The following is a 473,445-nucleotide window of genomic DNA, read 5'->3' as shown; positions in this document are numbered from 1 at the left end:
GAATGTTGTGAATGAATGCCCTGAAGCCCACACCCTGAAATGTAGAGGCAGAGAGCTGACCAGAAGTCTCCTGGAGGCTCCTGGGGTGGCACCAGCCTGGAAGAACTTGCCAGGGTCCAAGGCTGGGTCTTGGGCAGCACACCACTTGCAGGCGCAGAAGCCATATTCATGGTGGAAAGCGCAAAGAGCTCCAAGAGACTGAACTATGTAAGCCAGAATGCCACTTTATTAATTTACAAAAGATGACTCAGGCAGACCTGCAGTCTCGTGTCAGCCTGGCTAGCATTCTCTTTCTATAAACAAGTCACCTGGGAAGCCAAATTATCATCAGGGTGGTTGGTAATATAAACCAGGGTACAAGGATTTCGTTATATGATTGGAATGTTTAAAAGTATTGGTTTCTCACAGTGTATAATGTCCATCTCTCCATGCCCATCTTCCATGTGTCAGATGAAAGAATCTAAAACCCTAATTGCCTTCCTCTCCCCTGCCAATCTCTGGCATTTTGAGTGTATCTTTCCGCTTTGCAAATATTTGTTGAGCATCTACTGTGTGTTGAATAATAAAGAATTTGTGCCAGGTTCCTGGTACGGAGCTTCTAACTCTTGGAATTTCCCAAGTGAAGGAAACGTCTTAATTATCCATGAGCTTCCTGGATCACACCTGAGTTTATGCTAATGAGTGGACTCTTGGAGGGCCCCTTGATAACTTAGGGCTGGAATCTGACCATCAGAAACACCAACCATGCAATTAGAGGGTTGGGACTTTGAGCCAGCCTGACCTCCAGGGAGCAGAGGCTGGAGATTGGGTTCAATCGGATGGTCAGTGTTTTAATCCATCATGCCTGCTGAATGCAGTGACAACTCAGTGGGGCTTCTTGGTCAATGACCACGCTGATGTGCTAGGGAGTGGCGCAGTCTGCTCCATGGAGAGGCAACCCCAAAGCTATGCATTTGGGACCTTTCTAGATCTTGCCCTATGTATCTCTTCATTTGATTGGTACTGCTCTGTATCCTCTCTAATGATCATAAGTTATAGCACTTTCCTGAGTTATTATAGAGAATTATCAAATCTGAGAGGAATCATGGGAACCCCCTAGGTTTGTACCCATCTGTCTGAAATAAGGGCAGTTTTGTTCTGGATCATCTGCCCTTTAATTAATGAGGTCTGCACCAACTCTGGATGGTTTCTGTCAGACCTGAATGGCAGCCCACCACTCGGTTTCAAACACCGTGTACCACGGGAATTCCCTGGCCATCCACTGGTTAGGACTTGGTGCTTTCACTGCTGGGGGCCAGGTTCAATCCCTGGTTGGGGAGCTGAGAACCCGCAAGCCTTATGGCACGGCCAAGAAAAAAAACCCCACTATGTTCCAGGCGTTTTAGAAGCCAGAAATACCCACCACCATCATCATTTTTCAAAAAGAATATAGTACTATTGCTTTGGTTCCCATTTGGTAAGGGCTTCCCTGGTGGCTCAGAATCTGCCTGCAATGCTGGTGACCTGGGTTTGATCCCTGGGTTGGGAAGATCCCCTGGAGAAGGGAATGGCAACCCACTCCAGTATTCCTTCCTGGAGAATCCTCATGGACAAAGGAGCCATGGGGTCAAAAAGAGACATAATGAGCACCTAACACTTTTCACCAGATAGACCCAGGAGGGCAGGCATTGCAGGCTGAAACAACAGCACAAGCAAAGGCCTGGGGGTACAAGAGAGCACGTGAGTCTGCTGCTGCTGCTGCTAAGTCGCTTCAGTCATGTCCGACTCTGTGTGACCCCACAGACGGCAGCCCACCAGGCTCTGCCGTCCCTGGGATTCTCCAGGCAAGAATACTGGAGTGGGCTGCCATTTCCTTCTCCAATGCATGAAAGTAAAAAGTGAAAATGAAGTCACTCAGTCGTGTCCAACTCTTAGCGACCCCATGGACTGCAGCCTTCCAGGCTCCTCTGCCCATGGGATTTTCCAGGCAAGAGTACTGGAGTGGGGTGCCATTGCCTTCTCCGGCATGTGAGTCTACCCAGGCCCCAAAGCATGGCAGCTTCTTAGGAGGGAACCCTGATGGGGGACGTTGCTGAGAATCTTGATGACTATAGACGAACATTCCTCAGGCAATGGTAACTAGCTGCTTTATGTATTTAATTTTAGTTTTTGGCTGCTGCTGTGCACGTGGGATCTTAGTTCCCTGACCAGGGATTGAACCTGGGCTATGGCAGTGAAAGCACCCAGTCCTATCCACTGGACCGCCAGGGAATTCCCTAAATAGCTGCTTTTAAATCTTTATTTTGTTTTCCTATCACTGTCCATTATTGTAATGAAAAATTTGGAAAATAAAGAGTAGACACAAGAATTACTACCATCACCCTCAACAACCACTGCAATAATCCCATGTTTTCCTTCCAGGCTCTTTCTCAGATACCATTTTCACACAGATGCCTTCAGTGCACGAACGCTATTTTGGATCCTGTGTTGTTCACATGACACCATGACAAGGGCATGTTCCTATTTCACCTGTTGTGTATACAACTTTGTATTTAGCTTTTATTTGATGAAAATTAAAATACTATTGGGACTTCCCTGGTGGTCCAGTGGTTAAGACTGGCCCTCCCAAGACGGAGGCTGTAAGTCTGATCCCAGGTTGGGGTACTAAGATCTCACATGCACAGCATAGCCAGATATGTTTTTTTTTTTTTACAAATTAAAATATATTACACACTCTTTGTAGATTTGCAATCTCCTAAATGCATAATATGTTCTCACTTAGACAAATCATCACTTGTACATTTTAGACTGTTTTTAATTTTTGCTGTTGTAAAACGTTCTGTGCCCCATTAACAAAGGAATGAATGTATTGAGACATACTGAAATACTGCTGCTGCTACTGCTGCTGCTAAGTCGCTTCAGTCGTGTCCGACTCTGTGCAACCCCATAGACGGCAGCCTACCAGGCTCCTCCGTCCATGGGATTTTCTAGGCAAAAGTACTGGAGTGGGGTGCCATTGCCTTCTCCACTGAAATTCTGTAGAGCAGCATTTCTCCACCTGCCACTTTTGACATATTGAGCAAGATAATTCTTTGTTGTGCATTCTTCACCAATATCTCTGGCTTTATCTACTGAATACCAGTAGTGCCTCCCCACCTCCAGTTGTGACAACCTAAACTGTCTCCAGACATTGCCAGATGTCTCTTGGAGACAGAATTGTAAACCATATTCAGTGCTAGACAGCAATGAAAATAAATGAGCTACAACTACAAAAGCAAAATATAGATGAATCTCATAAACGTGGTATCAAGTAAAAGGAGTCTGACACAAAAGGCTATATGCTAAGGACTTCCCTGGTGGCCCAGTGGTGGAGACTCTACGCTTCCAGTGCAGGGGGCTTGGGTTTCATCTCTGATTGGGGAACTGAGATGCTACATGCCAAGATGCATGGCCAAAAAAAAAAAAAAAAAAACCTCTTTATAGTGTAATTTCATTTAATTTCTCTACACTCACAAATAGACAAAGTTAATTTATGGTGTTAAAAGTCAGGCTGTGCTTATCCTGGGGATAGGTAATGACTAGAAAGAATATCTGAGTGGGTGGGGGGATGAGTTCTTTGGTGTTGAAGTTTTATCTATTAATTTCTCATATCTTAAATGACAAATATTACTGTTTGTATAGTAGAATCTATTGGTTATTTTTTTGTTATGCCTTCCATCCCTTTATAAAAGTCTTTAAAATCTATATTATTGCTGTTCAGTCACTCAGTAGTGTCTGACTCTTTGCGATCCCGTGGACTGCAGCATGCCAGGCTTCCCAGTCCTTCATGATCTCCCAGAGCTTGCTCAAACTCATGTCCATCGAGTTGGTGATGCCATCCAACCTTCTCATCCTCTGTCATTCCCTTCTCCTCCTGCCTTCAATGTTTCCCAGAAATCAGGGTCTTTTCCAATGAGTCGGCTCTTTGCATCACGTGGCCAAAGTATTGGGGCTTTGGCTTCAGCATCAGTCCTTCCAATGAATATTCAGGACTGATTTCCTTTAGGATGGACTGGTTGGATCTCCTTGCAGTCCAAGGGACTCTCAAGAGTCTTCTCCAAAAAAAAAAAAAAAAAAAAAAAAGTCTTCTCCAACACCACAGTTCAAAAGCATCAGTTCTTCGGCGCTTAAGGACTCAGCTTTCTTTATAATCCAGCTATCACATCCATACATGACTACTGGAAAAACCATAGCCTTGACTAGACGGACCTTTGTTGGCAAAGTAATGTCTCTGCTTTAAATATGCTGTCTAGGTAGGTCATAGTTTTTCTTCCAAGGAGCAAGCGTCTTTTAGTTTCATGGCTGCTGTCATCATCTCTAGTGATTTTGGAACCCAAGAAAATAAAGCCTGTCACTGTTTCTATTGTCTCCCCATCTATTTGCCATGAAGTGATGGGATCAGATGCCATGATCTTCGTTTTGTGCATGTTGAGTTTTAAGCCAGCTTTTTCACTCTCCTTTTTCACTTTCATCAAGAGGCTCTTTAGTTCCTCTTCGCTTTCTGCCATAAGGATGATGTCATCTGCATATCTGAGGTTATTGTATATGATTAGTACATATTCATAGCAGAATAACTAGCTATAACAGATAAAAAGAGAAAAAATCAACTAAGTCCTGTTGCCTAGAAAAAACTACTCTAAATATATATTTTTTTTCTTTTAAATATTTTTATGGGTCAATTTCCAGATGTTTTTCCTACATATATGTGCACATGTAAATATTTCTTTCTATAAAAATGGGGTCATGGTATGTATATATTTTATGACATGATTTAAAATTTTTTAATGATATGGTAAGGTCTTTTCATTTCAATAAATATAAGATTCCATAATCATTTATTTTATTTTTCCTTAGCCATGCCCCAAGGCATGTGGGATCTTGTTCCCCAACCAAGGATCAAACCCGAACCTCCTAAATTGGAAGCTCAGAGTCTTATTTATTGGATGACCAGGGCTGTCCCTCCATGATCATTTTTAATGACTGAATTCCTAGACTATTATATTGCTGAGTCAAAAAATATGATAATTTCAATATTTTTGCTACATATTGCTGAATTATTCCCCAGATATGTATCAGTTTACACTGACCATCCACAGTGTAGCTCTGTAATAATATTTCTCCACACTGGAGATATCCAGTTATCATTATTTTTTACCAAATCATCATTATTTGATATCTTTGCTGTTCTGAACAGTTTGTTAAGATTTCTCTTTTTAAAAAAGTTTACAATTTTTTTTGTTAGTGATATTGCACATTTTTTTTCATAGATTTATTGGCTATTTGGATTTCTTTTGTTAATTACCTGTTCATATTCTTTGTCTATGTATTGGAATGATCAGACTTTCATTTATGATTTAAAGAACTGTTCATAGCTTCAGAATTTTTACCCTTTGTTCATTATATATATTGTAAATATCTCCTCATATAATTTTGTTTGATTTTAAGCTTTTCACTGATTTTTTTGACCATAGAACTTTTAAATTTTCTGTAGTAAAATCCATCAATCTTTTGTTTAAATTTCCCTGGTGTCTTTTTGGATCTTGCTCAGAAAGGCTTTTTTTAAATCAAAATTATATATATATTTTAGTTCAGTTCAGTTCAGTTACTCAGTCATGTCCAACGCTTTGCGACCCCATGGACTGCAGCACACCAGGCTTCCGTGTCCATCACTAACCCCCGGAGTTTACTCAAACTGATGTTCATTGAGTCAGTGATGCCATCCAACCATCTCATCCTTTGTCATCCCCTTCTCCTCCTGCATCAGGGTTTTTACAAAGGAGTCAGCTCTTCGCATCAGGTGGTCAAAGTATTGGAGTTTCAGCTTCAACATCAGTCCTTCCAATAGGACTGATTTCCTTTACGATGGACTGGTTGGATCTCTCCGCAGTCCAAGGGACTCTCAAGAGTCTTCTCCAACACCACAGTTCAAAACCATCAATTCTTCGGTGCTCAGCTTTCTTTATAGTCCAACTCTCACATCCATACCTGACTACTGGAAAAGCCATAGCTTTGACTAGATGGACCTTTGTTGGCAAAGTAATGTCTCTGCTTTTTAATATGCTGTCTAGGTTGGTTACAACTTTCCTTCCAAGGAGTAAGCATCTTTTACTTTCATGGCTGCAGTCACCATCTGCAGTGATTTTGGAGCCCCAAAATATAAAGTCTGTCACTGTTTCCACTGTTTCCCCATCTATTTTCCATGAAGTGATGGGACCAGATGCCATGATCTTCCTTTTGTGCATGTTGAGTTGTAAGCCAACTTCTTCACTCTCCTCTTTCACTTTCATCAAGAGGCTCTTTAGTTCTTCTTCACTTTCTGCCATAAGGCTGAAAGTGTCATCTGCATATCTGAGGTTATTGATATTACTCCCAGCAATCTTGATTCCAGCTTGTGCTTCAACCAGCCCAGCGTTTCTCATGATGTACTCTGCATATAAATTAAATAAGCACGGTGACAGTATACAGTCTTGACATACTCCTTTCCCTATTTTGTACCAGTCTGTCTTTTCATGTCCAGTTCTAACTGTTGCTTCTTGACCTGCAAACAGATTTCTCAGGAGGCAGGTCAGGTGGTCTGATATTCCCATCTCTTGAGGAATTTTCCACAGTCTGTTGTGATCCACACAGTAAAAGGCTTTGACATAGTCAATAAAGAAGAAATAGATGTTTTACTGGAACTCTCTTGCTTTTCCAATGATCCAGCAGATGTTGGCAATTTGATCTCTGGTTCCTCTGCCTTTTCTAAAACCAGCTTGAACATCTGCAAGTTCACCGTTCACGTACTGTTGAAGCCTGGCTTGGAGAATTCTGAGCATTACTTCACTAGCGTGTGAGATGAGTGCGATTGTGTGGTAGTTTGAGCATTCTTTGGCATTGCCTTTCTTTGGGATTGGAATGAAAACTGACATTTTCCAGTCCCATGGTCACTGCTGAGTTTTCCAAATTTGCTGGCATGTTAAGTGCAGCACTTTCACAGCATCATCTTTCAGGATTTGAAATAGCTCAACTGGAACTCCATCATCTCCACTAGCTTTGTTCGTAGTGATGCTTCCTAAGGCCGACTTGACTTCGCATTCCAGGATGTCTGGTTCTAGGTGAGTGATCACACCATTGTGATTATTTGGGTCATGAAGATCTTTTCTAGATGGACCTTTGTCGGCAAAGTAATGTCTCTGCTTTTTAATATAAGGTCCAGGTTGGTCATAGCTTTTCTTCCAAGGAGCAAGTGTCTTTTAATTTCGTGGCTGCAGTCCCCATCTGCAGTGATTTTGGAGCCTAAGAAAATAAAGCCTGTCACTGTTTCCATTGTTTCCCCATCTATTTGCCATGAAGTGATAGGACCGGATGCCATGATCTTTGTTTTCTGAATGTTGAACTTTAAGCCAACTTTTTCACTCTCTTTCACTTTCACCAAGAGGATCTTTAGTTCTTTGCTTTATGCCATAATGATGGTCCCGGCAATCTTGATTCAGTTTGTGCTTCATCCAGCCCGGCATTTCGCATGATGTACTCTGCATAGAAGTTAAATAAACAGGGTGACAACATACAGCTTTGACATACTCCTTTCCCAACTTGAAACCAGTCCATTGTGGTTCTAACCATTGCTTCTTGACCAGAATATAGATTTCTCAAGAGGCAGGTAAGGTGCTCTGGTATTCCCATCTCTTTAAGAATTTTTTACAGCTTGTTGTGACCCACACAGTCAAAGGCTTTGACATAGTCAATAAAGAAAAAGTTTTTCTGGAACTCTTTTGCTTTTTTGATGATCCAATGGATGTTGGCATTTGACTTCTGGTTCCTCTGCCTTTTCTAAAACCAGCTTGAACATCTGGAAGTTCACGGTTCACATACCGTTGAAACCTGGCTTGGAGAATTTCGAGTATTACTTTGTTAGAGTGTGAGATGAGTGCAATTGTGTGGTAGTTTGAACATTCTTTGGCATTGCCTTTCTTTGGGATTGGAATGAAAACTGACCTTTTCCAGTCCTGTGGTCACTACTGAGTTTTCCAAATTTGCTGGTATATTGAGTGCAGCATATAAAGATCATTAACTTCTAATAAATGTAGGTCTCTTTCTGGACTTTCTTCTCTGTTATTTCATCTGTTTATTTTGGTGCCTACAATGGGACATTATTATAATGATCTTATAATATAGCTCTATTTTCAAAAATTGTTTTGACTGTTATAGTTTTTCTTTTTCCCAAGTGAACTTCAAGGTTATTCTGCTAAATTGAAAAAAAAAAATGACCCTGGGATTTCTCTGGCAATCCAGCGGTTAAGACCCCATGTTTCTACTGCAGAGGTCACAGGTTTGATCCTTAATCTGGGAACTAAGATTCTACATGACTCACAGTGTGGCCAAAAAAAAAAAAATAACCAACACAATTTGCATTAAATTAAAATTCCACTAAATACATAGATTTGTAAAGGAATTGGCAACTGTCATGTATTATCTTTGTAGTCATGAAAATCGAATATCTCCTAATTTTTTAACCTCTTCTCTCTGTTAGAATATTATAATTTTCTTCACCTAAGCGCTAACCATCTCCTGGGTAATATAAAAAGATCTTTTTTCCTTTATATTTTCTAACTGGTTTTGGTAGGTGTATAGAAAGGGTACTGATTATACCTGATCATATATATATATATACACTGATATATATCGATATTTATTGCTTATGTCCCAATTTGTATATATACAAAAATATTTCAAACTGTTTGCCATAGATTCCCTTGGGTTTTCTCAGGAGAAAACTGTAAAATTTTGAAGTAGTGGTATTTTGCCTCTTCCTCTCAAATATTTGTAAAACTTTCATATTGCACTGATGAACACTTCAGTTCAGTTCAATTCAGTCGCTCAGTCATGTCTGACTCTTTGCGACCCCATGAATTGCAGCACGCCAGGCCTCCCTGTCCATCACCAACTCCCAGAGTTCACTCAGACTCACGTCCATGGAGTCAGTGATGCCATCCAGCCATCTCATCTTCTGTCGTCCCCTTTTCTTCTTGCCTCCAATCCCTCCCAGCATCAGAGTCTTTTCCAATGAGTCAACTCTTCACATGAGGTGGCCAAAGTACTGGAGTTTCAGCTTTAGCATCATTCCTTCCAAAGAAATCCCAGGGCTCATCTCCTTCAGAATGGACTGGTTGGATCTCCTTGCAGTTCAAGGGACTCTCAAGAGTTTTCTCCAACACCACAGTTCAAAAGCATCAGTTCTTCGGCGCTCAGCCTTCTGCACAGTCCAACTCTCATATCCATACATGACCACAGGAAAAACCATAGCCTCGAGTAGACAGACCTTAGTTGGCAAAGTAATGTCTCTGCTTTTGAATATGCTGTCTAGGTTGGTCATAACTTTCCTTCCAAGAAGCAAGTGTCTTTTACTTTCACGGCTGCAGTCACCATCCACAGTGATTTTGGAGCCCTCCAAAATAAAGTGTGACACTGTTTCCACTGTTTCCCCATCTATTCCCATGAAGTGATGGGACCTGTGATGAGAACTTCACGAGCTATTAAATAATCTCAATCATAGTCATCATCTTTGCATTATAAGTAGTTCTCATTTTCAGGGAACACCTCAAGTATTTCACTTTCAAATGAATAAAATTTCACTTTAGTTCAGGGATGTCCACACCATTTCAGCTTGGAAATCTGACAGACACCCCTCTTCTTTTATTGCTTTCTTAATACTACTGATCTGATTGTGTCTTCCACGTACTTTACCTTCTCACTCGTCGTTTTTATCTCTTTATCTTTTTCCTTTTCATTCTGATTTCATTTTCAGTAACATCAACTATATGTTTGGCTGTGCCTCGAATGTATGATTTCTTAGTTCTCTGACTAGGGATAGAACCCATGCCCCCTGCTGTGGAAGCACAGAGTCTTACATACTGGACTGCCAGGGAAGTCTCCTAGTTGGTTCTTTTTCTGTTGTTCACCCTGTTGTTCTTTCAACCCAGTCTACTCCCTGCTTGTAATTTCCTGATTCACAAGAACAATTGCTTCTTGTTCTTTTTTGAAAAATATCTGTTCCTTGAAATTGTCTTTGGGATTCTTTGTCATCTTTATTTGAGGTATATCTTCCTCTGAGCATTTTTAAGGGGGAATTTAATAGAAGGAGTTCCCTGCTGGTCCACAGATTCCAGCACTTTCACTGCCAGGACCCAGGTTTAATCCCTGGTTAAGGAACTAGGATCCTGCAAGCCATGCAGCACAGCCAAAAAAAAGATAGAAAAAAGAAAGCTATTTTTTAAAAACAAATGCATTCCATTGTTTTTATATATATATACTTTTAATGTATTTATTTGTTCTTGGCTACACTGGGTCTTCATTGCTTTACATAGCCTTTGTCTAGTTGTGACAAGTGGGTGCTACTCGATGACGGTGTGCAGGCTTCTCATTGCAGAAGCCTCACTTACTGGGGCACACGGGCTGTAGGCAGATGGGCTTCAGTAGTTGCGGCTTGTGGACTCTAGGGTAGGGGCTCTGTGGTTGTAGTGCTCAGGGTTAGTTGCTCCACAGGCAGCACGTGGAATCCTTTTGGACCATCGACAGAAGCGGTGTTCCCTGCATTGGCAGGCAGATTCCCATCCTCTGTGCCACCAGGGAAGTCCAAAAGACAGCTATTGAGAATAATATAATGAATACCTGCATAAGCATGGCCCAGTTTTATCAAACCTTAATAATTTTTCCATATTTGCTTCTTTTTCAATGCTTAAAAATTACAGATATCATTGGTGGTGGCCAGTCTCCTGGATGACTGGCCTCTAGTGACCCCTGCTTCTCTGTGTTCACGCCTTGTGTAGTCCCCCTGCACTGTATGTCCCCTGTAGATGTAGCGGGACTGGTCTGAGTGGCCCATAGCATATGGAAGAAGTGATAATAAACGCTTCCAAGTCTAGGTTACAAAAAGACTGAACTCTCACCTCTTTCTGTTTTCATCACATAATTTTATTTCTTCTTAGCATGCCCCTCCTTCTTCACTCTCAAAATCTCATCCTTTCTCTTAGATCATTTCCCCTGAGGGAAGCCAAATGCTGTAATGTTATCAGACAGTCCAAAGAGGCCCATGGCCAGGAAGCCACTGAAGTCCTCAGCCAACAGCCAGTGAGAAGCTGAGGTCTGCCAACAGCTGGTAAGTGAACATGAAGTCAGATCCTCTCCCAGTTGAGCCTCCAGATAAGACTGCAGCCCCAGCCCAGAGCTTGACTGGTCTCCTCCTGAGGGACCTGAACCATCTGGTAAACCATTCCCAGATTCCTGGGGCAGAGGAAGTATGAGTAATAAGTGTTTATTGTTTTAAGCTGCTAAATTCTGGGGTAATTCATTTTGCAGTAGTAGGTAACTAATACAGGGTTGAAGGCCCCTTAGGCTCCTCCCTAATCCAATTTCTTTTCCTTCCCAGGGATAATCTTTATGCTGAACTGGGGGTCTCTACCATTCTCCTGAATGTTTTTCCTATTATGACTGTGCTAGCTGCCACTGTAAAAAGATATCATCAATTAATGTTGAGGAGTTTAAAAAATTATAATTCTAAGTTTTGCTACATTCCATAAAATATGCACTTGTAGTTCAATAACAGAGAAGGCAATGGCACCCCACTCCAGTACTCTTGCCTGGAAAATGCCATGGATGGAGGAGCCTAGTGGGCTGCAGTCCATGGGGTCGTGAAGAGTCAGACAGGACGGAGCGACTTCACTTTCACTTTTCACTTTCATGCATTGGAGAAGGAAATGGCAACCCACTCTAGTGTTCTTGCCTGGAGAATCCGAGGGACGGGGAGCCTGGTGGGCTGCCGTCTATGGGATCGCACAGAGTTGGACATGACTGAAGCGACTTAGCAGCAGCAGCAGTTCAATAAATGATCTCTGAAATGAATGATAATAAAGTTGGGGAACTTTTCCTTTTTTAATGTGGGAATTGCCTAGTCTAATGTTATAATGAAACGTAAAAGAAAATCTATTGTTAATAATAGCTTGCACCTACTGAACACTGTTCCAAGTATGAAATCTTTGTATAAAATATTTTTTATAAATCTTAGTACAAACATATGAGCTTTTACTTTTATTATCCCAGATTAGGGATAAGAGAAAAGTTAAGTACCTTGCCCGGGGTTATACAGCTAGTAATCAATGGATACCAAAACCATTAGCTACTATCAGTCCGTAGAAATTAAACAGAAGGGGAAAGATACAATTAACATAAACGCAGCTGTTAGAGGCCTCCTCTGCAAATGACCATGAGGTCTAAGTGGATCATCATAACTGCCTTCTTCCATCATTTATTCTGTGCTCCTACCCTCTGTTGGGCAAGGCTCAGTGCTTGGTAGGGAGACTCAAAACTTTATTCCTGTAAGACTTGTGTTCTCGGCAGTCCTGTCGTTATTGGATTGCTGTACTTTCCCATTAACTGAGTCTTTGGGACAAGAGCACACTAAGATGTACCTCCCGTGAGTCCTTGGATTCCTCTTTCCTCCACTAAGTAGCAGAGCCATTTGCCCCTTGGTAATCACATCATTCACGGGACTGTCAGAGCTGGGGCTGCTGTAACCAAGTACCACAGCCTGAGTGGCTTATACAACAGACATTTGTTTCTCACAGTCCTGGGGCTGGAACTCTGAGATCAGGGTGTCAGTGTGGCTGGATTCTGGTGAGAGCTCTCTTCCTGGCTCACAGATGGCTGCCTTCTTGCTGTATTCTCACACGAGAGAGAGAGCGCGCAGCAGAGAGATGGAGAAAGGGCGCCAGACACTTCTCCTTCTCATAAGGACACTGATCCATCACGGGGCTCCACCCTCGTGACCTCATCTGAAAGCCTCACCTCCCCATAGGGTAACACTGTGACTTTCACCAGTCGATTTGGGGGTAACATAAATATTCAGCTCATAAAACTGACACCCCCTCCCCTTCTCCGCCTGTTGATTCAGCAGCCTGGGGGTCCCAGATGGTCAAGGGGCAGCCTCATCTCCAGTTGAATGGAGCCATAATAGTGTCTCCTGGCCTAAACATCTCTCCACTGGTCACTAGGACCTCTGGACCCACTGAGCCTCTGCCAAGGAAAGCAAAAAAACCGAAATAAATCTTCCAGTGAATCATTAGCAGTCATAGTGGGAGAAGCCACCCCTACCTCCTCTCCTTAGTTCCTGGACCGGCGCATCCTGGCAATGTCTAAGTCCAGGAATGGTAGTGCTAACAGAAGCCCTGCAAGCAAGGAAGGCAAATCCAGACCCAGAACACGTGTCTGTCCCTGTGAGGACCGGCTGCTGTCCGCACATCCCAGACTCACTGCAAACAAGAGATTATTGTTTTGCCTCTCAGGATGCGACCCTCCCCTTGAAGAAGCGCCCTCTGCTGGCCTTTCCTAAGATCTGCGGCCACGGGCATGCTCTTGTAATTGGCATCTATCAGTCTTGGTTCCTTACGCTTTTATTTGAGGAACCTTTCTCCTTTTATTTGAGGAGTTGAGATGCCTCCTGGTTTCACTGATGGAGGTGTTTGTGGTTCCGCTTCTCATCCCCCTTGTGCTTTTGTAGGATTTCTGAGAGAAGTGGAGAAAAGTGGCAACCGTACTGTAATCTGGTAAAATTTTAAAATATGACAATTCCGAATGTTGATATTATTGGATTGTATTTTAATATTAATCCTGGTGTACTTTCTGACATTCTTATATGAGTTTGGAAAATTTGGCTGGATATAATACTAATATTTATCGCTTGACCCACTCCTCACTTTGCCTGAAATTGTGTGCATGAATGCTCAGCTGTGTCCAACTCTTTGGGACCCCGTGGACTGCAGCCCGCCAGGCTCCTCTGTCCATAGAGTTTTCCAGGCAAGACTACTGGAGTGGGTTGCCATTTCCTACTCCAGGGAATCTTCCCGACCCAGGGATCAAACCTGCATCTCTTGTGTCTACTGCATTGACAGGTGGATTGCTTACCATTGAGCCACCTGGGAAGCCCTTGCCCCTGAGATTGCTTGGGGACAAAGAAAAAAATGATTAAAATGGGGACAATTAGAAAGGCCCTAATATGTTTTTCATGAGGTATATCAATAATATAGTCATACCATCCCTCTTTCTCAAGCCTCTAAGGCAATTCTTAGATGAGGAGCCAGCTCATTCTTTGTTATGGGGCTGTCCTGTGTGCTGTAAGATGGCAAGGTCACCATGTCTGCCAAGGAACCTCAGAAGGCTAGGTGAGTATTAGCTGCAATACCTGCCGCCCCAGTCTTAGTCAGTGATGGAAAAACCATCTCAGAACTGTCTCAATTGGCCATTTATGTTTGATAGTATGAGACTGGTTGATGATAAGCAATGCATCGTAAAACTTTCAGATGGAAAAGAGAGTGTTTTGTGGACCATTTGTTTTTGGGTATCTGTGTGTGGCAGTTTTAAGTTGTTAGTTCTTAAAATCTTTTAAATGGCAACAACTGGACCAAAAATCTGTCAGAGAATTTTGAGACTCATTAAAACCAAATTCAATGAGAGGATAAAAAAAAAAAAAACCAACAGTCTTCATCACCTAAAATCAACAGTGACCATGGACTATGGAAAACTCAAAATAAAATGTGCAACGTTTGCGCTGAGGAAAGGTGCCGATGTTTTGTGTGGCTAGTTGGTATGCAAGCCTCTTTTTAAGAAATTACCTCTTCCCCTTAATGGGAAGAATTGATGGGAGGGTGATTCCTCTGTGGCCCCATGAATCAACAGGAGAAAGTTGGGCCACTTGTAAGCTTTTCCCGGGAAGCTTGATTCTGGAGCAAGTGACCCTGGGATGATGAAAGCCATCAGAGGCACCTTTTGCAAGTCTAGCTGCATGGCAAGTGGCAAGGATGGCAGCAGTGGTGGCCTCTTGGCAGGTGGCTGGCCCTGGGAGTCACTGTGCTTCCAGCTTCTTCTTTTGGGGGGCCTTTGGTGTGTCCTTTGAGTCTTGCTGGCTCCCACAACTGGTCCTCCAGTTTTTCCCACCCCCGTTTAGTAAGCACCCCCCTTCCCCATGGCTTTCCAATAAGTTCTCTTTTGCTTTGCTCAGGTTGGGCTGGTTTGTTTTCATTGTTAGAAACAAGAGGGAATTAGCAAAGGAGACTGAGAAGCTGATTGGACAACTGAGAAAAAGGAGATTTTTCTGGAAGCCTGTGAAAAAACGGTTTGTTTCAGGAAGGAACTGGCCAAGAGTTTCAAACTTCAGGGCAAAGTCAAGCAAGAGAAGGAGTGAAAGGTATCTCTTAAACTTGCCAATTCAGAGGTCAGTATCTGGGAGGAATGTGTCCAGCGACAGGGGAGCAAGGAGTACCTGCCAGGTGGAAGGAAGGAAACCCTGGGTGTGCAGGAGCTGCCCTGAGGCAGCTTGGCTGTGTGGAGGGAGGTGCCATGGTACCACCTGTCTGCCAGGTGCCCAGGACCAAGGGTGAGCTTTTAAAGAATAGAGAAACTGTAGAATGTTCGGGGGCTCAAAGGAAAGCCGGGAGAAGGAAACTAAAGTTATAGACAGGGTGGGGGGTGGAATTAATGGGCTTACACCTTTTAAATGTTTACTAAGTGTGGTGGTTCAGACGGTAAAGAATCTGCTTGTCATGCAGGGGACCCAGGGATTGAACCTGGGTTGGGAAGATCCCCTGGAGAAGGGAACAGCTACCCATTCCAGTACTCTGGCCTGGAGAATTCCATGGACTGTATGGTCCATGGGGTTGCAAAGAGTCGGACACGACTGAGCGACTTTCACTTTCACATCACCAATACTCTTGCCTGGAGAATTCCATGGACAGAGGAGCCTGGGGGGCTATACAGTCCATGGGGTCGCAAAGACTTGGACCCCACTCACACTTTGTTTTTTTCACTCTAGTATGAGACAAGTTTCCTGAGGAGAAGGGGGTTCAAAGCAAAATCAGAGGGAAGGAATGGCTTGGGACTGGAGGAGGGACATCCTCTCCATGTGAGACAAAAAAGGGAAGAAATGGGGCAGATGGTGGAGGTGAGGGAAGGCGAAAACGTCGAACTTGCATTGAATGACTTGAATCCGGGGTGTTCAGTAGGCATTGACTTCAGCTGGGATGAACTATGGTGAGTGAGTCACAAAAACACCTGCCAGAGAGAAGGCCCGGGGCTGAGACGAGAGGTTGGCGGAGGTGGGGGAGTCGAGTGAGCTCGCTGGAGGCCTGAGCAGGCCAGTCAGAAGCCCAAAGCATGGAGAGCCTGTGAGGAGTTAGTCTTGCCCAGCCCTCAGGCTGAGGGTTGTGTGTCAGAGCAATCTTGCCTTGGGACCAGGGAGACAGTGTCGCTGTCCGTTGTCCCCAGATGCTTCCCACAGGTGGAAAGTGGAGACAAGGAAATTCTAATTTTTTAAGGACCTACTGTAGCAAGGACCTAATGTGGCCACCAACTCTGAGGCACCAGGAATGGAGCTGGAAATCATGCCCTGGGCTTATTCATTTGTTAGTCTGTTCTGGCTTTTAAATTTAGCACCATCTTGCTAATCTTAAAAGGGGGCGGGGGGTGGTGGTGGTAAAGGTATCAGCTAAAATTTCCCATTGATTGTTTAGCTTTTTTTCTTGAATAAATGTTTAATTTTGGAATAATTTCAGATTTAATGTTAATAATTTCATAAAGCTTGCAAAGAGGGCTCCCATATACCCTTCAGTCAGTTTCCCCTAATGCTACCATCTTATATTACCATGTACCTTTGTCACAATTAAGAAATCAACATTGGTATAAATCACTGCAGATGGTGACTACAGCCATGAAATTAAGACACTTGCTCCTTGGAAGAAAAGCTATGACAAACATAGACAGCACATTAAAAAGCAGAGACATTACTTTGCAAACAAAGGTCCATCTAGTCAAAGCTATGGTTTTTCAGTAGTCACATATGGATCTGAGAGTTGGACTATAAAGAAAGCTGAGCACTGAAGAATTGATGCTTTTGAACTGTGGTGTTGGAGAAGACTCTTGAGAGTCCCTTAGACTGCAAGGAGATCAAACCAGTCCATCCTAAAGGAAATCAACTCTGAATATTCATTGGAAGGACTGATGCTGAGGCTGGAGCTCCAATATTTTGGCCACCTGATGAGAAGAACTGACTCATTAGAAAAGACCCTGATGCTGGGCAAGACTGAAGGCAGGAGGAAAGGGGGACGACAGAAGATGAGATGGTTGGATGGCATCACTGTCTCAATAGACATGAGTTTGAGCAAGCTCCAGGAGTTGGTGATGGACAGGGAAGGCTGGTGTGCTGCAGTCCATGGGGTTGAAAAGAGTCAGACGTGACTGAACTGAACTGATAATTGTGCGTAGCTAAATTGCAGAATCTACTCAGATTCCACTGGTTTTCCCCCTACCGTCCTTTATCTGTCTCAGGCTCAAACCCAGGATCCCCACATAGCATTTATTATTTGTTTTTTCAAAAGTAGGACTTAACTCTGTGCTATTTCTCTTGTACAAGTTTTACAAGAAGAGTTTGAACTTTTCAAGATCGTCAGCCGAACCAGTCTGGAAAGCTTAAACTCTGATTACATTTCTTTTATTACACTAATTTGCAAATCAAATACACACACACACACACAAACCTTACGTTTCAACCACAGGTTGCTGTTCATTGTACTTTAAGGACAAAAACCATAAATTATATTATATTTGTATGTTTTAACAGTTTCTTATAAATTCTCCTTAGTTCTAGAAATGTTTGCAGCCAGCACAATTGGATCTGCTCACACACGCCTTGGGATAAGGATGGGGAGGCAGTTTTCCATGTGTGCCTGCCCATGATGAAATGCATTTTTAAAAGACAGAAAAAGAGATGATGCCATCTATCCAGCTAGCATTTGGTGTTTCCTAAGGCTTTTTTCTTTAAAAGATGAATATAAACTAGGCAAGAGTAAATGCTTCTCTTTTGGGCCACATCTTAGTTTTCTCTTGCAAGGTCTCAATTGCACTACAGCTGAGAATGCATTTCCGATTTGTAAATACAACAGCCGTGGAGATCGCAGCAGAGAAAGCGAAATCACGACATTTCAAAATCTACTTTTGTGCCCATCATTGCTTTTCTCTCCACCAAAACTAATCTTGGTGCGACCCAGATGGGACTCGAACCCACAATCCCCAGCTCCGGAGGCTGATGCCTTATCCATTAGGCCACTGGGTCACCACAGGATCCGGGTTCTCACACCGTCCTCTTACGTGATGCCATCATCGTGCCCCGCCCCCGCGCTTTGTGGCCTCACGTCAGGCTGCTTGCGATTTGGGAATCGCCGCCAGTGGCTGCAGCACGCGCCTGCGCCTTCGGCCTGGCCCGCCGCCCTAGCCTCTAGGCGCATGCGCATGAGCTACCTCGGCGCCGCCGCGCTGTCCTGGTACTGCTCGGCAGGCACGCAGGCGGGTCTGGGTATCTGTGGGAGGGGCGTGCTTTTCCTTAGGTTCTTTTCGGGAAGGGTCTCAGTCTTGACTGTATACTAGACGCTCTTGGGGGGAACTTTAAACAAAATTCCAATGCATGGCCCCCCCCACCCCCGTTCTAATTGTTTACCCGGGCAGGCCCAGGCCTCTGCATTTCGGCATGTCTGCCGCCTTCCTCTAGCGTGAGGTCCCCACAGCCTTCCCGTCCCTAACAGTCTCCCCCTTCTCCTTTGCCGCGTTTGTTCTATATATGTTAACTGGATAACTTTTTATGTGCTGGGAACTGTCGGGGGTTTCCAGGGTGAACAGGCTTTTCTTTAAATCTGCCCCGCTGCTCCACTCACCTACATCCATATTTCTCCCCATCTCTTCTTTCCCTCCAGATTAAAGAGAAAATAAACAACAAGGTCCCTACATACAAAATAATGCGAATTTTGTTTTTATCTTAAAACTAGATGTTGGATAAAGATTTAGAGATTTTATGGTTCCATGCATAATACCTTTTTGCTTGTTGCACGTAAATGTGCTGCTTTTATTTTTTTTATATACACTTCTTTCTTTTTAGACACATAATACCTGTTCACTGTAAAATTGTTTAAATAAAAAGAAATAAATAAATAAAATTGTTTAAATAGGGGTGAGCCAAGCAAAGAAAATTGAAACTGACTATAATTCTAGTGTTCAGAGTCAACCACTGTTAACATTTTGGTGTGTTTTTTTCCAATTTTATGTGTCTGTGTGTCATGTCAGTTTTACTACCTGTGGATCCTGAGTCATCCAGGAAATACTTTTCACAGACACTAGGACATTATCAGTGAATAATAACTAATCACACAGCAACGATGGTGCAGACGCGATGCTAAGTAGAACTGCCACATTATTGAGTCCAGGCAGTCAGACTAAGCTAGTAATAATAGTTAGGCTTCACCTTTGTGCAGTGGAGGGGGCGTGGTTGTTGGCTAGCTTCACTTAAGAACGTCTTTGATAGTCAGTTCAGTTTAGTTCAGTCGCTCAATCATGTCCGACTCTTTGCGACCCCATGGACTGCAAAATGCCAAGCCTCCCTGTCCATCACTCAAACTCGTGTCCATTGAGTCGGTGATGCCATCCAACCTTCTCCTCCTCTGTTGTCCCCCTCTCCTGCCTTCAATCTTTCCCAGCATCAGGGTCTTTTCTAATGAGTCAGTTCTTCTCATCAGGTGGCCAAAGTATTGGAGTTTCAGCTTCAACATCAGTCCTTCCAGTGAACATTCAGGACTGATTTCCTTTAGAATGGAGTGGTTGGATCTCCTTGCAGTCCAAGGGACTCTCAAGGGTCTTGTCCAACACCACAGTTCAAAACCATCAATTCTTCTGCGCTCAGCTTTCTTTATAGTCCACAACTCTCACACCCATACATGACCACTGAAAAAAACAGCTTTGACTAGACGGACCTTTGTTGGCAAAGTAATGTCTCTGCTTTTTAATATGTTGTCTAGTTTGGTCATAACTTTTCTTCCAAGGAGCAAGCGTCTTTTAATTTCATGGCTGCACCATCTGCGGTGATTTGAAGTCCAAGAAAATAAAGTTTGTCATTGTTTCTACTGTTTCCCCATCTATCTGCCATGAAGTGATGGGACCAGATGCCATGATCTTAGTTTTCTGAATGTTGAGTTTTAAGCCAACTTTTTCACTCTCCTCTTTCACTTTCATCAAGAGACTCTTTAGTTCTTCCTCGCTTTCTGCCGTAAGAGTGGTGTCATCTGATATCTGAGGTTTTTGATATTTCTCCCACCATTGTTGATTCCAGCTTGTGCTTCATCCAGCCCAGTGTTTCTCATGATGTACTCTGCATATAAGTTAAATAAGCATGGTGACAATATACAGCATTGACGTACTCCTTTCCTATTTTGTACCAGTCTGTTGTTCCATGTCCAGTTCTAACTGTTGCTTCCTGACCTGCATACAGATTTCTCAAGAGGCAGGTCAGGTGGTCTGGTATTGCCATCTCTTTCAGAATTTTCCACAATTTGTGGTGATCCACACAGTCAAAGGCTTTGGCATAGTCAGTAAAACAGAAGTAGATGTTTTTCTGGAACTCTTGCTTTTGTGATGATCCAACGGATGTTGGCAATTTCATCTCTGGTTCCTCTGCCTTTTCTAAATCCAGCTTGAACATCTGGAAGTTCACGGTTCACGTACTGTTGAAACCTGGCTTGGAGAATTCTGAGCATTACTTTACTAGCATGTGAGATGAGTACAGTTGTGTGGTAATTTGATCATTCTTTGGTATTGGAATGAAAACTGACCTTTTCCAGTCCTGTGGCCACTGCTGAGTTTTCCAAATTTGCTGGCATATTGAGTGCAGCACTTTCATAGCATCATCTTTCAGGATTTGAAATAGCTCAACTGGAGTTCCACCACCTCCACTAGCTTTGTTCGTAGTGATGCTTCCTAAGGCCCACTTGACCGCATTCCAGGTTGTCTGGCTTTAGGTGAGTGATCACACCATTGTGGTTATCTGGCTCATGAAGATCTTTTTTGTATAGTTCTTCTGTGTATTCTTGCCACCTCTTCTTAATATCTTCTGCTTCTCTTAGGTCCATACCATTTCTGTCCTTTACTGTGTCCATCTTTGCATGGAATGTTCCCTTGGTATCTCTAATTTTCTTGAACAGATCTCTAGTCTTTCCCATTCTATTGTTTTCCTCTATTTCTGATCCTTCCTCTGATCATTGAGGAAGGCTTTCTTATCTCTCCTTGCTATTCTTTGGAACTCTGTATTCAAATGGGTATATCGCTCCTTTTCTCCTTTGCCTTTAGCTTCTCTTCTTTTCACAGCTATTTGTAAGGCCTCCTCAAACAACCATTTTGCCTTTTTGCATTTCTTTTTCTTAGGGATGGTCTTTATCCCTGCCTTCTGTACAATGTCATGAACCTCCGTCCATAGTTCTTCAGGCTAATCTCTGAAGATCTAATCTAATCCCCTATCAGATCTAATCCCCTGAATCTATTTCTCACTTCCACTGTATAATCGTAAGGGATTTAATTTAGGTCATACCTGAATGGTCTAGTGGTTTTCCCTACTTTCTTCAATTTAAGTCTGAATTTGGCAATAAGGCGGAGAAGGCAATGGCACCCCACTCCAGTACTCTTGCCTGGAAAATCCCATGGACGGAGGAGCCTGGTGGGTTGTAGTCCATGGGGTCGCTGAGTCGGACTGAACGACTTCCCTTTCACTTTTCACTTTCATGCATTGGAGAAGGAAATGGCAACCCACTCCAGTGTTCTTGCCTGGAGAATCCCAGGGACGGGGGAGCCTGGTGGGCTTCTGTCTATAGGGTCGCGCAGAGTTGGACACGACTGAAGTGACTTAGTAGTAGCAGTTGGCAATAAGGAGTTCATGATCTGAGCCACAGTCAGCTCCTGGTCTTGTTTTTGCTGACTGTATAGAGCGTCTCCATCTTTGTCTGCAAAGAATATAGTCAGTCTGATTTCAGTGTTGACCATCTGGTGATGTCCATGTGTAGGGTCTTCTCTTGTGTTGTTGGAAGAGGGGATACTATAAGAATTATTAATTTAAATCCCAACCCTTGAATACATGTTTTTAATATTTTATGTGACAAAATGGGAATTATGCATAAATCACTTCTACCAGATAAACAAAATTCAGTGAATGTCTCTTGAGGAAACATTTTGTGCGGTGTTTGAGTTGCGGGCTAAACTAGTTGCCTTTTGGATGGAACACAGTTCTTACTTGAAAGAATGACTGACGGACTATGATTATTCAGACTTGGCCACACTTGAGTTTGCTTCTCTGGTTCAGCATCATTCTCAGGCTCACATCATTATAGCACACAGTCCATTGGAAGAGAGAGGATATCTCACAAAAGTCTCAGTAAATATTTTACTGTATTCTGTTACATCTTCATCAGCAAACCAATTCCTGTGTCTGGGGGATGGAATGGGATTGGTTTAGGCCACACTAGGCCCTCTCCTGAATCTCCATCCCAACTACAATAGGAAGATTTGAGGGGGTGGGGTCTGTGCTTTCCCAGGGCAAGGTATCTGTCAAAGGCAACTTTCACTGTTGACATTTTACTTCTCTTTCAGGTTGTTTTCAAGTGCAAGTACAGAATAGTGGTCAGAGAGCATGGATCCTGGAAGGACAGGGCCTGGGTTTGAGTCCTGTCTCTGCCATTTACTCCTGTGTGAATGTGGACAAGTTACTTAACCACCCACTCTTCTCTTCTGTGAAATGGAACAGATAATAATGCTACCTCACAGAGTTGTGGAGATTAAATGTATTCATAAAGATAAAAAACTTAGAACACTTCTGGGCACATAGTACCCAATATTTATTTGTAAGCAAAAGAAGACCCACTATAGCTAGCTTAAACAACAAAGGAAGTGTACTGGATGATGTATTTGCAAAGTCATATAATTGCAGCCTTTTGAGGTAAGGCAGGGTATTGATCAAAGTTTTCATGCTTTCTCTCCAATTGTCTTACTGGATTTCTAGGATTCGCATCTCTCAGTTGAGAACAGAGCCTGCTTTCCTACCTCTCATCATTAAACAAAAGGCATAGGCTTCCCAACTGAATGAATTTAGGTCACATGACTGCCCCTGAGCCATTCACAGTAGCCCAGAGAATGCCCTGTAGAGACTGGTTTAGAGGTGAAATCCTACCACCTTGTGCATTTAGGCGGGTAAGATTATGCTGATTGGTTATGTGGGAGTAGAATGAACCTCCATGACTGCCATTACTGCTACACAATGAGTGAGGCTGGCAAAAATGCCTGCAGGAGGGACAAAGTTCATTGTTTGAATTCATAGTAAAAAAGAAAAAGCCAATACAGCTTTTCTTAAAAATACCCTTCTCAGAATACAGAAAAGCTGCTGATAACTATCACTGATGCTTTTTTTAAATTACAAGAAAATGCAAACATTTTATTTGAAATATATAAAATATAGCATACATCATAACTATAACAATGGATGATTTGAACACAGACTATAAATAAATAACCGCATATAAGCTCAATTGTCTTGAATTTGATGATTATGGTGTGGTAATAGAATGTCCTTATTCTTAAAACACAAGCTGAAATATTTAGGGGTAAACGGACATGATTTCTCAAACTTACTCTCAAATGGTTCAAAAAGTAATATGTAAAAGCCATGTATATATAAATAGAGGTACACGCGCGCTTGTGTATACATACACATATATGTGTATACACATCAAAATAGTAAATTAACATTTAACAAATATGGATAAAGATTTGCAGTTCTTTTGTATTTGAAATGATTAAAAATAAGACTGGAGAAGCAGGCATTAATCTTTTGTTAACATAGTTCTGCCTTCTATGCAGTCTTTTATGACACAAGTTAATAACAGGAACAACTAAAAAAGGCAGCACATATCTGCCTTACCCCTCCCCTCCATGATGGCCAGAGACCCCGGCCAAGTTCTGAGTCCTATCGGGAAAAATGCATAGCAATATATTTCTTTATTAAGATTTTTAAAGAGAATTATTTTGGGAATCATTTGTGGTACTTAGTTAAGGCAAACATTCAGGAAAACGACCAGCCACCACACAGCGGTAAACGCATGCAAAGAGCTAACCCTCCGACCAAGATGGACAGAGAACCGGCCCTGCGCACTGCATGCCGGGATCTGGAGTTTTTCTTCTCAGCACTGCAAGGCTCTCGGGGATCGCGCGGCCGCTCCCTTATCTCGCGATGCTATCCTATCTTCTTCTGGGCCCTCTGACCCCCTCCCCAGCTAACGTGTTTTTCAAATCCACCAATGGGCGTATAGCGTAAGCTCGAACCAGCCAATCGGAATGCGGAGCCACCGGGAAATTTAAATCGCGCCGGCCGGCTGCACGAGCCACACCGTCCTCGGGCTGACCGTGGTGGACGTTTAGAGGCAGCAGATCCCGCAGCTTGTGCGCCGCGCACCGCCTCCGGTGGACGCTTGAGCCTGCTGTGTAGGTACGAACTGAGGTCGCAGTGCAGCTGGAGCGGCAAAGGCTGGTCCGTAGGCCGCTCTCGGATTGCTGGAGGCGGGAGACGAGTCTCGGGGTAGACGCCCGGCCAGGCTTTGGCCTCTCTGGTCGATGAGGCCTCGGGGGCGTAGTTCGTTGACGAAACGGGTGTTTCACTGTGGATGCGAGTGCATGGGCTTCAGTGCCCGTGGCCTTGCGAACCGCTGCAGTCGCTTTTGAGTAAGAATTAAGAGTCAGGCCCGAGGACGAAAGCCTCGGTAGGGGGCCCGGCGCCTCTGGCTCCTCCTCCGCGGGTTCCCGCTGCTGCTTCCCTGAAATGGGGGTGGGGAAGGGGGTAGGGGAGGGGACTGGAGATGGAGGTGGCAGTTGGAAGTGCAATCTCTTAATTTGTAAGCCTTGGGTTGGCTGTGTCACAATTTCGTAAAAGAACAGAATGGAATTAAAGATAGCCACTTTGAAGGAGGACTTTTGTGATATTTTGGGAGATTGCTCTTAAGTAGGTGAGTTTGAGTGGAACGCAGCTGATACAGCCTCATTTAATGCATTCACTCAGAATTTCTGGAAATGAAAATGTGCGAGATGCTGAACTGCGTCGCAGGTGTTCAGGGTGGGCAGGAAATTTTATGAAAGTTTATACAAATGTTAACTACGAATCAGATTTTTAAAAATTTTCAAACGTGCAGAATGTTATCTGTTTTGGCCATTTAAAGCCTCGGAGCCTCGGAGAAGGCAATGGCACCCCACTCCAGTACTCCTGCCTGGAAAATCCCATGGACCGAGGAGCCTGGTGGGCTGCAGTCCATGGGGTCGCTAAGAGTCGGACATGACTGGGCGACTTCACTTTCACTTTTATGCGTTGGAGAAGGAAATGGCAACCCACTCCAGTGTTCTTGCCTGGAGAATCCCAGGGACGGGGGAGCCTGGTGGGCTGCTGTCTGTGGGGTCGCACAGAGTAGGACACCACTGAAGCGACTTAGCAGCAGCAGCAGCAGAGCCTCCAGAAGATCTGAATTTGTGGCCCGTACGACATAGATTTTAACTGTAACCTTATTTCCCCTACGTTGTCTTCAGTTAACTATTCATGGATCCTATATAGAGTCTAGAGCCACGCTGTGCAGTGTGGTTGTCACCAAACGCATGTGGCTGGTCTAAACTGAGTTAATGCCGTAAGCGTAAAGTACCTGCAAGATCTCAAAGAATTAGTATGAAAAAAGAATGCAAAATAGTTCAGTAATTTTTTGATGTGTTGAAATGAGAAAATAGATATTGGAGTAAATAAAATATATTATTGAAGTTAATTTCATTTGTTCCTTTTTGCTTTTAACAATCGTGGCTACTAGGAAGCTTAAATTTATACAGCTTGCATTATATTTCTGGTGGACAGTACTGCTCCTGGAAGCCTCAGCCCTTCAGAGGGGAGGGGCCAGATATAGTTTGGCCAAAACTCCTTTTCCATAGTGCTGAAAAAGGAAGTTCCTCCTCTAGTATGGAAATACGAATTGAACGTGTATTTGGTAATTCCCTTAATGCTTATGTTATTGCCAAACAAAGTAATAAAAAGGAAATTTTTTTCTCTCCCTCATCTTGCAGCTTTCTCCCTTTGTCTCATAATCATGTCCACCAATGAGAATGCTAATTCACCAGCTCCCCGCCTTAACAGATTCAAAAACAAGGGGAAAGACAGTACAGTGAGTACCTTCTGTTGTTTTCCTAGTATTTTTTAAATGGGAAGGTATTTGGGAAGGGCGTCAAAACTTTGAGTGAATTTGAAAAATTGTCCTCACTTGGCAACTAACACTGATGTAATAGGTGAGATGATATGTTATCTTTTCTCAAGGAAATGAGGCGTCGCCGAATAGAAGTTAATGTGGAGCTAAGGAAAGCTAAGAAGGATGACCAGATGCTGAAAAGGAGAAATGTCAGCTCTTTTCCTGATGATGCTACTTCTCCACTGCAGGAAAACCGCAACAACCAGGTGAGGATATTTTAGCTTATGAATTACGGTAAACCCAGAAAATCAAAATGAGGCCTTTCTGAGATATTTAAATAACATGTCTTAGCTTTGTGGGTTTTAAGTGTCAAATGTGAAGATGTGTTTTTGTGTGCTCCTGGTCGGTAATTCTGACGGGTTATCTTTTCCCCGCCATCCTCTGTAATCTGTGGAAGCTGATTCCAAGGTTGTCTTTAGCTCTGATCTACCCTTCAAGTTTCCCTGCTTTTCCAGTTGCCAGCTTCTACTTTGAGTTGGCCATTCAAGTGTTTTTTTAGTATGTCCAGAACCAACTTTTTTTTCCCTGTCTTTTTCTTTCTCTTTCTCTCCCTTTCCCTTTCTCCCTCCCTCTCTTTTTTTGTACTTGTCACCAGCTTTTTTCAGGTCTTTTTCCTCAGCTGTCTCTTGATTTTCTTTCTGTGCCACATACTGTTTACCTAAAAGTTTTCTTAAAATACTGCTTAAAACATCTTAGAAACTTTATGATTTTAAATCCTTTTTTAAAGGTTTTTTTGAAATTAGACCCATCTTAGAGTTCTACTCATGGAGACTTCATGATTTTATTAGAGTGAATGATTGAGTGAAAGTCACTCAGTCGTGTTCAGCTCTTTGCAACCCCATACTCAAGTGGGTAGTCATGCTCTTCTCCGGGGATCTTCCCAAGCCAGGGATTGAACCCAGGTCTCCCATATTGCAGGTGGATTCTTTACCAGCTGAGCCACCAGAGAAACCCCATCCTGGATTTTTAAATTTATCTTTCATCTTTTAAAAATATTGGGCAATTTCCTGCTTTTTTCCCCCACATTATGCTTTCCTTCAGTTCTCCTCATTTTATCAGTGTTCTTTCCCCCCCACCCACACTGAATTCCACCTGTGTTCTGTTTTTCAAGTTTTATAGTCAAATCCCATCTTCTCTTTATAACACTTCTAGGTCATCCTAACAGGAACAATGCTCCCTTCACAGAATTCCTGTAGCACCCCATTCTGCACCACAAATGGAGAGTAAATTCTGTATAGTGCTATATACAGTGTTTTATATATATAAATCATTTGTTCTACGGTTGTTCAGATTTTACATTTTCCTTGTTGTAAGGTTTTAGGGAGAATGTGATACTGTCTTTTTGAGTTAACTGTAGCTTGGTTCTCAGACAAACACTACAGTTAACCTCCAATCTGTAGTCACTACCTGTAATGTTTTTTTTTGTTTGTTTGTTTGTTTTGTTTTTTTACTTTATGTGAAGAGCCAACTCACTGGAAATGTAGTCACTACCTGTAATGTTTATGTGTGCTACACCACTGGCGAAATGCATGGATAACAGCCTTAGCTCTGCAGATTCCCCGCACATGGCCTCTGACTCGATTCCTTTTCCCCTAAAAGCATATCTGAATACAAGTGATTGAGACTAATGTAGGAATAACCTTCACAGTGCTCTAGTCCATTTTTTTAACCTATTCACAGCTACTTTTTTTAGTGACTAGATGCTGGGATACTTCATCACTTAAGACATCATTTAGTCATGACACCAAATTTGAGGATTGTTTTATATATTAAATAATGAATATTTAACAGGTGAATTTAAATGTGGGACAAACTTTTAGTAACTGATTATAAACATAGAAATGTCTTCATGTTTGGATTGCATTGTATTTAATCTTAAAAATGATAATTTGAAAATTAATTTCCCTGTTCTTGTAGGGCACTGTAAATTGGTCTGTTGATGATATTGTCAAAGGCATAAATAGCAACAATTTGGAAAGCCAGCTCCAAGCTACTCAAGCTGCTAGGTAAGTCTTGTCTTCTGTAGCATGAGTAAACTAAGAAATCAGCCTTTTTACATTTTGCGATGGCAGGTGGTGCATAGAGTAAAGGTTAAGCCAGGCCTAGGCAAATTTCCCAGAGAAGGCAATGACACCCCACTCCAGTACTCCTGCCTGGAAAATCCCATGGATGGAGGAGCCTTGTAGGCTGCAGTCCATGGGGTCGAGAAGAGTCGGACAGGACGGAGCAACTTCACTTTCACTTTTCACTTTCATGCATTGGAGAAGGAAATAGCAACCCACTCCAGTGTTCTTGCCTGGAGAATCCCAGGGATGGGGGAGCCTGGTGGGCTGCCGTCTATGGGGTCGCACAGAGTCAGACACGACTGAAGCGACTTAGCAGCAGCAGGCCAGTTTTCATTATAATCTTTGCTAATCTAAAATTTTCTGTAGTTGCCTAAAATTACATCTACCTCCAGTGATAATTTTTTGACATACTTAAGAAATGTTTTTTTGTCACTGGCATTTCAAGTCAGTGTCAGGAAAGTGGGATTAGCACACTCATTTAGAATGGTTCATCCATTTAGGAAATAAATATATTCTATTTATTAGACTCTTCCCACCCGCCATACATAACTATCTGTGACATCCATATTATAAGGGTTGATGATCTCTGCAGCCTCACAGCGGGGAGAAGCAGGTCCCATTGGCAGAAGATCAGGGAAACGTGTGTCCCCACTGCTGGCCAGAGTAATTCGGGTTAATGGACTGTGATGCTATTGTACTGGCCAAGTGTTTAAGAAGTGGCAAGATCTAAAATAGATTTCTGCAGAGAGAAGGGTTCTGCGTCATTGGTAATATTTCAGTTTTGGAAAAAGTAGTTTAAGACACTACCTGTGGTAGCACCATGCAAACAGTCTGCTCAGTTTCTCTTAAATTCCAGGATATCTCAGCATTTGGTCTTCACTGTAAAAGGTTATTTAAAGTTCTAAACTCTTGGATTAAGATGCATTTTAAATTGTGTTTTTTATATGAACTTGTTTGGTCTCGAGTTGGCATTTTAAATTGTTGTGTTTTTTTTTTTTTTCCCCCCCGTATGAACTTGTTTGGTTAATCACCTTCAACTTTTCTCTTTTTGCTTACCCATAGGAAACTGCTTTCTAGGGAAAAGCAGCCCCCTATTGACAACATAATCCGGGCTGGTTTGATTCCAAAATTTGTGTCCTTCTTGGGAAGAACTGATTGTAGTCCCATTCAGTTCGAATCTGCTTGGGCCCTCACTAACATTGCTTCTGGGACATCAGAGCAGACCAAGGCTGTGGTAGACGGAGGCGCTATCCCAGCATTCATTTCTCTGTTGGCATCTCCCCATGCTCACATCAGTGAACAAGCTGTATGGGCTCTAGGAAACATTGCAGGTACTTGGATTTGAAATTGACTGAATGTCTCCAGTCATACTGGGGTTGGCAGAAGTGTCTTAGTGTATTTGTTGCATCAAGACACTGGTGTACTCAGTAACTGAAATTAATGGCGCTAGACAGGTAGTCATGGTTAACTTAGCCGCTGTCTTTTTTTTTAAGGTGATGGTTCAGTTTTCCGAGACTTGGTTATCAAGTATGGTGCAGTTGATCCACTACTGGCACTTCTGGCTGTCCCTGATATGTCATCTCTAGCAGTAAGTTACTTACCATAAGTCAACGTTTCTCACTGATTCTCATTTTTCTACCCCCCTTAGAAAACAGCACTTCATTGCGTTTTTCTTTCCCCCCCAGTGTGGTTACTTACGTAATCTTACCTGGACGCTTTCAAATCTTTGTCGCAACAAGAATCCTGCACCCCCCTTAGAGGCTATTGAGCAGATTCTTCCTACTTTAGTACGTCTCCTGCATCACGATGATCCAGAAGTATTAGCTGATACCTGCTGGGCTATTTCCTACCTTACTGATGGTCCAAATGAACGGATTGAAATGGTTGTGAAAACTGGTGTTGTACCCCAACTTGTGAAGCTTTTAGGAGCTACTGAATTGCCAATTGTGGTAAGTTGATTTTCAAATGAGAATATAAAGTATAAGGAGCACAATCAGTTGGTATCAATATTGACATTGTATATTTTAGGCCATAATGAGCCTCTTACCTGTCAAAACTTTTAGGGTGTAGAGATTTTGAGTACTGCTGGAATAGATAAAAGATAACTGCCAGCGTCAACTTTTTTTTCCTTTCAGACTCCTGCGCTCAGAGCCATAGGAAATATTGTCACTGGGACAGATGAACAAACACAGGTTGTAATAGATGCAGGAGCACTTGCTGTGTTTCCCAGCCTGCTGACAAACTCCAAAACTAATATTCAGAAGGAAGCTACGTGGACAATGTCAAACATCACAGCTGGCCGCCAGGACCAGATACAACAAGTTGTGAATCATGGATTAGTCCCATTCCTTGTTGGCCTTCTCTCAAAGGTACTATAGCCTTAGGACTTAATGGGCAGGCACTTGGTAGAGTTGTACTTCTTAAGATTCTTAATGTACTAATGCTAGGTTCTATTTAACAGTCCTTTGCTAGATAATAGTGACCTTTTTACTTTAGCTTGGATAGAACCAATTGGAAGTCTTAATCACTTTCTTCTAAAACAGTAGTTTTGGAATCTTATGGCCATTCTGAAATAAACCTGTTTCTTTATGTTAATTAGGCAGACTTTAAGACACAAAAGGAAGCCGCATGGGCTGTGAACAACTATACAAGTGGCGGAACTGTTGAGCAGATCGTGTACCTTGTTCATTGCGGCATAATAGAGCCGTTGATGAACCTCCTCACTGCAAAGGATACCAAAATTGTTCTGGTTATTCTGGATGCCGTTTCAAATATCTTTCGGGTAAGGCTTAACAAGACGGCATTTGTTTGAATTTGGACTCGATAATTGGTGTACCATTTAGATGATGGAGTGAGGGGCAGCTGAGTTTACTCAGTTAACCACAGAATCAGAAAACCTGTTTATGTGGGCCACACTCTTGATAAAAGATGTGGCAAAGGATTATGAGAGAGAGAAAGGAGATGACAGATGCATGATGTGACCTGAATTGAGGCCAGGCACGTAGATGGACGCTGTTCATACACATTTATTTTGTCAAGCATTAGTTCCCCTAATTTCATACTAAACTTTGGTGAAATTAAATTTGAATGACCTGGTTAATTATATTTTTCTTTTGGTTCCATTCCCAATTGATCAAAGTGTGATAGCACATGGCACTTGATCGTAATGTTTAATGGGTTTAATGGTTGCTTGGTCCCACCGAACAACTTTAAACCTCTGAGTATGGAAATTTTTACATAATCAAAGTTGAGTTTATAGTAATGATCCCTAATGTATATATCACCTAGCTTAAATAATTTGTCAACATTTGGCCTCTCTTTCTCCTCACCCTTTTATTTTGAAGCAAGTCAGTTATTTCATTTTTAAATATTTATGTCTCTCCTGAAAGTTGAGGACTTTAAAAACATAGCTAGCCATGATAATCATTTGTGTATATACCTAATAGATTCTTGATATCAACAAATAGTCCAGTTAGGGGAATTTCTTTTTACATACCTTAGGTTATTATCCTTGAACAGTGGTTCTCTTGCTTGATTTCCATACACCTTGGGATTGTCTGGGGTGCTTTTATACCAGTAATTTTCTATTCCCATCACAGACCAGTGGGCCTGGATATAGTGTTGTTTTTTAAGTTACCCAAGTGATTTTGATACACAGGAAAGGTTGAGAACTATAGTAACATCTTCATGGCTGAAAGCTACAAAAGTAGCTGCGAAGAGCAAGTACAGATCTGATTCCTTTGAATTGTTAAAAATGTGCAGTTGCATTTTATCTCATAGGATTGTGAAGGAACTGCTAAAATGTGTGTTTCTGTCTGATATATATTGATAGTCAAACATAGACATTGTTTTCATTAAAAGAGTTCATTCAAAGTTTAGTCTTCTAAACGTGGACTTTTTTTCAGGCTGCTGAGAAACTAGGTGAGACTGAGAAACTTGGTATAATGATTGAGGAATGTGGAGGTTTGGACAAAATCGAAGCTCTGCAAAACCATGAAAACGAGTCTGTGTACAAAGCATCATTAAACTTGATTGAGAAGTATTTCTCTGTAGAGGTGAGTAAACTGGTGGTATTGATAGCTGGGAAGGTTAAGCCCCTAAGATATTTTTCCTCATACTTTCTTAATGAGTCTTGATAAACATAGTAAAATATCAGCATAAGTATGCTATTGCATATAACATACATGTTTGTTCCTCTAATGTTTTGCTTGATAATAATACCATCTTTTAACTTGAAATATTAAAAAGTCACCAGTTTACTTTGGAATGAATAACCTCACGAATCTTAGAATGAGAGTCAGTTTGTGTAGGAGTTGGAGAAGTGGGCCAACCCCACAGCCATCCTCTGGCCTAATAGGCTGTTTTCTTCTTGACTACTGAAGAGTGACAGGTTAAGGAAATCTCTTTTTCTGTTATTGTAGTAGCATTTAAAAAAGTAACTTATTTTTGTCTGTGATGGGTCTTTGTTGCTATGCAAGGGCTTTCTCTAGTTGTAGCGAGAGGAAGCTACCCTCTAGTCGCGGTGTGCAGGCCTCTCATCACGGTGGCCTCCTGTTGCGGAGCACAGGCTCCAGGCCGTAAGGGCTTCAGTAGTTGTGGCTCGTGGGCTTTGTTGCCCCATAGCACGTGGGGTCTTCTCCGACCAGGGATCGAACCCATGTCCCTTGCGTTAGCAGGCAGGTTCTTAACCACTGGACCACCATAATTATGGGAAGTCCCATAATTTTTTATTGACGTATAGTTGATTTATAGTGTGTTTAATTACTACTATACAGTGAAGTGATTCAGTTACACATACATATATTCTTTTCCATTATGGTTTATCATAGGATATTGAATATAATTCTCTGTTATACAGTAGGACCTTGTTGTTAATCCATTCTGTATATAAAAATTTACATTTGCTAACCTCGACCTGCTACGCCATCTCTTCTCCCAATCTCCTCCCACTTGGTAACCACCTGTCTGTTTTCTATGTCCATGACTATGTTTCTGTTTGGTAGATAGGTTCAATTGTGTTATATTTTAGATTCCACATATAAGTGATATGTCGCTCTGATGACTTACTTCACTTAGTATGATAACCTCTAGTTGCATCCCTGTTACAGTAGCATTTCTTAACCTCTTCAGAACCTTCCCCTCTCAGGCAAACTTCAGTAGCCCTCCCTCCACTATTTGAGTTATTAAAATATGGTTCAAGATTAAAAGTGAAATATGCAAATGAAGACCTTAAGAGTGAATACTTACAGGTGTTGTGCTAAGTGAAATGAGTCAGACAGAGTAAGACACATACCATAAGATTTCTCTTGTATGTGGGATGTTTGAGGCGGGGGAAAAACAACACATCAGCTCATAGAACAGATGGGTGGTTGCCAGAGGTTGAGGGTGGGAGAAATGAGTAAACTTTTTTTGTTTTTGTTTTCAGCTTAAATAAATTGAGATAAAAGAGTAAAGTGTAAATATAGATTGTTAGGCAGCTACCTCTTAGAAATGTGCCAAATTTATGGGATTATATTGTTTTGTTTTTAAATATTTGCAGGAAGAGGAAGATCAAAACGTTGTGCCAGAAACTACCTCTGAAGGCTACACATTCCGAGTGCAGGACGGCTCTGCTGGGACCTTCAGCTTTTAGATGCGCACCCGAGGTTAACGCTGTTCGTTGTGCACTATGTTTGGTATAAGTTTGTCTCACTGTTTCTCTACTAAGAACTCTTTTTAAATGTGGTTTGTTATTGTAGCACTTTTTACAACAAAACTATACTTGAACAGTTCCAAACTGTACATACTGTATGAAGCTTCTCCTCTCAATGGGTTTCTTGTTTCTATGTGGAATTTCATATCTTGCAGTGTCCTGTAAATAAAGATTAAATTCCACCCTTTTCTTTACGTCACCATGCCAATGTGTTACTTTCTAATGTAGAGCTCTCACAGGTTGCGAATGAAAGGGAGTTGAACTGAATCCATGTGACTGCACTGGGGTGTATCTGGTGGCAGGCAGCACTTGATGTAAGGTCTGTCATGTCATCAAGGATACAGAATCGATAGCTTCCTGTCTGCTTCTGAATTCTGGCTTTGCTCTAGGCTGCTTCCCCGTTTGGTTGGTGAGAAATGGCCCTTGGAATGTCACGGGACATTTTTCACTGGACAAGTTTTTCACCAAAGAACAAATAAAATTTCTCAGAACCCCTCAGCCAGTGTCTTTTTAAGTCATACTGGCCACTGGGATAAAAATCTTAAATTTAATCTTAAATTTCTCCCGGAGTCACAAGTGGAATTCATTCCTCCCAACGTTCAAGGCTGAAAGTGAGTTCAAGGCTGCACCTGGGAAAATTTGACTGGTAAGGGGTGGGGTCCACGTATTGAGTCTGGTCCTTGTAATTCCCAGGTGCCGTCTGGGTTGTGAAAGCCACCACGTTAGCAGAAAAGGAAGGGGTCGGGTAGAGTCTTAACTACAGTATCCCAGAAGTCTTAGGAAAGCAAAAGGCATCTCTAATCTACTACTGTCAGTTTCCACTTTGTGGATTATTGGAACAAGGAGCAAATGCTTCATGGAGATAAAAGCTATGATGGCGGGCATGGGGTCGAAGACTCAAGTTGAACACAATTTATGACCTACTGTATTCAGTAAGACAAGATAGTTCTTCAAGTCGGTTGTATAATGCAAGGAATTGCCATTTACTTCTCAGTGGGTCCAAGCCCTTCCCCTGTTCATTGACATATACGTTTTGCCTTTTGTAGGTAACAGGGTTTTTTAAAGTTCTCTTCTCAAAGGTGGTCATCTTGTTGGGGAGCAGAAACGCTTCAGCTGATGTGTATTTAAAACACCTCCAACAGCCGAATTCTTAACACGGAACATGAAACCTGTTACAGGTGTTCCTCAACAAGGTGCAGGGCACCTTGTTTGGAGCCCTAGTGTTTTCTCAGCTTTCTCTGTGCAGTCTTCAGGCAGGAGGACAGAAGTAACCAGACTGGAGCTCTGTCCTCCCTTCCCTGCCGAAGTCTTGCTCCACTCCCCTTTTCCCTCCCCTTCCCACAACGTGAATCCCTTCTTAGTTGCTGCATCCGAAAGTCTTTAGCCTGAGAAAATGTGGAAATGAGCCTGCACATCCGAGGCTCTCACTGTAAGGTAGGTGGAGCTTTACGGTTTTAAAGGCACTAGTGTAACACACTTTGATAGGAGTATGAGGCCCGGATTTGTTAGCGTGAAGGCATGACTTGGTGAAGTCATGGACAGGAGACAGCTGCTTTCCAAAAATACATTTTCATGTTTTAGATAAAATTCCTAACATGCTAGTTTCCTTGAAAATCCAGAGAGGCATTTGTATGTTTTTATTGAACTTAACTAGATAAAATCTAATGCCTTTTGAGTTTTTATATTCAGCTTGATTTTAAGAAGTGACAAAACAGCCCCCAAATTTTCCCTCCTGCATTAAATGATAATTTCTAAATTATGGGCTTCCCAGGTGGCTCCGTGGTAAAGAATCCACCTGCCAATGAAGGAGACTCCATTCAATCCCTGGGTCAGGAAGATACCCTGGAGTGGGAAATGGCAACCAACTCCAGTATTCTTGCCTGGGAAACTATGGGCAGACGTGTCTGATGGGCTACAGTCCACGGGGTCACAGGGTTAGACAACACCTGAGTGAGCATGCATGTGTAAATTGCATTAACATACTGCATTTTTAAGCTGCTAGCAGTTTTAAATCTCATCTAAGATTTTAATAAACCATCACTGCCTATGATGACTTCATTTTTGTATTGTCGTAAGGAAGATGGGAAAGCAAAGTTTCAAATATCAAAGTAAAAACTGCTGATACTTATTTTGCTTGTTGAAAAATCTTTAAAAAGTTAACAGGAAAAGATTGAACATCAGTGCTAAGTATTTCCTGAGTGTTTTTTAAATTAGTTTTTTATTGTAGTACAGTTGCTTTACAATGTTGTATTTGTTTCTGCTATACTTCCTGGAGTATTGATTCTTTAAATTGCCAATGTATCTTGGCTGTAAAATCCTATCAAGCAACTTGACTATTTTTAGAATAAGTTAGGAAATAAACTTACGAGCAAAGCTAGTGGAGGTGGTGGAACTCCAGTTGAGCTATTTCAAATCCTAAGAGATGATGCTGTGAAAGTGCTGCACTCAATATGCCAGCGAATTTGGAAAACTCAGCAGTGCCCACAGGACTGGAAAAGGTCAGTTTTCATTCCAATCCCAAAGAAAGGCAATGCCAAAGAATGCTCAACTACCACAAAATTGCTCTCATCTCACACGCGAGTAAAATAATGCTCAGAATTCTCCAAGCCAGGCTTCAACAGTACGTGAACCGTGAACTTCCAGATGTTCAAGCTGGTTTTAGAAAAGGCAGAGGAACCAGAGATCAAATTGCCAACATCCTCTGGATCATCGAAGAAGCAAGAGTTCCAGAAAAACATCTGATTTCTGCTTTATTGGCTATGCCAAAGCCTTTGATTGTGTGGATCACCACAAACTGGAAAATACTAGACCACCTGACCTGCCTCCTAAGAAATCTGTCAGGAAGCAACAATTAGAACTGGACATGGAACAACAGACTGGTTCCAAATAGGGAAAGGAGTACATCAAGGCTGTATATTGTCACTGTGCTTATTTATCTTATATTCAGAGTACATAATGAGAAACACTGGGCTGGATGAAGCACAAACTGGAATCAAGATTGCAGGGAGGAATATCAATCAATAACCTCAGATATGCAGATGACACCATCCTTATGGTGGAAAGCAAAGAACTAAAGAGCCTCTTAATGAAAGTGAAAGAGGAGAGTGAAAAAGTTGGCTTAAAATTCAACATTCAGAAAACTAAGATCATGGCATCTGGTCCTACCACTTCATGGCAAATAGATGGGGAAACAGTGGAAACTGACAGACTTTAGGGGCTCCAGAATCACCGCAGGTGGTGACTGCAGCCATGAAATTAAAAGACGCTTGCTCCTTGGAAGAAAAGCTACAACCAACCTAGACAGCATATTAAAAAGCAGAGACATGACTTTGCAGACAAAGGTCCATCTAGTCTAAGCTATGGTTTTTTCAGTAGTCATGTATGGATGTGAGAGTTGAACTATAAAGAAAGCTGAGTGCAAAGAATTGATGCTTTTGAACTGTGGTGTTGGAGAAGACTTGAGAGTCCCTTGGACTGCAGGGAGATCCAGCCAGTCCATCCTAAAGGAAATCAGTCCTGAGTATTCACTGGAAGGACTGATGTTGAAGCTGAAACAATAAACTTTCGCCACCTGATGCAAAGAGCTGACTCATTTGTAAAAACCCTGATGCTGGGAAAGATTGAAGGCAGGAGGAGAAGGGGATGACAGAGGATGAGATGGTTGGATGGCATCACCGACTCAAGGCACGTGAGTTTGAGTAAACTCTGGGGGTTCATGATTGACAGGGAGGCCTGGCATGCCACAGTCCATGGAGTTGCAAACAGTTGGACACAACTGAGCAACTGAACTGAACTGAGGAAATAAACATTTGTTTTCTCAAGAGTGTTTGTTTTCTTCTCCTCATCCTCTACCTTTCTGTGACTGCCTTATCCCTGAAAAGAAATTCTGGGTAATTCTTGTTACAGTACATCCTTGTTAAATAGGATTTTTGCTTCGGCATTAGGCGTCTTAAATTGCTCTTATTTATTTTGCACTTTCCAGAACCAAGTCAATTAAAACCAAAATTGTGCTCATCAAAGTGGCATGTTCCTTTCCATTATAAATAGCAGTTTTTGTTTGTATGGGCAGTTGGGAACCTTGTGAGCCACAGGACCCCAAGTTCAGAAGGCCATTAAGGGAAGTGTAGCTGGCTGCTCCTTCCCTCCCTCCACCCTTGCTGAAGCTTGCCAAGACCCAGCTGGCTGATTTTGCAAAGCCCTTGAAATATGTCATTAATGGTGCTTGCTTTTGAGATTGGGCTGTTGACCTAATTTGTGATGAACAAAACCTGGCCAAATCATGCCGTGCTCCCCTCCCCGCAGGGAAAGTGTTCGTGAAAAGTGTTTAGCAACATCACCGATTTAAATAACCTCAGCTAATAAAGATGATAGAAAACACTCCAGCTATCAAGTAGGATTTTTTGAGGACAGAAGAGCAATTTAATTTTGAGCATTTGTATGTTAAATGGCATGTTGTTGGCATCGTTTGAAAGCAGAATTCTGGTGTCTATAAACGCCCAGTTCCTCCTAAATATTTGGGACAGTTTCATAACACTGTGTAGGAGTTGTACACAGCAAACCCTCTTAAATTGATCAGTTTGTGCATTCCTCTCAGGCTTTTCACAATAAAAAATGTCTCCCTATCCTAGTTCCTAGAGTGGTGCAATGGAATGGACTATTAATTAGGAGCCAGATCAGCCTAAGTTAAAATCTGTCTCTACTGTATTTTAGTGAGCGTCCTTTGGGTTATCTGTGTAGCCCACAATCCCTCGTGGGCTGTACCCTGCAATAGGTTACCATATAATGTCTGATTACCATATAATATCAGTATGCTAGGTAAATATTGTAGTCATAGAACAGCTATTCCCCACTTTTTTTTTTTTTTTATGTAATTTTCTGTTTTGGCTGCACCACACAGCGTGTGGGTTCTTGGTTCCTTCACCAGGGATGGAACCCACACCGCCTGCATGAGAAGCATGGAGTCTTAACCACTGGATTACCAGCGAAGTCCCTATTCCCAACCTTTAACAACAAAGGTTTCTTTGCTGTTCTTCCACAGACCTCTATTTTGATATTTACCTCCTCAGTTCAGTTCAGTTCAGTTCAGTCTCTCATTCGTGTCCGACTCTTTGCGACCCCATGAATCGCAGCACGCCAGGCCTCCCTGTCCTTCACCAACTACCGGAGTTCACTCAGACTCCTGTCCATCGAGTTGGTGATGCCATCCAGCCATCTCATCCTGTGTCATCCCCTTCTCCTGCCTTCAGTCTTTCCAAGCATCAGGGGTCTTTACTAGTGAGTTGGCTCTTCATATCAAGTGGCCAACCAGTGGAGCTTCAGCTTCAGCATCAATCCTTCTAATGAATTTTAAGGGTTGATTTCCTTTAGGATTTACTGGTTTGATCTTGCCGTCCAGAGTCTTCATCAGCACAATAGATGGAAAGCATCAGTTCTTCGGCGCTCAGGCTTTGTGGTCCAACTCTCACATCTGTACATGACTACTGGAAAATCCATGACTTTAACTATATGGACCTTTGCTGACAAAGTGATATCTCAGCTTTTTAATATGCTGTGTAGGTTTGTCATAGCAAGTGTCTTTTAATTTCATGGCTTCAGTCACCATCTGCAGTGATTTTGGAGCCCAAGAAAATAAAATCTGACAACATATAGGCCTTTACTTGTGATACGAAGCTGCTTAGGTGAGCAAACATTTTACCAAGAAACAATCAAACAAAGCTGTGTTTTCTACTCTGAATGAGGTTGAATGTTTAGAACTTGAACAGATTCAGGTAGGGATGTGTGTTTGTTAGTTTCCCAGTCATGTCTGACTTTTGCAACCCGGTGGACTGTAGCCCATCGGGCTCCTCTGTCCATGGAATTCTCCAGGCAAGAGTACTGGAGTAGGTTGCCATTCCCTTCTGCAGGGGATCTTCCCAACCCAGGGATTGAACCCAGGTCTCTTGCCTTGCAGGCAGATTCTTTACCATCTGAGTCACCAGGGAAGCCCTCAGGGAGAGATATTGGAAGCTTAGTCATAAAAACAAAGGAATTTGAGAAAGAATTGGATGACTCAGAAAACTTTGAATTCATTCAAAATGAATGAAAAAGGATAATATAAATACATAAATATTAGTAGGCTGTTCCAACTGTAGTTATGAAAGACATGATTTTTTAGCAAAACTGTTGGATTACAAGAGAAATGTGGAAAAATACATAGAAATGAGAAGACCTTTAAAAACTGGCTTAAACCACATTTTTAGATGACCAGTGACTATCCCCACTCTTAATTTTTGTACATCTTTTCAAACAATTTCTTTTTTTTTTTTCAAACAATTTCTCTGTCACATCAAGGAAACATTAACTTAGTGAATGTGAAACTTGTTTCTTCTTGGTAACTTTGTAAAATAACCTTTTCTTATGATACAGAGGTAATCCTAATTTTGGAAAATTTTAAAAACCCACCACCACAAAGATTAAAATAGCCTAAAATCTCACCATTAGATTGTATATTTTTTCATAGATAGGAATTCTTTTTCAAGTTTTAATTTTATTAGAAAAGAATACAAGGAAAAATATGACCACAAGATGTTTACTTAGTAGTAACATGTGCATAATTAAACACAGGAACAGTTTGGATTTTTTTTTGATTTACGATATTAGTTTCAGCTCTACAACTAATAGTACAGTAGTGATTGAAGATTTTTATAGATGATACTCCATTTATAGTTATTATAAAATATTGGCTATATTCCCTGTACTGTACAACATAATCTTGTTACTTCTTTATTTTATACATAGTATTAATACTTTGTAGAGATAGAAAGTTTTAATCGGAATAACCTGAGATCCAGGATAGGTCTTTAGAGGCCCATGAACCCCTGAAATTATATGCAAAATTTACTGTTAAATACAGGAATATAAGCTTTTCTGAGAAAGGGGCTCATATGTTGATGAAAACTGGGTTCTAAAAGGCGTAGCCACCCTCAAAACATTACACACTTCAGGTGTAGTTCTCTCCAATTTATTTTCTACACAGCTGAGGTGCACTTTATTTTTTTAATGTCATTGGAGCCAGCTTCACGCAGTTGTTTAAGACCTCAGGCCAAGAATTCAGCTGTAATTTGACTAAAGAACTCAAGTTGAATGGGAGTTTTAACTGCTGTCCCTGAAAGATGGCATTTGGCGGACATTCATTCCAAAAGTGTGATGAAGCACAGGAAGAATGTGGTGCCTTTGTCCCCTGAAAGAGAAGATGGCAGGGCTTTGCATTTCTCTCTTTGGCCTCAAGTTCGGCTTCTCTGCAGGCCCCAGAGGGTGGGCGGTAACAAAGTACTGTTTGGCTCCCCATCCTCTTGCTGACAGCCAGGTCTCTGAGAGGCGAATCAGACACTTCCCAGTGTTGGATCCCCCGGCTCGACTGCCAGGGATGGCTCCTAACTGTTCTCAAGGAAGCAGGGAGCTTGCCTGGCCTTCACCAGCTTCATCAGAGCCGTCATTCTCTTTAGAAATTGGCGTTGTTTCTAAGCCTTGTGCTTTGCTTTGGAGCTAACAACTGCCATTTCCCCCTGGTATTTCTGCTGTGGTCATCATGCCTGCCCTTCTCCTAGGAGGTTGGGGGAATTTGCTAGCCAAAGTCAGACAGCTGGCTCCCAGATGGCTCTCCATCCCATGACCCCACGAACATCCCAACATTGATTTGCTCAGGAGGCTTAAACTCAGCTAGCGGGGCAGGATGCCTGCGGACCCCCACCCTGAGAGATTTATGGGCTCAGGCCTTGGAGGGAGCAAATCTCTAGAGGTGGGCTGGGGCCACTCAGTTGCCTTTTGTTGCACGTTCTAGAATTCTGCCCAACACAGAAGAGGCTGACCTCATTCTTATCCCACCCGGAGATTAAGTGGGGATAACTAGATAACTAGCAAGTTATTACTGACAATGCTAAATTACCTGGCAAAGAAAGTTGTTCTCTCTATCTCTCTCTCCACATACACACACACACACTACGAGAGTTCTCTTCGAGGGCACGTTCTTTTGGACACTTTGTATGACATCAAAATGATCTAACAAGATTGTCATCTCCAATTCCCAGAATGAGAGTATTCATCCCATTCAGGTGGAAATGAGCAACAGAGCCCAAATAGTTTCTGGTGGCGAAGAATTTCTTCTGCGTCTATTTCCTGGAGATAACGCAGAGAATGCTAGCAGGTTTCTAACATACTTCAGCTGTTCAGGAAATACTTTAAATAATTTCCTGCTCTAGAGACTAGGAGGAGAGCCAGAAAGTTGGAAAGTATTACTCTCTTTCTTTACGGTCACAAAGGCACTTCCCAGGGACTCCTTCACTATTCACACACACATGCTCCTAGGAGCTCTTTTCTGGCTTCCCTGGTCTTTTTATGCGGGAATGTTCTTTTTTAAAAGAGTGTGGCGAGAATCCTAGTAACTTGGACTTCCCATAGCATCCTGGCCTGTGCTTCCTAAGGAACTTGACAAATATGAACTAATTAAGCTTGGAAAGCCCCCACGAGAGTCCTCCCAGCCGTTGTTGAAATGCGGCCAGCTCTGTCTGAGGTGGAGCCGCCGCTGTGTTTGCCCTGCACAGCAACAATTCAAACAGTGGAGAGGGCGGAAAGCCAACTGCCTAACGCAACTGAAACTGCAAGGAAGCAGTGAGTGAGGCAGCACATAATGAATTGCCACTTTGATTTGCTTTCTGCTGCATTCAGTGGGGTTCAGGTATTGGTGTTGAAATTGTGTCATTTAGACTTTTGAATGTGATTTCAGGTAACTGAAAAAAAAATTTTAACCAGTTGAATTTTTATCTAAAGCAATGGGTGCTGGATGGAAGGTGATTTTGCAACCCCCAAGGGAACATTTGGAGTGTCACTTCTTAGGGAGAGGGATGCTATGGGCAACTAAGTAGATAGAGGTCTAGGATCCGACTGAACATACTGTATGTAACTCACAGAATAGACCCCCACAATAAAGAATGATCTTGCCCAAAATGTCAGTAGTGTTGAGGTTTTAAAAGCCTGGCCTAAAGGTTCAAAGTGACTCAGTGTTGGCTTGTGTCCTCTGTTAAGTCCCACATCTTAACGGTGGGGACCTTTCAGCCCATTCAGATCTAGGATCTAAGCTTCTGGGAGTATCCTGGATTCCTGGGCTGGTCCTGCCGGTGATGACAGTCTCCCAAACATAGGGTGTTGAAGACACACCCTGGGAATCAGGTACCTTGTGAATCTTGTAAGCAATCCTTGTGGAAAAGGGACCCCTTTTTTTTTTTGCACTTCTGATTGGGCCCCAGGGCTTCGAGGTCCTGTTTTTCTTGCAGTGAATAAGCCATTCTGTTTCTCCGACAGGGCCTATTCAGCAAGCAGCTATTTCTTTTCTCTTTCCTCAAGGCCCAGCTGCCAGGGAGCCCCAGGCTGTCGCTGTTTGTCTGGCCATCAGCAAGAGACAACCACAGGGAAGTTCGGCCAATAGCCGGAGACAAGGGGAATTTTACCTCAGTCTTTCTTTTTGCAAACTTAAGAACTGGGAATTCCCTGGCAGTCCAGTGGTAAGGACTCTGCATTTTCACTGCTGAGGGCATGGGTTCGATTCCTGGTCAGGCAACTAAAAACAATAATAAGAACTTAAAAACTCTCCTTCATGGAAAAAACCTTGGAAATGTTCCTCTCACCCAGGGAGCCCCCCTAGACATCCCCACGGGATCCCTCCCTCCTCTCTGCCACCCACTTTGGCCTCCTCCTGATGACACCTTCACCAAGCTGTGTCTCCCTCATTGCTTGGGGAATAGATGTCCCTCCATCCTGCTACCATGGGCAGCCCAAGGGCAGCATCCAAGTTGTGGCGCCCCCTGGGTTCCCCTAGGGCCCAGTCCTGGACACTGGCCCACCCAAGCTCCAGGCAGACATTTAATGATTCAGCTCAGATCTCACAATAGGGGCTATGTTGTTGTTCAGAGGCTAAGTCACGTCCGAGTCTTTTTGACCCCATGGGCTGCAGCACGCCAGGGTTCCCTGTCCTCCACTGTCTCCCAAAGTTTGCCCAAACTCACATCCATTGAGTGGGTGATGCCATAGAGCCTTTTCATCCTCTGTCGCCACCTTCTCCTCCTGCCGTGGATCTTTCCCAGCATCAGGTGCTATGGATGTCCGAACACTTGCTCCAAAAGCCAGACAGCCTATGGCTTCAGGGGCCGTGGTGAGCCCTGCTCTTTGTCAGGTGGGTCAGAAGGGCTTTTAAAAGTGACCTGACCTGATAACCTGAATGGTCTAGTGGTTTTCTCTACTTTCTTCAATTTAAGTCTGAATTTGGCAATAAGGAGTTCATGATCTGAGCCACAGTCAGCTCCCAGTCTTGTTTTTGCTGACTGTATAGAGCTTCTCCATCTTTGGCTGCCAAGGATATAATCAATTTGATTTTGATATTGACCATCTGGTGATGTCCATGTAGAGTCTTCTCTTGTGTTGTTGGAGGAGGGTGTTTGCTATGACCAGTGTGTTATCTTGGCAAAACTCTATTAGCCTTTGCCCTGCTTCATTCTATACTCCAAGGCCAAATTTGCCTGTTACTCCAGTATTTCTTGACTTCTTACTTTTGCCTTCCAGTCCCCTATAATGAAAAGGACATCTTTTTTGGGTGTTAATCCTAGAAGGTCTTGTAGGTCTTCATAGAACCGTTCAGCTTCTTCAGCATTACTGGTCGGGGCATAGACTTGGATTTCCGTGATATTGAATGGTTTGCCTTGGAAACAAACAGAGATCATTCTGTCATTTTTGAGATTGCATCCAAGTACTGCATTTTGGACTCTTTTGATGACTGTGATGGCTACTCGATTTCTTCTAAGGGATTCTTGCCCACAGCAGTAGATATGATGGTCATCTGCGGTAAATTCACCCATTGCCATTCACTTCATAGAAAATAGATGGGGAAACAAAGGAAACAGTGACAGACTTAATTTTGGGGGGCTCCAAAATCACTGCAGATGGTGACTGCAGCTGTGAAATTAAAAGACGCTTGCTCCTTGGCAGAAAAGTTATGACCAACCTAGACAGCATATTAAAAAGCAGAGACATTACTTTGCCGACAAAGGTCCATCTAGTCAAAGCTATGGTTTTTCCAGTAGTCCTGTACGGATGTGAGGGTTGGACTATATAGAAAGCTGAGCACCGAAGAATTGATGCTTTTGAACTGTGGTGTTGAAGACTCTTGAGAGTCCCTTGGACTGCAAGGAGATCCAACCAGTCCATCCTAAAGGAAAGCAGTCTTGAATATTCATTGGAAGGACTGATGCTGAAGCTGAAACTCCAATACTTTGGCCACCTGATTGGAAGAACTGACTTATTGGCAAAGACCCTGATGCTGGGAAAGACTGAAGGTGGGAAGAGAAGGGGATGACAGAGGATGAGATGTTTGGATGGCATCAGTGACTCAATGGACATGAGTTTGAGTAAACTCCAAGAGTTGGTGATGGACAGGAAGGCCTGGCGTGCTGCAGTCCATGGGGTCGCAAATAGTCAGACACGACTGAGCAACTGAACTGACTGACTGAACTGACCTGATGATTGTCTTAATTTCCTGTTTCCTAGGGCTGTGGTTAAGAAATACCACAAACTGGGGGACTTAAAGAACAGAGATTTATTGTCTTAAGTTCTGGTGGCCACAAGTCTGAGGTCAAGGTGTCAGTGGGTTGGTTACTTCTGAGGACTGTGAGGAAAGGAGCTGTACCAAACCTCTGTCCTTCGAGCATAGATGGATGGTCATCTTCTGCCTGCGTCACTTCACGTCATCATCCCTCCATGCATGTCTGTCTCTGGGTCCAAACTTTCCCATTTTAAAGGACTCCATTCAGGAACCCCCCGTAGTCCTGTGGTTAGGTTTCTGTGCTTTCACTGCTAAGGGCCTGGGTTCAATTCCTGGCTAGGGAACTAAGATCCCACAAGCTGCGTGGTACAGTCAAAATAAATAAACAACAACAATAAAAACAAAAGGACTCTATTCATATTGGATTAGTTCCCACTTTAATGACCTCAGTTTAACCTGATTATCTCTGTAAAGACCATCGTTGTTGTTCCAGTCGCTAAGTTGTGTCTGAATCTTTGTGACCCCATCGACTGCAGAATGCCAGGCTTCCCTGTCCTTCACCGTCTCCCAGAGTTTGCTCAGATTCATGTCCATTGAGTTGTGATGCCATCCAACCTCTCATCCTCTGCCGTCCTTTTCTCCTTTTGCCTTCAATCTTTCCCAGTATCAGGGTCTTTTCCAATGAGTAGGCTCTTTGCATCAGGTGGCCAAAGTATTGGAGCTTCAGTTTCAGCATCAGTCCTTCCAATGAATATTTTAGATAGATTTCCTTTAGAACTGACTGGTTTGATCTCCCTGTAGTCCAAGGAACTCTCAAGAATCTTCTCCAGCACCACAATTCAAAAGCATCAATTTTCTGTGCTCAGCCTTCTTTATGGTCCAACTCTCATATCCAAACATGACTACTGGAAAAATCATCAGGCTTCCCAGGTGGCGCTAGTGGTAAAGAACCCACCTGCCAATGCAGGAGACATATGAGACATGGGTTCAATCCCTGGGTTGGGAAGATTCCCTAGAGGAGGGCCTGGCAACCCCTCCAGTATTCTTGCATGAGGAATCCGATGGACAGAGGAGCCTTGAGGGCTATAGTCCATAGGGTCACAAGAGTTGGACACGACTGAGGTGACTTAGCACACAGCACATACAGATCTTTGTTGGCAAAGCGATATCTCGGCTTTTCAATACGCTGTCTAGTTTTGTCATTGCTTTCTTTCCAAGGTGTCTTTTAATTTCATGGCTGCAGTCACCATCCACAGTGATTTTGGAGCCCAAAGAAATAAAAATCTGTCACTGTTTCCACTTGTTCCCCTTCTATTCACCATGTTATGATGGGACTGGGTGCCACGATCTTAGTTTTTTGAATGTTGAGTTTTAAGTCAGATTTTTCACTCTCCTCCTTCACCCTCATCAAGAGGCTTTTTCTTTCCTCTTCACATCCTGCCATTAGAGTAGTATCATCTGCATATCTGAGGTTGTTGATATTTCTCCCAGCAATCTTCATTCCAGCTTGTGATTTATCCAGCCCAACATTTCCCTTGATGTACTTTGCATATAAGTTAAATAAGTAGGGTAACAGTATACAGCCTTGTCATACTCCTTTCCCAATTTTGAACCAGTTCATTGTTCCATGTCTGGTTCTAATTTTTACTTCTTGGCTTACATACAGGTTTCTCAGGAGACAGATAAGATGCTCTAGTATTCCCATCTCTTTAAGAATTTTCCAATTTGTTGTTATCCACACAGTCAAAGGCATTAACATAGCCAATGAAGCAGAAGTAGATGCTTCTCTGGAATTCCTTTGCTTTCTCTATGAGCCAATGAATGTTGAAAATTTAATCTTTGGTTCCTCTGCCTTTTTTTTTTTTTTTTTTGCGACTTCACTTTATTTTTATTTTATTTTTTTTTCCTCTCTAATTTTATTTTATTTTTAAACTTTACATAATTGTATTAGTTTTGCCAAATATCAAAATGAATCCGCCACAGGTATACATGTGTTCCCCATCCCGAACCCTCCTCCCTCCTCCCTCCCCATACCATCCCTCTGGGCCGTCCCAGTGCACCAGCCCCAAGCATCCAGCATCATGCATCGAACCTGGACTGGCAACTCGTTCCCTACATGATATTTTACATGTTTCATTGCCATTCTCCCAAATCTTCCCACCCTCTCCCTCTCCCACAGAGTCCATAAGACTGTTCTATACATCAGTGTCTCTTTTGCTGTCTCGTACACCGGGTTATTGTTACCATCTTTCTAAATTCCATATATATGCGTTAGTATACTGTATTTATGTTTTTCCTTCTGGCTTACTTCACTCTGTATAATAGGCTCCAGTTTCATCCACCTCATTAGAACTGATTCAAATGTATTCTTTTTAATGGCTGAGTAATACTCCATTGTGTATATGTACCACAGCTTTCTTATCTATTCATCTGCTGATGGACATCTAGGTTGCTTCCATGTCTTGGCTATTATAAACAGTGCTGCGATGAACATTGGGGTACACGTGTCTCTTTCCCTTCTGGTTTTCTCAGTGTGTATGCCCAGCAGTGGGGTTGCTGGATCATAAGGCAGTTCTATTTCCAGTTTTTTAAGGAATCTCCACACTGTTCTCCACAGTGGCTGTACTAGTTTGCATTCCCACCAACAGTGTAAGAGGGTTCCCTTTTCTCCACACCCTCTCCAGCATTTATTATTTGTAGACTTTTGGATCGCAGCCATTCTGACTGGTGTGAAATGGTACCTCATAGTGGTTTTGATTTGCATTTCTCTGATAATGAGTGATGTTGAGCATCTTTTCATGTGTTTGTTAGCCATCTGTATGTCTTCTTTGGAGAAATGTCTATTTAGTTCTTTGGCCCATTTTTTGATTGGGTCATTTATTTTTCTGGAGTTGAGCTGTAGGAGTTGCTTGTATATTTTTGAGATTAGTTGTTTGTCGGTTGCTTCATTTGCTATTATTTTCTCCCATTCTGAAGGCTGTCTTTTCACCTTGCTAATAGTTTCCTTTGATGTGCAGAAACTTTTAAGGTTAATTAGGTCCCATCTGTTTATTTTTGCTTTTATTTCCAATATTCTGGGAGGTGGGTCATAGAGGATCCTGCTGTGATGTATGTCGGAGAGTGTTTTGCCTATGTTCTCCTCTAGGAGTTTTATAGTTTCTGGTCTTACGTTTAGATCTTTAATCCATTTTGAGTTTATTTTTGTGTATGGTGTTAGAAAGTGGTCCAGTTTCATTCTTTTACAAGTGGTTGACCAGATTTCCCAGCACCACTTGTTAAAGAGATTGTCTTTAATCCATTGTATATTCTTGCCTCCTTTGTCGAAGAACACGCTGCTGAATAACCAACAAATCACAGAAGAAATCAAAAAAGAAATCAAAATTTGCATAGAAACGAATGAAAATGAAAACACAACAACCCAAAACCTGTGGGACACGGTAAAAGCAGTCCTAAGGGGAAAGTTCATAGCAATACAGGCACACCTCAAGAAACAAGAAAAAAGTCAAATAAATAACCTAACTCTACACCTAAAGCAACTAGAAAAGGAAGAAATGAAGAACCCCAGGATTAGTAGAGGGAAAGAAATCTTAAAAATTAGAGCAGAAATAAATGCAAAAGAAACAAAAGAGACCATAGCAAAAATCAACAAAACCAAAAGCTGGTTCTTTGAAAGGATAAATAAAATTGAAAAACCATTAGCCAGACTCATCAAGAAACAAAGGGAGAAAAATCAAATCAACAAAATTAGAAACGAAAATGGAGAGATCACAACAGACAACACAGAAATACAAAAAATCATAAGAGACTACTATCAACAATTATATGCCAATAAAATGGACAACGTGGAAGAAATGGACAAATTCTTAGAAAAGTACAACTTTCCAAAACTGGACCAGGAAGAAATAGAAAATCTTAACAGACCCATCACAAGCATGGAAATCGAAACTGTAATCAAAAATCTTCCAGCAAACAAAAGCCCCGGTCCAGACGGCTTCACAGCTGAATTCTACCAAAAATTTAGAGAAGAGCTAACACCTATCCTGCTCAAACTCTTCCAGAAAATTGCAGAGGAAGGTAAACTTCCAAACTCATTCTATGAGGCCACCATCACCCTAATACCAAAACCTGACAAAGATGCCACAAAAAAAGAAAACTACAGGCCAATATCACTGATGAACATAGATGCAAAAATCCTTAACAAAATTCTAGCAATCAGAATCCAACAACACATTAAAAAGATCATACACCATGATCAAGTGGGCTTTATCCCAGGGATGCAAGGATTCTTCAATATCCGCAAATCAATCAATGTAATACACCACATTAACAAATTGAAAAATAAAAACCATATGATTATCTCAATAGATGCAGAGAAAGCCTTTGACAAAATTCAACATCCATTTATGATAAAAACTCTCCAGAAAGCAGGAATAGAAGGAACATACCTCAACATAATAAAAGCTATATATGACAAACCCACAGCAAACATTATCCTCAATGGTGAAAAATTGAAAGCATTTCCTCTAAAGTCAGGAACAAGACAAGGGTGCCCACTTTCACCATTACTATTCAACATAGTTTTGGAAGTTTTGGCCACAGCAATCAGAGCAGAAAAAGAAATAAAAGGAATCCAAATTGGAAAAGAAGAAGTAAAACTCTCACTATTTGCAGATGACATGATCCTCTACATAGAAAACCCTAAAGAGTCCACCAGAAAATTACTAGAAATAATCAATGACTACAGTAAAGTTGCAGGATATAAAATCAACACACAGAAATCCCTTGCATTCCTATACACTAATAATGAGAAAACTGAAAGAGAAATTAAGGAAACAATTCCATTCACCATTGCAACGGAAAGAATAAAATACTTAGGAATATATCTACCTAAAGAAACTAAAGACCTATATATAGAAAACTATAAAACACTGGTGAAAGAAATCAAAGAGGACACTAATAGATGGAGAAATATACCATGTTCATGGATTGGAAGAATCAATATAGTGAAAATGAGTATACTACCCAAAGCAATTTATAGATTCAACGCAATCCCTATCAAGCTACCAACAGTATTCTTCACAGAGCTAGAACAAATAATTTCACAATTTGTATGGAAATACAAAAAACCTCGAATAGCCAAAGCGATCTTGAGAAAGAAGAATGGAACTGGAGGAATCAACCTACCTGACTTCAGGCTCTACTACAAAGCCACAGTTATCAAGACAGTATGGTACTGGCACAAAGACAGAAATATTGATCAATGGAATAAAATAGAAAGCCCAGAGATAAATCCACGCACATATGGACACCTTATCCTCTGCCTTTTCTAAATCCAGCTTTTACATCTGGAAGTTCTCGGTTCATGTACTGCTGAAGCCTAGCTTGAAAGATTTTGAGTATAAACTTGCTACCATGTGAATTGAGTGCAACTGTGCGGTAGTTTGAACATCCTTTGGCATTGCCCTTCTTTGGGATTGGAATGAAAACACCTTTTCCAGTCCTGTGACTACTGCTGAGTTTTCCAAATTTGCTGGCATATTGAGTACAGCACTTTCACAGCATCATCTTTTGGGATTTGAAATAGTTCAGCTGGAATTCCATCATCACCATTAGCTTTGTTTGTAGTAATGCTTCCTAACGCATACTTGGCTTCACCCTCCAGGATGTCTGGCTCCAGGTGAGTGACCACACTATTGTGGTTATCCAAGTCATTGAGACCTTTCTTGTATAGTTTTTCTGTGTATTCTTGTCATCTCTTTTTAATCTCTTCTGCTTCTGTTAGGTCTCTGGCCATTTCTGTCCTTTATCGTGCCCATCCTTGCATGAAATATTCCCTTGATATCTCCAATTTTCTTGAAGAGATTTCTAGTCTTTCCTGTTCTATTGCTTTCCTTTATTTCTCTGCATTGTTCACTTAAGAAGGTTTTATTATCTCTCCTTGTTATCCTCTGGAACTTTGCGGTCAGTTGGTATATCTTTCCATTTCTACCTTGCCTTTTGCTTCTCTTCTTTTCTCAGCTATTTGTAAAGCCTCCTCAGACAACCACTTTGCCTTCTTCCATTTCTTTTTGTTTGGGATGATTTTGGTAACTGCGTCCTGTATAATGCTGTGAACATCCATCCATAGTTCTTCAGGCACCCTGTCTACTATATCTAATCTCTTGAATCTATTCATCATCTCTACTGTGTAAGTATAAAGGATTTGATTTAGGTTATACCTGAATGGCCTAGAGGTTTTCCTGTTTTCTTTCATTTATGCCTGAATTTTGCAATAAGGAGCTCATAATCTGAGCCACAGTCAGCTCCAGGTCTTGTTTTTGCTGACTGTATTGTGTTTCTTCATCTTTGACTGCAAAGAATACAATCAATCTGATTTTGTATATTGACCATCTGTTGATATTCACATGTAGAGTCTTCTCTTGTGTTGTTGGAAGAGGCTGTTTGCTATGACCAGTGTGTTCTCTTGGCAAAACTCTGTTAGCCTTTGCCCTGCTTCATTTTGTACTCCAAGGCCAAACTTGCCTGTCTCTCCAGGTATCTCTTGACTTCCTACTTTTGCATTTCAATTCCCTATGATCAAAAGAATATCCTTTTTTGGTGTTTGTTCTAGAAGATCTTGTAGGTCTTCATCAAAACTGGTCAACTTCAGCTTCTTTCAGCATTAGTGGTTGAGGCATAGACTTGGATTACGGTGATATTGAATGGTTTGCCTTGGAAACGAACTGAGATCATTGTTGTGTTTGAGATTGCACGCAAGTACTGCATTTCGGATTCTTTTATTGACTAAAAGGGCTACTCCATTTCTTCTAAGGGATTCTTGCCCACAGTAGTAGATGTAATGGTCATCTGAATTAAATTCACCCATTCCTGCCCATTTTAGTTCACTGATTCTGAGGTGTTGATGTTTACTCTTGCCATCTCCTGTTTGACCATGTCCAGGTTACCTTGATTCATGGACCTAACATTCCAGGTTCCTGTGCAATATTGTTCTTTACAGTATTGGACTTTACTTTCACCATCAGACACATCCACAACTGAACATCATTTCCACTATGTCCCTGCCTCTTCATTCTTTCTGGAGCTATTAGTAATTGCCCTCCACTCTTTCCCAGTAGCATACTGGACACCTTCTGTCCTGCGGGGCTCATCTTCCGGTGTCATATCTTTTTGCCTTTTTATACTCTTCATGTGGTTCTCGTGGCAAGCATACTTGAGTGGCTTGCCATTCCCTCCTCCGGTGAACCATGCTTTGTTAGAACTCTTGACTATGACCCATCCGTCTTGGGTGGCCCTGCATGACTTGGCTCATAGCTTCATTGAGTTATGTGAGCCCCTTTGCCACGACAAAGCCATGGTCCATGAAGCGTTATGTATAAAGACCATATTTCCAAATAAAATCACATTTTGAGGTCCTGGGGGTTAGAACTTCAACACACCATTTTTGGGGGGTGTGAAATAAGTCAACCCATAACAAAACTAAATGCTGTCCCTCATCTGGGATTGGATCCTTAGCCGGGGGAAATTTACATTAAAGGGATTATTGAGGCCATTGGAAACATTTGAATCTGGCCTCCTGGTTGGATGATGCTGTGTTGCTAGACAGAGGCGGGCGGTGGTAGTGCCGGGAGGCAATGGACCAGGATGCAGAAAGTAGAGGATGAATCTGGGAAACAGAAAAACATGAAAGCAATTTGTCTTTAAAGGATAAAACTCAAGCCGGTGCCAATGAAAAGAACATGCCTCCCTTTCTTCTCCCCGTTCCCCTGCTGCTGCTGCTGCTGCTAAGTCACTTTAGTCATGTCCGACTCTTCGCGACCCCATGGACTGCAGCCCACCAGGCTCCCCCGTCCATGGGATTCTCCAGGCAAGAGTACTGGAGTGGGGTGCCATTGCCTTCTCCGCCGTCCCCCTAACAGAGAGTAACACTAGGGCAGCAAGTCCCCCTCCAGTCTATGCCGAAGCCAGAAGGGTTTATTTTTTGGCGAACCTTGCTTGCTCTTACAACGGTTTCCCCAAGATTGCTCCTTTTCGTTTGTCTTTTTTAACTTTGACTTCTATTTTGTATTGGAGTATAGTTGATTTGAAATGGTGCGTTAGTTTCAGGCACCAGTTCCACGCACATCCATTCTTTCTCAGATTCTCCTTTCATGTAGGTGATTATAGGATATTGAGTAGAGTTCCCTGTACAGTAGGTCCTTGTTGATTATCTGTTTTATATGTGGTAGTGTGTATGTTAATCCCAACATCTTAATTTATCCCTCCCCTCACTGACTTTTCCCTTTGGTAACTGCAAGTTTGTCTTTGAGTCTGTGATTCTGTTTTATAAATAAGTTCATTTGTATCATTTTAAAAGATTTTTTTTTTTTTTGGCTGTACATGTGGCATGTGGGATTTTAGCTCCCTGACCAGAGATTAAATTTTGTGCCCTTTGCAGTTGAAGTGTGGAGTCTTAACCACTGGGGACTGCCAGGGAAGTCCTTGTATCATTTTTTTAGATTCCACATATAAGTGATATCATATTTGTCTTTGTCTGACCTCGTTCGCTTAGTCCAACAATCTCTGGGTTCATCCGTGTTGCTGCTTGTTGTTCAGTCACTCAGTCATGTCCAACTCTTTGTGACCCCGTGGACTGCAGCACACCAGGCTTCCCTGTCCTTCACCATCTCCTGGAGCTGGCTCAGACTCATGTCCACTGAGTCGGTGACGCCATCCAACCATCTTGTCCCTTCTCTTCCTGCCTTCAATCTTTCCCAGCATCAGGGTCTTTTCCAGTGAGTCGGCTCTTTGCATCAGGTGCTCAAAGTATTGGAGCTTCAGCTTCATCAGTCCTTTCAATGAATATTCTGTGTTGATGTTTCTGCAAATAGCATTATTTCATTCTTTTTTTATGGCCATGTAGCATTCCATTGTGTATATATATATATATATACACACGTATACACTAGTATACAGTATGTATATATATACATACTATATCTTCTTTATCCATTCATCTGTCGATGGACACTTATGTTGCTTCATTTGTCCCTATTTGATTTTATTGAGGTAAGTATACCCACAGTAATGTGTGTAAAATGCTCTAATCTTAAGCATATTACTCAATGCATTTTTACCTATGGACACACCCAGGTCACCAGCATCTGGATAAGGGTATGGGACATTTCCAGGACCCCAGAAGTTTCTTTAAGGTCCCTCTCTAGTCAATCACCTACTAATCCACCCCCCCCCCGCCCCGCCTCCACCTGCTCTGCAACCTTAGCCGCCATCCCCACTCCCCAGCTGCCAGAGGCAACCACTAGTGTGACTTCAACCACAGAGGGCTCTTTTGAAAACACAAATCACAGTCTATCCCTCCTCTGCTTCATGTCTCCAGTGGCTTCACGTCATACTTAGAATGAAACTCACTATAGCCTGTGAACTGGCTCCCCCAGTATTTGCCTCTTATGCTTTCCTGAGCTCACTGTGTGCCAGCTAGCCTGGCCTTCCCTCTAGTCCTCAGACTCTAACCCTGTAGCTGCCACAGGACCTTTGCTGGTGCTGTTCCCTCTTTTTGCGGTAATCTCCCCACATATATAGCTACCCAACCAGGGATTGAATCTGAGCCCCCTGCATTGGGAGCATGGAGTCTTAGCCACTGGACTGCCAGGGCTAATATTTGCCCTTGGGTTCCTTTTTTGTCACCCTCCACATACCTGGTAAATAGTAAGGAACCAAACAGCATTGCCAATTCAATGGACACGAACTTGGGCAAACTCTGGGAGATGGTGAGGGACAGGAGGCCTAGTGGGCTGCGGTCCATGGAGTCGCAGAGTCAGACACGACTTGGCAACTGAACAACAACAAGGAACCAGATGCCTAGTCAAGCTTTAATTCAATCCATCCCACCCAGACTCCATCAGCTCTGTTCTAATCTTCTAATTAAAGGGGCTGCTTATCCCACCAGATACATCAACACTGCCCCACCCACCAGGACCCTCCTCCCCAGTCACCCCATGCCTCACCCACAGCAGCAGAAAACCAGCCTCTGTGGCTGACAACTTTTACTGTAAATTTTTAAAGTTTTAACAGGAAGAAAATAAACCTGCCTCCCCACCAGGCAAAGGTATCTGAATCACTGATGTGAAGAACAAAACGTTCCTAAAACTCTGGAGGTGGAACCTACCCCAGATCTAGAGCTGACAGATTCTTTTGGTTTGATGTAAGAAAGTGAGAAAAAAATGCTTTCCTTATGATGGTCTAGAGTCAGAGAGAGTGGAAGTTATTGGTTAAAAAAAATCCCTCAAACCAATGTATTTTTTTCTCCTGGTGGATTAATATTTTATGCATGTTGAAAATGTAAACACAAGGTGTGGGGTTTGTTATGAAAAGCAACACGGGAGACACTGAGTTCTGTGTGTTATCCGGTAGGGATGGAAGCTGGTCGTTTCCTCCCAACTGGAGAAACCGCCACAGGGAGGCAGTAGAGCCTAGTGGTTAAGAGCGTGGGCTCTGGAAACCAGGCAGACACCGTAGCTGTGTGACCTCCAGAAAGTTCCTCAACTGCTCTGTGCCTCACTGTCCAACTCAGCCAAATGGGGATGAAGCTAGTATCAAACTCCTAGGGATGTTTTAAGAGTGAATAGACAAACAGCTCAATAAGTAAGCTCTTGATTACTGTTTTAAAATGCAGGAGTTGAGGGAGGCAAGCTTCAAATAGATAAATGAATAGGTAGTTTTTTTTTTGTTTTTTTTTGAGAGCACAATATATTTAAGGCTGTGCAAAATGGTCTAAAATGAAAGTGTTAGTCACTCAGTCTGTCTGACTCTTTGTGACCCCATGGACTGTAGCCCACCAGGCTCCTCTGTCCATGGAATTCTCCAGGCAAGAATATTGGAGTGGGTAGCCATTCCCTTCTCCAGGGGATCTTTCCAACCTAGGGATTGAACCCAGGTCTCCTGCACTGCAGGTGAATTCCTTATCATCTGAGCCACCAAGGAAGCCCCCCCCAGAATCATCTAAACAATTTCTCAAAGGCCTGGTCCCATCCTCACCTACAATCACATCCCATTGTAATCATGAAGCAAATTTCAACAGCTGCTTCAAAGAACCCTTGGCCCTCCAAGTGTTATTCTTCTAGCTCTTCCTTGTCATGCAGACGCTGTGTAATTTGTTCCATTTCACTTTTGAGTGTGACAGGCTTTCCCTTAGCCTTTGGTTGAGTGTATACATACACACACCGAAATGACATATATTCTAGAATTACTTTCTTAGTATATAACAATCGTATTGTGGAATGGAGTATATTATTATATTTAGAAATTATGTGTAAAATGTATCTTTGGTTTTTATTATTAATTTTTTTTTTAAATTTAGGGTTTCACAGAGAGGGGGAAGGCTGCTTTCTTCTGCTCTTTTTCTTGTTTCAAGGTTTCGAAGAAAGTGCTCAAAGGAAAAGATTTCAATGTTGCGTGTTAATGACACTGAGCTGTGTCCAAGTTTCAGGGGAGTGATTAAATCGTGGCTGGTAGTTAAGTGGGTGATGGTTTGAGAGACTTGTACAATTTTGGAAGGAGGAGAGGGGTTAAGTGGGTATATTGAATTTAGATTTAATCACCTGATTGAATTGTGGTTTCATCTGTAGATTGTCCGGCTGAAGTGGATTATATATAGGAGTGGATTAGTTGCTGATGGAATATCAGATTCCTCACTTGTTTGTTTCGTTTCTGTGCCTGTGTATGTGGGGGACGGGGCAGGGGGGTTGGCCATGCCTCTCAGTATATGGGATCTTAGTTCCCCAACCAAGGACTGAACCTGTGCCCCCTAAAGTGGAAACATAGAGTCCTAACCACTGGAGCACCAGGGAATCCCCTGTATTCCTCACCTGTGAAAGGGAGAGAGGGAAACCAAGTGAGTGACTGCCTCTCTCTCCCCTAGTCTCCTTGGTAAAGCAGAGCTGAGCTTGAACCCTGGCAATTTCTGAGCTGCAGGAGGAATTATTTAGGGCTGGAGAGGTTTCCATGAGCGCTAACACTCATCAAAGCACTGAGTGAGCACTTCAACCATGGGCCAGGTACTATACTAAGTACACCCTTTACATGCTGGAACCTCTCAGGGAGCCTCACTGCACTCTGTAAGGTGGGGAGTGTCTATGAGCCCTTTCAACAAGTATGAGAACTGAGGCACAAGGTGGGCAAACGGTTTGCGAAGGTGTAAGCAGCTTCTCTGGTTTCACCTTCTTCTCCAGAGGACCAAGGAAGGTGGTGTCCAGAACTGAAGCCCTTTTGCTCTGCAGACCTGGTTCCTGGCTGGAGCTCTTAGCCATGGATGAGGGTCCCATCGAGGCTGAGTGGCTCCCAGGGAACACCCAGGAGGGCAACCAGAGAAGCTGATTGCAGCCAGAAAAGAGGTGATATCCTTTCTATATGTCTGAGGTCAACAGCGTGGGAGGCGAGACCAGGCTCGGAAGCTGAGACCTCCGTGGAGCACTGGCCGGGATGCGGGCCTCAGAATGAATCAGCTCTCTTCTGGCAGCCGCCAATTTTTGAAGAGGAAAGAACTAATGCTGGGCAGAGAAAGAGCCAAAACTGGATGTTTTAAGAGATGTTCTCCTGATGTGCGTTTCTTCAGCTCAACAGCTATTCTTTGAGTCTTTAACAGAAGTCTAGGAGGGAAAATAGCACCTATACCCTGACAGGCATGGTCTCTCTCAATTCTCGCAACCGTGTGGGTCACAGGGACAAGGATTCCCCCTTTACAGAGGAAGAAACTGAAGCTCAGAAAGGTTAAGGAATCTTCATAGAGTCACGCAGCTAACCAATAGTAAAACTGGAAAGTGAAGTGTCCTTTGTCCTCTGTCCCATACGGTGTGTGTGTGTACATGTGCTCAGTCGTGTCCAGCTCTTTACGACCCCCATGGACTGTAGCCCGCCAGGCTCCTCTGTCCATAGAGTTTTCCAGGCAAGAATACTGGAGCGGGTTGCCATTTCCTACTCCTCATACTCTCAGGAATGGTACTGATTGCTGGGGTACGAAGCCAGAGAGAGAAAGTCCTTTCCCCACTCCCCCACCCACCACTAAGAATTTTATTATCCAATAGAAAAGACTGGTAACCAGATGACCAATGGGAATGGTAGACACTGATGGAGAGCTTCCTGGGGCTGACTGTGCCTTATAACCAGCGACTCTAGTAGGCTTACTGTGGCCTGGTGAGGAGGAAAATTGTTGTTCCCGTTTTCCAGATGGGGAAACTGGGGCTCAGAGAGGTTAACTGGGGCTCAAGATTCCAGGGCAAGCAGTTGTGCCTTCCCAGCCAAGGGAGGCACCTTGGGAAGCAGAGACAAGCCCTGTGGGTGGAGGTGATTACATTTGGTGTGTGCGCAGCTCCAGCCTCACTCCCGGCCCAAAATGAGTCATCGGCAAGTCATAGAACCAGCCCCTCTGGACACACAGCGAGGCTGTTTTGTGCATTAGGCAAAGCTGGACCTGGATGATGGGCTTCTAAGTGAAGAAGACAGCCTCATTCCAACCACGGCCCCTCGGCAGGCCCTGGGGAGCTGGCCAGGCCCGGTGCCCCGCGGAAGAGGTGATGCTGTGCCCTCGTGTCCAAGCTCCAGGTTCGGCCAAGTCCGCTGGGCTTCCTCCAGCTCAGAAACCCATTTGCTTTTCCCCTTCAATGTGAACCAGATGTGGAGTTCCTCACACTGAAGGGCAGAAGCCACTCCGGGGACCCCTCAGCACCTGGGGAGGGGGCATATCAGAAGGAGCAGCTGGCCACCCAGCCCCGGCCCCTCTCCCCAGCTCCCCTCACTCGCACATCCCAGGCCTCACCCTGGCACCCCCTGCATCTTCCCTCCCCACCAACAGGAAATGACATTGGACAGATCTCAGAAGTCCATATGTCCTGGACCGTCTCTCTAGGAATTTTCTGGGCCTCTAGTTTGCTCTATGTGTCATATCCTTTCCACTCAAAGCTATTTTTTTTTTTAATAGAAAAAATGAAACAGGAAAAGAGACTGAGCGTCCTTCTAGCCTGAGAGCTTCCTTACCCATTCATGGTCTTGGGCAAGTAATTTATTTATGTCTACGTGGACTTGTGGATTCAGTGTGTTACAGTTTGTGACTCTCAGTAATTATTTTGATAATTAAGTCATTCCTGATTTGACTGGTGGGAGCCCTTTCAAGCTAGTCACCATGTCCTTTTGGCCATGACCTGTTATTCTTTGAGCTTTCTAGCACAAGATGTACCAGGCTCGTCTTGTATTTTCCTGTCTCAACCCTGGAATCAGCTATTTCTCCAAGGAACGTGGTTGATTTTAGTGGAAATGGTATTTAGAAGTCAAGATCTTGATGCCGAGTGTGCTCATTGCTACCAGGGCAAGACCTCCTAGTCCCTCTGAGCAGAGAGAGGGAGGGAATGTTGGTATGTACACATACAACGTGACACACAGAGAATCATTTGTATCTTTATTTATTTATTATTTTAAAAACCGGTAAAGTCCATGTAACATAACATTTATCATCTTACCCATTTTTCCATAAATTTTATTTTTTTAAAAGTCTTTATTGAGTTTGTTAGAATAGTTTCTGTTTTATGTGTTGGTTTTTTGGCCATGAGGCAGTGGGATCTTAGTTCCCCAACCAGGGATTGAATCCTATCCTGCATTGGAAGGTGAAGTCCTAACCACTGGACCATCAGGGAAGTCCCCATCTTAGCCATTTTTAAGGGTACCATTTGGTGGCCTTAAGTACGTTCATGGGATTTCCAGGTGGCTCAGTGGTAAAGAATTTGCCTGCCAAGCAGGAGAGTTGGGTTTGACCTCTGGGTGGGAAAGAGCCCCTGGAGAAGGAAATGGCAACCCACTCTAGTATTCTTGCCCAGGAAATCTCATGGACAGAGGAGCCTGGCAGACTACAGCCCATGGGGTCGCAAAAGAGCTGGACATGACGTAGTGACTAAACACCAACAACAAAGTATGTTCGCATTGTTGTCCAACCATCACCATCGTACATCCACATCTTGCAAAACTGAAACTTGACCTATTAAATACTCATCTCTATAATGATTTGTGTATCTGTCTGTATATACTAAAAGCCATGAGCTCACCCTGATGTGTCTGATTCTCATTCACCATCACAGGGTTCATCCTAGCCTTCTCCCTTCCAGGTTGTCGCTGTCTTCAACAGCCATACTTTCCTCTCACTGTTGACCTCTGACCCCTCATTCCAGGCCACTTGGGGTGGACACTCTTCCCACCCTGCTTGGGCTCTGATTCCATATGTCACATTCCCTCCTATGTGGGCATGCACTCTGAGTCACCATGACTCCCTACCTCTTTCCAGGGTGGATGCCCACCTTGCTCTGTCCCAACTAAGTTTAGGACTGAATTGTTTTGGAAAGGAAGAGGAAGGAAAAAGGGATTTGAAGAGGAAGAATTATTAGTCCCATGATTTAAAAACAAACCTACAGACTTTATTCAGATCTCGCCAGTTCTACTCACAGCCTTTTTTCATCCCAGCATCTAACCAGGTACCACGTTGCCCTGAGTTGTCAAGTCTCCTTTCGTTCAGTTCAGTTCAGTCACTCAGTCATGTGTGACTCTTTGTGACCCCATGAATCACAGCACGCCAGGCCTCCCTGTCCATCACCAACTCCAGGAGTTCACTCAGACTCACGTCCATCAAGTCAGTGATGCCATCCAGCCATCTCATCCTCTGTTGTCCCCTTCTCCTCCTGCCCCCAATCCCTCCCAGCATCAGAGTCTTTTCCAATGAGTCAACTCTTCGCATGAGGTGGCCAAAGTACTGGAGTTTCAGCTTTAGCATCATTCCTTCCAAAGAACACCCAGGACTGATCTTCTTTAGAATGGACTGGTTGGGTCTCCTTGCAGTCCAAGGGACTCTCAAGAGTCTTCTCCAACACCACAGTTCAAAAGCATCAATTCTTCGGCACTCAGCTTTCTTCACAGTCCAACTCTCACATCCATACATGACCATTGGAAAAACCATAGCCTTGACTAGGCGGACCTTTGTTGGCAAAGCAATGTCTCTGCTTTTGAATATGCTATCTAGGTTGGTCATAACTTTCCTTCCAAGGAGTAAGCGTCTTTTAATTTCATGGCTGCAGTCACCATCTGCAGTGATTTTGGTCTCCTCCAATTTGTGATGGTTTCTCAGTTTATCCTTTTCCTTTGTCTTCGACACTTTCAAAGAGTCCACTCAGACATTTTGTATCAGTTCAGTTCAGTCACTCAGTCTTGTCTGACTCTTTGCAACTCCATGGACTGCATCATGCCAGGCTTCCCTGTCCATCACCAACTCCTGGAGCTTGCTCAAACTCATGTCCATCAAGTCGGTGATGCCATCTCATCCTCTGTCATCCCCATCTCCTCCTGCCTTCAATTTGGGCTCATTAGATGTTTTCTCATGATTAAGATTGGCAATGTAGATTTTGGGAAAGAACACCTACGAGGTGGTGTGCCCTTCTGATTATAGCTTATCCTGGGATGTGTGATATCCACCTGTACTAGTTACATTTTTTTGAGAATTTTTTTTTTTTATGTGGACCATTTTTTAAGTTTTTATTGAATTTGTTACGATATTGCTTCAGTTTTATGTTTTGGCTCTTTGGCCACAAGACATAGGATTTTAGCTTGCCAATCAGAGATTGAACCCACACCCCCTGCATTGGAAGGCAGTCTTAACCACTGGACTGCCAGGGAAGTCCCTTTTAGTTACCATTTTAAAGATGGAGATTCCAAAGCTGTCTCTTGCCTAAAGTCACACAGCCAACAAATGGTGGAGGGAGGATTTGAAACTGAGCCATTCTGAACTTTGTGCCACTTCCTTTGTTGGGGAGGAAGAACTGGCCAGTGAGAGAGATAAAAAGAGGCCTCTAGTGTTGAAGTGAAGGGTGGGATGTGGGGAGACCTCATGTCCATATTAGGTCCGTCAGCCAGGGTGATTCACCACCCATGGTCTCTGCCTCACAGCCCTGTCCAGTCTTGTCTTAAATTTCCTGTGTCCGGTGCAAGAGGCAATGAGGGCTCCTCTTTAAATAGATATGGCAAGATCGTCGCATGCCCATTAAATGAGGCTGTCTGGCTTTTCATCCTGGCACTAGAAGCACAGATAATCTGATAATTCAAGAAAGATGCATTTTCCACGAGGGTTCAAGTGATGCAAGAATCCTATAACCGAACCAGCTAATAGTCACAAGGCTCTCTGCTCCCCTTCAAATTTCCTGCCTGCACTCTGGGCCTTTCCCTGTGGGATGCCTACAGAGGAGGCTTTCCTTTGCCCACTCTTGACCTCTTTGCCTATCAGTTATCACCAAAGTCACTATCACTGCATCAGAAACTCCAGAACATCTGAAGTTTCAGAGTAGAAGCTCTAAACATGTCTGCTGGGCAGTGGTCAACCAGCATATGTGTTTCGTTTGGTCCTCACTTAATTTAAGAAGTTTAAAATTAGTTTACAACATGAAAAAAATCAGGAGTTCATCATAAAAGTCTGGATTTTGGCTTCTCCTGAAAAATCAGATGAGGCAATAAACGGTCTACATTCTTCCCTGGCAGCAAGTGGCTGGAGCTGAGCGTGGTGCACGCACTCCATTTCACTCTGCTCCTTACCACTCTCTGCTGCTCACAACCCTCAACCTCAGTCACTTGTATTTGTCTGGATTTTATAGTTGGTTTACCCTGTTGCTCTAGTTTCTGCTCTACTGCAACGTGAATCACTTATACACATACATATATGTGTTTTAGCTTCTGTTCCCATATAGGTCATGGCAGAGTGTTGAATAGAATTCCTTGTGAAATACAGTAGGTCCTTATTAATTACCTGTTACATATATAATAGCTCAGTTGGTAAAGAATCCACCTGCAATGCAGGAGACCCTGGTTCGATCCCTGGGTTGGGAAGATCCTCTGGAGAAGGGAAAGGCTACCCACTCCAGTATTCTGGTCTGGAGAATTCCATGGGCTGTATCGTCGATGGTATCGCAAAGAGTCGGACACGAAGGATCGACTTTCACTTTCACGTATATGTCAATACCAGTCTGCCAGTTTATTCTCCTACCCTGGTTTCCCCTTGGCAACCATAAGTTTGTCTTCTACATCTGTGACTATTTCTGATTTGTAAATAGGTTCATTTGTACTGTTTTTATACTTTTATTTTGGTTGTACCTCATGACATGTGGACATCCCCAACCGGGGATCAAACCTGTGCCCCCTGCCATGGAAGCGGACCACTGGAGCACTAGGGAAACCCATGTATCATTTTTTAAAATTCCACATATAAGCGACATCATACGCTATTTGTCTTTCTCTGTCTGACTTACTTCACTCAGTAAGTAAGGTCCATCCTCTAGGTCCATCCTGCCTGACTTCTGAAGACATCTGAGTCCACAACCCCTTACAGTTCATTTATTCACTCAACAAATACTCCCTGAGCTCCTACTCCTACTCAGGCCAAGTTCTGTTGGAGGCCCCCCGATCGTCAGCACACACACTAATGATTCTGGAACCGTATGGTTAGTCCCCCCCAATAAACCCTGCTGATGAGAGCTTTGAAGCGGGGGCTCCTAGCTCAGTCCGGAGGGAGCTGATGAGGCATACTATAGGAGACACATATACCTTTAAAGAGCCAGTCACTTTCTAAGTGAAGTTTATGGAGGAAAGCTGCCCCCTTTACTCTGGAAGCCCTGAAGCTAGTCTGAGCCACCTGCCTATCTGGACTTGTCATGTAGCTTACTCTTCAATGGCTTCATCTCTCTGCTAGTTCTTTCTCTCTTTTTTGGCCACACCCCATGGCTTGTGAGCTCTTAGTACCCCAACCAGGGATTGAACCTGGGCCCCAGCAGTGAGAGTACCGCATCCTAATCACTGGACCACCGGGGAATTCCCAATTCTCATCACCTCTTTATAGAGTAGGATTTTCTGCATTTACCTTAGGAGGCTTCATCTCTCTGCTTATTCTTTCTCTCTTTTTTGGTCACACCCCATGGCTTGTGAGCTCTTAGTACCCCAACCAGGGATTGAACCTGGGCCCCAGCAGTGAGAGTACCGCATCCTAATCACTGGACCACCGGGGAATTCCCAATTCTCATCACCTCTTTATAGAGTAGGATTTTCTGCATTTACCTTAGGAACCCGGCTGCAGCTCAGCGGGGTTCTGAGCACGTGAGAAGGATGTGTAGAATGCTCAGCTGTGGTGCGAGATGACATCAGAGCTGGAATGATCTATTGTGTGAATGACGGAGGCTCTGTTCTTTGGAGTTTTTTATGGATTAGGAGGTTACTTGAGGCAGGCAGGGAAAAGGGCAAAAGTCTTAGAGTCAGACAGATTTGGTTTAAGCCCTGGTTTTGCCACTTCCCTACTGTGTGATTGTGTGTGGTTACTGACACTCTCTGAGCATCTGTTTCTTCCTGTCTAAAATGGACCAATAGTGTTTATTCATAAAGTTACTGTCAATATCATTTTAATGTATGGAAGGGATTCCCAAGTTGCTCAGTGGTAAAGAATCCTCCTGCCAATACAGGAGACGTGGGCTCGAACTCTGGGTTGGGAAGATCCTCTGGAGAAGGAAATGGCAACCCACTCCAGTATTCTTGCCTGGGAAATCTCATGGACAATGGATCCTGGTGGGCTACAGTCTATAGGGTCTCAAAGAGCTGTGCATGACTGAGCACGCACACGCAGGCATATATGCACAGAGTGTATGTAAAGTTGCAAGAGCGGTGCTGTGAACATGATGCTGAATGGGTACTCATCATCTTTGGAAAAAAAACATACGTTCCGTTTTTGGAGAGTGTATAATTCTATGACATTTTCTGTGCAGATTCAAGTAACTATCATCAAGATCTGAATACAGAGCTATTCCATCACCAATAAGAAACTTTTTCATGTTATTCCTTAGTGGTCACACCTCCCCCCAGCCCTAACCCCTGGCAACCCCTGGCACTGATCTATTTATTCCCTGTCATGATAATTTTGCCACTTCAGGAATCAAAGAATATGTAACTTTTTTGAAATCAACACTTTAAAAAGAGCAATCTTACTTTTTTTGGGGGGGTGGGGTGGGGGGCCATGCTGCACGGCTTGCAGGATCTTAGTTCCCCAACCAGGGATCAAACCTGTGCCTTCCTGGAGTAGAAGTGTGGAGTCCTGACCACTGGACCGCCAGGGAATTCCTGAAAAGAGCTATTTTAAAATATAATTCTATAATAGGCAAAAAGTAGCAAAGCCTTCCTTAAGGGCAGGGCTTAATCTTTTTTCTCTTTTTCCAACTTTATTCAAGTATTATTGACAAATTATAATTGTGTGTATTTAAGGTGTGCCTGTGATGATTTGATATATGTAGGAGCTATGAGATGAGTACTGCAATCAAGACAACCATAACAGCCATCTCCAGCATTGTACATCTCCAGTATGTACACTTTGGAGATTGGCTTTTTTTCAGTCAGCACAAAGCCCTAAGATGCCCTCAAGTGGTTTCATGTATCAGTAGCTCATTCCTTTTGATTGCTGAGCAGTATTCCATCGTATGACTGGCCCACAACTTGTTTATCCATTCACCTGTTGAAGGACATTTGCTTGTATCCAGTTTTTGATTTGTGATGGTTAATTGTGTGTGTGTGTGTGTGATGGTTAATTTTATGTATCAACTTGACTGGATCACATGGTGCTCAGCTATTTGGTCAAATTTGATTCTGATTGTTTTGGGAGGGTGTTTTAGATGAGTTTAACAATTAAATTGGTAGACTCAATGAAGCAGATTGCTCTTCTTAGTGTGGGTGGTCCTCATTCAATCAGCTGAAGGCCTGAACAGAACAAAAAGACTGATTTTCCCCCAAATAAAGGGAATCCTCCTGCCTGACTGCCTTGAGCTGAGATATCGGTTTTTCTTCCCTTTACACTCAAATTGAAACATCGGCTCTTTCTGGGTTTCAGGGCTTTGGACTCAGAGGAACTACATCATTGGTTTTCTTCCATCTCCAAGTCGCCGACTCCGAAACTTTGACCTTGTCAGCCTCCATGATCATGTGAGCCAATTCCTTATGAGAAATCTCCCTCTCCCTTAACCTCTCTCTCAACCTCTCTCTCTACTGGTTCTGGTTCTCTGAAGAATTCTGACTAATACAGGACTATTACAAATAAAACTGCTGTAAACATTGGTATAGAGGACTGTGTATGAGCACACATTTTCCTTTCTCGGGGATAAATTCCCAGGAGTGCTATTGCCGAATCTCATGGTAAGTGTATATTTAACTTTATAAGAAACTGCCAAAGCATTTCCTAGAATGGCCTTGCCATTTTTACCTTCCCCCTGTTCATCATTTTTATTATTTTATGACACTAGTTAAATTCGTTCAATTTGAAATGGGCTGACATTTTGAAGGCTGGCCATGCAAGGATTTTTGCCCACTTGTCTTATAAATCGCAGCTATCACATGCATCCTTGTTTTAAACTTTCTATTTACTAGCCAAGCACAGAGGTCTGCTGGGTTAGAGATTTGAAATAACAAACCTGGCTGCCTCAGATTTTCTTGGCTGGCACCAGGTCTTGCCAGGCCTTTGAATCAGCTGGGTGCAGGAAAGGGTCACCAGGAAACTCAGGCTGCCGGACCCGACAGGAAGCGTGGGATGAAGCTTACTCTGGGTCTGGCTCGTGGTCAGCCTGGCTGGGGCCTGAGGCTTCCAGGCCGGCTCAGTGTACACTGTCAGGAAACAGCCCCAGCTCTTTAAATCACTCCACCCCTGAAAAATAAATTCATAAACAAGGAAGCACTGAGCTCCTTCCTTTGAGAAATAGCATCTTATAGCCGGGAAGAAAATCCACTTGCAGAACAGCTATGACTATGTGTCTCTCAGGCTCCATACATTCACAAATCAGTGACTGTGGCTTTGGGGCTTCTTTTCCTGGAGAAGACTAGTCTGGAGTTGTATATGGATGCTTGGTACCATGAACTTCTCCCTGCTACCCTCCCTGCATGCCTCCCCCTGAGTTCATTTGTCCAGAATTATTTTATTTTATTTATTTATTTTTGGCTGCACCCTGCAGCATGTGGGATCCTAGTTCCCTGACCAGGAATTGAACCTGTGCCCCCTGCAGTGGAAGCAGAGTCCCAACCACTGGACCATCTGGGAATTTTTGTCCAGAAGTATTTCTCTTGCCTGTGGTTATGATGGTCTTAGGCTATAATTTTAACATATTGCATTTTGGTATTGATAGATTCAATCAGACATCACAGCTGTATGAACCTTTATAGTCATGTATTGTCTTGATGGAGGCTTCCAATAACCATATGGCCTAGACAGGTCAACTCAACTCCATTTTATTAGGAATTTCTCAAGACTAGGACTGCGATTCTGGCTTCTCTGGTGGTTCAGATGGTAAAGAATCTGTTCCCAGTGCAGGAGACCTGGGGTTCCATCCCTGGGTCAGGAAGATCCCCTAGAGGGAAGGCATGGCAACCCATTCCAGTATTCTAGCCAGGAAAATTCCATGGACAGAGGAACCAGGAGGGCTACAAGTTCATGGGGTTGAACAGAGATGGACACAACTGAGCAACTGACACTTTCCACTTTTCAGGACTGAGATTCACAGCTATTCAGGCACTTGGGGTTTCTAGGTAACGCGAGTGGTAAAGAACCTACCTGCCAATGCAGGAGACATAAGAGATGCAAGTTCGATCCCTGGGTCAGGAAGATCCCCTGGAGCAGGGCATGGCAACCCACTCCAGTATTCTTGCCTGGAGAATTCTGTGGACAGAGGAGCCTGGCGGGCTACAGTCCATGGGGTCGAAAAGAGTCATACCTGACTGAAGCAACTTAGCACACAAGGCTCTTTCCATAGGTCCCATTGTTAGTGGTGGAGCAAGAAACCAGGGACTCAGGGCTGGTTCAGAATTGTGCCCCTCACACTGAAGCCTGGAGCTCTACACATGGCCCTTGAACCTTGAAATGTGGCTTGTTCTCACTGAGATGCGTGGCAAGAGCAAAATACATATCAGCTCTTGACTTAGTGTGAAAAAGGAATGAAAGTACAATATGTCATTACTGAGTTTTTATATTATTTACAAGCTGAGATGGTATTTTGTATATGCTGGGTTACACAGATACTTTGTAAAAAATAAGTCCTCCCCCCAGTCTTTTTTTTAACATGATTGTTAGAAATGTAAGATTACACATGTCTCACATTGTACTTCTACTGGACAGCGCTGCTCTAGACCACATCACAGGCATTTTTTCTTAATAGAGGAGAATTTTAGACATATGATGTCATTATCTTGTAAAAGAGTATTCATCCCCAGTGTCTGCTTTCTGGACAGCATTTATGAAGATTTTTCCTCACCGTCTTGAAGGTCACTCGGCTTTGATAAATGTGGGGGGAAGGGGGTTTGTCTCCAAACCACTCCTGAATGGTTATCCTCTTTCTTTGGGTTCAGATTTTGTGTTTTTAAAAGGTATTTATTTTTGGCTGTGCAGGATCTTTGGTGCTGTGTGGGCTTTTCTCTCTTGGAGGAGAGCGAGGGCTGCTCCCTAGCTGTAGTACACCGGCCTCTTCCGTTGAGGAGCACGCGCTCTAGGGAGTGCAGGCTTCCATACTTGCACCCCTGGGCTCAGTAGTTGTGGCTCCCGGGCTCTGAGAGCACAGGGCTTAATAGCTGTTCATGGGCTCAATTACTCTGTGGCCTGTGGGATCTTCCCGGATTAGGGATTAAACCCATGTCTCCTGCATTGGCAGGCGGATTCTTTACCACTGAGCCATCAGGGAGCCCCAGGTTTTTTAAATTGCAGTAGAATGTGCATAACATGACATTTACCATCTTCACCACTTTTAAGTGTTCAATTCATTGGCATTAACTGCATTCACAACATGTACAACCATTACCACTTATCCATTTCCATAACTTCCTTTTATTATCTCAGGACAGGGAGCTCTACTCAGCGCTTTGTGTTAACCTAAATGAGAAGAAAAGCCAAAAAAGAGGGGATATGTGCATGTGTGTGTGTGTGTGCGTGCGTGTGTGTGTGTCTATAGCAGATCCACTTTGCCATACAGCAGAAACTAATACAGCATTGTAAAGCAACTATACTCCAATAAAATTGGATTTAAAACTTTAAAAATAATAAAAATTTGAAAGCAGATTAAAATGTGAAGAACTCTGAAATGTTTTCCAAAGTGGCTGCACTATTTTACATCCTCCCTAGCAATGTGTGAGCGTTCCAGCCTTTCCATATCCTCACCAACACCTCTTATTATCCCTCTATTTGACTGTAGCCATCTAGCGGGTGTGACGTGGTATCTCATTGTGGTTTTGATCTGCATCTTCCTAATGACTATTGATGCTGAGTGTATTTTTTCGTGTGCTTATTGGCCACTGGTATCTCTTCTTTGGAGAAACGTCCGTTCAGGTCCTTCACACACATTCTAGTTAGATATTTTTTTGTCATTTTATTGTTGAGTTGTAAGAGTTCTTTGTATATTTTGCATTCCAGGCCCTTATCTGATACATAATTTGCGAATATTTTCTCTCATTCTGTGGGTTTTCTTTTCATTTTCTTGATAGTATCCTTAGAAGGACAAAATTTTAAATTAAAAAAAGTCCAGTTTATCTATTTTTAACATTATTGCTATGCTTTTGATGTCATATCTCAGAAATCACTGTCTAATCCAAAGTCACAAAGATTTATGTCTATGTCTAGGAGTGTTATAGCTTTAGCTCTTACAGTCAACTCTTTGATCCATTTAAAAAAATTTTATATATGATGTGTGGTAGGAGATTCATTGGAAAAGACCCTGATGCTGGGAAAGATTGAAGGCAGGAGGAGAAGGGGACGACAGAGGATGAGATGGTTGATGGCCTCACCGACTCGATGGACATGAGTTTGAGCAAGCTCTGGGAGTTGGTGAAGGACAGGGAGGCCTGGTGTGCTGCAGTCCATGGGGTTGAAAAAAGCCAGACAACACCGAGGGACTAAACTGAACTGAAGTGAGGAGATTCAGTTTTATTTTTTCGCATGTGGATATCCATTTATAGAAAAGATTAATCTTTCCTTCATGGACACTCTTTTTTTTTTTTTTTGGCAACAGCACACAGCATGTGGGATCTTAGTTCCCCTACTCATGATGAACCTGTGCCCCCGGCAGTGGAACCCTGGAGTCTTAACGACTGGACCACCTGGGAAGTCCCTGTCTGGGCACTCTTGTTGAAAGTCAATTGACCGTAAGTGTAAGGTTTATTTCTGGACTCTGAATTCTGTTCCGTTGATCTGTACGTCTATCCTTATGCCAGTAGGACACTGCCTTGATTACTGTAGCTTTGTAGTAAGTTTTGGAATTGGGAGGTCTTTGTTCTTTTTTTAGGATTATTTTGGCTACTCTGTGTCCCTTCTATTTCTCTGTGAATCTTCTAGACAGCTTGTCAATTTCTGCAAAAGAGGGCTCCATTTAAAAAAAATTGTTAAACATTTCAAGCAAAGTTCAGAATTTATTATAGTATTCTCTGCACTTGCTATCTAAGTGACTTTTAACATTTTGCTATATTTGCTTTCAAATTTTTATTTATTTTTAAGGCAATGAGGCATCAGATCAGATCAGATCAGATCAGTCGCTCAGTCTTGTCCGAATCTTTGCAACCCCATGAATTGCAGCACGCCAGGCCTCCCTGTCCATCACCAACTCCCGGAGTTCACTGAGACTCACGTCCATTGAGTCAGTGATGCCATCCAGCCATCTCATCTTCTGTTGTCCCCTTTTCCTCCTGCCCCCAATCCCTCTCAGCATCAGAGTCTTTTCCAATGAGTCAACTCTTCGCATGAGGTGGCCAAAGTACTGGAGTTCAAGCTTTAGCATCATTCCTTCCAAAGAAATCCCAGGGCTGCTCTCCTTCAGAATGGACTGGTTGGATCTCCTTGCAGTCCAAGGGACTCTCAAGAGTCTTCTCCAACACCATAGTTCAAAAGCATCAATTCTTCGGCGCTCAGCCTTCTTCACAGTCCAACTCTCACATCCATACATGACCACAGGAAAATCCATAGCCTTGACTAGACGAACCTTTGTTGGCAAAGTAATGTCTCTGCTTTTGAATATGCTATCTAGGTTGGCACTCATCTCACATGCTAGTAAAGTAATGCTCAAGGTTCTCCAAGCCAGGCTTCAGCAATATGTGAACCGTGAACTTCCTGATGTTCAAGCTGGCTTTAGAAAAGGCAGAGGAACCAGAGATCAAATTGCCAACATCCGCTGGATCATGGAAAAAAGCAAGAGAATTCCAGAAAAACATCTATTTCTGCTTTATTGACTATGCCAAAGCCTTTGACTGTGTGGATCACAATAAACTGTGGAAAAATCTTCAAGAGATGGGAATACCAGACCACCTGATCTGCCTTTTGAGAAATCTGTATGCAGGTCAGGAAGCAACAGTTAGAACTGGACATGGAACAACAGACTGGTTCCAAATAGGAAAAGGAGTACATCAAAGCTGTATATTGTCACCCTGTTTATTTAACTTATATGCAGAGTACATCATGAGAAACGCTGGACTGGAAGAAACACAAGCTGGAATCAAGATTGCCGGGAGAAATATCAATAACCTCAGATATGCAGATGACACCACCCTTATGGCATAAAGTGGAGAGGAACTAAAAAGCCTCTTGATGAAAGTGAAAGTGGAGAGTGAAAAAGTTGGCTTAAAGCTCAACATTCAGAAAATGAAGATGATGGCATCCGGTCCCACCACTTCATGGGAAATAGATGGGGAAACAGTGGAAACAGTGTCAGACTTTATTTTTCAGGGCTCCAAAATCACTGCAGATGGTGACTGCAGCCATGAAATTAAAAGACACTTACTCCTTGGAAGGAAAGTTATGACCAACCTAGATAACATATTCAAAAGCAGAGACATTACTTTGCCAACAAAGGTTCGTCTAGTCAAGGCTATGGTTTTTCCTGTGGTTATGTATGGATGTGAGAGTTGGACTGTGAAGAAAGCTGAGCACTGAAGAATTGATGCTTTTGAACTATGGTGTTGGAGAAGACTCTTGAGAGTCCCTTGGACTGCAAGGAGATCCAACCAGTCCATCCTAAAGGAGACCAGTCCTGGGTGTTCATTGGAAGGACTGATGCTGAAGCTGAAACTCCAATACTTTGGCCACCTCATGTGAAGAGTTAACTCGTTGGAAAAGACCCTGATGCTGGGAGGGATTGGGGGCAGGAGGAGAAGAGGATGACAGAGGATGAGATGGCTGGATGGCATCACCGGCTCAATGGACATGAGCTGGGTTAGACTCTGGGAGTTAGTGATGGACAGGGAGGCCTGGCATGCTGCAATTCATGGGGTCACAAAGAGTCGGACATGACTGAGCGACTGAACTGAACTGAACTGATCTGAGTTGGTTTATAATGTTCTATTAATTTCAGGAGTACAGCATAGTGAATCTGTTTTACATATACATATATCCACTCATATTTAGATTCTTTTCCCATATAGGTCATCACAGAGTATTGAGTGGAGTTCCCTGTGCTATAAAGTAGGTTCTTGTTTGTTGTTCAGTTGCTAAATTGTGTCTGACTCTTTGCGACCCAATGGACTGCAACATGCCAGGCTCCCTTGTCCTTCACTATCTCCCAGGGGTTGCTCAAATTCGTGTCCTTATTAGTTATCTAGTTTATATATAGTAGTGTGTATATGTCAATCCCAGTCTTCCAATTTATTCCTTTATCTCCAACTCTTGACGTTTTTTGTTTTTTTTTTTTTGGTAGTGGCTGTGTGGCATGTAGGATCTCAGTTCCCTGATCAGGGATCAAACCTGTGCCCCTGTGGTGGAAGTGTGGAGTCTTAACCACTGAATCACCAAGGAAGTTTTAGTGTTTTAAGGAACCTCCATACTGTTCTCCAGGGCTTTCCTGGTGGCTCAGACAGTAAAGAATCTGCCTGCATTGTGGGAGACCTGGGTTTGATTCTTGGGTTGGGAAGATCCCCAGGAGGAGGGCATGGCAACCGACTCCAGTATTCTTGCCTGGAGAATCCCATGGACAGAGGAGCCTGGTGGGCTACAGTCCATGGGGTCACAAGGAGTTGGATATGCCTGAGTGACTAAGCACACACATACCGTTCTTCATAGTGGCCGCACCACTTTACGTTCCCATCAACAGGGTAGGAGGGTTCCTTTTTCTCCACACCCTCTCCAGTATTTGATATTTGTAGGCTTTTTAATGATGGCCATCCTGACCAGTGTGAGGTGATACCTCATTGTAGTTTTGATTTGCATTTCTCTAATAATTAGTAACGTTCAGCAACTTTTCACATGTCTATTGGTCATCTGTATGTCTTGTTTGTAGAAACGTCTAATAGGTCTTCTGCCCATTTTTTGATTGGGTTGCACTTTTTTTTGGTCTTTTAAACTTTTTTTATTGAAGTGTAGTTGATTTATAATCTTGTACCCATCTCTACTGTATGTGTGTGTGTGTGTGTGTGTATATATATATTCTTTCTTTTATATTCTTTTCCATTATAGCTTATCCCAGGAGATTGGATATAGTTCTTTGTTGTTTTTTTACTGAGTTGTATGAGCTATTCGTATATTTTGGAAATTAAGCCCTGGTCAGTTGCATCGCTTATAAATATTTTCTCCAATTCTGTAGGTTGTCTTTTTATTTCATTTATGGTTTTTTCTGTTGTGCAAAAGCTTATAAGTTTGATTAGGTCCCATTTGTTTATTTTTCCTATTATTTCTATTGCCTTGGGAGACTGACTTAGAAAAACATTGGTACGACTTGTGTCAGAGAATGTTTTGCTTATGTTCTCTTCTAGGAGTTTTATGGTGTCATGTCATAAGTCTGTATGCTTTGAGTCTATACTTGTGTACAGTGTGAGGGAGTGTTCTAACTTCATTGGTTTACATGCAGCTGTCCAACTTGCTCAACACCACTTGCTGAAGAAACTGTCTTTTCTCCACTGTATATTCTTGCCTTCTTTGTCATAGGTTAATTGACCATAGGTATGTGGGTTTATTCCCCACAAACTTCTGGTCATCAGTTTTCCAGTCTTGTACTTACTAAGCCCCTGACCAGTCAGCCAATCCATTAGCCACTGCCCATGAGTCAGTGTGGATCCATATCACAGGTCACCTTTCATTCCACACAAAGTGGACAAACCAGTTGTTTGGTCTGAAGTTCGGCCCGTTGGGAAGGTTTTCCTTCACCACTGTCATTCAGGGCCATGCCTGAGTGGGATGCGGTTGTCATTGACCTCACATAATGCCTGCCTGCAGTATGAACTCAGCCAGAAACCAGTTGATCTACTGGTTCTTCCTCCTCCTCTGCTAACTTGTCGTAAGGAAATTGCTGCAAGCCCATAGGTGTAGGGTTGAGGGAAAGATGGTGAAACAGCAGGAGCTCCTTGTCACCTGCTCGGACCGTCACTTGTGCTTTCCGGATCCTCGGACCCGGATCCAGGTGCACCAGCGCGACTGCTGATGGAATATTGGAGCGCTGCCTCGAGTGCGACTCGGTGGCCTTGTTCAGGTGTTGACTCTCAACCTGGCCCAGAAGCAAACCAGAGGCTGCTTTTCAGATGGAGAATAGTGACTGGCAGAAGAAGGCAAGACTTTTCTCCTACTGGGGCTTGTTGGTGCCCCAGAGAATATCTCTGTGGGCCAGAGGCATTTCTGATCCCATTAGGTGTGCTGAGTCATAAGACCCAAAGGCAGAGCAGTCTACAGTGTGGCCTGGACTGTGGGAGAGCTTTCTTATTCTAAGCCCCACCAAGGCAGGCAGACTTCAGGTCACCCAGAGCAGCATGCCCACATGTGATACATGCCATCTCTGAAATTCAGAGGTCCACCAGGGTTGCATCTTTTTCTTGGGCAACGCAAAGTGCATCTCTTACTTTAGAAGGGATCTTCTCACATACCCTAGACTGTGAGAATTTCACAATATGGTAGGTTTTGAAAGGCCATGGTGTTTATCGTCCACCCTCTGCAATGCATTGGTTTACTTAGATATCTAAGATGATTAGTACTTGTAACTCATCCACGTCATGAACCAATGTGATGTTTTTTAGGTTATCAAGATTATCACAGCTTTCTGGACTAGATTATGATGAGAGAAAGGAGAGCTAAGGGAACCCTAAGGCAGAACAGTCAAGACCATCTCTACTGGCCCCTGCCTCCAGTTTTCTTTCCTTCTGGGGATGGGGGAACAGTCAAGACCATCTCTACTGGCCCCTGCCTCCAGTTTTCTTTCCTTCTGGGGATGGGGGGAAAGTGCTTTCTGTTGAGCAGCTCTGTATTGTGTGTGTGCTAAGTTGCTTAAGTTGTACCTGACTCTTTGCAGCCCCATGGACTGCAGCCCGGCAGGCTCTTCTGTCCATGGGATTCTCCAGGCAAGAATACTGGAGTGGGTTGCCATTTCCTCCTAAAGGGGATCTTCCTGCCCAGAGATCAAACCCACGTCTCCTGCATCTCCTGCATTGTCAGGCAGATTCTTTTTTTTTTTTTTTGCAAATAAGAACTTAGTCATTTTAATTATTTTGTTGGTTATCATCATATGAATAATAATAAAAACTGCTTTGACATGAATATTTTTGAACTATAAGATCATGGTATTTCTCTTGTAAGATTAAATAATAAAGTAATAATTGTAGAATGATGCCAGATAAATTGAGATCATAGGCTTGGAGAATTGGTATCTAACTAATTGCAAATAAAACCTCTTACAGTTCTGAGTTTGAAGAATTTTAATGAATCATATACATAAAACAAAAATGATATTTCTAGTCTCTAGATTTAAATAGGAAGAAAACTGTGGTATTCATATTTATAATCATTTTATAAAAATTTTGACAAATGCATTAGAGTAAAAATTTATTGTTAACCTAAGATGTACTAAGTATATAGAGGAGGAATAATTACATATAAACTTAGAATCTAAAAATATATTTTAATGTAGTTACATTGTTGATAACTTCATTAGCACATCACTCTAGTAGTTTTTTAAACTGTGAATATTTGTGGTTATGTATTGAGTTCTTATTTTGAATCAAGTTTGATGTAAACATAATGGAAATGATTTACATTTATTAAGAAATGTATTAGGCAAAGTTTTCTATACTCTCAAATTGTGGTATTTTGTATGAATATTGATTTCATAATGAATGAAAACAATAATAAGAGCAAATATGTACCAAGGCTTACAATTACTAGATGCTCTGTATTATTGAAAGGTTGTTGCTGAATCACGCAAAGACACTGGGATCCTTGGCCTCCGGAGGAGAAGAATTCAATCCGGGGCCAGAGATGAGGCTTGATAGCTCAGAGCTTTTGTGTAATAAAGTTTTATTAAAGTATAAAGGACATAGAGAAAGCTTCTGACATAGACATCAGAAGGGGGTAGAAAGAGTACCGTCAGGCAGATTCTTTATCACTAGCACCGCCTGGGAAGCCTATGTATTAAAGTGCCTAGAATTGTGCCATAGCTGGTACCTGATTATATCTGGGTCAATCTCCTGACATTCTCCATGACCACTTGGGGTTTTCCACTATTCAAACAAGTATGTTACAGGGGCTGTCCTTGCATCTTTCAGGTTTTTGATGGTTTTGATTTGGCATCCTGGTGGCGCACTGGGTGGAGTAACAAAGACAGAAAGAGTGTGAATTTCTGACAGCTAAGGGCTGCTAACAGAAATTTCTCTGCTAGCTTCTTGAAATCACTGTTCTTTTGGTTCTCTGTCACAGCAGCCACATTCATTTCCTATTTAATATACCATTCAGTATATATTGACTTAATCTTATGATTTAAAGTTTTCTTTTACATGTGATTATTTTGAACAGTTATAAGCAACGAGAAGCAGCCATGGGTCAAGTGTGGACTCAAAGCAGACCGCTCCCAGGCGGTGACTGATGAAGTGTAGAGCTGTATTAAAAGCCTGGACACTGGAGTCAAGACAGCCCTGGGTTCAAATTCAGATTTAGCTAATCCCTGCCTGTGGTCCTGGGGTGAAGAATTTAACTTCATGGGTCTCGGTGCTGTTTCTGCATTTGTATGTTTTGTTTTCTGGGTTTTGTTCTTGGCCATACTGCATGGCTTGCAGGGTCTCAGTTCCCTGACCAGGGATTGAACCTGGAGCCTGGCAATAAAAGCATGAAGTCCTAACCACTGGGCCACCAGGGAATTCCCTCAGTCTTCTTATCTGTAAAATGCTGTGATAACTAAGTCTTCTGGCAGTATTCAGTGGCCTAGAACAGGGCTTTAGCAAACAGGAGCTGCCTGCCTCTGCCCTCTGTTGCTAGGAATTCGCCTCGCTCTCTGCTTTTCCTTCCTCCCATGCTGTTCTCACTCTCCTGTACTTGCTTTTACTTATTTATTTGGCTGTGCTGGGTCTTGGTTGTGGCAGGTGGGATCTTCAGTCGTGGCATTTGAACCCTTAGTTGTGGCACATGGCATCTAGTTCCCAGAGCAGGGATCAAACCCAGGCCCCTTGCGTGGAGCGTGGAGTCTTAGCCACCAGGACCACCAGGAAGAGATCCCTCCTGTGCATTGCTTACTTTCCCTTTCTGGGTTGCTTCTGCCTGAAGCAAGACTCCTATGACCAGCTGGTGTGTTTTATCTACTATTGCCTTCAGAAAGCCAGGAATTCTTCCTGGCCAACCTGTTATTTATTCTCCCTTCTTCTGCAATGATACTGCTTCAGCTCGCTAAGAGATTCTCTCTCTTTCTTTCTCTCTTCACGGGATCATGCACTGCAGAGAAATCCCTGTGGGAGACTGTGAGCAAGCCTGACTCTGTGACCTGCCAGGCCATCCCTTTGGTGTAACCAGCCCCTTTCTCTTACTTTCTCTTCCCTCTGTCCCTGTCAGTCAGTAGAGCACACGTGGAAGGGGAGCCTGATGGGCCAGGGCTGTCTTAGACCTTCAATACATCAGATCTTGAAGGAAGGCCACCCAGTCTTCTCTGTGTTTCTCTGGGGGGCTTGTTCCTGGGAGTTGCAGTACATGTTTGATACTTCCTCGGAGAATGTATGCCAAAAAGGAAATAAATAAGGGAGGACAGATCCCCTGTGGTCCAGTGGCTAGAATTCCTTGCTCCTAATGCAGGGGTCTTGGGTTCGATCCCTGGTCAGGGAACCAGATCCCACACGCCACAGCTAAGACCCAGTGCAACCAAATAAATAAATAAATTTCTTTTTTAAAAAAAGAAAGAGAAAAAGAAAGAACAGAGAGAAAAGGGAACAGGCACCAAAATGTCACTTATCCCATGAGGGAGCCAAGGCTCGGCTCTGAGTCCCTCTATCGACAGAGGGGAGCCCGGCTTCCTGTGGTGGCCTCAATTCTCAGGCACGGGTTCCACCCCAGCCCTGAAGGTCCCAGATCACCTCTCCTCTCCCTGAGAACTTGACTTTTGCGCAGCCACATAAAGGTGACCAGTGTCTGGTGGCTTGACGGGACAGACTTGCAGGGACTTCCTGCCTTTTGATGCATGCCATTCCTGTGAGCTGGGCTGGGCCTCTGAAGACGAGAGGACCCTTTCGACTTCCTGAGTGTCTCAACATTTAGACTCTTGGGGTTTGTGGTCAGAGACACTGGCATGAACATTGTGTTTCTACAAAGTGTGACTTCTGGGCCCTCAAGTTAACAAGCAAAGCTTTGTGCAAGCCACCCCCTAACCAAACTGACCCAGAGGGTCTGAAAGGCCCTTGACCTTGCTGCCTTTCATGGGTGGATGAGCGAATGGTAAGCTGGCTCTGGGGGGATGAGGGCAACTGACTGGCAGGGGGTTGGGGGGGTGGCAGGGTGACAGTATGACTGTCTGCGACGCTGTCCCCTGCCCTCTGCCCTGCACCTTGGAGCTCCCTCCAGATGTCACCAGGGATTTCTCCAGCCTAGCTAATTGCTAAGGACCTGACATAGGTCACTGCGTTCTAATCCTCTTCCCACTTTCAGATGAGGAAACTGAGGCTCAGCGAGATGAAGCCATTTCATGAGAGGACAAATCGGAGAGTCTGGGGAGAGGTCGCGGCTGGCTTCAGATGCATGACGCCTCTGCAGAACAGGGAACAGTCAGTGTCCTCAGAGGGTCGCCTTCTGGGTGGCTAGTTCTCCTCTGCCTCCAAGGCATCGATCTCCTGTCCTGGAGATTGTTTGCAGGGTGGACATGGGACCTAAGGAGGCCTGGTCGAAACTCAGAGAATGTGCCTTCCAGAAACTTCCAAACTGACCTTTGTGGAACTGTGAAAAGGGGATCTCTAGCAACTCGGTCAAACTGGACCATGTCTCCCCGCACCTCTCCTGATTCTGGGAATAGGGTGACTAACCCTCCCTGGTTTTCTTGGGACTCTTCTGGCTTTAAAATTCAAAGTCTCATGTCCTGGGAAAAACCCTCATTCTCAGACAAACCAGTGGGGCTGTTCACTCTACCAGGAAGATCGTTACTTTGCTTTCCCTCTCCAGCTTCTAGAAAGGAAAAAGTGAGGTTGGAATAAGGTGAGGGGAAATTACAGGAAGGGAAAACTCAAGACAGACTCGAGGTGTTTTCCCACCTTTCTGGCTGTCACACAGAGCTCAGACAGAAGATGGACCAGTTTCTACTACATGTGACCGAAAGCTGGGATGGTGTGCTCCTCCTATGTGAACGTTTAGCAGAGAATTTAGCAGAATGGATGCCTGCTTTGGGGCCCATGCGTGCGTGCTAAGTCGATTCAGTCTTGTCCAACTCTTTGTGACCCTATAGACTATAGCATGCCAGGCTCCTCTGCCCACGGGATTCTCCAGGCAAGAATACTGGAGTGGGTTGCCATGCCTTCCTCCAGGGGATCTTCCTGACTCAGGGATCAAATCCGCATCTCTTGCTTCTGTACTGGCAGGCAGTTTCTTTAACATGACACCACCTTGGAAGGCCCCACTTGGGGGCCCACCTCCAGGCTACTCCCAAGATGACTCCATGTCTTCCATCAAGGAGGACCTCTTTCTTTCTCAGTTTACAGGAAGCACCTAGAAAAATGTGGATGTATATATATTGACGTGAAAAGATGCTCATGACAAACTGCTTAAGTAAAAAAGCAGGTTGCAGAATGCTTTGCACCATATGAGCTCTTTCCTGTAAATAAATGCATTAGAAGCAGCCTGCCAGGATGATACCTCCTGCTGTCTTTAACCTCATATCAAAGACAAGCTTAAAGATGCTTGCTTTGATATTCAGAGTAGAAGAAAAAAAAATATCGCAGCTTTTATTATAATAATCATAATGCTCATAATAACATTCCAAGCTTTGAGCTGCTCGCTGCATTTCACCATAAACACAAGTCCCAGAGCTTGTCTGGAGATATCTGTGGTCATGCCAAGTTTTCTTGCTTTTTCTGTTCTTCTGGAAACTGAAATTAATGCATTTGCCCTTTCCTATGCTGAGCACTTTGTTTGTGATTCTTAAACAGCCAAGCTGGTTTTCATCAGAAGTTTCCTGGTACGGGTTTTATGACATTAATGCCCTTTGGCCAAAATGCAGAGTCCAAATTTTGGAGCCCACCAGGGCAGAACTGAGGTGAGGAGTCTGCAGGAACTGTTTCTCTCTCTTCTGGCTGCCAAACAAGACATCAGGCCACAGCTTCCATGGTCTTGAGGCTGGAACACCTCCGTAAAGCTGGGAGACTCCTCTGCTGGGGCGCCTGAGCATGGGGGCCCAGGACTCATTCAGGCCAAGTCAGCTTCCTCGACCACTCCGGGGGGAGATACAGAAAGCAGGTTTCCTAGAGATCCTTGGGCAGTGGGCTTCTAGATGGTCTAATCTCCAACCTCAAACCAAGATTAGTAAAACCACTTGCTAGAAAGCTACTCTTGGGACTTCCCTGGCAGTCCAGTAGTTAAGACTCCATACTTCCACTGCAGGGGGCATGGGTTCGATCCCTGGTCAGGGAACTAAGATCCTGCATGCCATGTGGTGTGTTAAAAAAAATAAAATAAAAAGCTACTCCTTTTGACAGTTCCTACAGAGCCTTAACCCAGACATCCTCTCCTCTCTCTGCCACTGAGTTATACCTCCCTCCAGGCGGCAAACACAGTACCAAGACTTGCTGCCTCGTCAAGTGTTCACTTCCTCACTCATATCGTCCCCAGGAAGACACTGGCACAGAAGCGGGTTAATCGCACAGCCCACTGGAGCTGGCTGGGGGCTTGGCATCAGCGTCCTGATCGACCTTCAGCCACCAGTCACTCAAGCTGAGAACCCTGAAGAAGGAAACACCTGTTCTCCCTTCTTAGGGATGGGCTGCGCATTCCCCAAGACACAGAGTGAGTCACCGCAGGACCATGGAGCGGAATTTACTCACCCCCCAGGAATGGACCCTTGGAAGGCTCCAGAATGACTAGCCTCAAGTGTTCTGTCTCAGGCACAGGGCATTTCCCTCCCCCCACCCCAACCACGTCTGCAGTCACTTCCTCTCTGGACACATCCTGTTTCTGAGAGCAGGCGACTTGCCAGGCAGATCGCAGCCTCTGCTGCTGGGAGCAGACGGGCGGAGACATCCTTCCTCTGATTTCTAGTACCTAATCCCATCTTCCTTCCCAGTCAGAGATATCGATCAGCATCTCCGCTTTTCCCAGGTCCCTGCACGCCAGGAAGGGATAGTAGATAGAGAAGGAACGTGTTTCTATTGGTGACTCCAACTCAATGGAGATGCTTAGAACCACCTCTGGTTTGTTATCAGCCTCACAGGCACATGGTAGTCAAGAAAGGACCTGTGGCAAGAATAATTTCCATCCATCCATTCCCTCCGACTGGGGTTTCCGTGGTAACTCAGCTGGTCAAGAATCTGCCTGCAATAGCAGGGACCCTGGTTCAATTCCTGGGTTGGGAAGATCGCCTGGAGAAGGGATAGGCTATCCACTCCAGTATTCTTGGGCTTCCCTGGTGGCTCAGCTGGTAAAGAATCCACCCACAATGCAGGAGAGCTGGGTTCGATTCCTGGGTTGGGAAGATCCTGTGGAGAAGGGAATGGCTACCCACTCCAGTATTCGGGCCTGGAGAATTCCATGAACTATATAGTTCATGGGGTGGCAAAGAATTACACACGACTAATCAACTTTCACTTTCATTCCCTCCAACAAAAAATCTTTATTGAGCACCTACTATGCTGTTGGTTGATTGTTGTTTAGTCACCAAGTCTGGTCTGATTCTTTTGAGGCTCCATGGACTGTAGCCTGCCAGGCTTCTCTGTCCATGGGATTTCCCAGGCAAGAATACTGGAGTGGAGTGTCATTTCCTTCTCCAGGGGATTTTCCCAACACAGGGATTGAACCCACGTCTCCTGCATTGGCAGGTGGATTCTGAACCGCTGAGCCACCAGGGAAGCCCCTACCTACTGTGACCCAAGACTTATTCTAGATGCCAGACTATGGAGGTAAACAAAACATAAAAAGCACTGTCTTTGTATACACTGCTGTATTTAAAATAACCAACAAGGACCTACTGTATAGCATGTGGAACTCTGATCAATATTACATGGCAGCCTGGATGCGAGGGGGTCTGGGGAGAATGGATACATGTATATGTATGGCTGAGGCCCTTCACTGTTTACCTGAAACTATCACAATGTTGCTTGTTAGTTGACTATGTTTTTGTGTGTTAGTCACACAGTCATTTCTGACTCTTTACGACCCCATGGACTGTAGCCTGCCAGACTCCTCTGTCCGCAGAATTCTCCAGGTAAGAATACTGCAGTGGGTTGCCATTCCCTTCTCCAGGGGATCTTCTCAACCGAGGGTTTGAACCGGGTCTCCTGCACTGCAGGCAGATCCTTTACTGTCTGAGACCCTGAGGAACCCCTTAATTGAGTATACTCCAATACAAAATAAAATGTTTTTGTTTTTTTTTAAATAATCGATGTCCTCATGGCAATTACGTATGATCCGCTGGCAGGGACAGCTGATAAACAAGATAAAACGTATAAAAACTTATGGCATGTAAGATAGCGATAAATGCTAAGCGGAGAAAACAAAGCTGGGAAAGCAAATATGAAATGTTGAGTGTGATGGGAAGCGTGAAACGGTCATCAAGGGGTCTGGCGAAGTCTTTGCTGCAAAAGGAAGTTTTAAGTAAAGAATGGACGGAGGCAACGGAGTCATCAGTTTGGGGCAAGAGCGTTCCAGGCAGAGGGAGCAGCAGGTGTGAGGGCTGAAAAGTGGAAGTGGGCCTGGGCTATTTGGCAAATGGGGGAAAGGCCAGGGTGACTGCAGTGGAGTGAGAAGCGGAGAAGCACAGGAGCTGAAGTCAGAGAGGTAGAAGGAGCCAACCTGTGAGTGGTGGTATGGACTTTGGTTGTCACTTTTATATGGGAGGGCTTCCCAGGTGGCACTAGGGGTAAAGAAACTGCCTGCCAATGCAGGAGACATAAGAGATGCAGGTTCGATCCCTAGGTCGGGAAGATCCCCTGGAGAAGGAAATGGCACCCCACTCCAGTTTTCTTGCCTTGGAGAATCCCATGGACAGAGGAGCCTGGTGGGCTACAGTCGATAGGGTTGCAGAGTCGGACACAACTGAAGCAACTTAGCATAACGACTGATATGGGAAACCACAGGAGAGTTGTTTAATAATTTTATTTATGTATTTTTGGCTGTGCTGGGTCTTCATTGCTGCTCAGGCTTTTCTCTCATTGTGGTGAGCAGGGGCTGCTGTCTAGCTGCTGTAGCTTCTCTTGTTTCGCAGCACAGGCTCTGGGGTGCACGGGCTTCGGTAGTTGCGGCTCCCAGGTTCTAGAGCACAGGCTCAATAGTTGTGGTGCACGAACTTAGTTGCTCCAAGGTATGTGGGTCTTCCCAGATCAGGAGTCAAACCTGTGTCCCTTGGATTGGCAGGTGGATTCTTTACCACTGAGCCACTAGGGAAATCCCCATGGGAGAGCTTTAATAGAGGGGTGACAAAACCACTTAGATGGGGATTGCCTTAGCTTAGGGGAGGAACTTCTCTGGCGTTCCAGTGGTTAAGACTCCTTGCTTTCATTGCAGGGGGTGTGGGGTTCAATCCCTGGTTGAGGAACTATGATCCCTCATGCTTGTAAGTGTGGCCAAAAAATAAAGTCTAGGGGAGAGATAATGGTGGCCTAGAGAGGTAGGGGAGGAGGAAGGGGTGGGCAATGGTTCCAGAATATTCTGAAGATAGAGCTCACAGGATCTGCTGTTAGGAGATGGAGTGTGAAAAAATACAAGGAGATGAAGATAACACCAATGTGTATAGCCCAGGAAAATTGAAGAATGGAGCTGTTATGAATTAAGATGGGGTCTCCTGCCGGAGAAGCTAGGCCAGGGCAGAATATCAAGAAGTTGGTTTTGGCCATAGAAAGTTTGAGATGCCTGTTAGATATCCACGTTGAGTTGTCAAGCAGACTATGCAGACATGGGTGCATAGTTCAGAGCAGAGGTCCTGGCTGGAGATACAACTCTGGAGTCATGCTTTTAGTGCTGGCTCTGGTTAGCTTGGGTTTTATTTCATATGCTGAACATTTGAAAGATGTAATCTTTAAGAACTTCTGGTATGTGATCCTTTAAAGATGTAGTTCAGATTGTGTGATTTCTCTACGCTGAAACTTCAAATGATTTCCCTTTTCACTCACATTGAAGAGCAAAATCTGAAGACCGTTTGGTAATTTCTACCAAAGAAAAACCCACACCCCCGAATCCCATCCTAATAGTTACTCAACTGAAAGGCATGCTCATGTGTTCCAAAAGACATGAGCGGGAATGCTCATAGCTGTATTATTTGAAATATCCCTCAAATTGGAAACAGTCCAAATATTGATCAGTAGTAGAATAGAATAGAGAAAGAAATTGTAGGATATTCATACAGTGCAATACCATACACTAATGAAAAAAATGAAGCCTGATTGTACATAACAAGAGGGGACAAGTCTCATGAACATAACACGGAGTGAACAAAGTCAGATACCAAAGGGTAATACTGTACAATTCCATTTGCACGAAGCTCAAAAATGGGCAAAATTAATCTATGGTAATAGAAGTTGAAGTCATGATTATCCTTGGGATAATGACAAAGGAGGCAGGAGAGGTTTCAGGGTTGCTGGCAATGTTCTGAAACTCATTTGGGAAGGTGGTTTAAATGGGTGTGTCCAGCTGGTGAAAATTCATTGAGTTGTACATTTATGATTTGTGTACTTTTCTCTTCCCATATTTCCATGAAAAGCTTACGCAAAGTTCTTATCTAAAAGGCCCTACATGACAATGCCACTCCCTCTCCCCAGGCCATATTTCTTGAAAAAAAAATTTTTTTTTTGGCTGCACCCTGCAGCGCGCAGAATCTTAGTTCACTGACCAGGGATTGAACCCACACCTCCTGCAGTGGAAATTTGGAGTGTTAACCACTGGCCCTCCAGAGACAGTGACAATGCCACTCCCTCTCCCCTGCCCTCATTTCTGACTGCACCCCAACTTTGCTCACTCCACTCATATATTGTTCTCCAACAAACACTGTTGGTTGCTCCTTGTTTGAGGGTTTTGTACTTCCAAGTCCCTCTGCTTCCAGACTTCCACACAGCCTGTTCCCTCACCTAATTCAAGTCTCAACTTGAACTTCTGCTTATCAGAGAACTCTCCCTCGACAAACCTCTGCAAAATAACATCCTCCACCATGTTTGTCTCCTTACCCTTCTTTATCTTTCCTAAGCATCTACCATTGTTTTACACGCTATGGGTTTCTTTCTTCATTCACTTATTGTCTTTCTAGAATCTCAGACCAGAAGGCATACCTTGTTTTTATTCGCTATTGTATTTCTGGTGCCTGAATTGGGCTCTGGCACATAGTAGATCTTCAGTAAATATTTACTGGATGAATGGATGCAACATACTGGGCAAATAAGCCAGACAAGGTTCCTGTCCTCATGGAAAAAAGAATGCTTAGATCTTTAAAAGGAGTATAGGGACTTCCCTGGTGATCCAGTGGTTAAGACTTCGCCTTCCAATGCAGGAGGAGCAGGTTCGATCCCTGGTTGGAGAGTTAAGATCCCATATGCCTCACAGCCAAACAACCAAAACACAAAACAGGAGCAACATTATAAAAGATTCAATTAAGACTTCAAAAAAAATACAATAAAAGAAGTATAAATCGTTTAGCTAGCTCTGAAGTAGGGGTTATATTTCTTTGTATTTTCATAGAGTAGAGGATAGGGAGTGACCTATAGAGTGGATTTTCAATAAATGATGACTGTGGTTTTCAAAGTTAAATTTCTGGGCTTAGAAATTCATTCCCTCAAAGGAAGAATGAAGACAACTGATGGAATACATCTATGAATATTTTTAGCCCCATCTGGTTTCCCGGCCATAGGAAAGAGACTGGACCCTAGCCTACAAGCAAGTTCTCCAAATCAAATGTGTGTGTGTGTCTGTCCCCTGAGTTGATGTAACTGCCAATACTAACAGTTTACTGCACCACATTTCAACATCTTGATGAGGCTACTTCATTCTGAGCAGTACTTCTAGGGCATCAGAGCTTCAAGTATGTGGAGACTAGACTTGTCTTGATAAATGGGAGAAAGGCAGGACAGCAAGTGAGTGAGTGAAAGTCACTCAGTCGTGTGCGACTCTCTGTGACCCCATGGACTATATAGTCCGTGGAGTTCTCCAAGCCAGAATACTGGAGTGGGTGGCCTATCCCTTCTCCAGGGCATCTTCCCAACCCAGGAATCAAACCGGAGTCTCCTGCATTGCCAGCGATTCTTTACCAACTGAGCTATCAGGGAAGACCACTTTAAATAAGAGCTTAAGTGAATTCCCTGGTGGTCCAGTGGTTAGGACTCAGCACTTTCACTACCAAAGCCCAGGGTTCAACCCTTGGTTAGGGAGCTAGGATCCCACAAGACACTTGGTGCAGCTAATAATAATAATAATAATAATAAAAAATAAGAGCTTAAGATAGGGCTTCAGATCTGGGGAGGAACAGGGACACTGGTGGCGGGGGCGGGGACCAAGGAGGACAGGTCACTAGCTCAATGGGGAATAGATGCTGAAGGATGTACGTGGGCTGGTATCCCAGCTGGGAGTCTCACGTGCATTCATGTCTTCAAGTTGGCCACCCTTGTCCTGTTCTGATGGGGCTTCCCAGGTGGCTCAGTGATAAAGAATCCGCCTGCCAGTGCAGGAAACGTAAGAGATGCAGGTTGGATCTCTAGGTCAGGAAGATCCCCTAGAGGAGGAAACAGCAACCCACTCCAGTATTCTTGCCTGGGAAATCCCATGGACAGAGGAGCCTGGCTACAGTTCATGGGGTTGCAAAGAGTTGGATATGACTTAGTGACTGAGCGCAGGCCCTTTACTGATAGTGATGTGAGCACTGGGCCACAGTTCTGCCCTTGCACGACCCAGCTCTAAACCCGGAGTGCTGACCTCCTAGGTGCTTCGGGAGATCACAGGATGCACAGGATTGCATGACTCCTAAGAACCTTCCTCCTGCCTGCTGGGTCTTTTATCCCACCCGTTCACATGCCTTCTCAGTTGGTAATTAAGCTCCCCACAGACCCAAGTGGAAGCTAGAGATGTGAAACACAGTGTTCCTTGTTCAGTCGAGAGAAAAGAAACAGGAGCACTTCTAAGTGTCTTGGCTGGAGGGCACGCACAGTGAGTCAGCGACGTCTCCCAGGAGGGGAGTCTGGCGTCCTGTCCACGAGTGACATGTTTTATTTTAATCACCACCCCGCCCAGCGCCTTCTGGTCTCTTCCTTCACAGATCTGTGGGTCTGTTACCACTCTTCCATCAGCTTGCCCTCTCCCAAAAATGTGTTGGAATTTTTCAACCGTGAGATAGTTTGCTTTTTTTTTTTTCTTTCTCATAGGTTTGTAATCTTTTAATTTCTTTACTATCATGGTAACAAGGTCTCCCAAGGCAAAGGAGAAAAACCCAAGTGGACAGTCTGTCATGATTAAAACTTAAATTTGAAAATTATACTGATACCACCACTGTTAGAAAATTCAGGGGGGAAGAGAAGGTAGGGAGAATCTCTCGTCTCTCCTTCCAACAAAAGCACTATTATCCTTCAACACTGGTGTGTTGCTCACATGATTCTTTGCTACGCATGTTTTCAGAATGTGGTCATATTCTTGGTTTGCGTAAACTTTATTACCTTTTTCACTTGACATTTGCATCAGAAGCATTTCCCCTACATTTTGACATAACTTTTTAAGTCATTGCTTTAAAGAGATTTCACCAGGAAGATTTACAAGAACACACTTTAACCAGAATCCTATTGTTGGTCTGTGTTACCAAATATTTAAGGTGTCCCTGGTATTAATTCATAAGGGGCATCTATATTCAGTATTTTTTTAAACTAGAAGAAGCCATCACTTGAATGTTGCCAGTGAAATCTGATATATTATAAGGGTACATAAATCAACAGGAACTATAGATAATAAGGAGCTTCTATGGTGGCTCAGATGGTTAAAGAATCAGCATGCAATGTAGGAGACCTGGGTTCAATCCCTGGGTCAGGAAGATCCCCTGGAGAGGGAAATGGCAACCCACTCTAGTATTCTTGCCTGGAGAATTCCATGGTTGGAGGAGCCTGGCGGTCTACTGTCCATGGAGTTGCAGAGTCGGATACGACTGAGCGACTAACACACACATAAATAATGACAAGAAAAATTATGTTGGATCACCAGAGTAGCCAACTGGGAGGAAAAACCCTCATATCTGTATCCTGAATTAGGATACATTTCAAGTGCACCCAATATTTAGGTATCCAAAAAATGAAAACAAAAAACAATCCTGCTGCTGCTGCTGCTACTAAGTCACTTCAGTCATGTCCGACTCTGTGCAACCCCATAGATGGCAGCCCACCAGGCTCCCCCGTCCCTGGGATTCTCCAGGCAAGAACAGTGGAGTGGGTTGCCATTTCCTTCTCCAATGCATGAACTGTAAAAATACTTGAAAAATCCGCTGGGGAATTTTTTCATTATTTCATTAATGGAAATCTTATCCAAGTATGAAACAAGGTCCAGCATCCATAAAATTAAAAAATGAATAAATATGATCATATAAAATCTTATTTCTTCATGGTAGAAACCATTATACAAGCTATCAAAAGACAAATGACAAAACTGAAGTACAATTTCAATTTCAAATATAGAAAGGACTAATTTATCTAATATATTAAGAGTTCCTACAAATTGGTAAGGAAACAAGTCAATTATCTAGTGGAGAATGGTCCAAGACTAGGTAGAAACATTTCATAGAAAAGAAAGCAAAATATTCTTAAACATATGAAATAATATTCATTTTCTTTCACAGTAAGAGCAATTCATAGGAAAACTACTCCAGACAGTCCTGCTGCTGCTAAGTCGCTTCAGTCGTGTCCGACTCTGTGCAACCCCATAGACGGCAGCCCACCAGGCTCCCACGTCCCTGGGATTCTCCAGGCAAGAACACTGGAGTGGGTTGCCATTTCCTTCTCCAGTGTATGAAAGTGAAAAGTGAAAGTGAAGTCACTCAGTCGTGTCCGACTCTTAGCGACCCCATGGACTGCAGCCTTCCAGGTTCCTCCATCCTTGGGATTCTCCAGGCAAGAACACTGGAGTGGGTTGCCATTTCCTTCTCCAGTGCATGAAAGTGAAAGTGAAGTCGCTCAGTCGTGTCTGACTCTTAGCCACCCCATGGACTGCAGCCTTCCAGGCTCCTCCGTCCATGGGATTTTCCGGGCAGGAGTACTGGAGGGGGTGCCATTGCCTTCCCCACCCCAGACAGTAACAGTCTTTATTTCTCAGGTTGAGAGGGACCAAAAATGCAGTTTAGCTTCGTCGTTAAGATCCTCAACCCTGGCTTAGAGAACCTTGGTTTGAATCTCCATCCCACCATCTATGAGCGAGGTGGGTATACTTAACATTTAACTCATTGATTTATTATGAGCAATGATGTCTTTTTGTGATCTGGTGATTTATACATTTGGTCTTGATCCCATTATGGGCTTCCCCGATGGCTCAGTGGTAAAGAATCTGCCTGCAATGCAGAAGACCTGGTTCAATCCCTGAGTCGGACACGGCTTAGTGACAAGAAAATGGCAACCCACTCCAGTATTCTTGCCTGGGAAATCCCATGGACAGAGGAGCCTGGCGGGCTACAGTTCATCTGGTCGCATAAAGTTGGACACGACTGAGTGACTAACACATTCAAAGACTTGGTCCTATTGCTGGCACAGAGCTCCTAAAACCCTTGAAATTTCTGAAGTGAGAATTGTAAAGGTGTCTTTTGTTATGTTAATATGACTTTGGACAGCACCTAGGGTTAGGGGCTGGTTGCCAGGAGACCCAATCATGTAATTAGAGAGTTGGAACTCCCAGGATGTGGTGGAGCTGGAGATCGAGTTCAATTGCCAATGGCCAATGATTTAAAGAGATGGGACCACCTGACCTGCCTCCTGAGAAATCTGTATGCAGGTCAGGAAGCAACAGTTAGAACTGGACACGGAACAACAGACTGGTTCCAAATCGGGAAAGGAGTACGTCAAGGCTGTATATTGTCACCCTGCGTATTTAACTTATATACAGAGTACATCATGTGAAATGCCGGACTGGATGAAGCAGAAGCTAGAATCAAGATTGCTGGGAGAAATATCAATAACCTCAGATATGCAGATGATACCACCTTTACGGCAGGAGATGAAGAAGAACTAAAGAGCATCTTGATGAAAGGGAAAGAGGAGAGTGAAAAAGTTGGCTTAAAACTCAACATTCAGAAAACTAAGATCATGGCATCCGGTCCCATCACTTCATGGCAAATAGATGGGGAAACAATGGAAACAGTGACAGACTTTATTTTGGGGGGCTCCAAAATCACTGCAGATGGTGACAGAAGCCATGAAATTAAAAGATGTTTGCTCCTTATAAGAAAATCTATGACCAACCTAGACAGCATATTGAAAAGCTGAGACTTTGCCAACAAAGGTCTGTCTAGTCAAAGCTATGGTTTTTCCAGTAGTCAGGTATGGATGTGAGAGTTGGAATATAAAGAAAGCTGAGTGCTGAAGAATTGATGCTTTTGAACTGTGATGTTGGAGAAGACTCTTGAGACTCTCTTGGACTGCAAGGAGATTCAGCTAGTCAGTCCTAAAGGAAATCAGTCCTGAATATTCATTGAAAGGACTGATGTTGAAGCTGAAACTCCAATACTTTGGCCACCTCATGCAAAGATCTGACTCATTGGAAAAGCCCTTGATTCTGGGAAAGCTTGAAGGCAGGAGAAGAAGGGGACGACAGAGGAGAAGAAGGGGACAGATAGTTGGATGGCATCACCAACTTGGACATGAGTTTGAGTAAGCTCCGGGAGTTGGTGATGGACAGGGAAGCCTGTCGTGCTGCAGGCCATGGGGTCGAAAAGAGTCTGACATGACTGAGAGACTGAACTGAACAATTTAATCAATCATACCTGTGTAGTGAAGCCTCCATAAAAATCCAAAAAGAGAGGGTTCTGAGAGTTTCCGGTTGGTGAACACATGGAGATTGGAAAGAGTAATGTGCTTAGAGAAGCTCCTTACCTTTTCCATGGACCTTACCCCATGCATCTCTTCCAAATGTCTGTTCCTGAGTTATTCAGTTAAGTTCAGTTGCTCAGTCGTGTCCGACTCTTTGTAACCCCAAGGACTGTAGCATGACAGGCTTCCCTGTCCATCACCAACTCCCGGAGCTTACTCAAACTCATGTCCAAGTTGGTGATGCCATCCAACCATCTCATTCTCTGTTGTCCCTTTCTTCTCCTGCCTTCAATCTTTCCCAACTCTTTTCCAATGAGTTGGCTCTTCACATCAGGTGGCCAAAGTATTGGACTTTCAGCTTCAGCATCAGTCCTTCCAATGAATATTCAGGACTGATTTCCTTTAGGATTGACTGGTTGGATTTCCTTGCAGTCCAAGGGAGTCTCAAGAGTCTTCTCCAACACCACAGTTCAAAAGCATCAATTCTTCAGTGCTTGGCTTTCTTTATGGTCCAACTCTCACATCCATGCATGACTACTGGAAAAACCATAGCTTTGACTACATGGACCTTTGTTGGCAAAGTAATGTCTCTGCTTTTTAATATGACTTATATCCTTCTGTAATAAACTGGTAATCTAGTAGGTAAAAATGTTTCTCTGAGTTGTGTGAGCTGCTCTAGCAAATAAATCAAACCTAAAACAAAGGTTGTTGGAGCCTCTGATCTGCAGCCACTGAGTCAGAAGTACAGGTAGTAACCTGGGCTTGTGATCAGTGTCTGAAGTGGGGGGTGCAGAGGTGGCAGGCAGTCTTGTAGGACTGAGCCCTTAAGTTGTGGAATTTGACACTCTCAGATAGTGTAGAATTGAATTGAATTACAGGACACCCAGCTGGTGTCAGAGCATTGCTTGGTGGTTTTGGGCAGGAAACCCCTCTCTACACATTAGAATTTGAGTTTTTGACTTTATAAGGGTATTTGTTGCATTGTTGATTGATAAGCAAAAGATTGGGAACATGTCTCCAGGCATGTCAACTATAAAGAAGATGGGATCTTATGCTTGTGCCTTATGCTGAAGAAGCAGGGCATCCTTGTTATGCTTAAATTATATCATGATGAGCAGCTTTCCACTTAGTGCTTTCCCACGTTGTATATTGTTGATTTATTTGAATCAGATTCTGAGAAGTGAGATTGTGGAGTTAAAAGCTATGGACAGTTTATATGTGACTTTGTCAAAGGGTTGAAAGTAACAGTCACTCAGTCATGTCCAACTCTTTGAGACCCCATGGACTCTAGCCCACCCGTCTCCTCTTCTATGGACTTCTCCAGGCAAGAATACTGGAGTGAGTTGCCATTCCCTACTCCAGAGATCTACCCAACCCAGGGATTGAACCCAGGTCTTCTACATTGCAGGCAGATTCTTTTACCATCTGAGCCACCAGGGAATCCATTTTACATATAACTGTGTCAAAGAGTTACATCCAATTACATACTTCCATATACGTGTATGTAAAAGAGAGAGTTCTTCTACATGAAGACTTGTACATGAAAGTTCATAATCACCAAAGAGTGGCAACATCCAAATGCCTGTGGTGAATAGATAGACAAAAATGTGGTCTGTTCACAGAATAGAATATTATTTGCCAATAAAAAGAATTGAAATACTGATACATACTATGACATGGATGAACTTTTAAAACATTTTGGTGAGTAAAAGAAGCTAGTCACAAATGACCACTCATTGCAAGTCCACAATGAGCAAATTTAAAAAGGCAGAAAGTAGATTTGTGATTGTCCACTGCTGAAGGGAGGCGGGTAGGAAGTGACTTTTAGTGGGTTCAATGTTTCTTTCTGAGGTGATGAAAATGTTCTAAAATTAGATAGTGATATGGTTGTACAACTCTGTGACTACACTAAAAACCACTGGTTTGCACACTTTAAAAGCACTGACTTGCATAATTGAATTATACCTCAATAAGGCTATTATTAAAAAAAGGCAAGGAGTTCTATGAAACTAACATGAGGTTATTCTTTACTGTTATACTTTGCTGATTCAATTACTTACACATATTTTAACAAATGAAAAATTTAAAAATTTGTTGAATATTAAAAATTTTTCTTTGAACTATATGTGCAACTACTTTGGGTTTGGGGTTTTTTCCTTGCTACTTTGTTTATCTACATAGTAAATATATAAATACTTCCCTAATCACTTTTGGAAACAAAGTGCAGTCTGTTTCTTTCGCTTTGGTGTTAATTTTTCTTGGGCCTGCGTAAGTTTAAAAAATAATTTTATAAAGTTAATTCTATCATTTTTTCTTTTGTAGTCACTTTTATTGTTTTTAGGCTTGGGAAAGTAAATGAGTCAGAGATAAGGTTGAATTGATAAATAAACTGAAGGGCTAATTCTTTGAAAAAATCTGATGATCTAAGTAGATGTAAAAAAGGGGGGAAACCCCCACAATAACTAGATTTAGAAATGAGGAAGAGAATATAAGATGAGAAGAAACCTCTCAAAATTTAAAATGTATGATGTTCAACTCAAGTCTAGTAAATCTGCAATTCTCGATGAAGTGGAAAATTTTTCCAGAGAAATATGTGATCAAAATTGATCCATGAGAAAGTAGCACATCAGAATAAGCAAAAACGTATGGAAGAAACTGAATATGTATGTCATTAAAGAAAAAGCCAATTTCAAGAAAATATCTGAGTCCAGAGAATTGCCAGTCCATACAGTCAGCTTTTAGGAAAAGAAGGAGTGGTGGTCATGCAGTGAAATAGCCTCATTTGTTTGAAAAAAAGACTGTACTGAGAGAGTTCACGCCCTTTGACTTCAAGGGAATCCCAATTTTAAGACTCATTCTAATAAAAGAACCAAGGAGTTATGAGCAAGAGTATTCTTTGGAGATAAAAACTAGTGAAAAATTGGAAATGACCTAAATATTCATCACTATGGAAACAGGCAATAAATCAAGTGTATTTATCAGATGAAAAACTACATTGTTGTTGTTTTAGCGGCCAAGTCATGTCTGACTCTCTTGCGACCCCATGGACTGTAGCCCGTCAGGCTTCTCTGTCCATGGGATTCTCTAAGCAAGAATAGTAGAGTGGGTAGTCATATCCTTCTCCAGACATCTTCCTGACCCAGGGATTTGAACCTGTGTCTCCTGCATCAACTCCTGCATTAGCAGGTGGATTCTTTACCACCAAGCCACCAGGGAAGCCCAAGATACTATACAGCCACTTATAAAACTAACATTTAATGATTTGGAAATAGTCTCGTGATAGGTAAAAAATCTGGATGTAAAATTGATTTGCAGTATGGTAACAACTTGGTTTAAACTTTTTTTTATGTTTATGCATAAAAACACAAGTTGGGAGCTTTCTCTGGCAGTCCAGTGGTTAAGACTTCAACTTCCAATGCAGGGGGTGCAGGTTCAATCCCTGGTTAGGCAGCTAAGATCCCCCATGCCATACAGGCCAAAAAACCAAAACATAAACAACACAAGCAGTATTGTAACAAATTTAAGAGAGACCTAAATATTTTAAAAACACAACTAGGATTGAAATATTAATAGTGATTAAATATAAATACATACAATTTTCTCCTTTGTATTTCTCCAAATCTTCTGCATTAAACTTGCATTACTTTTATAATCAGAAAAATATTGTTAAAAATATACAAATTTCCATAGAATAAGCAATAAGATGAAATATACAGTGGTTATCTTTGATTGGTAGATATAATAAGTCATTTTTAGTTCCTCCTTTATAGTTTTTGCCATTTTCCAAATTTTACAATGAGCAATTATTCTTTTCTATAATAAACATTAAAAAAAATCAATCTTCATAGGCTGCTGCTGCTGCTGCTGCTAAGTCACGACAGTCGTGTCCGACTCTCTTCGACCCCATAGACGGCAGCCCACCAGGCTCCCCCATCCCTGGGATTCTCCAGGCAAGAACACGAGTGGGTTGCCATTTCCTTCTCCAATGCATGAAAGTGAAAAGTGAAAGTGAAGTCGCTCAGTCGTGTCCAACTCCTAGCAACCCCATGGACTGCAGCCTACCAGGCTCCTCCGTCCATGGGATTTTCCAGGCAAGAGTACTGGAGTGGGGTGCCATTGCCTTCTCGGCTTCATAGGCTAGACAACCTTTTTTAAGGTTTTCGTAATTATTTTTAAGTGAATGTTAAATACACATGGTAAATATCACACTGAACATATTATTTTGTAATTTATTTTCCCTAAATGTATTATGAACACTTTTAATGAATCTATTAATGCCTTTAAACATTCATCTGAGATATAATTTTTAATGGCTATACATTTTCTTCTTATAGTTTTTACCAGATATTTTCTTTTTCTAATTCAAACTCTTATTCAATGAACTTTTTTTATTTTTAATCTTTTGGCCACAGGGCTCAGCCTGTGCAATCTTAGACCCTGACCAGGGTTCAAACCCGATCCCCCTGCATTGGCAGCGTGAACCAGGGAAGTCCCTTCAATGAACATTCTTATTCAGAAGTCTTTCTGAGATAGCCTTCCAGTTTTTAAGTTCTCTACACACTCCTGAATGAGGGTAGTCCCACCTCTGATTTCTCTCCAGAGCAACAGGGCACTTATCCCCTCCCCAAGTGGGCAGTCCAAACCAGTGCCTGTCCAATTTGAATATGCATTTGTGTCACTTGGGCATCTTTTTGAACTGCAGGTTCTGACTCAATATGTCTGGGCTGGCCCTGAGACCCAGCACACTTTTTTCTCATGGGCTTCCCCTGAGGTCCATGCTCTAGTTCTACAGACCACACTTTGAGGAGCAGATTCAAAGCCGGTGTATCTTCTGCCGGTTCAAATGACTCAAAAAGCGTTCCTTCTGTCTCAAGGTCTGTCTCAATAGAATTCCAACCCCAGTTCCATCACACTGGTCATGGTTCCTCCTTGAAAAACTATGTGGCAGAATGTTAATTCACCTGAACACGATCTCTTATTATTTTAAGGCAGCTGATGTGTTCCTCTGAGTTTTCTTTCTCGGCTTTTCCTTCTGCACAGGACATGGCTTGACATCCCTCAGCATCTTGGTTCCTTTCTACCTGGTCCTTTTTACAGTGTCACACTCAGAGCTGAAAGTATTACTCATAGTGTGGGCTGATGGGCTACAGGTACAGTGCAACCATCCTGACCCTCACCCCAACAGAATCCTGCTGTGAATCCAGCTAAAGAGCCCATGACCCTGAATGACTCATGCTGAGCCCACTGTCAGCTAAAAGCCAGAAGTCATTTCCACAGGAGTTGTTGGTTCACGTCTCCCTCAGCTTCTACTTGAGCAATTGACTTTGAATCCAAGTGACCCCAGGGATCCCTGTTAAGCTAGTTTTCTCACTTGAATTTGGCATAGGGCCGTCCTTGTCTTAGAGAAAAATGCTATGATCACAGGAAGGGGGCGGTGTTGAGTCAGGGAATCCCACCACCATTTGGACCAATACAAATGTGTTGCTGGTATTTGCAAATTACACCCTTATTGGCTTCGTTTAGGAATCTTGCCATGACAGTCACATTTCTTTTTAACTTTTTATTTTATATTGGCATATAGCCGATTAACATTGTTGTGGAGAGTCACATTTCTGAAGAAGGAATCTATAGCAGTTGATGATAATATAGAAATTTTTGGTTCATTGAAGTAACCTTTCTCCTAACTGCAACCATTTTTCTTCCCCTGCTCACTTACCCAACGTGGGGTGAAATATTAGTATTATTAATATGTAATGATGGCATAAAGTGAAGAGGAACTAAAAAGCCTCTTGATGAAAGTGAAAGTGGAGAGTGAAAAAGTTGGCTTAAAGCTCAACATTTAGAAAACGAAGATCATGGCATCCGGTCCCATCACTTCATGGGAAATAGATGGGGAAACAGTGGAAACAGTGTCAGACTTTGTTTTTTTGGGCTCCAAAATCACTGCAGATGGTGACTTGCAGCCATGAAATTAAAAGACGCTTACTCCTTGGAAGGAAAGTTATGACCAACCTAGATAGCATATTCAAAAGCAGAGACATTACTTTGCCAACAAAGGTCCGTCTAGTCAAGGCTATGGATTTTCCCTGTGGTCATGTATGGATGTGAGAGTTGGACTGTGAAGAAAGCTGAGCACCGAAGAATTGATGCTTTTGAACTGTGGTGTTGGAGAAGACTCTTGAGAGTCCCTTGGACTGCAAGGAGATCCAACCAGTCCATTCTGAAGGAGATCAGCCCTGGGATTTCTTTGGAAGGACTGATGCTGAAGCTGAAACTCCAATACTTTGGCCACCTCATGCGAAGAGTTGACTCATTGGAAAAGACTCTGATGCTGGGAGGGATTAGGGGCAAGAGGAGAAGGGGATGACAGAGGATGAGATGGCTGGATGGCATCACTGACTCGATGGACGTGAGTCTGAGTGAACTCCGGGCGTTGGTGATGGACAGGGAGGCCTGGCGTGCTGCGATTTACGGCGTCGCAAAGAGTCGACACGGCTGAGCGACTGAACTGAACTGAACTGAATGTTGCTAACAGGGCTTCCCTGGTGGCTCAGATGATAAAGAATCTGCCTGCAATGCAGGAGACCTGGGTTCCATCCCTGGGTGGGAAAGATCCCTTGGAGAAGGGAATGGCTACCCATTCCAGTTTTCTTGTCTGGAGAATTCCATGGTCAGAGGAGCCTGGCGGGGGCTACAGTCCATGGGGTAGCAAAGAGTTGGACACGACTGAATGACTAACACTTTCACTTTCTTTCTTCATGTTACTAACATAGGTTATATGATTTTAATATATGCTCATTGTGGAAAAATCAGAAAAACATCAGAATTAAAGAGGAAAATAAAAGTCCTATATGATGCCATCATCTAGTTGATACACCATTGTTGATGAATGACATTCATGTATATCAATCTTTCATTTTTTTATTTGTCTACTTTTATCTTACTAAAAACTTAATATTTTAAACTGTTTTCTTACAAGAGTAGATGTTCATTATAGAAATAGGTGGAAAATATGAATATGCAACAGAAGAAACAGAAATCCCATTATCTAGAAATGACTTGTTACATTTGGATATATTTCTGTCAAGACATTTAAATCTGCATATATATTTTTGTTAATAAATTTATACAGTAATACTACATTATAAAGTTTTTTTCACTTTATAGCACATTAGAAGCATTTCCCCACATGAAGAAATATACATATTAATAATATTTAATATTTATGCATTATATGTGTGCTATGTATCTTTATTTTTAAACATATTTCTATAATATTATTTTAATGACTGAATGTATTCCATAATATTAATGTTGTTGTTATTTAGTCACCAAGTCATGTTCAACTCTTTGTGGCCCTTTGGACTGTAGCCCACCAGGCTCCTCTGTCCATGGGATTTCTCAGGCAAGAATATTGCAGTGGGTAATCATTCCCTTCTCCAGGGGATCTACCCAACCCAGCGATCGAACCTGAGCATCTTGAATTGGCAGGCAAATTTTTTCCCTGGTGAATTATGAATATGAATTACATATTCATGTAATATGAATATGCCATAATTTATTTAACTGACCCTCTATGGTTCGATATTAAGATACTTTGTAACTTCTTGCTGGGATATAAAGTTTTTATTCTAAATAAAATCTCTCACTAGGTCATGTGTTCTCAACTTCTTTGTTAATATGTACTACTTAGTGATATTTAACTCAATTTTCTTAAATAAACTTAACTTTATTACAAATATACAATTCAGTATGTTAATATACTTTATCTACTTGGCATTTTTAATGGCCAATATGGCATTCTATTAGATGCATACATTATAGATTATTTAGCTATAATACAATCACAAATGGTACCTTCAAAATTCCCATTTCAACAAGAAAATTCACAATAAGCATTAAACAATAAGTAGATAGCTTTTTTAAAATTTTCTGTGTGCTTTTATATTCATATTCATGAACATTTTCTCTTTCTGTGCTCATTCAGTCATGTCCGACTCTTTGTGACTCTATAGACTGTAGACCTCCAGGCTCCTCTGTCCATGGGATTCTCCAGGCAAGAATACTGGAGTGGGTGGCCATGCCCTCCTCCAGGAGTTCTTCCTAACTCAGGGACTGAACCCGAGTCTCACGTCTCCTGCGTTGGCAGATGAGTTCTTTACCAGCAGGACCACCTGGGAAGCCCCAAAGCTGAGATAACTGAAGCCAAAAGAATTTCTCCTTTCAGGCTGCTTTACCGTGAGGGTAGACAGGTTTCACTTTGGTTTACTCAGAGTTCTTTCTTGTGCCTCCAGCATGATGACGCAGGAGAGGAATTCCCTCCGTGGTCTTGACTGGCTGAGTTGCTTTTCATGGCTTCAATTCTATGGAAAACTATTCTAGAGAATGTTTAGTGAACTGACTCTGTATGGTTTCACAGTGTGAGGATTTACTTTGTAAGAATATTATTTCACCTGTAGTTGAAGAAAGTTGCTAGTTTTGGCAATCCCTCTTTTGTTATGCGAATTCACAGGAGACAGATTCTACTTTCAGACATGCTGTGGGCCAAGCTTCACTCTGTGTAAGTTCATACCTATAGACTGCAAATTTCTGAATGGGTTCATAAGACGAAAAAACAATGTACTTGTGCTCACTGCCTTTCCTTAGAAACTAATTCCAGAAAGTTTTAAATGCCTACATATAATCATAGGTTCAAACTGCTAATGATAGTAGTGAATGAATTCAGAAACAAGGCATATCAATATTTTCAAATGGTTACACCACATATTTTAATAGTTTTGCAAACAAGGAAATTCTGATATTGAAGGGAAACCCTCTTGGTTCCTATAAAGATAATACAAGTCATTCTGAAAACTATTTTTAAAGACAGGAACTTGAAAACTAAGAATTCAAGTTTGACAGCGTTTGGTACAGTAAATATTTTGATGAATGAATGTATAGTTTATATTTATTCTACCGGGATAGTAAAAAATATGACTTTAGTCTTTTTTTGTGCCATGCAGCATGTGGAATCTTAAGTTCCCCAACCAGGGATTGAACCCTGGCTCCCTGCATTGGAAGCTTGGAGTCTTAACCACTGGACTGCCAGGGAAGTCCCTCTAGTCTCTTGATTGCCATATGGAATATCTTTTGGTAGGGGCACGAATTGATTGGGTATCGCTTTGTCTTTGGGTTAAAACATTTGGTTTTCAGATGCTCTCCTTGTGTTGTCTTATCCCAGGCTCAATCCACTGACCACAGTGCTACTCTTCCAAGTCTGTACTAAATCCATGTTCCATTCCTTGGCATCACCTGCCAGCTCTGGTTAAGAGTCTTTGTCCTCTGGAAGCCTAGGTGATGTTGGCCAACCTACTGATCACTTCCGGAACTATAACATGGATATGGGGCATAATGTTGCGCACAAGTGTTCATAGCATTGATCTTTCTATGGAGTGAGAAAATAGAATCCTTTTTCAGCTCAGTCCCTAATCAAGAAGTAACTTTTCCTTGAGCTGAGCTACGACTCAATAGGCCTTGTGTAGCTCCACTTCCCTCTTGGCGCTCAGCCCATCCTCCCTGTGAACAAGCCCAAGCCAGCCTGTGGAGGATGAGCGGTCACGTAGAACAAAGCCAAGCCATCCCACCTGAGGCCACTTAGAGCAGCCAGTCCCCAGCTGATCTGCTAGCTGACCAGCAGCTGACCAAAGATGCATGAGCGAGTCCAGCTGAGCCCGGAAGCCCAGTCCAAAGTGCTGACCCATATAATTGTGAGCTAAATAAATGATTGTGGCTTTACACATGAAATGATGAGGTGGTTTGTTACACAGCAGAAGCTGAATGGTTCACACTGCTAGGGAGATCTGGTTACATCACAGGTTTAATAAATGGCTCAGTTTTACTTGACTTTAAGGCAATCTTTGGAGCTATCCTGTTCTTCTCTAACATCCTCAGCTCTACTATAACACTTTAGTGTGGAGGTCTTGGGCACTGTAGTCCCAGACCTGGATCTGAGTCCAGTCTCTTGAGGTGTATGACCCTGAGCTAGTCACTTTCCTCTCACTGAACCTTATTTTCTCATCTGTAAAATGTGGAAAGGTTTATCACCCAATAAAATCACTTGTGGTTGCTTATCCAGTATCCATTTCTGGTCCCTATATTTCCTTCCCAACAGAACTCTGATTTTGTTCAGTAGTCATACATCCTCTGTATTATCTTCTGAATTCTCTAGTAGCCTAGATCAGGAGTCGTTCTTGATGATTCTCAACTAGTCATGGAAATTCCATTCCCTTGGCCAATGGTTAGTTTAAGTGTGGTCTAGGATAAAGTTCTGACCAATGAGAGTCTAGAGGGAAAGATGCTAGCATGCAGGGACTTCTGGGAAAGATTTCTTCACTCCTAAGATGGACATGCGTTTGCGTGAACTCTGGGAATTGGTGATGGACAGGGAGGCCTGGTGTGCTGTGATTCATGGGGTCGCAAAGAGTCGGACATGACTGAGCGACTGAACTGACTGACTGAAGAAGCAGACAGAGAAAGAGACGATCTGTCTCTTTTGAAGATTGTTTGGTCTGGACATGAAGCCTGGGGCTACTGTAGCCGTCTTGTGGTCATGGTTACTTGAAGGTAAAACCAAAACCCCGAGGAAGGCAGAAGTATCAGACGGAAAGAACCTGGGTCCTTGAACATATCACTAAACCACTGAAACTCCAATTACCAAGTCAACTCTATCTCAGAACTACTTTTTATAAGAAACAAAAAATCTTCTCTTTTATTTAAGTTCGTTTGAATTAGGCTTTCTGTTTCTTGCTAACCCAAACCTCCTAAATGATATATCTTTTAGGGAAGTATCTGACACGTAGAGAGACTTCAGTAAGCATTAGTTCTGGTTAGAATTGTACTGGCCCCCTTTCCTCAACCGTTAAACGGTTTCAGGTTTCACAGATCTTGGAAAAACACTTTGCAGAACTCTACTGACTCTGACACTGTCCTGTTTGCTTCCGGCCTTAGGTCTAGAGCAGGGGTTAGCGCTATGGACAGTGCGCCAAATCTAGCCCACTGCTTGGTTTTGTAAATAAAGTTTTATTACATAGCTACACCGGTTCATCCAATGATGCTCTTGCGTTATGACACCAGAGTCGGGTATTAATGGTTGCAAAGGAGGCGCTATGGCTGGCAAAGCCTGAAATACTCTCTGGCCCTCTACAGAAAACGTTTGCTGGCCTGTGTTTTGGAGCCAATTCTTTACCTCCTCAACGATTATTCACTTGGAGACCTTATTGCAGTTTTCACCCCAGAGATTTTGCTTCCCTCAATGTATTGGCTAGGACTCTTGTGAGCAAGTGACTGAACATGTGACCCAAACTATGTGATGGCTTTAGGAATGGCTGGATCCAGGGACTCAGTGGGATAGTCAAGATCATATTCCACTCTCTCCATCCCTTGGCCCCTCTTCCTCTGTGTTGACTCCAGTCTCCAATGACAGTGTCTGCCACTGAGGACCATAATACGACCCCACAGTGCCTGTCCTTCCTAGCTAATGTTTAGTGAGAAAGAGGTAAAATCTTTCTAAACATGTTCAGTAAAACTCTGGAGAATTGCTGTGGTTGATTTAACTCCAACATTGAAAGTGCATTTTAGAGAGCAACAGATAATTCTCTTTTTACTCTTTCATTTTACATATTGTTTATTTGTTGACTGTCCTCCTCCACTAGATTAAGAGCTCTAAGAACAGTACTCAGCAGCTACTATATGCTTAGCTGCTACATGCCATTTGTAATGGATGAATGTATTTACGAGTATATTTATTTAAAAATTAGAATTGGGATTATTCCACACAGATAGTCTTGTTTTCTGCTTTTAAAAAGTTTACAGATTTACATCAGGAGCATTCCTTTCGTGCCACTAACGCTGTTTGGATTGGATTCCAAAGGCAATGAGCAGCCATTGAAGGTTTTTAAGCAATGGTTGACATTGACCCATTGGCTTATGAGCCATGTTGATCTCATTCTGGCCCATATTCTCTGCATTACCCATAAAGACTGCATCATACAAATATTTCCACATCTCCTCCCATCCCGCCCTTAGAGAATCCTGTTGTAGCTACTACAGTTTTTATGTTGAAGCTGATTGGATATGACTCTTCGGTTGGGCCTGCTTGTGTTGCTCAGTTGTCCAAGTAGCTGTAGTTGAGTGATGCGCCCGCTCCCTTTCCCCCGGGGCTGGGGCTGCTACCTCATCCCGAAAAGATGTGTTGCTTCATGATATCAGCTTACAGCAAACCATGCACAGATAACTTTTCAAACATTTCATTGTAATACTTTCACGCTTAAATCACCAAATTGGCTTTGGAAAATATGCAATGCCTTCAAATTACATTCTCTTTTAACTCAGAATTCACAGTATCAGAGGGCAGTCTGTGTACTTAAGACATTTGAAAATGGGGGCATTAAAAATGGGCTAGATTTACAGGATTTAAATTAAAAAAAAAAACACACAATATTGTAAATGCAACAAATGATGAAAAACAGTTACATTGTGTGTCTTTTTACCTGTATTGTATATAATACAACTGCATATGGAAGGGACTGAGGGGTTGTTTTAGTTTCTTAGGGCTCTCGTGACAAAGTATCACAAACTGGGTGGTGGAAAAACAACAGAAATTTATTTTCCCATAGTTATGAAGGCTAGAAGTCCAAAATTAAGTTGCGGGCAAGGCCATGCTCTCTCGGACACTCTGGGTAGAATCCTTCCTTGCCTCTTCCTAGCATCTTTCCTAAAGAAAATATTTCTTTGCCTGCATCAGGTCTTACTTGCGGCACACAGGATCTTTTGCTTCGGCGCTTGTACTTCCTAGTTGTGGTCCATGGGTTTAGTAGCTCCTCGCCATGTGGGATCTTAATTCGCAGACCAGTGAGCAAACTGTCGTCTCCTGCCTTGCAAAGTGGATTCTTAAGCACTGGACCACTGGGGAAGTCGCTCTTCCTAGCTTCTGCTGGTGGGGCCAACAATCTTTGGCATTCCTTGGCTGGCATCTACACATTCCAGTCTCTGCCTCTGTCACCATACGGCATTCTTCTTGTGTGTCTCCGACTTCAAATAGCATTTTCTTCTTCGTTAAGGATACCAGTCGTGTTGAATTCAAACCCACCCTAATGGCCTCATCTTAAATGACGAACTTATTTCCAAATAAGATTATACTTACAGGTACTGGGAGTGGAGTTTAGGACTGTAACATATTTTTTGGAGGGGAGGTCAAAAATTCAACCCATAACTTAGGTCATTAAGTTCATTTCTCTACTGGATGTAGGAATCAGCTATATAAGATCTATCCAATTGCAAGACTTAGGCACAAAGTATGATAATCAGTTTAAGTCAAACCCAGGTAGGTGGAGAAGTGGCAGAAAGAGGGTCCTGACACAAAATTATCCCACACTCGCTAGTGTGAGATAGTTGCTGCTGAACTGACCTAGTTTTAGAAGTTGGTGGAAAGGACTTCCCTGGTGGTCTGGTGGTTAAGATTCCGTGCTTTCAATGCAGGGGGCTCGAGTTTGATCATGGTCAAACTTGATCATGATCAGGGAACTAGATCCCACATGCCCTCTGGCCAAAAAATAGAAAAGAAACTGGTTGCAGAGCTGGGTGGGTAGGATAAGGTCCTAAGAGTGGTGCAGGGACATTCTGGTGTTGGGCAGACCATAGAGCCCACTGATGGGGAATCTAGCTGGCTGGTGGCAAGACTTCTGGAGGTAGATGGGTGGGGTCGTCATCATCCTCTAGATCACCAGTGTTCAACAGAAATACAAAGTGAGTCACGGGAGTCCCCTGGTGGTCCAGTGGTTAGGACTCGGAGCTCTTACTGCTGAGGGCCTGGGTTTGATCCCTGGTTGGGGAATCAAGACCATCTCTCAAGCTGGGCAATGTGGCCTAAATAAATAAATAGATAAAAGTGAGTCACACTTGTAGTTTTAAACTTTCCAGTAGTCATATCAGAAAGAGCAAAAAGAAATGGGGGCAATAAGACCTTATTTTGGGACTTCCCTGGTGGTACAGTGGTTAAGACTGTGCTTCCAGTGCAGGGGATGTGAGTTTGACTCCTGGTTGGGGAACCAAGACCCCCATATGTTATGAAGCAAAAAAAAAAAAAAAAAAAGACTTTATTTAATTCAATATACCCAAAGTATTATAATTTCAATATGGCATTAATATAAAAAAGGTTAAGATATTTGTTTTTGCCTTCCTTTTTCCCCCCATACTAAGTCCTTTTTAAAAAAGCTTTTAAAAAATTTCTTTGTTTTTGGCTGTTCTGGTTCTTCGTTGACACATGGGCTTTTCTCTAGCTGAGGAGAGCAGGGGCTACTCTCTGGCTGCTGTGCTTGGGCTTTTCACTGTGGTGGCTTCTCTTGTGGAGCACGGGCTCTAGGTGTGAGCTTCAGTAGTTGCGGCTCCTGGGCTCTGAGCACGGCTAAATAGTTGTGGCACACTGGCTTAGCTGCTCCTGGGCATGTGGGATCTTCTGGGATCAGGGATCGAACCCTTGTCTCATACATTGGCAAGCGAATTCTTGACCACTGAGTCACCAGGGAAGCCCTCCCCATGCTAAGTCTTTCAAATCCAATGTGCATTTTATACTTGCAGGACATCACTAGCCATATGTCAAGAGCAGCATAGGCACATGTATTAGACTGTATTAGATTCTAGAAATGCTGACTCTGCTAGGATTCAAGCCACAGACTGGGTTGCAAGTGAGACTCAGTTCTGGGGAAGAACAGAGGCAGGAGCACTGCAGAACCTAAGGGTGTCTAGGGAAGAGTTTAGGACAGCCTGAAGAGGAAACAGTGTTCCAAGTCGAGGCAAAGTGAACCAATGGGAAAGGATCCCCTGAAATTTGCTTTAGTCAGAGATGGGTTGGTTATTCTGTACAGTGAGATCCTTTGGAAACTAATTGTAAGAAGTTACACCTGGGCTGGGAGTACTGGCAGGAAACTGGTCAGACAATCACTCTCTTTGTTTCCCTCTTTAGTTATGAAACCTCTTATCTCCACTTCTCTTTGCTTGTCTGTTTTGTTAGTCTCTTTTCTACACACTCATTTCCTCTTTTATTTATCTAATTGGGCCTTAAAGTGGCTTCCTTAGCGGGGACCTCTAGGATTTCTCCACTCAACTCCCCACCTCTAACTTACTGGCCCCATGGCCCATTTCACGTTCCAAGAAGAGAAAATCTGATTGGCCACTTAGTCACTCACCCACCTTTGGCTCAGTTAGCTGAGGCCAAGCCCACCTAGTACAACTGGGGCCACCCAGGCTCATTCCTTGTCTAAGGCAGTGGTTTTCAAAGTGGGTTCTCTCCATCCAAGCCTTAGAAATGTAAACTCATGGGCCCCACCCAACCTGCTGAATCAGTGTCTCTGGGGATGGAGCCTGGGATAGTGTGTTAGAGCCATGGGTGAGGGCAGATTCCTTTAGAAGAGGATGTGGTTAAGGACTACCATCTTAGTATATCACCTTAGAGGCCAGAGCTGAGGTGAGGAGCATGGGGGAGCTCAGACCAGGAGAGAGAGAGGTCCTAGATGGGGCCTCAGCTTCTACCATTGGGGACCAGGTCTGCTGGGAGGGGTTGAGGGATGGGGTCACAGAGAACAGCTCAGAACGTGACCTAATCGTAAATCATGTCAGGACAGGACTACATGTGAGTGTTTTTAGTGAACCTTATTTTGAGGACCTGAGACAGGCAGAGGCAGAGAGGAAATGAGTGGAGGTGGTGGGGGGTGGGGAGAGTCATGTTGACAAGGTATATGGTGGCTGTGCTTGGCTGCTTCCTCAGTTATAAACTGATTTGGAGGAAGCCAGAACTAAATATTAAATTAAATTGTTGTTGTTCAGTCGCCCAGTCATGTCCAACTCTTTGCGACTCCATGGACTGCAGCACGCCAGGCCTTTCTGTCTCTCACCATCTCCTGGAGTTTGCCAAAGTTCATGTCCATTGCATAAAGTGATGACATCCAGCCATCTCATCCTCTGACGCTCTCTTCTCTTTCTGCCTTCAATCTTTTCCAGCATCAGAAAATTAACAATATTTAAACAGTGAAGAAAGTTGAATTTTTAAGCAGTGGTAGAAACTGCTGAGTGCTTGATGTTTGCTTTTTCCATGGCATGTAAACTGTATTAAAATTGAAATTTACACTACAAAAATAGCTTCACAGGAGTACCATTATTAACATAACCTTACCTCAGACAGATTTTTTATTACTGGAGACAGCCCTTCTAGGTACAAAATATATTAATGGCTGAAGCAGAAGAAAAATACCAACTACAGATGGTAAGCATTTTCTTGCAAAGTCACATCAAATTTAACATTAGCCTTGGAAAACAGAAACATATTTAAACAAAAGGATTTAAATATTCTTAGAACAGTGTGTAGATTTTCACCTCTGGTCTAGGATATTATCCTAAAGAGTGCAACTTGAAGTGATTAAAATAAGTTAATGAAAAGAGTTTAAAACTTTTGCTCAAAAATGGTGTTTAATGAGTTCTTACACCATTTTCATTGGAAGGTTCTATTAAGTGGCATTCATGGAAAAAGACATATTTTATTGGTATGAAATAGGTGGAGTTAGTATACTTAAGACAGATGCCTAGAACAATGATTTGATAAAAGGTGAACAATTCCACTGAGAGCAAATTAGAAGACACAAGGGAATAAAAAGTCTTTGAAAAGATTTTCTGCAATTCCCGTACCCATTAGAGTCATTTGCAGGTATGATTTACATTAGAAGTAGATTTCTATTTTAGGAAGGAAGAAAAGAGTGAATTCCCTAGGAGTTGTTGTTCCTCCCCTTTTTTCTCAAAAATATGTCTAAAAACGTTGCCATGATGAAGCAATGCATGCATGCTCAGTCACTCAGTCACGTCCAACTCCTTGTGACCCTGTGGACTGTAGCCCACCAGGCTCCACTGTCCATGGGATCTTCCAGGCAAGAATACTGGAGTGGGTTGCCATTTCCTTCTCCAGGGATGAAGCAATGCTGTGCGTCTAAGGCTGAAATAAAATCTAATGAAAGTTTAGCTCTCCTCAATAGTATGGTTTTAAGGTATTCTTATCCGAATCTTTTTTTAAAAAACAACAAGATTTAAACGTATATGCAGGCAAGCCTAAACAGAATCCTTCTCTGCATATTAGCATGTATGCATTTTTTCCTGAACTGTCACTTGCACATTTGAATGTACTGCTTTAAACTTCACAACAGGCAATCTCCACAGCTCCATTGTTCTCTGAGATCTTAACTTCTGTTACCTAATACAAAACTGCAAACTGTGTTAGTAGGTGGTTGGGAACAGTGTGTGCCATTAGAATAAGGCAGATATGTATGTATACATCCGTTTGCTAAGTTTTATTGCCATTACTCGTCTAGTCTTTTAAACTGTAATGGCAACCATTGTTGAAATTGTTTTATGTATTTTCAGAGCTTGTGTAGCACAAAGAAAAGTTAACTGCACATAGCAGGCACTCAGCATTTGTTGAATGAATTTCTAGCACTATCTCCTGAATTTCTAGTCTGACTTCCGGAACTTTATATAATTTTTGCATCAGTTTAATTGTAGGACTGTATCCAGATTGATGAGCTTTCCTGATAACTCTCAGTCGGTAAAGAACCCGCGTGCAATGCGGTAGACCCCGGTTTGATTCCTGGATCCGGAAGATACGCTGGAGAAGGGATAGTCTACCCACTCCAGTATTCTTGGGTTTTCCTTGTGGCTCAGGTGATAAAGAATCCGCCAGCAATGTGGGAGACTTGGGTTTGATCCCTGGGTTGGGAAGATGCCCTGGAGAAGGGAACAGCTACCCACTCCAGTATTCTGGCCTGGAGAATCCCATGGACCGTATAGTCCACAGGGTTGCAGAGTTGGACAGGAGTGAGTGACTTTCACTTCACTTCACTTCATCCAGATTGATGAGAAGTTCTTGGAGGTAAGTTGATCTGGAGAATAAAATGACATTATTGATGAATTAAAAGAAACAACTGATACAGTATTAAAATATATCAGATTTTATTAAACATTTAAAATTGCAATAGTAGTAGCCTTAAGCAAAACAGCACACAAAAAATCCTCCATGTATATATTTTTGCATGCATACATACAACTTTTTATTCTGCTTTTAAACTTTGATTATTTGTAAACTCTTCCATATTATATGATCTTCGTAATTGCCACTTAAATGGGGGCATTAAAACCTATGCGGTTGATGTAATGAAATTCGCCATTAGGCTGTCAGCTCGTCTCCCTTTTGTTATTAACCGAATTTTGCAATAACATCTTCTGTACTATTATATCAAGAATAAATTCCTGAGTGCAATTACAGGGTCAAAGGGTAAGGTACATTTATTTTTATTTCATTTTCTATTTTTTTCCTCCTGAGATAACAAAATACAGTCCTGTATGAAAAGCTTTCATACATTGCTCTCGAAGGCTTATCTTGTTAATTATCCTTTAAGGCATTATCATCCGCCTATCCCTGCGCTACAGTTGAAAAAAAGAGCCCAAGCAGGCTGGTAACCTGATCTCGTTCACCAGGTGAGTCCTGGATGGAGGTGGAAACTACGCTACCAGGAGCAAAACACCCTTGGGGATTTGCCGGAACCTTCGGTGTGGGAAGAGCGTCTCCTGCCTCACTCCAGCCGAGGCTCACTCCGGACCGTAGCAGGTTCGGTTCTAACCGCTGGCCCCTGCCTCTCAGAGAAGCGCCCTGCACGCGGTGGGCGTCTAATAAAGGCAGCCTGTATTACGCGGACAAAAGCTTTCCCCTAAGCGGGTTGAACTCCAGGCCCTCCTGGCACCACAGAGGTCGGCGCCGCCACCCGGATCCTTTGCCCGCTCCTTCCTCAAGTTCTGCGTGGGACAGCAGGACTCATGAGCCCGGACCGCCGCGCCCAGGCCGAAGCCAGGCCTGGCGCCTCCGCCCCCCGGGTGCTCCGCGCGCGGCCACCCAGGCCCCGCCCCCGGCCCCGCCCCGCACCATCGACCCCGCCCCCGTCTCCACCCCGCCCCCCGGAGCCGCTGAGTGGCGGCGGCGGCCCCAGGACCGGGTTTCCTCAGACAAGAGGGCGGGTGGAGGAGGAAGCGGCCGAGCCCAGAATCCTGCTCCGGCGCCGCCGAGCACCGCCCGCCTCAACCGCCCGGCCCCGTCGGCTCCTGGGCCTCACCGAGCCGAGAAGAGGGAAAGGCAGAGGAGGCTGCGTGGAGGCGGCGGGGGCGCGGGCGGAGGCGGCGCGGCCGGCCGCGGCTGCCGCTTTGTTGTGCGGCCCGGGCCAAGGAAAGAGAAGTGGGAGGAGGGGGGAGCTCGGCGTCCCGCTCCCTCCGCGGCTCATGGCGACGACGCTCGGCACATCCGGGACCCTCCGGCCGTGGCGGCCGCGGCCCCGGCTGCTCGGGCCCCAGCCCCGGCCGCTGTGGTGACTGCGCCGCGCCTCGCCGTCGCCCCCGCCCCGCCCGCCGCCCGCCGGCCCCGGGCCCCGCGCCGCGGCCGCAGCCCCGCCGCCGCCCCCGCCGCCGGGGACATGTCTAACCCCGGGGGCCGGAGGAACGGGCCCGTCAAGCTGCGCCTGACAGGTGAGGGGGTTGGGCGGGCGGCCGGAGCCAGGCCCGGGCGGCCGCGGGGTGGGCGAGCCGGCGGGGGGTGCCTGTGGCCTTGAGAAGGGCCAGGGTCGCGATCAATGGTGAGTGGGAGGTCGGGGACGTGGGAAGGCCTAGTTCAGGGAGAGTAATTGCAAAACCACTCTCCCTCGTTGGGAAATTCTTAGAAAAGCCAAGGGTGAGTCGGGGGTCTTTTGTTGTTGTTGGGGGGGGGTCCCCCCGTTGGAATTCCAGGCGGATTTGAGGTCGAAAAGCCTTGGCCGAGAAGCACGACTCTCTCCCGGGGCGTCGGGGAGCAGCCCTTGGGCTGCTGCCCAGGTGGGGTCGTGGAGGGGATGAGGAGCTCCTGTGGCGGGGATTATTGAATCCGGCTGCTGACTGCGCGCAGTAAACACTCCTTAAAGATGGAGCGCTTAACGGGAGGGTGTGTGTGTGTGTGTGTGTTCCCCGGTTGTTAACTTGTTCGCCCACTTATGCCCGCGTGCAAAACCTTCCCTCTCGGCTGCCAGGCGCAGCAGCCGGTGCCACACACCTGAAACGCACGACTTTAGAGGGAAGGAGACCGAGGTTGACTTTTCCGGTGTGTCTGCCTGATCCGACGACTCGGGCTCGTTGTACCCTCTGTGTTTTGGAAGTGTTTGATTGTAGGGTAGTATGTTTGGGGTTGTTCCTTGTAGGCCGCAGAACTTGTGTCTCACTTCTAACCTGCTTTAAAAACACACTTTTTCTGAGTCCCTTTCTAAGTTTGTGCTCAGAAGGACTTTGAAGCAAAGTTTTTCTCTCTCCCCACTCTCCTCCTCTTCCTTTTTCTAAATGGAAAAGAATGTCTGGAGGGGTTGCTGGATAGCAGACTTTTCTTACGAAGTGTTTATGATCCCAAGTGTGTTACATCTTTAATGTTACAAGTACGTTTTGTATATTCTTACATGGTCGTGTTACCCCATTTTAGGGAAAAATTACTTGGAGTTTGATACGTGTAAATGAAACCATTGTAATTCTGGCTTCATTATTTGCTATTAATAAATTGTGCACGTTGATATTCGGATGTGTGATGAGAAAGATGACTTAGAGAATCTTTGTGTATGTGGGTGCGTGTGTAAGAATAAACTGTAATTATGTTTGTCTCCACTAGACTTTGAGATTTATACGGACTAATTTTGTAATTGAATGCTTGTATGTCACATCCCAGTCCACTGGCTGAACTTTCGAGATAAAAACTTGCAGTGAATTAGGTATTCGAGAATTTAGCCTGACTGTATGTTGGCTGCAATTTTTAAAATATATTACTTTTCATGACAGTTTTACTTTCTCTAGGGAATATTGCAAAGAATCATTAACTGAGTGGTTCTTAATGGAAAACCTGGATTGGGGGATGCCTGTCTCCCTTACTTCCCCCCATTCAGTTTCCTTATTTTCTTAATGAATCAATGGAAACCTTTATAAGGGATCTTTGTTGTTTTAGAGTTTATCTACTGCTGTTCCTCTGTGGAGTCAATCCTGTGTCAGTGATCATGGAAAGAACCTGTGATTCCAGGTGTGCAAAAGGCATCAGAAATAGGCTCCTGGCCACTTAATTCCTTCTAGGTTATATACACGATGAGAGCATGAGGGAGAAAACAGGGCTTTTGACTTTCTGCAGATAAAATGAGTTTGAGGTTTTTAGTGTAATTCAGATCTTAAAGTGTTTATCTGTGGTTTTCTTCCTGCATATGATACATTATAAAATTCATGAGTAAAGTCAGGAGAAAAGATTACACTCATTTTTTGGAGGGATAGGGAATACTGGGCTAAATCTATAGAGTAATTTTGTATTTTTAGATTTTTCTGAGGAATTTTAAATACACTTTGTCCCCTTAATTGTAAAAACAGTTTTAGATACTCTCAGTTTCTTAAAACCATTGGGAATTTGTCTCTGTCATATTTTAAGAGAAAACTATTTAAATATTAAGAATTTCGCCTTCTTCCTTTTGGTTACGAATGGTAGAGTCCCTTCTGTTTTGCCAGGAAGGTTAATATGTATTTTTTCATTTTTGTCCACTTACAAATTAGATGGTATAGATTTTAACAAATAGATTTTAAGAGCTGGATTCAATTAGCAGCTTTTTAGGACATAAACATTAAAGAGTTAGATGGAAAAGATTGTTTTGACTGACTGGATAAATGACAGGGCTGTGTTTGATGTGCGTCCAGGAATTGGTCTGGAGCTGGTGCCCAACTTTTCAGTCCATCTTGAGAAGCCAAATAAAATATTTAACCTAGGCCTCATTTTGTTTAAAAAAAAAAAAAAAAGGTTGATTCTTTGTTAAGACCTTAAGAAATGTTTGGCATACCTTTAGACTTAAGTGTTTAACAGTTCATTTAGATCTGGGTTCCATAATAGAGGAAAATTACTTAAAAAAAAAAAAATGGGGGGAGCAAATCCCATAGTGAATTTTTATTTGGATTACAGTATACTTGAACTGTAAGATGATGTAAAATAATTGTTCTTTGTTTTAATACCATATTAGTATTTTAAATTTATAGACTGTCTTTGATTCCAAGGTGCTTCATGAATTGTAGTTACTCAGTTATGTCCTTCATGGAGAGCTGCCACTTTACTGAAAGATGTAAACAGCTTTTGCTTGGTGTTTGTCACAGACACACACACACACCCCTCCCCCCATATATACATTCTCACATGTACACACGAACTGAAGGAAAAATATTTGAACCATGAGATCTCTGCACACAACAGATATTATACTTTTTCACATGTTATTCCTAAGACTACAGTCAACTAGCGAACTGTTTGATATTTGTTGATGTGAAGAAGGCAGTGCTAATTTGATATGAAATTTGAAATTCCTCAGGTCATTGGTGGTTAAGATCTGATTTGGTCCATCAAACTACTACTTTTTTTTGTGACACATTAATACCTGATCATTAAAATGGACTATATGGTAAAGCTATCAATTTCAACTAGTATTCATACAGAAAATTATAAAACGTAAATTCTTGTACATTAGACTTATGCATAGGCCTTTCTTATGATGGTTTGGATAGAAGATATTCTTTGAGGTAAAAAAATTGAGGGTAGTTTTTTATATTATTACTGTTTTTGAAAACCAAAGGCTGGAAAAAGCAGTTTACTATAGTTTCAAATATTTAAAAGTCTTAGATATGGAGAAATAACAGATTACTTCTCCAAAACATTTATTGTAGACCTGTTTGTAATTTAAATGTTTTTGTACACTGTTCCTTGTTATTAATTTATAAAATCCTAAGCAGTAATAACCTTGGCTATAGCTAAAGCAATATTAACTTTAAAAAAGTCTCATTTTACATATGCTGGTATCTTAATATTGTTTTATTGCATATTTTGTTGATTCAAAAATTTTAAAAATTGCAACTTGATTGTCATAGTTTCCTAAGTGGGAATGTGCCTGTACACCATAATGGTCTGTTCTATGGGTGTTAGTAATTTGAATGTCCCCAATTCATTTTTTTTTTCCCTTGGTGTCTGAGGATGAAGCCAGTGTAACTTAGCTCCTTCCTTTTCTCTTAAGTTTATCTCTTCCAGTCTAACCTTCAGGCAGGGACTGAAACTGCCAAGGTGCTTAATGTAGTTTGGTTTTCATTGCTGACTAAAGTGTGGATGTGTGTGTGTGTGTGTGTGTTTAAACATGGATTCTGCTTTTGTCCTGTTGATTGAACTGTAACTATCACAACACACTGACATTTATTTAGCGTATAATTTAGCATATTTAGTATATAACTCCATTTTCAAGGTAAGTGAAGGTCCATGCTTTAGCCCTGCAAGGTCTTTATTTTAGCCATTTTTGGTATCTTCCAACAATTTTGAAGGCTTTCAAAGATGTACTATGTCTTACTCTTCAAGTAGTCCGTCCTTAACAGAACTTAAAGTTTTATTTATGATTCAGTCCCAGGTGGCTCAGTGGTAAAGAATCCACCTGCCATGCAGGAGTTGTGGGTTCAATCCCTGGGTCAGGACAATCCCCTGGAGAAGGAAATGGAAGGAAATGGTATTCTTGCCTGGGAAATCCCATCTACAGAGGAGCCTGGCGGGCTCCAGTCCATGGAGTTGCAAAAGAGTCGGACATGACTTAGCGATGGAACAGTAACAGCAATCATTATGAATATGTTATTGTGTTGTTGTGATGTGTAGTACGAGGATGTCATCATAGTGTGTAGGGAGAACTGTTGGATTCTGGCTGTATGTTGCCCTGTTCTTACAGCTTTTTCTCTTTGCTCTCATTTTTATTGGTACTTTGTTCTAAGAATGCTAAACCTTTGAAATATATTGTTGTAATCAGCATTGTTATGTGTTTCTGTATAAGGGACATGTATTGAATGCTTATTAAGTGCCATATACCATATTAAGTTTACATCTATTATTACTTTTAATTCTCATACTCCAAGAGGTAGGAGAAACTTGGAGAGGTTAAGTACATGTCAGAGCCCAAGTTGTCTGTCTAGAGTGCCTGTTACAAACTTCTAAGATCTTGTGTGGAAAATAAAACAGTTTCATTTATTTTGACTTACCCTTGTCCCTCGAAATCCTTGCTCATCTTTTAAGGCTCAACTCAAGGAACCCTTATCCATAAATTTCTCCTTGACCGATGTTGACCTTTCCTCTGTGACTAAGAGGCTCTACCTCTAGCATCAGCCCTAACTCACAGAAGGCAGTGAGTTGTCTCGAGTTATCTATGCTCAGTGAGTGTTGTCAATGCTGTAAACTCATGTGAAGGCAGAATCCTGTTTCAACATGGATTAAGAGCTTTCTGGCATTTTATTTTGAACGAATACTGGAGACATAGAAGTAATTCTGTGTATTTTTACATGTGTTGTTTATGACCAGTACACTGGGTGTGAGTGGCAAGAGATCAGGCTGTAGATTGGACCAACCCATTTTACGACCTTGTTATATAGAAATTTTGCCAAGAAGTTCGATTTTACATTTTTTACAGTGGTGGGAACCATTGAAGGATTTTAAGCTTCGTGTATTCGGTGTTTAGAAACGTCAGTCTTCAGGCAATAAGGATGGACTGGAATGGAAACTGTGAAGACTGATTTTAGGATAACCAGTTAAGAGAATGCTGTACCATCACCGTTGTTCAGGTTTTTTTCTTGTTTTAACTTTTATCTCTAAATTTTATTTCTATAGATAGTTGCTGTAAACATTTTGATGTAGATAAAATATTTTTTTTAAGGGTTGTTTTCGTAGGATATTTCCATAGAGTGCTATTGCATTAAAGGGTGTGGATCTTTTTAGGTTCTTGATGACTTTTTTTCCTCAGGCTATTTCCTAAAAGAATTGTGCCTGTTTAGAGCGGCATTGAATAAATGTATCCCTCTTAATATTCTATTATAAGAATTGGCTCTTGTTTTTTTTTTTTAATGTTTGCTAACTTCATGACAAAGAGTATTTAACAGTTTCTTGTAAAGTTGAGTATTTTTCTGTTAAGTAATATTTCTCTCTGTTGACTTGTTTGGTCTTGTCCTAGATATTGGTTAGGCTCTGTGTGTTTTTCTTGGGTGATCTGCTTGAGAATTGAAAAAGGTATTAATCTGTTGTCATACTTGTTACAGACATTTTCCCTAGTCTGTTATTTGACTTTTAATTTTGATCATTTTTGGAAGAAAAGTGATTTTGAATAAATTTGTTACTTAAGGAGTCAAATTTGTCCAACTTTCCCTTGGTTTTTTCTGTCTTTTATACTTAGGGAAGCCCTTTTCTTCAAGAGGCTTAGTAAATATTTAAGTACATTTTATTTTAGAGTTTTTAAAAATGATTTAGGAAGACATTGCCCCCCGAATTGCTATTCAGTCATCTCATCATTATTTGTTAACCAGTTCTTCCTTTTCACAGCGCTGTGATACCTTTTTGTTATGTTAATACGTTAGTTACAATGGATGAGCTCTGGTTCAGTGCCATACTCTTCATTATTATAGCTTATAATTTAGTTTAATATTCTCATTGTACCAGAAAAATTTTTGCTCTTATTTGCTCTTCCAAGTTAACTCCAATTAAATGGTTAAATTTAAAAACAAATTCATTGATTGTGATTAGAATTCATTAATTTGGGAAAAGGAGGCATTTAAGTGTATTTCATTTTTCCACCTAGAAACTTTGAACTTTTGTTTATATTGCTTAGACTAGCTTAATAGTTTTCTTTCTATGTTTTAATGTAATTCCAGTTAATTTATATTTGTAGCATTTTCATTGTATTTTCTAACCTTAGTTATTGGTTTCTATTTAGGATTGCAGTCATATCTATTTTTGCTTGATTAGAGCGACTTTGCTGAACATTGAGCCTACTAATATTTCACTAGTGCGAGTTTTCCAGATATCAGTATTTGCCATTTAAAAAAAAATGTATGTATTTGGTTGCACCAGGTCTTGGTTGTAACATGTGGTATCTGGTTCCCTGACCAAGGATCAAACACCGGCCTCCTGCATTGGGAGCGTGGACTCTGAGCCCCCGGACCACTAGGGAAGTCCCGAGTATTTGGCATTTTTTACAGTTCAGTGTTAACACTAAATTTTTTTTCTTTTCGTTTGGATTTTTGGACTAATATATGATTAATTGAACAAAGTGAAGAATTTTATATCAGTTTATTTTAGAATCACTTCTAAAGGCATTGACTTTTTGAAAACTGCATTTGATATTTAGAACTTTCATGTGTCTTAAGTTTGGCAGTTTGGTCTGGTTTCTTATTAAAAATCCACAGCAGACATAAAACTTAGTTTTAAAATAAATACTGCTTTTAGGTAGGAATTCCTATGTAGATGATCGCACAAATTGCATTTTTTTCTTCCCCAAAAGTTTCCTCCTGCCTCTTCACAGTCTTCTCCCATCTCCAGTCCTTGGCAACCACTGATTCCCTTTCTGTTGCTGTAGTTTTGTCTTTCCTAGAATTTTATATAAATGTGACAATACAGTATGTAGTATTCTGAGTCAGGCATCTTTCACTTAGTGTAGTGCTTTTGAGGTCCATCCAAGTTGTGTATCAGTTGTTTGTTCCTTTTGTTCCAGAAGAATATTGCATTGTACACGCATACCCCATTTTATTTATGCGTTCACAAATATCCAGACATTGGTTTCCAGTTTTTTGCCATCATAAGTAAAGCCATCATAAAGGAAATTTGGGTACACCTCTCTTTGTGAACATGTTTTTATTTCTCTTGGGTAAATATTTAGGATGGTTGGATCATATGGTAAGTATGTGTTTAACTTAAACGACAAACTGCTAAACTGTTTTTCAAAGTTGTACCATTTTTGTTTTTCTGTCAGAAGCGTCTGAGAGTTCCAGTTGCTCCCGATCCTAGCCAGAGAGCTTTAGCACTTGCTGTTGTCAGTCTTTGATTTTAACCATTCTAATTGATGTGTAGAGATAACGTAAGTGTAGTTTTAGTTTTAATTCCTTTACTGACCTACAGTGTTAGGCATCTTTTAATAGACTTACTTGTCATCTGTGTATCTTTGGTGAATATCTTTTCAAATCTTTTGCTCATAGTTTTAAAATTGGATTGTTTTCTTACTGAGTTTTGAGAATTCTTTTTGTATTCTGGATACAGATTCTTTATCAGATAAGTGTTTTGCAGATATTTTCTCCTAATATGCATGTGGCTTTTTCCTCCCCTTAATAGTGTCTCAAAGAGCAGAAGTTTTGAATTTTGAATAAGCCCTATTCATCAGTTTTTTTTCTTTATGGTTCATGCTTTTTACGTCGAATATAAGAAATCTTTTCCTAATCCACAGTTCTAAAGATTTTCTGTGTTTTCTTCTGCAATATTTATATTAGTTCTTACATTTCGGTCTGGGACCCTCCTAAAGTTAATTTAACTGTGATAAGCAAGGATCAGGTTCTTTTTCTTTTCTCTCACGGATGGCCAATTTTCCTCATACCACTTGTTAAAATGCTTTTGTTTCCTCCATTGAATTGTCTTGGCACCTTGCTAAAAATCAGTTGACAACATACATGTTCTCTTTCTGGACTCTATTCTGTTCCTTTTATTTACCATTCTTTTCTTTGTAAGTTTATTGTTTATAATTAACACTTTCTTATTACTGTAGCTTTAACATATAAGTCTTCTGATATCACACATGGATTAAACTTTTTGGAAACATCTTGAAAACAGTTTAATAAGCATAATTGAGTCTTCAATGTAGGACCCCATAATGATTTAGAATCTTGTAATGGTCTGGAGCCATTATTTCATTTATTTAGTCAACAAATACTTATCAGTTTCTTGACATGTGTCAGACATTAATTTTTTAAATTCTATAATACCATGAACGGAAGTATAAGAAATCAGAATAAACCTGGGTTGGGCTCACTTTTCTTTTAAAAATTCGATTAAAAATCTTTTAAGAAGTTTATTATTTTTGTCTCTTACTGATGAAAGTGGATAACAATAAGCATGACTTAATAAAGTTTGCTATTTACAGCTACCAGCCTCTACAAATAATTTTTGGAAAAAGGTGGGATAAAAAATAAACATACCTAAAATGTGGCAATAGAAAAGAAGGATATAATTATAATTGTTTTGTTAAATGTGGGTTGAATTACATTTTTAAAAACTTATTCTATGAGCATTTTTCTATAAGACAAAAGAAAAACAATTTTTTATTGAAGTGTAGTTGATTTATCATGTTAATTTCTGCTGTACAGCAAAGTGATTCAGTTATATATATATATATATATATATATATATTGGTGTGTGTGTGTATATATATATTCTTTTTCCCCCTGTTCTTTTCCATTATGGCTGTCATATACAGAGTATAGTTCTCTGTGTTATACAGTTGGACCTTGTTGTTATTCATTCCATACATCTGCTAACTCCAACCTCCCACCCCTTCCCTCCCTCAGCCCCCTCCCCCGGCAGCTGTGCGCCTGTTTCTGGTTGGTAGATGAGGTTCATTTGTGTCGTATTTTAGATTCCACAAGTGAGCATTATGGTATTTGTCTTTCTGGTTTACTGGTAATCTCTAGGTCCATCCATGTGGCTGCGAATGGCATTATTTCATTCTATTTTAATGGCCGAGTTGTATTCCATTGTATATGTGTACCACATCTTCTTTATCCATTCATCTGTTGATAGACATTTAGGGTATTTCTGTGTATTGACTACTGTGAAGAGCACTGCTATGAACATTGGAGTGAGTGTGTGTATCTTTTTGGATTAGGGTTGTAACTGGTTATATGCCCAAGAATGGGATTGCTGGATCATACGGTAATTCTATAATTTTATTTATTTATTGGCTGTGCTGAGTTTTTAAAAGACTCAATAGTTGTGGCACATGGGCTTGGTTGCTCTGTGGCATGTGGGATCTTCCTGGATCAGGGATCGAACCTGTGTCTCCTGCACTGGCAGGCGGATTCTTTAGTGCTGAGGTACCAGGGAAGCCCTCATATGGTAATTTTATTTTTAGCTTTCTGAGGAAGCTTTATACTGTTTTCCAGAGTGACTGTACCAATTCACATTCCTACCAGTGGCGTAGGAGGATTCTCTTTCCCACATCCTCTCCAGCATTTGTTATTTGTAGAGTTTTTAATGATGACGATTCTGACTGGTATGAGGTGGTATCTCATTGTAGTTTTGATTTGCATTTCTCTAATAATTAGCGATATTGAGCATCTTTTCATGTGCCTCTTGGCCATCTGAATATGGAAGAAAGTTTTATTAAAATATGAACAGACTTTTTAATTTAACCACAGTGTATTCCTGGAAACTGTCATAAAGCAGACATCTACAGTGTAGATCTATTTACTGTTAAGGTTGGAGGCAGTTGGGAATGTTGTGGAATGTATAGAACTTGGAGCTAGGAAATTTGGGTTCAGATCTTAGTTATGCCACTGATAAACTTTGTATCTTTAAGCAAATCTCTTATTCTCTTGGTGCCTTTGCTTTTTAGTTATAAATACACATTTAAAATGACAGTGTTATTTATTTTAGGATCCTGCTAGATAAGAAATAATGTATGTGAAAAATACTATTCAAGCTGTATTCAAGTATTATGTTAATATATTTTGACATTTTTATCCAAAGATTGAGTTTTGTTTTTAATTAATTTTTGTTGGAGTACAGTTGATTTACAGTATTGTGTTAGTTTCTGCAGTACAGCAAAGTGAATCATTTATATGTATACATATATACCCTTTTTTTAAGATTCTTTTCCCATTTAGGTCATTACAGAGTATTGAGTAGAGTTCCCGTGCTATACAGTAGGTTCTTTCTGTTTATCTATTTTTTATATATACTGTGTGCAAAGATAGTGTTTTAAATAGTCATAACAAATTATATGCTGTTTTATAGGAGCAAGTACAACATTAAAGAAGTAAAGGAGCTTGGGAGAATAATTTGAATGGCTTAGGGTTTTGGAGATGGGAGAACTGGTTCTATCCACATCTTCAATAACTTTTTGCTAGTACTTTCAAAAATTGCCTGTAGTTTCATCTCTTGCCAGTAGGTGGAGATATTTCTGCACAGGTAGATATCAACAGTGAGTAAAAGAAACTTGTAAAACTGAAACTCAAAGTTGTAAATAAGAGTTCTTAAAGAGAGTTGGAGAATTAGAAACTCTCAAAGATGATGCTGGCTTCTAGTGGAAATCCATGCTTTAGGATAAACTTCCTTATATAAACTGTATGTTATGTTATTAATATATGTATAGGAAGAATGCATGCATGTGTGTGAAGTCACTTCCGCCGTGTTCCACTCTTTGCGACCCCGTGGACAGGAGCCCTCCAGGCTCCTCTGTCCTGGATTCTCCAGGCAAGAATACTGGAGTGGGTTGCCAGGCCCTCCTTCAGGGGATCTTCCTGACCCAGGGATTGAACCTGCGTCTCTTACGCCTCTCTCATTGGCAGGTGGGTTCTTTTCTATTGGCATCACCTGGGAAGCCCCCCAAATTATTTTTGTTATATTAGAATTGCAAACATTGGTAGTTAATTCATTTTTTATTTTTGTATGATCTTATGTCATCAGGCTTTAACTTTCTCTTGTGAAGTAGAAAACTTACTGATTGGTTATTCAGAGTCATATGAAGTTAATTCTATAAATAAGGTTGAAAGAACTTTTTTAAAATTGAGTTTTGTAAAGGAAGAAGAATGAAAAAGATTTTTTAACGTAAAATGGTATTTGATATGTTCAAAATACCATGTCTGACACAGTACTTGATACATAGTGTATCTTCGGTAAATATTTGTGAATTCAAGAATGATGAAATTGAAAAAAATGCTTAGATGGTTTAAGAGGACTTCATTTGAAACAAATAATAGAGTCTCTTTTTGTGATATTATTACTGAATTAACTGATGTTTGTGCCTTAATAAATTTTGAGTGTTAAGTTATAAAGATAGAGGACTGAAGTACTCATTTAGGTTTGTATTTGACTTAATGAATAGTAATCTTTTACCATCCTCTGCAAAATTTACTTCTCTACAAAGTGAAGATCAGTCTGATATTCAGTACAAAAGATTTGTTTTTGCAGTGTCACCTAAGAAATTCACATGTATAACAAGTCTGTCAGTGTTAGGAAGATAATTTTTCAGAACGCTATAGTTTTAACTTGTTCTCATTTGTTATCTAATTTAATTGCTATTCAGATCCTGACTATAGGTATTCTAAATCAATGAAAGTGAAATATAGTCTTTTACCTAATGAAATTTTTTTTCTTGAATCTTACAAAGAGAATAGTAATAGATTTTTTTGAGGGAACAATTGGTACAACTTTTTAAGTCCATAGAGATAAGGCTGGTTGTACCAAGTCTTTCATAATAAAATATGAATCCTTATACATTTTAGTTTTTTATTTCCTGTATATGTGTATGTGTGTGTTAGTGGCTTAGATGTGTCCAGCTCTCTGCAACCCCATGGACTACATGTAGCCCACCAGGCTCCTCTGTCTATGGGATTCTCCAGGCAAGAATACTGGAGTGGGTTGCCTTTCCTTCTCCAGGTGATCTTCCTGACCCAGGAATTGAACCTGGTACTCCTGCATTGCAGGCAGATTCTTTACCATCTGAGCTATAGGGCAGTCCCTTCTATTTCTTAGTTGTTTTGAAATTTTTAAAATTTAGGTAGATAGGAAAGCTTCAGATCAGATCAGTCGCTCAGTCATGTCCGACTCTTTGCGACCCCATGAATCGCAGCACGCCAGGCCTCCCTGTCCATCACCAACTCCCGGAGTTCACTGAGACTCAAGTCCATCGAGTCAGTGATGCCATCCAGCCATCTCATCCTCTGTCATCCCCTTCTCCTCTTGCCCCCAATCCCTCTCAGCATCAGAGTCTTTTCCAATGAGTCAACTCTTCGCATGAGGTGGCCAAAGTACTGGAGTTTCAGCTTTAGCATCATTCCTTCCAAAGAAATCCCAGGGCTGCTCTCCTTCAGAATGGACTGGTTGGATCTCCTTGCAGTCCAAGGGACTCTCAAGAGTCTTCTCCAACACCACAGTTCAAAAGCATCAATTCTTTGGCACACAGCCTTTTTCATAGTCCAACTCTCACATCCATACATGACCACAGGAAAAACCATAGCCTTGACTAGACGAACCTTTGTTGGCAAAGTAATATCTCTGCTTTTCAATATGCTATTTAGATTGGTCATAACTTTCCTTCCAAGGAGTAAGCGTCTTTTAATTTCATGGCTGCAGTCACCATCTGTAGTGATTTAGGAAAGCTTAGGTAGTGAACTACTCTTTTTATTATTTTAAAATAGATTGGTGATGTTATTTCGAGTTTTTCTGATTTCCAGTTTAGTTATCTTAAATCTTTTTTTCTCTAACTAGAGAGGGGACTTGGAATGGTGATGAAATACTTATGTATCCATTCCGTGATCACTTTTGAGCGTCTTACATGCACCTTACTTACCCTTAGGGATAGGTTTTGGGATTTCAGGAAGAGTTTGGATCCTTGTCTTGCTTTCAGGGAACCTACAGTGTAAACAAGCAGAGACAAGACTTGATGGATGAAGTAACTGAACAGTTAATGCTAGAGTTAATGGTACATGCAATGAGGGTAAAATAAAAGAATGAAAACCTGTGGATATTTTTGAGGGAGTTCAAGGGAGCTCAGTTTTTAGATTCTAAAGTTGATTAGCTTTTTATATTTTCTTCCATTCTCTTTACAAAAGAAAGGCACATCTCTTGACTATCCCAAATAACATCGTCCTGGGTTAAGAGGCTTTCCAGGCCACCTAAGAGACAAGTTGATATATTGATGAGGTTGTTGGGAAGGCAGTGACTCCAATGAGTGACACCTTTTTTACAAGTCATATAGTTTCAACCCTTTAATTTAGGGACTCGATCAAGTTGCTAGTTGATCATTAAAAATTTTTTTTCATAAAAATAAGCTTTCTTAGCAGTTGAATTTATAAAAATGAAAAGTTGAAATAAAATATTTTCAACAAACATTCATTGATAGACACATGAATGAATTAAAAATAAAACCTCATCCATCTTATGAAATGATGTATCTCTGATTCTTCTTTTCCTCATCTCCTCCCCCCCACTTTTGAATAAGTGTGTGTGTGTGTGTGTATGTGTGTTAGTCTCTCAGTTGTGTCCGACTCTTGGTGACCCCATGGATGTAGCCCACCAGGCTCCTCTGTCCAAGGAATTCTCCAGGCAAGAATACTGGAATGGGTTGCCATTTTCTTCTCCAGGGGAACTTCCCGACTCAGGGATCAAACCTGGGTCTTCTGCATTGCAAACAGATTCTTGACCATCTGAGCCACCAGAAATAATTGGTTTGTTCTAATTAGGATTCAGGAAAGGTCTATACATTGTATTTGGTTATATGTCTAAAGTCACTTTTAAAGTATAGGCCCATTGCCCCCTGCTCACCTTTCTTTTTTGAATTTACTTATAGAAACCAGATCTATTAAATACTTTCATCTAAGAACTCTATATGATTTGCTTCTAGCCTTGTTTCCCATCATGCCTGTGTTCCATCATATGCCTATATTCCACGTTCTGAATTCCTCCTCTTTTCCTGTTCTTCACGTTTTCTCATATCTCCCAAATTTTGATGGTACTGTTTACTGAGACACTATTACAATTGCAATATTTTCTTCCTAACCTAGTTGCTCTGCCCAGTCTACTAGGCTTTTAAGACAGCCGAAGCATTATCTCCTCTGAGAAGTCATCCCAGACTTTCCCACTTTGAGTTAGGTGCCCCTCTCTAATAGTTAGGGTCCTGATAGAGACAAATAACATTCTCACAAAAGGTGAAGGAGAATGTCCTTAAGAGATTACTTAGAATGAATGGGCAGGATTAGGGGAATCCAGCTAGGAATGGTGCAGCACGTTGGGACTAGCAGTGATGGGAAGTGGCATCGTCTTTGAGCAAGAAAGGGAAAGGGAGAGAGTAGTCATGGGAACCCAGAGAGACCCTTGCTGTTGCTTCTCATTTACTGAACCCACTTTGAAGGTGAAGGGTGAGCGAGGCCAGTTAATATAGTCCATAAATGTCAGCCTCCTAGGATACTATGTGCTAATTAAAGGATGGAGAATGATCTGAAGGAGCAAATAGAAATATACAGAACACCCTTATTTATATTCCTATAATACGTTAGCATACTCCATTGCATCATTTATTATATTGACTTAAAATTCATTGGTTGTATTGATGTTTTCCCCATAGCACTGTGAACTCCTCTCTGTAGCTGTGAGCTAGCTCTTACTCATATTTGTCTACCCACAGTGCTTATTAGATATTTGTTAAGTTTAAGGAAAGCGATGAATAAGATACGTAATTTAAGAGATCTATTCTACTTAGTGGTAATGTGTTGTTGATTCTTAGTTCATAAGAGTAAGTCTATAATTTTTGCTTTGTTTGGCAGTTCTGATGCTTCTGCAGTAATTGACTTACTCATTTTGATTGAAGAAAGGCCAGGGATTAATTTAGGCCATAATAGATAACTTCTGTATTTAGAAGGATTATAATAGAAGACTGATTTGTCTGAACTCAGTGGCATGGTAAGTGTATTTATGTACCTTCTTTTGCTATAGGAGAATTACGATGCAGGGAAAGAATCTGTAGAGGCTGTAAGGCCATAAAATTATATTGATTTCAGGTAGACTATGCCTTACTTATTATTAGACTTTCTCTGGGTTATTATGTAGCTTTTTCAAGTCTCTTAAATGAAAGCTGGTCTCTATATAGAAAGTGCACCCTCGTTGCTAGCCAAATTCTTTCCCTCCCTCCAGTTAGTTGAACTAATTATCATCTATTTTCTATAAAGGCTTGTTAGAATTGCTGCATAAAAAATTACACCAAAACGTAAAGGCCTAAAACAAGCAGTAATTTTATTCTCTCTCATGATTTCTGTGGGTCACAAGGTTGGAAAGGGCTCTGTTGGGTGGTTTTGGCGCAGGGTCTGTCATGTATTTTTATTCAGATGGTGGCTGAAACTGGAATAACTGGTGACTGGCTGGGCATTTATCTCTCTTCAGGTCATTTGCAAGTCTTTCCATGTGGTTTTCAGTGTAACTGCTAACATGACTGGCTCAGGGTACCAGAAGGAATTGTCAGGAAACAAGGCGGAAAGCTCCATCTTCTTTTCTGACTCAGCCTTAGAAAGTCCTTGTTGCACTTTATTGGTTACAAGCAAGTTACTTACAAGCTCTTCTAGATTCCAGGGGAAAGAGCATTGACTGTATCTCTTGATGAAAAAATAGAAGAAAAGAATTTACAGTCATTTAAAAAGTTGTTATAGGGGACAGTGGTGGCAGCCTCTGCTGCTGCTGCTTTTGGTTTTTGGATTGGACTCCATGCTCTTTGGTATCCTAATCTGATACTATTTTCCAGCATTTATAATTGAGTTATGTCCTGCCTTTGAAGTTTCCAGGAATTTTATTACAGAGAACTTAACAAATGGCATAGAAATTTTCAACAGTTTCTAAAAGAGTTAATGATAATTTGCTATGGTAATTTGTTATTAATAACCAAAATAAAATTTCTATGTAGGATAAAGATACTTGGTGGAAACAAGCAGACTGGTAAGAAGAAAGAAGGCAGATACTATTTGAATAAAATAATTTATGAAAATATGTGAATTAAATTATTTAATTCTTTGGAATGAGTTTTATATTGAAAAAATATTGTAGTTCAGGGCTAAAAATCAAAGAGTTTTGGTGCTCTTTCATCAGGTCTGCATTGTTTTTCTTTAAACCTTTTATAATTAATTCTCCATGGAGCAGTTCCATTAAAAAATGTAAATTGGATTATTTTACTCTCCTGCTTAAACATTCCAGTGGTTTTCCATTATATGTTGAATGAAATAGATGTTATTTTACACAAGATCCTGTATAATCTGGCCCTGTCTCTCCTTGGCTCATTATGCTTTAGTGACTTTAATTGTGTTTTGATTTCTTGAAAAGACCAATCTCTTTCCCACCTGAAGCAAACGCGCCCACCCTTTTTTTTTTTTTTAGTAATCTTCTTTCTCTAGTTACTTATAATTTTTTTCTGTGTCAGTTTATCATTTCAGAGAGTTCCTATATACTCGAATTTCTACCTTTGCTATTCTCTATCATAGTATCCTGTTAACTTCAGAGCACTTGCTGTAATTTATTTTCATATTTACTACTTTTCCATATTTATTCATATTTAAATTTATTCATATTTATTCATATTTAAATATTTATTCTTTGTAAAAATGTTAAATTTTAGATTAGTTTTAGATTTACAGAAAAATTGTAAGATTTTTCACTTTCTATATATTCCCTATCCAGTTTCTTATATTACTAAGTAATCTTATATTAGTATGTTACATTTGTCACAATTAATGAATCAATAATGAGACATTATTTTTAACTAAATTCCATACTTTATTTAGATTTCCTTAACCTTTATCAGTACCGGATTGGAAGCTCCTACAGGGCAGAGACTGAGTGTGTTTCATTCACCTAGAATAATACTAAACACTTAGGAGTTACTCTAAGTATTTCTTGGAAGACGTACTACCTGAAAGATGTTTTAGAGTTTATGGTCTAACCCCTTTCCCGTTTTGCGTGAATAACTCGCTCAGGGAAGTCATGTGTGTCTTCTCTAAGTCTGTGGCTAGTTGGCAGTACCAAAGTCTCCAGGGCCATACTAGAAACCACATCTTGTGATGTCTAGTTTGCTATGTTTAGAGGTGAGTTTACGATCCCCTGGAGAAGGGAAAGGCTACCCACTCCAGTATTCTGGCCTGGAGAATTCTGTGGACTGTATAGTCCATGGGATCGCGAAGAGTTGAACACGATTGAGCGACTTTCACTTACTGTGAAACCAATGATGCTTAACTTTCAGAATTCTATCTGAGGTCCTGGGAGAGACGCTGGCAGTTGAGTTCACACGATCACTTTAAAAAATTGTTTTATTAGTATATATTATATATACAGAAAAAGTGCCAAAAATTTTAAGTTTGCAACTTAAGACTTTTCACAAGCTTAACACTCCTATATAAGCAATGCCCAGATCAAGAAACAGTATTTTCTGTACATTGTCACACAGTTATGAAGTTGCAAAGCTATCTTAACCACAAGCAATTAAGGTCATTGTCTCTCTTTACACTGATTTGCCTTCTATCATGCTTCTCCCTCCTTATGTTAGTGGCACTGGAATGGCTGTAGGCAGTTTGAGCACCTGGTTATGGGGAGACTGACCTGGGGATACATTTAGTTGGGTTTTAGCGGGATAATGTTTATGGGTAGTCTCTCAGTCTCTTCATGTACAGTCAAGGTATTGCTAGCCATCCTAGTACAAAGTTGCTGCTGCTGCTAAGTCGCTTCAGTCATGTCCGACTCTGTGTGACCCCATAGACTGCAGCCCACCAGGCTCCCCCGTCCCTGGGATTCTCCAGGAAAGAACACTGGAGTGGGTTGCCATTTCCTTCTCCAGTGCATGAAAGTGAAAAGTGAAAGGGAAGTCGCTGAGTCGTGTCCAACTCTTTGCGACCCCATGGACTGCAGCCTACCAGGCTCCTCCGTCCACGGGATTTTCCAGGCAAGAGTACTGGAGTGGGGTGCCATTGCCTTCTCCGAGTACAAGGTTAGTGTCTAGGACCACCACACGTTGTGTTAACTCATTTGACATCGTGACATAAATGTGCAGTCCTAGAGATGGTGTAGTGACCTGAGTATGTCCCATGGCATCTGGCACCTGAAGTATGAGGTTAGTGGAGGAAAAATAAGGTTTGATGCCAAAAGGCCAGTTCGTGAAAAACTCTTCTGAATCTTAAAGCTTCATATGAAAGAGAATAGTTAATAATTTCCCCAAGTTTGGCCACAGTCCTAAAAGTTTACATAACATTACCAATAATGGCCCTGTGCTAAAAGAAACTTTTTCTAAGTTTTATAACAGCAAAAAAATGTGCTCAGCTATGCTAGAGACAGGATTGAATTATTTTTGTGTTATCTCTATAGAAAATGACATTATAAAACTCATGGGAAAGTGTGGTATTGGCATAAGGGTTGACATAATAGGTCCATGGAATAGAATTGAGAGTTCATAAATAAACTCATATATCTGTGGTCAGAGATCAGACTTGTGGTTGCCAAGGCGGGGTGGGGGGGATAGGGGTGGACTGTGAGTTTAGGGTTGGTAGATGCAAACTTTTAACATTTAGAGTGGATGAACAGCAAGGTCCTGTTGTGTAGCACAGGGAACTATATCCAGTCTTTCTGGATAAACCATAATGGAAAAGAATATTAAAAGAATATACATATAAAATTGAGTCAGTTTGCTGTACAGCAGAGGTTGGTACAACAATGTAAGTCAGCTATACTTCAATAAAAAACACACCAACACAAAAAATGGGAAAAGGACTTGAATAGACATTTCTCCGAGAAGATGGACCAGTGAACAATAAGCCTGTGAAGACTTGCTCAATATTGTGAGTCACTAGAGGAGATGCAAATCACAATGAGATACCATTTCACACCCATTAGAAGGACTGTAATAAAAAGTGGGAAGAGGACAAGTGTTGGCAAGGATTTTCATACATTGTTGGTGGGAATGTAAAAGTGGTTCAGCCACTGTGGCAAAATTTTGGCAGTTCCTTAAAAAAATTGAACATGGAATTACCATGTGACTCAACAATTCCATTCCTAGCTGTGTAACTAAGAAAATTGACAGCATGTGTTCACACAACAACTTGTACACAAATTTTCATTGTAACATTATTCGTAATAGCCAAAGTAGTTGGGTGGGAACAACCCAAATGTTCATTAACTGATGAATAGATAAAATGTGGTGTATCTGTATAATGGAATATTATTCAGCTCGAAAAGGGAATGAAGTACTAATACATGTGCCACCGTGGATGAACCTCAGAGACGGTATGCTGAGTGAAAGAAGCTTAGACACAAAGGGTCACACATTGTATGACTCCAGTTGGAAAATCTTTGAAGACATAAAGTAGATTGGTGGTTGACAGGGGAGGGGAGAATTGGGAGTGACTTCTCTGGTGTGGTGTTTTCTTTCTGGAATTAGATCATGGAGGTGGTTGTGCAGCATTAGGAACATCGCACAGTTTAAAATGGTGAATTTTATATTAAGTGACTACTGCTGCTGCTGCTAAGTCGCTTCAGTCGTGTCCGACTCTTTGCGACCCCCGAGACGGCAGCCCACCAGGCTCCCCCGTCCTTGGGATTCTCCAGGCAAGAACACTGGAGTGGGTATGTGACTCCTATCTCAAAACAAATTGTAGAAAATCCCCTGTCCCATGGGAAGAGGTACTCAGTGAGTATGCAGCCAAAAAAACTAGGAAAAAAAGATTTTCTAAGGTTGTCAGTTAACAAAAGTATTCTTTTCTGGCTTTTATAATGTTTGATATTTGTCAGCTTGTTCAAATTTATGATTTCTCATTCAAAATTGAATACTTACTTTCATACCTAATTTTGTATTCTTACTCTAAAATGGGGCCCCCAAACTGTATGAACCCCAGGCTCCAGAAAACCTGGATGACCCTGGATGTATATTAGCATCAAATAAAAGTGATTCAAGTACTGTGCTGTCTTTTTAAGCATGGGGGATTGAGCAAACATTTACTTCTGTTCTTTCCCAAACCCCATTCGGTGATAGTAAATGGGTAAGAGCAAAAAGAACAGAAGAGGAGAGGGCAAATAGTGATGTCAAAATTTGGGGGAGATGGAAAAGGGTTGGAGCAGGTACTTTAGCTGAGAATGTAGAATATAAAGTAGTTGCAGAGGATGTGCCAGATCCTTGCTGTATTCCAGCTACCTTATATCCGAGATCTCATGAACAGACTCATGGGTTGGGGGCACGAGGTTTCTTTGGGGGGTGCGGATGAGATGTGAGGCTGAAAACGAGAAATGATTTAATATCTGTCAAAGGTTCTGTATTTCTGTATGTTATTCCAGGCAGCCTGGTGACTGTTCTTCCTCAATCCTCAGAGAAAGTTAAAGACATTTTGTGGAGAAACTTAACCAGATTGACTCCAAGCATCAGGCATGCCTGGTAGTGTGGAAGGTTAGGGACGGGAGAAATGCTCCCCTGAAAATGAGGGGACCGGCAACCCTTTTTCCCAGCCCCCCTGTACTGCTCAGCTCCATGAACACTAGCACCCAGTTAAATCTTTTCCCCTTTATGAAGAGGTCTTCTCTGGAAAATATTTGACAGCTCCTGAGAAGGCGCTGATAAATGCTGATATTCAGAGTCTAATGAAGCAGCCTGGTCTCCCTGCTAGACGCCTTACAGTGAAAGTTGCCAGTTGCGTGGTGGGGGAGAAGGGCCTCAGCACTCCTTAAACTGTCACTTGCACGTGGAGAATTAGAAGCGGCACTGACCTCTCAACGGCAGTATCAGAGCTGAGAAGGTGCCTTTGGAATTCTGAGGAAAGAGAGGACTTCTAGCCTAGAACCATTTGCTCATCAAGTATGAAGGCAGAATAAAGCTGCGTGTTGAGGCATGCCAGATCCCCCCCAATTTTTCCTGCTTAACCTTTTTTAGGAAGCTACTGAAGGATACGTCCATCAAAGTGAGGGAACACACTCTAAGGGACTGACACGTGGTGCTGTGTGCCCGTGCGCACACAGGGGAGGCAGGGAGGGAGGGGAGCCGGGGAACCTGAAGTCCAGGGACGGAGACTCTGGGAGCTATCCAGCTTCTTGGAAGAGGGGCTGTGTCGGGACTCTTGTTTATAAACAAAAGCCAAACTTGTAAAAAAAATAAAAATAAAAAGTTGCCAATGACAGACATTATCAATTTTTTTAGTGTTTGACAATTTTGTAGGTAAGAGACATGGCACGTTTAAAGAATTTTGAGCTTGATAGTCTTTTGTTAGTCCCATTGATCACTTTTATTTGTCAGATTCTTTTTTCTTTGCTTTTGTCAATTACCTTATGGCTTTATTGCTAAAATACTTGCTGATGGAAAACACCCAAGTTTCAGAGCTGACTGAGAACCGAGCTCTAAAATTACCTTTAACCTGGGATAGGTAGACCTTTAAGAAGTTTTTTAGGTATAAAATAGACTACAAGGATATTTTGTATAACATGGGGAGTGTAGCCCATATTTTATAGTAGCTATAAGTGGAGTATAACCTTTAAGAATTGTGAATCACTGAATTGTAAACCTATAGCTTACATAACGCTTCCCTGATGGTTTAGCAGGTAAAGAATACGCCTGCAATGCAGGAGATGCAGGAGACTTGGGTTCAGTCCCTGGCTCAGGAAGAGCCCCTGGAGGAGGAAATCGCACACCACTCCAGTATTCTTGCCTGGGAAATCCCGTGGACAGTGGAGCCTGCCGGGATGCAGTGCAAGGGGTCAGACGTGACTGAGCATCTGAGTACAGCACAACTTATTATACAGCAACTATACAGCAATAAAAAAAAGAAAAAGTGACTAACTTAAAATAATGAGACATTTCAAATAGTCCTCATCATTATGAAGAATAAAATTTTGTATTTTATACTTTTTGTGAAGGGAAAAACTGAGAAAAATAAAAATTCTGGGAACATTTTTAAAAGATTAAATGGTGCATCTCACACACATTTTATAATTTTTTGAGGTGGGGCAGTTGTTGAATGAATGTTTAGGGAGACAACTTGGGTTGTTTAATTTAGTGTGTTGAATTTTTTCTGGAATGTAAATCTCCTTTTCTGTCCTGGTTAGTAATATCTTAATGATTGTTTCGGGGTCTTGTATTCTTGTAGTTTGAATGTCAATTTGAATACATTTTAGCATTGAAGCCTTAAGTAAGTGTAGGGTAGAACACACATTCCTAAGTGTGTGTTAGTCACTCAGTCGTCTCCCACTCTTTGTGACCCCAGGCAAGAATACTGAAGTGGGTAGCCTATATAGTCTGTGGGGTTACAAATAGTTGGACATAGCTGAGCAGCTAACACATTCCTAAGCTTTTAGTTGATTTTGGAAATAAAACTTAAGGACTAGCGTATCTTTCTGTGACTTCTCTCTTAAGCAACTACTGAGTTTTAGGCTGTATTTTGTCTCTTACTAGGCTGAAACCCCCTTGGGGGCAGGGACTTTGTATAATTTGCATCAAGCATATAAGGAGAAATCTAAGCTTATTTATTAAATAATCAGTCCTAGGTTTAAGTCCAAGTAGGATGTGTTGTTAAGGTTGAGATTATTGTCAGTTTGTAACATTGTTTAAGAAAAACTGATTATAAAGTAATTCAGAAACATTTTAGAAATTTAGAAAATCACTGTTTAGAAAAATAAATCATTACTCACATTACCTTACATTTTGGAATTATATTGAAACATTTTCTTTTTTTAATAGTATGTGGCTCAGAAATGTGTTTTAGTGGGACTATTACTTTCTTTTTCTAAGATTAAAAAAAATTATATTGATATGCGGTCAAGGACTTTCTTTGCCCTTTTTCTCTATTAAAAGGTTTCAAACTTCGCTACACAATAAGGAGAAGAAAGATCAGAGTTGCCTTGGGGTAGTTTTTTGGCTTGAACCTTGAAGAAACAGGACTTAGGACTTGGGAGTTCCTTGGTGGTCTAGTGGTCTTGGTGCTTTCCCTGCTATGGCTGGATTCCGTCCCTGGTCAGTCAACAGAGATCCCGTAAGCTCTGCTGTGAGGCCAAAATTTGGAGGAAAAAAAAAAAAAAGACTTAGGATTTGGTCTGGTATTGTGATTGATTTTGAGGCATCTTGAAGAAACAGGTTGTTACTCAGTTTTTATCTCTCTTATACATGATTTTTAGAAGTTGAAAACATTGAGTAAGCTAAATGTATATGCATGGCAAATTGTACAGCAGACTGTACAGGGAAATGATTAATTTCCATCTGCTCCCTAAACAGTTTCTTTTTTAAAAACTTGAACTATAGTTGATTTACAATGTTGTGTTAGTTTCAGGTGTAGAGCAGAGTAATTCAGTTTTATATATATATGTACATACACACACACACACTTTTCCAGAGTCTTCTCCATTACAGGTTATTATGAGATACTGAATATAGCTCCTCTTGCTATGCAACAGGTCCTTGTGCTTATCTGTTTTATATGTACTAGTGTGTATCTGTTACTTCCAAGCTCCTCATTTTCCCTTTTCTCCCCTTTCTCTTTGTTAACCGTAAGTTTGTCTTCTGTGTCTGTGTCTGTTTCTGTTTTGTTTCTGGCTGTTTACGTGACTTGTGGGAATCTTAGTTCCCCAAGCAGGGATCACACGCAGGCCGGGCAGTGAAAGCAGCGAATCTGGACTGCCAGGGAACTCCCGGCCTCTGTTCTGTAAATAAGTTCATTTGAGTCATTTATGATTCCACGTGTACATGATATATGATATTTGTCTTTCTCTAATTTACTTCACTTGGTATGATCATATATAAGTTCATCCATGTTGCTGCAGATGAACCTTTCATTCTTTTTTTTTTAACAGCTGAGTAGCATCACGCTGTATGTATGTACCACATCTTCTTTATCTGTTCTTCTCTCAGTGGACATTTAGGTGCTTCTGTGTTTTGGTTATTGTAAATAGTGCTGCTGTGAACATGTTTCTTTTCGAATTAGTTTCTTTTTCTTTCTGGATATATGCCAGAGTGGGATTGCTGGAACATACGGTAACTCTTGCTTTTAGTTTTTTAAGGAATCTCCCTGTGTGTGTGCTCAGTTGTGTCCACCTCTTTGTGACCCTATGAGCTGTAGCCTGCCAGGTTCCTCCTTATCCATGGGGTTTATCATACAGGAATACTGGAGTGAGTTGCCTTTTCCTTCCCCAGGGGATCTTCTTGATCCAGGGATTGAACCTATGTGTCCTGGATTGGCAGGTGGATTCTTTACTGCTGAGCCACCAGTACAATAGGGTAGGGAGGGGAAGAAAGGAACACCTGCAGTGGGATTGTACAGTGACTTAAATGACAGGCTAGGGAGTCTGGATTTTATCCGATAGGTAGTCAGGAGTTAGTAAACATTTTTAAATAAGGGAGGAATTTTAGATTTACAATAAGTCCCCTACATGCAAGTCTTCAAGTTGTGAGCTTTCAAAGATGCAAACGCGCATTCCGTCAGCGTCACGTCTGAGTGAGATTGCAGCTTCTCCTCGTCTCCTGTTGCTGATGATCTTCAGCTCTGCCATCTCCCCTTTCCTTTCCCTCCTCCAGTCAGTAACTCTTTGCCTGTTCACTCAGTGTCCGTCCCTGTATGCCAGCTGTTGCACTCTACTGTAGTTTTCAAGGTATTATACTGTAAGATTAAGAATGTTTTATATTTTTATGTATTATTTATGTGAAAAGTATTATAAACCTGTTACAGTACAATACTATATAGCTAGTTGTGTTAGCTGGGTACTTTAGGCTTAAGAACAGGGTCACTTTAGACATAAGAACAAATTGGACTTATAAATGCACTCTCAGAACAGAACTCATTTGTATTTAGGGGGCTTCCTGTATGGTTAATTCCCCATTTTTCCCAACCCTCATTCTGAAACCCTACTTCTTCTTTGAAATCTCTTAACCTATCCTTCCTTTCCCATTCTTACTCATTCCACTACCATAATCCAGTCCTTATTACGTCAGACTGAGATGGTTGCTATAGTTAACAAATGGCTCTCTGCTTCGAGACCTTTGTCCTGCAGCTAATTCTGGATATTACTATCAGGTTAATCTTACCTAGAGCTTTACTTTAATCAGGTCTTTCTCCTGCTCAGAAACCATTAGTATCTCCTATTTGTTGACAGGATAAGATCCAGACTTCTTAGCTTGTCATTCAAGCCATTCCAATAATTAATCCAGTCTGCCTTTTAAGTCTTATCTTTTCCCTTGGTTCTAGAGAACTTCACATGTTCCTTTTTATCCTCTCATACAGCTTGCCCCTTTCATTTTAACATTTCATCTTTGTTTCTTCCTCCTGGGTTATCCTTTCTCTAGTGTCATCTCTATTGGTTAAAAACCATACTCAGCCTAGAGTTCAGTTAAAGTTATACCTCCCTTGTAGAGCTTCTTCAAATTAGAAGCTAGTTTGAGTTCTTTCCTCGGGAATCTCAAAACTCTTTATACTTAAGGCACTTATTGTGCCTGGTTTGTCTTAACTGCCTTGCTGGATGATATAACTTAGTTACGGTGTTTATTTTCTGCACATAGTGCCTTCATTGGAGAAAGAAATAGCAACCCACTCCAGTATTCTTGCCTGGGAAATCCCATGGACAGAGGAGCCTGGCAGGCTACAGTCCGTGGGGGTCGCAAAGAGTTGGACACGACTGAGTGACTAACACAGTGCCTTCATGTACATGTGTTCTCGACAAATACTTGTTCTGTTAATTGAACTCTCCTATTTTGGGACTGTCTTTTGTGCTGGCTACAAATGTTTTGGTAGTTTATTTTAGCACTAATTGTTCAGCATCAATTTGATAGTAGTTGTTTTATGTTTCTTAGTCACGGCTTCCCAACTAGACTATGAAGTTCTTCAGGGCAGGAAAGATGTCTAATCTGTCCTTCAGAATTCTTACATAATGGTTTTCATTTTTAAAAATAGTGCTGAGATGCTTCAGTCTAGTGTGAAATATTTGACAATTGATTTTTGGACTTAAAGCTTTTTTAGTAACTGGAAAAGTTTTAACATGTTTCTCAGAACCCTAGAAATGTATACTTCTGTATGAAATAGAAGCACACATATGGAATGTCATAGCTGTAGGTTAGGTTATATTTTAAAGAAACAGAAGTTCAAGTAGCCCCTTCCTTTTGGGCCTACAAAAACAGTATGATACCCCTTTCTATAATGAGTAGTTTTCTCTGTTCAGATAATCTAAAGGTTATCTGTTTGAAATACTTTTATAGAAATTATTCTATGATGAGTGCTTTTTTCTGTGTTTGAAATTTCAATTTGAGGGATAGTTTTATGACAGCTCTGTGTGTTTATAGCTTGTTATAATGTTTCCTTTATAGTTGCCAACTAGTATAGTTAATATTGGAGTAGGAAGTGGCAAGCCAGTCTAGTACTCTTACTTGGAAAATCCCATGGACAGAGGAGCCTGGAGGGCTATAGTCCATGGGGTCGCAAGAGAGTCGGACACAACTGAGCGCGCTTGCACACACAGACACACACGCACACACACACAGTTAAAATGTATTTTTTGAGGGGATGTGTGTATGAGTTTGAGAATTATGTTTATATACTAACGGCAATTGAGTTTAATAATATTGTATATCCTTGAGTCTTTGTTTTGCCTAGTAATATTTTTCTTAAAATCACAGAAAAATCAGTACCTTCCATTTTGCAGTATTATGCTAATAACCTTGGAGTTTTTGAACATTAGATACATATGTAAAATAAAAACAAGCACGTAAGGACCTGTGGCAAAAATATACTTACGATTGTGTGCCTGTCTGGTTTTATAACAAACTTTGAATCAAATTGCAGATATTGTCTGCTTTTGAAGTAAAAGTTGGCAGCTTGTGTTCAATTCAGAGGCTTTTAAACAAGACAGCAGAAGGAGAAACTATTTGTTACTTATATATAATAATTTAGATTAAAAGTAAGTAACTCTTGGCTGTTTTATTTTTAAAAACTGCAACTATATTCTCTATAATGCAAATTTGTGAAGTATAAATTATTTAAAAATACAGAAAGTAGTATATGTTAAATGATTTAATTTTCATTGTTTTTCAGTTACATAAGTCTACATGCTCATTGTAAAAATTTCAAACAGTATAGAAATATATGGAGTAAGAAGTGTAGGTTCCTCCTAGTAGCTAATCTTACTGTCTTCCCAGAAGTAACTACTGTTCGTATAGTTCAGTGTATGTATAACTCTTCTAGATTTGCTATACATATACACATTCACGTAATATATTTTTCTTAATAAAACATGGAAATAGAATCATACTCTACCAAGTGTCTGGGGACTTGCTTTTTTCACTTAATTTGTCTTGAAGGTATTCTTTTTTAACCATAGAATAGATAAAATAGCTTCCCTGGTGGCTCAGATGGTTAAGAACCTGTCTGCAGTGCAGGATACCTGGGTTTAATCCCTAGATCAGGAAGATCCCCTGGAGAAGGGAACAGCTACCCACTCCAGTATTCTGGCCTGGAGAATCCCATGGACAAGGAGCCTGGTGGGCTACAGTCCATGGGGTTGCGAAGAGTCGGACATGACTGAGCAACTAACACTTTTACTTTCAGATAGAATAGACAGTCTAAAATACTAGGCAGTAATTAAAAGTAGAGGCTGCTTATTTTCTGTTGCTGAATATTTAGGTTGTTTATTTTTAGCTGTTACAAATAGTTACCTAGTGAACATTTTTGTGTGTGCATTTTTTTGCTGGGGGCATATCAGGCAGCTTGTGGCATCCTAGTTTCCCAACCAGTGATGGAACCTGGGCCCTTGGCAGTGAAAACCTGGAGTCCTAAGCCCTAGACCACTGGGGCATTCCCTTGTGTGTTCATCTTTTGGTTCATGTTTTAGTATTTCAACAGGATGTATTCCTAAACTGCTGAGTTAGGATAATTGGATTTTGACTGTTGTCAGATACTGCAAAATTGCTTTCCAGAAAGGAGGAATTAATTTACATTCATAGCCATGAATAGTTAAAAAAAAAAAGTCTGTTTCTTTATACCCTGAAAATTTTGAGTTTTAACAGCTCTTTAAAATTTTTGCCAATTCAGTGGGTTAAAAATACTACCATGATGTTTGCTTCAAGTTTAATCTCTTTGATTCATAGTGTGGTAGTCATATTTTCATATTCTTATTTGCCATTTTAGCTTCTGTGAATTCCATGTTTATATTGTTTTAACCATTTTTCTACTTGGTTTGTAGAAGTTCTTTATATGTTCTGGATATTAGTTCTCTGTTCTGTATTTTTTCCTGTCGTTTCTCTTTTGACTTTGTTTTGTGGTAACCTTTGCCATACAAAAGTTTTTAAGTAGTAAAATTGTTGTGATAAGATTCAAATTTAATACTGCATAAAGATCAAACCTAGCATTATGGAACTGACATAATGAATTGTTATACTAGGTTTTAACTTTTTAAGAAAAGTTTGATGAATCGTCACTGATTGTAATTCTGTTTCATTTTCTTGCTGTTACTGTGTCATAGACTGATTGATTGTCACACTGATTGGTAGTGGCTTTGGGATCTTAGATCCCTGACCAGAGACTGAACCCAGGCATGGACTTCTAAAAATCATCCTTCTAAGTATAAAATTGCATACAGACCTCCTTTTGTTCCTAATATTAAATTATAAGGACAGTAATTTAAATATTTGGATTATTTTTAATGATATTGAAATGATCCAACTTTTAGAGGGCAGTAATTTCTATCTGTATAGCTTTTTTTTTTTTAATTTTTCCACAGAGTTGATTCCATTTATAATGGATGCATTTTTCTGAGAAAAGAAAGCCTAGAAAACCTATTTTCTGTGGAAAAAACACGAAAAAGAAAGTGAAGTCTCAGAGCACTTTGGATTGAAAGCTCTTTTTTTAAATTTTTTATTGAAGCCTATAGTTAATTTACCGTGTTTCTCATGTACTTCTTTTCTGTTTTAATGTGAATATCAGTATGCACTTGAACAAGAGATTCTACACATATACAAACAGAACTTATGTCTCTTCAACAGTTTTGACCATATTTCTGTGAAGGTATGCTGGGGGAAATTCTGTCCTTAAATAAATGGTTAATAACTAATTCTAGTCATGTTTAACCCTTCTCAAAATATGAAATAATTAAAACTAAAAAAGAAACAAAAAAATTCATCTTGACCATGTAGATTTTTCCCAAGACTTTTGGTGTTAAACAGACCAAGCTGCAAATCCAGGAGACACAAGAGACACTGGTTTGATCCCTTCGTCGGGAAGATCTCCTGGAGAAGGAAATGGCAACCCACTCCAGTATTCTTAACCTGGAAAATTCCATGGACAGAGGAGCCTGGTGGGCTACAGTCCATGGGGTTGCAGTTGGACATGACTGAAAACACACACACACGTACACACACACGTACACAAAACACAGTCACTCACTCACTCTCCCCTCCTTCTCCCCCAGTGGCTGGCTGCACTGCAGTGCAGGGGACCTGGTTCCATCCCTGGCCAGGAAGCTGGATCGCACGCTCCATGACTAAGGTCCAGCGCGTGCTCAGTGTTTCAGTCATTTCCTGCTCTTTGCAACCCCTCGGACTCTAGCTTACCAGGCTCTTCTGTCCTTGGGATTCTCCAGACAAGAATACTGGAGTGAGTTGCCATGCCCTTCTCCAAGGGATCTTTCTGACCAGGGGTGGAATCTACATCTCTGGCATTGCAGGCAGATTCTTTACTGATGAGCCACGGGGGAAGCCCCTAAGGCCCAGCACAGCCAGATAAATAAATAAATATGTTTAAAATAAAGAAAGACCTAGCTGCAGATAATCTGAGAGTTACTTTAGAGTTGACTTTGAAAATTAGTTATACTTCCTTGACAGAAAAGATTTTACATGGTATTTACCAGGAATTGGTGAATTTGCAGTTATCTTTTGATCCTGAGACACATTATCCTCATTGCCTGTGGATGGATATTCATTAATTCATTCTACTGCTGTTCTATTCACAGTCAAAATAAGGCTATGAATTCGGTGTTGTGCCAATATGAATGGATGGAAAGATGAATGAGGCAGTCTCTCCTCTTATGGAGATCAGTTGATAACTGCAGTGATAAAAAATTATGTAAAAGAAATGTTTCATTGGTATATGTTCTGTAAAGGGATATATATCAAATATATCATGGGTAAAATAGTGAAGTAATTGGGTCTATTTTCTCATTTTCTGTTCTTTACCATCAGTCTGTCTACTAATGCTCCAAAACTACCGTCTCTTTATGTGTTAGTGGTTTTAAATGTAGGGTTTTTGTAGTTTGTTTCAGTATCTGGTATATCTAGGCTTGTCCTTTCCTCCATAGCTTTTCTTCTCCTTGATATTCTTTTGTGATATTTTCACCTATCCCGGGGTACCAATTTTTCTAGAAAATGATTGTTAGTACTTTTATTGGAGTTTCATTAAATAAATTAATAAATTAACAGATTTGTGAAGTAAGACAGGGAGGAATATCATATGACATCCCTTTTAGGTGGAATCTAAAAAATGATACAGATGAATATACAAAACAAATTCATTTATTTGGCAGATGAACTTATGGTTGCAGAAGGAAAGGGTTAGTTAGGGAGTCTGGGATGGACATGTACACTCTGCTGTATTTAAAATTTAAGTTTTTCATGTTTGGCCAGTGAAGCATTTTTATGATGGCTGCTTTAAATCCTTGTCAGAGAATTCTAACATCAGTGTCATCTTGGTGCTGATGTCTTCTGATTTTTTTTTCCTTGTTTAGTTTGGAATGTTCCTGATGTGTTGTATGATGAGGGATTTTTTAAAATTAAAACCTGGATATTTTGGGCAAAAAAAAAAGAGCAGAGGATTTAATTTTATTTCATTGATTACATTAATTGTGACCACAGACTGTTCTTACTATTTCTGCTTTGTGAAACTTTATGATTATTTGGTGGGGAGGGAGCTCCTAATATGTACAAGAATTAAGAAATTCTTTACCTGAATCATCTCATTTAATTTTCAAAGTAATTCTGTGAAGTAGGTGGGTGCAAATACTGTCGTCATATTATCATCAGAAAACACTGACCTCAGAGAGGTGAGTTAATTGTCTAGGGTTCAAAGCTAGTAAGTATGGGGGAGCTTGAATTTGAACAAGATGTGTTTTACTTTCCTGTCTGTGTTGTGTTACACTGTCTTCCTAAATTGTTCAGATCCTTTGACAGAGCGCTCTGGAGGTATTTGAACAGGGTTTTTTTGTTTGTTTGTTTTTGTTTTTCTCCTAGGCAGTTCGTTTTTGTCTCACTTTTCCCTTCAGCTTAAAAAAAAAAAAAGGAAGACAGAAGTATTTGTAACTTCCTTTAGAACCAGGTTTTGGGTCAAATAGGCTGTGTTTTGAATTAAGAGAAGTTTGGTTTTTTCCTGCACATTTCTCTTTTCAACAGCTGACTGAGTGTAAGTCAGTTGGAGACTCATTTCATTTATTTGGCAGATGTTCCCCCGGAGGGTTGATGTTAGAAGAGTGTGGGAGCATGGTGAACTATTAACCATGTGGTGTGGGTTACACAGGGTACTTTGGCCATTCTGCCGTCAGACATCTGATCTAATGAGGAAATTCGTGATTAATGTGCCAAAACTTAATCAAGTCAAAACTTAGGGAAATTGAAAGTGATGCCTTTTCCCCCTTTTTAAATACAGAGGCTTAGGGTGGTTAATAGATGAGAGGCCTATATTAGTAAACTACAACTTCACTGGTGATCTTCTCTAAACCTTAATTTTATTCTGTAGAATGAGAATAGTATTATTAATCCAGAAAATTTAGTGAACTAATCCATATAAAGTAGTTAGCACAGTGAAAGAGTCAGCACTCAGTGAATATTACTATTCTGTGAATACTTGTTTATATCCAATAAACATGGTGTTAAAATGAGAAATGAATTCAGAAGTAGAATGTAGGGCCTTATCACATTTCTCTGGTGGTTTTTTTTTTTTGGAGGGCATCGGTTAATTTTTTTTTTTTTTAATTTAAAGAGTAGATCATAGAAGCTTGGGCTCCTCCTCAGTCAAGACCAGTTAATTATCCTTCTGTGTTGTGGATCTTTGCCCTCCTGCCCTTTTCTATTTCTTTGAGAATTTAAGTATCCATGTGTACCTCTCATATTAAAAAGTCCTTCTGCAGCCCATATCGTTTAGCTCCTGTAGTTTTTTCAAGTCTGACTTTTAGAATAAGAGCTGTCCAGTCATTTCTGTCCGTGTTTCTCACTTTTCATTTATGTGCTAATCCAGTCTTTGCCTAGTACTCTTCCAAAACTTTTTGGTGAAGATAATGGTGCCCTAATTGATAAAATGAATGGAGACTTTTCTGTCTTCCTTTCTTGGCTTCAGTACTTAACTAGTAATTTCTTATTTAAGGACATCCTAGAATTGGTTGAGTGCTGGCCTCGGGATGTTTTAAGTTCTCCCCTAAAGCAATGTGTTTTTTTTTTTTAAATATATTTATTTATTTGGCTGCACCGGCTCTTAGTTGCAAGCATGTGGGATTAGTTCCCTGACAGGGGATTGAACCCAGGCCCTCTGCATTGGGAGTGTGGAGTCATAGCCACTGTACCACCAGGGAAATCCCAGCAATGTGTTCTTATCTTTATCAGTTTAGCAGAGGCAAACTCTGGGTAGTTGTTATAGTTTTCTAAAGACAATTTAAAAAACTGAGGCTAAATTTATTTCTACTCTGGCTGGGCTATCACCCATTTTCTCTCTACTGATGGTTGTCCTAGAGCCTTTAAATATAAATTTTTAGTTCTGACAGTATTAACAGGCACTTCTGCACTACCCCTTACACCAACCTGTTACACCAGTTCGGGTGTGGTGATAACTAATTTTTTATGTCTTGGTAGATTGGTTCTTTGCTCACTTGCAGAGTAACAGGTTTCCTTTCTTCTGTGGCATTTAATTTTAGTGATATTGTATATTTTTAGAAATTCCCAGTTGACTGATAATCTCTCAGATGAAGTGATGTTTACTTGGTGCAGACATGAAGACTCCTCCTAAAACAAAACACTCTTTTAGGATCTTTGCTAATCACTTAATCTGCGTTAACTTTATATTCATCACCTAGAGGCAAAAGCAGGTGATTATTCCCTCCAGTCACCTCAAGTAACTAGTCTTTACTGTCATTCATTGTCTCCTTTTGTAAAACCTCCCTGTTAACTGAGGTCAGATATACAGCTAATCTTCATATTATGAGACCATTTCTGGGTCTAAACTATATATAGTCGAAAGACAGGTATTAGGTTGGTACAAAAGTAATTGCGGTTTTTGAGCCTTGAATTTTTAATCATTTATAACTAGGTTCAAATACATCTTTATTAATCAAAATAGGAACCATTACAATCAACACATTTTTGCCAATGAGAAATAAGCTTGTTTATTCTTGTAGCATAAAAATGTGTGTTTCAGGATTTGACAAATTCTTGGAAAGCATTTTTTGCATCCTGCTGCTTATGGAAGCATTTTTCCCTGCAAAAAGTTGTCGAGATGCTTGCAGACATCTCTTACCAACCTCTCTTACCTGGTGAGAGGTCAGGTGAACATGGCAGATGAGGCAGAACTTCTTAGCTCAATTCGTTCAACTTTTGAAGCATTGGTGTGCCATGTGCAGTCGGGTTTTTTCATGGAGAAGAATCGGGCCCTTTCTGTTGACCAGTGCTGGCTGCAGGTGTTGCAGTTTTCATCGATTTTCTGAGCATACTTCTCTGATGTAATGGTTTTGCCACAATTCAGAAAGCTATAGTGGATCAGATGGGCTGCTGCTGCTGCTGCTAAGTCGCTTCGGTCGTGTCCGACTCTGTGCGACCCCATAGATGGCAGCCCACCAAACAGTGACCATGACCTTTTGTTGTTGTTGGTGCAGGTTTGGCTTTGGGAAGTGCTTTGGAACTTCTTCTTGGTCTAGCCACTGAGCGGGCCATCGCCATTGTCATATACAATGCATTTTTTGGTCGTATGTCACAATCTGATTGAGAAATGGTTCATTGTTGTGTAGAATAAGAGAAGACAACACTTCAGAATGACGACTTTTTTGATTTCCGGTCGGCTTATGAGGCATCCACTTATCAAGCCTTTTCACCTTTCCAGTTTGCTTCAAACACCAAATGACCATAGACTGGGCAACGTTGAGTTCTTTGGCAACTTCTTTTGTAGTTGTAAGAGGATCAGTGATGGCTGTCAATTGATCATTGTCAACTTCTGATGTCTGGTCCCCTGCGCTCTTCATCTTCAAGACTGTCTCCTTTGCAAAACATGTTGAACTGTAACTGCTGCTGCTGCTAAGTCGCTACAGTCCTGTCCGACTCTATGTGACCCCATAGATGGCAGCCCGCCAGGCTCCACCGTCCCTGGGATTATCCAGGCAAGAATACTGGAGTGGGTTGCCAACTGGGAAGGGTTAATTTTGACTCCATGCTGTGCTTTAATCCTTCTTTTTGCCATTTTTGTTATTATAATCATACATGAAGGCCTGCCTCAGAACCTTGCCCTCTCTGCCTGACCCTTAAACTAAAGTGCCTTTGCATACCTCATAGGGAGACATTCTGACCCTGCCCACCTGTGAATGACTGTAAGGAAAAGAAACTAACACATCCTCTTCCTTGAGGCTTGCCATTCTAGTAGGTATTTGCAGAAATTAAATGGTCTTTTTATTTTGTTTCCTTACCTCCTCCCCATCTCTGATCCATAAAAGAAATAGAAGAACCTGACATCCAGGCCCTGACAAGATGGTTATTTTGAGAAGTTAGTCTGCCATCTTCTCGGTCAGCTGCCTTTCTGAATTAAAGTAATATTCTTTGCTTCAACACCTCATCTCTTGGATTCGTGGGCCTATTGTGCGGCGAGCAGTGAGCTTGAACTGGGTAGCAGAACTCCCACTGCGCTGTATGTTCATCAGCAGTTCCTGGGCCAGTGCATTTTTGATATTGCGAGTTGTCTCCACTGCTTTATGACCCATTTTGAACTTGAATAAGAAATCACTTGAATTTACTTTTTGTCTAACAACATTCCATAGTCTAAAATAAATATAAAATAAATAGCAAGTAATGTCATTAGCAAAAAAAAAAAAAAAAAAAAAAGCAAAGCAAGAAATGCACATTAAAATGTATGTGTAACATAACCACGTTTATTTTAAGAATGTGTTCTAATATCAAATGGCAAATTTCAGCAGTGCAAAAATTGATATTAAGTTTACACCAACCTAATAGTTTCGTGTCTCTCAGCTTGACACTTTGTTTAAAGTATGAAATAGCTCCTTCCAGATATCTTTTGTGACTTCTCAGGTCATTTCTTCTGAACCTAACTGACACTTGAGGTTACTGTCTTCATAAGTTCTCCCTCCATTTTCTCCTAAGCCTTAGCCTTTACTTTCTCTGCTTAGTAGCCTAGGTTTCTGGATACGTATTTTTCTTGCAGTCAAGTCACCAAATTAATTTCCTATAGATTTTAGGTCAAGACTCTTCTCTTAAGACAACCTCCTATGGTAGCTGTTCTAAGCTCTTCCTGTAGGTTTCTGCATAGGCTTTCTTTGATACTGGATAGTTTGTGGTTGTTCAGTCATGTCCAACTCTTTGCGACCTCATGGACTGTAGCACATCAGGCTCCCTTGTCCTCCACTATCTCCCAGAGTTGGCTGGATAGTTTATTAATTATTGTGATTGTTTTTCCTGGCCTCTGTTCTTAATAGTTTATTCTTCTTCTTCTTCTTCTTTTTTTTTTTTTTTGCTTTCAGTCTCATTTGCCTATGTTATTCTTAAAATTTTTAGTAACCTGCTCTTCATCTCAGCCTCTCTCTTTTTTTTTTTTTCTGGCTGCAGCTTGCAAGATCTTAGTTCCCTGACCTGGGATCAAACCTGGGCCACTCCTGCAAAGGTGCCAAGTCTTAACCACTAGACTGCCAGAGAATTCCCTCAGCGTCTTTTCTGAAAACTAACTTATCTGTCATTCTCTCTAGCCTTTCTTTTTATTGCAGTGTTACTAAAAAAGTCGTCTTCAAGATACTGACCCAGAACATCAGTCCCGGTCTCCAAGATTATTTCCCAGGACTTCCCTGGAAATACCATCTCTTTAGAAACTCGTATCTTACCCTGGTGTGATTGCCCCTTTAATTCCAGTGCAATGATAATTGCTCTAATTGGCCTCAGTTCAGTTCAGTCGCTCAGTCATGTCCGACTTTTTGTGACCCCATGAATCACAGCACGCCAGGCCTCCCTGTCCATCACCAGCTCCCGGAGTTCACTCAAACTCATGTCCATCGAGTCGGTGATGCCATCCAGCCATCTCATCCTCTGTCATCCCCTTTTCCTCCTGCTCCCAATCCCTCCCAGCATCAGAGTCTTTTCCAATGAGTCAACTCTTTGCATGAGGTGGCCAAAGTATTGGAGTTTCAGCTTTAGCATCAGTCCTTCCAATGAACACCCAGGACTGATCTCCTTTAGGAAGGACTGGTTGGATCTCCTTGCAGTCCAAGGGACTCTCAAGAGTCTTCTCCAACACCACAATTCAAAAGCATCAATTCTTCGGCGCTCAGCCTTCTTCACAGTCCAACTCTCACATCCATACATGACCACAGGAAAAACCATAGCCTACAGGTTTCTCAGGAAGCAGGTCAGGTGGTCTGGTATTCCCATCTCTTTCTAACTGGCCTTAAGGAGTCTTAAATACTCTTTACAATTTATAATCATGTTTTGGGGAGGGATGAAGTAGCCACCGTAGATGAGGAGTTACTTTCTCTTTAGATTTTACCCATAAGTTAACAGCAAAATGTAGTGGAAAGAGTATGGATTTTTGTAGTGAGAAACAATTGAATTTTAAATCTTCCTTTTCCACTTTGTTGTTTTGAGACCCTGAGTCTCAGTTTCCTCATCAGTAAAATTATATCCACCTCATGCAATTGTAGTGGGACTAAAATTTTATATAAAAGATACCTAGAAGATAATAAGTATCTATATACATAGCAAAGGGTTTTTTTTTCCCCTTTAAGAAATGGGCAGTGGGCCTCAGTTAACTAACCTTGTATGCTTAGTTGCTCAGTTGTGTTCCACTCTTTGTGATCCCATGGAATGTATAGCCTGCCAGACTCTTCCATCCATGGGATTCTCCAGGCAAGAATACTGGAGCAGGCAGCCATTCCTTTCTTCAGGGGATCTTTCCGACACAGGGATCAAACCCAGGTCTCCTGTGTTGCAGGCAGATTCTTTACTGTCTGAGCCATCGGGGAAGCTCAGTAACTAACCTTACTGTGGTAATTATTTTGCAATATATATGAGTATCAAATCATTGCATTGTACATCTTAAACTTACACAGTGATACGTGTTATATTTCAGTAAAGCTGGAAAAAACCCCAGACCTCTCAGACCATTAAAGTAGTGACAGTCCAGCATACCGAGAGGATTAGTCATTTAGTTCAGAAATATGTACTGAGTACTTGATTTGTGTCAGGCAGTGTGATAGGAGAATAGGTATTAAGAAGACATGGTCTTTATGTGTAAGGTACCTACAGTGTGGTATTTCAATATATGTTGGTAAGTGCAGTGGTAGAAATAAACACAGTACTGTAAGAAGACTAAGAAAAGAAAACCAGACCTGACCAGACTAGTAGAGGCCTGGTTAGGTGCTCAGGATCACTTTCTGCTGGGAAATGTTTTTAAGGATTAGTAGCAATGGCACCCCACTCCAGTACTCTTGCCTGGAAAATCCCGTGGACGGAGGAGCCTGGTAGGCTGCAGTCCATGGGGTCACAAGAGTCGGACACGACTGGGCGACTTCGCTTTCACTTTTCACTTCATGCATTGGAGAAGGAGGTGGCAGCCCACTCCAGTGTTCTTGCCTGGAAAATCCCAGGGACAGGGGAGCCTGGTGGGCTTCCATCTATAGGGTTGCACAGAGTCGGACATGACTGAAGCGACTTAGCAGCAGCAGCAGCAGTGTTTAGCCAGGTGTGTAAGCTGGGATAGAGAAGAGGCATTCTGTTTTGAAGGAGTATAGTGGTTGAAGGGTACATGTGAGTATAGGAGGTTATGCTGGAGAATATGGTGTTCGGGAATCAAATTTTGAAGTACCGTGTGGCTAAGGTGTTTTGGCAAGCTACTGAAGAATTTTAAGCAAGTAATGATGTAATCTGAGTTCTGTTTTAGACAGTTTACTGTAGAAAGTGTATGGATAAGGGATAAAGATTAATTTCTAAACTGCCTCGATGACTGTGTGAATTGGTGGTGGTTGTTCAATCGCTAAGTCGTTTCCAATTCTTTGTGACCCCCTGGACTGCAGCATGCCAGGCTTCCCTGTCTTTCATTATCTCTGAGAGTTTATTCAAACTCATGTCCATTGAGTCGGTGATGCCATCCAACCATTTCATCCTCTGTTGCCCCCTTCTCCTCCTGTCCTCAGTCTTTCCCAGTATCAGGGTCTTTTCCAGTTAGTTGACTCTCTGCATCACTTGGCCAGAGTATTAGAGCTTCAGTGTCAGTCCTTCCAGTGAATATTCAGGGTTCTTTAGGATTGACTGGTTTGATCTCCTTGCAGTCCAAGGGACTCTCAGGAGTCTTCTTTAGCACCACAATTTGAAAGCATAAATTCTTTGTCACTCAGCCTTCTTTATGGTCCAACTCGCACTTTCATACATGACTACTGGAAAAGGAATGGATTGGTAGTGCTGTTAAAATTGAAGAGGAAAGGGATAGATGAATCAGAATTTAATAGTGGGGGGAACCCTAGAAACAGTTACTAAAGAGAACAGAGAAGACTATTAGAGACCAAAAATTGAGCATTGAATGAAGACATTTTACTGCCAAGCAGGGAGGCTGATCTAGCACAGAGCCTAGGTATACATGTTTTGTATTAGCTACTTGTTTTGTATTAGGAAAGCAGAGTCTCTGAGTGTTGTTGATAGGCTGATGATAAAGGTATTTGTTGGTCAGATAAGCACTGGACTGGCCAGAAGTAGTCTGGGTATGTGTCCTGAGCATATGTGGATGTGCCTGCCTTGAGATTATAATGTGTAGCTAGCTGCCAGTGTGCAGGCCTTAGTGTAGGTGCATTTACAGTGTACCTACAAATGTGTTTTACCTGTGCCGGGAGCTAAACATAGTTACAGTCAGTCTCACTATGCTGAGAGAAAACAACAGTCACCTGGTGTTTGAGTTAAATCACCAGAAGAATACTGTAACAGTTGTTTTTTAAAAAAGAAAATACCATTCTGTGTTTTGTTCCAATATCTTATGTAGACACTGTCCTTATATGTAGTCATCAGTTTGATCTGTGGTTTTGGGGCAAACTTTGTTTCTTAGAATCATCTGCTTCTAGAGGTCTTTTAATTAGGCTCAGTCTGCAGTCACTCGGGGGCGTGGAAATCTCCTGGTCTGAATTAGGAGCTTGTTTCAGTTGTGACACACACCCATGCCTCCACTCCTTGAGGTTTGACTGTTGTAGCTTTGACAGGAGGACCTGAAATGGTCCTTAGCAGAGAGGCAAGGTAGCTTACACTTTTTGGGTAAGAGACTGGGTAAATCAGGTTAGTCAGTGACAGTATTTGGTGAGATTTGCATGTAAGAGTACAGAATAAGTTGAATAAGTTTTTAGTGGAGGTGGACCCCAGTTGTGTTGGGCATATTGTAATGATTACAAATAGAAAGAAATTCTCTGTCAGCTCTGAGGGAACATTGCATGGCCATTATTAATAGTGGCAAAACTTTAGGCTGGGGAAAAGGAAAGGTTTCTGAAACTTTGGGGATAATATGAGAAGTGGAGTTTCTGGTGAAGAGAGGGGTGTTACAGAGTTTCTGTTTACCTCTTCCAATGAAATGAATTCCTTGACTATTTGATAGGAAGGTAGGGCCCCATGTTTCATTAAGCAGTGACCCTGCCTCTGCCTACATATTCAGTGGCAACATTGTACCCTGCACAGGGAATACCTTTGTCATTTTTAAGATAAGTTCTTCCACAAACAGTATTAAATCAGAGTTGACTAAAGTGGTATCTGTAGGCTCAGACCAGGGCATAATTCAGTTCTGAGTTACTGTAAAAGTCATGTAGTTCCCCATCGTCTGACAAGGCAGTATTGTTACGTGATTAGGTTTTGAACAGAGTTGAAGAGTGATACACAAAGTGAAAAAAATTGACTTCATGAGAGGTAAGATGGTTGACAGAAGTGTTGGATGTTGCTTAGAAGTAACGAATCACGAAACATCAAGTTGAGTGGAAAAGGTACCACCAAATGCAGAAAGGGAATGTCTCAATAAGCAGTAGGCTACTGGTGTGGACAGTGCTATTTATTACTTATGGATGGACCTAGAGATGGCCATACTAAGTGAAGTAAGTCAGAGAAAGATATCGTACGATATTGCTTATATGTGGTATTAAAAAATGATACAAGTGAATTTATTTACAGAACAGAAATATACTCCCAAATATAGAAAACAAACTTCTGGTTACCAAAGAGGGGAAGAAAGGGAGGGATAAATTAGGAGTTTGGGATTAATGTATACATATCGAACCCAGGTCTCCCACATTGCAGGTGGATTCTTTACCAGCTGATGCACGATGGAAGCCCAAGAATACTGGAGTGGGTAGCCTGTCCCTTCTTCAGTGGATCTCCCTGAGCCAGGAATTGAACCGGGGTCTCCTGCATTGAAGGCGGATTCTTTACCAACTGAGCTATCAGGGAAGCCCAACATGTACACACTACTATGTATACAATAGATAACCGACATGTACACACTACTATATATACAGTAGATAACTGACAAGGACCTACTGTATACACAGGGAACTATACCTGATACATATCTTGTAATAACCCATAATGGAAAATAATCTGAAAAGAATATACACGTATAATATATAACTGAATCTTAAGAGTTTGAACTCTTATTTAAGAGTCAGCATCATCTATTCTACCTGTGTTAGTAAAAATCTTTAGCTCAAGGAGTACAGGTGTCTGATCTAAGGGTGGCTTAAAAGAAGCCAGTGTGTGCAAGAAAGCGTGAGTGTTTGCAGCTGCTATGATTTACCTTTATGTATACCTTTCATTTGGGATCTCTAAAATACATATGCCTTCTGTCATTTAATTTGACATGGTACTTACATAATAATCCTCAACCTAGTAAATTATCCAGAGCAAAGATTACACTTAGGAAGATATCTTCCTTTTCTAATAGACTAATTGAAATCGGCAAATGTTGGGAGACTGGGACAATAATAGGGTTATTGATGATACGTACCACTGTTGTTCTTTTCGTACTATGAGAAAGAATAGAAAGGGATATAGGATAGAGACAGAAGGCCCTGCACCTAGGAAACTGCAGCTGTGTTTCTCAACAGAAAATTCATTTTGTCTAGTAACAGCAGAAAGGATAATAGGGTATTGCTGAGATGCTCAGAGGTATGTTGTTACTGTGCATCTTTAATTTGGTTTAACTCCTTTCTCAGTTTTTAAGGGATAGTCACTTTTCTAGCATCTAAACTCTTAATGGATCTAGAAAACCCTCTCCAACAGTTCTTACCTGTCAGAGGAGGGAATGTTAGATTTTGAGTAAGTTGTTTATTTTGAAGGGGACTTGTGGGTCTTTTTCCTTTTCAATCTTTTAGAGTTCTTTGACAATTTTCTGTTGTAACTCATCTAAATGATCTATTTGCCAGTCCACTGGCATTCATCTCACTAATCTGGTTATTTCTGGTTTTAATTCATTAAAAGGCTGAGAACATCTTGTAGTGGTCTGCTTCTCAGTCTATATTGAAGTATTTCCTAAAAGTTTCTAGAATTTCTGATTATGAATAATGTTGCTTGTAGTTTTGGATTTTGGTCTGTTGTACTTTGATAAGAAAGGCATCTGGGATGGCCAGAAGCAAACACTTTTCTGTGTCTTTAGCTTTCCTTAAAATTTGTTCTAATTTTTTATAGTGCATTAGAACCCCAATCTGTGTTTTTCAAACCTTCTGTTAAGGAAACTGGTGTTCTGGATAAGCCTGTGAAGTTCTGGGAAGTCTAGGGTGTATATAGGTGTCTAAAAACATTCTAACCTCCTCTAAACCTTTGGTTCTCAGTGGGCTTGGGTACGCTTTCTGACCAAAAGTTGAAAGTAGCAGTATGACCTATGACCTTCTTTTAAAGAGTGAGGTGGATAACTCCGTAATGGAACTTGTGTGATTGTCTGTTCCTTATATGAAAGATCAGCAGCAGGGGAGAAGATAGGACCATGATCGTTAAGGGAGGAAGACATTAGGGCAAGCCATGCTAATAAAGAAGTTGTGAGAGAAGTATTGAAGTCTCCATCTGAGGAGTGAGTACATTAGGATTCTGGAAGATGGGATAAAGGCTGAATTTTGGAGGCAGAAAGCCGGGAACAGAGAAGTTGCCTTTGCTTTAGCATTTGCCAGGGAATCCTTCAAGGAAGTTAATTTTGAATGAGGCATTTAGATGTCTAGTACCAGTTTAAAAAGGCAAACCATGGCCTTGGGAATAGTCCTTGCTGAAATCGTTAAATTCTCCAACGTGACTGCTGCTGCTGCTAAGTCGCTCCAGTCGTGTCCTACTCTGTGCGACCCCATAGACGGCAGCCCACCGGGCTCCCCTGTCCCTGGGATTCTCCAGGCAAGAACACTGGAGTGGGTTGCCGTTTCCTTCTCCAATGCGTGAAAGTGAAGTCACTCAGTCGTGTCCGACCCTCAGCGACCCCATGGACTGCAGCCTTCCAGGCTCCTCCGTCCATGGGATTTTCCAGGCAAGAGTACTGGAGTGGGGTGCCATTGCCTTCTCTGGTCCAAAGTGACTACTGCAGTTATAAACTATACTTGTTGTAGTTATGCCGTGTTATTAGACATGTATATGAACATGGACTAAGATGAATATACATATACTTGATTCTTTGAATTGACAATCCTTTCAATAAATGCCAAGAAGGAGATTCTTTTTCCACTTGGTAGACAAATGTATACAGAGTAGCTTGTCAGTTGAAAGAAACCCCGTAGTCTAGTGCCCGCAGTCCTTGAATCTGGTGCAGACCATGAGTTTTCTGAGGGTCTCTTCAATAAGACATAAGTGGATTAACAACAGAAAATGTATAGAATGGATGCCCTCTCTTTTTGTCACTCAAAAAAGAGACCAAATTTCCTCTACCTATGAGATGGCTCTGAGCCAGAATAAACAGAACCTTGTGAGATAGGATAGAACACACTCAGAGCTAGAAATCAGCTGAGTCACCATCAGAAGGTGCCAAAACTCTGCTAAATCCAGGGCTCAATAGGTTCTTAAGTGTCCATAGTCTGTCAGCTTCACTGGTGGCTCAATCATTTGATCTCTGTGGGACCTCCGAAGTGTTAAAGAAAGCACAGTGACTGTTGGAGACCCCAGATTGTGCACTGAGTGAAAAAGCTTTATTGCCAAGCATGGAACCTGATCCAGCCCAGAGTCTATAAGCAGGTCCTCAGGGACAGCTTCAGGGCAGGAGAAATGGGGTAGATCCTTTAAAGCCAAAACCATGAATTATCTTTGTTTCACAATAGAAGAGCCACTGGCTGGTGTTATCTAGGTTTGTTGGTTGGTAAGCACTGGGCTGGCTGGAGAGAGTCTGTGGTATACATGTGGTCTTAACTACCTCTGTTGTATGTAGTATGTCCAAGTTAAGATTATGTCACTCAGCTGCTGGATTGGCATCAGGTGAGGTTGCCAGGTCAAGGTTTATCAGAGTTTAAGTAGTTGTATGGATATAGGGGTGTGGGTGTCAGAGAGATCTGGGTATGGTAGACTTTTAAAGGTGGTCTAGTAGAGAAAAATGTCTGCTTTAACAGATCTTAATCTGTTCTTAACTCATCTAATGGTGTTCTAATTATCGGTTGATGTTCAGTAAACCACCCCAAAATTTAGTGGCTTGAAACAACAAGAATTTGCTCAAAAATTTGTAATTTGTTCAGGACTTGGCAGGGTCATCTTGTCTCTTTCACTCAGCATCAGCTGGGGTGTCTCAAGGGCCGGGGCCTATGTCATCTGAAGGTTTATTCAGTAATATTTCTGGCAGTTCAGCTGGCTGTCTGCTGGGGTCTTAGCTGTGACTCTCAACTGAAATTCCCACCAGTGGCTTCTCTATGTGGCCTGGGTCAGTTCAAAGAGAGCCAAATCGCCTCCCACAGCCCCACTTCCAAGTACCATCACATTGGAGGTTAGGTTTCACTATACAGATTTTGGAGGGACACAAGCATTCAGTCCACAACATACCCATTTTTCAATGATATCAAAGTTATATACCCAAAATAACATCTTAATTTCCATAAAATAACACTTTACTAAAAATGAAACATTATCTAGGACTTTCCAAGTATGGAAATAAAAGTTTATGAACTATAAATAATGAAACAGTATGGCTTTTCATATTTTACAGATTTTATTACAGTGTCACATTTTAGTCACTGAAAGAGATACTCTTGAGGACAGTAAACTGATAACCTTTTGAAACAAAATTCCTAAATGTTCTGCCCTTAAAGGATAAATGGTCTAATTATTACACTGTATGTAAAAGTGCTTATGCGCCTGGATTTTTCCAGTGGCCCAGTGAGCTTTCAGGGAAGGAGTTTCTTAGCTTTGTCTTTGGTGTGGTGGATTATACGTGTAGGTCTCAGTGCTTTTTGGAATGACTCTTCATAGAAAAGAATTTGTTAGCTGTAATCTAGAGGTGGTTGGCTTGTTTGTTTTTGAAACAAACCTGTATTGGTACATACCTGTATTTGTATATCTTTCATGTGATAATTTAGTTATTCCTAAATGTTTTTCTTTTGTGTTTAATTAAATCTAGATACAGATTTTGTCTGTTTTATAGATGTCACGTGGTCTTTTTTTTTTTCCATGACAGTGAAATTATTTTCAGGTGGATTTCTAAAACAGATTCTTTATGTTGATTAGTAATTTAATGAAAAAGCCTGTACTCTTTAAAAAATCAAGATGAATGTGTGAAATAAACTAGGTGAAAGTTCCAAAGTGTACTTGAAAAACATGGATATGCAAGGACCCTATTGTTACTATTTTAATGTTTCTTACTGTGTGGATCATAATAAACTGGAAAATTCTGAAAGAGATGGGAATACCAGATTACCTGACCTGCCTCTTGAGAAACCTATATGCAGGTCAGGAAGCAACGGTTAGAACTGGACATGGAACAACAGACTGGTTCCCAATAGGAAAAGGAGTTCGTCAAGGCTGTATATTGTCAGCCTGCTTATTTAACTTATATGCAGAGTACATCATGAGAAACGCTGGACTGGAAGAAGCACAATCTGGAATCAAGATTGCCGGGAGAAATATTAATAACCTCAGATATGCAGATGACACCACCCTTATGGCAGAAAGTGAAGAGGAACTAAAAAGCCTCTTGAAGAAAGGGAAAGAGGAGAGTGAAAAAGTTGGCTTAAAGCTCAACATTCAGAAAACGAAGATCATGGCATCCGGTCCCATCACTTCGTGGGAAATAGATGGGGAAACAATGGAAACAGTGTCAGACTTTATTTATTTTCTTGGGCTCCAAAGTCACTGCAGATGGTGATTGCAGCCATGAAATTAAAAGACACTTACTCCTTGGAAGGAAAGTTATGACCAACTTAGATAGCATATTCAAAAGCAGAGACATTACTTTGCCAACAAAGGTCCGCCTAGTCAAGGCTATGGTTTTTCCAGTGGTCATGTATGGATGTGAGAGTTGGACTGTGAAGAAGGCTGAGCGCTGAAGAATTGATGCTTTTGAATTGTGGTGTTGGAGAAGACTCTTGAGAGTCCCTTGGACTGCAAGGAGATCCAACCAGTCCATTCTGAAGGAGATCGGTCCTGGGTGTTCTTTGGAAGGAATCATACTAAAGCTGAAACTCCAGTACTTTGGCCACCTCATGCGAAGAGTTGACTCATTGGAAAAGATTGTGATGCTGGGAGGGATTGGGGGCAGGAGGAGAAGGAGACAACAGAGGATGAGATGGCTGGATGGCATCACCGACTCGATGGACATGAGTCTGAGTGAATTCCGGGAGTTGGGATGGACAGGGAGGCCTGGCGTGCTGCGATTCATGGGGTCGCAGAGAGTCGGACACAACTGAGCGAGTGAGCTGAACTGAACTGAACCTAGAATTCTCTGGAAGAGGAACGTGGATGAGCTTCTGAGTTTCCCTAAACCCTTTTGTGTGTGTGTAAGGGCACGTTTTCATCAGATTTTCAAAGTGGCCCTTTACCGTGTGTGTGTGTCGTGTAAGGACATATTTTCATCAGATTTTCGAAGTGGGCCTTTACCACCATCATCTCATCCCCTGGAAAGTTAAGAGCATTAGTCTATTGCTGTGGTTTTCAAAAGTGGTACAGAAACCAGAAGCAGCAGCATCACCTGGGTATTTAGTCCCGGCAACTCCCTCCAGACCTAATGAATTAGCAACTCTAAAAGTGCCCCCTCCTTATCTTTCAGTGAGCACTCCAGATGGTGTGAGGCTAAAATTTGAAAACCATGACTTTAAGGTGATAGAATAGAAATAATCTAACAAATACAATTTCTATATATGTTGGCGTGTGTGTGTTAGTCGCTTAGTTGTGTCTGACTCTGTGCATAGTTGATACTAATCTATGTGATCTACACTGATGTTAATTTGCTGACAATTTGAGAATAGAGACATCAGTTGAATACAAAATTCTACAAGCATGTTCGTATGTTCACATGTTCTTGTCTGCGTAGCAGTTTTATTAAACACAAATCTTGTTTTGTTGATATTTAGGATTGAAACTAATATTTGAAAACATTTTGATTTATAAAATGTTAATGACTCCTAGGTTTAACATATTTTTACTTTTGGTTAAATGCCTTTTGGTTTTTAAGAGTGTTTTGGTTAGCACTGTAGATTACTTTTATTCTAATGAAGACATTTTGGTTGCAGTTACAGGAAAACAACCCGCTCAGACTAACTTAAGCAAAAAGAGACATTATGGGAGTGCAGTTTTCACACCCGAGGGAAAAGTGCAGCCCAGCTTTAGGTGAGACAGGATCCAGGAAATGGAAAGCCTCAGGCAGCTATTCTCAGTGACCCCCTTCTGGCCGTTTAGAACTCTTCTAAGTGCTGTACTTCCTTCTTTGCAGTGGCCTGATTCCCTGTGCTTGTTGCATAGCAGAGAGGATCTAACTGGATCATTGGGGATCTGGTGGCTACTCATCATCCAATCAGCTGTGGTCAGGATCACATGTTACAAATACAGCCGCTGATATTTTTCTTCTCTGGCTCATGCTGTAGCTATAGATTACATTTTATTGAGGTAGTACAGTTTAATGGCATTTTGATATGCTGTTAGGATTAAAGTAGGACCATCTGACTTGCATTTTAGTTAGTAGTAAGTTGTGTTCTTTTTCTCTACAGTAACTTTCTCTAAAAAACAAGCCCTCACAATTTAGTGAATATTATATTAATGGATATTATAGTACAGATATATTATAGAAAATTATAGACATAAAGTTGTTTAGTAGAACCATGTCATTATAATCTTGACTTAATTTTGCATGTGTTTGGATGGATTGTGGAAACATTCTTTCAAATTGTAATCAAACTGTGTACACATAAGACAATATGTATTTAGCTTGTGCTGTTTCCTTTAGATATTACAGATTTATAAAAAGGTCCTGGTAGGTTTCAGATGCTTTATTTTACATACATATCTACTGGGTGTTTGAAGAAGGCATTTTGTGTAAACATGTATCAGTAGATTTTGGGAACTTTCATTGTCAGTAATTTTTCTTCTGCTGCCAGTGTTGATAAGGGTTTGGCATTATGCCTTTCATTTAAACGCTACATAGAAAGTTTAAGTGATCATTTGAACAGAACTTGGACAGGCTGATGGGTAAGTAGCAGTTACCTCTGTAGAAAGAATCTAGGAAATGCATTAGTCCTTTGCATTGGAAATTTTACTGAGTAATACTTAATAGTTTTTGGGCTTGCAGTGAGATAAGAGGGAGGAGCAGTGGAAAAAGGAAGGCTTTTGTTTACTGTAAGACAATTCAGTGAATTAGACATAGTGATGTTAGAACAGGAGTGTAAACATGACATCTAGGCAGATTCCATTGGAACAGTGAGTTATATTATGACTCAATTCTGAGTCCTCTTGTGGAGCTTCAGAATTTCTAAAATGTCAATATTTTTAGTAGTTATTGAAACTCTGTGCATGGTTTTCTAGACTCCAGGCATGCAATGGAGATCAAAATTAAGTCCTTGACCTCAAGGAGTTAATGGTCTGGTAGGGAACCCTGGAAATCTTTCAAAAGCATGAAGTTATTATAAAGAAGCATTTTCTTACTGTAACTACAGTACTTTTTGTAATCGCAGTCTTCTTGCCTGTGTATGCTGGTGGCCTGTGTTTACAAATGGAGGCTGTTTGGGAAACTAAATATCTTTGGCACTTTTGCTCCATCAGAGTATATCCTCAGGTAATTAGTGACTGTACTTTTTAGAGCCTGGAAGAATGCAGAAGACCTGGGAACTCATCCTTATTTGCACTGTTGTAGAAATAGGTTAATAAATTTGGATGACCTCACGTTCTCATACACCTTTTTATTGCGTATGAGAGAGCTCAGTGAGATGTGTTATTGGGAAAGGGCTCCAGTAGGTAGTTGAGCCCTCTGGTAAAACAGAGTGCTTACAAATAGTTGAGGAAGCCACCCTGATTTAAATGAAACAATCTTTTTGAAGATTAGGCTAAAGGGAGCAGTGAGTTTTGTTTTATTGTTTATCTTTTAGTTTACTCATCCTTCTACCTCGTCAGTGCTTTTTGGAGGATTTTCATTGATTCAGCAAATATTTGAGTGCATATCGTATGTAATAAACTGTAGGAGAAATAAAAGTAAGCCAACTTCAAGAAACGTATAGCTTAATGGGACATAAAAGGAAGGGTAAGACATCATGTGAATATGTTTAATACAAGCAAAATGAGAAGGGACATACAAAACAAGTAGAGCCAGAACTGGAAGTGCACAGGAAGAGAGAGATCCAAATCAGATTGAGAGAAAGGAGGAGAAATCGTAAGAGTTTTCACATGGAATTGAAATGTGATGAATGGATAAAATTTTGAGGATTAGTAATTAGAATAGGGACTTCCTTGGCAGGCCAGTGGTTTAGACTTGTACTTCTCAGGTAGGGGGTGTGGGTTTGATCTCTGGTCAGAGAACTAAGATCCCACATGCCAGCTGGTGTGGCCAAAAAATAAAAAAATTCCCAGTAGTTAGAATAATAGCACTTGGGCTGGGGAGAGTATTTTGAATAAAGGCAAAGGCAGAAAAATCCTGGGTTTCTTTGAGGGGACAAAGAGAATAGTATTTTCAATGTAGGAGTTAATGAGAGAGAAAGAAGGGATTCTTGACAGCCTCCGAGTGAGGAGTCTGTAGAAGAGGATGGAACCTGGGTCCAGAATACCTGAGCTCATTTACTAGGTGACAGGTTGGACGGGCCACAACTCTTGAGTTGTAGTTTCCCCTCATGGTGGATTTTAGACTGGAACTTGCAGACTTGTAAGGACCAAGCGAAAGACTCTGTATACATTTTTTGGGGGGGCACATTGTAAAATACTTAGACAAAGCTAGTGGAGGTGATGGAATTCCAGTTGAGCTATTTCAAATCCTAAAAGATGATGCTGTGAACGTGCTGCACTCAATATGCCAGCAAATTTGGAAAACTCAGCAGTGGCCACAGGACTGGAAAAGGTCAGTTTTCATTCCAATCCCAAAGAAAGGCAATGCCAAAGAATGCTCCAACTACCACACAGTTGCACTTATCTCACACACTACAAAGTAATGCTCAAGATTCTCCAAGCCAGACTTTAACAGTACTTGAACCGTGAACTTCCAGATGTTCAAGCTGGATTTAAAAAAAAGAAGAGGAACCAGAGATTAAATTGCCAACATCCGTTGGATCATAGAAAAAGCAAGAGAGTTTCAGAAAAGCATCTATTTCTGCTTTATTGACTATGCCAAAGCCTTTGACTGTGTGGATTGCCACAAACTGTGATAAATTCTGAAAGAGATGGGCATACCAGACCACCTGACCTGCCTCTTGAGAAATCTGTATGCAGGTCAGGAAGAACAGTTATAACTGGACATGGAACAACAGACTGGCCCCAAATCAGAAAAGGAGTATGTCAAGGCTGTATATTGTCACCCTGCTTATTTAACTTATATGCAGAGTACATCATGAGAAATACTGGGCTGGATGAAACACAAGCTGGAATCAAGATTGCTGGGAGAAATATCAATAACCTCAGATATGCAGATGATACCACCCTTATGGCAGAAAGTGGAGAAGAACTAAAGAGCCTCTTGGTGAAAGTGAAAGTGGAGAGTGAAAAAGTTGGCTTAAAACTCAACATTCAGAAAACTAAGATCATGGCATCCGGTCCCATCGCTTCATGGGAAATAGATGGGGAAACAGTGGAAACAGTGACAGACTTTATTTTTTTGGGCTCCAAAATCACTGCAGATGGTGACTGCAGCCATGACCTTAAAAGATGCTTACTCCTTGGGAGAAAAGTTATGACCAAGCTAGACAGCATATTAAAAAGCTGAAACATTACTTTGCTGACAAAGGTCCATCTAGTCAAGGCTGTGGTTTGTCCAGTAGTCATGTATGGATGTGAGAGTTGGACTATAAAAAGAAGGCTGAGTGCCAAAGAATTGATGCTTTTGAACTGTGGTGTTGGAGAAGACTTTGGAGAGTCCCTTGGACAGCAAGGAGATCTAACCAGTCCATCCTAAAGGAAATCAGTCCTGAATATTCATTAGAAGGATTGATGGTGAAGTTGAAACTCCAATACTTTGGTCACCTGATGTGAAGAATTGACTCATTTGAAAAGCCCTGATGCTGGGAAAGATTGAAGATAGAGGATGAGATGGTTGGATGGCATCACCGACTTGATGGACATGAATTTGAGTAAACTCCGGGAGTTGGTGATGGACAGCGAGGCCTGGCGTGCTGCAGTCCATGGGGTTGCAAAGAGTTGGACACGACTGAGCAACTGAAGTGAACTGATGTTATTTAAATGTGAATATTGCAAATGGAAATAGCAGATATGTGATACCTGAAATAATCTGGCAACTACTTTGGGTGTTCAGGGAGAAGGATTGATAAGACATTTGCTCTCTGGATGATTGCAAGCATATGGTGCAGTTCGCAGAACTGGGGAGGTCAAAAGGAAGAAGAGCTGTTTCAGTAGGGAAGCTGATGAATTCAGGTTTTTAAAAAGTACTTATTTATGTATTTGACTGTGACAGGTCCTAGCTGCAGCACGTAGGATCCTTTTAGTTGCAGCATGCAGGCGCTTTAGTTGTGGCATGCGAGCTCTTAGTTGCAGCATGTGGAATCTAGTTCTCTGACAAAGGATCAAACCCAGGCCCCCTTCATTGGATACGTGGAGTATTAGCCACTGGGCCATCAGAGAAATCCCTGAAAATCCCTGATTAGTTCAGTTTTGAATACGTGTAATTTCAAATGCTGGTAAGGTAAGGTATCCCAAGCGAGTATGTTATGGTAGACAATTGTAATGTGAATTTGGATTTTGAGATAGGAGTAAGACTGGGCGTACAGATTGAGACCCATCAGTGTGTACCAAAAGCTTACTAGGTTCATGAACTTTGTTACTGACTGAATGCTTCTGTCTGTGTCCCCCCGTATTTTATATGTTGAAACCCTAATCGGGGAATTCTCTGGTGGTGCAGTGGTTAGGACTCTGCCTTCCACTTCTAGGAGCCCAGGTTTGATCCCTGGGTGGGGAACTAAGATCTGCAAGCCCCCCCCCCCAAAAAAAGGAATGCTCATCCCTAGTGTGATGATAAATGAAGGTGGGGCTCTTTGGGAGGTACTCACATCATGAAGGTGGAGCCCTCATGATTGGGATTCAGTTCAGTTGCTCAGTCATGTCCGACTCTTTGTGACCCCATGGACTGCAGTATGCCATGCTTCCCTGTCCATCACCAACTCCCTGAGCTTGCTCAAACTCATGTCCATTGAGTCGGTGATGCCATCCAACCATGTCATCCTCTGTTGTCCTCTTCCCCTCCTGCCTTCAATCTTTCCCAGCATCAGGGGCTTTTCCAGTGAGTCAGTTCTTTGCAGCAGGTGGCCAAAGTATTGGAGCTCTAGCTTCAGCATCAGTCCATCAGTGCATATTCAGGACTGATTTCCTTTAGGATGGACTGGTTGGATCTCCTTGCAGTCCAAGGGGCTCTCAAGAATTCTCCAACACCACAGTTCAAAAGCATCAATTCTTTGGTGCTCAGCTTTCTGTATAGTCTAACTCTAACATCCATACATGACTACTAGAAAAACCATAGCTTTGACTAGATGGACCTTTGTTGGCAAAGTAAGTCTCAGCTTTTTAATATACTGTCTAGGTTGGTTATAACTTTTCTTCCAGGGAGCAAGCATCTTTTAATTTCATATCTGTAGTCACCATCAGCAGTGATTTTGGAGCCCCCCAAAATAAAGTCTCACTGTTTCCACTGTTTCCCCATCTATTTGCCATGAAATGATGGGACCAGATGCCATGATCTTAATTTTCTGAATGTTGAGTTTTAAGCCAACTTTTTCACTCTCTACTTTCACTTTCACCAAGAGGCTCTTTGATTGGGATTGCTATTGCTATCACTAAATCACTTCAGTCATGTCCAACTCTGTGCGACCCCATAGACGGCAGCCCACCAGGCTCCCCCGTCCCTAGGATTCTCCAGGCAAGAACACTGGAGTGGGTTCTTGGAGTGCCATTTCCTTCTCCAATGCATGAAAGTGAAAAGTGAAAGTGAAGTCGCTGAGTCATGTTCGACCCTCAGCGACCCCATGGACTGCAGCCTTCCAGGCTCCTCCATCCATGGGATTGTCCAGGCAAGAGTACTGGAGTGGGGTGCCATTGCCTTCTCCTTGATTGGGATTAGTGCTCTTCAAGAGAGGTGCTACTTCTTGTGGCTGTATGAGGATACAGCAAGAAGGTGGCTGCCTACAAAACAAGAAGGGGCTCCTCACCAGACACTGAATCTGCCTGTCCCTCGATCTTGGACTTGCCAGCCTCAGAACTGTGAGAAATAAATGTTGTTTAAGCCATCCAGTCTGTAGCATTTATTATAGCAGCCTGAACTAAGACAGGCTTCTCATCAGATTGTGAGAAGACCCCTTTCTTGCTATTTAAGATGCTTGCAACCTGGGGGATTAACTTTATTAGAAATTTTAGAGTAGAAAGTAATAACAGCTAATATTTTTTGAGCACCTGGTACTCTTCCAGGTGTTTTATGTGTTTGAATTTATTTAATCTTTAAAACAACACTAAAAGGTAGCTCCTAGTATCTTCCCTGTAACAGATGAGATATCTGAGGTGAATAGGCTTTAAGTCGTTGTTCAGGGTCACAAGTTAATAAGTGACAGCACCGGGTTCAAACCCAGGCATTCTGACTCAAAGCGTTTAACGTTATATAGTGTTTATATCTTTATAGTATGGTATCTCTATGCCTGTCTCTAGAGAAAGAGGGTAAAGGAGACACATTTGGGAGTGGCCAGAAAGTGAGTCAACTTTTCCCCTACACGAAGAATAATGTTCAGGCTTCACTGCAACTGTATACTTGACTTGACCAAGGTTTCCTTCTCTTGGTGTTTTGATGAAGAAAGTAAATTGTTGTGTAGTGAAATTTAGATACACTAGACCTGTCTCTTGGAGAAGGCAATGGCACCCCACTCCAGTACTCTTGCCTGGAAAATCCCATGGACGGAGGAGCCTGATGGGCTGCAGTCCATGGGGTCGCTAAGAGTCGGACACGACTGAGTGACTTCACTTTCACTTTTCACTTTCATGCATTGGAGAAGAAAATGGCAACCCACTCCAGTGTTCTTGCCTGGAGAATCCCAGGGACGGGGGAGCCTGTTGGGCTGCCGTCTATGGGGTCGCACAGAGTCGGACACGACTGAAGCGACTTAGCAGCAGCAGCAGACCTGTCTCTTGAGCAGCCACCAGTTACGAACTGGATCTGTTTGAATGAAGGTGCCAGTCAAGAAGGTGCAGTGACTGTCTCCATTAGCACTAGCCTGATAGTATTCAGTCTGCAGACTGCCTCGGAGGTCCTTAAGTCTCAGTGAATTTACCATCCTTATGAATGAAGGATAGTACTTCTGTGTATTTTCATCCCTCAAGTGGAGAAAAGAATTCAAGGAAATATTGCTTAAGATAGCAGAAATACTTTCAGAGAGTTTCTTATAGTAACAGTATCTGCAGCGTGCCTACTACATACCAAGTACCTAGACTGCATGCTTTACATTTATTTCATACTGAATGTTGCTTGGCTTTAGCAGAACCTTTATTTTTTTTAATGCAAAAACTTGATAATGGTTTGTGTAATAGAAGAAGCTTTATTTTAAAATTGCCTCCAGTCTTTTTAAGGTAATTATTTACTGTTGTGGCTAAAAGAAATATCTGCGCTTAAAGTTGTTTGATGTGAAGGAACTAGATGGGTCATTTTCAGTTGGTTAACTTAAGAACCAGTTTTGCCTTTGAAATACTTAAATGCTGACACTTTATTTTTTTTTTTCCTTTAAATAAGAATATTTATATCATGTTGGTAGAACCTGTATCTTTAATACATCATCTGTAAACTGATTAAATTAGTTACCCATTGGATACTAAAAACATTAAGCTAAACTTAGAGACCCAGTTTGTTTTGTAACATGCATGAAATGAATTGCCTGAAATTCCTTGATTAAACGGCACGGTAGCAAGATATTTAGTTAAAAGGAGATCTAATATGATTGTAGAGGTAAACTATAATCTATTGAAAGAAATTGCTCATCTTTTGGAAGAGGTCCTTTTGCAATCTGGGTTTCTGTTAACCATTTTGTGAACCTGTATCACCAGTAATTGCTTTAGCATGTTCAGTTCAGTTCAGTCGCTCAGTTGTGTCCGACTCTCTGGGACCCCATGGACTGTGGCATGCCAGGCCTCCCTATCCATCACCAACTCCCGGAGTTTACTCACACTTATGTCCATTGAGTTGGTGATGCCATGCAACCATCTCATCTTCTGTCGTCCCCTTCTCCCTCCCTCAATCTTTCCCAGCATCAGGGTCTTTTCAAATGATTCAGTTCTTCCCATCAGGTGGCCAAAGTACTGGAGTTTCAGCTTCAGCATCAGTCCTTCCAATGAATATTCAGGACTGATTTCCTTTAGGATGGACTGGTTTGGATCCCCTTGCAGTCCAAGGGACTCTCAAGAGTCTTCTTCAACACCACAGTTCAAAAGTATCAATTCTTCAGCGCTCAGCTTTCTTTATAGTCCAGCTCTCACATCCATACACCGACGGACCTTTATCCACAAAGTAATGTCTCTGCTTTTTAATATGCTGTCTAGGTTGGTCATAACTTTTCTTCCAAGGAGCAAGCGTCTTTTAATTTCATGGCTGCAGTTACCATCTGCAGTGATTTTGGAGCCCCCCAAAATAAAGTCTCTTCACAGTTTCCATTGTTTCCCCATCTATTTGCCATGAAGCGATGGGACCAGATGCCATGAGTTTTAAGCCAACTTTTTCACTCTCCACTTTCACTTTCATCAAGAGGCTGTTTAGTTCTTCTTCACTTTCTGCCGTAAGGGTGGTGTCGTCTGCATATCTGAGGCAGTCTTGATTCCAGCTTGTGCTTCACCCAGCCCAGCGTTTCTCATGATGTACTCTGCATATAAGTTAAATAAGCAGGGTGACAATATAGAGCCTTGACATACTCCTTTCCCGATTTGGAAGTCTGTTGTTCCATGTCCAGTTCTAACTGTTGCTTCCTGATGTGCATACAGGTTTCTCAGGAGGCAGGTCAGGTGGTCTGGTATTCCCATCTCTTTCAGAATTTTCCACATTAAGTTCCTTTAAAAAGGAAGAGCTAACCTGACAGACTGTGTTTAGCTGTAGGTATGATGATTAAGAGTTTGGATTCTGTGATTAGTATTGATTATTTGTATTGTTATCTTACACTCTAGCATTTACAGTGTAATCTTTGGCAAGTCCTTTATGCCTAAACTTCAATTTCTTCATCTCTAAAGTGTAGTAGGGACTTCCCTGGCGATCCAATGGTTAAGACTGTGCACTTCCACTGCAGAAGGCATAGGTTCAAGTCCCTAATTGGGGAACTAAGATCCCATATACCATGCTGTGTGGCCAAAAAGAAAATAAAAGAAAACTGTAGGTAATACTGTTACTTAACTTCATATGATTGGTAAATACTTGGACATAGTAAATATTCAATAAATGTTATCCAATCTTTTTATATTCCTTACTAAAGTTCCTTTTCATTTAATGAATAAATGGACTTTTATTCTTAACAGCATATTAAAATATTTTCTTGTCAATAAATATTTACATAATCTTAATGGTTATATTTCAGCATACTATTTGTCATCCTTAATAACTATCAATATTTTGTTATTGTGCAAATAAGGTTGTATTTGATATTTCTGGTAAGTATAGCCTTTTGTAATCATGCTTTTTTAAGGATAATAATGCTGTTGAATATGAATCTTAGGGCTCCTGTTTCAAGCAAAAAACTGAAACACATAGGTATAAAAATTATCTTGTATGCAAGTTTTCAATAGAACTTAAATTTCGTGCCTAGGAGTTGAAGTAGAGGTTATTTTCCTGGAGCAGAAAGATCTACATTTCTGTCATGAGCCAGTGATCAGGAAGGGTGCGTATTGTAGGCATCTTTAGAGCACTAGGCCATCGTGTTGGAGTTGGTATAGGATTGCTGTCCTCAACTTCAGTTTTGTTTTGCAATGTCAATATAAATTCAAAGAAAATACAAAAGCAATCTGCTCTGTTGAAAAATAGTTCGTACAGCTTGAACAAACAGTGCTATATAATCTGTTTTTGTGGGGCAAAGGAAAATGGGATGTCTGAGTGTTTTTTTTTTTTTCTTCTCAAACAGCCTCATTCCAATCATCAGTGTAATTGGAATGCAATTCCAGTCTGGAGGAGGAAGGGGAATTTTTGGCAAGAAGATACTGAGCATTTGGGAGTTTAATTCAGATTTAGTATAGGCAGCCATGCATTATGAGTACAACTCAGTAAGAGCAGCAATAGCATTCTACTTTTACAGCTGGGAGTTGTACTCTGGTATTATTAGATGGTGTGTTACATATAGATAACGCTTTTCCAACCAGAAGAAGGAATCATCAACTTAAATGGTAATATTTATTGCATCTGTACTTCTGCACGTGGTTTCCTCCATCACTGCTTCTAATAAAATATAGTAAAGAAGATTTTTGTGAAATTTAAAAATATTTCTTGAGAAAACAACAACAAAGAAAGGCATTTATAGCATATTTGAATTGTACCTGACCAGCAAGCTCTGAGGGCAGAAGACTGTGTCTTATTTATCTGTATATCTGCAGAATCTGTCGTCCCACTTGGCACAAAGCAGTTGTTCAGGAAATGCGAATGAAAGGGTGAATGAAGGAGCATTCCGTTCTCATTAAGCATCTCAAGATGGTCACATCTACTTGTGTGTGAAATAGAGAGGAATTACCAGTGTACCAGCCAGGCTGACCTTACCTTATTTTGATTATCTCCTCTATTTCAAACCCGCCTATCTGCTGAAGAGTAGAATAGCTGGAACAGGTTTTAGGTTTGGGAAGTGTAGACTTAGGAGTGACAAATGCTTGGAAGAAATTTGAGAAGGGTAGCAGCATGATCATATTAGTCTAGTAAAATTAACCTAGTGTAAATCCACAGGCTGTGTGAGGCTTGGTCCCTGATGGGATCTGAAGTAATGGCACTGTGCTGGCGTCATGCCACGTTTGTAGTTCACATTACTCAAAATTGACATATGGCTGTTAAATATCTGAAGTCCTGTATAATGTTTTAATACAGAAATTAGTGGAAGTTCATTGAGTTATATTCTTAAGAATTATGCACTTTTCTTTGTAAATTATTTCAAGAGAAAACTTAACATTAAAAATTTTAAAATATTGATATCTGTCTAGGGGTAAGTCTTTAGCCTTTGTTCTGGCCCTCACACCCCCTTACAAGGTTTCTCTCCTGCGAGTCCCTTCCTATAATTTCTCAGTTCCTGTGTTTCTCAACATTATTTTTACCTCTCTCCTGTAATAATCATTTATAAAGCAAAAATGGAAGCTCTTCCTCTCTGCTGCCCTTCCCTAGAGCCACATTCCCAGTCTTGGCTCAACTTTCTATAGTTTTCTGTTATAGAAAGTGATTTACAGATATAAATTTGTGCAAATATAAATGTAAAATTACACTACAAATATAAAAACACATTGTAATACTATATATTTCTCAGGAGATTCTGATGTGTACCTCCTTAGTGACAGTGACAAATAGGAGTTTGTCCTAGTGAAATTCAGTAACTCGCTGAGCATTTACTGAGCTCTTATGATTGGTACCGAGGATGGAAGGAGCAGTGGGCAGTGGTTCTAGGACCCAGAGTACATTCCGAAGAAAAGGAACAGTAAAGACTCCAAGGGCTGAAAATGAATTTATGTGAATAAATACCAGAATCTCAAATGGTGGTTGAAAATCTCATTTGAAGATTTACAAGTGCACTCTTTTGCTACTAGGATGTAAATAATTAAAAGGTTGTCTGGAGCTGTTGAAATGTAGTGTTAAAGTTGGTACTCTGACCAGTCTTGATATTTCTTTGTTTTAAATTAATCTTGTTTCTCTGTGTTATCTTCCTTAGTCTCAGAGTTGCTAAAATTTCTCTCTATAAACTTTGAACCTGACTTTAAAGTTCTTTGCTCTTTTGATTTTTTCAGTTACTCTTTAAAACTTAGTCATATATTAGCAACATCATACTTGTGATTAAAAGGAAAAATGTCAAACATGATCTGATGAGTATCTTTTAAATAGCGGGAAATGATAATAACATTGTATAAGCCAAAACTATGATTACTTGCAGACTGGTAATCTATCACATAGTATTACAAGTCCCTCTTTGAATGAAATCATTTTAGATGATTTTGGAGTTTGTTTTTTATTTAGCATTTTACTAAGTGCCCATCAAATGTCTGGCGCAGTGTTGGCTTGGTGCAGGGGCTGTAAAGAAATGATACAGACATGATGCAGCTGAATGGAGCTTACCACCTCTAGTTACAAGCAACATTCTAAACCGAAAAACATAATAACGTGCGGCAAGTGCCTGGGATAAGTATGGGCTTCTGTGAAAATGCAAGTGGGCAAAAGGTTGAGAGAAATATGTTCTAAAAAGCTTCCTTCCCTTTTGAGACCTAAATACGGGTAGTTGAAGTTGCCTGGGGCAGATGTTTTGGGGAGAGAGAATGGCACATGAAGGCTGTGGGTGAGAGAATATGTTTGAGAATGTGAAGGTTTAGTGTGGCTGGATCTTGGACTTGGATGCTTGAAGAGGACGGGCGGTGGTGGAAGACGAGGTCAGAGAGCAGGAGCCAGGGCCTGATGGGCTTACTAGCCAGATAGGTTTTGGGCTGAACACCTTGGCAGTATTATAAGAATGGAGGTCAATAGAAGAGACAAGAGATAAAAGGTTCCTGAGAAAGTGGGAGGTTGGGTATGTGATCCAGAGCACCAGTGGAAGGACTGTTTTGAGTGTTTTACACATGTTTTGGAAAGTTATTAGAGAAATGGATGGAAGGAATTAATATTTTTAGAAAAATCATTTTAGGTCTAGTGTGGAGACCTGATTGAAGGCAGTTGGGGCTTAAGGCAGGGGACTGATTGGGAGGCTGTTGTAATGACTTAAACAGTAGTTGATGGTGGTCTGCACAGGTGTAATGGCACTGGTAATAGGGAGAAGTGGACAGATGAAGGATATTTCAGAGGCAGAGTTGATTAGAAGTGGTAATTGCCAGGAGGTGGGGAGGGGGTAGTGTAGTGAAGGTTGCTGTGGAGGTTTCTGACTAGGGCAATAGAATGGAAAGCAAAGATATTTATTGAAAGAAGGTTAACTGGAGAAGGAGTTTGAGGGAAAGGGGGATAGTGATTTTTATTTGAGGGTGTATTTAGTGTGCCTGTGTGGACCTGGAGTTCAAGAGAGAGCTGAGGGTTGGGTTTATAGATTGAGGTGTGTCATCAAAATGGTAAAGACCAGGGAGAACATATGAAAAAATGGCTCATCAAATTTATTTTTCAAGACGAGAGGAAGAGCTTTGTCAGACTGTCAAAACTATGAACTTTCTCCCCAGGAGAGTACACGTGGATATAACAGTTTTTATTTTCCTCGTCCACCCTGGTTTATTTCAGGAGATTGAATATAGTCCCCTGTGCTGTACAGTAGTGCCTTGTTTATCTATCTGAATCCCAAACGCCTAAGTTACCCCTCCCCTAACCTTTTCCCCTTTGTAACCATGTTTGTTCCCTACGTCTGTGAATCTGCTTCTGTTTTGTAAATAAGTTCATCTGTATCATGTCTTAGATTTCCCACATAAGTGACAGCATATGGTATTTGTCTTTCTCTTTCTGATTGACTTCACTTGAAGTATGGTGATCTCTAGGTCCACCCATGTAGTTGCAAATGGCAGTTTTTCTTTTTTTTTTATGGCTGAGTAGTATTCCTGTGTATGTGTGGATCACATCTTTTTTATCCATTTATCTGTTGATGGACATTTACGTTGCTTCCTTGTCTTGGCTATTATAAGTAGTGCTTTTATGAACATTGGGGTACATGTATCTTTTGGAATTAACATTTTCTCCAGATACGTGCCCAGTAGTGGGATTACTGAATCATGTGGCCACACTGTGTTTTGAGGAACCTCCATGTTGTTTTCCATAGTGGCTGCACCAACTTCATCCCCACCGACAGTGCAGGAGGGTTCCCTTTTCTCCACACCCTCACTAGCGTTTATTATTTGTAGACTTTCTAATGATGGCCATTCTGACTGGGGTGAGGTGACACCTCATTGTAGTTTTGATTGCCACTTCTCTCATATTAGCAGTGTTGAGCCTCTTTCCATGTGTCTGTTGGCCATCTGTATGTCTTATTTGGAGTAGTATGACTACTCCTTTAGTTGTAGTTGAGATCTTCTGCCCATTTTTTGACTGGGTTTTTTTGTTTGTTTTTGTTACTGAGTTGTATGAGCTGTTTGTATGTTTTGGAAATTAAGCCCTTGTTGGTTGCATTGTTTGCAAATATTTTCTCCTATTCTGTAGGTTGTCTTTTTGTTTATGATTTCCTTTGCTGTGTAAAGCTTATAAATTTGATTCAGTTCAGTTCAGTCGCTCAGTCGTGTCCAACCCTTTGCGACCCCATGAATAGCAGCACTCCAGGCCTCCCTGTCCATCACCAACTCCCAGAGTTGTGTTACCCAAACTCATGTCCATCGAGTCGGTGATGCCATCCAGCCATCTCATCCTCTGTCATCCCCTTCTCTTCCTGCCCCCAATCCCTCCCAGCATCAGGGTCTTTTCCATTGAGTCAACTCTTCTCATGAGGGGGCCAAAGTATTGGAGTTTCAGCTTCAGCATCAGTCCTTCCAATGAACACCCAGGACTGATCTCCTCCAGGATGGACTGGTTGGATCTCCTTGCAGTCCAAGGGACTCTCAAAGAGTCCTCTCCAACACCACAATCCCATTTGTTTATTTTTGCTTTATTTCTGTTGTCTTGGAGACTGACCCAAGAAACCATTGATTTATGTCAGAGAAGCTTTGCCTGTATTCTCTTCTGGGCGTTTTATGGTGTCATGTCTTATATTTAAATCTTTAAGCCAGTTTAAGTTTTTTTGTGTGTATGGTATGAGAGACTGTTCTAACTTCATTGATTTCCATGTGGCTGTCCAGTTTTTTCGGTACCGCTTGTTGAAGAGACTGTCTTTTCTCCGTTGTATATTCTTGCCTTGTCATGGAGTAATCGACTCTGGGTTTGCAGGTCTGTTTCTGGGCTCTGTTCTGTCCCACCGACCCATGTGTGTTGGTGGCAGTACTGCACTGTTTTGATTTCTGTAACTTTGTAGTATTGTTTGAGGTTTGGGAAGGTTATGCCTCCACCTTTGTTCTTTCTCCTTAGATTGCTTTGGCTATTCTGGGTCTTTTATGGTTTCATAAAAATTTTAGGTTTATTTGTTCTGGTTCTGGGAAAAGTGATGTGGGTAATTTGATAGTGATCACATTAAATCTGTAGATGGCCTTGAGTAGTACGACCACTTTAACAGTGTTCTTTGAATCCAAGAGCATGGGATATCTTTCCATTTCTTTGTTTTTATTTTCGTCTGTGCCGAGTCTTCGTTGCTGCACGTGGACTTTGTCTAGTTAGAGCGAGCGGGGCTACTCTCTAGTTGGAGCAGGTGGGGCTGCTTTCTAGGTGCAGTGCTCAGGCTTCTCCTTGCATTGGCTTCTCTTGTTGCAGAGCACAGGCTTTAGAGCTTCAGTGGTTGCAGCTCATGGGCTCTAGAGCATGGGCTCAGTAGTTGTGGTATACAGACTTAGTTGCTCCACAGCATGTGGGATCTTCTGGGACCAGGGGTTGAACCAGTGTCCCTGCATTGCAAGGTGGATTCTTAACCACTGAACCACCAGGGAAGCCCCTTTTCATTTCTTTGAATCATCTTCAATTTCCTTTATGAGTGTTTTATAGTGCTCAGCATATAAGTCTTTCACCTCCTTGGTGAGGTTTATTCCTATGGTGTTTGTTTTTTTTTTTTTTAGATGCAATTTCAGAAGAGATTTATTTTCCCCCTTGCCCTTTTCTCGTATTTCACTGTTAGTGTAAAGAAATGTGACAGATTTAGGCACGACAATCTTGTATTCTGATATCTTGCTGAATTTATCAGTACTAGTGGTTTTTATGTGTGTCTTTAGGGTTTTTTATGTATAGTACTGTCATGTCATCTGCATCAATGCTGGCTGAATAGAAGTGGTGAGAGTGGGCATCCTTGTCTTGTTCCAGATTTTAGCAGGAGGTCTTTCTGCTTTTCAGCGTTGAGTGTTATGTTGGCTCTGGGTTTGTCATAAATAGCTTTTTTTATGTTGAGATATGTTTTCTCTGTAGTTTTTATCATGAATGGATACTGAATTTTATCAAATGTTTTTTTGCACCCATTGAGATGATAATGTGGCTTTTTTTGGGTCTTTCACTGATGTGGTGTATCACGTTGATTGATTTTCATATGTTGAGCCATCCTTGTGACTGTGGAATGAATTCAGCTTGATCGTGGTGTGTGATCTTTTTTATGTGTTGTTGGATTCACTTTGCCAATATTGTGTTGAGCATGTAACAGTTTACATATAATTCCAAGGTTTATAGGATGGACATCTGTGCTCCTTAGGTTATAGAGTAAAAGGGGACCTGAGTGAGGACATCTCTGAAGAACCTCAACTTTCATGGATGGAGCAAAGGAAAGAGATCTGGCAAACAAGACTTAGAGTAAATTTTATACTTGGATTGTTTATGATACATATGCACAATGGAGTATTACTCAGCCATAAAAAGGAATGCATTTGACTCAGTTCTAATGAGGTGGATGAACCTAGAGCCTATTATACAGATTGAAGTAAGTCAGAAAGATAGATATTGTATGTTAATGCATATAAATGGAATACAGAAAGCTGGTACTGATGAACGTATCTGCAGGGCAGCAGAGAGACGCAGACATGGAGGACAGACTTATGGACATAGGTGGGGAAGGAGAGGGAGGGACGACTTGAGAGAGGAGCACGGAAACATACACACTGCCACGTGTGAAATAGATAGCGGGTGGGAAGTTGCTGTATGACGCGGGGAGCTCAGACCCGCTGCTCTGTGACAGCCGAGAGGGGTGGGATGGGCTGGGAGGTGGGAGGGAGATCCAAGAGGGAGGGGACATACGTACACCTATGGCTGATCCATGTTGATATATGGCAGAAGCCAACACAATATTGTAAGGCAATTATCCTCCAATTAAAAATAACTTAATTTTAAAAAATTACGCTTGATGTAAATTTTATGTTTGGTGTTAAGCAGAAACCAAAAGTAGAGAGGGGTTCCAGAAGAGGGAGTAGTCAGTAGTGGCAAATGCCCCCCAGGGGCGAGTGCAATAAAGAATGAAAAGCGCCCATTGGATGGATTTAGTAATTAGGTCCCCAGTGCTTTGGAGAAGCAGTGTCAGGCAATGGTGAGAGGAGAAGCCAAACTACAGTTAATTGAGGCGTTAGTGGGTAGTAAAGAAGTGAAGTCACAAAGTGTACACACTGTTTTAAAGTAGTTCAGTTATGGAAGAAAAGAGTTAAGATGGTGGCGGGAGTGCAGAGGCACGGGCAAGTGTATGAGTAAATACTGATGAGGCCATCACTAGAGGAGATGAGGGGACAGGTTCTTGAGAAAGTGATGGGTTGGGTATGAAATCCATAGCACGATCGGAAGGATGCCATTAGAGGAGTGAACATGGTAAGTGGGAGGAAGAAAAAAAGAATGAGTGTTAAAACAGTGTGTTTGTAGGCTTAGTGATAAGAAGTTGGAGAACTTCCCTTGTATTTTTTTTCTCTGAAGTAGGATGTATAGTTATTTATGTTTTGAATCATAGAATGCTGATTTAAAAATTACTACTACCTTGTCAACACTGCAGGTTATGATTTGAATTTATATATGTGCTGTATGGGCTTCCCTGGTGGCTCAGTGGTACAGAATCTGCCTGCCAATGCCGGAGACGTGTGTTCAGTCCCTCGGTAGGGAAGAGCCCCCGGAGAAGGAAATAACAACCCATTCCAGTATTCTAATCTGAAAAATCCCATGAATAGAAGAGCCTAGCAGGCTACAGTTCATGGTATCGCAAAAGAGCTGGATAGACCTAGCGACTAAACAGTGTGTGTTGTGTATGTATAGATCCTGAGTATTCTGTTCAGTTTATGTGATGATAACAAAAGTTGAGGGAGTTTTTTTTTTTTTTTTAATTCTTTATCATATCACATTCCAAGTTCTCTATGACAACAGCACCCCTGTTCTTGGTTTTCTTGTTTTAAAAAAGTTTTTTTTTTTTGACCATGCCACAAGGCATGGTGGATCTTGGGTCCCCAACCAGGGCTTGAATGCACAGCCCCTGCAGTGGAGGCGCAGAGTCTTCATTGCTGGGCCCCAGGGAAGTCCCGTGGGAGGTGTTCTCCTCAGTCAGCTTTCTGATTTGGTATTCTGAAATATGGCCTTGGTTTTCATGATTGAGTTTTTATGTTTTTAAACTGTTTCTAACACAGGGCATAAGAGACTCTGACTAGTAAATCAGTTTCTTGTGCTTACTTAATAATTTTATTCATTTGTCAGTGACATCTGTCTTCAAGATTATTTTTATTTGAACTTTTCACAGTGATTCGTTTATTTAGACTTGTTCCCAAGGTTTGTTAAGTGAATTTTTACACGCTAAACTTCCAATAAGTGCAACTAATTGAACAGACCATTTAAACTATCAGTAGAAGTGGGTAGAAATTAGTCACACATTACTTTCATAGATATTTTATAAATTAAAGTATAAATATATGGACATTGGTGGTTTCCCTTCACTTATAACAAGTTTGAATTACAGAAGTTCAGTGACTGCATAAGCAGAGGTTTTTAAATTGACATGTAATTCATGTACTGTAAAATTCATCCCTCTAAAGCATGTGCAGTCCAGTGATTTTAGAATTGATCTATTCACAAGGCTGTGCAGCCATCACCATGTAAGTAATCATTTAATGCAGGGTAATCCAGAGAATGTGGATTTGGGATATCTGTCTTGATACATTAACTTTTAGTTTTTGGAAGACAGAGTCGATCTTTCTTGTCATTTAGCCAGTGTTTCTGTGGAGTTTAGATGGAGAGAAATAACGATGTTATTTTTTTTTAAATGTCATCTATATCATATAAGCTTTATTTTACTTATGATCCTCTTCAATATAGAATTATTTTACCCTTAAAGTATATGTATATTAATCCCGGTGTATGTGTTTCCTCCTTAGAACTGTGTTTTTCCCTTGCTATCAAGCTACTCTGAGACTAGATCTTGATGGAAGATAGGAATCGGTTCTTTGTTAGAATACCAGATTTATAAACTTTGTTGCCCTCACCTGTTACTGGTGATCATTGCTGAAGTTGCAGCCACTGGCTCAGCTGTCTTTTGCTAAGCTTTAATCAAAGATTGTGATCATATTTCATACCTTGCTATAATTAGTGTTTAATTATTATTCACTAGTATTTCACAGTGTTTCAAAATGTTTGACGGTGCAATCTCACCATTTTAATTCTTCCCATGTATTTTTTTTTTTTTTTCAGTACTCTGTGCAAAAAACTTGGTGAAAAAGGATTTTTTCCGTAAGTAAATTAACTTTAAATCTTGTATATTGTATGTAGATTTTTTTGCAAAGCATTTTCAGAATTGTCTGGTTTAGGGATTTCTCTGTTCAGAAATATACTTATTGTTTTATGAATTCTTTGATGGAGCCTTTTGGCGTCACATTTCTTACAGAGGATTTTGTGCTCCTTAGCCCCTTTCCCTTTATCCACTGAGGCCCCCAGTGTGTTTGTGTGAAATGTGTGTGTGTAACGTATACTGAAGGTGTGCATACTACTAGGTTTCTAGAAGAGATTTGAGAGTATTTTTTAAACACTTTCCCCCTAACATTTTGTAGAAATTTTACCCATGCATTCAGGAGTTATTGGAAGGCAGTGAAGTCATTCAGTCTGCTTGGAATTTCCAGAGTGTAGGAAAGAAAGCTCTGCCTCATTTGACCATAGAAGCTCCTAATGTCTCAGGCTCCAAAAAAGACATTTAGTTACTGTGTTTGCAGTTTCTTTGTCAGTCAGTTGTGATATTTTTTTGTGGCTTTATTTAGGATTAAGTTCTGTGAGGGAGGATTGGGAAGTACCCCTCACACATATTTAAAATCTTTACCCTATAATATTAGACTTCACATTGGCTTTAAATTTTTGAGTAAAAATCATATAATTTGTTTGTTAAAAAAAAAAGTCTACGCCAGCAAAATTTGATAGACAAAATATTTGAAATTAGAAATAGAGAAGTTCATTAGATTTTTAAAGTTCAGATCCTACCAGCCAGCAAAAACTGGCTATATGCTAATTAATATATGACTTAGTTAATTTTCAAGGTTTGATTAAAAGAAGTAATAAGCTCTTGATCTATTTTAAATCATATTTAATTCATTCCACTTAAAATTTTAATTACTTCAGTCTTCCTAGAAGAGCACCGTAAAATTTATAAAATAACATTAACTGTGTAAATTATGGTATGCTTATACGGTAGAGCAGTTAAACAGGATAATTTGGGACATGGTTAAGTAGTTTCCATTTATGTACCATATTCTTTTTACCCTACAGCATGTTGCAGGAGGGGGGCCAGTGACTCTCTCCTTGCTGCCCCAGTTAGTGTTACCTTCACAGTGGCTACTGAACTATCCCCCTCTTCCCTGTTGCCGATGATCTAAACTGATGTGTACCCCTTTGACCTTCCTCTAGGTTGATCCGAAGTAGGATTTATCCTAGTGGGACTTCAGAGTGCCCAGTAGGATTGGCTAGGCAGGTGACACGGAGAAGAGGGAGTGAAGTAAGGCATCGTCTACCCACCCCCACTTCCAGGACAACTGTTCTGGTTTTAAAGACAACACCTTCAGTTTTGTCTCCTTACCTTCCTTCCCAGATTCTTTTCCTTCCTCTGGAGTCCCAAGACACACCTTCTCCAATAAAGCATCAGATATCTTTGTCTCAGTCTTCCTAGGAAATCTAGAGAAATCTTATTCTAAGTCTTTGTAAGCCCCTGAGAGTCTATTATTATCAATTACATGATCTTTATCTGTTCATAAGTTGTATGTGAAAAAAAAGAAGGAAATCTTTCCCCTTTTTATTGGTGTAAGCAGTAAAAATTGATAAAAATTCTTGAGTTGTGAGGATGCTTCAGGGATAAGAAAACTAGAGGAAACTGTGATTATCTTTGAAACCCAGGTTGGAAGAAACACTTGATGGTCTGGTGGGAAAACAGGAAACCCGTTTGTGAGGCCTTCAGGAAAGACTCAGCTGGGGACGGAGCACCCCAGGTTCACGCTGGGAGGGTCCTCCCTCTATGACAGATACATTTATTTTTGATGTGTTGATATGTTGAGGGTTGCCCATATCAATTTCAAAGAAAGAGTTGAATGATAGTTCCTAAATCTCTCAATTAAATTTGAGTGAGAGTGTGTTTATATTGATCAGAATGCTGTTATCATTGATACTGCAATATAGTTCTTTTTGCTTGTAGATCAATTTAAGTCATGTGGAATGAAAAGTGTAAATTTGAATATGAAGCATGACTATAGGCCGACATTATATATATTTAACTATAGGAAGAAATGCACTGCCGTGTGTTGTCTTTTGTAGAGTAATTTGTATAATTTGAGATAATACTACCTTTACTTTGAGATAATCTTTTCTGAGAAAAGTTTTGCTAACTCATCTTTGGGAACTATTTTCAAGCTTACTGGCTTTTAAAAATATTACACCCCCGCTTCCCCCCAAATTTTGGCAGAAAAAAATTTCAAACACATAGGAACATGTAAAGAATTTTACAATGAATATCCATCATCCACGTTCTGTCATTAACTTCATCACATATCTATCCATTTATCCATTGTGTTTCTTTAATAGTATCTGTTGTTATTGTCTTTTTTCCTCTTTTTTTATTGGAGGATAATTGCTTTAATATTGTTTTGTCCTCTACATGTATACAATGGAATATTAAAGTCACTCAGTCGTGTCTGACTCTTTGTGACCCCATGGATACACCTGTTCTCTGTCCATGGAATTCTCCAGGCAAGAATACTGGAGTGGGTTAGCCATTCCCTTCTCCAGGGGGATGGAATATTACTCAGCTACAAAAAAGAATATATTCATTTTGTTTTTAAAAGAATGTTTTTATTAGTGTCAAGTTCTTTTTGTCTTTTATGCAACATTTAAATAAAATCTTTGTATGTAAGATACTTTGTTAAGGTGCTGTGTAGGGCCAAATTGAAGTCATTGAGCTTGAGCATGTTTGGTTGAATGTTTTTTCTTCCCCCACCCCAATCAAAAACAGCTTTATTTTATCTGCTAAGTAACTCACTTTTAAGTGGAAATTTTTGTCTCATTATTTGAAGCTCATTAAGTGCATTACTGTAGTGAGGAAGTTCCTGAGTTTTAGCTATTTTATATGACTCAAATGATGGGGAGAATTGAGAAATTTTTTTAAAATATAGAAAATAGCCACTTTATATTTACCACTAGAGGTCTCACTAACTTGTGAAAACTTTATCTTCCGACTGCATTAGGGGAACTTGACTCTCATGTTAAATTCTTGTAGGATAATATAATCAGGTAAGTTGAAACCCAGATATTTTTTTGTTAGGGAGAAGAGCTTGTATTTTGTATTATATAACAGAAAGGAACATAGGAAGATAAGATTCAGACTTTCATACTTAAATAAGGATCTAGAAGCCACACCTACTGACTTATGTGTGAAAAAGTTGTTTTTCTCAGTCTTGATTCTTTAACTAGTTAAGGGCCATCTAAAGGGAAAGCTAGAAATGTGATTTTTAAAATTTTGTTTTTACTTAGAGACATACACTTATATGTTTATTTGTTTAGATAGTAGAATCAAAAGAACCAGATAAAATGGATTATAAAAATTAATATTATTGCAAGTAGAGGGGAAAGTATTCTTCCATTAGACGCATTTACAAAAGCTTAGGTTTTATTGAAATACTAATATGAATAGTGCTAAACTGCAAGAAATATATAGTTAAATAGATTGATACTCTCACTTGCCAAGGTTTTTCTTGAATACTTAATACTGCTAAATATTAGTCTTCTCTTATTTGAAGTTGCTAGATCACAGAATCATAGAATTGAGGAACTGGCTAGATGATTTCTGTCTGGCCTTGAATATTGGCAGATTAATATCTTGACTTAAAAAATTAGCATAGTTATCAAGGTACAAAGTTTCTGCAATTATCAACACTTACCAGTATTTCATTTTAGTATTTTCAGCTGTCTCTGGGAAGTCTGCGCTATCCCAGTATGTCTAACTCCTGAATTGTTGTTTTGGTCTCTAACATTTTGTTTAGTTCCACCTTCTTCCCCTGAATTTTAAAATTCTACTCATCCTACTGTGTGAAAGTTAGAACAGCTTCTCTGTGCCTTTAACCTTTCCTTCTCTGGATACCATTAGTAGACAGATGTGACAGTATTTTTATAGCAATGCTCAAAAATCTAAAACAGCTCCCCGTTTTCTATTTAAGTCATTTCAAGCCTTTATTTTCTGACTTTTAAGCCTTTCTTACTAATCAGTCTAATCTCTCCAACGGTATTTACTTTTTACACTTCAGCACAAAGGCTTTTATTAGATTGCTCAAAGCCCTTCAAGTATTGTTATACCCCGCTTGGTGCTCCTTTTGTTTGTTCTTTAAACCCCAGAGGAATCCCATGCCCTCAAAATGGGCTGTAGGTTGGGGAGCCTTTCTCTACTGTTCAGACTCAGGTTGTTCTGCTTTTCCGAGCTCTTGTACTCACTGTTGAACCAGGGAGCAAATGAGAGGTATGATACAGTGTAAAGAGCATAAAGTTACGAACCAGACTGTGTGCCTGGGTGTAAGAGTCTACACTTCAGACCCTGGCTCTCCACCTCCACTGTGTGACCTTAGGCTAGTTAATTAACCCCTTTGTGCCTCAGTTTCCTCATCAGTAAAATAGAGATAGTAGTAGTATTCACTCCATAGAATGATTTTGAAGATTAAGAGGTTTAATATACATAAAGCATTTAGAATAGTGCCTGACATGGTATTATAAGTGTTTTCTTTATAATCAGTATGGTCAAAAACTTGCTTATTCTTGGGGTTTTTTGTTTTGTTTATAATGTATAGTGTTTTAATATTCTCAGATAGGAAGCTCTTTTAAGGCAGGGTGTTAAATTTTTTGTTTCAGTTTGTCATAACTCATGGTAGTTATTCAGTAAAAAACTTTATGGCTAATTTGATTTCTTGGTAGCCTGTGTTCCCGTGTCAAAACTTCAGTAAGCTCTTTCTGTAACTGAGCTACTAAGGGAGACCTTGGGAAAGCTCTGAGAGAGCCAGGTATGCTTTAAGCATTCACCCCTCAGGGGTTAAAGGGCTGGTAAAGATGAATGAAGACTACATTGTAAGATAATCTCTAGACTGGTAGTTTAAGTGAGATTGTTGGAGACAGGAGCAAGAAAAAAAAAATGTAGGTTTGATACTTAATGTAGAATTAGTTTTAATCTTAGTTTTAAAATGGACCACTTTTCATTTGTAGCTTAATGTTAAGGTTTTTATAAAGAATGGAATAAGTCTTTTGTAGCAAATGTTAGTCTTTATATAATTAATCTTCTTGTCAAAATATTCTTTAAACCCTCCCTTTTTTCCCCCCACCCCCCACAGGGCTTCCTGATCCATTTGCTAAGGTGGTGGTTGATGGATCTGGGCAATGCCATTCTACAGATACTGTGAAGAATACACTCGATCCAAAATGGAATCAGCATTATGACCTGTAGGTTTAAATGGTTTATTTGAAATAAAAACATAGACTCAATATTATTTGATATAGTCTTTGAGAAGAATCACTGAATATGATCTGAGTTTGATCATGGTGTAATTTGATTGTCACAGAGGGATGCGAAACCTTGTGTGAAGATGCGGGGTCCTTAATAAGCCTATGAAGAACGAGACGTGTGCACAGTAAAGTGCAGCCCCCCCTTCAGTCACATAGAGCATTAATTCACTTTAGGTCAGTTTGTTCAGCTGCCAAGTCATGTCTGAATCTTTGCAACCCCATGGACTGCACCATGCCAGCCTTCCCTGTCCCTTTGCATCTCCTGAAATTTGCCCAAGTTCATGTCCATTACATTGGCAATGCCATCCAATCATCTCATCTTCTGTCATCCTCTTCTCCTTCTGCCTTCAATCTTTCCCAGCATCAGGGTCTTTTCCAGTGAGTTGGCTGTTTGCATCAGGTGCCCAAAGTATTGGAGCTTCAGCTTCAGCATCAGTTCTTCTGAGTATTTAGGGTTGATTTCCTTTAAGATTGACTGGTTTGATCTGGTTAGGTCAGTTATAAATATAAAATCAGAAATCATCATTGGAGTACACACACAGGCATTCTCTTTGTTTCTTATATGGATGATTTCTTCTAAAATCTATTTTAATCATAGTAGCATATGTACCATTTTTAAAAAGGCAGATGATACTGTAGGGCTTTTAATGGGAAAATTCTTATTCCTGATTCTAATTCTCAAGGTAACTGTTTTCAATAACTTTGGCCGTTGTAGAATTTTCTACATTTAGGTATCGTGCTTATTTATAGCATTTAATGTAAATATATGTTTATTTAGTATTAGGTATTATTTAAAATTTTTTTTACCATATAAGATCATTTAGCTCTTACAGCTGATCTCTCTCATCCCATTCCTACAGCATCCATATGCCCCTTTCCTTCTCCCAGCCCTCCTATATATAGTTATTTGAACCTTCTTGTTTAAATCATATTGTTCTTTGTTTATGCTATTATCATGTAAAATATTCATGACTGAGTCATGTGGTGTGCAGTGATTGTATTTTCTTTCTGGACACCTTTTTATTTTTATGAAATTAATAGCTGTCTAACTTTACCATTTGTTTAGTTTTCCATCTGTCTCATTGAGCACTTCACAGACTCTCTCTCCTACAGTGTATTTGAAATACAGTGCTCAGTATTTACTGTGATTTTAATCTGGATACTTAGACTCTTCAGTCACAGGAAACTTTTCTGTTTATTTAATGATCTATAGATAATTCCCTCTCCTCCATTGTATTTCTTTTTCCTCTTCTGGAACTCCTGTTATTTGGATGGTACCTCTCCTGAATTGATTATCATTTAGTTGTCCTGTCTTTTTTCTCCCATATTAAAAAAAAGTGATAATAAAAATGTTTACTTCTAGTAAAAAAAATTAAAGTCCACATCAAAATATTTGGGCCGTTTTTTCAAGCATTCCTATTTAATATAATTTCTGCTCTCCAGTTTTTAATTTCCAATATCATTTTGCTTTCTCATTGTTTCTTTTTCATAACTTACTCTTACTTCCTGGAAGCAGTATCTTCTTTAATGAGAGAAATTTTATAATTGTAGTTTTTTTCTTTTGTGTAACCTCTCTCTGCTCAGGTTTCCTTTATTTCTTTTCTGTTAGTTTGATTTGGGTTCCTGTCTTTTTATATTCAAGGAGAGGCACTTAAATATTGATTGGAAACTATCTGCCCATGGATAGTGCTGGCCTGCTTGGTAGGGTAGTCAGGAGTAACTGACATTTTCTGCACAGAATTCTTCCTTCTCCTTCCTGGGGGCTATATTCTTGATCTGAAAGGGTTCTTGGATCTGAAAGACTTAAGGATGCTAGGAGGTCTCTGCATTCACTAGATTAATCCCTTCTCTGAATACCCTGTTTTTATTACAGAATTTCACCTCCTCCCTCAGCTGTGCCTACTGTCTCTGAGTGCTGCTATGGTTGAGGATGAACTGGGTTGGGGAAGGGATTCAGGAAGTCTTTCCATCCCTTTTATTTATTTACTTTTTTAAATTGACTTGTTGATTTAACTTTCCATTCCTTTTAAACACTTTTCGCTACTCCTTCTGTTTCAACCTCGTCATCACCATTGGAGTATATTAGGCTTACCATTTGGGAATATTTCAGGGATTGGTGACAATAATCTTGTTTCAGGGAGTCTCAGAGGGAGACAGTCATTCAAGGATACAGGCTGACAGAAGCTTTCCTGTTTTTTGTATATGTTCCCAGGGTCTCTCTGGGCTTTGATATCCAGCCTTCCAACAGGATGCTTAAGCCAGTGGATGGGTAGGCTTTAAGGCCTCAAGGAACCGGTATTTTAGCATACCTGTGTATCAGGCTTGCCAGCTGGGACACTGACTTTAGTGTGATTTTTTTTTTTTTTTTAATATTTGGTCTGGGGTGATTTATCTTGTTAATACTTGATTCTGATTCTAGAATTTTTAAATGTCATGGAGGTACATAGTTACCGAATAAGCTCTGTTTAGGTTTATTTGAAAATTGATACACGTGTACTGAATGATATTTTAGTCTAGATTTTTTCATTTGCAAGCCGTAGAAATGAAATTCACATTGGCTTCATTTTTGAAAAGTATTGCCTTACATAATGAAACATATACACACTGATATGTACAAAATAGATACTCAACAGGGACCTACTGTAATAACCTACATGGGAAAAGAATGAGTATATGTATAACTGATTCACTTTGATGTGCATCTGAAACCAACACAACAGTGTAAATATACTCCAGTATAAAGTAAAAAATGTAAAAGTATTAGCTTACGTAATTAAAAGGAGGGTAGGCATGCTTTAACACAGCTGGATCCAAGGCCTCAAGTGTGCCTTTCATGTTACTCATTTAAAAGATTTAGTCCTTACTTAAGTGGTATAGGTTTTTTTTTTTGTTTTTTTTTTTTAAATTTTTCTGATATTACTGCTTTACTGAATTACACTTTAAGGTCAAGGTTGCTGGACCAAAAATTTGACCTCTTAGAGTCATTGAAATTTAGGGTTCTACTGATATAATTATTTTATTGTATTTTCGCATGGGATGACACCATGTTAACAATTGGCTGTGGTAGAGCTTCTCCACACTTCCAGGTGTATGCACAGACAAGTGTAGTAACGCTTTTCCCTGCTCTGCTTGTCTGCAGGCAGTGAAGTGAAATCTGCAAGAGTCCTGCTCGCTCAAGGCCTGCATACAGGAAAGAAGCAGGGGAAAAGCGTTACAATCAGCTTTTGTTCTACAGCATTTTAAAACATAACAGGTATGTCAGATTTTTGGTCTGTCAGCCTTGACAATGCCCCTTGAAAATGAACTGAGTATTCGCTGAGGTAATAGGTCATGTCATTGAAATATATTTAAAATGTGACTGTGATAAAAGGTCTTCTAAGATTTTTGTTTTTGGGAAGAAATAATCATAAACTTCCATAGAGTTCTGTGACACTAGCTCCTAAAATAGTTTCTTTTATTAACAGAAATTGTTACTCAATCTGAAAGTGGCAAATGTGTTAAAGAATATATTAAAAATTCTTTTTAGACTTTACTTTTGAGCTTTTTTTAAAAAAAAATTCAGTCCTGTGGATAGATTGAATTCAAACATATTTCGGGCTATCTAACCATATTCTAAACATTTGTGACTTTGGACTACAACAAAAATGAAAGAAAACTTAGAAAACTTTTATATTAACTACTCATAGTTACCAAGTTACTCATGCAGTCATTTTGGTTTTTTTTAGGTATATTGGAAAGTCTGATTCAGTTACGATCAGTGTATGGAATCACAAGAAGATCCATAAAAAACAAGGTGCTGGATTTCTTGGTTGTGTTCGTCTTCTTTCCAATGCCATCAACCGCCTCAAAGACACTGGTTGTAAGTAGATGACGAGTGCTCTTAAAAATTTAAATATACAAATTTAAATATATATACGTATATCTATATTTTGATGGGGGAGGCAGAGGTCCAAAACCTGACTTCCCCTGTATGTCTGAAACATTGATAAAAATTCCTGGTCTAAATTTATTTTGTTGACTTTTTCAAAAGAAATGAAACATGTTAAGAATTCAGTTATGAGTGCCGTAATCAAAGTAAAACCAACATGCAGTGGTTGACATTGTTCCTTACTGTAACTGGTCAGGCCAGTGTCGTGTCTGTTATTATAGATGAGACACGAGAGAAGAAGTGAGTTGCTTCTAAACGATTAGTACCAGAACTGACTCAAACCCTTTTGTTAGTTTATAGTTGCCCTCTTATTAATATTTATGTTGTGTGTGGGGGCAGGGGTTATTTGAAATGGTTAGATAAAAATATGACAACAACTAGTATTTTTGGACTCTTATGTGCCAGATACTGTGCTGAGAGTTTTACATAACTATCTGATTTAATCCTTAATATGTGGTATAATTATAGTACTATAATTATACCTGAAAAAAATCAAGCTTTAGGGATAAATTACTTAAGAACCAAACTATTAAGCAGCAAGCTAAGATTTAGACTAAAGTGTTTCGAAATTTTTGGAGAAAAATAACTGCTTGTTGGCATCATGTATTACGTTTTTTGAAATCTAAGTTTGTCAAAACTTCCATTGAGACATTATATTAATATTATGTGTGCAGTTAAAATTTTGAACATTTGTTTCATCATTAAACCTTAAAAGTTCTTGGAATGATTGGTCCAATTTCCAATGGATTGTAGAAATTTACTGTTACTCTATAGATGTTAGAATCTCTGATACCAACTTACTTTTTTTCCTTTTGTTGTTGATTTGAAATAGATCAGAGGTTGGATCTATGCAAACTTGGGCCAAATGACAATGATACAGTTAGAGGACAGATAGTAGGTAAGTGTGGCACTGAAAATTATATGAATTTTGGTTTCATTTAAGCTGACCTAAACTCTAAGTCTGACACAACTAAGCAACTTAACTTAGCACAGCAAACTCTGAATACATTTTAAATCAAAGTACTATAACTGTAGCTTTTGTAGGTTCATTGTACTGGCATGAATTAAATAAGTCATGTAAAATTATTTGAATACTGGATCCAGAGTCCAGGCCAACTTAATTTTTTTAAAAAGGAACAAAATATAAATAATGTAAAAAATATGCTCCTAATGTGAAGAACTATTGATCCTTTAGGAAGGAATTTTTTAAAAATATACAAATACAGTAAAACTTTGAGATAAATCAAGATCTTCTCAAACTAGTTTTTGAGTAAGAAAAGCCAGTTTAATACTTTATGGTTTTAAAATAATTTTTACTAACTGAAAAAAATAGGATGAGAAATAGCAGTATAGCACTGATAGGAGAAAGGGAAAATTGTTCTGTTACTCATAGGCACTTATTGGACTAGTGAGGTTATCTTGAATTGACCCTGTTATATAAAATTTCCTGAGACTTATCTTAAGAATTGATAGATTGAGATTGATCAAGATACCTAGAAGAGTATAGGACACTGAGATGGGCTTCTTTGAAACTTCTTTAAAAAGAAATATGCAATTGAAATCTTACCATTTGATTATAGAGCAGAGTTTAGAATAAAATGATTGCATTGTATGTGGGACTTCCCTGGCGGTCCAGTGGTTAAGATTCTGTGGTTCCAACGCAGGGGCATGGGTTCAGTCCCTGGTTGGGAAACTTAAGATCCCACATGCTGTATGGCATGGCCAAAATATATTAAAAAAAAAAAAAAATGGCATTATATTGCGTTATATGAACCTGTTAGAGAGGTTTTAGTTACAGAAAGTACTTGAAAGACTTAAATTTAGAAGGCAATGAATTAGGTTCATGGTTAGGGAGTTGCCAGAGCCCACTCCAGTACTCTTGCCTGGAAAATCCCATGGACGGAGGAGCCTGGTAGGCTGCAGCCCATGGGATCTCGAAGAGTCGGACACACTGAGCGACTTGACTTTCACTTTTCCCTTTCATGCATTGAAGAAGGAAATGGCAACCCACTCCAGTGTTCTTGCCTGGAGAATCCCAGGGACGGCGGAGCCTGGTGGGCTGCTGTCTCTGGGGTTGCACAGAGTCAGACACGACTGAAGCGACTTAGCAGCAGTAGCAGCAGAGTAGCATCATAACAAAAGCCCTATTGTGGGTATCAGGGAAGTATCTAAACTACAGTATTATTCATAATTCCTGTCCTTCTTAGATTGAAAAGGAAGTTAAAAACTCAAAAATGTGAAATACATGAATATACCTTTCATTGTATTATATTTCAAGTGCACTCGTGGACTTTACTCTTGCCTGGAGTCTCCCATGGACGGAGGAGCCTGGTGGGCTGCAGTCCATGGGGTCTCTAAGAGTCGGAGACGACTGAGTGATTTCACTTTCATGCATTGGAGAAGGAAGTGGCAACCCACTCCAGTGTTCTTACCTGGAGAATTCCAGGGACAGGGGATCCTGGTAGGCTGCCATCTATGGAGTCTCACAGAGTCGGACACCACTGAAGTGACTTAGCAGCAGCAGCAGCATGGACTTGTGTTGCCCCATTATGATAGGAAGAAAAGGAGTTCATGGACTCTCCTCCATGAACATGATAAAAGCAGACGCTTTACCGTTTGAGCCACCAGGGAAGTCATGATAAAAGGTAGAAAACGTTAAAGGGGAAAATCTCATGGACAAAGAAATTGCAGAATTTAGTAGAAACTAGAGTTCATTCTTAACTATTAAAATAAGCTAATAAGCCAGCTATCTTTTAAAAAGCAGTATTGTAAATTGCAGTAATTCTTTCTAGTTCTGTGACTCTTGGTGATGTTTCTGTTGTTTAATAGTGAGCCTTCAGTCCAGAGACCGAATAGGCACAGGAGGACAAGTGGTGGACTGCAGTCGTTTGTTTGATAATGACTTACCAGATGGGTAAGCTAAATTCATTGGTGATAGCCTTAAAATAATGAGCAGTAAGTTGGTGTTTACACGTTAGAAATTTGCTGATCAGTTCTAGAGTCCTGGTTTTCCTTGCACTTAGAAAATTAGTGAGGAATCTTATTACAACAGATTCATAAAGTAAGATATGAATTAATTATGAACAAATTAGATATGTTACATTTGTTTTACTTAAGAGTTTTGACTGGGAAAAAAATCAAATTGCTTGACAGATATAAATCTCTTGTAAATATTATGTATTCAAAACAAAAGCTTTTTTGTTTGATTAAATTATTCAAAACATGGCATATACATACTGAATGAGACATTGCTCTATTTAAAGGGATGGTATACAGAATTTGTGTAATAGTAATTACAATAACATAGTAACATTTATTGAGCCTACAAGTGTTAGCACTTTATATCATTTATCATTACATGATATGCATAATATTTAATTCTCATAGCATGTGATTCTGGAGTTAGACCATTAGGGTTTCAATCCTTACCCTTCTGTTTACCAGCTTTATAAGTTTAATCCATTTATTTGGCTTTTGTGAACTTTGGTTTATATTGCAGATAATGATGGTAGTGCACTTGCCTTAAATACTTGTGAGGATGAATGGAATCATTCATGTAGAGCGCTTAGCACAATGTCTCACATACAGCAAGTGCTTAATAAATAATTAGCTGTTACTACTACCATTACTACTGTACCACCCTCATGCATTTTACAGGCTTAAGGAACTGAGACTCAGAGAAGATATGTATTTTGCCAAAGGCCACATAAAAATGGCAGAACTGGAACTCAGATTTAAGTCTTGATTCGAAGTTTATGCTTTTATCATTGTTCTCTATTTTTTGTTTGATACTAGTTCTGAAATCTTACCGTTTTATTTTTAATTTTCAAAGTATTTTTAATTAACTTCAGTGAGGTATAGTTTACATGTATAATAAGTTATATCCATTTAAAATGTATAATTGATTTAAATTTTGATTTAAGTTATTTTCACATGAAATTTCAAATCCAGGCTATGATGTTTACTCATTTTGTGTGAACTGTTAAAAATTGCTATAATTTAAGTCTGTTTATAGGTCATTTTAGACTCTTGATGTACCTGTTAATTTTTATGGATGTGAGGTAAATTATGGTACTTTTGAGGGAGAAGTTGAGGATGAAATAACTAATCAATATTGAGAGGTTACAAAAGTGTAAGGCTAATTATTCTAAATTTGCTCCACATCATTGTACTGTAATTGTAATCACGGAGGGGAGAAACTTGCAAGTGCCTTTTTATTTTCTATTTTTTTGCCAGCGGCTTGTGGCATATTAACATTACTGTAGTCACTTACCTAATTTTTTTGTTATATTAATAAGATTGAAGAAGTAAAATTTTTGCTTTTTAAAAATTTAGTTTGATAAATAGCAAATGTTGGTGAAGTTATGGAGAGAAAGGAACCCTTGTATGGCATAGATGGGAGTGTAAATTGGTACAGCCATTATAGAAAATGGTATGGAGGTTCCTCAGAGAGTTAAAAACGGAATTACCATATGATCCAGCTATTCCACTTCTGGGTATCTATCCTAAGAAAATGAAAATACTAATTCAAACAGGTATATGCATCCCTTTGTTTGTTGCAGCATTATTTATTATAGATGAGATACGGAAGCAGCCTGTGTGTGTCCATTAACAGAGACATGGATAAAGAAGATGCAGTGTATACACACACACACACACACACAAAATAGAATATTGCCCAGCCATAAGAAAGGAATGAGATCTTGTCACTTCTAACAACACAGGTGGATCTAGAGAGTATTATGCTAAGTGAAATAAGTCAGAGAAAGACAAATACCATCTGATTTCACTTGTATGGGGAAACTGAAAAACAGAGCAAACAAACAAACGAAACAGACTCAGATACAAAGAACAAACTCTGTATTGCTTTGCCAGGGCAGGGAGAGGGAGGGGAATGGATGAAATAGGTGAAGAGGATTGGGAGGTAAAACTTCCAGTCATAAGTAAGTCATGGGGTGTGATGTACAGCATAAGGAATATGGTCCATGTTGTAGTAACTTTGGTCACAGAAGGTTACTAGACTTATCCTGGTGATCATTGTGTAGTGTATGGAGATGTTAAATCACTATGTTGAATGCCTGAAACTAATATAATGTTGTATGTCAGCTATACTTAAAATTTTTTTTAAATTCATAAATAACTTTTGATAGAAAATATGTAAGAGAAAATAAAAATATGAAGATTAAAAAATTAGTTTGGGTAGCCTAAATGTTTTGGAAAGATTTTTATATACATTTCTAGTTACATTTAATTTTTTAAAATTATGTGTAATTTTTATTTTTAGTATGGACTTTTTTCCCCTCCCACTAAATTCTGGAGAATTAGTATAATTATTAATAATTGAGCATTGTTTACATCATTGAAAAATTCTCAGTTTGGCTGATGGAAAATAGTCACTCCTCAGAATAAATATTTTAAAAGCTTCAGAATTCCAGAAGACATATTGTACAGTTGTAAAATAAGTTGAAACAATTTTTATATTCTGTGCATTGTTTTTTTCAATTTGTCATTGCTGATTCATAACAACAAATGTCTTGTGGCTTGCACCAAAACCACTCCATGTCTGGCTTCCTATTACTGCTTTATCTCTCAATATTTTTATTTAAGCTGGGAAGAAAGGCGAACTGCCTCTGGAAGAATCCAGTACCTAAACCACATAACAAGAACTACGCAGTGGGAACGCCCAACACGGTGAGAACATAAGAATCTCTTTCCAGAGTCTGTGCTATTCACCCTCCTGAAGTCACCCTCTGCTTGTATGTCAGCTTTATCAGATTTCTTTCCTTTGTGTAAAATGCTCTAGATCAGTAGATCTTATAGCAGATGCCTTTATTATTTTTAATAAAGATTGCTTAGCAGGTTATCCTGTTATTGTAGCTCCATGGCCTGTGATGGTATTTAGTAAATATTTATTAAATGAGCTAAATGAATACATTAAATAAGTCTTACTCCTGCGACTCTTAAATTTTTTGAGTCCATTATTGAAGGGCTGTAACAAAATATGTGTACAGGGATCACCATTTATTCAGTCTTGTCAAGGGGTGATTATAGTGTGTCCAGTAAGGTCTGTGACCAAGAGAAGAACCAGATGGTCTGAGACCATCTGGAGAGGCACTTGACTTAGAGTCGGGGGTAAGGGAATGGTAGAACTTGGAAAGGAAAACTCTGAAGGAGGAGAATCTCTGAACTAAAAATCCTGAAGCATGTGAAGATTTAGCCAAGTAAGGGGGAACATGATGAAAAGTGTTCAGGACAGTGGTAACAGCTATCATTGAATTTACTAAATTGTTGTATGCTCGGCTCTGTGCTATAACAATGAATAATGCAGAAAGGCCTTCCTGGAGCTTAATGTGTAAAGACAGGGGGATGCAAGGTAATTTTTGAAAGCTTCAAGGAAAGCTCTCTAAGTAACTGAAAGTGAATAGGATAAGTGGCTGGATTTCCTTTTTTTACTTTTCAAAATAAGAAAAAAGTTTATTTGCCACCTGTACTTACTCAGTGCTTGCTTTGCTCCCCCTACTGTTTTTTTTCCCTCCCTGAACAGGAATGACCCCAGACATAGAACATCGAATGCTTCTCATTCGCTATCAGTTCAGTTCAGTCACTCAGTCGTGTCCGACTCTTTGCGACCCCATGAATCACAGCACGCCAGGCCTCCCTGTCCATCACCAACTCCCGGAGTTCACCCAAACTCACATCCATCAAGTTGGTGATGCCATCCAGCCATCTCATCCTCTGTCATCCCCTTCTCCTCCTGCCCCCAATCCCTCCCAGCATCAGGGTCTTTTCCAATGAGTCAGCTGTTCACATGAGGTGGCCAAAGTATTGGAATTTCAGCTTCAGCATCAGTCCTTCCAATGAACACCTAGGACTGATGTCCTTTAGGATGGACTGGTTGGATCTCCTTGCAGTCCAGGGGACTCTCAAGAGTCTTCTCCAACACCACAGTTCAAAAGCATCAATTCTTCGGTGCTCAGCTTTCTTCACAGTTCAACTCTCACATCCATACATGACCACTGGAAAACTTTTATTTTATTGGGATTAAATTGCTTAACTCATTGAGTCACTCAGTCTTCTCTATTACACTGTGATTCTTGGATGAAAGCCTAGCTTATGTTGCCATTTAAAAAAATGCTTATTTGAGAGTTTATTTCTAGTATTAACCAGCCAAGGATTATATTGAAGTCAGAAGAATCTATTTTTATCATATCTCAGTGTAAATAAATGTGTGCTTGTGTCAGTGTTTTAGTGAAGTCCCTTTCTTCCTCATTTAACTGATAAAATTGACTTTAATTTTCACATGTATAAAGTTGATTGTAAATGTTAGTTTAAAAATTAACTCTTGATTATCCTCTTAATTTGGTTGACCTAGAAGAGACTGGAAGCTCTTTGAAGTGACAGACTATCTTCTTTCCTTTATTCATTCAGTATTTATTGAACTACTTCTCTTAAATGTATGCTGAGTACTGTTCCAGGTACAGGAATATATACGGTGGGTAACTAGGCAGACTCTGTTCTCTCAATAAATATTCTAGTAGGAGAAGATGGGCAGAAACAGGGTTGCAGATGAGGAAAATACCAGAATTAACTGCTCTGCTGAGGAAGAAAGGTGATGTACTATCAGATGCCTGGGTGAGTAGATCTGACGGTCAGGAAGGACTTCTTAGAGGCAGCATTTAAGCTTAAACTGTGATTTGAATGACAAAAAAGAGTCTAGCCTAGAGAAAATAGGAGAAAAAATCATCCTAAATAGGAAGAAGGGCTGCTCTCTGGCGCTGAAGGTAAAACAACCATGCAAGCTTGAGGAGGAGGAAGAGGGTTGGTGCGGCAGAGGCAGCATGGGAGAAAGATGGAAGTGCAAGTCTGAGGTGGCCTGTAGCTGAGCCAAGTAGGGCTTTGGGCGCTCATACACACATCTGCAGATGTATGTAGATTTCATATAAAGTGTAATTAAGATCAATAAGGGCTTCCCTTATAGCTCAGATGGTAAAGAATCTGCCTACAGTGCAGGAGACCTGGGTTCGATTCCTGGGTCGGGAATATCCCCTGGAGGAGGAAATGGCAACCCACTCCAGTTTTCTTGCCTGGAGAATCCCAAGGACAGAGAAGCCTAGTGGGCTATAGTACATGGGGTCGCAACGAGTCGGACACGGCTAAGTGACTAAACCACCACCACCAAAGTGATTTTAATCTGTAATTGATAATCTGCTTATCACCTGGGTTTCTTTGGTGCTTTGAGACTTCTGGTTTGCTTTTATTTAGAGTTTCTTGAAGTTTTCATGTTTGTATTAATCATTCTGTTTTCTTGGAACTGATTGTTACTGCAGTACACACATTGTCTATAAACTCTACTTGTGATATCTGAGTTGAGTAAGTTTTTATTTCCTTGTTACTTTTTGATAGACCGGCATCTGAATATTCTAGTCCCGGCAGACCTCTTAGCTGCTTTGTTGATGAGAACACTCCAATTAGTGGAACAAATGGTGCAACGTGTGGACAGTCTTCAGATCCCAGACTGGCAGAGAGAAGAGTCAGGTCACAACGACATAGAAATTACATGAGCAGGACACATTTACATACTCCTCCAGACCTACCGGAAGGCTATGGTATGACAACTACCAGAGGAAAAATAAAGTGTGTTTTACTGACTTAAGCTTGCTTAGAAAGCCAGAAAATCAGCCTTTAAAGTAGTTATTAATCTGGGTTTAGGAATTCTGCATGAAAATAAAAGTAAATGTGAAACCCCCCAACTCTGATAAGTCTCTGAAGTGATAGAAAACTAACAAGAGTCTGACTTGGGGTTAGTCATTTAACCTCAGCCTTTTTGCTCCTTTACAGTGAAATGAGGTGAACAATACCTCTCCTTTTCACAAAGGTTTTGTGAGGAGTATATGAAACAGTGTGAGACTGCTTTGTACACAGGCACTGTAAAAAGTGGGATGCTGGTGTTCTTGATAATGGCAGTCTGAAGTCAGAACTGTAATGTAATTTTCTAAACATACATATTTAGAAATAACTTAAATAGCATGTTTGTGATGGTATTTATGTATTATATTTGTACTGTCTATAGTTTGGGGTTATCTGAGTGATTGGGTTATTGTAAATGATTTAGTCACTTCTATGTTTGTGTAAAAATATAATCTTAGGTAATTTCCTAAATTTTAGAATTCCATGTGGGAGATAATATGAGTCTTCTTATAGCTGAGGACATGTGAACTCTTGTAGTATGAACTCAACTGGAGTCTCTTGTTAAAAACTTAACCAAGTTACTTACGCCCTTGCTCTTCTCACAACCTCTAGATAAACTACTGTGGGCTGGTCATGACACCTAGTGACCAACATGGGAATTGCCTGATCTAACTTATTTTTACTCTAGAATATTTTTAAAACTTAAATGCATCATTCTGACTTTATAAAGTATTTTAACTCTGTAATTAAAAAATTTTTTTTCCCCATTAATTATGCTAGGCCATACAGGTTAACTTAAAGCACAGTGATTAGCGCATGGAACTTGGAAAACAGGCAGACCTGGGTTCAAATCCTGTCTTTGCTACATGTTATTAATAGTTGTTTGACTCTGGGTACATTATTTAACCTCTCTGAGCCTCCAGTTTTATCTTACATAAAAAGGGGGAAGTATTAGTACCAACCATACAGATTTGTTGTAAGAAATAAATGAAATTTCATGAGAAGTTAAAATTAGTAAAATTTAGCAGTCATTATTAATGTTCAGACATTACAATCTAGTATTGCCTGCCATTACTCTTTGAGATTATATGGCAAGCAGCTTGGAGTGTGGGTAGTCATACTTTTATATTTGTGTGATTTCAATTAAAAAATTTTTTTGTACAACTGAAACATAGGAGTAAAAAGTGAGTTCCGAGGCTGAAATTATTGCAGCTGTCATGCAGAACCAGTTTTAAACATTTTTGCATTTATAATTTTAAAAGTTTAAATTGGTTTTCATTACAAGTTTGTGAACAAATGTATACTAATAAGTATTAGCAATAATTTTATTGTTTCATATGTTGGAATTTTTCATTAGATATTTTTTTTTTAAGTAGTTCTGTTGCTGAAAAGCATAAATAAGACCGAAAACCACCATTGAAGAAACCCCATTAGAGAAACCCTTGCACAGATTCCTTCTCTTTTCTGGCTTCCTCAGTCTCTTCCCAAAGGTTTTGACTTAATTTTACCTATGACTTTTTTCTCTCCAGTAGGCACACTTGCCTTTAGTCTTTCTCTTTCTGACTTGATTATTTTTCCATCGTTGCCTATTTTTGACTATAGGGTATCTCTCTCATATTTCATTGTTTTTGCTTTAGTCAGAGTCCAAGTGTAGACTTGAGACTACACTTCTCTCAGGGAAAGAAAAAAATACAAGTTTTTATATAAAATTATTTAAAAAGCATTCCCAGCCTGTTAACTCTTTGAAAGTTTCTACACATCCCCTGAGAATCTCCCCAGAGTTGGCTGGCCTCTTCCTTTGAGCCCCTCTGTTCCCCTTAGTCTCTACATTTAAGACAAACAAAAGATAATTTCATGTTTGTTTCATTTAATTATTGGTACTATGACAGTCTTGTTTTCTGTTTTCCATTGCAACATGTTTAATATTTGAGCCATATTTTAGATAGCTGGCCTGTGACCCTCAGCACCATTTATAAGATTGTTTCCGGGAGGAAATGTGTTCTGAGTTCAGAACAAGTAAGGCAATTCCTTTGTAATAAAATAGATTGGTAATTTGGAAATTTTACCTATTCATGTCCTAGTGTTCATAGCTGTTTTTGATTTGGACATTCTGAATGTTTTTATCATTAGTGTTTCTTAATTTTACAGAACAGAGGACAACACAACAAGGTCAGGTGTATTTCTTACATACGCAGACTGGCGTGAGCACATGGCATGATCCAAGAGTGCCTAGGTAAGAACATGTTCTGAATACCCTTCATACCATTGAATATCCATTTCACTGAGGATTTATTTGATTATTTAATCTTTAACTCCTTAAAATAGTACAAGTTTGGCTCTTTCAGATCATCTTTTCAGTTTGACATTTAGTTGGAAGTTCTAACTTCTCTGCAAGCCTATCCACAAGCCTATCCCCGTGCCCTACCCACTGCCCCCCAACCAGTCCCTGGTTCCTCTCCCCTTCCCCCTTAAAAAAATCAAGGCAGAAACATGAGTCTTTTAAGAGTTTGAAAGATGACTTGGGGAAAACGTGGAAACGTTAACAAAAACATTTTTCTTAAGGGTAGTAAATTGATATTTTTATTTCTGGTTAGGCTTTTTTTTTTAAGGTTTATTTATTTTAGCTTTATGTAAGTATAATCAATCTTCAGGTTTTAAAGTAGAAGAGAAATAACCCAATTAAAAGAAATTAAATTTATTTTAAATGCCAAAACTTGTATATTTGAACTGCAGGCATTGTTGAGTGCCAACCCCAAAATGTCAGCTATCTTTTAACTTCAAGAAGATGACATGACACAAAATCAATTCAGTAGTTGAACATAATTTCTAGTACATTTTAGTATCAAATAATGGATTTTAAGCCACTAGCTATTTGAATTATTTTCTAATGAACAGACGGAGGGTGCCAAGCAATCCAGTTGAAGCTGCAAAAAAAAAGGCTGAGTTCTAAATGAGTTTCTAAATCAACTTTGTAAGCTGCACATATACCTTTATAAGATGAGGATATTTTATATATTAAATACAACATTCCTCTCTTTAAAAAATCCTATGGAGAGTCAGATCTTTTCCTGCATAAAGTTTGTACTCAGAGCTCTGTCAAGAGTCATGTTTTTAAATTAAAAACAGATTTGACTAGCTGATTTTGGATGGCTTTGATACTCTATTTATTTATAAATAAAGCTATTATAATGAAAATGTTTTACCTTTTTTTTTTTTTTTGGCCTTACTTGGTGGCTTGTGGGATCTTAATTTCTCTACCAGGGATTGAACCTGTGCTCCAACAGTGAAAACTGCCTAATCGGCCAGGGAATTCCCAAAATGTTTTACTTGTGATAGAGCTTAATTAGAATCTTTTGAGAGTGGCAGCCAAGGAAATGTGTTATCATTAATGATTGTGTCAGGGTGGCCATTTCTGTGTGTTCATGATATAAGCTATTGATTAAAAAAAAAAATAGTGGAGAGGAAATTTTTGTTTTATTAATAAGCTCACTGAAAAAAATCCAAGTGCCTAATTTTTAGAAATAAGAGTTTTGTTACGTAAGTTATTAAAAGAAGTGCTTTGGGTTTTGTTTATCAAGTTGAAGGTCAATATTGAACTTTTCTATAAAATTAAAGTCATTGTAAGGAAATGTTTAGAAGAAAAATGATTCTTAAAAAAACTAAATAATTTATAGTAGTGTGAAAGTTGATTTTGAGTTGCCTGTTGAACGAGTAGTATGTTAAGCCGGCATCAGAAGTTGGAATTGAGAGAGATTCTGGCACCACAGTTGGCAATATGTTCTTATTCCTGAGAAAACAGTGGCAGTTTTTCATTAATTAGTAAGGGGTTTCTATAAGGATTTAAGAATATTTCATATTGAGTATTGAATAATAACTTTAAGAAATAATGCTCTGGATTATGTGTTTTCTTTAGTCTCTATACTCCAAAGTGTTATCTTAAACTATGTATCTTTTGTTTGGGGAGTTCCTTTAATAAATACGTCTTTTGTATGGAGGATCTTTTATCGAAGCAGACTGTAAATATTTAGATTCTATTAAAATATTATTACTAGTCAAAGACGTTTATAAAATACTGTAACTCAGACACTTTTAAGACTAGCTTTATTTAAAGATACCCAGTAAACTTAGATTTACCTGAGAAGTCGCATTTCAGAATGTTCTGTATTTCCCTTTAAAATAGTGATTAATGATGCTTTGTTGTTCACTCCGTGGCACACTGACCATGTAGTCTTGATACCATACCATCTTCCTTTAATCACGTCTCAGCGCCACGTAGTGTTTACAGTTTGCTGCTGCTTATCAATTCTTTAGAGTTCTTCCATGTATGACTGTAAATCTATAAAATTCTCAATAAAATGATATAAGGTCAAATGTTGCATTATAGCAAAAGAATTATTCATTCTTTGATTGCAGTAATTACCTTTCATTTCTAAAAGTTCCATTAAAAAAAAAAACTATTCATTCTTAATCTCTAAGTGATAGTTTGTTTCTATAATTGTTCCCTTTTATTATTATTTTCTTACACTGCATATCATAGCTATTCTTTCTGATCTCTGATAGTACTTGGGGATCTAATTCCTTGGTTTTGTTTCTACTGACTCTCAGTCACCATGAATTCTTTTCTGAATGAAGTGTTTGGTGATCTTTGATTGTGAGTTTGATTTTAATTGGTTGGAGTTCTGTGAACCTAAAGTGAGAATTGAGGAATTTTTCCTGGAATCACTTCATCTTGCCTTTGAGTTCTCAGTGGGGAAGTTCCAGATTTCCTTTTCTAACCTTGCTGCTGGTCTGAGGCTGAGTTTACCAGTTAATCACTGCTCTCTGGCAGCCCCCCACTCTACCTGTCTGCCTCTCAGGTACCAGCTCCAGCTCAATTCACTTAAAAAAAAAAATTGAGGAGGATTCTTGGAACTCTTCCCCTTGGCTCTTTTGAAGATTAGCAGTGTCTCAGAATAGTTTCTTCTTTCCAATATTTAGTTGTTCTGAAGCAGAAAAATCTCTGGGGCTTCTGTAAGCACAGGTCAGAAATCATTGTTCCAACAAATCTGTGGGTGCCCATCATTGTATTTTCACTGTGGCCAAGAAGAGGTTATTTCAGGAAAACTTTTTTCTAGTTTAACTTTTAAAACATAATTTTGATGAGATTTGTCATTATAAGTTTTGGCTATAGTTCAAATTTATATTAGATATGCTACTTTTATTTCATTCTTTCAGTTCAGTTCAGTTCAGTCGCTCAGTCGTGTCCGACTTTGTGACCCCCATGAATTGCAGCACGCCAGGCCTCCCTGTCCATCACCAACTCCCAGAGTTCACTCAAACTCAGTCCATCGAGTTGGTGATGCCATCCATCTCATCCTCTGTCGTCCCCTTTTCCTCCTGCCCCCAGTCCCTCCCAGCATCAGTCTTTTCCAATGAGTCAACTGTTCACATGAGGTGGCCAAAGTATTGGAGTTTCAGCTTTAGCATCATTTCTTCCAAAGAAATCCCAGGGCTGATCTCCTTCAGAATGGACTGGTTGGATCTCCTTGCAGTCCAAGGGACTCTCAAGAGTCTTCTCCAACACCACAGTTCAAAAGCATCAATTCTTCGGCGCTCAGCTTTCTTCACAGTCCAACTCTCACATCCATACATGACCACTGGAGAAACCATAGCCTTGACTAGACGGACCTTTGTTGGCAAAGTAATGTCTGCTTTTGAATATGCTATCTAGGTTGGTCATAACTTTCCTTCTAAGGAGTAAGCGTCTTTTAATTTCATGCCTGTAGTCACCATCTGCAGTGATTTTGGAGCCCCCAAAAATAAAGTCTGATACTGTTTCTACTGTTTCCCCATCTATTTCCCATGAAGTGATGGGACCAGATGCCATGATCTTAGTTTTCTGAATGTTGAGCTTCAAGCCAACTTTTTCACTCTCCACTTTCACTTTCATCAAGAGGCTTTTTAGTTCCTCTTCACATGCAGGAGACATGGTTCAGTCCCTGGGTCAGGAAGATCCCCTGGAGGAGGAAATGGCAACCCACTCCAGTATTCTTGCCTGGAGAATTCCATGGACAGAGGAGCCCGATGGGCTACAGTCAATGGGATCACAGAGTCAGACAAAACTGAGTGAGCGTTCATGTGGTATAACAACAGGGGTCTTTGCTCCATTAAAAATCTTTCGCTTCTTTTTACATAGCAGTAAATCTTAGAACATTCTTCCTAAGGTGTCTTAAACTGATTCTCCATTCACTAGCTTTATAGCTTTTAGAATTCAAAATGGAGCAGTTATCCTTTAAAACGTATGCTGTAGTTATTTTCAGGATCATAATTTTAATAACATGTCCAGTTTTGCTTTATTGAAGAGCTTAAAATTAATCATGGAATGAACATTTACACAGATTTTATGGCGTGGTAAAGAAATAATTGAAGGGAAATTTTAGAAAACATTTAATTCCTTATATCACTGACATTTGGAAAACAATGTTTTTTCAGACAAGTATTGAAGTACAGTTTATGTTGGCAAATGTTGTGATTGCTTTTAGATTAATTTAAAACCTGAATTACATTAAAACCCAGGAATGAACTCACTAAAAATGTAGGCTGTGTGATAAGTTTCTGAGCCATTTATGGATTGGGTTTTGAATAAGCAAGTTTGTTAAACCATTGGGAATTAAAGATTCCAGCTCAACGTCTCAAGTTTCTGAAACAATACATTTTCTCAGACTTCATGGAATTGTTCTGTGTCATTTACACTTGCTTGGCTCAGCAGGCCCAGCAGTGAGGTATTTTTTATTTTATATTTGTTTTTGCAGGGATCTTAGCAACATCAATTGTGAAGAGCTTGGTCCGTTGCCTCCTGGATGGGAGATCCGGAATACAGCAACAGGCAGAGTTTATTTCGTTGACCATAACAACAGAACAACACAGTTTACAGATCCTCGGCTCTCTGCTAACTTGCATTTAGTTTTAAAGTAAGTTTTTAAAATAATACATGTTAAGATATGAGTCTCAACAAAAGAAGACTGATGGATGCTTTTTGTAATAAATGTGATAGAATGGCTTCTCTCTTCAGTTATAAATTATTTCTGTTGAACATAATTTTATGGGTATACCAGATGTTACTCTCATGTTTGCATATTTTAATCCCAACTGTGCTTAAGTAGGAACCTGCCCTGAAATGTTAGGAGAAGGGTGTGTGTCAGAGGTTTGTCCCAGTACACCTGCAGAGACAGGCTGCTTTGTGGGGTAGGTGGAGTCCCTCTCCCCTCCACCCTGCAAGTGCCCTAGAACTAGCTCTAGGAAAGTTGAATCCATCCCAGAGGACTTTCTGCTGTCAGTTTTGTCCTTCAGCTTGAATCCTTTTTTCCCATTTGCGGACCGAAACAGTCTCTCTCACAAATCTTTGTGAATGGGCTTGATATATCCTTTTTTTTTTTTTTTTTAATTAAAATATAGTTGATTTATAATACTGTGTCAGTTTCAGGTGTATATCAGAGTGACCCAGTTATATGTATATATTTTTTCCAGATCATTTTCCATTATAGGTTATATAAGATATTGAATGTAGTTCCTTGTGTTCTGCAGTAAATCCTTGTTGCTTATCTGTTTTATGTATAACAGTTTATATCTGTTAATCCCATACTGCTCATTTACCCCTCCCCAACCTCCCTTTCTCCTTTGGTAACCATAAATTTGTGTCCTATGTCTGTCAGTCTGGTTTTGTTTTGTGTATAGATTCATGTATATTATTTTTTAGATTGCACGTATAAGTGGTATCATATATAGTATTTGTCTTTCTCTCTGGCTTACTGCACTTAGTATGATATTCTCACGGTCCATCCATGTTGCTGCAAGTGGCGATATTTCATTCTTTTTTATGACTGAGTAATATTTCATTGTGCGTGAGTGAGAGTGTGTATGCTTGGGTTGCTTCCATGCCTTGGCTCTTGTAAATAGTGCTGCTATATACATTGGAGTGCATGTATCTTTTTGAATTTTCATGTTTTCCAGATACATGCCCAGGAGTGGGATTGCTAGATCATATGGTAGCTCCATTTTTAGTTTTTTTAGGACCCTCCATACTGTTTTTCATAGTAGCTACACCAGTTTACATTCCCACCAACAGTGTAGGAGGGTTTCCCTTTTCTTCCCACACTCTCCAGCATTTATTATTTGTAGACTTTTTTGATGAACTGTTTTAAAATTGGCTTTGTTGAAATTTAATTGACACACAGTAAGTTGTACATATTTTCTATGTACGATTTGTTTTGACATATTATATACTGTGAGACTCTCACCTTAATTGCCTGGATCCTTAATGGAGATGGTGAACGTACCCACTGCCCCGCGAGTTCCTCCTGCCCCTCTCTAGCCTCTTGGTGGTCCCTCCTCCCACCCCTTCCCTCGTCTCCTGAGGCTGCCATAACAAAACACTACACGCTGGGTGGTTTAGAGCAATCTAAGTTCATTCTCTGACAGTTCTGGAGACGAGTTCAGAGCCAGGCTGGCCCAGGGTTGGTCCTTCTGGAATCTCTCAAGGAGGATCAGTTCCATGCTCTTCCCCTAGCTGCTGTTGGTTCCTGGAAACCTTGCTGTCCTTGACTTGTGGGAACATTATTCCAGTCTGTTCCTTGTCTTCACCTGGCCTTCTGCGATCTGGTCTACCCACAAAACATCTGCCACCAAGTGTGGGAGTTTTTTCCTCAAACATTTCAATTCTCCCCATCTACGGACTTGAATTCAGTCTAATGCCACCCAGTTAGCATCAGGCCTCACAGGTGAAGAGCTCAGTTTCAGCTGGCCATAAGTCGAGGCGTTCTCATGACTCTCAGGTTCAGCAGTTTGCTAGAACGGCTCACAGAACTCAGGGAAGTTATTTCCTTACTGTTACCAGTTTTTTTATAAAGGGTGTAACTCGGGAACAGCCAAATGGAAGAGAGGCATAGGGCAGGGGAGGGGCTGGGGGCTACATGGACCTTCCGTGTACTCTCCTGCAGGGTGCTTCATCCTCTGGGCACCTGCAGTGTGTTCTTCAACCCAGCTTTCTGAACACCAGCATTCAGGGGTTTTTATGGAGACGTTATCACATAGGAGTGATTGATCATTAACTCAGTCTCCAGTTCCTCTCCCCCCTCCCCAGAGGCTGGGGGGTGGCACTGAAAGTTCTAGGCTTCTCAGCAAGCCTTGGTCTTTCCTGCAACCAGGCCCTATCCTGCAACTATGTAATAGTCACCTCACTGAAACAAAAAATGCTCCAAAACCCAGGCACTTCTAAGGGACTTAGGAGCTTCCCTGTCTTGTGCCAGGGACAAAGACCAAATATTGGAACAGAGTGCACCTGTCACCTCTGTCACTCAGGACATTTCAAGCATTTTAGGACTTGTGTTGTCAGTAACTGGGGACAAAGATCAAAGTATATTTCTTACTATGTTACAGCTTCTCCCCTATATTCTGGATCCAAATTTACCTCTCCTTATAAGAATACCAGTCTACTGGGTTTAGGGCCACCCTCATCTAGTGTGACCTCATTTAAGTTGAGTACATCTGCAAAGACCCTGTGTCCAAATAAGGTCACAGTCAGGGGTGCTAAGGCTTATGCCTTCAACTTATTTACTTAGACACAGTTCAGTCCACACCTCATTTTCAGCCAACCACCGATTTGCTTTCTGTCACTATACACTGCAGTTTTTAGAGTTCTGGATAAGTGGATTCATACAGTATGTACTCTCTTTTGTTTGATTTCTTTTACTCAGCCTAATTATTTGAGATTCATCTCTGTTGTTGCCTGTGTCGTTCATTTGTTTTCATTCCATTGTGTGGATAGACCTCAATTTATGAATCTGTTTACCTCCTGATGAATATTTGGATTCAGTTTGGGGCTGTGACTAAACTGTTAGGAACATTTATGTTTAAGTCTTTCTGTGGACACTCTTACTTCTCTTTGATAAATAAACACCTAGGCTGCATCATATGACAGATTTGTGTTTAACTTTTGAAGAGACTGCCAGATTATTTTTTGAAGTGATTGTGCCATTTGACATTCCCACTAGCAGTGTGTGAGAGTTGTAGTTGCTCTTGCTAACACTTGGTATGGTTAATCTTAATTTTAGACATTCTAATAGATGTGTAGCGGTATCTCATTAAGTTTTTTTTAATTTTTATTGAAGGATAATTGCTTTACAGAATTCTCATTAAGTTTTAATTTGCTTTTCTTTAGTAACTAATGATGTTGAACATCTTTTCATGGGCTTATTTCCATTTGTATATCTTCTTTGGTGAAGTTTTTTAAAAAAAAAACTGAGTTTTTTGAGTTTTGAGAATTCTTTAGATGCTTGAAATACACGTTTTATGTCAGCTATAAGTTTTAGAAAGATTTTCTCCTAGACCATGACTTGTCTCTTCATTTTTTTAACAGTGTCTTTTGAAGAGTGTAAAGGTTTTTTGAAATTTAAGTGATGTTCATTTTATCCATTTGTTTTTCTATGGATTGTGCTTTGGCACCTAAGACTTTTGGCTTTAGGTTTTACATTGAAGTCTCTGATCCACTTGGAATTAAAATTTTATGTATTTAACTTCGTATACCCAAGTTCTTTTTTTGGGATAGGATTAATACCATTGTTTAAAGAGTATTTTTAATATATTCTGTTTTGATTTACATATGCATGTGTATACAAAAAACACCTTTATTACAATGCTTATGAGAATAAATGGTGATTTGTCATTTTCATCAAAGCTGCATTTTTTTGGATCGTTACGTGTTCTAGGTATAAATTTGGGCTTTTACCTGTTGAATCATTATATGTAAAGTAAATTTGAGTGATTTGTTAGAGAACTGAAAGTTATTTTTATTTTCTCATAGCTACCATCGTCCTTTACTTTTAGAAGATTGTACTCTTGTCTGTTGTGTGTGAAATTAGATTCCAACTGAATCATTTAGCATTTGCGTAGACATTAATAGTGAATTACCTGATGTTTTATTTCCTGACAGTTTACTGAAATTAACTCATTCATTATATCATAAGATTCTTTAAAAAAATTCTTAGATGCAGCTTACAGTATTTTTGTCAGGAGAATAAATATATCTGTAGGCAATGTGCCTTCTGAAAATTATGTTTCTGCTGCACTTGGGAGTTTATTTCTGTGTATTTGTGGTAAACTATATATGCAGTTAGAAGTCACTGTAGTGTAAGAGACAATGTGAATGTACTTAATGCCAGTGACTATAATGCTTAAAAATGGTTAAAATGGTAAAGTTTATGTGTTTTTTACCACAGTAAAAATAAAAGTAAGGACCTCCTTAGTGGTCCAGTGGTTAAGACTTCATGCTTCTACTGCAGGGGACACAGATTTGATCCCTGGTCAAGGAATTAAGGTCCTGCATGCCACTCCCCACCCCGCCACCCCCCCCCCCCGCAAAAAAAAAAAAAAGGAAGAAAAGAAAAATAGTCGCTTTATAAAGCATTTAGACTTGTTTGTAAAGTGCTCATTTCTCTGTGACTTCCCACATTCCTGTGGTCTAGACTGTAGTGTGCATAGGAGAAGGGGTCCTGCCAGACTGCCAGTCCAGCTGTTTGTCTCTTGCAGAGAGACAGACTCTAGATAACAGGCACAGGATTTGGCATATGCCCGAATTTTGAAGTGAGAGCTGGTAAACTGAGTGGAGGAAAATGGAAACAGTACTTGAGAAAGTTGCTTTCAGCAGCTGGATAAAGCTTTTTGGATAAAACTCTCATTGTCCACTTCCATAAATTCTAAGAAATAAACTTTGGAGGCAGTTTATTGTTAGAAATGTCAAGCTAAGACTAAAACAAGGCCTCGAAATAATACAGATAGACTTGGTTTAGCATGCAGTGCAATTTTAAATGTATAATTGAAGTCTTTAAAAAAGATTCTTACTAATATTTGTTTACTTTTAGTCGGCAGAACCAATTGAAAGACCAGCAACAGCAGGTGGTGTCGTTGTGCCCTGATGACACAGAGTGTCTGACAGTCCCACGGTACAAGCGAGACCTAGTTCAGAAGCTAAAGATTCTGCGGCAGGAACTTTCTCAGCAACAGCCTCAGGCTGGCCATTGCCGCATTGAGGTTTCCAGAGAAGAGATTTTTGAGGTAAATGTACAAGTCTGATTTTAAAATAGAGAAAATTTAAATTCCAGTGATGAACTTGTTTTCCAAATATATACTGGGGGTACTCAATCTCTTTAAGGGCTTCCCTGGTAGCTCAGACGGTAAAGAATCCGCCTGCAATGTGGGAGGACCTGGGTTTGATCACTGTAGGGAAGGTTCCCTGGAGAAGGGAATGGTTACCTACTCCAGTATTCTTGTTTGGAGAATTCCATGGACAGAGGAGCCTGGCAGGCTACAATCCATGGGGTCGCAAAGAGTCGGACACGACTGAGCGACTTCCACTTTAATCTCTTTAAAATGGGAGAATTTTCATTAATTTCTCTTCTTACTTGTGGGGAGTAAAGGCAGTAGTATTGGAGAGATTTAATATATAAGATAAACACTTGGATGGGATGAAGTGTGAGAGGTTCTAATGGGTGCAGCTTGGTCCCTGCATTGCAGATACTGATTTGTTCATGAATTTTAAAAGACCACAGATATTATCCATCCCTTATTTTCTTATTCTTCCAAAAGGTAAGGGACTCTTAGATCAAAAAATCGTTTTGTCTAATTACTGTTGGACTGCTTCCTTAATTTATTGAAAATCTTCCGTTCTGGTATGTCCTTTTATCTCTGGATTTTATAGCTCTAATAGCAGCTTCAATGTTCTTACATAATAAGTGGCAAGAGGTCCAAGGCAGGACTTTCCCACTTATTAGCGGGTTCCAGGGCAAGAGATGTTTGGGGACTTCATAATCCTTCTCCCAAAGGATGAACTTTTTTCTCTCAGAACAGTTCTGACCTTGTTAGTACTCAGTCCTTTGTAGTGTTAAAATAATGTAAAGTTGTCAGTGTATTGAGGAGCACATTAACAATTACTTACGTTCTTTGAAACTTTCTGTTTCTTACCTTTACTTCCTGCTGGAATCTGTCACCTGGATTAGGTCAACTACCTTTAAAAATTGTGGTACTTCTGGCAGATTGTGTTTTTTAATATGAGTGGTATCATTGCTATAGTTCATGGGACTTGAATACGGAGTCTTGCATTTAGTAGGTTTTTAATATAATGTTTATCAAAGGAATTGATTTCAGTAGTATTAAACTATATCTGTTTTAAGTTCCATGAAGTTCCAAACACTTGGAGTTGATCCATTGATTTGACTGTTCAACACATTCCACCTTATTTAAATAAACATATGTTTCGTAGGTGGACTGGAAAGGAGAGTTTAAACAAGGGTTAAAAACACCTAGTAATAATAGTATGTTAAACATTTTTTTCAGGAATCATATCGACAAGTCATGAAAATGAGACCAAAAGATCTCTGGAAGCGATTAATGATAAAATTTCGTGGAGAAGAAGGCCTTGACTATGGAGGGGTTGCCAGGTAAAGACATACTCGTCAGTAAATGGCATATAGATCCTTATATTTGCAAATCAGATCCTCTCTGTGGTGTAACCCTCTCATTGGTACCTAGTGTTTGCAGTACGGAGGATGCCCTAGTGGATGCTGCCAGTAAAGTATTTGTGAACTCCCTAATGGATCATATCTTCAATGAGACTTTCTCTGAAAACTAGCTGCAACCCTATGTGGACTGTTGGTAGGGCCTACAGGCCTGATATTTTGTCCGTTTCTCTCCTTTAGTACGTGCTCTTCCCTCTGCTTTACATTGTCAGGAACAATCTTGAGATTTTAATGACGTGTATTCTAAACTGAATACTATTTCCCTTTGCTTCCATTGCCATGCTTTTTAACCTTGTTAAAGGAATGTTTGTGTCTGGAAGTATGTGTGTATATCATAAATTCTCCATAGAATATTTCAGTACATTCAATATGATGTTTCTGCTGCGTTCATACATCAAGTATTTTTTTCCAGGTGTGAGAATTCGCTATATATAAATACAGCAGAAACATTATAACTTCTTTGTTAAAACATTTTAAGGACCATCATGATAATTCTGCCTCCCCTAATCTAAATCCAGCCTAAATTAAATTTGTGTTTCTACCAGGTCCCATAATTGCTATTTGGCATTACTTGTTTTCACCTGTAAACTTTTTCTGTGACCCTTTTACTTGGAAATAGATAGCTTCTTTAGTTTGGATTTTTAGAATTGATCACCGTGCACTCATGCTCAGTTGTGTCCAACTCTTTGCAACCCCATGGCCTGTAGCCCGCCAGGCTGCTCTGTCCATGGGGATTTCCCAGACAAGAATACTGGAGTGGGTTGCCATTTTCTTCTCCAGAGGATCCTCCCGACCCAGGGATTGAACCTGAGTCTCCTGCTTGGCAGGCAGATTCTTTACCACTGAACCACCAGAGACGCCTTTAAAAAACACATATATGCATAAAAAATATACAAGATATATTAGGTATGAAGGTTGCTTATTGTAAATCTCACTTTTTAATTTCTAGACTTTTCAAGTATTAAGCATAATGATTTGATTTAGACTCCATCAAATGATAGAACTTTGAGATGTTTTCCTTTAACTATTTTAATAGTGTTTCACTGCATTTTTTAAAATTATATTATTCACCTGTTTAATCCATAATATCACAGTATATCATTTACACGCCTTTCCCAGCTGAGGAATGACAGGAGTTGAGACTCGGATGTCACCTTAAGTTCTAGACTAGTGATTTTATTTCTGTCTCACCAAGACAAAAAGTGGTCTTTCATACTTTGAAAAATGTAAATGATTTAATAAGTTGAAGGTGATAGAACTGTTTATTATAGGTTTTAAAAACACTGATGTATGCTTGAAACCAAAAAGTGGGATGAAACATCCCCAGAAAGTGCTGGCCTGCCCTTTCAGTCACACTTACACCAGAGGCCTTGGTAGCTGCTCACCACTTTCGTGTTTATCATGGTTATTCTAGGGTTTACACAGAACAGATAGTGGAAATGGATAGTGAAATTTTCTTACTAAAACCATACCAACAATAATACATGAATTAGTTATGTATGCATGTTATATATTGTATAAACTAGTATAAAACTTCCAGGATTGGAGAGGATCAGGGTGGTATGGATGGGACCACATGGAGGGTTTGAAATAAAACCATATTCTTCCTTTCACTTTATATTTATTATGGATCACAAATTTGTTTAGCAGTTGAAAGTAACAGACCACTGGGCTGCAGCATCTGATGGTACTTCTGGATATTATTATTTGCTGATGTTAAAATGTCATAAAATTACCCAAAATTGAGTGAGACATGAGTTGAATATAATAAAACAAGGGTTTTCATTTACTTTGGGGCTTGGTTCTTTTTTTTTTTTTTTTCAACTAAATTTTTTATTTTTGACTGGAGGATGCTTGCTTCACCGTGTTGTGTTGGTTTCTGCCACACAGCACAGAAAGCAGCCATAGGTGTACCGTCTCCTCTTGAACCTCCCTCCCACCCCCCTACTCTGTCCCCCGCTCTAGGTTGTCACAGGGCATGGGGCTGAGCTCCATGCATTGGTATACTTTTCTAAAGTGATCTTACATAACTAGTTAGTGCTTCATTTTGTTTTATTAAAAACTTCTTTGCTAACATTAATTAATAGCATATCTTAGTAAAAGTATATTTATTAACAAAAAATTCTTTTGGCATATCTTGTTTTTTAGGGAGTGGTTATATCTCTTGTCACATGAAATGCTGAATCCTTATTATGGCCTCTTCCAGTATTCAAGAGATGATATCTATACATTGCAGATCAATCCTGATTCTGCAGTTAATCCGGTATGATTGGTGGTTATAACGATATGAACTAACTTATGACCTACAGTGTGTTTTCATCTTTAAATGTCAGTGTAGTTTATGACATAGGTTTGCTGTCTTTGTTGAAGTCACATCCTTGGACTTGGCAAGTCCTCTTTTAAAAATTTTTCTTAGATAAATGATTATGAGTGTATGCATCAGTTGGGCCCAGGGAGGTTTTCTGCATCACTGTTTATAGTAGCCCCAGCTGGAAATAACACTGCGGTCCATAAGAGGGGTTGATTAAATTATGACGTGAAGCAGAATGACGTGGTTAAGAGCTTAGACTCTGGAATTAGACATGAGAACATATCCTGGTCCTGTTACCAGCTAGCTTTGTGACTTTCATTGACTTAAGCCTCAGTGATAAAATATAATTTGAACCTGAGAGAAGGGTTGTGACTGTTAAATGAGACCCTGCACAGTGCTATACGTGATTAACCCTATTACATATTATTAAGTACTCAACAAGTGTTAGCAGCTGTTACTAATTTGTTGGTTTTATAGTATTTCTATTATCTTTCCATACAAGGGTATATTATAGAGCCCCTAAAATGATGTTGTGGGATAATGGATAATGCTATGTAAAGATAGTATTTATAATATATTAGGTGAAAAGAAGATAAAAAAATAGAATGATGCAACTTTGGTAAACATACGTATATGTGAGAACATTGAAAAGATCCACACTGTAATACTTACAGTGGTTATCTCTCAGTGTTAAGACTATGGGCTTTTTTTCCTTGTCTGTATTTTCTAAATATTTTGTAGTGAACAGGTACTGCTTTTTTAAAAGAAAAGTGCCATTTGTAAGGTAAAAGGGAGGCTTAAAGGTGAGCTTAGGGATGGTTAAACAGAGAAGTAAAGGAAGTTTAAAATACAAATATCCAACAGTAATAAAACAGTATATCATGGAAGACCAAACCTGTCTAAACATGGTAGGCATAGTAGGTTCCTTGCTAGGTATTCTTCCTAAAGGGAAGATTTTTAGGTGAAGATTCTGCTTGACCAGAATTCTGCTTGATCATTCACCGTAGTAATGATAGCTCACATTTGTTGAGCATTTACCATATGCCAGGTCCAATGCCTTGGGCTTCATCACCTCATGTTACTACCCACAGAGACCCTTTTTAGATACTATTATTACCCTCATTTTTCCAGATAATGGAAAATTATTTCTACAGAGGTTAAGCAGTTTGCCCAAGTGTACATAGCTAGTAACTGGTAGAATCGGGACTCTAGTCCAAGTTAGACATGAAATCTGTGCTCTTAAATCTGTGATGTTTTGAAGTTCAGTTTCTGGTTAGGTCAAGAGAACAGGGCGGTAGAGAACTGAAAGCTTTTCTGCATGACAGAGCCATGGTTATAAGGAGCTCAGCAGGAGACGGGAGGAGAGAGAACAGGATCTGCAGGAGATTTAGTGAGGCTGCTAGAGGGACTAGACTCAATTTCTGAGGATGAATTTTACAGAGTGACTGCCCTTTCTTTGCGAGAGGCGTTGACTCTGGTATAATATTTTATAGCAAAGTGTAGTATCTCAAGTGTGCCCTATAGAAACTCTCCCTAATGAGTATTGAGCTTTGATATGATAACCTATCCACTTAAATAGTTACAAATTGGAGTATAAGTTGATACTTATTATTTTAAAAATTACTGTTGCTTACATATTTAATTTATATTAAAAATTCCCTAGATAGTATGTACCTTGAATATTTATATAAACTCTTTTCAATTTTAGGAACATTTATCATACTTCCACTTTGTTGGACGAATAATGGGAATGGCTGTGTTTCATGGACATTATATTGATGGTGGTTTCACGTTGCCGTTCTATAAGCAGTTGCTTGGGAAGTCCATTACTTTGGATGACATGGAGTTAGTTGATCCAGATCTTCATAACAGTTTAGTGTGGATACTGTATGTATCTTGTTCATTAGAATCTGAGCTCTTAAAAGATACATGTTTCAAAATGGATGTACTTTTTTTGAAATATAAAACATGATGAGACCATATGAGACTTTTCCTCTTTCTACTGCTTTTGTGTATTTTCCAAATTCCTAAACTTTAGCAAAAGTGTTATTACTTTAAAAGGGGAAAATGTAGTATACTGTATTTTTAAAAGCACTTAATGATTTCCTCAACATGATACAGGTTCTGTTTCCATTTTTCATGTGTGAATAAGATGTTTCTGCTCAATGATGATTGCGGAAACCATACTTGAAAAAGTATATTTGTAAGAGTCAGTTCTGTTTGTTGGGAGGTCATTTGTTTGTGAAGATACACTGGCCGTGCTTGTTTTTACCAGGTACACAAGTAGCTTTCTCAGTGGGGCTCCTCAGGTGTTGGTCACTTGGATTACCGAGATTCTGGTAAAACTTCTTACCTGAAAGCCAAACAGAACCGAGGTTTCCCTGTGTAAAACCCAGCTTTCCAGGGCTTCCTCATTACTCAATAAAATGTTCCCAGGGTTTATGAAGGTTAAAGCTCTTTGACTTTTCTGCCCCCCAACTAGGAGGAATGGTGGCATAAGAACTAGTAAAAAGAACACAGGGTCAGATGTTCCTGTGTTGGTCATGTCGTAAAACTACCTTAGTTTTATGTGTCTCACTGATTACTATATCTCCGAGATCTGAATTTTAGATTTTCTAGTCACGTGTCTTTCCCTTTCTTCCTTTCTAGCGAGAATGATACCACAGGTGTTTTGGACCACACCTTCTGTGTCGAACATAATGCCTATGGTGAAATCATTCAGCATGAACTTAAACCAAATGGCAAGAGCATCCCTGTTACTGAAGAAAATAAAAAAGAATATGTCAGGTAAACACTTATATCTTCTTAAGCCTGAGACTTGTTTTAATGTTCTAGAATGGTGGTACAGAAAAACAGTGATGCTTAGGTAGTGTTACTGCCACAGAATGGGCTTCTGCAGAATTAAGTGGCTTAAAAACCACCACCATTTTATTACTTCTCATGGTCCCGTGGGTCAGTTATTTGGATCGAGGACAATAGGGATAGCACACTGCTCCTCCGCATGGTGTCAGCTGGGGTGGAAACATTAAGGTGGCCGCTTCATTCACATGTCTGATGCTTCACCTAGGGTGGCTTGGCTGGCTGGGGGCTGGCTGGACTGGACGCTGGGTCACCATCCGGCACCTGGTTCTCACTGCTGGCTGGGCTCCTTGGTTATCCGTGTGGTGTCAGAGGCCTCTCTCTTCAGCACAATAGCCAGACTTCTTATCGGGTGGCTGGTTTCCCAGAGCACAGGAGGAGGAGTTGTGGGATCTTTTAAAGGCCTAAGCCTGGAACTGGCCAACATCACCTCTGCTGTATTCTCTTGGTTAAAGCGAGTCGCATACCAGCCCAGGTTCAGTTGAAAGAGGGGCTGTACAAAGGCACTGATTTCAGGAAACACGGTTTGCCATGTCATATGTAGTGTACCTCCCACAGCTAGCTGTGCAGAAGCACTTTTGTGCTATATTACTAGGACTTAATCCTATTTATAAATAAAGATGTGGGTTTATATAAGAAATACATGTTTTCAATAGAAATATAATTTATGAAAATAGAAATATAGTGATATATATAAATAGAAATGTTTATTAAAGAAATATAGATACATAAGTACTATATTTCTTACTAAAAAAATCAAGAAAATGTTCACGTTTTACAAAATCACCTGTTGATTGAGGAATCTAGAAGTATTGAGTGTGATCATTTGGCTCATGGTATGTAATGATAATCAAATTTAGGAGTTTGAACTTCACCGTATGTACACAGAAGTGTGCTTGCTGTACTTTTTTGCACAGAATATGTCCTCAGGTCTTACTGGCTGAAATGTTTTGGTTTACAGATGAGGCCCATCAGTCTCATAGCCTGTGAACACTGGTAGAGCTTTGTTGGAGACCAATTTGAAAACAGCTGCCAAAATGAAAATGCATATGCAGCTGCATTCTTAGGAATCTATTGTTTGGAAACACATTTGTAATTAAAGAAATACAGGGCTGTTTAAATATTACTTGCAAAAAAAACCCTGAAAACTGCAAAATGTTTGTAGAAGAGGATGATGAGATATATTAAACAGAATATTGTGTGGCTATTTAAAAAGATTCTACGTAAGCTGTCACTTAAAAAGCATGTCTTGGAACAAAGTCTGTATTGTTTTATTCTCATACAGAAGATGTTCAGGAAGACCACTCACCCAATAAAATGTTGCCTAGGGTGGGGGAGTGGAAGGGATAGGCCTGGAAGTAGAGACGAAAGAGGGTAGAGAGTGGACTTGCGGGTTTTACTCTGTCTCCACATTTAATGTTTGTTTTTTTAACTACGATTTTCCTTTTAATAACAAACATATTACATTTGTAACTTAATGAGGAGCTTCCCCACGGTCCAGTGGTTAGAACTCCATGCTTCCACGGCAGGGGGCATGTGTTTGAAGTTTGATCTCTGGATGGGGAACTAAGATTACACATGTCAAGCAGTGTGGCCCCCACCCCCCCCAAAACACCCACCCACCCACCCCCACACACACACACATATAACAATTAAAAAATAAAATAATAAAAGAAGAGTGAATGGGAATTTCCTGAGGTTCAGTAGTGTGTCACTTCCAGGATCTGGAGTAGACTGCTCACTTTCCAGGATTCAGTCATGTTTACAGCACACAGTAACTGTTTCTTGGGGCTTCCCAGATGGCTCAGTGGTAAAGAATCTACCTGCAGTGCAGGAGACATGGGTTCAATCTCTGGGTCAGGAAGATCCCCTGGAGAAGGAAGCCTGGGGAATCTCATGTACAGAGGAACCTGGCAGGCTGCAGTCCAGCGGGTGGCAAGAGTCTGACACGACTACCAGTGATTATCCCTTACCAGATAGTTTTGAAATTTTAAAAATTATAAAGAAAAACTTTTTACAGGTATGCAGTTTTGATGTGCCCTTAAACAAAAATGAGGTACCCCAAGGGATACAGTTAATATTAAGTAACTTATTTCTTAGAGAATTATTTCTCCCAAGTTTGGGAAAGGAGATACTGACAAATTGGGAGTGTGAGTAGTTCTGAGGTTTGTGAGTTAAGTTTTCCTGGGAAGATAGATAAAAAAAAAAAAAAAAGCAATTCATATAGAAAGTCTAAGTCCAAACAAAGACGTAAGTAGAGCTACACATGAGATGTAGTTTTGTGTACTTTTTGTTGCTAAAATTACATCTTCCAGGGCTTTTAAAGCCTAAGGGAAAAACAAGTAGTCAAAAAGTGCTTGCTAGTGGCTTTTGGAGAAGGAAGTGGCAACCCACTCGTGTCCTTGCCTGGAGAATCCCAGGGACGGGGAGCCTGGTGGGCTGCCGTCTATGGGATCGCACAGAGTCGGACACGACTGAAGTGACTCAGCAGCAGCAGCAGTGGCTTTTACTGTTTCTTCTCATTTTGGATATGGGGATTCTCTTCACCTTCCCTTCCCCCATATACAACCCACAAAATATAAAGAAAACACCCGACATGTTCAGATTGTATTTTCAAGTGAAATCAGAAAAAGTCATTTTCGGTTGAATGGGCTCTTTTTTCTGGTTATTGGCATGCATGCTAGAAGCTGAGAAAATCGTTTCACTTAGATTTTAACTTCAGACCCATCTGCTCTCCAGCCAACTTCCAGTTTAATAGGAGTTTTTTGAAGTGAAGAGTTGCTGTAGCGATGCTGCTTTTGTTAGTGGAAGGTTACTGCTTTTTAATTTATACTGCTTATAATTTATACTGAACTGCCTCACTACTGAGGATCCATCTACCTTCAGTAATCTGAGATTCTTAGATCTTAGACTAAATTCTTAACGCTACATACTTGTAAAGTGCAGTGTTGCTAATGTACTAGAGATTCATAGTAATTACCAAATCTGAATATATTTGATCATACAAAACCCCTGCCCAATGTTTCCAGGCTTTACGTGAACTGGAGATTTTTACGAGGCATTGAGGCGCAATTCCTGGCCCTGCAGAAAGGATTTAATGAAGTAATTCCACAGCATCTGCTGAAGACATTTGATGAGAAGGAGTTAGAGGTCAGTGTATGAATGTCATATCATCTAGTATAACAAAGCAAGGTTGAGAAGTTTCTGTTACTTAGTTTTAGAGGAGTTGTATTTCTGGTGTTTTTGAAGTTTTTCTGTGTGTTGCTGTGAGAATTCTAACTCATAGGAAAAGCCTTTCATGTTTTGGAAATTCTGCAAGTAGTCTCTCTTCTATTGTAACTATCCTCTATTTTTCCATATTATCCATTCTTCCTTTTAACAGGTTTTGTGTATATTCTTACAGTGTTACTTCCCATTCTTTAATTAAATGGCTCTTGATTTAGTTAAGTGAAACTTTATCAATTGGTCTCCACCATATTGCAGTTTATATGGAATAAAAACCTAGACCCAATTGGATTTACGTTAAGCTTTACAAGAAAGCATTTGATAGACAAAAACCTAGAGGAAACATTTAGGATCGTCTCTATCTAAACAAGAACCCACCTGCAATGCAGGAGACCTAGGTTCGATCCCTGGCTTGGGAAGATCCCCTGGAGAAGGGAAAGCCCAACCACTCCAGTATTCTGGCCTGGAGAATTCCATGGACTACAGTCCATGGGGTTGCAAAGAATTGGACATGACAGAGTGACTTTCCACACTATCTAAACATCTTCAGTCTCTTCGGAAATTTTTGTTACTAATACAGACTTTAATAACCAGTCCAAAGTCACTGCAGATGGTGACTGCAGCCATGAAATTAAAAGACGCTTACACCTTGGAAGGAAAGTTATGACCAACCTAGATAGCATATTCAAAAGCAGAGACATTACTTTGCCAACAAAGGTCCATCTAGTCAAGGCTATGGTTTTTCCTGTGGTCATGTATGGATGTGAGAGTTGGACTGTGAAGAAGGCTGAGTGCTGAAGAATTGATGCTTTTGAACTGTGGTGTTGGAGAAGACTCTTGAGAGTCCCTTGGACTGCAAGGAGATCCAACCAGTCCATTCTGAAGGAGATCAGCCCTGGGATTTCTTTGGAGGGAATGATGCTGAAGCTGAAACTCCAGTACTTTGGCCACCTCATGCGAAGAGCTGACTCATTGGAAAAGATTCTGATGCTGGGAGGGATTGGGGGCAGGAGGAGAAGGGGACGAAAGAGGATGAGATGGCTGGATGGCATCACCAACTCGATGGACTGAGTGAGTCTGAGTGAACTCTGGGAGTTGGTGATGGACAGGGAGGCCTGGCATGCTGCGATTCATGGGGTCGCAAAGAGTCGGACACAACTGAACAACTGAACTGAACTGAATCATTGTTTTATTTTAAAGCTAGTCCTTAAAGCACCCTAGGTTTGGTTTTATAATTAAGACCTTTAACAAATACATCTGAATTGCTACTGAACTGCTTTGGAAAGTAATGAGATTTTATTCTACCTGAGGTCCCAAAATTTAATTAGTGCCTAGAGATAGCATAAATATTGGAAGTCTATACATAATTTAAAACATGATTTTAACCTCAGTGTCCTAACTAAATCTGTTAACAGTCTGTTAGACAAACCTAAAAAGATTGGTTTGACTCAATACCATTCCCATTCTTTTCGTGACTGAACTATTCAATAGTGAAATGACCAGAAGGAAGTAGGAGGAATAAAACACAGCAGGAATGACAATAAAGTTGAAATATGATGCATTTTTTTCTGTTCATATAATAAATAAGGAATTTGGCCTTAAAGTTACCACTCCTCTGAAGAAAGGAATTTCGAGAGGTATCTTCAGTATTATAGGTACTTCTGTAATTCTATTTGGATAACCACTTACCTGTTCATGTAGCTGTGATTCAGTATTTTTCAGAACCCTGTAGAAGCTTTGTTGCAGATTTTATTCAATAATGTTACAGTTTATTATATAATTTCTACTGCTAATGAAATTAAGCTTTTCATAAGAAATATATATATATAATTTATTTTAGTGTTATACTGGGTTATTATAATTATAAACTGTGGAATTTTCAGGTTGAATTATGTTCTGTACTACACATTATCATAAGTCAGTGTTATTCACAGGTTAGTAAAATGACTGTCTTGGACCCTAAGGAGGTGTGAGTATTAATAGTATCAAAGTGATTTTGATACATCATTTGTACTGAGCCTGCAGCAGAGTGCCAGTGGAGCTCTGTAGTAGCGCACTCACGTATTTGTACTTTGGTCCCGCTTTAAGCAGACAGTGCCACTTACTCAGCGCAGTTTCTTGAATGCCCATGCACTGTTGGCTGCTTTCACAGGATATAATGAAACAGATATGACTGCCTTATTACTGCAGGGGAAACTGTGGCCAAGGGAAGTGAGCTGAACTGCCCAGAATTCCAAAGCTAATAAATGTTGAAATTGGAATAGTAGATACAGGTCTTAAGGAAGGCATATGTAAACTGTATTTACTCTGAATCTAGTTTCATTAACATTTTTTTTAGAATTCTACTGTGAGATGATGGAACTTCTCATCTTGTCATGTCCGTCACTGTGGTTCTCAGATCCTGGGTAGGGAACCTGCAGTGTATAGGTACTCATGGAGCTTTTAAAAAATACCGATCCTAATTCACCCCAGATTCACAGAATTAAAATATGAGCACAGAACCTAGTGTGTATATTCTGAAAAACTTTCCGGACGGTTCTGACGTCTACCCTCGATTAAGGACACCGTTTGAAAGCGAACATTGCAAATCTTAAGTTCCATTTTAAGGAATTTTTGGCCTGACTTGGGTTTCCATTGGCTCATTATTTGTGCAATATTTTAACAGCTCATTATTTGTGGACTTGGAAAGATAGATGTTAATGACTGGAAGGTAAACACCCGGTTAAAACACTGTACTCCAGACAGCAATGTTGTCAAGTGGTTCTGGAAGGCTGTGGAGTTCTTTGATGAAGAGCGACGAGCACGGTTGCTTCAGTTTGTGACCGGCTCATCCCGAGTGCCTCTGCAGGGCTTCAAGGCTTTACAAGGTAGGAGAGAGGGAGGCACAGAGGATCTGGCATCTCGTTGTCAGGGGCAGGGGGTTAGTATTTGGTGTATGCAGATGGTGTACGCTTATAAACAGATTCTCTTTTCACTCTGGTTCTTATCTGTAACTCTCGTGTCTTGATACCTTCTTCTTCCTTTGTTCCCTCCCAAGAGCCTTTCCCGCTGGGTTCTCTGTGGTTGTAGTGAGTGCCGCATGTCAGGGGCATGTGTGCTGATGCTCTGCCTTTCTGGACACCTTGCTTTAAAATGCTGCTGCCCATTCCTCTAGGGAAGTCTGTCTGCTTACATGTTCACATCTCAGCCTGGCAAGCGTTTACCCACTTGGGAGGCCTCTCCCCTCTGCTTTTTTAATCTTTTAATAGAGGCAGCATGAGTCGTGGAAGCCATTTGTCTGATCAGAGCACTTGTAGTTAATGCATGGCATCAGACCATCTCACAGCCATATTCCATTTTTAAGAATTGTTTTCCATGGAAGAGCTGTTCAGGTGGGGGATGCGTTGGGGTATTGCTAGTGATCGTGGTGCTTCACTGGGTGGCAGTGTTCCTTTACCTCTGAAGCTCTTCATTTTTAAAACTGCTGCTGCTGCTGGTGACTGAGGGTGTGGGAAGCAAGACTGGTACATGACTCCACAGAGCTGCGTACAGTCTGTGTGTCAGAATTCTGTGGGGGAAAACAGACTTGAGTCGTGTCTGCATTCCCTGTGTGGAGAACTCGTTACCAGCAGACTGCCCAGATGCATGAAGTGAAGTTGTATTTCTGCAAACTCTTTATTCTCTAGACTGCTGATCTTTTGCTCTGTGTGAAGTCTGAGGAGTGAAACCTAAATTTGCATTAGGCTGTCATCTTTTTGAATATGTGCTGGATCTTAGATTTGCCCCTTTGGGACAATGATTGTCCATAGAAGGTAGAAGTTGGCAAAAGGTTTCAATCCTGAACTTTTTCTTAAATCGAAAGGCTAGCAGATCAAGGAATCAGCTTGTTATCCAAGGCAGGTTCCAGCTTTTAAAAACCCAGATTCTTTCTGGGGGCCTTTTGGCAGCTGTGTGGAGTCACCAGTACTCCCTTAGCCCTAGACCCTGTGGTTTATGTACCAGTTTTATTCTGAGATTTTGAAGACTGACACATGTGCCCGCAGTGATCTGACCCACATTGGCTCCCTCTGCAGGTGCCGCAGGTCCACGGCTTTTCACCATACACCAGATCGATGCTTGCACTAACAACCTGCCCAAAGCCCACACTTGGTGAGTTACTTCAGTAGCTTTTTTCCCTCATGCCAGGTATATAGGTGTTAGTTTCAAACAGATTTGACATTTTATTTGTTCTTTTTACTGATTGGACCCTTAAAAGAGTTGCTTATCATTCCTTTTAAGTGGATTAAGATTATCCAAAAATGGGTAGGAAAATCCCTTTGGGAGGTTTTCAAGTAAATCGCAACTTGAGAGGAATGTAGCCTCTTTCTTGTAGTTTTCTATGTGACACAGAGTGATACGGCTGTATTAGTTTAGTGTAAACTAATACACACTTGGCAGTCAGTTGCCCTGTTTTGAATGAACTGTGATTTGCTTATTTACAGCTTCAATCGAATAGACATTCCGCCCTATGAAAGCTATGAAAAGTTATATGAAAAGCTGCTAACAGCCATCGAAGAAACGTGTGGATTTGCTGTGGAATGACAACTTCAAGGATTTACCCAGGACTCTATTTATAGCCTGAGGGACAGACAGCCTCCTTTCAGCAGAGTTTCAAGAAATGCTGAAATACAGGAAAGCGCCCCCCCCCCACCCCCCTTTAAAACATTTTAGGACACTGTGAGGGGAAGGACAATTTTGAAATTCCTTTTCAAGGAAAAAAAGAGGTCTTTGTGCTTTGCCATGAGGCCACATTCAGCTGCTATTTAAAATTAATATCTTGAACCTAAAGAATGCTGACTTTTCCTACATTTCCAGAGTTAGGCAGTATTCTACACTTAAAGACTACTACTATTTTTATAAAAGGTAATCTATTCAAATCACTTCACAGATTTCAAGTCTATCAAACATCAAGACAACTTCAGCAGTCGGTACAAGTCACATTTCATTTTGAATACATGATTTTGAACAGCTCCTGTACTTGCTCTTTGTAAAAAATAAAATAAAATAAAATTATTTTGAATTATTCTACCTTTGTAAACAATTGGCTACAAAAGAATCTTTAAAAAAAATTAAGCCATTTACACGTTTAATTGCATTTTTCTATAGCAAAGCATTATATTTTAGAAGCATTATATGTTTCAACCTAGCCTAAGTGAGTCTTTTTTATATTTTTCAAGCACGAATTCTCTGGAATACAGCTATATAATTTTGGTTGTCAAGTTCCTAATGCAACCATTTAGTCTGAACTTAGTAGCTTATTTGCTACAATAAAATGATGCATTCAGGGGCTCCCTGTTCTTTAAGAGACTTTAAAACAGAAACCTTAATTTTTTATCTTGAATGAGTATGATCAGGTATTTTGGATTTACTTTGCATCTTAAATGGAAATACTGCATTTTTATAGCTACTCAGATCACATGGATGAAATGGGATTTTCATTCTGTTACTGGGTCAGCTTATCTTTGATATATATATATATATATATACTATTTCTGTAAACCAAAGTCTCCTATGACAAGTGCACCTAATTCATATTATAATTATGGTAAGTTTCTAACAAGTAAACCATCCTGAATCTGTTTAGCTGCTCATATCTTAATCAGTTAAAATTATGAAAAAGGAAAAACTCTGCTCGAAAGATTATTTAGCAAAGCTTAGAAAACTCTTTTACCTAACAAAATGAAGTGGGGGTGGTGGGGCAGGAGATGTCATTACTAAAAACAAAAAACAAAAAGTGGTTCTAACTCTCATACAGTCAGTCTGAAGAGTAATTTTGGAGGTAAGGGAATCTCGGTTCCCTTGGTGTTGAAGATGAGCATTTGATTTTGAAACATCCAGACTCAGCTTTCAAGGTGCGTGGCATGTTGCATGATCCAGAGGGCAACCAGAATTCTGGAGTGAGAGCCTGGAAAAATCTGAAGTCGTGAGTGGTTTTTTAAATTCAGCCGTCAGAAATCTGCACTATTCTATTTTTTACATTGATGTAAAATCAAGCATAGCAAATTTTGATGACAGCTTTGTTTAAATTTTGCAGCTTAATTATCAAGTGAATCAGCCCTTTGTGTTCTTTGATTTGATGGACTGGAGACAAGGGCTTCCTCAGAGGTGCCTCAGAAGTCATGGTTAAGAGAGGAGGGACAAAGAGAGGGCGGAGGAAGGCCAAGTTGGTATTTGAGCAGAGGCCTCGAACTCCCCACCCCCTTTTACCCAGAACAGCTCTGATTTTTCTTTTATATATATATATATATAGGAATTTCACATAAGGTTTCAGAGACTAGGAGGGGTGGGGGGATGGGTAGAATACAAGAGGTGGAAAACTTGCTGCTTAAAAAAAAGTTGAGAACTACTCCTGCAGCTTCTATGTATTTATTTCATTCAGCCAGATTCGACAGCCACACGCAAGCTGGTTTAGTCGTAACTGTGTAGTGAGCGATGCGCTTATGCTGAGCTGTTTCTTCCTGCTTTGTTTTCTTACTGCATTCTTAGTTGTACCGGAGAACATCTTGAAATGCCCTGTTTGATTATCAGTAGTTTTCGGCTTTCACAATAATACCTTATTGGTTGCAGGTCCATCTTTTAAATTAAAGCACTGTGCAGTGCAATTGTGCCTATTACCTTTCAGTAAAAGTGAGTGCATGATGAACACTTCAGAGAAACTGTAACTGACAGATGAAGTACTAATGACATGCTACTCTCAAAATTGAGCAGGCAAATACCATCGCTTTTTGAGTGCCTTTTTAACTTTATGACTTAATAGAGCTTTAAAAGAAACAAACTCCCCTCCCTTACAGTCTATGGTATCACCAACATAATTTATAAAAACATGATTTAGATTTCATTCTCAAAGTCACGTTACCTGATTACTTCTAAACAGGTGCTAAGCAAACAAAACCCCCAACGAATCACTGAACCTTGGACTTGCACCTCATGTTTAATGTGAATATTTATTTCCACATGTCCCTCTTAGCTGGGTTTTTCCTAATCCTTCCTCTAGTTGTGTTATTCCAGATACGTGATGTCGTGTTTCCATACATTGCCTCTGCATCATGAATGCTTAATTATGAACAGTGGTTACTTTGTAGAGCACATATGCAGTACAGAGGTGAGTTTGTTTCAGAGGGTCTTACTTCTTTGGTTGTAAAGAGTTTTTAAATAGTGCTGTGTATAGTGTACATTTTGTTTTTGCACATAGTTTGTTGCCCTGAATGGGTTTTATTTTTAATCAAGTCTTTTATTTTTCCCTTGTAATTACGGTCCAGAGCACAAGTTTCCCTTCTTTTAAATACAGTGTAATTTGCTTTATTTTATAACACTAAGTTGGCTTGAACTTCCGGTGCGTTGAGCTGGCTGCATTGATGGGAGTCTGAGCTTGTCCCAGACGTCCTGACAGTTTGCTAGAGCAGCTCCTCCTGCTTGTCTTCAGGCTGCAGCAGTCAATGGCTGCCGTTTGTGGTATTTAATGTACTTACGTTAGAATGATGGTTGTACCAAATGCTGAGTTGTTCTGTTTCTAGATGTAATTAGTTCACTTATTGTAATATTCTTCTCTCAAACTGACTTTAAAAACAAAGTTTTATCATTTTCATTGTATGTGTATTTATTACAGAGTGTTTTAGCTTTGATATTCTTTGTATTTTCACTCAGTTGTTACATGAGCTTTATCAATAACATCTGTATAAATGGTTTTTAAAAATTAACTATGTATGTGTCCATGCCGAAGTTGAGCAATAAATGAATGCTGTTTGCACTGTCACAGCATCAAAGTTTTTAAAGAATATTGAGTTTATAATGAATTGTTTTTAAGAACTTTGGCTCTATCGAGAGTGACTACAGACCATAAAATGTGAAGTTTAAGAAGATCCACGGGCCTTCCTGAGTTGACGTCTTTGTCATGAGGGCTCGGGACCCTTCTGCGTCAGGTCTGGCAGGGAAGCTGCTCATTTTCTCCTGCGGTGGCGCAGCCTTAGTGGTCAGTGTGGCCAGTAACAGCTTTCCAGGCTCTGGAGGGCAGAGCTACGACCGGGGCCTCATTTGCTTCCTTGAGCAGTAAAATCCTCGAAAAGCAGAAATCAGTTACGTTTTCCCAAAGAACCATGGCTTTAAGGGTCATAATTCACAGTTCTATAAACATAGTGAATTAAAGTCTAGCTATCTACATAGGTGGACAGAGAACTGGATGTTTTTTCATCCACAACAGTCTGTGTAAGCCTCTCCTCAGCATAGGCCACGCAGAGAGGCATGTCTTGGCGGGGCGAGGGGGTGGTGGTGCAGTGGAAGCAGTCCTGTATTAAAGTTCCCAGAGTGGGCATGGGGTCCATTTTTACATCCTTTTGAAATGTACCTGTTTTTGCTTTGCCTCACATTGCCAGTTTACTTGTTATGATCTAAAATTTATATATACTTTTTAGTACATTAAGGATTTTAGTAGTAGTATCATCTATAAATTACCTGAAAGTTTGAGTAATACGTGACGTTTTCCTGCCCTGTGGTGACCTGAAAGGTTTGTCTTTTTATTACAATGAAGGTTAACCTCAGCACCACCCACTGCATTTATTTGTACTTTATATCCCAAATGCTTTTGGTAGGATATGCACAGCAGAATGGAGCAGAGGTAATTACACAGAAAAAGGCTTAAAGGCCCATAATAATATTCTTAGCAAACTAGACAAGTCAGATTTTCAAGTTACATTTCATTAAAAGGTATGTACCTTAAACGTGGCTCGCTGTCCATTCAGCAAGCACCTCTCACGCTCCTACCACATGTCCGGCTCTGCACCAGCTTTAGGGACACAGCTCTGGATGGTGGTTAAAAAAACGGAACTTCCAAACAAGTGTTCCTAGTGTCTGTCTCCGAAGCTACAGTGCAAACCGAGGTGCTCAGAACTCAAGAGTGTGTGCAGCAAATCAGTCAGTCAGTCATGATGGGAACATGACGTTAATGACCTCACCTCAGCAAGGCTTCAAATCCCTTTTGGTTTTTAAAAGTTGGTATTGTTCCCCTACTCCCTTTGCCCATGACATCTCAGATTCTAGCATACCTTTTGTGGATGTTTGGGCTGGGATTTATCTAGGTTATCAAAACAGTCTGAGCTGTAGTCAGACTGTAAGAGATTAAGTGTTTTATAAGCAAAGGAAGTGGAGAGACAACTGTAGCACCCTGAGGGGTGGGTTTTCCTCCTGCTGATCTAAGCGTTCATGAAGACTTCGCTCGCCCAGAAGAGTTGAGATGGAGAGCACGTCACACTCAAACCTTGAGACCACTCACTCTTCCCAAAGACGGTGACAGTGGAGAGCCCTCAAGACAGAAGGACAAAGTTCTGCTTTTTAATTCAGGTACAGTTGACACAGATTATATTCATTTCACGTGTACATGATGATTCGCTGTCTATATTGTGAAATGGTCACAGTCTTAAGATCTATCACCACAGTCACAAATTTTTTTTTCCTTGTGATGAGAATTTTTAAGATCCCTTAGCAGCCTTCCAATATGCAATACATTATAGTACCTAGTCACCATACTGTACATTACATCCCTATGACCTATTTTATAAGTGAAAGTCGCTCAGTCATGTCTAACTCTTTGAGACCTCATGGACTACACAGTCTGGAATTCTCCAGGCCACGATACTGGAGTGGGTAGCCATTCCCTTCTCCAGGGGATCTTCCCAACTGAGGGATCGAACCCAGGTCTCCCACATTGCAGGTGGATTCTTTACCAGCTGAGCCACAAGGGAAGCCCTTATAACTTAAAGTTTATACCTTTTGGCCACCCTTCACCCATTTTTTCCTTTCCCCATCTCTGACAACCCCCAGTTTGAATCTACAAGCTCAGTTTTGAAGGGTGACAAGGGTTTGTTTTTGTTTTAAATTGACACATAAGTGAGATCAGATGATATTTGTCTCTTATTTAACTTAGCATAATGCCCTCAAGGCTAATGATGTTGTGAATGACAGGATTTCCTTTTTTTTTAAGCTGATTATTTCAGTGTGTGTATATATGTACATTTTCTCTATCCATTCATCCATCGATGGACACGTAGGTTGTTTCTGTATTTTGGCTATTGCTTCAGTTGAACGTGGGGGTGCAGATAATCTTTTCCAGTCAGTGTTTTCATTTTCTTCAAATAAATAACTAGAAGTGAAACTGCTGAGTCATATGGTAGTTCTGGTTTTAATTTCTTGAGGAACCTCCATAGTGGCTGCACCGGTTTACATCCCCACCAACAGTGCACCAAGGTTCCTTTTTCTCTACATAGTCACCAAAACTAATTTTTTGGCAGCAAAGTTATGAGATGATACCTCATTGTGGTTTTGACTTGCATTTCCTTGGTGATCAGTGATGCTGAGCACCTGTTCATGAACCTGTTGACCCTCAGGTATCTTTGGGAAAAAATTATCTATTCAATTCCTCTGCCTATTTTATAACCAGATTGTTTGCTGCTGAGTTGTGTAAGTGCTTTATGTACTTTGGATATTAACCCCTTATCAGATGTCTGATTTGCAAATATTTCCCCCATCCGGTGGTTGCCTTTTCATTTTTTTGATGGTTTTCTGTGCTGTGCAAAAGCTTTTCAGTTTGATTTAGTCTCACTTGTGCTTTTGGTGTCAAATCCAAAAAAGGAAAAAGATCATTGCCAAGACTGATGTCAGTGAGTTCACTGCCTTTTTCTTCTATGATTCCAGGTCTTACCAGTCCTAATCCATTCTGAGTTAACTATTTGTGTATAGTTAAAACAGCGGCCTAGCATCATTCTTTGCATGTGGCTGTTCAGTTTTCCCAACATTATTTATTGAAGAGAATATCCTTTCCCATTGTATATTCTTGGCTCACTTGTTACTGAATTGATTTTATATGGTGGTGGTGGTGTAGTTGCTAAGTTGTGTCTGACTCTTCTCTGTAGCCCGCCAGGCTCCTGGGCCCATGGGATTGTTTGGGGCTAATTCTGTCCCATTAATTTATGTGCCTTTATGCCAATACCATATTGTTTTCAGTACTGCAGCTTTGTAATATGGTTTGATGTCAGGGAGCCTGATGCCGCCAGCTTTGTTCTTCAGAGAGCAGAGTTTTAAAGGCAGTTCAAATTTAGTGTATTTTTTAAGCTAAGAAGAAACTGGCCATGTCCATCAAATTCTAAGTTAGAGTTTGAGTAGTCTGAAATTCCATTCAACGTTTTCAGCATGTCTAGATTTAATCTAATAGATCACTCTGTAAGCTGCAGCCTAAACCCCAATTTTGGAATTCCTTCTGTTTATGCCATTTCTCTTAATGATCGCCGTCTTCTGTCGGCCCTACCTATCTCATTCTCCTTTTGCAGACTCTCCCTGTTTTCAATGTGCTACTTCTTTCTATTGTGAATAAATTCCCCCGACACCCTTAGTTGTTTCACTAAAGGCTCTATCCTCCTGCCTTACTTAGAGGTTTTCTTTTCCTTTCTACATTTTATAGGAGAGGCAGCTAATTCTCCAGTGTCCCACATATAAAGCTAAACATACACAGTTATTAAAAAAAAATTCTCATTACCAGTTTAAAAAAAATCTGAGGTAACAGATTTTAACTACACTTGTAATCATTTCACAGTATGTACATTTATCAAATCATTGATATATGAAATTGTATAAATTTAAGGTATCGTATAAATTTAAGATATGTATCAATTGTATCTCATTAAAAGAGGAGAGACTCTTCATCACCTGTTTCCCCAAACCCATCTTACTTTCCAGAAGCTGCTACTCCTAAACCTTCTGTCAGCTCTTCCGGTATTTCCACATTTCCAGACGATGTGGTTAATAGTGCTCTTCATTACTTTTAGACAGTTTGATTTGGGTGGGGGGCAGAGGGAATGAAGGAGGAGGATATTTATAGATTTAGTTCTCACACAAACCACCTCATTCTGTAACACCTCCTCCCCCACCCCCATCCAGTTATAGTTAAATTATAGTTCTGAGTCACTTTTCCGGAGAAGGCAATGGCACCCCACTCCAGTACTTTTGCCTGGAAAATCCCATGGACGGAGGAGCCTGGAGGGCTGCAGTCCATGGGGTCACTAGAGTCGGACACGACTGAGCGACTTCACTTTCACTTTTCACTTTCATGCATTGGAGAAGGAAATGGCAACCCACTCCAGTGTTCTTGCCTGGAGAATCCCAGGGATGGGGAAGCCTGGTGGGCTGCCGTCTATGGGGTCGCACAGAGTCGGACATGACTGAAGCGACTTAGCAGCAAGTCACTTTTCAAATGTGTGATCATAAGCTTTCCCTGGGTGGTTCTGGGCAAACCGGCTTCACATATAATCCCCTCTCCACAGGTACTTGGATAGCAAGACCTTCCACTGAGTAAAGTTACCGCTTCATAAATTTGCATTCTACTTTTCAAAAATGCACTGGCATCTTTTGCTTCCTATTGTTTGACCTTTGCTTAGCAGTCCCATCCCTTTCCTGGTAAATTCCCTCACCTGTTCTTCTTTTTTGTTATTCCCAGTTACTTAGTCTGATAAAGAGCTAGCAGAACTAACTTAAGAGTCCTAAAGCATTAAAAGGAAAAAAGAAAAATTAAAACAAGCATGATACCTGTATAACAAATTCGAACAGTATATTATGCAGTGAGTTAGTAATATATACCTGGGGACTGTTCTTCCAGACCTTGGTGGTTTTGTTGCTAAGGTGTTTTTGACTCTTGAAACCCTATGAACAAGTATGTGTAGCCCACTAGGTTTCTCTATCCATGGGAATTCCCCAGGCCAAGAATACTGGACCGGGTTGCCATTTCCTTCTCCAGGGGATCTTGCTGATCCAGGGATCGAACTTCTGCATTGCAGACAGTCTCCTGCTCTGCAGGTGGATGTTTAACTGACTGAGCCATAGAGGCCACCCTCTGTCTATGCTGTACTGACTGCACTGCATTATACCCACTCATACCACAGTGTTTTCAAGATTTGCTCATTTTATTTAAGGATATAGCATGTATAGCTAGCTAGATGTTATTTTTCTCTAACAGTTTTAGAACTTATGTTCTGGCTCTTGTGCATTTCCCGCATCCTGTCCATTCACCTGCACTAACTGTCACAATATATATATTGCAGCTCCCTGCATGTCTGTCCTCATGATGCTCTGAATTTGGCTATCCAGGGAACTCCTGCCTGCCTAGAGCCCCCACCCTGTCAGCTGTCATTCCAAAAGGGCAGCACGTGGGACCAGAGCATTGGGTTCAGCTGCTACTCTTCTCTCCAAGGTAAGCAGATCCACCCTATCATGGCCAGCTGGCCTCCCTGGGCCTCCATCCTTGTCCATATATTCCTCTCTGTACACCCTAATGGGAGCCTCTCTTCTCCCTCCCAATCCTTTTCTGGTGCCCTCTGCCATTCTCTGGCTTTGATTAGCAAAGTTCCCATTTCCTCAACTGCTCTGAGGTCCCCCCGCCCCTCCTGGCCTTTACGGAAGCCCTCCTATTCAGGAAGGACATCACTCTGAGCGAGTTTTCCTTCTTCCTCCTCTGCTCTCCCCAGAACAGGGTTGGTGTACTCCTTCCCACCTGCAATCACGAGTGCTCTTTTGAACACAGATGGATGATCTTACACCTGTCACCCCTCCCAAATGACAGAGGCCATAATGCATAATTCTCATCTCCCAGCCTCCATATGACAAAGTTACAGACTTAACCATTGTATTTTTAAGGTTTAACCCTAAGACCCACCTCTAATGATAAGCCCACACTTTAGCTCTTTTCTGAATTAGAGATCTTTTTTTTTGGTCCTCAAGTGCTGTTTTTGTTCATCTAAAGCAACAGGCTTCAGGAGCTGGCTACTCAATTGAGGCTTGTTAATTGCTTTCATGCACCTCTTTTAAAGTTTTAAGTCAAATTCAAAGCAGTAAACTTTAAGAAAACAGTATTTATTTTAAAAGTTATTTCATAAAGAGTACTAGTCAAAAGTCATTCAGAAATGATTCTTCTGGTTTAGATTATTTTACTGGCTCAGTTCTAGCTCTGCCCTGGTGAAGTCCACACTGAGGAAGCCTGGCATCATAGGAAGGGATTTTTACTGTACTGAAAGGAGGCCAAATGAAGCCGACATTTGAAGCGCTCAGCTTCCAATTCCCGGAAAAAAGCGTCGTCGTCGCCCTGTGTTATCATGTACTGCAGTTGTTGAATTTCCTTCTCCATCTTAGATCTCAGCTCCCTCTTCACCTTATATAACATCTAAAAGAGAATTCATGTCATCTTGCTAGTCACAACACGATCCAGGCCCTCATCTATTTTTATTCCCTCTCTACTTTCCTACTCATTAAGCTTCTGCAGTAATTTTAATAATTTAGCAGCAGCTCTCACAGAGATTTGAACAGGTAAAGTTAAAATCACAGAATACAGGTTTTGAATCGTTGATAGATCTTACTAGTATCCTCTCCACTTCTATTTCTTAAAAATGTAAATAAATGATTTCTATCTTGTTAATTATTACCTGGGCCTGTGATTTCTCTCTGGCTTTGAGCTCTTGACGTTCCTGTGATATGGCTTCTGCCAGCAATGAAAACTGTTTACAGGGAAGAAAAAAAACCAAACCTTGTATTTGTAGTCCAAATATAACAATTAACGTTCACAGGCTTAAAATCTTTAATGCAAATCAGCAATACAGATTCTACACTGTGGTCAAGCACTAGCTAATTCTAAATTTCAGCCAGTCTAACCTGTGTAGCGACAAGTTCTGAATTAACACAGACTCATGACAGCAGGTGGTCAAGATCAAGCGCAGCAGAAGGTGAACAAGCGGTGAGCCCACCTGGTCTTTATAGTAGTTCTCCATTGAGTCCAGTTCATTCTGGTGCTGTTTCTTTTGTTCATCTCGCTTTTCTTTGGCATAGTTTCTTAGGTCTCGTAACCTTTGCTTTTGAATTTGTAAACCTTCTTCAAACAGTTTCTTAAATATCTGTTAATTATTTAAGTCAGAAAAAGTTATGCGGAGTTTTCATGGAGGAATAAAATTTTGCCCAACTAGAGGTATGCATACTGACTGTATTTCACAGAGTTTTTTTTGGAAATATTAGCAAATAATACTTTAATACTCTACTATATGGATATCACATTTTGTTAATTCACCAGCTGATGGACACTGGTAGTGTTTCCTCTTTTTGTCTATTATAAATAGGGCTGTTACAGTAGGAACATCTGTGTATAGTTACCTAGGGGTGAAAGTGCTGGATCATGTTTAACCTTCTGAGGAGCTGCCAGACTGTATTCCAAAGTGGTTGCGCCGTTTTATAACCCCACCAGCTCTGCATCTGTGTTCCACCTTCCACATCCTTGCCAATACTTTATTTTAGCCACCTTTATGGGTGGGAGTTTGTCACTGTTGTTCTCATTTGTATTCCTTCAATGACTAATGATGTTCAGCATCTTTTCCTGTGTCCCAAAGGTTCTTTGCTGCAGCCATATATACAGGAAAATAACCCCAGAGCAGAAGTAAATGCTGCATGTCCACTTGTGCACAGCTGAGGGCCACGTCATTATTATCTAGGCCACAGATAAACAGCTGTTCAAAGGATTTGGATATGCCCACTTGTCCTCCACTGATTTGTAAGAATTCTTGACCAAAGTACAGCCATGCATTCATTAGTCGGTGGTATTACCTTAGTGTGAAGTTATTAAACCTCTCAAAGCCTAAGTATCCTCTAGAAATGAGGATAATGGTATGACTCCCTTCAGAGTATTTAGTCCCATGAAGTAGAATTACCATAATGTTTTACTCTAGAGATGAATATTGCTAGTTTGGAATAACAAGCTTGATAAGGATGAAATAGCAAGTATCCTGTGGAAAGATCTCACAGCATACCTATCCATTATTTTCCTGATTTTGAGTAGAATCTGAGGTCATGTAATGACACCTTAAGTTCCTGTCTCTTAGAACATGTTCCCAGCCCCCTAAAGCAGTCATCCTGGAAAAATACCGACACACAGGAGGTCAGAGAGAATTAAGACTTCACATTAAGATAAGCGCAGTAGAGAAATTCAGATGACCAACAGGCACATGAAAAGATGCTCAACCTCACTAATTATTAGAGAAATGCAAATCAAAACAGTGAAGTATCACTTCACACCAGCCGGAATGTCCATCATTAAAAAGTCTACAAATGCTGGAGAGGGTGTGGAGAAAAGGGAATCCTCCTACACTGTTGGTGGGAATATAAGCTGGTGAAGCCACTATGGAAAACAATATGGAGCTTCCTCAGAAAACTAAAAATAGAATTACCATCTGATCCAGCAATCCTGTTCCTGGGCATGTATCTGTACAAACCTATAATTTGAAAAGATACATGTGCCCTGATGTTCATAGCAGCACTGCTCACCATAGCCAAGACACAGCACCAACCTAAACGTCCATCAGCAGGTGAATGGATGGACACAGAAGATGTGGGACATATATGCAATGGAACATTGAGTAATGTCATAAAAAGAACAAAATAATGCCATTTGCAGCAACACAGATGCAACTAGAGATTATCTTACTAAGTAAGTCAAAGAGAAAGACAAATACCATATAATATCACTTATACGTGGAATCTAAAATATCACAAGTGAACCCATCTACCAAACAAACAATAGGGGTGGAGAAAACAGACTGGCAGCTGCCAAAGGGGAGAGGGTTGAGGGGCCGGGATGCAGCGGCTCAGCTGGGGTTAACAGGTGCCAACCTTCATAGAGAGAATGGATAAACAACAGGGACCTACTGTATGGGATATTTGTCAATATCCTTTGACAAACCAGAATGGAAAAGAATGGATGTATGACTGAGTCATTGCTGTAAAGCAGAAATTAACACAACTATACTTCAAGTGTAAATCAACTATACTTTGATTTTAAAAGTAGTAGTAGAGACCAAGAATAGACTGGGACACACTACGGCAGTAATAAAATGAGGTGCGAACAAGTCTGAACTCAGACTTGCATTCAAATTAGGACAAGAGTTGCAATGAAGGTGGTTCAAAAAGGTAACAGACAAAATTTATCTTTTTAATTGGACTGGACAGAAAAGCCATAGTTACCATTTCTTCCCGGCTCCTCATTCTCATCATTTTTGAACGCAACTGAACTCTATAATCATCATAATATTTTCGGGCACGAACAATCTGCTGTCGATTTTCTTTTATCTTTGATTGGGTCAATTTCTGCCTATGAATTCGGTCCTTGAAGTCTTGCTAAGGGGAAGGAAAAAGAGGTAAGGACAAAAGGAAGACAGACTCCGATGTTCTCATCTGCCCTGCTCCCCATCACGATGTCTTCAGGCAGCAAGCTGGCTATGGAGGGCCCGTGGTCTGCTGGCTGGGCAGAGTGTGTGGCCCCCAGAAGCCTTCCAGTCTTTGTTGGTAGGTTCATCATCGGAGTCGGAAGAGCTGCCCTACAGTCCAGTGGTTAAGATTCTGTGCTCCCACTGCAGGGGGCATGGGCTCTACCCCTGGTAAGGGGAAGTAAGATCCCGCATGCCATTTGTGTAGCCAAAAGAGCGGAAAAAGAAGAGCCATCTCCACTGAGCCCCTCTCAAACGAGAATCTCATCTCCCTGTTCCTCCAGGAGGTCACTTAAGTAATACCCAGATGCCCACTTAAAAGGAGTAGAAAACTGGCACTCTCAAAAGATGCAAAATTAAGGAAATCAGGTGATATCTTAGCAAAGTAGTGAGGATGAAATGAAGTCATGAAGGAAAAGCCTTCTAACTACCTGTCCAGACACATGTTTTCTTCTCCCCAGCACCAGAGTCCCACATGCAATTCCTGATGCTTCCCCTTCCTTCTCAGGAACTGTTGAGAGTTTCAGTTCTCGCTCCTTGTCTCTACTGGAGAAGGAAATGGCAACCTACTCCAGTATTCTTGTCTGGAGAATCCCCGTGGACAGAGGAGCCTGGCAGGCTGCAGTCCATGGGGTCGCAAAGAGTCTGACACGACTGAGCGACTTCACTTTCACTTTCATGCACTGGAGAAGGAAATGGCAACCCACTCCAATGTTCTTGCCTGGAGAATCCCAGGGACGGGAGCCTGGTGGGCTGCCGTCTATGGGGTCAGACACAGAGTCAGACACGACTTACGTGACTTAGCAGCAGCTTGTCTCTATACTCAGTCTCTTCCTCTGGCTTATTACTGTCTTTGATCTCTGTCCTCTCCCTTCATGATACTTAAGAGGATAACATTTTACTGTATGCGATTGTTAGCCCAAATTATAATGGAGGCATAAATAACCTCAACTTTCTATTGGGGACCTGAGAAAGAAGGGAGAGGACCAAAAAAACCACTCGAGTTAACCACCTGGTACCCTGAAGGGGCTCATAGGTAGAGACAGACCTGGATTAAAATCTAACCTTGCCCTTGCTGATTATGGCGAGACTGAGGGCAAGTCAACATTTCAAAACTTCAGGTTTTTCATTTCATAGAAAACATCTCCATTGTCTTACTATAGAGACACTGTATAGGGAGGGAGGTTCAAGACGGAGGGGACATACGTATACCTATAGCTAATTCATGTTGATATTTGGCAGAAAACAGCAAAATTCTGTCAAGCAATTACCCTCCAATTAAAAAATAAATAAAAAATAAAACAGTGTTTATGAAGCACCTAGCACCTTACCCTCACATCAATGTTGGTTAAAGACCTAAATGCTTCCACAGGCAAATGCTGGAGGTATGAGTCAGTAGGGATATTGCCCAGCTAGTACAAATAAAAGTAATTAATATAACTTACAAATTCAAAGATATAATACCCAGTTTGCTCTTGACATACCAGTCTCTTGTTATGTTCATATTCTTTCTTGATAAGCGCAGTAAGGAGGTCATGCCTTCTCAAGGCTTCTTCTATCTTTAAGTGGGATGGAAGAGAAGGAAGTTAATAATTCTATTCACTAGATTATCAAGGATAAGCTCTGCCTCTTTTTGCTTTACATTTCTATGCTTAATTGACAGTTATCTTACTTCATCCTGGAGTTTCTTCTTTGATCGATTTTCTCTATATGCATCTTTTTTAAGTTGTTCAACCTGTGCGATTTGCTGTTTCCACATTTTGCTTAGTGTTTGGCCAGAAACATAGAGAAATGGAAACTGCTCCAGCATCAGGGGCAGGAGACTGTGTTCATTCACTTTCACTGTGAGGTAAAAAAAATTTTTATAATCTGAGAAACTTGCTGACAGCTTTTAAGAAGAAACCTCATTCAACCTTCAGTCAACGCTTATCTACGTGATATGGCTCTGAGCCTGAAAAGAACAAGTCTAGAAATATGTTATTACTTTTGCATTCCTTTTCTGATTGGGACAAGCCAACTAGTAAGGATGAAAATAAGCTCAACATTTCTGACTGAGGACATGCTGGTCTTGTGAAGTCCATCCTAACTGCTCAGCTGACTCAGTGCCTGGGGTGGATGCTCTGTGTGTGGTCAAACAGACTCTCCAACCCTCCCAGGAGGGAAAGTCTGTGTCTAATAGGATGTAGTTAGAAGGTCAGTGGTCTTTGAAACTGCACCTCGGTGCCAACTGTCACTATACAGGAGCTGGATAGGCTCTCTGCTTGCTTTGGTTCTACCAACTTCCCAGAAACAAAGAAAAGGCAGCCAGCACTTAGTGAACAGAGAGAGCTCAAGTTGGAACAGCAGGTCATAGCCAGTGCATTCCTTTGTGCCAATGTACTGGCATATACTTAAGAGTTTTAAAGAAATGGCTCATTGAAGAGTTTTATCTCTCTTTAGCATACGGCAGTGGCAGAAGAGGGCACTTTGTCCAGCTCACTGGTAGATGTTAGTTTTCAGTGCTGTGTCCTTGGCAGGCAGCGTGCACTTTCAAAGGATGCCAGTTTTCCATAAAGTACAATTTTGTGGTTCTTACTTGGAACTGCTTTATTTGGCTTTGGCAAGCCACCTCTTGGACTTGGAGTTGTGGTTTTTCTAGAGTAAATCTTCCAGGGCTGGCTTCGTTTTGGAGTTCCTTTATGAACAGCTTCTCTGTATATTTTTTCCTTAGACAGAAAACAATAGAATGAGAAGTCTAATAGCTCTTTCATATATCATCTTAAATATTACATATCAGCAAAAATAGTCAACATAATTCCCAACCAAACTACCTTACTTCAGACTTCTAAAATTTGGTTAGTCTTTACCTACTCTAAGTGAAATACCTCTAGTTTCTGGCATCCCGTGGAGTTTGAAAAAGCACTGAATCTTATTCAAGTTTCATAGTTGCCATAGTCCTACCCGCTAAATACAACAACTGACACTGTTCTGATGTGCTTGCTTCTTTGACAGGCTTTTCCATGTGGATTACAAAAGTTCTAAGACAATGTTTAGTTACAACCATACTATATTCTATATTCCTGGTTTGTGAACATTTTAGCATAAGCATTTTCTTCCATGCTTTCATTTAGCTTCTGTAACTATTCTTTTGAAAGGCAATGAAAACTTATGCTTTGGGTTTGTTCCAGCCAAGCTTAGAACTGGGATTTTCTGTCTTTTCTTACTCTCCCTCTTTAACTTGTCAGTCCAGACTGTCTTTAAAGCCTTGGTGAACTGATAAAACAATAGAAGCCCTTAAAACTGATGTAAGTTTCAGGCAGGCAGGAAAAAATACTAGTGTTTCTGGTACCACATTTTAGCAGCTTGGTTACCCTATGAATAAAAGAAAATCCACATCCATGAAATGAAATTCTGCTTTTTTCTAAGAGGCTAATGATTAAGGTTCTGTTGATTCTTTTTTCCATTTAAAAAGATCATCTCTGTACTTTCCACTGATCTGATCAAATGGCATTTATTACAGCAGAGACTTTTACCCACTGTTTCCTCCTCGTCATTTATTCCTAGAGGTCCAATATTCTCTTGAACTTTATTTCTTCTTAGTTCCTTTTCAAATGCCTCGGTTATTGCCTACAGGGAAAGGCAGTATGATATTATAGTTATTAAAAACATACAAATGAAAATGAAGGAAAAAAAATCTACCTAAGACTGCCATTCGAATCACTTTTTTTAAAGTTCCTTTCAGGCTACTGATCAATAAACATATATTATTTAACAGACACCTGAGACATAAAACTTTACCTAATGTTGTTTTTTTGTTCCCACAGTTTATAATTATTTTGATACACCCTTGGATGGAAGTTACATGTTGAATTACATACTGAGTTAGTTTTCACCATTATAAAACATAGGACAGCAAGCAACTTAAGTGTTCTAAATTTATGCTACATTTCAAAATCACTATTCCACAGCAGAAAGTCTTCCTCAGTAATCATACATTCTCCTGTTGACCCCTAGCCACCTCCTTTCATTCCTGTCTTGGGGATTTTCATCCCATCTGTAACTCAAATGGTCTGTCACATCTAATCCACCTCAAGTTCTCTTTATTTCTAAACCTCTCTCTGAAAATATCAGTCTACTCTGATACACTTTCTTAATCCACTGGAGCACTGGGCTATATAAGGTTAGTTTTGTTAGAGTTTCAGGAGCACAAGTTTTATAATGGGGGACCATAAAAGCCATGTCACATGATTTTGTCATCCACTCAGCTCAAGAATCCTAAATGCATTTTATGCCTTTCATCAACAGCATGTTCACTGTAGCATCTGGCTGAGGGTAAATAATGGTAATACCTGCTGCCTAGTAACAGTCAAGAGATGGGATATACCTTTGCTTGAAATCGGCGGACATCTGTTTCTTTTGGTTTTCGCTGCTTTTTTCTCTCCATCTGGAATTGTTTGTTTTTGTTAACTGGAGATGGAGAGAGTGAATGAGATCTGGAGGGTGCCTTTCTATGCATGGCAAGTCCTGCAACACCAGAGAGACACGTACCGTGAGTTTCTGAGAGCCAGAAATGTTAAGCTGGCACCAAATAGTTGATTTTTACCAAATCCAAAGAGACTGTGAATGTGCTGAATGTACTCTCCTCTAAATAACTTCTATTTGTATGTTTCATCATACCAAGCAGACAGACAAATGCACATAAACATGTACTCAAAATGTTTCAAAGATGTACTGAGTTTCTATATTCACTTTTGGGTTGAAAATGGAGCAATATGTGGGATGCCTGCTGCACACAAAGGCCCGTACTTAGTACTCTTGGTGGTAGAGAGAGGAAAAAAAAAAGGTAAACCATAGCAATGTGTCCGCTCACCTTTTACCTATGTAGGTCCTGAGGAGGGGGATGTAAGTGTGTAGGTATGTGTACACACACACACCTTACCCTTATAAAGCAGCACCTTACACACAGAAGTTATTTAGCCTTTTTAAGCAGTCCTGTTCTTCCCTACTTAGTGATCCAGCCCCCATATTCCACACTGCCTGTGAGATCTAACAAATTATTTCCCTCCACAAAACTTTTTATGTCCCATTGTTTATAGATAAACTTAGGAATCTGCTAGTTGTGAAGAGGGGGATGCTGTGCCTTTTTGGAAAAGCAAGTAATTCAATACAGCTCTGACATCAAGGAAATTTGAAAGATTTGATAACTTTCTAAATAAATTTTTCCAGAGAAGTGTCCTTGAGCTTTTATTTGTCTCTTTACTCTCTTAATTTAAATCTTTCAAATTAAGTAAAACTAACTTACACAATCTGTTTTAAATGGTGTTTTAATAACATTTTTACTATGTCCACAATGTATTCTTTAGAAATTGAAGATCCAATAAACATAAAATTTTAACTTACAATGTGTTTTCAAAATGGTATAACATGCACATTACAGGATGAGGGTTCCTAGAGATTACCTAAGCCAAATCTCAGGGAAGAGAGGAAATAATCAAGACAAGGAAAAAGTATTCTTAAAGTTAAAAAACAAATCTGAAAAGTAAGTTCTGGATGAGAAATGGACTGTTTCTAGAGAAACAAGGGATGACCAAAGTAGATAAAAATGAATGCAGAATTTTAGTTGCTGGAAAATGGGATAATTATTTGAAAAAGCAGTAGGAAGCATCTGCAAGGATGTGGCAAACCGGAAACTTGTCAGGCATTGCTCATGTAAGTACAAATGTGTGCGATCACTCTGGAGGGGAAGTTGGCAATGGTAAGAAAGTGTAAACCCCTGATCTACCAATTCCAGTAGATGTGGATCCTAGAGCAGCTTTTGCACATATTACAAGTTGTTCATTGCAGAACTGTTTGTAGTTTTGAAATCTGGAAGCAAAAAAAATCCACATATACATAAATAAAAATACACACTCATATAAATGAGTGTATGAAATCACACTGTATGAAATCAGTGAAAAGTGTCAGTCATGTCCGACTCTTCATGACCCTGTAGACTGCAGCCCGCCAGGATCCTCCGTCTGTGGAACTCTCTGTGCAAGAATGCTGGAGTAGGTAGCCCTTCTCTTCTCCAGGGGCTCTTCCCAACCCAGGGATTGAACCCACGCCTCCCACATTGCAGGCAAGGTTCTTTACTGTCTGAGCCACTAGGGAAGCCCTGGGAATACTGGAGTGGGTAGCCATTCCCTTCTCCAGGTGATCTTCCCAACCCAGGGATCAAGCCTAGGTCTCTCCTGCATTACAGGCAGATTCTTTACCGTCTTAGTCACCAAGGAAGCATGAACTCTGTTACACAGTAGTTATAATGAGTGAACCAGAAGTACGAACGGATTTCTAAAACAATGTTAACAGGAAAAAAAAAGTTGCAGAATACTATATATAGTATCTATGTAAATTTAAAAAAATAGCATATTTAGACAGGTAACACAATGCTGTTAAACAAAAAAGACAGGTGAAATGGGAATTTGCTATATGACTCAGGGAACTTAAACTGGGGCTCTATAACAACCTAGAAGGGTAGGATAGGGAGGGACGTGGGAGGGAAGTTCAAGAGGGAGGAGACATATGTATATCTATGGCTGATTCATGTTGATGTTTGGCAGAAACCAACATAATACTATAAAGCAATTATCCTTCAATTAAAACATTAAAAAAAATTTTTTTTAAGTAAAAAGACAGGGGTGAGAGGGTTCCAGTTCAAGATGGTAATATACAGGCTCCTGAATTCATCTCCTCCAGAGACACTAACATATACTACATATGGAATAATTTCCTCTGAAAAGAATCCAGACACTAGCTGAGTGACCCAAATGACAAAAAACCCACATCAAAAAGGGTTAGGGCACACCCTCAACTACCAGAAGCCATTAAGAAAAGAGAGTGGTTTGGACAACCACAAAGATTTGAGAACCAACCAGGAGCTAGGGATGGGCTGAATGCTAAGAGTCCTCCTGTGCAAGACTACTCCTTCAGGACTGAGAGAGTGGCTGTTTTACATACTGCTCAGAAACCAACACAAAGTCAGGAAAATGAAGAAATAGTAGAATATGTTCCAAACAAAAGAACAAGATAAAATTCAAACGGATCTTGATGAAATGCATACAGGCTTTACCTGGCCTTGGCTTCTTCGGTCCGTACTCCACAATGCCATCACTGTGCTGAGACAGTGTCTCATCATTTCCACTTCCCACCTCTTCATTTCCAATATTCTCTTCAGAGCCAGTCTTTTCTTTCATTCGATCACCCAGGGCACTTTTTAACATCTATCAAGAAAATTATTTTTAACATCTGTTACTGATTTCAGCAGAATGCAAGTTGGAAGGATTAGACAGATAAAACCTTTTAAAAGCTTTCTCTGATAATTAGGCACAGGTTCAGGCACAAGTTTTCAGACGCTTATGCAGAGTTTCTAAAGGATATGTATCAGTGCCACAGACTATCAGTTCCAATAACCTTAAGAGTAAGTTACATAGGACTTAATATATTTATTCAATGATATCTCCAAACTACAGTATTTTATTTTTGAAAATCAGAGCTCATCCAATTTTATATCAGAATGTCTTTAGTGACAAAGAGAAACAATACATATGCATCTAAATATACATGGTTTAATGTAATCATGTTCTTTAATCAGAATTCGATAAAATTTGCATGAATATGTACCAAATCTGGTTATACAATAAAAGGCTAGGAGATAATTTCTCAGCCTATGTCCCATCTGCTTGATTTACAGATTTTCACAGTAACTAAGATAAAATTAACTTTCTAGTTCATTAAGCTTAGCTCTCACCTTAATTGGAAAATCACTTAAATGCTCACCAACTATGGCAATCTCAATACAGATAAGACAAAAAAATAAGACTTGCCGAATCTAGTTCAGAGAGGCGCTGAGATAGTTTCTCTGATACTGCATGTAATTCTTGTTCTGTTAACCTTTTTCCTGCCCTCTGGGAGAAAGTTGAATCCCAGGATGAGACTGCAGCTCTGTTTTCGTATCTGTAATAAAAAGGATATGACATTTAAATAGACAAGTGTACATTACTTAGTTCAGAACAACTGTAATACATGCTTTGCCAAATATTTCATCCTGGCCTTCACAGCTCCATCTGGAGAGTATACCCTTAACTCTGCAAATCCCTGTAACAACCTGTCAACACTGAAGCCTGCAGTGCTGTCACCTTTTTTCTCTGGGAAGTTTCCTTGTCCTAGGGCCTTGGTCCCGAGCTGGATACATTTCCTGTTTGCTATCTTGAGACAACTTGGAACTTAAGGAAACTCTATTGTCTGGTTCCTATTAAAAACAAAGGAGAATTTATTTGAAAAAGATACAGGGAAGACATAAAAAACAACATTGTGTGTGATGGGAAGGGAGGACCTGTGATAGAAAGCTAGGTCCCTTTATTCTCCATGTTTTGCCTTTTTAAAAAACCCATTTGTCAAAACACTCTACTGATCACCAATGCCAAAGGAATGGAGCAATGTCTGTAAACTTGTCCTCAAAGAAAAAGCATGGCTCAGGATGTCATTCAAATATAAATGCAAGTGAAGTGGTCTCAAATATGAAAATTTATAGAGGTTATGGCTACACCTGGACAGTGAAAAAATGATCAAATCACAAGTGGAAAGTATTAAAATCATTTTCTTTCATATGAAGGAGTCAACAGAAACTTCAAAACAAATAGGCAAAACCTCTAAAATATGAATATAAATGTAACATTTTAAACAATGTATATCTTAACTTTGGAGGGAATCTTATGGAAAATATTTCTTGTGGTTAAGAAACATTTGATGTTTAACTATCTCTTTAATTTCACTTCAGTATCTTTTTCTTCTATTAAAGTAAAATTAAATTTAATGCCTTTAAGTAAAAACTATATTACAATCATATTTAAAAGAAACCTTTTTAAAACTGAAGTTAGTGTCCTTCTCAAGAACTGGTTCAAAATGATTATTTCCATTTAACTGCCACTCAGTAAAGAAAAAGAGTATTCCCAACAACTCAGAAGCCCTTCCATCACCCTGCAAGCCCCCTCAAAGTAACCACTAACCTATGATCCCTTTCTCTCTTTATCCGTTCACCCTCCAACCTAAACTGATGCTCAGAATGTTTAGAATGACAGTCACCTAATGCTAACTTACTTTTCTGGTACTGTTTCAATTTTTAATGACAGTGTATTATTTTTTAAATATACCTACTCTTGGCACATACCTGAGTGCTCTTGTTGCTGGGGAAATAGGAACATGATGACTGTATAAAAAAGGCTTTTATTTTCAAAGAAAAGAGTAGAAACAAATAGGCCAGAATGTTAATAGTAGTTCATGCTGGATTAATAGGAATATGGCTGAAAGATTATTTTTTATACTTTGTTAAATAATTTCAATTATTAAATTAGATATATACAATATGGGTTCTGAAGCTAGAATGCCTGAATTCTAATCCTAATTCTACAACTGCTGTGTGACCTCAGACAAGATTCTTAAACCCTGTATTTCAGTTTCCCCATAAGAAATAAAAATAGTATCTACTTCAGAGCTGTGTTCTAAGAAGTAATTTATCCAGTATTTGTAAAGTATGCAGAACTGGGCGTAACACAAATGAGCACTCAGTAAGTGTCGGCTCATCCTACTTCCCCTTTACAGTCACCCTGTCCCTATCTTCCCAGGCTGAGAATATGCAGGTGTATGCAGAGGTGAATTTTAAGAACTACAGTGCTCTCTGGTTAGTGCAGTATTCTTGACTACTAGTCTACCAGAGAACTTTTAAATAAATCTATAGGCTTTGGTCCAGCTGAAAGCAAGCTTTTCCACTTACCGTAGAAAATGCCGTGCCTTCTCCGGTAGAATTCATGGTAGGGGAGCAGTGACTTGAACGCAAGTATTCTTTTCCTATGGGGCAGGGAGCTCGAGGCTCTGAAGGGTGGTAAGGGGGATGTAAAGGAATAGCTGACCGGATAGGCTCCCCTAACTTCCTAGCACTTGGAATCATATCCACAGAAGAAATTTCTGTTAGTTGGACAAAGTAAAGTGGACATTGAGACATAAATCATTTCACATATACATATACCCTATACAAACAAGTGCACACACACTATTTAGAAATATATTTTAAATCTGATTTTAAGAAAAGTACACCAAAAAGACAATGGAAATAGGGACTCATTCTAAATGAACAAGTAGGGACCTAATTAAATCAGGAAGAATATAATTTTAATATTATTATAATAGTTTCCTAAAAAGTTATTTTAAAATAATGAAAAATTACTAAAAACCTAAATGGCTTGAATAGCTGTATAAATTATGGTTCATCTATACGTTATAAAAATAGCCGTTAACTATGACTTTATATAATACTAACCATATGAAAATCCTAGAGATAATATGAAATGAGAATATTTTTCAAGTTAATATAATTTGAAGGCCACCAACTGATAAACTAATATATCGGAGACTCTTACTGTCCTAAAGCCTTTGAGAGGATTTAGATAATAAAATAGTGGATGCAAAACATATGACCAAAGACCATCTTAAGAAGACAATATTGTAAAGTTTAAAAATAAAATTAAAAAAAAAAAAGAAGACATCCAAGTTCATAATAGTAAACATTTACAAATGAGGTCATGTAAAACCAAAAAGAAGCACATTAACCATAGAGCAACAAAAGTACAAAGGCTAACAGCACTGCTCACGATCGACCACCTCCAGCTCCCAGCCACAGTCTCAAGAACTCTGTGCGTTACTACTCACTGTCTTCAACAAAGGATGTCCTGCTCTTGGACAAAAAACTAGAGGGAGGGTTCAGCACTTCCTCTTCTTGTGAGCTAGAGCATGGAAGGGTTGAGGGTTTTTTAGACTGCATTTCATTAGGACCTTGGGCACCTAGAAAATATTAAAGGTACAATTTTTTTATTGCTGTTAGACTAAAAGCTAAAAGTTTAGTATCTTGAGGATAAAAATCTCAGAAATGACATAAATCACAGAACTATGTTGGTCTGATTTCTTGAAATACCAATTACTTTTTTGTAACTAATAGCAACATGTAGTTCTGTAGCCCAGAGTCATTTATGTAACTTAAAAGCAGTTTTACACAGCGCTTCGTTCCTCTGCTTTAGAAAAGCAGGGGCCAGGGTTGCAGAAGTGCCAACTGTCGCACAGGTGCATCTCCGAGCTAGAAGTCTTGGTTGGAACCATAATCAAAGATTTAGAGATCAAACAAATGTTCTGATTTTTTTCCTTTTTAAAAAAACATTTATTTTTATTTATCTGGATGCCCCAGGTCTTAGTCGGGGCAAGTGGGATCCAGTTCCCTGACCAGGGAATGAATCCTGGCTCCCTCCATTGGAAGTGCAGAATCTTAGTCGTTGGACCACCAGGGAAATCCCAAGTTTTGTCTAATTCTTGAATGGTTAATATTTTGAATCAGCTCTATAATATATTACATAGAAAGCGGTATTAAAATAGTTCTGAAATTGAGGAAATACCATTTTGCTGCCTTGGAAATCTACAATACACAAACTCCCCATAAACAAAATGGATTCCCCCTTTTTTTGATGGGATTTCTCTGAAAGACTCATGGTTAGTTATCATCTAGAACTTTTGTCAGACTAAAAGTTACACATTTAATTATCTCTCAATCTTCAGATTGTTTTAGAACCTACTGTTTTTATCACTGCAGAGATTGTGAACTTCTCTACTGTAAACATTAATAATATTTCAGTTAGGGATTTCCCTGGTGGCCTAACAGTTAAGATTCTGGACTTTTACTGCTGTGGCCTGGGTTCAACCCCTGGTCAGGGAACTGAGATCCCGCAAGCTGCATGGCACAAAAAAAAAAATTATGTAAGTATTTATATAATACATACATAATATCTCATTTACAAAAAACAAAAAGGTCCTCAGTAGAACAAATGAGTGAAGATAGAAGTACAAACTTCCTGTTATACAATAAATAAGTCATGGGGATTTAATGTACAGTAAGTAAAAGTTTTAGTTGCTTAGTTGTCTCCGACTCTTTGCTACTCTACAGACTGTAGCCCACCAGGCTCCACTGTCCATGGAATTCTCCAGGAAACAATACTGGAGTGGGTTGCCACTCCCTTCTCCAGGGGATCTTCCCAATCCAGGGATCGAATGTGGGTGTCTGGCACTGCAGGCAGATTCTTTACTGTCTGAGCCACTAGGGAAGCCCCAGTGTACAAGTATGGTGACTACAATTAACACTGTGTTGAGTGGGCAGCGCCCTGGGCGCCAGAAGCCTCCTCCTCCATGAGTCCTGTTCACGCCAAATGTAAAGCAAACCCAGCTCTTACGAGGCCTCACTATCGCCTCCCCAACTCAAGTCACAGAGCAACATGCCTGGGCCAGGTTTGCATCACGATGAGATCCTGCTGTGTATCTTATTACAAGGTGCTTAGGAAGGGATTTCTCCTTACTCATGGAAAAGATATAAGGAAGGGAGGATGGCCAAGATGCCAGAGTACAAAGAATCTGAACTCACTTCTTTTCATGGGCACACCAAAACCACAACCATCTGCTGAACAACAGTTGATGAAAAAGATAGGAACCTACCAAAAAAGATCTTCTATAACTAAAGACATCAATAAGGAACCACAGCGAGATGGTAGGAGGGGCAGACTTGCAATATAGTCAAGTCCCATACCCCAAGGCGTATGGGACCACAAACTGGAGAATATTACATTGCAGAGGTTCTCCCAAAGGAGTAAGCTCCCTGGCCTGAGGGTCCTGCTCTGGGAAGATGAGCCCTCAGAACATCTGGCTTTGAAGGCAGTGGTGATTACTTTTAGGAGTCCCAAAGGGCTGTAGGAAAGAAATTTCATTCTTAAAGGGCACACACAAAATCTCTATTCTGGGACTGGGGACAGAAGCAGTAATTTGAGAGGAGCCTAGGCCAGGCCCACTTCCTGAACTCAGAGTCTCCTGGTGAGACAGGTGGCAGCGGCAGCTCACCCTGGGCACACAGACACTGGTGGCAGCCGTTGTGAGGAACTCCATCTGCCACATGGATGGACCTTGGTGCTGGCAAGCGGCACTGTGGAATCCTACCTCTAGCTTATTAGCACCAAGACCTGGCCCTACCCAAAGCCTGCAGGTACCAGTGCTGGGACACCTCAGGCCAAGCAACTTAGCAGGGACACAGCCCCATCCATCAGCCGACAGGCTGCCTTAAGACCCCCTGAACTTCACCCACCAGTGAGCATGCAGCAGTTCCAAGATCTAGATCCGCTGGCCCTGGCCCTGGCCTCGAGGGAGCCTGCTCTAGCCTCTGGACCAGTTTCTCCCACCAGGGGACAGACATCAGATGCAAGAAAACTAGTCCTGCAATAAGTGGATCAGCAGGCCAGACCCCTCACTGGGACAGCTGGGCCCCAGCCCTGGCCACTAGCAGGCCAACACAAGCTTCAGGACACCCCAGACCCTGTACCCAACTGTGTCAGGAACTGTCCACACCCAGCAATCAGACACCAGCTCTGGGCTCTGCAACCAGACTCCAAGACCTGCTCTGCCCATGTATAAGGCAGCACTAAGCCAGGATATGGCTTTACCCACCAACCAGCAGGAAACAGCTCTGCAGCCTTCAAGAGTGACTCCATCCACCACTGAGCCAGCACTAGCCCTGGGGGTCTCTGAGGTTACACAGTTAGCCACCTTCTGACCAGCCAACCAGCAGCTGCACAAGGCAAGGCCTGGCAACCAACTGGACCAAGGGCTAATCAAGCGTACCGAATAGCCCACCACAACCGAAGGCCCCACGCAGTCCTCATAGGGACAACTGCTAGAGCATACAGCTCAGGTGACGAGAGGGGGACATGTTGCTGGGATGCATAAGGCATTTCCAACAAAAAGCCACTTCTCTAGTAGGGAAACATAATCAACATACCAGATACACAAAAATAAAAATAGCAACTTAGGCAAAATGCGGTGACAGAAGAACACGTTCCAGACAAAGCAACAAGGTGAGACTTCAGAAGGACCAAGTGAAGCGGAGACAGACGTCTACCAGAGAAGGAGTTCAGGGGAGTGATCGTATAAGATGATCAAAGAACTCGAGCGAACAACGGCTGCACAGAATGAGAAGCCAAAGTTTTTAACAAAGAGAAACTAAAGAGCAAAACAGAAATGAAGAATACAATAACAAATGAAAAATACACTAAAAGGAATTAAAAATAGACTAAATGATATAGAGGAATGGATCAGCCAGCTAGAAGAGAGCAGTGGAAATCAGTGACACTGAATGAATTTTTGAAAATGATAAGAAATGACAACATTTTAATAGATTTCTAGCACAGTATCATGTGCACTAATAGTCCCATTGTACAGGTTCCAGGAGAAGAGAGAGAAAAAGGAGCTGGTAACATATTTTAGGACATAATAACTGAAAACTTCCCTCACCTGGGAAAGGAACAGATATCCAAGTCCAGGAAGTGCAGGAAGTCCCACATTACAAGACAACTCTAGTTCTAAGGGTAAAAATTAAAAACTGCTCTTGTTACTAAAAGCAATGAGGGAGAAGAAACAAGAGGATTCCCTCAAGGCTATGTGCTGACTTCTCAGGAGAAACTCTGCAGGCCAGAGGGGAGTGACAGGCTATATTTAAAGTGATGAAAGGGAAAAACCTACAACCAGGAATACTCTACCCAGAAAGACTCTCATTCAGATTTGATAGCGAGATCAAAAGCCTTACAGACAAGCAAAAACTAAGAGTTCAACATCACCAAACCAGTTTTACAACAAATGTTAAAGGACCTTCTGAATGAAAAAAAAAGGCTATAAGTAGAAACATGAAAATTATGAAATGAAAATGTTCACTGGTACAGGCAACCATACAGAAAAGGTAGGAAATCACCCACACACAAAGCTAATAAGGTTAGAAGACAAAAGTAGCAAAATCATGAATATCCACAATAAGGAACTGTTGTTTAGCTGCCAAGTCGTGTCCGACTCTTTTGTGACCCCATGGACTGTAGCCTGCCAGGCTCCTCTGTCCATGGAATTTCCCAGGTAAGAATATTGGACTGGGTTGCTATTTCCTTCTCCAGGGAGTCTTCCTAACCCAGGGGTTGAACCTGTATCTCCTGCACTGGCAGGCGGATTCTTTACCACTTAGCCAGCAGGGAAGCCCAGTTAAGGGATCCACAAAATAATTAGATATAAAATATAAAATCAAAAACAGTAATTGTGAGGGGAGGAAAGTACAAATGCAGGGCTGTTAAAAAGGGCTTGAAAGTGAGAGATCAGCAACTTAAAACAATCATGTATATATACAGATTGCAAATAATCTATGACAAGACAAAAAATACAATAAAGACTGTCTCTTCAATAAGTAGTGCTGGGAAAACTGGACAACTACATATTAATGAGTGAAACTAGAACATTTTCCCACACCATATACAAAAAATATACTCAAAATGGATTATAGGTCTAAATATAAGACCAAAACCATAAAACTCCTAGAAGGAAATATAGGCAGAACACTTTTTGAAACAATCATACCAATACCTTTTTGGATCTATCTCCTAAAGCAAAGGAAATAAAACCAAAAATAAACAATTGAAAGTGAAACAAATGAGACCTAGTTAGACTTAAAAGCTCTGCGCAGCAAAGAAAACCATCACAAAAAGACAACCTTTAAAATTAGAAAACATCTGCTAATGACATGACTGACAAGGGGTTAATATCCAAAGTATAAAAACAGCTCTACAGCTCAACATCAAAAACACAAACCCCAATTTAAAAATGGGCAGAAAATCTGAACAGACATTTTCCCAAAGACATACAGACAGCCACAGGTAAATGAAAAGACTCTCAATACTGCTAATCAGAGAAATGCAAATTAAAACCACAATGAGATTATCACCTGGTCAGAATGGCTTATCAAAAAGACCACAGATAACAAATGTCAGTGGAGATGTGGAGAAAAGGGAACCCTTGCACACTGCTGGTGGGAATGTAAATTGGTGCAGCTACTGTGGAGAACAATGCAGCAGCTTTTCAAAAAGCTAAAAATAGAACTACCATACGACCCAGCACTTCCACGTTTGCTATATATTCAAAATAAAAGAGAACACTAATTTGAAAAGACACGTGCACCCCAATGTCCACAGCAGCATTATTTCTAATCACCAAGATAAGGAAGCAACCTGTGTTCATTAACGGATGGATAGAAAAAACATGGTTTATGTACACACACGCTGGAATACTACTCAGTCATAAAAAAGAATGAAAATTTTGCTATTTACAACAATATGAATGGACTTTGAGGGTATTATGCTAAGTGAAATAAGTTAGAGAAAGACAAATGCTATATATGATATCACTTATATATGGAATCTACAAAATAAAAGTAGTGAATGTAACAGAAAGGAAATAAACTCACAGACACAGAGAATACACTAATGGTTACTAGTGGAGAGAGGGACAAGACAGGGATGGGGGTTAAGAAGTACAAACTATTATGTATAAAATAAAGCAACAAGGATATACCATACAACACAGGAAATACAGCCAAATTGTATAACCACGTGTTTAGTCACTCAGCTGTGTCCTGACTTTGTGACCCCATGGACTGTAGCCCACCAGGCTCCTCTGTCTGTGGGATTCTCCAGGCAACAATACTGGAGTTGATTGCCATGCCCTCCTCCAGGGGATCTTCCCGGCCCAGGGATCAAGCCTGGGTCTCCCACATTGCAGGTGGATTCTTTACCATCTGGGCCACCAGGGAAGACCTATAAAAACTATAAATGGAGTATAAAATTTAAAAATTGTGAATCACGATGTTATACACCTAACACTTATATAATATTGTACGTTAACTGTATCTCAATTTTAAAAAGGCTTTAAGAAAAAATACTGTTGTTTACTTCAAAGCTGCTAACAGAGTAATCGTAAAAGTTCTCATTACAATAAAAAAAATTGGTAAGTTTTAGGTAACGAATGTTAATTAGACATACAGACTTAAATTGAATAAAGTAGGGAAACCCACTAGACCATTCAGGTATGACCTAACTCAAATCTGTTATGATTATACAGTGGAAGTGACAAATAGATTCAAGAGATTAGATCTGATAAACAGAGTGCCTGAAGAACTATGGACAAAGGTTCATAACACTGTACAAGAGGCAGTGATCAAAACCATCCCCAAGAGAAAGAAATGCAAAAAGGCGTTTGAGGAGGCCTTACAAATAGCTGAGAAGAGAAGTGAAAGGCAAAGGAGAAAAGCAAAGATATATCCATCTGAATGCAGAGTTCCAAAGAACAGCTAGGAGAGATAAAAAAACCCTTAGGTGAACAATGCAGAGAAATACAGGAAAACAACAGAATGGGAAAGACTAGAGATCTCTTCAAGAAAATTAGAGCTACCAAGAGAACATTTCATGGAAAGATGGGTACGATAAAGACAGAGACAGTATAGACCTAACAGAAGCAGAAGATATTTAAGAAGAGGTGACAAGAATACACAGAACTGTACAAAAAACGTCTTAATGACCCAGATAACCATGATGGTGTGATCACTCACCTAGAGTCAGACATCCTGGACTATGCAATCAAGTGGGCCTTAGGAAGCATTACAACAAACAAAGTTAGTGGAGGTGATGGAATTCCAGCTGAACTACTTCAAATCCTAAAAGATGATGTTGTTAAAGTGCTGCACTCAATATGCCAGCAAATTTGGAAAACTCAGAAGTGGGCACAGGACTGGAAAAGGTCAGTTTTTATTCCCATTCCAAAGAAGGGCAATGCAAAAGAATGTTCAGACTACCACACAATTGCACTCATTTCACATGCTACCAAAGTAATGCTCAAAATCCTTCAAGCTAGGCTCAATTTTAGAAAAGGTTTAAAAATACTTTTTCTCAGTATGTGAATCAAGAACTTCCAGATGTCCATGTTGGATTTAGAAAAGGCAGAGGAACCAGAGATCAAACTGCCAACATCTGTTGGATCATAGAAAAAGGGAATTCCAGAAAAATACCTAGTTCTGCTTCACTGACTACGCTAAAGCCTTTGACTACGTGGATCACAACAAACTGTGGAAAATTCTTAATGAGATGGGAATACCAGACCACCTTACCTGCCTTCTGAGAAACCTGTATGGAGGTTAAGAAGCAACAGTTAGAACTGGACACGGAACAACAAACTGGTTCAAGACTGGGAAAGGAGTACGTCATACATCAAGTCTGTGTATTGTCACCCTGCTTATTTAACTTACATGCAGTGTACATCATGTGAAATGTCAGGCTGAATGAAGCTCAAGCTGGAATAAAGATTGCTAGGAGAAATAGCAACAACTTCAGATATGCAGATGACACCACCCTAATGGCAGAAAGCAAAGAGGAATAAAAGAGCCTCTTGATGAAGGTGAAAGAAGAGAGTGAAAAAGCTGGCTTAAAATTCAACATTCAAAAAACTAAGATCATGGCACTTGGTCCCATCACCTCATGGCAAACAGATGTGGAAAAAAATGGAAACAGTGACAGACTTTATTTTCTTGGGTTCCAAAATCACTGTGGACGGTGATTGCAGCCATGAAATTAAAAAACACTTGCTCCTTGGAAGAAAAATTATGACAAACCTAGAGAGTATATGACAAAGCAGAGACATTACTTTGCTGACAAAGGTCCCTCTTATCAAAGCTACGGTTTTTCCAGGAGTCATGTATGGATGTGAGAATTGGTCCATTAAGAAGGCTGCGTGCCGAAAATTGATGCTTTCCAATTGTGGTGTTGGAGAAGACTCTTGTGAGTCCCTTGAACAGTAAGATCAAACCAGTCAAACCTAAAGGAAACCAACCCTGAATATTCATTGGAAGGACTGATGCTGAAGCTCCAATAAATTTGGCCACTTGATGCAAAGAACTGATTCACTGGAAAAGACCCTGATGCTGGGAAAGACTGAGGGCAGGAAAAGAAGGGGGAGACAGAGGACAAGATGGTTAGATGGGATCATTCATCAGTGGACATGAGTGTGAGCCAACTCGGGGAGATAGTGAAGGACAGGGAAGCCAGGCATGCTGCAGTCCAAGGGGTCACAAAGAGTTTGACACGACTGAGTGACTGAACAACAAGATATACTGTGGTATCCTTTTTACAATATACACAAATAAAGAATCATATTGTACACCTGTATAATAATATATCAATTATACTGCAATAAAGATTTATAATCCTGGAATTAAAGTCTGAATTAGATGTCTAAGGATGTGTATGATGACACTTATCTGATGACTTAAATCCAATATAAAAGGAAGCTACCATATGATATCAAACCCAAACACCTCAGCCTGGCTTTTCTCTCAACCTTTTCTTTTTCCCTTGAATTGAGTTTCATCTGAATAGCTAAAATCTGAAAGCAAGTAATTCACTTTTTATAGATACAGCCTTTCTACATGCACTGGCTATCACAGAATACCATTTCTAAAACCACCATCCCTTTCATCTGACTCTCTGCCTTGAAGAAACCTTCTTGCATTACCTACACTTCACTCTGGTATTCTGCTCCTCTGCCCACCTTAATGCCAAGTATAAGTCTATGGCCTACTGTCTGACCTCCCAGGCTCAGGCTCTTTGAACACAATTCCTTGGAAAGAAGAGTCTATTCTTTGGAATTAAGGGTACTGAAGCACAGAAGGATTTCAGAGATGGTTTCGTTGAATTCTCTAACTTCACACTGGAAGAAACGGGGGCTCAGAAAAGAGAAGGGACTTGTCCTAAGTCACACAGCCGGTACAGCGTCTGGAAGAGAATGTGGGACACTTGACTGCCATAATTTAATGTACTTCATTTAACTCTACCATTCCTGTTCTTCAACTCCAAAATATACTTAACTGTGGGCCTGATGTTTTCCTAATTTGGGGGATACTAAGACAAATATGATGGAGAAGGCAATGGCACCCCACTCCAGTACTCTTGCCTGGAAAATCCCATGGACGGAGGAGCCTGGAGGGCTGCAGTCCATGGGGTCGCTAAGAGTCCGACACGACTGAGCAACTTCACTTTCACTTTTCCCTTTCATGCATTGGAGAAGGAAATGGCAACCCACTCCAGTGTTCTTGCCTGGAGAATCCCAGGGACGGGGGAGCCTGGTGGGCTTCCGTCTATGGGGTCGCACAGAGTCGGACACGACTGAAGTGACTTAGCAGTAGTAGCAAGACAAATATGAAAAGTTTTATTACACATTTCACTTATTTGTCTTATTTACTGACTGCCCCACCAGTAGAGTATGCATGCCGCGAGGGAAGGGAGTTGTGTGTGCGCCTGTTTAGCGCTGCGTCACCACTGCCTGGCAAGGGAAGGCACCGCACACACACTGGCTGAGTGTATGAGGTGGCTGCTGCCCCTGCAACTCAGTTTACGTAACGTCAACCTCGAAAGTTATTGTGCAATGTTGAGAATGGTGTTAGTGAAATAAGGCAAGGAGACTTGTGGGAATACAGAGCCTCAGAGGCCGGGCTTTGTACAGAGTGAGTCTTCCAGGGACAAAGAGGAAGAGTATTCCAACAAAAGAAACTATATGGTGTTCCCTGGTGGCCTAACGGTTAGGATTCTGTGCTTTCACTGCTGCAGCCCAGGTTCAAGCCCTGGTCAGGGAACTGAGATCCCTCAAGCTGTGTAGCACAGCCAAAAAAAAAGAAACTTGTTTGGCCAAAAAGTCTGTTTGGGTTTTTCTGTACCATCTTATGTAAAACCCAAATGAATTTTTCAGCCAACTCAATATATGATGACAAGAAAAGAGCACGACAACCAGGATGAGCAGAACAGAAGTGGAATGGCTGGAGGACGGCGAGGTGAGAGGCTCAAAGCCGGCCTGTAGGTAAGCAGTAGACTGTCGGAAATGGGGCCTGAGCCTGGGAGAAAAACTGCCTCTGGATGTACAGACTTGGTTGAAACTATGAAAGAAATGAGTCACCCAGCTTGGAAAACTATACTTAGTGGGTATTCTGAATGTGACTAGACTGTTAAGCTGCATCCACGCTTTTCTTCCTAGGGTATCAAGTCCCACATGTGCATTCATGCATGCTAAGTCTCTTCAGTCATGTCCGATTCTTTGCAACCCTAGGGACTACAGCCCACCAGGCTCCTTTGTCCACGGTCTCCAGGCAAGAATACTGGAGAGGGTTGCTATGCCCTCCTCCAGGGGATCGTCCCGACCCAGGGATCGAACCCGCGTCTCCTGCATTGCCAGGCGGCTTCTTCACCACTACTGCCACTTGGGAAGCCCCACACGTTACCTGACAAGCTTGCGTACGCCTTTTGCCCATGCACCTGGGACTCCCACTTGATCCATTTTGGACCACTGTTCATATTTAGTGGGTAATGGTGGCATTCTGGAATTTCAATTCTGATATCCAGTTAGGGCTCTCTATTCTTCTCAACTTTTAAAAACTCCCAGGTATAACTATTTACATTTTCATACTTGTATGCTGAATAATAACTGATATTTAAAGTTTAATTACTCACCATTACTTCTTAGAGAAAAGGTGTGTGCTGTGTCTCCAAGTCTAATTATTTCACCAGTGGATTCCGCTTCATCTCCATCCCAAGAGGAGCCCAATGCCCCAGACGATAAGGAACACCTGAAAGAGTTTCCTCACTCACTCACAGCCTGGCCCGACCACAGGGCCCTTCCAGACAGGATCCCGAGAACTGCCTCAAGTAGCCTGCCTACGAATGCTCACACTGGTCATCGCTATGAGAGGAAAAAGGGAGACTCTCCCTTTTGCTGCTTATCTGATATATGCATGGTGGGAAAAGCAGTGTATAAAGTGTCAAGGATTAAATGTATAAGAGAAGACACACAGAGAACAATAAATATTGGTTACTTTAGGGGTGTGAAGGGAATCTGGGTAGGATATTAATTTTGTACTAAACATCCTTCTGTTGTTTTACTTTTGCACTTATATACTTTTTTAATCTAATAATGAAAAATTAAGTCAAGAAATTTATTTTCTGATAGTCTTCTTTAGACACATATTCTACAATGTGCTATATTTACATAAGAAGGCTTTGCTTGTGCTTTTCAAACCACGACAAACTCCACAAAATGATAATCAGATATTTAAAAGAAAATCTTAGTATCATATTCAACCTCTACTTAGTAGAAGTATAATCAAGCCTGTTACAACGTTACATTTTGCCTATGAAAGCAGCACAAATTTAAAAACTCTGGCATTTAACAGGCAACAATGCCGGTGGGTGGCCGCTAGCGCAGCCCCCAGCACTTTCATACTGCTGGTGGATATGCAACACTCACAGCCTTTCTGCAAAGTCATTTGGCAACTTTGAATCACCCTATATCATTTACAGTCTTTGAATACAGCTTAAACACACGAAAAGAGAAGAAAAATTAAAGTATGTATCACCTTAAAAAATAAATATATATTAAAAAACTACCTCTACTGAAGAGGAGTGGTTTAGTAAATTATGATGCATCCATTTGCACAGTATATTATACAGTGACTAAAAATCATTATAAAGAGTTTATCAAGTTAGGAAAAGACGTGTTAAACTTTAAAATTTAGGAAACAAAATTATACAGACAATATGGCTAAATCACAAAAGAAAAATATAGTTAAAAAAAAGACTTAAAAAAAAAAAGTTAATAAGCAGTTATTTAGTTCTGAATGATGTAGTTCATCTTATTCTTTGTTTTTTGCTTCTTTTTTGCTCCAAGTACTTTCCAAGTATTCTGCAAGGAACATAAATTACTTTGGTGATCAAGGAAATGTTTTAAATTAAGTAGGCGGTTAATGCTGAGATTATACATAGCTCAAGGTGCTTAAAACTCTCTCAGGGAGGTTTAAAACACGAGAAGTTAGTAAAATTCACATTAGCTTTGCTTTTTGCTGCCATTCTGGTATACTGTGTGCAATTTTAATTCTTAATAGAAGGAAAAGCATAACTTGTTTTAATTAAATTCACAGACATTGAGAGCTACCTCTCAAAAGAAACTCTTTTCCATGATGATCTGGATTCTTTAGTATTTTCTCGATCTTCCAAAGGGTCTCCTCGATGGGATTCTTTAGAATCCTGTCCAGTTTCACCTGTTTGGAACAGATAAAAACAATACCAAAAAAAAAAAAAAAACCACACCCCAGGTTAAAAAAAGAAAAAACAAGTTAATGCAATTATTTCTCTACAGGGCAAGCATAGAGGTAAGGACAGCAAAATACCCCAACCCCTTACTGGTCAACTAGGTACCTGTGAGTGAAGTAAGAACCAAATCAGTACTCGCAATGAGCGCGCACTACCTGGGTAACAAAGAAGCAACGCAAGCGCTGCTCTCTGAGCAGAGTCTACAGTTGTACTAGCAACGTTTTCTTCTTTAAGCTAGGTGGTAGGCTCATCATTCTCATACCTCTCCATCTGTAAGGGATGGCTGAGGCAGAATGACTAGGGTGTAGCTTCAGAAAAACATGACTGTGTCAGCCTGACTCAAGCTCCCAATCATGCCCTAGCCAAAGAGAGAGACCACAGTAAGGTGTGGATGAAATTCTCCTTAAGGCTATCGACCTTGGGAATTCCCTGGTGATCCAGTGGTTAAGACTCTGCCCTTCTGCAGGGGTTCATCCCTGGTCAGGAAACTAGGACCCCACATGCCATACCGAGTAGCCAAAAAAAGAGAAGACTATCAACCTTTTTTCTACCCCAATACACTAGAGAAATACATCTTCACAGTGGCAGTAACTAAGCGATTCCAGGAGGTATGTGGGTGAAATCTCCTACTTCACATCTACCTGTCTGCATATTCTCATCCCACTTCTCACCTTTTCCTATTTCTATATTCACCAAACAACGTTAGTCAATATTCATTGTGTAGTAACTCTGGGCTAGGCTCAGTACTACACCACTTATGTGTATCTATTAACCTTTCCTACAACCGTGAAAGAATTTCCGATGGAGAAAACTGCAGCTTAGAAAGGTTCAGTCACACAGTGAGGGTGGAAATTTAGTCATACAGTGGGCAGCAGCACTGAGTCCACTTTGCCTTCAAATTCCTCGTTCTTCAGTGGTAAACGATCATGCCAGGTCAGAACAAACTGCCCTATACCTGACTTGACTAGTAATAAATATTTCCTGTTATTAATTGCCATTTTGAGATTCTGATCAGCTCCAGGTAATACTGCTGTATAAATCTGGACCTGCAAAGTTGAGAACCAGACTTCAGAAAACATTCTCCAACTCCATGTGAGCAACTCCCTCCTAGCAGCGCTAAGCTCACCATAGCCTTCTGACCTCCCCTGGAAGATTCCCCACTCAGCATTTCATTTTTTACCAGCCTCGCATAGAAGTATCTCTCAGTTCTGTCCTCCTCTCCATCCCCATTATCATCCCCTGCTACCTGTAATCAAGTACTATGTCATAAAAACTGCTGTCTTAGAACGTTTTGAATCAGTCAGTCTCCTACAGGTAGTTTTCTTCCTCCTACTTTTGCTGCTAAAATGACTAGAAAACCATAGAGCATTGAAATACCCATGGCAGCCTTGAATTAGGTCAGGTTTTTTTTGTTTTTTGTTTTTTTGTGTGTGGCAAAAGTTTTATTAAAGTGAAAAAAGGACTGAAAGCTTCTGACATAGACATCAGAAGGGGGCAGAGAGTGCCCCTAGGTCAGGTTTTTTTTTGCATGTCATTTACTCCCTCCCAATTCTCTTACAATGCTTTTTATTGTACATACTTATGGCACTCTCCCTAACTTGAGTATAGGTTTATTTGACAGCAATAAATATGGCATGCAGCTTTGACTCTTCCCAGCGTTCCTATGTTGATATTTAACATATTAATATATTACACACTCAAGTTTTTTGAAATTAAAATAAAAAGAAATATACAGTATAGGGTGTCCTTCAAACTTTCCTTCTAGGCCTTATCTCTATATGCTTTTAAATCTTTTCAGCAACAAGGATAAAAAATAGAAAACTATCTCTAAAGAATTTAAGATTAATTTCAGATGTTATAATCATGGCATAGGTATCAGCATTAACAATGTGAGAATTAGAAATCATGAGCCTGCCTCCATTTTTTGTCTTCATTTGTACTAGAATTTATATAAATTGCTATGGCTGCTAAAACCTTTGTTTTGGATAACTTCACAATAGTAAACCTATTCTGAGTCATATATTATTCACTGTATATTAATGTTGTTGTTGTTCACTCAGCTGTGTCCGACTCTTTGTGATCCCATGGACTACAGCACGCCAAGCTTGCCTGTCTTTCACCATTTCCTGGAGCTGGTTCACACTCATGTCCATTGAGTCAGGGATGCCATCCAACCACCTCATCCTCTGTTGTCCCCTTTTCCTCCTGCCTTCAATCCTTCCCAGCATCAGGGGCTTTTCAAATGAACTGGCTCTTCATATCAGGTGGCCAAAGTACTGGAGCTTCAGCTTCAGTCCTTCCAATGAACATTCAGGACTGATTTCCTTTAGGATTGACTGCTTTGATCTCCTTGCAGTCCAAGGGACTCACAAGAGTCTTCTCCAGCACCACAGTTCAAAAGCATCAATCCTTTAGCGCTCAGCCTTCTTTATCCAACTCCCACATCCATACATGACTGCTGGAAAAACCACGGCTTTGACTACATGGACCTCTGTTGGCAAAGTAATGTCTCAGCTTTTTAATATGCTGTCTAGGTTGGTCATAACTTTTCTTCCAAGGAGCAAGCGTCTTTTAATTTCATGGCTGCAATCACCATCTGCAGTGATTTTGGAGCCCAAGAAAATAAAGTCTGACACTGTTTCCATTGTTTCCCCATCTATTTCCCATGAAGTGATGGGACCGGATGCCATGATCTTCATTTTTTTGAATGTTGAGTTTTAGGCCAGCTTCTTCACTCTCCTCTTTCACTTTCATCAAGAGGCTCTTTAGTTCCTCTTCACTTTCTGCCGTAAGGGTGGTGTCATCCGCATATCTGAGGTTATTGATATTTCTCCTGGCAATCTTAATTTCAGCTTGTGCTTCATCCAGCCTGGCATTTCACATGATGTATTCTGCATATAAATTATATAAGCAGGGTGACAATATACAGCCTGATGCACTCCTTTTCCAATCTGGAACCAGTCCATTGTTCCATGTCTAGTTCTAACTGTTGCTTCTTGACCTGCATACAGGTTTCTCAGGAGGTAGGAGAAACCTGTATGCACTTTTGTATTATTTATTGATCAATCCAAATTGGTAAGACATATAGGTCCTTTTTTTTTTTTCAGTGGTAAGTAACAGTGCATGAAAACCTCTAAGCACTTTTTTTTTTTTTTTAATTTATTTCATATTATCTGGCTGCATTAGGTCTTAGTTGTGGAACCTGGGATTTTCAATCTTCAGTGCAGCCTGTGGGATCTAATTCCCTGACCAGGGATCAAACTCAGGCCCCTGTATTGGGAGTACAGAGTCTTAGCCACTTAACTACCAAGGAAGTCCTTAACTTTCTTCTGTACTATTTCTTCAGGATAAATCCCTAGAAATGGGATTTATGGAGTCAAAGATTATGAATAACTCCTATACACTAGTGATACAGTTTAAATATAACCAGAATACTTTTGGAAAATATTAATAATACAGCAATAAAAAAACATAAAATCAAAATTTCACACAACAAACTGTTACAATTTGGGGAAATGAATTATTTGAAGAGTAAAATAAAAAATACTCAAGCTGTCACAAACCTAGGTGTAAGCTGAAAACAGAAACATACCAACTCTTTCTGTTGATGCCTTGGCAATATCCAAATTTGTGCAAAAATGGCAGTTCTGACATGGGAATTACTGAGTAAGGAATTTCATGTAATAATAGGACAATAAGCAATTTTAACTAGATTTAGCTTCCTATATTTGCTTTAAAGTAATTTATAAGCAATACCCAAGTTGACAAAGGATGTGATGATTAGATGAGTTTCAACCACTTCAACAGTGAGAACTGAAACTTAATTTACAATTAAATTCATCAGATACAGTGTATTAGTGATTCTAATTCCTAAGGAGAAAAATAGGCAAAAAGATAAAAGATAAAAAGGGAGATAACAGAATATAAATCAAGCCAAATTTTATTCTTAAACTTACTTTTCTCGTGAGATGTTTCACTGACGTGTTCTGTAAGATACTCCAGCAACCCATCAAATATTTCTAGAAGATTCTTAATAGATTCTTTATCTCCTTTCACTATATTTTCTCCTGAACACAGAATACAGAGCTATTAAAAAAAATTAACCAAGAAATTGAAAGCCTCATGATTTTGAAATGGATATACCAGTATAAAAATATTGTTCAGGACACAGGATTATAAATTAACCCAAAAGAAAAAATGACAGTGTAAATATCAAAAATATCAATTTCCTGATACTTGATTATATTTGAAAAATGTAGTCCTGAATATTATGGGTGATAATTCATTGGCACAGTCCTTTATTTATGAAGAAGCAAATTAAGTGAACTTCATCCTATAAGATTTATACTAAAGTATAAAACAACTAAGCTGAATTTTATTAGGCTGGTGAATATGGAATGATGGTGGTATGCCTTGTTCTGAAGACAAAAGCAGTAGAGAATATAAAACAAAAACAAACTTAAGATACCTTCATCAGGAATTCCTAATTTTTAAAATTTGTTAACTCCTATTTACTTACTACACGTTATACAATTTTTTAATTAAAAACTGAGCCGGTCCCCTGCATATAAAACTCCTTTTAATCTCACCTTACCCCCAACTCTCCAGCCTTACCTTCCATTATACCAACGTAATACCTAGAAACTAACATTTAAACTGTTTAAAGTCTCCAGCACAGTACCTGGCTCAAACAGATTTTAAATAAATGTTCAGTTGAAATGCTGACGAGAAACGGGCTGCAAAAGCATGAAAACTTGACGTGTTTAATGTCACCTAAAATGGACTCTGAGCAACCTGAGGTGTGGACGGAACTTAAAACTCCTGACACACTTGGGCTGTCCTTTGGGAGATTAGATTTGGCATGAATTCAAACAAGTATGGGAGAGGCGGAGTGGAAATTTGATATTTGAGATAATCCAGTCATTCATAACCTTAATCATGATGCAGGAAAAAAAATCCAAAAAACTAACCCAGGAATTTGATGTTTTATAACACTCCAGTAAAGACAGTCAATGTTTAATAGTTTTTTTCCCGTTTAAAACAACTGAACAGATATCTTAAGCCCTATGTTTTAAGTCCTATGTTTTCCGGCTTAACAAGATACACAAGCATACTCCAAGGACATATCCAAGACTTGTGGTTTCCAGGATGGGGAGCGTACTGTGCCAACCCAGCAACAAGACTGCCCGCCAGAACGCAGTGCTTCAGCGTGTAGGAGAAACTGCTTTAAACAGCATGAGTAAAAAGCTGCTTTGCAGTCTACTGGAGGAGGTAAGCAGTTTTGCAACTTTCTGTGGGGTGGGTATGAATTGTTAGAGGCAACTCCACATACCAGAAGTTCTATAAGCAGACACAACCTTGGTATATGGTATGTTTATACAGTAAATACAAATACCAAAAATTGCCCAATTGGCAGAGAAAGCCATTTCCAAAGAGCAGGGAAGTCCCAGCATTATCCCTCAAAATGAATCTTCCCCAAACTAATTTACCACATTTACTCACCTTGAACTACACTAAAAAACTTAAAGACAGTATTTCTGTAAAATTTTGCTCTTATTACTACCAAAATAAGATACAAATGTCCCATCCTGACTAAGATGTATCTCTCTTAATGACTGTCAAAGAATGAAACAGTATACACTTTCTCTTAGTGATTCAGGTATAGTTTTAAGACTCCAAAATTTCCTCTGTTCATTAGCTTGAAATAATTTACTGAAATAACCCTCATTTTCTATCTACCAAAACAGAGATTTACAAATGAATTTGTTATGTTTGGCTTTTGAATATAAGTATGGATACTGTTTTGGAAAAAGGCTGAAAAACAATTTACAGTTTTATTTATTCCGAACAGGTAATACATTCATATGGTTCAAAATTTAAAAAGTACAAAAGGTATAAAATGAAAAATCTCTTCCCACCCTTGTCCAGTTTATCTCATCGGAGGCAATCAGAATTAAATTTCTTACATGTACTTCTAGAGAGTCCTTCTGCATTCAATCAACTGCATATAACTTCTGAATTTGTGTTTACAAATAATAGCATATTCTGCAAATCAACATTATAACTACATATTTTTCTCATATAATATATATGAGATCATTTCATGAATATGGAACATCGTATTGATATATAGAGCATTATCAATTATCTTTTATAGCTGCAGAGTAGTTCCCTATAGGGAACTACAGTAATTTATTTAACCTGTCCCTATTAATGGACACTCAGGTGTTTCTAATTTTTAGTTACTACAAACAAACAGAATGGTAGCTATAAAGTAATAACAACAACAAAACACAATTCAAATTACCAGCTAGGATTCTGAGACCTATCCCAAACTCAACGTACAACTCTCCTGGAAAAGCTTTAAAGGATGTTGTCTTAACTATACCAGTGAATTGTCTTGGTTCAGTCTTGCTGTTTGGTCTATTTCACAACCTTACTCATTTGGTAAAACAAGGCCGAGTTCTATCCAACAAAATATTTTAGTAAAATGCTAAATTATCTGATGATTAAGTACATACCAACCTGTTATGTGAGACAGGCTGACCTGTAGGTAATCCAAAGCCAGCGAATCAATCGCTGCTTGCACATTGTGAGCGTCGTCCTCTTGATTCCTGGGAATAGCTATGAGATCTGTGGAGAAAAAACTATGTAATTTTGCATCCTATGCAAATCCAAGTTTTCATCTACCTGTCTCTGACCAGGCCTCTGAGCTCTGCCTAAACAGAGTGGGCTATAACATACAGATAAACAGAGCCTGAATTCCACAAAGTGGAATCTTTATTGGTTGAATAGTCAATCAACATATATATGGAGAAGAAAATGGCAACCAACTCCAGTATTCTTGCCTGGAGAATTCCATGGGGTGGCAAAGAGTCGGACACAACTGGACGACTAACACACACACACACACACAAAACACATATATGAACATGCTCCATAAGTGCCATGCTAAAGAAAGCTAAATAGATCCATAAATTCAAGGAGATGCTAATACTCTAATAAGAGAGAGAACCCGTGAGTTGGGACTTTAACCCAGGCTGCTTTCCATAAGAGGGAAAAAACCCATAACAGGTATGAAAGGAGGATTCATATATGTGCTGTTAAAGCAAGCTATTGGGAATTACTGGCATAAAGGCTTTTAAGATCAATATAGATCAGAGCAGAAAGATTTTAATGACAACTTAAATTTGGAATTTCTCCTCTTGTATTGAGGAAGATAAGTGTCTTGGGGAAGGAGGAAATAAGTATTTTAAAAGACTGATTCAATAACTACATGCCCAAATGGCAACCCACTCCAGTACTCTTGCATGGAAAATCCCATGGTAGACTATAGTCCGTGGGGTTGCAAAAAGTCAGACACGACTGAGCGGCTTCACTTCACTTTTGTACTCTAAAAAGATTAGTATCAAAGATACCAGCTGGAGGGTGTCCCATTATTCCAGGAAGTGATGAGGGCACTGACTCATAACAATGGAGGGGAGAGAGATTGTACAGAGCGTTAGTGCTTAATGGTTATAAACAATATAAACATACAGAAGTAGCAGAGGAATCTATGGATAAGGACTCTGAGATAGTCAACCAGGAACACAGTACAAACAACAATTCTTATCCATAATATTGGTTAAATACCAAGACTCAACAAGTCTTCAAATTCCATTCAATTTTAGAACCCATGCTTCCCTCATGCCTCAGTGCCCACAATGTGGGCGACCAGGGTTTGATCCCTGGGTTGGGAAGATCCCCTGGAGAAGGAAATGGCAACCCACTCCAGTATTCTTGCCTGGAGAATCCCATGGACAGAGGAGCCTGGTAGGTTACAGTCCATGGGGTTGCAAAGAGTCGGACACGACTGAGCGACTTCACTTTCTTTCTTTCACTTTCTTAGAACCCATGCAGGTACATTTACAGAGAAGGTGTGACTTTCACACAACATTATGAATGATTAAACAGTTGATGACCAAGGCAGTTACTATAGGTGGGTCTCCTAAGATATTCATTAAGGCAATGAATGCTATTATTTAGATAAAAAGAAGATAAAAGAGAAATCTCAAGACTTTATATATAAAGATCTAACTAAAAAGCACTAGAAACGTCTGGCTTAAGATAGAGACACTATTACTCCTGCTTTTAAGTATTCTTACCTGGTACCTTTTCTCCCAAAATGGATTGATAAAGAGCAATAAAAACATTAGCATCACAGTCTTCTAGTTCTCGAATCCTCAGGTGTATGTGACATTTCAAAAGAAGATTATTGGCAATAGTTATCCACTCTGTTGGGAAAGGAAGGAAAAGATTAGTCTAATACTAGAAAAAGTCAAACACATTTCTTTAAAAAATAACCTCCACAAACACAGACACTAAATTCAATAGAAGAGAAGGAATCTGATTGTTAGAGAATTTGAAGACCCTGCTAGGTGGGTTTTTTTTCAATTAAAAAAAATTTTGGGGGGGCTACACCCTACAGTATAAGGGATTTTAAATCCCTTAACAAGGATCAAACCTGCATCCTCTACACTGGAAGGTGGAGCCCTAACCACTGGACTGGGCATGATTTTTGAAAAGCTGTATTTAATTTCTTGGGATGACTTCCAAAAAGCTGTAATTTCAATTTAGTCAAAACTATGATGCAAATTCAATTTTCACTGCTGCAACCTAAAATCTTAAGTTGCTTACCATTGATCTCATTTTACTAACCATAGGTAGATGTTTTTTCAACACATTTACAAGTAAACAGGATGTCACAAACAAGACAGTTTGTTAATGATAATCTCAGGCTACTAGAAACTAATTAATGGATGTTGCTTCAAATTCCCCATAGAATTAGTCATGTTTTTAACCCAATTATCTTGTGCAAGTTGGAATTTCTCTGCTGCCCAAATAGGTGGTGATTAACCTAGCCTGTGAAGAACTAGAGTAATGGCACCAACACTACTGCATTTGTTAGTTCTATTTTTAATTATACTTGACATATATGAAGAGAGGCCTGGGAAATTCATAAAAACGCCTTTAAATTCAGAGCTGCTGCTGCTGCTGCTGCCGCTGCTAAGTTGCTTTAGTCGTGTCCGACTCTGTGCGACCCCAAAGACGGCAGCCCACCAAGCTCCCCCAACCCTGGGATTCTCAAGGCAAGAACACTGGACTGGGTTGCCATTTCCTTCTCCAATATATGAAAGTGAAAAAATAAAGTGAAGTCGCTCAGTCGTGTCCGACTCCTAGCGACCCCAAGGACTGCAGCCCTCCAGGCCCCTCCGTCCATGGGGATTTTCCAGGCAAGAGTACTGGAGTGGGTTGCCATTGCCTTCTCCAAATTCAGAGCTAGCATATTACTAACCTTATCGAAGTTTCCTGTGTACCATCCCTCCGTTGGGATTAGCCAAATTATTTCAAGGGCTTCTCACCCAAAGGTAATTTAGCAAACCTGAAACACTTGTTCTCTGAAATAATTGGCGATTAAGGGGCAAGTTCTTTTATTGTGCACGTTATCTTCAGTATGCTCTAGAAATAAACATGTGTATGTGTGGGACTGTCAGGGCACCTTAACTCCCTCTCCCAGTGACCATTACTTAACAGCAGACCAAACCATGACAACTGGTTTGAACGCTGTCTTGGAAAAAAAGATGAAAGCGTCCTAGACAACCCAATCAACTCGCTTTTCAAAAACTGCGCTACAGAAAGCCGGTAACCGTTGAAAGCACTGAAGCGGGAAAATCCACCACTATTCTGCTTTGGGATGACAACAGATTTTTAGAGTGCTAATACTCAGTCTCAGGCCCCGCAATGCAGGAGCAGAGGGCACACTCCCCAGAAAATACCAGTCTAGGCAAAGACACTTTCTGATCATTTACAGCCAACATGCTCGCGTGCTGCGGGCCTCGCCGCAGGGCCCTTGTCTCCCCACCCCAAAACAGGCTCGACAACTTCGAATGCGCCAGGGAGCGGGGCTAAGCCCCAGCCAGAGAACCCGCCAACTACGACCGGATTGTCTCACGAGCCCCTCCGGCAACCCAGAGCCACCCGAAGCCTCAAGACAAGATGGGGAGGGGCGTTCGGGACTTGGACTGAAAGGGGACTTGAGCCCACACACAAACGGGACTCCAGGCAGAGACTCACCAGCCTCTGAGCCGGCCATGTCGCGGAGGCAAGTTGCCTCCGGACTCCTAGCCCGGCGCGCGCGGGACGGCGTCCTGAAAGGGCCGCACGGAGCGGACCCAGCGCTGACAGGAGAGGAAGCAAACGAAAGTGCCGGGAAGGGATGCGGTGGAAAAGGGAGGGACGTTAAAACGAATTCTCGCTGCTGATTGGTCACCGCGGGGAGTACTTCCTTTGGCAGCACGTGCCGAGGTGGCGGTTTGCGAGCTCTAGATACCATTTTTCACCAGCCAGATCCCGCTCAGGGGTCCTGGGGTGGGTGGGTTTGACAGTTCGGGTCACCCAACAGCCCCGGCCAATTTCCCGGGGGCATTAGCACGGCACTTCCGGTGAGCTATTTCGTCTTGTACTCCTCCGCCGACGCCAACTGGGGAAGTAGTGCGTCCCGCTCACTCGGCGGGCGGGGCAGCCACGTGACAATGTCGGGCTCCGCCTTCCTGTCGCCCCAGTAATGGGCGTAAAGGCTCTTTGGAGACGTAAACATCTTCAAGGGGACCGAGTGGGTTGACGTGGGCTGGACATTTTATTGTCTGGGCTAGACCTGGAAAAGGGCCCAGTGGTCTCCCTGAAGTGTCAAAAACCAGAAAAAGGTGAAGTCAAGAGAGTGCAGGCTGAGGCATCCCAGTGGAGGACCGCGGCGGGGGGCCGGGGGGCGGGTACCATCCTTGAAAGGGGCGAAAAATCGGCAAAGGGGGGAGGGGCGAGAAAATGGCGGATCCCGGAACGCCGGCAGGCGTTAATACCTCTGCGCAGGGGCGGAGTGATTAGGTCATAGAGCGGCTCCCAGCATTCTCTGCGGCGGAGGAGGCGGGCCAGGCTATAAAACCGGCTGCCGGGACGCGGCCGGCACCTCATTCATTTCCACCGGTCTCTTGTTGGGCAGCCTTGGCTTCTGTCATCGTCGTCCCTCCGCCGCTGCCGCCCCCGCAAGGCTTTGCCGTCGCCGGAGCCACCTCCAGCGACTCGTCGCACCCGATTCTCTCCGCTTCGCTTCCCGCCAACCGCAACCATTGACGCCATGTCGGGTTATTCGAGTGACCGAGACCGTGGCCGGGATCGAGGGTGAGTGTGGGAACCGACCTGTCAGGCCCGGCGGGTGGGGGATGGGAGACCGATGAGGGTTGCGGGGGTGGGGTGGTGGGGGGAACTCGGCTTCTATAGACTATTCTTGGGCCTCCGCCGTCGAAAAGGGCTTGCGCCATTTTGATATTTGTCCAAACCTGGAGTTTTCATGTTAACGGTCCTCAATATTCCTTTTTGTTTGGGAGGGGGTATCGGGACCTTGATGATTTGGCAATTGTTCGGAGAATTTCGAGCACATTTTTCGAGGGGAGGAAAGCGCGGCGCTTCGAGGCAAAGTTGCCGCTATTAGATGTAAGCTTACAGGAGTTTTACGGAATCTGGGGGTTCTGTGGGTGCCGAGGGGGCCGCCTCCGAAGCCGTTAATGCGGCGATGTTTGGAGGGTGGCCGGCGCCGCGGGAATCGGCCATGTGGCTGAGCCGTGGGTACAAAATGCCGGCGGCGGACATGGCGGCGGCGCCTTTGTTACCCCGCCCGGCGGAGGAGCTCAAAATGGCAGCGTCGAGAAAATGTGGCGCAGAGAGAAATGAGAGACAAAGGGGGAAGCGCCGCCCCAGCGGGAACGCCGCCCGAAGGACTCCGCCCGGGCCGGGACTCCTCCCCCGGTAGTCTCCAGCTCCTCCTCCTCATTTTCCTTTCGTTATATAATTTTGCTACCTTGGTAGGAAGCCGTTTTGAGGGATCCCTCAACTCGATTGGCTTGCCTAACTACCCCCGAGACCATCCTCCGTGTTCTGCACTCGCTGCCTGTGTTGTTCCGCTACCTATTAAAACCAGAGCTCTTTGGTTCAGGACAGCTGCTAAGTAACATCTGTGTTAAGCTTCTGCTTTATTGGCTTTTTAAGGCATTTAATTCTTTTGCTCGTGGGAAAGAGTAGTATCTACCAGCTGTTGTCTGTCCTTGTATCTGAACTCCTAGAGCTTGGCCAGCCAGTTTCCGACCTAGTAAATCCCGGGCTGTTGATTTGTTTTCAATGGTGTGTGTACTTCCTATAACGGGAAATGAGGGAGATGTGGTACTAACTGTGGCTTTTGAAAGAATGACCGTCACTGAGAACAGCACTTCCACCTCCAGAGTCTTTCATTGAGTTTTAGCATGTGCGCAGGGATGGTAAAATAAGTCTGTACATGTTTGAAAATGCAATTTTTTTTTTCTCTAATTTTAGGTTTGGTGCTCCTCGATTTGGAGGTAGTAGGGCAGGGCCCTTATCTGGAAAGAAGTTTGGAAATCCTGGAGAGAAACTGGTTAAAAAGAAGTGGAATCTTGATGAGCTGCCTAAGTTTGAGAAGAATTTTTATCAAGAACACCCCGATTTGGCTAGGCGTACAGCAGTGAGTAATTTCATATGGTTTCTTCAGGCTGTAACTCAAGTGACTTTTAAGTTTGACTAGAAATGTCTTGCAAACTTAAAGGACTGTTAATGTAGATAATTATTAGCTTAGGGGTGTATTGGTTGTGTGTTTAGTTAGGGGGAGTGCTCATGAGATAAACTGAATTTTTATGGTTTCTTTTGTAGCAAGAGGTAGAGACATACAGAAGAAGCAAGGAAATTACAGTTAGAGGTCATAATTGCCCGAAGCCAGTCCTGAATTTTTATGAGGCAAACTTCCCTGGTAAGTGCTAGTTTTCCCCACCTTTTAAAAAAAATTCCTTTTCTCTTGGCATTATTGATGTTTAATTCTTAACATTACAGCAAATGTCATGGACGTGATTGCAAGGCAGAACTTCACTGAACCCACAGCTATTCAAGCTCAGGGATGGCCAGTTGCTCTAAGTGGATTGGATATGGTTGGGGTAGCACAAACTGGATCTGGGAAGACTTTGTCTGTAAGTTTGGGAGAACTTTTGAGTTATGTAACAGGTCCTGAAGAAAATGGATTGGGAGTTAAAAGAAACCAGAAGTGTTTTTAATGTGACTTCATTTTTTTGCTTTTCTCTTGTATAGTATTTGCTGCCTGCCATTGTCCACATCAATCATCAGCCATTCCTAGAGAGAGGTGATGGGCCTATTGTAAGTGTACATTGTATTCTCTTAACTTTGTTAAAAGCATAGAGATTTGTAGAATATACAGCAGAATAAAATTGTGGTGGTTTTATATATAGAGTTATGTTTTTCAGTGTAGGAAGGGACAAAGCTGCTTTGGGTATTGCCAGTGTAAATCATCTACCCGTGTAGCAATAGTAAATTAGCACTTGAAAACTAGAATTCAGGACTCTCCTTAAGGTGTTCCGCTTTCTCTTTCCTTAGTGCTTGGTGCTGGCACCTACTCGGGAACTGGCCCAACAGGTACAGCAAGTAGCTGCTGAATACTGTAGAGCATGTCGCTTGAAGTCTACTTGCATTTATGGCGGTGCTCCCAAGGGACCACAAATACGTGATTTGGAAAGAGGTATGTAACCAAAAAGGTTTTATTTGTCACTGATTATGCAGAAAGTTCTGGATGTTGTGGTAACATTTGTGTGTTTAATTAAAGGTGTGGAAATCTGTATTGCAACACCTGGAAGACTGATAGACTTTTTAGAATGTGGGAAAACCAATCTAAGAAGAACCACCTACCTTGTCCTTGATGAAGCAGATAGAATGCTTGATATGGGGTTTGAACCCCAAATAAGGAAGATTGTGGACCAGATCAGAGTGAGTGTCCTTTTAAATGTTGTGTCATGTCTTCAAACTAAGCTGTAAATTTGTTCTTGAAATACAATGACTTTTTTTTTTTTTTTAATCTAAAAATCTGTAGCCTGATAGGCAAACCCTAATGTGGAGTGCTACTTGGCCAAAAGAAGTAAGACAGCTTGCTGAAGATTTCCTGAAAGACTATATTCATATAAACATTGGTGCACTAGAACTGAGTGCAAATCACAACATTCTTCAGATTGTGGATGTGTGTCATGACGTAGAAAAGGATGAAAAGTAAGTGACTAACTCTGAAAACAACTCTACAAGTTGAGTCACTGTTGCACAAGTTATCTTAAGAGTGACTTTCAGTTGGGTGGAATCTAAATGCTAATTTGAAATCTGTCATGCTGAAAATTGTTTTGCTTCCTTCAGGTAATTGGCTATCACTATTTTTTTTTTTTTTTTAATTATTAACAGAAAGAGTATTGTCTTGTGGTTTAAGGGTAAAGGGTAGAATGGTTAAAAAGGTTAAGCAGGTGTTCTCTTGTAGCCCTGTGAGTAAAAGTTGGTGGTCTGCTCATAACCATGAACTTTTTAAAAAATTGAGAATATTTTTTCTTTCAAGGCTTATTCGTCTAATGGAAGAGATCATGAGTGAAAAGGAGAACAAAACCATTGTTTTTGTTGAAACCAAAAGAAGATGTGATGAACTCACTAGAAAAATGAGGAGAGATGGGTATGTGTGGTTGTCCTCCACTAAAGCAGATATTTATTGGAGCTGAGTTCAGGAGAAGGGGCAAAGTTTAATCAGGGTTGATAGCTCTGAGTTTCAAAGATGGAAATGATCTGGTAGTATACATGTATAGGAAAGACTGTGTGTACCTTGTTTCAGATGGAGTTAAAAGGGTTTGTGACCAAAACCCTTAAAGCACATGGTTAAAATCTACAAGGATTTAAATGTAATTTTTCTTTAATTTAGGTGGCCTGCCATGGGTATCCATGGTGACAAGAGTCAACAGGAACGTGACTGGGTTCTAAATGGTAAGTATTTTAAGTGCGGGGTCCCACTCCCACCCCCCAAAGACTTAGAATACCATTCATATTGATGGTTATATATGTGCTTTCTTTTGCAGAATTCAAACATGGAAAGGCTCCTATTCTGATTGCTACTGATGTGGCCTCCAGAGGGCTAGGTTAGTACAAACTCGAATTCATGGCTTGGTTTCCCAGAAGATACCCATATAATTTTTTTAAAGAAAGTTTATTGCTTTCTTTAACCTCTGCATTTTTTCTAAGTTTTTTTCATATAAAGGTGCAGTCTTTGTGGCAAGGCCTAGGCATGACAATCGGAGGACTCGAGGGGGATGGAGGACTAGTGATCGGCTGGCTGCTTCCAGTCGATTAGAGAGGTGAAAAGCTGAAAGTGTGCCAGTAATCTTCAAAAGGCAGAACATACCACCTCTGCCCCGTAAACTGTTCTCTCCGGGGGAAAAAAATGGAAGTTATCCTCACAGTTCACTGCCGTGGTATTTCTTCTGTCCCATGCTTTGCATGACTGCCATGGTACAGCATTGTTTCAAACTGTTTACTGTGATCTGTGGGTCTTTGAGTTTCAGTGAGTTTGCTGAAATGTCGAAGAAATATTTCCAAACTTCAATGTTCAATGAAATTTTTGTTCAAGTTTGAAATGGAGAGAGCAGCTTTAAAAGGTACTAAAAGCCTTTTACAAATTGGTGAGTACTGGCACATAAGATCTAGAGCAGGAGCAACTTCTCACACGTAGTCAGTGGGAAAAAAAGCAGTGCTTTGAAAGTTCCTCCCTCACCTACACAGTAGTCGTCATGTCGAGACCTGCCAGAGAGAGACACATTCTCAAGTGAATCCTGGCTTCTTGGAAGCGCTTGCCTAGACGAGACACAGTGCATAAAAACAACTTTTGGGGGACAGGTATGTTTTTCTTGCAGCTGCGGTTGTAAGGTCTTGGCAAGACAAGCAGTGTGGCCAGAATTTTGAACTTCTGATAAGTGTGTAACGCAAAGGACCATGTACATTTTTGTTGAAAGGTCCTCAAAATGAGAGCACACGAGGAGGTTGCTGTGAACTTTTAAGTGGCCCTACTGCGCAGAAGCATTCAGATGTCACTTGATGATCTGTAAGGGGACTTGCTAATTTGGGACTGTTAGGAAATACACACGTCCTTTGGACACACTCCATCATTGGGTGGGTAATAAGGTATACAGATGACGTGTGCTTTTTGTTTTTTTTTCTTCCCCCCCTTCAACCTCAATGGTATTCCTACAGGGAATGGATAACCATTTTAACTGTATTTTTTGCAGCCCATACCTTCTTGGGAATACAATTGTCTAACTTTTTATTTTTGGTCTGGCTGTTGTGGTGTGCAAAACCCTGTACATTGCTATTTTGCCACACTGCAACACCTTACAGATGTGGAAGATGTGAAATTTGTCATCAATTATGACTACCCTAACTCCTCAGAGGATTATATTCATCGAATTGGAAGAACTGCTCGCAGTACCAAAACAGGCACAGCATACACTTTCTTTACACCTAATAACATAAAGCAAGTGAGCGACCTTATCTCTGTGCTTCGGGAAGCTAATCAAGCAATTAATCCTAAGTTGCTTCAGTTGGTCGAAGACAGAGGTTCAGGTAAGACCAACCTTTGGTAAGTGGGTGTGGGGTCACATGATTATTTACAAGTCCATTTGGATGGGATTGGTGGGTGAGGGCAGAAGTTGAGAAAAGACTTCTCAAATTGAGCTACGAAATTCTTTTCTGTGTTAGTAATGATTGGTTCCATGGAAATAACCGGTTGGCAATTTTTTTCTTGACAGGTCGTTCCAGGGGTAGAGGAGGCATGAAGGATGACCGGCGGGACAGATACTCTGCGGGCAAGAGGGGTGGATTTAATACATTTAGAGACAGGGAAAATTATGACCGCGGTTACTCTAGTCTGCTTAAGAGAGATTTTGGGGCAAAAACTCAGAATGGTGTTTACAGTGCTGCAAATTACACCAATGGGAGCTTTGGAAGTAATTTTGTGTCTGCTGGTATACAGACCAGTTTTAGGACTGGTAATCCAACAGGGACTTACCAGAACGGTTATGATAGCACTCAGCAATATGGAAGTAACGTTCCAAATATGCACAATGGTATGAACCAACAGGCATATGCATATCCTGCTACTGCAGCTGCGCCTATGATTGGTTATCCGATGCCAACAGGATATTCTCAATAAGACTTTAGAAGTATATGTAAATGTCTGTTTTTCATAATTGCTCTTTATATTGTGTGTTATCAGACAAGATAGTTATTTAAGAAACGGGAAATGCAGAAATGACTGCAGTGCAGCAGTAATTATGGTGCACTTTTTCGCTATTTAAGTTGGATATTTCTCTACATTCCTGAAACAATTTTTAGGTTTTTTTTGTACTAGAAAATGCAGGCAGTGTTTTCACAAAAGTAAATGTACAGTGATTTGAAATACAATAAATGAAGGCAATGCATGGCCTTCCAATAAAAAATATTTGAAGACTGAATTAAGTGGAAATGGTACTTTATTTTACATATATAATGTCATGTAAAACTTTGCTTAGATGGTCTTTTTTTTTTTTTTTAATCATAAAACTAAAATTGACTGCTCCTTTCTATAATTCATTTTGGGAAGTGGGGAGATCAGAAGGCCCTTCTTAAAGTGATCTATTCCTATTGTAAGGATTAAAATGCAGTTGATTTAGATTGATTAGCAGTTCTAGGCTAAATTGCACAAAGGCTTTCTTTTGGTGCCTCCCCAAATCAGGTGAGTCATTTAAATAGTCTTAGAACGGTGAAAGGAGATACTAAAACAGGAAACAAGTGTATAGCCCCACCCTTAACTTAGATTGCTTAGTGAGAACATGGATGACTGTTCCTTTTGCAAATTTGTAATTTGGGAAAAGTCTTCAAATAACTTTTCAAGAGATTATATTTGTGCTCTGGGCTGTACTATTACTGAGGCTGAAAGACTTCCACCCTTGAAGATGGTTGGCCACAAGCTAAGACTGAATTCATGTCCTGTGTTCTCCTGCCAAGGGTAATACAGAAAGGCTAGTCTTCATAGGCCTCCTGGGGCTCTTACCTAGTCAAACTAGGAGTCATGAATGGCCAGTAATTGAGGGAACTCTGGAGGACTTCAAAATGTAAAATAGGATGTAAGAAATCCTCAAATTTAACGGGTTAACCTAGAGGAAGCCACATTGCCCAAAGCACAGTGACTGTGATACAGATCCTTTTGTTGGATCAACATGGGTTTATTGCTGAAAAGATCTGGTGGGTAGCTTTAACTCTGTCTCACCAACCTTAATACTTCATTTGAATGTCTTAGTTTGCAAGGAGAGGATAGGATTTTATGAGACTTCATTTTAAACTGGTTATTGAGGCTTTAATTGGTGTTAATGCCTTAGCTCTAAAATGTAAAACAAACTAGAATTTTCCAGGGACAAGACAAGGAATGGTATTTTTAGGACTGACACTGAAAACTGATGGACCCTTTAGTAATTTAACAGTTTTCAATAGCATGATTAGTCATTCATTATGACTCTTAAAAGGAGCTTTGGGGGGTAGGTTGAAGTATTTATTACATATTACTGTTTAATGTCTAAGGTGGGCCTTTTAATTTGTAAACACTGGAATGATTGTGGGGCTGTGGAAAACAAACTATTTACCTTTGAAGTAAATTTTAAGACAGTCCACTTTTTAGCATGTGTGTTGTGTCCAGCCTGTGGTTGTCTTAATAAATGTGATTTTTCTCCCCATTCTCTCTTTTATTTATTTGCGTTGTAGGCCTCGTGTGTGTTTTCTGGGAGTGGAAAACACGTTAATACTGCCCAGCCTCACTGTTAATACAACTGCTTTTCATATATACTGATTTACTGACTTTAACAGACTTACATGTTCTTGTATGGAACAATTTTCTGAACCTGTCACGCGTGATGAATTTTCACTGTTCTTGTGTTCTCTTAACTCAGTTGCTAGACTGTCCTCTTCATAAACTGCCTTTTCCTGGTATTCTAGTAGAATATAGTGATTTGTTCTTCCACCTGGATTAGTCGTCTTAGCCACTTACGGGAAAGTCTGAAGTAGAACTATAATGCATTTTGAAATAAACCGTCTTTAATCTGGGCTGTACCACTATCAGGGCTGATGTTTTTTAAGTGGAAGTGTGAAGTCACAAGCTCCTGGAAGGGTCTTAAGGGCCCTCTGGTAGAACAACTTTAGTGTACGCCAGTGCTTGGTTGTCTGGTGCCGCCTCATTAACCTGGAGAGTTTTTAATACTACTGGGCCATTCTCAGTTTTTGAAGTGTTTTCAGGTGATGGGTACAGGTGGCCAAGGGCATCCTTTTTTAATATATGTAAAGGGACTATACTTGATCGTCACAACGTCCCATTCACGTACTTCCAGGAGAGGACAGGGAGGATGGCGACAGCATTTTTAGTAGAGATGCACAAGAGGCCTGGTCTCTAACATTCAGGACTACACCCTTTTTTAAAAAAGGAACTAAGGTTTGTTTTCGGTAACACGACGTTGAGAATGCAAATTACCATTTAAATAAGGTGTATGTAAACGGAAATGTGCAGAACACCTAGGTATTTTGGCAAAAGCAAATAGGAAAATAAAGCTGATTCTACTGGGAACAGCGGGATAGTAAAAAGCAGATGGCAATGATCTTTCGGTGCTGAGGACGGATTAAAAGAGCAGCAGTCTGAAGGATCTAGACCTTGAGAAAAGAAGAGGAATCCTGTATTCACCTGGACGAAAGGGACGGGGCGGCGGCGGCCGGAACGCAGTGACGTACTTCCGTGGGAGGGGCCGGTCTCCGCTCACGCTCACTTCCGTCGCGCCTGCGCAACTGGACCCCCGGGCTCGCCCTGTTGTGGCGGTTTTTTGGGATCAGCCAGGTAGTAGGAGACTGCTCTGTAACACCCGAGGGCGATGCGCTCTGCTCCAGCCATCAGAGCCTGCCAGAGAATCTGCCGGTGCCTGTTGTCTGGGTTTGGGGGTCAAGTAGATGGGAGGCAGCCGGAGCAGTTGTCGAAAGGGACAGGCTCCTTCGTAGGGCCCGTGAGGTCGCAAGCGGAGCTACCCCGAAACGAGCCGAGAGAGGCCCCCGAGTCTGGTGGTGAGGGGACTGAGCCGCTGGTAGAGATCTGTCGGAAGAGACGTTTCCTCAGTGGCACCAAGCAGCAGCTTAGCCGAGATTCTCTTCTAAACGGATGCCACCCCGGCCTTGGCCCCTTGGGCATAGAGTTGCGGAAGAACCTGGCGGCCGAATGGTGGTCCTCAGTGGTGGTGTTCAGGGAGCAGGTCTTCCCGGTAGACGCCCTCCATCGTGAACCAGGTCCTTCGCTGCCCGTGGACAATGGCTTCAGGTTAGTTTCTGCAGAAACACTGCGCGAAATCTTGCAAGACAAAGAGCTGAGTAAGGAACAGCTAGTAGCATTTCTTGAGAACTTACTAAACACTTCTGGGAAACTACGGGAGAACCTTCTTCACGGTATGCTTCACGATTTCATGCTTCAAAATAGGTGGGGTGGAAAGGCAATCTCGCTCGATTTCACGAATTGCAACTGGCCCTTTAGTCACGTGGAAAGGAAATTACCTGAATCTGTCTTCTTGACGTAGTTGGGTTTATTGACAGTCTTGCTACCTTGGAGACAACTGGTTCATGGGATCGTTATTGTTTCTTAAAAGAATCTGGTTCAAGGATCTAGTAAAGCTGTCAGTTTCCCAAGGCAACCGTAGTATTTTGGAGTTCAATTGAGTAGTCCTAGAATTAGGACCTAAGTTAAATCGCGTGTTTGAATAGTTGGTTCATTGTTACTAAAATACTAACAAGTATTTCCACAGTTACTCTTTTAACACACACACACACACACACACACACACACACACGACTTAGCAAGAGCTCGTTTTGGGCCTTCCCCTGGTAGTTGGTTCATTGTTACTAAAATACTAACAAGTATTTCCACAGTTACTCTTTTCACACACACACACACACACACGACTTAGCAAGAGCTCGTTTTGGGCCTTCCCCTGGTAGTTGGTTCATTGTTACTAAAATACTAACAAGTATTTCCACAGTTACTCTTTTAACACACATACACACACACACACACACACACACACACACACACACACGACTTAGCAAGAGCTCGTTTTGGGCCTTCCCCTGGTAGTTGGTTCATTGTTACTAAAATACTAACAAGTATTTCCACAGTTACTCTTTTAACACACACACACACACACACACACACACAACTTAGCAAGAGCTCGTTTTGGGCCTTCCCCTGGTGGTCCAGTGGTTAAGACTCAAGCTTCCAGTGCAAGGGTGTGGCTTTGATCCCGGATCAGGGAACTAAGATCCCATATGCCGCATAGCCAAATTAAAAAAAAGAGCTCGTTTTTCCAGAGCAACAAGAAAATGCCCTCCCTCAGTTTTTCGTACTGATCTACATAATCTGTTGTTTGAAGAGCCCTTCAGGTAATTTTTGAATTGGCAGAATAATAGGACTGATCAAGTTTTATAAGTGATTCTTGAGTGAATACACAGAACTTTGTAGGGCACAGTATACCTTTAATGTTAAATAGTACATGATAGTAGAGATTCTGGGGGGGGATTAGATTTTGTTTTTTAAAGCATCTCATCTTTGCAACATGTTATCCTTGCCTTTTTTTTTTTTTTTTTTAATTAATTGGTACTAGGAAGTAATTTGGAGAAGGCAGTGGCCACCCACTCCAGTACTCTTGCCTGGAAAATCCCATGGACAGAGGAGCCTGGTAGGCTGCAGTCCGTGGGGTCGCAAAGAGTCGGACACGACTGAGTGACTTCTTTCACTTTTCACTTTCATGCATTGGAGAAGGAAATGGCAACCCACTCCGGTATTCTTGCCTGGAGAATCCCAGGGATGGGGGAGCCTGGTGGGGTGCCGTCTGTGGGGTTGCACGGAGTTGGACACGACTGAAGCGACTTAGCAGTAGCAGGAAGTAATTTGAAATAACCAATGTCCATGGTCTGTGAAAATTAGTACTTACAACCTTTTAAAGATTTCCTTAATAAGGCAAACTTAAACTGTGGAGTAAATGTGACCATTTTGATTTGAACTACTTTAATTATTCATGATGGTTTTACTTTGGGGAAGTTAAATCACTTTTCATTACCATGTTCCAAAACAAATCAATTTTTTATTTCCTATGAGAAAATGAAACACAGCTGTCTTAGATTCATGAAAGTATTTACTGATGAGCTAGACATTCTCTTCCCTTTAAGAAACTTATATCCATGCATTTGCCTAATCTTTTAGTTGTCTGGTGCTTCTGGCTTTCAAGTACCAGTTTGCCATTTCTTTCTATGCCCGATGCCCTTGCCTTCTCTATTTCATATCTGAACTATTGTGGTAGCCTCTGGCTATGAATACTTTGGCCACCTGATGTGAAGAGCTGACTCATTTGAAAAGACCCTGATGCTGGGAAAGATTGAAGGAGAGAGAAGAATGGGACGACAGAGGATGAGATGGTTGGATGGCATCACCGAGTCAATGGACGTGAGTTTGAGTAAACTGCAGGAGTTGGTGATGGACAGGGAAGCCTGGTGTGCTGCAGTCCATGAGGCTGCAAAGAATCGGACACGACTGAGTGACTGAACTGATCTAAGTATGAATGGTTTTTAAAAATTCTCAGCCATTTTATCTCCAAAGATCGCTACTGCCCTGTTCTCTTTCTTCTGTCCTGTGATTAGTTACACATATGTTAGACTTCCCCCATCTTGTTACCAACTTTCTTGAACACATTGATCACATTTCAAAGTCTGGTCTGATAACTCAGTTATGTCTGTTTCTAGTATCTGTGTTACTCTGGACTTTTGTTCATTTGGACTTTTCTCTTGATTTTCTAAGTAATTTGTGTGTTAATTGTAGAGATAAATTGAGGCTCTGGGTGACGTTTTCTTCTATCTGTGGGCTAGCGGATGGGGATTACTTTTGCTTTGGGCAGGCAGTTAGGGCATATTTATCCAGAAAGTTCATTGACAGCTTCGTTTGCACTTGACCCCTAGAAGGCAATCCTTTAGGTGTCCCTAGTGAAAGGCTGGGGTGTTCACCAGGGCTTGTCTTTCTTATGACCTTTGGACTACAATTTTTATACTTCCCAGCCCTATACGATGTCCGTTTCAGCTTCTCAGCTCTGCTACTTCAGATGTGAAAGTGAAAGTGAATGTTGGGTTCACCTCTCTACTCTTCCTTTCTCTCCAAATCTTGGACCCTCAGTCCTTACTGCCTTGATAGCTCTCTTGTGTCTTTAAACAGATTTTTTAAAGTTTCTCGGCCAAGCTTTTCTTGTCAACAAGCTTGCCAATTGTTATGGGAAGTGGAAATCTCAAGTAACTGTTGAACACAGTGTTGTCATTTAGTGGGATATAATCTAAGTGTAAGAAGTCTTGAACTTTGATTTATTCTAAGTAGAAATGTTGGAATTATAGTTCTGAAGCTATTTTACATATATTTTGTGCATGCCTGCTCAGTTGTGTCCAACTCTGAGCAAATAGACCCATGGATAGATTTAGTAGGAACCAAGATTTTCACTGTAAGAAAAAAGATACAAAGCAGATAAGGATAAAGTTTGTAATATTAAGTTTGAATTGACTATCAGTATGAACTTATTTTAAAAATACCTATTTCCTAACTTTTCTTCATTGAAAAGGCCTAGAAACAATGACAATAGCAACGAGCACACCCAGAATTAAGTTTCTAAAAGGAACCAGTACTTGGAGAAATGGCTCATTCCAGGTCTGGGGCAGGGACAATATAAGGTGACTTTGGGACAGTTTATGGTGCTAGAAAGCAAAAAATTACTAGAAGACTAAGTATTGTTGTTCAGTCGCTAAGTTGTGTCCGACTCTTTGTGACCCCATGGACTGCAGTGCACCAGGCTTCCCTGTCCTTCACTATCTCCCAGAATTTGCTCAGATTCATGTCCATTGAGTCAGTGATGCCATCCCACTATCTCACCATCCCCTTCTTCTTTTGCCTTCAGTCTTTTCCAGCATCAGGGTCTTTTTCATTGAGTTGGCTCTTCCCATCAGGTGGCCAACGTATTGGAGCTTCAGCATCAGTCCTTCCAATGAATATTCAGGGTTGATTTCCTTTAGGATTGACTGCTTTGATCTCCTTGCAGTCCAAGGGACTCTCAAGAGTCTTCTCCAGCACCACAATCCAAAAGCATCAGTTCTTTGGCACTCAGCCTTTTTTATGGTCCAACTCTGATATGCATACATGACTACTGGAAAAACCATAGCTTTGACTATACTATACAGAACTTTGTCGGCAAAGTGATGTCTCTGCTTTTTAATACACTGTCTAGGTATGTTGTAGCTTTCCTTCCAAGGAGCAGGAGTGGGTTTATGATAAAAGGACATACATACTGGCTTGAAGGAGATTCCCACTGGCTAAGTTGGGGACAAATTGAACATTAAAATAAATATTTATGGTAATGGATGAGAATACATTAAAAATCTAATCCACAGTGTTAATGAAAAAAATAAGTAATTAAGGCTCTTGGTGTAATTCAGGCTCTTGGTAGAAAGAGGAGTTGAAGAGAGTTTGTTTTAATAGGAGCAGTGCAGTAAATGTAGAAGGAACACTAGAATAGAAAAACTACCTTTGTAATCCTTGATACAATAATTCAAGCAGGGGTCATCAGTGAATTCTAAAAGATTGGGTGGAAGATTTTTGGGGAGCAGGATAATAGTGGGGAATGGATATTCACTGCCTTAACTAGTTAATCTAAATCTGGTTTCATTAGAAATGGGATCATTTGATACTAGGTTCCTCCTATTAGGATGCAGTAAGACAAAACATATCAACTAGGTAGTATTCTTGCTAAAAATGATTAACCCAAATTAAATCATAAGGGAACATTCAGACAAGTCTAATTTGAGATTAATCTGTGACTGGCCTGTACTCAAATCAAAAGTCAGTGTTATTAAAAGCAAAGTTGGAGAAATCAGAGAAATAGTCTAGGTTTAGAGTGATTTAAGAAACCTAATCAAAATGCAGAGCATTTATTAACCTTAATTAGGGAGAAAAAGACAGCAATAAATGGCATTTGGGGTGACAGAAAATAAAATATTGATCATATGTTAGATGAAATCATGACATGATTAATGGTGTAATAAAGGTGTACAGTGAATAGTTTTAATTTTAGGAGGTGCCTGCTGAAATGTTTTGTGGTGAACAAGAACAATGTGGCAAAATGTTTACAGTTGGTGAATCTAGGTGAAGGATTTACAGATGTTTATTGTACTATTCTTTCAACTTTCTTGTAGATTTGAAAATCGTCAAACTAAAAAGTTGGAGAGCACTACTTGAAATTAAGTGGTAATCAACTAAGATCTACTTGAGCTCCATGTTACTATTACTTATTGCTGTGTTAGCATTATATTATTAATTTGTCTATAAATTGACCAAAATGATTGGGTTTATGCAACAGATTTATACAATGACTGATTTATTTTTTAACAGGTGCCTTGGAGCACTATGTTAGTTACCTGGATCTGGTAAACAAGAGGCTACCTTTTGGCCTTGCTCAGATTGGAGCGTGTTTTCACCCTGTTTCTGATACTAAGCAGACACCTGATGGTGTTAAAAGGTACACAGAAAATGGCATATAACTTGGCCTTGTGTTTAAACAGTCACTTTCACTTTGGGATAGACTATATGATTTTCAAATAAATGATTGTCTTATATTTCTCATATCCAAAGAATCGGTGAAAAGACTGAAGCTTCTCTAGTATGGTTTACTTCAGCAAGAACTGCAAGCCAGTGGCTTGATTTCTGGTTACGTCATCGACTCCTATGGTGGAGAAAGGTACTACAATAATTAACCTTTAATTTAATAATGAATAGGCAAATTGGCTAAGTAAGAAGTAATACTTCTCTATAATAAATTAAATTTTATTTGATGTAGCTATGTTATATTTATGAGACAGCTATAAAAATTAACAAGTACATATAAAAAAACTCTTTGTAATGATTTTCATTGTTCTGTAAGTTACTTTGGTAAAGGTGTTTGTTGATGTTTTGGTCAGAAACTTTTGTTGGTAAGGCTTCAACAAAATAAAGTTCAAATTCTCTTACCTGGCATTCCTGACTGGTATAGAGTTTGACCCTTGCCCACTCTTACAGCTTTAGCTTTTCCTCCCAACCTCCACGAACTCTCCATGTTAGTCAAACGGTCCTGTAATTTACAATCAAGTTTTAATGTAAGCCTAAGAGAGAAAAGCTGAAGTAAGCATTTTTGTCTTGCCGTTGTCTTATTACTCTAACTCTCAGAATCTCCAAATACTCACCTAAACTAAATGAAATGATCACAAATACTCAGGCTGTTTATGGAAGGATGAGAATGGTATGTGATACTTTCTTCTGTATCTAAGTTCATGGTTCCTTCCCTTCTTTTTAATTGACCACAGAAAGGCTAGATAGCATCAGCAGTTATTCTCTGTAATTCTTTGAGATTAAAAAACAGTATTTTTAGCAGCATAGTCACTCATATTTAATTCAACTTCACAGTTCTTATGTGGAACCTGACCCATTTCATTTCAGTTGCTGCAGGCAACTTTACTTTCTAATGTTCATTTTAATATGTTAATAAGACAAACTTTCCTTTCCAGTTTGCTATGAGTCCATCTAACTTCAGCAGTGGAGATTGTCAGGATGAAGCAGGCCGAAAAGGAAACAGACTTTACTACAATTTCCCCTGGGGAAAGGAGCCAATAGAAACCCTGTGGAACCTAGGAGATCATGAACTTTTACACATGTATCCTGGAAGTGTGGCTCAAGTACACGTATGTTTTCCCTTGTGCTCCTGTGTATCCTTTACCCAGATTCTCTAACCATGATCATTTTTAAGATATGCTTTTTAAAAAACCCTCTGACTTGTACATTTTATTATGTTTTCAAATTTTATTTATTAGTTTTCTGCCGTGTCAGGTCTTCGTTGTGCACAGACTCAGTTGCCCCGTGGCATGTGGAATCTCAGTTCCCAGACCAGGGGTCGAACCCTTGTCCCTGTGTTAGAAGGCAGATTCTTAACCACTGGACTACCCTGTTTCTGAACCATTTGAGAATTAACTGTAGACATGGTGGCTGGCCCAAGACTTCTCAGTACTTCAGTATGCATTTCTCAAGTATTACAAGGACTCACCTATATAACTGCAGTGCGGTCATTATGATCAGGAAAGTAACAGTAATCTGCTATTACTGTCACATCTACAGAACCCTTCAAATGTAATCAGTTATTCCGATCTGCCCTTTATAGGTCCAGGATCCAGTCTAGGATTGGGTTTCAAGTAGTTGTCATGTGTTCTTAGCCCCCTTCAAATGAACGATTCCTTTTATCTCTCCTTGTCTTTCATGACCTTGACATTTTTGAAGAGTACAGGCCAGCTGCTCTGTAGACCGTCCCTTGGTTGGAGTTTCCTTCAAGTGTTTTTTGCTAGGCATGCCACAGAGATGGTGCCACCCTCTCCTCAGTGCATCGTATCAGGAGGCATGTGATAGCCGTTTGTTACTGGTCATATTAACCTTTATCACTTGATTAAGATGACCCTACCAGGTTTCTCCATTGTAAAGCTGATAAGTATTTTGAGGTTATTCCTTGGCAAGTAATTAATAAGTCTTTTGTGGGCAGATACTTTACGTAAAAATAACCTGTTTCTCAGCAAATTTTGACCTGCTGATGTTACAGCATCTTTTTTGCCCAAATCAATGATTACTGTGAGGGTTGCCAAAATGATAACTTTTAAATTAATTTCATCATTCTGTCTAGATTTATTGATCAGTTTTATTGATCAGATTTATTGATCACTGATTCTGTAAGTCTAAAATGTGATTTTAGGAGGTAGTTCTGCTGAATAATGCTTTATTTTTGTTGTACTTTTCTATTGAGGGCCGAGATGGGCGGAAAAATGTGGTTCCTTCTGTTTTATCTATAAATGGAGATCTAGACCGAGGCATGCTGGCCTACCTCTATGATTCTTTCCAGCTAACAGAGAACTCCTTTACAAGAAAGAAAGATCTTCATAGAAAGGTACTTTGATATTTCAGAGACAGCCTTGGGAAGTTAAAAATACAGGTTTCTCCCCTCTTTTTTATGTTAGCGTACTTGGTTTCTAACATAAAGTCTGAATAATAATTTTTTTAGTGCAAGGAATTGAAATATTTTTCAGGTTTCTTAGAGAATGCGGCCACAGGAATAATAAGCAGGTTCTTGCAGAATTAGAACCGGGAATCCCTACTGGGTAGCCCCAAAGGCGTTTCTGTTTGATCTTGGGCAGCTAGACAGCTCTCTCACTCTCAGCCCCTGAGCCTCTTAACTGATGGCTTCCACTTACATCAGAAGCAAAATGTTAAATAGGAGTAAGACAGACCAGCCAGACTTGTGATATTGACCTCTCAGCTTCTGGTCTGACCCCAAGTGGCTGGTCACTGGATCACAGGAGCAAGCCATGGGTCTGGGTCAAGGGAAAGGCTTATTTTAGGATGTGCAGTTTTAGCATTCTTACGGGCTCAAAATCAAGAGAGAGAGGAGGAGTTGCAGCTGTAGGAGAGAAATGAAATGCCTAATGGAGCGAAATTTTGGAAGTAACAAGAAGGATTAAGACAGAATCAAGAATACGTGTTGCAGGGGGAGGTGGGTTGTCTTGAAAAGGGTTACTTTAAACAGCAGGGAGGAAAAACAATAGTATAGATAAAAATAGGCTGCCAGGGCTGTTTAGCCCTTGAAGGAAGCTTTACTCACATCCTTTGTTTTCTTGGGGAATTCAGAAGCAAGATTGTTAGCTTAAAATGTGGAGGAGTAGGGGTTTAAGTGGCAAGAGTTTAGAATAGTCCTATTCCCCTCAACTGTGACAGGGAGCGTCTCTAAATCAAAAGTTTTAACATGTTGAGTGCTCACCTGGCATCAGACACCATGAGCTTGTAGCTCCACTCTGCACAGTTAGTGATTTATTATGCGGTGTTCATTTAGCCTGATGTGGCCATTCTGGGAGTTGGGATTTATGGGGCATTTGTGGCAAACAAACAAGGGAGATCCCTTCTTTCTCTTATACCCTACTTCCAAACCATCAGCAAAACCTCTTTGACTCTGTCTCCAACATGTATCTTGAATCTGGTCTTTTCTTACCACCTCCCCTCCTTGAACTCTGATCTAAGCCACCGTCATCCCCACCACCCTGCACTGAGTGGCCCTTTTGAACATTCATGTTACTCGGCTCCTCTGCTTTAAACCCTCCAGTAAGCTCCTCTTACTCAGGGGAAAAGCTCAAGCCCCTTAAAATGTTTTACAAAACCTTTTTCTTTTTGACCTTCAGCTCGTCTCCACGTTACTCAGTCTGCTCCAGCAATACAGACATCATCGTTGTTTCTAGAACATGCCAGGTGTGCCCCCAGAGCCATGTCATTAGTTCTCCCTTTGTCTGAGTGCTCTTCCTCCAAACGCACAGGTCTTGCCCCTCAATCCACTTTCAAGTCTTTGCTCAAATGTCACCTCAGAGAGGAGACTTTCTCTTATCACCTTATTTAAAATTGCAAACAGCCCTCCCCTAGCCCACCCCTTGCCAACACATATCTTCTTTCTTTCTTTTTTTCCTTTTAAGCACTTACTACCTTCAAACATAGAGCTTCCCTGGTGGCTCAGGCACACGGTAAAGCGTGTGCCTGCATGTGGGAGACCTGGGTTTAATACCTGGATTGGGAAGATCTCCTGGAGAAGGCAATGGCAACCCACTCCTGTACTCTTGCCTGGAAAATCCCATGGACAGAGGAGCCTGGTGGGCTACAGTCCATGGGGTCGCAGAGTCGGACACGACTGAGCGACTTCACTTTCTTTTCTTTTCCTACCTTCAAATATATTACTTTTTTATTTTGTTATCTTCTCCCCATCGTGAGGGACAGGGATTTTTGTCCCCACCGCCTAGAACTGTTTCTCATACAAGTGTTAAATGGCTGAATGAATGTGTAGCGTGATGGGTTTTGGCAGAGAAGGTGCGAGTGATAAGGCGCATGGCGCAGGCTGGGTAGTGAAGGCAGCGGTTCCTTTGAAAGGGCATTTCAACTGAGGGAAAATGGAGTTGTCGGGAGAGAGGAGAGCATCAGATGGATGTATTTCTGCAGAATGCCTAAATGGAGACATCTATGGCAGCTGAATCTTTACATGACCTTTTATGACCTCAGCTAGCTTCCATTTTCACACAGAAAATTTTAACTGTTGAAGCAGCTTCGTGTTGGTTGGTGCTTGTCCTTCTTACCCCTGCTCTTTAAATTGTTTCAGGTGCTTAAACTTCACCCTTGCTTGGCCCCTGTTAAAGCTGCTTTGGATGTGGGACGAGGCCCAACAGTGGAACTAAGACAGGTGGGTTAAACAAGCTTCAATGTCTGGATTTCAACTGTAACCGTTATTCCAAGTAAATGAGTAGTTTGCCATCTAAGTTTTATTTTGATTCATTAAAAAAATCTTTAACTGAATAATGAATTGTGGATAAATACTGTGATTAATTAATGCAATTTGAAATATAGCATACAAAAGAGACTGAATACACTTGTGTGGATTTTGCTGTTAATGTCATGCTCAGTCATAATTGCATTTTTAAAAATGAGTATACATAGTTTTGGTGATCAAAATATTTGTACAGAAGTCTAGTGAGTAACTTCTTACCTTTTCTCTTTTTTTTTTTAAATTTTATTTTATTTTTAAACTTTACATAATTGTATTAGTTTTGCCAAATATCAAAATGAATCCGCCTTAGGTATACATGTGTTCCCCATCCTTTTCTCTTTTTAACACTTTTTTTTTAATTGGAGGATAATTGCTTTACAGTGTTGTGCTGGATTCTGCCATACAACTCGAATCAGCCATAATTATATGTATATCCTCCAGCTCCTGAACCTCCCTCCACTCTCCCACCCACCCATCTAGACCATCACAGAGCAGCAGGTTGGGCTCCTTGTGTTATATAGCAGCTTCCCACTAGATAGCTACTTTACACAGGATAGTGTAATATATGGGCTTCCCGGTAGCTCAGCTGGTAAAGACTCCACCTGTAATACAGGAGACACTGGTTTGATTCCTGGGTTGGGGAGATCCCCTGGAGAAGGGATAGGCTACCCGCTCCAGTATTGGGCTTCCCCGGTGACTCAGATGGTAAAGAATCCGCCTGCAATGCAGGAGACCTGGGTTTGATCCTGGGTTGGGGAGATCCCCTGGAGGAGGGCATGGCAACCCACTCCAGTATTCTTGCCTGGAGAACTCCCTTGGACAGAGGAGCCTGGCGGGCTACAGTCCACGGGGTCTCAGAGTCAGACACGACTGAGCGGCTCAGCACAGCAGTGCCGTATATGTCAGCGCTGCTCTCTCAGTGGGTCCCGCCCTCTGCTTCCCTCACTGTGTCTGCAAGTCTGTTCTCTGTGTCTGCATCTCCATTCCTTCCCTGCAGACAGGCTCATCAGTGCTGTTTTTCTAGCTTCCATATATATGCATTAATATACAATATTTGTTTTTCTGACTTCACTCTGTGTAGCAGGCTCTAGGTTCATCCACCTTACTAGAACTGACTCAGATCCATTCCTTTTTATGGCTGAGTAATATTCCACTGTGTATATGTACCACAGCTTCTCTATCTGTTCATCTCTCAGTGGACATCTAGGTTGCTTCCATGCCCTAGCTTTTGTAAATAATGCTGCAATGAACATTGGGTTACATGTGTCGTTTTGAATTGTGGTTGTCTTAGGGTATATGCCCAGTAGTGGGACTGCTGGATCATGTGGTGGTTTTACTCCTAGTTTTTTAAGGAATCTCCATTGCTGTTCTCCATAGTGGCAGTATCAATTTACAGTCTCACCAAGAGTACAAGAGGGTTCCCTTTTCTCCCTGTCCTCTCCAGCCTTTATTGTTTGTAGATGTTTTTGATTACGGCCATTCTGACCGGAGTGAGGTGGTATCTCATTGTAGTTTTGATTTGCATTTCTCTAATACTGAACGATGTTAAGCATCTTTTCGTGTGTTTATTGGCCAACTTAACATTTTGATACTTGTTGGTATCAGCACAAGCTCTAGATTTGCAATCTTATTTTATTTTTTACTGTATCTGGTCAAATTAAATACTCTTAAAAAAAGCCAGGGCCCCTTCAGCAGTCATTTCTGTCTGGGTGACTCAGACCGTCCAGAACTGAGTGAGGACTCTTGAAAGATTAACTGGCTTTCTCAAGCTCTCGGGAAGGGTCTGGGAAGGTGGTGATACTGAGCTCAGGGAAAGGGAAAGAGAATGGCTTGATGTCCACATTTGCCCCCAGGATTGAGGAGGACTTCCCAAACACCGCAGGAGGTACCAAGTTCCTGGGGAGTTTGTTTTTTTCCGCTTGCAGGACAAAGAAGAGCTCTGCCTCTGAGATTTTCGGTGCCCTGCAGGCCCTGCTCTGCTTTGTCTGTTTACAGGAAGAATGGTGCTGCTTGGTGCCTCCCTCGTTGTACCGAACGAGTGGTGTCGAGGAGCATCCTGTTCTGTTTTTAACTTTTTCCTCAGCTTTATGACAGAATCCTTATGCCTGTAACTTTCTGGGCCATGGAAGAGGTTTTGTGGGTTGTTTTTACAGGGATCGGATTTGGGGGTAAAATGAACACGTAGCCTTAATTTCACTGTATCGGTTAGCTTGCTCTCCAAACTGGCTGCACCTGTTTGTGGACTGTCTGTGGCGTGAGGGCTCTCATTCCCCCACGTCTTCACCTTAATCATGCTGAGAGCCTTTTCTTTCCTCTTCCACCTTCTGTTAGGAAGAGGTCATTTTCTGCTGGCAACCACTAACTTACTAAAACTCATATTAGTCTTTTTCCTCTTACATTCTAAGATTTATTAATATCTTTATTCTCATTTGTCCCCAAAATACCATATACCTTAACACCCATTTACTTTGCTCTGGTTTTTCCCTGGGAACTTGCTAGAAATGCAAATTCTTGCCAAACCTGCTGAATCAGAAACTCTGGGGTGAGGCTGAGCCATCTGTGTTTTGCAAGCCCTCCAGGTGTTACTGAAGCTAAAGTTGGAGACACAGTGCTCTAGTGCAAGCACAGGCTCTCATGTGACCCTTCCACTCGCCATTACCCTCCCCATCCCCACCACGGACATTTGGTAAAGTTTGGGAACAGTTTCGGTTGTCACAAGGTAAGGGAGAGTGCTCCAGGCATCTGATGAAGGCAGGGATACTGCTAAACATCTTGTGTCGGCTGCACCAGTGAGGAAAATTTTGCTTTAGAGTTTTGGATTGTTACGGGCATTTTAAATTTTTCTTTCTTTCTTTCTTTTTCATCACCATTTTGAAAACAGTAAACTGTCATTTACTCATTATTATTTCTGTGTTTTCCATCAGGCTTTTGTCTCTAGCATTCCACTGACGCTAATCAATCATTCTCTGTTCCTGAAACATTTTCTTTAGTTGGCTTCAGGAATACCACTTTACTAGTTTTCTTCATACTTTTCTAGCTTCTTCTTATTTTTCTTTGATGTCTCTTCTCTTCAATCCTCAAGTCTCAGATGAGTTAACATAACCCTTTGGACTTATCTGCTTTTTTTTTGATAGACTCTGTTTTGCTTTTGTGTTTTGAGTGATGATAATAAAAATTCTTAAGTTTAGTATAAAAATCTCAGAGACTTGCATTTAGTATTCATGGCTCAGACTGTAAAGAGTCTACCTGCAATGCAGGAGACCTGGGTTCGATCCCTGGGTTGGGAAGATCCCTGGAGAAGGAAATGGCCACCTCTCCAGTGTTCTTACGGAGAAGGCAGTGGCACCCCACTCCAGTACTCTTGCCTGGAAAATCCCATGGGCAGAGGAGCCTGGTAGGCTGTAGTCCATGGGGTCGCTAAGAGTCGGACACGACTGAGTGACTTCACTTTCACTTTTCACTTTCCTGCATTGGAGAAGGAAATGGCAACCCACTCCAGTGTTCTTGCCTGGAGAATCCCAGGGACGGGGAGCCTGGTGGGCTTCCGTCTATGGGGTCTCACAGAGTCGGACACGACTGAAGCGACTTAGCAGCAGCAGCAGCAGCCAGTGTTCTTGCCTGGAGAATTCCATGGACAGAGAAGCCTGGCCTGCTGTGGTCCATGCAGTCTCAAAGAGTCGGATACGACCAAACAACTAACACGCCTTGCAGTGTTTAAGTTCTTAAGAAATATACAGTTTATAAATATATAATATATAAAATTATCAACAATATTATGTAATTAAAAGGATTTATGCCCATTTTAAAGATTGAAAAAGATGATAGGTGGTTTCATGAAAATAGGGTACTACTTCTAGCTACTTTTCTCTCTTTCATATTCAGAGTTTTTGTATTTTTCCCCAGGTTTGTCAAGGGCTGTTTAATGAATTACTGGAGAATGGAATTTCTGTGTGGCCTGGTTATCTGGAAACTGTGCAGTCTTCACTGGAACAACTTTATTCAAAGTGAGAATTATCTTTTTGGTTGCTAAAAATAATTGTATTTATTCAGAGTTTTTGATTATCTGATGTTTCTGTACTTTATGGGTAACAAACCTCTTCTGAATATGTATATATAATGTAGTTTAAAATTATTCCTAACTGTTCTGTTTACAGAACCACAAACCCTTAGTTAATTGCTACAGCAGGAAGCAGTACTCATCAGGTATATTTACCCATGTGCTATGTGAAACCTCAGGACTCCTACCATGAAGTATGTGTCCCTGAGGTTTTCAGTTTATCAGGAATGGAATTACTCCTATTAGATGCGTTTGTTGAATCAGGACTGTGGGAACCTGAGTGGAGTGCCTTTTTCTTGCTCGTTCTTATGGTTCATTCTCAGGCTGAGTGGAAGGTAATTTCATTCCAGAGAACAGAGAACAGAGAACAGGTTTTCTCAGTTGATTGGTGCCTCTGTTTACCTGATTACTTAAGACTGAAACCTGGATATTGTCCTGCATTCCTACCTCTCCCTTACCCGGTGCATCACTGACTCTTGTCTTCCTCCTAAATGTATCTCACGTCCATTTCTCCCCATCTTCACTGTCCCTACTCAAGTTAAGGTTACTAGTATCTCTTGGCTGAATCACTGAACTAATCTCCTAATCGATCTCCCTGTCTCTAGTCTTAGCCTTGCTATTTCCAATGACTTCTATTTTTCAATAAAACAGTTCATTTCCCTTACTTTGGGGTTTTTTTGGTTTTTTTTTTAGCTTTTTGTGTCAAATACATGTCTTTTAGGTGATAAGTTGTGAAGCTCAGTGTCTTGTTCCTCAGTTCTCTAGTAAATTATTAAATAGACCTTTCAGAAGAAAAACAGGTTTCTAGAGAGAGAGCAGCTGATGGTTTTATCATATATAAAATGAAGTAGTAGTACTTGAACCTTCCAATGTTCTCAGTTCTAAAGTCTTACCCTTGGAGTCTTAAGGACACTATCAAGTTAAGTTTGTTCTTTACATAGTAAAGGCTTTATGTCTCAGGATATTTATTTGCTTTGTCCCAGAATATGTTCATTTAGATAAAGCACCTACTATATTTTATGTACTTTGATACAGCAACAAACAAGACAGCAAAGTTTCCTGTTCTTGTGATGCTTATATTGCAGTGGCTAGAGTAGACTATAGACAAGTAAGTAGATAAATAAGATAATTTCTGGTGGAGTCCTACAAAGAAGAGAAATAGTAATGACCTAGTGTGTGACTGAAGCAAAAAGAAGGCCAGTGTGGAATGTATTCAGTTACTGCTAAACTAGAAACTGTAAGTTAGCATACTAAGTTATGTATCAAACATGGGTTTTGGTATCATTTGTTGTGCACTGGATCTAACATTATTGTAGTTGTATAAGAGAGTTGGGTCTAAAATAATTTTCTTGGATTGTATCCACATACCAAAAGGCCGAGGTTATTCTGAGGTTCATACATAATATCATCCCAGATGTTGTTTTGAGATACCAATATTTCTTTCTTTTTTTTTTCCTGACAGTATTTATTTCTTATATTTTATTTTCTTTTATGGCTTCCAAGCTATCACAATACGTCAGAAATTTTCTGAAGATTTTACTTTGAAAATGGTTCAGAAACTTGAGAAAACTGTTTTTGGGTTTAGCTCTCCAACACTGCCTTTGAGTTTTGTGGCTCTGGAAAGTGACATTGATTCCAGAGTAATTAATGCTGGTAATGTAGTGAATTTCCAATTTATATTTGTGCTCATATGTTTTGGTTAACTATTTTTTCTTAGATATGATGAAATGAGTATCCTCTTCACAGTGTTGATTACTGAAGCTACTTTGGAGAATGGATTAATACAGTTGAGAAGCAGAGACACCACAATGAAGGAGATGATGCATATATCCAAAGTAAAAGACTTTTTAACTAAATATATATCATCAGCTAAGAATGTATAGATTTCAATATTTGTATAATAAATATTCACCTTTCCTAAGTTGGTTGTCTTATTTAACTTTCTTGTTGTTTAACCCTTTTGCACTTAAGAAGTGGATGTTTTTGGTGCTTTGTTTTTTCATTGTTTTTACTACTTCTTGATGTATTTCATGGTATCAGGAATATTTTCAACTATAAGAAAAAGACTACTAGATTAAGCAAATTGGGGATTGTTTTTCTAATAACAAGCGATCAAGGGTTTAGACTGTCCGGAGCTGGTATAATTTTTTCCTCTATAGTAGTTAGGGACCGAAGCTCTTGCTGTCTTTCCACCATCTTCAGTATATGGCTTATATCTGTCTACTTGTTGCTTCTTGGTCACAAGGCAGCTGCTGTATTTCTAACCTCAGCTACACTCTAGTTAGAAAGAAAGTCAAAGAGATAAGAACTAGCCAACCATGACTCTCTCCCTTTTTAATTAGGAAAGTAAACGCTTTCCCAAACATCCTAATCAGAAGACGTGTTTACTTTTATTCATCAGAACTGAATCACACGATCATTACTAGGCCAATCATTGTCCAAGGGCATGAGGATATCATGATTAATTTGGATCAAAGACACTTTATCCTTTGGTGCTACAGTACTGTCTTTTAGTCTCTGAAATGGGTTTTGTTGTCAGGAAAGCAAAGGTCTTTATGTACACTCTCAGATATCAAAGATTAACCTAAAACTAAATTAGAACATTTATTGATTTTTGAAAAGCAAGCTAAAATAAATGTTAAATGGCGTAGTCTAATATTAGTATCTCATTCTATAAATGTTTATGTGCTGATTATGTTTGTGTTGACTCTGTTGTCATTGCCAACTTGGCAGATATCCCAAATGATGATTTATATACAGTGTCTCGAAAGGTTGGCTAACTTGTCTGAGTTGACCTTACCTAGTAGGTTTTTAGTTTTTGCTCTTGGGGAGAATTTCAAACACAAAGATATCTACAGGACAGTATAATTAACTCCATGTGCCTATCACCCAGTACCAATAACCATCAACCTATGACCAGTCTTGCCTCATCCACCCAACACCACCCTTCCATATTATACAAAGCAGGTCACAGCTATCATTTCGTTTGTAAATATTTTAGTTCAGGATCTTTTGTTAACCATTTTCATGCCTGAAAAAATTAACACTAGATGATACTAAGGAATTTTTGAGAATTTTCTTGAGTGTGATCATGATATTATGGCTTTATTTTTCTTTTTAAAAATCCTTATCTGAAAGACATGTACTTAAATATTTTTGAGTAAAAATATATGATATCTGAGACTTGCTTTAAAATTTAGTTTTAAAAAAGAGGTAGAATGTAGGTGAAAAATAAGGATAGTCCCGAGTTGTTGAGTTATGGGTACATGGGTTCACTGTCCTGCTTTTTGTGTATGTCTGAGGATTATAATAAAAAGTTTTAAAAATCATATCTGTAGTATCAGATATCCAGTTATGGGCTTCCCTGGTGGCTCAAATGGTAAAGAATCTGCCTGCAATGCAGGAGACCGAGGTTTGATCCCTGAGTCAGGAGCATCCCCTGGAGAAGGAAATGGCAATCCACTCCAGTATTCTTGCCTGGAGAATCCCATGGACCTTAGGAGCCTGGTGGGATCACCCATGGGATCACAAAGAGACACGACTGAACTACTTTATCCACTTAGTTTCTATTAAAAACTGTCTCATAATTGGATCAGGATCCAAATAAGGTCTACTTTATTCAAGTTGGTTGTTATCCTTACAGATTTGAGCACTCCTGCTCACTTGTACTTTTTTATGAAACGTTTATCTACTAGTGTTTCCTACTGTTTGGATTTTGCAAATTGTATCACCTTGGTTTAGTTTAGCCTATTCCTCTGTATCTCCTATAGATTGGAAATTGAATCCAGAGGCTTCATCACTTTGGTGTGGGGAGGAGGGTGGGCAAAATATCTGATTCTCTCTCTTGGGGGAATGCCAGCAATCATTGACCAATGCCCAGATCAGCCAGTTTTTAAGAGGTGGCTTCACCTTCTTTATTTATTAGCTAAAATACTTGTATGAAGGAAAATATCTCATCTACTGTTTGCTTAGGGGTATGGGAAAGGGGAGAAATGCTGGGTTCGCCCTCTTTAATTCTTTTTCATGCACAATTGTCCTATCTTTTGTCTCAAGTCCTTTTGACACAACTGTAGTAGTGCTTGAGAGCTTCTGTAGTATCTAATATAGAGATTATATAGTTAGGGTTTCTCCGAGGACCCCTGGTTCCTTTTGTTGGAAAACTGGAGATTATATCCTGGGTGCCAGGGGTGCTCATTATTAGAAGGTGGTCTTTCTTCCTAGACCTTTTCAGTGTTCAGAGCTGGCAAGTGTGTGTGTTTACATACAGTAAATTTGTTTTAAAGGTACACGTTATGAGTTCTGACATGTGTATAATAACCACCACCATGTGACAATATAGAACATTCCATTACCCCCCAAAAGTCCCCTCATGCCCCTTTAGGACTTTAGGGTTTTGACTTGAACTTCTTCTATCACACATCTGTATCTCCCCACCCCCAAGAACCCCAATTCTCAATACTGAGAGATAAAATTAGAATGTCATGCCACACAACTGCTCCCCTGCCTTATCTTAACCACAGCACTCTCAGAAACTGCAACACCAATATTCCCACCATATGTCTACCTGAAAGGTTAAATTTCATTTTTGCAGTTTGGAGTCCAATTTTTGATTTTAGTATAACTATAAGAATCTAAAAAGTTTAAAGACCTATTTTTCTCAAGAAAATCTCAGTCCAACCCACAGGTACCTTTATTTAGGTACTTTGTCTTCTTAGGGGCCTCAGGCTTCACAGGAGGATTGCATTCCTGGTCTCAGGTCAGCTGACTGCACTAACTGGCAACATGGAATATCTAAACACCAGTTGGGGTAAGTAATATTTATGGAGGATTATCCAGATCAGAGGTGTCGGACTGAGGTTATGCATCAGAATCTCCTATGGAACTTTTTAAAAATAAATATATTCAAGCCCTGTCCCAGACAGACATTCTATTTGTGTTAACAGTGAAGCCCACATCCAGGAGGTGCTAAGATTCCACATGCCTCATGGACAAAAAAGCAAAAAACAGAAACAACATTGTAACAAGTTCAGTAAAGACTTTAAAAATGGTGCACATTAAAAAAAAAAAAATCTTAAAAAAATTATTAGAGAGCTCCATACCTGGATGGTATGGTTTTGACAGAACTTCCCTCCAACTCAATTGCATTTAATAAAATTTTTTTTAGTAAATACCCTTCTTAGGTATTATACCACACCAATATATATTAAAAGATGTTATTAGAAACAGCTCTATGGAATTTCCTTGGCAATCCAGTGATTAAGACAACTCTGTGCTTCCACTATAGGGGGCACAGGTTTGATCCCTGGGTGGGGAACTAAGACTCCACATGCCATGGGACAGGTTAAAAAAAAAAGAGCTTTATGAAATTCATTTTTCATGCCACCATAAAAAAGTTCTTGACGGTTGCTATGTTACACCATGTCTTCCTGTGAGAAAGCACGGGAGAAATTTCAGATTTAAATGCCAGGGATAGTTGTGCTTTTCCTGAAGACTGGCCTGTTACATGTGTCATGTATCTGTTCATTTTGTTTATTCGCAAAAGCTTTTTGAGCACCCAAGTATCAGGAACTTGAGGTGCTGGGATGCAATGGTGAGCAAAACAAACAAAGCCCTTCTGGGGGTGGGCAGGTGGGGACAGACAGTAAGCCAGTAGGTACATGGCAATTTCAGGTAATTCTGGGTAGCGATAGTGTTGTAAAATAGGACAGGATGGTGTGTTTGATCACGCCTTGGGTGGTGTGCTTTACATGGGTGATCAGGGAAGTTTCTGAGGCCATGACCTGCAACTGAAACTGAATGATGTGAAGCAGCCAGCTGTGTGAAGATCTGGGACAGTGCGCTGAGCAAAAGGGAGTAGCAAGTGGCAAGGCCCTTAGGAGGGAAGCAGCATGGAATGAGCAAGGACCATCAAGCAGGGCAGAGCCGAGGGTGAGGTCAGAGAGCTGGTCCGGGTGCTTCACATAAGGAGCCCGGAAGCCATTGGGACAGGAGGGGGCACCGTTTGAGCAGAAGAGGGACATTCTGTTGTTTTGAAAAGCTCACTGTGGAGAGTGGAATGTTAGAGGAGTAAAAGGGCAGTGGGGAGACCTATTAGGAGCTCTGACAGTACCCAGGTGATGGTGGCCAGGACAAGAGAGGTAACAATACCCTCCTTAGACCTGGCAAGACCTGGCAAGAGGTAGCAATACCTCCTTAGTCCTGTCGTTTAGAGGGTCCTGCTCTGGCGCTTCTCTGCTGTGCCTACCTCCACATTATGTGTGAGGGGCCAAGGAGATGTGCTTGGAGATCATTGTAATCCTTAGGTGTCTAATTGTCCTAACCTGTGAGTTGATGCACTATCCGAGATCTTAGTTACTGTTTCTGATAGCGTGTAATGGGGAAGGTCAAAGGCAAGGACTAGTGCGTGTCTCTGCAGGGCAATAAAGGAGAAAGAAGAACGCGTGATCAGACATCACTGAACCACTCACTGCTGATCATTCCTGTGGTTAGCTCTCCCCTTTATCTCCTTTAGGAGAAGCAGCACTGAGAGAAGGCAGTCTCCTTAGGTTGAAATCCCCCAGCTCTGGGACCAGAAGGGGCAGAAGGGACAGATGCTTGAAGGGAACACCTGTTTGCAGCTCCTCATCCCAGCAGGGTTTTCGTGCTGCCCTGGTGTCACCTTGCATATGCTGCCTTCTCCCAGTCTCCTATTGGGTTGCTGGCCTTTTTCTGAATGATTTCTGAGAGCTCATCAAATATTGTAAAACATCATACTGTATCAGAGACATGGATTAAAAATATTTCCTCTCCCCATTCTTTTGATTTAGTTAAAGATTTTTAAATGTTTCATCTAACTAAATTTAACACTCATTTATGTCTTCTGGATCACAAATCATACCTAGAAAAGCCTTTCCCTCTTAAAGATTATTATAAAATTCCTCCACTTCTGTGGCTTAATTTTTAGATGTTTTAATATTTGAGCTAGCTGAATGGATTTTTTTGTAAAGAATGAAGTGGGGGAAAAAAATGGAGTTCTAAGTTTTTAAATGTGGTTTTCAATTTTTACACTGTATTGAATGTTCCATCTTTTCCCCATTGATTTAAAATGCCATATTTTTCACATACTAAACTCTCATCTGTATTTAGATTTATATTTGGACTTTCTTTCATGTTACATTTACACTTTCTACTTGTTTAGCCATATGCCCATAACACACCTTCAAAATCCTGCTAATTTTATCATGTTTTGAACCCTTATATACCCCCTTCTCTCTCATCCCTCACCCACCACACACGCTCCCTGAATCTGTGTTCAGTTTCCTTTTTCATGAGTACATTGTGTATCTCTTTCAGTGTGAACGCAATTGAGAAACCTCCTCCTTTGTCTTAAAATGTGTTTATTTCCCCCTCAGTTCTTGATTGGTATTTTGGCTAAAGTGGTAGTTATTTTGGTTGGTTCTCTTAAGCCACCTCATAACCCTTCTTCTATTTGGTGGGGTCTGAAACCTGAAAAATTGCAATTCCCTTGCTGCCAGGGTATGATTGTGAATATCTTCTACCAATTAGACGCATATCCATAGGACCTGGAAAGGAGAAGGGAGATGATGATTTCTGCTGAAAAGTAAGTGTCTCTAATGGCAGAACTCCACACTCCACTGGGCTCCAGTTTCTGGGTGAGGCAGTTGTACTGAAGGCAACAACGCTAACAGTAGCAGCGGTAGCTGTCTGGTCTCCAGATTGTTAGAAAACCTGCAGATAAATTAAAAGACCTTTAGACGAATTATTAAAATTGAAAAGGGAATTTAGCAAGGTTGCTGGATACAAAGTTGACCAAGAAAAGTGATTGTGTTTCTGTGTATCCACAACATGAAATAAAAATACAACTTAACATAGCCTCAAAATATTGACCAGCTAGGACTAAATCTAACAAAAAGTACGCAAGATTGTTTATACAGAAAATAAAAAAACACTACTGAGAGAGTTGAAAAAAAACAAACAAATGATGAAATACTTTGCAGTTCAGAAAATTCAATATTATAAAACTATTAATTCTCCCCCAAGTTGATCTAAAAAGTTCAATGCAATGTCAATCAAAATCCGTACTATGCTTAGTTTTTTCTGTAAGGAAATAGTAAGCTGACTAAAGTTTGTATGGAAATGCAGGGACTTCCCTGGCGGTTTTGTGGTTAAGGCTCTGTGTTTCCACTACAGGGGGCATAGATTCCATCCCTGGTCGGGAAACTAAGATCCCACAAGACTCGCCAAGTACAGAAATGAAAAGGTCAAGAAAAGCTAAGACGTGACTAAAAAGAACAAGGTGGGGAAACTGCTCTTCCAGCTATTAGGATCTATTTAAAAGCTGAGTATGGCACTGGCACAGGAGAGAGAAGTATAGAACAGTGAAACAGAATCCACAGCCCAGAAGGAAACCCACACGTATATGAACATTTGATTAGTGACAAAGATGACACTGCAGTTTAGTGGGGAAAGGACGGCCTTTTCAGTGGACAGTGCTGCAGCAACGGGGTACGTCCATGCAGGGGAGGGGAACCAGGTGAGATGCCAGGATTTCCCTGGTAGTGCAGTGGGTAAGAATCTGCATGCCAAAGCAGGGGACACAGGTTTGATCCCTGGTCTGGGAAGACTCCACATGCCGTGCCGCAACTACGGAGCCTGCACACTCTAGAGCCTGCATGCTGCAGCTACTGGAGCTACGCACCTAGAGCCCGCGCTCTGCAACAAGAGGAGCCACGCTGAGAGACCTGTGCACCGCAACGAAGAGTAGCCCTGCTCACCGCGGCTAGAGGAAAGCCCGTGCAAAGCAACACAGCCAAAAATAAATAATGAAATTTTTTAAAAAATGTGATGCCAATTTCATATCACAGAAACAATTGCAGGCTGATAGAAACTGAAATATGAAAGTAACTAAAAAAGCCTTTAGTAAAAAAAGAAGAAGAAAAGCCTTTAGTAAATAGCAGTATAGGATAATGCTTGTATGACCTCAAGTTGAAAAAATATTCATCTGGACACACATTCACAAAAAAGCACTAACCATAAAGACACGGCAGGCACAACAAGTTCTTCAAACTTCATCAATCTAGAGGAGGAAATGCCAACCCAATCCAGGATTCTTGCCTGGGAAATCCCATGGACAGAGGAGCCTGGCAGGGTAGTCCATGGGGTCACAAAAGAGTTGGACGTGACTTAGCAACTAAACCAATGAACCAACCAACAATGCAAGAATTAAATAAGATGGTATGTGCTGAATGAGAAGCCCATGCACCCCAAGGAAGAGGAGCCCCTGCTCAACACTAGAGAAAGCCCTCACACAGCAGTAGAAGACCCATCACAACCACAAATAAATGAATAAATAGATTTTTTTAAAAAGATGATATGTGCTGAAAAAGTTAAAAGAAACTATGTAAATATATGAAAACCTATATGGGAAATAATATTGAGTAAAAATAATAAAAGTGGATCATTACAAGCCAGAAATCAATTTTTGCATGATATAATGCATGAGAATTTTAAGTCTACTGAATTTTGTGTTTGGTAAAGCTACTTGGTTATAATAAAAACTATAAGCTAAAACAGAAGAAAGAACTTCATCAAAAAGTACCATTAAGATAGTGAAAAATCAAGCTGCAGAGTAGGAGAACAACTACTAAAAAATATGAAAAAGTAAAAACACTTCAGTAGAATAATAGGCCAAGTACCTCAAACAGGCACCTTATAAAAGAAATCCAAATGGCCTGCAAATATATGTAAAAGTGCTTGACCTTATTAGTCATCAGGAAAAATGTAAATTAAAATCACAATGTTCAGTTCAGTTCAGTCGCTCAGTCGTGTCTGACTCTTTGCGACCCCATGAACCACAGCACGCCAGGCCTCCCTATTCATCACCAACTCCCGGAATTTACCCAAACTCATGTCCATTAAGTTGGTGATGCCATCCAACCATCTCATCCTCTGTCGTCCCCTTCTCCTCCTGCCCTCAATCTTTCCCAGCATCAGGGTCTTTTCAAATGAGTCAGTTCTTCCCATCAGGTGGCCAAAGTACTGGAGTTTCAGCATCAGTCTTCCAATGAATATTCAGGACTGATTTCCTTTAGGATGGACTGGTTGGATCTCTTTGCAGTCCAAGGGACTCTCAAGAGTCCTCCCACACAGTTCAAAAGCATCCATTTTTCGGCGCTCAGCTTTCTTCACAGTCCAACTCTCACATCCATACATGACTACTGGAAAAACCATAGCTTTGACTAGATGGACCTTTGTTGACAAAGTAATGCCTCTGCTTTTTAATATGCTGTCTAGGCTGGTCATAACTTTTCTTCCAAGGAGCAAGCGTCTTTTAATTTCATGGCTGCAGTCACCATCTGCAGTGATTTTGGAGCCCAAAAATATAAAGTCTGACACTGTTTCCACCGTTTCCCCATCTATTTGCCTTGAAGTGATGGGACCAGATGCCATGATCTTAGTTTTCTGAATGTTGAGCTTTAAGCCAACTTTTAATTTAAAATTTTTCTCTAATTTTCTTGAAAAGATCTCTAGTCTTTCCCATTCTATTGTTTTCCTCTATTTCTTTGCACTGATCACTGAGGAAGGCTTTCTTATCTCTCCTTGCTATTCTTTGGAACTCTGCATTCAAGTGGGTATGTCTTTCCTTTTATTCTTTGCCTTTTGCTTCTCTTTTCACGGCTATTTGTAAGGCCTCCTCAGACAACCGTTCTGCCTTTTTGCATTTCTTTTTCTTGAGGATGATCTTGATCCCTGCCTCCCATACAATGTCACGAACCTCTGTCCATAGTTCTTCAGGCACTCTGTCTATCAGATCTAATCCCCTAAATCTATTTCTCACTTCCACTGTATAATTGTAAGGGATTTGATTTAGGTCCTACCTGAATGGTCTACTTTTCCCTACTTTCTTCAATTTAAGTGAATTTGGCAGTAAGGAGTTCATGATCTGAGACACAGTCAGCTCCCAGTCTTGTTTTTGCTGACTGTATAGAGCTTCTCCATCTTTGGCTGTGAAGAATATAATCAATCTGATTTTGGTATTGACCATCTGGTGATGTCCACGTGTAGAGTCTTCTCTTGTGTTGTTGGAAGAAGGTGTTTGCTATGACCAGTGCGTTCTCTTGACAAAACTCTATTAGCCTTTGCCCTGCTTCATTCCATATTTCCAAGGCCAAATTTGCCTATTACTCCAGGTATTTCTTGCCTTCCTACTTTTGCATTCTAGTCCCCTATACTGAAAAAGACATCTTTTTTGGGTGTTAGTTCTAGAAGGTCTTGTAGGTCTTCATAAAACCATTCAACTTAAGTTTCTTCAGCATTACTGGCTGGGGCATAGACTTGGATTACTGTGATATTGAATGGTTTTCCTTGGAAATGAATAGAGTGTCTAGGAATCTCTGGAGGTGTGGGTTGGCAGTGGCCTGCTGCAGGGTTAGGGGCACTGAGTGTAGCAGTGTGTGCATGGGATCTTTTAAGGAGGTTGCCATTATCTTCATTACCTCCACCATAGTTTGGCCCCGGGTAAATAACTTCCCTGGTGGCTCAGACGATAAAGCGTCTGCCTAAAATGCGGGAGACTTGGGTTCAATCCCTGGCTTGGGAAGATCTCCTAGAGAAGGAAATGGCAACCCACTCCAGTACTCTTGCCTGGAAAATCCCATGAACGGAGGAGCCTGGTAGGCTACAGTCCATGGGGTCGCAAAGAGTTGGACATGACTGAGCAACTTCACTTTCTATTTAAATAAGAGTGAGGGAACACAGCCCCACCCATCAACTGAAAATTGGATTAAACATCTACTGGCAGAAAGTGAAGAGGAACTAAAAAGCCTCTTGATAAAAGTGAAAGAGCAGAGTGAAAAAGTTGGCTTAAAGCTCAACATTCAGAAAACGAAGATCCTGGCATCCGGTCCCATCACTTCATGGCAAATAGATGGGGAAACAGTGGGAACAGTGTCAGACTTCATTTTTGGGGGCTCCAAAATCACTACAGATGGTGATTGCAGCCATGAAATTAAAAGAGGCTTACTCCTTGGAAGGAAAGTTATGACCAACCTAGATAGCATATTCAAAGGCAGAGACATTACTTTTGCCAACAAAGGTCCGTCTGGTCAAGGCTATGGTTTTTCCAGTAGTCATGTATGGATGTGAGAGTTGAACTGTGAAGAAAGCTGAGCACTGAAGAATTGATGCTTTTGAACTATGGTGTTGGAGAAGACTCTTGAGAGTCCCTTGGACTGCAAAGAGATCCAACCAGTCCATCCTAAAGGAGATCAGTCCTGGGTATTCTTTGGAAGGAATGATGCTAAAGCTGAAACTCCAGTACTTTGGCCACCTCATGCGAAGAGTTGACTCATTGGAAAAGACTCTGATGGTGGGAGGGATTGGGGGCAGGAGGAAAAGGGGACGATGGAGGATGAGATGGCTGGATGGTATCACCGACTCGATGGACGTGAGTTTGAGTGAACTCCGGGAGTTGGTGATGGACAGGGAGGCCTGGCATGCTGCGATTCATGGGGTCGCAAAGAGTCAGACACGACTGAGCGACTGAACTGAACTGAGCATGGCCCCACCCATCAGAACAAGGCCGAGTTTCCCCCTCAGTCAGTCTTTCCCATCAGGAAGCTTCCATAGCCTCTTATCCTTCTCCATCAGAGGGCAGACAGACTGAAAACTACAGTCACAGAAAACTAACCAATCTGATCACAGATTGTCTGATCACAGCCTTGTCTAACTCAATGAAACCATGAGCCAGCCATGCTGTGTAGGGCCACCCAAGGTGGATGGGTTATGGTAGAGAATTCTGACAAAACATGGTCCACTGGAGAAGGCAGTGGTAAACCGCTTCAGTATTCTTGCCTTGAGAACCCCATGAACAATATGAAAAGGCAAAAAATACGACACTGAAAGATGAACTCCCCAGGTTGGTAAGTGCCCAGTACACTACTGGAGATCAGCAGAGAAATAAGTCCAGAAAGAACGAAGAGACAGAGCCAAAGCAAAAACAACACCCAGTTTTGGATGTGACTGGTGATAGAAGTAAAATCTGATGTTGTACTGCATAGGAATCTGGAACGTTGGGTCCATGAATCAAGGCAAATTGGAAGTGGCCCAACAGGAGATGGCAAGAGTGAACGTCAACGTTTTAGGAATAAGCGAACTAAACATACCCCATGCCCCAGTAATTCCATTCCTATGTATGTTCAACATAATTGCATGCACTTGGGAACCAGGAGACATGTGCAAGACATGTAAGAATGGTCATAACTGCATTGTTTGTAACAGTTCCAAGCTGTGCATGTGCGTGCTAAGTCGCTTCAGTTGTATCCTACTCTTCTCAACCCTATAGACTGTAGCCCACCAGGCTCCTCTGTCCATGGGATTCTCCAGGCAAGAATACTGGAGTGGGTTGGGATGCCCTCCTCTAGGGGATCTTCCTGACCCAGGGATGGAACCCGAATCTCCTGCGGCTCCTGTTGCAGGCGAATTCTTTACCACTGAGCCACCGGGGAAGCCCACAATAGATAAATTATAGTGTATTCAAACAAGGGAATACTACTTAGCAAGATAATAATAATCTAGACAGTATATTAAAAAGCAGAGACATTACTGACAAAGGTCTGTATAGTCAAAGCTATGGTTTTTCCAGTAGTCATGTATGGATGTGAAAGTTGGACCATAAAGAAAGCTGAGCACCAAAGAATTGATGCTTTTGAACTGTGGTATTGGAGAAGAGACTCTTGAGAGTCCCTTGGACAGCAAGGAAATCAAACCAGTCAATCCTAAAGGAAATCAACTCTGAATATTCATTGGAAGGACTGATGTTGAAGCTGAAGCTCCAATACTTTGGCCACCTGATGTAAAGAACTGACTCACTGGAAAAGACTCTGATGCTGAAAAAGATTGAAAGCAGAAGCAGAAGGAGACAACAGAGGATGAAATGGTTGGATGGCATCACTGACTTGATGGACATGAGTTTGAACAAGCTCCAGGAGTTGGTGATGGACAGGGAAGCCTGGCATGCTGCAGTCCATGGGGTCACAAAGAGTCGGACACAACTGATCGACTGAACTGAACTGAACTAAGCAAGAGGAATAAATTAATTACAAATACATGCAGCATCTTGGGTAAACCTCTCAAACACAATGTTGAGCAAAAGGAGCCAGACATGAGAATAAATGCTATGTGATTTCATTTACATTCAATTTTGAAAAAGCAGACAAAACAAACTAAAGATGGTGCTTAGGAATGCATATGTAGGTGGTAAAACTAAAGAAAAGCAAAGGTGTGATTCCCATAACACGGTAGTTAAGTTGGGGAATTGGGGTTGTGATTGAGAAGAGCTATGCAGAGGGCTTCTGGGATGCTGACAACATTCTGTTGCTAGTGTCCAATTAATAGAACTTATTAAACTGTGGGTATATATTTTTGTGCATTTTTATATAATGCATACTCTATTTCACAACCAAAAAAAAAAAGAATATGTCGGTTTGAAAAAGAACTAGGTATGTCCCTCGTGATTCAGTGGTTAAGACTCTGCACTCCCAATGCAGGGGACTTAGGTTGCATCCCTGGTCAGGGGACTAGATCCTGCATGCCCCAACTAAAGAGCCCACGTGCTGCAACTAAGACCCGGCTCAGCAAAAAAAAAATCAAAAACCAAAGGGAAACTTCTAGACATGAAAAAAATGTAACTATTGAATGAAAACTCAATAGATCCTCTTCCTCTTCCTTTTCCTCCCCTTGCCATCCTAAACAATTCAGTCCAAAAGCCATGGGCTGGGGCTCAGTGACCATGCAGGGGGTAGGTGCAGGTGGAGGCCGTAGAAAGTTGGGGTTGTGTGAGGAGGGTGTTGTGAGAAGTACACAAAACACTTAGCAGTGCCCGGAACCTGGTATATACTCAGCCCGTGGCAGTTATTATTATTGTTGTTACGCCGGGAAATGGTGAAGGACAGGAGAGCCTGGCGTGCTGCGGTCCACGGGGTCGCAAAGAGTCAGACACAAGCAAATAAACCACATAGTCAGTACAAAGGAAATGTTGAGAGACGGCCGAGCAGCCAGCAGTCACATCCTCTGATTCCAGCTGCATCTGCAGCCTCACCCACTTTGTGTTGACAGCTTTCTTGCTTTTAGTGTCCAAGACATATGACTCCTTTTCTACCCCGGGGCTTTCCAGTGCCTCGGTGAGAGGCCAATGGAAGCCCATTTGGAATGCCCACATGCATCACCTCCTGGGGGCAGCCCTCAGCCAATGGGGGATGGGAGCCGATGGATGAGTGCTTCTCACTCAGTCCTCAAGGGGATAATTCTGAGAGGCATTTTTTCACTCCACAGACAGTTCCGATGGAATCGAGCCCCAGTTCCCCACAGCAATGCCCAACTCAACCTTACACCGCGTTCTGGCTTTTCCTCCAGCCCCTCATGCCTGTTTGCCAGTGTCCCTTCTGTTCCACAGAAGGCCTTTTCTCAGCCTCTGCTTTCAGGGCTATCAGCCTGTCAGAGGCTGGAGAAAGCAGCCCTGATAAACAGATTTCCTCCCAGGATGAATGGCAACAAGGACTCTGTTGCTGGTGGTAAGGGGAGTAGAGATAATCCTTACATGTTATAGCTTCCCAATTACTAAGACTTTCCCTTGCAGTGGGGAAGAGAGCAGAGGTAGATAATGAAGCTCGAGGTTACGCAATAGTTCTAGCCCTTGAAAGGCACGAGGCAGTGGTGATTACATGGATTGTGGGTTGGTTGGCTTCTGCTAACTGCTTTAGAAGCTTTGCAAAGAGAAAATGAGAGGCTGTCGATTCAGGGCATGCTGTGAAACCCAGGGACATAGTGGACTTTGAGACCTCAGATGGGCTTAATAGTATCACATCCAGTTACTGGGGTGCTCATTAATTTGCCAGCCCCTCTCCACCTCTTGTCTTGGCTTCTTCTCTATTTCAGTCTCCCTAGCCCCTCATATAAACAACCTGCACCAAGTCCTTGCCTCAGGCTCTGCTTCAGGAAGGAGCTCAGGTTACTACATCAAGAGGTTAATGGCGGCCAAGTAACTAAGTTTATGACCTCAAAGACTGAAGATTTCTAAGGGGAGCAGCCAATTAGCATGACCCGTGCTAAGGATGAGCATACTATGAATAGCTAGCATTTTTTTTTTTTCCCAGTTCTTACTCTGTCCCCAGCCCCTGTTCCAAAGCTTTTACATTCATCACCTGAGTTAATTCTCACAGCAGCTCCGTGATGTAGGTAACATTTCTCCCTGTCCCTCTCCTCTTTCCCCCACCCCCTCAAGTGAGGAAACTGAACCCCAGGATTTTATGTAACTTACCCAGAGTCACACAATTAGCACTGAGCCTGGATATCCTCACTCTCAGCCTCTGTGATATACTGAGTTCCTCCAAATATTGTTGTTCAGTCACGAAGCTGTGTCCTCCTCTTTGCGACTCCATGGACTGCAGCATGCCAGGCTTCTCTGTCCTTCAGTATCTCCTGGAGATTGCTCAGACTCATATCCATTGAATCGGTGATCCATCCAACCATCTTATCCTCTGTCTCCCCCTTCTCCTGCCTTCAATCTTTCCAGCAGCAGGCTCTTTTCCAATGAGTCAATTCTTTGCATCAAGTGGCCAAAGGATTGGAGCTTCAGCTTCAGCATCAGTCCTTCCAATGAATATTGAGTTGATTTCCTTTAGGATTGACTGTTTTGATCTCCTTGCTGTCCAAGGGACTCTCAAGAGTCTTCTCCAGCACAATTTGAAAGCATTGATTCTTTGGTACTCAGCCTTCTTTAAGGTTGGTCAAAAGTTCATTTGGGGTTTTCTATAACATCTTAGGCACTAAGCACGGGCGCCTGCGACCAGCACACTAAGCGTGGCCGAGAGGAGCTACCCCACGTCCGAGGTCACACTAGGACCACAGCCTTGTCTAACTCAATGAAACTAAGCCATGCCCGTGGGGCAACCCAAGATGGGCGGGTCATGGTGGAGAGATCTGACAGAATGTGGTCCACTGGAGAAGGGAATGGCAAACCACTTCAGTATTCTTGCCTTGAGAACCCCATGAACAGTATGAAAGGCAAAATGATAGGATACTGAAAGAGAAACTCCCCAGGTCAGTAGGTGCCCAATATGCTACTGGAGATCAGTGGAGAAATAACTCCAGAAAGAATGAAGGGATGGAGCCAAAGCAAAAACAATACCCAGCTTGGATGTGACTGGTGATAGAAGCAAGGTCCGATGCTGTAAAGAGCAATATTGCATAGGAACCTGGAATGTCAGGTCCATGAATCAAGGCAAATTGGAAGTGGTCAAACAAGAGAAGGCAAGAGTGAACTTCGACATTCTAGGAATCAGCAAACTAAAATGGACTGGAATGGGTGAATTTAACTCAGATGACCATTATATCTACTACTGCGGGCAGGAATCCCTCAGAAGAAATGGAGTAGCCATCATGGTCAACAAAAGAGTCTGAAATACAGTACTTGGATACAATCTCAAAAATGACAGAATGATCTCTGTTCATTTACAAGGCAAACCATTCAATATCACAGTAATCCAAGTCTATGCCCCAACCAGTAACGCTGAAGAAGCTGAAGTTGAATGGTTCTATGAAGACCTACAAGACCTTTTAGAACTAAAAGGTCTAAAGGTCTTTTAGAACACCCGAAAAAGATGCCTAAGCTCTAAAGTTCTTTTAGAACACCCAAAAAAGATGTCCTTTTCATTATAGGGGACTGGAATGCAAAAGTAGGAAGTCAAGAAACACCTGGAGTAACAGGCAAATTTGGCCTTGGAATACGGAATGAAGCAGGGCAAAGACTAATAGAGTTTTGCCAGGAAAATGCACTGGTCATAGCAAACACCCTCTTCCAACAACACAAGAGAAGACTCTACACATGGACATCACCAGATGGTCAACACCAAAATCAGACTGATTATATTCTTTGCAGCCAAAGATGGAGAAGCACTGTACAGTCAACAAAAACAAGACCAGGAGCTGACTGTGGCTCCGATCATGAACTCCTTATTGCCAAATTCAGACTGAAATTGAAGAAAGTAGGGAAAGACCATTCAGGTATGACCTAAATCAAATCCCTTATGATTATACAGTGGAAGTGACAAATAGATTTAAGGGCCTAGATCTGATAGATAGAGTGCCTGATGAACTATGGACTGACGTTCGTGACATTGTACAGGAGACAGGAATCAAGACCATCCCCATGGAAAAGAAATGCAAAAAGGCAAAATGGCTGTCTGGGGAGGCCTTATAAATAGCTGTGAAAAGAAGAGAAATGAAAAGCAAAGGAGAAAAGGAAAGATATAAACATCTGAATGCAGAGTTCCAAAGAATAGCAAGAAGAGATAAAGCCTTCCTCAGCGATCAGTGCAAAAAAATAGAGGAAAACAACAGAATGGGAAAGACTAGGGATCTCTTCAAGAAAATTAGAGATACCAAGGGAACATTTCATGCAAAGATGGGCTCAATAAAGGACAGAAATGGTATGGACCTAACAGAAGCAGAAGCTATCAAGAAGAGGTGGCAAGAATACACAGAAGAACTGTACAAAAAAGATCTTCATGACCCAGATAATCACGATGGTGTGATCACTGACCTAGAGCCAGACATCCTGGAATATGAAGTCAAGTGGGCCTTAGAGAGCATCACTATGAACAAAGCTAGTGGAGGTGATGGAATTCCAGTTGAGCTATTTCAAATCCTGAAAGATGAAGCTGTGAAAGTGCTGCACTCAATATGCCAGCAAATTTGGAAAACTCAGCAGTGGCCACAGGACTGGAAAAGGTCAGTTTTCATTCCAATCCCAAAGAAAGGCAATGCCAAAGAATGCTCAAACTACCACACAATTGCACTCATCTCACATGCTAGTAAAGTAATGCTCAAAATTCTCCAAGCCAGGCTTCAGCAATATGTGAACCGTGAACTTCCTGATGTTCAAGCTGGTTTTAGAAAAGGCAGAGGAACCAGAGATCAAATTACCAACATCCGCTGGATCATGGAAAAAGCACGAGAGTTCCAGAAAAACATCTATTTCTGCTTTATTGACTATGCCAAAGCCTTTGACTGTGTGGATCACAATAAACTATGGGAAACTCTGAAAGAGATGGGAATACCAGACCACCTGACCTGCCTCTTGAGAAATCTGTATGCAGGTCAGGAAGCAATAGTTAGAACTGGACATGGAACAACAGACTGGTTCCAAATAGGAAAAGGAGTACATCAAGGCTGTATATTGTCACCCTGCTTATTTAACTTATATGCAGAGTACATCATGAGAAACGCTGGACTGGAAGAAACACAAGCTGGAATCAAGATTGCTGGGAGAAATATCAATATCCTCAGATATGCAGATGACACCACCCTTATGGCAGAAAGTGAAGAGGAACTCAAAAGCCTCTTGATGAAAGTGAAAGTGGAGAGTGAAAAAGTTGGCTTAAAGCTCAACATTCAGAAAACGAAGATCACGGCATCTGGTCCCATCACTTCATGGCAAATAGATGGGGAAACGGTGGAAACAGTGTCAGACTTTATTTTTGGGGGCTCCAAAATCACTGCAAATGGTGACTGCAGCCATTAAATTAAAAGACGCTTGCTCCTTGGAAGGAAAGTTATGTCCAACCTAGATAGCATTTTCAAAAGCAGAGACGTTACTTTGCCAACAAAGATCCTTCTAGTCAAGGCTATGGTTTTTCCAGTAGTCATGTATGGATGTGAGAGTTGGACTGTGAAGAAGGCTGAGCGCCGAAGAATTGATGCTTTTGAATTGTGGTGTTGGAGAAGACTCTTGAGAGTCCCTTGGACTGCAAGGAGATCCAACTAGTCCATTCTGAAGGAGATCAGCCCTGGGATTTCTTTGGAAGGAATGATGCTAAAGCTGAAACTCCAGTACTTTGGCCACCTAATGCGAAAGTTGACTCATTGGAAAAGACTCTGACGCTGGGAGGGATTGGGGGCAGGAGGAAAAGGGGTATGACAGAGGATGAGATGGCTGGATGGCATCACTGACTCGATGGACATGAGTCTGAGTGAACTCCGGGAGTTGGTGATGGACAGGGAGGCCTGGTGTGCTGTGATTCATGGGGTCGCAAAGAGTCAGACACGACTGTGCAACTGAACTGAACTGAACTGGTAACATCTTATGGAAAGAACCCAGATGGACTTAATGGCCAAGCCAATAAAAATATCCACAGAAAGAAGGGGAAATTAAGCTCATGAATGCTGCTTTATCGCAACAAAATCCTCAGGTTCACCTGGACCTGTGTGTACAGCATAGCCCTTCCCACCCTGAATATGCATTCCCACAGCCAGTGCTGATGTTGTTCTTTGCTGGGATTTAAGTCCCAGTCCAACCACTTACCAAGCTGAGGATGACCCTGTGAAATTACTTACCCCATCTAAGCCTCAGTTTCCTTACCTGTAAAATCAAGTTAATAAAACCGGCCCCAAGGGTGTTACAGAGTTAGTGTCTAATTAGCTGATAACTATGATTTTTCTAGTCAGAGGTCCATTGTTGAGAATAGTTAAGACAGGTTCAGGCAACCCCCCCCCCCCCGGAAGAAGAACAGAGTGGAGCAATTTTGGCCAAGTTATTTTGTGTCCAGAACCCCAGAAATGCCTCTTGGCTTTATTGGACTTTACTTATAACTCCTGGGATGAGAGATTCAAACCAGAAATATTTTTGCCCCTCAAGTGGACTGAATGGTGGCTCCCCCATAAGTTCTAACGCTTGGAACCTGTGAATATCACCTTGAGAAAAGGGTCTCTGAAGGTGTAATTAATAAGAATCTCCAGATAAGATCAACCTGGATCATCTGGATAGTTCCTGAATCCACTGTGTGTGTGCTAAGTCACTCCCACCAATACTGGGGTGGGTAGCCTATTCCTTCTCCAGTGGATCTTCCCGATCCAGGAATCAAACCAGGTCTCCTGCATTGCAGGTGGATTCTTTACCAACTGAGCTATCAGGGAAGCCCTATGAGAAAATACATGTCTGTTGTTTTAAGTCAGCAGTTTGTAGTAATCTGTTACAGCAATCCTGGGAAGCCAATCCATTTCTCTGTTCTTCCCCAACTCAACTCTGGGCTGTCCTCTTGACAGACAGCTGACCGGAAAAATGCAGCACATAAAGGCACGCTTCTGACATGAGCTGAATCTTGAGGACTGAGAAAGTCCATGGAAATCAATACAAATGAATTTGCAGGCTTCCGGAAGCTAAGAGCAAATGTTAGTGGCAGTGAGTAATAAATGTGTACTCGTTGAGTGATCTTGCCTTTCTCCAGAGGTGACTGCAGGTGCTGTTTTCTTCAGACACCTTTTCAAGGCCACCAGGCTTTGTTTTGGAATTCAGGCATGGTTTTTGCTTTGTGTGTTTGCTTCTGAAACTTCAGTGGGCATGGGGATGGGGAGATGATTGTTGTAAGCTTCCAGGATGCACTTATGAAGAACACAGTGGTCAAAAAATTATTCTTTATTCAGTGATGTGGAAATGGGGGAAATGGTCCTTGCCAAAAAATGGCAAAAGCATGTAAAAACTTAGGATCCCACCTAACAAAACTCTTGTCTGATGACAGGATTGTATGTACCTGAAAAAGCCAAAGGAATAGTGTTTAAGCATGAAAAACAGCGAGTCACTTTGGGTAACCAGGTGAAACCTTTTAAAGTATCAATCAAGTTTGCTTTTTCTTTATGGAAATCAGCTTTATAAAAAGCATCTTACCCTGAGATGTAGCCTACATCTTTAAATCTCAGAGGACAAGTTCAGAATAGACGTATCCATCTTTAGAATTATTACTGTTTTCTGTAATATAGAAGAGAAAATAATTCAGTAAACTTAGGATGTTGTCATTGGTGTTCAGTTGCTAAGTCATGTCTGATTCTTTGCAACCCAGTGGACTGCAGCATGCCAGGCTTCCATGTCCCTCACCATCTCCCAGAGTTTCCTCAAGCTTGTGTCCATTGAGTCGGTGATGCTATCTAACCATCTCATCCTTTGCCGCCCTCTTCTCCTTTTGCCTTCAATCTTGGATATATATCTATAGAAGCTCTTTTAAAATTCTATTTTGGTAGCTGGGGGTCCTGATAAAACCAAGTATGAACTGTCTTTTTTTCCTGGACTACATTATGTGATTTATTCTTGAAAGCATTTTAGAAGTGCACTTGCCTTGTTCTCTCTGGATTTTTTTAATGTGATACACTCCCTACCACATCCTTTCCTCCTCCCCATCCACCCACGTCCTGATGAAATGTATTAGGCGCTGTGGTGCTGGCTGCTATTGGTGTCCTAGAGCATGGATGTTGCCCCTGTTCATCCCATCCTTGGGTTCCTAAAGCTAATGATGGCCTCACAGAAACCACTGCCCATTTCAACAGCGTCTCCTATCCCAAACTGTGGCTCACCCTGATCTCTTGGTGCCACTTGCTGGAACACGGGGTCAGCATAATGTATCTCCTGGGAGTATTTAGCCTCTGGGTAAAAGACAAGAAACAGAATTACTGGGTCTGTGGTCCAAATCTCTGATCTCCTGAGGGCAGTGGCTACCCTTGCAATGGCATGTCGCTTCTGGACTTTGCAGAGTACTTACCATCTTGGACACTGGAAACACATTGCTTTGGTTCTAAGCCTGGCACGGGTTTCTCATCTGTAAAATGGGGGTGATATAATTTGGGAGTTAGTGGTGTTTGCACCAGACAGAGCAGAGAAGTCGCTTAGCGCTGTGCCTGGAACATGGCTGGTCCTCAGTTAGCATCCACATTGGCTGGGGTTGTTCTCACTGTTGGCCAAGGTGCTGGGTCTATTTACCATAAAGCAGTAAACGATGCCAACTTTAAGAGATGATCATAAAAGTGATTGGAACACAGTGTGGATCATTCTGAAGTGATATTAAAAAACAAAAATCTCCAAGATATGTTGCTAACTGAAAAAATCAGGTGTAGAATGGCATATCTATGACATGCTACCATTACTACCATTTATTTAGATGTTTATAAAACACACATAAAATATCTGTGGAAGGACTTTAAAGTGGAAAGTGGGATTGAGTGTTGGGGCGGAAGGGAGACGCTATACTCAGCTTCTTCAGTATTTTACCCATTTGTGTATGACCTTAAAAAAATGTAAAAGACAAAAATCCCAAACCAACCAAAATCTCAAACAAAATTCTCTTACCTGCTTGATTTTCACAGACATTTGCATATATTCCAGCTTCCATGGGTATATTTCTGCAGACTCTGGGTGCACTATCTTTCATAGCTTTTCCTACGTAAGTTGGTGCAAAATCATTAAAATAAACCAATTCAGCCACAATTTTTTTTTTTCCTGCTCCTCCACGGAGCAGAATTCCCCAAAGTTCTGGAAGAATGACCTTCTCGGATGGCCTGAAGTGTTGTCTATTAAAGGGAAATCGTGGGCTCAGCTAGGAGACCGTAGCATCTGCTGCTTCAGGCCAGGAGCCCTTCTGATTTGTTCTCAGATCTGCAAACAACACCCTTGGCCTCTTAGATTGTGCCTGAGATGGCCAGAGATATCTTTTCTTTCCTTCACTGTAAAGAATAGCCTGTAAAAAGCTTCTTAATATCTGCAAGAGATACTAAATTACCCAACTGAGTTCCATTTAGCCCTGGCGAGTACTCAAGAATATTAATTCCACTTTTGTAAGATCCTCGGATTTTTGTAGGAAGAGACTAGTTTTAAAAATGCATGAGATGCAATAAATTTAAGAGGATTGAAGTCATATCAGCCATCTTTTCTGACCACAACATATGAGACCAGAAATCAACTACAAGAAAAAAAACTATCAAAAAAAAAAAAAACAACAACCCACAAACACATGGAGGATAAACTACATACTACTAAACAAACAATGAGTCCCTGAAGAAATTAAAGAGGAAATAAAAACATACCCAAAGATGAATGAAAATGGAAGCACAACCATCCAAAATCTTAGGGACCAAGCAAAAGCAGCTCTAAGAGGGAAGTTTATTATAATACAAGTCTATCTCAGGAAACAGGAAAAATCATAAACAACCCAGCTTTACACCCAAAGGAAAGAAGAAAAGTTAGAAGGAAAGAAATAATAAAGATTAGAGCAGGAATAAGTGAACTAACAACTAAAATAAAACAGTAGAAAAGATTGATGAAGAGCTGGTTCTATGAAAAGCCAAATAAAATTGATAAACCTTTAGCTAGACTCATCAAGAAAAAAGAGGGCTCAAATAAATAAAATCAAAAATGAAAGAAGTGGGGGATGGGCGGGAGGCTCCAGAAGGAGGGATGTACATATAGTTATGACTGATTTGCATTGTTGTATGACAGAAACCAACACAACATTGTAAAGCAATTATCCTTCAGTTAAAAAAAAAAAAAGGAATGTTTTTATAGGACTTCAATGAGAATTCTCCATGGAAGTAAATTCCATATTATTTTGTCCAAGAAATTTAAAAAAAAAATGAAAGAAGTTACAGCTGATAACCATAGAAATACAGAGTCGTAAGAGATTAAGATAAACAGTTGTACACCAATAAAACAGACAACCTAGAACAAATGGATGAATTCCTAAAATATACAGCCTCCTCAGGCTAAATCAGAAAGAAATAGAAGATATGAACAGACCAATTACCATTCAATATGAAATGGAAGCAATCATCAAAAGACTTCCAACAAACAAAAATCCTGGGCCAGATGGCTTCACAAGTGAACTCTATAAAACATTGAAGAGGAAGGAACCCTTCCAAACTCATTCAACAAGGCCAGTATCACCCTGCTATCAAAGCCAAAGACAGGGACTTCTCTGGTGGTCCAGTGGCTAAGACTCTGAGCTCATAATGCAGGGGGTCTGGGTTTAATCTTTAGTCAGGGAACTAGATCCTTCGTGGTGCCACTAAGATCCCACATGATGCAACTAAAAAAAAGAAAAAAGATCCAAAGTGTCACACCTAAGACCTGGTGCAGCCTAAAACGAGCAACAACAACAAAAACCCAAACGACAAAAGACAGACAAAGACACCAGAAAAAAAAGAGAACTACAGGCCAATATCACTGATGAATGTAGATGCAAAAATCCTCAACAACATAGTAGCAAACCAAATTCAATAATACATTGAAAGAATTATACCCCATGATCAGTTGAGATTTGTCCCAGAGATACAAGGACATTTCAATATCCACAAATCAATCAGTGTGATACACCACATTAACAAATTGAATAAAAGCCATATGATTATTTAAATAGATGCAGAAAAAGCTTTTGACAAAATTCAATATCTATTTATGATAAAAACTAAACAAAGTGAGTACAGAGGGAACATACCTCAACATAATAAAGACCATATATAACAAGCCCATGGCTAACATTATACTCAGTGATGAAAAGCTGAAAGCATTTCCTCTAAGATAAGGAAGAAGACAAGAATGCTCACTCTTGCCACTTTTATTCACAATAGTATTGGGAGTCTGAGCCACAGTAATCAGACAAGAAAAAAAGGAATCAAAATTGGAAAGAAAAAAGTAAAACTGTCACTGCAGATGACATGATACTATATAGAGAAAATCCTAAAGACACCACCAAAGAACTAGAGCTATTGAAACAAATAAATGAATTCAGCTAAAGTCACAGTATATGGAATTATTAATAATATACAGAGATCAGTTGCATTTCTATACACCAACAATGAACTATCTGAAAGAGAAATTAAGAAAGCAATCCTATCTGTACCAAAAAGAATAAAATACTGAGGAATAATATAACCAAGAAGGTAACAGACCTGTACTTGGGAAACCATAAGACACTGGTGAAGGAAATTGAAGACAGCACAAACAAATGGAAAGATATACCATTCTTACAGATTGGAAGAATTAATATTGCAAATGGCTGTACTCCCCAAGGCAATCTACAGGTTTAATGAAATCCCTGTCAAGTTAACAATGGGATTTTTTCACAGACTTAGGCAAATAATTCTAAAATTTGTTTGGAAACACAAAACAACCTATCCTGAGAAAAAACAAAGCTGGAGGTATCATATTCTCTAATTTCAAACTGTACTACGAAGGTACAGCAATCAAAACAGTATGGGACTGGCACAGAAACAGACACACAGGTCAGTGAAACAGACTAGAGAGCCCAGAGATGAACCCCTACTTACACGGTCAATTAATTTACAAGGGAGGTCAGAATATACAGTCAGGAAAAGATAGTCTTTTCAATAGATGGTATTGGGAAAACTGGACAGCTATATGTGAAAGAATCAAACTGCACTACTTTCTCACACCATCTACAAAAATAAAGTGGATTAAGAACCTAAATGTGAGATCAGAAACCATAAAACACATAAAAGGAAACATAGGTAGTATGCTCTTTGACACTGGTCTTAGCAATATTTTTTTGGGCTCTGTCTCCTCAGGCAAGAGAAGTAAAAGCAAAAATAAACAAATGGGACTACATTAAGCTTGCACAGCGAAGGAAATTATCAACAAAGCAAAAAGGCAGCCTACGGAATGAAAGAAGATATTGCAAATGATATGTCTGATAAGGAGTTAATATCCAAAATGTACAAAGAACTCATACAGCTCAACATCAAAAAACCAAACAACCCAATTTAAAAACAGGCAGAGGAATTGTATAGACATTTTCTAAAGAGCACATACAAATCTCCAGCAGGCACACGGAAAGATGTTCAAAATCACTCATCATTAGGGAAATGCAAATTGAAACTACAAAGTGATACCACCTCACACATCTCAGAATAGCTACCATCAAAAAGGTAACAAGTAACAAGTGTTGACAAGGATGCAACTTAAAGGAAAGTCATGCACTGTTGGTGGGAATGTAAATTGATGCAGCCACTATGGAAAACTGTATGGAGGAGTCTCAAAAAAAAAAAGCGATCCAGCAATTCCACTTCTGGGAATTTTTTCTGAAGAAAGAGTTCATTGATGGATGAATGAATGGATAAACAAAGTATGTGTTATGTATGTATACATGTGTGTGTATAATGTATATATTATATTATATACATATACACACATATATATAACTGATTATTCAGCTTTTGAAATGAAGGAGAAAAAAATCTTTTGCACCGCAAGGCTTGGGGGATCTTAGTCCCCCAGCCACAGATTGAAGCCGTGTCCCCTGCAGTGGAAATGCAGAGTCCTAACCCTTGGACCACCAGGGAAGTCCCCCAAAATGAAGGAAATTCTGACATGTATACAACATGGATGAACCTTGAGGACATTGTGCTAAATGAAAGAAGCCACCTACAAAAGGATAAATAGGGTATGATTCCATTTACATGAGATTTCTAAAATAGTCAGATTAGACTATTAGTCAGAATAGACAGGAATCAGAATGGTGTTTGCCAGGGGCTGAGAGGAGAGAAGTTAATAGGGACTTACACCATTTGACAGGTACAGAGTGTCATATTTGCATAGTGAAAAAGTGGATGGCTGGTGATGGTAGCCCAGGAATGTGAATGTACTTAATGCCACCAAACTGTATACTTAACAATGGCCAAAATGGTAAATTCTGTTGTTATGCATATTTTACCACAATTTTGAAAAACAATTTTTAAAAAATTTTTAAAAAGGTAAAAAGGTGTGACAAATTTTAAGACAATGACAGCAGAGCATTAAAATGTCTTCTTAGCACGGGGCCCCATGTGACTGCACAGGTCACACGCCCACAAGCAATCTAAATAGGGAAGGCTTCACCAGAGAAAAGAGAACTGTGCTAAATGTGAACAGTTCAGGAAGTCCTTCATTATCTTCTTGTTTTGCATCTTTTCCTTCTCTTCATTTTCTTCATATCCCATTTCTGATTCTCCTTTCCCTTCCTCCTTACCCTCTCCCCTTCTGTCTGTCTCCAAAATCCAGGGAAAGTGAAAGTGTTAGTCGCTCAATGGTGTCCGACTCTTTGCCACCCCAAGGACCATAGCCCGTCCGGCTCCTCTGTCCATGGATTCTCCAGGTTAGCATACTGGAGTGAGTAGCCATTCCCCTCTTCAGGGGATCTTCCCCACCCAGGGATTGAACCCGGATCTCCTGCCTTGCAGGCAGATTCTTAACTGTCTAAGCCACCAGGGAAAACAATGGCAAAGCTCCTAAGGAACTTACTTGCTTTGTACTTTCGTAGCATCCAAAATGCCAGAACTAGGATGATTATTATCAGCACCAGTAATAACCCCGGAAGCAGGAGCTGCAGGCAGAATGGACCGCAGTCTCCTCCTGGAAGAAGAAGAAGACAGCATTCACTGGTCACTGCACAGCCTGCTTTTCCAATGATACTGAATTGTGGAATGTTCTGGAAAGGTCGATCATGACTGTCTCCCAAGTTACCCATGAAACCTGGGTCCCTGCCCTATGTGGACACCCTCACCACCTAAGAATTAAGTTGTCAATGAAGTTCTAAAAGTCAGACCAAGTCCACCTTCCACCAAGGGTTATTTGCAAAGAAAAAAAAGCAGTACAGCATTTAACAGACAGATTGTTGTCTACATCATCAGGGTCATAAGTCTGAGAACAGCCTGGCCATTTGTCAGGCAAAGTCTTTAGTCATGTCGGTATGATCTATGTTACCCAACAGCTGTCACTTATTATTGACTATATGCAGACTTCATGTTAAGCACTTTTCGTGCATTGCCTTAGGTATCTCATTGGTATTATTCCCATTTTACAATTAAGTAGAATAAGACTCAAGTAAAGTTCCCATTTTGCAATTAAATAAGAGTATGTGACTTTTCTAAGGTCACACAGCTAGTGAATGGAAGGCGGTGATTTGTAAGCCAAAGGCTGACTCTGGGGCCTGACTCCAACAGGCTGCCTGACTGTTAGAACTTACTGAACACCCAGATGTGGGCTCTGATCTTCTGAGGATGAGGTGTTTAATGCCCTCGTATGCGCGATTCATGGGGTCGCAAAGAGTCGGACACGACTCAGCGACTGATCTGATCTGATCTGATGCCTATTACCCTTGCTAACCTAATTTTTTTTTTCTCCTCCCGCCTTGACCAGTGTCCCTTCATCAGGCCAGGTTTTTATTTTTTAAATGTTGTGGCCATGCACCATGAGGGGTCCCAGTTCCCTGACCAGGGATCAAACCCATGCCACCTGCATTGGAAATGCAGTCTTAACCACTAGATGGCCAGGGAAGTCCCTAAGGAAAGGTTTAAATCTGGAATTCTCAGACTCTGAGTTCTGTGCTGGAACGTGACAGTGTAAAGAGAGCCGGCTCTAGCTCTGGCCTGGCCCCTTCCCACCCAGGCTCTGATCTGCGCCCTAAGGAACCTGCCTGCGTGGCCAAGTGTTGTCCCTCAGCCCCCACAAACAGCTCCCTTGGCTTGAGTCCAGGAGTGCTCACATCCTCGCGGTGGTCTACCCTTGGGAGGACGAGCTGGGAAAGAGACTTGTGCAGGCCCTGGGAGGTGGGTTCTGATCTGATGGGGTAGGGAATGCAGGTCTAGGAACCTAGAGTGAGGTACAGAAAAGTAGAGATACAAGGTCCAGGCAGGCATCCCTATGGCTTATGGGAAGCTTATTGGAAAGTGTATGGCTTAGAAGAATCCAGATAGCGCCTTCCGAAACACAAGACTGGGACAGGAGCTGCTCTTGCCCCCAGTAGAGAAATCTAGATTCACCAAGCATTAGCAGTAGGGCATTCAACAGCCAAGGAGGAAGGTACCGGTGTTAGAAGTGAGTTTTTATTTAAATGATTTTAAAAAGCACAAGAAAATCAAGAGACCCCACCAGCTTCAAGAGATGCAGGACTTCCCTGGTGGTGGAGTGGGTAAGAATCTGCCTGCTAATGCATGGTACACATGTTCGATCCCTGGTCCGGGAGGATTCCACATGCCATGGGGCAAGTAAGCCCAGTTCACCACAACTACTGAGCCTTTGTGCTGCAGCCACTGAAGCCCATGTGCAGAGAGCCTGTGCTCCACAAACAAGAGAAGTCACTGCACTGAGAAGCTCGGGCACTGCAACGAAGAGTAGCCCCCACTTGCTGCAGCTAGAAAAAGCCCATGCGCAGCAATGAAGACCCAGCATGGTCAAAATAAATGAATATATAAAAACAGTGCTTAAAAAAAGAAAGTGAAAACAAAGAGTTACAAATTCTAATGTGATTGCTAAGAACCTGAGCAGGAAACAGAGTCAGTTCAGGAAGTCTTACAACAAGGTCCCTTCCTGCCCCACTCTAGGTTTTTCTATGGTTCCTTTATGGCAGAAAGCAGCCCCATCAGAGCGAATGGACCCTACAGAAGAAAAAGTACTTAGAAGCAGGTGGGCGAAGTGGGAAATGGTGGGCAGAGGAGAGGCTGCAGTTTCTGGAAGTAAATCTAGACCCTGTTGAACGAATTCAGGTAGCCCTTACCTGTTGAGGGTATGATGACAGGTTTACTGTATTTTGCATGGTCAGGCAATCTGTTTTTAGCTTTACACCTGTACTCTTTCACTTCCGCAGTGTTACTCTCGGTTATGTTAAATTCAGCAGGCTTCCTTACATCCTTGGAAATAACTGGTGATATGGTGATGTTTTTTTCAAAAAAAATATAATTGATAGGCAGAGAGCCGTTGAATGAGATGCAGCGTAGCGTTATATATCGGTCTGTTTTTGTTTGAATGACGCTGATGTTCAGCACCGGTGCAGTCACTGGGTCTAGAAAAATGAAGGTGCACGTTAAATGGCTGAGCAGATTGGGTTCCCTCACTCAGTCCACAAACATGGATGGAAGCCCTACTCTATTCCCGTCTGTTCACCCGAAGATGGACAACACTGCTCTTGTGAAGTCAAGCTGCTCGCAAGAAGCTCCATGGGGAAAGATCAATAGGTATGTGGTTAACCCCATGTATCCTGGCATGAACCAGGCTCTGAGAAAGCCAGAGAGTGGAGAGCATCTCTCTGCTTTGAGGAGCTGGAGTGCAAACTTGCCTTTTATCAGAATTCACCATTTGTTTGTGGTTGATGGTATAATTTTGTCAAAGATCCAGCTCCAAGTATGTAGTTGAGAGGTGCTTTTAGTCCCAATCGTTGTAAGATAAGTGTCTTTTTTTTAATCAAGAAAGTCTAAAAATATCATCTTTTCTCACAGTACTGTCGTTTATAGAATTCAGCTGTACAATTATCTTTCAGTTCCTCCCCAAAACAGGAAGTAACCCTGATAAATAGAGTTAAGGGAAATTCTTGACCAGAAACGAGTGAGTCTGGTGGGCTCTGTCAGATCATACCATACTTCATGGGAGAATCCAGCTCTGTAATTTGTTATATAGTTCTTTAATGAAACAGGATTATAGGGAAAGAAAGATAATCGCTGAGTACCCTTCATGTGTTGGGGTCACTACACACGTTATCTTGGTTCACTCCACAACAGCACACAAGGTGGACAGCATTATGCCCACTCCACAGATGAGTCCATTGAAACTCAGAGACCACATACCTAATAAATGGCAGAGCCAGGGCCAGCTCCCAAGCAGATACTTTTGTTTTTGACAGTACTGTGCCATTTTAATAACTGGGTGCAGAAACAAACATGTTTCATTGTTTAAGTCAAAGGAAAGAAGCTAACAAATTAGAGTCTTCTTGCTCCATCCCTCCCTCCCCTGAGCAGGAATCCCGGTGGCAGCATCCTTGACAGAGTGGTACCCAGGGATGGGAGCCTCAAAGAGCAACTTTGTTTGGGAATAGCATCAATAGACTGTTCTTCCTACGAAAAACTGAAATCTACTTCCTGCAATTTTCAGGAATTGATGTATTCATGATGAAGCAGAGAGCATGGACTTCTCTCTGAGATAAGATGATTCAAACCAGAATAAGGGTGGATATCTAAATTTAGTGGAAAGATGTAAACTTCCCTCAGAGTTTGTAAAAGGACTGGTAAAGGGCATCATAGCATCACTGTGATCAAGGGAAGGGAGTTGTAACTCTTCCATAAATCAGTTGTTTTTTAAATTAAAGGAGTCCTTTAAGGCTCATTCAGATGCCACCTTCCCCATAAAACTTTTCCTAAACCCTCCAGGCGAAAGTTCTCCCTCTTCTGTCTCCTGCAGCACTTGATCCCATCCTCATACTACTTTTTCTGCCTCTTATTCTGTGATCCACTTGAATGTCTCCTGGCCACCTCAAACATAACCTTTTGAAACTGAACTCTAGTTAATCTGCTAGTTAATGAATCAATCGGTAGGTAGATAAACATTATTAAAATTATATTCTTTTTAAAAATGTTTTTATTCATTCAGTCATTCATTTAGTTCTTTTGTGCCTAGAACAGTTAACATGAGGTCTACCTTCTCTTTTTTTAAATTATTTTTTATTGGCTCACAGTTGATTTACAATGTTGTGTTAGTTTCTGCTGTACAGCAAATTGAATCAGTTAAACGTATACATACATCCACTCTCTCACTTGCCATATAGTTCATTACAGAGTATTGAGTAGGGTTCCTTGTGCTATACAGTAGATTCTTTTTTTCTTTTTTTTTTTTTAATTGGAGTATAGTTGCTTTTCTATGGGAATGGTCTTGATCCCTGTCTCCTGCACAATGTCACAAACCTCATTCCATAGTTCATCAGGCACTCTATCTATCAGATCTAGGCCCTTAAATCTACTTCTCACTTCCACTGTATAATCATAAGGGATTTGATTTAGGTTATACCTGAATGGTCTAGTGGTTTTCCCTACTTTCTTCAATTTAAGTCTGAATTTGGCAATAAGGAGTTCATGGTCTGAGCCACAGTCAGCTCCTAGTCTTGTTTTTGCTGCCTGTATAGAGCTTCTCCATCTTTGGCTGCAAAGAATATAATCAATCTGATTTTGGTGTTGACCATCTGGTGATGTCCATGTATAGACCATTCCCATAGAAAAGAAATGCAAAAAGCAAAATGGCTATCTGGGGAGGCCTTACAAATAGCTGTGAAAAGAAGAGAAGCAAAAAGCAAAGGAGAAAAGGAAAGATATAAACATCTGAATGCAGAGTTCCAAAGAATAGCAAGAAGAGATAAGAAAGCCTTCTTCAGTGATCAATGCAAAGAAATAGAGGAAAACAACAGAATAGGAAAGACTAGGTATCTCTTCAAGAAAATCAGATACCAAAGGAACATTTCATGCGAAGATGAGCTCGATAAAGGACAGAAATGGTATGGACCTAACAGAAGCAGAAGATATTAAGAAGAGATGGCAAGAATACACAGAAGAACTGTACAAAAAAGATCTTCATGACCCAGATAATCACGATGGTGTGATCACTGACCTAGAGCCAGACATCCTGGAATGTGAAGTCAAGTGGGCCTTAGAAAGCATCACTACGAACAAAGCTAGTGGAGGTGATGGAATTCCAGTTGAGCTGTTCCAAATCCTGAAAGATGATGCTGTGAAAGTGCTGCACTCAATATGCCAGCAAATTTGGAAAACTCAGCAGTGGCCACAGGACTAGAAAAGGTCAGTTTTCATTCCAATCCCAAAGAAAGGCAATGCCAAAGAATGCTCAAACTACCACACAATTGCACTCATCTCACATGCTAGTAAAGTAATGCTCAAAATTCTCCAAGCCAGGCTTCAGCAATATGTGAACCGTGAACTTCCTGATGTTCAAGCTGGTTTTAGAAAAGGCAGAGGAACCAGAGATCAAATTGCCAACATCCGCTGGATCATAGAAAAAGCACAAGAGTTCCAGAAAAACATCTATTTCTGCTTTATTGACTATGCCAAAGCCTTTGACTGTGTGGATCACAATAAACTGTAGAAAATTCTGAAAGAGATGAGAATACCAGACCACCTGATCTGCCTCTTGAGACATTTGTATGCAGGTCAGGAAGCAACAGTTAGAACTGGACATGGAACAACAGACTGGTTCCAAATAGGAAAAGGAGTTCGTCAAGGCTGTATATTGTCACCCTGCTTATTTAACTTATATGCAGAGTACATCATGAGAAACACTGGACTGGAAGAAACACAAACTGGAATCAAGATTGCCGGGAGAAATATTAATAACCTCAGATATGCAGATGACACCACCCTTATGGTAGAAAGTGAAGAGGAACTCAAGAGCCTCTTGATGAAAGTGCAAGTGGAGAGTGAAAAGTTGGCTTAAAGCTCAACATTCAGAAAACAAAGATCGTGGCATCTGGTCCCACCACTTCATGGGAAATAGATGGGGAAACAGTGGAAACAATGTCAGACTTTATTTTTCTGAGCTCCAAAATCACTACAGATGGTGACTGCAGCCATGAAATTCAAAGACGCTTACTCCTTGGAAGGAAAGTTATGACCAACCTAGATAGCATATTCAAAAGCAGAGACATTACTTTGCCAACAAAGGTTCGTCTAGTCAAGGCTATGGTTTTTCCTGTGGTCATGTATGGATGTGAGAGTTGGACTATGAAGAAGGCTGAGTGCCGAAGAATTGATGCTTTTGAACTGTGGTGTTGGAGAAGACTCTTGAGAGTCCCTTGGACTGCAAGGAGATCCAACCAGTCCATTCTGAAGAAGATCAGCCCTGGGATTTCTTTGGAAGGAATGATGCTAAAGCTAAAACTCCAGTACTTTGGCCACCTCATGCGAAGAGTTGACTCATTGGAAAAGACTCTGATGCAGGGAGGGATTGGGGGCAGGAAGAGAAGGGGACGCCAGAGGATGAGATGGCTGGATGGCATCACTGACTCGATGGACGTGAGTCTGAGTGAAGTCCGGGAGTTGGTGATGGACAGGGAGGCCTGGCGTGCTGCGATTCATGGGGTCGCAAAGAGTCGGACACGACTGAGCAACTGATCTGATCTGATAGTTGCTTTACAAGGTGTTATTTTCTGCTGTACAATGAAGTGACTCAGCTATATGTATACATACAGCCCCTCCCTCTTGGACCTCCCTTCTAACACACCCCCATCCCACCCCTCTAGGGTGAGCACTGAGCTGAGCTCCCTGCGCTATAAAGCAGGTTCCCACTAGCTATCTGTTTCACACGTGGCAGAGCACATACCATCAGTCCCAATATCCCAGTTCATCCCACCCCTGCCATATTCACACATCTGTTCCCTGTGTCTCAGTCTCTACTCCTGCCCTGCAAATAGGTTCATTTGTACCGTTTTCTAGATTCCACACATATGCAGTAATACATGATTTTTTTTTTCCTCTTTCTGACTTTACTCTGTATGACAGACTCTAGGTCCATCCATGTCTGACACCGGTCAGAATGGCCATTATCAAAAACTCTACAAACTATAGGGACTTCCCTGCTGATCCAGTGGTTAAGAATCTACCTTGCAAAGCAGGGGACATGGATTCAATCCCTGGTTGAAGAACTAAGATTCCATGTGCCACTAGGCCACTAAGCCCAGGAGCCCAACTACTGAACCCCAGCGCTCTGGAATCTGTGCGCCACAATGAAGGATCCTGCATGATGCAGCAAGAATCCCACATGCTGCAACTAAGACCCGATGCAGCCAAATACATAAATAAGTATTTTTTTTAAAAAGTGTACGGGGACAACAGAGGATGAGATGTCTGGATGGCATCACTGACTCGATGGACGTGAGTCTGGGTGAACTCTGGGAGTTGGTGATGGACAGGGAGGCCTGGCGTGCTGCGATTCATGGGGTCGCAAAGAGTCAGACACGACTGAGCGACTGAACTGAATTGAACTACAAATGATAAATGCTGGAGAGGGTGTGGAGAAAAGGGCACCCTCTTGCGCTGTTGGTGGGATGTAAATTAATACAGCCACTATGGAGAACAGTATGGAGTTTGCTCAAAAAACTAGGAATAGAATTACCATATGACCCAGCAATCCCACTACTGGACATATCTGGAGAAAACCATAATTCAAAAAGACACGTGTACCCCAATGTTCATTGTAGTACTATTTACAATAGCCAGGACGTGGAAGCAGCTGATAGGTCTAATGACAGTTGAATGGATGAAGAAGATGTGGTACATATATACAATGGGATATTGCTCATTCATAAAAATGAATGAAACTGGGTCATTTGTAGAGATCTACCTTCTTAACAAAGTTTTAAGTGCATAGTACAGCATTGTTAACTCTAACCAAAGTTTTATACCCATTGAACAACTTCTATTTTTGCCCCTTTCAGTAAACGACACCACTCCTTGTCCATCAGCTGATCACAGTAGACACCTGAGGGTCATTCTTGACTCCTTCCTCACCTTTAGTACCTATGATTCCAAACCTAATCACTCAGCAAGTCCTGTTGTTTCTCCCTCCAAAGTCTGTTCTGACCCCGTCCACTCCTCTCCATCTCCCCACTGTTTATCTCCTGGATGACTGCAGAAGCCTCCCAGCCAATCCCCAACCTCTACCCTTGCCCTGCCCCACCCAGGAAGAATTAAATTCAAAGACGATAAATGGGGTCATAGGCCTGACTTGGCTCTCCCCTCCCCTTTCCAGTCTCACCTGAGCTCACCGTCCCTTCATCTGACCTCCAGCCATACCAGTGGCATATTACACCCTTCCCAACAGCCAAGTTCTTCCTCAAGGTGGAGCCCCCAGCACAGGGTATTATCCCTTGACTAGAGCCTTCTTTCTCTCACTGTAGCAAATCATTGCTCATCCTTCAGGGGTCCCCTGAAATGCCATCCCCTTAGAAAGTCCTTCCATAATTATCTTATCTGGGCTTCCGAGGTGGCGCTAGGGGTAAAGAACCCATCTGCTGGGACTTCCCTAGTGATCCAGAGGCTAAGACTCTAGGGGTCCAATCCCTGGTCAAGGAACTAGATCTCCATATGCCACAACTAAGATTCCTGGGCAGCCAAAAAACAGAACCCGTCTGCCAATGCAGGAGACGTTAAGAGATGTAGGTTTGATCCCTAGGTTGGGAAGATTCCCCTGGAGGAGGACATGGCAACCCACTCCACTATTCTTGCCTGGAGAATCTCCATGGACAGAGGAGCCTGGTGGGCTACAGTTGATAGTCGAGTTGGACACGACTGAATTGACTTAGCATGCACACAACTACCCTATCTAAGGAAGTCACTCCCCATTCACCACCCACTCCCCAACTTTTCTCCATCACTGTGCCAGTTTCTTTTTCTTTATAACCGTCAACACAGTTTGTGATTATGAATTTATTTGACTGGGTACTTGGGTTTCATGCCTCCTCAATTAGACTATAAGCTCCACCAAGGCAGGAACTAATGTATATCCAGGGCTTGGCACATTGGGGATATCATTAAATATTCAATGAGTGGATCAAAGATGAATGAATCTGTGTTCATGGCTCATATCCCTTACTGAGTTGGCAACAAGACCATGATTTAGGTGTCATCGAAACTCTGGCAGCATGCAAGACAGTTATTCACATGGGGTAGGCACTCAATAGATGTTCAGTTCAGTTCAGTTCAGTCACTCAGTTGTGTCCAACTTTCTGCAACCCCATGAATCGCAGCATGCCAGGCCTCCCTGTCCACCACCAACTTCCAAAGTTCACCCAAACTCACGTCCATCGAGTCGGCGATGCCATCCAGCCATCTCATCCTCTGTCGTCCCCTTCTCCTCCTGCCCCCAATCCCTCCCAGCATCAGGGTCTTTTCCAATGAGTCAACTCTTTGCATGAGGTGGCCAAAGTATTGGAATTTCAGCCTCAGCATCAGTCCTACAAATGAACACTCCTTTAGAATGGACTGGTTGGATCTCCTTGCAGTCCAAGGGACTCGCAAGAGTCTTCTCCAACACCACAGTTCAAAAGCATCAATTCTTTGGCGCTCAGCTTTCTTCACAGTCCAACTCTCACATCCATAAATGACCACTGGAAAAACCATAGCCTTGACTAGACAGACCTTTGTTGGTAAAGTAATATCTCTGCTTTTGAATATGCTATCTAGGTTGGTCATAACTTTCCTAGTCTGACCTAAATGAAGATGATACAGGTTTATAATCTATAAAAAAATTCTACCAGGCAGTGTAATCACTGCTGGAAACACATTGCAGGAAACTAGTGCATTTACTTTGAAGACAGGATGTGGAAAGACTGTACACCTGTCTGTGGGACAGATGCTCAGGAAATGAGGACTGGGTTTTTTTTAACCATTGATTTAAGGCTTCAGCCTTGCACAGGAAGCTCGGGGTATACATGGGTTCCCTGATGCCCCTTGCGTTGCTTTTTCTGCAAATCCAGGCTGCCCAGTCCAGCAGGAATCTGACCACCAGAGAATATTATCAGCGAGGACACTGCCCTCACATTATGCGCCACATCCTAGACCTTGTTTACATGATTATCTTTTTACATTTCTTTTACAGTTATGGCTTCAATTGAGTTTGTGTTCAAATTTGTCCTAAGATGGTTGGTTCTTTCTTTTTTTTTATTTAAATAAAAAGAATTCTGGCTGAGCCACATAGCATGTGGGCTTTTAGTTCCCTGACCAGAGAATGAACCTGTGCCCCCTGCACTGAAGGCCTGTAGTCTTAACCACTGTACTGCCAGGGAGGTCCCTGAGATGGCTTTAATCCAGAGTCCATGGCATCCCTTATAGTCTTGTGCAGATGTTTGCTTCGGTAGTCTCATGAAAACATCTCGGGGAAGGTATCCATCACTATCACTACATTGTTAAAATGGCTATACCCTAAAACGCTAAGAACCGTTGACCTAGAGTAGAGACACCCAATAGAACTTTTCTGTGATGATGGATATGTTCTGTGTCTATGTTGTCTAATAGAACAGCCACCCCACACTCATGGCTTCTGGGCGCTTGAAGTGTGACTAACGAGATGGAGGAACTGCATTTTTAAAATTTCACCTAATTTTAACTAACTTGAATTGAAAGTTAACTACCAAACATGTGGCTAGTGGCTACCGTGCTGGAGAGCACAGACCCAGAGAATCACCCAAATACTCGATCAGTAAGCCAGGGGTCCTCTGTTTGGAAGACTCCAGGTACACATATTACCTGAAAACCCTCTCTCCCTTTCCCAGTAGTCCAATATCAAGGTCACTGTCATGGATGAGGCCATTAATGCTAGGCTGTGAGAGGCTTGGGGTGGGCAGATGGGAGAGAAAAATGTAAAAGTGATAAAATGTGGTTGGAGAGTTCCCTGGGGGCCTAGCAGGTAGGATCCTGGGCTTTTACTGCTGTGTCCTGGGTTCAAGCCCTGGTCAGGGACCTGAGATCCCACAAGCTATGGGTAGTGTCAGGGAAGGGCAGGGAAAGAGGTGGCTGGGCAGAAAGAGTGCTGGCCAAAGGCTGTCGTAAAGAGAAGGAGCTGGGGAAAGTCTGAGGCTCTGAAGGCCCTTGCCACAGGGTCCAACACTGATTCTAAGACTTCTTACTTGAATCTTCAGAGAAAAAGTCTTTTTTTGTGTGTATGCCTATATGACAAGAATCCAGAGAAAAGCATTTAGAAAGGATTTCAACAACTTTCTCAATTGTTGATGTAAGACTTTTAGTCTTAGGCCATCAGCCTATTATCATCTAAAATGGCTAAACGTCTTTGGGAGAGAAAGTGAAATGGAATTATTAAGAAACAAGTGATCTTGTTTCTTAAACAACATCTCAGTAACACATATGCTAGGATCTTGAGAGAGTGTTAACCAGCAGAACAGAGAGTCCACTCTACAACAGGAAATAATTCCCCCAAATCACAGGGCCCCTGAGTAACAAGCGTTTTGCTGCTGCTGCTGCTGTTGCTAAGTCGCTTCAGTCATGTCCAACTCTGTGCGACCCCATAGACGGCAGCCCATCAGGCTCCACCATCCCTGGGATTCTCCAGGCAAGAACACTGGGTTGTCATTTCCTTCTCCAATGCATGAAAGGGAAAAGTGAAAGTGAAGTCGCTCAGTCGTGTCAGACTCTTAGCAACCCCACGGACTGCAGCCTACCAGGCTCCTCCATCCATGGGATTTTCCAGGCAAGAGTACTGGAGTGGGGTGCCATTGCCTTCTCCGAACAAGCGTTTTACTTACCGGCAAATGTGAAGTTGAATGGAAGACTGTATTTTGAACAGTTAGCAACTTGGACTTTGCATTTGTAGGGACCCAGATCATGGGCTTCTGAGACTGTTAGGTTAAAAGTCACAGGTTCACCTTTTCCATCCTGTGTTTGCAGGCATTTATCACCCCGAAACAAAAAATAGGTGATCTCTAGTGATTTGTTCTGTTGCAAACACGATAGAGATACATTCTGACCCCTCCTGACTGTGTCCGTTTCTGAGTGCAGACTTGGAGAAGGGAGTTCTGGAAAACAAAACACAAGACAAAGTCCTTTTTACCATCCAGTGATAATCACCCCATGGTTGTCAAGCCACATTTTGTGGGTCGAGGTGGTGGAGACCGTCTTTTCCTGGCGAACTTCCCAGAGGTGGGGGGCATTTCTTGCCTGCGCATCCAGGCTGGACAGTGTGTGAGGAAGTCTCGGCACCTCCAAAGGCCTCTCCCAGTGAGAGATGGGTGACCTCACTGAGCTCTTTTGTTCTGGCTTGGAACTTACTGGTCCCTGGTACCAGACAAGGCCACACTATGACCATATTAGATCAAGACAAAAAGACCAGATGACTCCTGTCTAAACACAGATGAGTACGTGAACATCATCCAAAACACAAAAATGGCCAAATATCCCTCTAAACTGGCTAGTACGGTTGACAGCTGCTTCTTTATCCGTCACGGTTTTTGTCTTGCATTGCTTATCTTTTGGATAAGAATTATGTATTTTATTTTTAACTACTTTATTTTACTTGGCAGATAATTACAATATTGTTATGGTTTTTTGCCATGTATCAACATGAATTGGCGAGAGCTTATACATGTGTCCCTCTATCCTGAAACGCCCCCCCCACCTCCTTCCCCTCCCTATCCTTCTAGTTTGTCCCAGAGCCCTGGCTTTGGGGGCTCTGCTTCATGCATCAGTCTCACGCTGGGTATCAGATAAGAATTACTAAGATGCCCAACCGTGTTGTTGTTTCCATTTGCTAAAAGAATCCAATTCAGGGACTTCTCTTGTGATCCAATGGCTAAGACTCCATTCTCCCAATGCAGGGGGCCTGGGTTTGATACCTGCTCAGGAAACTAGATAAATTTAAAAAAAGAGAGAGAGAGAGAATCCAATTCAGAGTAAATCCTGCTGCCTCAAATCTTCCTCCAAGTTACCGAACACAAATCTTATTCTAGGATGCCCTCTTGCTCGTTCCCATGGTACACATTTTCCCTCAAAACCTAACTTTGTTCAACTACACATGTGTCTCCAGTGATCTTTGGCTGGAGGACATTCATAATAATAGTTTTTAATCTCTAAAAAGTAAGGACTGTTTGGTAAAAATAACAATACCATTATCCCACCTGAAAATTAACAATATTTTAAAAATATTACCAGATATCTAGTTAATGTTCAAATTCCCCCAACTGTCTGATTTTTCTTTTAGGATCCATGATGGTCTGTTGTAGTTAGTTGCAATGTTTCTTATGTCTTTTTTCATCAATAGATCTTTCAGTCTCTTTTATTCCCCCTGTACTTTATCTGTTGAAGATAGCAAGTTGTTTGTTCTGAAGTGTTTTCCATAGTCTGGATTTCTTTAATTACATTCCCATGGTGCTCCTTTATCATGTTCTTCTATCTCCTGTCCAGAGGCTTGATGAAATTCAGATTAGCTTTTATTTAGCAAGAATGCAACTTAGGGGGTAGGTGTACTTCCATTAGGAGGCACATAATGTCTGATTATCTCTCTTCTTTGTTTGTTAGCAGGCTTTGTTGATGGTTACCCAGAAACATTATTTCATTGAGTTTCTTAGGTGGCACAGTGGTAAAGAACCCATCTGCTTAGGCAGGAGATGCAGATTCGATCTCTGGGTGAAGAAGATGCCCCTGGAGGAGGGCGTGGCAACCCACTCCAGTATTCTTGCCTAGGAAATTCCATGGACAGAGGAGCCTGGTGGGCTACAGTCCATGGGGTCACAAGGAGTCAGACACATGCCTGAGAACACATGTGCACACTGATAATTTCATTAGAGGTTGCAAAATGGGGATATACCAATTATTTTTCATTTATAACCCATAATTATCTAAAGAGAAATACCCTTGTCAACTCTTTGGTTACACTCTGGATCGGTTTGTCTGGAAAAGGGAGGATAAATACTAGATTCTCTTCTGTTATTGAGCAATTTTAAAAAATAATGAGTTGGTTTCCTAGTATCTTAAAACAGTGAGATGTTTCTCCTTTATTATCGTTATTTTTGTTTAAGAATCATTGTGAACTCATAGATGTAAACATATTTGATGTGTCTCAACCTATTACACTATTTAAACTTATTTTATTCTTATAGCTTCTCTAAATGGCCTCCTGACTCTTTTTGCCACAATCCTAGTAATCTCTGATAGCTTGTGTGTTTGTATTTTATTATTTAAAAATGCCAAGGGAAGAAATAACCCTCATCGGAAAATATAATGTTAAAATTTAAGATTATAAAAGAATTAAGAGAAATACACAGAAACATTTTTATATCATCTGTTGGAAAAGGTCTTCCAAATAAGACCCACAAAACAGGAACCATAAAGAAAAGACTGAAAGAAATAACTATTCTAAAACTTTAAACTCCTCCATGGCAAAATTAAGACAAGTGGAAGCCTAGAAGAAAGTACTTAAAACATAAATAAGCATCAGATCAGATCAGATCAGATCAGTCGCTCAGTCGTGTCCAACTCTTTGCGACCCCATGAATCGCAGCACGCCAGGCCTCCCTGTCCATCACCAACTCCCGGAGTTCACCCAAACTCACATCCATCAAGTCAGTGATGCCATCCAGCCATCTCATCCTCTGCCGTCCCCTTCTCCTCCTGCCCCCAATCCCTCCCAGCATCAGAGTCTTTTCCAATGAGTCAACTCTTCGCATGAGGTGGCCAAAGTACTGGAGTTTCAGCTTTAGCATCATTCCTTCCAAAGAAATCCCAGGGCTGATCTCCTTCAGAATGGACTGGTTGGATCTCCTTGCAGTCCAAGGGACTCTCAAGAGTCTTCTCCAACACCACAGTTCAAAAGCATCAATTCTTCGGCGCTCAGCCTTCTTCACAGTCCAACTCTCACATCCATACATGACCACAGGAAAAACCATAGCCTTGACTAGACGAACCTTTGTTGGCAAAGTAATGTCTCTGCTTTTGAATATGCTATCTAGGTTGGTCATAACTTTCCTTCCAAGGAGTAAGCGTCTTTTAATTTCATGGCTGCAGTCACCATCTGTAGTGATTTTGGAGCCCAGAAAAATAAAGTCTGACACTGTTTCCACTGTTTCCACTGTTTCCCCGCATAGGATTATTTTAATATACGTAAGATAAACGTGTTAATCATTCAGCCATGTCTGACTCTTTGGGACTCCATGGACTGTAGCCTGCCCAGGCTCCTCCGTCCATGACATTCTCCAGGCAAGAATACTGGAGTGGGTTGCCATTTCCTTATCCAGGGCATCTTCCCAACCAAGGGATGGAACCCAGGTCTCCTGCATTGCAGGCAGATACTTTACCGTCTGAGCTACCAGGGAAGCCCTAATATACATAAACCAATAGCAAATTAATAAGGAAAAGACAATCAAAAATAAATGGTCAAATAATATGAATAGGTAATTCTCAGAAGAAGAAATAGTGTTTGAGGGATGGCTTGGGTGGAGGAGGGGTTTAGACCCCTCAAAAACGCCAGCAATCTACACTTTGATCTGGACAGTTAATATTTTCTCAGTCTTATGTAAGCTCAGATTCAAGATAAGACCTCACTTCTCTTTCCAGCCAGATTGCCATCCCTAAATATCTTTTATATGGGCGTGCTAGAGCTTTCGTAGTCAACAAACATGAGAAAGGAGCACAGCTTTATGAGTGACGAGGCAACCACGAACTAAAACAACATTGAGATATTATTTTTGTCCTCATCAGTTGACACAAATTTAAAAAATTGATTGTATCCACTGTCTGAGAGAGGGTGAGAAACGCACACTCAACCCATGTCCGTGGTCAGCGTTGGTGAACACGCACCAGTTCAGCGTGCTAGGAGGGCAACTTAGCATTAGCTGTAACAATTCAAATGGACACGGCCTTCGACCCAGCCGTTTCAGTTCTAGGATCTTATCCTGCATGAACTCACACGCTCATGTGTCCACAAAGGATATTTACTGCAGTATTGTTTCTAAGATAAGGAATAAAATAAGGGAATGATAGTTCCATGAATTATGACTAAGTCCTATTGTGAACTGCCGTGCAACTGTTGAAAAGAAGGGAGCTAAATCTACAACTTCCTCTTAGAAAGAAGTCTGGGACGTGTTAACTTTAAAAAGAACAGGTCACAGAAGAGTTTGTTTGCTTTGATATTGGAGCGAAAAGGACTGTTAATAGTGGTTGCTTCTGGACACAGAGATGGGAGAGGGACTGGGGATCTGTTTACAGCAGAACGTTCACCTTTTACAGTATAATAACAACAACCTGGGCTAGCATTTACTGATGGCTCCCCACGCACTCGGCTCTGTGCTGAGGGACAGGGCTTGTCTCAGTCTTCACAACAGCCCTCCCAGGGAGGTGCCTTTATTCCCCCCCACCCCACCGCACCCCCCCGCCCGCCGCCAACCCACTCCCCCGCTTCACAGAGAATAGAAATTAAGCTTAAAGTGGTTTTCATCATGTGCCCAGACTACCAGCTGGAAAAGGGTAGAAACAAGGTTAGGACCGCAACAAGCCTGGCTCTATGATGATAAACTGCCTCCCAGGATATGTTTTTAGTGTCACCTGAATTATTTTAAAACAATTGTGGGTTGATTTTCTAATTAAAAAACAACAGAGAAAGAAAGAACCATTTCATTGTTTAAAAAAAAAAACAAGCTCAACATTTTGTTTCTTAGTTTCAGGAAAGATTCTCTGACTCCCTCCCTAAAATCACTTCATTTTAAACAGTACAAAGTGGAAAAACTCTCCTCTTTGGCTGTTCATCAAAAAGCACAGAAGAACCCGCTCATGACAGCGCACGATTAAAGCTGACTGTCTCACTATTTCGGTGAAAGCGGCTTTAGTACAACAGAGAAGTACATGAAACTTACCATTTGTTTTTCTTACTCTTTCACAATCCAGGGCAGCCTTTTGAACTGAAAGAGAGAAAAGGAACACGAGAAAACTCTTCTTCCACATGATGTTTTGGTTTGGAGATTCAAGCTTCGAAATGGTAAGTGAGCCTCAGATGTGACAGAAAGAAAAATGCCCCAAAGAACGGCTGGTTTAAATAGCCCCACATTCTCTTGAATGAAATCGGGGAGGAGGGCAAAGGAGTCCTGATGGCCTCCCTGCCTCCCATCAGCGAATCACAGAGAGAACTTCCTCTTTTTCGACAAATTTAAAGAAATTGGAGTTGTGTGGACTAGCCTGATGTGAGAGGACTGGCTGGTGTGACCCTGTGCTCCTCTGTGAGCACGTGTAGGCAGAGAGGGATATGGCAGGTTGCTTCTAATTCAGGCTGGCAGGGAAGCGGACTGTGAGAAAAAGAGAAGGTGTGGCTACTATGGGCTTCCCTGGTGGCTCAGTGGTAAAGAACCCACCTGCCAATGCAGGAGACCCGGGTTCGATCCCTGGGTGGGAAAGATCGCCTGGAGAAGGAAATGGCAACCCACTACAGTATTCTTGCCTGGAAAATCCATGGACAGAGTAGCCTGGCAGGCTATATAGTCCATGGGGTCACAAAAGGATCAGACATTACTTAGCAACTAAACAACAACAGCATTGTCTTTATGCAAACCCACCTGATCATCTCTTTTTGGATTCAGCCTGGGTCAAAAGGAAGTGAGTGGAAAGTTTGGTTTAGTCTTGGGGAGCAATATTGGCTGTCTAGAGAGAGACACAGAAACGTGGCAGGAGAAATGCCTGAGTGTGTTAAATGCTGGCTTCTAGGCCCTGTTCCAGGCTTCCTGGGGATGAAACCTGGGGCTCTGAATTTTCTCCAGGGCCCCAGCAGCCTCAGCGTGTCTAAATTACAGCCCTGAAGTGGCTTGTGATTCACTTCCACCCAGTCCAGACTTCTAACTCTGCCAAGTGGATGCATATTTTACTGTCACCAGCGTGAAGTGCGGAGTGGGAAGGGGGTGAGGGGTTCCTGCGTGGCGGGGGCTGTGATTGGGCTGCGCCACTTGGGTTACTGGTTCTTTTTTTCTTTTCTTATTTGTGGGTTTTTTTTTTTTTTTTTTTGGCTAAGCTATACAACTCGTGAGATCTTAGTTCCCTGACCAGAGAATGAACCTGCATCCTCCGCAGCGCACGTGCAGAGTCCTAACCAGTGGACCGCCAGGGAATTCCCAGGTTACTGGCTCTTGTTGCCTGAAGGGTTGACCCTGAAGGCCTCTTGCGTTCTTGTGGACAGGTGCCCTCTCCGTGGGGAAGACACATCCCTGCCTGGGTGCAAGTTCTTCCAAAACATCATCCAGTCTCCAGTATTAACTTGCTCCAGGGGCTCCTTGCTTGGGCTCCCCAGGTTCCTAGCCTGTTGTGGTCAGTCATGCCCAGCCGCACACCACTGGGGGTCTGAACAGAGCCCAGGGCTTGCTGCCATCACCCCCACTTCCTCCCTGTCTGCTGCCACTGTCTGGAAGCAAATCATCTTAGCCCTCAGTTTGTAAAAGAAAAATGCAAAGTTAGCCCTCAGTTTGAAAAAGGCCTTTATTTCCTTCCAATAGTAAAAGTTACTTCTCAGGCACCCCCCCTTCCAACAAAGGCAGCACTCAGTGACTTCAGATGGCAATATTGGTGGCAATTTCTTTCACTAAAGGAGAGGGAGGGAAAGCACCCCACCAGTTTAATCTCTGGTGGCATAACTCTCAACGCCAGAATTTCTGCTAAAGGGAATCAGAGGTTTCGGTTTTGACGTTTCCCACCAGTGTCTTATCCATCCCGGCCTGAGAACTGTCATGCCCAGAAGGATGGGGGCTCTTTCAGAAAAGCTGACGTGTCTGGGGTATTTCTGCATGTGGAACTTCAGCTCAGGCAGGAAGCCTGCAGACCGCAGCAAAAGAAAGCAGACAGCAAAGACGGCAAAGGAAACTGGAGGAAGTTCTTCTTAGGGCTGTTAGTAAACATGACTAGGAGTACCTTATCGAGGCCCCCCAAAAAGGATCATAGTTTATCAAAGATTACACAACAAATCGGATAGAAAGTCTCAAGTGGAAAAAGAAAAAAGTTCATCCATGGACCTGACACGTTGCATGGGGCCCAAATCATGACGAATCTGCACTATCATGGTCCACGGAAATTCGTCATATCAGTAAACTTTCTAGTTGCAGCACACAGGCTTCTCATTGCAGTGGCTTCTCTTGAGGCAGTGCACAGGCTCTAGGGTACTCAGGGCCCAGTAGTTGAGGCATGTGGGCTCAGAAGTCGTGGCTCCCCGGCTCTAGAGCACAGGCTCAATGGTTGTGGTGCGCGGGCTTAGTTGCTCTGAGACATGTAGGATCTTCCTGTATCAGGAATCAAACCTGCATCTCCTACATTGAGAGACAGATTCTTTACCACTGAACCACCTGGGAAGCCCTATACCCAATATTTCTATTATCTTTTATTTCTAAATCACAAAAAATCATTTAATCCTTTGGTTTAATTTCATTTATGCTCCCATGAAAGTGAAAGTGAAAGCAAAAATTGCTCAGTCGTGTCCAGCTCTTTGCAACCACATGGACTACAGTGCATGGAAGTCTCCAGGCCAGAATATGGGAGTGGGTAGCCTTTCCCTTCTCCAGGGGATCTTTCCAACCAAGGGATCGAACCCAGGTCTCCCATATTGCAGGCGGATTCTTTACCAGCTGAGCCACCAGGGAAGCCCAAGAATATATGCTCCCATATATCTTTACAAATACCATTTAGTAGTGTCAGGATTTTGCCCTCAAATAACAAATGCATTTTAATATTATAATTTATTTTAAGATATTATATTTTTCTCTTGGAATTAACATTTATTTTTATTTTATTATAAGAAATCATGCCATAGTTCTTCATTTTTACAGTATCTTTCACTTCTCTTTCATTTATTGAATTAATATTATAAATCTAAAAGTATTAAAATCTCCACTTGATAATAAGCCTATAGATTTATAATAAAAAAATCTCCATGTGAAAAGATGCTATACATCACTAATTATCAGGGAAACGCAAATCAAAATCACAGTAAAACATCACCTCACACCCGTCATAATGAAAGTGCAAGTCACTCAGTTGTGTCCAACTCTTTGAGACCCCGTGGACTGTATCCTGCCGGATCTCTCTGTCCATGGGATTCTCCAGGCAAGAGTACTGGAGTGGGTTGCCATTTCCTTCTCCAGGGGGTCTTCCCAACCCAGGGATTGAACCTGGGTCTCCTGCATGGCAGGCAAATTCTTTACTGTTTGAGCCATCAGGGAAACTCACCTGTCATAATGGTTGTCATCAAAAAGACAACAAATAGCAAGTGTTGGTGAGGATGTGAAGAAAAGGGGACCCTCATGCACTGTTGCTGGGAATATAAATTGCTGCCGCCACTATGGAAAACAGTATGGTGGTTCCTCAAAAAATTAAAAATAGAACTATCATAGAGATCAGCAACTCCACTTCTGGGGCGTTTTCTGAAGAAAACAGAACGCTAATTTGAAAAGATATAAGCACCCTTATATTCACTGTAGCATTATTTACAACAGCCAAGCTATGGAAACAACCTAAGTCTCCATCAATAGATGAATGGATAAAGAAGATGTAGCATATATATATATATATATGTGTATATATATATATATATACATACATATACATACACACACATACACACAATGAAATATTACTCACCCACAAAAGAATGAAATCTTGCTGTTTGAGAAAACCTGGATGGACCTAGAGGGTGTTATACTAAGTGAAATAACTTACGGAATATGATAAGTCGATTGCACTTCAAATTAATAAATATTTATTGTATCTATGTAATATAATATAAATATAATGTAATATAAAATATAATAAATAGAAGTATTAAAATTTATCTTAGAATATCCCTAATTAGGGCTCCTCTGGTGGCTCAGACTGTAAAGAATTCTCCTGCAATGTGGGAGACATGGGTTCGATCCCTGGGTTGGGAAGATCCCCTGGAGGTGGGCATGGCAACCCACTCTAGTATTCTTGCCTGGAGAATCCCCATGGACAGAGGAGCCTGGCAGGCTATAGTCCATGGGGTCGCAAAGAGTCAGACACGACTGAGCGACTAAGCACAGCACAACACATCCCTAATTAACCATAAAACTCCCTAAAATATTTACTTTTCCAAATATTTTACCACTTCCATTAAAATAAACACGTAAGAGTCCAAAATTTCCAAACTGCGACTGTTGTACCACAAATTCTCCATTAAGTCCAGAAGCCTTCCCATTTTCATTGTCTTGATTCTCAAGTCTTGAGACATAATATGTAATTCTCTCTGATGTTTGATGAAAGAAGGTAAATTAAAAGTTTGTCAGAAAAATACTTTAAGATTGACATGATTCACATCTTTTTTTGGGGGGTCTCAGTTGTGGCACTCAGGATCTTCCATCTTCATGGGGCATTAGAATCTCTAGGTGCAGCATGTGGGGTCTAATTCCCTTAATTGTAATCGAAACTGGACCTCCTCCCTTGGAGAGAGTCTTAGCTACTGGGCCACCGGGGAAGTCCCTCACATCTTTAACTACATCACCCATCGGTGACTATGGAGGGTTTGACCCCATCTGTCTGAGGACAGGTTCCTGAGCAATAGAGCCTGAGACAGGCTTCTTGAGTATGTGGTTTATTGAGGGAGGGCTTGAAGGAGAAGGGACGGGGATGGGCACATAGAACAGGATGTGGGAAGAAACTAAGCAAAGATAGGGTCCTTCTGAACTTGACCCATTGTCTGCTCCCTTGGGGTGATGTGGGGTGTGAGTTGTGCCGTGGAGTTCGGTCCATCTGGTGGCAAGACACCTGCACCTTCCCTCCAATGTTGAGTCATGGTCATGGGCATGGGGGCATGTGCGGGGAGCCACCCAGGCATCTCTGGGTAAGCTATCCCTCAGAGAGGATGTGCTGCTCTGCCCAGTCAGCCGTGGAGGAAGGGAGCTGGGCTACTAGCCTACCACCAAACCAAAGGGTCTAGAAACAGTTTCTAAAATCTTGGCTGACACTCCAGATTTCCCAGACTTCTTCTTTACCCTGCTCTAGTACTCCCACCATGCATAAAACCCAGTAAGATTTCCATGAAACATCATGGAAACCATATTTCTCAAGCACTGACAGTAAAATTTGGATATAGTATTTTACATGTTCCTCCCCTTTAAGAGATGAGCAAAAATAAGCAACTATTTTTGAAGACTTGAATATTACATTTTGATTTAAAAATACATGTTAGGAAGTAGTTGAAACTGGGGGGAAATGATGTAGATTTTATTGCCTTAATTTATAAATTTTCAAAATGTGTTTTATTTCAATAGTGACATTTTATAACAAGTGGAGCCATTAATTTAGGTCAGAATGATGCACACATGCTTTTTTATTCTTTTTTGAAATTCCATTCATTTTATGTCTAAAAATACTTAATTACTTAAAACTATACATTAGATTGTGTTAAAAGTCTGATAGCAGTTTCTGAATATTGTCACTTGTTTCATAGATATAATTTTGATGTTTTAACTTCCAGAATTCTTATTATTTCAAATACAGATTTAAGATTTTTTTTTCATTATTTTCCTCACTAGAATTGTAGAATTTATTAGAGCAATGAGCTTTGTCAGAACACGATTACCATTCTGATGAAATATATTTAGTATTTTCAATTTTTTGCATCATAACTTCTGAGCCCCATCTATTCACAGCACAACTTCTGAGTCCTGTTCATGTTTTCTGTTCGAATAATCAAATTGGTTTTCATTCCAGAAATAGAAATCATTTGCTTTATTTTGTACTGCCTTTTGTGCAGTGTAAAAAGACATTCTGGGCTGTTCTGATCTGAGCAGAAGATGTTCTGGGCTGCAGCTCACTATTTCTGATTTGTTCCCATAGATTCTATACTTGATTGAATGGTGTCCCCTAGACTTCATACCCGCCCAGCATCTTAGAATGTGAGCTTACCTGAAAATCAGATATTTGCAGATTTAATTGATTAAGATGGCCATGTATGTGCATGTGCCAAGTCGCCTCAGTCGTATCCTACTTTTTGGGACCCCATGGACTGTAGCCAGGCTCCTCTGTCCATGGAATTCTCCAGGCAAGAATACTGGAGTGGGTTGCCATGCCCTCCTCAGGAATCTCCCCAACCCAGGGATCAAACCCGTGTCTCCTGCAGCTCCTGCATTACAGGTGGATTCTTTAGCGCTGAGACACTGGGGAAGCCAAGATGACGTTGTACCAGGGTCCTTATAAGAAGGCAGCTTTGTGATTCTTTGAAGGGGTTGGAGCTGACAGGGACTTCGATAATTTCCTCTTCTTCTCCAGTTCTCCTGTATCATGATGGCTGGGCTGCTGCTGAGAGGGTTGTCTGTTCCTGGACCCTGGAGTGATGACAAGTGATCTCCCCTCTCCCCTCTCAGAGAAAGGGGTGCTGAGGATTCTGGGAATCCGGACAGTTCACAGGGCAGTTGTCAGTCTCACCCTCCTTGTCGCTATTCTTCCTGAGACTTGCTCCACCTGCCCACAGCTGGGAATAGTCAACTTTGGTGTTCATGCAGGCCACCAGCCAGTTGTGGGGGTCACCACTCAGGAACAACACAACGTGAATGGAATCACCAGGGTCTTTTCTACTTGGGTTTGCTGTGCTCTCATCTAGAGTGGTTCAAAGGGGAACCACTCATCTAGAGTGGTTCAAAAGGAACCACACGGGAAGGATCTAGCCAGGAACATCTAGCCAAGGGTCAGCCCATCAGATGCGGGCCAGTTCACCCCATCCTCGTAGTAACCCTGTGAGCTGTTCTGTTTCACAGATGGAAAAACTGTTCAGGAACAGAACGAGGTCTCCAGCTGACAGAGGCAGATCTGGGATATTAACCAAGGTGCTTAGGCACACCGAGCTACGCAGGTTGTTGTTGGAGGACTAAACACATCGCCCTTCTCCCTTGCATGATTGGGCTTCCCTTGTGGCTCAGCTAGTAAAGAATCCGCCTGCAATGCAGGAGACCTGGGTTCCATTCCTGGGTTGGGAAGATCCCCTGGAGAAGGGAAAGTCTCCCCTTAACTCTAGTATTATGGCCTGGAGAATTCCATGGACTGTATAGTCCATGGGGTTGCGAAGAGTTGGACATGACTGAGCCACTTTCACTTCACTTGCATGATCAGTGAGGGAAACACAGATCCACCCTCAACAGAAAATTCACTTTAGTGTATGTTCTAACCTTTATATTCTTGGAAGAAATTTGAAGTGGCTTCTACAACACCAGCTAACACCAGAATTCCTGCATTCACATCCAGACCTATATGTGCAGTCCTAGAAGCTTACCTGAAGCTACAAGTGTCCAGGGGCATCCATGCAGTTTTTCTTGTAATCATGAAAAACTGCAAACACCTAAATGCCTATCAGTTGGGAACAGGTTGTTTAAATTATAGGATTTTTTTTGACATTCTGTTATTTTGTTAAACAGCTTTTTTTGTGTGTGTGATGTAATTCACATACCATAAAATTTAAAGTTGTTCAGTGTTTTTTTTTTAGTATAGTCACAAAGAGTTGCAAACATCACTACATTCTATTAGAACATTTTTATTTTAAAAAATCAATTAATTAATTTTAATTGGAGGCTAATTACTTTGCAATATTGTGGTGTTTTTTGCCATACATTGACATGACTCAGCCATGGATGTGCATGTGTTCCCCATCCTGAACCTCCCTCTCACCTCCCTACCCATTACATCCCTCAGGGTCATCCCAGTGCACCAGCCCTGAGCACCCTGCCACATGCATTGAACCTGGACTGGCAATCTATTTCACACATGATAATATACATGTTTCAACACTATTTTCTCAAATCATCCCACCCTCGCCTTCTCCCACAGAGTCCAACAGATTGTTCTTTACATCTGTGTCTCTTTCGCTGTCTCACATATAGGGTTATCGTTACCATCTTTCTAAATTCCATATATATGCATTAATATATATGTGTATATATATATACCTATATATATGTGTTGATGTTTTTCTTTCTGACTCTCTTTGCTCTGTATAATAGGCTCCAGTTTCATCCATCTCATTAGAACTGATACAAATGCATTCTTTTTAATAGTTGAGTAATATTCCATTGTGTTTGTGTACCACAGCTTTCTTATCCATTCGTCTGCCGATGGGCATCTAGTTTGCTTCCATGTCCTGACTATTGTAAACAGTGCTGCGATGAACATTGGGGTACAAGTGTCTCTTTCAATTCTGGCTTCCTTGGTGTGTATGCCCAGCGATGGGATTGCTGGGTTATATGGCAGTTCTATTTCCAGTTTTTTAAGGAATCTCCACACTGTTCTCCATAGTGGCTGTACTAGTTTGCATTCCCACCAACAGTGTAAGAGTGTTCTTTTTTCTCCATACCCTCTCCAGCATTTATCATTTATAGACTTTTTGATAGCAGCCATTCTGACCAGAGTGAGTGGTATCTCATTGTGGTTTTGATTTGCATTTCTATTAGAACGTTACCCTGAAAAGGAATCTCGTACAAGATATTTTGGAGCCATTAAAAAAAAAAACCAAGTTCTATGTATTTAAATGAAAATAAATTTGTAATGGGCAAAAGTTTCAAAAAAGCACATTGCAGAAAATAAGTGCTATTCCATCTATTTATAATATCTATATCTACACATGTTTATATGGTTGTTCACTCATTCATTTATTTATGTATGCACAGTCCTCTGGAGAAAGAAATGGGAAAGTTTTATTTTCAATCACTTTTACGTACCATTTTTATGCTATGTATTTTATATAATATTTTTATATCAATGCTCTGTTTCCACTGGAAATATTATAATAACCAAAGGGCAAAATAAGCAATATGGGTGTCCCAAGCTGATAAAGAAGTGTTAGAAGTGGTTGGTACAAATGTAAAGGTAAAAAACATGATTTTTTGTGTGTCTAATCTGATATTCCATTGTGTGTTAGATGCTCAGTCATGTCTGACTCTTTGCGATCCCATGGACTGTAGCTCTCCAGGCTCCTCTGTCAATGGGATTCTCCAGGCAAGAATACTGGAGTGGGTTGCCATTCCCTTCTCCAGGGGATCTTCCCAACCCAGGATCAAACCCAGGTTTCCCGCATTGCAGGCAGAGTCTTTACCATCTGAGCCCCCAGGAAGCCCCTTCCATTAGATGGCGCCATTGTAAAAGTTTTATATTAGATATTCCTTTAGATAAAATTTTACGTTAGATATTGTAAAAATTTTACATTAGGTATTCCATTAGGTGGCGCCATTGTAAAATTTTCTGTAGCTTCAAATCAGTCATGGAAGGAACAGACACACTCATTAACTATTTGTCTGTGAAGACTTATTATTATTTTTCCTTGCTTTTCTTTTGTCACTTGAAAAAGAAAAAGAAAAGTTTAAAGCACTCTTCAGTAATACCCTATTATTTCAAGTCAATGGGAGTAAATGAAATGAGATACTTTTTAAAGAAATTTAGTCATTAGATGAAAACTACTGCCAAATGCATTTAAAACAGGCACATAGGGACAAGTTGCTTTCTCTCAGTCCTGAAAAAGTTCACCACTGATATCCTGATTACCAGAAATGCAAAATGCTATCTGTTACTTTGAAATTTCCAGACTTCTGAGCAGGCTGAGATTCCTATCTTTTCTCCACCACCAACTCCTCTATTATTTCTTAACTAAATCTCATTATTGGAAAGATTTTACCCATACGGTAATAGCATTTACTAAGTAGCTAAAGGTTTTTCTATTTTCTGTTTCTGTATGTATGTATTTGATCAGTTGAAGTTCTTGATAGACAAAGGGACAAGCTTGCTGGGTTGATATAATTCCAGCCAGAAGCTGGAGGAACTTGAACTGGGCGGTAAGAGCATGGACCCTGGCTGGGGCCGGCCCCGACCAGCCTGGCACTGCGGACAAGTTATGGTGGGATTGGGTCACACGCATGTAAATCACATGTCGCCCTGCAATAAACGCCAGTTACTATCATCAACATCTTATTCAGTGTGTGCGGCCGTATCTTCAGGCAGGTACTGATCATGCCAGTTGAGCCCTGTTGGTCTGAGTTCACCTGTGGGCTGATGAATAGATTTGAGGAAGGCTGGGGTATGGGTGGGGAGTTGTTTTTGTGGTTTTGTTTTCCTCCAAAAAGGTTTATTGTTTCCATTTGGTCTAGGGATTGCTATAAAGTTCCAGGGCAATTAAAAAGCTGGCTGCAGAAAGGCTTCAGCTGTTATAAGATTTAGTTTAAACTCTTTAAGTATTTTGGAGAAGGAAATGGCAGCCCACTCGGGTATTCTTGCCTGGAAAATCCAATGGACAGAGGAGTCTGGCGGGCTATAGTCCACAGGGTTGCAAGGGTTAGACACATCTTAGCGACTAAACCACTTAAGTATTTGCGTGAAGAGTTTGGTTTCATTTTTTATGAATGTGAAACCACAGAGAGACCGGCCACCCCATATGCGGTTTGGATTGCATTGTCCCACCACACACTTCACAGTCACGGTGTGGTGAGTTCTGTGGACCCAGAAAGCAGGCCTCTGGGCTGCAGTTACATGGATTATTTCAGTCTCTCTCAGTGTTTGCAGACTGCCAGGGCAGCCCGGCTTTGGTGAAGGCCAAGAGCCGCCTGGCCTGGCCCTGAGAGGTGAGCCTTTCCCAGCCCAACCAGGGCAGGCGGGCAAGGAGGATGGGAGGGGTTCTCAGGCGATCTGAGGGGCCGATCAAGGACCCCACACGCCTCACAGGGTGAATGCTGATGCCTGGCTTCCTGGGCCCAATCTTGGAGTGACTCCACTAAGTGAGATAGTGTGTGTCAAGCTCATACACTCGCACTGTGCCTGGTGTGGACACGGCAGCTGAAAGCAGGCTTCTGTGAATTCAGAGTTCTTCTGACACATACTGCTGAACACCCCACTGAGGGCTCCATCTGAGGGTTTGCAACAGAGAAGGTCCCGTGTTAAGACAGCTGATCCTTTAGCAGCCTGTGCTTACTGAGCACGAAAATGCTGTATGCCAGCATTTTCTAAGTGCTCTGTATGTGTTAACGTCTAATCCTCACCAGTGCTAGAAGGCAGTTACTGTAAGTCCTTGCCATACGGACCTTCAACTTGCGAACTTTCAAACACTCGAACGTGTGTTTGCACGTCCAATCACGTGACTTAGTTCGTGTGTCTGGAGTACACTGTCACGTGCGTGCATCCTCTACAAGTACTTGTGCTTTTGGGTACTTTACGGTAGCGTGTAGAGTCTAGTAGTACAGTGTCTTTATTTTAAGCCCAGGATGTCCGGAAGCAAGCATAACAGCAGTGGTGATGTAGCTGGTACTACTGTATTTTTCAAGGTACTGTACTGTAAGGTTAGAAATGTTTCCTTTATTTTTTGTGGTTTTTTATATGTATTATTTGTGTGAAAAGCATGATACACCTATGACAGTACAGTATTATACAGCCAATTGTGTTATTTAGGTACCTAGACTAACTTCATTGGATTTACGAACAATCGGACTAAAGGCATCCACTCTCAGAACAGAACTCGTTTGTACGCAGGGGACTTGCTGTGCTATCGTTCTCTGCATCCTGCCTGTGAGGAAGTGGAAGCTCAGAGAGATCAAGTCCCCTGAGGTTGCACAGCTTGTCTGGCCCTAGAAGAGCATTTTCTTACTCTACTCTGTGCTGACTCACATAGTGTTGGGGTAAATTCTGAGGGAGCCCAGAAAGCGAGGTGTCTGAACCATGGGGAAACCTTCCCAGGCATGTTGCATGAGGGGTTAGCAGACCAGAGAGTGACGGAACAGCATTCCAAGCAGAGGGAATGGCATATGCAAAGGTAAGAGGCGAGAGAATAAACAAGGCTCAAAGAAGAGTAACCAGCAAGGCTCAGGACAAACATTTCAGAGCGTTTCCAAAAAACTAGAATTTTCCTTGGGAAATATAGTCTAACTTAAGCAAGGGAAAGAGTCAGGTGAGAGCCCTGAAGACTTTCAGGAGCAACTTGCAGCAAGTGTCTTAACTTGGTGAGTTGTCTCTGGCCCATCTCCCTCCCTCACCAGGCCTGTTCTTCTGTTGCAAAAGGCCAGTACTACCCGTATGTGTGCGGCTCACATAATAGAACCCAGGATCACGCAGGGCTTAATGTAGGATAGGTGCTCGTGCTAAGTTGTGTCTGACTCTTTGTGACCCCACGGACTGTAGCCCATCAGGCTTCTCTGTCCATGGGATTTCCCAGGCAAGAATATGAGAGTGGGTTGCCATTTCCTTCTCCAGGGGATCTTCCCGACCCAGGGATCAAACCTGCATCTTCTGCTTTGGCAGGCAGATCCTTTACCACTCAAGCCACCTGGGAAGCCTGTGAACTGGAATAATGTGGGTGGCATACATGGGGGAGCTTAACAGTTGGCACGTGGCCACTCAGGTGTAAAGTCCTACTGGGCCCGAGGTTCACCTTTAAGAGGAGCCCAAGCCCCTTCCCTTCAGCTCTCAGCAGTGGAGGGTTTTCCATGTCGATTTCCATCTAGCTGTGACCCCTCCCTCTTCCTCTACCTGTGGTTCTGGAGTCTCAGCCTGGAGAGGCGCCAGGCTGCTACCAGACTCTGGAGCTGGGACAGTGTTTGCAGGGGAACCAGAGGAAAGGAAAAATCCTGTTGCCGACTCTCCCCCTCCGGCTTCCCAGTGATTTATCACTATGGACACTGAGCTCTTTTCCTCTTTGCTGCTGGCTGGCTGGAGGGGGGCACACATTGTTAGTGCCCTGGCTACGCAGATCAGCAGTTCCTTCCTCTTTCCTGTTGCAGAAACGCCACAGTCACCACCGTCATCCAGGAACAGCAGCTCACACCTGAAGAGCTCGGTCTTGGGGAAAAACAATCCCATTTGATTCCCCAGGGGTTGTAGGGGGAAACAATGCTCGTGTGAGAACAATGCAGCCTCCAGGGCTGAACTGGGGCCCTGTCTTTCCCCTTCCTTCAGCTTTCCTTGCTGCTCTTTAAAAATGGATTTACAGGCAGATGCAGGTAGTCCGCATTGTGTTAGGTGGCAGTAAACGCAAGGCGCCTTTGTGGGGGCTGAGCCTTCTTTGAGGGCACACGGGAGGCAGATGTGGATACAGGGTGATGCAGATGCAGGCCAGAGGGCATTCAGAGGAGACTTCATACCTGTGTCATCATCTATCACTTCCACTTTCCCATGAGTTTCAGGTGCCGGCAGCTGGAGGCCTAGTGAGAGCTGGCTTTGCTGGGGTCGGTCCGGGACTCAGGACATTCCTTAAAGGCTGGTGCCTGGGGGATTTCCCTGGCAGTCCAGTGGTTAAGATTCTGCTCTTCCACTGCAGGAAGCAAAGGTTTGACCCCTGCTTGGGGAAATAAGATCCCACATGCCACACAGTATGGCAGCCAAAAAAAAAAAAAAAGTTGGTACCCTGAGTCTGACATCACACATACTGGGGTAGGTCCTGGTATAAGGACACAGGGCATGTGGTGAACGGGGACCCCAGAGACCATGAAGGAAGCTCCCTGGCCAGGAAGTCCTGAGACAGTGCCTGGTCCGCTTGGGCTGCACGGGCCGGTTGTGGCCAGCCTCAGGGACCTTGTTTGTAAGTTCACCTAAGGGATGTCTCTCTTGGCCTCAACCTATGGGGGGAAGAGGAGTCTAAGGACACCTCACATTTATCCATTTCACTGTTCAAGAGGTCCATCAGGAATAATCATCTACATGAAACTGGTCTTGAAATTATCCAAGAAGGAAACACTTCTTTAGGAGAAGCTCGTGCATTTTAGCTAGGACGATGTTCAAAACCCCTTTACCTCTTCGAACATCCACATCTTTCCTAGGTCTCAAAATATTCCTGTTCTCTTTCCATCTTGAAGGTTCTTTTATCGGGGAGAAGATTTCTAAGTTTCTTCCAGATTCTAAGTAGCAACCTGAACATTCATGTTTTATTTTTGTCAGGGGAGCTGCCTGAACCCCCAGACCTCAGGGGAGCCCAGCCTTTAGGGAAAAGCAGACGGTGACAGAGGTAGCCCTGCCAAATACCTTCAGAGCCATTCAGCTCACCTCTTCCTCTCGGTGTAAGAAAACGAGCGTCTGTAAGGAGGACATTCTACTTCTCTCTGATTCTCCCTGTACATTTGTGGACTGGCAGAAACGGAGGACCCTCGTGCAATGCTCAGCTACCTCCTCACTGCCCTGGACCTCAGGAGAACTGGAGGGGCCGCCCCATGCAGTAAGCTCCCCAACAGCACCTTCGTCAGAGGGCATACAACCAGCACTGGAATCCTTCCGGGACAGGGAACCAGTCCATTTTTTAAAAATAGCAATTAAAAATATATTTATTAATTAATTCATTTTTGGCTGCGCTGGGTCTTTCTTGCTGCATGTGGGCTTTCTCTAGTTGCAGCTAGCAGGGGCTGCTCTCTAGTTGCCGTGTGCGGGCTTCTCATCGCCATGGCTCCTCTTACTGTGGAGCCTGGGCTCTAGGCACGTGGGCTCAGTAGTTGCGGTGCACGGTCTTAGATGCCCCGCAGCATGTGGAATCTTCTCAAATCAGCGACTGAACCCGTGTTCCCCACACTGGCAGGCAGACTTTTTTTTTTTTTAATTTTTATGTTGTTCTGGGCTGTGCTGGGTCTTCGTTGCTGCACAGGTCATTCTCCAGTTGCAGCGAGCAGGGGCTACTCTCGAGTTGCAGTGCATGGGCTTCTCATCGCCGTGGCTTCTCTTGTTGCGGAGCACGGTCTCTAGAGCACGTGGGCCTCAGGAGTTGCCATGCACGGGCTCTGGAGCACATGCTCAATAGTTGTGATGCATGGGCTTATTTGCTTTGCCGCATGTGGGATCTTCCCGGACCAGGAATTGAACCTGCGTCTCCTGCACTGGCAGGCAGATTCTTTACCACTGAGCCACCAGAGAAGCCTGGCAGGCAGGTTCTTAACCACTGGGCCACCAGGGAAGTCCTTTAATAACGATTTCTATTGAGCTAATATTAGATTCTTGTCCATTTGTAATACATAATACAGACAGCCTGTAAAATATATTTTAACCAGGTTTCCGCAGTGGTAACATCTTAATGTTGCAGTATAATGTTACAGGACCCTGACATTGATACAACCCACCTATAGGATTTACTCTCCCAGTTTTACTGTTACTTATTGTGTTTCAGTGTGTGTAAAGTTCTTAACAGCTTTATCACCATGTAGGTTCAGGTATCCATCACTGCAGGCAGTACTCAGTTCCCAAGCCACAAGCATCCTCCTGTTGCCCTTCTTTAGGCACACCCATTCCCTCCCCCATCCCCACCCCAACCTCTGGAAACTGCCCATTTGGCCTCCATTCCTAAACTTGTGTTATTTCAAAAATGTTATGCAAATAGGATCATATTTAGGGGACTGGCTCTTTTTCACTCAGCCTATTTATTGTCCTGGAGATTCATCCAAGTTGTTGCCTGTATCAATAGTTTGTTCCTTTTCTTTGCTGAGGAATATTCCATGGTGTGCATGTAACCAACATTTATTCACTGAAGGATATCTGGACGGACCCCAGTTTCTCCAGAAAGCTGAAATGACAAATAGAGCTGCTGTGAACATTCACACGAAAACTTTGTGAGTGTGTGATCCTACATTTAAATTTTCTCTGGGCAGCTTTTCCATTTTTTAAAATATATACAGCTCTAATCGAAGAAGATCCTTGAGGTCTGTGAGGGATCTGCTTGAGACCCGTGTGTTCTCACATTCTCAGAGTTGGAAATGTTTATACAGGCTCCTGGCTCGGTCTTAAATCACATGAGCCTCACGTCTGTCCGGGAGCACAGTTTCCTGTGCATAGTCTCATCCTCCAGCTTGGCTGCCTTTTTTATTGGGATGTATCTGTTTTAATTCTGTTTAATCAGGTAATGAAGCTGTAAAGAAACAGGAAGCATTAAGACAGTTGTATATAAAACAGGCTGAAGGATGGCATCCTAAAATAACCTGGGTGAATAAATATCTCATATTCCGTGCACTTAAGCTTTTGTAGGCTTTGACCCCTTCGGTCTTTGTTCTAAGCCAAAGATTTCCCTATGGTGGTGCATTTCAAGAAGCCCTGAAATGTTTTTCTTCCAGAGGCATCAGGTGTGGAGTTCAGGGCTTAGGTCTGGAGTCAGGCAGCCGGTGTTCCAATGGACATAAACCGCCTGTGGGATTGTGAGCAAGTGTACCAACCTCTTCAAGACTCTTGTTTCTCTCCTGTACAGTGAGGATAATTCTGGCGTCTAATCCACAGGATTAAATGAGACAGTCCATGAGGAGTACTGAGTGCTCAGTACATTTTAGTAGAACCTCCCTCTCCCAATCTCTTGAGAACAATGCTTCAAAAGCCTTCACTGAAGGTTGTCTGAAGGGGGCTGTGAGGGAAAATTACATCTCTCTGCCCAGAGAAAAACTTCCTGCAAGTCTCCTGTACCGAGATTCTCCCTCAGAGCCAAGCCACCACTGCCCCCACCGAATTAGCCAATTGGCCTCCCTCTGTCACCCTCGCCCCCAGATGGGCCCCTTTCTTCCCCAGGTAGCTGTTGAGATTTCGCTGCGTTTCCTCGGCGACTCTGGTCATTCTGCCACCCCTGGCTGGCACCCCACCCCCCAAGATGAAGACTGAGTGCTTGGGCTGCACTCTGCTTTCCTTCTTGTCTTTTCTGTCTCTTCCTGTCACGTTTGCTGTTTGGTTGGTCAGACGGATCCACTTGGGTTTCCACAGCAGGGACACAGATGACTTCTCACGGCATCTGGCAGGTGATGCCTGAGCTCCGTGAACAACTTCATGGTTCTTCTCAGCATCCAACCGGAGTGGTGATCCCAGCCCCACTTACGAGCAACGGAGGCCACTTAGTGACCTTCAGGATGAGGACAACTATCTTCTTTCCTTTGTTTTCAACCCTGGCAATCAGCAGGAACACTGCCCTGACTCTGCTCTGACACATGGCGTTGGCTTTGACAAATATTTGGCTCTGAGAAGCTTCGTCAGTAAGATGAAGAAATTCATAGTAGCCGGTTTTCCCCTGGACAGAACAGGTCTGCCCACCTGGCTGCTGGAGTTGGATGCAGAGGAGACTCCGCAGCCCTCTGGAAATGTCTCCCCCCTTCTCAGCTAACTTTCCCTCACTCGCTGTGTCACAGAGATCTAACTAAAATAGATCTCCGTATAATTTCTACTGAAAGGTTAAAAAATAAAAGTCCCATTCCTCTTTTGCATAAAACCAATGCAATTGAGAAATGCAAATCATTTGAGGTGATATCACCTCACACCTGTCAGAATGGCCATCAGCAAAAAATCCACAAACAATAAATCCTGGAGAAGGTGTGGAGAAAGGGGAACCCTCCTACACTGTTGGTGGGAATGTAAATTGGTGCGGCCACTTTGGAGAATAGTATGGAGGTGCCTTAAGAAACTAAAAAGAGTATGATCTAGCAATCCCACTCTGAAGCATATATCAAAGAAAAACATGGTTCAGAAGAATACATTCATCCCCACGTTCATTGCAGCATTGTTTACAATGGCCAAGACATGGAAGCAACCTAAATGTCCATCAACAGAGGAATGGATAAAGAAGATGTGACACACACACACACACACACGTATATACAATGGAATATTACTTGGCCATTAAAAAGAATGAAATAATGCTATTTGCAGCAACTTGGATGGACTTGGAGATTATCATAGTAAGTGAAGTAAGTCAGACAGAGAAGGACAAATATCATATGATGGCACTTCTATGTGAATTCTAAAAAAATGATACAAATGAACTTACTTACAAAATAGAAACAGACTCATAGACTTAAGAGAATTGAGCTTATGGTTGTGGCAAGGGAAGAGTGAGGGGAAGGATAGATTAGGAGTTTGGTTTGACATGTGCACACTGGTATATTTAAAATAGATAATTAACAAGGACCTACTCTAAGAAATAAGTAAAATTTTAAAATGAATAAATAAATAATTCAATATTTAAAGATAATGATCAGATCTTCCCAAATCTTCCTTCTTGGTCTTAACATTTCCACTTTCTTCAAATGCTCCTCTTATGATGTGGTTTTTCAAGGTCTCTTGCCTGTGTCATTTTCATCACCCCTCCATATGCTTTGGGGTGTCATCCCCTGAACTGAGCATGTGTGACAAAATATAGTGGGGCAGTTTTCTCCCCTCTCCTGAACTCTTTACTTTCGTTAATGCCGTCAACCAGGATGGCAGCCATGCTCCTTTCAAACTCATCAGTCTTTCCACTACATATCCTGCTGTTAAGAAACATGTCTGCTGTCGTCATCCTGTATTTGCAAGGCCAGCTTTGAGGGACTTCACCTTTCTATTGTGCATCATCATTTGGCCCATTGCACCCTCCTAGTGACAACTTTTCACTACTGACCCTGTCGTTTGGCCTCTTGCGTATCTCTTTCTCTCAGTGCTGTGTCATTCAGGGATCCAGTCAGCATGTTCTCAAGGCCTCCTAGAGCCATGTGGCACTCCACTCTGGGATGTCTTTTTTTTTTTTTTTTTTTTAATGTCATCTTGGATCAGTGATGCAGCACTTCTGTGAACCTTTACTTGCTTAGTTACTTATTTATATTTATTTTTTGGCCATGCCATGTGGCATGTGGGATCCTAGTTCCCTGACCAGGGATGGAACCCTGCACCCTCTGCATTGGAAGCACAGAGTCTTAACCACTGGACTGCCAGGGAGGTTCCTACAGATATCTTTTGAATTGACTTTGATCAAAACTCTTTGGATCTAATTGTCCCATACATGATAGATGCCACACTCTTCTCCATGAGGACCCCAGGACACACCTTGTCAGACATCTTGCTGAAATCCACAAGCCCTACACCTGCAGGATTTACTCATTCAACAATCTAGTAACTCTTAACTACAGAAGAAACCAGGTTAATGTGTCCTGACCTACTTTTAGAAGATATTTGCTGGGGTTTGGTCATGTCCACTTCCTTCCTGGTAACTGAAACTGCTCTCTGCCAACCTGTAACAGTTCTGCTCTGATCTGTACTATCTATTGGGTGCTCGAACCCCATTTCAGTTGCTTCACTGAGCATCTCTCATCCTGTCCTCTCCTCCTTCATGACTCTGGCCTCATCTAGCCCTTAATACATGACCTAACTCCTCCTGGGTGTGACCCTCACCGGCCAAGCTGTTGGGTCTGGCCTAGACTCCCTATTCTCTACCCTTCCCTAAATTTATTCCAGCCACAGAGGTCTGGGCCTCCTCTGTATATGTGTGTGTGTGTGTGTGTTTTCTTTGATGGAGGCTTTATTGATGTTCTGCACACAGTGAGAGCCATAACTTATTAGGAAAGATTTTAGGAAATGCTTAGATACAACGTAAAGTTTTTATATACCTAATAAATAATCTGCTGGACTTAACTTATTTATGGCCTCACTGGGTCTTCATTGCTGCGTGCAGGCTTTTCTCTAGTTGTGGTGTGCAGGCTTCTCATTGTGATGGCTTCTCTTGTTTCTGAGCATGGGCTATAGATTTCAGGCTTCAGTAGTTGTGGTACATGGGCTCAGTTGCCCTGTGGCACGTGGCATCTTCCCGGACCCAGAATCAAATCTGTGTCCCCTGCACTGGGAGGCAGATTCTCAACCACTGGACCACCAGGGAAGTCCCTGCTGGAGTTTTGTACAGGCCCTTGTGATCTGTGGGTTTAGGATTCCTTACCTCCACCCCGCCTCCTTTATTAAAACTCAGTACATTTTCTGGGTTTTAGGCTAAATAAGAGAGGGGGACAAGTTTTCCCTCCCACACCTCCATCAGCTGGAGGTCCAGCCCAGGAATAGCAGCAACATGCTTGGCCCAAAAGGCTGGGTAGGTGAAGCCTCTTAGGCAAGAACCATTGTTTCCTTTCAAAGCAGGGGATGGAGGGGTCTGCTGAGAACCAAGATGAGAGGGCCCTCACAACTCCTGATCTCTGCTTCCTCTGCGGCTGCCCTAGCCAGATTTCCTGTTAAAATTGAGCTGACACATAGATGATTATGATAAGAAATGGAAATGCACTTCTGCTGACCCCATGAAAGCCAGTTGGGCTGGCTACCCACACACAGGCTAGACTGAGAACCACTCCAGTAGGCAATGTTTTAAGTACTTTAAAGTGTTTTTCTTTCTTTAACTCCTAGAGTCGATGTGCAGAGGTGAGCAAGTCATAGAGAGATGATGGCAACTGAAGCCATCAGCCAACATTCCTGTCTCCTGCCTTCTTTGTTCTCTGCTACTTCTCCTCAATCCCTAATATTAATATTAAGATGTTAGGAGAAGGGTGGGGACTTTCCTCGTGGTCCACTTGTTAAGAATCTGCCTTCTATTGCTGGGGATGAGGGTTCCATTCCTGGTTGGGGAACTAAGAACGCACAAGACGTGGACCCATGCACCGCAACTAGAGAGCCCGTGTGATGCAAGAAAAAAGCCTGCGTACTGCAACAAAAGACCCAGCACAGCCAAAAAAATAAATAAGATAAATAAAATGTTAGGAGAAGGATGGATTTCTAAAGCCCAGAGCTTTAAGAGAACAGGTTGGAAAAATGGTGGCCACTTTGCTCTGGGCCAGGGCTTGGTCTCAGATGCCTGCCATGCAGGAGACCTGGGTTTGATCCTGGGTCAGAAAGATCCCCTGGAAAAGGGGATGGCAACCCACTCCTGTATTCTTGACTGGAGGACTGCATGAACAGAGGAGCCTGGGGGCTACCGTCCTTGAGATCACAAAGTCAGACACAACTGAACTGAAGCGACTTAGTATGCACACAATGATCCAGTCTAAGGAGGTCACTCCCTGTCTACCACCCCTCTGACTTTCCTCCCTCACTGTGCCAGTTTCTGTTTCTTTATAACAATCAACACAGTTTGTGGCTATGAATTCACTTTCTTGGGCACTTGGGTTTCATGCCTCTCCAATCAGACTATAAACTCCACCAAGGCAGAAACTAATGTATATCCAGGGATAGGGCAGCCTCCTTTCCAAACCCCTGTTGTGGAGGGCCAGGCCTTTGTCTTTCATGGAGCTTGGCCTGGTGCCTGCTTGGACTGAGAGATGCCACCCTTTCTTCTAGGGCATCATCAATACTTCATCCTGATGGGGCCTGGCCTCGAGCAGAGCGTTCCTGAGACTCCCTCTGGTCTGCAGCTGGCTTAGTGCCTTATTTCCCGCTCTGTGTCCCTCTGTGCTCCTGATCATTTGTGTCCGACCCTTTGAAATCCGTTAGACTGTAGCCCACCAGGCTCCTCTGTCCATGGGATTTCCCAGGCAAGAATACTGCAGTGGGTTGCCATTTCCTTCTCCAAGGGATCTTTCTGGCCCAGGGATCAAAACTTTGTCTCCTGTGTCTCCTGCATTGCAGGCAGATTCCTCACCCATTGAACCATCAAGGAAGCCCTTGTTTTCCCCTGATGTCCATTCAAATACCCGAAAAAGCAAAAATTGGGAATGGATGGCGTTAGCCCCTGGAAGTTCTGGCTTTTCTACTCGTGACTCCAGGTTAGCAGAAGCATTCCTGACACGGACTGCTCCTCAGAAGGGGTCCTGAGTGAGGGCTGTCAGTTAGCATACAGGATGCCCAGTTTCATTTGAGTTTCTAATCAACAATGAATAATGACTGGGAATGTCCCATGCAACATGTGAGACATGCCAAAAAATGAGTTGTTGCTTCTGTGAAATTAAAATGTAACTGGAGGGACTTACCTGATGGCCAGTGGCTAAGACTCCTCACTCCCAATCAAGAGGTCTGGGTTCGATTCCTGGTCAGGGAACTAGATCCCACATCCTACAACTGAGAGCCAGTTCAGTTCAGTCACTCAGTTGTATCCACTCTTGGTGACCTCATGGACTGTAGCACGCCAGACTTCCCTGTCCATCGCCAACTCCCGGAGCAAGCCCAAACTCATGTCCATCGAGTCGGTGATGCCATCCAACCGTCTCATCCCCTGTCGTCCTCTTCTCCTGCCTTCAACCTTTCCCAGCATCAGGGTCTTTCCTAATGAGTCACTTCTTTGCATCCGGTGGCCAAAGTATTGGAGCTTCAGCTTCAGCATGAGTCCTTCCAATGAATATTCAGGACTGATTTCCTTTGGGATTGACTGGTTTGATCTCCTTGCAGTCCAAGGGACTGTCAAGAATCTTCTCCAACACCATGGCTAAAAGCAACTGAGACTCAGTGCAGCCAAATAAATAATTTAAAAAAAATTTTTTAATTAAAAAAAAATGTAACTGGATATCAGGTATTATTATTTCCTGTCTCTGGCAGCCCCACCCTGAGCTCACCAAAGAAGTGATTACCAGGGGCCTCCTGGGAGGCCTGGCCCACTTCCAGCCCAAATCACCTGTCACCTGAGGTGAGAACATATGCATGGGCTGAGGCTGCTGCCCACCCACCCCGTGGGGGATCAGACCTCTTAAACCATCACACACACATTTCCTCCTTCACTTCTGTGGGCTCCCCAGTATCTTCATGGCTGTGCTGGTCTCAGCTTGCCCTCTCCTTAGGGTTGAATCTTGCCTCCTGGTGCGAGGGAATGACATTGGCCTTCTCTGCCCCTCAGGAGCCTAGCTCAGTGTGGAGGCCGGCCATCTGGGGCTAATTTGACACCATGGCCTGTGCACGGCCACCGTACGTGATGACTGTTTGCATTCAGCTGTGCTCCCAGCTCATTCACTCATTTAGCAGAAATTTATGCAGGGCCCCCTTATATCACAGGCATTGTGTTGACTGCATGGGGACTGGGATGAACAATAGACCCATGCCTGGGGAGATGCTTCTTGTGCATTGAATAGATAAATATGAGGTTACCAACAGTGATAGGTGCCAAGAAAGAGCTCCAGAGTGCATGTGCCACAACTGGAGAGCCCGTGTGCTGCAAGTACTGGAGCCCATACACCACAGCTAGAGAGTCCGTGCCTGGCAACGGTCCCCCATGACACAAGAAAGTCCCCATGTGCCACAGCTAGGACCTGACGCAGCCAAATAAATAAATTAGAAAAAGTTAAATGGTGCAGCATCTAACACGCTGTGACGCACACAAAGTGAAGTCTCTATTTTTTAAAAAATTGCCCATAGCCATGAATCATGATACAACCCTGTCTCCTGTCAGTGGAATGGAGGGGGGCCACCAGCGGGAGATGCAACAGCACTGACCCCTTCACAGTGTCCCACCCTGCCTCCCTTTTGCCCAGCCACCCACCTTTGCAAGGGGCCAGACTGGGGGCTATGAGGACAACACCTGGGTGGGCACAGCATTAGGGGCTTAAGCTCACGAAGACAGCTGATTTACCAGAAGGTCAATTCAGATGGGGCAACCTGGGGCCCAAAGCAGACCCTACCACTGTTGTGATCATTACTCGTGTTTGTAATGTTACTACTTTCATATTTGTGCTCCATGGGTTAAATGGGCTTTCAAATGCTAACTTACATTTTCTCTTCATAACCAGCCTGTGAAATGGGTTGAGTGGGCATCAGTTCAGTTGAGTTTAGTCACTCAGTCGTGTGCGACTCTTTGTAACCTCATGGACTGTAGCATGCCAGGCCTCTCTGTCTGTCACCAACTCCCAGAGTTTACTCAAACTCATGTCCATTGAGTCGGTGATGCCATCCAACCATCTCATCCACTGTGGTCCCCTTCTCCTCCTGCCTTCAATGTTTCCCAGCATCAGTGAGTCAGTTCTTCGCATTAGGTGGCTAAAGTACTTGAGTTTCAGCTTCAGCATCAGTCCTTCCAATGAATATTCAGGACTGATTTCCTTTAGGATGGACTGATTTCCTTTAGGATCTAAAATTTCCTTTAGATCCTTTTGGATCTCCTTGAAGTCCAAGGGACTCTCAAGAGTCTTCTCCAGCACCACAGTTCAAAAGCATCAATTCTTTGGTGCTTAGTTTTCTTTATAGTCCAACTCTCACATCCATACATGACTACTGGAAAAACCATAGCTTTGACTAGATGGACCTTTGTTGGCAAAGTAATGTCTCTGCTTTTGAATATGCTATCTAGGTTGGTCATAACTTTTCTTCCAAGGAGCAAGCATCTTTTAATTTCATGGCTGCAGTCACCATCTGCAGTGATTTTTGGAGCCCCCAAAATAAAGTCTGTCACTGTTTCCACTCTTTCCCCATTTATTTGCCATGAAGTGATGCGACCACATGCCATGATTAGTTTTCTGAATGTTGAGTTTTAAGCCAACTTTTTCACTCTGCTCTTTCACTTTTATCAAGAGGCTTTTTAGTTCTTTGCTTTCTGCCATAAGGGTGGTGTCATCTGCATGCCTGAGGTTATTGATATTTCTCCTGGCACTCTTGATTCCACCTTGTGCTTCATCCAGCCCAGCGTTTCTCATGATGTACTGTGCATATAAGTTAAATAAGCAGGGTCACAATATACAGCCTTGACGTACTTCTTTCCTGATTTGGAAACAGTCTGTTGTTCCATGTCCAGTTCTAACTGTTGCTTCCTGACCTGCATACAGATTTCTCAGGAGGCAGGTCAGGTGGTCTGGTATTCCCATCTCTTGAAGAATTTTCCACAGTTTGTGGTGATCCACACATCCAAAGGCTTTGGCATAGTCAATAAAGCAGAAGTAGATGTTTTTCTGGAACTTTCTTGCTTTTTTTGATGATCCAACAGATGTTGGCAATTTGATCTCTGGTTTCTCTGCCTTTTCTAAATCCAGCTTGAACATCTGGAAGTTCACGGTTCACGTACTGTTGGATCCTGTCTTGGAGAATTTTGAGCATTAAATTACTAGCATGTACTGCTGCTGCTGCAAAGTCACTTCAGTCGTGTCTGACTCTGTGCAACCCCATAGACGGCAGCCCACCAGGCCCCGCCATCCCTGGGATTCTCCAGGCAAGAACACTGGAGTGGGTTGCCATTTCCTCCTCCAATGCATGAAAGTGAAAAGTGAAAGTGAAGTCACTCAGTCATGTCCGACTCTTAGCGACCCCATGGACTGCAGCCTACCAGGCTCCTCCGTCCATGGGATTTTCCAGGCAAGAGTACTGGAGTGGGGTGCCATTGCCTTCTCCGTACTAGCATGTGAGAAGAGTGCAATTGTGCGGTAGTTTGAACATTCTTTGGCATTGCCTTTCTTTGGGATTGGAATGAAAATTGACCTTTTCCCGTCCTGTGGCCACTGCTGAGTTTTCCAATTTGCTGGTATATTGAGTGCAGCACTTTCACAGCATCATCTTTTAGGATTTGAAATAGCTCAAGTGGAATCCCATCACCTCCACTAGCTTTGTTTGTAGTGATGTTTCCTAAGGCCCACTTGACTTTGCATTCCAGGATGTCTCGCTGTAGGTGAGTGATCACACCATCATGGTTATGTGGGTCATGAAGATCTTTTTTGTATAGTTCTGTGTATTCTTGCCACCTCTTCTTAATGTCTTCTGCTTCTGTTAGGTCTATATCATTTCTGTCCTTTATTGAGCCCATCTTTGCATAAAATGTTCCCTTGGTATCTCTAATTTTCTTGAAGAGATCTCTAGTCTTTCCCATTTTATTGTTTTCCTTTATTTCTTTGCATTGATTGCTGAGGAAGGCTTTCTTATCTCTCCTTGCTATTCTTTGGAACTCTGCATTCAAATGGGTATATCTTTCCTTTTTTCCTTTCACTTCTCTTCTTTTCACAGCTATTTGTAAGGCCTCCTCAGACAGCCATTTTGCTTTTTTGCATTTCTATTTCTTGGGGATGTTCTTGATCTCCATCTCCTGTACAATGTCATGAAACTCTGTTTCCTGTACAATGTCCGTAGTTCTTCAGGCACTCTGTCTATCAGATCTAATCCCTTGAATATATTTCTCACTTCCACTGTATAATGGTAAGGAATTTGATTTAAGTCCTACCTGAATGGTCTAGTGGTTTTTCCTACTTTCTTCAATTGCAGTCTAAATTTGGCAATAAGGAGTTCATGATCTGAGACACAGTCAGCTTCTGGTCTTGTTTTTGCTGACTGTATAAAGCTTCTTATTTTTGGCTGTGAAGAATATAATCAATCTGATTTTGGTATTGACCATCTGGTGATGTCCATGTGAGGAGTCATCTCTTGTCTTGTTGGAAGAGGGTGTTTGCTATGATGAATGCGTTCTCTTGGCAAAACTTTATTAGCCTTTGCCCTGCTTCACTCTGTATTCCAAGGCCAAATTTGCCTGTTACTCCAGGTGTTTCTTGACTTTCCTACTTTTGCATTCCAGTCCCCTATAATGAAAAGAACATCTTTTTTGGGTGTTAGTTCTAGAAGGTCTTGTAGGTCTTCATAGAACCGTTCAACTTCAGCTTCTTCAGCATTACTGGTTGGGGCATAGACTTGGATTACTGTGATATTGAATGGTTTGCCTTGGAAACAAACAGAGATCATTCTGTCGTTGAGATTGCATCCAAGTACTGCATTTTGGACTCTTTTGTTGACTGTGTGCCTCCAGTGTGAGTGGGCATACTATTCCCATTTTATAGTAAGAGAAAGTGAACCTCAAAACACTAACCCTACTGAGCTACAGAGAAAGGACTGGAAACCCAGGCTTCTGTTCTGTGTATTAGTACATGTCTGTGAGGTAACTTTCAAATCTGGCCAACATGGGCTTAGGCCCACACGTTAACTGGCCAAGGTTAATTAATCACACCTCCAGTCACAGGCCAGTCACAGGTCACGGCTGGGGCAAATGACTGATATCTTATTTCCTATGACTGTAGTCATGAAACAGATGGGGGCTTGGTTCTCCTGGGTGCCCGTGGCCCTCTGACATCCTTGTTACCTGTCTCTTCCTCCCACCCCCACCCCAGCTTCTCAGAAAAACCACTTCCTGAAGTGTAGCCCACCAGGCAGCTTTTTCAGGCGGCTAGTGAATTGCAGTGATTTGGATCTGTGACATTCCTGGTGTTTGAAGGCAGCAGCACAGTGTGTAGGCAGCATCCTGTCCTCCTGAGAAGAGGGTGAAGAGAGCCGTGCTGTGGGAGCAACAGGTCCCCGGGTGAGCTCGTCCTGCTTGGTGGGCACTCCTGGGGTCTCCATCCTTGGCAATGTGGGAGTCAGTTTCTTGATTATTTACCAAGGAGTTAAAATAGTTATGTGAAATCTTTTTTTTTTTTTTCTGATTAAGGAATCCACTAAGAACCAGAGGAAGGAACAGGAAGATATGTGGGGGCCACACACATATAGAAAGTCAGCTGATGGCCTATTTTTAAAAAGGTGAAATAGAGAAAAATTCCTTTACACCTTTTGATTAATTAATTAGACTGCATTGGGTTTCAGTTGCTGCATTCGGGATCTTCATTTTGGTGCACGGATTCTCTAGTTGTGGCGTGCAGGCTTCAGTAGCTGTGGCACTCAGGCTTAGCAACTCTGTAGCATGTTGTATCTTATTTCCCTGACCAGGAATGGAACCCTTGTCCTCTGAATTGCAAGGCGGATTCTTGAGCACTGGACCACCAGGGAAGTCCCTCCTTTTATACATTTTTAACTTTGATTAAGACATTCAAACTTTACAAATGAAAACTAAGGGGCATGACTATCTTTTCAAGGAATGAAATAAATGATGGAGAATATATGCTTCAGTTCTTATCTCACAGCCAAGGCACAAGAGAAAAGGAAGAGATTTCCATGAGAACTAGAAGGAGTGGTTCCCCTGGAAAGAGAGTGAGAGTGAGACAGACAAACCCATGGAGAATGGTGAGGGAGGCTCTCCCATGAGGACCCCCAAGTCCTGTGAAGAACCAGCCCCGTGTCGCCTTGACTCTGGGCCTTAGCCCAGGTCACCCTGCTGTGCTGCCTGGGTCGGGGTAGGGGATGGGTACAGGAGTTGTTTTATTTTGTTATTATTGTTTTAAAAATATTTATTTACTTGACTATACCAGGTCTTAGTTGCAGCATGTGAGATCTTAGATTTTAGTTGCAACATGCAGAATCTTTACTTGTGGGCATACAGGCTGTTAATTGCCTCATGTGGGATCTAGTTCCCTGACCAGGGAACAAACCTGGGCCCCCTGCAATGGAAGCATGAAATCTTAGCCACCGGACCGCTAGGGAAGTCCCTACAACAGCCATTTCAAATGGTTTCCAACACCCTGATACATTCACATGATTTAAAAACTAAAAGGGGCACAGTTTATAATGAAAAATATACTGAAAACTATAAAACTGCTGAGAGAAAGTAAAGAAGACAAATAAATGGAGAGATATGCCATGTTCATGGGCCAGACACTCAGTATTGTTAGGTCATCAGTTCTCCTCAAATTGATTTCCACGAATTTCAATGAAATTCCAATAAAATTTTTGGAAGGCTTCTTTTTGGGTTGAAATTGAGAAGTTGATTTTAAAACTATATGGAAGGATGAAGGGTTTAGAGTAGTCCAAATAACTTTGAAAAGGAAGAGAAATGTTTGAGGAGTAACACTACCTGACTTTAGGATGTATTTTAAAGCTACAGAAATCAAAACTGGATGGTACTGCATAAAGGTAAACCCATAGATCAGTGGAACAGACTCCAGACTCCAGAATATATGTGCTCACTATGGACAACTGCTTTTCAGCAGAAGTTCAAGGAGAATTAGCAGGACAAAAGATAGTCTTTTCAACAAACAATGCCAGAACAATTGGACATCCATATGCAAACAAAAAAAGAGCGAGAGAGAACTTTGATCCACGTCTTGTATCATGTACAAAAGTTAACTCAAAATAGATAATAGATTGAAATGTAAAAATATAGGGGAAAAATTTTTGAGACTTTGGTAGGCAAAGATATTTTAGACTTGACACCAAAAGGAAATCTGATCCATTTAGACGTCGTACATTAGATGTGATCCATAAAAGGAAAAATGGATAAATTTGGCTTCAGTCCTAAAAACGTAAAGCTTCTGCTTATCGAAAGATACCATTAAGAAGATAAAAGACAGGATGAGATGGTTGAATGGCATCACCGACGCAATGGACATGAGTTTGAGAAAGCTCCGGGAGTTGCTGATGGATAGGGAAGCCTGGCGTGCTGCAGTCCATGGGATCAGACACAACTGAGCGACTGAACTGAAGAAGATAAAAAAAACATGCCACAAGCTAGGAGAAAATATTTGCAAATCCCATAATTGATAAAAGACTTGTATCCAGAATATATAAAGAATTCTAAAAGCACAACACTAAGAAAACAAACAACCTAACTAATAATAGAGCAAAAGATTTTAATAGACCCATTAAGTAACAAATAAGTACAAAAAAATATGTTCAATATCGTTAGTCATTAGGAAAATGCAAGTTAAAACCATAATAAGAAAGCACTATGCTCCCCATGTGGCTCAGTGGTAAAGAATCCGCCTGCCAGTGCAGGAGACTTGACCCAATCCCTGGGTCAGGAAGATCCCCTGGAAGAGGAAATGTCAACCCACTCCAGTATTCTTCCCTGGAATATTCCATGGACAGAGGAGCCTGGCGGGCTATAGTCCATGGATTCACAAAGAGTTGGACATGACTGAGAGCATGCACATACACATGCTCCCTATTAGAATGGCTAATTTGGAAAGGTTGACCTGCCACTGTTAGTGAGGATGTGAAGCAAGTAGGACTCTCACACGCTCCTGATGGGAATGTAAAATGGTGTAATCAGCGTGCGAAACAGTTTGGCAGTGTTTACCATAAAGCCTAGGCATTCTGCTTCTAGCTATTTACTCAAGTGAAATGAAAGGATGTGTCCAGATAAAGGCTTGTTTATAGCAGCTCTATCTGTGTGAGGTCAAAACTGGAAACAACCCACATGTCCATAAGTGGGTGAATAAACAAACTGGTATTTTCATGCAATGAAAGTTTACTCGGCAATAAAAAAAAAAAAAAGTGAAGTATTGATTATGCTGATTGAAAGAAGATAACCCCCCCCAAAAAAAAACAATAAAAAAGTACATACTATCTGAGTCCATTTATATACATATTAGAGTTAGCTCTTTGTCTATGATGGGAGTTGCAAATATTTTTTCCAGTTTGTAGTTTTTCTCTTGGCTGAACTCTTTTGGAAGGATGGTGGGCAAAGCAGAACTTTAATTCATAGAGTATAATTTGCCAACATTTCATATTATGACTTCTGGATTTTAAATCATAATTAAACCAGCCTTTGCCCAAGGCATGAGGAATTCTTTTATGTTTTCTTCTAGAACTTGTATGTTTCATTTGTACCTTCAGATTGGTCTATTTGGAATTTATTCTGCTGCGTAGTGTACACTGTAGGATATAGTTTTTCTACTTTTTTAAAAAACAGTAACGCATTTGCTGAAATAAAGCTTTATTTTCTGTTGGTGTGTTCTAAAAGTACTAGCATTGTATATGAAACAATGACTAATTTTTGGACGTTTACTTTGGAACTTAGGGCCGTGGGGTGGGACAATTATCACTCTTGCTTGAATGTCACTTTGAGAGGCAGAAGTTGCTTACTCTACAGTAGGTAAAAGTCACCTTTGACACCAACATTTATTTTATTACTCATGACGTTTCCTTTCTTTTCCTGCCAAATTAAAGTTTGGTAGATGGGTGGGGGTGATTTCCAATAGGTTGCCAAAGAAGGCAGTTTATAGCAGGGAGTGGAAAATACAAAACAACAACAACCAAGAAAAAAAAATAGAAAAAAAAAATCCTTTCTGCACGCATTGCCCTCTGACAGCTCTTATCAAAACATCCAGATTTACATGTGACAGTATTCCAGAGTACCTTTTCAGAAAGTAGCACTGTGACCCCCCAAGGCAATGATACTCACTTTCCGACCATACAATTAACTTGTCCTCTTTCAGCCAATCAGCCACTTTACTAGTGTTTTTTGATCATTTACTAGGCAACAGGCACTGGGCCTGCCACCATGGAGCCAGCGGTCTGCTTGGGGAGGAGGGAAGCATGGTAAAAGTGTCTGAGAAAGGAAGGCGAGGGGGCCCAGAGGAAGGGCAGCTCAGTGTGGGGAAGACAGGGGAGGATGCTGAAGGATTGATGCCTCGACTGAGTTATGATGAATGGGTAGGAATTCGTCAGAAAAGGAGAGGGGAAAGGGTACCAGAGCATTGGCAAAGTCACAGACATGTGATGTGTTCTGGGAACTATAAATTTCAGCAACCAGAGGGCAGGGCAAGGAAGGAAGAAGTGAGAGACCAGGCTGGAGGGGTAAGCAAGGGCTGGGCCGTGAAGGATGGGAAAACGGACTTTCTCTGGAGGGCAATGGGGGGAGGGCATTACAGGGACTCCCTGACAGACCTGTAATTCAAAAAAAAATTCAGTCCTCTCCACTCCATGCCCGTGTCAGGAAAGGCAGGAGGTCCAGACTTGGGCTGTGTGAGAAGAGACCCCTTGGAGGGGCCAGAGGAAAAGCAGAGAGATATGCTGAGTGTGCGGGGAGAGAAGCCCTTTGTGGGAAGGTTGGAGAAAGGGAGGGAGGAACCTCTCAGGCTGCCATGAGAAGGGGGCCCCCAGACCCAGTGGAGACACAAAGAGGGTCAGGAGCGCTGAGGCAAATGTCACTCATGCCTCCCCCCGACCCCAAACAAACTGAACAAAGCAGCTGCGCTCAGTGGCCCCTCAGGAAGGCCAGTCATTTCCTGAGGAGATATGAGGCCGCCCAGGCATTGTTCCCGGTTTCCAGCATGGCTGCCATTACCTGACCAGCGCCTCGGCCAGTGTGTCCGCAGCGCCTGGAGAGGCTCCCAATCGTGGTCTCTGCTTTTCACAGGGCAGGTCTCTCAACTGCGACTCCAGAGAAGTGTCTTCTGCCCCCCGGGGCATGGCCCCAAAGCAGAAGTAACCGCCGAAGTCTCCGCTCCTCTCAGGATGCAGCTGAGGTGGACCCAGCGGGGCATGATGTGGCTCGGAGCCCTGCTGACCCTTCTGCTCTGTGAGTTCCCACTCTTGCTCAACATCACTTAAGCTTCTTGAGAAGGGAAGCTCATGAAATCAATGTATTTCTCCTGTCTTTTCCAGGTTCAAGCCTCAAAGGTCAAGAAAACTGTAAGTCGTGAGATTCCCATCTAGCTTCATTACCTCTTTCTGTGACTCTTTCTGCTTGTTGGGATTGGTGGGTGAAGAGAGGGGTGATTAGAAAGTGAGTGATTCCACAATTTGTTTTTTGTTGTTGTTGTTCTACCATAAATTTCTTTCTTTTTTTATTTTTAAGATTTATTTGTTATTTATTTCATTTTAGTTTTTGGCTGTGGTGGGTCTTCTTGCTGCACTCAGGGTTTTCTAGCTGTGGCGAGTGGAGATTCCTCTCTAGTTACGGTGCACGGCGGGCTTCTCATTGTGGTGGCTTCTCTTGTAGCCCACAGGCTCAGTTACTCCTCAGCACGTGGAATCTCCCAGATCAGGAATCGCACTGTTGTCCCTCGCATTGCAAGGTGGATTCTTAACCACTTGACCACTAGGGAAGCCCTCTACCATAGCATATCTATTTTTCATATCCCCAATTGTTTTTATTAAAAAATGAGATACAATCAACTTGTTAGATTCATGAAGTCAGAACAGAGTTTAAATTGTCGTTATGACTTCTCTCCTAAATGATCTAAAACAGATTAGATATCATCTCCCACCTATCCATGAGGCTATGATATCTAACATACCTGCAAATTATCTGCAAAATACCTGTAATATTTTGTTCTGGGGCACGAGAAGCGGGTTTTTGCCTGACTTTGAAATCTGGCTTTGAAATCTAGGGCTGATTTGAATCATTAAGATAAGCAGGTTTTGTTGTGCTTCATCTGGGACCGAGTGAAGTAAGGGACTGGGCGGGGTCTGGGGACTGAATAGAGGCAGAGCTCACAGAATGAGATCCCCTTGTCAGAGGTCACTTCAGTTGGCAGAAGCAGGGTGACTGGGTTGCTGCTTGGAGATGCCTTATGTGCGTGGTGCTGTTTGCTGAGCCCCGGCTGGGAGCAGTCACTCGCGTGGGGAGGGCTCAGGAGGCCGATCTGGCAGGTCTCCTGCCATAGCCCAAGTGCTTCGAAGGATGTTTGATCCCCATGGCATCCCACAGAATCAGGATGTCCATTAGCTTCATAATTAGACTAATTGACCGATGAAATCTCTGACCCTCAGAGGAACTTGTCCAAAAAGAGCCGGTTAGAACATCAGCAATAGAACCTCCTGTTCTCGAAACCTGATTGTCTGGAGTCTGGAGCCACAGGCTTGACTCAAATCTTTAAAGCTACTGTTACTCTGTCTCTTGGAGCCTTTTTTTTTTTTTTTTGAGGTACCTGTGTACTGTTATTTGTTTGTTTTAAAATTTTGTTCATTTTGGGCTGTGCTGAGTCTTTGTTGCTGTTTGGGGGCTTTGTCTAGTTGCGGTGAGCAGGGGTTACCCTCCAGTTGCCCTGCCTGGACTTCTCATTGCAGTGGCTTCTTTGTTGCAAGAGCACGGTCTTTAGGAAGTGTGGGTTCTAGAGTGAGCAGGCTTCAGTAGTTGTGGTCATGGGCTTAGTTGCCACAATCCTCCCAGACCAGGGATCAAACCCATGTCCCCTGCCTTGATAGGTGGACTCTCAACCACTGGACCACCAGGGACGTCCCTCTTTGAGCCTTTTTCTCAGTCTGTAAAATGAATGTGATAAGTCAGTATGAGATGAGATTAAAGACGTGACTCACCTGCCCGACATGTAGTGGTTAGTAAAGTAATGGTTTATCATGGTTCTAGCTCAGGGCTTCCCCAGTGGCTCATCAGTAAAGAATCCGTCTGCAATGCAGGAGATTTGGGTTCGACCCCTGGGTCAGAAAGATCCCCTGGAGAAGGAAATGGCAACCCACTCGAGTATTCTTGCCTGGAAAATCCCATGGACAGAGGAGCCTGGTGGACTACAGTTCTTGGGGTCTCAACGACTCAATAACAACAATGATCCTAGTTCACCATCACCCTCATAGCTTCTCCTCTCTCTGTCCCCTGCAGCCTTGTGCCTCTGCTTTGGTCCAGACCACACCCTGCCTCTGGACTTCTTCAGCTCTCCGTTCTTCATCCCTTTGGAGCCCTATACTAAGGTCACAGGTGTAGAGCCCTGTACCAAGGTCATAGGATAAAAATCTCTGGAATGACCAAGCCCCATACCAAAATGTCATGGTCCATGTGCATTTTGGAAAAGAATTTCCAGACATGAGGCAGAATGAGATGAGAAGAAAGTTTCTTAGAGTGGGAGACGCTGTTAGAACAGCAGGCTGTCTCAAGGGAGAGACATTTCTGAAAATCATTTCTCAGGCTAGTAGCCTGTTTTTATAGCCCCAGGACAGACAATTCCTACTGGAATGGTGGCATTAGGTGATTGGTTAGGATGCTCTTTGTGTGTGTGTGTGTGTATGTGTTAGTAGCTCAGTCGTGTCTGACTCTTTGCGATCCCGTGGACTGCAGCACGCCAGGCCTCCTTGTCCATCACCAACTCCTGGAGTTCACCCAAACTCATGTCCATTGAGTCAGTGAGGCCATCCAACCATCTCATCCTCTGTGGTCCCCTTCTCCTCCTGCTTTCAGTCTTTCCCAGCATCAGGGTCTTTTCAAATGAGTCAGCTCTTCACATCAGATAGGGTGGGTATTTTACCTAATACTGGGTCAGGGAACTGACCAGTTTAGATCCAGAGGCTCGTGGCAACAGTTGCAGTGGGGCTTGGTCAGTCCCAGAGATGTTTATCCTATGACCTTGGTATAGGACTCTCACAGTCAGGGGGAAGTCAATGACTCCTTGCCCGGGTTTCCCAGAGAAAGGTCTTTGTAACTTTGGGGAAGACCTCAGGCTCTCCGACTGCCTCCTCAGGCCTCCATCCTATTTTACATAAGGTGCCTGTTCAGGGTCACAGCTGGCTGATGGCAGAGCCAGGTGGGGGGCCTGGGACTCAGGTCTACCATTCCTTAGACCACCCAGGACCATGTGCATGACCGGCCAGCCTGGTCCATGATTGAGGTGCTTGGTCGGCCCTGGCCCTTCCTCTCCTTTTACCTCAGGCCCCCACCCAACCCCAGCCAGCCAGTCTCAGGAGATGACCTCAGCTCCCTCTTCACCTAGAATACAAGGCTGTCTGGAGGGAACTCCCTCCACTTCCCGCCCTGCCCCGGCTTCAGGCTTATCTGCCTCCCCACCCGTCCTCCCAGCTTCCCTCCTGGCTTCAGAGGCCATGTCTACCCCGCAGCTGGGTAGGGCCAGCTGGCCCACCTGGGCTCTGAGCCCATCCCTGGCATCACCCGCTCCCCCAGAATCTCACGCTGTCTCTGACTGATCCCCCTGCCCCACTTTTAGTAGCTACCCCTGCCTTTGTGGCTCTTTCAGTCTACAAATGTGATTAGTAACACTTTATTTTAGGAAAAAGAAAAATCATAAACAAACCCCCCCCATTTATCTTCTGTCCCCCTATCTATCTACTCCCTTCCTCAGTCAAACTTCTCTGAAGCCTTGTTTCTTTAATTTAATTATTTATTTCTTTATTTTGGGGCTGCTTGGTATTCGGAATCTTAGTTCCCTGACCGGGCACTGAACCCATGCCCTCTGCAGTGGAAGCGTGGAGTGTTAACCACTGGACCATCAGGGAAATCCTCTGAAGCCTGGTTTCTAATCACTTCTCTGCCTCCTCACCTCTCAGTCGACCCTACCAGGTGTAGGTCTGGCTTTGGCCCCTACACCTCCTGAATCCTCACTAAGAGGAGATGCCAAATGCCGTGAACACATCCAGACCTTCGCCTTCAGGACCCCAGTGTTTGCACAAAGCCTCTTTCTTTGGCCTTGTAAACCCTCTTCCCTGGTGTTCTCCCACCTTTCTGATGGGGAGACTTGGACTTTTTCCCCAGGGAGATTTGGACTTTCCCAGAGTCTGATCCTCGCTGAAGCTCATCTCCTCCTCCCTCCCCCAACACACACCTCCACGTGCCCACCCTTCAGTTCCACTCCAGCTCTGGCTGCTTTACTGATGGTCAGGCTTCCTCCGAGGCCATGGCTGACATTTCCTCCTAGTCATCCCTCAGGGTCCCTCAAACCAGCTGCAGCACCAGGACTGTGTCCCGCCCTTATCTCTGTCTGGCCTTGTCTCCTTTAGTCCATTGCGCCTCTATCCTCCCGCCCAGGCACCTAATCCAGGAACCTTATCTTCTACGCTTTACCTCGATCCCCATGGCCAATCAAACAGGCCAAATACATATAACAAATATTATTTTATACTGTTTTGGCTGCACTGCATAACGTGTAGGATCTTAGTTCCCTCACCAGGGATGGAACCCATGTCCTTGCAGTACACTCGTAATGTTGTACAAACATCACCACTGTCCAGCTCCAGAACATTTTCTTCACCCTCAAAAAAGCGAAGTCCTTCTGCATCCAGTAAACACTTCTCGAGCCCATCCCCGCCCCTCGGCCCACTGTGTCTGCCCGAGCTCAGGCCGCATCAGCTTTCACCTGAACCTTCATGCACCTAGTTACAGCCTCCCCTTCCAGCCCACAGTGATCTTTCTAAAGCTCTGTCATCCTGCTACCCCCCACCCCTCCCAAGACCCTGAGGACAGGGCCCAGCGGGTCAGCATGGTGGACAAGGCCCTCTGTGCTGGCACCTCCTACCTGCCCCCACACTCTGGTTCCTATAAGCACCTGTGCCCGGAATTCATTGATTTCTCCTGCCCCTGTGCTGTGGTACACGCTGTTCTCCTGCCCCGAGTCCCCCACCCATCCCTTCTGTCCTGGCCCAAGGCTCAGTTCCGGGGTCACTTCCTTCAGACTTGCCTTGGCCTCTCCTGGACTCCCCTTCCTCCTGGCCTTACACCACTTACTCCAGCTGTCTGGGTCCCCACCAGCCTGCACAACCCAGGACAACAGGGCTGCTTTCTCATTCACCTTGTGATCCCAGCACCTGGCACCAGGGGCTCAGGAAATGTTTTCCTGAAAGAGACTCGAACTGAACTTGCAGGTGCCTGAGATTCAGGGGAGCTGGGTCAGCACACTCCATGCTGAGCATCACGGGTCACCAGGGCCTCCGTGCTTTGTGGCTCCCTGTATTTTCCTGATAGTGGTGGACAGTCCCTCCTCCTCTACCATCCACCCCCAGCCACCCACTTCTTTCTGAGTCATTTCCAGGTGGAGGGCTGAGGAGCTGACTGAGTCAAGATGCCTCATCTTCCCCAGAGCATCAGTATCCGCTGACCACTGGCCTGAGGTGGCAGGAAGCAGGGCCCTTTGTTTTAGGGTGTGGGGCCTTGGCGCTCTGGTCCCCCGGAGTGGGGCTACAGTCCATGGGGTTGCCAAGAGCTGGACACGACTGAGCAACTAACACTTCACTTCTCAACCGTGCCTTTTCATCACAGTTCTGAACCTTTGGTGTCCTCTCTCCAGAAAGACACACACTTGCATATAATTGGAGGTGGTTCATGGGTCCCCTAACACCTCTCTGTGAACCTCGGGGAGGCCTGGGTTATAGCAATCACTCTGTTGTATAAATAATGAGCCCTACACACAGTAATCTAGTTTGGCTGCTCCTGGAAAGTTTATTCACAAAGAGGATATTATTTTCCATATTATCTTAATGATCGCATCCCCGGTGGCTCAGCTATAAAGAATCCGCTTGCCAATGCAGAAGATGCAGGAGATACGGGTTCCATCCCTGGGTCAGGAAGATCCCCTGGAGAGGGAAATGGCAACCCACTCCAGTATTCTTGCTTGGGAAATCCCACAGACAGGGGAGACTGGTGGGCTACCGTCCAAAGTGTTGCAAAGATTTGGACACGACTGAGAGACTGAGCACACATGTGTCTTAAGAATCAGATAGAGATTTTTGAAGGTTGTGTGGTGTATTTGTTACCTATTACTCCTTAACAAATTATCCCAAAACTCAGTGGTTTAAGATAATTTATCATCTCACGCAGTTTCTGAGGGGCAGGAGTCTGGGAATGGCTTAGCTGGGTGGTGCTGACTCAAGGTTTGTCTGGAAGTTGCAGGTAAAATATTGGTCAGGGTTATGGTTTACCTGAGGGCTTGTCTGATGCTGTGGATTCTGCCTTTAAGCCCACGCATGAGGCCATTCCTCACCATGTGGGTCTCTGCAGAGGGAGACTCATGACATGGCAGCTGGCTTTGCGCAGAATTGAGTGATCCCAGAAGAGGAGAGGGTAGTCAAGAGGAAAAATGCAATTACAAACTAATCTCAAAAGTGACCTGCTAGCACTTCTGCAATGTTGTTCCTGAGACCAACCTGGTCCGATGTGGGAGGAGCCCACTGGCGGGTGTGACAGTAGAAGGCAGGGCTCACTGGGGGCCCTCTTGAAGACTGGAAACCGGAAGGGTGTTGGTGGAGGTGGTGGTCATGGTGATATAACTGAGGCTGCTGGTCTGTTGCATCAAGTCAATGAGCTGGGATTTGTATCTTGATACATTTTATAAATGCTTCCCCTTCTACTGTCCTGCCTTCCCTTCTTATTCCTTGTCTGCTCCCGCTGGCTGGCTGTGGAAGTGTGAGATCCCTACCAGCGAATCAGCTGAGTTAATTTATTAAGCAGATGTGTGTTAGGTTTGCTTAGAAAAACAAGGTGGTGGAAGAGCCTTATGTTAGTGAACGTCCTCCTCTCGAAAAACCAACTACCCAATGCTTTAGCCAAGTTTGCTATTAAGTGGTTAGACAATGCTAGAGCACCCTAGGGCTGGAGGAGACTCTGACAGGGCTGGCACTGAGGCTGGAAGACCTGGAGTGGGAACGAGTGGTGAAGCGTAGACCGTGAGCCCCAGGTGGGCAGAAACTGTGCCAGTCCCACCCTTCTCTGAGCCCCCAGCATTGGGTGCATGCCTGGCACAGAGACGGCACCTCCAGTATCTGCTGAATGAGTGATGCTGAGGAAGTGGGAAGGAGATGTCAATCAGGGGCCAGGCACTGGGCAAAGCGGACCTGCCCTTCAGTGCTCTCAGCCACTTGGTTTGGTCATTCATAGTTTGAGATGAAAATACCAGGGAAGGCAAGTATTAGTGTTCCTTCTTTATAGGAGGAGAGGTGGTATCCTGGAAGGGTTAGATGACTCCCAGTGACACCCAGCTAACGGCTGTGGGACCAGGGGTTGGGACCAGGTGTGTCCGACTCTGCTTTCTTCCTGGTCCCAGTTCTGTGTCCCAGTGTATCAGGCATGGGTGTGCATTTCATTCAGATGACGACAGTAAAGTAGCCCAACACCAGGGGTCTGGAGAAGTTGTTGTAATTCACCTTAGAAATTTTAAAATTTTTTTTTTTTTTAATTATTTATTTGGCTGTGCTGGGTCTTCATTGCTGCGAGGGGTTTTCTCTAGTTGTGGTGAATGGGGGCTCCTCTTTAGTTGCGGTAGCTTCTCTCGTTGAAACGCACGGACTCTAGGACACAGAGGCTCGGGAGTTGCGGCTCCCGGGCTCTAAAGCTCAGGCTTGGTAGTTGTGGCCCATGGGTTTAGTTGCTTCATCACATGTGGGATCTTCCCGGATCCAGATCAGGTATCGAACCTATGTTTCCTGCTTTGTTAGGGGGACTCTTTACCATTGAGCCACGAGGGAAACCCTGTTTTGTTTTTCCCCTGAAAAAAATTTGCTAGAAATGACTTCAAGAAAGAGGTTTAGAGAGCACAAGACTCAACAGCTGGTTTTATTCCTGTGACTGACAGAATCTAGTTATCATTTCAAAAGCACTTTGTGCCAGGAACTGTGCTCCAAGGACTTAAGCTCAGCTTCTCATTTACACTTACTATTATTATGTCCATTGTGACTTCCCTTGGTGGCTCAGTGGTAAAGAATAGGCCTGCCAAGTAGGAAACTCAGGTTTGATCCCTGGGTCGGGAAGATCCCTTGGAGAAGGAAACGGCAACCCACTCCAGTATTCTGGTCTGGTAAATCCTATGGACAGAAGAGTCTGTTGGGCTACAGTCCATGGGATCGCAAAAGAATCGGACATGACTTAGCCACTAAACAACAATGTCCATTGTATGGATAAACAAACTGGGGCTCAGAGAAGCTCAGTAACTTACCTAAAGCCACACAGGTTGTGTTCAGAGATGGGATTTGGTCCAGGAAGTCTGACTCTGCACTCATCCCCTGCTCTCTACTATCTCCTGATAGAATCACTGTACTAAACAGCATGACTTAAAATAAAGAAGGTACTGAAGGAGTAGGGAGACGTACCTGTCCTTACCTTGGCAGGGAATGTATTAGTTGATGGGAAAATAACATGGTTAAAAGAGACTTCTGTTCTGAGCGCTCATCCAATAGGCTTCTCAGACCAGGACCTGAAAGACAAAAGAGGGAGTTCTGAAGATTAATGCTGTAAGAAATGCATCTGAACAATCACCTTGTTTCATCTCACGACTAATCAGATGCCATTTTTTGTTAAGATGCTCAGAAATAAAGGCACAAGGATGGACTGTTCTATTCAGTTAAAACCTGGGACATGTTGAAGTTAAATTCTAAGTTGTTCAAAAAAGATTTGATGTTATGAAAAGAGAGAGAAAGAATGACAATTTTTTTTTTGTTTTTTTTGCCATATCTCTGGCTAGCTACCTGGTTATACCTTTTGCTGTCTGTAAAATGATTTGGGACCACTTATAAAAATTATGTATATTACTGTTCAATAGGATAAAATAAGGAAATCAGAGTGAGAAGAAAATTAAGGCAGTACAATAAAACTATGAATGTTTAAGCACAGAAAAATGCATCCCAAAGGTTGCTTCAGGTAAAATTTGGGGCTTGTACTTCTTAGCAGTCAAAGTGAAAAAGGGAAGCAAGATCCATGAGAAAATGTGGTTTCAAGTTCTCACTCATCTGGTAAGGTTTCTGATTCCATCAGCTAGAAAACATCAGCTGAGACTGTGCTAATTTGGTCAGGCTAGGGTGGGGGGATGGGGGGTTGGGGGGTGGAGGGGTTGGGGGGGAGGGTGTCGGAGCATTTCTTGCTGTCGCCATGTGATTTCAGAACAGTGGTAGCCATCACTTATCCCACAATTACTGTGTGCCAGGCACTGCACTGGGTGCTTTCTACTCTTCTGTCTTACAACAACCTACTATGTACGTATTGTAACCTCATTTTAGAGATGAGGCAGTTGAATTCAGTGAGGTTAATCACCCAAGGTCACACAGTAAGTAATGACCCAAGACTCGCACGTTCCTCTGCCCCAATCCTAGGCTCTCTCCAGGGCCACGATGCGGCGGCTCACTGGCCGCACACATCTTGTGGACATGTTTTAGTTGTCACACTCTGAAGCCTGCCACCTTGTCACAGTGGGAATATGAGCCACTTAATACCAACTGTCCTGTGCTTGACCCACCGCACATAGTCATCACCCGCTTGGGACCCCCGGACGCTCTATTGTGCAGGAAGTGATGATACCCATCTGATGATGATGTTGTTCCTGAGATAACAGATGGGTGGTTCTGCTCTCCTCCCCCTCGGCCCTTAGCCTTCACCATCAACAGCATCCACATGCAGATCCTGCCGGACAGCACGGTGCGAAACGGGGAGAACCTGACACTGCAGTGCCTCGTGGATGTCAGCACCACCTCGCGGGTCAAGCCTCTGCACCAGGTGCTGTTCTACAAGGATGATGTGCTGCTTCACAACGTCTCCTCCAGGAGGAACACAGAGAGTTATTTGATTCCCCACGTCCGGGTCTGTGACTCAGGGAGATACAAATGCACCGTGATCCTGAACAACAAGGAGAAGACGACGCCAGAGTATGAGGTGTGGGTGAAAGGTGAGAGCCTGCAAAAGAACACGGTTTGGGAGGGTGGATCACGAACACGTGCTGTGGCCAGAAGAGTGACTGAATGAGTCACGACACGCTGGACCTCCCTGCCGACCCACCACCCTTCTCACTTGCGTGCTTGACGTTTTCCCAACCTGGACATGCAAGCAGTAGACACGCTCCTGATACACCAGGCTTTTCCTTACCTCCTTGCCTTTGCATGGGCTTTCCTTGTGGCTCAGCTGGTAAAGAATCCGCCTGCAATGCAGGAGACCTGGGTTCAATCCCTGGGTTGGGAAGATCCACTGGAGAAGGGAACGGCTACCCACTCCAGTATTCTGGCTTAGAGAATTCCATGGGCTGCATAGTCCATGGGGTCACAAACAGTGAGCGACTTTCACTTCACTTCACTTGCCTTTGCACATGCTATCTGCCCTCCCTAGAACTCCCTCTTCATCTCCTCTCCTCATGAACTATCTCCTTGAACACTCAACTCTTCTCTGACACTTTTCCCAAACAAAATTGATCTCCCCCAGGGTCCTGGTCCTTATAGCTCTTGTCCCTCTCTGCATTCAGTGGTATTTGTATAAAGGTCAGGACGCTGTATGTTGACACTGGATTCTTCAGTTCCTCTGCTTAGTTTTGGTCTGGACAAGTCCCTTACCTTCTCTACACTTTAAAATTCTCATCAGTGAAATGAAGATAATAATACTACCTCAGGGAGTTACTGAGAGGATTAATAGATTCTGTGTTGGTAAAGATAGGGCAGTTTCCAGCACATAATGAGTTTCCAATAAGCTACAATTACTATTTCACTCAATAATGCAACTTTCTCACACATCTGGTTGCTCTCCAGACTGTGAGATCCTGAGGAAAGAGGTGGTGTTTAGTCTTTTTTTCTTAAAATATATCTCAAAAAAATCTGGCTCATAGTAAGCACTCAATAAATGATTGTGGAATAAACCCAGTTGAAAAGAGCAAGTAGAAATAGAGATGGAGAAACAAGAAAAATGTATCATTGGGGGAAATTTGGGTCACACAGTTCCATCCATCCATTCTTTCATTGGTTTACTCTCTCAAGAAGCATGTCCCAAGGTTGCAAGTCAGGAAAGAAAAAAAAAATAGGTGCTAAACATGAAAATGCATCAGGCAAATCCTAGCTCTGGATGCAATTACAGTCCTGGAAGGAAGAGATTTATTTAACAAATCACTGCAGTCCAACAGTCATTTGATCTGACTGCCTTGGGAGCACAGCGGTGAGAAGAAACAATTCAGCCTAGAGGGGTTAGGGACGGCCTCCCAGAAAATGGACACTGGGTTCAGATAAAAAAGATCACATAGGAATTATCTTGATGGCCAAATGGTGCCAAGGACAGAGAAAGGGGATATAGCGTAAGAGTGAAGTGCAGAGGCTGAGAAAGAAGTTGCTCTCCCAGCAGAGTGCCCCTGGGTCCACTTCCCTGACCTCTGTAGGCAGGTTTTCATTTCCTGTCTCTAAAGTCGAGATCACTGGGTATCTCTGCATACCCTTGAATGTTGCTTGTTTTGAGGATTAAATGGGGAGCAGAGGAAGTGACCCAGTGTTGGTTGAATGAATGGCCCACCATGTACTAGGTGCTTGGCCAGACCATCCTTAGAAAGAAATAATCCTTTCAGCAAACAGGAAACAGGAAGAACCAGTGGGCAAGTGTTTGGGGGCATTTTCCTCTCAGAAGTGTATGACCTCTGACCACCTTCCCGTCAGGCTTTGAGGCTCACACAGGAGGACATGACTGTGTCACCCTCCAGGCCAGTTCGTCCTCTGGACATCCTGGGTGTCCCGTGGACCATTGCGGCATGACCGGCTGGACATCCCTATGTATCACCAGGGGCCACAGGGAAGCAGAGCAGCACTTCAGCGTCTCCACTGGGGACAGAGGAGGAGCCAACAGGTCCCTGTGTTCACAGGAGTGATGAGGAAAGAGTGGCAGGCCAAGACTTTGGGAAATAGATGTTGAAAAGAAATGTGCCAGAAACTTGGGATGATTTAATGGACACAGTTTGTGAATTCAGCCCCGTTCTTCCTGGACAGCTGCTGCCATAACTGTCATTTCTGCATCTTTGAGCTCACTTCTGTGATCAGAACAGTCATTCATACCATTGTTACTTCCAGTAATAAGAACTACCACTTATTCAGGCCCTCACAAGACAAGATAAACGGTTCTGAGCACGTCACATGCATTTCATTTTACTCCTGCAATGGCACTGAGAGATCAGCCTGGTTCCTCCCGTGTACAGGTGTCCATGTTGGAGCTCAGAGAGGTTGGATGGTCTGGTGACATTAAACACAGAGCCAGAGTCAGAACTTAGATCTATCTGACTCCACAGTTGGCCTCTCTAACTCTTTTTTATGATAGGAGGTCTTTGAGGCAGACAAAAGACAGTCCATTCATTCATTAACCATTTATCAAGCGCCCATTCTGATGAAGACCCAACAATGAGTACAACATGATCCCATCCCTTGATCCCTTCTCCTGGGGATCTCGTGTGGGGCAGGGGAGCACCTTCACCAGAAGTGACAGCAGAGGTGGAGCACATGCAGATCTCCTCCCCAAGAGGACAGCTCTCTGTCTCTCCCTTTTTTTAAAAAAAATGTATTTTTATTAATTTTTTTTAAAACACCAAAAGCATTTTGTATTTGGAGTATAGCCGATTGACAAGGTTGTGATAGTTTTAGGTGAACAGTGAAGGGATTCAGACATACATATATATGTATCCATTCTCCATCTCTGACCTGGGTGGGTCAAGGAAAAAGATTCATGGGTGACAGGGGCAGGTGGCATATTCAGGAAGAGGCAGGTTTAGGATACTAGCAAGTCTATCTGACTCCAAGATGGAATTCATGGCCTTTGGACCCCGGGGCCTGGACAGGACAGCTCATCTCAGCCAGACTCTCCCAGCTCCCTCTAATCCGACCCCGGCTCACCACCTGCTGTATTTTCCCCTCCAGCCCTTCCTCTGCTCTAGACGGCCCTCCTGAAAAGCCACTCATATCCCTTGGCACAAGCAGATCCTGAGGCCCTGAAATGCCTGTCTTTGGCCCCCATCTCACTTCATCTGTCCAAGTAACCTCCTTCCTCCAAGAATCCTCTCAGGTCCTATTCCTTTCTAGGATCTTCTCTGACTCCTCAGGCAAAGAGGGACTCCTCCTTTCCCGACTGCTCCCTCGGTCACTGTCTCTGTGAGGCACTCTAATTCCTAGTTATTTTCAGCTTTGCTTTTTAAACTGAGGCCATGCCTGCCTCCTCTCCCTGCACCACCCCCTGCCTCTGGCTGTAAAGTCACACAGACCTGGGAGTGAGTCTCAGTTGCTCTGGGGCTTGAAGGCTGTAAGCTTCTGGGTGAGCCTTGAACCTCTTGGACATAATTTTCTCTTTCCTGCCCTCCCCAGAGATTTACTATAAGAATTACAGAATGGAGTCATAGGTAGAAAGTTAATCCTAGCTTGTCGTTGGCGTTCAATATATTGCAACAATCACCACAGTAATACTGATGAATACTGGCAGCCTTTGTTTTGTTCTTAACTATGTTGGTTGAGATGACTTGACTTCCCAGTGGAATTATAAACTTTGAAAGCATCAACCACATCTTAGACATAGTCTATATATTTTTCCAAAGTACCGGGTGTGGTGCTCAGCACATACATACTCAATACTTACCTGGTAGGTAGCACCAAGGTTCTGGGAGCAAAAGGACCATCAGATGGGTCAACCCCAGTGACTAGGCTGACGGGTGGCTTGGCCGCTGGAGCAAACACGCTAATGACCTTTCTCTTCCCCCGAAGGAGTGTCTGATCCCAGGGTGACGCTGGACAAGAAGGAGGTGATAGAAGGTGGAGTCGTGGTGGTCAACTGTTCTGTCCCAGAGGAAAAGGCTCCTGTACATTTCACAATTGAAAAATTCGAACTAAATATAAGGGGCGCCAAGAAAAAAAGAGAAAAAACCTCTCAGAACCAGAATTTTGTGACGCTGGAATTCACAGTTGAGGAGCAAGACCGTACCATACGTTTCCAATGTCAAGCGAAGATCTTTTCTGGGTCCAACGTGGAGTCCTCCAGACCCATCCAGAGTGACCTGGTCACTGTGCGGGGTTAGAGTCCTACTTCCTTTCTATCATTCTTCCTGGTTTGCTGATTTGGTCTGGGGAGAAAGAGCCCAGAATTGGAAAAGGGCTCAGGCCTTTGCTGCTCAAGACTGTTCTTGGTTTATTATTATTATTTTCTATTGGAGTATAGGTGATTCACAGTGTTGTGATAGTTTCGGGGGAACAGCAAAGGGACTCAGCCATGTGTGTACATGTATCCATTCTCCCCCAAACTCCCCTCCAGTCCACAAAACACTGAGCGGAGTTCCATGTGCTATATGGTAGGTCCTTGTTGGTTATCCATTTTAAATATAGCAGTGTGTACATGTCCATCCCAAACTCCCTAACGATCCCTTCCCCTCATCCTTCCCCACCCTCCTGCAACATTCTCTAAGTCTGTGAGTCTGTTCCTGTTTTGTAAGTAAGTTCATTTGTGTTTCTTTTTAGAATCCACATACAGGAGACGTCATACCATATTTCTCCTTCTCTGTCAAGACTATTCTTAATCATTTGATATTTTTCAAACTTTTTGACTCTGACACAATTTAACTATATACGCATATATATTTCCAAACAATTCTTAACCTTCATACATGATGCATTTTGCTATTTTTCTTTGTATTCTATTTCCATTTCTTAAAGCACTGGCTGAGGCTCACTGAAACAATATCTTGTGTGAGCTGCAGCTTGGGAACTGTGACTTTAAACCATGAGAATCAGACATCAGGAAGTGGGGTCTGGAGGGGATCCAGGGGGAAGTGGGGTTGATCCTCAGCTTTTGCCTCCTGCATTTGATGAGGAATTTCCCCCTTCTACCCATCCTTCCATCACTGAGACGTTGGACAAATAGGAAACAGATGAGGTGGCCTGAGAAGTGCTCTCAGGAGAGAAAGGCTACAGCAGAGGGGAACTAGGGTCTGAGTGTCCAGGACAGAGAGCTCAGGGCTCCAGGTCAGGCACCCAACAGCTCCCAGTGGCCTGAGAGGGGAGCACGTGTGAAGCAGGAAGAAGGCAGGGGAAGGAACAGTTTACCGCAGAAAGCCTCAAGTGTATTCAGGATTGGAGCCCTACAGCTTGTTAAGTGATCGTCAGGGGACTTCCCTGGTGGTCCAGTTTTGGGAATCTGCTCGTCCAATGCGGGGGACACGGGTTCAATCCCTGGTCGGGGAACTAAGATCCTGCAAGCTGTGTGGTGTGGCCAAAAAAATAATAGAACAGCAATTAAGAAAAAAAAAATGGACTTCTGCTTTTGGCGCCCTCGCTTTTGCCCATTGTGTGCACATAATGCTATATTGTATGTGTAAATATTTCCTGTATAGTATTATGTGTGTATATGTATATATATAGTATCATGTATATACAAAAATTTTTTTATTGTAGTTCATGGTGTGGGTTAAAGTTTAAGAAAATGTGGTACTATATAAAGTGACAATTCTTCACAGTAAGTACCAGCACTTAGAGAAAAGTCCCTTGTCTGTTCTTCTAGACTTATTTTACTCATTCATCATGTGCACACACATTTTTGACTTGTTTATCTTTGTTTTTACAAAAAAAAAAAAAGAGAGAGAGAGACCTGTCAAACATTCTATCTTATAACTTTTTCTTAACAAATACAGTATAGATGTACTTTTGTCCATATCAAGAAATACAGATCTTTATCATTCTAGTGACAACTCAGAACCCTGTTGTAAGGATATGCTCATTTCATTTTAGTTTTTTAAATTCATTTATTTTTTAAAAGTGAGAGGAGGTTTTATTCGGGGAGGGAACACACTCCATATACAGAGTGTGGGCCATCTCAGAAAGTGACAGTCCCCTGCCTCATCTTATGTTGATGGACATTTAGGCATTTTTTTCCCCACTCGTTTGCTCTTAAGACAATCTTGCAGCAAACATTCTTGTAACTTCTGTAGTTTCCTATTTTATTATTTTTTATGTGTCAAATTCTTTTCTATTGAATTATTTATTTCTTTATTTTTGGCTGTGCTGGGTCTTTGTTTCTCTAGTTTCAGGGTGTAGGAACTACTCTGGTTCTGATGGGCAGGCTTCTCGTGGTGGTGGCTTCTCTCGGTGAAGAGCGTGAGCCCTAGGGCACACAGGCTTCGGTAATCGTGACACAAGGGCTTAGTTGCCCTGTGGCACGTGGAATCTTCCTGGACCAGGGATGGAACCCATGTCCCCTGCTTTGGCAGGCAGATTCTTAACCACTGGACCACCAGGGAAGTCCCTGTGTCAAATTCTTGATTCAAATGTTTTGTGCATTTTCGGTATTGAAAAATATCACCAATGCGCTCCTCCAAAAGGAAAAACATTTCCATCGAAAGTGTTCATTTTCCCACATCCTCATCAACACAGTATATTACTGATTTTTCTCTATTGATGTTTTCTCTTTTATTGACTGCCTTGTGAGCAGCTTGCAGGATCTCAGTCCTCAGTCAGGGATTGAACCTGGGCCACAGTAGTGAAAGCACCGAATGTTAACCACTAGACTGCCAGGGAGCTCCCAATATTTTTGTTATTTTTGACAGTCTATTATAATTGAGGCACAGGGGCATATCACTACTGTGATTTGTATTTTTTGGTCTTTAGTGAGGTTGAGTATGCTTTTTACATTTGTACATGTATGCTTTTACATCCCTTCATGCCTTCCTATTCACATACACTTTGCCCATATTTGCCTACTGCTTCTGATTGATTTGTTTGAGCCCTTTATAAATTAAAGGAATGAGCTCTTTGTCAGGTGCTGTGCAAAAATTTACCCAGTTTTTCACTTGTCTTTATTTTTTACTTCCATGAAAAAACTTTCAATCTTTAGTTAAAATCAAAGTTATGCATCTTTTTTCCTTATGGTATCAATTTATGCATCTTTTTTTTTTTTTTAACGGTATCCAGTTTTGTGATTCATACCTAAAGTTCCTCCATGCTCCAAGATTATTAAAGCAAAAAATGCACCTCTGTTTTCTTTTACTGTTTCTGTGGTTTAATTTTTTTTTTCCTCTTGTGCATTTAGATCTCTGATACATTGAGTTTGGGTGTCAGGAAAAAATCTTTAGTTATTATCAAGCTATCCCAGAGGATATTGTTGAATGTGCTAAAAGATGCCGTCTCTTTCTTTGACTCTTAGGAAAACAAACTCCTTTTTTTTTTTAATGATAGCTTTTTATTGTGAATTTAAATGACTTTACAGTAAAAAAAAAAACAACAACTAACTAACAAATATTAAAGTAGTAGGTCACTTTAAATTTACTGTTGGCGTTCTTTTAATGTCCTTATCTGTGTTTTACCTGGCTGTAATTGGTGTACATACTCCCTTATGCTCTGCTGGGTGTTTTGGTGGAAGCAAAGGCCTGGCTCTACTTCCCTCACGGTGTCCGATCCCTAATGTCTGACTCATATTTTATTAAAACAGTGTTTTTCAAACTGCATGAGTCATGAAATCAATTTAGTTAGTCACAACCAGCATTTTTTAAAAAGAAATAGAATCGACTAAAAAACATTTTGCAGGGGCATATGGCATTATTTAAAAATTCATTTCCATGAAGCTGAACTTTGGGAAGCAAGGGACTATCTAGGCTGAAATGCCAGAGGTCTATGAAGTGGTATGAGAGTTACCTAGAAAATCCTTGGTGGGCAGGATAAGGGTCTGCTTCTCACTGCTGTGATTATTTCTGAAGTCATTTAAAAAATGTTCTTAAGATGAGATGTAGGTTTGATCTTTGGGAAGCTCAAAGTTAGAGAAATGAAATTAAGAAGAAGCCTGAAGATGCAAGAGTGAGCAAGAGGGAGGGAGCACCAGAGCAGCCTAGGTGAAAGTTTTTTGAGAGGAAAGGTTGAATTTTTTTTAATTAATAAGGAAAAACTGATTGGCCTCCAAAAGCACAGAAAAGGGGAGGGAAGTGGCCTTTCTCCTCACCCGGATTCTAACCTGAGTCCAACCAGCCTGTCCTCTTCTCGTAGAATCCTTCTCGAATCCCAAGTTCCACATCATCCCTGAGGGAAAGGTCATGGAAGGAGACGACCTTCAGGTCAAGTGCACCGTTCAGGTGACGCACCAGGCCCAGTCATTCCCGGAAATCATCATCCAGAAGGACAGGGAGATCGTCGCACACAACAGCCTCAGCAGTGAGGCCGTGTACTCCGTGATGGCCACGACAGAGCACAACGGCAACTACACCTGCAAAGTGGAAGCCAGCCGCATATCCAAAGTCAGCAGCGTCGTGGTCAACGTCACAGGTAGGGTTGCTGGAGGGCGTCGGCAGGTGGCGGGCTCACGAGGTGTCAGTGCTGGAATCCGGGCTGGGCAGTGAGAGCTGGTTCTTCTGCTCCCACCGGTCTGAATGGATGTGCTCAGGCAGGGCCGTGGTGCTCATGGGGAGAAATTCAGTGCAGAGCAAGTCAGCAGTCCGCTATGGTTGTTTCAGGCTGCAGGCTGGGCCCAGTCAGATCCCAGCCGGGCCACTCAGTACATCTGTGACCTTGAGTGAGTGACTGACCGTCTCCTTACCACAATTCTGCCATTGGAGTGATGATAGCACTGCAGGACTGTTATAAGGACTAAATGCCATCCATCGCCTTTCCTACAGAGCTGCATACCGAGTAAGTACTCGGCCAATGTTAGCTGCTGTTTCTATTATTATGTCGCATTTTTCTTGGCTTTGTGCCCAGTACTGTGCTAGATCTCTATATCCCTGTGGAGGTCCTAAGACAGGGTCAGGAGCAAGAAAGCATTCAGTTCAGTTCAGTTCAGTTCAGTCGCTCAGTCATGTCCGACTCTTTGCAACCCCATGAATCTCAGCACACCAGGCCTCCCTGTCCATCACCATCTCCCGGAGTTCACTCAAACTCACGTTCATCGAGTCGGTGATGCCATCCAGCCATCTCATCCTCTGTCGTCCCCTTCTCCTCCTGCCCCCAATCCCCCCAGCATCAGAGTCTTTTCCAATGAGTCAATTCTTCACATGAGGTGGCCAAAGTACTGGAGTTTCAGCTTTAGCATCAGTCCTTCCAAAGAAATCCCAGGGCTGATCTCCTTCAGAATGGACTGGTTGGATCTCCTTGCAGTCCAAGGGACTCTCAAGAGTCTTCTCCAACACCACAGTTCAAAAGCATCAATTCTTTGGTGCTCAGCCTTCTTCACAGTCCAACTCTCTTATCCATACATGACCACAGGAAAAACCATAGTCTTGACTAGACTAGACTCAAAAATAATAGTCAAAGTTCCTCTTTGTTGAATACTCTTTGCCTGGTTTACATACATTTTCATTTCAAGCTCATAATTATGCCATAAGGTAGGTATTATGATGCTGGCTTTATGGATGTAGAAACTGGAGCTGAGAAGTCAGGTCACCTAATGATTACAGGATTGCTGAGTGGCAGAGCAAGAGTTACCCCCCGGCCTGTTAGATTTCCAAATCCACGAACTTAGAAAGTTCCCTGGATGCCTTCCTTCTTTACCTGGCTTTACTTTTCATTTACTTATTTAGTTTAATTTGGGGGCTGTACTAAGTCTTCCTCAGAGAAGAAAATGGCAACCCACTCTGGTATTCTGGCCTGGAGAATCTCATGGACAGAGGAGCCTGGTGGGCTGTAGTCCATGGGGTCACAAGGAGTTGGACACAACAGAGCACACACAAGCACACAAGTCTTCATTGCTGCGCTCTGGCTTCTCTAGTTGCAGTGCATGGGCTTAGTTGCCCTGCTGCGGGTGAGATCCCTGACCAATGGTCAAATCCATGCCCCCTGCAGCAGAAGCTCAGGGTCTTTTTTTTTTTTTTAGTTTAATTGGAGGCTAATTTCTTTACAATATTGTAGTGGTTTTTGCCATACATTGACATGAATCAGCCATGGGTGTACATGTGTTCCCCATCCTGAACCCCCCTCCCAACTCCCTCCCCATCCCTCAGGGTCATCCCAGTACCAGCCCTGAACACCCTGTCTCATTCGTCAAACCTGGGCTGGCGATCTGTTTCACATATGATAATATACATGTTTCAATGCTATTCTCTCAGATCACCCCACCCTTGCCTTCTCCCACAGAGTCCAAAAGACTGTTCTATACATTTGTGTCTCTTTTGCTGTCTCGCATATAGGGTCATTGTTACCATCTTTCTAAATTCCACATATATGCGTTAGTATACTGTATTGGTGTTTTTCTTTCTGACTTACTTCACTCTGTATAAGAGGGTCCAGTTTCATCTACCTCATTAGAACTGATTCAAATGTATTCTTTTTAATGGCTGAGTGATATTCCATTATGTAAATGTACTACAGTTTTCTTATCCATTCATCTGCTGATGGACATCTAGGTTGCTTCCATGTCCTGGCTATCATAAACAGTGCTGTGAGAAGCACAGGGTCTTAACTGCTGGATGGCCAGGGAAGTCCCTACCTGACTTTACTTTTCAAAACAGCTTTTACCAGGAAAAAAGTGTACTCTACCTCTCCCTGTGTATTGTGTGTCTTTAGGCAGTAGAATGTTAAGGTGGTGAGGGTATTATCTATTTTATCTGGTGCAATATTGCTAACAGCTGAACAGTACCTGGCACGCAGTAGGCTTTCAATACATATTTGTTGGATAAACAGATGAGCATCGGTGACAGTGTTCCAGAGGCAGAGCGAGTCAGCACTTCTTGGTTCCCAAGTGAAAGTGTCCATTCATTCATCATTCATTTGCTCATTTACTGAAAGCCCCCTCTGTGTCAATAGAGACTGTACAGTCACAGCGACAGTCCCCAGTATCATAGGTAGGCTGCCAACTACCCAGCTGGGTGACTGGCAGGTGTTGGATTCTGGTTGGCTCCTGCTAGCGATTTAGTTTATTATTGATAATGGCAAATATTTTGATGGCACATATTTTTTAGATAAAATATAATTATCTTATTAGAGAACAGTACTCAGTTCAACATATATTGAGCACCTTCTGTGTGCTGGGCAACTTTGGGGACCTAGGGAACTGCCCTATGCAGCTTTGAAGAATTTCACAGACATAAATAGACGATGAGAATATGATGCAATGATCAACTCTGTTAAAGAGATGGTTGTATGGTCACGGGAGCAGCAGGGACCACGTGGCAAACATAAGGGCAATTTCAGGGCTTAGAGCAGCACTCCAACCCCTCGGACCAGGCTACTTTAGGGAGGCATGAGGCATCTTTGGACCACAGGATACTATTATTGTAGCTGATCCCACATCAGAAGTTTGAGTCACACTGAGTATGTGAGTCAATCAGAAGGTGAGGCTCCCTGGCCCAAGAAAGCACAGTGTCAGGCTCGGCCGGCCCTTCCCATCCCCTTAGTTTGATGCTCTGTGCTCCTGTTCCGTGTAGAGCTGCCGGAGCCGTGCCAGGGCTGGCAGGCAACTCCCCCACCTTCAAGTGATGCAAGCCTTCCCACTTCTGCAGCCTATTCTCCACTCCCCTGTTGCTATCAAGCCTCACTATGAGTGGTTCTATAGAGTGATGTTGGAGGCTCACAATAATTTTGTGGACATCAAGATCATTGAATTAGTAATTTGTCTTTGGCTTGAAAGTGGGTTTCCATTACCTCTCACTGTTCACATTTTCAGACTCAGGTGCTGCCAGGACTCCTGACTCTGTCCTGTCATCTCATCTCTACAATCACACCCTCACTCTGGCCCTCACAGCAGGATGTCATAGGGCTTCCCCAAGCATCTCTGCTCCAATTCATCCTTCAACTAACCTGTAGGAGAAGCACCTATTTGACTTCATTATTCCTGGGCTTCATTATTCCTTGGTGGCTCAGTTGGTCAAAAACAACAACAACAAAAAACCCCGCCTGCCAATGCAGGAGATGAAAGAGACCTGGGTTTGATCCCTGGGTCAGGAAGAACCCCCGGAGAAGGGCATGGCAACCCACTCCAGTATTCTTGCCTAGAAAATTCCATGGACAGAGGAGCCTGGCAGACTACAGTCCATGGGCTCACGAAGAGTTGGACATGACTGAGCACACATACATGCACACACACACACACACGCTTGCACACACACACACACACATACACACCTTCACCCTGACTCCAGCCCCTTCCAAACATCTCACCGGACTCTGCCTGGAATATTCTTTCTGCTTGGTCACTGGAAGACCTCTATTGTCCTTAAAGACCAAGTCCCAAATCTCCCTCTAGGAGCCTCCCAGGAAGAGTCCCATGGCCACACTTCAGTTCCCAGCACACTCTTCTGTCTACAGGTCAACAGTCACTGAAAAGATTTAGCATCTGTCTGCATCATCCTGGGTGAGCTCTGGAAGGTCTGTGGCTCAATTCATCTGACAACACTGATACTTAGCACACAGCCTGGCACGTTATAGGAACTCAGTAAATATTTGCTCAGTGAGTGAACAAAAGACTTATCCTTATTAACCCGAGTAATGGTCTAGCATCTCATTCTTAATTCTAAACCATTGTCCACCTACCCCAGCAAGATGTTTTGTATTTTTTGCATTTTTGTTTATTTTTTAATGTGGAATCATTTCTGTGGGATTCTTCCTGAGGTTTTTTTTTTTTTTTTTTACTTTTTTGGTATTTGTCCAATGAAATTGTAAGGCCCTTAAGGAGGTAAATTTCTTTCTTTTTTTTTTTTCCTACTCCTAACCTAGAGCTTTGTTTTATTTCATTTTATTTCATTTGGCTGTGCCTAGTCTTAGTTATGGCATGCTGGATTTTAGTTGCCCCTCTTTGTTGTGGCATGTGGGATCTAGTTCCTTGACCAGGAATTGAACCCAGGCCCCATGTATTGGGAGCATAGAGTCTTAGCCACTGGATCACCAGAGAAGTCCCCTAACCTCGAGCTTTTGATGGTGATCTGAAAAGAGGTAAGTCGATGTTCATTATATGGAAGGAAGGAGGGGTGGAATGTGCCTCAATGAATTAATTATTAGGCGATCACCTGACTTACAGTGTTATTTTATTCCCTATCAAGGAAACTAAGAAAACACCAAGTACTGATTATAATTATGATGGAAATGACTTCCATTTCCATCCATGGAATATCAGTGATGACCACGACAGCGTTGGTTTTTACTTCCAAACCTGTATGCCAGATTAAATCCTAAATTTAAAGCCAAGGTAGAATTTAACCCCTGAGTCCTGATTGCATTCTCAAACCCCTAAGGAGGTTTTCTAAGAGAAATTTCAAGTCTCAGTCTCTTTCTTAATATGAAGATAGTCTCAAGTGCCACCGGCTCCTCCTTCCTTCTGCTTCAAGGGTCATAACCATGGAGTCAGTGCGCATTTGCTTACATGAAGGAGCCAAGTCTCCGCAAAGGTTAAGTAGCTAATTAGTAATTCCTCTGTGGCTGAAAACAAACATTTACCATTATTATAAAATACTGGTATTCTTCAGGGAATATTTGTATTAGGAGATGATGAAACTTCTTGAAAGTCAACCACAGTCTTTAGTACTCTCGACATCCAACCTACATTATGGTGCTAATGACTCCTTCCAGTAGCATAGAATGTTGGAACTTACCAAGTACTTGGGCTTGGGAGGCTTCGGGTGGCATCTTCATGCTCCTCCATGGGAAGTGCTGGAGGAATGGTGGCCAAGCTGCTGCTTCTCCCCAACTCTACAGCATCACTCTGCTTCAAGCCTAGACTACATTCCCTCCTGCTTCCAGTCTGGGCCCCTCCAACTCCATCCATTCTCCTTCCAGAGATCTCCCTACAGAACACATCTGAAGCTATCCCCGTGACCCAGACCGTCCATGGTTCCCATTGTCCCGAGGGTATATTCCACACTTTTTAAAATGTGATTCTCAAGTTCCTTGAAGATCTGCAAGCCTTCTTTTTCTTCTCCCACAGCGGTCCCAGGCTGCCTGAACTTTCAGGTGCTTGAACCTCTTGCCAGACCTTCCATATGTTATTCTCTCTTCCTGCGATACTTTCCATCTTTGCCTGCAGAACTTATCCCAGGAGTTTTCTCCTGATTCTTCAAGCCTGGGTTCCATGTCCCCTCTATAGGCTCTACTGCAGACACTATCTGAAGAATCGCCCATGAGACTTAAGCACTTTATAGAGTCAAGGACTGTTTCTTTTTCACTGCTGCCTCTCCTCTGCCAAGCACAGAGATGGCCTGAGATAAATACTTGTGGGATGAAATGAATGAGTGGATGAATAAACGAGTGAATGCCTGAGTCATTACTTGCCACATTACAAATTGCCAAAGTTTTCTAATCCATGTCTGTAAGATAAATTGGATTAATGAGGGAGGCAAAACTGCCATTGGAATCCCAGGAGAAGAATGAACCCCGGCTTGTGAATTGTGTGATCATCAGGTTCATGAGAAGCAAAGGGAAACTTTGTGCAGGAAGTGGGGAACTGGTTCTCCCAGAAGCACCTGGGCCACAGTCCTCTCCAGGGGACTGGGGAGCTGGTGCCCACAAACATCTCACCCAATTCCCACTCACTGTTTTTTTCAGAGCTATTTTCTAAGCCTAAGCTGGAGTCTTCAGCCACACATCTGGACCAGGGCGAAGATCTGAACCTGTGGTGCTCCATCCCAGGAGCACCCCCGGCCAACTTCACCATCCAGAAGGGAAGCATGACTGTGTCGCAGACTCAAAATTTCACCAAGAGAGTGTCAGAGTGGGACAGCGGGTTATACACCTGTGTCGCGGGCATCGGCAGGGTGTTCAAGAGAAGCAACACAGTCCAGATAACTGTGTGTGGTGAGTATGTCCTCACTGGCCCTGAAAGCCTCTGGACTGAATGGGAGAAAGGGAATTTATCTCCAGCCACCACCTTCTCTAGTCTGAAGATGATTCAGACTGAGGCAGGATAAAAACCCAGGGGATGGGGGAGGGGGATTTGGGGAGAGAGGAGTAAAAACAAGAGGCTGAATAGTAGCAAGTGGGTACTTCTGCTCAGGGTACAGGTCAGATGCATCAAGATCAATGTTGTTGGCAAAAGTCACATTTGTGGCTTTGTTATGGCTGCATGCTGATTAAGTGGCCTCCAAATCCACAGGATTCTGCTGCTTGAACAGGCACTCACCCGAAAGGTCAGGGAGCAAACACTGCTTAGTCAACGCTAAGCTTTAAGATTTTACGTTTTTTTTTTTTTTTTGCCATCAGTTCAGTTCAGTTCAGTCGCTCAGTCGTGTCCGACTCTTTGCGACCCCATGAATCGCAGCACGCCAGGCCTCCCTGTCCATCACCAACTCCCGGAGTTCTCTCAGACTCATGTCCATTGAGTCAGTGATGCCATCCAGCCATCTCATCCTCTGTCATCCCCTTCTCCTCCTGCCCCCAATCCCCCCAGCATCAGAGTCTTTTCCAATGAGTCAACACTTTGCATGAGGTGGCCAAAGTACTGGAGTTTCAGCTTTAGCATCATTCCTTCCAAAGAAATCCCAGGGCTGTTCTCCTTCAGAATGGACTAGTTGGATCTCCTTGCAGTCCAAGGGACTCTCAAGAGTCTTCTCCAACACCACAGTTCAAAAGCATCAATTCTTTGGTGCTCAGCCTTCTTCACAGTCCAACTCTCACATCCACACATGACCACAGGAAAAACCATAGCCTTGACTAGACGAACCTTTGTTGGCAAAGTAATGTCTCTGCTTTTGAATATGCTTATCTAGGTTGGACATAACTTTCCTTCCAAGGAGTAAGCGTCTTTTAATTTCATGGCTGCAGTCACCATCTGCAGTGATTTTGGAGCCCAGAAAAATAAAGTGTGACACTGTTTCCACTGTTTCCCCATCTATTTGCCATGAAGTGATGGGACCAGATGCCATGATCTTCGTTTTCTGAATGTTGAGCTTTAAGCCAACTTTTTCACTCTCCACTTTCACTTTCATCAAGAGGCTTTTTAGTTCCTCTTCACTTTCTGCCATAAGGGTGGTGTCATCTGCATATCTGAGGTTATTGATATTTCTCCTGGCAATCTTGATTCCAGCTTGTGCTTCTTCCAGTCCAGCGTTTCTCATGATGTACTCTGCATAGAAGTTAAATAAGCAGGGTGACAGTATACAGCCTTGACGTACTCCTTTTCCTATTTGGAACCAGTCTGTTGTTCCATGTCCAGTTCTAACTGTTGCTTCCTAACCTGCATACAGATTTCTCAAGAGGCAGGTCAGGTGGTCTGGTATGCCCATCTCTTGAAGAATTTCCCACAGTTTATTGTGATCCACACAGTCAAAGGCTTTGGCATAGTCAATAAAGCAGAAATAGATGTTTTTCTGGTAAATGGGATCTTAGTTCCCTAACCAGGGATCGAACCTTTGCCCTCTGCAGTGGAAGCTTGGAGTCTTAACCACTGGACTGCCAGGGAAGTCCCTAAGTTCCAGTTTTTGATGCCTCTCCTGGCTTACCCAAAGGGCTGGGACCCCTACTGGGTAGAAGTAGATATCTGGACCACTTAGAGCCGGGCTTCTCAGACTTGAATGTGCACAAAACACCTGGTTACAGCGCAGTTAGATTGGGGTCAGGCTTTGTGTCTTTCACCAGCGTCTTGGAGATGCTGGTGCTGCTGGGCCCCGGACCGCACTTTGAGGAGCGGGATGTGAAACACCAGTCAAGCTGTCACTGTCGCTGTGCTTCTTCAGTAGTCATGGTCCTTCAGTTGAGCCTTCAGTGTAAATCCAGCCAAGGTTTTAGTCTCAACTGAAGCAGGATTTTAGCGGTCATCTACCGGATAAGGAAATAATATACAAGACAAATGTGAGTCATTCCATTGTAATTCTTTGTGTTGTTGTAGTTCTTGTGAGGAGGTCATTTCGTCCTATTAGCTTTATAAATAAGCTAATTTCTAAATAATGGCCTCGTATAATTCTTGTTTCTGAGGCATGAAACTTACTATCAGGAGAGGCTGAGGCACTGAGAATTTGTTTTAAAATATATTGTTGGATACTTGTTACATATTTTTTTTTAACATTTTCCTTCTATCTTTCTCAATACAAAGAAAGAGATATGAATGTGTGTGTATGTGTGCATAAGATATGTGAAAATATAAGCATATATTTAGGGGGTTATAATGTTTTTCCTGAATTTGTGTCATCCTTTTTTGTTTATATTATTCTCTTTCCCTCTCCCTCCTCAAGAATCTAAAAGGAGTCCCCTAAAGATAGATATGGCCACAGGCATTTTATTTTATTATTTTTTTAAATTAATTTTTATCAGAATATAGTCGATTTGCTACGTTGCATTAGTTTCAGCTGTATAGCAAAGTGAATCAGTAATACATAATAGATATCCACTCTTTTTTATATTCTATTCCCATATAGGCCATTACAGAGTATTGAATAGAGTTCCTTGTACTATACCATAGGTCCTTGTTAGTTACCTCTTTTATATATGGTAGTGTGTATACGTCAGTCCAAGTCTCGCAATTTATCCCTCCCACTCCCCGCCCCCTTCCCCCTGTGGTAACCATAAGTTTGCTTTCTACATTGTGAATCTTTTTCTGTTTTATAAATAGGTTCACTGGTGCCATTTTTTTAAGATCCCACATAAAAGCAATATTATATGATATTTGGCTTTCTCTACCTGACGTACTTCACTAAGTGTGGCGATCTCTGGGTCCAGGCAGGCATTTTAAATTAGAGCCATGATAGAGAAAGCCAAGCCCAGAGTTTGCAGAAGGAACACCTTGGGCTGGATGTCTTGTCTCAGATTGTTTTTCTCTCTCTCTCTGTCATTCTAGAAATGCTCTCCAAGCCCAGCATTTTTCATGACTCCAGGTCCGAGGTGATTAAAGGACAGACCATTGAAGTCAGTTGTCAGTCCGTAAACGGAACGGCGCCCATTTTTTATCAGCTTTCAAACACAAGTAAGCCTGTGGCGAATCAGAGCGTGGGCTCAAACAAGCCTGCAATATTCCGAGTTAAACCCACGAAAGATGTAGAATACTGCTGCAGTGCAGACAATTGCCATTCCCACAGCAAGATGTTCAGCGAAGTTCTGCGAGTAAAGGTGATAGGTAAGTCTCTGTGCTGTGAGAAGAATCCACGGGGGACTGTGGTTTAATTCACATTTTCAAAGGTTTGGGAGTGGACAAGAGAAGTGGATGGTACTTGTGCAAAGTCCATACACATGACATGTGCCAAAGCAGGACCAAAGCCCAAGTAACTGGGGCTGGAAAATATCTGGTGGTTATCAGTGTGGCTGGCATCATCTATTTTCAGAAACTTTCAAGTGAACTGTTGAAATATAAGTCAAGTGTCCCAACTTGAGGAAGCACAAAAGTTGTGCTTTGGGGTTCCCTTAGCATTTGCTCCTTTTCATTTATTTATTTGGCTGCGCTGGGTCTTCCGTGCAGCATGTAGAATCTTTAGTTGTGGCATATGGGATCTAGTTCCCCAACCAGGGATCCCACCCGGGCTGCCTGCATTGGGAGCACAGAGTCTGGATCACCAAGGAAGTTCCATTTGCTCCTTTTTATAGTGTGATTTATTTATTTTGGGTTGTGCTGGGTCTTCATCACTGTATGTCTCTTCTCTAGTTGTGAGTGGGAGCTACCCTTTGTGGCAGAGCGTGGGCTTCTCATCGCGGTGGCTCTTCTTGTTTCAGAGCAGGGGCTCTAGGCGCTTGGGCTGCATTAGCTGCAGCTCCCGGGCTCTAGAGCACAGGCTCAATTGTTGTGGCACACGGGCTTAGTTGCTCTGCGGCATGTGAGATCTTCCCCGACCAGGGATCGATCCTGTGTATCCTGCATTGGCAGGTGGATTCTTTACCACTGAGCCAGCAGAGAAGTCCCCGTTTGTCCCTTTTTAGATGAACTGGCAGTCCTCTCTGGGAAATGTAGAGCAGAGCTCTTCTCTACCATGGATGCTGGACCCCTGGCAGGGCAAATTCTGTCATGTGTGGAAATCTCAGCGGTCAGAGCTGTAGGCCAACAGTCACTGGGACTCTCATACTCCAGAGAAATATACCATTGTCCTGGGGTGAATAGTTTTCCTTGAGCCTTGGTCTTGTACCTTTCAGAAGGCCTTAGGAGTACCATTACTTGCAGCTCTGAGATGTTCTGCATCTTGTTGTAAAAAGCTTAATAAGGCTTCCTCGTCCTCCTTGTTGTTTAAGGACTGCTTATCTACGTGTGCCATGTGGACATCTTGAGTTGGATAGTGATACCTCCTATAATTTTTTCTCGGGGGTAGGGGGGGCATACTAGTCGGCTTGCAGGATCTCAGTTCCCCGACCAAGGATTTAACCCATGTCCCCTGCAGTGAAAACCCAGAATCCTAATCTCTAAGCCATCAAGGGACTCCCTGATTCCTCCTACTATTAATGTATAGCCTAAGAGTAACAATGTAGGAGGCCTAGGTTTGATCCCTGGGTTGGGAAGATCCCCTGGAGAAGGGAAAGGCTACCCACTCCAGTATTCAGGCCTAGAGAATTCCATGGACTGTATGGTCCATGGAGTCACCAAGAGTCAGACACAACTGAGTGCCTTTCACTTCACTTCATTGAGTAACTACACTTCTCAAATTAGCATTGGTAGCTAATAAGCACCTCATGCCATAGGTCATAACAACAACAAAAAAGAAGATATATTCTTTGTATCTCCTGATTAAATAGTGAAGAAACATTTTAATGTATTTGAATAATAATGCAAATAAATATTTTAAAAATGTTACCAGGCAACACATTATCAACTCTCCTGCAAACTCTCCTTACAGTGATGATAATAGGAATTGAGGGCATGAAAATATCATCTGGCTTGAGTGGGAAGAGCTGGGCCAGGAACTAGGGCTCGATGATGGGTAGGCGGAGAGGGCTCAAGATGGTCTCTAGCCTAGTCAAATAGGTGATCAAAAGGCTCCGTGGGGCAGCTCAAAAGGCTGGGGATGGATGACTGGAAAGTAAGGTTGGGAATAGAGAGTCATTGGATATAAACTTGTAGAGTAACTGAGCCTAACCATGAAGGGCATCAGTTGCCAGTCAGAGGAGCTGGGGCTTTGTCCTGTGTGCAGTGAAGAGCTAGAGGGAATGAAGGCATGCTGAGAACTGGGTCTTGGGAAGATTCACCTGCTGGTCGCATCAGTTAGAAGGGGTGGGGACTTCAAACCTTACAGTGCTTTAAGAAGCTAATGTAGAGGCCCATGTGAAACTCTTGGTTTTCATCAGGTCAATACTGGACTTCATTTGTGATCTAGTGGTTAAAAATCCACCTGCCAATCAGGTTGGATCCCTGGCCCGGGAAGATTCCACATGCCATGGGGCAACTTATGCCGTGGGCCACAGCTACTGAAGCCCACATGTTCTAGAGTCCACATTCCAAAACAAGAGAAGCCACCTCAATGAGAAGCCTTTGCACCCAACTAGAAAAAGTCTGCATGCAGCAACAAAAACCCAGTGCTACCAAAAATTAATGAATTAAAAAAATAAAGCCGGTCAATATTAGTGGCTAATGTTTATGAGCACCGATCATATGTCCAACCCTGTGTGAACTATGTTAGTAAATTAGTCCCATTCACACTTACAATAGCCATGTAAGCACCATATTCATATCATCCTTATTTTACAGTGAGGCAACTAGGGCTTAAGATAAACAGCTGGTGGCCAATAATGCTGGGAATTTTGGCCAGGCAGTCTGGCTCCTAAGCCTGGCTTGTCGCCACCTCCTTGTGCTTCACAAGAAGAGAGGCTGTCAGGTCAGGCTGCACCATTCAGGAGCCTTCCTTGTGATCAACTCCTGCCATCCCACACCAGGCCAGGTGCTCTCTTTTGTTGGATCAGCAGCTCCATGGTCTGGCCACCCACTGCACTCACAAGAGGGCAGTTCGTAAATCAGATATTGGTCTGCTGATCAGTTCATTCTCCCACTAATAGTACTGTACTTGGGAAGACAGTTTAGGCTCAGAATTTTGGTGGCTAGACATGGAATAAAAGGAGCTATAGGAGGAAGGTGAGTTCTGCTCAGATCTGCTGGGAGTGAGAGGCTGGCAGGGCTTCTTGGTGGAAATGCACAGGTTAAAGTCAAGACACGGAATTCAGGAGAGTAACCTGGACTAGAACTATGTATCTAAGCTTTAGATGCTGTGTCTTTATGCATTAAATGTGCAAATAGAAGCTATCATGTAGGTGAAATCACCAAAGATGAGAAAGGAGATGGCAAACTGAGGACTGGATTTTGCAGAAAGTCCTAATTTAGGGAGCAAAAATTGATGAACAAAGAGGAAATGGCAGGCAAGGAGGTAAGAGAATCAGAGTGAGGCCTCACGGGAGCCCAGAGGAAGCTGAATTCCAAAGGAATGGCTGGGTGACAGGTAAGAGCTGTAGGAAGGCCAAAGACTGAAAGGCAGGAAGAACGTCCAACATGGATTTGACCTGCAGGAAACTCGGGGATGAGTTAGTTGGGAATCAGGTGACCTTGGAATTTCTTCAAAACCAAAAATGCAGTGCAGTTTCGGAAGCAGAGGGACAGAATTCAGGTTCCCAAGCTCACAAGGAAGTGGGAAATACGGACATGAAAGCAATTGGTTTCGATCATTCAGAGGAGGAGAAAGACAGGACAAGCGCTAGAGAAGGTTATTTGTGTGTCAAGGTTATTTGCTCGTAAGATCTGGAAATGCCCTGCATCTGGGTTAAGCAGAGGGAGAGAAATTGCACACGCACACACACACACACACACACACTCACATACACAAACTCACCCAGAATAGACCCCAACAGAACACATAAGCTAATTGTATAGTTAAGCTGAGTGGTCAGTAATACTGGATTGGCCAAAAGGTTTGTTGGAGTTTTTCCGTAACATCTATGTCCAACCCAGTACTTGAGGTGGTAAATGAAGGGGGTGGTGGTGGTGTCCCTAGCCTCTTGTGTCTAATCAGCGTGTGAGGACAGGTGTCCATTGCTGCCCCTCTGGGCTCACTGGGGGAGGAAAGGGCAAAGTGTAAGTCCGAGTCATGATCATAGAAGGCTGGCCGTGACCAGCGGCCGTGTCATGCTCCTCCCCTTGCCCACTTCTCTGCTCAGCACTAATCCTTTTCCTGCCTTCCAGCCCCAGTGGATGAAGCCCAGCTCATTGTCTTGAAGGGGGAGGTGGAGCCTGGGGAGCCCATTGTGTTTTACTGCTCCGTGAACGAAGGATCCTTTCCTATCACGTACAAGTTCTACAAAGAAAAGGAGAGCAAACCCTTCTACCAAGACACCATAAATGCCACCCAGATCATGTGGCACAAGACCACAGCCAGCAAGGAATACGAGGGACAGTATTACTGCACGGCCTCCAACAGAGCCAACCTTTCCAAACACGTGATCCAAAGCAACACACTGACCGTCAGAGGTAAGAGTTCTCAACAGCAGAATGCAGTGCAAGCTGCAAGCGCAAGGCCAGAAAGCACATCTGAGAGGAGACGGCTGGGAACTTAGTGCATCTTGCTATGGGCCAAGGGACCAACATCCACTAGGCTCTTTGGTGGCAGGTAACAAATGTCCACTCAAGTTAAGTATGAAAGAGGAAGTGATTATTATAAGGAATTAGAAGGATTTCACACAGTCCTCATTACAAACTTCTTGATGCAGAGACACCAACTTGGATCAAGCATCCATCCATGGACCGCCTATGGTCGAGGGGAGTGGGTCATGCAGAACAGACACAGTTAGAGGGGCCCACCTGTGTGGGTAGAGGATGATGTATAGAGAGGGAAGAGGGGTGAACAGACAGCTTAAAAAGCATCTTCCTCAGTCCTACGGTCCCCTCAGGTCACCACTGACTCTATAGCAGAAACTAACATTTCTGCACCTACTACAGAGTCCCTCAGAGGTAGATGCTCAGTGAAAGACACGAGTGACAAGGATATAAAAATCAGCCTTATATGTCGCGTAAGTGATGTGACGTGAAGTGAAAGTCGCTTAGTTGTGTCCGACTCTTTCCAATCCTATGGACTTCTCCATGGAATTCTCCAGGCCAGAGTACTGGAGTGGTTAGCTGTTCCCTTCTCCAGGGGATCTTCCCAACCCAGGGATCAAACCCAGGTCTACCACATTGCACGTGGATTCTTTACCATCTGAGCCACCAGGGAAGCCCATTTGTTGCATAAGGCTGTACTATTTCTTACTGGTAGGGGGATAAACATATACTTTAAAAAATTTTTTTTCTTTTTTTTTTCATTTCCAGTCTATCTTGCCCCCTGGAAGAAAGGACTCATTGCAGTGGTGGTCATCGGAGTGATCATTGTCACCTTGGTACTTGGAGCCAAATGCTATTTTCTGAAGAAAGCCAAGGGTGAGCATAGTCCTTTCATTCCATCCTGCCAGGCTGCCCTGCCAGGGAACCTGCCATGGAGGTGAGGGGCCTCAGCCTCATGGGAAGCTTGTGCCCTGGTCCAGTGGGAGCCGAGGGCATGTGGCTGATGACACTTATTTTCCTCCTGGGGTGTCACCTTCCTAACCAAAGATGTTGCCTTTGGTGGGTATGAGCTTTTACTGCCCTTTGGAGTTAGCCAGGCATGAGTGAAAGCCTTTGCTTTCTGAGTTGGGCTCCCAGGAAAAGACGAATTTGGGGGGAATGTTGCATCTACATGTGATCAGAAGTAGCTCTTCGTGTGGGGCTTTGGCCACACCTAGTCCTACAGTTGGTAGAGTTGGGCATGAGTGGAGACACCCTCCACCGCACCCCCCAACACACACACACTGAATGCCTCCCGGTCAATCTGGTTGTGCTATGATTTCTACCCTGTACTTGGGGTTATCCATACATAGAAGGGAAGCCAGGATTATCCACTGACACTGAAGAATCAGTCCATTAAGCAAGACTCAAGCAAAAGGGCACAGCATCAGTAAAGTCTGCAAGAAAATAATAATAATAATTTTTTTTCAAATTTTGTTTATTTATTTTGGCTGTGCTGGTTCTTCATTGCTGCATAGGCTTTCTCTAGTTGCAGGGAGAGGGGGCTATTCTTTGTTGCAGCGCATGGGCTTCTCACTACGGTGGCTTCTCTTGTTGCGGAGCAGGGGTTCTAGAGTGAGCGGCGGTAGTAGCTGTGGCTTGTGGGCTCTAGAGCACAGGCTCAGTAGTTGTGGCGCACGGGCTTTGTTGCCCCCAAGGCATGTGAAATCTTCTGGGACCAAGGATCGAACCCACGTCCCCTGCACTGGTAGGCGGATTCTTTACCACTGGACCCCCCAGGGAAGCCCTGCAACACTTTTTGTTGAGATAAGGCAGGTTCTGTCGGAGACCCCTGGGGTTGCTGCCGGGGACAGGAGGGACCAGATGAGATGAGGTGGGGTTTTTTCAAAGCAGGAAGGGGGCAGCCCCTCTGGGAAAATGGTCTTCAGGACAAACTGCTTCCTCAGGGTCAGTCTGGCCTTTGTCTCATGGACAGTCTGGCCTTTGTCTCAGGGTCAGTCTGGCCTTTGTCTCAGGCCAGTTTGGGATTCAAAGCACGGGGATTGATTTAACCTTTACTTTGGGGAAGGTCTTGGAGCAAAGAGATGGTCGCCCATTTATCTGGCTCATCTGTTTCCTGGTGCTGTGATCTTCCTCTTTGCCACACTCCATGAAGGGAAGCTGCTCCTGGTTGAAATAGTTGAAATGTCCAATTTCACGGGAAATGATGGGAAATGATGTGAAATCTCTTGGTATAAGACCAAGAGAAGACCTGCTTTGTTTATTTGTTTGTTTTCCTTTAAAAAAAATGTGACTATATTTGGCTTTCTGTTCTCTCTTTTTATGGGTGTTCAGTCTTTAAAAAAAAAGTCCAATATGGTTGAAATGAGTGTTCCCATCTGATGTGGATGTGGGTTCTTTATTCTGACTTTGATTCTTCTCTTTGTCTTTTAAAGCCAAGCAGATGCCCGTGGAGATGTCCAGGTCAGTGTCTTTTGGAAGAGGGGAGGCTGATCTGTGGGTGTGGATAGACTCGTCTGGCAAGGATTTCTGTCATTAGGAAGTCTTCAGTGGTTCTTGGCAAACTCAAAAAATTTAGGACCTTGAGTGTGAGCTATGAAGGGATATGTGTGTGTGTGTGTGTGTGTGTGTAAGATTGCAAACTGTCCTTCAGGAGAAGTAACGGCTTTATTCTGAGATCATGTCCTTTCTACACGTTTCCTTATGAAATTATCATGGTGGTAGATGGAATTAAAAATTTTTTAACTTAATTGGCAAAGTAGAGTTTCCTTAAACAATGGTTGTACTATTCTTACTGTTCTTGAGATCTAAACTCCCCAAATATGGAAACTACCTCTCTGTTCCTGAGAGAAAACGTTAAGACAGGATAAGGAATCCCCTCCCGATATGGGATTCACCCAACAAAGGATTCCTCGCGTTCATGCATCCTTTGGTCCGGACACTGATTTCAATGGCAAAAAGGTTTTTGTCCAATAATCATAGAACTGGAGAATGCATGAGTTCCCAGTAAGAGAGTAAAAATTTTCCTCATTGCAGAAAACTCCTCCTGGTTTTTCTCATGCTCTCTTTGACTATGTTGTTAGTTTGGAGTTAGAGCCAAAAAAAATGTTATTTCTTTTTCCTTTTTTTAAATTTCAATTTAAGGCCAGCCGTACCGCTTCTGAACTCCAACAATGAGAAGACATTATCGGATGCCGGTACTGAAGCCGACAGACACTATGGTACTGTCATGGTTTTGTGCCGTTGTTAAGAATTTTTCCCAGCTTGCTCCCCGTCTCTTATCCTTCTGAGAAGCAGAATCTGTGGGCGGTAGGGTGAGGTTGAACGGGAAACTCTGGCTTCAGGCAGAGGCGCCTAATCTAATCAGTCATTGGGTGGTGGGCTAGGAAGCAAAACAAAAACGTCAGAAGAAAGGCAGAACACGGTGTTCTAATTTCCCCACCTTTTAAATATTCCAAGGAACGAAAGGTGGGGAATAATTACAATGCTGCGGACAACCACTTGAGTTCTTTTCAAACGCAGGACACTGCCCACGTGTAATCATTTTCCACTTGTAAGATAGAAACCAGCTATGAAATGAAGACACTGGTAAAACATCTCAGATGAAATTATTTCTTGCAAGCACAAGGGAATTTCAAACTTGCCACGATGGGAAACGCATTTAAAGATTTCACGGTTAGCAGTTGCACTTAAAGAAGTGGTACAATCAAAGAGTACTTAGTCGTGAGGTTTATTGCAAGCTTGAGAGTCAGCTCAACCCGGAGCCAGTCCCGGGAGTTCTTTTCTTTCTTTCTTTCTTTTTTTAATTTGTCACCGGCTGCACTGGGTCTTCATTGCAGGCTTTCTTTGGTTCTGGAGAGTGGGGGCTGCTCTCTAGTTCTCATGTGCAGGCTTTTCGTTGTGGCGGGGTCTCGTTGCGGAGCGTGGACCATAGGGCAGGCGGGCTTCAGTAGTTGCTCAACATGGGCTCAGTAGTTGTGGTGCGTGGGCTTAGCTGCCCCACAGCACGTGGGAGCTTCCCCGACCAGAGATGGAACCGGTGTCCCCTGCATTGCAAGGTGTATTCTTAACCACCTGACCACCAGGGAAGCCCCAGGGAGTTCTTAATCCCATTAGATCTTGGAGAAAATTATTCAAGCCCTTAGCAGGGGTGCTGGCTCTTTCCCAGGGAGGGGCATGATTACATCACACGAAGAGTTCTGTCCCAGATAGGTTTGGGAGTTGAACACTGATGTTCTTTTTAAATTTTGTAACAGTGTCCCACAAAGTAAGAAATTTTTAGAATACCCTCTTTACAGGGAAGTCTTGAGAAATATTTTGAGAAGAGCAATTCCTATTGTACAGAATCACAGACTTTTTAAAAAGTAAAATAAAATATTTGTCATAGTAAAAGTAATGTGCCAATAAAGAGAAGAGAGCAAATATGTCATTTGAGAAACTCCATTCAGAAAAAATTGGTGGATATTTAGCAAAAAGTAATCCAATACTATAGAGAAAATACCTCTTTCTGGTATAAAGTGGGTTCTGTTGGTAATATGTATTATGTATACATAAGTATGGGCTTCCCTGGTGGCTCAGACGGTAAAGAATCTGCCTGCAGTGGAGGTTCTGTCCCTGGGTTGGAAACATCCTCTGGAGAAGGGAATGGCTGCTTACTCCAGCATTCTGGCCTGGAGAATTCCATGGACAGAGGAGCCTGGTGGGCTACAGTCTGTGGGGTAGCAAAGAGGTGGACACGACTGAGTGATTAACATATATAAGTGATACTTTAAATACTGATACTTATATTAAAATAGAATTTCCTCTCAATTTTCCAAAATGCAGAAAATACTACAGTTCTTATTATATTTTTCTCTGCACAGATTATTTTAGCTTATAAGTATATGTTAGTAATCACAACATGCGTACGTGCTCAGTCGCTCAGTTGTCTCCTACCCTTTGCAACCCTATGGGATTTAGCCCCCCAGGTTCCTCTGTCCATGAAAATTTCCAGGTAGGAGTACTGGAGTAGGTTGCCATGTCCAACTCCAGGGGATCTTCCTGACCAGGGGATCGAACCCACATCTCTTGCGTCTCCTGCATTGGCAGGCGGATTCTTCACCACTGCATCACCTGGGAAACCCAGTAATCATGATAGTAATTAGTAAATGCATAATGACATGGAATGGAAAACCATGTGCTCTTCAGGGATAGTATTCATAGCATTCATAAGAATTCTTTCTAATAAAGAACAACTTGGTTAAAAAAAAAAAAAATCAAAGAATTTTCCCCATGCCCAGGTGGCAGCCTGAGGTACTGCAGTATCTTTAAACCGTGTTCTCATGGACCCAGTTCTCTAGATAGAAAGGATTAGTTCACCAGTGTCTTTCATGCTTCTTGGCACTGGCTCATCCCTTCTAGAATTAAGCTTAATTTCTTTTGAAACTGCTTCTAGTGAACAATTCTGAATTTTGAACCATTCATAAATAGACGTGGACATCACACCAGTTTTAGAAAGACACCGCACTGCGGGTTGGATGGGGCCCAGGGGCACTGGGAAGGTATTCAGAACCCAAATACACTGTGGTTGCCAACTGCGCTAAAGAATTTGGCCTGGACTTCTCTCATTAGTGGCACTGAGTCGTTTACAATTTATGTAGAAAACTAGGAACTCCGTGGTCTCTCACAATGATTGCTGTTTTTCAACTAGGTTACAATGAAGATGTTGGAAACCATGCAATGAAGCCATTAAATGAAAATAAAGGTAATTATCTAATTTTAAAAAAATTAGAAATCTTTGTTTTTATGTCAAAGATGCCTAGGAAAAGAACTAAAACTGTGAAGACCCCATGGCTGTTTCCTCACCTCCTTTAAATAGAGATGGCTCTTGGTTTTCCCAAAGACAGTATCTAGTGTCTGTTGTTACTTGTCTTAAACGTAAGCAGCAGTGCTGTTTTATTTTTTATTTGTATTTTTCATTTTTATTAGACATTTAGTAGATACAAAATAATGTTTATAACATGTATAAAATTTAAACAATAGCAATTCAATAAATACCTACCCATTATCCTTAAAGAAAAAAAAGAGCATTTCTACTATGTGTATTTCTCCCCACCCCAGCATCTTTAACATTTTTTTTTTACCAGCTTTACTGAGATATACTTGTCATATAACATTGTATAAATTAAAGTGTACCATGTGATGATTTGCAGTAACTCTATATTGGAAAAAACACCCTATGCCTCTGCTATTCAAGAGAGAGAGCTTCCTGACTTGTTTAGTAGCCCATTCTGAAATCAGAAAGTTCCATTTTGGGTGTAACTGGATTTCCTATGCTTATGCCTCACACTCTTCAAGCACTTTGAGGCTGGGGGTCCCGTTCCTCATTTCCTGAGATCCTCACCATCTTGGAGAAAGCCTTCTGTGCCTGTGGTCAAGGAGAGGGCTTCTAGAGGTAACTGCTGTGACCCATGCTGGCTGGATTCTGTATCTACTTTGCAAGTCCGCCCACGGTGGTGACAATGGGACCTGACCCGGAGGGTCCTTCCACATCCTGGGAGCGCAGGCTTCCTCACCACCTCACTCAGCCTGAGTTTTCTCACCCACTTCAGTTCAGTTCAGTTCAGTCGCTCAGTCGTGTCCAACTCTTTGCGACCCCATGAATCACAGCACGCCAGGCCTCCCTGTCCATCACCAACTCCCAGAGTTCACTCAGACTCCCATCCATTGAGTCAGTGATGCCATCCAGCCATCTCATCCACTGTCGTCCCCTTCTCCTCCTGCCCGCAATCCCTCCCAGCATCAGGGTCTTTTCCAATGAGTCAGCTCTTCACATGAGGTGGCCAAAGTACTGGAGTTTCAGCTTTAGCATCAGTCCTTCCAAAGAACACCTAGGACTGATCTCCTTTAGGATGGACTGGTTGGATCTCCTTGCAGTCCAAGGGACTCTCAAGAGTCTTCTCACCCACTTAGAGTGGCATTAACCCTGTGTCTGGTTTCCCCTTTAAAAAATACCGATTAATTTGATCATATGAGTAGAAACCTCTCATGTGGCCTGAGTCCCCGCCCCAGCACCCTGGACCCAAGGAGACCCTGTCTGACCACAGGCTGCTGTTTTCTTTCGAGCAGAGCCCCTGACCTTGGACGTGGAGTACACAGAAGTGGAAGTGACCTCCCCTGAGCCTCACCAAGGTAACGCCAGCCTGTGAGGGACCCCCACATCATGCTCTCTGGGTGTAGATGCCGGACTGGACTGTGCTGCAGCCCCGGGACAAGAATCCAGTCACCCTTGTCACTCAGGAGGGAGGTGGCCAGCAGACAGGCGGGCTGAACATGCCCGAGGCAGGAGCAGTGATCCCTGTCCAGACTTGGAGATGTACAATTGCATTATCATTTCAGTTCACTTCAGTTCAGTCGCTCAGTCCTGTCCGACTCTTTGCGACCCCATGAATCGCAGCAGGCCAGGCCTCCCTGTCCATCACCAACTCCCGGAGTTCACCCAAACTCATGTCCATCAAGTTGGTGATGCCATCCAGCCATCTCATCCTCTGTCGTCCCCTTCTCCTCCTGCCCCCAACCCCTCCCAGCATCAGAGTCTTTTCTAATGAGTCAACTCTTTGCATGAGGTGGCCAAAGTACTGGAGTTTCAGCTTTAGTATTATTATTTACCATGCTACTAAAGATGGGTGTGTTTTATTGAGCAGTTACTAGGTGCTAAGACATGGGTGTGTCGAGAGACTGTTTGTAGGCTGCTTCACCCCTGGGTGTTTGGATGTCCTTCCAGAGGGAGCCCCCTTGCCCCAGGTCCAGCACCTTCCTTAAAAAAAAAATTGCTTACAGACTGAGCTTGTGTAAATGAAATGCGACTTTGAAGGAGTAAGCAAGGGCTTGGCTATTTAAGGGACAAAGGCTTTTGAAAGCAGAGACTCTCTCCATGGAAACAGTGGCACCAGCATTGTGTGTGTGTGTGCCTGCTCAGTCGTGTCCAACTCTTTGCAACCTTATGGACTGTAGCCTGCCAGGCTTCTTTGTCCACAGGGTTCTCACAGGCAAGAACACTAGAGTGGGTTGCCATCTCCTCCTCCAGTGGATCTTCCCAACTGAAGGATTGAACCCACATGTCCTGTGTCTCCTGCATTGGCAGGTGGATTCTTTTACCACTGAACCACCTGGACTTCGGGTTTTGTTTTTCTGTATGTGGTTCTCCTGGGCAGGCTGGTTTGGGGGACCAGCTCCTGGCTCTGGTCCTGCACTGGAGAGACTGACTCAGGGTGAGTTAAGTCCACAGCAAGTGCTAGAACATCAATCTCAGTTGCTTCTGGCACCACAAAAAGACATGCATATCCACCTAAGCCTCCTCAGCTCCCCCAGAGGCTGCCACACCAAGGAAGCAGCCATCCAGCCTTCCTGCCCTGCTGGGAAGCTCATTAGGACTGTTGCCAAGCACCCCGCTTCCTGCTGAGGCTGAGGCCAAACCGTGTTCACTCAGCCTGGCACACCCGGGGCTGCCTTGCAGACCACGCTTCTATTGCCTCAGCCAGAGCCACACGGTGAGGGCATTCTCCAGCTCCATCATCTGGAAGGAGCTTGGGGGTCCTTCCTTCCTCCTCTGCTTAGCTCAGTTCCAAGTACCATGTCTGCAGATGTGGGTGTGGAACCTTCCAGGCAGGGCCATCCCCTGGGTCTGGGTGCTGCCCAACAGAGCCACGGTGCCCGTAAGTCTCGGTCAGCCTGGCCCCTGGAGTTGATACTGCCCATCTGCTGGCCTACACAGGGCATCCCAGTTCTATATCTAGGCTGGATGGGGGCAGAGGTGAGGGCCACAGCCGGCCTGAAGTTCTCTCCCTCTTATTGTTTCATGGTAAAGTGATTTGCTTGTTGGGTTAACAAATTAAGGGTCTGTGATGGAGCAGCCCCAGCACAAGCAGTGAGGATGACATATGTGGTCCTCTCTCATGGAGGTGTAGCCTCTGAGGGAGTCAGGGAAACAAGGAACTGATGAGCAGACGGTGGTATTGGGTTAGAGTCAGAGCTTGCGGGAAGAGTGGGGAATGAGGAGAAGGCCTGTAAGGTGGTTCCTCTTCTGGGTGGTCCCAGAAGGCCTGTTAGAGGGGTGGCCTTTGAGCTGGGGCCTGAAGGGCACAGGGAAGGTGGCCCCGCCAAGAGGAAGGTGGGCTAGGAGGACTAGGAGATATGCAGGGCAGTGGGAGGTGGCCTTGAGTTCGGCTCATTTAAAGATCTGAAGGAAGACCTTAAAGGATCCTTAAACGACACTTTCGGATCCTTAAATGTCTGCAGAGCGAGTGAGAGGGAGCCAAGGCAGATGCAGCTGGAAGGACCGGGTGGGGCCACCAAAGTTCTCTTTCTATTCTAGTCCACCGAGACTGGACTGGGGGCCTTTGGAAGCCTTTAAGCAGCCAACTTCCTCCTTTAAAAATGATCCTGTGATCCTTAGGGATGGTATGGAGGGCGGATTAAAGGGAACAAAAACTGAAGCCAGGCGAGAAAAGATGGGGATGGAGCCAAAATGCTGGCAACGGATAGATTCTGGATATATGTTAGAGTCAGACCATAGCCCTGGACAAGACAGTCATGGCCAGGATGAGGGAGACAGAATTTCTACATGTTTCTTGACTGAACAACCACGTGGATGTTCATGATGCCTGCGATTGGGAGCGCAGGCTCAGGGGGAACCTGGTTCAATCGGGTTGAAAGTGAGAGTCTGAGAGGGTGTGGCGCAGGGCTCTGCGGCTCAGAACTGAGACTGGGTGGGTTGTGGCCGGTGGGACTTTAGGGAGGCTCCTCGCCAGCCTTCCCGTGTCTGGCCTGAGGTCCCCCATCCCTGTGCCTCGTGGGCTCCATCCCATGAGTAACAGCTCACTTCCTCCTAAGGGGGCTTCAGGCTTAGAAGGAAAAGGGAAGCACAAGAGGTCAGGGCTGCCTGTGCGTGGGAAAAAGCCCCCTGTCCTCCACGCCCCACCAGGCGCTCAAGCAGACAGTGATTGCCCTGGGCTCTGGCCTTGAAGATCACTCTCTCTCTTTTTTTTAATATTTATTTATTTATCTGGCTGTGCCGGGTCTTAGTTGCTGCCTGCAGGAGCACGCAGAATCTTTAGTTGTGGCATGTGAACTTTTAGTTGCGGCATGTGGGATCTAGTTCCCCGACCAGGGATTGAACCTGGGCCCCCTGCACTGGGAGCGTGGAGTCTTAGCCGCTGGACCACCAGGGAAGTCCCTGGCCCCTCGAGGTTCTCATCCTGGTCCCAGAGGGCCAGGCCCCACCCTTACCCTGTGCTGGCTGGGCCAGAGCGGGGTGGAGTGGTGAGGCCTCTACACGAGGCCTCAAAGGCTCTGGGTTGAAGGAAACTGAAGCAGGAAGAAGGAAACAGGGCTTTGTCCTCGGAAAAGCATCCATTTTCCATTCCTTGGGGAAGCTTTCCACGTTGGCAGCATCTGGTTTTCTTGCTTGCAGGGAGGGAGGGAGGGGTTGAAGGGACAAGAGGATCCCCGGGACCGGATGAAGCAGGGGTGCTTTCGTGCCCAGCCATGCAGCTGCGGGGTCGGAATCCCCGGGGGAACTTTCCCCAGTTTGCACAAAGGTGCTGAGTGGGCTGGAGGGGCCTCGGCAGACTGGGGTAAAAATGGGAAATCTCTAAAAGACTCCAGTTGTTTTCTGGGCCCAGCCTCCTTGACAGCTAAGGGACAGTTGGGGAGTCTGGCCCAGGATGGTGTCTGCCTGCTCTCTCCTGCAGGTGGGGAATGGGGCGTTACTAGGCAGGGAGAAGACTGTGGGTTCAAGGCCACTGGTAGACTTGACCTGGTCTTGGCCAACCCAGTTCCCTATTGTCCAGGCCTCCCTCCTCTACAGACGGGATGGAGGAAGGAAAGGGGACCAGTCCAGCTCCGACCATGGCTGGCGGCTGCCCAAGTGGTCACTCGCAAGTGGAGGAGGGGTGGGAAGGAACTCGTTAAATCCCGGTTTGCTGCCTGTTTGCTCTGAGACCAATTGCTGGGAAAACCCCGTGACGTTGAAGCCATCCCTTTCTCTGTTGAACAGAGAAAAACAGAAGCCCAAACAAAGCCCCTCCGGAAACATCCCTGACAGCAGAGACAAACAGCCTGTTGGCCTGGTTTAGTCATTAGCGGGCAGCTGCTGCCACGGAGCAGCCCGAGGAGGCGGGGAGCCCTCAGTGAGCTGCAAACTTCGTCCACATGCCCAGGGGAGCCAGGAGGGTGGGGTTGGGGAGGTTCCACTGGGGCAGCTGCAGCTCTGACAGCTCAACTAAGAAGTGAAACCTCCCTGTGCCCTGGCTGATGCACAGAGTGATGGGATGAAAGGGAGCCAAGTGCAGCTCCTTGGATCCAGAGGGTGTCAGAGCATCCCCAAGGTGACCAGAGGTCCCTTGGGAGCCCTTTATGTGCCTGGGCATGGTGGGGTCCCCCAGAGTGTGCAGGCCCCCAGGCTTGGCTGCGCAGCCCCTTCCCTCCCTCTGCTGACCCTGTTGTGGAGGAGTGCACTGGTGCAGCGTGCAGTGTTCCAGAGCCTCCATCACAGCACTGTTTGCACGCCGCCGGCCCCGGAGCCTGGAGTTCCGAAAGCTGGAGCCAGGTCCCCACTCCGTTTTCTTCTTCCACCGTGCCTGGCACACAGTAGATGTTAGGACCGTGTTGAATGAGTGACGTGTCCAGGCCTGACATTGAGTGGTGAGTCCCTCAGGGATGGGGTAGACACCATCCCCCTCCCCCCGCCCTGGCAGACATGGGGATCACTGCAGCTCCCCTCTACACCCCCAGGTCTCGTGCCATAAAGAGAGAGTGGAGAGTGTGCGGGTATCTCTGCTATCCTCTTGGAGAAAGATGGGTGTCCCGGTGTGGGGCGGGGTGCCTTGTAGCTCAGCCACTCTGCTGTTGGTGCCCTGGGGGAGTCACTATAATGCCTTCTGCAAGGTCCTGACACCCCGCGTGCCCCAAGTTCAGCAGCTGAACTGAATTGCCTTCCAAGCTTTCTCCTAGCATTCAGGTCATGACCTAGGAACCGCCACATTTGTGCGTGTAGTGAATGATGGTGATTTTCATCCTAAGACCTAAAACTTCAGTGATCAGGCTGATCATGTCAAACCTTCCGGAAGGTCTGAGACAGAGACCCCTGCAGGGAGACTGACTGTTGTCTTCACTATCCCATCAAACCTTATAGATGCCTCCAGGTAGATGCGCAGGGTCTGGAATCTGGAGGCGCACAAGACCCAAGACGCTGCCCTAGAGGAGTGGGGGGTCCACCAGGGGAGACAGCTGTGGAGACAAGTAGGGTCAGTGTCATGGGCAAGTGTCCCCGAAGTGCTGTGGGAGCCCATGAAACTGCCCAGGGCCCAGGAAAGAGGGGCGTATGTAAGGGAGGATATAGGTATGTGAGGGTGTGTGCACCCAAGTGTAGGAGCAAAGCCTGTCCTGGGGCTCGGAGGACGAGGAGGAATGGGTCAAAACAAAAGGTCCTTGCAGTCAGTGGAGGAGTGCAGGCAGGGTCAGGGCATGGGAGAGGGGAGTCTGCTGAGTTGAGGGTGTCTTGGTGTAGTTAGAATCAATGTATGTGCCCTGGCCATCTGCCACTGAGGAAGGCGACGTCCAGGTGGCACTGCCCATGGTGGTAGGAAGCGTCACCCAGTCTGGGGGTCCGTTTCCTGATCTGTAGAGGGGGAATCCTGGCCACAGAGCACCAGGCGTCTTTCTACAATAAGGCCTCCTGGTCTCTGGTGCAAATGAGAGGGAAGTGGCAGGTTCCATCCTGAGGGTGTGAGTGTGTGTGCAATGCATGTAGATACACTGTGAGTGTGTGCACAGGAGTATATACACAACCTGTGCATGGACGTCAATTTAAACAGATGGCCGTAGTGGGCGTTCTTTGTCTCCCAAACCCTTGAGTCTCCTCTGGGTGTGACCTACACCTTAAGTTGGTTATCTTGTCTGCTGTTCCGGAAGAGTCCAGACCAGAGGATCTCAACACTGTCTGCATCTTAGAACCCCCTAGGAAGCTCTTCCCTGGAGGAGGGCATGGCAACCCACTCCAGTATTCTTGTCTGGAGAATCCAGTGGACAGAGGAGCCTGGTAGGCTACAGTCCATGGGGTGCAGAGTCAGACACGACTGAAGCAACTGAGCACGCACAGGAAGCTCTTAAAAGACCAGTGCCAGGGCCCACCCTGGACCGTCTCAATCAGAATCTGCATTGAGGCCAAGATTTTCGGCATTTGAAATCAACCAGCGCAGCTGTCTAGTGTTGTGAGCGGGTCTCCGCAGATCCTTAGAGTCTCAGTGATGCCCAGGCTCTAACCCAGACTTTCCCAAGGGTGACTGGAAGACCCTGTCCCAGCCTCTTGGGACAGGGCTGGCAGAGCAACTGGACACAGGGTCACAGTGGCTGAGAAGGAGGTAGGGGGCCGCAGAGCTGAAGACTCCAGGTCTGCATGGGGGGGCGCCTCTACCCACACCCCCAGGGTCCAGGGTCCCACAGTGGCCTGTCGGTCTCATACTTCCAGGGTGAGAGACCTAGATCTTCCAGGAAGTGGCCCAGGCTCAGTGGTGACAAGGACGCCAGGGGCTGCTGCAGACAGCACTCCTGGGGCGGGCCATGGGGTGGACCGTGGGGCACCACCTTGCTTGGGGCACCCCAACATTCTCCTGCTTCAGCAGTGGCTGATCTGTCTGCTGACCTGTGCCTGGCCCCTTTCCAGGTCTGGGAACAAAGGGCACGGAGACGGTATACAGTGAAATCCGGAAAGCTGATCCTGGTGAGTGAGAGTCCCCCACACTCCCAGCCTGGGTCGGGGGGAGGGCACTTCCTATAATTTCATCCATGGGATCTCGGGTGTGGACCGGGGAAAGAAGGTACAAAGGCGACCAAAGACAGTGCAGCGTTGGACTGGAGTTGTCGACAGTCTCTCCCCTCCACCCTGAGAAAGTGGCCGTGTGTATTATTTACGTAGTCGCTGCACACTTACTGAGGGCGGGCTGCTTGCCAGGCAGACAGAGCCTCACTCGTTCACGCCCAGCTAAGGGCCGGGCGGACTGGAGCGTGTCCTGGAGCCACTGTGTGCTCACGAGGTGCCCAGCAGCCGTCCGGGCACTCCTGACCCAGACAGAGGCAGCGCAGTCCTACCCGCCTCTTCTCAGGGGCCTCGCCCGCTCCTCACACAGGCCCTGGTGCGCCAGGCTCCTGAAGGCCTCAGGCAAAGTCAGACCTCTGCTTGGAGGATATTAGCTACATCCTTTCGATGAGCACGCTGAGTCTGGGCGAGGGAGACGGGTAGGGATTCACTTCCTCTTCCTGTGATTTCTGCCCAGACCCCGCCTCACTCCTTGCCTTCACTGCTTCCTCTCAGAGAGCTTTCCCCAGGGCTGGGCAGACAAGGAACTTCGGCCGTGCCTAACAATCTCATTTTTATGTAATGATTCTAGTTCATTCTCATGAAATAAAATCCACAAAGAACCACTTTTATGTATTTAATTAAAAAAAATTTTTATTGGAGTAGAGTTGGTATACAATGTTGCGTTAGCTTCAGGCATACAGCAAAGCGAATCAGTGATACACATACATACATCCACTCGTTTCAGATGCTTTTCCTATACAGGCTATTACAGAGTCTAGAATAGAGTTCCCTGTGCTGTACAGCAGGTTCTTATTGTTCCTCAGTTGCTCAGTTTTGTCCATCTCTTTGCAACCCCATGGACTGTGGCACACCAGGCTTCCCTGTCCTTCACTATCTCCCAGAGTTTGCTCAAACTCACGTCCACTGAGTTGGTGATGCCATCCAACCATCTCATCCTCTGTCACCCCCTTCTCCTTCTGTTTCTTATTAGTTATCTATTTTTAAAAATTTTTATTCAAGTATGGTTGATTTATAATGTGTTGGTTTCAGGTGTAGAGCAAACTAGAATCACTCCCAACAATCTCGTTTTTTGGTGTAATTTTTCTATTTCATTATCATGAAATGAAATCTACCAAGAACCCCTTTTATTTATTTTTATTTCTTCATTGCAATCTAGCTGATGGACAGTATTATGTTACATTCAGATTTACTATATAAAGGTTTGGCATTTTATTATTAAATGATCACCACCTAGTAACCATCTGCTCCCAAACAGAGTTATTACAATATTACTGGCCACCTTCCTTATGTGATATATTACACTGAAAATAAGTCACAACCCAAAAAGCACAAACATTCCGAGGGAAAACAGTCACTATGCAGATATCTTTCTCGGTACAATAGGCCTCTATTTAAGTGGATTCTTGGAAAAGGAATTATTCAAATAGGCTAGGAAACTTCAGTAAAGCCTGGCTACACCAAGGGTGGTCCACGACAGGTAAACGGTGGTCTCAGGCCCAACCCAGACCCACAGAATCAGAATCTGTACTCCCAACAAGGTCCCACGTGTTTCTGATGCTGCCAGTATTTGGAAAGCACTGTCTTACCTCAAGAGCCTGCTTGTTATCTCAACTAGGAATCGCCCCTTAATCAATCTTTTAAAAGGTGGTATTTTCATGATTAGATCAGAAACTCAGCCCCGTGGGGAACCTGACACTGACCGAATAATTTTTGAAAACCATTTCCTGGAGGATTTTTAGCTTCAGTATCTCATTTTGCATTCTTAGTATTATTCAGAGCTAGCAAAACACAAATTCAGAAACAGCCTCCCTCCGTTCTTCCAGTGTAACAGAAAGCTGAAATTCAGAGAGGGCTCAAGGTTGGTCCTGTCGGGTACTTGTATAAAAATGCCCTTTGCTTTCCTCATGGTCCCTGAGAAGGTTTGCTTTCAGTTGCTTTGGTTATGCAAAAACTCAACATTTATTAAGCACTTACTGTTGGTGCTAAGTGGTCTATATGACATTACCTCTTTCAGTCCTCCACAATAAATCCCATTTTTCAGATGAGGATACGAGACTTAGCTTAAAACAGTTTCCCGAGGTTAGTGCTAGTTCCCTGATAGCTCAGTTGGTAAAGAATCTGCCTGCAATGCAGGAGACCCCGATTCGATTCCTGGGTCGGGAAGATCCACTAGAGAAGGGATAGGCTACCCACTCCAGTATTCTTGGGCTTCCCTTGTGGCTCAGCTGGTAAAGAATCCACCTGCAATGTGGGAGACCTGGGTTCAATCCCTGGGTTTGGAAGATCCCCTGGAGAAGGGAAAGGCTACTCACTCCAGTATTCTGGCCTGGAGAATTCCATGGACTATACAGTCCATGGAGTCACAAAGAGCTGGACATGGCTGAGCGACTTTCACTTTCACTGAAAACTGGCCCACCCCAGAGCTGGATTCCACACTCCTGATCACCAAATGAGTTCCTTTGGTTTTGAGGAAGGGCAGCTGGTGAAGGGTGGAGACTGCAGGAACCCCAGGCTACAGGAGGCCTGGGCTCTCGGGTCACCTGAGGCCACCCAGGGAGGCCCCAGGCTGCTGGTGAAGGTCACACCCTGTGTGGATTCCCAAGAGCTAGTGTCTAGGGACCCTGCAGATTAGCCTGACAAAAGACAGATAATTAACAAGAAAAAGAATGAGGGAAGCTCCTGGAAAGCTTGCCTCCGTTGATTCTTATTTGCCTCCAGCTCAAAATGACCCTTATGCCAAAGTGGCTTATTTTAGGGTGACACACTCTGATTTTCTACTCTGCTTTAGGGCAACTGTTCTAGTGCGTTTTTTCAGGGTCCCCAGGGTGGTTCTAGATGCCTGAGTTTTCAGTCCCCAGCTGTTGGAACCCGTCTGCTCCCCTCTAGCCGAAGCAGACCATAAGCTAGACCATAGAACCCAACCCAGTAGAGATTTGAGGTGGCGCAGGGCCCTGTTTTGCTGGCAGACATTTGAGCCCCTGCCCTGGTACTGCCGCATCACCAGCTGTGCAACTCTGACCAAGATGCCTCACCTCTCTGAGACTCAGTTTCTTCAACTATTAAACAGAGAAGAGACTAAATAAGAGAAGGGGATGAGACAGCAGTCCAACTCTTTGCGACCCCATGGCCTGTAGCCCGCCAGGCTCCTCTGTCCATGGAATTCTCCAGGCAAGAATACTGGAGTGGGTAGTTATTCCCTTCTCCAGGGGATCTTCCCACTCCAGGGATCGAACCCGGGTCTCCCACATTAAAGATATACTCTTTACCGTCTGAGCCACCAAGGGAAGCCCATTCTTACCAGGGTGAGCAGTCAATCCATTTTAGCTAAAAAATGCATAAGGAAAACTCGAGCCATAGAGTTCAGTGCCTGGCCCAGCGCAAGACGAGAGCCAGCTCCGGGCTCCCAGGCCGGGGCACTCCTGCGGCACCCTCTGGGCCATCAGGGGTCAACTGGGGCTTGGGTCTCTCTACAGTCTGGTCTCTAACCTGGCAGCCAGCTCCTGTCAGATGGGTAGAGGAAGCCCTGGGCCTTGTAGCCAAAACCACATCGTTGCTGCAAAAGCCAGCATCTTGGAAGCCAAGGGAGTTCCTCTTTTTGAACATTTCCCACTTGTCTGCTGCCCAAAGGAGGAGGCTGGGAGCCTTGGTTGATTCCTCTTCCCTTTTCTTTCTTTCTTTTCCTTTATCAGCCGCTCAAACCCATCACAGGGTTGATGGGGGCTCCGTTATTATTCCTGCCCTACAGATGGGGAGATGGGCCCAGAGGTGACATAGCTTACTCTGGTCCGTGGCAGAGCAGGGATGGGGTGCAGGGAGCCTGGCTGCAGCGCGATGCCCTTCATAAGCTTCATGTTCCCTCTCTGTGTTGCCAAACCAACTGGTTTCCACTGTCATCAGCCTGATTAGAGCATTCAAATCTGTTGCTCTTTACAAAGTAAGAGTAATAGCATGGTGTGGTCTGGGTGACCCCAGGTGAGTCAGGGAGCCTCTCGGGACCTCGGTCACCTTCTCTGTGGAATGAGGGGCATGGGCTCGAATCTTGATGAGGGCTTCTGCAGGCGGGTTAAAATACAGGTAGTTTGGCACCACCCTTAATTCAGTAGGTTGGGAGTGGGCTGAGAACTTGCATTTCTAACAAATTCCCATGTGCGGCTGCTGTCAGGCCGGGGATATGCTTTTAGAACCATTTTCTAGATGTTCTGAGTTCTGCTCTGGTTCTCATTCAAAGGGGTAGAGTCTTTCTTACTCCCCAGCAATCCTGGAGTGATTGTTCTGGACTGGCTAGTAGAGATAACCCAGAAACGTGTGTGTGTGTGTGTGTGTGTGTGTGTGTGTATACTTTAAGGGGAGGGTGTGACCCACAATAAAAATAAAAGGCCCCAGTGGAAGTAGGTCTCAGTGAGTAAGCCGAGTACAGGGCGGGGTCTTGTCTGACCTTTCCTTCTTAGTGTTTCATTCTTCCCCACCTTAGCTTCTCAGTTTCCCATCCTCTTCCAACACGCATCACTTCAGGGCTGGCTATTTTGGGAAATGGCTCACAGGACATAGTTCTGGCACTTAGACTCCCTTTTCCCCCTGAGTGATACAAAGGAAAACTGCTTGTCTAGATAAGCCAAAGGGCATCAGGCAGGCCTGGCCCCAAGGAGCAGCTCTAGGGTGGGGCTCTGGGTAGGACCAGGGCCCTGGAGAGGGTGTTGGAGGCTGCAGGCTGAGGAGTGTCTGGGGAGCTGATGGGCTGTGGGAGGCACCAGGTCTTTGAGATCTTGGCTTTAGGCTCGAAGCTCAGTTTTTTGTTTTTTGTTTTTTAACTGTAAAAATACATAGCACTTGCCATTGTAACCATTTTTAAGTGTGCGTTTCAGTAACACTGAGTACAATCACATTGTTACACAACCATCACCACGATCCATCTCTAGGACTTTTTCATCTTTCCTGATACTCCTTACCCACTAAACGATAACTTCCCAGACCCTGCCCCCAACCCCTGGCAATGACCATTCTGCTTTCTGTCTCTGTGAATTTGACCATGTTCAATTGTTTTAATCTGTCAAATCAGGGGATTGAATGAATGATCTTAAGTGGCCTTACGATCATAACATTCAGAGCCTCAGTGTCCTGTGTTTGGAAGTGATGGTCATTTGTCTATGCCTTGGTCACTCCCGACCCACGCCCTGGAACTTGTTGATGAGGGGTGGGGACTCAGTCACTTCTAAGAGTCACCCCGGGGTCCCTTGGAGTCCACCCTAATCCTTTACCCATCCTTGACTCCAAGTTTGCCCTTCAAATCTGAATTAAGTCCTGGGTCTCAGGACCCATTGCACTGTGTTGCTGCTGCTTTTGTGTTGGTCCGAGGCCAGCCTGGATGCTTCTCTGTACTGCAGCCCGATGGAAAACATGTTCAGTAGGAGCCCTGGGGTTTGATCTCAGCTCCACCTTCATCAGGTTGTAGGACTTTGCCCCATCCCCAGTTCTTGTCACCAATTAGTTTCCTTGTTGTTGAGTTGCTAAGTCCTGTTCAACTCTTTGCAGCCCCATGGACTGTCCATGGGATTTCCTAGGCAAGAATACTGGAGTGGGTTGCCATTTCCTTTTCCAGGGGATCTTCCCAACCCAGGGATCGAACCTGAGTCTCCTGCGTTGGCAGGCGGATTCTTTACCACTGAGCCACCAGGGAAGCCCAGTTTCCTCATTAATTCTCAATAAAATGCCCTTGGCCTCAGCGGAGTTGCTGCAAGGTGAACATCTCGGTGTGTCTCAGGAATGCACATGGCCGTTGAGTGGATAAGGGCTGTGGTGGGCAGGTGAGTTCTATAAAACAAGGAGAAAGGAGGCAACTCTTCCAACTCATTACCTCCCACTGAGTCTTGACCACAGTCTTACACATCTGCTATTCTGTTGTTTTTCTGATAGTTGAAAATGTATTGAAAAATTCAAATTAATTATTAATATGTTGTTAACAGTGGCTCAAGCACAAATGGCGCTGTGTTTCTTCTTACTCTTAACTCTTCCAACACCTGAAATAATCATTTTTAGGAGATAGTGAAGGACAGGGAAGCCTGGCATGCTGCAGTCCATGAGGGTGCAAAGAGTCAGACACCAACCACTTGGCAAACTGAACCACAGAGTACTAATTATAGTAGCGTAACTAGAAAAATTTGTATTAAAGCTTATTTTCCCATTGGAGTTACTTTGGTTTTTTTTTTTTTTACACATATACATGTATCTATTCTTTTGCAAATTCGTTTCCCACTTAGGTTGTTACATAATATTGAGCAGAGTTCCCTGTGCTCCTCTATTGGGTTGGCCAAAAAGTTTGTCTGGGTTTGCCACACCAGCGGCTAGACTAACCCGAAAGAACTTTTTGGCCAACTTGCTGACACACATGTCTTCCTGTCCCAGCAATTAACTCTTCGTCCTAGGCAAGGAAATCTCTCCACCTTTGAGCTGCTTCACTTTCAGCCATTAGACCATTCTTTGCTACATGTTCCCTGCCTATTAGGGAGGGAAGGAGAGGGTTTCTCAGAACTAAGAAGACTTTATCAGAAAGAGACCAAGCTGAAGTCAGCCTCAGGAGAAAAAGAGAACTAGCCCCGAAGACACAGCCGGAATTAATGGGTGGAGAAGGAGATCTTGCCTCTCAGGAAACTTCAGCTTTCTCAGGAGTGGAGAAAATGCTGACAATTGCCTCATAATTTAGATCTGCAAGCTTAGCACTTTAGGTCTTTCAAGTTATTTCCTTTCCACTTATTTTGCCCGAGATTAGGATTTGTCAGCAATGCATGCTAAGTCCCTCCAGTTGTGTGACCCCATGGCCCGTAGCCCACCAGGCTCCTCTGTCCATGGGATTCTCCAGACAAGAATATTGGAGTGCATTGCCATGGCTTAGTCATCAGCTGCACTCAGCCTGGTTGAGCCTTGTGTGAACTGGAATTCCTGGCTAGCCCAGGAAGTTTGTACCTTCAGTCTGATTCAGCACTTGATGGTTTCAAAGGGCTCCAGCGTATCCTGAAAGTACTTTATAAAATGGTTTGCAGTTCATCCAAAACATAACTTTTTAACATATATTTACTCCAGTTTTAAAGATCAGAGCATAAGTGGTTTCTCATAATTAATTAACAACACAGTCAGTTCTTCCCTCTGAGAGCACTCAGGTCTAGGATAAGATTTGCAGTTTAGGGCAGTGGTTCTCAACGCAATAGACCTTTGGCAGTGTCTGGAGACATTTTTGGTTATCATAATTTGGCAAGGGGTGGGGAAAGGGGTTGCTCCTGCATCTAATGGGCGGTGGCCAGGGATACTGGTAAACATCTTATAACACACAGGACAAGCCTCTTGACAAAGAATTATCCAGCCCAGGATATCAGTAGTGCCAGCATTAAGAAATTCTGGTTTAAAGGAATTAATTTCCTGTGACTCCCCCAAGACAGGAGCTGGTTTTCCTCCCTAGAAGTCGTGTGTCCCTCCTTGGAGGTGTCCTGGGCACCTCCCACCTGATGACTTGTGGTTCTAGGGAGAGATGCCAAGTCCTGCTCCAGACACTAACCTCTGTCTTCTGGGCCTCGCAGGGCCCACCTCCTTCACTCAGCCTCCCTCTTCTACTTTCTCTTTGCCTGGAATTCAGACTTCCAGGCTTCTTCTTAAGGGAGAACTCCAGTAGACCAGGGAGGGGCTGATCATGGAGAGTCATGATCAGAGGAGGGCCCTGTGCCATGCCCTCTCTGGGAGGGAGGAAAGAGCACTTGAGGGCCTGTGCCCCCTCTCCACACCCATCTTGAGAGGCCCAGAGCAAACTAGGCCCATGGGCACTGCTAGCCTGCCCCCAGGGTGGCCTCTGCTACTTCAAGGAGATAAAACTTACTCCATTAAAAAAAAAAAAAGGGACACTACCCACAAGATTCTAGTACCAACAACAAGTGTGTGTAGCTTGGTGCTCCATCAGTATTATCAGTATAATCAGTGTTATTATAAGTAAGTAAGTAAGTGAAGTTGCTCAGTTGTGTCCGACTCTTTGTGACCCCATGGACTGTAGCCCACCAGGCTTCTCTGTCCATGGGATTCTCCAGGCAAGAATCCTGGAGTGGGTTGCCATTTCCTTCTCCAGGGGATCTTCCCAACCCGGGGATCGAACCCGGGTCTCCAGTATTGCAGGCAGACACTTTAACCTCTGAGCCACCAGGGGGGAAGATATTAGAATAATACATTATGAATGTGTTATTATAATACGTTATCAAATGTATTACATTCAAATGTTGGTATTCCGAGTCTATATTGCATTAGGAAATGAGGCTCTCGCTCTCGTGGGTCTGATTCCAGAAGCCCTGGGGCTCTGAAGGAGCGGGAAGCATGGGGTCCTTTGGGTCCTCCAGGTCAGGTTTGGCTGGGGGGCGGGTGCTGCCCACGGCCTCACTCAATGTGTGGAAGTTCACACAATGGCTTGACTTGTTGGTCGGGCTGACTCATCCATTTGGCCCTTGACGCCTGCCTCTGGCCTAGCCAGGACAGAAGGGGGCCCCTTAGGAACTCCTGGCCCTGTTCCCTCTAGAAGAGACGCACAATGGAGCTGTGATAAGACAGGGTTTGAGGGGGAAGTGGACTGGTGGAAACAGGATATTTTTAAATTCAAGAAAGAAACAGAAGGTTGTGACTCCTGTTGTGACAGTCGGGCCCCGGGACAGCCAAGATTCAGAAGGGGCTTGAACTTGGGGGGCGGTGGAGGGGACCGGGTAGAAACCAAGGTCCCTAGGATTGCCTCTCAAGGAAGAACGAGGATTTGGGGGTAAGGAGGAGGGTATGGCCCTCCACCACCTTCAAGAATAGCAACCACCCCCAAAACTCTCATTTCCCTTGGGCCTTCCCCAGGATTCCATGTCTTCAGAGCTAGGGCCATAGTGGGCTATTTGGGATATCAGCCATAGCAGGTAGGCCACCCCCCCATTCAGAAACTCTGCTGTTCGTGGAGTCTGGTCCTGTTCAAGGGCTAATCACAGCCCTCTCTCACCTCTTGTAGTAAAAACCACCTCTAAGTAATGCAGGTGGTCACTCACCTTTGGTGGAAGGTCTCCTGTTCCCCTGGGCCTTTCTCACCCTCCTTCTCACCTTCTGGACAAGTCTCGGCATGCCCCCCAGCAAGAAGACTGTGTGATCTCCACACAGTTGGGCTGATGCTGCCTTCCAGGGCCAGGGGATGTGGCGCCCTGCCCTTCAGACAGCAGTTGAACTCTATATGCCATGGGCGTTGGCCTTGTTTATGCTTTCTGCTCCATGGATCCCACTCCTGGGAATAGTCAAACTAGTATGAACCATGCAAATAGCTTTATTCCCAGAGAGGATACTGGCGGCATCATATAAAATAGCAAAAACTGGGAAAGAGCCTAAATTTTTAAAAGTAAGGAACTGGTTTAATAAACAACTGCATACTCGTGGAATAATGACTAAATAGCTGCTAACAATTATGTTTCTAAAATCACACCATGTGTAAAAGAGAGGCTCTAAAATGGCATAGACTAGATAATTATAACTTCCCCCACCCCACCCTCCACCCCCCAAAAAAACACAAAAAACTCTACTCTTATGGGAAAATGACTGGAAGACATTTCAGTCAACCTTGGAACCAGAGAGAATTTTTACCTGCTTCCTACTTTTCCATAATTTTCAGGTTTCTTTTTTCCCCTCTAAAATAGTATGTGCTATTAAGTTAAAAAAAAAAACAACAAAAAACAACTGTTTAAAATGTCAAATGGGCTGCCAGGAACTTTATATGCTTGTCACATGGAGCCACAGGGTCCTGGGCAGAGGAGCCATAAACCTGGGCACCCAGGAGGCATGAGGGCTGGGGTCTCCTGCACGGCCAGCTCGCACCTCCCCGCTGTCTCTTTCCTTGGCCTGCCCAGCCTCTGAGACATTGGCATGGGGAGCCTAACTCTCCTTGTGCTCTTCATCCTGCTCACCTTTGCCTTATCCTTTGTTTTGCAGATTTCGTGGAAAACAGATATTCTGTAAGTACATGTTTCATATGCATTATTTTTTTAAAAAAATAGTCCATTCAACAGTGAAATATTTCCAGGCTTACTCCATTTTCTGCAGCCCCAGCAAGGACACCCCTGGACTAGCCTTGTCTGTTTTACCCCAGAACCCTGGGCTCTTCTGACCAGCCTGGTGCTCAGGCTGTCGGATTTTCTAGGCCTGCTGTGGTTTTGAAATTCTCTCCCACCGTTTCCGTCATTCCTTCGCAGCCCACTTAGGACACGAAAGCCCGGAAAGGGCCTGCAGGGTTGGAAATCTAGGGTGCTCAGTTCTAGATGAGCAGAGTCCATATTCCCTCTGAGTCCAGGTCCTTGGGGGGTGACAGGGGTGGGATGGGCAGTGCAGATTCGGGGGGTGTAGTTACCCTCACATACCAGACCCTCTGCTGTGGGGGACATGGAAGGTCTTTGACCCAGTGAGGAAATCAGGGAGATTATCTCAGGTGAGAAATTTGCTGCTCCAGAGACCACAGAAACAGAAGCGAGGCGCTTCATGCTGCCTGGTTAGCAGCTTCTTCCCCAAGGAAAGGGTCATGCGGATAGGCCATGAGGAACGAGCCCATAACAGCCACGTCCAGGTAGAAAGATCTTCAGGGGCTGAGGTCTGAGGGCTGGGGAGATGGCGGAAGCTCTGGCAGCAGGATGGGAGCAGACGAGGGTGCACGTGAGGAGTGATGGGGGGAAAGGTGAGGTAGCGCTTGCTTAGAAAAGACTCAAGTACCTCATCATGAGGTTTCATTCTGTAGCTAGTGGAAAATTTAGGAAGCTGCCACTTGGCAGATAGGAATGCTTAAAAGAAGTGCAGAAGGGGACTTCCCTAGGGGTCCAGTGGTTGGGAATCCACACTCCCAATGCTGCGGGGGCATGGGTTCAATCTTTGGTTGGAAACCTAAGATTCTGCATGGTGTAGTTAAAAAAAAAAAATGGCTCAGAGGTCCAAGTTCAAGTTTTGCAAAGACCCATCTCCCCTTATCTTCTACTCTCCACCTCTTTATGAGCTGCCCAGGAGCATAGAAGTTAACTGGGCAGCTAGCATCTTAAGGAATAAGGTGTTTGCCTCTCAGATTGCTTCTTTAAGGTCTGGGAAGAACTTTCAGCAAGATTGCTGGTAGCCCCTTCCAATGGGCCCCCAGCTTCCTTTGTTTTGCCCGAGTCTGAATTCTTGTAAAACAGAGAACTTATTATGTCTTTGACAGACAGGAAGCTGCTGACATTCTTGTGATGGAGGAAGGCTATCAATTTAAGGAAAAGAGGAATGAAATGAATGTCTTTTTCTAGCCTAAGCCCCCTCAGATATCTGAAATCAGGGACGATCGCATTTGAAGGACACTGGGGGTGTGGGGGGAGGTCAATTTAGAGCAGAATAGCTTGCCCAGGATGACCCAGCTTGTTAACTGCAGAGCCAGGGCTGGAAAACCTACATCTCCAAGCTCTGCAGCCAGTCCACACCGCAAGACTCCCTCCAAGAGTGATGTCACTGTCCCGGCCATCACAGCTTTGAGAGTGTGGAAAGTGAGAACTTTGCTCCATGGACCTTGTGGGACCCAAATAAAGAGAGATTCTGCTGATGCACTAATCATGGTGTGCTCACCCAAGGCAGGTCTGCTGGACCTCGAGACCGACTTATTTACTTTGTCTTCAATCCAAACGGTCTCTCTGGACAGAGGCTCCGAGCTCTAGGACAGACAGAACTTTCCGTTTGCCCAGAAGCAGGCCCAGGAGTCTGCTCCTGAGAGCTCACCCGTGGCTGGTCCTGCCCCCCAAAATAATTAAGTCTTCTGGCGGGAGCACAGGGATTCCCAGCCGTTGGGAAAGGCATTTGGAATCTTGACGCGAAAGCATCTTGTTTATAAACGACACAGGTATAGTTTCCCTAATAATCAGCTGGCAAGGGTCAGGAGAAAATTAATTGAAATGCCCAGAAGGAAATGGGAGGGGATTTCCTTCCTGAAATCAAACCTGGCGATCATTCCCAGTTGTTTAATAGCCATTGCTTCTGAAAACATATTGGAGGAAATATCTTAACAATGAGATAGCCGCTTAGCCAAATACTAATTTAGTATTGTTTGACTTGCTTCAATGGCACATTCTGACTTCATTTTTCCTCTGCCATTTTTGCCTTGTTTATAAATCGTGTTTGTGGCCCAGGCAGACAGATAACATGAAAGAGAACAGCCTGTACTTAAAGGGATGAATCTGAACCTGCGTGGCTCTCAGGATCTTGTAAATAATTTGCCTTCTTACTGAAAAAAAAAAAAAAAAAAAAAGGCAATTCCTAGTTACAGCTCACCTCCTTCCTTCCCAGGAGCCAGCAGACAGCTGGAATACGATGGGAATGGCCCAGGATTGGGGATCAAAAGGCTGGGGTCTGGGTTCCAGCTCTCTAGTCAAGCCTAAGCTTCCCCATCTATAAAATGGAGATGGTGATGACAATAGCAAAAACAGTAACATCTATCTATTAAGGAGTTTCTTAGGGCTTCCCCCATGGCTCAATGGTAAAGAATCTGCCTGCCAGTGCAGGAGACAGGGGTTTGATCCCCAGGCTGGGTAGATCCCCTGGAGAAGGAAATGGCAACCCACTCCAGTATTCTTGCTGGGGAAATCCCATGGACAGAGGAGCCTAGCAGACTATACAGTCCATGGAGTTGCAAAAGAATCAGACATGGCTTAGTGACTGAAACAACAACAGCAGCAAGAAGCTTCTTAAGAATGAGAAACATTTCTTAGATGAGAACTACTTGTGCAAAGTACTTGCAGATTGAAAACTATCATGGAAAACCTAGATATCTATTTTAAAGTTCTTTTCCTCAGACACTCTGGCAGCATAGGGTATGGATGGGCAATTTACTTTGCTTGGCCCTAAAAGGCCCCTGTCACATGAGGAGAATATAGCAGTTGCTTACCCAAGACCCAGGATTCAACTCAAGCCAACCTTTGACTTAGGAAGCAGAGCCCCACATTAAAACTTGACCCTTCCCTGATAGCTCCTTACTAGACATGTCACTTTGGGCAGATTTCCTAACCTCTTGGGACCTTAGTTGCCTCATCTATAAACTAGAGGAAATAGAACCCTCTCATTTGGTTGTTGCAAGGATTAAGCAGACACCCAGCACAGATCTGCTTCATTGGAAGTGCACAGAAGAGGCACATTCAAGAAGCAGGAAGTAGAAATCCCAGGAGTGTTAGAAGCAAAATGACCCTTGAGACTGTCCACACCATGTTCTGGCCAAAAGTGGGCTGATTTCTTGGCGGTTCTCATGTGCCTGACAGCTGGGCTCTGATTTAAAACCAGGCAAGCACAGCCTTGGATGGGAGTGTGTCAGCCTTTAGTTCAAAACCCCCAAAGTCTGGACAACTGTGGCCCTGCCCTTCCCATCCCTGGAGCTGTTCCTGCAGCAGCTCCCTGAGCTCACTTCCCCTGGAAAGGGCAGCGGAGGTGTCTGGTGGAGGACTTGGTCCCGGGCCTGCAGAAAGGCTGGACACCAGGGTCACTCCTCCGGGCCAAGCGGAGGAAGTGGAGGAAGGGCAGCTGCCAGGGCTGGCGGGCCTCCAGCCCCCAGGGGCCAGCACAGCTCTCTTGGCCTGCTTGTGCGGGTCTCTCTTGGCAAAGGAGGAGACAGAGCCTTGGCCTTCCAGCTGGAGCCCCACAGACCTGCATCCTTCCGAGAGGTTCCTCAGACCTGGCAGGACCAGAACGAAACAGGGACTCCATCTCAGCCAACCCTCAGGGAGACAGACAGAACCCCATCATGGGGTTCCCAAGACCCAGGCCAGTCCCCACAACTTCTGCCTCCCTGGCTTCCACCTACTGTAGGGTACCCTCAGTGCTCACAGAGGGCCCAGTGTCATGCACTCAGGTGCTGCCTGCTCTTCCAGACTCACTGTTGCCCGGGGCCCTCTACTCGGGAATTTCCCAGCCTGCTCCCCTCTTGCCCCTTTGCTCCATCCACTCATCAAAATCTACCCCTCTCTAGCCTTTCAACTCCTTCTGCAGGTCGTTAGGACCTCTTCCACTTTCTATTTCATGGCAGTGTTGTTTGTCAGTAATTGATAGTATAGAAAACTCTTGGGGGCAGTTTCTTGCATTCTCAGCAGGAAAACCAGTGCCTGGGTCAGATGGAGGTCCCCTCATGGAGCGGCATGTAGGTAACACAAATACCACATGGAACAGTCAGAGAACACTGTAAGCTGGCACATGGAATTAAAAATAATTTTTTTTTCACTTTTATTGTGGCGAAATACACACCACATGAAGTTTACCATCTTTCAGCGTACCATTCATTCAGTGGCATTAAATCCAATCTCATTGTTGTGTGACCACTGCCAAATCCACAGAACTTTTCATCATCCCAGACCCAAAGTCTGCACCTGTTGAGCCCTAATTTCCTGTTCCTCCTGCCTCCCAGAATGGCAACCGTCCTGCTTCATGTCTCTAGGAACTGGGCTCTTCTGAATACCCCCATTTAAGTGGAATCATACAATATTTGTTCCTTTCGTGTCTATCTTATTTCACTTAGCATATTGTTTTCAGGGTTTATCCATGTTGAAATGAATCAGAATTTCATTCTTTTTAAAGGCAGAATCATATAATTTAGAACTCTTTTAAAAATTTAATCATTTGAGTTTGGTCTTTCATTTTTTTAAATTTAAAAACAGACCTCTGGGCTTCTCTGGCAGTCCAGTGGTTAAGACTCAGGGCTTTCACTGCAGGGGGTCACAGGTTCAATCCCTGGTCAGGGAACTAAGATCCTGCAAGCCAAGAGGCATGACCAAAACCAAACAAACAGGCAAACAACAACAACAAAAAACAAAACAGACCCAGAGAACGTTAACTTAGAGATAGAGTTGGAGTAAGACACCGGGTGTTTCTTAGTCTTCCTGTGTGGGTGCTTGATGAAATTGGTTGAGAGTCTGCTGTGCGGCGTGTATGTGGGGAACAGAGGCTGCAGACCCCACAGAACAGACATGGAGAGAAAGATGAATGAATCTGGGCAGGAGCTGCCCCCACAGGGTGGGGGGTGCCCACGGATGACGGTTCTGCTGTGCCGTCTTGGAGAAGTGCTGGGTGCAGTTTTGTGTATCTTTCCACCAAGCCAGTCTTCAGTCTTGAAGGGTGTGACCATAGCGTGTCCTGTCTCTTATCACTGCAGAGAACGGAAGGCTCCCTGGACGGGTCTTAGGACTCCGTGAGCACACGCGCCTGCCTGGGAGGATGCCCACATTCCGAGAAGAACAGATGATTCCCGTATCGCAAGAGTCTTGTGCGCTTATTTATGGGCCTGCCCTGCTCCCACCGAACGTAGCAATTCGTCAGGCCACGCCACCAGTTTTTAAATCCATCTTAACTACTTTTATGTTGGGTATAAAGAGCTAACAGACGGGCTGGTTAGTTTCCCACACAGCCTGCCTCCCAGCAAGTTGGAGCATCCTCGGGAGTGGAGAGTGGCAGCCAGAGGTTCAGGGTAAACTGGCCATTGGGATATTTTGAAACTTGAATATTTTGTCTTGTGTAGAAATCGAGAACTTGTCCAAGTACCCTCATGTACAGAAGCCGGTTTCTGTTTTGCAGTCAGCTCCCCCTAGAGAGTGGCCTAGCTTACGGGCTAGTTTTTCTGTTTGCCTTTGCTCCTTTGAGGGTCTGTGGTTCTAGGCAGTCCTTGTTCCTTGGAAGTGCTCAGCACGGACTGGACAGCTGCACCCTGTCCTCTCCATGACCTCTCCTGCCACAACTGGGAGAACAAAGCTGCTTGGGAGCAACTCTTTTGAGATGCCAACTTGAAGACAAGGTTCATTTCTGGGCAATGCACCAAATAGAAAATGAAGTTGGACAAAGCACAGATGTTCTTAGGCTGGTTTTCTATCCCCTTTCTTTCTTTTCCTCTACCACGCTGAAGGCCAAAGGACAGGAAGATGGCTGCCTCCAGCAAATTTTTTTTTTTAATAGAAAAATGAAATGCATATTTTTCTTACTAATTTTTTGTTATTTATTCCTTGCTAAAAGGAATGGTCTCCCGAGGTCCTCAGGTGTTTCTGATGGTGTCCTGAGTGTGGACGAGGGGCTGTGGCCCTTCCGTGGCGGGATTGCACTAGTGAGCATGTCCCGCCGCAGCCACCTTCCTCGTCCTCCTCGGCTACGCAGTGCAGGGGCCCTGCGGGGTGTTGTATTAAATAAATCTGATCTTCACTCTTCACAGACCCGTGAGATGTCATCTTCTGAGAGGCCGTACACATACAGAATATCTGTCATGCCCGAGGACTCCTCCGTCAAAGCCTAGGAGGCCACAGAGAGAACCACGCAGATTCTGTCAGCAGGCCAGGGCCTGCATGGGCTCCACTGAGGCCAGAGGTAGTCTGAGTCAGGCACACTGAGTCATTAATATCCATCAGGGGCTACTTCAGTGTTGGCTTCGAAACTGAAGCTTGCTTGCTAGGCTGTTACCAGATTGAGCAAAAACAGTAACAACCCCCACCCCACCCCCACCCCCACACCCTGCTGCCACCCAAAACCAGGATGCCTGGTTGCATTTGAATTCCAGATAAACAACAAATAATTTTTGAGTATAAGTATGTCCCATGTAGGGCTTCCCTTGTAGCTCAGTTGGTAAAGACTCTGCCTGCAGTGCAGGAGACCAGCGTTTGATTCCAGGGTTGGTAAGATCCCCTGGAGAAGGAAATGGCAACTCACTCCAGTCTTCTTGCCTGGAGAATCCCGTAGACAGAGGAATCTGGCGGGCTACAGTCCATGGGGTTGCAAGAGTTGGACACGACTTAGCGACTAAACCACCAACCGCTACGTGTCCCATGTAACGTTTGAAACATAATGACACTATTAAAAACATTCATTTATCTGAAATTCAAATTTAACTAGGCATCTTACATATCTGGTAACCCTGCTGGCAAAGCGCCCTCCCACCCCTCAAAACCTCCAGACCCACCCTCCCCTGTGGCCTCAGACCAGACCTCCCCACCCACAGGCCAGGGCCCCATCACAGCTGCACCACCACCGCACCCACCCCCACTCCCCTACCCCCCACCCCCTCCTCTGGGCCTGAAGGTGTCCTGACTCTGTCAGCCTGCAGCTGCAAAAACTTGAAGGAGCCTCTTAGATTCTTCATCTTTAAGATAAGATGGTTAGACTAACATTTGGAGGGTATAGGTTCTTTTCAAAATATGATGGAAGCTATGGATGCACGTTGTATCACAGAGATGCTGTACAGTTTCCCAGTGTTCAGGGCCATGGACTCGGGGCAGGGACTGAGGATTAGACCAGGGGTCCCCAGCCTCTGGGCCGTGGACCATTACCTCCTGTCCGATCAGGGGCGGCGCTGGATCAGAAGGAAAGTGCACAATGAATATAATGCATTTGGATCATCCGGAAACCAACCCCCACCCCCGGTCTGTGGAAGAATTGTATTCCATGAAATTGGTCCCTGGTACCAAGAAGATTGGGGACGACTGGATTAGATGGTCTCTAACAGCCTTCAAGCCTGATAGTCAATGTGTCGGTGATTTGGGAAGCGCCCTGAGCCCCCTTGTCAACCCCTTGATCTCTTGTTGCCACCAGAGCATGGCCATTGCTATGGAAACGGGAAACCTTGTTCACACTGCTTATGATTTATTTACGGAGCATAATTGGGTCTTTATTTTTCCCCTCAGTCTACATGTCTGAGGAAGAGAACATACACACACACTCAGGGATCTTTCTTTCAGGATATTTAATGGCTAAAGTCTCTCTAAACCCAGCTTCCTGGTTCCAGTGTCCTAACCTGCTACCAAGCATCTAAGCCTGAGCTGTCACTTAAAGGGAGGGCCCAGTCACCATTTCCAGGAAAGAAAGGACATTTTTCTCGGCTCGCGAAGTCATTAGTTAGAGCTCCCTCTTGTGTCCTCATGTTGTCATAGATCATTAGAGAAGAAACCACTTAGAAAAGACTGAGGAGAATTTTTTCCCTCTTCTGAGAACCCACAGGAGGTCAGCTACCCATTTCATAAGCACATACTGAGCTCTCCCCCAGCAGGAACTGACTGACCAAACTCTCGCACCCCAGCGTAGACTCAAGATGGGTGAAGTGACCCCAAGGTCAGCATACATTCATTCATGCATGCAGTGGTTTTCTACGAGGCTGATTTTATCTCCCGGGGTCGATGGGCAGTCTCTGGACACAGTTTTAGCTGTCACAGTCGGGTGGGGGTGCGACTGGCATGTTGGCGGGTAGAAGCCAAGGATACCATTAAGTATCCTGCAATGCACAGGACAACCCCTGTGATAGAGGAAGATCAAGCCCAGAATGCCCAAAGTGCCAGGGCTGAGCAGCCCTGCAGCAAGTAGTGTATTCACTCAGCAAGCTTGTATCCATCCATCTGTTTTCCTGACACTGGTGGGAATAGGAAGATTATAAGAATCACATGTCACCTGATCTCCTGTACAATCTAGTAGAGAGGGAGGTGAATAGAGAGCCAGTTACAACAGTGGGACAAAGGTGTGATGGAGAAATTCAAAGGAAACGGGGACACGGGGCAGGGAGCTCCTAACAAAGATTTTGGGGGATCAGAGAAAGTGTCCAAGATGAAGTGTCTAACTGAGGGTAGGCAGAGGGTAGCAGGTGGAAAAGGTGGAGTGAGGAGCAAGGAGCAGGACCGAAAACAGGGGGACACTGCTCAGGCCTCAAGACAAGGGAGAGGATGGTGTTCCCAAGGAATACCAGGGAAACGGCCTGTCAGCCCTGTGACCCAATCAGTCCTCTTCAAAAACACACCATGTCCCCTGAGAATTTCTGCCAGGCATCCCATCGGCCTGACGCAATCTTTGAGAGTCTTAAGGAGAAGGTCCCCAAAAGCTGCTCAGCTAGAACTCAGTTTCCAAGCACAGTTGTTTTTCAGAGGCGTCATCAGTGGCTCAGACGGTAAAGAACCTGCCTGCAATGCAAAAGACATCAGTTTGATCCCTGGGTCGGGAAGATCCTCTGGAGAAGGGAATGACAACTCACTCCAGTATTCTTGCCTGGTGAATTCCATGGACAGAGGAGCCTGGTGGGCTACAGTCCATGGGGTTGCAAAGAGTCAGATACAATTGAGCAAGTAACACACACACACACACACACACACACACACACACCAGGGTCGTTAGCATGTTGGAGAGAAAACCTCTACCACAGGTCAGATTTGACCCTTGCTCACTTGCCACCATGAGCCTCAAGTTGAGAAGGTGAACTGGAGGGAGGTGGCTGCCCAACAGGACAGTCTCCAAAGCTGGGGTCCACAGGGCAATGGGGGTAGGGCATGTTGTCTGTGAGCCCCCAGGAGTGGCTGAAAAGAGTTGTAAGAATATATAGTACTCTGGCACAGAGAGTACATAGCTTTGATCAGTTTCTCAGAGACATAATCCAAAAAAGGGTTAACTATGAAACAATTAAAAAACTCATCTCCATATGATTTAATCTCGGTTGAAAAACCCAGAGAGTGGGACTTCCTCTGGCTGTCCAGTGGTTAAGGCTTCGACTTCCAACACAGGGGGTCCAGGTTCCTTCCCTGTTCTGGGAGTTAAGATCCCATGTGCCTTGGGGCCAAAAAACCAAAACATGAAACAGAGGCAATGTTTAACAAATTCAATGAAGAATATTTAAAAATGGTTCACATCAAAAATCAGGGCTTCCCTGATAGCTCAGTTGGTAAAGAATCTGCCTGCCATACAGGAGATCTCGGTTCGATTCCTGGGTTGGGAATATCCCCTGGAGTATGAAAAGGCTACCCACTCCAGTATTCTGGCCTGGAGAATTCCATGGACTGTATAGTCCATGGGTTCGCAAAGAGTCAGACACGACTGAGTGACTTTCATTTCACATCAAAAAATATTTTGAAAAGAAAACCCAGAAAGAGGTCAATCCATTTCTTATCAAAGGGTCTGCTTCATGGACAGTTTTAAGTCCAATATCCTAAAAGGGTTTTGGCTTGCCTTGAAAACACAGCTCAGAATAAAGAAATAAATAGTGATTTCAATGTTCAAAAGAGACAGCCTCATCTCTCAAAAGTAATAACCTATTAGACTGCACTGGAATACCAAAGGAATAGGCAGTAAATAATCTGAAAAGCTTCTGAGTCCAAGGTGTTTCTAAAGCCTGAATTATCCCTTCATAGATGTCCTAATTGATGGGAAAAGAATATTTCAATGTGAACTTTAACAATGAAGAGAGAAATTATTCCCATGTTCAGAGAGGCTGAAAGATGCTGGAAATAAATAAAATTCTTCAAGAAAAGTAAAAGGCAAGTTGGAGTGGGAGATTGGCTACCAGTTGACTCCACAACCATGGTGATGTCACACATCCTGCAGTTCTCCTCCCAAAGAAGGCGTATTAGGGACTTCCCTGGTGGTCCAGCAGCTAAGACTGCATGCTCCTAAGGCAGGGGGCCCAGGTTTGATCCCTGATCAGGGAACTAGATCCCACGTGCTGCACCTGAACGTTCACATGCCTCAATTAAATATCCTTCATACTGCAATAAAGATCCCACGCCACCAAGACCTGAGTGGAAAGAAGAGAGGAGAAGAAAGGGCGGGAGAAGAGAAAAGAGAAGAGGGCGTGCCCATCTAGCCCTCGGAACCTGGTCCCACAGAAATCTCCTGCCCTATCTGAGTCTCTGCCACTCCCTGTCCGGCACCTATACCTTCTGGGTGGGAGCGCCACCAGTGCAGCCAAAAGGAAAAGGAAGAAAGAAAACGGTGTATTGGACTTTCCTGGTGGCTCAGTGGTAAAGAATCCGCCTGCCAGTGCAGGAAACGTGAGTTCAATCCCTGGTCCAGGAAGATCCCAAATGCCTCAGAGTGACTAAGCCCATGTACTACAGCTACTGAGCCCCTGTGCCCTAGAACCTGTGCTCTGCACCAGAAGTCCCTGCAATGAAAGCCCACTTGCTGCAACAGAGAGTAACCGTGAGTCACTGCAGCTGGAGAAAGCCTTCGTGCAGCAGCAAAGACCCAGTGCAGTCAAAAATAAACAAATGAATGAATACATTAAAAAAATTTTTTTTAAAGAAGAAAAGGGTGTATTAGTTTCTTAGGGCTGTCATAGCAGATCCCCACAAACTGCGACTCAAAACAACAGAAATTTACCCTCCCAAGATTCTGGAGGCGAGAAGTCCGAAATCAAGTGTCAGCCATTCTAGGAGCCCCCAGAGTCTCCGGGGAAGCCTGCTTCCTGGCTTCCTCTAGCTTCTGGTGGTCGCTGGCGATCCTTGGGGCCCCGTGGCTGCTGCTCCACCCTAAACCCCACCTCTGTCATCCCGTGGCCTCCTTCCATATGCCTGAGTGTCTGTGTCTTCATGTGACACAGACACATTGTGCTGTTGCTGCTGCTGCTGCTGCTGCTAAGTCACTTCAGTCCTGTCCAACTCTGTGCGACCCCATAGACGGCAGCCCACCAGGCTCCGCCATCCCTGGGATTCTCCAGGCAAGCATTGCGCTAATTTCTTCTAAACAGCAACCTGACTCAGCTCTGAGTGTACACACACCCCCTCCCTCTTGAGCCTCCCTCTCCCGCACATCCCATCCCTCTAGGTCATCACAGAGCCCCGAGCTGAGCTCCCTGTGCTATACAGCAGCTTGATGGGACCATTTTTATTGAATTTGCAACAATACTTCTGTTTTTTGTGATTTTGGCGGGGGGGGGGGGCGGGACTTTTTTTTTTTTTTCCTGGCCACTAGGCATGTGGGATCTTGGCTCCCTGACCAGGGATGGAGCCCACACTCTCTACATTGGAAGGTTGAAGTCTTAACCACTGGACCACCAGAATAGTCCCCCAAATAACATTGTTTTAAATTAAGGTAAACATTGGTGTATAACATGTTTCGTGTGTACAACATTATATTTTGACTTCTGTATACATTGCAGCATGCTCACCACCAAAAATTCAGTTTCCATCCATCATCATCCAGTTGACTTCCTTTACCCATTTCACTCTGCCCCACACCCCTTCCCCTTTGGTAACTCCACTCTGTTCTTTGTAACATAATCTTTGGAGCCTTCTCCGCCTGGTGTTCTTTCACCACGCCCTGTTCTCTTGTGTTTCATGTCTCTGCCTCTGAAAATATTATTTAGTTTCTTTCTCTAATCTTCCTCCAAGTTCTCCCTCTCACCTCTTATCCTTTCTCTGATTCCAGAACTAAAGTTTATATATTTCTTACATGAATAGATGAGTTTCATATTCCTAGTTATTTATTTTGAGCCAATGCATGGAATTTTTTCTCTCCCTTTAGGGAAAAAAAAATGCCTCCCAAAGCCTGCAACGTTGTTTTCTATCTATATCTGACCTTTGGTGGATTATTTTTCCGAGGGATTTATTGGATTCATTAGGAAAAACTCCCCAGTCGCTGCCTTGCTTCCTCCCAGTCCTGGGATGTGCTGGTTTTCCTGGAACCTCTTGGCACAAGAGGGTCTGGTTTCATGCCAGAAACTATTCCACTAGTTTTCTGGTACAACCAACACTCCCCTCCCGGAACGAGGAAACCTCCCGCTGTTGGGACTTTGAAGGAGCCCGGGACAGGGTCCTAGAAACAGGAAACAGAATGGATTTTGGTGCCTCCAAAGTGAAGGCGAACCCCAAGCCAGGATCTGACACCATCTGGAGAAGCTCTGTCACACCACCAGCCACTCAGTGAAAGATGCGTCCCCGAGCTAGGACGGGTTCAAATTCCAGGTTACTTCTCTGGCAAGTCAGTTTCAGAAAAACAAGAAGGCAGAAGAGGCTCTTTGGGGGTTGAATTATTTAGAAACAGCCTGGGGCTTCCCTGGTGGTCCAGTGGTTGAGAATCCGCCTGCCAGTGCAGGGGACGTGGGTTTGATCCCTGATCCGGGAAGATCCCACATACTGAGGAGCAACTGAACTCTTGTGCCACAACTACTGAGCCTGGGCTCCAGAGCCCAGGAGCCGCAAATACTGAGCCCGTGTGCTTCAACCATTGGAGCCCGAGTGCCTGTGCTCTGCAACAAGAGAAGTCACTGCCGTGAGAAGCCCACACACCGCAACGAAGAGTAGCTCCTGCTCGCTGCAACTAGAGACCCCTCATGTAGCAAAGAAGACCCAGCACAGCCAAAAATTAATTAATGAAAAAAGAAAGGAAGAAATAGCCCAGAAAGGTTAAACACGAGGCAGGCATGTGGTCCTTCTGATGGGCCCCTGTGGCAGGGCCAGTCACCAAGGCTCAACTTGTCTTTAGTTTCCTCTGGGATCCTTCGGCCCCTGCCACCAGGCACAGCTCTAGGAGGTCCAGCTGAGGCCCTGTGTGTGCCCCTCACTTCAAGGAAGGTGGTAGTTGGGAGGAACAGAGGGGGAGCAGCAGGCAAAGGAGAGTCCCCCAAACTGGGGAGGGTGCTCTGTCCCTATGAAGGAGTCTGGTCCCTCAGGGAAGTGTCTGATGGCACAGGGTGTCCAGGGAGGCTGGACACTAGGCCTGGGGCTTGCAGCCTCGGCCAAAATCCCCTTACACCTCGCGTAACAGGGAGCCTGGGGAGTCACCAGTCTTCTCAGGACCCTGGGAGCCCAAACCACAAGGAGCTTGAGCAGGGACCACAGGCAGAATCCCTTCCCTTCCCGTTTTCCAGGAACCACATGATACTTCCAGATTCTTATGTAACTCCAGGCAGAGAAGGGATTTGCCGACTGAGGCCAATGTTAAATTTCACAATAGGCTGGCAGAATGGAGGCCCAGGAACAGACTTTATTTCATTTCATGATAATAAAGTAATGTGATGTTTGTTGCAGAGCCAAGTTTGAGGATGGTAAGTCAGGCCTTCTACACAGAACTTTTAAAAAACATATTTATTTATATATTTGACTACACTAGGTCTTAGTTTTGGCATTCCGGATCTTCAAGTTTTGTCATGGCTTGTGGGCTCTAGTTCCCTGACTAGGGATCGAACCCAGGCCCCCTGCATTGGGAACATGGACTGTTAGCCACTGGACCACCAGGGAAGTCCCTTACGTAGAACTTGGAATCATGCTCTTTGAGGCTAGTGTGCAGGACCATAGAGCATAGCTGGTGAGTGAGCCTAACCAGCCATTCCATCCTCACCTTTCTGGTTGTTTTAGCAAGAAGCATTTTCTCAGTATCTGTTAAGGTGCAGACCCTGTGTGAGATTAGAGGATGCATCAAAGAACCGATATACGTGGCCTCTGGGGCTTGTAGTACTTTGCTCACGCTTTTGGTCATGTTTGTTTAGGGGGAAAGTTGCTAGAATGTTAGGGGTTCACAGGAGGTATTCCTTTCTGGTGTTAAAGGTCTATTTGGGAAGTGCACCCCCAGATCTGGAGAGACTGGGAATCATTGCAAAAGGTTTTCAAATGCATAGGGACATTTTTTTTAAATCAATTTGCAAATGCAGAAAAGACAAGTTCATATGAAAGTCTGCAATTTTTTTATGTTAGTTAAGAGGGATCCTCAAACTTGAACAGGTTGGGACCTGTTGATCTAACTGTATTCAACTCTGAATTTGTCAGAGTTCCACTTGCTGTCTTTCAGGGACACAGCTGTCCAGCCCTTGGTCCATGAGCAAACATAAGTAGACAGGGACATCCCTGGTAGTCCAGTGGCTAAGACTCTACACTCCCAATGCAGAGGGCCCAGGTTTGATACCTGGTCAGGTAACTAGATCCCACATGCCACAACTGAAAGATCCCGAATGCTGCAACTAAGACTCCGTGCAGACAAATTAAAAAAAACCACATAAGTAGACATGTGTGAACACCCACAGGGGCCTGGGATGACACATATGCACACATACACATGCACAGAGCAATAGAGAACAAAGACGGCCCCTCTCTGCCCTTGAACAGATCTCGTGCCAAGACCAGCACAGGTGCTTCTCTCTGTTTTGTGGGAGGTGTTGGCATATGGGCATGTGATATTGAAAGCAAAAAGTGAAAATCTAGGCAAGTGACTCCAAACAGGCCAATATATCACCTTTGCTCATCAGGGCTTATTCAACAAGCAATGAGCGCCTGGTTTGTGCAAGGCTTTGCACATTCCACAGCTGTGCAGAAGATGCCAAGGTAAGCAGACACCTTGAAGAAGCAGGAGCCCACAAATAACCAACACCGACAAGCCAGTTACAAGCCGACCCAGCCCTCAAAGAGGGCGCCTTCCCCCTCCCCTCCCACCCCTCCCCCCTCACCCCCCCCCACCGCCCTCCTGCCTTTTGCACACAGCTGGCTGTTTGCCAAACCCAAGCTGGTCTCTTCTTTCAAGACGGATGCAGCTAATCCATGTAGTGGAAGCAGAGGATTCCAGGCCATTCAGGCAAAAGCCCAGAATTGGTTTGGAGTAGAATCCAGCCCCAGGTGGGCCCACCACTTGATATATTGCAGCTCAGGGTTGTGTGGCAGAACCAATGCCAGGTGGAGAAAGAACATTCCGTGTGTGTGTGACACAGCTGTGATGGGCAGAAGCAGAGATGGTAGGGCTCAGTTGAAGATGATTTCTTTTTCTTTTTTTTAAATTGAATTATTTTATTTTTGGCTGCACTGAGTCTTTGTTGTTGCTCGGACTTTCTCTAATTGCAGAGAGTGGGGGCTACTCTCTTCTTGCAGAGCGTGGACTCTAGGGGCTGTGGCACACCGGCTTTGTTGCCCCATGGTATATGGAAGCTTCCTGGACCAGGAATCAAACCTGTTTCCTCTGCATTGGCAGGCGGACTCTTAACCACTGGACCATGGGAAGTCCCATGATTTCTATTTAAAAGTTTACCAGAGACTTCCCTGGTGATCCAGTGGCTAAGACTCTGCACTCCCAATGCAGGGGGCCTGGGTTTGATCCCTGATCAGGGAACTAGATCCCACATGCCGCAACTAAGGGTTTGCATGCTGCCACTAGACATCCCACGTGCTGCAACTGAGACCTAGCACAGCTCTTTATTTGATAACTAGATAAATATTTTTTTAAAAAATAAAATGACTGAGCCCAGGGGAACAATCCACAATATAATGATGTACAACTGTAAAAAGAGGAAGTACATTGTTGTTAAAGGAAATGGTCCGGCCACTCTTCCCCATGTACTGATGAGTATGGCACTCATCACATTTCTTGTAGTTATTTGTTTAGATGTGCTTATTCCTGTCATTAGACTGTGAATTATTTTAAAGGGGTTATCTTTAAATAATTTTTTGAGACAAGGAATCTATAAGAAAAAAACATATTATCATTTATTAAAATACAGGATATTCAGCAGCTTTGTAAAAGAACTGGGTTTTGGAAAAGCATCGACAGAACACAGAGCAATTGTCCTTACTTGATGGTGGAGGACAGCTTCCTGGTGGCCCAAGAGGTGAATTTGCTGGATACTTCTTTTGGATACAAAATACACCCTAGCAAATACTTTCTGCAACTTAAATAAACAGAAGTGACTTTCCCTCTTGTCCTCTCTGTCCTTGAGCTAGCTGGGTCCGGGGGGGTACCCTCTGGGAAAAAAAGAAAGAGGATTCTATTTATCGTGCTTGGTGTATTCTCCTGCTTCTGTCTCATTTGCTCAGTTCTGTCCAAGACTTTGTGACCCCATGGACTGTGGCCTGCCAGACTCCTCTGTCCATGGAATTTTCCAGGCAAGAATACTGGAGTGGGTTGCCATTTCCCACTCCAGGGGATCCTCCCAACCCAGGGATCAAACCTCGTCTCCTGCATTGATTCTTTAACACTGTGCCATCCAGTAGAAAATAAATATCCCCCTGCCACTGAACATATGAAAATTCAGTCTATGAATTGCCTCTGGTTCACTGTTTGTCAAAGATCCGAGACAGCAAATATTTGTAAAAGATATTCCTAGACATGTTTACTGGGGCTTCCCAGGTGGCTCAGCAGTGAAGAATCCACCAGCGATGCAGGAGCCATGGGAGGAATGAGTTTGATCCCTGGTTGGGGAAGATCCCCAACCAGGCATGGAAACCCACTCCAGTGTCCTTGCCTGGAGAATCCCACGGACAGAGGAACCTGGCGGGCTACAGTCCATAGAGTTGAAAAGTGTCAGACACGACTGAAGTCACTGAGCACACAGACATGTTTATCCCTGTTTTCTTCTAGATTCTTTGGTTTTCATCTTTATTTTCAGGTAGAGCATCAGAAAAGAACTCACAGGAACCATAAACGTTATCATCGTGTGGTTTAACGTCACGCTCTTAGTATTCCCGGATAAAAGGATCACATTCTTCAATGAGGATTTTGGGGGTTTTCGTAAACAGGAGCCCACTTGGGGCCACTGGATGTCACACAGAGTTCTCTGGGCTTGTGCTGAATTCCTCCTGGAAGCGCGTCCCTGCTGAGCGTTCAGACATTCTTAGCACAGACAAGGAATACTCTGCAGCCCCACGTGCTTCCCGTTTGACTCGGCTGCCAAAGAATTCAGAGCCAAATTCTGTACCCCATTAGGGCAATTAACTACCATCAAGGGCTTGTTAAAGTCAACTCCCTCTTCCTTTAGATGCTATCGCTTCCAACTTGATTCCTAACTGTTCTGTTTTATATGACATTTCATCTCTTTGGCGGCTTCAGATCCTTTTGGGAAAAGGCCGAACACAAATAATAACAATTATGATGGCAGCTTAAAATTTAACTGATAGAAAAAAAACAACAAATGGAAAAAGAAAAAAGGAAAAATTGACTGATACAAACAAGTCCTGCTTTTAAATTATATTCATTTAGACAAACTGGACAATCTCCTTATAGTCCCCGAGACCCTTGCGCATGTCTTTATCGTGCTCAAAGATCTGGAGCTCATTTCTTCATCAACTGAATGAGGGGACTGGGAGCTGCCGCCTTGAAGCTCTCGTTAAGGAGCACAAATATTTTCTTGTGAACCTACCACGTGCCAGACACTGTTCTAGGTACCGGGGGTATATCAGTGAAGAAAATAGACAGAGATCTCTGCCCTCGTGGAACTCAGATTCTAGTACAGAGAGAGAAATAAGCAATTAATACAATAAGCATATTACCTGATACATGAAAAGATGGTAAAGGCTATAGGAAAATAGCTGAGCAGATTGAAGGAGAGAGGAAATCCCTGGGGGCAGGGGGCGGCATTCAATAGGGTAGTCTGGGCAAACCTCGATAAGAAGTGAGATTTGGCTAAAATATGGCATGACTGAACCTACCTGTGAAAGAGAAACAGACTCGGAGACATAAAAAATGGCCTTGTGGTTGCCAAGGGGGAGAGGGGAGGGGAAGGGAAGGACTGGCAGTGTGAGATTAGCAGATGTCAGCTATTATATATGGAATGAAGGAACAACAAGGCCCTACTGTATAGCTCAGAGAGCTATATTCAATGTCCTGTGATAAACCGTAATGGAAAATAACAGGAAAAAAAGAATGTCTATATGTGTATAATGGAATCGCTTTGCCGTACAGCAGAGATTGGCACAGCATTGTAAATCAACTATGTGTGTGTGTTAGTCACTCAGGCGTGTCTGACTCTTTGTGACCCCGTAGACTATAGCCCGCAAGGCTCCTCTGTCCGTGGAATTCTCAAGGCAAAATTGCAGAGTGGGTTGCCATTCCCTTCTCCAGGGGATCTTCCTGACCCAGGGATAAAACCCAGGTCTCTTGAATTGCAGACAGATTTTTTTTTTTTTTTTTACCATCTGAGCCACTAAGGAAGACTTCAGTAAAACAAACAAACAAACAACAAAAATATATATATATATAAAACAAAGAAGAAGAAGTGAGATCTGGAGAAAGACTCGAGGAAGCTGATGGAGTTGGCCAGACAGAAGCATGAGTGTACAGGTAGACAGGACAGCTAGAACAAAGGCACTGTGGCCAAGAAGCACCAAGGCCAAAGGGCCGGGGAGGAGGGGAGGAGGGGCGGAGGGAGGGAGAAGGGAAGGAGAGAAAAAGCAGGAGATAAGACCAGCTTCATTGCTGGCTCTGACAGAAAAATAAAAGTTGCCTCATTGATGGCTCAGATGGTAAAGAATCCGCCTATAATACAGAAGATGCAAGAGACACAGGTTTAATTCCTGGGTTGGGAAGATCCACTGGAGAAGGGCGCAGCTACCCACTCCAGTATTCTTGTCTGGAGAATCCCAAGGACAGAGGAGCCTGGCAGGCCCCAGTCCACGGGTCACAGAGTCACGGACATGACTGAGTGACTAACACTTTTGCTTTCACATTTCAAGTGTAAATAGATATGATTCTTCATATGTTTGTCCTAACCCTGCTCCTCCAGGTATGTTCTCCAAAGCAGCAGCATCACAGTCACCCTGAAATTTGTTATAAAGGCATAATCTTAGGACCTACACCAGCCCCACTGAATCAGCATCCTGATGAACAATATCCGGGTGTTGCTGGGAGGACATTCTTGAAAGGATGTTGTTGTTGTTCAGTCGCTAAATCATATCCAACTCTTTGCGACCCCATGGACTGTAGCATGGCAGGCTTCCCTGTCCTCCACCGTTTCCTGGAGTTTGCTTAGGTTCATGTCCATTGAATCGGTGATGCCACCAACCATCTCATCCTCTGTCGCTCCCTCCTCCTGCCTTCAATCTTTTCCAGTGAGTTGGCTCTTTGAATCTCGTGGCCAAAGTATGGGAGCTTCAGCTTCAGCATCAGTCCTTCCAGTGAATAGTCAGGGGTGAATTCCTTTAGGATTGACTGGTTTGATCTCCTTGCAGTCCAGGGGACAAGAATCTTCTCCAGCACCACAACCCAAAAGCATCAAGGTATCTTGAAAGGATACCACATTTATAAATATACAGGCATTTTATTTCCTTTTAATTTTTATTAAAATACAGTTGATTGGGACTTCCCTGGTAGTCAAGTGATTAAGACTTCGCCTTCCAATGCAGAGGGTGTGGGTTTGATCCCTGGCTGAGCACCTAAGATCCCACATGCCTTGTGGCCCCAAAACGAAAACATTAAACAGAAGTAATATTGTAAAAAGTTCAATAAAGACTTTAAAAAATGGTCCACATTTTTAAAAAATCTTAAAAAAAAAAAAAGAAATACAGTTGAGGTACAATGTGTGTTTCAGGTATATGGCAAAATGAGTCAGTTTTATATGTGTGCTTTTTGTTTTGTTTTCAGATTCTTTTCCATTATGGGTTATTGCAAGATATTGAGTATACTTCCCTGTGCTATATAGTAGGTCTTTGTTGGTTATCTACTACATATACAGTAGTGGGAGAAGGCGATGGCACCCCACTCCAGTACTCTTGCCTGGAAAATCTCATGGACAGAGGAGCCTGGTGGGCTGCAGTCCATGGGATCGCTGAGAGTCGGACACCACTGAAGCGACTTAGCAGCAGCAGCAGCAGCAGTGTGTATCTTTTAACTCCAAACTCCTAAATTATCCCTCCTCCCAATCTACAGGCATCATAAACATGCTTTACCTAGTAAGCGCTTTGTTTGGTTGAGACAATCAATCTTTAAAACAAGGATCCTTTCATAAGGGCTGTTGAAGGGCAAGAGCTGCCGAGAGCGTCACCTAGCGGTGGCATAGGAAAATTCACATCTCTTGTAGAATTCAGTATTGTGTTTAAAGTAGTCGTAGTTTTAACACGATTGGCTTGGACTTCTAAGTACCTCCATATCAGAAAAGACCAAAATGGGCTGAGGAACGTCTCGAGATTAAAGGGTACTTAAAAAAGACTGGACAACTAAATGCAACCCGTGATCTTGGATTGGATCTCAAATCTTTTTTTTTTTTTTAAGGAGTTGCTCAGGGACAATATAGGGCCAATTGGGAATATGCAAGATATGTATGCAAGATAATAGCAAAGTGTTAATGTTCAATTTCCCAAGTGCGATAATACACCATGGTTATGCAAGATATTTTCTTAGTATTAGGAATAAAAAGTCATGAAGTCTATACCTAAATTTCAAACAATTCAGCAAAGATTACAATTAATACATAAAAAGAGAGTGAAATAAAGCAAACGTGCAAAATGTTAACAACTAGTCAATCCAGGTGAAGAATATACAAGTGTTCATGGTATTACTTCTTGTGACTTTTCTGAAGGCTAGAAAGTTTCCGAAATTAAAAATAAAAGGAATCACTATCATACATGGACACATTTAAGTCACAAGGAACTCCTCCAGGAGACCTGGGATCAGTGGACCAAGTGGTAACGGCTGGGGTAAACTTGAACCCTATCCCACAACGGTTATCTCTGTTTCCCTGGCTGATTTCTCTGGAGAGATTGAAGACCAAACCTTTGGGTGGATGGAGAGCAAAGTGATGGAGCCCCAAGGAGCAGAGGTGAGAAGTTAGCTCAGGCCTGGGTCCCCCAGCCTGGCTGTATCATGGGCTCTGTTTCCCCGCTATTTCATGTCTTTGTTCTGTATTATTTTAAATTACAAACATGGTGCATATTTATTGTGGAAAAAATCCAAACAATATAGAAGGATAGAGAGTAAAATATGAAAACTCTTGTTAAAACCATTTCCCTGCTCCTGTGCACTCTGCCTCGAAATAACCAGGGTGAACACGTCCTTCCAGGCTCCTTTCTGTTTAGTGATAAACCCCGGTTATGCACATCCATGTAGGCAAGTTTTGTGTGGATTTACCTATTTATCCACAGCGTCTGGCATATGAGTGAGTGAGTGTTAGTCGCTCAGTCATGTCTGAGCCTTTGCGACCCCATGGACTGTAGCCAGCCAGGCTCCTCTGTCCATAGCGTTTTCCAGGCAAGAACACTGGAGTGGGTTGCCATTCCCTTCTCCAGGGCATCTTCCCGGCCCAGGGATTGAACCCTGGTCTCCTGCATTGCAGGCAGATTCTTTACCCTCTGAGCCACAATAGGTCCTTATTAAATGCTGTTTGAATAAATGATTTCCTTTCACAGAAATGAGATCATTCCGAGCATGTTTTTTTTCTCCTGCTGTTTTCATTTAACAGTCGATATCCTCCCACCGTCTATATAGGTTTAGTCTTTTTTGCTTCATTTTTTTAAGATCTCTTCATTTCTTTTACTTTTTGACTGTGGTGTGTCTTACCTGCTGCACTCGGGCTTTCTCTAGTCACAGCGAGCGGGGGCTACTCTTCATTGCGGTGCTCAGGCTTCTCGTTGCAATGGTTTCTCTGGTTGCAGAGCATGGGATCTAGGGTGCACAGGCCTCGGTAGTTGCGGACTGAGGGCTCTAGAGTGCTGGCTCAGTAGTTGTGGCCCACGGGCTTAGTTGCTTTGGGGCATGTGAGATCTTCCTGGACCTGGGATCGAACTCATGTCCCCTGCGTTGTCCGGCGGATTCTTAAACACTGCACCACCAGGGAAGTCCAAGAGTCAAGGGCGTTAAGCACCATTCTAGGTGGTGGGCAGTCAGCAGCCCCCTACCCACCAGGTGGGTGCGAGCATCTAGGGTAAGGGAAGCTGCCCGTTACCTGAGACTCCGGAAAAGAAGAAACTAAACTCAATGTCTATATACCTCAGCAGAAAAGAGAGACAGAGACACAAAGACAGAAAGAGAGAGTGCGCGAGAGACTGAAGCTGTTCTAGCAAAACACGCAAGCAGCATAAGCCCTGGAAAACAGATGAAGTGATGGGTGCTCACAGCGTTCGTTGGCAAAATTACTAAGCACGCACAAAAAGGAAATAATGACTGTGCGTTCCCCGGCTTGATTAAACAGTAATTATACTTCAAAAGCTTGCTAAATGTCCCTCTTTAAAAACCACCCAGCTAGGCAATTTTTCTTTCACATTTAATAGCAACTATTCCTGTATTCTTTCTTGTCCAAAATGGCCATAATAATGGGGGCGTGGTGGGACAAGCATCTTCACAAGCTGCCGGCGGGAGAGGGGAGCAGCACCATCTTCCCAGAGAATAACTCCTCCGAGAGCCTGAGAACCCTTCCTGCTTTGGCGCCATCATTCCATTTCCAGGAATCTCTCCTAAGGCAATCAGTCGACCCACAGACGAAGATTTACATACAAAATTGTTCATCGCTGTCTTGTTCCTAGTTCAAAAACATGGGGAATCACCTAAGCAGTGATGCTTGATGACTGGTTCATTTTTTCTTTTTTTGACTGCACCATGTGGCTTTTGAGACCTACCAGGGATTGAACCCTGGCCCTGGCCATGAGAAGTCCAGAATCCTAATCAGTGGATTTCCAGGGAATTCCCAGTGCATTTTATTTATTTTTTAATTTGGCTTCACCACACGATGGGGGCTTCCCTGGTGGCTCAGACAGTAAAGAATCTGCCTGCAATGCAGGAGACCCTGGTTCAATCCCTGGGGTCAGGAAGATCCCTTGGAGAAGGGACTGGCAACCCATTCCAGTATTCTTGCCTGGAAAATCCCATGGACAGAGGAGCAGTCCATGGGGTCGTAGAGTCGGACACCCATGCACATGCCATGTGGGATCTTAGTTCCCTGACAATGGATAGACCTCTCAGCCCCTCCACTGGAAGTGTGGCGTCTTAACCACTGGATCACCAGGGAATTCCCAAGGGATGTCTTTTAGAATCAACTGGAAGTTTATTAAATACACGTGTGTGCACATAAACACACACTGGGACAGAAGCTGGGTGGTCCAGCTGCAGTTTGAGCATCTCTATTTTTAACAAACTCATATAGGTCCTTCTTATGCTGTTTTGATGTTAAGTTTGAGAACCATTTACCCTGATCCCTCTAGGATTATGAGTTAGTTCAATCAGTTCAGTTTCTCAGTTGTGTCTGACTCTTTGCAACCCCATGGACTGCAGCATGCCAGGCATCCCTGTCCATCACCAACTCCCGGAGTTTACTCAGACTCATGTCCATTAAGTCAGTGATGCCATTTAACCATCTCATTCTGTCATCCCCTTCTCCTCCCACCCTCAATCTTTCCCAGTATCAGGGGTTTTCCAATAACTCAGTTTTTCACATCAGGTGGCCAAAGTATTAGAGTTTCAGCTTCAACATCAGTCCTTCTAATGAACATTCAGGGCTGATTTCCTTTAGGATGGGCTGGTTGGATCTTCTTGCAGTCCAAGGGACTCTTAAGAGTCTTCTCCAACACCACAGTTCAAAAGCATCAATTCCTCGGTGCTTAGGTTTCTATATAGTCCAACTCTCACATCCATACATGACTACTGGAAAAACCATAGCTTTGACTAGATGGACCTTTGTTGGCAAAATAATGTTTCTGCTTTTGAATATGCTGTCTAGGTTGGTCATAACTTTTCCTCCAAGGAGCAAGCGTCTTTTAATTTCATGGCTGCAATCACCATCTGCAGTGATTTTGGAGCCCAGAAAAATAAAGTCTGACACTGTTTCCACTGTTTCTCCATCTATTTGCTATCAAATGATGGGATCAGATGCTGTGATCTTAGTTTTCTGAATGTTGAGTTTTAAGCCAACTTTTTCACTCTCCTCTTTCACCTTCATCAAGAGGCTCTTTAGTTCTTCTTCGCTTTCTGCCATAAGGGTGGTGTCATCTGCGTATCTGAGGTTATTGATATTTCTCTCGGCAATCTTGATTCCAGCTTGTGCTTCTTCCAGTCCAGCGTTTCTCATGATGTACTCTGCATAGAAGTTAAATAAGCAGGGTGACAATATATAGCCTTGATGTACTCCTTTCCCGATTTGGAACCAGTCTGTTGTTCCATGTCCAGTTCTAACTGTTGCTTCTTGACCTGCATACAGATTTCTCAGGAGGCAGGTCAGGTGGTCTGGTATTCCCATCTCTTTCAGAATTTTCCACAGTTGGTGGTGATCCACACATCCAAAGGCTTTGGCATAGTCAATAAAGCAGAAATAGATGTTTTTCTGGAACTCTCTTGTTTTTTCGATGATCCAACAGATGTTGGCAATTTGATCCCTGGTTCCTCTGCCTTTTCTAAATCCAGCTTGAACATCTGGAATTTCATGGTTCATGTAATGTTGAAGCCTGGCTTGGAGAATTTTGAGCATTACTTTGCAAACGTGTGAGACGAGTGCAATTGTGTGGTAGTTTGAGCATTCTTTGGCATTGCCTTTCTTTGGGATTGGAATGAAAACTGACCTTTTCCAGTCCTGTGGCCACTGCTGAGTTTTCCAAATTTGCTGACATATTGAGTACAGCACTTTAATAGCATCATCTTTTAGGATTTGAAATAGCTCAACTGGAATTCCATCACCTCCACTAGCTTTGTTCGTAGTGATGCTTTCTAAGGCCCACTTGACTTCACATTCCAGGACGTCTGGCTCTAGGTGAGTAATCATACCATCATGATTATCTGGGTTGTGAAGATCTTTTTTGTACAGTTCTTCTGTGTATTCTTCCCACCTCTTCTTAATATCTTCTGCTTCTGTTAGGTCCATACCATTTCTGTCCTTTATTGTGCCCATCTTTGCATGAAATGTTCCCTTGGTATCTCTAATTTTCTTGAAGAGATCTCTAGTCTTTCCTATTCTGTTGTTTTCCTCTATTTCTTTGCATTGATCACTGAAGAAGGCTTTCTTATCTCTCCTTGCTATTCTTTGGAACTCTGTATTCAGATGGACATATCTTTCCTTTTCTCCTTTGCCTTTCACTTCTCTTCTATTCACAGCTATTTTTAAGGTCTTCTCAGACAACCATTTTGCCTTTTTGCATTTCTTTTTCTTGGGAATGGTCTTGATCCCTGCCTCCTGTATAATGTCATGAACCTCCGTCCATAGTTCTTCAGGCACTCTATCAGATCTAATCCCTTGAATCTATTTCTCACTTCCACAGTATAATCATAAGGGATTTGATTCCCACCCATCAACAGAAAATTGGATTAAAGATTTACTGAGCATGGCCCCGCCCATCAAAGCAAGACCCAATTTTCCCCTCAGTCAGTCTCTCCCATCAGGATTATAGGTATTTCTTCTTTAAATATATATCATCATATACATATGTATTTTTTCAGATCTCACAGTGGGCTTGAGTGACATGTATAATCAGAAAGCTGTATTAAGAAAAGAGACTAGAAGGAGGCTAGGGGGGTTTGGCTGGCAAACAACTGATGTGTACCGGGCCTCGTGCGTGGTGTTGATTCTGAAATAAAGCAAGCACGGCCTGCCCTTCTAGAAGCTCACAGACCACCGCAGGAAACAGCTTTGGGGAGACAAATGTTTTTTGGAGAAATGTGTTGTACTAAAGGTAAGTTCGAGGTACAAAGAGTGATTAGCTCTGGTTAGAAACCCAGGAAATCCCTTCCGGAATAGTAGACATTTCAGCCAGACCACCTTGAGGAGGAGGGGAGGAAGAAATGGCATTGCAGACTCAGGGCGGGAACAGCTCGTGTAAAGGCGCACAGGCAGGAGCGCCCTGGCATGTTAGAGGAAATTCGAGCGTTGAGGAGTGGCTGGAGCAAAAGGCTGACACAAGGCATAAGAGGAGGTGAAACTGGAGAGGCAGCCGAGCCCAGCCCCAGGGCTGTGGGGCCTGAGCTGGAAGGCAGGTGGTTCCCAGACTGTGTGCCGAGGAACACCAGTCCTCGTGCAGGCTCTGATGGATGCTCAGCGCAAAGGGGTTCCATGGCAAAATCACTTTGGAAAACTCTAGGTTAAAGTGTTTTGGTTTTTTTTTTCCCCTTTTTTAAAAAATTGTAGGACACTCGAAAGCCTTTAATATATGCCAGGGATTCTCTGAGACTGGGCAGCCTAGGGAGCGTGCCCCAAGTTTATTTAAGGCAGACTGGTCACTTCTCCCCTCCACGTACATTTTACTGGTGGTGTTGTTTTAAAGAAAATTTATTCTATCTTATACAGTGATGTCCCCAGGGCATGGTTTGGGAAACTTGGCTGCGGTCAGTAGGAAGCCCAGGAGAGAAAGCAGAGACATGGGAAGAGCTTAGACTCAGGAGTCACCAGACCTGGGCTCAAGTCCCAGCTTCACTGTTTCCCAGGTCAGTGATCTCGGGCAAGTTACAGAAGCAAACTGCTTCATTAGTGAAGTAGGACTAATAATGTGGCTCCCCTCATAGCTCAGTCGGTAAAGAATCTGCCTGCAGTGCAGGAGACCCGGGTTCGATCCCTGGGTCGGGAAGATGCCCTGGAGAAGGAAATGGCAACCCACTCCAGTGTGCTTGCCTGGAGAATCCCACAGACAGAGGAGCCTGGCGGGCTACAGTCCATGAGGCTGAAAGAGTCGGACACGACTTAGCGACTAAAGAGAGAGAGAGACTTTGGGAGGTTAGTGAAAGAATACCAGCTATGTGGTAGATGCCCCACATGTTCTCAGTAATTGACAGTCATCCTGATAATCTTCTCATCTGTGTTTCGGGAAGATCCCTTGGCGGCTGGCTTGGAGGGTTGCCAGCCAAGTTCAAGCCTGAAGGCAGGGCACTAATGAAAATGCCCTGTGGCTGCAAGAGGCAGAAAATCAAGGGACTGGATGGCTAGATAGAGTTAAAAGGGGAATATTGACAGCATCCTGGGGTTTGCGAACAGTGGGTCCGAGGATTCGTGGGGCTTTGAGTGGGGATGGAAAGTCCAGGGGGAGCAGCATTTTGGAGAGGAAAATAATGATTTTTTTTTTTCCAACTCTGACTCTTCTGCATGATTTAAAACTGGCTCTAAAAGCTACTCCTTGATTTATTTATTTTTTTAGAATTGTAGACACAATGATTACTCCCGGTTTCAAATTGCATTTCACCGTTGTTTTTCTTTGCCAGACTCAGAGGGTTTTTATTATGTCTTTTCCCCAGCCTGTAATAACAAAAGAAGAAAGAATAAATTTTAGGTGGGAAAATTAGTTGCTCAGCTCTGGCCTGAAAATTACCACGTATGAGTGTGTCTAGGTGCTGTCATGGAAGAAAGATTCTGTGGTTCCACAGGCGTGGGGCGGGAGTGGAAATGCTGCCTTTTGAACGGACGCCAGTGGCACATAGATGTTTCCACACCGGGAGACAGCAGTGTACCCCCTTATGAGCCTGTGTGTTCACCACGGAGCCGCCACTGTGGTAACAAGAGGACCATGCCAGATATTTTGCTTAGGGTAGATCCGAGCCTTGTGCCCTCCCAGGAAGACAGGTCAAAACAGCACCATTTTGAGAATTTCCCTGGTGGTCCAGTGGTTAAGATGCTGTGCCTCCCATGGAGGGGGCATGGGTTCAATCCCTGGTCAGGGAACTAAGAACCCACATGCCATGCGGCATGGTCAAATGATTTAAGGAAAAAAAAAAGAAAGCATTATTTGTCTCTGAGGATACTGAGGCCTAGGAGGTGAAGTTGCCTGCCTGAGGTCACATAACTAAATAGGACGCAGCTGAGATTCCAGTTTAGGTCTTTCTGCTTCCAAAGTGCAAAAACCAAAGAAAAAAACACAAAAACAACAACAAAAAAAAAAACATTAAAAAAACACACAAAAAAACAAAACAACAACCAAAAAACAAAGTGCAAAAACAATAATAATAAAAACACCAAAGTGCAAACTCCACTAAGCCATTTCTACGTGTCTCTGGAGGAGGCAAATAAGATGCTTGGGACAGCACCTGGCACATAGTAGGCATACAGTCAAGATGCTCCTGTTATAATTGTTATTCCTAAGATTCAAAGCAGGGTGGCTACTGGTGGTAGAATCTGAGGGCTACCATGAGGCCACCCCACCCCCAGTCTCAGAGGTAACAGTAGCATATGTTTGTACTCGGTGTTCTCCCCAGCATTTCCCTTAAGCCTAATAGCACTTGCAGCAGGAGGGAACCTTTCTCTTCTGTGTCACTGTGGGAGTTTTACAGGCAAAGGAACGAAAGATTCAGCCTTGCCTCGAATCCCCGTAAGGAGAGTGAGACTCGAACTTGGATCTCCTGATTCCCAAGTCCTCGGTCACTTGTAGAGCATTCACTCCAGGGATGGTGTCTTCAAGTCTCTCTCTCTTCTGTCTTCCTGACACCTTCTTCTTTGCAGGTCAAATCTCCCTCTGCTTCTATCGTATAAAGACATTGCTGACGCATTGAGAGTCCACTCAGGTAAATGAAGATAGCCTCTCCATCTCAAGAACCTTAACTTCTTCACATCTGCAAGGATATTTTTTTGCATAGAAGGAGCAGCCACAGGTCCAGGGATGCAAATGTATATGTATTCTGGGGCATCGTTTCTGAGCATACCCCGATGGCTGAATAAATTCATGTATCTGCTACCTATCCTCCAAGGATCTGGGGATTGAGAGTTGGGAGGGGAGTGTCCTGGCAGAGAAAGGAAAGGGTGAAGAAAGAGGAGGATGGGGTTGAGGTCTTGAGTAGGCTCAGGCAGCCCCTCTGAGTTTTAGGGGTGATGAATGAGCAGTCAGGACACTCACCGGATGCTCTTGGGGAGAGGTCAGCAAAACATTGAGCACCCATGTCAGCTGACCCATCATGGATAGAGTCAAAATAATGGTGTGGTCCATGGATCTTAATGACCAGTTTAGGTCCCTGGACCACTGGAAACTTCTTGAGTGTCTGCAGAGGTGCCCACTTCGGAAACCCTCTTCTGTATCATCACACACTGGCCACAAGTCTTTAAGACATGACCCCTGTCACCACAATTGGCCTGGCCTCTTCCTAAAACCCTTCAATGCCCTCTGTACATCCTTCCCAGGGAGCATCACTTTTGTAGATGGTGCAGCTTATCTTTGTCCTGGGTGTTCACCTGGATTCACTCTGGGAGGGGATAGAGGACTGGTTTGAACCCAGAGTTTTAACTACACCTCACAGGTTCTTTTTCACGGTTTAAGGGTTGTATCTTTCATATTTTAAATTAATTTTTATTGGAGAAGAGCTGCTTCAAAAGAGTGAACCAGCTATACATATACATATATCTGAAGAAGGGCATGGCAACCCGCTCCAGTATTCTTGCCTGGAGAGTTCCATGTACAGAGGAGCCTGGCAGCCACTGTCCATGGGGTCGCAAAGAGTCGGACACGACTGCCTAACACACACGCACATACATATGCTAGGTATATGTATGTGTATGTACTACCTATATGTACTCTGTGCGACCCCATAGACGGCAGCCCACCAGGCTCCCCTGTCCCTAGGATTCTCCAGGCAAGAACACTGGAGTGGGTTGCCGTTGCCTTCTCCAATGCATGAAAGTGAAAAGTGAAAGTGAAGTCACTCAGTCGTGTCCGACTCTTATCGACCCCATGGACTGCAGCCCTCCAGGCTCCTCCGTCCATGGGATTTTCCGGGCAGGAGTACTGGAGTGGGGTGCCATTGCCTTCTCCGGCACATACATATGTCCCCTCTTTTTGGATTTCCTTCCCGTTTAGGTCACCACAGAGCACTGAGTAGAGATCCCTGAGTATACGGTAGGTTCTCATTAGTTATCTATTTTCTACATAGTCTCAATAGTGTATATACGTCAATCCCAATCTCCCAATTCATCCCATACTCCGCCAGGGGTTGTACCTTTTAAAAAGTATTATTATTTAAAGATACCCATCTGTAACAACCACAAAAAAGAAACAGGCTCACAGACACAGAAGGAAGTAGTGGTTATCAGTGGGGGGAAGAAGCAGGGCAAGATAGGACAGGGGACTAAGAAACACTAACTAGCAGGTATAAAATAAACTACTAAAGATATATTGTCCAACACAGGGAATATAGCCAATATTTTACAATAACTATTAAAGTAAAGTGAAGTCGCTTAGTCATGTCCGACTCTTTGCGACCCCATGGACTGTAGCCTACCAGGCTCTGAGGAGCCTCTCAGTCCATGGAATTTTCCAGGCAAGAGTACTGGAGTGGGTTGCCATTTCCTTCTCCAAAATATTTCTTTGAGCCCCTTTTTTGGGTGGGGAGGGGGAGGCAAGAATACTGGAGTGGGTTGCCATTCCCTTCTCCAGGAGATCTTCCTGACCCAGGGATAGAACCCGGGTCTCCCACATTGTAGGCAGACGCTTTACCGTCTGAGCCACCAGGGAAGTCTGGAGTATAAACTTCAAAAATTCTAAAGAAAAGGTACTCATCTGTATGGAACAGTAACCATAATAATAGTTAAAATAATCACTGCTAATAATAGCCTTTGTGTGTTACACACTGTTTTAAGAGCTTTGGGCTTTGCATATATAAAATAATTATGTGTGTGTGTATACTAGTTACTCAGTCATGTCCGACTCTTTGTGACCCCACAGACTGTAGCCCGCCAGTCTCCTCTGTCCATGGGATTCTCCAGGCAAGAATACTGGAATGTGTAGCCATTCCCTTCTCCAGTGGATCTTCCTAACCCAGGAAACGAACCCAGGTCTCCCACACTGTGGGAAGATTCTTAACCATCTGAGCTACTTGCTGCTGCTGCTGCTAAGTCATTTCAGTCGTGTCCGACTCTGTGCGACCCCATGGACTGCAGCTTACCAGGCTCCTCCATCCATGGGATATTCCAGGCAAGAGTACTGGAGTGGGGTGCCATTGCATTCTCCCTGAGCCACTTACTGGTAGCTAAAATAATTATAATTAAATGGAAATATAAGTATAATTAAATCATTATCATAAATAATTTAATCTTCCCTGTACAACAACCCTGTAAAGTAGATACTAACATTATCTTCTTCATCTCACAGGGGAAGAAACGGAAGCTTAGCAAGGTGAAGGGGCAGATGCGGGAGGAAATCCCCCTCCGGAGTCCTGCTCTTATCCATGAGGACATATGTGTCCCTTCTGGATGTTCTTGAAGCAATGCCACAGTCAGGAGGAAGTTTTCCAGACTCCGCAGGAAGAAGACAGAGACCGGCAATTCCGAAAGGAAGAGCATCTGAAGAGTCCCAGGTCCCCACACCTGCTGAGCTTTCGTCAGTTACAAATTCCCAGCCCTTCATCCCCCACAGACTGCCTGCATCAGAATTTCTGGGTAGAAGCATCAAAATTCATTATGTCAACACCTCCCCCCGCCCCAAGTGGTTCTGATGCTGTTGATTCAGGTGCCAGCAATCCAGAACCTCGGGTCTGCTCCTCCCAGTTTACAGGAAGGGAAACAGGTTTGGTGGAGCTGAATGACTTTAACGAGGCCCTGCAGCTGGTTTCACCCCTTACAAAACAGGGTTGACCCAGAGAGGATCTCAAGTGGGTGGAGCTATGACAAACTCAGGTGTGGCTCTTGGGTTCTCTCTCTCTGCTGATCTTCTGGTGGGCAGATGCTGGCTAGGTTTCTTCTGCACAGGCAGGAAACCCTAGGGCAGGCGGTCTCTTCTCTGAAGGTTGGACACAGTGGAGATGAGTTTTCAGAATTGTTCATACAATAGTTCTGAGATGGGTGAGCTAGATTCGTGGGGCAAGTATAATGGGTTCGTGAGTCACAAGAAATCCTTGAGCCGTGTTTCTCACCTGAGGACAATCACATGATGTCCCCAAGCTACCCCTGGCCCCATGATTCAGATACAGCTTGGGTTGGAAGTTCCATGGCACAAGACCCAGCATGACATTTCCACTCCCTGTGGGGCGATACAATCATCCGTTTAATTTCTTCATTGGAATTTTGTCTAAGAGTAGTTGCTTTATTTGACCACAAGGGGGTGCTAACAGACTTGGTGGCCACTGTTTGGGGCGTGGAGAACATTGAGGACTTTAAAAAAAGGAAATCTCAAGATTGCTCCCTCCTTAATCCATCAAAACTTAACGTTTTTTTCTATTCTGCACTTAACAATTTTTATGCAATGAACTTAGATTGCCTCTACAAAATAAGAATGATGGGAGATGAGAATCACCACTCTGATAAACTTGTTATTTTGGTATACTACCTTTTTTTAAAATTTAAATTTATTTATTTTAATTGGAAGCTACAATTAAATATTACAATATTTACAATATTGTCTTGGTTTTGCCATACATCAACATGAATCCACCACGGGTATACACGTGCTCCCCATCCTGAACCCCCCTCCCACCTCCCTCCCAGTACCATCCCTCTAGGTCATCCCAGTGCACCAGCCCCAAACATCCTGTAGCCTGCATCGAATCTGGACTGGTGATTCGTTTCTTATATGATATTATACATGTTTCAATGCTATTCTCCCAAATCATCCCACCCTCTCCCTCTCCCAGAGTCCGAAAGACTGCTCTATACATCTGTGTCTCTTTTGCTGTCTCGCATACGGGGTTATCGTTACTATCTTTCTAAATTCCATATATATGCGTTAGTATACTGTATTGGTGTTTTTCTTTCTGGCTTACTTCACTACCTTTGTAACTGGCTTTTAAATTTGATACTGTAATAATTTTCTATGTTACTACAAGTTCTTCAAAAACACATTTATTGCTGCATATTATACAGTGATCATATAATGAGGGCTCACTTGGTACCAGGAAAACACTTTACTGAGTGTTTTATGTGTATTTTTACTTAGTCCTCATTCCATGAGGTAGATATTGTTATTACTCATATTTTATCTTTGAGGATGCTTCAAGAAAACTTGATAATAAATGGTGGTGTGAAATGTATTATGTCTAACATCACTGTCTTTCTCTAATCACAATGCTTGTTCATTGGGTATTACCCAAACTCACTTAATCATTCACCTAGGGTGTCCATTTCACTTATTCCAGCTTTCATTATTATAAATAAAGCTGCAGAAAACATCTTTTATGTATAAAGGTTTTCTGGATTCAGGAAATTTTCTGGAAGTGAACTTACCAAGTCTAAACATTTTAAGGCTCTTGATAAATACACAGCACCAAATCTGTTTGTGTTTGTTTTTATATTTATTTCTTTCTTTTTGGCTGTGCTGGGTCTTCATTGCGCACGCGGGTTTTCTCCAGCTGTGGCGAGAAGGGGCTGCTCTCCAGCTGTGGTGTGAGGGCTTCTCATCACAGTGGCCTGTGGCTGCAGAGCACGGGTTCTTGAGCACTCGGGCTTCAGTACTTGTGGTGCGTGGGCTCAGTCATTGCGGTCTGTGGGCTCCTGAGCCCTGGCTTCGGTACTTGTGGTGCACGGGCTCAGTTGCCCCAAGGCTTGTGGGATACTCCCAGATTAGGGGTCAAACCCATGTCCCCTGCATTACAAGGCAGATCCTTAACCACTGGACCATGAGGAAGGCCCCAAATATAAATTTTTTAATTTCAGGAAAACTTGAACTCTGACCAGATATTTTATTTTTTTAACTTTTAATTTTATATTGGCATGTAGCCAGTTAACAATGTGATAGTTTCAGGTGGCCAGCAAAGGGGCTTAGCTGTATATATGCATGTATTCATTCTCTCCCCAAACTCCCCTCCCGAATAGGCTGCTAGCTGGATATTTTATGACACTAAGGAACTGTTGCTGCTATTTCTAGATGTGCTAATGGCACTGTGGTTACCTACTTTTAAAGAGCCCTTCCTGGTGATACATAGTAAAGCACTTACAAATGAAATAATATTGTATAGAATGTAGTTTAAAGTAAGGGAGGAGTGGGGATTGATTAAAAAAAAAAGACTAGGTGTGTGTCAATGGTTGATAAAGCTGGGTTATGAGTACACATGTGTCAATGATGCTGTTCTCTCTACTTTGTATATGTTTGAAAATTCCTGTGACAAAGAGTTTAAAATATAGCAATAAAAATATCTTGGAATCTACAAGAGAAGACAGCCTTTTATCTCCTGTTGTACCCAGTTAGTGAGAAAGGCAGAAAAAAAGAAAAAAGGTGGCTTTCTACCAACAGAATAATTTTGCTCATATCGCTCTCTCCATCAAACAGAAGTTAAGTTCTCCCCAAAACCAAAACATATCAACTGATTTTGTTTTGCTAAGATTTTATTTTTAACAGGATTATAGAGCTGGAAAGAGTCTTAGAGATCTGGTCTTCATTTTTTTTTTAAACTTCTGAGAATCATCTTCTGAATTATAATCAATCCTCTTATGACACTTTCACGCACACACTTCCTAGCCATCATTTGGTGCAGCCTTTGTTAAGTTGCTGGAATTGGCCAGCATTCCCTTTCACGGGGGGAATTTCACTCATTATTTTATTTTATTATTTTTGGCCACACTGTGTGGCATGACAGATCTCAGTTCCCCAACCAGGGGTAGAACCCATGCCCCCCTGCAGTGGAAGTACAGAGTCTTAACCAGTGGACCATCAGGGAAGTCCCTCATCCATCATTTTAAGTCTAAAAAGCCATATGTTTTGTTTTATGGACACAGGTGTTTTTGGAGACTGTCTCCTGGGAAAGGCCATGGCATCAAAAGGAAATAGTTATACTACTTGGCACTTGGCACTCACACTGCACTGTGGTTTTATCCAAATCCCCTCCACCCTCCCGCCCTCCCTGCTCTTCCTCCTGTGGGTTGGCACCTTCTATCCACCCTCCTGTGTTCTTTCCGCAAGACACACAGGCCTCACCCAGACAATTCTGCCAGCAGTCAGGTCTGGGCTTGTCAACACAGCACTTACTCTGGGCAGCTGGTTCCCAGGGAGGTAAACTCGGAAGAGGATGTCGATGAAAGCCTAGGAACAGCGTGGTGTCAAGACCGGTCGTCTTGGTTTTTCAGTCTTCAAGAGTCCTTAATACATGGAATCAAAAACAAACAAACAACAAACAAACTCAAGAGAATACAGAGTTACTGGGGACTTCTCTGGTGGTCTAGTGGTTAAGAATCCACCAATGCTGGGACATGGGTTCAATCCCTGGTTGGAGAACTAAGATCCCACACGCAGAGAGGCAACTAAGCCCATGTGTCTCAGTGAAGACTCAGCACAGGCAAAATAAATAAAAGAGATAGAGAACACACTTGTTGTTGGTAAGTCATCTCCGACTCTTTGTGACCCCAAGAACTGTAGCACACCGGGCTCCTCTGTTTTCCATTATCTCCCTGAGTTTGCTCAAATTCATGTCCCTTGTGTTGGTGATGCTATCTAACCGTCTCATCCCCTGCCGCCCTCTTTTCCTCCTGCCTTCAATCTTTCCCAGCATCAGGGTCTTTTCCAATGAATTAGCTCTTTGCATCAGGTGGCCAAAGGATTCAGCTTCAGCATCTGTCCTTCCAGTGAATATTCAGGGTTGATTTCCTTTAGGATTGACTGGTTTGAGCTCCTTGCAGTCCAAGGGACTCTCAAGAGACTTCTCCAGCACCACAGTTTGAACAGACTGGTGGTTGCCAAAGGCAAAGTTGAGGGTGGGTGAAAGGGGTCAAAGGTACAAACATTCAATTATAAAATACATTAGTCCTTAGGATATAATATACAGCATTATAGTACTATACTGGGCTGGAGTTTATAATCCTGTAACATACATTTGAAAGTTACTAAGAGAATAGATCTTAAAAGTTCTCATCACAAGAAGAAAAAATTTTGTAATGATGTGTGGTGATGGATGTTAACTAGACTTGTGGGACTGTTTTTCAATATGCAAAAGAGAAATATAGAATATAGAATCATTATGTTGTATACCTAAAACTAATATCATGCTATATGTCAATTATATCTCAACTTTAGAATTAGGCAAGAAAGAATGAAATAGGTGCTTAGTAAATTTCAGGTGTCTTCAGCTTTTACTATATGAGTAATTAGAAATGTAAATTTTATTATAAACCCTGGGTATTCTTTAAGTCTTTAAGAAAAAGCAACTTAGCAAAATTTAGCATGCTCTCTCCTGCTCTGTCCCTCCAACTTAGCCATAGAAATGGGAATTTCTAGCTATTCTTATATATTGCATGTGATTTAGGAAATAAAGTATTTTAAGGCAGAGAGAGTCCACTCCCTCAAATACCACAACTGCAGAGTTTTATTAAGTTCAGTGGATGTTAGATGTAGTCATTGGAGCCACCAACCTGCCCCACCATGTATAGGAAGGATTTTTGTACTTTCCCCCAGGCTTATGAAAACCCTCCAGACTAGAGGGTTTCTAACTCTTTTTTTTCCTGGTGCTGTGCTATTTCTTCTTCTTCTCTTTCTCTCTCTCTTTTTTTTCCACTACTGGCAAGGGGATCTTAGTTCCCCAACCAGGGATTGAACCTGCACTCCCTGCAGTGGAAGCACAGAGTCTTAACTACTGGACCACGAGGGAAGTCCCTGCTCTCTCCCCACCCCCTTTTTAAAACTTATTTGGTTGCGCCAGGTATAGCTGTGGCATGAAGGCTCTTAATTACGACATTCAGGGTTGCGTTCCCAGACCGGGGATTGAACTTGTGTGCCACAACTGAGACCCAGCACAGTCAAATAAACAAAATATAAAAAAAAAAAAAAAATATCCCAACTCAGCAGGCAGGAACTTGCTTTCTTCTTTCCTTCTGGCAGACCAGGCTGGAGGCAGTCTGGACCTGTCCAAACTCTAGCTGGAAGCACTTGTCTGTAAGAGCCAAGTGGAGAGGAGAGCTGAGAGGTGCTTCCCCGGCGCAGGGAGGGCCCTTCACTGGCTCTTACTGGACATCACTCCTTCAGCAACGAGTGTTACTGAGGGCCTGTGATGGGCCTGGTCTTGCAGAAGGAGGGAGAGACAGATCTCATCCCAGCCCTCCTGGAACTCACCATCCAGGGGCAGAGATGCTAATAATTCTTGAATCACTCTTTGGATAAGTGTCACAAAGGAAACAGGACCAGAAAGATCTAGGCCACGCTGATTTACAACCCAGGGCGAAAGGAGATGGGTTGCCAGGGTGACGGGGCTCAATTTAATCTTTAGAGAAGGAAGAGTCTGAGGAATTCCCTGGCAGTCCAGTGGTTAGGGTTCCACGCTTTCACTGTCAAGGACACTGGTTAATCCCTGGTCAGGGAACTAAGATCCTGCAAGCTGGGCAGTGTGGCCAAAAAAAAAAAGAAAAGAAAGAAAAGCGAGAGTATGACTGAAGAGGTTTGAAAAGAAGGTAGTAATGTTGATGGAAAAAGTTGCCATTTGATATGGATTAATCTCCAGAAAGGGAAAAAAAAGCAAGGAATTTTCCAAGTTGTTCCCTGGCTGCTCTGTCAGCATAAGCATGAACTAGAATTACAGCAGACATATGAAGGCTACAGCCAAGCTCTTGAAAGGTCACTGAGATACCATCACAGCTGCAAGGGAGGTTTGAGCAATGCCAGCCAGACCCCCGGCTGTCACTACATGGATTGCTGCCCACCGTTGGCACCTCCCCCCAGAACTCCATCCATGTATGAGAGCCAAATCTTCTTATCAGGCATTTTATTTTTGGGCACCCAACTTTCCTCTATTGCGCAAACACCATTGTAACAGCAGTAATGGAAAATGAGATAGGGGGAAAAAAAAAACACACTTTCCTCTGCCAACATGTTAAGTTTTCCATTTCCAGCTCTGTGTAAGAGACAAAGAGAACAGGCTCGTGGGGATGTTGTTTGAGGACATCCCAGGGCCTGCCCTGACCAGCCTGGCCCCCAAGGACAGTTTGAGGTCCTGAAGTCTGATCTGTTGGACAAGCAACAGACCACTGGAAATGGCATGGAGGGAGTATGAGAGATGGACTGAGGGAAGGAGGACTGGATGCACAGGGAGGTGGCCAGTAGATGTTGTGAAAGGATTAAGTAAGGGTCAGGTAGGTCAGAGGAGTGACTCCTGGCTTGGCAGAGTGGAGGTCATCAATGAGTGACAAGAACAGTTTCTGGGGAGCAGCGGAGGTGGAAGCTGCTGGAAGAGCAGCTTAAACAGGATGCTGGGAGACGAAGAGGGGAACTCTTGAGAAGTTGTGCTGTAAAGGGCAGCAGGAGGGAGTCATGGACAAAAGGGAGGAGATTTTTCAGAAAAGAGATGCTAGAGCAAGTTTGTATATTGATGGATTGGATGTGAGCAGAAGAGAATGGAGTCTCAGATAACTCATTGTTCTTTTTTTTTTTTTTTCAAAGTAGGCTTCCCTGGTGGCTTGGTGGTAAAGAATCTGACTGCCAATGCAGGAGACTTGGGTTTGATCCCTGAGTTGGGAAGATCCCCTGGAGAAGAAAATGGCAACCCACTCCAGTATTCTGGCCTGGGAAATCCCATGGACAGAGGAGACTAGCAGGCTATACAGTCCATGGGGTCGCAAGAGTCTGGCATGACTAAGCAAACCACATAGCTGATTAACTGTGTTGTGTTAGCATCTGCCGTGCAGCAAAGTGAATCAGTTATATACATCCACTATTTTTTAGATTCTTTTCCCCTCTAGGTCATGACAGAGTATTGAGTAGAGTTCCCTGAACCATAAACAGAACTATCATATATAGTACTGTGTATATGTCAATCCCAATCTCCCAGTTTATCCCCCCCCTCTGCCAACTCACTGTTCTTGATGTTTTTGACTCCAGCAAGTTAGTGGGTGGGGGTTGGCGCTATTGACTAAGATGGGAGTGGGCAGGGACCAAGGATTCCTTTTGAGGACTTTTAACATGAGATGATTATCAGACATCCAGGAGAGACCTAGCAGGCAGTCAGGTAAGGCTGGAGCATAGACAGTGTTTTCTCCTCTGCTCTGAAAAGCATGAAAACTATAGCATGAGCTGGGCCTGGAATGAATGAATAGCATCATGGTTTCTCCCAGCCTCTGGAAACTGGGTGACCTTCTAAGGCTTGGGACAGATGCCTTCACAACTTAATGAGAGAAGTCTTACTAATTATAACAATGATGATGATGACTAGGGGATGACTTATAGCCAGGAAAGACCAATTGCTCTTCTGAATAATCATTTAAGTGGGTCACACCGTGATTGCTCAGAGGGCCACGAGAGACCAAGGTAGGTAGGTGTAGGCGGGTAGGAAGGGTGATTAGCAAATGCATGCGTGTGTGCTCAGTTGCTCGGTTGTGTCTAACTCTTTGTGACCCTTCGGACTGAAGCCTGCCAGGCTCATTTGTCCATGGAATTTTCCAGGCAGGAGTACTGGGGTGGGTTGCCATTTCCTCCTCCAGAGGATCTTCCTGAGCCAGGATTCGAACCTGCATTTCCTGGGTCTCTTGCATTGGCAGGCAGGTTCTTTACCACTGCACCACGCGGGAAGCCTGATGGGAAAATGACAGGGAGGCCGTTCTGATTCCACCAGTAAGCGGGGTTTGCTTTGGGCCTCAGGCTAACTACTTGATTTTTCCTTCCTTTTAATTTGTCTTTGTGTTTTTTATAGCTGTGATAGAGATCTATCACCCCAAATGGTTGTAGGCACCACTAATAAAATTATGGAGCCTCTACGGCTATCAAAGGTACCTAGTAAACCAGAAGCTGAGCACTAGTTCTCAGAAGCAGAGACTTGGTGTCCTCTCCAGGAGACTTAGTGGGGCCCTGGATACTGTGAAAGAGGTCAATCATTTTCTAGCCCAAAGATAACAATAGGACTTAGCTCTGAGGATGAGTGGGTAGACAGTTCTGTCTGCATTTGCTCCATTCTTTGAGGATGAGTGGGTAGACAGTTCTGTCTGCATTTGCTCCGTTCTTTGCCCATGCGCCTGATGAGAGTGTTTCCAGTTTCCTCTGGCTGAACTGAGCAGACGCTATCTGTAAGGGTGAAGGGCCTTTGCTAATCTCTTCTTGGCAGCTTACACATCCTCATGACTGAGATCACCAGGAGAGCATCCTAAGGGCCTGGGGTGTGTGTGTGCACCACAGTCGGAAAGAAGAAGGAGCTGGTGTGATGAGAGAAAGAGAGGCCGAGGACACTGGAGTCCTCCTAAAGAGTAAAGGGAGGGCTTCCAGGTGGCTCTGTGCTGTGCTTAGTCGTTCAGTCAGGTCCAGGTGTTTGCGACCCCATGGACTGTAGCCCTCCAGGCTCCTCTGTCCATGGGGATTCTCCAGGCAAGAATACTGGAGTGGGTTGCCATGTCCTCCTCCAGGGGATCTTCCCAATCTAGGGATCGAACCCAGGGAAACCCAGGTGGCTCAGTGGTAAAGAATTCACCTGCCAATGCAAGAGACACGGGTTCAATCCCTGATATGAGCAGATCCCCAAAAGAAATAGATAAATAAACATTTTAAAAAAGAAAAAGAAGAGCTGTGTTTCCCACACTCCAGGGATTGGTAGAGCAAAAGAAACTGGAGGACTGATGATCCCCTTCCTAGTGGGATGTACTGAGTCAAGGAAAAGGTGACCGCCCCTCAAACGGGCGTTTTTGTACTGGAGCAACAGAGGAGAATGATTGATGTTTTCAAACTGTGATGTTGGAGAAGACTTGAGAATCCCTTGGACTGCAAGGAGATCAAACCAGTCAATCCTAAAGGAAATCAACCCTGAATATTCACTGGAAGGACTGATGCTGAAGCTCCAATACTTTGCCTATCTGATGTGAAGAGCTGACTTATTGGAAAAGACCCTGATGCTGGGAAAGATTGAGGGCAGGAGGAGAGATGGTTGGATAGCATCACCAACTCAACAGACGCGAGTTTGCACAAACTCTGGGAGATGGTGAAGGACAGGGAAACCTGGCGTGCTGCAGTCCACGGGGTCGCACAGAGTTGGATACAACTGAACAGCAACACAAGAGAACGTTTGAAATTGAGCTTTCTTGGAAACTCCAAGGTATTCAGCCACTGTAGATAAAAGCTGTTTGGTTGTTTCACAGTATTAGACATTTTTTGTTGCCTGCAACCATGTGATATCTTCTTTCACTTCTATTTTTGAGGCTTAGGCATATCACCCCATTGTCTTCCTGTACATAATAAATTCCATGGCTGGGAATTTGCCCTAGAGTAAACAGCAACAGCTTCCATTAATTGGGCACTTATGAAAAGATGCTACACTAAGGATTTATGCATACTCTTTATAACAACATATGGTATGGGTATCTCCAACTTATATATGAGGAAACAATTCAAGGAAGTTCAAGTAAGTTCAATATCTTTTCCAAAGTCACATGGCTCAGGAATGACAGATGCAAAATCTGAAACCAGTCCAAATGACCCCAAAGCCACCAGCCTAATGGTGCTTCCTTAAAGAGAACATTAGAATGACATTAAAAGACACTTGAAATCTTGTGTCCCTCCAGCCTAACTTCAGTTGACAAGTTTTTTGGGACAGTGGGATGTTCTTCTCTTTAAAAAAAAAGTTAGTTTTGGCTGTGCTGGGTCTTCATGGCTAGTTTTTCTCTAGTTTCGGCGATCAGGGGTCACTCTCCAGTTGCAGTATGCAGGCTTCTCACCGAGCCAGCTTCTCTTGTTGCGGAGCACAGTCTCTAGATCACTCAGGTGCAACAGTTGCCCCATGGCATCTGGGATCTTCCTGGACCAGGAATGGAACCTGCGTCTCCTCCACCGGAAGGTGGGTTCTTTATCACTGAGCCACAAGGGAAACCCTGTTTAAAAAATGGGCTTTGGATTGGAAACCTCTTATGTACCACTGGAGATCTTCAGCCACCACTCTAGTGGCTGTGTCTTCTTCTACCAGATTCCAGCAGGTACAGACTGACAGTGTTTTGTCTCTGGATCACACCCAGGGCATCTCTGTTGATGCCCACTCGATGCCAGGCCAGCACTCCCTGGAAGCAGGGCTCAGACCCCTGTGCATAGGTCTTTGCCAATGGGGACAGAAACCATTGGATAAATGCCTCCCCCCGTCTCCCCTATTCTAGAAGGTGGGTCCTAACATGTTTTTCTCAGGGCTCCTTAGTATCTCCTAATCAAGCAGCCCGGACAGTGGCCACCCTAGTAATGAATGATCAAATGCCTCTGCCCCCATCCTTGCTTGGGTTCCTGAGCCCTGGGTATGTTCCCTGGGTTCGTGCTCCTGAGCAATGTACTCACATGTGAGCTTTGTCTCAAGTTCTGCTTTTGGGGGAACCTTGGCCCAAACAGATTGAAACACTTTCTTTGCCTAAGCTGTTACCCAAATATAGACCATCTTTGTCTTCTGAATCACACAGATGCTGAGTAGAGCAGCCACACAGACACGGCAGAGGCTAGCAGTTCTACCACTTCTCATTTTGTTTAACCTGATTGGGAGTGGATATTTCTGACTGACTTCTAGCTACTCTATATCAGGGTACGTAAATCACGTTTTCAAAATGAAAACAACCTTCCCCTATGTGTAGGTGGATGTGTATGTCATTAAGGCCTTCCCAGGTGGCGCTAGTCTAAGAACCCACCTTCAATGCAGGAGACATTGGAGACACCAGTTCGATACCTGCATCAGGAAAATCCCCTGGAGGAGGGCATGGCAACCCACTCCAGTATTCTTGCCTGGAGAATCTGGATAGAGGAGCCTGGCGGGCTACAATCCATAGGGTCGCAAAGAGTTGGACACAACGGAAATGACTTAGCACAGATGCACATTGTTATTAAAAGGCCAGCTGGGGAAGTTCACTGGGGGTCTAGTGGTTGGATTCTGGGCTTTCACTGACATGGCCTGGGTCAGGGAACTGATATCCCACATACTACAAGCTGAGCATCCCCCACCCCCAAAAAGCCAGCTGAGTCCTCCCACTTCTGCTACTTAAGGGGAAAAGAGATACAGAAGTGGGGGCCAGCACCTGTTGGCTGCAGGGCTGACCATTCTGGGAGTTAAAATTGTGCGCCAGGGTGCTTCTGTACAAGCTAGAGACTGAATTTCCCGTGCTGGAGTGGAGTAGAAGACCCAGTCGTTGGAAGGTTTCGAGGATGGCGGGTTAGAGGGAAAGGGAGGGAGTATATGCTGTGTGATGGATTTGCTCTCTGTGTGGAGCAGAGGGTGGGCAGAGAGTCAGCAGGGAAATGGAGGGAGGGGTCAGGATTTCTCCCTAGAAGCCCACTCTAGCTCTGTTCCACATCAATTAGAAGCCACCATTCCCCTACTGGTCCTCCCTTAGAATGACAGAGCTTTGAGACATTTATATTTAATAACCTCAGGTCTCATATGCTAATTAGCAAATATATAATCGACATCAGCTGGCTGTTTGCCACTCCCTGATGACTGGGAATTATTCACAAGTACATCAACCCACCAGGTGAGGTACCTCTAAAACCCCGGAAGACTTCCCATCAGCATCCCTTCCTGCAAATGCTCCTGTCTCCATGACGATGGTGGGAGTCCTTCTGTTCATTAACAGGTTTTAATTTTAGAAGGAAAACCAGACGAGAGGGAAGGATGCTCTCCCACCTCCATCATCTCAGAGAGTGGTGCAGAGTGAACAGAAAGCACTGGAGGCCACACAGCCACAGATCATTCTCTAAAAGGAACCAGGGACAATCCAGGAGTTGAGTATATTTAGAAACTCCAACTCAATGGCCGGACCTGACCTTGTCATCACTCAGAATTGCTCTTCTCTGAACATCTCACCTAATCCATCCCACTCCAAACTGACACCATGTCTGTTTCTTCCCATCTCTCTTGTCCCACATGTTTTTTCCAGTCCAGCGGCAGCCCCCCTACCTCCACCGCCGCAGATTTCCTTCTACCTCCATCCAACTTAGAACCCACGATCCATCACTTTGACCCATCTGTTGTCTATACCTTGCACTGTTTTGGGTTTCTCCTGCTCCTGACCCTGTAAATTCTTCACTCTGGATTCTCCACACGGGACCCAGCTGCTGAGCCCCACATAACCATCCATCTAACTCCTGTCATGGTGAAAGTCACTCCCTCGTGTCTGACTCTTTGTGACCCCATGGACTCTACAGTCCATGGAATTCTCCAGGCCAGAACACTGGAGTGGGTAGCCTTTCCCTTCTCCAGGGGATCTTCCCAACCCAGGGATCAAACCCAGGTCTCCCGCATTGCAGGCAGATTCTTTACCAGCTGAGCCACAAGGGGAATGCCTCAAATGGAAGGGCCCTGGGCTGCCAGGAATTTTCCCTCTCAATCTGGCAGCTACCTCTTTCAATCCTCTCGGTGGCTTTTCTAGTTCTTCACTGTTTTCCTCAAGGCCCGGTTACCACCTCCCACCCACTCTCAACAGAAGACTTCGTTTCTCACTTTAGAACGAAAATAATAGAAACCAGCAGGCAGGAATTTCCTCAACTTCCTGCCCTCCGTCTATGAATGAATCTGCACCCACACCCATTCTTATCTACATCCAGCTTAAGTGGAAGAACAGACCCTCTTCCTCCCCAAGGGCTTCTTCCCTGTCCCCGTGGGCTTCCTGGGACCCTGTCCCATCGGTCCTGTCCTGCCTGGCCTCTTCATTCTCTCTTCTTAGCTCTTCTCAGTCTAGCTCTAGGAGGGGTCTGCATCTCTAGCCCCACCCACATGGCTTTTGTCAGTGGCCTCAGTAACCTTCTGAAGCAGTAGTTCCTGGGCTTGGGATGGTGGCACTTGTGGTAAAGAACCCACCTGCCAATGCAGGAGAAGCAGTTTCGATCCCTGGGTTGGGAAGATCCCCTAGAGGAGGAAATGGGAACCCACTCCAGTATTCTTGCCTGGAGAATCCCCAGAGGAGCCCGGAGGGCTACAGTCCATGGGGGTCACAAACAGACGTGACTGAGCATCTGAGCACAGTCAATAACCTTCTAATTTCCAAATCCCAAGGTATACGTTCAGATCTCTCCCCACTTGACCCCTGCAGACAACACTCTTCCTTAGGTTTTTTATTACCTTTCTGGTTTCTCAATAGCCTTCATCTGGTCACCCTTAAAACATTATCAAGGACTTCCCTGGTGGCCCACTGGTTAAGACTCTGCACTCTGAATGCAGGGGATGCCGGTTCAATATCTGGTTGGGAAACAGATTCCAGGTGTCCTGCAGCATGGCCACAAAAATAAATATATAAGCTAGCAACAATAAAAGATTTTTTTAGAAAAATGAAACATCATTGGGGTGCCCCAGGGGTTATAAATGTCTATTCTACCTCCCATAGGTCTTGGGCTTAACTCTGTGGAGGCCAGTAATGGTCTATCAATATATCAGTCTTTCTCTGCTAGATCCAGTGCTAAAAGTCCACCATTTTTGCACTTAAAAACTACTGTCTTCATCCCCAATGCTGAGCACACCAGTTGGTACTTACGGAGCTCTCAGTAATTGCTCATTAATGGTGCAGCTTGTGGCAAAATGGGTCCCTAACCATTTTTTCAATGTATAAGTGGATCAACTTTTTTGTTTTTGTGTACTTCATAACCGTTTCTCCTGCCAAGACAGAAGTGCAGTGTCAAAAAGTTGCAGTAAAAACCTTAGAGCAATTTTTTTAAGTTTCATGAGAAAATAAGGATTGTCTTGAAATGTCACAATTGGGAACAATTCAAGTATACTGGAATCTGCAGGCTTAAACTGAAGCCTGGGTTGTAAGAGAGACTTGGATGATGGTTGAGGGGCAGGGGTGAAGGGAGGCAGATGCCAGAGGGATAACTTAGATTTGAATTTCTGTGACTACTATCTCTTCTGTAGGTAGAAAAAATTTAGTTCATTTTGTACTAAACTGTTCCTATAGATACTTGGGGGACAAAGTAAGGAATCTTGTTTGATATTTGAATTTAGCATCAAAATCCCTGGGCTTTGTCATTGGTCACTTTACTGAGTCACAGATACCAAGGTCTAACACTCACTCTTTTCATTTGTAAGTTCAAAATACAGGTACCTTCATATATATTCTTTACTGATTTGGTTTTCTTGCCAGTCCAAGGAGGCAGAATTTGTTATCATCATCTCCTTTTATAGATGAGCAGTCAGAGGCTCACAGGGATTTAATGATATGTCTTGTTCAAGGTCAAACAGATGGTACGTTAGCGCAATGGAACTTAAACACCAAGGCAGTGCTGCTATGTTCATTATACTGTCTTTCATGGCAGTGCTGCTATATTCATTATACTGTCTTTTGGAGAAGTGCAGTGATGTTTGCTTCTTTTGCCCTTTGAAGTTAGCTGTCCTGTTTCTGGCAAGAAGGAAGGGCACTTTGGCAGGCACTGGAGCAGGCAGTTAGGAGGTCGTGAAGGCTGGCTCTTTCTTAAGCTAGTCTTGTGACCTTGGACACATTACCAGTCTTCTGTGAGCTTCTGTTTCTGCATCTGTAAAATGGAGAAAATAACAACCACACCTACCACACAGGTTTCAAATGAATTAATGCGTACAAAGATCTTGATGTAGTGTTGGCCCAGAGTAATCTTTTAAAGGTAGGAGGAAGTGTTAATATTATTACATTATTATACATGTGTTTATTTTTCAAAGTATCCAAATTCCTCACTTTTCAAAAGGAAGGGCTCCCTCTTAGTGTTCATGCTGGATCTTACAGGCCTCCAGCTTGAGGTCAGGTTGACACTATATTAATTAACCTAATATTTATGTAGGGTTTTGCCTGGGCAAGGAAGGTGGAGGCGGGCACTCTGAGATACACAATGCCAGCTTCCCCAGGACCCTTGCAGTGGTACAGCTCCAGGCCCCCCCACCTTCATTGCCCACTCCACCCCCACCAAATGGTGGAGGTTTTAAGGTGTGGCCAAGATAAACTTTGGGCTGTTTCTCTAGTGCTAACTGCCTTTGTTGCACATTTCCAGATACCCAAGGCTGGAACCCTCTGTATTTAAAACAAGAATTCCTTTTCCTTTGGGAGGGCCAAGGGAAGCAAATAGTGTTCCCAGGCAGTGATGTCTGCAACCCAGAGACTTAATCTTGATGAGGCTGATGAATGTGTGTGTCAAGCTGTTCCTGGCAAACACAACACCCACAGAAATCACAGCAAAAAACAAAACAAGCAAACAACCAGCCAAAACGCCATGACCACCACCACCAACAACAGCTATATGGTTGTTTTTTGGAGGCAGTTTGCTTCTCTTAGGAGGGGTCTAGGCAGAAGAGGCTCACTTTCAGGCAGGGGCTTCTGGGTCAGATGGATGTCCGGGACACTGGGAGGAGGAGAGGCATGTGTTTGGGAGAATGGGCAGGGCTGGATGGCGTTGGAATCCAGGCACCTTCCTGGGGTTATGACTGGGCCTGGTGATGGCAACAAGGAAGGGTGTGTTTTGCCATTTAAGTATTTAAGCATTGTCTAGAGAGTTAGAGAACAAGACTGCCTTGTTGCTTCAGCCCAGCCCGGTGCCCTTCAGACTCAGTTCTTGGCATGACCCACTCAGGGAACTGTCCTGAGTTTCTCAGTAGGCGACCTCCAGCCAAACTAGCAAATCTCCCAACCATATTTCTGTTTTTGAGGATAAAGAATAGCTTATCTTTATTTATGGCAGTTGCACTTGAACTTCATTGCCACGAGGAGTCGACTTGAAATAATACGTGACTGCCTGTATGTGGCTCCTGTACCAACACTACCTACATCAGAATCACCTCGGGGGACGGGA

At 42.5% G+C, this 473,445-nt stretch overlaps 7 protein-coding genes, 1 long non-coding RNA gene and 1 other non-coding gene across 21 annotated transcripts; 5 read left to right on the top strand and 4 right to left on the bottom strand.

Moving 5' to 3' along the window:
* Positions 1–18,078: 18,078 nt before the first annotated feature.
* Positions 18,079–18,151, bottom strand: TRNAR-CCG (transfer RNA arginine (anticodon CCG)). The gene has a single exon. It is a non-coding gene; the product is annotated as a tRNA-Arg (tRNA).
* A 6,139-nt stretch (positions 18,152–24,290) lies between these two features.
* On the top strand, positions 24,291–34,117 carry KPNA2 (karyopherin subunit alpha 2). The gene is made up of 11 exons (XM_061392373.1): positions 24,291–24,382; positions 25,987–26,084; positions 26,234–26,371; positions 28,083–28,171; positions 29,294–29,562; positions 29,725–29,819; positions 29,917–30,180; positions 30,367–30,600; positions 30,831–31,013; positions 32,137–32,286; positions 33,771–34,117. Exons 2-11 carry the CDS (start codon positions 26,010–26,012, stop codon positions 33,861–33,863), a joined length of 1,590 nt encoding a protein of 529 aa, XP_061248357.1. The 5' UTR covers positions 24,291–24,382; positions 25,987–26,009; the 3' UTR covers positions 33,864–34,117.
* Positions 34,118–111,425: 77,308 nt separating this feature from the next.
* SMURF2 (SMAD specific E3 ubiquitin protein ligase 2) lies at positions 111,426–222,701 on the top strand. The gene is made up of 19 exons (XM_061392405.1): positions 111,426–111,510; positions 177,781–177,819; positions 182,928–183,036; positions 186,825–186,958; positions 187,860–187,925; positions 189,857–189,941; positions 192,635–192,718; positions 195,431–195,633; positions 197,864–197,948; positions 202,507–202,665; positions 207,610–207,802; positions 209,081–209,184; positions 211,411–211,525; positions 213,282–213,460; positions 214,223–214,360; positions 217,462–217,582; positions 220,323–220,524; positions 221,710–221,785; positions 222,118–222,701. The coding sequence occupies exons 1-19, from the start codon at positions 111,459–111,461 to the stop codon at positions 222,215–222,217; spliced, it is 2,244 nt and encodes a 747-aa protein (XP_061248389.1). The 5' UTR covers positions 111,426–111,458; the 3' UTR covers positions 222,218–222,701.
* Positions 222,702–223,639: 938 nt separating this feature from the next.
* CEP95 (centrosomal protein 95) lies at positions 223,640–268,779 on the bottom strand. 2 transcript variants are annotated; one of them, XM_061392395.1, is made up of 20 exons: positions 268,143–268,779; positions 266,174–266,302; positions 264,555–264,662; positions 261,986–262,096; positions 257,872–257,977; positions 256,395–256,510; positions 245,668–245,799; positions 244,736–244,926; positions 243,102–243,214; positions 242,790–242,919; positions 242,036–242,186; positions 239,312–239,451; positions 238,465–238,554; positions 237,524–237,653; positions 236,621–236,790; positions 236,433–236,507; positions 234,707–234,859; positions 232,447–232,593; positions 232,129–232,200; positions 223,640–225,729 (listed from the first exon to the last, which is right to left on the bottom strand). In XM_061392395.1, exons 1-20 carry the CDS (start codon positions 268,399–268,401, stop codon positions 225,703–225,705), a joined length of 2,550 nt encoding a protein of 849 aa, XP_061248379.1. In that variant the 5' UTR covers positions 268,402–268,779; the 3' UTR covers positions 223,640–225,702. The 2 variants fall into 2 exon arrangements, with proteins under 2 accessions (XP_061248379.1, XP_061248378.1); XM_061392394.1 differs by lacking the exon at positions 223,640–225,729 and adding an exon at positions 231,542–231,869 and having other exon boundaries at positions 268,143–268,777.
* A 202-nt stretch (positions 268,780–268,981) lies between these two features.
* On the top strand, positions 268,982–275,440 carry DDX5 (DEAD-box helicase 5). Its single transcript, XM_061392406.1, has 13 exons — positions 268,982–269,243; positions 270,429–270,594; positions 270,780–270,876; positions 270,957–271,090; positions 271,209–271,274; positions 271,512–271,653; positions 271,738–271,898; positions 272,002–272,174; positions 272,506–272,616; positions 272,860–272,921; positions 273,014–273,073; positions 274,326–274,550; positions 274,736–275,440. Exons 1-13 carry the CDS (start codon positions 269,200–269,202, stop codon positions 275,137–275,139), a joined length of 1,845 nt encoding a protein of 614 aa, XP_061248390.1. The 5' UTR covers positions 268,982–269,199; the 3' UTR covers positions 275,140–275,440.
* Positions 275,441–276,684: 1,244 nt separating this feature from the next.
* Positions 276,685–299,480, top strand: POLG2 (DNA polymerase gamma 2, accessory subunit). 3 transcript variants are annotated; one of them, XM_061392407.1, is made up of 9 exons: positions 276,685–278,435; positions 283,456–283,582; positions 283,696–283,801; positions 284,604–284,777; positions 285,881–286,021; positions 288,263–288,343; positions 292,331–292,431; positions 294,202–294,319; positions 297,200–299,480. In XM_061392407.1, the coding sequence occupies exons 1-9, from the start codon at positions 277,874–277,876 to the stop codon at positions 297,293–297,295; spliced, it is 1,506 nt and encodes a 501-aa protein (XP_061248391.1). In that variant the 5' UTR covers positions 276,685–277,873; the 3' UTR covers positions 297,296–299,480. The 3 variants fall into 3 exon arrangements, with proteins under 3 accessions (XP_061248391.1, XP_061248393.1, XP_061248392.1); XM_061392409.1 differs by lacking the exon at positions 283,456–283,582 and having other exon boundaries at positions 276,685–278,310; XM_061392408.1 differs by lacking the exon at positions 297,200–299,480 and having other exon boundaries at positions 294,202–294,405.
* A 362-nt stretch (positions 299,481–299,842) lies between these two features.
* Positions 299,843–337,562, bottom strand: MILR1 (mast cell immunoglobulin like receptor 1). Of its 3 annotated transcripts, none has more exons than XM_061392411.1 (9): positions 337,475–337,562; positions 332,378–332,647; positions 322,847–323,131; positions 320,593–320,703; positions 315,652–315,741; positions 315,068–315,124; positions 314,883–314,951; positions 314,203–314,283; positions 299,843–300,212 (listed from the first exon to the last, which is right to left on the bottom strand). In XM_061392411.1, the coding sequence occupies exons 1-8, from the start codon at positions 337,560–337,562 to the stop codon at positions 314,231–314,233; spliced, it is 1,023 nt and encodes a 340-aa protein (XP_061248395.1). In that variant the 3' UTR covers positions 299,843–300,212; positions 314,203–314,230. The 3 variants fall into 3 exon arrangements, with proteins under 3 accessions (XP_061248395.1, XP_061248394.1, XP_061248396.1); XM_061392410.1 differs by lacking the exon at positions 299,843–300,212 and adding an exon at positions 313,939–314,068; XM_061392412.1 differs by lacking the exons at positions 299,843–300,212; positions 322,847–323,131 and adding an exon at positions 313,939–314,068.
* PECAM1 (platelet and endothelial cell adhesion molecule 1) lies at positions 337,507–431,701 on the top strand. Of its 8 annotated transcripts, none has more exons than XM_061392404.1 (17): positions 337,507–337,596; positions 369,238–369,399; positions 369,486–369,512; positions 378,911–379,204; positions 383,019–383,324; positions 387,276–387,551; positions 393,753–394,001; positions 396,976–397,251; positions 401,278–401,562; positions 402,397–402,504; positions 404,064–404,091; positions 404,773–404,849; positions 407,318–407,371; positions 408,736–408,798; positions 415,331–415,387; positions 425,459–425,481; positions 426,909–427,084. In XM_061392404.1, the coding sequence occupies exons 2-17, from the start codon at positions 369,336–369,338 to the stop codon at positions 426,978–426,980; spliced, it is 2,259 nt and encodes a 752-aa protein (XP_061248388.1). In that variant the 5' UTR covers positions 337,507–337,596; positions 369,238–369,335; the 3' UTR covers positions 426,981–427,084. The 8 variants fall into 8 exon arrangements, with proteins under 8 accessions (XP_061248388.1, XP_061248387.1, XP_061248380.1 ...); XM_061392403.1 differs by lacking the exon at positions 337,507–337,596 and adding an exon at positions 368,573–368,675; XM_061392396.1 differs by lacking the exon at positions 337,507–337,596 and having other exon boundaries at positions 369,130–369,399.
* Positions 351,846–359,928, bottom strand: LOC133232672 (uncharacterized). Its single transcript, XR_009731422.1, has 2 exons — positions 359,252–359,928; positions 351,846–353,097 (listed from the first exon to the last, which is right to left on the bottom strand). It is a non-coding gene; the product is annotated as an uncharacterized LOC133232672 (long non-coding RNA).
* Positions 431,702–473,445: the final 41,744 nt, after the last annotated feature.

This window comes from Bos javanicus, chromosome 19, assembly GCF_032452875.1.
Source record: "Bos javanicus breed banteng chromosome 19, ARS-OSU_banteng_1.0, whole genome shotgun sequence".
In the NCBI taxonomy this organism is placed as follows: Eukaryota; Metazoa; Chordata; class Mammalia; order Artiodactyla; family Bovidae; genus Bos; species Bos javanicus.
The sequence above is the reverse complement of the archived record's forward strand: the minus strand, read 5'-3'. Positions and strand labels throughout refer to the sequence as shown.

Coding starts and splice junctions, on each gene's coding strand:
- KPNA2 (XM_061392373.1), top strand. CDS start 26,010: ATGTCCACCAATGAGAATGCTAATTCACCAGCTCCCCGCCTTAACAGA. Junction 26,085..26,233: donor ACAAGGGGAAAGACAGTACA/GTGAGTACCTTC, acceptor TCTTTTCTCAAG/GAAATGAGGCGTCGCCGAAT. Junction 32,287..33,770: donor AGAAGTATTTCTCTGTAGAG/GTGAGTAAACTG, acceptor AAATATTTGCAG/GAAGAGGAAGATCAAAACGT.
- SMURF2 (XM_061392405.1), top strand. CDS start 111,459: ATGTCTAACCCCGGGGGCCGGAGGAACGGGCCCGTCAAGCTGCGCCTG. Junction 183,037..186,824: donor TGGAATCAGCATTATGACCT/GTAGGTTTAAAT, acceptor GGTTTTTTTTAG/GTATATTGGAAAGTCTGATT. Junction 189,942..192,634: donor GATAATGACTTACCAGATGG/GTAAGCTAAATT, acceptor TTTTTATTTAAG/CTGGGAAGAAAGGCGAACTG.
- CEP95 (XM_061392394.1), bottom strand. CDS start 268,401: ATGGTATCTAGAGCTCGCAAACCGCCACCTCGGCACGTGCTGCCAAAG. Junction 264,663..266,173: donor TTTGGGAGAAAAGGTACCAG/GTAAGAATACTT, acceptor TTTTCTCCACAG/ATCTCATAGCTATTCCCAGG. Junction 232,201..232,446: donor AGAACTACTATAAAGACCAG/GTGGGCTCACCG, acceptor CCCTGTAAACAG/TTTTCATTGCTGGCAGAAGC.
- DDX5 (XM_061392406.1), top strand. CDS start 269,200: ATGTCGGGTTATTCGAGTGACCGAGACCGTGGCCGGGATCGAGG. Junction 270,877..270,956: donor TTATGAGGCAAACTTCCCTG/GTAAGTGCTAGT, acceptor TTAACATTACAG/CAAATGTCATGGACGTGATT. Junction 272,175..272,505: donor GACGTAGAAAAGGATGAAAA/GTAAGTGACTAA, acceptor TTTTCTTTCAAG/GCTTATTCGTCTAATGGAAG.
- POLG2 (XM_061392407.1), top strand. CDS start 277,874: ATGCGCTCTGCTCCAGCCATCAGAGCCTGCCAGAGAATCTGCCGGTGC. Junction 283,802..284,603: donor GACTCCTATGGTGGAGAAAG/GTACTACAATAA, acceptor TTTCCTTTCCAG/TTTGCTATGAGTCCATCTAA. Junction 294,320..297,199: donor AGATGATGCATATATCCAAA/GTAAAAGACTTT, acceptor TTGTCTTCTTAG/GGGCCTCAGGCTTCACAGGA.
- MILR1 (XM_061392411.1), bottom strand. CDS start 337,562: ATGTGGAAGAAGAGTTTTCTCGTGTTCCTTTTCTCTCTTTCAGTTCAA. Junction 323,132..332,377: donor ATTCAACTTCACATTTGCCG/GTAAGTAAAACG, acceptor TCATTTTTCTAG/ACCCAGTGACTGCACCGGTG. Junction 320,704..322,846: donor TGTCATCATACCCTCAACAG/GTAAGGGCTACC, acceptor TTCTTCTTCCAG/GAGGAGACTGCGGTCCATTC.
- PECAM1 (XM_061392404.1), top strand. CDS start 369,336: ATGCAGCTGAGGTGGACCCAGCGGGGCATGATGTGGCTCGGAGCCCTG. Junction 404,092..404,772: donor ATGCCCGTGGAGATGTCCAG/GTCAGTGTCTTT, acceptor TTTCAATTTAAG/GCCAGCCGTACCGCTTCTGA. Junction 425,482..426,908: donor TCGTGGAAAACAGATATTCT/GTAAGTACATGT, acceptor TGTTAACTGCAG/AGCCAGGGCTGGAAAACCTA.